Source organism: Chelonia mydas, chromosome 7, assembly GCF_015237465.2.
Source record: "Chelonia mydas isolate rCheMyd1 chromosome 7, rCheMyd1.pri.v2, whole genome shotgun sequence".
NCBI classification, from domain to species: Eukaryota; Metazoa; Chordata; order Testudines; family Cheloniidae; genus Chelonia; species Chelonia mydas.
The window spans coordinates 15,060,051-15,636,766 of NC_057853.1; the positions used below are offsets into that span (position 1 = coordinate 15,060,051).

Consider the following 576,716-nt stretch of genomic DNA (forward strand, 5'->3'; position numbering starts at 1 on the left):
GAAACCTCCATGCTAGAAAGCCCCAAACCAAGTTCTAGTAGAAGCATCCCTCTGAAACAAGGGTCCGGAACATGTATTTTCAGGGTGAATTGCCTAAATTGGATTCCTTATTTTCTTTCCTTGGCAGGGAGAGGGTCTTTGGACCACACGCTCGAGGGGGCAGCTCAACCAATGGCAGCTCAGGAGAGCGCTCTTGACTCCACCATGCATTTACAAGAGATTCCTTTGATCTGACACAGAGTAACGTTTTCCCCTTGCAAAGTCTCCGGGAGCCGCGCAGCGTGGGCGCATGCTGGGAGTTGTAGTGCGGCTTTTCCGCCTCTGCCCCCGGCGCTGGGTGGTGTCCTGAGCCCGCCGGGGACTACATTACCCAGGTCGCCGCTCGGGCGTATTTAAGCAGCTACGGAGCGACTCTAAAGTGCAGTAACCATGTGGATGTGCTGCTGAGCTAGCTGTGGGCTGAGATTAACCCTCGTCAGCCTCCATCCCTAACGGAACGCAGCGGGGCTGCCTCGGGAACATGGGATTACAAAGCGGCTGCTAACCCTCTCCTTGCTGCAGCGTCCAGGCAGGCGGAGCCCCTTGTGCAACCAGGTAAACCAGGGGCAGGCTGCAGGGGAGCGACCTAGACCGGGGGCAGCTGAACTTTCTCGTGGCAGACCCAGGGCTGCAGCTCTGTAGTGTCGTCCCCCCCCCCGGCACACTTTCATGGCAGGCTTCAGTCCTGCGCTGTGTTACATGTCCTCTGATCAGCCTGGGGGCTGGGATGGAAGTAGTAACCGATCAGATAGCAACCCCTGCCCCTCCCTCGCCAAGTTTGGGACCGTGCAGCAGCAGGAAATAGTTTTGGGGGTGGGGAAAGCAATCAGTCAGTCTGCCTTGGAGACGATCGGTTTAAATGAACAAGAGGCCAACTTCGTGTCTTCTGATGCATGTAAAGTGGCGGGGATGGGAGGGAAGAGTGTATGTGTGTGTGTGTGTGTGTATATATATATATATAAAGAGAGAGACATGGAGAGCTAGCATTAAAAGGGAGCTTTAGAAAAGTGGAGGAAAGGGGGGGTGGCAATGGGAGTAGCAATAAAGAAGAAGTAATGGGAAATAGGTGTAAACCAGTGTAGTCAGGTGTCTGAACTATAGAGTGGCGTTTTGCAAACGGCTGCTTAATGGAATAGCTAGTAGATCGGAATACCTTCAGATTACGTTTTTCGGGTGGCTACAGGTCCTTACGCAAGTTGGCATTGGATAGCAAACTTCTTAACTAATCTTGTGGAAAATGTGTGTTTAAGAGGTTAAGTGATTAGTCTAATTGCTTTTGGTATTTTGAAAATCAGATGGAGCAGCTGCAGGCTGAAAATTGCCTTCTGTTCATGTGTAGCAACATAAGGAAATGTGTTTATCTTCCTGAAACTAATGTCTTTAATTTTTAGCAAGTTGACCCATCTGTCACAGAGGTTAAGAGTTCTGGTCATATCATCTGTTCTTTGCTTCCTACCTTCGGAGTGCTGCAGGGCCGATCATTCAACCTGACCTGACAGGTGGGCAAGGGAACTTGGCAACATGGTCCCAAAAAGTACACCCAGTCCCATCACTGAAGAGAAGGGAGTGCATTGCTCCCAAGAGGTAACCCTTTCCCTTGGTTTAGAGCTTGGGGTAGCACATATGGAGAACAGAGACTTGCTGTGTCCAGTCCTTTTAGGCTGGAGAAAAGATTGCAGGAATTGAGGGCCAGGGTGCCTGAGAATCTTAGAGCATCACCCCATAAAAACCAAACCAAAATAAAATACTTAAATACATGCTTTATAATAGCAACTTATCTGGAATGCCTTACAGCTGGCATAATGCAATAGCTTGTGGTTTAACAGGAGGAGGAAGTAAGGGGCCTTTCCTATAAAATATTATGCTGCTATATTGAATGTAGTGTTGAAAGGAAGCATCTGTTTACTATTTACCATTTATATAAAACACACTGGTTTACCTCTCAGATGTGTTGTATTATTTACTAGCTGCATTTCATAAATGCTGAAACTGAGGCACAGAAGTGAAGTGGCTTGCACAGGGCTGAAGAGGGAGTCAGTGGCAGAGACAGGGTTGGAACTTCAGAGTTCCTGCTTCCCAGCCTCCCGATTAGCCCATAAAATTGCAGTGTCTGAATACTGGAAAACCATTTTATGTGATTGAACAATTGCTACTTTCAAGTTGTATTTAAATATTTGTTCTGAATAACAGAGTTTAGTTTAAAAATGTGCAAGCTACATCTGGTTGTTGGGGAATTTTTCCTTCTAAAACCAACCTGAGAAATCTGGAAGTTATTAGACAGCATTAACTTGTTCTATAAGTCACTCAAATATGAGGGACACTTGGGCCTCTACAATGATGGTTTAAGGAGTGGGTGTGTGTCAGTTAAACTTTTCCTAGCCATTTTTTAAAAAATACTTGAGACATAATTACAGGGATGTTTGTATTATGTAAATACATGTGAATGCTGTTGCAGACTTGGCTATAGATCTTATTCTTAAATGGTCAAAATCTGGGCAATTGTGGGTGGATATTTCTGAGGGTTTGGTAACTAGTCTAACAGTCTAAATATTTAGCTGTTTCCTGGACTACAATAACTGGACTGTATTTTAAAAAAAAAAAAAAAAGGTTAAGTGCTTCACAGCTCTGTGCTATTTGCATCCTGTTGATAAAAGCCTAATTATTGCTAGTTGCTGTGTACATTTTTGAATATGGTTGCTTGTTGTTTTTTAAGTCTGTCTTATAGTTCATTCATTTGAATGTGTAAATATGTTACAGCTGGCATAATGCAATAGCTTGTGGTTTAACAGGAGGAGGAAGTAAGGGGCCTTTCCTATAAAATATAATGTATGTAACAGTCATCTTAGTGCAGCAATTATGGTTCAGCGGGCAGGCTCTTCCCTCTGCTACATGCGCAAACCTATATGTGCACTTATTGATCTTTGTGGGATTTGTCTTTATATATTTGGGGATAGAATCTGGCTCTAAGTGGGAATAATGTTGAAAACAAAACTGTTCCAGTTGTTGCATCTAACGTATCTTTTGTCACACAGTCCAACAGCCTGGATTTGTGCAGTCAACTTAGAGTGGAATGTACCACAATATGTGTAGTAACAAATCCGAAAAGGAGGAACTTCTAATACAAGCCCAACCACAACAAAGCTGCTGCTCCCTAAATTCAGGCATTGCTTGGCTTCAGTAGTTTGGCACAGCGAGCGTGTTTGTTTAAATATTGGTATTCCACCATGATCTCTTAGACCTCTGCTCAGAACATATTGAACAAACTTCTCTCCTCCCCCACCCCCCGCCCCCAGATTGTTTTTGCTTAGGTAGCTGAATGAATGTGCACTTCACAGACAAGTAAATGGCATAACTCCTGTCCCAAAGAGCCTACGGTCTAAATGCCCAATCTTGCATACTTGTGTGAATAAAGGATACAAGATTGGGCTCTTAAGGTTTAACCTCTTAGAACTGTGGTTATGGGTCTCTTGGATACGTTGAAGAGGCCTTGTCCATTGTTTAAGGCCCCACTTTGCTCTAAACTAATTTCAAGACACAGAACATCTTCCAGGTTCTAAATAAATTGTCTAAAATGTCACCATTATTACACGTATAAATTCTTTGCTTCTGTTAGTGTGACAGATAATGTGTTAAGCTGTTGTGCTCATAATGAAGAGCTGGTGACCTAACACTAGCCTGACTGCTACTCACAATTGGTGCTCCCATTGAAAGGTTTGGCATGACAAGGCATTCTGTAAATTGCACTTGTTGTCCAAGAAAATATCAACATTAAAGAAGTTCAGCTCAATGAAAAACTGGGCTTGGAAGGGGGTTTGTGTATGTGGAAATCCATGCATGTGAAATTGAAAAGGGGGGAAGATTATGATTGAGAAAAAACTACTCAAATGCTGTTCAGAACAAGATATTAAAGGATGACTATCAAGTTGATTACATTCAAAATCTGACATATTTCTAATAGGTTCTCTCTTGGGTGAATAATCCAGTTTGAAAAATAACATTGTTTTTCTGTTAAATCCACCGTTCTTTCATTGAGATTAAAAACTGTTTGTTTTTTGCTGGCTGTGCAACAGGAGTCAATAACTATTGAAACACGGAGCTATCTTGACCCCTTTGCTGATGAAGTAAATAGTAAGATTGGCTTCTGTTTGCCTTGGAAACGGGAGAGGAGACAAAGTGTGGGAAATGGCATCTTTTTAAAAATACCAGCAATGGAGGGTGAAAGAGAGCTCTAAAGTAATGAACCCCTTGTCAGTGGGTGTCCTGCTTCTGGTTGGCAAGGTCATGCTGTCCTTGGGCAAGCTCAATTCAATGGCAAGGGTGCATTGAGACTAGTAAGTAGAGAGTCGTGATTTGCAATTATGGCCTGTGGGCATAAACATGGAGGAATCTGCCAGTCTTATAATAGCACTTTTGGGTTCAAGATCCTTTCAGATCCCATGAGCAAAGCAGGGTATTGCAAAGAATCTATAGAGTCGAAAAGAGCATAGGAAGTGATGTTGGCAGTGAATTCATCACTTCACTTTGTGACTCCTCAGAAATACCATAGTATTCCAGGGCAGTGGTTCTCAACCAGGGCTCTGGGGTTCCCTGAGGGGCTGTGAGCAGGCTTTAGCGGGGTCCGCCAAGCAGGGCCAACGTTAAACTCACCGGGGCCCAGAGCAGAAAGCCGAAGCTCCGCTGCACGGGTCTGAAGCCCAGAGCCCCGTCATCCGGGGTTGAAGTCGAAGCCTGAGCAATGTAGCTTTGTGTGAGCCCCAGGCAATTGCCCTGTTTGCTACCCCTAATGCTGGCCCTGGCTTTTATATGCAGGAAAAAAACAGTTGTTGTGGCACATGTGGGCCATGGAGTTTTTATAGCATGTTGAGAGGGGCCTCAGAAAGAAAAAAGTTGAGAACCTATGTTCTAGGGTGATCACCCCAGACACTGAAGTAGCTCTGTTGTGTGATAGGATGTTTGATATTGTAGGGTGGGGTTTTTGTTTTTAAAAATAAGGGTGGTCCTGAATCATCTCACAGAATGGGAATGTGGGAGGAATAGCCATGGAAGTGCCTTTCTTCAGATAAAATGGAAAACCAAGGTTCCAGTCATGTATGGTCACTTCTTGTAAGCGGAGGGGTGCTAGCCCAATTCCAACTTGGGTGATCTACCTGCTGCTTATTTATTTATTTATTTGTATTACAATAGAATCTAGAGGCCCCAACTGAGATTTGGGCACAATTTTTCTAGGCACCATACAAACACATAATATGAAACAATTCCTATCTTGAAGAGCTGACAAACCAGAGTGGGAAGGGAAATGGAGGCACGGATAAGTAAAGTGACGTGTCAGATGTCATAAAATCCAGGAGTCAGGGCAATCGACTGGGATTCAATCTGCTAGATCATGTTGCTTGTCATATATCTAAAGTGTCTCCCACAGCAGCTTCAGTTGGACACAGCATTCTTCCTTTCCTGCCTAAAATTAGCATCCAGTGTTGTATACTGGCTTCAATCTCACCCCAGAGGAGGCTGCACCTCAGAGAGTGACATGAGCTTCGTAGGTATAATTGATGTACTGATTTGCAAAGCACCCTGGGATTTTGTGGGATGAAAGGTGTCCTATAAATGTAAATATTGCTTGGGCTACGTTTTAAGGGCAGGAGGTATCTTGAAATCCCATAGGAAATAGAGCAATGCTTGTGTTTGTACTGTATCAGCTACTCCAGCTGCTGTTTGTTTCTAAAGGCTATGTGGGAGAGAGAGGGAGGAAAGGCGGTTTCACCAGATGAGCTTATGGAAAGCAGAGGGGCCTACAACTACGTAACATGCCAACGGCACCATCATTTTCTAAAGTTCAACATTCCCATCGTTTTCATATGGGCACAATGTTAATGCTCAACACTTTAATCTGGTTTCATAAGATTTTCCTTGCAAGAGTCCCTATTGTACATGGGGTATTAAAGACCATTCTTTAGAGAAGGTTGGCTGGCTTTTGTTGCTGCTGAAATGAGCTGTCAAACTCATTAGCTTTGATTGTTCTTTTGGACTGAAGCTTTTTCTGTACTCTTGTGTTGGGTCACTTATAATGCGTGGCTGAGGAGATGGAGGCTGAGTCCATGACCAATGCTTAGAGCTGTCTTAGATGGTAGCGTACAGTGTAGTATATGCTAGCTGCATACTAGCTGAATTGGGAATTGGTAGATGGAGGACTGGGAAGATCAGTGGACCTTACCTCTAGGTTGCTAGGTCAAATCCAGTCTAGGAAAGCAGTAACTCACAGTGGATATTTGGTGACTTTAGTCTAGTTCCCAGTGGACAGGTGGGGACGCTACAAACCACGTGTACAACTGTCACTTAGTTTGCAGTCTCAGCACAGAGTATGAGGATTGACTGGGCATAGAGACAGAACTCCTTTCTCAACTTTATGGGTGGCTGCCTCTCTTTCAGGGTTGAGGCATCTTGTCAGGGCATCATGGGGAGGTGTGCTGCACCTGTTCGGCAGCTTCATCCTCCTTGGCTGCCAAGCTAGTGTCTTTCAAGAGACAAATTCATATGGGAAAAATGAAGCCAATACAAGCAAATTCAGGAGCTGCAATTAGAGCTGGGATGAAGCTGCAAAATTCATCTCTGGATTCTGAACACTTCGGTATTTCAGAATTTTCAGATCTGTGGTTTCGGTTTGAGCCCATCAAAAGTTACAATCAAACTAATTTACCTTCAATGGACAAATGCTTTGCAAATAAGATGTCACTGCAAGTCTAGGCAATGTTTCTCTTGTGCGAGAGGCAAATGCATTAGAAACTGTGCTTTGAAAGAATGTTGTTCCAGTTATCTTGTTTACAGCTCACAGTAGTTGTGGTTATAGACCAGGATGCAGCTACATTAGTATGTAGAATGTTGCAGAAAATGAAATGCTTATACCTCATGGACCATCTTATGGAACAGAACATCAAAGAATAGTAAACTGCTCTGAGAAGAGAGAGAGGGCCAAAATGAAGACACTGTCTGAGTTAAGGAATTGGTTTATTTCAAAAGCAGGAGAATCATGTAAGTACTAGAGTGAGAACTTAAACAGTTCCTTTTCTCTTCTTCATCCAGCCTGGCGCAAGATGTCTGGAGCCAGAACAAAGTAATTTTTGTGTGCGAGCATCTAGAGGAATACAGATGACTACAGCATGCCAAGAAATAGCCACTGCCTCTTTTTTTTTTTTTTTTTTTGTGTTTGGAATTTCTTTTACTGCAGTTTAATAGAAGTACAAGTAAAATGCTGTTGCTGTAGATTTTTGATCCCGCACCATTGCGTCTACAACTTGATAAAACTCTGAATTTCAGCAGAGATGCGATGACTAAAGCACTGAAGCTGCCATTGGGTTTGTATAAGCATGTCCTTCACAGCTCTGTTGAAGTCCAAGGTGCATAGCTCTGGTTGCAGGCGTGGGGCTAGTGATAGGCTAGTGATTCTTGGCTTAAAGAGATGCCTGAACTTATTTTATTTAAATAACTTGACAGCGCTTGGTCACTGTTCAGACAGCAAAGGTTAAGCAGATTCTGCTGCTAATGCTCTTTACGAGCTAAGTTGGTGCGGTATCTGGAAGAACCTTTGCTTAGAAGAAGAACTCGGACTTGCATTCTATAAAACAACAACTTGGAGTACAGTGGGAATCCAGCATGTACGAGTCAGAACAGGAACCGGAGCCTTCCTCTGTAAATGAGTCCAACTGGTATTGCTATTTTTATATCAGCAGTTCTTTAAGTAGGTTCAGTGGCTACCAGTGGTGCTCTGCAGAGCATGTGGTAGTCATGTGGTGCTAGCGGCTCCTCCTCCACAGGCTTTCTAACAGGTATTGAGGCTCTTCACTGCAGAACCTGGATGCTTGCGGAAGCATCTATAAAAGAGCAGCAGTAAACTTCACCACCTCCTAGTGGCTGCTGCAGCTAGAGAAGACCGAGAAGACTACAAAACCTGCAGCAGGAAGAGAGCTGCTAGTGGAAGGAAAGAGTCAAGTGCATTGCCAGTGGAGACCCAAAGCTGCAAGGAGCTATCCAGCTGGACCAGATCCCAGAACTAGACCCAAGAGCAGCCAGAAGGACCGGAGCTTTCACAATGAGGTGCATTTGAAGGGAAAGGAGGCAGTGGGGAGCAGGGCAGGGAGGAGTAGGAGATGAGAATGATGGAAGTTTTGGGAAAGTAGGGTGAGATGAATTGAAGCAGGGGGGATAAGGGATTGTCAGTTTTTTTTATGGGAAAAGGAAAATGTTCTAGATGTTAGAGGTTGTGTAAATTCAGGAGGTATCATATTTGCCACAGAACTTAGATCATGTGAGGTAGCAAATGAGCTCAGGATTTTGGGGATGGGGGAGAGTCAAGAGGAAAGACTCCTGGTGAAGGTTTAGATGTGTAGCTGTGTAGAGAAGGTGAGATCAGAAACTACTTTTTGTTCCCCGGCCAGCTTTCTTCTTTGGCCAAGCTCCAATAGACAATATACAGCGGGTTTGCTGTCACCTGCCACAGTGGCTGCCTCTGGTTCCCTTGGCATAGTCCAACTCTCTCCTTTTACTATATTAAAATACTCTGGATAACACTGTGTGCTTTGAGGCATCTAAGCTGCTTTCTCCCTTCTGTGTTAGAGCCAGCAGGTATCAACTTTACTAAGCACTTCTTACTCTTAATAGAATTAAAGAGATACTGTCAGGACATACTTGGTCTGAAACCTTTAAAAATTATTTTTAGCCTGATAGGTGTCCCTCTAATGGGGATTCTTTTCTTTGAGTTTTCCACAGACGTCTGTCAATAAAATCTGCTAGTTGCGTTTCTTACAGTAGCCATCCAAATTGATATTCAAACTAACCTATCAAAGCATAAGTTCTACTTAGCACATCATTACAATGGCTTGACTTTCAGCCTTATTTTTCTGCAAGAGGAACAGATAATCCACATTGCTATTTGACATGTTGTACATCCCTTCTGACTAGGCTGGGCTTGGCAAACCAGGAAAGGGGTGCAGATACAGAAAAGGAAAGGGGGTAGCAGAGGTTTTCTTGTCCGTGTTAATGACTTGTTTGGGTTTACATCAGTAAGACGATTAAATGTCTTATCTCTTTTTATAAAGCGCTTGAGCATCTGTATGATACCATCAGTAAAGTATAATATTTGATTATATTTTAAGTGACAAACTACATGAATTCAGCATACTGGAACTTCCTCGCTTTTGTGCATGAAAAATACCTGCCAATGCCATATCCCCATATCTACTTAGATTCTTGCTTTTAATTTCTTTGCTTCAAGAAAAGGGTGAGACAGAGCTGCTGACTGACAGGTTTCAGTCTGAGGGTATGTCTACACTGCGAAGTTGTCGACAAAACTTTTTTCTTTCATGGGTACTTAAAAAAACCACCCCCGGAAAAGACAAAATTTTGCTGACGCAAGTGGCAGTGTGAACGTGGCTATGTCGGCAAGAGTGTTCTCCTGCCGACAAAGCTAACGCTGCTTGCGGGGCTAGAAGTATTTTGTCGGCAAAAGTGTTGACAAAGTACCGACAGAGCATTTGCACACGCTGACTTTTAGCAACAAGGCTGTCTCGACACAGCCTTGTTGCTAAAAGCTGCGTGGCGTAGACAAGCCCTCAAGGACGCTCTCTTTTATCTTAATGAAAAAAGTCAAGGCAGTGTGATCTAGAGCTCAGGGCACTGGGCTGGGAGTCAGGAGACCTGGGTTTTTAATCCTGGCTCTGACACTGACCTGCTGTGTCACCTTGAGCAAGTCATATCCCTTCTCTGTGCCTTTGTTTCCCTTCACATCCTCTGTCTTCTTGGGTTAGATTGCAAGGTTTTTCAGGACAGTCCCCTACTTCAGTGCAAATAATAAGGAAAAAAAAGTAATTCTTGAAGGTACGCTGTATTGTCTCTTTCTCACAAGCTGCCTTGCCAAATGGCAATTGTTCTGCAGTCAGCAGACTCCTGGACAGAGGTGACTGAGGAGTAGGAGGAAGATGAAATCCTACACTAGATAGTTAGTTATCCGGGGTTGATACCCTTTAATGTGTAATCACTCAAATATCTATGTCTGATTCTGCAATACCAAAGCTTTATCAGAAAAGCTGACAGTATCCCTTAGCCCCTTCTAATGCCCTTTGAAAGTGTGTAGTAGACAGTGGCAGGACCTAACCCTGCAGGAATGTTGTATCCTTATGCTGCCAGCTCTGCATATATTACCAAGAGAGCTTGTATTTGAGCTGGTGCAAAAATTGACTCTAATGTGGACTTTGAGTACGATTCAAGTCAAGGGTCTATGGATGGCAGCTCAGTGCATGGAAATGATTTTGACAGTCAAGAGGTATCAGCTTACACTGTGAGCTCTGCACATTTAGTCTTTCCATGTAGAACGCATGTGTTTATGAAGCATCTTTGAACTTTAAGAACAAAATGTTTTCACATGTGCCAAACCTTTTTGTTTATAAATAAAACAATTTTTGAGTTCTGCCACCCCCCAAAAGAGTAGTTAATTTAAATTAAAAAAAAAAACCTGGTAAATAAGCACTCCCTCCTCTTCCTCACCCCTCCTTTCCTTAGCCGTTTTCAATGCAGAACGGAATTCTTACTAATCTCTTTCTCACAGCCCCTGGCCAGAGAGGGAGCGAAGGAACCAACTCTTTCAGAACCAATATGAGAAATGTCAGCTCTCCGTGTCCATTTCAGAAAAGCTAGAAGTGCCATAGGGACTGATTCAGAATGTTGGGCACTCATCCAAAGATGATATCACAGAGGTCTATAGGCTACTTTTGACTTTGGGCTTTGAATCAGGCCCTGGGTGCTTCTTTGGTCAGAGTTACAGCCTCATCATTGCCAAGTTATAGGATTCTGGGCACAGACAATGATCCGTCCTTTAGATGTTGGGTGATTTTAATGCTATAGCTATTTTTCACTTTGCCTTTCTTTTTCCCCAATGGAAATTCAAACTTTCTTCCATCAGAAACAAAGATAAAACATGAACTTCCACTCCAGATTACTTGGCCTGTCTAATGGAATAAAGTCTCAGCAGTTAAGTATAGTTTAGGACTCTGATCTTATCTAGTTAAACTATGTAAGTAGTGAAAAAGACAGCAAAAACGCTCCGTGAAGTGCTTCCCCTATTTCAGCAATGATGCAATGAAAATTGCCAATTTCTAGTTACTTTCGATGTGCTCTATTGCTCAATTATCATAATAGCAAAATGAAAGGATCACTGGCATGCAAGGCACAGCAAGTAGCTTTTTAGCTCAAAACAAACATTGCTGGAACTGTCTCTTTCAAAAATTAGGGCTCCTGTGTTTTTTCTCCCCCCTCCCCCCCCCCCATCCAACCCAATTGCTGGAAATAAAACTGCCACCAAAGAGGCTTTATTTATTTTATGAAGAGGATTTTTTGATGTAGGTTCAAGTATTTAAATACCACGCAAGGTAAACATGAGAGATCAGGCATCTGTAAAATACTGTGAAAAGCCCTTTGGTGTTAAATTGTTAGAGGAGGAGGATGGCAAACCACCAGCAATGTGGGGTTTTGGAGCAGCCCAGACTCCTCCTCCTCCTCTTCTTCAAGCAAATTTTCACCACTAGTTTGATGGCTCCATCGCTTTTACAACTGAGTCTTCTAAACAGGAGTGAAAATCAGAATAAGTAAATGGTACAAATGCTTCTCCTTTTCTTAATTTTTTTTTTTTTTTTAAAGCAGACATCTTGTTAAGTAGCAGATACTTGTCACTTGGGCCCCACACACTATATTGTTTGTTCTGGTTCAATTGATGTTAGGAATTGCACTTGCATAGGAAGATGGGTGAAAGCCTCTTAACATGCAGAGCTTCAATTACAAAGTATCAGATTTATACTCCATTTGCTACAGTCTTTTGAGGTCAAGAGGCTATGATCTGCTTTGAATCCTATGTTTAGGTCCAGTCCTCCTTCATATGAGACAGCTCATTGAAGCCAGTGGGATCATGTCAGAGCTTCATCCTTTAGTTGCACAAGGTTATAGGGGTGATATTGGCAATGCAAGAGTTAAATGTTTAACCCTGTTTGCTGAACCTTGTGTTCAGGGATGATCATTCCTGCATATGAATTTTACAGTTCTTCTAAGCTTTGTATAGAAAGGCCAGGCTATAGTGACAATATGCACAAAGTAATAAGTAACATTTGCATAAGCAGTTGAAAGTGCTCCATGTCTCTCTTTGATGGTGAAAGTTTGGACAAATAATGGCAAGGAAGTTTTCCGCCACTATTAAGAGGCTGTTTTTTGACAAACGAAGGGTCAGTCCCATAACTATCCCACTACTCAGTAAGAATGTAGCACACTCTGCTCCGCTCTCCTACACCTTGCATTACAGCAGCGGTTCTCAAACTGGGGGTCGGGACCCCTCAGGGGGTCACGAGGTTATTACATGGGGCCGGTCGCAAGCTGTCAGCCTCCACCGCAAAGCCCACTTTGCCTCCCACATTTATAATGGTGTTAAATATATAAAAAAGAGGTTTGTTTTTTTTTTTAAATAATTTTGTAAGGTGGGGGGGGTCACACTCAGAGGCTTGCTGCGTGAAAGGGGTCACCAGTACAAAAGTTTGAGAACCACTGCATTACAGGCTGGTGTTCAGATATGTACCCTATAGGAGACAGGTAGAAGGGCAAGTACTGAAACTTCCAGGAGAACATAGAGTTCCTGTACAGATTAATTCGCTGTCTGGATTCAGCTAACTGGTATTTTCAAATCCATTACCTTAGAACAATAATGCTATAGAACTGCAAAATGACCTGCAAACCAGTGCTTTGGAATTCTCATGAGGCTGAAACAGGTTTCAGCATTTAATTATTTCAAGGCAACTTCTCAAAGAGAGTGAAACTTAATTCTTGCCTAATGAACAATACACATTTCGAATAAAACCTATTTAAAGAGACATTTAAAGCTTTTAGGTCCAAAACTTTTAATTGAATTGATAACTTTAATAATATTTAAGGTCATGACTACACTTATGGGTTTACAGCAGCCCAGCTGTGCCACCGTAAACACAGCTTCGGGAACGCTCTCTGCTGACAGGAGAGAGCTCTCCTGTCAACATAATAAAAACAGCTCACTGAGCGACAGTAGCTAGGTTGGCCAGAGGGTAGTTTTTTTGTTTGTTTGCTTGTTTTTGTTTGTTGTGTTCCCCCCCCCCCCAAACTCCTGAGTGACAAAAGTTTTGCCGACATAAGTTCTAGTGTAGACATGGCCTAAGTGAAATGTTGCTAAGGAATTTTTTTTTGAAAAAAAGTTTGTTTAACCTTTTAATATTTTTATGGATGTGTGTGTTTGAAAAAAATATTCTGCCTAACAGTCCATGTCCATGTTTCATGCCTAACTTTTAAAAACTAGAAAGTTCAGCTTTAAAACTTCCTTTCTCCCAGCCCAAATATAATATTTATCTCTAAATTAGATGCTTACAATTAGGAGGAAAAGAACATCTTTATCTTTTAAGTTCCAGATTGATGCTGCGGTTGTTGCTTCTATCTTGAGTTAAGCCTGTCAATGCAGGTTCAGAGGAAATGGAATTTTTGTTTGTTTGTACCTTACTATCATGTTTGCTCCTTCGTGGCCTTTGATGCTTTCAACATGGCTCAGGGCTCTGAATGTTATAACTGCCAAACTGCTGGTATCTCCTTATGATTGAATTTCATTACTGAAATCTAGTAGCTGTACCCAGAAAGAATCTTTATTTTAATCTTCCATTTAAACACTGAGAGGAATACATTGTTTCATGACCTGGCACCTGCCATGTTCTTTTTCTGATATCTGAAGTCTTCAGGTAACTTTTTTTCTCTTCTCTTCTCTTATCCAGAATTTTGTGGTGTGGTGGTGGTGTGGGGGGGGATCACTGTTAAAAGACTCTGATTCCACTTGTTCTCAGGAGAAGTTTGTTTTTGTTTTACTCGTTTTTGTGTACAGCATCAGTTGACTACTCGGTTTAAGTTGGCACTTGCATATCTAAAATAAACAAATTGCCTAGCAATTGTTCTGTTTACAGTAGCCTAATTGCTTTTTGAGTTGAAAAGCATGTATACTTTTAACCATAAAAACTAGTTACTGTTCATGTTTGTAGCAGTTCTCCCGTCCCCCTTATAGAACTGTAGAAACATCATATTTTATGATGTCTAGTATTCAGCTTGAACTATTCCATTTATATGTGATGAGGAAGGGGTTTCTTGTGGACCTGGACACAGGACACCTGAGACATTGGACATGTTGGCCACAAGAGGGAAACCTTCCTGTTAGTCAGTGTAGCCTAAGTGTGATCTGAATCTGTGCCAAGACTTTCAAAAGCAATTATTGATTAAGTGCCACAACTTCTGGGTGCCTGATTTGAGACAGTTTTTAAAGAGGCCTTCCTCTGAGGGTGAGTGTTCATCACTTTCTGAAAATCAAGGCCCCTTTAAGATGTCTCAAGTTGGTCACCCAAAGTTCCTGTCCGGGCTTTGGAAATCTTGGCTTTACGTTTTGACCCCAAATACCCCAACATAAGTAAAATACAACTGAATACCAAAGATATGATTCAAAGCAACAGACCAAGAGCTTCAGGGTTTTTTTTTTTAATTGACAACCCCTATGTCCAGTGAATCCAAATATAAGTGTGCCTCTTGATGCAAGGGGGTGGGGGAGCTCATTTTCTGGTAGCTAAACATTTTCAGCTTTGTTGAAACACAAATGCCTAATCAGTCAGGAGATGCTTGTTTTTTGTAGGTGTTTTATAAGCCTCTGTCAGATCGGGTAACTAACTAGCTGGAAGCAAACTAAACTCACTCACTAATTTTTTCTCATTGCCTGTAAATCTTAGATATGGGAAGGCCTGTTGGATAATTTGGTCTGTCATTCTACCTGCCAGTTCAGCATCTTCCCAAGTACTGTCCAATCTAAGAAATTCTGAGCACATGTTTAAGTTCAATATCATACACGTTGTTTGGTAGTCCTTAGGTATACAAGAGTGTAATATAGGTAGACAGTGCTCAATTACATCAGCTTCTACCTTCTCCCCCTTACTGATAGGGAGGCTCTGATCCTGCACTGTTAAATTTGGGCTGTTGTGAAGACCTTATTATTTAGTGTGCAAAGTTCATGAAAGTTTCAATGAAGGGACAGATTTTCCTAATTTGTCAAGGGTAAATCTGGTTAAATTTGAGTTTCCTTAAACATGTAAACTGTCTTTGATATAGAAAACTGAATAATTGCAGAGGCATGTTTGAAAGTTACTGTCCTGTTCTTAAGCCTGACTTTGGACAGAGTGTCTGGGATTTCAGTTTTTCATATTCTGGATGTCCGAGAAAGATATTCTTGTCGTCTCTGTTGGAAGTCAATAGTTTTGACCTCTGCATTCTCCAGCGTACAGCTGTGGTGAACATCGATGCCTTTTCTAAAGTTAAATGATCTTAAAGGCCTCTTCCCTAGGGAGATAACTGGTGTACTGCTGTGGGAAGAGTAGTTCGCATCCTGTGTTACCCAGTTCCTGCTACCCAAGTCCTTCCTCTTCTCTGGACATTGTTTTTTTTATAACTGAAAATTTTAGTGTGTGTGTGGAAACTCAAAAACTACAAGACCGTAAGGCTGTATCTTTTCAACCCTGACTACATGAAGTCAGGCTAATAAATCCATATTTAAGGACTGAAATATGTGGCCGTTTTCCCCCCACACCCCCAGTAGTGCTGAGTATCTGCAGCTCCTGCTGACTTCAGTGTTTTGCTCGGTAAATTTAAAGTGGTCCTCATTGTACATGCGCGAGCATATGTGTGTATGCCCACATAGGGACTGGGGAGCCTGACTTCAGGAACCCAGTTCTGGAAATCTTGTCATAATGCTGAAGTGTGCAGTTGAAATCCAACTGAGGAAAAGGGAAAGATAATATTTCTACTGAGGCTAACTCAATCACTTTGCATATCATGTATGTTTTCGGGCATCTATTTTAAAACATCATAATATTAAGCTCCGCATCTACTAAGAGAAACAAGCATCATGTATACACTGTGGCTGTATGAGTTAGTGCTGATGAAGGAGCCTTAAGCCAGCACACTGCTGCCATAAGCAGGCATAGCTTTATTGACTTCCGAGGAGTTGAACAATTTACATCAGTTATGAACTTGGCCCCTTGATTTTTGCTGTGCTTGACTTGGATTTTTAATTTCTGCAAATCACAGTATATCTTCATGGCACAAGAACCTTGGTTCGGAGCATGGTAAAGGGATAGTTGGTTACATTGTTTTAGGAGACAAAACGCAGTCTAGATTCACGGCTTCATATTATGCACAGCAGTTGCTAACTCTCCACCCCCAACAAATGTTCCTAACTCTGTGCTTGCTGAGCCCAGACCTTACTTAATACGTTTGAACCCTATCTCTGGCAGTAAACAAGTTAATGCTCAATGAAATGGGAATGCTTATCCCACTCACAATGTCAAGGCTGTGCTCTGTAATAAGTATAATTTCCTGCTATTTAATTCTCCCTCCTGATGGAGGATCACTTTTAGTGTGACTCTTACATGTCAGTTCTCAAGAACAATAGTGCTGGTTAGCGAGGGTTGGGAGTATTTTTATTTGTCCTTTAAAACTGAGGTCCAACCCTGAGCACCTTACTTGGGCACAGCTCCATTATGCATTCCGGAGGGCAGGATCAGGCTCCAAGGGCATATAAATCAGCAGAGCTGTTACTACCTTCTTTCTGAAATCTGTTGTTCAGGGTACTAATTCAAGAATGACCCAACTGTTGAAAAACCATGAGTCAGGCACCACCCAACAACTGTGAGGCTGGCTAAAATTCATGAGATTTGAACAAATATTAAATTCAGAGTTCTTTTTATTTGCCTTCTGCTTTTTGAACTTTGAAACTCTTTTCTGTGACCGTGAGGTGGGGGTGCCGGAACAATTTGTATAGTGAGGGTGCTGAAGGCTGTTGAACGCAACTGTAAACCCTGTATATGATGGAAACCACTTCAAGATAGGGAGTGCAGCAGTATCCCCAGCACTCCTAGTTCCAGCTCCTATGCCACGAGGGTTAGAAATGTGCCTTCATTTTTTAAAGTAACAGCTCAGACTCTCACATAATGGCATGAATCCAAAAGCCTGGGCTTTAAGAAGAAAACACCAGTTAGCTGAGGCTTGGGATTAAAATGGTGAGAGTCAGCAACAATGAGTGACTGTCTCTTAAACATGATTATGATTGTTTGGGCACTTCTGCACAGAATTGAATTTCATTTCACAGGGGGTTGACTTCCATTTTAAGTGTATATTTTAAAGTCTGTTTAATCCAGGGGTGGACAAACTTTTTCACCCGAGGGTCACATTGGGATTGTAAAACCTGTATGGAGGTCCGGGTAGGGAAGGCTCTGCCTCCCCAAACAGCCTGGCCTCTGCCCCCTCCCTCTTAAGAACTCCAATCCATCCAACCCCCCACCACTCCTCATCCCCTGACCGCCCCCTCTCGGGACCTTCTGCCCCTGACTGCCTCCCCGGGACTCCCACCCCCTATCCAACTGCCTTCTGCTCCTCATCGCCTGATTGCCCCCTTCCGGGACCCTCTGCCTGTAACTGCCCCCTGGGATCCCCCCGCCCCCCCCGGGACTCACTCCCAATCTCCCTCTTCCCCATCCCCTGACCGCCCCGCAGAACCTCTGCACCATCCAACTGCTCCCTAACTGTGCCCCGGGACTCTTGCCCCTTTACCCAACCCCCCTGCTCCCCACCCCCCTACCATGCTGCTCAGAGCAGCAGGAGCTTGCAGCTGCGCCGCTTGGCTGGAGCCAGACACGCTCCCCACACCGCCTGGTAGGAGCGGCGGGCCAGAGCACTACTTGCGCGGCGGCGTGGCTGCGGGGGAGGGGAGACAGCAGGGGAGCGGCTAGGGACTAGACTCCCCGGCCGGGAGCTCAGGGGCTGGGCAGGATGGTCCCGTGGGCTGGATGTGGCACGCGGGCTGTAGTTTGCCCACCTCTGCTTTAATCACTTATATTCCAGTTGTGGTTTTCCAGGAGTCTTTTGGTTGTTTCGTGGAGAATCTGCTGCCAAATATCTACAATAACGTTTCACACAATGTCTTCATTAATACTGTATTTCTGTTAAGATGGTAGCTACTGACATATATTGATGGAGCAGCTGACAAAAATACTTACAAACCATGCTAATATCTTTCATTAAAATTCCTTTGACCATCATTTCATTATATCCCAGGGCGCCGCGGGAGCGGGAGTGGGAACGGGGCGAGGCGGGCACCAGGGGAGCGGGAGCGGGGTGAGAAAAGGCCAATACTTTCAAATTGCTCCTGAATGCACTAAGTCTGATCTGGAACTAGCACAACTGGCTTACGCTGAGAGATCTTTCCTGGTTTAGAACAATACTGTAAGTAAAATGCCTTAAATTAAGGGGATCTGCTCCTTTCTTCCTTTTCTTTAAGCCCATTCTCCCCCTGGTGAGAATGTGCCTGGAATGGAATCTTTTAAGTGAACATCTGTATGATAAACTGGGTAAACAAAAATCATTGAATGTGGACACTGTGGAGCTCAAATTGTCTTTGCCCTGAGATACCTATCTAAGTTTTCACTCCACCATGGGCTGGGAAATACTCTTGCAACTGTAGAAGCTACAGTCAAAACTTCCTGTCTCTAATACATCAATCTCAGGATCAAGGAGTTGTTCAGTTAGCCAGATGGTGACTAGACTTGTGGATTTTTTTTTTTAAAAGCTTTTATCATTTTAAAGTCAGCACTTTCTTGGAATTGCATCAAGTGTTCACTCTGAATTTTTTTGTGTTTTGGCTTGTTGTCTATGGGACTCTTACTCAGGGAATTCTTTTACCTAGTAAATACACTAACACTCCTTTTCCCTATCTTCTCTTTTTTCCTAGGACCAACAAGCAGGAAATGTCTGACAAGATGTCAAGCTTCCTTCATATTGGAGACATTTGCTCTCTATATGCAGAGGGCTCAACGAATGGATTTATCAGCACCTTGGGGTAAGGGCAGCTGTTGTCTTGCATTGAAAGATGTCCTTAGCTGTGTAAAAGACCGACAAGGCTGAGCTAGTAATCCTGAGTCTAATGGATCTGGGTGTTTCCTGCACCCATAAATAATGGAATAAGTTGGGGGAGTCTTCTGTAAAGACTTGTCATGTTTTGAAAATAGCCCAAAGCAATGTAGCAGATAGAAAGCTATTACTTGAGAGGACGGAGGGGTTAGGAATGGAAATAGTATGGTTTTACCATGGGATGGGCAAATAGCTTGCCACGGTTAAGTTATAGGGGGAGGGAAGTGAGTAAGGAAGTGTGCTTCGTGCTTGGGAAGGAGCAGGCCCCTTGGCATAATCTGCTGATGGAGGATGGAAGGCAGCTTAGGTAGATATTTTAAAGGAAAAGAGTAGGTCATATTGCATATTGCAGTACTTATCACTAATGACTGGTCCTACCTTTTCCGATGTGCCTAAGATTTCTCATGTAAACAACATCACACTTCTCCAACTCTAGGGTATTTACTTTTTTTGCTGCTGGGCTGCATCGCCAAGAACTGGAGCGGTAGCCCTGCCTTGCTTGCTTCTGTTGCTTGGTGCACTTTCTTTGGTGGCCTGACCACCCTGACAAACACCATACTATGTGCTCCCTGGTAGAGTAGCCATTCAGCGACTCTTCTCAGAAACCAGTCCAGGCCGCTTCCTTAATCAATAAGCGTTAGGTAGCCCCTCTTCTAGGGCAAGGAAGCTTTCCCATGGTGAGTGTCATCAACTCCAGGAGAATCTAAGCTTTGAATAAAAAATAACACAAACCTGTTTAATTTCACTCTCCTGCTGCCTGGGGACAGCTGTTCACATCAGAGACTGGCACCGGAGCTATTCCCTGGACAAAGCAGTGACGGCTGGGAGAGGGGTAACAGCAGATACCTTCTCCTCACAGCAGTCAAAATGCTGAGGAAGGGCAGAGTAACTGGTAGACAGTTTACCATGGCAACCAGGAAGCTGAATGAGCAGTAAAGTAGCAGTTAGGAAGGTTGGTGGGATGAGGGCTAGAGAGAACCACTGCTGCTCCCTTCCAGCAGTCAGAGGGACCTGGGGGTGGGTGAGGCAGTAATAGTGGCTGCAAATTCAGTTCCTACTGTCCAGATGCATGTGAGAGATTAAGCTTTTGAGCAGGGGAAAGAGGCAGCGTCCCCTCTTCCCCATTTCCCAGCAGATAGTGATGGTTGGCATCTTTCCTGGACGTTGCCCCAGACTAGTAGATTTAGTCCTTGAACTGTTAGGGTTCTGGAATAGCTGCTAAACTTTCTGAGTAGGTATGAGGATGAGTGGGTGCATGGAATCATCTGTTGGAGGGAGATGACTGAAAAGATAGAAAAGATAAGTATTTTATGGGGAGGAAGATACGGCAGTGGGAAGGACACAGAAGAAAGGAGTTAGGAAAACCTCGGTGGATGTAGAGAATGCAACTGAGGGGGAAAGAGGGAAATTAGTGGGAGAAAAAGAAGCAGGCAGTGAAGAAGCACTGTGATTTATTATAGGAAAAAGAAGAATATATGGGATACTGTCAGAAGAGGAAAAAAGTATGATAAAAGCAAAGCATGTAGTAAGTAGGGTTGGTCGAATAGTATTTTGCGAACGTATTTGACAGATTTCCCAGGTACTCATCAAATATGATTCATATTCTTCATAGCATTCGACCAGCTGTATAACTGGCCAAATACTACTTGCTGAACATTGGTGAAGTAAATTGAAAAACAAATATTTGACTATTTTTTTTCCTACTGTTAAAGTAACCCTAAGAGTAAATAACATTTAAAAAAACAAAGTAGGAAGTTGATTTGACAGTACGTTTTAATTAAATGCACTGCACAATAAACTGGCTATGGCTTTGATGGCATTACTGAGCAGCTATTTTTCACCATGGCTTGTAGATTTAGTCCTTGTGTTAATATGTAGACATTGGATGTATTTTTCAAGACCTGACCAACACGTTTCCCTTGGCAGCTCGATACATCTATTAGTATTTTCTTCAAATTCATTTGCAATATTTTAAGGTAATTGTACTGTAAAATGGTCATGTGTGCTCTGAGCCAGATTTGAAATAGAAATCCCAATTGCTATGTGAAATGCATTAGCATCTTAATATCCCTTCATAGTCAAATTATCTTTGTTCCATAGTTCACTTACTGTTTGATCTGAAGAAAATTAAAGCCGCTCAGAAAAAAATCAGTGTAATCATACTCAGTTGTTATGATATAAGGCTATCAGAACACACACATGTTATGCTGTGTGTGACGGCGTATGCATACAGTTAATGAAGGGTGGAAAACACATACTGTTATAAATCCTAATGCTGTTCCATCCAAGTAAATCTATCTTGAAGGGTGTTCTTGTTTAATATTCCTGTGACGTGCTTTCACTGCTTAATCAGAACTTCACTTTTGCTATTTTCCAAATTCAGTGTTCTGATTATTCTAATTATTGTTTTATTATGTATATAAATCTCGTATGTTGCACGCACAAAAGAAAATTATTTTCTTTATTGTGATAATCTACCATAGTATAGATAGGAAGTTCACCTTCTCTTAAGTCCATGTAAACCGCTCAGAATCAATTAATCTTCTGTGCACTTCACGATTTTCCATAATTGTTGTCTCAAAGACACTCCCTGCACGTAACCAGTCTTTGCAAAGAACAGTTCTCATATTCTAGATCTCAAGCTGTCTTTCCCAGCTATTGCTATATGAGAATGGAGTTTCCCAAACCTTCAGGACATTGTGGGGAACTGTGCTTTATACACATGTAGAAGGCCTCTTTGACAGGTCAGTGGAAAGGTCTTAATTTGAGCCAAGAAGGTCAAACGAGATACTTTTAAAATATTTGTTTACTGAGACGTTTTCACTGTATATGAAAAATAGAGGTGTTTCAGATGGTCTAAATAATGTCCAAGGCATAAGACTTGTGATAGGTTACAGCAATATACTTACCTTGTTTCCTTCGTTCCCTGGGAGTAGACACGCCCCCATGTCTTTGCCAGTACACGCTCAGAGAAGAAGCTCTCTGTTGGAACTCTCTGATGGAACGCCTTACAGGTGCAGTTATCCAGTTCTACCCCCTTCCTGGTAAAGCAGGAGGAGGTTAGATTGATCTTCTGTTGGTACCAACCTTCACTGGACTATTTAAAAAAACAAACAAAAAACCTCCTCCTCCTCCATAATTAAGCCAGTTTTGACCTGACGCTGGTGGTTCTTTTCAGTGATGTATATTTGGCTATCTGGCTCCAAGGTGAAACCTTTACCTTTTTTATGACTGGTAAGCAAGGATGCATCAATTATGCCTTCCTCTCTCTTTCGGGAGTGTGTTGTCCCTATGCTAACGTAGTTTATGTTCCTGGCTTTTTGGACACTGAGGCTTCACTGGGGGTAATATGTGATCTGATGCATTCATCATTTTTCCCCCCAGTTTGCTGCCCTTTAATGGGGGCGTGTTTATAACATATTCTCAAATAGTGGTATCTGTCCAAGAGGTGACACTTGCTGTATGGCCTTTGCTCGTTTCATTAGAATATGGGCCAATCTATGTGTCCCCCCAGGAGGGGACATGAGGAAGATGCAGTGAGCAGGAGTGATAAACTTACTAATTGTCCCGCCTGTCCAGCAGTGTGGTTCTGGACAACACAAACAAATTGGCTGCATGCTTCTTAGAAAGATTTGGCATGAGTTGGTTTCTGGGAATTGTCTGTCCTCCATTGAAGCAGCCAACAGGATTGACTATTGAAAGCAACCCGCTTTGTGTCTGGTACCTAGGAAGTAGCACTTGCAAACAAAAAGTCTTACCTGAGTTGCTCATTTCTTTGCAGCCTTGTGGACGATAGATGTGTTGTGCAGCCGGAAGCAGGTGATCTTAATAACCCACCCAAAAAATTCAGAGGTAAGATTATAAGTTTACTTACAATCGTCTGCGTCAAATCTCTCCTTAAAATTCACCTTCGCTGAGATGTCTGCAAATGAACTTGATAAGTGTTAGGTTGCTGGTGGGCTGAAACCCCCTGCCTATCATGCTGACTAATATTGTCTCATAGTTTCCTTGTACTCCTCCCTCTGTCTGTATCCACCTGCTGCCTCTTGTCTTATACTTAGTAAGCTCTCTGGGGCAGGGACTGTCTTTTTTGTTTTGTGTTTGTGCAGTGCCTAGCACAATGGGGTCCTGGTGTACTTATTACCCTAATAGTTTAAAGATGCCCTATCTCTGGTTCAGAACGATGGCTGCGTATGTCATGTTTTAGAGTCTTTGAGCTACTGGCCTTCTGTAGGGTGATTTAGCATCTTCCTGTGAACCTGTCTTTTCCACTTGTGATGACTTAAACTCAGTCCCAATGTCTTTCACGGTGTGGAGACACATTGCTGTTTTATGTATTGAGCAACTATTTCACAAATAGTTGGCTTGCATAAGTTTAAGAACATATTTTGGGTGTGTTTAGTTTAGGCTGGTTTTCTTATCGATGCAAACAGGATGCAAACAGGTTTGTTTCATTTCCTTTTCTCCATGTGTAATTTGGCTCCTTTAAGACATACAGATAGCATAAATAGGTTTAGTATTGGATAGACAGAAATTGAAAATGGCAGAAAGTAACCCTAGGAAAGAAAATGAAAGGGAGTGAACCTGATTCGACACAACAGCTCCTGTTTTGACCTCACCACGTTCTAATAAGTTTAAGTTTGCCCTCCTGCCCTGCACCAGGAAATTAACCCTATGAAAGATATGTTTGGTCACATGGGGTAAAAACCTTCCTCCTTCAGATCTTAGATAGGCAGTGTCAAAAGAAGACCAGAGTGACTTCTCCTTGTTAAACCAATTTTTGAATGGGAAGGGAAGAAATGAATGTGGGTCCATTCTCAGTTAATTTCTTAAATTCCTTCTCTGTGCCCCACTCATTTTTAGTGCCTGAAGTTCAAAGAAATGGAATAAAAGATTCATTTATCTTGTATTGCTTCCTAACAAACAGAAAATGAGCACTAGCTGGTTAAAGAGTGGATGTGTAAAATCTCTTCACTGGGTGTGTTCTGCAGCACACTACCTTCAGTTTGTGTTTGCTACCCTGTTTCTTTAGGTCTGGAATGAAATTTTTTGAGATGTGTGGAGTACCAACAATCCCATTGAAAATCTGAGAGCTGCAGATGATCAGCTAGTTAGAAAAGTCATGCACCCTCTCCATTGCGGCCTTGCTTTTATGAAAGGCTGCAGTTTTTCTTCCCTCACAATTCAGAACACTGATGAGATCACATTGATTAAAAACAGCCTGTAAAAACGGAATTGGGATAAATGGGTTATTGCTGTTAGATCACTGTGAAGTGCTCTTTTTTTCCTGGGCACTTCAATACTAAATGGCTGATTGGTGTACTTATACACAGCGCATTGACGATGCTGAAGAAGTGGTCTAGAGTAGTTTTAGTTTCAATGTTAAATTAGCCAAGGAAAGTGGAGTGCTGCTGTTCTGGATGTTGTCTCATGAACTGGAATATGAGATGCTAAACAAATTTTGATCTTAGTGTAAAAGACTAAGAAGGAAAAAGAACAGACTTGACTAGGAAGAGCCAGGAAAGGTGAGAGGAAGAATAGAAAAAGACATAATTCTCGCTCACGTAGCTTAGTGACTACAGGTAGGTACAAGTACCTACCACACATTTGTCCAACATATAAAACATTCTGTTTGGAGGTTGCTTGTAAATTATTAAAGGAGAAATGAATAATCGGACAACCATTTCAACCTGTGTAGAAGCAACTTCATCCAAGACTTCACAGGGAAGCCTATATGTTCTTTCCTTTAACAGTTAATGGCAATGGAAGGTATAAAACCTTAGCACAATGGTCTTTTATAGGTTAATTCCCCAAAAAGATCTTAAAAGTGCCTAACACCCCTTTGCCTATGTATTTTTATATGGCCTCCATCAAAACTACGTTGGAGCATTTCAGGTTGACTTTGCCACCTTCTGTGGGGTAGGGAAGTATTTCCTCATCTATAGATTGGAAATAGAGGCATAGAGAGTAAGTGACGTGTCTGCGGTCATGCAAGAATTCTATGGCAGCGCCAGGAGTTCAATCCAGGTCTCCTGAGTCTCAGTCCGGTGTCTTAATGACATGAGCGAGCATCCGAGCACAAGGGACACTGATACTTCACAACCTACGCTGTACACAGACACCAGAGAAAGTCAACCTCCTCTTGAGTGGAAGGCAACAGCAAACCAAGGGCTGCAGTTGCACAACAGGGGAAACTTTGGCTGAAGATGCACAGACGCCACTAAAGTTTACAGGTTCTTTAAATAGCAGGTGATTTGATATATTTTAACATCGCTAAAGAAGGGCTCTCCTGAACTCTGCACAAATGGCATCATGTGGTCCCAGAGTTTAGGCTGGTCAAACTTGAGGATTAGGGTCCTGTGACACTTTCTCAGATCATCCTGAACTGTAAGCTGCCTTGTTACCCCTCTGCCTCAGTCAGAGAGATTTGCTGCTGCTCAAGTGTACTTCAGCTCCCTGATGGTCCAGTCCATTAGCCAGCCCAACTAACTCCTCAGGACTCTGTCAGTCCTAACTTTGCCTTGCAGGTTAACTCTTGGTGCACTTCAGTTCCCAAAGTGTTCCCCTGCAGCATCCAGACTTGTCACTGGGCGCTCACAGAAATACCAAGTCCATTGTCTCCAAAGAGACAGAATACACACCAGCCTGCTGGCTCAGCCAAGGGTGCACACTTCACTTAATATAATAGCACAGAGATGGATTTATAATAAAGGAAAAATAAGTTCTAAGTGATACTATGCAGCAGTGATAGAAATTGGTTACAAATAAAACAGAAGTAGAACATGCTTCTAAGAGACTACATCTAATCTTAACAGGCTTCAAGCTTTGTCTAAAAGTTTTCTCGCCTCCAGTTACTTCTCAGCGTCTCCACCCCAAATAGTTGGGGCTCCACCGGTCATAGGCGCAAAGAGTGTTGGCCTCTTTGTTCCCTTAGTGATGGATCACAAGATGCCCTTTTTCTTTGCCTTTATACCCCCTGAGGCTCAACATGTGGTGTTCTCCAGGGTGCTGATGCCATGCAGTGTCTTCATCCTCCTGATAACTGGTGTTTACCTCCGATGCAAATGAACTGCCCATCGTCTCTGACATCCCCATGCTCCGTTTACGTTATAGACACATGCAAATCAACATTGCTTTGTCTAGGACAAATGTGTTTATAAAGTCTGCTCCAAAACACACTTTAGGAACACATTTCCAGGACACACACCTAATTCTGTACGCGCTGTCTGTACATACATCACACAATGATATTTTTGACCGGTGTGTCACCAGATTTCATTTGATACTACACATGTCACTCTTTACAGATTACACCTAAATACTATGACAGTTATGTGTTATAAGTGTGTCCGGCCTGATGGAAATTCACAGAACAGTGGGCCCACTGCCAATTGGCATTGAGAGGGTCTTAGAGTGACAGTTATGTCTACATTGCAGCCGTTGGTACGAGTGGCAGCTCATTTAGACATATCCGTGCTGGCTGTACTCTAGCTAGCTCACTAAAAATAGCTGTGAGGACTCTGCGGTGTGGGCTGCACAAGCCTGCTTGCCACTCTCCATCCCGCTGATATGTACTTGCTTGTGCGGATGGCACTGGATTACACCGTGGCATCCTTACTGCTATTTTTAACAAGCTAGCTAGACTACAGTTACAGTTTGGGTAAACGTAACTTTTGTCCTCAAGCATTTTCCTCTCGCTAAAATATTGCAAAATCACTTGCACTGGGACTAAAACAGGTAGATAGCACAGATACCATCAACCTATGGGCTGGGTCCAGTCCCCAGCAAGGTCTCTGGTTTCTCACATGTTCTAAAACTAGGGCTGTGAAATGACTTAAGAAGGCTTAATTTTTTAAATTGCAGTTTTAATTGCACTGTTAAACAATAATAAATATTTTGGATGCGTTTCCTACTAATCAAATATATTAATTTAAATTGCAGAAAGCAAAGTGTGGAGTCCTTACTTTATATTATTTTTGTTACAAATGTTTGCAGTGTAAAAAAATAAACAAAACTTGTTTGTCTTAGCAGCTGGCTGAACAAGAAGTAGGACTGAGTGAACTTGTAGGCTCTAAAGTTTTACATGGTTTTGTTTTTGAGTACGGTTATGTAAAAAAATAATTCTACATTTGTAAATTGCACTTTCATGATTGCACGACAGTATTTGTAGGAGGTGAATTGAAAAATAATACTTTTTTTACAGTGCAAATATTTGTAATAAAAAATAATATAAAATGAGCAATGTACACTCTGTATTCTATGTTGTAATTGAATGTGTGACAGTGATTTCACATGGTACTTGCTGAAGCATAGCATTAGGTGGGATCTGGGCGGCTGTAATGAGGCCTGCTCTCCATGAGACCTAAAAGAAGAGAATATGAATATGCTGAAGTGTAATCTTAGCTTGACTTGTGGGGGCATTCAGAAAGCATTCCTATAAGTAAGTGAATGTGGTTAATTACATTCTGGGTTTCCCATTAGAGTAGGCGCCCAGGTAGTCAAAGGCCAGTGATTTAGCAGGTAGCATGTCTTCATGAACAGAAAATGTTTACATGTTGTAATCTGCTTTACATCTTTATGAGAATCTGCTTTAAAATAAGCTGTGCTTTCAGCTGTGCAGATGTCAGTTAATACTTAAAATTCACCTTCTCAATGGGAGATGTCAGAAACATGACTGTGGATTTCACTTTGATGGCTGATGCTCTTTATAAGAAGTGCAGTAACCTGCTTGAGCGTCTGTGGTAAGAGGTAAACTTACAAAGATACCTTTACTGCTGTATTAAAAGTAGTGGTAAAGAGATGCCTAAGGCCAAATTCTGTGCTTGGATAAGCATGCATGACCTTTATAGAATTAAAGGGAAAATGCATACGTATATTTCCAATGGCAGAATTTGGCCCTTCTGCTTTCACTTAACTGTCAGTATTTCAAGATTAAAAAGTCTTGTTGCATAGAGGACAATTAGTCGCATGTAGTGTGCTCTGAAAGCTCCACTGTCAACTTGGCGACTTTACCTTTGATATTCTGATACACAGCTTTTACTTCACAACTTTTAGAATATCTTCCGCTTTCCATATGCGGAATGGTTCAGTTACATGTATAATCTGTTTGTTGTAACTACATCACACAAAAATCTTTTTATAATAAATACCTCGTAAGTATCATTAAGCACTAACAACACACTCACTACTTGAAAATGGCCCTTAGAACTAATTGCCTTTTTTGAAGGATTCTCTGTGCAGCTGAGAAGAGGAATAGTTCTTGTATTGTTTTGCCCACTAATGATGCATTCCTTGTGTTCAGTGTTAAAGAGATGAGTTGTGAGGGAAGAATTGGATGAGCATGGTGCCTTGGTGACCCATGATACAGAAGGAGTTCCATCCCAAGGGGGAGATAGGAGTGGAAGAAGGAAATTTATTTAAGCTTTTGAATTACTGTGGTCAGAAGTAAACTTGTAAAGGTACCGTTTTGAGGGCCTTAGGGCTGGTTTTGTTGGGAGAGCAGTGGAGAGTAGATGGTGCAGTGGAAAGAGGGGATGACATAAGAGCTGAAGTTTCTGAGATGTGGGCTGAGACAGAATATTGCTGGGCTTTGAAAAAAAGGATAAGAAGCTTTAGTTTGCTGCCACAATAAATTAAAACATCAGATGGAAATTTGTGTCTGATGCAAGAAACTTGCATGCTTCCCAGAGCTTTGAGGAAGGTTGTTAGTTCAGTTGTTTTGGTCCTCAGCCACTGTCAGTGACTTGGGGTGCCAAGAGTATTCATGTTTTGAATGCTGGCACGCCTTTACATCCTTCACCTACAAAAATGAAGTGGGAAGACTGATATTTTTAAAAATATCTTCAGGAAACAGCATTTTATTTACCGAGCTTGAATATATTCTCAGTACAAATGACATCTGTAGCAATAAAATCCTAGTTTCACAATTCTTAAAACATAAGACAAATCCATAATCTGTGCTATTTTTGGATAGTAAAAACTATCCTCTTAGGCCAGAGGTTTCCAAACTGTGGGGCGTACCCTCCCCCTCTGCCCCCTCAAGGGAGGGTGGCGAGCAGCGATGCCAGGCAGCTCGGGCTTCAACCCATTGTGGTGGGGCTCAGGGTTCAGTGCGGTGGGGCTTGGGCAGGGAGTACCACCTCCACCCCCTGACTCACCTCTTTTTGTCTGGGTTTTGGTGGGGAGGCGCAACCAAAAATTGTAACTCAAAGAGGGAACTCAGCTCAGAAAGACTGAAAACTGCTGACAGATGTTTTTTAAAAAGCTGGGATCACATTTTATTCATGCTATCAAGGCTGTTTGAATAGGATTGTGACTCTCATTGTAGACTCTTCCATGACACCTTTTTTATATACACAGGTTTGTGCAGAACTTACGAATGAATTGCAATCAAATCTCTTACTGGTGACAGAGGGATGAAAGTAATAATGGTTGGAACTTGCATGATTCTCGGAGGTGAATTTCTGTTTTACGGATGAGGAGGAAAGGGAGGCACTGAGAGGCTAAGTGACTTGGCCACGGTCACACAGGCGGTGGGTAGCAGAGCTGGTGGTAGAACCTGGGTTTAGGATCTTGAGAGTCTTGTGGCTTAACCCCTGGCTCATACTGTACAGACTTTATAGGTGTGTTTGTTTCCCGTCAGAATTTAGCAGTGCAGTAAACCTGTATGCTAACATGATGGAAGACGTCAGGGCTTGCCAAGTAGCCTCCCTCTATTGCTCAAATGTATTTATTCAGGACATGGATCCTGTTGCAACCTCAGGATGGACTGGACTGGATAGTTTGTAATAACTCCACTGCAGTATAGTGAAGGAAAATATGTGCTTGTTCGGTGAATTTATCCAGCTGCCACCTCCTTCACAGAACATTGTTTTAGCTGTTGCTGGGCAACGCTTCTTTTTGGCAAAACATTCAAGGAATGAGCCCGTATCTCTGACTTAAAATGCCCTCATAGCGAAGCAAAAGATGAGAAGTTGAATTTCTGTTTCTTCTTTGGATCCTAATCCATGTTGTTTCTGAGTAATGGTATCATGAAGCATTTTATTGTGCTTATCTAGTAGTGTTAAGGCTAATGTTGAACATATCAGTCTTTTTGTAACTAGAGTGTGTATTTGAAATGAAGCTGGATAGTAGAGCGAATTTCTAGTATATATGCTGGCTGTTTTGATGGGATTATTTTACATTATGATCCGCGTTCAGTTAGATCAATATGTATCTTTTTAATACAGAGTTGAGTATTCTTAAGGATGCACATTTCACACGTGCCATCAGGTCTCGAAAGTTTGCACCCAAATGCTTTGTTTAATGTGAACCAGATCACACCATGTACACAGGTTGTCTAACTCCATAAACTATAGCACTGCTGCATGTTTCTTGATTTGTATATTCCCACATACTGGAATGCTGAATATTTTGTTGCTGACTTGTTCATAGCTCAGAATTAAGAGCTACAATGAACTCCTCTTTTAGTTCAAGTGTAGTATACCTGTTCTCAGAAATGTGGGCCATTTTATATCAGTTTAGCTTCACCTAAAAAGAGTTGTGGAAAATGTCAGTGCTTGCACATATCTATGCATAGATTCTCTCCCTCCTACCACTACTCGGATGAGAGTAATCAGAGCAATTTGGGCTGCTGCAAATGACCTTTTGCTCCAAAATAGCTTGCACTTGGTGATTATCTGGCTATGCTGCAAAGAGCATCTGTTTTGATAGGAGTTTGGCAGAGGATTGTTCTTGGAATGATGGGGAGTAGAGAGCATGATTGTTTTAATGTTCATATTAATTATCAGGGTATCTAGAACTCTCACGGGATTTTTTTTCTTTCCATTTAAATTTATCTGGTAGTGGCTCAAATATATTTTGGTGACAGTGAATTAACAAATTAAACTAGTAGCACAAACTTTATGCATGCGGTATACAGAAATGATTTCAGTTGTGAGTTTACTATACTGTAACTTTTGGAAAGTACTCTTCTGGGGGCTCATGGTCAGTGTGGTGGTTTTGGAGAAGAAAAGTAGATGCTTTTCTCATCATATTGGCAATGTGGCTCCATTTCAGTTTTGAAATTCATGGGTTAGATTGAGATGTGCTCATTGAGTATCTGAAGTTTAAACAGGGTGAAGTTGTAAACCTCTGCTTATTACACTGGATTTTTCTTAACTGTCTGACCTATAACACTTTAATGCTGTCTCTTAGTCCTTTACAACATCTGTGCTGATGTCATGGTCTCTGTTAAACCAAGAAACTTTTTAAGAATAGAGTTCTGGTCACATGACTGGGGGAAAAACATTATACTAAACAATGACAAATTTAGGTGCTTAAGACTTTTGCACTTTTTTGCAACTTGAAAATTAGACGATGTGCCAAAAAGGCCTTAGGCTGTGAGAGGAAGGGGCCCATGGAACACAGTCTGAGTGCACATTGCATCTTCAAAAATGCTGATCACTTTAGACCATACTGGAACGACAATGGTTTGTTCTACCATTCCAGCTGGTAGCATACATAATTTAAATACATACCATCTTCCTGAAATTTTGAACTCTCAACATGCAACCCATCTGTCTATCCATGGTAGAATTTTATATAGCACTTATCACTCTGGCGTCTAAGTGCCGAACAAAATTAAAGGTTCCAAAAGTATATTCTCATGAGCTAAAGCGGAAATGCATTTTTTTAATACCCACCCAAATGTGAAAATGCTGCACTGGACATATGGTAAAAGCCAAAAAGGACTCATTAAACACGAGTGAAATGCAATAGACTGAGCTTTTTTGGAGAGAAATGGTAGGTAAAACAGTACAGTGCTTGCAGCTTTACAACAACATTTGACTGTGGTTGCCCCAGAGAAGTATCTCAAGCTCTGCAGTTACATTTGTTACATGAATAGTGGTGTCCCTCAGATACTTCTGTGCCATAACTCATGATACATTCTGTTCTATGAATGATGTCCAGTGTCTTTAGCTTGTTTTAACATACAACGAAGAGGAGAGGACTTTGCCCCTTCTTTACAAACATGGTTGGAATGTAGAGGTTGTATACTAACTTCCATAGATATTAGGAGCTAAATTCTGCCTAAGATATGCAGGGATAATTAACTTGCATGAGACTTGAATGCAGCCATCGGAGGGCAGAATTTACCATAACCAAGGAATTCTCTTACTGAATGAGCCCCAAAGTCCACCTAGCCCAGTAAACTGTCTTTAATGGTGCCTCGCACCAGATACTTTAGAGGAAGGTTGACGGAAACCCCCCAATAAACAGTTGTGGGATAATCTGCCTCCCATGAAGCTCTTACCCCAATTTGTAATAGTTAGTCTGACTTGACCCCTGAAGGATGAGGTTTTATATCCTCCTCAACATGTCTTTTTATTAGCATTAACTATTATCACATTAGGTAATCATATAAGCTCCCAGTATCTACTTGAATCTTTGAATTTTGTATTCGGGGGGGAAAAAACAACTTTTATTAGTTTGATTTTTTCCATTCTCTTCTGTGGGAAGAAGTGGATGCTTATTCACTATTGGCCTGTTTCTTAAGGCAGGCTGGCATTCTGTAGCTGGCTTGGTGACTTTCTGTGTGCCTGCAAATGGGAGTGACATTCAGTACCTTGCTTCCCAGCTTATTGACGCTTGGGTACTTCGCTGAGATGGCTGCCTAGCTTGTAGGATATCTTAACTGTGACTCTCTGGAGTGGTGTTGCTGTATTTCCTGGAGAAAGAGCACCAAGACGCTGGTGTTGAGGAAAGTACACAGGAGACAAATTGATGTGGACAGGCTCTACTCTCTAATGTGTCTCCCTGCACAGGAAAGTTTACAGGTAGGGGGAGGGAAAAAGAGAGAGACCTCCCTGGTATACAATGTGAATGCTGCGTGGATTGACCAGGTTGAGTTCCCCCATTGATCTGCTCTACGATGGAATATTGTGGTTAACGTGCATCATTGAGCCAACTGTTTTTTTTGTTTTTCATTTTAGACATGCTCATGTTTTGCACCTAGATAAATGAAAACAGATGTAATTTCATAAATGATGGAGCAAACGTCCTCAGAATATACAGTGGGCATGTATATACACTGGAACTTTACACAGGAGGAAGGCTGGGCTTGTGGTTAAAGGACTAGATGAACTCAGAGCCTGCTTTTTCTGAGTTTCTGTCTTGGTGACACTCACTCTGTGGCTTAGAGAAATCAAGTGACTTCCTCCATCTCAACTGTCTACCTGAAAAATGTGGCTAATCCCCTACTTAACAGGCAAGCTGAGAGAATAAATTAATTGATATTAGTGACGTGGTTGGGGGAAATGCCTTCACAAGTACTTTGGTGGTACTAAAAATGAAGTAACTGAAATGCTTACTAATGTAAATGTTTTTTGTATCATCTGGGTACTGTAAATATATTTAAACATTTTTTCCTTGCTGAAAGTCCAGGAGAGTTCAGGTAGAACTGAGGGAAGGCTTGCCAAAATCCAGAGTTGAGCTGTTAAGTGGAACGGTACGGTTAAAACCTAGTCCCAACCTTGTAGACAAAAGAATACTGTGGCTTTGTTGCCATAGTTTCAATGCAAAATCTGACCTTCGCTACAATAACATTCGGTTAGAAAGAACTAGCTAATCAGTTTTCTAAAATTAGTGTGTTCCCTAGTACATAAGCTGGTATGAACAGGATATTTAATGAAATATTATACTTAGTTACAAGAGCCCAAGGGAATGAAATGCCTTGATGAGTTGTTAGGGGTAGGGGGGAACCAGATCAGTGCCTATCCTCCTTTTTAATACAATCAAAAGTTCTTGTAGTTTGTGGCCTGCTTATTATTTTAAGGTAATTCTATTGTTCTGTTCTCCTCTGCAGCTGGCCCTCCTCGCTAACACACTTAACTTTCTTCCTTAATAAGCTTTCAGACTCTGCCCAAGTGAATAGGGGCACCTGAGCCTTCTGAAAAGTTACTAAGGATGCTGATGAATCAAAACTGTTGGTTCATATCCATACTGGGAGTATTAATATAAAACTTTTCAGAGGACTTCAAACAGTTCTACAGTAACCGAAAACAAAAACTTAGTGGTCTTCATCAATGGGTCTCAAGCTCTTCATGAAGGGGTAGATATAGCCACTATTTTATATGCAAAGGTTGAGGGGACATACTGAGACAGAGAGAAATTAAGTGCCCAAGGTCATACAGAAGTTGTTGGCAGAGACGGGAGTAGAACTTCCAGGTGTTAGACTCTATACGTCTGTTTTAACCAGTGGGATATGCTGCCTCCAGTTACAAACCTGATTCTCTAAAGTGCTGAGAAATATGAAAACAAAATGGAGCTGGAGAGAGGTGCCTAGTATGCTAAAATATTGCATTTGGTATTTTTTAAAATAACTTATCCAAATGTTTCAGACTTCTGAGATGCATAAAACTCCGTTTGACATGGAATAACTTAAGCTAATGCATCTATTGTGTTCTGTGGAGATAGCCCTATTTAACTGACCAACCCTGGGATGGGATATATTTCTAACTCAGATCTTCATCTGGTCATGAAAACAGTAGCTGAAAGACCAGTCTTTTAGCAGTCATGAAAGTTATGTATTTTGAACCTGTCTTGAACACACAGATCAATCTTACTGGAGCCCGAGGTGAACTTTGAAACCCTCATCCCTATTTTGTGTGGGTGTTTGGGCTTGGTAGAGGAGGAAGAGACAGACAGAGACCAAAATAAATGAGAACAGAGCTATTTTCTCCTGAATTTAAAGACTTGGTGTTTCATTTGAACAGGAAATGAGATGCAAAGATTGAAAGAATGAAAAAAAAAATTAGACTTCTCCTTGAAGGAGAGCTTCTTGAAAGAGCTGATTTTGGCCTGTTCCTCATTGTTCATTCCTGTTCTAGCTCCTGTGCTCTGTTCCCCAACTGAAATCTCTGCTTCGGCATTACTGAATCCCTATGCATTTCTGGTTTTTTGGGGTTTTTTTTCCCATTTAGGACTAGAGCAGTGCTGATTGGCAGCCCTACTGAAGCTCCCTGTATGCACAGAAAATGCACAGCATGGGTAATGTGCCTCAAATTTGACCTTGAGAAGAACCATCTTGGGGGCAAAATTATTCAATCACTTTGGGAAGGAGGGTCTTAGTGTCAGTACAGGGAGTCGAACCTAGGTTTCTAGACTTGGTGCTCAGGACAATCTGCTGTACCACATTCCCCCTCCCACCAGGTAATACTTTCTGACTGCTTGCTTTTTGATACGAGATCACAGATAGCAAACTTTTTTTGGGGTGGTTAGGGGATTACTCCATATGATTGATTAATACCCCACATGACCAATTCTTTGCTATGTACACCCTCCATTTGGTGATTCCATTTGGAAATGGTCTGGGCTACTTCTGAATCAGTCACAGATCACTGTGGAACTCTTCCCCTCTTCAACTGATCCACTCTTCAGTTAGGGCAAGTTCATCGTTCTTGACTATTTTAAATGGCTAAATATGGATGTGAAGTAAGTCCACTGTTTTAACCAATCCCCTGAAATTTAACTTTATCATGTGTTAAAACTGTCATTCAGTGGTGCCTGGAAGTACAGGGGACAACAAATTGTAGGCTGTGCTAAGGAAAGCAGCTGTTATCTCCAGAAACATTCTCCTGTAATATCCTCCATGTTCTCTGACACTTAAATGAGTCAGCTGTCAAGAAACGGCTCCTATTGGCTCCTTTTTAGCTTTGCTTTTGCTAGATGCAGCTTGCAGTTCCTTAAGTAGCACATAGTTGCAAAAAGATGTGAACTATCCACTATTCAATTCCAGTACAAATACTGTTAATTCAACGTGACTGTAAAACAAACGGTGAAATTGGTGTGCATATCCTGCAGTTTTATACCAGGCTTCTGATTTATGAGCTCTGAATAGAAAATGACAATTCACCTCCACCTGTCAGGAATGAGAGCCCATGTAAATTTGCATCATGTATATCTCGGGGTCTACTTTCAACCTGGTGAAGCTTACAGGATAGACAGTGGGGATGAGGGTGGAATTGGATGAGGGTGGAAACTCCACTTTGGTGGAAGATGAGGAGAGAATTGCCTCTAGGGTGGCATGTTTTTCTGTTTTTTTGTTTTTCCTTTCCTCCATCCTCAAATACAAGATATGATTTTCTTTCTTTCTTCCACCTTGCCTTAATTTTTTATAAGATTCCCATCTAGGCCTTTATGGGAAAAATCCTGTTTAATAAGGATGAAAGCAATACGTTCTATAGAAAAGCAGTAGGATTTAAATACTCTAAAATCCCATAGAAAACATTTCATTCTCTAGTCAGTTCTGTAGTGCTTTTTAACCTTTCTATAGAGACATAACTTCCAATAAAAGGTTATTTTGGACCACCTGTAACCTTGTATTTGTAAATTCTATAGGACATAAAGCTCAAATAAAAATCTTTTTTAAAATACAGCAGAACCTCCTCAGAGTTATGAACAGCAGAGTTACGAACTGACCAGTCAACCACACAGCTCATTTGGAACCAGAAGTACGTGATCAGGCAGCAGAGAGAGAGGGGGAGGGGGGGAAAAAACAAGCAAATACTGTACAGTACTGTGTTAAACATAAACTACTAAAAAAAAAAAAGGAAAGTTAAAAATTTGTTGACAAGGTAAAGAAACAGTTTCTGTGCTTGTTTCATTTAAATTCAGATGGTTAAAAGCAGCATTTTTCTTCTGCATAGTAAAGTTTTAAAGCTGTATTAAGTCAATGTTCGGTTGTAAACTTTTGAAAGAACGACCCTAACATTTTGTTCAGAGTTACAAATATTTCAGAGTTATGAGCAACTTCCATTCCCGAGGTGTTCATAACCCTGAGGTTCTACCGTCTACATAAGCAAACTCAACCTAGGAGTAAGCTGTAAAACACCTTGTCTTCACCCCTTAAGCTAAATCCTCAAAGAGAGGGTTCCCCCTTGTACATATGTGTGAAGTGGTTGTAGCAGAGTAGGTACTCAGCATGGGTCACGCACAGGACACATTTTGCTCAGCGTACTCTGCCTGGAGCAAGGATGTGTAGTCTGCTCCTCTGCCTGTGCTGAGACAAACCAAATCACAAGAGTACTTCCCCTCATATCTGACTGAGAAGACAGTCCTGAGAAGATCAGGACTCCTGGCCAGAGGCAGAAGGAGCAAAGCATGATTCTGCACATAGATCCAGCAGTGTAACTAGTGTTGTCATCCCAGCAAAACATTGTCACTTCTTTTTCATGAGCTGTCTATGGGGCTTGTGAGCTCCAGCATTTGACATATTGCTGTGAATGACTGACTCCTTTGTCCTTTCAATTTGAGAATGTGGCAGTTCCATTTCACTAGGTTTTTCAAGGTAAACTAAGATATTTAATCTGCTAACATCTGAGTCTAGGACTGATTTTCTCCTTTGATTGTTGGTGCACCACTTGCACCTGAAGAAGAGCAGGGTGCTTCACTGGCTTCTGAGCAAAGGTCAAGGTGCCAGCATTAATCTGTAAAGCATGATGGTTTGCGTCCTGGATATATGCAAGTCCTTCTGTTCTTCTCAGCAGCTGATCGCTGGAAGTATTTTTAAATTGTTAGGTGGGGACAAAGAAAGAAGCGGGGAAGGGGCTGTTGAGGATTCATGACTGGTAATCCCTTCACTGTCTGGCAATCCAAAAAGGAACCTTTGGGGCCTCTATTTGCTCGTTCTTTTACCTATGAAGGTCACTTGAAAACGGACATAAGATAGTCTCAGTTCACTCCTATGAATATCAGTGTGTTCTTCAAGACCGCATTATAGAAAACTGAAATTATTCTGAGCATCAAGCCCTGAGCTTCTCAAATGCTCTTTTGCAAAACATATTATTTGTGAGGCCCTTCCTTTTTGGTTTTTACTGATTTTATTTTTATTCTTGCTGAGAAATTCCTGTTTTGTTTTGTTTTTGTTTTTTTTACAAGCGCTATCATTCGCCTGGAGATTTACCTTTCTTTTACATTTTCTCTCCCCCTCCCTTCCCCGAATCTGAATTTTGGATCCAGCTCAGTAACCTGGGCAGACCCCTTGATCCCAGCTCCCGACTCTGGCAGGGAAAAGGTGGTGGCTCGGTGACCTGGGTGGACCTTGGGGGACCCCAGACCTGGCTCCCCACTCTGGAAGGAGAGATGGTAACTTGGTAACTTGAGCAGCCCAGGTAACCAAACTGCCGTCTCCTCGTCTGGAGAGGGACCGGAAGCAGAAGGGGTAGAGGAGGCAGCATGAGGATATGGTGCCCTTGCCTCTTCCACTTCTTCTGCTTCTGGAACTGCTCTGGCAGAAGAGACGGTGACTTGGTTATCTGCGCAGATCCCAATATTTACCCAGAAAACTGGGGAAGTTAATTTTTTGCACCTATTTTAATACCAATTTAATTTGTGGGAAATTTAAAAACATAATAAAAACCAAAAATGAATGGTCTTGATTATTGGTTCACTAAAATTTTACACAGATTGTCTTTACGTGGTTTTATTTGGATCTTTAGCAGGTTATTCCTAAAGCATTGCACTTACCATTTTAACTTCAATCCAGACTTATTGATCATGAATAAAGATTCAGTCCAGACTTACTGGTCAGAGCGAAGGATCAAACACAAATGAACAATTCTAAAGTTCTGAGAAGTTTCTGATTAAATTAAACTGGAGGGTTTCTCTGGGCTCTTGCTGAGGCCATGTGTATCTGCATTTCCATCTGGCTGTACTCAGCTTAGCTTAATTATGTCCAGATCTCCTTCCAAGCTAGTTTGCCCAGCCCTTGTTTATATTCAGTGTTGTTAATTTTTGGTGAAAGTTAAAGCCTGGCTCAGAGAGGTAATAAACTAGTGTGTTGTATGAACATTTTAAATAGTGACTATTAAAGAGTGTTGCGTCACCTCGGTGATAATAAGCACTGTGTTTCTGCAAGTCTTCATATATAATGCATATAACTGGCACTGTCAAATAAGAGATCTGCAAATTAATATGCACCAGAAGTGAGTAAAACATCAGTCATATGTGAAGGTAATTAGTGCAGAGTTCTCAACATGGGCAATTATCTTCTGCTTAGACTTTACAATGTAAATAACTTGATTAGAAATATGACTTCTTGTATTTTACTTTGAGTTACAATGTTTGTTGTAGCTTTCAGTCAGTTTCATAGAGCAAGCACTTGTCTTCCCCTAGCTCTGCTGACAGCAGTAGGAAAGAGTTTGGCATCAAAAGAAATACAAAAACACTAAGTGTTTCTAGAATGCCATTAGGATTCTCTCCTGGTTTAATTGGAACAAATTATCTCTCAGATTTCAAAGTGCTGTTATGCCAAGGGACTTTGGTAGCACTTACAGAGCTTTTATTTAGTAAATAACGAAACCTTGATTGGCTGAGGTTAAAAATTATACAAGAGGGAAAAATAAACACAGAGCCATAGGCATGAGGCAGTCAGAAAACTGGATGACAGGGAGCAGCACTCCTGAAGAGGAAATAATTTTGGCCAGATCTACGGAAATCTTTAGAGCAGTGCATAATCTCTAGCCAACACCCGCAAACTTGAAACAAGTGAGGAGGCAGAGTTGGGGTGGCGAATTAGGGGAGTTAGTCCCTAGTTGATCTGCTAGTCTCCAGGGTGAGGAAAGGGGGTCAGAGAGAGAGACTATACCTGTTCTTGTTAGTGATTCCAGTCATCTCAGCTCAGTGTGCATTAAATTAAAGCTGTTGTGTGTTTTTGAAGAAGCTGAAGATAAAGACAAGATGTTATCTGCTTTTTCATAGTACCATGTAGAAAGAATGCATATACATTCACTCCTCCCCCTAGAAGTCTCCTGATTGGAATTCTTAGAACCTGAGTATTTGGGAAAAATTCCAGCTTGGACTCTAGAAGCCAGGATTCCATTGAGCTGGGTTGTGAATTCATTGCTTTTCCTTGTAGCTTATATCTTTTTTTTTTTTTTTTTTTCCCCTAGGACAAGACCATAGAAATGTATGGCAGTTCCTACCATATTGGATCAGACCCATGATCTGTCCAGTCCAGTCTCTGATATTGGTCAGCACCAGATGCTTCACAGGAAGGTGCAAGAAGTCCTGCAGTAGGCAGCTGTAGGATAATCTTTCCTGTGCGGAATCTCCTCCTAACCCATAACAGAGAATGGTTTAAGTCCCAAGCACGAGATTTTTTTCTTCTGAAACTTTTTTAGTTTATAATTCTAGATATTCTTGTTAAATGTATCAGAATCCCATCATTTTTGAATCTTGCTATACTCTTGGTTCCAACAGCAAGCAAAGCTTTCATTTGAAAAAAAAAAACTATACACACACGCACATATAAACCATAACTCTTAGGGTTACATAGAGAAATGTAAACTGATGCAGAAATGTCTGCATACTGTCTGAAACAGAAATCTCTGAGAGGTTCCTGTTCATTTTAATGGGTTTTTAATTCTGAAGCCTAGTAATGGAATCTAAATGTATAGGCTGTTAACTGTTTCACAGCTGATCACAACATTCCTCTTGCCCCCCCCCCCCCCCCCCCCAGCTGTATAATGACGTTCTGCGCTGTTTTCTGAGAGTTCATCTTTGGCCTCATAAGGGGGTGGAGCTTGGGTTGCGGGTGGAGTTTGAGTAACACCAATCTGACCCCCCCCCCCCCCCCACTTTTGGCACTGTTTTTTTTTTTTTCTCCCCTTGATAAATTATATACATTTTAATCAGGTGCTAAAATAGGTTGTGGAAGGGTGGATCCAAGTAATTCAAAGGTGTTAGTGACCTCATTAACTACCAAAGTAAGTGGGCTTACTTTGCTTGCAAGAACACGTGGTGTATCCCACCTTTTGTTGCTGAGGAGGTTTTTGGCTTCACTAATTGGATGAGGACTGTCTGTTTGCTTTGAGTGTGCTCAATACTGTGTGATGCATAAGAGAAGATGCTATCCCTGGTGCAAGGAAAGTAGAATCTCTAAATCAGCACAATGACAACACCCTACAGAGGAATTATTCTTTTAGATGCTTTAGGGGATGGAAGGTCAGCCCTGGCAGCAGGGTAGATTTTTAAGATGATAATGCTTGGTTATCATTCAGATAAGATGAAGACCAAGAGTAAGAAGGGCATAAATGCTTAAAGAGTAGCTTGTCAGGCGGGTGTTCTTGGTACTAAAGAACGGCAGTGGGGGGGGGGAAGAGATCTCAAATATAAACTGAAAGGTTTAGTTTTATATTGATTTTTTTTTTCCATACAGCCTCAGTTGGTAATTTTTGTTTTGTGTTTTGTTTGGCAACAGTTTTTATTTTCCAGTGATTTAAGATAAATATTTTTGGGAAGGTTAGCTTGAGTGGATGATTTCCTTACCTGGAGGACAACGAGTCAACTCCAGGTATGATTCAAAGACCGGTAAACCAGTTAGACTGCTAAATTCCAAGGAGGTTTCTACAGACACACATTCTAATCCAAATGCAGAATTATTTGTTGTATAACATGTAGGGTTGCCAACTTTCTCTTTGCAGAAAACTGAACTTCCTTGCCCCGCTGTGACACTCTGTACCTCGGGGGAACACTTTACACCCCCATGTTCATCTTCATAAAATGATTGTGTGGTATCCAATGAAAAGTTTGTCATGTCGGGTGTCTTCGGAAGGCTCATGATGTACTGAGCATTGTTGTTATAGTGCTGTTGTAGGTTATCACTTCATGTATATAATTATGAGGCTGAAAATGTATCTTCGTGGCTTAAAGCAAGTCCAGACAGAAACTCTTCAGAAGCAGAGGGGAAATTCACACCTCATCAGGGCATGGATGGGACAAACCCACCCCAGCCTCACAGGAACAAAGGGCGCTGGCCTAGGCAGCAACAAAAGAATCTGTTAGACTCTTGAGGGAGTCACTCTGCTTCCTTTGGTCAGTTTAGAACTGCGATGAGGGAATGCTCACCTGACTCTGAAGGGCGGGGGGCAAAGCCAAGAGGGAAGAAAGGACATGATAAAAGGGAGAGGTTTGCCATGCTCACGCTCTCGCTCTCCCACCTACACCTACAGACACCACCAAGTGGCTGAAGTGGTGATCAAAGGGGAGAGCCTGGCTGAAGAGCAACCAGCCAGCCTTTGAAACGAAGCATCTAAGTTTGTAAGGTGTGACAGGGTTGGGCTAGATGGCTACAGGAGATGGATCGAAGGCAGATATATTAGCCCCAGATTAAGTAGGTCCCTTTTTCCTGGGTAAGGTAACAGGCGATTCCAGAACAATCAGGAGCTTGCTGGAACCAATTAAGGCAAACAGACTAATTAGGACACCTGGAGCCAATTAAGAAGCTGCTAGAATCAATTAAGGTGGGCTAATCAGGGCACCTGGTTTAAAAAGGACCTCACTTCAGTCAGTGAAGTGCGCACAAGGAGTTGAGAGGGCATGCAGCTGGAGGACTCAGGAGTACAAACGCTATCTGGCATCAGGAGGAAGGTCCTGTGTTGAGGATAAAGAAGATGTTGGGAGGAGGCCATGGGGAAGTAGCCCAAGGAGTTACAAGAAACACTGTAGACAGCTGATTCACAGGGCCCTGGGCTGGAACCCAGAGTAGCGGGCGGCCCCATCCCTCACCCCACTATTGGATATAAGAGGAGTTGACCTGGTCTGGGTCCCACCAGAGGGGAAGGTCCCTGGCCTGTCCCCCGACCCACTAGATGGATCAGCAGAGACTCTGAGAATTGTTCTCCTTCCTTTTCCCCATACTGGCCAGTGATGAGGGTAGCTGAATGAACGGCAGGTTTGAGCCACTAGCAAAAGTGGCCAAACTGAGGGCTGCCGTGAATGTCTGACACAAGCAGATCTACCAATTAGCACAGGACCCACCAAGGCAGAGGAGGAACTTTGTCACAAAGGGTATTGAAAGCATTAAGATCAGCGTAGAATGCGTTTTGCTTTTCTTTTATTTGACCAAATCTGACTTTTATGTTTTGACTTATAATCACTTAAATCTATCTTTATAGTTAATAAATCTGTTTGTTTGTTTGTTCTACCTGAAGCAGTGCATTTGGTTTGAAGTGTGTCAGAGGCTCCCCTTGGGATAACAAGCCTGGTACGTATCAATTTCTTTGTTAAATTGATGAACTCCTATAAGCTTCCAGCAGGCATAACTGGACAGCGCAAGACGGAGGTTCCTACGGTTGTGTCTGGGACCGGAGATATTGGCTAGTGTCATTCAGTTCCACAATTCAAGGAGCAGCTTACATGCCAGAGACTGTGTGAACAGCCCAGGAGTGGGGGCTCTCACAGCAGAGGAGGATAAGGCTGGCTCCCAGAGTCAAGGATTGGAGTGAGCTAACAGATCACTGGTCCAGATAACACCAGAGGGGAACATCACAGTGGCGCAGTGAGCAGGGTGTATGTACGGCTTGTTACTCCAAGCGAAATTCACACTTTAAGCACTGATATTTGTGATTTTAAGTGAGTCTTAAGTGCAGTGGCTAAGAACAGTCAGGAGTAGGTCACAGTTTTATTTATTTTCTGTTTTTCGGGAAAGGGAAGTAAGAACAGGAAAATGAGTGAAAGCAGTGAAGCGATTGCAAAGTTGGAGCTTTTTAGGCTGCAGCTTGCAGATAAGGAAAGGGAGCACCAGAGATTATGCAACTGAAAGAACTGGAGATAAACGAAAGAGAGAGAAGAAAAAGGAAGAGTCAGCCAGAGAGGTGACTGCACACAGAAGGGCCATGGAAGAAGGAGAGAGAGTGAGCAAAAACGCCAATTGGACCTGATAGAGAAGCAGAACCAACCCCCCCCCCCCCCCCGACCCCAACAATTCCCATCACTCCAAAAATCCACAAATGGGAACACTTATGTCCGGCATACAGTGAAGGAGATGATATTGCTGAATATCTGACTACTTTCGAAAGGCTGTGTATAACTGATGAAATCCCTGATAAGAGTTCCTAACCTGATTGCGAAATTAACTGGTAAAGCTCGAAATGTATTAAATGGAATGCCTATTGAAGATGCTTTAGACGATTGTAAATTTAACGATACAGTTTTGCGAAGTTTTCCGATTACCCCTGAAAAATATAGAGTTAAATTTAGGAATCTTAAAAGGGCTTTCGGTATGAGTGATGGGGAATGTGTAAACAAAATGAAAGATTTGTTGGGAAAATGAGTGAGGGGTAGAGAAGTGACAAGTTTTGAGGGAATGTTGGATCTAGATGCTCAAGAGCATTTCCTAAGCGTATGTCAGGCTGATGTAAAGCAGCGTCTGTGGGACAAAGATGTAAAGTCTGTGGATGAGATGTGTTTTTTTTTTAGCTGATGCCTTCGAACAGAATCAGGTGTCTATTGAGGGCAGGCCACAGAAGGAGGGGTTTAAAACTGGTGGGAAGGGAGGATCCCATTTTGCCCCTGGGAAGAGAGAAGGGAAGGGGGTTGGGAGCCTAAACATTCTCTTACCCAAAAACATTCCTCTACTGGTTACTCCTATCCCAAATCTCCTGTAAAAGCAGAAGCGCCCAAAGGGTGCTATCCGTGTAATTCCACTGATCACCTGAGGAATAAATGCCCTGTGCTGAGAGGAAGCAGGCAACCAATAGCTCATGTTAGTTCTGCTGTCCTCAACACAGAACCCCCCCTCCCCCCCCAAGCAATTGAAACCTATCATATTGGTTCTGTGAGGTTAGCCTCTGCAAAACCAGGTATGGAGCATGTTAAGGCTGTCCAAACTGATGACAGGGAATACTTGGGGAAGAGGAATACAGGGGCCTAGATCTCTCTGGTTAAGCAGAGTGTGGTCCCGAAGGCCAATATGTTGCCTGGCCAAATGGCAGAGATTGTGGGGGTGGGCGAAAGCAGATTCCTCATACCACTAGTTAAAATCCATGTGGTTTGGGAAGGTTTGGAAAGTGTTTTGACTGTGGCGGTAATGAAACACCTCCTATTCAACCTCCTCCTTGGAAATGATTTTTTCCCTGTAGCCCAGGTTAAAGTATTTGTCTGCAGCGGGAGGGAGTGTGATGCTAGGACCTCTGAGGGAAAGGGTGAGGTCTCGGAAAGTGCTGAGAGAATGGGGAAAGTCCCCTTGAGTCTTCTGCAAGGAGGGGATGGAGTAATGCAAGGGGAGAAGCAGAGGTGGCTGCTGAAAGGAAAGATTTGGGGTTTGTGGGGCTGGATTGAAGCCTCTGTGCGTTTTGTAGTAATTTAGATAAGAATCAGAACTTCTGACAGCTTGTCTGAACCCAGTAACCCCATTTTCTTCAGCCCTACTGCTTTAAGAAAAAATTTGAAAAAACAAACCAATAGCGTGCCCCCGCCCCCAACTTTTTCACAAAATCGCCAGGATTTTTGGTCTTGTGGAAAAATTAGTGCCTTTTTCTAATATTATTTTTTTAATTTATCAAAGTAGTATTGACATTTTTCACTGACTGTAAGCCAGGTAAATAATTTAATTAAAATAATTGGGAGGGGGGGAATCAGGAAAATATTTGGAAAATGGAGGAAAAACCACACAATGGTTTTCAGACACTTTGCAATAAAAAAAACCTTTTGATTTTAGACTTATTTATTTATTTTTGTCCTGCTCTGCTTTAGAGCTTCCATGCTTCATGGAAATAAAGACAACCCAGGGAATTACAGACCAGTCAGCTTAACTTCTGTACCAGGAAAGATAATGGAGCAAATAATTAAGCAGTCAGTTTGCAAACGTCTAGAAAATAATAAGGTGATAAGTGACAGTCAGCATGGATTTGTCAAAAACAAATTGTGCAAACCAACCTGATAGCTTTCTTTGTCAGGATAACAGGCCTTGTGGATGGGGGGAAGTGGTAGGTGTGGTATATCTTGATGTTAGTAAAGCTTTTGATACTGTCTCGCATGACCTTCTCATAAACAAACTAGGGAAATGCAACCTAGATGGAGCTACTATAAGGTGAGTGCAAAACTGGTTGGAAAACCATTCCCAGAGAATAGTTATCAGTGGTTCACAGTCATGCTGGAAGGACATAACGAGTGGGGTCCCACAGGCTTCAGTTCTGAGTCCAGTTCTGTTCAATATTTTCATCAATGGTTTAGATAATGGCATAGAAAGTACACTTACAAAGTTTGCAGACGATACCAAGCTGGGAGGGGTAGCAAGTGCTCTGGAGGACAGGATTAAAATTCAAAACTATCTGGACAAACTGGAGAAGTGGTTTGAAGTAAATAGGATTAAATTTAACAAGGACAAATGCAAAGTACTCCATTTAGGAAGGAACAATCAATTGCACACCTACAAAATGGGAAATGACTGCCTAGGAAGGAGTACTGCAGAAAGGGATCTGGAGGTCATAGTGAACCACAAGCTAAATATGAGTCAAAGGTGTAACACTGTTGCAAAAAAATGGAACATCATTCTGGGATGTATTAGCAGGAATGTTGTAAGCAAGACACGAGAAGTAATTCTTCTGCGCTGATTAGGCCTCAACTGGATTATTGTGTCCAGTTCTGGGTGCCACATTTCAGGAAGGATGTGGACAAATTGGAGAGAATCCAGAGAAGAGAGACAAAAATGATTAAAGGTCTTGAAAACATGACCTATGGGGGAAGATTGAAAAAATTGGGTTTCTTTAGTCTGGAAAAGAGAAGACTGAGTGGGGACATAACAGTTGTCAAGTACATAAAAGGTTGTTACAAGGAGGAGGGAGAAAAATTGTTTTTCTTAACCTCTGATGATAGGACAAGAAGCAATGGGCTTAAATTGCAGCAAGGGAGGTTTAGGTTGGACATTAGGGAAAAACTTCCTAACTGTCAGGGTGGTTAAGCACTGGAATAATTTGCCAAGGGAGGATGTGGAATCTCCATCATTGGAGATTAAGAGCAGGTTAGGGGTCAGGGATGGTCTAGATAATACTTAGTCCTGCCATGAGTGCAGGGGACTGGGCTCGATGACCTCTCAAGGTCCCTTCCAGTCCTATGATTCATAGATGGGATTTGCTGTGTTAAGATAGAATCTGTGAATGCTTTTAAATCTACAATGCTGGAAGTGAACCCCAGATAACAAGTGCATTTTATTAGGGAACAGGGGCTTGTTGACTACATTCTCCTTGGCTTTATGTAGGTGTGGGATGGCTTACTGCATGTTGCTATACAGTTGGTGGTACTGTAATATTGAACCTGGGAGTTTGTGCATGTTATTCCTTGTATAGTCCTAGAAACAGGGCTATAACTATTTAAAGGAGGAAGAGCAAAGGATTATTTCAATTTGATAATATCACATGGGAATGGGGAAACTCATTGTGGGCAAACTCAGTGTGTCTACACTACTAAATTAGGTCGATTTTTATAGAAGTCGATTTTTAGAAATCTATTTTATACAGTTGATTGTCTTTGTCCCCACTAAATTTATTTAGTCGGTGGAGTGTGTCCTCAATACCATGGCTAGCATCAACTTACGGAGCGACGCACTGTGGGTAGCTATCCCATAGTTCCCGCAGTCTGTGCTGCCTATTGGAATTCTGTGTTAAGCTCCCAAAACCTGATGGGGCAAAAACATTGTTGAAGGTGGTTTGGGGTACATGTCGTCAGTTGCCCTTCCCTCCTTCCCTCCATGAAAGCAATGGCAGACAATCATTTTGCGCCTTTTTTCCTGGGTTATTCGTGCATACACCATACCATGGCAAGCATGGAGCCTGCTCAGCTCACCGCTGCTGTTGTGAGCATTGTAAACACTTTGCGCATTATCTTGGAGTATGTGCAGAACTGGGTGAAGAAAGGCCAGCACAAAGACGATTGTGACGAGGACATGGACACAGACGTTCCTGAAAGCACGAGCTGTGGCAGTTGGGACATCATGGCGACAGTGGGGATGGTTGATACAGTGGAACGCCGATTCTGGGCCCGGCAAACAAGCACGGACTGGTGGGACTGCATAGTGTTGCCGGTATGGGATGATTCACAGTGGCTGCGAAACATTCTCATGCATAAGGCCACTTTCCTTGAACTTTGTGAGTTGCTTTCCCCCATCCTGAAGTGCAGGAATACCAACATGAGAGCTGCCCTGATAGTTGAGAAGTGAGTGGCGATAGCCCTGTGGAAGCTTGCAACGCCTGACAGCTACCAGTCAGTCGGAAATCAATTTGGAGTGGGCAAGTCTACTGTGGGGACTGCTGTGATCCAAGTAGCCAACCCAATCACTGACGTTCTGCTATCAAGGGTAGTGACTCTGGGAAATGTGCAGGTCATACTGGATGGCTTTGTTGCAATGGGGTTCCCTAACTGTGGTGGGGCGATAGACGGAACACATATCTCTATCTTGGCACCACACCACCTTGCCAACCAGTATGTAAGCCGCAACGGGTACTTCTCAATGGTGCTGCAAGCACTGGTGGATCACAAGGGACGTTTCACCGACATCAACGTGGAATGGCCGGGAAAGGTGCATGACTTGCGCATCTTTAGGAACTCCTGGCTGTTGGAGCAGTTGCAAGAAGGGACTTACTTCCCAGACCACAAAATTACCATTGGGGATGTTGAAATGCCAATAGTTTATCCTTGGGGACCCAGCCTACCCCTTGCTCCCATGGCTCATGAAGCCATACACAGGCAGCCTGACAAGTAGTAAGGAGCAGTTCAACTCTAGGCTGACCAAGTGCAGAACGGTGGTAGAATGTGCCTTTGGATGTTTAAAAGCTTGCTGGCTCCGTTTGCTGACTAGGTTCAACCTCAGCGCAACCAGCATTCCCATTGTTATTGCTGCTTGTTGTGTGCTCCATAATATCTGAGAGAGTAAGGGGGAGATGTTTATGGCGGGGTGGGAGGTTAAGGCAAATCGCCTGGAGACCGATTTTGAGCAGCCAGACACCAGGGCGATTAGAAGAGCATAGCTAGGCGCGCTGCACATCGGAGAGGCTTTGAAAACCAGTTTCATGACTGGCCAGGCTACGGTGTGACAGTTGTGTGTGTTTCTCCTTGCTGCAAACCCGCCCCCTTCGTTGATTTTAATTCCTTGTAAGCCAACCACCCTCCCCCCTTCGATCACAGCTGGCAAAGGAAATAAAGTAACTATTGTTTTGAAACCAGGCATTCTTTCTTTATTAATTTAAAAAAAAAAAAAAAAAGTGAGAACTGACAAGGTAGCCCGGGTGGGGTGGGGTGCGGGAGGAGGGAAGGACAAGGCCACATTTCCAAACTGTTTGAATGACAGCCTTCTGTTGCTTGGGCCATCCTCTGGAGTGGAGTGGCTGAGTGCCCAGAGCCTCCCCCGCCCCCGGCATTCTTGGGCATCTGGGTGAGGAGGATATGGAACTTGGGGAGGAGGGCAGGCTGTTACACAGTGGATGAAGGGGGGGTCTGTGCTCTTGTTAACTTTCCTGCAGCTCCATCGGATGCTTCTTCATGTCCATTTGCTCCCCCATTAGCCTCAGCATCGCCTCCTGCTTCTGCTCTTCGCGCTCACTTAATGCTTTCCTGGCCTCTGCCACTGAATGCCTCCATGCATTAAGCTGTGGCCTGTCAATGCAGGAGGACTGCATGAGGTTGGAAAATGTCATCGCGAGTGTTTTTTTTTTTTTTTTTTTTTTTTCACCTTCTAATCTGCGATAACCTCGGGGACGGAGATGGTAGGGGGAGCATAGAAACATTTGCACCTGTGGGGAGATAAAAAGGAAGAGTAAAATTTAAGATGATACATTTCTGAGAACAAAAGGGAGACTCTTTCACAGTGAATCAAGCAATTCACAGCAGACAGCACATGTGCTTTAGCTACAAGATCGCATTTTGCCTTTTATATTAAGCGCCTGCCGGTATGATGACATATCACAAACGGCTGGGCAACAGAATTCGGTTTCCACGCAGCCATGGTAAGCCTTTTGGTACGTGGGGTTGGCTTCTTATGCCTTCATAACATTTAAAAGGAGGGGCTACGGTTTTTGGGTGGATGTGCAGCACACACCTCCCTGCACCCCACTGCGTGGCTATTCTCTGGGATGATCCCTTTTAGCCAAGCACAAACAACTCAGCATGAATGGGGTCCTTTTACTGTTACCTTACAAAAATTCCCCTATTTCAACCAGGTGACCATGAATGATTATCCCTCTCCTGAGGCTAACAGAAAGATAAAGACCAAATGTTGCTTGAATGCGACCAAAACCCAGGACCATTCGCTGCCATGCTTTGTGCTGCAATGATTCCAGACTACTTGCTACTGGCTTGGCGTGGTAATGTGTCCTACCATGGAGGACGAAATAAGGCAGCCCTCCCCTGAAACCTTCTGCAAAGGCTTTCAGAGTACCTCCAGGAGAGTTTCATGAAGAAGTCACTGGAGAATTCCCGCTCCATCCCCAGACTCGTTAACAGACTTCTCCAGTAGCTGTACTGGCTGCGAATGCATCCCAATTCTTCAGGGCAAATCAGACATTAAACACTATTGCTTTTAAGCCCTGTACTGTAGTTACAAATGTGCACTCACCAGAGCTGACTTCTCTGGCTTCAGGATTGGGGATCCTGCCTTGGGAGGGTATTGGCTCCAGGGTGATGAAAAGGTCCTGGCTGCCGGGAAGAACGGATTCTCCACTTGTTTGCTGCAATTCTCCTCCTCCTCCTCTTCCTCATCCACAAAATCCTCCTCCCTCTTGTGTGAGACTCCCTCCTTGCAGGTGTCCACGGACAGTGTGGGGTAGTGGTAGGGTCCCCCCCTAGAATGCCATGCAGCTGATCATAGAAGCGGCACGTATGGGGCTCCGACCCGGAGCGACCGTTTGCCTCCTTTGTCTTTTGGTAGGCTTGCCTGAGCTCCTTAACTTTCACGCAACACTGCAATGTGTCCCTGTTTTAGCATCTCTCCATCATGCCCTGTGCAATTTTGGCATATATGTATTAGCATTTGTTCTTTTTGATCGGAGTTCTGCCTGCACAGATTCTTCTCCCCATACAGCAGTCAGATCCAGTGTCTCCCTTTTGGTCCATGCTGGAGCTTGTTTGCAATTCTGGGGGGACTGTATGGTCACCTGTGCTGCTGAGCTCGCCACGCTGACCAAACAAGAAATTAAATTCAAAATTTCACAGGGCTTTTCCTGTGTACCTGGCTAGTGCATCGGAGTTCAAAGTGCTTCCAGAGCGGTCCTATTGGAGCACTCTGGGATAGCTCCCGGAGGCCAATACCATTGAATTGCATCTGCACTACCCCAAATTTGACCCAGCAAGGTCGATTTTAGCGCTACTCCCCTTGCCAGGGAGGAGTACAGAAGTCGATTTTAAGAGCCCTTTAGGCCGACAGAACAGGGTTGGTTGTGTAGACACATTCATTTTAAAATCAACCTAGCGCGGCTAAATTGGACCTAACCCTGTAGTGTAGACCAGGGCTTAGAAATTACTGCTTCGTGTTTACATGGGCAGCATGGGGATCAATGCCTGGTTTTTAAAAAAAAAAAAAAAAAAGGTAAAAAGCTACCGTCTTTTCCTTTTTCAAATCCCTCCTGGAGACTTATCTCTGCCATGATGCTTAAAACACTGCCAGGCATGTGGTGAATTGGAACATACCGCTTATTATGCAAAATGAACCTACCTCATTCTCTTCAACTCTTTTTTTGTTTTTCCCTACCTGTTTGTTGTGTTTTGTCCTGATCCTCAATTATGAGCTCTCTGGGGCAGAGACTCTTACTTGTCAGTACGTCGCCTAGCACAATGGGGCCTCTGATCCTTGATTAGGATCCCTAGCACTACTGTAATACTACTACCGCTAATTAATAATAACAATAAACTCTTAATTTAACCACAATTAAAGTGGATGGCAAAATATGCTGACCTGGGGGTTTGCCAAAAACAAAGATCAACCACATAAGTCCATCTCTAGTGATTTGGGTTTCAAAAGAAATTTTTGAGTACTAAACCACAGTAACACCTCTTTGAGCTTGTATTCTGTGAGTTATTGAACTGATAATTGATTTCTACTTGGAGCAAGAATCAGTGCAGGATTTAAATTTCATCCTGTAGAGAATTCAAATTAAGTAGCCTTTGACTGCATTGGTAGCTAGACAACCAAGTACTTGAGACATGGCAGTCTCAAACAAGTTTGCAGTCATGTACTTAAAAACCAAGTAACTTTTATCCGTCAGAGACTTAAAATCTGTCTGACACAGAGCTCTTTTCCTGAAAACATGGTTAAAGGTTTATTTTAGAAACCCACAATGACCCGGCTACTTTGAATATCTCTTCCTTTAGTGAGCAGTTAGTGTTTGCGGGGGACACTTTGGCTTTTTTTTTTTTTTTTAAACTCTTCTGAAGGCTGTTGGTATTGAGGCTTCGCTCCTTTTGCGAATTGAATATGGGACTCTTAAGGAAGCCCAGTGACAAATGTCACTGAGTATTGGCAAATGTAAAGATGAAAGGGGACTTAACACATTTATATCAATGGTGATAGTACAGTTAAGTTCGTCTGGGGGGTGAGGAGGTGTGCTTGGTAGCTTCAGGTGCCCTATCCCAGTCTACTAGCCCTCATTCAAATTCTTCCACTTCTTTAGAGAGGTTCAGATGAAAACAGATTAAGGAATCTGAAGAAAAAACTAAGGCAATTGCTTCTCATTCTCCCACAGTCTTTTATACTGTGAACTCTTTGGGGCAGACTACCTTGTTGTTTGTTCTCTATAGCCCTCAGGACATTGTCTGCGTATAACAAATACTGCCAATGGCTGCTGAGATGAGTTGACCATGGATAGAGTCTTACTGAATAAATCAGGCTGATTAGGAAGCTCTGTTTATTTACTGACTCCTTTATAGGAAACACCAATGCCATGGGACTGATTTAGGAGGGGAACAAACTTGTGTGGTGCTGGGACCCCAAAGGTTGCAGTCCCATGGGGGACCCATAGGGACTGGGTGGGATCACCTCCCAGCCGTCAAGATGATGGGAGTCTGGGTAGGCCAAATTTCAGTGCGTAGCACTGTAACCCCATAAGCCAGGACACAACTCCACTCTCACAATTTTGGTCCAGTCGGGGTGGGGCCAAACCTGAGCAACTCTGAGGTGGAGAGCCAGGATCAGCCAGCCCTACAGCATAGGAGTTGCAGAAGCTGCCACTGTGGGGTGAGTGCTGAGCAAGACCCAACACCCCACCCCTCCTCTGGGGAGCGGGACCTGACCACCCCAGGCCTCCACCCTCAGACTATTTACTGCGTCATGACAGGCCATAAACACTTACAAATGGGTCCTGAGTCTAAAAAGGCTGAGAACCACTGCCCTAAGGGACCACTGAAGGACTCTACCTTGAATGGTCTCTTAGAATATTTGCTAACTGCTCGTGCTAAACCATCTGTTCCATCTTATGTTCAGCTGTCTCGCTCTAAGTACCTTTCCCAGACCTGAAGAAGAGACCTGTGTAAGCTCAAAAGCTTCTTTGTCTTACCAGTGGAAGTTGGTCCAATAAAATATATTACCTCCTCCACCTTGTCTCTCTTGGTAAGGGGTTAAAGGCCCATAGGTTAGGACAGGCTTTTTAAAGCTACAGGGCCAGGCCTCACCTAGAGAGGCCTGAAACTCTCTTGTCTTTTCTTAACCTTATTTTCGGAGTCTGAACATACAATTGGCTGTCTGGATTTTCCTTTGATATTCCCTTTCTGCTTGTTCCAGCTCCACCTGGAAGTCTGTCACATACCTTCCTAAGTTGACCAGCCTAAGCACTGTTTCCCCTGTGGTGACTCTTGGCCACCAGAGGCCACTGTGGTGTAGCATTGAGGCAGGGAGACAACTCTGATGCTCCATTCCCTGTGCTTCCCTGCTGATACCCAGACGGGATGCTTCAAGGAAGAGTGTGTGTCCGGGAGGGATGGGGAGACTAGACAGGAGCCAATTGCTTTAGGGGAAGTCTAGGAGCTGGCCGAGGGTGCAGGGGGGCACATGATGATGGCGGGTTAGTGACTGAAAGGGGTCGTGGTAGAGGAGGATAATGGAAAGCAGGGACAAAATGCTTGAGGCTGCTTTAGGGTCCTCTACAAACAAGCTTGGGAGCTTCCTTATTGACAGGTTCTGTGTGCAGGCGCCCGGAATAGCTCTGAAGGTACCAGGGGAAGGGTGAGTCTTTGAAGAGGAAAGCAGAGATGACTGTCCCTCTCTCCTCTGCCCATTGCAACCCCTGAGCCTTTGTTTGTAGTCAAGAGAGCCTTGGCAATCTTGTGAACCTTTATGCGCAGTTTAAACAAACACTGCTTTTAATAACATAGCTCCTGTAGCAGGTGTGCTGTAGCTGCTTTGGGTTTTTTAAGATTGCTTTGTAAACATTTGGGCAGAGTTAGTACAATAAACTTATTGATACTGAGAGGAGGAATAGGTTAGTTAGATAATCCTTTGATTGGAGTGTTCTTACCACTTGGCCAGCTGTATAAACCTCACTTCCTTCATTTAATTACTTATTTGCTCATGTCTAGTCTTTTGAACCTTCAATTATCTGTGCCTGTCACTCTGATTTGCGTACGTAGCTATCTGTGCTGTACATGGATAAGATTCTATGTAGCTTTGGAAACAAAAACGTTTATCGGCTGATCAAATCCAAACTACAGCACAGCAAGCTATGACCATGAAGTGTTTGGATGCCATAGTGATGGGTGTCATAAGAGCCTAGGTACTGTTTGCAGTATTGCAAGTCACAGATTTTGCATTTGTTAATTCATATTTTTAAAATTTCTGTGTAACTGATCTCAGGATAACTGAGCATAGGTTCAAGCAAAGGATTCTGTCCCAAATGCGCTCCTCTTATACCCATTGGTAAGAGCAGAAAATCCCCCAACTGGGGTAATAGGAAGGAACAGTAGAGGTGTCCTTTCCACATTGCATGGCCCATTGAAAATAATAAATGGAAATTTGCAAGTCTTGAGATGTAGACCTCTTCTTTTTTGGTCATTCCTCCCACTGGTTTCCAAGAGCCTCCAATCTCCTTATGAAAGCTCACAACACTAAATATGTATAAATGTCCCTATTAGAGTTGCAGGAACCATGTTACTCTCATCCCTGTATATGCCACGTTTGGTAGATCAATATGTCTTTGTTCAAAAATCATACAGCAATCATTGAGGCATATTGGTACAACCTCAGCCAACACCTTGGTTAACACGAGAGATCTTTTACACAGTTGTACAGCAGTTTGGATATTTTCATTAGTGTAACTACAATATGATAAGGAAAGCAAATCTTATCCAGTGGAACAAGATATCTTTTGAGGTAGGTGACCGTCCCACTAACTAGAGTATTTTCAAGTGTAGAATGAAGGTTTGTATAACTTCAGGGTGCTATGTTGTACCCCAGCCCAAAGCAATCTAAGAAATTCCTACCTGACCAGATGGATAGTGGCATTGAAATCTTAAGTGGAAGGAACTATTTCAAATACAGGAAGCTTTTTTTTATAATGTTGATTTTCGACAATATGTGGATTTTGGTCAATGTTTGTTTGCACAACCGTGCTAACAGAAAGAAATGAAACTAGCAATGGGTGGGATCATCAAGTGGGGTGAGTGCAGGGCTGGTTTCTGGGAGCTCAAGTCTTCTGTTCCTGACTTTATTGGTGATGTACTTTTGGCCAAGTCACTCAACCTTACTAAGTTTGTTATCCTCTGTTGTAAAAGAGAGTGATTATCTGCATCTCGTGGGGTAGCTTGTACAGTAACTTACAGCTGTAAAGCACTGACTATTGCATAGGAACTCTGTAGGAGTTTCTGTAACTAGCTTATCTGTTTCTCTAAATGTTAAGCTCTTGTAATGTTTTGAACCATACCTTAAATGGTGCTTCACCCTGTAGAAGCTATGTTTGTCTGTTGATGAGTTTGAAGCACAAACCTCAGCCAGAATTGGTGTGAATAGAGAAAAATGAAGGATTCTCTTTGACTGGCTGGCTCCATTTTCCATGGTCAGGCCTGATATACTGTAGGGTTGTTGGGTTTTTTTTTTAAGTCTGTACATCAGAAATAGTTCTTACAATGCTGAATCATGCAAACTTAGGATCCCAATGAAAAGATTTTTTTGAATTTGCTTTAATCTTGTACAAAGACGTATTTAGTTGAAAAACTTCCTTGTTCTTTAGCATCTTACTATAAACTGTTGTAAATATGTACAATACATCTGTCTTGCTATGACACTTCAGTGTGAAACAGATTTTGAGTGTGCATAATATATGATCAGAAGGCAAAGTATGACCCAAGTGGGTTTCCTTTTCTAACTCTTTACTGAAGCAATCGCTCCATTTTATAAAATAATTTGTTGATGTTTCTAGTATTGTTTCATATTGTATCCTCTTTTTTGTTTTTTTTCTTTTGCCCTGTCTTTTTTTTTTTTTTTTCTTTAGTGGAATTAAAAGCCCAGAATAGTTCATTAGAACATTATGGTTGAGGTTTTAAGTGTAAAACGGATATACCAATGACCGGAAAAACCTACAGTGAAACAGTAAATAAGCAATAAAGAAAAAAGTGACTTGGAGTGTGCTGTACCAAGCCAGTATCTTTTGTGTGTGACTAGATGTCCCCTCTTGTTTTAGGAAAGCTGCTCAGAGTTCAGCTTAATGTGATGTTTCTAGTCCTCCTAAGCGTCTACAGCAAAAAACCATGGAACTGCCGCCTCAGTATTTCTAATGTGCAGGAAACTTATTTGGAAAAGAAAAATGGCAGTAGTTGCCCCTTTTAGGATGCATGCAAAGACCATGCTCTTGGTATGGCTTATAGATTTTTGAATTAATAAGAGAAAAATGAGTTAAAAGTATAGGCCGTTGCTTGCAGTGACTGCCCTTTCTTCCATCATGCTCTCACTGTGCAGCTGTTTACACTTTCACAGTTAGTGAGCACATCGTATCCAGGCCACTTATTGCTCCTGCAACCCCCACCCTGCCCAGGTTCTTCAGGCAGTATAAATATTCATACTGTTCAGATTGAGTTCAATATTCGGACCCTTTCTGAAAATTTGTAACTGTCCCAAAGTAGTGCCTAACCTTTAAAGTGGCTTACTTTCTGCAATAATATTGAGGATGCTTCAACTTATTTTTTGCTTTTTGCATCTTCCATAATCACATGCCTAGTCCAGTAATGGTGTAGGTGTTGTTCATTAATGCAATGGGTTATTGGCAAAAGCTTTCCTTCCATTTCTTTCATTTTCTCTTTTCTTTAAAAGCACAGGGTGATGCTGAAGGGGTAAAAGGCCAAAATTCCAGCATGTGGACTCTACAAGTAGGTATTTTAAAAAAAAGTGGGGGGGGGGAGAGTCAGATGCTGATCTGTAATTTTGACATTTTTCTTTTAAGTGGAGACATGAATATTCAAAGCATTGTTTCAAACCTTTGTGGGAGGGCTAACAACAGATGGTGGCATTTAACATTCTACTAGCTGTCAAAGCCAAGAGCTATTCTTTTTTTTTTTTTTTTATGGCAGAGAACAGAAATTGGCACAGTCATGGGTGAAATGATCTATCAGATGTCACTGTTGATCTAGTCCTGGTGGACTTTGAGTAGGCTTACAAGCAAACAGGAGGGCCTCCATCACTTTTAAACTGCTACTTTAACTCTGAGAAACCAGAGGTGACAAATCCTAGTACATGAGCATCGTTTATCCTGTTTTTTTGTTTCCAACTCTTACTTTCTCTTTCAGGGTTATTCTCTCTTTCAGGCTGTCATGACGCTGCAGTATAAGAGGAATCATTTTGTCTGAATGAATTGCCACTCTGTTTTATTCTGCAAGGTGATCTTTGTAAATCAGTTGCACTATAGGTAGTGGATGCCGTCCTCTCATATTTAGACTCTCCAGCTGTTTTCGAAGGCCAGGATCTTGTGTATAGGTATGAAATTCTATGAAGGTGGAATAAACCTGATGTGGATTTGGGGGTAGAGGATGGGGTGATGGAGGAGAAGCATCCCAGGCTTGAGTTTTCAAGCAGTTACATTCTACGTGCATCAGACGAAGTGGGTATTCACCCATGAAAGCTTATGCTCCAATACGTCAGTTAGCCTACAAGGTGCCAGAGGACTCTTTGCCGCTATTCCAAAAACAAATACAGTGATTTGGAGCAAATGAAACAAGAGCAGGGTATTTGTATGAAGGGGTGGGGAGAATAGAGCTCGCTGTATTTTGGATGCTGAAAAAGACGTTCATTTGCTGCTCTGAATGATTAGATGACTGGTGCATCTGCCCTCCCTGGGAGAGTGGCTTTCACCGTGCAAAGGGGTTGTCACTGTTAATGCTTCTCCAGTGTGCTGGTGGGGAAGTTTTCAGAAAGCGGTATAGCTGGCACAGTTCTTCTGTCTCTTAGCAGCCTATCCATAGTTTCTGAATCCATTTCTCTTGCATACCATTTGGCACATTTCCGTTATGTCAGTGGAGCAGCTGAAAGATCATTTTAAATAATGGAAACTGCTAATTCTTGTTCTCTGTGTAAAATTGGGGCTATGATTAAAACATGGTTGGAACCAGCTTTGTCAAATGAAAAATGAATTTAGGTGGATGTGACTTGAGTAAACGCTACCTTCTATAGGTTTATAAAAAATGGACATAAGTTACCAATGTGCATAAATGCAAGTGTATTGGAGGCTAAATATAAACCTGTGTATCACAGTGGTAATATGTTGAAGGTCAAAGGGTAAGGTACATTGAGTTATGTCGCTTTCTGTAGAGGATGCAGCTGCTTCTTAGCATATGCACAATGTGCCTCAGGTGGCACCTGACCAGGATTCATCACCAAATTTGGTCCGCTGGTTGAATCATTCACTTCCCCAGCCTGGGCCAGGTACTGACAGGGAGCGCAACATAAACGCTCATCCACGCCCCGCGAGGATGCAATTGTCCTGTGCTATCTTGTTGTAATCTTTGTTTCGTTAGAGTAACACTTTGCAGCACAAAGCGCAACCAAGAAAGCTTGAAAGAGCAGATTTTTTTGGTTACAACCATATGTTTTTCACTTAGTCCTGCCCACCACTATGCTTTTCAAGATGAAGGAAAAAGGGAGGCATAAAGCTTTGGTTATTTTTGTATCTGATAGTAACAGTACATGGCTGTTTGTCTGTGTAACATTGCCATTGAGTGGCATCCCACTTACGGATTTCAAACACCACACTAATGTGACTGTATTTCTGCAGCCTGCAGAAAAGGGTTTGAAGGGCAGGATGGTGTGTAAAGATATGAAATTCTGCTGGAAGGGGGAATAAACTTGATGTGGATTACTCTCTTCATGTAAGAAGGCAGCGAAAAATAAGGCTTTTAATTCAAAGGATAGCAAACATTATGTTCTTCTAGAAGGCAGATTCATTAACCAGCTTTCAGAATTGGACACTTATGTATTGAAGTTGCTTTGCTTGTGCCCACAGATTTTTCCCCTGAATTACTGTATCTTGGTTTAAAAGGCGGTGTATTCCTGATGGTGCACTAAAGGAGATTTGCTCTGTGCACATGCTGTTCTTCTGATAGATCGAAGATCTTAGTCTATTGCTTGCTCCTTCATATGCTACCATCCACTAGTACTCGCTCTTGGCTTTCTGTTTCAACTCTAGAAGATTCAGGGAAATAAGGCAGGCATTGTCACATTAATTTGTTGCACTCAGAGGAACCATTTGGCACTTTATCCACTTAATAGTTGGACAAAGAAGCTAAAAGAAAATTGACTGAAACTTACAAGCTACCTCTAGACTTTTGCTACACGTCTGAATTCTGCATATGATACTATCCATGCTGCATGTTGCCATGGCCCATGATGCCATGTGTTTTTCATTAACACATACTCGGCCATCACAAGCCCAGGGACCCAAGAAGCTGCACTGTGCGATGTACATTGGAAAGAAGATCTTACAGTTAGCAGGAGGAAAAAAATGTTAAGGAGCAGAATTGTCTCCTGTGTTAGGAGCAGAATTTACATCTAATGCTCTGTGCTGTTAGTTGCGAAAGGCAGGAGTACATAAAAAACAGTGCAGCTCTTGAAATTTGTGTAATGGGGTTGGCCAGAAGTTGGGGGGGAAATGATCAGTTTTGGAATGTACTTTGAGCACTTGCAAATTGCTCTTTCAAGGCAGGTGGAAACAAAGCCAGCAAAGAAAAGAAAATTCTGTCCAGGGCCATTGATGATTAAAATATTGGTGCCGACCTTCTTGTTTATTCTCTGAGATAGGGAAGGTATCAAAACTACATTTTTAGCTTTCTTCTCTGTCCCTTTTTCCTTTGTAGATGAGAAAAGAGAAACTAAGGCTATATCTACACAACCACTTATACCGGCAAAACTATGTTGCTCGGGGATGTAGGGGAACCCCCCCCAGCAACATAAATTTCGCCGGCATAAGTGGTAGTGTGCACAGCACTATGTTGGCGGGAGAGCTGCTTCTGCTGACCTAGCTACCACTGCTCATTTGAGGTAGTTTAATTATGTCAGTGGGAGAGCTCTCTCCTGTCGGCATAGAGCCGCATACGAGAGATGTTACAGCAGCACAGCTGCATAGGTACAGCTGTGCCCCTCTAAAGTCTCTGGTGTAGAACCTAGTCTAAAATAAGTTATCGAAGTCTGCTGTAATGTTTAAACAAACAAAAACCCAATAAATCCCTTGTTTTTAAATGGGAAGAATTTATTTCCATCGGTAAGTAACTCTGTCTTAATATTGCACCTCCCTTGTCCAGTAGAATTTATACCATCTTGTGAACCAGTGTCAATGTATGGCAGTCCAGGATGCACACTGCAACTTAGACTTTTAGGGCTCACTCCTGTGAAGTGCGGAGTGCCTCGTCTGGGATGCCGAGCACCCCCTAGCAGTTTCTTACAGGAGCGAGACCCTGATAACCTCACAGCCCACATAAGAAGATGATGGTGCATTGTTTAGATTGATAAGACTCGAAGGGACCACTGTACTCCTCTAGTCCGACTTCTTGTATAACACAGGCCATGGGCCTTCCCTGAATTAATTCTTGTTTGCTCTAGAGATATATTTCGTTTATTTATTTATTTATTTTTTCAAAATTGTACTTTATTAAAAACATGGTTTAGGCTCCGGCAGCCTGGGAGGAATGCCTTCTGGCCCCTGCTTGGCAGCCCTTGCTTCCGTTCATGGTTTCTGAACATTTGTTCTTCCCATTTGCAATCCACTTTAGTAAAACTGGCGCACTCACATTTTTGTTATCCAGCTGTCTGACTTTTTTGAAAGATACAACATGGGTCTGTTTTTTTTTTTTTTTTTTTTTTTTTCTGGCTTTTAGCTTTCACTTGCCTTATTTGGTAAAGCATTGCTTTTAGCTGTTCCTGGAAGGGGCTGTTTAACTAGTTTAGGGACTATTTTCCACTTTCGTTTTTGATCTCTAAAGCTATAGAACTTATTTCAGCTGCAGCGAGGCCAGAATTTAACTCCTCATCGCTGTGAACCCTGGGTTTTGTAGATTGTAGGAGTGCTTGGTATGAAGACCTTTTAAGTATATACCATGTTACTTAGGCTGACACCACACAGCAGGGCTGATGGTTACAGTCAATACTTTTTAATGTAAACTTCTTTGTGCACTTTGGAACACAAGATTTTTTTTTTAGCTCTAAAACTACATAATGTGGGGGCTGGCCCAGTTTTAGTTAGTTGCATGCTCGAGTGAACTCTTGGGTGCTGCGTTCTTGAGAAGGGGAGTGGCTTGCACCCTTAAGTGATATTGGACAGATCCGAGCAGCAGCATCTGATATGTTTCAGCAGGAGTATTTTCTCGTGCTCAGCCAAAAGAATGCTGGTTGCTGGAGAGATTTTTTGAGAGAAATAGTTGGGCTTCCATAAAGGCTGTGGAAACCTCAAACAGAGAATGGGCTAGGGGTTGGGGTGGGGTGAACGGAAAAACTTTACTCCTTTTTTGTTTTTTCTACCTGTTGCTTTCCCAAGTCTAACACAGCTCATTTTAGACTGTAGGTGCTAGTTTTGCTCCTTGTATGGAAGCACAACATGGCAGAGTTCAGCAGCATTATTGTATTCCACTCACCTCCGGGCTGTCATCTTCTAAAATTAAGTCAAGACTGTCCACATCTGGCACATTCCCACCTCTGCGCTGCTGGCATCTGTCAAATGATGCTGCTTGACTCTGTCCAAAATTATAGGATATATGTTTTTATCATTAACTTGTTGACATCTGTGCTGCACACATATCTTGCCGGATGTTGTATTCTCCACCCTGTGAAGCATCGGGTGCCATCTGTGGTGTTGGTAGTGTCACTTCTTATGACTGAAAGTCCTTTGTGGGCTGTGTGGAGGAGAGGAGAAGTGGTGGTACAGGAGAAGTGATCTGGTTACCTTTAAAGAAGAAGTAGGAAGGGCATAAGCCACAGGTGCGGGGGACAGCAGAGCCATGGAGAGGTGAATGTTTTGTTTTCTGGGACACAATGAGGGGCACTTTAAACAAGTTCTCATATGGATGTTATTGTGCACCACAGTCACATTAGACTTACCAGTTATTAATGCATCTGATTCAGTTTCTTCATCTCTTAGGATATTCCCCTTTTTAACTCTGATTTCCATAATGATATGAGGTGTTTTGAGTTCCCTCTATCTGTTTGTTTGTTTTTATTTTGTTGTAGTGGCCAAATTCTTATTTTAAAAACATAGAAATATTAAGCTACTGGTTGGAAATATTGGCCTTTGGTTTTCCACTATTCTTTTAGATGTGGTGGCCCATCATAGTTTCTTATGACTCACAACAAAGGACTCTTAAATAGACACATTTTTTATTACTGTGCTCAGTCACTTCAGCTCTGACTGTCCATAACATAATCAGACTCTCTTTAAACTGCTTAAAACGGACATGCCATTAGGCTTCAATTGAGATTTGAACTACTTTTTCTTGCTGTGCTTATAACCTCTGTGTAACAGCCCCCCTTTCCTCATCCAGGATAAACCCTCCCGCTTTAATGCTATGCTTTCTTAATTAAAGAATTCAGTGCCAGCACTTGTGAGCAAAAGCTCTGTGCCAGAAGAGCAGGCAAAGTGGAGGAAGTGAAGTAAAGTAAAGAATGAAAGGTGACACTGAAATCTAAGGGGCCAGATAGGGAAAATTTAAAATGAAATAGATAAGTAAACTAATTGGCTAATCCCCTCCCTGTCAATAATCCCCCCGCGTCTCCAACTCTGTAGTATGGATTGAACAAAAAACCTCCAAGGTGGTGAGAAAAGAATGTGCTCACCATAGCCTCCATACAGGAGGGTCCTTGTTTGATTGATTGGCCAGAAGAAAAGGGGTGTTGTCCTATAAGTCTCTCCCTCTACCCCCCCCCACCCCCCCCACACACAGTGGGACAAGAGATATTTGGCGGAAGTTCGTAGGGATGGGCAGGAAGCAGCTGGCACCAGGTCGGGGAGGCTCATTGCCCTTCCTGCTGACCAGAAGAATGGGGGCGTCGTATTTATATCCTATACAGCCCCCAAGAAGCCCTCTTTTACAGGGACTGGGCTGACAGCACCCACCCACCCACAAAATTTACACAAGGACCAGGTTTTCTCATGACTACTGTGGACATTACATGAGTCCCCTTTTACCTTGGAGGCTGGGAAGGAATTTTTCACTCACTGCCAGATTATTTGAGTGAGGTGGGTTGGTATTTTTTTTTTTTCCTGCCACAGCAGATCTGGAACCCAGTAGGGTGGAGTGGGGGTTGGGGGTGGGCGGTTAGGTTATAATCATCACAATTTAACATGTAACACTCATGATAATGTCCAATGCATATTCTCCTTATGTGGAGGATGCGATTGCTAGATAAAATGAAATGGAAACAGATTTGAAGGAAAGCATCCTGTAAGGGAGTTGAGGAAGGGGAAGTTGGAACTCCTACTTCTGGAACAGCAGGGAGCTGACCACGCGCCCCCTTTTATAGCCCCCTTTCTCTTGATGCAAGGGGAGGGTGCTGAGGTCCCAAAAACAGGATGGCTGGAACCAGATTGGGGATTATGTGTAAAATGGTTATGGAAATGATGGTGACCTGCATCATAACATTTGTTGCCGGTTACTCCCAGATATTTTAAACCAATAAAGCTGTGGCATAATTAAATCACATCCATTGCATTCTGTCTTTCTTTCATTGTGGCCGGCCAGTGTTCCAAGGTTCACATTTAAGACTGGAGTCTTGTGCCTTGGAACAGCCTAGTTTATGGAAACGGTTAAGGAGCTGCATTCTTGACTGCCTAGATAATGAAGGGCAAGCTGAATTGTGAAATGGCAAAGTTAAGCTGATGACAGATGATGAAAACCAAGGAAAGTCTGTTAAAACTACGTGAAGTTGTGAAATCTGTCCATGAAACACCTACTATGCGATTCCTTGTGTTCTGCCAAAACATGCATTGTTGGTATGTTTCGATTCGGTATTTCAGTGAATAATTTAGCTTAGTGAACAAACACAAAAATTGTAAGTTGTTTTTTGAGCAATTCATGGACGGGCGGAGATGCCAAATTAGTCTTTTGGTTTTTGTTTTTAATATCCATCTTTGTTCCTCACTTGCATTTGGGCATCAGAAGGATTTATGGAAGTGTTTTGGTTGACTTCACAGATCCCTGAAGCTGGGGGGTTAACTTGAATCACTTTGACTGTTCTAATTTGATTTTGTGTAAAATACCTCCCACTGTTCATAGTCTATGTTCTTAAGGGTATCTGGCATACTCATCATAACATCCTTTGTACTGGTTCTCAACAAGCAACATGCTGTGTTTTTGTTTCTTTATATAGCTTACGTTCCTCACTGTGAAGTCACCAGTCTCTGATAACTTTGCTCTGTTTCTCGGTGGCCTTTTCGGTGTTACCTCTCGAAAACTGGTTGCCCTTGAGACTGATTCTCTGTCAAGTTTTTCTTGTTCTCCCTTCTGCTGACCTTGCATCTGCTTATGTGTCTGGAGCTGCACGAATCACGTTCATTTGCCATCCCTCTCTTGTGATGGGACTCCAGCTGTTTTCCCTTTTCTATCCATGTTTTCTTTTGGGCCTGGTTTGAGTTCTCTCTCACCTTACGCTGTATCTCAGGTTACTAAATGATCCTCTGTCTTGTCAAAGCAGAAACCAGCTTGCTGCTTGTATGCCTCCTGGCCTTTGTTCATAAATAAAAATATTTACTTATGATCTGCACTCAACTGCCTTGGGTTCTTCAGTAGATGTTTATTTTCGTAGTTATTTCCCGATGTCTCTTTTGTTGGAATCGGATTACGGCCAAGGCCTTTTGCTAGCACTGTCTTGCTGAGCTAACTTAACGAGCATCCCAGGCTATGTAGTGCTAGTATCTAGTAATCACTAACAGTTTACCACTTACCAGCCATCTTCGAGGTGTGTCAAATTTCCTTATGGTTTAAACTGACTCTGCTGCTGCCTTTCTCATATGAACTCCTATACACCATCCAACAAAGTTGCTAATGCTAACAGTGCTGGCTTCTATACTGGTAAGACTTCGAAAATTTAGGTAGCAGCTTCCGTGAGCATAAACTGTAGCAGAGGAGAAATGGCACGAGGCTGGTTGCCCAGTGTCTCCTTGCTATCCACTGGGGTGGTTATCTCTGGCTTAGTTGTACAAAACAATTAAACTGTGTCCAAGAATCCTTTATACAGCCTTTCAGTTGAATTGTGGTGAAGAGGGGTATATGTTGGTGAGATGTATTACTGAGTGGCTTCATTTATTTTAAAAGATCAAGTTGAAAGCTCTGAAGCCATGCAAGATACTTCGCTTAAATAACATGGTTTTCAGAGCAGCATAACCCCCTCATATATATTGTCATGTAATTAATCTAGCACTATTGAATTCTGAGTGTTGGGTGATCTGGCAGTGATACAGGGAATTAAACTGCAGGTCCTCATCATTTAGAATATAAATACGCTGGCCTATACATTTTTTCCAGTCATTGCCTTGCCATTAGTGGGCTGGGATGCTGAGCATTTATTTTATTTATTTATTATTTTAATGCCTCCTAGGAAGAAAACGTTTTTGAAACGTATTGATGCCACCTTACTTGATAGAAAAGCTTGTTTTGGGGCACTCAACCCCAAACCAGCAAGGGAAAAGGCAAGTTTTCCCTTGACAAAGACCGTAATTCTTTCAATGGAAGCAGATGTTTTTTCTGCATGGAAATCCGTAAAAGATTAATACTCTGCATTTTTCTACAGCCCATTTTATGCTAAATTCTCTGAAGCTCCTTGACTGATATAGAATCATTTCAAGTCTAGCAAGGCAGAGGTATAGAAGTAGACAATGTGGTAATCAGACCTGGGGTTTTTGAGAAGATGGAACTGATCTGCGGGTGAATAAGTTTTGATCTTTGTTCTTAATGCTCCGCTGCTTGAAAATGCTCCGCTGCTTTCACTCGGAGATCTTCATTCAGTTTTCAACATAAATGGATTTTTTATCTGTTGATATGCTGTGTATATATTTAAGTTATGATAATTTCACAGGCATGTCGTTTTGAGACCTTACAGTTGCTTTCTGATGTCAACTTAAATTTTTCTACTTCTTCCTTTTTAAAGCTTCTTTTTTGCCTTAAAAAGACAAATTTAAAGTTCTTTCAATAACAGCTCATTTGAATAAACTCTGGCCTCAGGAACTGAAGAGAGTGAAGGGGAACTGTTAAAATTCACTCGGGAACTGTTAATTTTCTTTGAATTTTAGTAACTCTCCATAATAGGAGTTCAACTGATTTTTATCAAGAAATGAGGAAACAGCTATGTTGGTATGAAATGCTCAGCAATTCTGTAGCTGACTTAAGTATTTCATATTTCGTAGATTTCCTGTTTGAAAGGCTTTTTTTTTTTTTTTTGAGGGGGAGGGATAGTATTTTAGTTGCAGTAGTTTTTGGAGGGTATCCATTGGTATATAAAGGATCTTTACGAAGCACTTCCCTTATGCCTTGGTCAAAATGTTCCGGGTGCTCTACTTCAAAATAATCAAGTGGACAATTAACACAAATATGTAGAGGTGGCCCCTTAAAAACCTAAAGTAGTTGTGGCCATTTGCAAAAATGGTGAGCGAGGTAGTAAATATAGAGCCTGGGCCAAACTAAAAAATTTCCATAATCTTCATGGAAGGGACATGGACTGAAACCCAGGGGAGCAGAATCCATGTCATTTGGGCCCACTAGCACTGAAACCTGACTGGTCCTTCACTGCCTGCCCTGGATCCATGCCGCTCCCAAGGTGGACGGCACTTCCCTGCGACCCTTGGGGAGGACAGGGTCTCTGCACGCTGTCCCTGCCTGCAGCGCCGACTCCGTAGCGCCCATTAGCCGGGAACTGCGGCCAATGGGAACTGCGAGGGCAGCACTTGTGGGCACGGGCAGCGTGTGGAGACCCCCTGCTTCCCGCAGGGATGTGCTGGCCACTTCTGGGAGCAGCATGGGGCCAGGGCAGGCAGGGGGCCTGCCTTAGCCCCGCAGTACCGCCGCCTGAGGTATGCGCCTCCCGGCCGGAGCCTACATCCTCTCCTGCACCCCTACTCCAGCCCAGATCCCCCTCCTACACCCAAACTTCCTCCCAGAGCCTGCATCCCTCACCCCCTCCCGCACTCCCTCCCCAGCCCAGTGAAAGTGAGTGAAGGTGGGGAGAGCAAGTGATGGAGGGAGGGGGATGGAGTGAGTGGGGTGGGGCCTTGGGGCAGTGGGTGGGGGCAAGGGTGTTTGGGTTTGTGTGATTAGACAATTGGCAACCCTAGCTCAAGTGGGTGAGGTCTACATCGTGGATCCAAGGTTCCAACCCTGCTGATGAGCCATGTAGGTGGCAGTATGATGTTATATGATTGAATTTATGTTTTCATTTGTTTTTTTCAAAACCCTAGGTGCAAAAAATTCCTCTGTTTTAAAGAACATTATTAAGCCTCAAAGTCAAGCACTCAGAGGTTAGGAAATGCCAGAATTAAGGTTGCCTGTGCAACCTTACTTTGGTCTCTTTGTGCCTATACATTAAGACAGTCTCTAATTACATGATCACGTACTATTTTTTCCCATTGGACCCCTGCCTTACTCAGTATGCAGGATGGACCTGCTCTTGGGATACGTCAGCGTTAAGTATCGAAGGAGACTGTTGTGGTCTGTAGGACCATTCCCTCATTTGTTGCTGAATCTGAGGGGGATGTACCTATTGTGGTTCCAGGAGATTATGAGCCTAAGTCTGCTCATAGCTAAAGGCCTTTCCTCTTAACCGAAGGAGATGGGCAGTGAATCCAGGCCACAAGTAATTGCAGGGGACAACAAATGAAAAAACAGGGATGGGAGTAAAGGTGAAAATGAGGTAACCAGAAGGGGACATGGAAGAGAGAACCACTGACTGTGTCCACTGTTCATCGAAGGCATCTAAGGGGGTCAGTGGACACCACCTAGAGGAACTCCGCTTGGAGATGTGACTGAGCAAGGGAATAGAAATAGGCCCCACAGTCGCAGAGTACCCCTTCAACCTCCCATCCAACTTCTTCCTCTTGATATGATGGATGACCATCTGGCCATTGCCAGAAGGAGGTTGACAAGGAGGGCCTGCAACTTTGTGGGGCCAGGGATGGAGTGTGCCAGGATCAGGAGGTGTGGGAAAAGTTCAGCCAGGACCTCAGTAACAGGTGCAGGAGGAGGGACTGCAATCTGATGCACTCTATTTAGATGTGCACCAGGGTCTCCTTGGAACATGTCTAGTGAACGAAGGAGGGGATTGCAGGAAGAGAAGGGATGATCTCCTGGTTAAGAGAGTTGAATGCTGTCCTGGGAAACTGTATTCTATCCTTGCTGCTGACAAACAGTTGTTGTATGATGCTAGTCAGGTTGCTTAAACCAGTTGTTTCAGAGGTAGTCGCAAATTGTACGGTCCTCATTTTCTGAGTGTCTGACTTGAGACTCTAGAGCCTGATTTGCAGAACTGCTGAATGCTCACAACTGCAACTGAATTCAATGGGAGCTGTTCTCCGAACATATAAAGTGCTATATAATGCTGAATACTCACTCTGAAAAATCAGTTCAGATTGGACATCTAAATTTAGTGAATATTTTTTTACCTTAATCTCTCTGTCTCTCCTCTCCAAAAAGCTACCGAAAAGCCCATTAGGAAATTATTAATTCTGTTTTCAGAGCGGACATGAATTAATATGCCTAAAATTTTAGCAACAAATTAAACAAGGAGAAAATAAAATACTGAATAGCTGCTCATTAAATAAGTGCTATCCTTTCTGAGCACTGAATGAGGCAGGGCTCCCGGGGAAAAAACAGAATGTGGTCACATAATTCAAACTATTGTGATACATATGAACAAAGGGGAGAGGTGAATTAAGGTTGCACAGTTGATCTTAATTCTGGCATTTCCTAACTTTTGAGTGTTTGATTTTGCAACCTATTGCTCTTTTAATGTAATTTTGGTGTGTATTTATATTTATCACCAAGGCCAGCACAGTAGTCAAGGGAGAGGAAATCAATATTGGAAACATCAGGGAATGGTCATGGTATCTTCTGGGGACATTGCTAAACGCGGGGGAAAGCATCACTAGAGAGTGCAACAATGCATAACTCTCTCGCCCATTGCCCTTGCAGTGTTGATATCTACTGTGAAGAAATTTTTGAATATGGAGAATTTCCACCCTCAGTCCTTGGAAAACCGTAATCTTGCTGCTTCGACCTCTTTAATTAGGTCTCCCCTTCCACTGAGTCAATTACAATCTTTGTTTTAGTCACCAGCACAGGAAACTGTATTCTATCAGGTTAGGTTACTTAGTAGAAGAATTTTTTTTTCTTCAGAATGACTCAAAGTATGATAAAGATTTATCCAAGGGGAAAGAGGGTTTCCTGTGGTGGGAAGCTGGGAACTTCTGCTAAAGATTCTGTTTTGACTTCTGCCATTAACTCAGGCTACGTCCACATCTGGAGCTGGGGCGTGATTCCTAGCTTGCATAGACATACTCACGTTAGCTTTGATGTGAGCCTGCATGCTAAAAATAGTGATGTAGCCGTGGCAGCATAGGTAGCAGCAGCAATGGCAGGTGCTCTCAGCCCTGAGTGTGTACCATAGGCTTCAGGTGGGTTTTTACTCAGGGTGGCTTGCATCGTCCCACCACTGCCCATGCTACTATGGCTACCGTACTATTTTTAGCATGCTCGCTCAGATGAGCAGTAGCGTGGATATATCTACATGAGCTGGGAATCCTATCCCTAGCTCATAGTGTAGACGGAGCCTCTTGTGCCTCCATTTGTGGACCTTTAAAATGGATGTAACCATCTACCTTTCAGGAGTGTTGAAGTTTTTAATTCATGGTTGACAGGTGTTATCTTTGTTCCACAAACACCTGTACTGTAATGGATTGCATTGTGTTGAATGCTGCCACAATCAAACCTGCTCTTCTGTACTGTTAGCCGTGACTGTTGTACAGCTAGGACAGAGATAAAGATAAAATTAGCAGGTTCATAGGCTCATGCAGTTTAGAGATCCCAGGGCCATAAAATCCATTAAGGTCAGGGTGTAATCCCTGAATAAGATACATCCATATTAGAATGATTTTGTATTTGGCTGCTGGTTGGCAAATAAGGCTATGTTTACCTCAAGCACGTAAGAATTAGATTTCACAAAACAAATATTCAAATAGGAGGGTCAAATGCTTTTAATATTCACTTTAGATTTCTAGCTTTTTAAATAGAGACAGAATGTGGGCAAACTATTTTGCATTATTTTCCCCTCCATTACATCATGTGTTTCTACTTCAGTGGTCAAGGTCAAATGTTTCTCTTAAGAATAAGAAAACACTACCAAGGGATTTATTTTGCTGACATCCATTTTAAAGTTCAGCCTGACTTCAAAATACAACACTTCTGGCTTCGGAAATGCACTTGCTCTGTGACTAAAGACAGTGTGTGATTAATTCTGCTGTGCAATGCTGTGTGTTAATTGCTGGCACTGTGTGAACTGATGGCTCAAGCAGAAATAGAAATTCTTATTACAGGTGTGTTGCTTACAATGCATAGCTTTAGTTGAAAGTACCAACTTACAATGGCTTTTAAATCCTGTTCTCTGCTGTCAATCTCCATGAATCATTTTTATGTAAATTAAAAATGCAACTCTCTGGGAAAGAACATAACTTGAAAGCTTAGTGCACGCTGCATTTCTCACATCTGTTATGCATCTGAAGGCTCTGAATCAATAGTTAAGTGGCCCTATGAACTGATGTACTTGAGTCCTTTCTATTGCCCATATCAGTGCATATCCCCAAATTAGCTCAATATGACTCTACTTCATTTCTTATTATAATGAACCACCATTTGGCCACCTAGTGTGTGCCTTGTTCTAGCCTAGTTCTGAAAATTGGGTTCATTGTGTTGCCTTCCACTTGTGCTGCTAGTTCTCTGTGTTTCTTGAAGTTTCCTATTAATTTCATCCAGGTGCATCTGCAGTGGCTATAAAAGATCTCCAATGAAGTTAAATGACTAGACTTGCAGCTGGTTTATCTTCTTTCCCCAGGGGATTAGCTCACCTATTCCATTAGGTGTCCCTGTGGAAAAAGACTCTACAGTCCACAGAACAGACTCTAAAATGGGTATTCCCTTAACTATCTAGCTTTCCAATTCCATTACTCTTCTGTATGAATACAATGGTTGCCTTTAAATTCATTGTATAACTAACAGCCTCAAATTTTATTTCCACATAATTGCCAAAGAGGTGCCTGGAACAGCTGCCTTTGCTTTTGGCTGTTAAACTTCTGTTACTTTACTTCAGGCACTAAATTTGAATAGCTTAATTTAATTTTTGCATTGTCAGTTGCTAAGCAACTGACGAGGAAAAAGTGCAGCTAATTTAGTTTTTACTGATCAGTGAGCATCTCATTAATATAGAAACTTATTTGTAACATGGCTAATCAGCTGTCATACCCAGTTTTTGCAAAGCAGAATGTTTCCTAAACAGTGTCTAGGAAATCAGTAAAAGATGATACTTCTCCTGTATGATCTGCAAGTTTCTTGCTTTGGTGCCCAGGTGCCGGTGCTTCACTAGGAATGTTACACTAGGAATGTCCATACTGACACACTTTTTTCCATGCCATGGTCAAGAAGACAAGGCAGGGGACCGAGTCTGCTTGGCTCTACTCTGACTGCTGTGTGACCTTGGAAATGTCACTTTACTTGTCTTTTTGCCTCAGTTGCCCGAGCTGTGCAGTATGGAAAACGAAACTTATCCACTGTTGGAAAGCATTTTTTGATCCAAGGATCAAAGCCCTGTGTTAGAGAGGAATTACTGTAATTGTGAAAGTTTAAATATGTTGATTCTGAAGACTTGGGTAAATCTTGTTTGCCTATTGGCATGGGAAAAGCTTGAGAAATTTTACCTAGCTGAACCACTGACTGAAATTCCCCTTTTCACATGGTAGCATTTTTGAGAGGAATTGGTTAAGTTTCAGCTTTCTCTGGTCTTGCTTTACAAGTCTGGCAGCATCAGGGTTGTGTGTGTGTGTGTGTGTGTGTGTGTGTGTGTGTTTTGTTTTTAAACCATTCATGGAGCAACATTGCTGTCACCCAAAAAAGCATCACAGTCTGAGATTTAGAGTTTTCTTGGAATCTGTTTTGTAAACCTTTCCCTGTAGCTCAAATGTTTGGACAATATTAAAAGTAAAAGGGGAAAAAGTGGATAATTCGGAATTGCTAAAGCAGTCTCTCAGTTTATTTCCTGTATTTTTGTAGACTGCCTGTTTAAGCTATGCCCTATGAACCGGTACTCTGCACAGAAGCAGTTCTGGAAAGCAGCAAAACCAGGAGCTAACAGCACCACAGATGCAGTGCTACTCAATAAACTACATGTAAGTATTAACGTTGGTAGGCTGCAGAGAAGTCAATGGAGCTATGGTAATTTACACCACCTGAGGATCTGGCCCATTAAGCTGAGTGGGACTGCTCATGTGGGTATTGCTTAGTGAGATCCAGTCCTGTGTTGTTAGGCCCCAGATTTCATCTCCCATATGTGTTTGCAAACTTTTATCTAATTTTAATTATCTGTGATGGCTGCCCTTACTGAGCCAAGCTTGCATGTGAATTCAGCATTAAAACCTGGTCAGAGAACAGTTTTCAGTTTTACATTTCTAAAAAATTGCTTTGAGTAATTTAACTACTGCATGTTGACAGCATCCGCTTTAGTGCTAAATAAACTATATTTACCTTAAAATTATATGGCTGGAGCACTTCACATTAAAATTACAAATCCAAATATTTTTAGTCTATCAAAAGACTTAGCCCATGTTAAGCCTACAGTACTCTCAACTAGAAAGCACCCCAGTAGGAAAATATCACTTGAAGAAAGCCATGTGGTGGCCCTACTCCTTTGTTGCACAAAGACCTAGTGTTTGCCTCAATTTTATCTTAAAGCTATGATTTTAACTTTTTGCTTGTAAAGTTGTCTGTAGAGTTAATGCTTTACAAGTATCCCACCCCACTCCCAAACTAAATACTGTAATCTCAGGAGTAGAAGTCAGCTGTAAGTATAAAGTAACAAATACTGCTGATTATTTTTCTGAAGCCCACAAAGTAAACAAATAGATGGTATGTCCTAAACTGTCAGTAGTGTAGAGGGAGAGAAGAACCCTGGCAATGGTGCTAGGCAACAGTGGGCTGTCACTTTTTTGCCATAATTGATTTTCTTTCTTTCATACATTCAGTTCAGATAATTAAGGCCTGATTCTATTCCTTTGAAACAGGCCGAAGTCCCATTGTGGTCAGTCTCAATTCCCCTGTCAAGTGAACTGGAGTAGTCTCTCAATGATTAGTCACAGTGAAGAAGCATTTACACAGTAAATAGCCACATTTTACTATTCCAATATAAATGAAGAAAGATTTAATAGCTCAGTTTGCATCACCGTTACATGCTGTGTAAAGTACAGGTTATGTGCAAAACTGTCATCTTTTAAACCCACTCAATTTCACTGAAGGGTAGAATTTGGTTCCGTGTGCATATGTGATTCGTAGTCCACAACTTAGTTAGCTCCCGACTGTATGAAACTCATGGGCACTTGTGTCAATTTACACATATACTGATAACACAGAAGATACTGGAACAATCCTATTGTCTTAATATTGTTTCAGGGCAAAAAATATCTATGTTCAACTGCTGCCTTCCATTTCCTACTCTGTTTTTTGATCAGTCCATGGTCATCTTTAATGAAACATTAGTGACCCACAATTTATACTTAATCACTTGCCATTTTTGGCTTGTAGTTGTCCACTGTTGGAATTTATTATCAACTACTGTGGAGCACCCAATGCTGAGGTCAGGTTATTTTAAGTTAATACCATTTAAGGGATTTAGAAATCTGGGACACTTGACTTTGACTGGTATCAAACATCAGAGCTGTTTGAAAAGCTGACATCTAGTGGTCAGTAAATAAAATTTGTTCTTTCCAGTGCGTTGACTTGTGCAGTGTTGTCTGTTCTCTTTAAGCTTTTGGAATATACTTGAACTGAACTTGTTTCTTCATTTGTACCTATATGCAATGGATCCTTTAGCTCTATTAAAGCAAATGTAGGGACCAATTCTGCATGATACATGTCTTCAACTTCCACTGCTGTCCTGGGGAGTAGAGGGCTCTCAAAATTGCGGAATTGGGCCCAAAATTAATATTAAATTTCGAGAAACCTTTTCACTGTAGAATAATCTGAAATCTAGCAGTCCCAATGTTAGATCTTTAAGCATTTTAAATTGTCTTGCATTATATTGGTTGTACTGAAATGTACAGTTACACTTGAGATGCTCATGGAGAAATTGTCCTACTCAGTTGTCCTACTCAGCATATCTTCTAACAGAAGTCACTTAAGATACATGGAGTTATAAAAAAGCAAAATTATTTTCTACCAACACATGGCTCACTATTTGCTCTTTGATATGCTGAAGCCTATTGTCTCACATTGCATCACCCACAGGTAACTGAGTACAAATGAGTTCTAGGGTGGTTGCAGAAGTTTTGAGAACTAAAATAGTTTATGCATAGACTTTCTAAATGCATGATATCTAGTTTAAAAGCATGCTCTGACATCAGATTTAAATGAATTCTTCCCTATAATCTGTATTTTTCTCTGGCCTTGATGTAAGGTGAACCAGTACACCTTTACAAAACAAAGCGTCTTGAAAACAACATGGGGTAAGTTGCTTAAGTCTGAAAATAAAATGAAAATGAAGAGGAAAGAAATACGGAAGAGTAACAAACTAGGGCTTTCACAAGGAGGTAGCATTAGAATTCAGATCCTTATCTGAGTAGGTTATAAATCAGGTTTGGTTTCCTCATATGTTCTTGTGGATGCTTCCATGTGATTGAAATGTCTGTCTGGTAAAGAGAGACCCTGGATTAGATCATCATGTATACAGCAGGTTGAAATTGAAAGGCATTGCAGCAGAGCGTGTCTGGGGAAGTTTTGTGCTGTGCCTGACTCGGGGAAGTACTATCCTATCCCTTTTATGAACTCTGAACTTTCCCTTATTGGGAAGTTTAGAACTAAACAGTCCCTTCTTCCAGTGCTGTATGTTTAGAGAAGCCTATCGAATGAATAGGATGACGATGGTCACGATGAAAAGGTTTAATGGATGAGGAGTGAAGGGGGCGATTTGTCTTGGCAGAGTAAAATCTAAGTTTTTGGAAACTGCCTGATTAGAGACGTGGGGACCGAACCTGCAGTTCTTTAGTCCTCATCCTTTATTTTATATTAAAGTTGAGCAGGTGGAATATTGGGCTGCCAGCTTGAATCCCCCGTTTGTCCATCTTTCCTTTTTACCTATCTTCTCATGGCTGTTTCCTTTTGAAACTTTTCATCTCATGTTTTATTCAGAAAGCTTCAGTCAGTTTGAAGTCAAAACATCGACTCCTCAGAGTTGCTGCTTCACTTCAGTATAGTTCAAATAGTACAGATTCAATCATTTTCCTTCCTGAAAATTGTAAAGGATGAAATCTGATTGTCCGCTTCAAATGGTTACATTTGTTCCAACGGTATGAAGTATGTTGATGTTTTATTACAGTAAGTAATTGCCAGCACTGTTTATAACAACACTTTCTATCTCTACAATTTTCCTTCTTAAATTCCAGCATGCAGCAGATTTGGAGAAGAAACAGAATGAGACTGAAAACAGGAAACTGCTGGGAACGGTTATCCAGTATGGCAATGTTATCCAGGTACGCTTGTGGCCCTGTTCACATTGTCTACTCTGTCAGACATAGCTCTGTAGGGTCCTGCTTCAACCACCAAGGTACAATTATACTTCAAAATAGAGGAATTCCGAGATCGGAGTGTGTTGTCTTGCAAGCCGTGACTGGGTTATCCAGAAGCATGGTACTCTGAAGAAAGAACTACGTTTATGGTTCTGTGTGCTGTGTGAGATTCTAAAATGGAGGCATTTTTATCTTGCTATAAATGTTGCCTTTTTCAGAGCACCATCTGAATGCTTTAAACTACAATATCCTTCATACCCTTGACCTGGCCGTCTGGTAGATGGCAAATACACAGCAGTGTACAATTCTGTAGAACTTTTCATTTTATTCTCATTTTATCCCCAAAATGCTGTACAGCACCATATAGTAAACCCACTGCAAAACAGAAGAACCAAAATAATCAACCCACCAATGCAATCGTAGTCCACACTGAAACAAGGGATTTGGTGCAGTAGACCTCAGGCAAGCCACCCCCACTTGATGAAGATGGATTCCCAGCGAATGCAAAGAATAGCAATGAGTCACAAACACTAAGAACAAGATGCTGGGGAAGTGTTGTAATAATAATCAAGGACAAGCCTTGTCATGCCTTAAATGCAGCCTTAAATGGGGGACTCCACTGGTTGAGCATTCAACAACTCAGGGTTCTCTGATCCCCTCTGGGGACTGAAAGCAGACCCACTTCATCTGATCACAACTGCCAGGTGGAGGTGTAGAGGAAGAGAACTGTAAGCATTTGGATCTAAATTATGTACGATTTTCTATACAAATACTTTAATTTGTATCCTCTGACCATACCATCAGCCAGAGTAGGATTGCAGGGAGCAAAGGTAACAGGGTTCCTCTCTCCCCTCTTGTAAGGAGAAGGCAAGCAGTTCTGTTCTGCAGCTGTTACAGCATTGGGAACAACTTCAAGAAAAGCCTTTTAAAAAATGCACTACAATAATCTAGCCCAAGTATAACATTGGAATGTCAATAGTTTGTGGCATGGTCCTCATCTGAGAGAGCGATCTGTCAGTTTGTCTGTCAGGTGAACAAGAGACTTCAATAAGCATTTCTAATCAGTCAATGCTCTGTACCAAGCGCAGTTGTGAGTAGGCGAGGAAGGATTAGATTTGTATCGGTAAATGTTGGTAAACATTGGCTTCACCATACACACCCAAACCAACCAAAATGTATTTCCATTCGATAATAATTGAAATTTACAGATAAGCAAAGTAAGAAAAAAGCTGCTAGAGAATTTACTCCATTTTGATTTAAGGCGATTCACTTTGTATGCTTTGAGCTGTGATGTTGACAGCTTTAATGGTTGTAAAGCTTTCATTCTTTGAAACTGTGTCTGCTGCCATTAAACAGTTATTGTCTGTCCTGCCCTGTAGTTTCCCCCACTGTAAAAATTTAAATAGATAAAAACAGAAGAAAATGCTTAAAAATAAACATTGCTATTATCCACTGAAATGTATTAAAAAAAAAAAAAAATCAAATTCTGCCCAGCCCAGTTATGAGGGATACCCCAGTTCTGTAGGAGCCTTCTCAGTGGCAGATGTCTTCTGTGAAAAATGGGCCTGCTTAAACAGCCAACAGACAGCAAAACAGCCAAAGCCAAAAGCATTGTCTTGCTTTCGTTAAGATTCAACCCTGCTATGTTTAATCCAAATGAACGTGTGAGCTAGACAATGGGGCTACTATGAGATGGTCCATTATATCTTATAGATATGTATCACCAGTACAGTGAGGTTTATATATGATGTCACATGGTGTATTGAAACAAAAGGATAAAACGGCACCTCATGGGGAGAGAAGAAATGTTTATAGCTAACCTCATTAGTCTCCCATTTCAGAATGAGCACAGCCACTTGAGAGAAGCCTCACCCATCTCCATGAAGGAAAACAGTTTTGTCACCAATATCTCCTGGTTCTTGGTATCTGACTGCTGAAACATAGAGCATAATTGGCAAAGGCAGTTTTCTGTTGTCTATCATTAGTGTGATATGGACATTTACACTAACGGAAGCTGTTCAGTGCCATGAACCAGTCTAAAGCCTACAAAAAATGTATTCAAAACAAGAAGTCCAATTGTCTCTGGATTTATTATGGCCAGTGTAATATTCAGTCTTAGCAATTGAAGTTAATTTCCATGTATTATGATCAGACACTCAGACTATTATATAATCTTTAGTCAGTGTTTATCAAAGGAAACATATGTCTGCCTTTACAGAAACAAATTGTAATTTTTGTTCTAGCTGCTGCACTTAAAAAGTAACAAATACTTGACAGTAAATAAGAGGCTTCCAGCTCTGCTAGAGAAGAATGCTATGAGGGTGACCCTGGATGAAGCTGGAAATGAGGGTTCCTGGTTCTATATACAGCCTTTCTACAAATTGCGTTCCATAGGAGACAGTGTAAGTGCAGATGAGCATCAGAAGAAGATGCAAGAAGATTTGGTGTAAAATACAAAGAGCTTGTATCAGTTGCTTCCTTACTTTTGACTCATTAAATGTACAGGCTTTTATAACATGTAATATTAATGGCCACAGCCCTTTTCCTGTGCTGAACAGTGTGGGAGGAGAATCACTATGGTAACTACTGATTTGGAAACAAGGAACGATTAAGATTGGAAGGAATAAGGAATCTAAATACAGTAGCCTTCTAAATCCCCACCAAGTTCAAAATGGCACAAAATGTTAAGTCATTTGAGTAACTTTAGAACAAATATAATTAGTATGTTGGTTCATGGGGCTGTAGTTATGAGTCTTTCAGGTTCTGTTATGAATTTCTGTATCAAGAATTTTATCAGAATTAGACTAAATGGTTGCCTTGCTTGTGGGAGGTGTTGATTCTGAGTTAATACCCTAGTTTTTAATCTCTGGAGATGTCCATTGTGTTCCCACGTTGGATAAGTGAGAATGAATGTGGTTGTCATAATCCCAAGTAAATGGTTTTCTACCTCACAAAGCCATGATGGACTTTGGCATGGCTCATCACCCTATACTCAAGAGAAGCCAAGGACTTCAGTATGCTGTGCAGTGCAGCCCTACCTGAAAGAGGGCACCCAAACAGAGTAGATTCCATGAAATAGAGCATATCCATATCCATGTAGACTAGACAGTTCATTTCAATGTAGTTATCCCACCACTATGCGTAATACAGCCTTAACTGAATGTCCTTGTCTTTATTTCATTATTATAGGAATAGCACCTTGAAGATTAATGTAGTTTGTGTTCAGTTAATTTAAAAAGAAGAAACTTCATATAAACTCCATTAATGTTCTGCTTTCTCTGTATTGAGGGAATTTTGAATGTATTGAATTTCTCTGTATTTCTCTGTATCAAGTCCCTCATCTAAGATTTTTGTTACGGATTTTTTTTTTATTTTTATTATTTTTTTTTTGTCTTAAAGTAAGATTGGGAGGCTTTGGACAAGAAACTGGCCTGGAAGGAACGTATAGGGTACATGGGACCTTCACCCTTCATGATAAAGTACATTCAGCTTACCACACGTGATTGGACCTCATTAATTGAGAGTAAACAGCGTAGGTTAGGACACACAAACTCCTAATGGAGGAGGAGAATCTTTCTGATGACTTTTGGTTTTAGGAATTAATTGTTAGATGTTAGACACTGAAATAACCATATGGAAGACAAAGACTTAATCAGTGGAAATTTTAGTTTTCCTTTATATGCCACTTAGCCCAGTTGTGTAGGTGTCTTTAAGCCTTAAATAACTCTGAAAGTTTTAAAGATCCATTTTCTTCTGAAGTTGTCAGGGTTTTTGTTTTTGTTTTTTTTTAAGATAGCAGTGTCTTTCCTATTTACTTTGCATGAAATATCTCTAAACTGTAAGCCAATGGCCTAACCTCATTGCTTTACACCCAGAAAAAGGTAACTCTGGGGACCATTTCTGAATCTGATTGCAAAGTACTTCTCTTCAGGTTGTCATTGGAGACAAGGTGGTCCTGAATCCTGTTAATGCTGGTCAGCCCCTTCATGCCAGTAGTCACCAACTGGTTGATAATCCTGGGTGCAATGAGGTAAGTGTAAAATAAATCAAAAGCTTGGCCTGTTAGTGCAGTGGGTGGCACAGAAATTTGGTGTAAATAGAGTTGGAAGGGTCTTTGGAGTTCTCAGCTAAATTAAGGAGCACGCATGTTATGGAATTTCCAATTACCGTGCTGGAGAGCATATGCTACACTGCTGTCCCATCCTGTTCGTGAAATAACAATACTACTAGCTCTGGAGACAGAGTGTTTCTCACCTTCTTCCTGGTGGGTAAACAGCTGGGTGGGGATTGGTAAGAGCAGGTCTGTTAGGTAAATAACAGGCTATATGGAACAAAGAAGTGAGCGTGGCCCATTCTGCCCAACTGCTTGGCTGTAAGAACAGAGATAACTGAAATGTACTTTTCTGCAGAATCTACCATCCTCATGACTGGAGCTGAGTGAATAACTAACAAGTGTTTGTTTTGTTTGATGTCAGTTTGGTGGGAGTTCTGAAAAATTAAAAAAAAAAAATAGTTTTCAGGTGAACGAAGTCTGAAAATTCTGAAATGTTTTTGGTGAAATGACCCTGTTTATTCAATCTGAAACAACATTGAGAGCGGAGACCTGGGTTCAAATCCCTGTTCAGAGCAGAGATTCAAGCCTGGGTCTTCCGCATCCAAGGAGGCCCTAATCACCAAGCCAGGGTATTCTGGGTCAGGTCAGGTCTCTCTCAATCTCTCCTGTTGAAGCTGGTTTACTAATCACTGGGTCAGAGAGAGAGTGAGAATGGTTAGGTCACTTGCCTGGATGTGGGAGACCCGAATTCAAGTTGTTGGTCTAATAAATAATTACTTACATAGAGTAGAACAGTTCAAGGGGACAGATTGAGAAACCTACCTGAGAACAGCCTATAGCAGTGGTCCCCAAACTATGGAGCACCCCCCATAAGGGTGCAGAGGGGCCTGGGCCAGCACCCACGAGGGGACAGGGAGAGAGTGCGCCACCCAGCCCCACCCTGCCCTGGCCGCAGCCCTGCTCCTGGCTTGGGCCCCTGCCCTCGGCCTGTGACCCCCCGCTCTTGGCTCCCGGCCTGGGAGGGGCACAGACACATTCTACTACTGGTAAAGGGGAGGGGAGTGCGAGAGGATAAGTTTGGGGATCACTGGTCTATAGTCTGGTGGTCAAAGCACTCAACTGGGAAAGGAGAGATTAAGGTTCAAATCTCTGCTCCAGAGTGAGGATTTGAACCTGGCTCTCCTACATCTCAGGGAAGTGTCCTAGACCAGTGCTTCTCAAGCTATCTGATGTGGGGTACCAGCAATTTTTTTTTCCCAATGTGCGCGCAGACCGGCAGCCGATGGCCGGTCCACGGACCACCACTTTGAGTAGCACTGTCCTAGACAGTGGGCTAAAAGTTTACTCAGTGGGGAACCACATCCATTCCTCTGTTTCTGTGAATCTAGCCTGATTTTTCTTTTTCCTGGTCAAAATTATTTGGTTAATTGGTGTCGGATTTATGAATAGTTTTGGGTCAATCAAGACTGCCTTTTTGGTGAAAAGTGTCATCCAGCTCTATTCTTGACATAGCCAGATGAGGTATCCACGTAATGAGTTAGGTACTAACGTTAAATATAGTTACTGTGATTTTCTGCAGGATTAGTGGAGGCCACAGTCTTTCTGGATTGGTGTTTCATTTCATTCAGTAGTAAACAGGGATTGCAGTATACTGTTCAAATTCTCTTTCCACTGTAAAGAAAAGGGCAGTGCTTTGCAGTGTTTTACATACTGCTAGTGTGACTAGTGATACTAGTTTTTGTTCTAGGTCAACTCTGTGAACTGCAACACGAGCTGGAAAATAGTCCTTTTCATGAAATGGAGTGATAACAAAGATGATATTTTAAAAGGGGTAAGTTTGGAAATTCATCTTGCTGCTGGCTTTTTAATAGTGTGATGTCTGTATTGTCTAGTTTGTGATGATCATTCTGTCTTGGCTTTGACAGGGAGATGTGGTAAGGTTGTTTCATGCGGAGCAGGAGAAATTTCTGACTTGCGATGAGCACAGAAAGAAGCAGCATGTCTTCCTGAGAACTACGGGGAGACAGTCGGCCACTTCGGCAACTAGTTCAAAAGCACTGTGGGAAGTCGAGGTAAGGACGGCATCTCTGAGGCTGCACAAGTGGTTTTATTGTAACGATTGGTGCTTTTATTTAAAACCTTGCTCCACATGATTGATTTAGTTATTTATTTTTTTAAAGTAAGATTTCTTTCCAGGTTTCAAAGGTTCAAGACAAAACAATGCCATCGTTTGCTAGCATGTCTGTTTTTTTTTTTTTTTTTTTTTTTTTTTTTACAATATAAAAACATGGTTTTGACTTTTTAACACTGCAGAAAGGTGCTTTCCAGCTACCAGTTCTTGTCAGTGTAGAAAAAAGGAATGAGTGAGGCATCAATTAACACCTTACTTACTCACCAACCATTCCTATTCTAACAGAGTACTAATTATTTCTACGGCCTTCTGTACGTGCTGAACACATCCATGTCCAGTGTGGAATACTACAGGTACACATAACCACCTCTGATGGGAGATTAAACCCGTTTGTTAGTCTGTCTCTATGGAATCAAACCATCTCATTAGCTTCTTAATTTTAAAAAAAGAGAGAGAAAGAAAGCTGACTTCAATGTCTTGGCCAACGTTTCACCTGTTAAACAAACAAACAAAAAACTTTGAGATGCTTAGGTTCTGGAAACAGGTACATATGATTAGGATACATTTGAAAAGAAAAGAATTAACTTTAAATGACATGCAGCCTGCCTGTGTGAACATTACAAATCCCTCTGAGTGGAGGACGGTTATTTTTTCCAGCAGTACAGCCACTTAATTCAAAGCTTCTTTCGGTTGTGCTCCAGCTGGGAACCTGTCTAGAGTCCTAATTCCATGCTTTTTCTTGGGAGGAGCATGAGCGTTAATACAGAGCTCTAGAAAACTCCCTTCTTTGGGACAGCACTGTTAAGTTTGAAACAGTTCTGCTCTGTTCTTTTTTTTTTTTTCTCTCTCTTGAGACTAAAGTGAATATCAAGGAAAACAAGAGAATCTTGCCTGACTTTCAGTAAGTTTGTTCAGTCCTTCTGGTTCAGCCCAATACAAGCTTCCAGAAAACCTCCTCGAACGACCTTTCTGCCAATATATCCCATTAGCCCTTTGTCGTCATTCTCAGGAGGCTCAAAGTAGAGCACAAAACCATAGTCGATTTGTTAGCCAACTAATCCAGCCGCTTGGAGATAGCCAGGAAAGTAGAACTTTAAAAATCCAGGTGTGCACCAGTGGCAGTTTTAGACACATCCATTTGGGATGCATTCTTGGTGGTGGCCACCATACCTGACTGGTAAATGGTATCTCTCTCTCCTGAGCTTCGTCACATTCTGCCAACATGTGATGGTGTCCCTAGCCGCTGTTAGCCAGAAGCTGGGAATAGGCAACAGGGGATGGGATCACTTGATGATTACCTGTTCTGTTAATTCCCTCTGGGGCACCCGGCGTTGGCCGCTGTCAGAAGACAAAGGTCCATCTAGATACTGGGCTAGATGGACCTTTGGTCTGACCCAGTATGGCCGTTCTTATGTTCTTACATGCCTGAAAGTGAAATACAACAGTACTAACCTGAGGGGCAAGCCACTGAAATTCAGAATATGGCCCCTCTTTCTCTTTTTCCAGGTGGTGCAACATGACCCTTGTCGAGGTGGTGCAGGATACTGGAATAGCCTTTTTCGGTTCAAACATCTTGCTACTGGACACTACTTAGCAGCAGAGGTAAATACCATGGGGAGGACCCATAAACTCTGCCTCTTCTCCTGTGCTGTCTTCCTTTATCCCTTCCTGAAAAACTGTGGTTGCCTAACTAATTGAGGATTGGAAACAGATTAGTGAACGATCACTATGTAGGATTAGTATTACGAAGGATGAAATTATGCATGAATAGGGAGTATCAAAGTGCCAGACCCATGAAACAAGATATTTTCTTGAAAGATGCTTGGAAAAAACACTGCACTATAAGAATGACCATGGGTCCCTACCCTTTTTGTTAGGGATGGGTGGTGACTTCTTTTTGTTAAAAAGTTTAGACAATAAGTGACACAATTTTATGTAAACAATCAACATCAAGATGAGCTCATTAGTGGGAGGATGAATTGTACTGTGAATGGCTGGAGAACCTGTCGCTACGTGTTTGGGGAAATAAATTAAACCCATTGTTGGATCCTCTGGATTTTTCTTATTTCCAAACAGAACATAAAATTGTTCATAAAAGAGAAGTTAAGAGTTATAGAAGCCTTCTAGGAATTGTCATGAACATTTACCTATCCAAGCATTGTCAAAGGTGAACTGTTAATACCTGTGAATACTCACTGAAACTAGCCTGACTCTGTGTATCTTGAAACACACTTGTGTAAATGAAGACAAGCGTATTTGTAAAAGTAAGATGCTGGGGATATGCAAGGGAGGTTGGAGTGAAGAAAGGCAATATAGCCCATCATGGTGAACGCAAGAGTTCAGTTGAAATAATCCTGCTTTATGCTTTTCTAGTAAGCAGATTCCAAAACACTTAGTAGCATTTTGCCAAGTACAAAATGGATCAACAGGACTGGCGGATTATAGAGGTTGCTTAGCAAATCATGGGCTGGTTAATCAGCTGTGAAAACATGGAAACACACTGATGCAAAGATGTAATGGGAGAAATTGATGAATTTGTGCATATTATGGCAAAAATAGTTTTTATCAAGGGAACATTTCAAATGATGACATGATCAAGATGTTTCCCAACTTGTAGCGACTTCTAAAGCTGGTTGAAATGTTTTGAAATTTAATTGTGATTTCAAAATTTAAAAGCTTGACAAAATTTTCACAAAATTTCCTTCTTTCCCAGCTTTAGTGATGTCCTGAGCTGGTTAGTTGAGGCTCTTTTGCAAGTTTGCTGATTGCTTAATTCTGGCTACACAACTACCTGGTTTGTTTTTGTCTGTTTTTGTTTTTGCTTTTTAAAAGTTGATTGCATTGTATATGTGTTTATAGATTCCGAGGCCTGAAGGGACCAGTATGGTAAACTAGTCTGATATATAACACAGGCTGATGAAAAACACAGGCTACAGAACTTCCCAAAAATAATTCCTAGAGCATATTTTCTAGAAAAACATCCAATCTTGGTTAAAAAATTGCCAGTGATGGACAGCCCAGCACAACCCTTAATAAATTGTTCCAGTGGTTAATTGCCCTCACTGTTAAAAATGTCTGCCTTATCTGCCCTCTGAATTTGTCTACTTTCAACTTCCAGCCATTGGATCTTGTTATGCTTTTGTCTGCTAGACTGAAGAACCCAACATTGTGTACTTCTGTAGAAAAAGATGCATCTGCTACGGAATAAGCTAGATCTCCCTGAGGAATTTTATACCCGGGGGTGGAAAACTAAACTGTTGACTTGCCTGTGATTCTGTTTCATCAGGTATACCCTGACTATGAGGAAGATGGCCAGGAGTGTCAATCCTCAGTAAGTACAGGCAAAAGTACAGTTTTGCCCCTGATTAGGAAGGCTTGACTCAAGCCTTGGTATCTGATTGGCAAGTGAACAGATGATACAAGGCATTTCTGCTACGAAAGAAAGTCGAAATTAAGCATGGCTGGAAGGTACTGCATGCAGTGCTCTATCCTGAGGCTGACTACTGAAGATTGGTGTAGTAGGCTTTAGAGGATGTTGAAGAGCTGTGCACTTCTAGGTGTCGTGATTCTTGAATAGCTCCTCTCAGGATAGCATCTGAACCATTTCTCAGAAGGCTGAACTCGTCACCTCTTCGATGCATTTTCTTTCTCCAAGTCTGAAGGGCAAGTTTCTGAAGATGAGATCTGTCACCAAATATCCCGAATGCTGCCTTTATCCCGGGGGCCAAATGAAGTGGTTGATTTCACAAATGAAAGCTATCTCTGAGGAACAATTTCTCATCTGTTAAATTATCATAGGAAAACCATGATAAATAATTAGGCTATAAAACAAGAACTGTGCCCAACCTGTGGGCAATTTTGATGCCATTGTTTTGAATGACCAGTAAAAGCGAGTGTGATGTCCTTTCCAATAAATGTTGGATGCTGTTTGATTTACATGATAGAGTATGAATTACCAGAAGCCTCCTATTGATGTGACTAGGGAAGCAGACATACTGTATGGCCACTGTGTTTGCAAATCAAAACTATTGGTGACAGCAGGTATAACTGGAACAGCACTTTCCATTGTGGATTGTATTTTTCATTTGGATGAGACTGTAGGCTTATGATGCCATAACCTCTATTTCTTAATCAATGTCCTGCATAAGGGAAGATGGCTTTGTTTAGAATCCAGGAAGAAAAGCTTGTCTCCGTGGAGAAGAGAAGAATGTATCTTGATGCATGGAAGGGAGAAAAGCTCAAATTTTCTTTGTAGGAGTATTAGTTGGCCTGTCACCTTGTCTACATATGAAAGTCATCTAAAGTGGTAGCCATTAAAAAACCAACATTTGCCACCAGATACCCAAAAGTTACTCCAGTTATTTCCCGTTATAACTCATTTTCCTGTACTGCTTTGTAGAAAATGCTGCCCTCCTGGCGACACTATTTAGTACATATTCTGGATAGTGAAAACCAACTTCGATCTTAACTTTCTAGGAAAACACTAATGGTTTCTAGTACCTCTTTGGAAATCAGAAAAGACTTTCATTTTTGCCACTGTCATTACACACAAGTCCCTCATTCCAAAATGAGCTCAGGTTTTGATGGAATCTTGGAGTAAACTTTGATAAGTGGTTTCTGGTTTTCTGCTTATACTTCTTCACCACCAGGTGGCGAAAATAGACCATAAACAAATGACAAGAGCATGTAATCTCTCTAACATACAAATATAGTTTAAACTCCTTTAACTTAGAAATGGTGCTAGCCACCTAACCTTATTTGGGTACAGTAACTTTATTCAAGCCTAAATCATTCTCAAGACTGCAAGTCTCTCTGCACAGTATGTGCCCTGGCTTTCTTTCCTTATCCCTCAATTAATGATCAGTGCAGAGGTTTGATTTGAATGAGCATGAATAATATGTCCCAAGCTGCACCCTTCAACATTACAAGGGATCCATTGTGTGAATTTTGCAATGATGCTTTTGTAGGTGAAACTTTAGTTCTGCATGGATGTAATAATCTTATCTAAGATCTCTCACTTTCTATTGCGTGTTGTTTGCTGCTCCCTGGTTTGTAGCTTTGCCATAATTTCTAGAATTGGCTAGGATATTGCCTCAGCTGCCAGACATAGTGAATTGTATGAATTTTCAGCAGCTGCCATGTCTGGAGATCAGCAAGAGGTTTGGTGAAGACAAATGAAGGTTTTGAGAATTCAGTACAAGTGTAGAGTAGATAGTTTCCAAACAGACTGAGTATATAGCTGCATTTTTTTAAAATGCAAATCACCAATTTGCATGTCTAGTCCATATATTTACCATCCTATTACTGAAGGACAAATCAAAACTGTAAATATCTCCACTTCGCAGCCAAGTTCACTTGCTACAAATGTCATAATCACATTGGTTATGTGTTGTTGTTGGTTCTCAGCTCATTTTAAAAATCATGTTTAAATATGGGCCTTGGGCCCCTGTGTTTTGAAAGTCTTGGCATCACTTGCTAACATCTTTACCTTACTGTTTGGAGATTCCTGCTGATGTTCCCAAGAAAGGTCTTAAAGGAAGAGTGAACCACAGCTTTTCCTCATATTTTCCCACCTTGAGCTTCAGTTTTTCTGACTTTGCTACTTTATACTTTTCAGAGTGGTAGCCGTGTTAGTTTGTATCAGCAAAAACAACGAGGAGTCCTTATGGCACCTTGGAGACTAACACATTTATTTGGGCATAAGCTTTCGTGGGCTAAAACCCACTTCATCAGATGCATCTGATGAAGTGGGTTTTAGCCCACGAAAGCTTATGCCCAAATAAATTTTAGTCTCCAAGCTGCCACAAGGACTCCTCATTGTTTCTACTTGATAATGTAGTCATCCAAGTTCTTGTTCATTTAAGAAATGTTGGTGATTTCACGTCTCAATGCATTAATAAAGCTAAATTCATTAATGAAAGTATTAACCTGGTCAACACTTAATATTGTGCTAGCAGATGTTGTTGCCTTGTTTTTCTGTTGTGCATTGGACACATTTGAATGTGCAAGGATAAATGCCATGAACTGAGGTGAAAACTACCAGCTGGCTAACTTCTCGGTTACCTTTCATTTTTTCGTCAGTGACTGACCACTATAATTCCGTTTCTGCTGTTGGAATCCGTTAGATACTGTTGATATTGACGTGACTGGGAAACAGAATTGCCAGCTGTCATTTTTGCTGCTTACAAAATATTTATTTAAAATTATAGTTATCAAGTAGACTTCTGGAGCCCTTCAGCAGCAGTCTCTAGGGTAAGGCTTTTGTCGGACATGGATCATCTGCAGCAGAGTCTGAAGCTAATCTGGGTTTTCAGTGCGTTGTGAGGTGAATGTTTTGGCAATTTGAGTGTATTTTCTGGCACTTAATGTAAAAAGACATAGACATAGCATTACTTAGGAATTGTTACATTATAACCCAGAGATGTTCAAAAGTTACCAACAGCAGACAAAGTGAAGAAATGTATTTGGCAAAAGCAGCTAATTGTCTGTCAGTTTTATTTCTGTTCTAAAGCACAGCTGGAGCTTCTGCTAGTACCAGCGCTTGGAGAGGTCGATATTTGTGTGCACAAATTATAAAACACATTGATATAATGCTTGGCTTTTCACACTGGTCTGACAGTTCTTGGGATAGCATTTCTGACTTCATTTGATTGGATTCTTTCCATAGACAGATCCTGACCAAGATGCATCCAGAAGAGGGTTGCATAATGCTCAGGAGAAGATGGCTTACTCTCTGGTGTCCGTACCTGAAGGAAATGATATCTCCTCTATCTTTGAGCTGGACCCCACCACTTTACGAGGGGGAGATAGCCTTGTCCCAAGGTATGATGTTAAATTTTCAGAGTGGAGAGAGGTAAATAGTGGTGTCCTCCAGGGGGTCTGTTCTGGGGCCAGTCCTATTCAACATATTCATAAATGATCTGGAAAAAGGGGTCAACAGTGAGATGGCAAAATGTACAGATACAAAATTACTTAAGATAGTTAAGACCCAGGCAGACTGAGAAGAGCTACAAAAGGATCTCACAAAATTGAGTGACTAGGCAACAAAATGGCAGATGAAATTTAATGTTGATAAATGCAAAGTAATGCACATTGGAAAGCATAATCCCAACTACACATATAAAACGACGGGGTCTAAATTAGCTGTTACCACTCAAGAAAGAGATCTTGGAGTCACTGTGCAACGGCAGTCAAAAAAGCGAACAGAATGCTGGGAATAATTCAAGAATAGATAATAGGACAGAAAATATCATGTTGCCTCTATATAAATCCATGATATGCCCACATCTTGAATACTGTGTGAAGACGTGGTCGCCCCATCTCAAAAAAGATATATTGGAATTGGAAAAGGTTCAGAAAAGGACAACAAAAATGATTAGGGGTATGGAATGGCTTCCATATGAGGAGAGATTAATAAGACTGGGACTTTTCAGCTTGGAAAAGAGACAGCTAAGGGGAGATATGATTGAGGTCTATTAAATCATGACTGGTATAGAGAAAGTAGATAAGGAAGTGTTCTTTACTACTTCTCATAATACAAGTAATAGGGGTCACCAAATGAAATTAATAGGCAGCAGGTTTAAAACAAATAAAAGGAAGCATTTCTTCACACAACGCACAGTCAAACTGTGGAACTCCTTGCCAGAGGATGTTGTCAAGGCCAAGACCATAACAGGGTTCAAAAAAGAACTAGATAAATTCATGGGGGATAGGCCCATCAATGGCTATTAGCCAGGATGGGCAGGAATGGTGTCCCTATCCTCTGTTTGCCAGAAGCTGGGAATGAGCGACAGGGAATGGATCACTTGATGATTACCTATTCTGTTCATTCCCTCTGGGGCACCTGGCACCGGCCACAGTCGGAAGACAGGATACTGGGCTAGATGGACCAAAGGTCTGACCTAGTAGGGCCATTCTTATGTTCTAGGTGTGTGAATTCTGCATATTGCTCCTCGTGCTCAACAGTGTTGTTTTCTACTAATGAAACATTTTAATGGCACTATTTATTCACTACATGCATTACAAACTTAGTTAAGACACATTGCATGCTCCAAAGATGAAGTAATCTGCTTTTTATATAAATAATTTTGCATTTTGTCTAAACTGATTGATTGATCTCCAGGTCAGAATCAATGAACTCCATGTGTCCTATTTAGTAAACTAAATTGAGTTCCTTTCAGTGAGTGTCTTGTATGGCTTTCAGCAGTTGTACAGGTGCAGATATGTGGTGGCTAATACTTCCTTTCTAGCCATTCTCTTGCATTGTACTTTGTGTGGTAAGTGCAAAGCATAGATCTAGAGGAGACCAATAGGAGCAAAGCCTTTCTGAAGCCAACACTAGGAATAAAATTATTCCACGATGGTCATCAGTTGTCACAGGTAAGTAGTTCTTAAAAAGTTGAAGAGTGTCAGCTTTTTTGTATAGTTAGGCTTAAGGGTCTCTGTGACTAGGAAGTTTCTTGAGACCATGTAAAAACTATTGATGTGACTCTACCTTTTAGGCATAAAACTTTTAGAGTATGTCTACACTGTAGCTGGGAGGTGTGGATCCCAGCACAGGCAGGCACATTTGCTCTAGCTCCTCTTGAGTTAGCGCGCTAAAATAGCATTGTGACATGGGCAGCAGCTTGGGCTAGCCACCTGAGTCCAAGCCTGATCCCCAGGGTCTGAGCTTGGATGGCTAGCCCAAGCTGCTGCCCATGTCACAATGTCCACACCGCTGGTATTAGCATGCTAGCTCAAGAGGAGCTCATGCAAGTCTGCCTACCCGTGCTGGGAAACACACCGCTGAGAAGGTGTAGGCATACCCTTCACGTTTGTGTGGGGAAACTTGAACTTGTTTGTTTTACTGCAAATTGTTTCAGAATATTTGTGTTAGTCACTAAAGGTGAGCCACCTTAACAGAGGTTGAGTTTTAAGTAACATTTCGTGGCTAAGTTGAAATTCCAGCTCCAAAACAAGGGAACAAAAAAACTGTTCATGTGAAATTGTGATTACATGAGTGCTGTGCATGCTTCCTACACACGCACATCAATGCTCGGCTAGCTTAATCCTTCCTGGTTTGCCCTGGTTTGCCCTGCTCTTCTAGTTCTTAGTCTGTCAGTAGATTGACATGATGCCCCTGGTTGTGGTTTTTGATCTGAGCTGTGGCTGAGGTTGAGACCACCAAATTTGTGGAAAATTTTGACCTAACAGAAATTTAAACCAGTGTCTTCTGAGGTGAAAGGACTGCTAGCAGTCCCCTAGTCTTTGCTGCTTTATACTATTAAATAAATATATCAGGCGCAAAGAGTGCATGTGCGTGTGTGAGGTGAGTGTCCCCTGTGGCAACTTTTTTGTTTTTTATGGGAACAATTTTTTATTGTAAGTTAGGAGAGTCTTTGTTACTTTCTGTGACACTTGAACAGGTTATAGATTGTGCATGGTAAGTGGTCAAATGGTTTTCAAAGAATAAGCACTGCTTTCGGGTAGCTTTTCCTTTCCCATTTATGCACAGGAATTGTTGGAAGTTCAGCTGCAGTAAGTTAAGATATAGATGCACTTTGGAGTTGAGTTCACAATACAGAAAAAACTGAAGAGTTTTAACCTGTGTTGCTAATTTGAAAAGCTTTATTCTAGTTATGGGATGCCCTGTTTCCAGCAGAAAATAATCTGTCTCCGATTAGTCGTTCCTGCCAATGACTTGGAAGTTGTACACACCTAGGATTACTGATCAATTACGTGTCTTGGAAACTGTCTAATTGTTACAACTATTGGCTGTGTTGTAGGAACTCCTATGTCAGGCTTAGACACCTGTGTACTAACACCTGGGTTCATAGCACCAACATCCCGATTGATAAAGAAGAAGAGAAACCTGTGATGCTTAAAGTAAGTCCTGTAACTTTAACAAATCCTTCTTCTGACTTCTGTGTTTTCATAAAAATACTTCCAGTATTAAAAATCCTGAGCCTTTGAGGCTTATTGTTCTGCTGAGTTAGTCAAATAACAAACAGTGCAATATTAAGTATTGTAACGAAAAAATTAAGCACTAACATTAGTTGAGTGATTGGGCTTTTTAGTTTTCTCTATAATGTAATCATCAGGAACAGCATGTCTTTTGGGTGTTTGTGGTAACGTTTTTGCAGTCTGGTTTGAGACTGCAAAAGTCTTGAGAATTGGAGAACTGTAGATTTGCATTGAAGTATTTTGTTGTTAAACTTCTTATTCTATCAAAAATCTTGTACTGCTGTTTCTAATCTCAACTGTTGTTAGGACTGTGGTTTCCTTCATGTCTTAATATTACTGAGTTACTTTACTGCTGCTTTGCCCCTTTTTGTCTTGGTGTGATACTGAAATTACCTTGGGTTTTAGATTGGTACCTCTCCAGTAAAAGAGGACAAAGAAGCTTTTGCTATAGTACCAGTTTCTCCTGCAGAAGTTCGGGACTTGGACTTTGCAAACGATGCAAGCAAAGTGTTGGGTTCCATTGCTGGCAAGTTGGAAAAGGGAACGATCACCCAGAACGAAAGAAGGTAGGAGGCTCAAGAAGCAAGCTTCTTGTAGTAATAGGGCTGCTGCCTTTACTCAAGTAAATCTGTGATAATCCCTATTCTGAAGTTAGTTTTATTCCCCACCCTTGTGTTTGAAAGAACAAAGAGAACCTTGGGAATTACAGACCGGTCAGCCTAACTTCGATAACTGGAAAGACAGTGGAACAAATTATTAAAAATCATGTTGTAAGCACATGGATGATGATGGGGTTATAAGTAATCGCTAGCATGGATTTGTCAGGAACAAATCTTTCACAGGGTTACTGGCCTAGTGGATGGAGGGAAGCAGTAGATATGATATATCTTGATTTTAATAAGTCTTTTGACAGCATCCCACATGACATTCTCATAAGCAAATTATGGAGATGTGGTCTAGATGAAATTACTATAAAATGGCTTTACAGCTGGTTGAAAGACCATACTCAAAGAGTAGTTATCAACTACTAATTACTTACTGGAGAAGTTTGCTTCCCCCACATGCCTTCACAGAGGGGATGAATATAGGCTTGTGGGGAGCATCACCAATGAATCCCGGCACAATATAGATCACATGGACCAAAACCCATGCATATAGAAAGCAGTGGACCCCATCCATGACTGTTCATTATACCCTGAAAACTGTCAAACTGGGAGGGTGTATCTAGTAGGGTCCCACAGGGGTCAGTCCTGGATCCGATGCTTTTCAGTATTTTCATTATGACATTTGCAGGTGACACCAAACTGGGAGGGGTTGCAAGATCTTTGGAAAACAGGATTAGAATTCAAAGCAACCTTGACAGATTGGAGAATTGGTCTGAATTCAACAAGATGAAATTCAATAGCCTAGGCCCTAGTGCAAAGTACTTCACTTAAGGAGGAAAAATCAAATGCATACCTACAAAATGGGGAATAACTGACTAGATGGTAGTACTTCTGAAAAGGATCTGGGGGTTATAGTGATTTATAAATTGAATGAGTCAACAATGTGATACAGTTGTGAAAAAGGCTAGTATCATTCTGGGGTTTATTAACAGGAGTGTCGTATGTAAGAAATAGGAGGTTATTGTCCTGCTCTACTCAGCACTAGTGAGGCATCAGCTGGATTACTGTGTCCAATTCTGGGTGCCACGTTTTAGGAAAGATGGGGACAAACTGGAGATAGTCCAGAAGAAAAAGAAAAAAAAGAGAAGAGGTTTAGAAAATGTGACTTTGAAGGAAAGGTTAAAAAGCTGGGCATGTTTAGTCTTGAGAAGAGAAGATGGAGGGGGGAACTTGATAACACTCTTCAAATAAGTTAAAGGATGTTATAAAGAGAACAGTGATCAGTTGTTCTCCATGTCCACTGAAGGCAGGATAAGAAGTAATGGACTTAATCTGCAGCAAGGGAGATTTAGGTTAGATATTAGAAAAACTTTCTAACTGTAGGGGTAGTTACACTCTGGAATAGGCTTCCCTGGGAGGTTGTGGAAACCTCATCGTTGGAGGTTTTTAAAAAGAGGTTGGACAAACATCTGTCAGGGAGATCTAGGTTTACATGGTATTGGTACAGCTCAAGGGGTTGGATTTGATTATTGATGGCCACCTTACATTTCTATGATTCTGTGATATCAGAGGATCTCAGTCTCTGTTCCCTGAAGCATTCTTGATGATTTTTTGCAGAATTGATATCATAGGAACTAGACTGAGGGTCTCAAACACGTGGGCCGCATGCAGCCCCCAGAGTTATTTCCTGTGGCCTGCCATAGTTCCCCTCACCCCCCACCTCCGCCCCCCCAGCACGCTAAGTCCCCGCTCCTCGGCCTGCCGCTAAACAGCTGTTTGGTGATGCTTAGGACTTTCCAGGAGGGAGGGGGGAGGGACACAGCATGTTCAGGGCAGCAGGCGGGGGTTGTGGGTGGCGGGAGCGCTGCGAACGCGGGCTGGAGGACTCAGGAGGAGGACAGGGCAGCCGCACAACTGGCCGCAGAGAAGCGGCGCTTTGCAGGGGAAACTGCTGCTTCTCTCCGGCTGCCCCTGCTCCTCCTGAGTCCTCTGCCCATGTTCGCAGGGCCACATTCCAAAAGGGGCTTTAGAGCTGCAGCCCAGGGCCTTGCAGTCCCTGCAATCCGGGTGGCTCTGCCTGGCGGCGGGCGGCTCCCAGAATCGCGGCCATGGGGGCGGTGCTGCACTGCGCGGAGTCACCTGCACCCCCCCTGCACAAAAACAGGAGCTGCCCCAGGTAAGTGCTCTGCCCCCCTTGCCTGCCCCAGCCCTGTGCCCCGTCCCACACCCTAAGTCCCTAACTCCTGCCCAGACCCCGCACCCCCACCCTGAGCCTCCTCCCATACCCTAACTCCTGCCCAGACCCTGCACCCCCACCCTGAGCCCCCTCACACACCCTAACTCCCCCCCAGCCCTGAGCCCCAGGAGGAGAATGGAGAAAAAAAGAATAAAAAATGGGGGGGGGGAGATAAGAGAGTGCTCCCCCCACAGGGGGCCCAAAAATGACGCTGAGCACAGGGCCCCACTAACTCTAAATCCGCCACTGCGAAAAGGTGTCAGTGATGCGGCCCTCGGGCCAATGTACTAATCCTCATGTGGCCCTCGTGGTGATTTGAGTTTGAGATCCCTGAACTAGACACTAGACCTCAACTGTATGCACTTAGAACAAATTTTGAAAGAGAGCACAGTTAAGAACATAGAGGTAAACAGTAATTGTCATAAAGTATAATGTGATTTTACAAAAGGTAGATCGAGTAAGGTAGACCTGGTCTATTTCTTTGAGAAGATAACCAGTTATCTAGATAAATGAAATGCAGTTGATCTAATCTACCTGGATTTCAGTAAAGCATTTGATACAGTTCCACATGGGAAATTATTAGTTAAATGGGAGAAGATGGGGATTGATATAAGAATTAAAAGGTCAGTAAGGATCTGGTTAAAAGGGAGACTACAGTGGGTTATGTTGAAAGGTGAACTATCAGACTGAAGTGAGGTTACTAGTGGAGTTCCTCGAGGATCAGTTCTGGGACCAATCTTCTTTAACATTTTCAGTAATGACCTTAGCACGCTCTCACTTCCTGTGCCAATAAAATTTGCAGATGATGCAAATTTGGTATGAATTGCAAAGACCGAGGAAAACCAGAATCTCAAATGAGAAGATTTGGATGACCTTGAAAACCAGAGTAATAGAAATGGGATGAAATTTAATAGTTATGCATTTAGAAACTAACAAGACTTTTCACTATAAACTGAGTGCTTCCCATTTTGAAGTGACAGAGAAGGAGAAAGATCTGGGTGTATTTGTCGATCACAGGATGACTAAGAGTTACCAATGTGATGCGACCGTGAAAAAAAGCTAATATAATCCTAGGATGCATCAGGTGAGGTATTTCCAGTAGAGCTAAGAAAGTATTATTACCATTATACAAGGCACTAGTGAGACCTCATCTGTAATACTGTGTGCAATTCAGATTTTCCATGTATGTTTAAGAAAGATGAATTCAAAACAGAACAGGGAGCGAGAAGGGCTACTAGGATGATTAGAGGAATGGAGAACCAACTTAAGGAACTTGGCTTGTTTAGCCTAACACAGCAAAGGTTGAGGGGAGATATGATTGCTCTCCACAAATACATCAGAAATATAAGCACCAGGGAGGAAGAGAAGTTACTTAAGTTAAGGGCCAATGTTGGCACAAGAACAAATGATATAAACTGGTCATCAGTACATTTAGATCTGAAATTAGACAAAGGTTTCTAATCTTTGAGGAGTTAAGTTCTGGAACAGCCTTTCAAGAGGGGTATTGGGGGTGGAAAAACCTAACTTCTTTCAAGACTGAGCTTGGTAAGTTTAATAAAGGGGATGTATGATGAGACTGCCTACAATGGCATATGGCCCACGTGCAACTACTAATTTGAAATATCCCCAGCAGCTGGACATGGGACACTAGACGGGGAGGATTCTTTCCCAGGTGTCTGGCATGTTCAGGGTCTAACTGATTTGCTATATTTGGGGTCAGGAAGGAATTTTCTCGCAGGCCAGATTGGCAGAAAGACTGTTTTTTTTCCACCTTCCTCTGCACGATGGGGCATGGGTCACCTGCTGGTTTAAACTAGAGTAAATGGTGGATTCTTTGTAACTTAATCTTTAAATCAAGGTTTAACTCAGTAACTCAGCCAGAGGTTATGGGCCTACTAAAGGAATGGGTAGGTGAGGTTCTATAGCCTGCAAAGTGCAGGAGGTCAGACTAGAGCTGATCATTATGGTCCCTTCTGGCCTATGAATCTGTATTCATTGTAGGGCTGGGAGGAATTGTCCATTGAAACCGTCTGGAAAATGAATGTGGAACATCTAATTTAACTTGCTTCAAGGGCTGAACACATGACTTCTTGCAACCCCCCTCACTCCTTGCAGTGTCTGTAGAATTTGTGACAACATGTAATGAATGTGTGCAGCCTGGTACATAGAAATAAGGACCTTAAGCTTCCAAAATGTAGGCCTCTATTTGAGTTAAGAGGCCCTCTATCTGATTATCTGGCCGTACAGTAACACAATAGCCAGTGTATTGAGTACTAAAGATACGGCATTTCCACTTCCTCTGTAATGTGGCTATTTAACAATAAATCTACATCAACAAGGAAAACTAGTTTCCAGTTAGTTGTTGTTCCACTCGCATGTGCTCTTACCTCTGGATTATCTCCTGGTTAAATCGTTTTAACATAACATTTGAAACATTTCAGTCTTTGTTAATTCTTTTCACAACTGACTGTTCCAATTCTATGTTAACACTTTTGTTTTTTATATAGGTCTGTTACCAAGCTGCTGGAAGATTTGGTTTACTTTGTTACCGGTGGAACTAATTCTGGGCAAGATGTGCTTGAAGTGGTATTTTCTAAACCAAATCGTGAGCGGCAAAAGCTGATGAGAGAGCAAAATATCCTAAAGCAGGTAAGATCGTTTTCATCATGTGACAGAGATTCTGAGGAGAGAGTAGGTGCTCAGAATACAGGAACAGTACAAGTTAGTTGGGATAAGGCAACTTCTGCCTCACTAGCTTTGAGCAATCTTCTGGCGGTGTCGGTCAGAGTGTAACTCTGGGTGTCCCGTTGCTGGAAGATACCACAAGGGGCAGAACCAAAGGATAAAAGGAAAAGCATCTAGGGTTGGACATAAGTGATCAGCCACGTCCTTTTCAGAGACCGCTCCTTTGTCCAGACTGTGCAGCTATAAGAAGCTTTATGGAAGTTCATGTGAGAGAAACTGACAGCCTCCAGAATTGACATGTGGCTGTGGTGGTGTAGGCAAGATTTAAACTATGCTCTGGTTCTGACAAGACAGAGGCCATAAAGTAGCAACAAGGGGGCGTGGGCATGTGTAGGTACACCCACTGACCTTCATTAAGTTTAGGTAGCACTTATCAATCTTTATTTTCGAAAATAATCCCATAGATTTTCAAGCTGTTACAAGCACCATTTACAGACTGTGGAGATGGGCCAATGTTGAGGCTGGAGGAGCTTGGGGACCAGCGTCATGCTCCTTTCAGACACATTTGCCGGCTCTGCTACAGGGTGCTGAGGCACTCACAGCAAGATTACAGAAAGAATCAGGTTAGTTATGTGTTAGAACCTGTCTAAAAGGCTGGTGGTGTGGGTCGGTGGGTTCGTTCACCCAAGATTGGGTACAGTTTAAGTAGTGTCATTATTTACAGGAATTTTTGATTAATTGTTATTAACTTTGTCTAATCTAGGAGCAAGACTGAGAGTTTGTTGTTTAATTTAAATTTTGAAGACACACTGAGACTTGAATACATTCTACAACTTTTACCATCACTATCAAGTGGTTGAAAACCAAGTCTTATCAATGTTCTGAGAGTTTGAACAGAGAAAAGGAGAGAGGGCTGGGCATGTCCTACCCAGTAGCTGTGTAAACACAAAAACTGTCCATTGCTGTTCTGTGTTATGTTTTTTCCCTGCTTTTCAGTGTGGTCCTAAATCATAGAAACAATAGAACCTAACCAAGCTGTTCCTTTAGGATACTGATATAAACAGCTAACTATTTTTCCTTTAAATTTCAAGTGAGATTAGTAAAAAGAAAAGGAGTACTTGTGGCACCTTAGAGACTAACCAGTTTATTTGAGCATGAGCTTTCGTGAGCTACAGCTCACTTCATCGGATGCATAGCATATCGTGGATGCTATGCATCCGATGAAGTGAGCTGTAGCTCACGAAAGCTCATGCTCAAATAAACTGGTTAGTCTCTAAGGTGCCACAAGTACTCCTTTTCTTTTTACGAATACAGACTAACACGGCTGTTACTCTGAAAAGTGAGATTAGAATACCTTTTCCTCCTTCTTTCTCAGGAATACATAGCCAAGCAGTTCGGCTTCATGCAGAAACAAATTGGTTATGACGTTTTGGCGGAAGATACTATTACAGCGTTGCTTCATAACAATCGCAAACTGCTGGAGAAGCACATTACGGCTGCTGAGATTGATACTTTTGTTAGTCTTGTGAGAAAAAACAGGGAGCCCAGGTAAGACGGATTGATATTGCGACCAAGTTACCTTTTCCTCTTATTCTGAGATCTGTCGCAGGCAACTTGTTTCTGTATTTAGGAAGCATGTTTAATCCACTCTTGCCTCTGAGCCAGACCATGACTTTCCACCAAGGTAATGGCCTCACTTGCTTTGCAACGTAACTTGGTTTTCCAAATGTTTTCTCTTTATAAAATGTAGAATGAGTCAACTGAAGAACCTCGACAGAGATTTAATGTGTTCTGTCTTTTTATTTCCCAATAGGTTTTTGGATTATCTCTCAGATCTGTGTGTTTCCATGAACAAGTCTATTCCGGTGACACAGGAACTGATTTGTAAAGCTGTGTTGAATCCAGCCAATGCAGACATACTCATAGAGACAAAGTAAGCTGAGACTTATTTATGAATAGCTTTCTAATTGGCGTATAAGGAAGGTGGGTCAGAGCGTTGAGAACACGAGCCTCAAGACTACAGAGAGTACCAAACTTAGACTGTGTGAGGGCCTTTCTAAGTACACGATAGATGAGTGTTGGAGGCACCAAAATGACTGCCACATAGATTCCTAGCCCTGTGTACTCTAAATAACTTTCAGATATTTAACATTTTCATCAGGAAGCTTGATAACACTAAGAGAAGCTGCAGTTTTATGTAACATGTTTTAAGTCTTGAACCATTTTAATTTAAAAGTGCTAAAATGCTCTCTCATCTGAGCTGGATAAGCAGTTATTCTGGGATTTGCTATGTAGCAGCAGGCTTGTATAAGATGGTGTTCCACATCCCATGAGTCTGGTTGTTCTCCTGGCCCTTAGGTTTGCCATGGCAGATTGACTGCAGTCAGCAGCACCTTTAGGAACTTAGAGCTCTCTGAAAAATGAAAAATTCTTCCCATGAAAACTTTCACATTTTTGAATAAAAAAATTGTGCTGAACTAAGACAAAACATCAAAAGCATCAAAACATCATCATCATCTTCCTCAGGAAAGGTTTTTAAGAAAAATTCCAGTTCGGGGGAATTGAAATTGAATTTTTTTGGCTTCCCTGCTGTCCACCCAGAAAGCTCTTGTTAATTTCACAAATGAAATTAAAAGAGCTTTCTACCCTGACTGTTAATTCTCTACCTGCAGCTCTAGGAGCCAGTCAGGAAGAGAGTCTGCCTCCTTTTGCAGATCCAGGAGCTGGAGAGGCAGAGAGCCCAGACACTCAGCTTCCCATTTCCCAGGGGAGGAAGAGCATCCTGGTGCTCAGCCTTAGAAGTTCTCCAGGAAAGGTTTTATCTATTTCACATAGGGAATGTGAAATTGACAAGAGCCTGTCAGGTGGGGAGCCATCATTTTGGTTTTCCTCAGGAAAAATCGGATATTTTTTGTGTATGCGTGCCAAAAATGAATTTTTTCACAGGAAATTTCAGTTTCGTGAAAAGGACATTTTTAATCGGAAGAATCATTCTGATGAGAAATTTTCAACCAGCTCTCTGACTGCTGTGCACATGCTCACAGCAGTGCAAAAGCTGGTATTTTTATTGTCGCCCATTCCACCTCAGGTCAAAATTTCAGTTTTCATCTCTTGGGAACAACCAAACGATGCATGTGCTTCCATACCAGGCACCACATTCCAACTAGCTTCAATAAAGCTGGGTTTACTTGGCATGTGGAATTGAGAGAAGGTTAATATTGGGGGAAAAAAAGAGGTCAAGAAGAGTAAAATCTGTCTTTGCTAGGTAATAAATGAAACCTAGGTAAACAGGAGAGACTTGAAGGTGCTATTTCCAGGCTGGACAAGATTAAAAATCTTGTGTCTTAATGTTTGTCTCTCTACCAGAACTCTGCCAGGTTTCAGTGTCTCTTGCTGATCTGTTTAATTTGTGCCTCTTGCTTATGTAGTTAGTGACCCTTCTTTTGGCCAGGTGCTAAGAACCCTGATTACCATTTTAGGTCTGAGGTCATTCTTCTAACTTAATTATGTTTCTGACACCCAAAGCGAATGAAGTTCTGTTCCATTTTTCATTTGTGGGATATTGAATAGATCAAAGTTTGCTTGCTCAATCAAAGCGTTTGGGTGAATACGTAAAATGATTGGTAATATCCTCCTAGATGTTTTTTGAATCAATGCTTCCTACATAGAAGTCTTTTTGGACATTAATTTGTCTTGCCCTAGGTGATACCCTTGTTTCTTCAGCCACATAGATGACCACAAAATTAAATTCCCTTTTAGAACCAATCAAAAATATACCATATGTCTATGTGGATTACTGTTCACATTGCATATTCAGCACTTTGCTCTAACTAGGTTTTAATACCATGCTCAAACAATAGTATCTGAACACCTAAGGTCATCATGTAGCATAAGGCAATGTCTCTTCGATTTTACCTACATTATTTGGGATTTTTTGTGTGGCCACGTTGAGAAACAAAAGCTATGTATAGTACCATGAATGCAAGTCTCCGGAGCGACTATGCAGATCACTGTTACTGTGCCCCTGTGCAACTCAGCAGTTGTCCTAAAACAACATATTTTAAGATATCATGGACTGCATTATTTTGTTGTTTAATCCCTTTCTGCAAGGTTGGTTCTCTCTCGGTTTGAGTTTGAAGAGGTATCAAGTGGAGAAAACACTCTGGAGGTTGGAGAAGATGAGGAAGAAGTTTGGCTATTCTGGCGAGACAGCAACAAGGAAATCCGCAGTAAGAGTGTCAGAGAGTTGGCTCAGGATGCTAAGGAAGGGCAGAAGGAAGATCGGGATATACTCAGCTATTACAGGTTAACACTGTGTGCAGTAGTTGGTTTTGATAGGGTAATAAGCACTGGATGGGTGAAGGCCTTTTCAATATAATCAGTTAATTAGTTCCAAATAAAGACTTAGAATCCAATAGACTCAGTATCCAATAGAAAATGGTGTAAAGCTTTCTGTGCACGGTAAATTCACTAGAAGCACAGAGTTGTGATTGATGTCCAAAAGAAGTCAGGTAATCAATGAGAAAATGTAAGCGTAAATACAGAAAAAGTGGGGTTCAAAGTGTGTAAGAGTTTGGTAGCATTTACGTGCAAGGTAGCATATATCTGTGGTGAGTCTCCTCCTGGAGATGCTCATGAGTCCGGCTTTCTCCACAATAGTTTGATTTTCTTCATGAGGATCTTAACTTTTTAACTTGAAAAATCCGAGCTGTAATAGAGGTTGTTGAAAGGAAGGTGAGCCAGCACTCAGAGTAAAGGAAAGGGTTGTAACCTGCAAACAGCTCTTTTTTCTAAGATGTCATTACCGTTCTGTATCACTTTTTTTATTTGTGAGCTCCAGACTTAGAAATGTCCTGAAGTTCTCACCGGGACACTGTATGAACTTGCAAAAACCCCACAAGAAGTTTGGTTTGATTTTTTTTTTTTTTGCCTTTTTGCACTATTAAGCTATGCTTCTAATATGAGGCAGTGCTTCCAGATGACTTGGCTAGACACCAGTTTCTTGGCGCATTGTAATTCCAAGTTCCATCTCAGACCAAATTCCTGTGTCTGGGCTATAAACTTTTGAGAATAGTTTGACAGACCATTGGCTATTGTTGTGCAAAAAGTACCACCAGAATTCCTTTTTAACTACTTATCACTTTGGCCTTGCATATTGTGTTGAAAAACTTTAAACAGTTCATCTGGCAAACTTGTTAAAAGGGATTAGAATGGATGTTTTGGATTTGGACTACTTAAGAGTTTCAGGCCCAAAGTGGACCTGTTCTAACTTTTTTTTTCTCCCCTTTATCTGTTTGCAAAGTCGATGCACTTCTTATGAATTCTTCCCAAAAAGAGTTGTTTAAATGCTCTTAACAGTAATTTCTTCTAACCTTTCAATAACAAACCAATGAGTGTATATATATGTATAGTGAAGAGAGTAGGAGGCAATTCTGTAATTAAAAATTCCATGAACTAGGATACAAAGGAATAAAATTCAATTAAATTCCTTGTAATCTTTTTATTGAAAAACGACCTTCTTTAGAGTTAAGGTCAGTAAGGACTATATAAGCACTCATACTCTGCACGTGCTTTATGATAAGCCAGAAACAAAAGTTTAATTATTAGTCTGTTGTATTTGCATTAATTTCAGTGCTAGGTGCCTGTTCTGTTCTTGTTGACTAGATCTTTTGGGAGCAAAAAAACGAAGGTACATGAACTCAATTGTTATATCTACCTGTGACTAATTAGTATGGAGACTGAAGCCTCAGTTCAGCAGGATACTTAGGCATATGTCCAACTTTAATCAGTTTAATAGTCTCATTGACTCCATTGCCTAAGCAATCAAGAGTAGCTTGAGAGCTGCCAGTGAGAAGTATGCCAACTTTTAAAACAATGGGGCTGCTGCAGTCTTTCTGTATTTAATAAGAAATAGCATTAGCAAAGAAAAACCGAGTGCTGCTTAATTCTTCAGAATATACAACACAGTGACAAACTAGGTGACTTTTGGAAAGCTGTTGTCCTGACCCTCAGATGCCAATTGTTACCTTTATTTGTGTTGGGAAATGATTTGTTCTATGTTTAGAACATCCTGTACCTATTGATTAATAGCAGTAACATTTCTTTTTAACTAAAACATTAATTGCTAAACACTGTTGACATTTTTAGGTACTTTCCTTATATTGACTTCTGGAAACTAAGGTGTAAGTTTCTTCTCTTCAGGTACCAGCTCAATCTTTTTGCTAGAATGTGCCTTGATCGACAGTATTTGGCCATAAACGAAATATCTGGCCAGTTGGATGTGGATCTCATTCTTCGTTGTATGTCTGATGAAAACTTACCATATGATCTAAGAGCATCGTTCTGCCGGTTGATGCTGCATATGCATGTTGACCGTGATCCCCAAGAACAAGTAACGCCAGTGAAGTATGCTCGCCTATGGTCTGAGATACCTTCTGAAATTGCTATTGATGAGTAAGTACTTGATGGAGAGGTATGAAAGAGAAGGAAATAAAATCATTTTTTAATTTAAAAACAAACAAACCCTAAACTAATATGTCATCTTTTTCACTTCTGTACTGATGCTTTCTTGCCAGCCTATTATTGGTATTGAAGCCTGGTAGTATTAAAAACATGTCTGTGGAGAAACTTGCAGAGAAGAACTTCATTGAATAGAAAAGCTCAATTGTTTTGAATGGTTGCTGCATTTTATTTTCCCCAAGAGGCAACAGAGTCCTGTGCATAGTTCACTGGGCTGGGATTTGAGACACCTGTGTTCTATTCCTGGCTTTACCAGTAACTTGCTGTGTGACCTAGGCAAGTCACTTAAAATCTTTGTGCCTTTGTTTCCCCTCACATCTTGTGTCTCCTTGTCTAATCAATGTGTAAGCTCTCCAGGGCAGGGGACTACTTTTTGATACAGGATCTAGCAAAGAGAGATTCTGGTCTATCGGTTGTGGCCTCTAGTTACTATTGTAATAGAAATCGTTTTTAAAATACTTTAATGTGTTCAGGTGTTCCTAGCAAGATAATGTTTTAAAAGATAAAAATTAACTTGATTTTTATTAGTTTTTTCCAGTCCCAGGGAACAAGCACTTCGCGTTCTGTTCAGTTGGGGTCTCTAAATCTCTACTGCTTCATTGCAATACTTCACTGCTAAACTTTCCTCCCCCAGGTTAATTTTCTGAAGGAAATCCAATAGATCATCTTCAGATTTAAAAGCTAAAGGGAAAAATAAGTGCTCAAGCCAGGCAAACTATTTCCCATAATACATAATTTTAAAAAAAGATTTCCACTCCTACCCATATTCCTAATTGTGGATTTTTCTTTAAAAACTGATCTAGAATGTGTATTTAAAAAAATAAAATAGTTTAAATGTTTTTACTTTCAGAAAAAAATCCCTTTTGTACTCAGAGTTAGCACTTCATGGTCACATCTGCTCTCTTGCTGCTGTATGTCACTTGTCACCATTTCCATTAGAAAAATGTCTTTCTTTCTTTCTTTCTGTCTTTCTTTCTATTGGTACAAACCTTGCATTTTCACATACTTTAAAATAGGGCAAAGTGAGCATATGGGACAAAGCAGCAAATGCCAGGAAATTATGGTCTCAGCTTCCTGTTTCCTTGATTTGGGATAAATTGTTTAACAGGCTTAACTTTATTTGGATCTTGACAAACTTGGATTAAATTTTTTTTTTTCTATTTATGTGCATTTTAAATTCAAGTTTAATTTTTTCCCCTCCAGCTATGACAGCAGTGGGACTTCCAAAGATGAAATTAAGGAGAGATTTGCACAAACCATGGAATTTGTGGAGGAGTATTTAAGAGATGTGGTGTGTCAGAGGTTCCCTTTCTCTGATAAAGAGAAAAATAAACTCACTTTTGAGGTAATTATTCCATTTTTATTTTTAATCTCTTTTTGCCTTTAATACAAGGTGAATTGGAGGATGTGCCATGTGAGTACTAACCTTCAGCAACTCCCTTCTCCTTGTGAGTAATCGTTATACATGTAAACAACCCGTTGAAATCAGTAACTGTTTGCAAGAACAGGTGCTAATGTGGAATAAATAAATACTCACTTGTATTGTAAAAATAATTTGCAGCTGTTATGTTCACTTTTGTGCCCACTTTGATTTGTAAGATCCAGTTTTACTGGCACAAATGTTTGTGGAACCCAAACTTTGTTTGCGTGCACAAGTGTTTGTTCCCGAAGTGGTTGTACACTCATCCAGTAAAAGAACAGTAGAATATCAATCATATAATTTACCTTACCAGTTACAACAAACACCTTGAATAACATGTCATGAATATGCAGGGCAATGTTTTGTAAATAATCCATAGCCAAAGAAAAATCATTCAATATTTTTGAATAACAAATACATTCAAGAGATTCACTTCCTACTTGCAGAAAAAGAGGCTACATTAGGCATAGAAATGATTTGGTAAAAATTATTTGCACAGTTCAAGAAATAGTATATTTTTGGGTCTTGTGGGGAAATTCCAGTTCTTGGTAGTATTAAGGATTTGACTAGATATGTGTTCCTCTGAAAACTCCCTCTGGTGAGAGTTTGTTTAGTGGTTACCAATTGATGTAATAACGGTTATGTAAAATGTGCATTTATAGGTCAAGCCCAAAGAAGTTCTATCTTACTTTATTTACTGCCACACGTCAACAAATATCATCATGCTTTTTGGTATAGAATAGCTACAGTAGGTATCAGAAGTCTTGCAATCCTGGACATGAAAATATACCTGTCGATATATAGTAGCAAACTTATTTTGATTACTAGAATAAAAAACTATAAAACATAATGGAATTTGCTTATAAAGAGTGGGTCAGACAAATGGTCAATTAAGGACATAAGTGCAATTAAAAGTCAAGAAACAAACTGAGTTTTTGTGGCAAAAAAAGGGTTTTGATCAATACTTTCATTTTTAATAGGTTGTGAACTTAGCCAGAAACCTGATATATTTTGGTTTCTACAACTTCTGTGACCTCCTAAGACTAACCAAAATCCTCCTGGCTATATTAGACTGTGTGCATATTGCTACTATCTTCCCCGTTACCAAAATGGCAAAAGGAGAAGAAAGTAAAGGTAAGACTGAAAAAATGATATGGGGAACTCCTGAGTGGGAGTGGAGGATTTCTTGGCCACATTAATTTTATCTGACTACATGAAATGGGCATCAACATTTTCCCTTTTATCCACTGAATTCTTGGTGGTTGCCTATAAAAGCTAAGCGGTAATTGGGAGACTAATCTAAGGGGAAGATTTCTAAAGGAGATTAGGTGCCTCACTGCCCTTTGTGTCTTTTTGAAAATATTCCCCTCGTTTCATATGAAGCCGGTTTGTTTTTTCATGAGATGTGAAAGGTCACTTATCCTCTTGGTGCATTCAAATTGCAGTTATCTTACTCTTACTGTGTTTTTACCTGCCTCTCTGAAGGGAGCAATGTGATGAGATCAATTCATGGGGTTGGTGAGCTGATGACCCAGGTTGTACTCAGAGGTGGTGGATTCTTGCCCCTTACTCCACTTGCTACTGCTCCTGAGGGTAACGTCAAACAGAGTGAACCAGAAAAAGAAGACATCCTGGTAATGGACACCAAGCTGAAAATCATCGAAATACTTCAGGTACTAGAGATGCAGTGGAATATAGAGTTAGATGGGGTCTCAAATCCTATGTTGTAGTGCTTGCATCTGGCACTATATTTTAACTAGGTGTTAGGGAGTGCATAGGAGGAGATGGTCCCTTCCAGTCCATTGCTGCCCAGATAGTCTTCTCATGCTTAGAAGGTGTTGCCGAGGCAAACACTTAACCCTGTGAAACACTTTTTGCACGCCCCTATGGCAGAGATTATCTTCTGGATGGGAGTTACCCATGTGCACAACTGGTAACTCATAACTGAACTAAAGGTCAAAGTTCCATCTTTCTGGCACAGCAGGTTTTCACTTTTCGTGCTATTTAACAGTTAATACTTTTTACGGGGATGGCTGCCTTAAGAGGATAGTTAATATTCCCCTGGCCTGCCCTGTCAAACAAACTCTAGAAAATTAGAAGAAGATCTTATTGGGGGTGGCTAGATAAACTGCCTTTGTTTGATAACTCTACAGGAGGGGAAGTGTCCTGAGTATAGAATAAAACACATTTGACTGGTCACTACATTTTCCTAATAGTCTTGATTATAAGCCACTGATACCAGGAAGCCATAAGGGTGATTTTAGCCCCCCTCCGCCAGATATCATGTTGTGGTAATGATAATGCTCCAAAAGTGAGCAGAGGCCCCTTATAGACAGAAAGGAGAACAGTCCCCTTTATGGTGATTTTACAGTCTAATTCACACAGGCCTAAATGCTGCTGGTACCCCCTGCTGGGTAAAAGAATGCCAAACAGCAGTAAAGTTACACATAAGGAGTTTTCATTGAGCTTGCTTGAGCCACCAGTGGTCCTCTGTGTAGCGAGGTGAAGGGCTGGCTTTGTGTTTATATGGAAGAAACGAACTGTGTGTACGGAAGGCTTGTAGTGGGATAAAATGAAATATCACAATTCATAAAGCTGATTAAAGATAAATATCACTTTTCTGGGCTGGAATGAGGCGATTGATGGTAGATTCTCTTGTTACTTTAGACATTATTGAAAAGCATGGGTAACAAAATTTGACCCCATTTTTGTAGGAATTGTTAAAGCAGAGCACTATGTTGGATGTGATCAGAAAGATGCAGTCTGTCAGAATAGGGAAATTAGAAAATAAGTTAAATTAATAAAAATTGTATAGGATTCTTGAATAAAATATATGCTTATACAGGAAAGTAGATTACTTCTAATTCACATCTTGAGGTAGAAAGTTTAGATGTCCAGGCTCAAAGTTGTTCTATTAATTTGGGAGATATAATTTTTCAAGGTTGGTTTTTTTTTGTTTTTGTTTTTTTGTTCTTTTTTTTTTAAGAACAAATTATTCTATCAACTGATTGAGGGGTTTAAAATATTTAAAAAGGCATAAGGAGAGGCTTTGTCCTTTGTTTATCACTTACTTTTCTCTAAAGTATTGACTGTTAAAAGGGGCAGGAGGGGAAATCAAGGAAAATGTATCCATGCTTGTAAAGATTTATTGATGACTAAACGGTTGAGAAGACATTAAATTTAAGGTTTTAAAACTAGAATGTATTAAATATGGGGCAAAGGTAGCAATATTTATCCCTGCCAAAATACATGATTAATGATGAAAGTAAATATATCTTCTTAGTTGGGATGATGCGACACACTCTTTGGATGGTACATCTCTCCCCAAGGGCGCAGCAAGATGTTAATTTTGTAAAACAGGATATCAAAGTTCATGTTTGCATGTTTCCATTAGTACTGACTGAACCCTTAACCAGTGATTGGTTTATACTACATGTTTTATTTAAACCCTTGGACACATCTACAAAGGAAGTATGGTATGTTGATTAGGGCACTATCCTGAGTGTCAGAAGAACTGGGTTTGATTCCCCGCTCTGTCTTAAACTTCCTGCGTGACCTTTTGCAACTTGATTAGGCCCAGATTTTTAAAGCTATTTCAGTGTCATTGTGCTCCATGTCAGAATGCCTAACTGATTTAGGAGCCTACATCTAATTTTCAGAAGGGATTTTGGCACTTTTGAGTCTGAATTCCGTTGACTGTTGATGGGATTGAAATCAGTCCCTATGCATCACAGGGGTGTTGTGAAGATAAATACATTAGATTGTCAAGCACTCAGGTACTCTAGTAATGGGCGGGGGGTTGGGGGGACATAGAAGTACCCATTAAATCTTTTAGATATTTTTGCATTCATGGTTCTTTAAATTGGCCTCATACATGTGGTTATGCTTGTAGTAGAATCTTTTAAAATAAAAAAACCTCAAGTACTGAATTTTGGATTACTTAAAAAAGAGATTTTGCATTCCCCTCCCTTCATCTGCAGTTTTCGGAGTATGTGGATCTCAGCTGTTAGTTTACACAGAGTGCAGTGTTACAGTCTTGAGAGATATAGAGACATGATGTAAAAATAACATGTCTATTTCCATTTTCTTAAAACTTTGAATCATCAGTTTATTTTGAATGTGAGGTTGGATTACAGAATCTCGTGCCTACTGTGTATATTTAAATGCGAGTTTGATGAAAGCAATGCACAGACCTCTGAATCACCTACTGGAAGCAGTAACCAAGAGGCCCCAACTAATGTACCAGGTGAGTTATTTCATAAAGCGTTTTTTAAAGAAATGGTGGGGAGTTCCTTAATGGCTGAAGTACTGATTCAGCAATGTACTCAAGCTCACGCTTGACTTTAGGCACATGATGGGCCCCAATGAAGTCCAGAACATTGCTAAATCAGGGTCTAAGTGTGACAGTTACATTGACTATCTTTTCCACATAGAGCAAAAACTAGAATTGTTGTCACTCCCTCTTATTGCCATGAATTAAGTAATTGACCCGTCTCAGTCTCTAGGAGCATTACAAAATTCATTTAAAATGCATTTTGAAAATTGATTTATCATGGCCCCAAACAAGGACTTGCCTTGTTATTTTCAAACAAAGTTAAAGTGACCCACAAAGTAGCCTCCAACCCAATCTACTTCCTCCCAAAACAAATCCTGGGAAAACAGGTGAGTCTTGCAGATTTTCCTGGAGGTCTCTAAATCTGAATTTTGGTGGACCAAAGAGGGAAAGAAGTTATACAGCAAAGCCCGCCCCTCCCCCCCGCCGGGTCTCTTCTGATTAAAACCACGATGCTGAAAACTTGTGCCCGTAGGATGTTGCTAACTGCTGAGATATCACCTAGGGAGAGAGGTGATGTCCTGTAACCAGGATCTGAAACATTTAGGGCTTGAAGTCCTAAACTAAAGTATTTATATTTGATCTGTGTTACTTGTGCTGAAAATAGGATTTTTTTTAATCAACTTGAGGATCTGTTCTCTAGATGCCAGAGGGGTTTTAGATGTGTAACTTCTCCGCACCTCAAGAGAACAAATATTTTAGTTTCCATTCCAATGTGGGTCTGTAATGTCTCTTGCTCTTGGACTGGAGGGTGGAATGACAGGCTTTTGATCTGGGCCTTTGGAGTTAGGGTGCTTAGAACTCCCCTAGAGTGGAACCAGTGCAGATCTATGTACTTGTCGTACTCAATGTGAATTTAAAGTGAAAGAGCGTAAATAGTTCTCAGACAGATGTATCTTCCCCTTGCTGTCCCCACTGCTCACAAGAGAGATTGATTCAGGTCCCTGTTGTAATGCAGAACATAAATCTGGGGGCCAGAATTAAAGTAACAAGTAAAGGACCCTCTTTTGCAAGATGCAGAGTTCCTTCAGCTCCCACTGACTTCAATGAGAGTTGTTAATACTTAGCACCTCATAAATCCAGCCCTGTGCAAGCAAAATGGTTACCTGAGATGAGGCTTCACCAGCCTCTGCAGACAGTGGGGTGAGCTAGATGATCTAATTGACATATCCTCTAATTACTAAGATTCTAGCTAAAACATTTTAGTTCTTTCCCTGTCAAAAAGCAGGGACTGCCATTTACTCTGTCTGTATCATGACTAGCACAATGGGACCTAGACCTGACTAAGCTTTCTCGGTATTCCCAGTCAGAAAAAGTGAGATTGGGGAATAGCAGAGGGTTATTTCCCAAGAAGCAGTGTTCAATTGGGAAACTTTCTAAGAATATGGCAGACATCATTTGCCTCGTATCTTTTTATTCTAGAATAGTCATTACTGTTAACCTGCTGGCACATACCTCCTGCTGTGAAGGGCAAAGGCCTTGGTGGTGATAGAAAGTGATTCCTATCATCAAGGGGTTAGTTGCTTAAAGCTGTCAATTAATAACAGAAATGCAGGGCATTTCCTGGGGTTGATGATGGCCCTTCAAGTCAGACACTAATTCCCGTCAATGCTTTGCTCTGAAGCAGTTTTTGAAAGTATAAGCTAAAAATCGGTGATGGAGGAAGAAACATGGATATCTGTGACGTGGTTCTGTAGTTTAATTGGCGAATAGAGAACTTTAAGAAACGCCCTACATTAGTTTCTCAGAGAGCATCCATCAATTCTCAACATACTTTTCAGCTCATATTGCTGCTACATATTTCAGCTCCATTCTGCTACATTTGTGTTACTACTTACAACTTAAGATCTTTTTAGGCTGCCAAAACAGCTACAGTTTGTATCTCTGATGCAGTAATCTTACCTGCATATTTCTACTTTCCAGGAGCTCTAGACTTTGAACATATTGAAGAACAAGCTGAAGGGATCTTTGGTGGAAGGAAAGTATCTCTTCTTTAGTACGTCTATGGACATAGTTGCTCAAAAACTTTTGTTTTGACAGAATCTCTTTGATGGAATTTAAGACTCTTCTCCAAAGAGGAATTTTTAAATGTAATTGTTCACCAATAGAAGTAAACATTTTAAATTTCTGTTTTATACATTTTTTTTATTGCATCTAGGCTGAGTGTGTTCTGGAAATCTACCAGAATCTCAAAGTAATCATACTTGTTTCCTATATGTGACCCACCCAACTCACTTTCCTGTGACCTGTTTTCTTACACGTGAGGCTCTTCTGTTTGTTATATAGCCTGGAGTTTAAGTGCCAGCATACACAACAGAATAAAGTTTAAGGTTTTGTAGCTTCGTGTCCCCAGTAACAGAATGAGTGTTCCAGTCACCTTTTTAAACCTGGGGGGTACAAAAATCCATTGGATATAAAGGTGCTCTCTCAATTAAACAGTAATGTCCCTTAGGATTAAAAGCCAAGAAAAGAGTTAAAGCCTTTCTTCAAGCTAGGAAAGCAAAGAAATCAAAAAGCAGGGATTTCCCCAACTAGAAGATTCTCATGTGAGTGTAATCACTTCATGATCCTGCTCTGTGCATGCATGCGAGAGAGAGTGCTGAGTATTGATGTGTAAATCTAAGGAGAATTTTACTTACAGCCTAGATGAATCTCACAAGTCTTGAGTGTGAGACTTCTGGTTCTACTGATATTTTGGCTGTGCTCACCTAACTGCATACACAAAGCATTCAGCACAGAATATGCAGGAGTCTAGGAGCTTGTGTTCCATTTAGCAGGGACTAGTAGTGTTGCTTATATCCTCTCTTCAAGCCTCCTGACACTGGAGGGCAGATCAGTGACAAACTGGAACATTTGAACAGATCCAATCAAGGATAGTGCTACACAAAGCACTGTTGTCCCTAACTTGTTCAAAGCCAACAGCGAATGAGAGCCCCAGATTTCTCTAATTTTTTATGTGGTTTCCATAGCAAAATTATAAATGCAGCTGCAGTCATTTTCTGTATACAAAAAGTTGGTTGTTTTATTAAGGCGGGGAGAAGTTAGTTTACTCTGCCTTCTGTTCTTTTCAGTGACGAGAACACCCCATTAGATTTGGATGATCACGGTGGCAGGACTTTCCTGAGAGTTTTGCTCCATTTAACCATGCATGATTACCCTCCACTGGTATCTGGGGCACTTCAGCTACTATTCAGGCATTTTAGTCAGAGACAAGAAGTCCTTCAAGCTTTTAAACAGGTATGTGTGGCTATTATGTGTATGTCCGCTTTCTGCATGCAAGTGTTGCAAGTTTTTAAAATCTCTGTGCAACTAATGGATTGCATTCATATAAGGTTCAACTGCTTGTTACCAGCCAAGATGTTGACAACTACAAGCAGATAAAACAAGATTTGGACCAACTGAGGTCTATTGTGGAAAAATCAGAACTTTGGGTTTACAAAGGCCAGGGTCCTGATGAGACTATGGATGGAGCGCCAGGTGAAAATGAACACAAGAAAAAGGAGGTAAGCACGTGCATCTTCGTAGCCAATGTATGTGAACTATTAGAATATCTATTTGGGTAAATAATGCCTGTACCATATTTAAGAAGTAGTGGGGGTGCTGAGAACCAGGGTTCTCAGCTCCGCACAGCTCCCTGATGTGAGTCCAGCTGCACCCTGGCTCTTGTCTCTCCGCTCCCAGCTGGGAGTGTGGGGTGGGGGCGGGCACTCAGGGCTTCTTGCCTCTGGTGAGAAGATTCCCACCTGGAGTCCAGTCAGCTGCCTGGCTGCGGAGCTGGGAACCCCGTTTTTCAGTGGAGCTGTGAAATTGACAAGACAGCCAACAGCTGATGTAAGTAAGGCAGCATCTACACGGACGCTGCATCACCCTACCTACACGATGCATCTCTCGTGGAAGTGGAGTTATGTCCGTGTAGAAGGGCATTTACGTCAGTGGGAGCAAGGCTATAGTGTAGACACTGTCATAGTTAGGTCGATTTTATAAGCTGTTTTATGTCGACCTAACTCCGTTGTGTACAGCAAGCCAGAGATTCAATTGAATGTAAGGCTGAGGTAGATGGTGATGGGAGTTAACAGTATGTGGATGTGAATAGGTATTGTTCTTGGTCGATAAGAATAAGTTACTTATTGCCTTTCATACTGATAGAACCCAAATTATGCTTTACAGAATTAATATAATTACCGTTGAATAACGGTGGAGAGAGGTATTATTGCGGGGAATGCATGATTGCAGACAGAATGTGACAACAGATAAAGAGGGATAGGATGTTACTTTTTGTAAAAACACTCTACCCTTGTATTCTGGAAGAGGGATTAGTGTGATTTAACACAAAAACACTTTTTAATACCCAGGGTGGATTTGATTTAAATCACTAGTCAGGAAGACTCACTTTAATCATGGATTTCTACATAAAAGTGTATTCTTGTTGGTTGTTACAACCTTAATACGTATTCTTCACAACTCAGAGATAGATGTAGGTTTCATTTTTAGAAGGTACACACTATGCATTTTTAAATGATTTATTTTGAAAACTTTTCAAATTAGTTTTACAGCTATATCAGAAAATGAACAGTTGTTTGGTTATTTCATTTACCAAAGGTAATTGAAGCAGATAGTTCACCTCCCAATGACTTCATAAATATCTACAAATTAACATGTTAATCATTAATATTTGGAGGATTTTCTTACCATGCTGTATTAGGAGGAGAACATCAGCAGACATTTAAATTGTCTTATTTAACTAAAACAACAACGTTATGTATTCTGGATTTTTTTTCTTCATCAGCAAACATATAATATAATATTTTCACAAAACAAGCATATGAATTTTTGAGTTTAGTTAAACATTCAAGTTTTTTAAAATCAGGTTTAACTAAAATAGTTAAATGAAATATTAAAAAAAAATTAAATTGACTCTGTCAGCCAGGTCAACGTGAGAAACTAAAAATATTGGCTTCTGCAGCTAACTCAGTTGTCTTCACCTTCATTTTCCTGTTTGTTCATAATCTGGAAAAGAAAAACAAGCTTTCCTGCTTTTTCAGGTCCCAAACAATTTCTCAATTTGGAATGAATTAGTCCAAAGGAAGAAAATATTCTTTCTACACCGGCAGAAGAAGCTACTGCTGTTAAAAGTGAGATTGTCACTTCAACAGTCTCTGAATCCAAGTGCTTAAGTGACTTCTACCAGTTCACTGGTGTGACTTTCTTTAAAATGTCATCAGCAAACATATATTTCTTGAACGGTTCACCCTTAGCTCTGAAGTTTATTATAATTGTCATTCTGGAGGGATGATTGCTGGATGTCCATGTCATAGCCAACTCCTCTTCTTCATCAGTTAAGGTTTGACCCTAGTACCAAGTATTGAGAATATTTGCAAGAAAATGAGCTGTGAGGTAGTGCTTGTCCCATTCCTTTTTTTAATGCTTGTAATTTAACTCTGTCGTTGCATATTTCTCTTTTTAAGATCTCACTCAGTTCCTTCCAAATTTCAATAGCGTCAGCAATAAATCAGCTATTTCCCTGCATTTTGTTCAAGGCTACAGAAATAGGCTTTAGGGTACTCAGCATGCATTCAACATTTCTCTGAAGCCCAATGTTGAGAAAAATGCTATCTATTTTTTCACTATTTTGTTCACAAACTGACATCAGATTAGGCCAGTTCTTTATACCGTGTTCAAAACAGTCCACTACTGAGTTCCATCGCACGTCATGTGGGAGCATTAGCTTGGTTCCTCCCACTTTTTTCAGAGCAGCTGCTGCAAAGTGGTTGTTATGGAAGTATTTTGAAATTTCAACATTAGCCTTTATTTCGGGAACACTGAAGTCTTTGGCTAGGAGGTGCATCAAATGAGTACTGGAACCGTATGTTATTAGCTTGGGACTCTCTTCACTCTATTCTAAATAATTTCTTCTCATCTTGGATTTGCAGACATTGTCTGTGATCAAGCTGTGTACTAGACATTTGAATTTTTTTTCAGTTTGTTATAGCTTTTACTGCTACTTCTTGTAAGTATTCTGCTGTGTGCATTTCCTGATATATCAATTGTTTCTGTAAGGAAGACATTCCCTTCTTCTGTTGTCACACAAGCACATACAACAGGATCATTGTGGCCATTGCTCCACCCATCAAGACTCAGGTTAACAATTTTACCCTCTAGGCCTTTTGCACACTGCTCAATTTCTCTTTCATACATTTTATCCAGCAATTTCCTTGCGATATCGGCTCTGTTGGGTGGACTGTATCCTGGTCTTAATGACTGAACCATGTTAATGAAGTGTGGGCTGTCAGTGATACAGAGAGGAGAGTTTGTTGCATAAACAAACTGGGCAATTTTTTCATCAATTACCTCTTTTTGTAATCTGCTGGTTCTTATCACAAATTTATCTATGGTTGTTTTTGGATGATGGAGTTGTTTTTTTTTCTTTTTGCTACAGGTGATATACTGTGGCTATGTTTCAGAGTAGCAGCCGTGTTAGTCTGTATTTGCAAAAAGAAAAGGAGTAGTTGTGGCACCTTAGGGACTAACCAATTTATTTGAGCATAAGCTTTCTTGAGCTACAGCATCCGATGAAGTGAGCTGTAGCTCCTTTTCTTTTTACTGTTCCTCAGACGGTCTTGTCAACTGCTGGAAATGGCCCACCTTGATTATCACTACAAAAGGTCCCCCCCCCCCCCCCCGTATTAGCTCATCTTAAGTGATCACTCTCCTTACAGTGTGTGTGATAACACCCATTGTTTCATGTTCTCTCTGTGTATAAATCTCCCCACTGTATTTTCCACTGAATGCATCCGATGAAGTGAGCTGTAGCTCATGAAAGCTTATGCTCAAATAAATTTGTTAGTCTCTAAGATGCCACAAGTACTCCTTTTCTTTTTGTGGTCATGTGACATACATGATGTGACTGACACTATCATTGGCAGATAACTCTGAAACTATAGAAAATGATGGTGATCTTGAAGTTGGATAGTCTTCAGAATCCTGTATGTTGAAGATGGATTCTCCTAAACAAAATAAATCGATGCAGTTATTTAATTATTATTACCATATTGGTCATTTGGTATTACTCATTGCATTCACTGACACTCAGTACTACTTTAAAGGTAAATTGTAAAAGGAAGATCTGCCTATTTCAGCTATTTATTTTTTATCACAACTGCATCTAAAATGATAGTACCATAGAGTAACAATTATATTTTTTGCTCAAACATGAGAATTCAAGAATAGTCCAGGAGGACAGTCAGTCCTTACGAAAGAAGTATGAAATAAAAAAAGTTTACCAACCTGAAGATCCTGCATGTTCAGACGTGTTCCTTTCATTATCTTCAACCCAGCTTCCTCCTGAGAAGGAACACTTCTCGTGATGTTGTTTCATTCGCGGCACTAGGTCGTGCATTTCTTTGTTGCACTGTTTGCATTTTGCACTCATGCCTGTTTTACCCACAGGTAGAGGAACTTCATTAAGATATTCCCAAACTGGGTCTCTTTTATGGCCTGCTGCCATTATAGGTTTTCCCTTCTAGTGAGAGAATGGTATGGTAGATCTCAAATCAATGAAGGCTACACTCAGAAAGACCTCAAGACCTCTGGAATATGCTTCTCAAAACAGTTTCACTTTTGTTTCTGCTGCCTGTCCCTCCCATCTCACATTTATCTCCAGACTTCTTCTCCTTGTCCAGATCTATTCCGCACCCAGCAATCTTCTATTCATTGAACTTTTTGAAACTTTGCACTCTTAGAGAGAGGTAAGGGATTGACTCTGTGTACACAAATTTGCAGAGGGACAATAGGGTTGAGGTCTGTTATTTCTCACCTCTGTTATTTCTTTGTTTAAAAACATTTTTGCTGTTAATAAGCATGTTGTCTCTGGAGACACAAATCCACAGTTTAAGAACTGCAAAACTAAGCATCTCTTACGGTATCTTCTAGACTGAGCACTGAGTCCCATTGCGTAGATAGAAAGATTAACCTAAATAATTTATACAGAAGCCCCTGGCACCCCATAAAATTGGGTCCGTAATCTATGAACTATTGGAACTCATTTACAAAACTTTTCTTAAATATTACATGAATATATTGTCTCATACTATAGAATTAGAATTTATAATCCCTATTTCATGATGAGATATCTTTGAGTTATAATGTATCTTTAGATAGTGGTTTTTTCCCTCAAAAAGCATTTTATCAAAAAAATCTGATTTTAAATAAAAAGAAATCCTGATTTTTTTTTTTGATTTTTTTTTTTTAATTCATTTATTTTTATTCACTCTGTTAGTACCCTCAATCTTGTCATAAAACTGTAAGGTGACAACTGACAATTTTGGTCTTTGTAGATTCAGTTTAATACCCATATTTCTCAGCCATAGGAGCTATCAAAGAAAATACTCTAATCGATTAATAGATTATTGGTTTTGCCCCTAGGAAAGCCACAGCAAGTCACAAAAACATGAAAGTACTAGCAGCTATAATTACCGGGTCGTGAAGGAGGTAAGACTTGGTTTCTTTAAATTGAAGTATAAACTAATGGTGCAACTCCGATTTTAGTCTGAATTTAAAAAACGGGAAACTGAGTCACATTTACACTGTGAAAATTACTTGCTGAATTCTAATTTGCTGAGTAGTAGAATATCCCAACTCCAATGAGACATCTAGAATATAGCCAACATGCGGAGTACGTATTTTCCACAAAAACAGATTATTCCAAAATGTAGCATTAATGCCGCTTATTTCAATAGAAACCCAAATTTTTATGATTATAAAGGATATAAAAGAAGCAGGAAAGTCTGGAAGCTCATTTAAATCTGCCCTCTTTCTTTAGGGACTTGTGCTCCATTGTACCGTCTAATACTTTTAAAAGTAACGTACAACGAGAAACCTGTGTGGTGGCTTGTAAGTGTTAGAAGATTCTAGGTTCGACTCCGGGCTGGCAAATGCCTGAATTAGTTTTAAATGTATTTTCTCATGTCTTTTTCCCATTCGCCTAGTGTCTGTCTGCTTGTCTGTCATTAGACTGTGAGTTGCTTAGGTCAGGGAAGTTTCCATCTTAACATAATTTAAACCAAAACAAAAAATTGCAAGTTCTAAAGCAATTTTCTTCTCCCAGATTTTGCTTCGGCTTAGCAAGCTCTGTGTTCAGGAAAGTGCTTCGGTCAGGAAAAGCCGGAAACAGCAGCAGAGGTTGCTGCGGAACATGGGAGCTCACACTGTGGTTCTGGAGCTGCTGCAGATTCCATATGAGAAGGTGGGTTTTGCACACAGCTATTTCCTTACTTTACAGTTTTGCTGACCAATATAAATAGCTCCCTGAGATCTCCTTAAACTTTAGTTCTTTCAGTTACCTTTGGCATCAAAGAAGCTATTGTAAATATTCATGCCTCTTCAGGAATAATTTATGGTTTATAGAAGTATTTGGTTAAATGTGAAACTTCTGATGACAACAGACAAGATTCTAAGCTAGTTGCTGAAGCGCCAACTTCGTCCATTGCAGTTAATCAGATCAAGAGCTTGTCTGTACTGGGGCATTTAAGAAAGTTCATTCAGATTAACTAAAGGTGTGAATTAAAAGTGGATTAGTTAAAATGCATTAAACCCTTGTGTGGACACACAAAGAATAGGAGTACTTGTGGCACCTTAAAGACTAACAAATTTATTGGAGCATAAGCTTTCGTGTAGCACGGCTGCTACTCTGAAACCTGTCATTGTGTCGACACACTCATTCAGAATTACAGTGGTCTTAATTTAGTTTATCTTTAATTGTGAATGACGGGTTAATGCAGTTTAACTAATCCACTTTCAATTCACACCTTCAGTTAATTTGGATTAATTTTCCTTACTGTTCCCGGATAGCCAAGCCTTGAAGCTTTGACCTCATTGCCAAAACCAGGTATGTGTTTACTTCAGGGTAACTAAGATCCATTAGATTCCCACTGTCCCATACAGTTTGCCAGTAGCTGGGAACGGGCAACAGGGGATGGATCACTTGATGATCATCTGTTATGTTCATACCCTCTGAAGCACCTGGCATTGGTCACTGTCAAAAGACAGGATATTGGGCTAGATGGACCTTCGGTCTGACCCAGTAGGGCCTTTCTTATGTATAGTCTCATCTAGCTACCTTGCAGTAAAAACAACAGCAACTTCTCGCCAGCAAGATTTACAGCAGGATAGCTAACAAAAGGTAGTTATCACATGGTAAAAAACCAAACACCTCTTTAGAAGTAAAGGCGTAACCTCAGAATTGTAAACTGTTCCCTAAAACAGTACAAATACTTTAAGCACACATGATAAATATCTGCTTTCTAGCGAAACAGTGACTGAGTATAGAGACAGCTTAGCCCTCAGGGAGTGCTCTGCACTATTGAGCAGGTGACTGGAGTTTTATTCACAGTGTTTTTAGCCTCATTAATACTGTGACTTTCTGTCACATGCAGCCACTCCACTCAACTGCTGGCTAGAATCTTTTTCCTGGCTCGCCCTGGTCACTGGAGGTATGACAGGAATTAATGCCACGGTTTGAGGCATTCTAGGTATTGGAGGATAGTAGGTTGCCAGAGAGTGAGGTGAATGGCTTCTGAGAGACAGGAGATATAGAACGGGAGTGATCTTGAAAATCTTGCCCAGTTTGAAAACAGAACAGATTATCTAGTGTGAAGCCCCAAATTGGTTTGATGTGGGGTGGGGGTTGTTTTTTTTACATTTTGCCTTGGAAAAATAAATTGAGCATTAACTCTGTTACTTGTGAAACATGCTGGAGAATGAAAAGTATAGGGGATGAAATCCCCTGTACTCAGAAGCAGCATGAGCACTTGCATGAAAGTTTCCCTACTGTCATAGAACCATAGAAATGTACTAGTGCTCAACCTGGCTGTGGAAGTAAGTTGGTCTCCTTGGCCTCTCTGCTGAGCCTGCCGTTTATGCTGATTGGATTTTGTGAGATGAACTGCAGAATTACCTCGAACCACAAACATTTCAAGCAGGGCACTGACCAACTGTTGGGTGCCAAATGCTTTTATCAAAGAAAGATGGCTCATTTTATTGCATTGACTATCTGTTACTCCCAGCTGAGATGCAATTATGTGTCAGTTAAGTCAGAGACATGGTTGTACCTTCTCAGCTATTCTGCTGCTCTGACTTAAGTCACAGACAGAGAGAGTACTTACTCCTGTGAATAGAAGCTGAATTTTTGTTGTTGCATCAATATCTTCCTGTCTCCTCTTCACCATCAAGTTTAAGCCCCTCAATATGGAATTCCATTGTAATGGACCTCATGGCAGTCTTCCTATGAAGTCCAAAGGTATGGGAAAGAATCTGATGTGTGGTTTGCCCTATATAGATTCATAGATACTAAGGTCAGAAGGGACCATTATGATCATCTTGTCTGACCTCCTGCACAACGCAGGCCACAGAATTTCACCCACCCACTCCTGCGAAAAACCTCTCACCTATGTCTGAGCTATTAAAGTCCTCAAATCGTGGTTTAAAGACTTCAAGGAGCAGAGAATCCTCCGGCAAGTGACCTGTGCCCCATGCTACAGAGGAAGGCGAAAAACCTCCAGGGCCTCTTCCAATCTGCCCTGGAGGAAAATTCCTTCCCAACCCCAAATATGGCGATCAGCTAAACCCTGAGCATATGGGCAAGATTCACCAGCCAGATACTACAGAAAATTTTTTCCTGGGTAACTCAGATCCCACCCCATCTAACATCCCATCACAGGCCATTAGGCCTATTTACCATGAATATTTAAAGATCAATTAATTACCAAAATCATGTTATCCCATCATACCATCTCCTCCATAAACTTATCGAGTTTAATCTTAAAGCCAGATAGATCTTTTGCCCCCATTGCTTCCCTTGGAAGGCTATTCCAAAACTTCACTCCTCTGATGGTTAGAAACCTTTGTCTAATTTCAAGTCTAAACTTCCTGGTGGCCAGTTTATATCCATTTGTTCTTGTGTCCACATTGGTACTGAGCTTAAATAATTCCTCTCCCTCTCCAGTATTTATCCCTCTGATATATATAGGTATGTTCGGTAGCACTTGAGGGGTTAAAATTATTGGCAAGCTTGAATGTTGCATATTCAGATCTGAAAGACATTACTTTATTTATATTTGTGTTTTTGTTCTCCACAACTTTTAAAAATCATAAAGGGGGCCAAGTTCTTATCTGGAATCAGTGGATTAATTTGGTTGGAGGTCTGTAGTGGACAGAGATTTGTTTTTCTATTGAGAGAGATGTGACTCTGAAAATTCTGTTGAACAGGTGGTGTTGTGGTCCACCCAAAGCTCACCTGAAAGTGAACTTTTGGGTTGTTTTTAATTCCATCTTATTTGTGTCATGCAATCACAGGCGGAAGATACGAGGATGCAGGAGATAATGAAACTTGCACATGCATTTTTACAGAATTTCTGTGCTGGGAACCAACAGAACCAAGCATTGCTGCACAAGCACATAAACCTGTTCCTTAACCCAGGGGTAAGAAGTGATTTAACTTAATACCATGTTTTTTTGTAGTAAGAAAGTGGAATAACCTGACCTCTGTAATGGCCTCTGGACCAGTTCTTATGCAAGACTAGTTAAATGGATAGCACTTTGTTCTCATTAATGTTGGCAGGAGCAGCATCTGGTTAGTGCACTCAGTTATAATGCAAGGGGTGGAGGTGGATGGAGAAGAGTATCCCTGATGGATACAAGTCTCTGTACTGAAATGCTGATTCCTCTGAGAAGTTCCTTCTTTGTACTGTCATGTTCCCTGCAAATTCATTGATGTTGTCCTGACTTGTGTATGTGATTTTTTTTTTCTTTTTTTTTTCTCCCCCCTCATTAGATCCTGGAGGCAGTAACAATGCAACATATTTTCATGAACAATTTCCAGCTATGCAGTGAGATTAATGAGCGAGTCGTTCAGCACTTTGTCCACTGTATTGAAACTCACGGCAGAAATGTCCAGTACATAAAGTTCCTGCAGACAATTGTGAAGGCGGAAGGAAAGTTCATTAAGAAGTGCCAAGATATGGTTATGGCGGAGGTGAGAGATGCATATTTCTGTAAGCTCCTGGGCAAAAAACACAACTGGCATTCAGCAGAAAGTGAAAGGATGCTGAGAAAGTAACGTTCTCAACTGGGACAATATAGAAGTGATGTGCAGCTATCACACCGCACAAAGTTTTATTATGGGCACAAGCTGCTTCATCACGCTCTCCCCCCTTGGGTGGGAAGGATGACATTTAGTGTATCTCAAAAGTTATCCTCCCTGGTGCCACAAAAAAAGTGTACTTGTGTCACAGCCCTAGTCAAGCTCCCCCTGCTGCACACTCACCAGGCTGTTGTGTTTGCACCCTCAAGCTGGGCCCATGTACTTTTACACATCCCTTGGCCTGGATAGGCTCCAGCACTGTCTCTGGCCATGGTCTCGCTGCAAAATTTTTGGGCACAGAATTTGTCTGATACCCTTCTGAAAGAGGGACCCTGTAGTTCAGTTGCCCTAAATCCCCCGGACCAACGCTGATCCCCAAAACATTTCAGTGGTGCTATTTCCCAGAATTCCCTCCTTCTGGGCACTCTGATTTATAGTTTACCCCTTTAAGGACATGTGATACTTGAAGCAAATAGAAACAGACTTTACAGAAGGATTTCTAAGGAAAGTCACTCTTTATTTTAAAATGCACGACATATACAGACATCTGCAAGAAATTCTTAGATGCTGTTCCCTGACCTCAGTTATGTCACCACTCCTGAGTGTTCTTTGGGATTTGGGTCCATGTCCTTTCAGGGTTCTGAGTCCCTCTGCTGGGCTGCACTTCTCCAGCTTATGGCTGCTTCTCTGAATCATTGATTCTCTCTGACCTGTGCAATCAGCTTCGTTCAGCTTTGTCTGGTCCCACAATCCATAGGTCCCATCTCCTTCCTAAAGCCTGTCCCTTTTTGTTCCCCTCTCTCTGAGTCCCTCTGTGTTTTGAAAGGGCTGTACCAACACCTCTGTCTCTTTGTTCTCCTTTTAGGGGAATTCCGTTGCTCCTCTCCTCATTCCCGACAGCCAAGCTGGGTTGAACTGGGTCTCCTAGGGCTCAGCCATCCCACTGTTAGAAGGTGCTCCTGTTCGAATGAGAGCCATTCAGGTTAATAACTCTCCATTGTCCCTGGTTTGGGAGAGACATGTTACCAGCCCTGATGGGCGATTCCACATACACTGAGGCATTCAATGATGCAGCAAATTCATAAAGCCAAACGGAATTCATAGGTTGTACATAGGTTCCCCAACCTGTCACAAATCGGATTGAGTCAAAGGAAGGACTGTCTTTCTCCAGTAAAATCACTTAAAGAAAACAGGTATCGGGGGGGAATCCTTCCCTTTTGTTAAACTTTTCCTGTTCAGCCTGATGTGGGACTTGCTCAGATGAGGAGTCTCTTCTGGCCTTAACCAACTGAAAGTGTTGGAGCCTTGATGGGTGTTTTAAAGTAGGAGAAGATTGTGTGTCCACAGCAATTTGTTAGGGCCATAGTGAACTCAGGGAGGAGGGAGGGAAGGGTGGGGAGGTGTGAAAAATGATGGAACAAATTCCCTTTAATTTTGGTTGCAAAGGATCCATCTGTTAAAAAGTGCATTTGTCTATTTGATAATGAGATGTTAATTAGCCTCCTCAGGAGGAGGAGCCTTGGGATCCAAAGTATGGTGGGGTTTTTTGGGTTTTTTTTTTTTTTTTTGAGGGGGGGTTAAGCTTCTGGCCTTAATGCATCAATTTCACTGGGAAGTTTGACTCTGGATCTTGTTCCACATGCTGTAGTTAAACTTAAACAGAGCGTCAGCTGTTCCGTGTGGACTTAGTCCTGCAAAGTGCCGAGCAACCCTCTTTCCTGTTGAAGTCAGTGAGTTGAGGGAGCTCTGCCCGTTGCAGAGTCCAGCCCTGTGAAGTATGGCTTTGCATGTGAGTTTTGCTCTGTGCATTGTGTTTGTGATAGACGTCTAAATGTGTCTGAAATCTGTAGGGCATATTTTAACAGTGCTCAGCAGCTCCCTTTCTTCTCAGTTGCTGTCCATCCTTCTGTTCTCGATAGAGGCGGGTAGAGTGCTGAGCTGTTCTGAAAATGTGCCTCCCCCCCCAAAAAATGTAATGTTGACAGAAGTCTGCCTTATGGGACTTAATCATGCCTCTAACTGCTTGTTGAAAATCATTGTGTAAGGAATGGGGAATTACCCAGCCTTGAGGTCCTACCACCTAAGGACTTAGCTCTGAGCAGAATCATGTGCCCCAAGCTAACACTACAGACGGATCAGCTGAGGCAATCTTCATGACATAACCACAAAAAAGTCAGAAGCTTCTTGAAAGAACGTTTATCGAACTAATGAGGAGCCAGTTGAACTGGCTTTGATGTTAAAGATTTTAAAAGTGGTAGATTTCTAGGGCATAACATACTCAGAACAGAGGTCTAGGGGAAGACGTCATACTTCAGAGAGATCATTTATAACTGTGGAAAGAGAGTGCAAGGTACAGAGCCTCAGATGGATCTGGCAGGCTACAGTTTTATTGAACTCACAAGTAATTGCAAAACTGACAAAGAGCGTAACATTCCAGTACACAGATAATATATAGCTTTAGATAAAGAGGGGACTCTTCAGCCTGTTAGTGAAATGTTTAGAGGATGAGGTCTGAGGTCCTCTGAAGAAAAGTGCTGGGTAAGTGGAAGGTACACATGCATGTGTACCTTCCAGAAATGGTCTGATTCCTGTAGAATCTCTAAGGGGAGACATAACAGAATGGAACCCAAAAGAAAGCTGTTCTTTTTTTGTAGCTAGTCAATGCGGGAGAAGATGTCCTTGTGTTCTACAACGACCGAGCCTCTTTCCAGACCTTGGTCCAAATGATGAGATCGGAGCGGGACAGGATGGATGAAAACAGCCCTCTGATGTACCATATCCATTTAGTAGAACTGCTTGCTGTATGCACAGAGGGCAAAAATGTCTACACAGAAATCAAGTGCAACTCGCTCCTCCCATTAGATGACATCGTTAGAGTGGTAACTCATGAGGATTGCATACCTGAGGTGAGGTCTGATATTAAACATTGCCTACCTATGTAAGGTATTAAAGTTAGTGGAGTGAGGTTTGTTTTTAATCACTCTGTTTGGCCTGGAAAGAATGGCCTGTTTTGGCCTGGAAAGAATGGCCTGTGGGTAAGCAACAAGACTATGAGCTGGGAGAAGTAAAAGTGTGTGTGTGTAAATCCCCCCCCTCCCTCCGCCCATTTTTAAAGTGGGGATGGTTACTCTGAATGTGCCTACTTCCCAGGAGTGTTTGAGGCTGAGCACATTGATATATGTAAGGTACGTTGCCAATCTTGAATAGAAGTGCAAATTATTAACATTATGCTGAATTGTGGCTGCAGTATTTCTGGCTTTTTCATAGATTCATAGATATTTAGGTCAGAAGGGACCATTATGATCATCTAGTCTGACCTTCTGCACAATGCAGGCCACAGAATTTCACCCACCACTCCTGCAAAAAACCTCACACCTATATCTGTGCTATTGAAGTCCTCAAATCGTAGTTTAAAGACTTCAAGGAGCAGAGAATCCTCCGGCAAGTGACCCGTGCCCCATGCTACAGAGGAAGGCGAAAAACCTCCAGGGCCTCTTCCAATCTGCCCTGGAGGAAAATTCCTCCCCAAATATGGCGATCAGCTAAACACTGAGCATATGGGCATCGTTGCAGATGTCTTGCTATTTATGGGATTGGATTTCACCAACATTTAAATAAAAACAATAGATTCTGTAAATTCAGCTACAAATTTTTAAAGCAGTTTTAATGTGATGACCTTGCATTGACTAAAAATGCCCATTTAATTCTTTTTTTAATTAACCATTTTGATTTATCCATTTGTAGGTTAAAATTGCCTATATAAACTTCCTAAATCATTGCTATGTGGACACAGAAGTGGAAATGAAAGAGATTTACACCAGTAATCACATGTGGAAACTGTTTGAGAACTTCCTGGTTGACATCTGTCGGGTAAGAATTTCTATACCTAGAAATGTAAATCTAAAAGAGCAAACGGACATAGTTGTGGTGACAATTAGCAGAGGTTTGGAACAGTGCATTTTAAAGCACAAGTCAGGAAGCTCTTTACTGGTTCCTCTCATTTCAAATTTATATTTGTCTGCTTCTCCATTTAGGCAATTGTGGACTTTTAGTTATATTCCATGGAACATGGTGATCTTTTTTTTTTTTTTTCTTTCTTAAAACAAAACAAACAAAGCGAGCCCCTTTTTTCTGCTTCACATGTCTCTTTTTATTCTGCCACTGGCTTGTTCACTGTTTCCAGGTTGTGTGGCTCCTTCGCCAACCATATTTGATGTATTTTAGCAAGTTTAGAGTAATTTTCCTGTGCTTGGCATTTATTTTTCCAAATGGCTTTATGGCTGGTATACCAAGTATTTCCCCATAGGAAAACATTACATCTCATTCCTACCTATAATACTGCATTCTTTGCTCTGAGGTATCCAATTTTTTCCCTATTTTCCCCCACCCCGCCACACACACACTCTCTATGATGCTCATTAAAAAGGACAGTATAAGGCTTTTGGCATTGTGTGTCCTAGCTATATGAGTGATTTTGGTCTACACCGCATACTGTGGCAGATAGTCCATTCAGAACTAATGCTCCAAATCACAGGAGTTAAATGTTTGTATTTATCAGTTTAACTGATGTGTTCTAAAAGAATGAATTATTTTGTAGACCTGTAACAACACCAGTGACCGAAAGCACGCTGACTCCATCCTGGAGAAGTATGTCACAGAAATTGTGATGAGTATAGTCACCACCTTCTTCAGCTCTCCATTCTCTGATCAGAGCACTACTCTGCAGGTAGGAAACGGTACAACAGGTTAAAGAAATAAGCTGCTTTATTCATGAAACCACAGTAATCGGACAGGATAAAAAGAAACAAGTCGAGGCTGGGGGGGTTGGCGGGGGAGGGTGAGAGAGAGAGAGAATAGATACTCAAAATAGCACAGAAGTATAAATATTTCCTCCTAGTACATTACAGTTGAACACTCCCTTTCCTGTAGAGGGGACACTGTGCTCTACATGTACAGAATTATTTTCAACAGGTTCTATAGACGCTCAGCTGTAAAATGACACTAACTCCATGATATAGGTGCTCAGTGCTGTTCCTGTCGCTCCACGTTAGGCTTTCTTAAGGGAAATGGTAAACAGCATTGCTGGTGTTCTGGCAGAGTGGAGCTATGCTGGAAGTAGAGAGATGGGGCAGGGGTTGGTTCACGATGATGATGATTTTTAATTTGTATTGCAGTAGTGCTTATTAGCCCCAGACATCTGCCAAGACCCCACTGTGCTAGGTAATGTATGACCAGAACAAGAAGACACCTACTGCATATACTACTAGGTATAAGATGGGACCACAGATGGAGAAAGACCTAGTACAAGGGAACAGTCAGACAGCATTGGTCAGATGATAGCCTGTGGTCTCAACACAACCGCACCCTAACCATTGTCTAGTATTTTGTAGGCATCACAGTAAGAGTTCTGAGAAGGGCGTGAAAGGTACAGTGAGGAGGCTTTGTAGGTTTTTTTTTATGGGAGAAAGCACAAAGGTGCATGTCTGAAATTTAATAGGTGGATAATAAAAGCCGGCACCATGGGCCAACTGGGTTCACACCTTGCTTCAGACAAACTGCATTTTAATGACACTTTTTCGTTTTAGAGAAATGAAAGCAATCTCACATTTTAAAAATGCTTCCACCTGTTTTCTTTTGTCATCCCGATTAAATCTCTGGACCTGTGTGGACTTGGGGAAAGTGGGAGCATGAGACTCAATACCTTTGTAAAGTGAAAAGGAGGCAGCTGTTCTCCTCTTCAATTCCCGGGTTCTCCCAGTCTCTTCTTTACAGGACACGAGGCAAGAGTTGCAGGACAACGGCACTAACCGCAGCACCAAGACGCCTGCCAGGATAATACCTCGGTCACTGCTGCAGTGACACCGTGATAGTAGAGGCAGCCTCTTAAATAATTATCGTTCTTTATGAAAGTTTTCAATAGCCTTTTGGGGACGTGTGGGAGGGGTGGTCAGGGGTCCGAATATGTCGTGAGGAGCTTGGATATAGTTTTTCATTGAAACTCAGTGCAAACTCAGGTAAGCAGAAAAAACAATTGTGTGTAATTGAACACAACTGGCAGCAGGTTAGGAAGCAGCTGGTTTCCAACTGTGGCAATTAAGGGCTTCTGGGAATTTGCCTTTTCAGCCCCTCTTTGGGGAACTTATACTAACCATTGTTGTGTGCTAACTGGTTTGCTATAGCATGTCCAACTCCAAGGAAAGTATTATGTACAACAGCCCGCTGCCTGACCTTGCAGTTGGTAAAGGCTTAAAATTCTGAGTAGTCCAATTAGTTCCCCCTTCTCACTGAACATAAGCAGTAGCCCTGACACACTGCTGGGTTAGATCCGCTCTATCCACATTTCTCTCATTAGGAGGGAGCCTGCCCTCCTTGAGTCTGGAAGAATGACCAGTTGTGGACCTAAGCCTATATTAAACAATGGACTTGCTTCTGTAATGCTTACTGAGGCAAGCAATCCTTATTCAGGCAAGAAAGTAGTCATACTAGGGATATTCTCATGAGTTAAAGGGCTTGCAGGATCAGTTCAGATAGGGTGAACTTGCCATCTGTGTGTATTGCCTATGAGGTAACTGTGGCAGCTATCTGCACTGTAATTGGCCTGATTAGGGGCCTGAACCTTAACCCACACAAGCGCAGTATTGAGTAATCAGCTGTAAATGCTAATGTTCACTGCCTAATACTGTTTGATCTGCTTCTCATGTGACTTTGAAGTGAAAGTTGTTGTTTTAATATCGGTTTGCATGCAAATTTGTCAAAACCTTATTGTGCAAAAAAAAATAAGTCGTGACTAATAATTAACCCTGTCCCGCATGGCTCTGTCCTTTGCCCTGTCTTCAGTTCCCTCTGTACCTTATCACTGTGTGACCTCAGTGCTTGTCATGCCTGTAATTGCCCACTTTGTGTTAGCAACTTTTGAATCTACTTCTTTACCTCAAGACTTTCCCTGTCTGCTAATTCATGCATCTGCAGTTCTCCTTCCAGCATCTCAAAGCCTGTCTAAACATAGCGAGACAAAGCACCTCATTTCATCCTCCCTTCTCCATCATGGGGGTGATGGTTCCACAATCCTCTGGGTTGTCCTAGACTCCTCTCTCCTCAGCCCCTCACATCCACTCTCTTGCCAGATCTTCTTTCTTCTTCTTTCTCATCTCCACTATCTATCTGTTATGTCTGTTGAAACCCTTGTCCATATCCTTGGACTCTTAAGTAATTTGTAGCCTCCCTTTGGCTGACCGAATTCCTGCTTTGCGCCCCTCCAGCCTATGTGAATTGCTGCTGTGAAAATGATTCAAGTCTCTGATGGCATGTGCACCCCTCCTTCCCCTACACAAACACACACTTCTATCTCTTCAGTGCCTTTGCATCTCTTGCATCAAACTCAGGTTTTGTCTTCCCTTTCGGTGCTCTACAGAGCTCTGCAGCTTCCCACATCTAATCTCTCACCGCTGCCCCTCTCAGGTCCATATGCCTTGCCTTGCTTCCCGACTCCAGTCTGTATTCTCCCCCTAATGTCTCCATGCTTACTCCTACGCTTGCACTGTGTACATTTCAGCCCACCCCTTCCCCACCTTCCCTGATGTCCTCTCCTCCTGTACCATGACTTAAATTGTACTTCCCTTGGGGCAGATCCCTGCCTTGTATGTCCATGTACATAATACAAAATTAGATTCACAGATTCCAAGGCCAAAAGGGACCGTTGTGATCATCTAGGCTAACCTGCTGTGTAACACGAGCCATAGAACTTCCCTCCCCCTAAAACCCCTAGACTTTATCTTTAGGGAAAACATCCAATCGTGATTAAAAAATCCACCATGCCCCTTGGTAAATTGTTCCAATGGTTAATAAGCCTCACAGTTAAAAAAAACTTGTCTTTTTTTCCAGTCTGAATGTCTCTAGCATCAACTTGTAGCCATCTTGCATCTTTCTCTGCTAGACTGAAGAATCCATTACCAAATATTTGTTCCCCATCTAGGTCCTGACAGACTCATCAAGTCACCCCTTAATCTTAGGGTAATGTACTGATTCCTTTCCAAGCAAAAACTCTCCAAATAACTGCCTCTTTACTGTATTTATCTTGACTTTCTTGCCTCCTATGGGCACTACTGACCCAAACCTTATTTTACAAAGTTTAGAGTGGTTTTGATTTATGGACCTAGTTTAAGCAAATGGAACATCACTGAAGTTTTAAGTCTTTAAACATGGTCTGTAAGGAATGTGTGAGTGGCTAGAGTCCAGAAACATAGATAGTTGCAATGTATTTAGACCAGTGTCTACAATATTTTGACACTTGGCTGTGTTGCTGGAAAGGCTGATGGGCGTTGGCTATTGTGCTACTCTAAATAAACTCTGTTCCCCGTTGCCAGCACATGGAGTTATTTCACAATTTGATTAAAATTAAGGAAAAAATATTTCCTTTTCTCTAATTCCAGCTTCTTCTTCTTCCCCTGCCCCCCTTATAACAGACATCAGTCTTGACCAGACTAACAGAGGTATTTTCCAGTATTTCCTAAATCCACTGTGAGCTTTGCACTGAGGTGTGGTTTGCTTAAACTAAGCATTATGTACCAAATAAAAACAGACACATGGGTGTTGCCTCTCACTATAGGTGGGCTTTTTAGTGTTGAAACAAGTTTGTCAGGACCGTTTTAAAAAAAATAAATTCTTACACTAAAAACTGCTTACATAAAGCAAAACAGTGATTTAGTTTTGAAACTGTTTAGATGTATTTGCAGAGACAGCAGAGTACTCATGTGTGAGTCTTTTGCCTCTTTGAGGTGGGGATATTGGCTTATTTATAGTGGAAAATCTTGCAAAAGGCAATATAGTTGACCTTTTTTGACTGATCCATGGCAGGTGCAGTGTTTATAAACTAACTGCAACCCATGTTCAAAATGACAGCTGTTCAAAACACGTATCTGTAAATTAGAAGCCAACAAACTTCAGAAACGGACCAGTTGATAATTATGGAGCTGAGTTGTAGTTTAGCAAGAGCAAAGCCCAATTTTCCTATTGAGTGCCGAGCCACCCTCTGGTCAATCCCAAATGAGCAATCTCTGTATTTTGGGCTGCTGAATACAAACTAAAGATTACTGCCTATTTCCTTTGCTTCGTGATAGGGACTTCATGCTCTAGGAGCCATCTAGTTGACATTTCCCTATCTGTCCTGATACTCCCTCTTCTGTTAAACTGCTGCTTGTGTAGTAGACGTGCTGCCCAGAATATAAATGTGGCCTTACAAGTGGATGTGGACTGCTAACATGCAGTCAGTCGGCAAAGAATTATGGCTGATGTAGTATCGAGGTAGCGGACAATCTAATCTCAAACATGAGATGATGGTTTTGATCTGGTTGTTTTCATATGTTCTAGACTCGCCAGCCTGTGTTTGTACAACTGTTGCAAGGAGTGTTCAGGGTATACCACTGCAACTGGCTAATGCCAAGCCAAAAAGCATCGGTGGAGAGCTGCATTAGGGTGCTGTCTGATGTAGGTAAGAAGTTAAATTTAACATGCACAAAATACTTCTGTCCAGTGTTTCACCCTTCTGTCCCAAAGCAAGATGTATTCTACCTCCAGTAGATGGTAGGATGTAGCTAACTCAGAGCTAAGGCATGGAGCAAATCGAGCGTTTCCTTCATAGCTAAAGTCCTGTTCTATGGTTGCACAACAAATGTTTTCAATGTAAATGTGAGGTGAAACTGTAAACTGTTTGACTAATTAGGGGCAGAAGTTCTGAAAATACATGTTGGCATCTGAAACAATGGGTTTTTGCTGACCTAAATTCGCTTTGTGGTTTCTGTTGAATGTGGCAGTTGTACTCCAATCTTCAACAATGAACTGCTGATTTGTGCTGCTAGATGGCTGCCGCATTCCTTCCCAGAAGTTGCTGCATATTAGTGGTGAGGACAGTGAGCCTCGTGGATGTAGGACATAGGGCCAGATTGTTCCATAAGATGGATGTGCACATCCTCTTAACTTGAATGGGAGTTATGAAGGTGTATGTGAGGGCATGGACTTGCTCGTACATTCTGAAGTTAGGAAAAAGCTGTGTTAAACTTAAGGTATTATGACTGCCACAAGGGTGTCAGATGCATTACACTGTGGATTGAAAACAGCATCACAGAAAGTGTATTTAAAATATTCAGAAAAGAATATGAAAGAAGCACAGCTTGGGATTCCCCCTTCTTCCCTTATTGATTGCATGTAGGGGCTAAAGGAGTCCATTCTTATTACCTTTTGCCTGTTGCAGCGAAAAGTCGAGCGATTGCAATACCTGTGGATTTGGACAGCCAAGTCAACAACCTCTTCCTAAAATCACACAACATAGTACAGAAAACTGCAATGAACTGGAGAATGACTGCAAGGAATGCTGCCCGTAGAGACTCCGTGCTAGCTGCTTCCAGGGACTATCGAAACATCATTGAAAGATTGCAGGTGAATACAGAGTGCTGCATTAACAACTTACTTCTGCCATCTTGGTAGCCATATATTTACATGTCGGCACAAAAAGACAAACTTACTACTTCAATTTGGGAGTTATGAGTCAAAGTAAAAATGCCACATGTGATAACCACAGCCAAAGCTAATTTAATGCTGTATGTAAAATCAAATGTAAACCATTTATTGAAATAGGTAATGGAACATGCACAGCTAAAGCTTGTGGAAGTTTTATGGCCCTTGGAGAAGAAGATACTTCAAAGCACATTTGTCCAGTTCTGTGGTTCTCCCAACATTTTCATTCTGCCAGTACCAGTGGTTTCATTTCAACTGCTCCTTTAGAGGATCCCCCTCTCTCTCTCATTTGTTGCGTACTTTCAAGTCCCTCCAGTACTTCACTACTTGGTTATCGAAACATTTAATGTGATAAAAGGCTCCATAGACCACAGTCTGGGAATTGTTGCAAAGTTTACTGTTTGTCTGATAGATTGACTCTTAATGACCCCAAAGTTGTTGCTTCCTCAAATGAACAAAATAATCTGTCTGAAGCAATGCTACATGTACAATTTCATACTGATTTCTACTCAAAAGAAATTTTAAACAATATATTCTGACTACTTGTGATGCTGGCAGAGCAAGTCAGATCAGGGCTTAGACTGGAAATGTGTTAATTACATCTTTACTTGGTACTAATATCAAGACCTGAAGATGATTAAGTATTCAGTAATAAGGCCCTTTACTTTTGATACTGAATAAAACTCAGTGCTTTAGATTATACCTTTATCCATAAAGACTGGTTCTGTGGAGGAAAATGTTTTCCTGGTGTGCAATCTTGATTTAAATTGCTTGTGCCTAAATTGGATCTAAGTCAAAATAATGTATCCGATGAAGTGAGGTGTAGCTCACGAAAGCTTATGCTCAAATAAATTTGTTAGTCTCTAAGGTGTCACAAGTACTCTTTTTCTTTTTGTCCAGTAAAGATAGTCCCATTCCTATAGTCCCCTGTCCACTTAGGCATGTCAATTTGACTAAGCATTCTCTCAGTAACTTTTTCTGCAGTTCTGTAACTTCTGCTCAATGAGATTGGGGTGAATCTCTCTAGAATATATTTTCTGCAGAATATTCATTTGTAAGAATGGTTGAAAAGGGGGGGAAATTATGGATTTTTTTTTTTTTTTGCCTGATGTCAATCAGTTGTGTTCATTTTTTGGTCCAGATAATTATGAAGCGTAGTGTTTGCAGTATAACAGAGAATCTGCATTTTCACTGGTTTTTTACTCCTTATCGGCGAGAGTCACCTACAGAAATGGGAAAATACTAAGTAATCTGAGGAGTCGCTGAAAATGATGGCACTAGTTGTAACATTCAGTGGCTAATAAAATGAGAATCTGTTAGACAAATTCTAGTGTTTTGTAATCTGGTAGGGTTTTTAAACAGGGAAGTCTTCACTAGTCTGTCAAAACATTTCAGATTTGAGTATAACTTCTGAATGCTGTTTTCTAGGATACAGTTGTGACAGTTTCATGGAAATTCCACCTGTATCTTCCCCCCCCGTCCCCGCCCACCCTGATGGTCCACTTCAGGAGTGCACGGTCAGATTTCATGGTCTCCAGCCATCGCCTGCCTCTGAGTAGGGATCCTTGACCCACTTCCTTAGGGCCAGGGGTTTGAAGGTGCCTTAGACAGACTAGCTTGTTGGGGGTATCACACTGTAACAGCTAGCACTTGTGTGATGTTTTCTGTCAGAGGGCTATGCACAGCATATTGCTGTCAGGTTACAAGTTACTATACTACCCTCTCTAAGCTTTATTCTTACGGAGAAAAGTATTCCAGAGAAAACAGAGTAAAAACAATACACAGATTTAAACATACCAGGAGTCACCCATCAGTCTTACTGAGACCCTAATAGGCCGAAATCTTTCCAACCCTTCTTCAAGGATTGGGGTCCCTCTTGGAAAGAAGGTTCTGTCCATTTGATGGATCTGAAGGAAGGCCATGAGTCCTTTTAAGCCCAGCCCTTTTCATATCCAAAGCCATTTCTGTATGTGTTGGTCTCTGAGAACCTCATTTGAGCCAGTATATGCAAGCCTCCCTGGGGCTGGTGTGTCTCTGGAGATGTTTACAATCTAAGTGACTCACTTTAATCACCCCCCCCCACACACACACACACATACTGTTTTTGGTTCTTGGAGGAGCTGTGATACTCCTTTCCTCTGGAGTTGTATACAGCCCCTGGCACGCAGTGATACATAAACTATTCATAAACGTTCTACAATATGGTCCCCAAAAATATTACTTGGGATTGACAAAACCTGATTGTTGTTGTTTCCTAGGACATAGTATCGGCATTGGAAGATCGCTTACGCCCCCTAGTGCAGGCTGAATTGTCAGTGCTGGTAGATGTTCTTCATAGGCCAGAGCTGCTCTTCCCAGAGAACACAGATGCAAGGAGAAAATGTGAAAGCGGAGGCTTCATTTGCAAGTAAGTTGTTTCCTTATGCTCTATGCAGGAGTTAGTTCCTTGCAGAGCAGTACCCTATGTTGTGTTGTATTAAACACAACTTGTCCTCAGGAAAATAGTCATTTGTCTTCAGAAAGAAGGTGACAACAGCTGTGAATATTGGTCAATCTGTCCTTGCAGGTGATGCTTACAAATTCTGGAGCAGTGTAAGGCCATGGTGTACTGTAATACAAATGACTACACACATTTTTAGAGTTAATCCTTATTAGTGAGATTGGGGCCAGTTGACTCTAGTCCCTAGAGTTTGTCAACAAAACACTTCCCTTTATACCTCTTACCATTGGGGTAATGAGTCAGAGTCGAAGTCTGTGTCATTGTATGGTTTCCAGTTCCTTATCCAAGGTCTACATTCTTTTTTCTTTAATGAGGAAATATATGCAGTATTTAGTGTCTCGTTAATGTTACTGGTTTTTCATAGTGGACCTTCAATTTTTAATTTCCCTCACTTCTATATAATTCCTTGATCCCTATATATAGATTTATTTTTGCCTGGCTATTATTGAGGTGGGAGTGCTGGAGTTCCCTTCATAGCTTCACTGGTATTCATGATAACTCAGCAAGTGTTACTATTAAGAGGGTACGCGCCAGCTCACTATATACTGGTCCTAACAAAACCACATTTTAATTAACTTCATGGTTGTCGCTTTGACCATTGAGATAAGATAGCCACAAATGCCTGTCCTAATTTTTACAAAATTTAGTACTAAAACAAACTATGATCAATTGGTTGTTTTCAGGTTAATAAAACACACTAAACAGCTGCTGGAGGAGAATGAGGAGAAACTATGTATTAAAGTATTACAGACACTCAGGGAAATGATGACCAAAGATAGAGGCTATGGAGAGAAGGTACTTAATTTACAATTTATCATTTCGCTTTTGTTCAACACTGTCTTTCGTATTCAGAGAGAGAAAATACGCTACTAGGCCTTTAAATTTGTATTTATACCTTGGGTTAAGGATAAAACCTTTCTAGTCAACTAATTGCTTTCAAGATCATGAAATTAAATTGAAAGTTAGGTAATTACTCTGACTTCTTATTTTAGAATATCAGGTTTGTCTAATTTCTGCAATAGTTTGCATCCTGATCAGCAATGTAGAATCTGTTCCCTTTGGTTGTCATTATAGAAGAGAGAACCATGTGTTATAGCTACTTAGAGGAGACTTGACCATGCAGTCATGGGATCTGTCAATAAGAGGATTCTTTTGATAACTTAATTTTGACTTGTATGTGTCTGAGTTAGCTTCTCTTTATTGTGGTGCTGAGGAATTTGAATTATAGATTGGTTGGTATACAACTATAATAGTTTTTCCGTTAACATACTGTTCCTTTTTCCCATCAAGAGGGAGTCTTTCTGAGCTATAGATCTCTCCTTTGTTCAAACAGTGTGTGTGTATCTCACACTTACACACCCAGTCCCATACTTTTACTCTTAGATATATTGATGCATATTTCAATTTGATTTAACTGTATTGACACACTGGGATAGGTATCCCACCTTTGGAGCATGGCTTCCATAGTCTCTTTATGAAGACATGGAAAATAAAAGAACCCAAAGCAGGGTGACAAGCGATGAAAAGATTAGAGCATGACCTTTGATGGATGAAAGGAGTTTAACAGGTACCGAACATCTTAGGGAGAGCCACAAAGAGAAGAACTATAATGTTTTCCATAAACAGTCTCAAATGTGCTTTGAATCTGGATGGCTTTCATTTTAAATTCAGGAAAACAGCAAGCAAAGAAAGAGCAAAGAGAAAATCTCTGTGAGAGAAAGTAGAGTGTCTCTAACTTGAGAGTCTCCAGCGTGAAATGCCTCATGGTCTTGCCCGCTCATAGACAGATGGGACTCTTACACTTAAAGCTGCGGTACCCAAGAAACAGAATCATAGCTCTGTAGCGCACAGAAACAACTGCCCATGAGCACGTGAGAGGCAACAATTATAAAGCAGGGAAGGAAGCAATTGAGTAGTTGAACAGAGTTGTTAGAAAAGGTAATCTGTAACTGTGAGCAGTTTGTTTAGATTTTTATGCAGATGGACAATTGAATAGTTCTACTAAGTGATACAAATGAGGCTCTCTAATTAGAAGCAAATTGCAAGCTGGGTTTGAAGTCATGACAAAGTGCTAAGTTGGTCAGTCTTAGATGATGGTAGCCCATTAGTTTTAGGCAAAAATTGAGAGATTGGACAGCTTCTTTACAGACCCTTGTCTAAGGCTGTCCCTTCCGGGGAGGATGAGGAGTGCTGTTTGATGTAGGCAGTGGAAAGTGGAGAAACCACAAAGCTGAGCTAGTTCAAGTTTGCCAGGCTGAGGGTGATGCAGGCAGCCTCAGCCCACTCCAAGGTTAGCTGGATATGAGGCATGTCGCTCCCCACTTGGCAAACAGCAGGCTTGCGAAACCCACGAGTGCAACAATCTCGAAGATAAACCAAGCAAAGCAATGAGAATCCTTCTCCAATATGCCATTAGCATGTTGCTTATTGCCAGCCACATGCCCTAGCTGTGCGCCCACGCAATACCGTAAATGAGCAGGAGACTCCCAGGAAAATACCCTGGAGGTGGGGATGGGCAATGCTGCACTCCCTGTCTTGATCTGGGAATGCTGCTTCCCGCTTCTGTGTGTCACAACTTCCTCCCCTGTCAGTGATCCAGCCCAACTCAGCACCTTTTGCCTAGCTCTGTGAGGTTGCTTGCTATTAAGCCTTGCTTGCAAGCAGCAGTAATAGTTCTTTTAAATAAAGTAACAATAACTGCGTGGAATGCCCTAACCCCCTGGAAGTAGCATTGGGGTGTTGGCACCATCCTGCATGTATATGTTTTAAACCTGCCTTCCAGTCTTGACAAGCTGACAGTAATTTGTGCTGAATATCGCTCTAACCTGCTGCTGTTTGGGAGCCTTCAACTTCTCTCTGTCTCTAGGTTATTTACTTTTTACATGCTTTCTAGCCTAATATGGAAGTCAACTAGGCAAAACCTGTAAAAAAGATAACACTGCTCTTGCAAAGGGCTTTGATGGTCCCTCGTAGCCATGCCTCATTTCTGAAGATGTGTCCGCACTGCAGTTAGAGATGTGATTGCAGCTCAGATAGGCATACCTGCACTATTTTGGGAATGGGCCACATCCACACTGATTGAATTGGCCCTGTTAGCACCACAAGAAGTAGTTTTCCCTCTGTTGATATTCACCCCTTCTTGTCAACTGTTGGGAATGGGCCACATCCACCCTGACTGAATTGGCCTCATTAGCACTGACCCCGCCACTTGGTAAGGCAACTCCCATCTTTCCATATGCTATATATTTATACCTACTTACTGTATTTTTCACTCCATGCACCTGATGAAGTGGGTTCTAGCCCACGAAAGCTTATGCCCAAATCAACTTGTTAGTCTCTAAGGTGCCACAAGAACTCCTCATTGTTTTTGCTGATTCAGATAAGCATGGCTACCCCTCTGAAACCTAGCTTTAATCTAGTTAGCACAGCTGAAAATAGCAGGGAAGATGTGGGAGCATGGGCTGTGCAAGCCCACCTGGACCCTGAATTGGGTACCTACTTGTATTGCTAGACCATGCTGGGATTTGTGCCGCTGTGTAGTCACTATTTTTAACCATGCTAGCTAGATTAAAGCTAGCAAGGTATGTTCACCCAAGCCACAATCAACCTCCGATTTAACATAAATGTTGACTTCACGACTGAGAGGTGGTATCTGCCACTACTCAAGAGCCAGCTTCTAGTGTACGTGGCATTACAAATAAACTACTGATACCTCAGGGTTGATACCAGGGGTCTCAAACACGCGGCCTGCGGGGTTATTTTCTGCGGCCCACCAGCTCCCCACAGTCCCCCTGCCCCCACAGCATTTACCTAGAGCGGCTCCGGCCCAGCATGCACCGGGGGCAGGGCAGGCTCCAGAACCCCTCCTGCAGCTGAACCCCCTGTCCTGAGCCCCCTCCTGCACCCAACCCCTTGCCCTGAGCTCCCTGCCCCACTCCGCACCCCACACCCCTCCTGCACCCCAGCCCCTGCCACACCCTGCACCCCGACCTCCTGCCCTGAACCCCCTGCTGCACCCCTCCTGCACCCTGAACCCCTGCCCTGAGCCGCCTGCCGCACCCTGCACCGGAACCCCCTGCCCTGAGCCCCCTGGCACACCCTGCACCCCTCCTGCACCTCCTGGGGGCGGAGTTGGGGTGGGGATTTCAGGGAAGGGGTTGGAATGGGGGCAGGGAAGGGGTGGGAAGAGGAGGGGCAGGGGCGGGGCCGCACGGAAGGGGTGGGGTGGGGGTGGGGCCGGGGCAATGAGGGGCGGGGGGTCAGTGGTGCGGCCCTTGGGCCAATGTACTCATCCTCATGTGGCCCTCATGGTCATTTGAGTTTGAGACCCCTGGTTTGTACAGTTGGCTACTAAACTCTTTGGAGCATGTTCATCCCGAGTTTTTCCATTAAAACCAGCGTAAGGACATCCCTGATCATGTCTAGCCTAAGGAATGTAAAATGAAATTGGCTGTAGCATATCTTGAAATCAACTGAACCAAACTGGTCTTTTAAAATAAATAAATAAATAAATCTGTTCCCTCCATGGTGTATAGTGACACTGATACCACTGGAAATTTTGCTTCAAGCAAACTTCATTTATCAGAGCTTTGCCAGGGTTTTGGTAAAATTGGGGTTGCAGATACTGCCAGAGAACATACTGAAAATAATTTTAAAACACTGAAACCAAACTAAATTATGTTGTCTCCACAATTGACCTGTAAAGCTCTACAAAATTCTAAAGATCTTCCAAGTTAAAGAAAAGCAGAGATGAAACCCATCAACTTCTGCCATAGTTGATCAGTTACATAATGCATGCAGTACAAGAATAGAATAGCCCATGAAGCAGATTTCAGTAAGGGGAAAAGCTGTTTGCCAACTATCAGCTGCTAGTTGTAGATAAGCTTTGACTGTCTGGCCTCAAGAAGTAGAATGATTCGTTTTCTACCTGGTGACTACTCCTAACTGCATTTATTCACCACTTAAAGGCAACATGCATTTCTTTAAAAGCTATTCTGGAGTAAAAATAATCTTGTGCTACCCTTGTTGAATTTAGGGTTCTTGAAGATACTCAAGATAGAAAGGGTTGCATTTGTTCAGGAGAACTCCTAATTTATTGTAAACCAATCTGAGAAGTGTGAGCAGTACTACTGCAGATAAGGGCATTAAAATAATTTATACTAGAATATATTGTGAATGCTAATAGCTACTTATTTTCTTCTTTATACTTCTACATATTGTAAGAAAATTTAGCAACAAAGAGAGGCTACTTAGACCACTCTGTTTACCACTTCTGCTTCCGTTTCTTATATATGGTTAAAGACTTCGTACCCCATTTTCATAAACTATCTCTGAACTTGCTAAACCAGTAGCTCCACGTCAGGTTATGATTGAAATAAATTTAAAATGGTTATGACAAAGTTTAGGGCCCTGACTTCTGCATGCATGTACAGTTATGAGTGCCTGTTCATTTCCCCGCACTCTGTTGTAAAACTTTACCCCAGCTTTTGCTTTGTTCAAGTATGAGAAAAGTTTATTTGGCAGAGCCAAAGTTCTTTTTAGTTCCATTATGGGTAGGACTTCACTTATGCTATTCAGCAAAAGTCTAGTCCTCTCGCCTCTGCCCTGTCCCCAATGCTCATCCCCACTTTAACCATGTGATTTGTCATCTCCTATGGCATTTGGAGGTCTCCATTCTAAATGACTTTGAATCACTATTATCTTAATCCCTAGTAGGCATTCGTTTACCTCTCTGCCACTATAGTCTACTGGAGCTGGTAGTTGTCTACTGTGGAACTGAGAGCTGCAGGTCAGACCTGAAGTACAATTTAGCAAAAGAAGTGTAAGGAAAGTTTCCGTGTAGTGTCTGATCTTGTTATATTATATACTGCATAGTATACTGTATACTAGTTGAGACCCAGCGAGTCTAGTAATAGACAACCAGTCTGTTTTCTAGAGGCATTCCCTCCCTATAAACATGCCTGACCTCCTCTCTAAAAACCAGACACACCAGCATTGTATTACCTGTGGACTTGTATTTTCACTCAGTCTCCCTCCCAACAAAGGGACATGTAGAGAAAATAGAAGATTGTCTGGCTCCAGCAGCCAAGCCCTTTGTCAAAAGCTGTACATGACTTCTGGTTCCATCCCTGAGAGCCCACAGTACTGCTGTGATTCCGGTGCAACATGCAAAGGACTTGATCAGAGCCCAGATGCTACTGCTAAGATGCAGTGGGAGAAATGTTGGCTGCTGGCCTGTGGACTGAAGAGCCAAGCTCAATACTCAACGCTTTTTCCCAGATGCTAGCCTGTTGTGCTTCCATTTGACTGAGGGAGTGGCCACAGTACAATGCCGAATGTCTGTGATTCTTCCTCCTCCCATGCAACAAAGCATTTATGTTACAAGAGTTATGGTTTTCACTTCAAAGGCTGACCTTTTCAATGTGCTATGAATTAGCATGGAGAGCTGTGCACACACTCCTCCCACTCCTCTTTTCCCATCATTTCATAGTTCTCCCATGTGACTTCCTGGATTTTCCCTTGATCTGAATTTAAAAAAAAAAAAAAAAATTCAGTTGTACGTTTGTGGAATGCTTGAAACTTTACATATGACTGAAGAGATTTCTTAGAGCGATAAGGTGGGTGAAGTATTATCTTTTATTGGACCAACTTCTGTGGGTGAGAGAGACGAGCTCTCATGCTCTCTCACCCACAGAAGCTGATCCAATAAAAGATATTACCTCACCCACCTTGTCTGTCTAATATCCTGGGACTGACACAGCTACAACTAAATTCCTTAAATCTTGGCATTTGCTCAGTTTTCTCAATGATCAGTAGTACGCTGTGGTATTCCTAATGAGCTGAAAGCCATACTACGTTAGTAGCATAGAATCGGCCCAGACTGTGACTTTCACTGAAACACCTTGCTCGTACAAATGTTTTCTGCACGAGTGGCAGGTCTGTTAGGGCCAATTGTACAAACTCTGGTAACCCAGATTTTGAGACTTAACTTGGAATCCAGCTTCTCTCTCTTCTTGCTGCCATTCTCCCCAACTCTCTGTAGAGATTCTGAGATAGGTATCTTGTGTTGCTGACCGCTCACACACTGGAGCCTACTATTATTCCCAAGGTTGAAGTTCTTGGTGCTTGTGTAATCAATCTGTATGGATTGACAGTTGGTATATGAACAAAGCATGAGTGCATCCTGTCTGTTCAGTTCCGTGGCAGAATATTTCCAGTAGAGCAGATGTCAGCTAAGATGATGACAGTATCATAGAGCCCTGCTCTAGCCTTTAATGCCTCTCATAATATTTTTAGAATACCAAACCAGAGCACTGAAATGGTAAATAATATCAAAGTTCCTAATGCAGGATTTATTTGTAATTTCGCTTACTGTTTACTTTCAACCTCTTTTCTTCTCTCCTTTTTCTTTTCCAGTTGATCACCATTGATGAATTGGATAATGCTGAGGTCTTAATTTTATTTTTCTTCCATGGCAGTGTTTCTGTGATGTTTGTTTTATGAGTAGCACTGTGATCTGTCATGCTGTCTTTCCAGTGTTGAGCGTTCTGACTCCTGCACCTGTTAGTGAAGTAGTTGAGTTTAGTCTGCTATGTGTCTACGTTGGTAGTTACCATAACTAATTCTGTCTGTCATTATCCCCAAGTATTATCCCAAATGTAGTTGTAGGTTTGGCAAGCTGCAATCATCTGGTGGTATAATAGTATGCATACTGCTTAGGATCAGAGCTGAGTGCTGTTAGAATACTAGCTGCAGTGAGTACCATTAAAATGTTAGCATTTATCATTCCACAGTAATTATTGTACCACTGTATTGCTTAACTTGCAATTTGGAAGGTAGGGTGGTTAACCTAAATATCTGGAAAGGTTAATACTAAGTTTAAATGGCACCCATTTATACTTGATGGGAAAGAATGAGAGATGCCAACTGGAGGAGACCCTAAATGAACTGTCTTTGCTTACTAGCTGGTGAGAGTGATTGCTCATAACAATGTATTTGTGTAGCACACCTGAGAGAATAGAAGGGGATGGGCCCTTGCATAGGAACTGTGTGGCGTTCTTTCCTACAAAGAAAGTAACTTGATGACTGTTGAGTTCAGCAGAATATATAGGTGTGGTCACTGTTTCTTCCTATTCGGCTTTGGCCTGTGAATATGTGGGAAAATGTAGGTGTATATTGTGAAAGCTACTTGGTGGTAAATCTGTGCCTAATCTTTGCCGGGCAAAGCAGCAGCCTAAGATAGGGTGTTTACACTGAATGCAGCACACCTATGTTAAAGGCAGAAGGCCATGTTTGAATGAGATCTTCCAGTTAAGGTAGCTAAATGTCCAAATGCTGTCACTGTCCTATGCACCAACCATCCTATATGCCCCAAAAATGTGGGCCCAGATTCAGAGACTGATTGATTGTTTTTCTGTGTATTTGTACAGTATATCTGTTGCCCAGCAAGTATTTTACTTATTTAAGAGCTTCTTTAAAAAAGTTCTTCTGCCCTTGCTTTGTTTCCTCTGTGTTGTTCCAGTCTTCTGTCTGGGGCAAAACTAATCCCTTTAAAATGTAAAACACAGAACTATACTAGCTATTTTTTTCCAAATTAAAAAATATTCTAAACTGGCTTCCTCTGAAACTTTTTTCCTTTAACCCTAGTCTAGCAATGATCTCAATTATTATTTTGTTGGAACATCCATTGTTTTGAGGAATAAATATAACGTTTTGGGAACCTGCTTGCCAAAGTGGATTTGGAATCCTACCTATCCATCTCATAATGCTCTTATCTTGAACTGAGCGGTCTTTGTTTGTGGTTATATTCACTTCGTGCATATATTAATGGAAACGGTGTATGATATATTTAGAGAATGAGGATGATTTTCCTGTTACTCATTTCACACTATTAAAGTCCCTTTACTCCAGGAGAGTTACTCCTCACCTTACACTAATATGAGGAGACTCAGGCACTATATCTTTCCAGGCTTCACAGGGGAGCTTAAAATAGTTGGCAGCAGAGTTTAGTGTCAAACCTTGGATGTGATTTGTTTTTTTCTTACTAATTAAGATTTCTCTCTAACCTAGACTGCTCCACTGGAAATGAGCTCTGTTTTTGAGAAGTTAATTTATAACACATTAACATTTCAATCAGGTGCTAGACCCTTTTGCTTCTGTGAGGGTGCAGCTTCCCCAAATGGTATGTATAATTTATCTTGGAGAAACTTCAGACAGAACTTGAGATTGTTTAATTGCAAATTAAAAGTCATAAAGTGAAACTCCCTCTCTCTTTCCTCTTCGTCTCTTGCCATAATGTTCCATCTCGTTCCTCAATAAATGAGTTAGAGACTGCAAACCCAATTTAGAACTTAGTCTTCTGGCTGCAAATAAGAGCTTTACTGCTTCCTTATGGAACAATTCCATGGATGGAGCAGGTGTGTTTATAAACACACAGGAAATGAACAGTGTCTGTTTATAAAGAGAGATGCTGGCAGTGGTTAGGATTTTTTGAGAATTCTCAAAGGAAGCTGTGATGTTTCCCATCATAGCTTCTGCTGGCATCTGTAAAAGTTAGGGTCGAAGAAAACAGAATTCAGTTTTAGTTTCTCCAGCTGCTAAGCTCTGAACAGTCTAGTTTTTCTGAATGGCTGAAATGGTTTTCCACTCACTCCTGCCCCTCAGAGTAGACCTGCTGTTGGCGAGGTAATATTGTTATTGTATTATGACCTAATTTAGAGCTAATTTCGCAGTCTTTCTGGCATTCTAAGTAGCTACTGTAAGATACTTTTGGCAAAGGATAGGTTCAAAATCTTGTCTTTCATTTGTTTAAAAAAAAAAAGGGAGGGGGGGACCGTAAATGCCACAGACACACCATTATTTATTACTTACACTTTCAATAATGAGGAAACTCTAAACCAAAGTCAGTGGAGTCTCTCTTAAAATCCTTTCTGTCCTGTGGAAAGGGAGTGCCTTTGTTACTCAGTGAACAATGCTGGAATTCACCCTGTTGAGTAGGAAATCCCCTGCATAACAGGAAGAATTATAAAGGGCCATAATTGTGTGGTCATAACCGTTCTGGCTGTGCCCAACTGTTATGGCACAGACCCGTTGTGTGTTGATCAGCCTGCCAGATTATTGTTCTGAGACTTCTGCAATCTCAAGGATCTGTGGTGTAAATTAAGAACAGAGTAGTGACTTCTACCCAATTTCTTTACATTGATCTGGTTCATTTGGTTTTTGCGTTCATGGATTTACTTTGACAACTGTGGTGGGGTCATCATCTGCAAGGAGTGGAGGGTAGGAGAGTGGTGGTGTTGGGTTGTTTGCGGTTTTTTAAACACTCCGTTAATATCGTCCTTGGTCCATGATCCATTTTGAACTAGACGTGCGAATGGAATGTTAAGGGTTTTTACATAAACTGCTGTGCAACCACCAATATCGTATCTGGGTTCAGTAAAAAATGCTTTACTTCCAAGGGAGAGAATTCATAATGCTGCAGTGTTGTGTGTTGCACAGGATCCAGTACATTTGTGGTAGAACTTTTTTTTTTTTATGTGCAAGAAATCCCATCAAAATAAGTGTACAGTACTAGAATTAGATGCATTAGAACTTTAGACCAGTAACTCTTACATGACACACACATCCTTGAAAACTAGAGAACGAATGACACCAAAGTGTCATTAAGGGGCTGGTTTTGATCTACAAAGGGCTTGGGACCTGTCTGCTTGGGACCACTTCTCTTCCCTTGCCTTACTGCCATTGTGGTGAACAGCAGAAATCTTTAAGCTCATCCGTCTTCATTTAAAGGGAACCTTCTGCCCTCTTATAAGGATCCCTTTCCTCAAGATTGCTTTCTCCGTAAGGTCTAATGTAATTCGAACGTGTTGACTTTCCGGATGTGCTGCGAAGCTCACCTCTTTGAGTGAGCAAAAGACTGAGGCCCAAGGTCTAAGGCCAAAAGTATAATAATGGAGGGTTTCAAGCAGTACTGGTCAGATGATGTGTGGTTGGGTGGAAGGAAGAGGTGGTGCTGTTATGGTCAAGTTTTACTTTGTCTCCCCCTGTGCTCTTCTGTATGTTGAGGGTGCCCAGAGCTTTGAATGGGTGCCCCTTTGGAGGGAGTTCTTATAGAACCAAAATGTAAATGAAGACCAGCAGACATGTCTTGAAAGACTGACGGAAAGCCTGATTTCTAAAGAGAGCTATAGTCCGTGTCATTTCTTGTTTTGTTCCGGTTTTTGTTAAAAGGGAATGTGTACTACTACGACGATGACGACTATGACTAGCAGTAGTAATATGAGTTAGTTCACAGATCTGTTCAGCATTTCTGTTCTTGCTCTTTGGTGCCTTCCTGAAGTAGTTGTTGATCTTTGCAAACCTTTGCATAGCACTAGATTAATGTCATGAGTTGAAGGTTATGACTTTCTAGGTGGAGAATAAACTGACAAATATGGACTTTAAACACGGGCCCTATGCAAATGTTTCTAGTAATAAAAAAAAAAAAAAAAAAATGGAAAACCCCAACATGAGACACTGACAAGAGTTCTCCCTAGAAGCTGCTGTGGGCCTGATTCTTACCATTGACAGTACTTGCACTGTCTTGCATTGGTGTAACTCCATTGATTTAAGTGGAGTTGCTCCCAGTTTGCACCAGCATGAGAAGAGAATTGGGCCTTCTGTCTACAGTTATTTGAGGCATCAAGGAAATCTTACCTCTTGTGACCGTACGAAACAGACTGCAGTAGTTCAGTGAAAAAGTATGAAATAGCTTGGGGGTTTTTAAGCTAAATTCCACCCCTCCCATTGTAGCCCAGGTACCATACATGATCAGAGCTGCTACGTGAAAAATGTAGGTCTGGGTGAATACTTGAATCTCGGGTACTCTGTGATTAAGGGGGTTAATGTATTGGCAAAGTGCTTTCAGAAGCTGTTTAATTTCAAGCCCCCATTGCAGTCTGTCACTGGATTTTAACAGGTGCTAGAGACAAAGCAACCTGCGTTGCTATGTGAAGATAAGAGCTTCAATGGAAGTAGTGAGATGCTGGGTAAGGGATTTATAAATCCCAGAACAAATTAATATGTATGGAAGGAGAAGAGCATGAAAGAGGAGAGAACTGTTAAACTTCACCTTAAGGGGGCAATCTGATGATGCTGAATGTAACTGAGAGATGTCCTACTTTTTTTTTTCTTTTTTTTTCCCCTCCTCCCATATTGTGGTGAACTGCTCCATTGGGCACCTGCCAACATTCAAGCAGCAGTTACATAAGAGCAGCTTTTTTTCCTGGAATTCATGCTCATTGCTGATGTGTGACCTTCAGCAGTAATTGCCAATACATGTGGTGGAACTGTTTACTGTTAGTTCAGTCTGCACTCTGTCTGCCAGTGTCCGAGGCTACAGAAGCAGTTGCATCAGCTATACAGTTGCTATTTCTTTTTACAGTAACGTTGCTCCAAAATGATTAGCTCCAGTATCTTATTATTCAGGTAGGCTGTGTATTTGAAAGAGGTTCAGCAAAGTTCTGTGAATTTCTCTATCATTGGTCAGTAAAGCTGATGTTTGTATGTCCAAGAGTATTTGCGCATAAATTATGAACCCCCTATTCAACACACATCCCCAGCCACTCTTTCCTTGCATATAGTTAGCAAAGCAGAAAGGGACCAGATCCAACAAACAGCTAAGCGCCCTCAACTTGCCTTGACGTTAGTGGGTATTGAAGGCATTAAGCAGGTGAATTAAAGTAACTTCTAGTAAAATGTTGACTTCAGTTCAATAAAAAGAAGGATTTGTTCTCTTTATGTGGTTGATAAGCAAGCTCCAGAGAAATATACCAGCAAACCCATTCAGTGTGGGTGGGGTTTTTGCTTTTTTTTGGTTTTTGAGGTTTCAAGTAGGTGAAAAGGGAACTGAAATCCTTGATTAAAAGGGATTGGCTGCAATAACCTCTGCAGCGATGTGTATCAATGATAAGCTGTAAAACTACTTTGCAACAACTGGATGAAGTTCAGAATGTGTTCTTTTCCAGATCTAAGATAGGAGATGGATAACAAGATAAATGCTAGTTAGATGCACTTTTAAAGATGAAATTATTTCCCTCCTAGAGAGATCTCATGACACAATCAGTGTTTGAATTATGTCTCAAGTAGAAGAAATTAAGTCTCTGGTTTCTGGTCTGTTTTTTAAGCAGGTTCATTGGAGAGGCCTCAGACATGCACATGGAACTGACCTTAGGGAGATGGAAGCAGGATTGTGGAAATCTTTGGGTATTGTGTCAGGCGTGAAAAAGGTTGTAATCCTCTGGCTAAATAGTGTTGTGAAGAAGATGGAATAAGCCAGTATAGGCATGGGGAAGCTGAACACCAAGAAGTGTACCAGCTAGGTTACGCCATCTTCTGAATGTACTGTCTGATCAAAAACAACGAGGAGTCCTTGTGGCACCTTAGAGACTAACAAATTTATTTGGGCATTAGCTTTTGTGGGCTAAAACCCACTTCAAAGCTTATGCCCAAATGCATTTGTTAGTCTCTAAGGTGCCACAAGGACGCCTCGTTGTTTTTGCTGATACAGACTAACACAGCTACCACTCTGAAACCTGTATAATCAAAGGTGACCTGAGGAGGACAAAATGGATTTGGCTTTATTTTTTGCTTCTCTATAACCAAGACTGAACATCTTTTGAAACTTGTAATTTTGACTTTTTTATCAAAATGTCAAAATTCAGTGAGGTGGGGAGAGGGGAAAGGATCACATTTTTATTACAAATATGTCCCATTTCTTTTCATTGCAAAAGCCTGAAATGTTCTCTTCTCTCTCTCTCATTTAAAAAAAAAATGTTTTTCACCTGTTGTTTTTCTACCTTAGAAATGTCAAGAATATCAGGTCTTCTCTCCCCTATTTTGCTGAGGGCATCCATTTCAGGACCCAGTGAAATTAACTGGAAGCTCTCTCGGCTCTTTGTTTGAAAGAGTCACAAATCTTTAATAGAGATCTTTTGTTCTAGCTGTTTGCTAGGTATTTGAGCTAAATAACATGGTTAGCAAAAAAGTAAAGAACTCCAGAGTTTTCAAGTCTGGGGGAAAAAGATCTTTTCCTCTCTTGTGCAATTCTATCTTCATTTTTATCTATAATATCAATATCACTTGCTAGTTTCCCCCAGTGTCTGTAGTCTTCAGGAAAAACAGAATAGACAAATTCTCAGCTTCTCATGTAAAAAAATCAATCCGATAAAAATCTTAAACTTTTGGGCCTTCTGCATAAAACATAAAGGCAAAAGAAGACAAAAATTCAAACATTTCCCTTTTAGGTCAGCTTTAAAGTGATGTAATAAGTGCACGCTTACACAGTTAATTGGTTGTACCAACTGCTGAAATGGGTTCATCTACTTTTGAGTCAGATGAGTTGCTTTGGGGGAGATAGCTATTACATAACAAATGAGAACTGTTAGAACCATTCAGGTCAACAATAGGTCAAAATAATAATAATTCTGGTAAGGCTAATAACAAAGGTTTATTTGTCAGACTTTTAGGCAGGAGCGGCTTCAAAGTAGGCTGTTCTTGTACAGTAAGTTGAATGGCACTTTCCTTATTGTTAGTAGAAAGGAAATTTTCTATGCTCTTCTCCGACCTTGCCATCCATTCCATTTTAGTTTAACATTTTGAAGCTGAATGCTTTATCTCTGGTGCTTATATGGCACCCAGTACTGCAATATCTTAGTATTTTATCATCTGGAATGCACTTATCCTCATTTCCTCCGTTTTATAGATGAGAGAACCTGAGGCAAAGCGAGATTGTCATAATCCAAGGTCATACAGGAAATCTATGGCAGAGCAGGGAATTGCAGCTGGCTCCCAGGTTAACACTTTAACCATTGGACCATCATTCTCTGAAGCCTATTGCTAATAATTTGTTTACCCTGCTAAGGATAGCATGACACTCTTAACTCAACATTTCTTTGCTACTTTTAACCGGTTCTGATTAAAACAATCCAGTCAAACTCATTATTCAGTTTTTAGTCTTACTGACTGATTGCTAAAGCCCTGTTACAGTTGCAGTGTTACAGGCAAACTGACCCTTAGGACTGCATCAAGCTCCCATCATTTGAAGTTACTGAAACCTTTCCAGAAGCAAGGATTTCCCCAAGCAGTTCACTTTATAAGATTGAGCCCTAAAGCCCTATATCCCGTTTCCTGTTTAATTTGGAAAACACTGGGACTTTTCTATGTCACATACTTCCTCTTCCTAATCCCTGTAAATCACTTTGTTCTATGAGATCAAATTAACTTCTTTTGGATTCTTTGTAGCTCTGGCAATTTTCAGTCCTAAAACATGAACATATCTGCTTGGTCAGGGTGTGGTAAGAGCACAAGACCATTCTAGTTCAGACTCTGACACCCTCCGTAGCCTGGGTCAGGACACTTAACCTTTCTGGTTCAGTTTCTCAATCTTTGAAAAGAAGACAAACATTAATTCCCTTAACAGAGATGTGTGCAGTTGAGCTTATGTTATCGGTAAGGAGACTGATTCTTACTGTAGTAGTAAGAGGGCTTTTTCACTTTGCTCTGAGGCAGGTTGTGTACTGGGTGCTGGTGTGGTTTGGATAAGGGGCTCAGGCTGACTAATGGTCTGGAAATGGCAATTCCAATATTATTTGTTGAGCAATGGGAGTGTGCTTGGTCATGAGTACTAGGTAGATGAAGACAAATTTCCTGCATAAATGAGGTTCTTCCTCTTTAACTTTTGTTCTCCAAGCTTAAATACTCTAAACTCCCATTTGACCAAGACTTCAGTGGCTTATACGCTTGTTAAATTTCCAGAATACGTAGGAATGACAATGCAAGGAAATAATGTACCCAAGAGACATGTGAATCAGCCAGGAGGAAAGTTGATTAGAAGAAATAAGGACAACGGCTTTTCCTGATCGTGGAATCCCTCCCCACTGAATGCCAAGTTGGAAAAAGTCAGTCCCTCTGCCTCTTCCCTTAGCAGTGGAACCTCTCCACCTCACACTTCCTCAGCTTGGTTGCCTTCCTCTCTTTCCCTGCCTGTTTTTTCCTACTCTATTGCTGATATTCTGAAAACTGATTCACCACAGTCACTCTACTACTAGGTTGCTCTGTGTGTGTGTGTGTGTGTGTGTGTGTGTGGTCGGTCTTGCAGTTAAGGCTCTGGACTGGCCCTTGGGAGATCTGGGTTCAAATCCTGGTTCTGATACAGGTATCTGGTGTGACCTTAGGCAAGTCACTTAATCTGCTCGTGCCTGTTTGTCGTCTTTAAAATTAGTGTGATGCCTCCTTTCTCCTACTCATGGTCTCATTTGTCTGTGTAGGTTGTAAGCTCTTTGGGGCAGAGAATGAGTGTTACGAGTGTATACAGCACCTAGCACAGCAGGTTGCTGACCTTGTTTGGCATCTCTAAATGCTCCTATTTCATAAATATTAATAATTAGTTCTTAGTGTGTCTGTTTCAGAGAAATTAAATGAATTACCCGTGTTAAAAAGGCTTTATAGGTCTCATATGTCTGTGTTGAATGTCTGTAAATTTTACTAAGTGATACGGGTAGACTCATCTTAATTTGTGTTAACATGCTGCATCACATTTTAAATGGAAAATCTATTCATCACCCCCTTTTAGATCCCCCTTGGTTGCTTATGTCCAATACTGTAATCACATTGTTCTTTTATTTCAGAAAAAGAATGTTTGTCTTATGAACAACAGTCCACTGAAAATTTCCTTTCAGAATCCCTAAAACAGATGTCTGCTGCAAGTGGTATTCAGACAGTGATTTACCCCTACTGGGGATTAAGCCACTACAATAAAATGTGTTAAATTCACCATATCTGTCAGTGTATATGTTTGGGGACAGATTTTGGAAAGGGCGTGTTTGTGCATCCCCAAGTTGCATGGGTGCTAGTGCAGGCACAAAACCACATGCACCTGTAAATCAGGGTGTGTTCTTCTGCATTGGTAGTTCATGTGAGCAAGTTGGGACATGCAACTTTAGCAGGTATGCTTTGGAGAACGTGGTCCCTTATCAGCAATATACATGTAAGCATTCTTTCAGTATGTGTAGAAACCACAATTATGCCATAATTCAGCGAGCTGATGCAGCTAAGGTCAAATGAGCGGCAGAAAATCCATGGAAAGCTTTTTGTGTTTTTGTTTTGGTTGGTTTTGAAATTCCCCTCTCCCTAAGTGTTGACCATTAGATTTCTGTTTTAGATGAAACATTTCTGAACTATGACTAATTATCTGCATTTTACTTTCAACCAGCTGCCGCAACCTCCAGAAACGGAAAGCTCTATAGAGGTGTGTCACCCACCTATATTTGTAAAACACACAAATATTGGTGTTTTAAAGTAGTCATGGTTAAATGTCTTTCTTGTTGGTCAAATCTGTGGTGGTGTTTTATCCAGTGATGTAGGCAGAGGGACGTACGTAGCTCTGCTGAAATGGTTCAATCCAATATATAAAAATATTCTTGCCAATGGGGAAAAAAATAGGTCTCTTACCAATTCAAAACTTGTTCTCATATAGTACCATTAAGAGCAAAGACTGAAACTTTCAAAGCAGTGTGGGTAATTCAGCCACCCATCTTTAATGGAGGCACTACACTGAAAGTCTCAGCTCAGATCCCTTGTGTTAAAGAACTAGGCTTCGTTCCTCTCACTTCTCGGGGAGATCAAAGATCCGGAATCCTTTTATCCTGTATGTTAAAAACAAGAGGTTGGGATGCGAGGGGTGAGAAAATAGTGGAACTTTTACCCAAGTTCCACAAATCCAGAATAGTTGAATATTCCTGTTTTTAAAAAGATTCAGTGAAATACTAATGTTGGGCTTTCAATTGCCATCATTACATTACAGGATTAACACCCATTAGGATGAATCAGTTCATATTCAACAATTTATCCACCAAAAACATTTAGGACTAGAACTTTTATTTATTTATGCATTTATGAAAGCTTGAATTATTTTGAAACTAATGAAGCAACCAATGATGCGGTTGGCACAGAATGTACCATTGCCTACCAGATCAGTTTTACTCTTGATTAAAGCTATATGGAAGCTTAAGTCTAGCTTGTTTTCAATTGCCTAGGCTACGTAAAGAATTTTATGTGGCTAAGCAGTATTATGGGTTTGTTGTAAGTGATGAAGAGAAAAATGTAGTTTTCAGTACTTTGGAACTTTATCATAAATAGCATTTGTGGAGTAGTGTTTAAATGTCTAAGTGCTCATTGGTTACAGAATGACTTCAATGAGACATGTGGGAAATAGCCTCTTAGAGTTAAATCGGTCCCTGAAAAATGATTGTCATGAATGATCCAGATGCTTTCGAAGCCATCAACAGTATGAGACATTATTCTGTTCTGAAAATCTGCCTTGTTCAAAGAGAAGAGCCATTTGGCTTTCAGCATTATAAACCCGCCATAGTATTTACTCTGCACAGCCGAACAAAAATACGTTGAAAGCCTCAAACAGAACTGAGGCATTGACATTGGCATTATGTGCCAAATGTCTTCCACATTCGCAAGAGACCGGACTTCCTAATTGGCCAGAGTGAGGTGTGTAAAAATAATGACATTTCCTCCAGAAATGGTGTGTGTTTGTTTGTGTGTGTGTAAAAATGTGTATGCATGGATGTAATGCATGCGTGAGTTGCCAAGAACCTGGCCTTTTTTTTTTTTCTGTTTTGTATTATGAATTACTCTGAAACTAGATGGAAACTTTGTGTTACTTTTACTTTTAAATATATACAAACATCTAGCAAACGTGCATGCCCTGTGTAGTTTGATGGAGAGCATCAAAGGTGACCAGTTAAGTGTAGATAAGCCCTGAAACTCTTTAAGTTTTTTGGTCGACCTACCTTCCCTCCCCCATTGCTCTCAGTTGTATGACTTTCTTGAATTTTTCTACTGTTTAGTTATTGATGCTGAAGATATTAGTGTCTCTTTAGTATTATACTTTACAACAGAATTTCTGCATGCTCAGCAGGAGCTTGATCAAAGTCTACTACAGAGGCAGCTGGAAGATCATAAAAGGGTATGTATAGTAGTCTGATATATTTACTGCTAATTACCATTACACTTCCTTCCACCTCTCCTTTTTTCTTAAACAGTATATGCAGGCAGAAAAGTTCGTGTGAGAAACGTATTTGGCTGTTTTTAAAAGGGAACTTATTGTCAATTGTCTTTGAGATTTTCAAACTTGTATTTCTACCAGTTTCAACTGTAAAGTAGTTGAAGGCATGTAAGACACGTCTTCAATTAAAATTAAATGGAAAGTGTGTGTGTTTCCTTGGTTGCTTTGGAAATCTCCACCGCAAGGGCTGGTGTGTTTTTTTTTTTTTTCTTTCATGCTACTGTAGTTGGGGAGGAACTCCCTTGAAACTGATGATGTCACACCATTGTAAAGCCAATGCGAAAGGATAATCAGGCCCACGGAGTTGACTTGCCTGGCCAAAAAGTGCCTCTTAGCTTTGACAACTAAGCAGTCTTCAAAATCAGCACTGCATGTAGTTCATTGTGGTGCTTCCCACTTTTGCCTGCTCCTCTAGTTAAGCTGGTGGTGTTGTGGTACTTGTTTCTTAACTGTATTACTGTCTTAATCTTGCATTTTAATTGAAGGGTGTATGGAAATGCACAATGTCTTACTGCCTAAAGGTTTTCATCCAACAGAAAACACTTTCTAATATAGACACAATACCCAGTTCATCTATACTATGCCGTTGACCACAATAATATTTGCATACCACTTATCTACTGCTTATCAATAGCTTGACTGGGTGCTAAATACAGAGACTGAATGTCATTGAACTTTTCTAGGTAGCATGTTTCATATTTCTTAATACAGCCAAACATCTCATATTTGTTTGCATATTGTAAGCATTGAAGTGCTGTATAATACTAACATTATAGTTAAAGAAGTGTTCTCAAGCCCATTGTTACAGCTGAATTAATGACAGCATTTGGGAAATTATTTTCTCTCCTCTTTTATTCAGATTACATTCTCATCTGCTTGTCAGTGCTTTTTAATAATTACATCAAGAAAATGATGAGGTTTTCCTTTCCATTGTTTTGAACTGCAGCTCCAAGTGGTATTAAAAATGAAAACACATCTCCAAGCTTGTGCAACTCTGGATGAGCAGTTTACCAGAAATTGGAATCCCTTGACATATGATCTCATCTGCTTTCTCTTGCTATCATGCTCTTTTATGAGTGTCGCTATTTTAGATGTAGTCCAACAATAGCAAGAAGATGGTGGTACCAGAGCGGGCATACTCAGAAATTCCACTTGAGCTTTTCTCTTGCCTGAAATATTTTGACCACTAAACTTTAGTCATCAGATTTTTTTTTTTCCTATCGAGTAGAAATAAAGGCAAACGACCTATAATCCAAAGAACAATCGTTAACCTTTAGAAGATGGGAGGGTGGGGAGAAGTGTATTGAACAATGATATTCATAGTAAATGTGTTTAAAAATCTTTCGTCGGTAGTAAAAAGTACCATTTTAAATGCCAGTTGCTGTGGCAACTGCTAGTTAATTTAACAGAAGAGAAAGTGGTAATGTGAAAACCCCATTGTAACTTAATTTTGGTATAAAGGGTGTATAAATGTCAAGTTTTCCTTCTAATGAGTGCACATGCAGAAGACAGCATAGTTTGTTTTTTTGCCTGATCTGACCTTGTTCTGTCATGCACCCTTCACCGCCTGCAAAACAGAGAGCAGCAGGAGTGGTATAAATCACTGCAGCATGTACTAGAACAGTATCTTGTCATTGTCCATCAAAATAGCTCACACACAGTCTGGGGTTGTGTGTGTGCCGGGGGGGGGGGGGGGGGTGTTTAGCACTAGTCCCCACCTCTCTTATATTTTCACAGACCATCCCTATCAATGTTCGGAAATACAGGCACCTTAGAAGTAATGATCTTTTCCTAGTATGAGTGTGAGCGGCCACCGGGGCGCGGGGCCCTGAGCCTGCTCCAGGAGGGGCGGCGGTGGCTCACATTCCCGGGAGCCACAGAGCCCGAGCGCGGTGAGGGGGGAGCCAGGGGTGCACTGGGGCCGCTGCTGCCTGCATGCATCCGCTGCAGGAGCCCCTGGTGGGGGGGCGCGCTGGGCTGCAGTCCGGGCAGGTGCGCCCCCGGCTCCCCCCTCACTGTGCTCGGGTTCTGCAGCTCCCGGGTGTGTAAGCTGCCGCGCCCTCTCCCAGAGCAGACTCGGGGCCCCGCGCCCCGGCCGCGGCGGTGGCTCCTCACATGCAGGGATGAGTGCTGCCTAATGATCTCCGAATTGCTGGTGCAGGTGCCGAGGAGCAGCCAAGCAGGGGAGAGAAACCAGCTGAGGAAGCAGCCAGGAGTGTCCAGGGGGAAGGTGCTGAGAATACACCATTCGGGGCCTGGTTCTGCTTTAACCTCTGGCATATCAACTGGGCTCAGTCCTGGGTACACAAACAGTGCTGCATGAAGGACCTCAGAAACAGGCCTGACTTGGGAATTCACATAAGTGCTGAATTTATGCCCCTGCTTTAAGGCTGTGTGGAGTGTGAGAGATAGAGAGAGGTCCCTGTGTGCGTGATGTCTCTGTGCATCTGTTTTGTGTCAATGGGCATCTCTGTGTCTGATGTGTGTCCATCTGTTTGACATGTGTGTTTGTGTGCGTCTCTGAGTGACATGTCTGTCCATGGGACGTGTCTGTCTGTGTCCCTCTATGTGCGATGTGTGTGATCTGTATCCTTGTGTGTGTGATGTATCACATGTGGCCTGGGGGGAGTGTGTCTCTGCCTGTGTGAATGCTCAGAGGATTAGCAGCAGAGCTGATATATCTGATAGCACTGCGTGCACCTTAGGACACTCTGGCGAGCACCAAAAATCAGGATGTTTATTTGGAGCTCAATCCTGGGTCTGCTGAAAAACATGGATTCAGGAACTCAAATGTCTCATGTGGCAAAAGAAAGGGCCATCTCTTCCGTACCATTGAGATAAGGGAGCAGCAGGATCTGGAGGCATCCCAGCTGGGGGCTCCTACCATGTGCCGGGCTCCAGCTGCTAGTCCTAACCGGGCTGGGGAGGGACAAGACTACCTCTTCCCCTGCACAGGCTGCTCCTGGGGCTGGGTCAGACCCACCTCCGGGAATTTCCCCCAGCTGCAGGAAGCTCCATGGCTGTTGGCTGGGAGCCCACCACCAGCAGCAGCGCGGAAGTGAGGGTGGCATGGTATGGTATTGCCACCCTTATTTCTGCACTGCTGAGGGCAGCAGCCACTCTGGCCACCCAGCTCTGAAGGCAGTGCTATCGCCAGCAGCAGTGCAGAAGAAAGGGTGGCAATACCATGACCAGCCATGAGCCCCCACAATCCGCCTTTTGGGTTGGGACCCCCACGGTTACACCACCATTACATTTAAGATATAAATTTCTGAATGCATGAAATGTAAGATGTTTAAAATCCTATGACTGTAAAATTTACCAAAATGGACCATGACTTTGGTAGGGCCCTACTAATCGTATGTGGGGATAATTTTGAAGTCCGAGGCTAGATGCACAAAGACTAAGGCAAAGGGTGTTGCCATTATGCATTCAACATAGGAATTCTCTTAGGAAAGGAGGCATTGTTCTCCAGCACACCGGGGATAGCCTATAACTTTCCAAAAGATGTTACAGGATTTTTAACTTTCAGGTAAGCTGCCCCCATCACTTGTTGAAGAGAGCCCAATGTAAAGTGTTACTCATCCAAAGTACAAATCACTCCTCTTTTTACGCTGTGTATTTTAATGGGTCTATTTCGTTATTTTTTATCTGTGTTTTAAAAATCACTTCTGAAGTTTTTAAACAAAGGCTTAACTTGTACAGCAGATGATGTCAGGCTACGTTGTTAGGGACATTTTGGATGGATCTGGCAAACTACATTACTTGGCATATGAACTATAATACAATGTGCAGGATGAATTTTGCCAGTGTAGTTCAAGGTCAATAAGATACTTAGTTTTGTTCCAGCTTGGATTTTTTACTCTCTCTTCCTAAAGTCATTTTTTTCTTAAGTCTCTTCAAAACCCCATGTATTTAATTGAAATATAGTCCCTGACCAATATTTTTACAGTTACTTGTCTCTGTCTTTACCTACAAAGGTCTTAAAAGACTCTCAAAATACCTGCTATACCTGGTCATTGCTTGGCATGCTGCCAACTCTTGTGTTACCAAAATAACCATGCAGCTTGCAGACATAGTGCTCAATTGTGATCCCAGCTGTGTTCTTACTGACAACAGTGGGAGCAGCATTGGACCTATTAATGGTGGTTCAGATTCGGAGTGGTATGACAGGCTCTCATCTTCCACTGATGAGCTGCATGTGTTCAGGGTTTCTTACCCAGAGTAGAACGTTGCTTGTGGGCTTCTGGCTTTGAATATAGTTGAGAGGCTACCGGTTATTGGAGGACTGGTGTCCTGCAACATGCAAGATCTCACGTGCTAGGATGCTGGCTGATCATGATGACCCATCTGTATTTGCTGCAGAGTTGGAAAGTTTACTGCTTTCCAACTCTTTGTGTTTACTAAAGAGTTGGAAAGCAGTTGGAAAGCAGTAAACTATTAACGGAGCTGAGATTATGCACAGATGGGTACTGTCAACTAACATTAATTATTTGGGGATGGGAGGGTATTTCAGCTCTTTAATGTTCATGAAATGGAGTATGAAGAGGTGGGATTATTCTCATAATATGTTATCTAAAACCATGACTTCATCCTCTTTCTCTCTTCGTGCCCTTTGCCAGAGTTTTAACCATCCCCTTATCCAATCCCCACTTTGTGTGGTTGGGTTTTTTTGTGTGTGTGTCACTCAAATTCCATGTCTGTTTTAAAGTTGAGCCCTGGGTCCTTTTCAATGGACACCAGTAAAAATGCACCTTTGGAATAAAATCTCAATATTACACAAGCTAGAATTTTTAGTGTGGCATGTGAACTCTAACTATTGCTGGTATTTGGTACCCATGGCCTCAGTCGAGGCTTATGGGATGGATATATAGTGACTAGGTTGGTCTGAAAATATCGTAGGATGTTCAATGAAGTTTTGTTTTGAAACATTCATGGTTTCAGTCTTTCCTTCCCCCACCACCTCTGGTGAAATTAGGCCAATTATAAGACACTCCTGCTTCTCTTGAGTGTTGTTCGTTCATTTATACATTAAACTCAAATACTGATTTCATTACCCTGTTTGAATTAAGGGTGAAGCACTCAGGCAAGTTTTGGTCAACCGTTACTATGGCAACATCAGACCTGCAGGAAGAAGAGAGAGCCTTACAAGCTTTGGCAATGGCCCGTTGTCTCCTGGAGGCACTTGCAAAGCTGGGGGAGGAGGTAGGATGTGCTGCCTGCTAATTAGTGATTTGTATGACTCTAGCCTGCCATATTGTCTATGCTTGTTTCTGCATAACCAACTGAAAATTTTACAGGTGAAGCAGCTTCTTTTTTCCTTTGAGACTTCCCCCACCCCCATGACTTTCTGTCAGTTGCACAGAAAAGGACAACTTATTTCTATCCCTCAACAATAGGATTGGGAAGGAGTTCTACGGATTTGCCTTTTTAATGTTGGTTTCAGAAATCCTCCTAATTTTTTTTTTTTGAGCTCCTCTGGATTGTTTTCACTTCACACTGTAAAGAAGAGCGTCGTTTGCCTGTTTGATCATTTAAGATGTTTTTATTCATATGGACTCTTGCAGAAGTCAGCAAACTTCTAATCTACAAAAACAAATGCTGTTGTTGAAAGAGAATAGGTTAAAATTAAATGTATAAATGAACTTAACTTTTTTCTGAGTTGAGAGTCACCTAAGTTATGGGCCCTGGGCGGTGGGGCGCGGGCTTCGGCCCCAGGCCCCAGCAAGTCTAATGCCAGCCCTGGCGACCCTATTAAAACAGGGTTGCTTTTGTTGTATCTCAGAACTTTGCTTTGATTAAATTTCCTTAGTACATTTTGCATAGTAATTTTTGCTGTAATTCATTCTCACATTTTCATGAATAATGGAAAAATGCTCATGAGGACAGTCTGATTAACCATCTCTAAAACAAGTCAAATCTCATTACTGCCTAAAGGGGTGCTGTCAAAGTTGATGGGAACCACGGTAAAGGCAAATACATTTAGTTCTGGCTTTTTGTTAAATTCTGCCTGATATTAGTGGACTTTTGTCAAAACATGATTCAGTAGTTTTATTCTTTAAGATAAATAAAATGCCAGTGTCCTCATTAAAAATGTATTCATGCTTTCTGTATTTCTTGCCTCATAATATGCAGCCTACTCTTCTCTGGTCTTTCTGAAACCAATATACTTTACATCTATCCATGTATAATCCCAGTATTTATCTTTTTCATTGACTAGACCCAGTTCCTTTCTCTCTCCCTTCCACGGGCACCCATTTGCCGAGTGTATCAAGTCTAAACTACTTTCCCTTGGTGTTTAAGTTTCTGCACCATGTTTCCCTGGTCTCTCTTGATCTTATGATCTCTTGGATCTTATGTCTTGCCTTTTCCCCTTCGCTCCACTAGTGATGCAAATCCTGCACATCCTTGTGTCCTGCTTTCCACTGTCATCTTCCTGCCATCTTCTGTGCTGTATCTTGTACATGGAATTACCTTCCTGTACATAGCCCCCTTCCATCCTGTCCACTTTCAAGTCACTGCTAAAAGCTTCTTTCTTCCACACAGCTGCAAATACTAGTTCATGTCAAACAGTTTTCCTTCATGACACCATTTCCTCAAACTCTCACATTGAAAGTAGGACATGATTTCCTTTGGGTCTGCCAATGCATGTTATCTTTATGTTCTAGACCAGCGGTTCTCAAATTTCATTGTATCACAACCCCTTTCTGACAACAAAAGTTACTACACTACCCCAGGAGTGGGGACCGAAGCCTGAGCTTGCTGCCCTGGGTTGGGGGGGCCCAAAGCCGAAGCCCCACTGCCCCAGACAGGGTGGGGGCAAAGCCCAAGCCCAAGGGCTTCAGTCATGGGCAGGGAGCATATAACCTGAGCCCTGCTGCCCAGGGCCGAAGCCCTTGGGCTTCGGCTTGGGCCCCGGGCGGTGGGGCGCAGGCCCTGGGCTTCAGCCCCTGGCCCCAACAAGTCTTAACACCAGCCCTGACAACCCAGTTAAATCCCACTTTGGGATCCCAGCCCACAATTTGAGAACCCCTTTTCTAGATTGTATAACTCTTCATGAGAGAACTTGTCATTATCTCTTGTACAGAGTTAAACACCTGATTGGCACTTAAATTTATTCATGGTGTTAATTTATTAGGATATAACATTTTACTCTTCTTTATTATGGAATGAGTTCTATCATCTGGATAGAATGAAGGGGTGAGTGAGTCTCAGGCTATTCATTGTGATTTACCGTTCTAGGAGGAAGCTCCGGATCCAGTTCAATGAGTCGAGGTGAAATGAGTTTGGCCGATGTCCAGTGTCATCTGGATAAGGAAGGCGCATCCAACCTCGTCATAGACCTCATCATGAATGCCACCAGTGATAGAGTTTTTCATGAAAGTATTCTGCTAGCCATTGCCCTTCTGGAAGGTGGCAACACTACTATACAGGTAAGGAAACGGATAACAATGAGCTGATTACTAAAAACATCATCAATTGGAATTCTCTTTCTAAAATTCCTAAAAATTGACTGTTGCTTTGAGCTGTGACGAGATAATCTTAGGCCTGAAGTACTGGGAAGTGTCAGTGCTCACTGCGTATTGTGTATTTTTGAGTCTTGCAATATTTCAAGGCTGGTCTTTACCCAGGCACTTTAACTTAAAAGTAGCTAGGTATCACTGACTTCTAAACATTGGCTTTGTGTGGAAGCTTGGATTTGAGGTTGTTAAGGCAGTCTAGCAGGATGCAGTAGTTAGTGGGACTACTCACATGAGTAAAATTAAGCCAGCGTGTAAGAGTTTGCAGGACTAAGCTTTTGTTTTTATCTGGCTTAAAATCAGAAGACACTTTACTTTGCGATAAGCCCCAGGTTGTAGTTAGTTCCCTGGCAGTGTTGCTCTCATTGACTTACATGTCTTTATATTTAGTTTGGTTTCACTGACTGAATTAGAAGTTTGTGCCAGCTGACTAGACCTACCAGTCTAGGATTTGTGTGTGGTTTGATGGGCATAAAATAAAAAAGCCATGTGTCAAAAGCACAATTTGTTTTGTTTTGTTCTTCCACACATGAACCAAAGCATTGCTGTGGCTAAACGAGCCTGCAAAGACTATCCTAGAATATGTGATGCCTTATCCTTGACTATATATACTTTAAGCAGAATTAGTCTGTGTAGGATTTAATGCACCTGTATTTGGGCTTCTGAAAATTGCTTGGAAAGTGCAGAGTTTTTTGAGGGAGATTGGTACGTGTGTATATTGTATAAATAGAGTGGTTTTTTCCCAATATGTACTATGACAGGGTCGGGCCAGATGGCTATAGGAGAGTGATAGAAGGCAGATATATTAGCCCCAGGTTAAGTAGGTCCCTTTTCCCTGGGTAGGGTAATAGGGAACGTTCCAGAACAATCAGGAACTTTCTGGAAACAATCAAGGCAGACAGGCCGATTAGACCTGCAGCCAATCAAGAAGCTGCTAGAATTAATTAATGCAGGCTAATCAGGGCACCTGGGTTTAAAAAGGAACTCACTTCAGTTTGTGGTGCGCGGAGCTGGGAGCAAGAGGCGCAAGAAGCTGAAAGTGAGAAGGCATACTACTGGAAGACTGAGAAGTACAAGCATTAGCAGACATCAGGAGGAAAGTCCTATGGTGAGAATAAAGAAGGTGTTGGGAGGAGGCCATGGAGAAGTAGCCCAGGGAGTTGTAGCTGTTACAGGAGCCACTGTAGACAGTTGCATTCCACAGGGCCATGGGCTGGAGTCCGGAGTAGAGGGCGGGCCTGGGTTCCCTCCATCCCCCACTCCCTACTTGATACCGGAGGAGTTGAACTGGGCTGTGGGTTCCACCGGAGGGGAAGGTCTCTGGCCTGTTCCCCAATCCACTAGGTGGATCAGCAGAGAGTGTGGGGATTGTTCTTCCTTTTCCCCATGCTGGCCAGTGATGAGACTGAGTGAATGGCAGATTTGAGCCACTTAAGTGGCCAAACTGAGGGCTCCCCTGAACCTCTGAAGTGAGCAAATCTGCCAATAAGCGCAGGACCCACCAAGGCAGAGGAGGAACTTTGTCACAGTACAATAATTTAATTTTTTTCTATTCTGTGTCCAAATAAAACTATCAGTAACTTGGTAGTGCAGTTATTTTTAAACAGTTGTTTACTTTTTTCTTTTAGAGAATTAAATATCAATTAACTATTTCTCAACTCTTTAGGTAATTGACATGTTTAGGTTTCTAGCTTAATGTCACAGCTGTAGTGCATTGATTTTTAGAAATATTATGTCCAGTACTTTACATCCACTCCCCCAACCTTTTGTCTGTCTGTCTTATAGATTGTGAAATTTCCAGGACAGGGAATATTTTTTCTGTGTGTTTGCACAGCGCCCAGCACAATGGGGCCCTGATTCTGATTGGGCCCTTTCAACACTTCTTTAACTAATGTATCATGATGATGATAGACAAGCTGACTTGTTATAATTCACGCATAAGTTTTCATGTAATTCATTTGAAATCAGTGGAATTATATCAAGATTAATTTAGCTCAGATTTTTGCAAGGGGGTGGGGGAATATCAGGCTTTGCTAAAAGCCACAAGCTCTCAAGCTGTGCAGTAGACATCAGACAAAAAAGTGTTTATTTCCATTTTTATTAATAAAAAGAATATGCACTTGTTACACCATATGCTCTGGCAGGAAAAGAACTAGAATAAAGGGCTCTGAAGGGCACTGGTGTCTGGGTGTTAGCAGTTGTATTAAATCCTGAAGAACTAATAGTTATATCCATCATTGTATTGAGTCAGAGACCCCCAACTCAGTGTGACGAACTGATGTTGCTTTGTGAGGTTACCTCACTGTGTGATACTCAGCCAGCATCGTTATACACAACGTCACTGTGCAGTGTCAAGAAACCACACTGATTCAGTAGCTCTCAGCAACATCACCTTCTAATATAGTATATTCTAGTAGTATGGGGAGAACCTGCATGGCTCCTTCCAAATTTCAGACTCCACACTCAGCACTCTTTTTTTGTTGCTATATGTATGAGCAAGAGGACATGGAGTGCGCTCTTGTGATCAACGTTTAGCTCACTCTGCCTGAGACAAAGGATAAAGAGCCCCACATCAACTTAAATTTTTAATAAACCATTACTATTGCAGAGTGAAATGTATCTTCTCAAGTGTTAAACCTGAGCCTTCATCTTCCTAGCAATGCACAGGTATCTTCCTATGTCATATTGATGGGTAAATCAAATTCTGTTCCAGTCCGGCAAGGATAAATCTATATTCCTTAGCTTATTCTGGAATTTGGAGCTAATGGACTGGAGCTACATCTCAGTTTATTTTGACTATATGACCCAAGGGATCCCTTTCTAACTCTGCTTTACATATAGTAGGGAAATCTTCCATCCATCTCCACGGAGACATTTTTAACCAAAAACGAAGACTCTCTAGTTTCCATTTCATGTGTATCACTGCACATGTGGGGGGGATTGTAAATTAAGTATTTGCTGAGGAAGAAGTTGTTGGCGTGGAACAGTTTTAGTAAACCTCATAGCACTTTCACATCCGTACCTTACAGCTCTGCCAATTTCTGTCGTGATCTTGCCTTTTAAGATGCTACTTCCAGCAAACTAGAATAACTTTTTCCATCCTCTCCAGCTTCACGGGTAAGTGCTCAGGGAGTGTCCCTACCTTTAGGAAAATGATTTTTATAGCCAACAGTGGTTCAGGGAGAGAGCAAGAGAGAGAGAGTGAGCATGTGTGTGTCTACGTGCACTAATGCAACCATAGAAAATATCTCCACTTAGTGGGGGTGCGGTTTGGCTTTTGGGGTTTTTTTTAGTTCAGATGAATTGATTCTAAGTACAGAATTACACTGAGGTTTTATGCACCAAATCCTTCACTGCAGCCTACAGTTCCTGCTGTACAGAATGCAAGGTCACAGGCACACCCAAGAACTATTACTCATGCACCCAAACTATGAATGGGACTATGCTGAACGTACCCTGTGAAGTAGTTGTGCCACAGATGAACTACTCCTCAAGGATTCCCACAGCCCAAAAGGCAGAGTGCCAAAGTGAAAAATGTGGCAATGTATGCAAAGGTCCCCACCTTGGCAGTTCCCTCCCACCCCCACTTGTTAGTTTATCTATCTGTTTCATCTTGTTATAATCCTAGATTGTGAGCTCTGTGGGGCAGGGAGTGTTCTTGCCCTGCTCAGGGTCTAGCCCAATGGGGCTCTCTGATCAGGGCCTCAAAGTGCCGCTTCAGTATAAATAAAGAACAGCTGTACTTCAGCTCTTTCTAATCTTTCAGCACCACTTGAGTCATTAAAAATAAAGCATACAAATTTAATGTAGAAAAATGCTGATGACAGAGCTTAATTTCTGGGAGAACAGCTGGCTCAGAATTTACAAATCAAAATGAACTTGAAGGTTGATGTAGTAAAATCATGATTTCACTTCTCCCTCCCACAAAGTAATTACTAAATTATGGCTCAGTTAAATTGGTCCCCTTTCTGGGTGAGGGTAGTATAACCATGCTTCCCCGTTGCACTTAGGGACAACTTTGTATCTAGTTGCCTAGAAAACTAGAAGGTTAAGGTGGTGAGCAGGTGAACCGAAGCTACTGGAGACTGTTACAGAAGGACTGCATTCGGTAGTCTATTCATCCACACTGCTTTCAATTCACATTTTTAAAAAGAATCTCTCCCTTCTGCATAGGAAAGATTTAATAGCAGAATATGGCAGTGTGAAGTTTCCTATTGCTAAATCTTCATTACTTCTACAAAACATGCTGCGGAACATCACTAGTCTATTATGAGGTATTACGAAAACCCAGATACACTTGTCAAAATGAACAAAGTACATTTTGGGTGCACTATCTTTTCCTCCCTCTGCATTTTTATTCACTTCTTCAATTTTGCAAATTAGTGAGAACTTCACAATAGGTCTCCCAGTCTTTAGTGTGGATTTACTGAGATCCTACTGTAATTTTAACAAACTGCCATTAGAATAGTTACTCTGAGTTTTGTTAATCTTGTATCACAGATTATTGGTGCACATGTATTTCTAATTTTAACTTTCAGAAACTCCACCTACCAAAACTCTTTGCTTTGGAATTCTACACAAATTGACTATCTTCATTCATGGCACATGTGTATTTATTCTTCTTCTTCGAGTTCTGTCCCTGTGGGTGCTCTACTCTAGGTGTTGGTGCGTCCCAGTGCCGTTGAGCGGAGATTTTCGGTAGCAGTGCCTGGTCGGGACGCACACGCTCAGTTGGTATCTCCCGTCTCGCTGGAATCTTCCTGAGCGCGTTCATCCCACACCTTCCTCAGTTCCTTCTCAACCGTCCTCGGCTGAAGACGGGACTTGGGGCAGTGCTACTTTTCTTCCCTGGTCTCTGTAGGAAACAGTAACAAAGAACATAGAAATAGTTATTAGTTACATCCCAGTTGTTTCCCTTCCTTTAGTATAGTTACACAGTTAGTTACTTAGTTTAAAAAAAAAACAAAAAAACTTTTTCGCTTCAGACTTGTCTGCCGCTGAGACGCTCTCCTCTGCCATTTCTAATTCATAATGCCAGGGGCTTCAGGATTCAAAAAGTGTGTTTTCTGTGAGGACTCCATGCCATGGTCAGATGGGCACTCATGTTGTGTGAAGTGCCTCGGGGAAACTCATGTCCCCGCAAAGTGCCTCCATTGTACGAGCCTCAAGTCAAGAGCTCGGCGCGACAGGGACCTGTGGCTTAAAATGCTTCTAATGGAAAAATCCCTACAGCCGCTTTCGGAGACAGGGAAAGTTAAACCCGCTCCCACACGCTCCCCGGCCAGATGCGAACCAGTTGGGAGCATTGCTTCACCCTCTCTGGAACAGAGGCAAGAAGCACCACAGTCTCAAAGGAGAGACTTTAACAAGGGTAAAGGGTCTCCCGCGAGATCCTTACCCTCTGTGCTGACAGTGCCAAAGGCAGGTACCTCAGCCTTTTCTAACACCTCAGCCGCGGCTCGCACAGAAGCAGGGACCCAACCTCCCGCGCGAGGAAGGTTTCCGCGGCACTGGTCCCCTCCGCACCGAAAATAGATGCGGTGCCAACAGCACGCTCTACCTCGGTGCAGAGAAGAACGTCAGCACCGGCAGCGGACCCCCTGCAGGGCACCTCCAAGCACTCCGCAGCACCGCTGACTTTCACTTGATAACGCACTAAAGCACAGAGCAGGCTTGGCGCAGCCCAGGGAGCAGGAGCAATAGTTTTTCACTCAATGTGACCTCTCAGTGCCCCCTGAGCCTAACTCCCTGCTCCTGGATACGCAGGGCTCGCTTTTTGAACAGCTGCTCTCCCCACCTGAACGGGCTACCTTTACTGACAGCGAACTCAATATGCAGCAGCAGGCCGAGTTCTTCCCACATGCCTCTCCTCCTCTACTGAAACCTCTTCCACATCAGGTCATGGCTCACAGCCACCAGCCTCAGTTTCCCTACTTCACCCCCCCATGGGCGGCACCTGGGTTCTCATCCCTCCGTGGTGCCCTTGGCCACATCCTCCTACTCATTCTCAGACCTCTTCCACCAAACCACTATCTCCTTCTGTGCCTCGATCTCCAGCTCCGTCCAATTCTAGAGTACCTGAACCCCCTCCTGAGAATGTGAGCTACGCACCATATCCTGACTCACCGACTCCTAACTCTCCATCAGCTCCAGATGGAGCCCTCTTCCCTCCGCCTCCACAGAACATGGATGACTGTAAACAATTTCAAGAACTTTTCAGGAGGGTGGCATTCAGTCAAGACATCCCCTTAGAAGAGGTTCAGGAGACACAACACAGACTCCTCAGAATCCTTCAACCGTCTGCACCCTCAAAGATCGCGCTCCCCATAAACTAAGCACTCCTAGAACCAGCTGACACACTCTGGCAAACTCCAGCTTCTTTATTACCAACTTGCAAAAAGACCAAACGTAAATACTATGTTCCTGCTAAGGATGCTGACTTCCTATTTTCTCATCCACCAACGAACTCTCTTGTCGTGGATGCAGTCCCACAAAGGATGAAACAGCCACAATATCAGCCCACGCCGCAAGACAAGGACCTTAAACACCTTGATGTCTTGGGTCACAAGGTTATTCGTCCTCCATGCTACAATTCAGAATTGCAAACTATTCTGTCCTCCTTGCCAGCTACGACTTTGATAATTACAATAAACTTTTTGAATTTGCCTCCTACATTCCAGAGGATAGGAGAGCAGACTTCAAATCGATCCTGATTGAGGGCCAACTGATTTCCAGAGCGGCCCTACAAGCATCTCTGGACATGGCGGACGCAGCAGCCCGTACTACTGCAACTGCTGTGTTTATGTGCAGATCTTCATGGCTCTCTGCTTCCGGCATCCCTAAAGATCTGCCACCAAAGTGGAGGACCTCCCCTTTGATAAAGATAAACTTTTTTCCACAAAAACCGATGAACTCCTTGACACCATGAAAGATTCTAGAGCGACACTAGGCACCCTGGGCATTCACCCATCACTTCCCAGGAGACAACGATACCAACCCTACCAAAGACCCCACACACAACAGTATTATCAGCCTCAACCCAAACCATATGACATAACTAGGAATCGCGCTAGACCCCCTAAGTGCAGACAAAATCAAGCTCAAGCAACCACCTCCCATCCATGGGGGAATAAACAACAATTTTGAAAGGTTGGTTGAGGGTCTGCACGGCCACCCCTTGATTCCACCACCTACTTGCCCATTTGGCCACCGTCTCCGGAGTTTCCAACATGCCTGGCAGCGGATTACACAGGACCGCTGGGTCCTCAAAATAGTTCAGTCTGGTTACTCTATCCCATTTATATCCTATCCTCCTACCCTTCCCAATCCCTCTTCAGGGACCACTCTCATGAACACTTACTTCGTGCAGAAGTGGCGCACAACTAGACGCAGTGGAACCTTTGCCGACACAACATCGAGGGAAAGGGTTCTACTCCCGTTACTTTCTGACCCAGAAAAAGACCGGGGGATGGAGGTCTATACTAGACTACGCCGACTGAACAAATTCGTGAGGATACAAAAATTCAAGATGGTCACACTGGGCACAATAATTCCTGCACTGGATCAAGGAGACTGGTTCACAGCCCTCGACCTACAGGACGCTTATTTTCATATATCAATTCGTCCAGCTCACAGATGGTTCCTACGATTCACAATCGGTCACGACCATTTTCAATACAGAGTTCTTCCTTTCAGACTCTCCACAGTGCCGAGAGTCTTTTCCAAGACTCTAGCCGTGGTTGTGGCTCACCTCCACGGACATGGGATTTCGCTTTTCCCCTACCTGGACGATTGCCTCATCAAGGGCAACGTCTATGGCGAGACACTTCAAACTACCCATTTCGCCATCTCCCTCTTTCACAGTCTAGGCCTCCAAATAAACATCCAAAAATCCACCCTGACTCCTACACAACAGATTGAGTTCATTGGAGCTCATCTGGACTCAATCCAAAGCAGAGACTCGCTCCCAAATCAGATTCCTTGCTATCACACAGCTTATATGCATGCTCTCTATTCGTCCCAGGACACAGGCAAGAATCTGTCTATAGCTCCTTGGTCACATGGCAGCCACCACCTTCATGGTCCAGTACGCCAGGCTACACAGGAGATGTCTTCAGTGCTGCTAACTCCTCCTCCCAATGTTCTAGCTTCCCTACATTGGTGGACAAGACCAGAAAACCTCTGCACAGGTGTTTCCTTCCAGCAATGATCCCCAACGCTCATGCTCACCACGGACGCTTCCCTAATCGGTTGGGGAGCGCATCTAGGCGGACACAGGGCACAAGGCTGATGGTCTGCATCAGAGACGTGCCTACACATAAATCTCTTAGAGCTCAGAGCAGTGAGGCGAGCATGCCTTCACTTTCTTCCCCTCATAAAGAACAAATCTATTCGGGTCTTAACAGACAACATAGCATGTATGTTCTACATCAACAGACAAGGGGGAGCCCGATCACATTCCCTACGCATGGAAGCCACCCGAGTATGAAATTGGTGCAAACAACATCAAATACAAATCATTGCTTCCTACCTACCCGGCTGCCACAACACTACTGCCGACGCACTCAGCAGGCTCTTCTCAACAGAACATGAATGGGAACTGCACCCCGCAATACTTCAACAGCTCTTCTCCCTCTGGGGCACCCTGTCAATAGACCTCTTTGCCACAATCCAGAATCGAAAATGTCGCCTATTTTGCTCCAGAGAGGGACTCGGGACTGCATCCCTAGAAGACGCGTACCTCATCCCATGGAATACCTCTCTCCTGTACACCTTCCCACCAATCTGTCTGCTACACAGGGTTCTTTGGAAGATCATCGACGACAAGGCCCAGGTCATACTTATTGCCCCGGATTGGCCGAGACCTGCTCCGCCTGTCCTCCCGTCATCCACAAGCTGTCCCCAGCAGGCCAGATTTCTTTTCCCAGGACAACAGACGGCTCCTTCACCCTCAGTTCCAAAAGCTCCACCTGACAGCGTGGTTCCTTCATGGTTCCAAACCCATGAACTAGCCTGTTCCAAGCAGGTCCGATACGTCCTCCTGCATAGTAGAAAAGACTCCACTCGTAAAACTGACCTGCAGAAGTGGAAGCGTTTCGCCCTCTGGTGCTCATGTAATCACTTAACACCCAATACGGTGACCCTCCCTAAATCCTGGGCTACCTTCTGCAATTAAAACAGGATGGACTCTTGCTCAACTCCATCAAAGTACACCTGGCAGCACTTACTACCTTCCATGACTTGTTAGAAGGTTACTCACTCTTTACCCACCCCACCATAAAACGATTTGTCACGGGTCTGCAAAATCTCTACCCTGAAATTTACCCAACGGCAGCTACATGGAATCTTAACCTCATTCTTCACGGTCTCATGAAACCTCCATTCGAGCCCTTGGCTACCTTATCTCTTCTTCATATGTACATGAAGGTAGTTTTCTTAGTTGCAATGACATCAGCAAGGAGAGTAGGAGAAATAGGCACCCTGATGGCCTATCCTCCCTACACAATCTTCTCCAAAGACAAAGTCACTCTGAGACCACATCCTAAATTTCTCCCTAAGGTGGTATCCACCTTGCACCTTAACCAACCAATATACTTGCCTACTTTCTATCCCAAACCTCACAAGACTCCGCATGAGGCAACCCTGCATACTCTCAACGTCAGGCGAGCAATCGCCTTTTATTTAGTCAGGACTAAGCCATTTCGTAAGGCCCAATGACTCTTTGTCTCCATGACTGAAAGATAGAAAGGTACGGCTATCTCTAAACAACATCTGTCCAAGTGGATCTTTAACTGCGTCAGATCCTGTTACCTCACTCAAAATATTCAACCTCCCGAAGGCATTAGAACTCATTCCACTCGAGCTATGTCGACATAACGTACCCATTCTTGACATCTGTAAAGCAGCTACATGGTCATCTGAACACGTTTGCCAAACACTATGCTATCACGCAAGATACCACGGCAGACACCATAGTAGGCCATACAGTACTCACTGCCGCATCTCCAAAGTCCCACCAACCACAGTGGGTACTGCTACACATTCACCTAGAGTGGAGCACCCACAAGGACAGCACTCGAAAAAGAAGAGAAAGTTATTCACCTTGCAGTAGCTGAAGTTCTTCAAGATGTGTGTCTCTGTGGGTGCTCCACTCCCCGCCCTCCTCCCCTCTACTTTGGAGCACTAGTATGAGTTCTCCACAGTAGAGAAGAAACTGAGGAGGGTGCGGGACGCACACGCTCAGGAAGATTCTAACAAAATGGGAGATACCAACTGAGCACATGCATCCCGACCAGGCACTGCTACCAAAAATCTCCACTGGGAGGCACTGGGACACACCGACACCTAGAGTGGAGCACCCACAGGGACACGCATCTCAAAGAACTTCAGTTACTGCAAGGTGAGTAACTTTCCCTTAGCAGCTCTTATTTAATTATAGTATTCTCAACAAGCTCACACCACACTCTGTGTATGGTTTTACTGCATTCAAATTGTTTCCGTATACGGCCTTTTGAGAATGAGGAAACTATTGGGATACCGGCGGGTTACGCAAAATGACTTTCTTGGCAATGAGATCTGAAATGCTTCGTTCTCGCATGGTATTTTCTTACCATCGGTTTTCACATGGGAAATGAGCACAGTGTGCTGAAGCAAAAAGTTTCCACTGACACACACAGACTTGCGTGATGATGCTCCTGTTAAAGTTAATAATGGGAGTTCCCGGGTAACTCCCATGTGCCTTAATGGGAGAAGAGATCACTGTGTCACTGGACAAGGATAACTTGAATAGTTGCTGCTGCTAAATCTGTGATAGTAGATATTCGAGCACACTCGCTTCGGCGTTGCTGCATGTTTTATACTGGTGATGAATGTGACTGAGTGTTAATTATTTCATTATTATTCTAATAGAAAGATAGGTTGTTTTAACTGTGGAAATGACTTTCTGTTTCATTGAAGCATTAAACGATCAGCATGGAATTTCCTAATCCAGATTCGGTTAGTTCTATTTTCTAGAATACATGTGAGCATTTTAAATATTTCTACTGCCAAGCAAGCTAATAGAAATTTCTAAGGAACTGTTTATTTCTGAGATAAGCTTATTGTTCCTATTGGTGTGAGAGGTCAAATTTGCTATGGAAGCTCACCCCTGATTTAGCACCCTGGCCATTTATAATAGCACAGACGAGTTTGAATCGAAGGGTCAGAAAAGAAAATACATTAACTTGACAAACGTTACTGTTCACGGAACTGAAAATTATATAAGCTCCCTTATATTTTATGTAATTCCTAGTGTCTCTACCCACAGAAAGCTGGAACCAGTCATTCTCCCCTTGTGCTTTCCGAGAGATAGCAAAAACGCCTGAGCAATGCGTGGATAGATGCGGTTTCAGAAATCACCTTCAGAGCTGTGTTATGTAAAAGAACAGTCATACGCACTCTTTCTGTAGTGCTGCTGGCCTGTGCGTGGCACCTGTTGCTACATACATTTTTTCCTTTGGCTTGCTTTGCATGATTTTGCTTGTAGGTAAACTTAATTTAGAGCATACTTCTCTCCTTTAAAGCAGATCAGAGGGTAGTCTGTTGCATATATAAACTTCAACACTGAATTTGCTTCAGTTAACATAAACTCGGCAAGTGAATGACAATGAAAGGAATTGCTAAAGACTTCTCGTATAGCACGTCTCTCATCTGCCAAATAAAATTATGTGCACCATATATGCTGTTTCACCTCCTGGAGTTTCAGGTTTCCTGGATCTGTGAAAGTTAATGATGAGTAAACTCCCTTACATAACATCCTCTTCTCCATGGTGAGTTTGGTCTGCTCACTTAATTAGGGATCTTCTCAAAAGTTAGATTACATGAAAAATAGGTTTCCCACGACCCCTCCCAAGTAGTGTTGTCAAGATCAAATAAAGTGATGAGACTGACTTCATTTTGGTGAAGTATGTACTAAAATCCCACAAGAGCTTAATATGGTACCAGTCCTCAGGACTACTATATCTCTGTCTTATTGCATATACTCTTACAGGTGAAACAACCCCAAACCATAATTCTTCTTTCCTCAGCTATAACGCTCCTGGTAAGGGTGCAAATAGAAATTACATGGCAAAGGGGATTGATAATCAAACTAAAGTTAATTATATGCAGATGAAAAGTTGATTCCCCACTTGCATTAAAGCTCGCACTCTGAATATTACTTTTAATTTCCATTAGTGCCTGCTCCCTACTACTCATTTCTCAGTGGCTGCTTGCTTTTGGAATAGGAGGGGGTGGAACTGAGGCTGCTTAAGAGAGGGGAAAGAGGGTCCTTCTCCATCCCTGTCATGTATGGAACTGCTTTCAGGGGATCAAGAAGTCATCTTGCAGCGGAACTCTTTGGTGGAGATGTGAAAGCCAGATCTGGGAAGAGAAGAGCAGGGAATATCCTCTAGCAACAGCACCCTGAAGAGCATGTGCTGTAAGCACCATAATACTAGCCCTGGGAGCCAGTGCCACAGTTATGATTACAGCATGCAGGCAAAAGTTAATGAAGCAGCAAGAATAAAAAAACTGCTCTGGGCCAAGGTCTGGAGCTTACAGCATAAGTGTGATTCTTCTCTGAAATGTGACTGTAAAAATGGCATTGTGGTGTTCCATATTTGTGTCTTAATTTCCATATCGCATCAGCTCATTATACACATAAAAGGTGCTAATTATATGTGCCAGCCCTGCAGAATTATCTGGGACCTGAGAGACTTGTTCGCTTCTTTCCTTCTTACACATCCACACTAGTAAGAAAGATCCTTCAGGGCAGATTATGGTTTTTGACCCTGGTGTATCCCATTGCCTTCAAAGGCAATGGATGGAAGCTCAGTAAAAAATTGTGTAATTGATGCACAAGAAGTAGTTGAGATCATTCTTTCTCAGCTGTGTTGGCTGTGCACAGGTGTAAAAAAAAAAAAAACCATTTAAAGAGAAAATGTTCATGACATTAAAGTAGCAAGGACTTTGACTGCACAAGGGGAGCAGATCTGCTAAGTAAAAAGGTGCCATTTTGACATACTGTAGTTGGTATTAAGAGAAGAAAAACATTTCATGTCCTGGATCAGTGCTAAAAAGAACCAGTGGTAACCTTGAAAAATCACAAGTGCCAAATTCAAAAGTCATCTGATGTTGTAATTACCCAGGAGTTCCAAACATCATTATCTAGATAAGCTAGGAGGCATACCATTTAAAAATACACCATTCTGATCTACTACATTGCCTTTCCAGTCTATTGCTCCTTCAGTTCTAATCTGACTTCTCAGGACAGCAGCCAGCCAGGACTGCTAAATCTATACCCAAAAGGATATGGGCATCCTAGCTATCAATAGCATTTGTTGGGTGGAGAGTCGTAGCTCCTTTCAGATCGCTACCTCTAGTTGTCAGTGAGATATTGGCAGTGCCCCTTGCAGACGTAAACAGATGTGGTCCCTGAGTCTGCAGACAACCTGAAACAGTAACTCCGAGAGATGTGAACTGCACCATTCATCCCACTGGGATGAATAACTTTGAAATGAAATGTCAGAAATCTACTTACTCTGTGCTACTAAACCACTCCCCTCCCCTCCCTTTCCTTAATGCCAGAACCTCCAACTGTGTCCTACCCAACTCTCAAAACCCTCAGCTTCACAGCTATCATAATTACTATTTCTTTTCAATATAAAATTCTGCAACACATGGAAATGTACAAAATCAAGTGGTAGTGCAAAGTTGAGTTTAGTAACATATTTATAAGGTTAATCTTTCATATATACGTCAATGAAAAATTCCCTCATCTAAATGTACTTGAAGTAGTGGTAGAATCTCTAGACAGCCGCACTGGAACGCTGCAGGAGCCAGAGGCCTTGGTTGCAGAATTTAGGTCAACCTTGCTTCAGAGTGCACACCAGGTGATTTGAAATTAACCCTGAAAATTGGTCAGAGTTCAGGCAGTGAAGGGATAGGCAAAATCAGGACCTTTCTAGGGATTCTAGTGCCGTAGGCTAGCAAACTGCCATCCCTTCCCAGTCCACAGTGGCTAGTTTGCTGCCCCTAATATTTTGCTACCCCCAGCAGCCACCTGTTCTGTACCTCCTGACTCAGGAGTACTAATCAGAGTGATGTGAATTTTTTAAAAATGGGCATTGTCCATTTTATTAAAATATGGAAGATGTATTTCATGTGTTTAAAAGCAACTATTGCAGTTGAATGTTGAGTAGTTTTGTATCTGCACACACAAAATATCTGGGTGATACCAACTGCTTTGTGGTCCAGTGTCTTGAAAGTTGTCAGATTTTTCTTTCTGACCAACCGTTCAGGATCCCTAATGCTTGAACTGTAGAAAAACTGTTTTTCTTTCTTCATATGTGCGCTGTAAATTTGTCTTTGCGTTTGTGTGCGTGTAAATAAAATGTGCATGCGGGGGTATTTATAGAAATCAATAACCAATATTTTTTTGGTATAGGGTTAAATCTGAAAAATAATATTCTCAAGACAGATGTAACCATCTGTTTAGAAAACTAATACAATCATCCTGTGTTATTGTCCAACAGCCTACGGGCTGGTCATCTGCATCTTTCATCATGAAATTATTAGAAACTTTTCCCAGCTACAGTACTCCAAAGAATGTCAAAGTTAGCGTTGGTGACGCTCCAAACAAAACTGCTGCTTCAAAACTTTCCCTACAAAGAGAGGTAGCATAATTCTCCGCAAACATCCTTGTCATCAATTGTAATCGCTCTCGGGCAGCCGTCTTGTCCTCTTCTTTGTCTGTAATACGTCTCTTATGCCACTGGGTACTATATTAATGATCTATGTACTGTGTAAATGTTGCAGGATGTATCCCAGTTGATCTGGTCACACTGTAAATCGTCATTAAGTCAACACATGTTGCAACATATCCCTGATTATCATGTGGGCAAGGAGATTTTTCACTGCAAGCTCTCTGGGGCTGGGACTATCATATATGTATAAGTATGTATGTGTGTGCATACACATACCATCTATCACACTGGGCCTTAAGACACCACTATAGTATAAATGATAACTGATAACATTACTGTGCTGGGAACTGGAGATCGAATAGCTGGTCTTGTTTGATTAAAATAATTTCTTTTTCGCTGGACGAGATAAAGCTACCAGAGAGGAGTGCTCAGGTTGTGAACGGGGTGGGTAAGAAGGCAGTATAGTAATGGAAGAGAGTATTGAACCTGTGAACTCTTTCCACTCTGTTATTGATATATTGTGTTTTGCAAGTAATCAAGCATCGGTAATCAAGACAGCAGCTTGCTGGAGCCTCGCATCACTGGCCCTTTGTAATATAGCATTTATATGGGTGAAAAATGAGGACGGAGAATTATATCAGAGTCTGAATGTTAAATCTCTTCACCATGGTATGATCTCTGTAGATCTGTATACTTTATTATTTAGAACTGCATGTTCTCATATATCTTACTTGGAGAAGCCTGGGTCAGTTAAACAGTCAGTAGATGTCATTCTAAAATTATAAGGAATATAGAAAATAACTCGCTAATGCTTAATATATTGTGTGTATTTCTCTGTCTGTGAAATCTATATCCTGTTTAAACTTTTAGGATGATCCCTAACAGGATTAAAGTCCTCAGCAAGCAGACAGAGGCAAGCTATTCAGAAAAACAAGGTCATGCTGCAGGGTTGTTGGGTGGGTTTTTTTTTTTTTTTGGTAAGCACAGGAATCAACAAAGAGATGTTATATAACTTCTATTTATATCCTACTTGCTCACTAGCTGCAGGCATACAAGAGTAGCTGTGAAGGGAATTTAATGAGCTCTCAGGGCTTGCTCACCTTCCAGCGCTGGTAGGAGCCAGCTTGTTTTTGAAGTGCGTCAGCAAATGAAACTGGTGGTGGGTGGGTGGTTGGGTAGGTGGACTGACTTGTTGCTATGGTTTTCTTTAATTTCCCTGTCTCTCAAGAAGATCTTACACCTTCTTTGGAGTCTGTAGACTTCCATGTTTCTCACACCTCCTCATGGCTCTCTAAGGAAGTGGGGTACATGCTTTTCCATACGAAAGCTTTACATGGATCACATATGTGACCTGTTGTGTGCATGGGTGCACGCTCTTATGCATGTGGAGAGGAACTCAAATAAAAGCCCTGTGTCAAAAGCAAGTCAGAGCCCCAAGTCTCCCACGCTTTTAGAGCCATCTGCTCCATGTTTTCAGGAATTTTACCCCCCAAACTGAACAGGCACATGCCTACCGATGAGTCACCATTGTTGCCTTGTTGGCTTCCCGTCATCTCGGTTCACCTCATTGCCCCTGTGCTTCTCTTTACCTTAGTGTCTCTTGTGAATTATTTGCCAGTTTAAATTGGAGATCATCAGGCTTTTAAATCCCGCATTTGGGAATGCGTGCCTAATACAAGGGCTCTTCCAGAAACAAGTGGCTTAGCTCTCCCACCTGTTTTCATTGTATTGTTTGTGGGGGAAGAATACTGTTACGGGGCTCTGTTACTAAGCAGTTAGGTCCCTCCCCAAGAGTCTCCTTAATCAGATTTGTTAGGGCACAGTGTTTCCAGTTCAGAGTATAGCCCTGCAGGGGAGCATCAGTAATATAAGTGTGCTCTCCGTGTGCGTGAGTGTTTGCAGAATACGTAGCTAAGATGATGTTCCCTCTGCACTTGCAGTGGTTAAAGGTGAAGTATAAAGCGACACTGAAAAATGGCTAGTTGGGGCATTCAGCAGATATTCCTTATGGGCTTAATTCAGGCTACAGAACATGTTCAACTCAGAAATATTTTAACTAATAAATTTTAGGTTCCATGGGACTAACGGTATTACTAAGGACACAGAATGATGGAATTTTAGCAGACAAGGAAATACCAAAGGATTTCTTGGAAGTATCAGAATTTTTTTTTTTAAGTTAACTTTCTTCTGTGCTGAAACCCCTTGCAGCCTGGCTAGGGGGAACATAAAGGGTTTGTTTCTGTACTAGACTCAGTGCTTATGTTAGCTTTACAGTTTATTTTTAAAAGCGTGAAATATGGCTGCCTTGAAGTACAGTCTGGCTAGATGAGGTAGGGGTGAGCTTTTTTGCAAGTACACCTTCATAAAACTAGTGCAGGAGTTTCATAATAGTTCATAGTGTAGGGTGACAAGATGTCCCAATTTTATAGGGACAGTCCCGATTTTTGAGTCTCTTTCTTATATAGGCTCCTATTACCCCCCACCCCTTGTCCTGATTTTTCACACTTGCTGTCTGGTCACCCTATCATAGTGGTAGCCCACCAGGGATAACCAAGAGAAGCTAACTTTCCCATAGTCATTTCTCTCTGACATTGGAGTAAAAGATCTGCTGGTTCCAGGCCAGAGAGGTCATCTTTTTCTCAGTAGCTGAAGGGACTTCCCTTTTGGAAACATCCTGCTTAGTCAAGTTCATTGTTGAACAATTTCTTATGAAACTCATCTTCATTGATTGACATTTAGCTCTATATGGAGGGGAGAGTTAGTTTTTACCAGCTCAACATAAGCCTTTGAGTTTTTGCCAGGTTTACTTTAACTGTTTGGTGGTGGTTAAACCATGACTCATGTTTTCCTGAGAGATTCTCACCCTACTAATTAATGGGATTTCCTGGAGTTTATAAGTTTACCTGAGGAGGACTGTCAAAACTGTACTTTAAGGGTGTGGTCCAGAAAACATTCTGTCCTTTTAATGCCAAAGACACTGCCTCATTTGGATCTTAACCCATGGCTTTCTTAAATCCGATCACCCTTCCTTCAGAAAGGAGAGTGAGTTTGAACCGACACACTTTGCGTACAGTGTTTGTTATAAAGGTTTTGATTATACCTCTTACCACATGAGCGTGCAAACAGAGCATATAATAGAACCTATAATTATCAAGTCTAGGAACAGAAGCCAAGCTATTTGATGTGAGAAGCACGAATGTTCATCTTTCCAGTTTCTTGGTTAACAATACGAACAGCTGTGACTTTAGGGCAAGTCTGGTTAACAGTTAACTGAATAGATTAATGTGTTCCCAGAAAGAGTGACAAACACACACATAAAGACGTGAGCAAAACCTGATAAGCCTTTGAAAAGTGAGAACCAGACACAAACTGTCTTCAGCTGGTTCCTGGCATTCTAGGTTTTTCCGCTTGGCAATCCTTTGTGCTGATTCAGTGTGCACAGGCCCACATGTAGTTAAGCAGGTTATTATGTTTAAGTTGACTGAGTCTTTACTTCCCTTTCTGATGCTGTAGTTCTTCTGTTTGCTCTAAAATAAGACATCAGTCAGTAAAGTTTACAACCTGCCATGTGATTCTGTGGTAGTCTGCAAAGGGCAGATAACTGGTTTAAATTGTTAACTAACGTGCTTGCTACCCATTGCTGAGGCATGAAACCTATTAAGAACCACTTGTAAACACTGTTGCAGTTACCCTAACTCTGTAATTCCATCTGTCTAAGCTTCTTCCATTTTGGCCAGCTGCATTTTGTACTGTTAAATTCCAGAAAATCCATCAGGCCCTAAGATGCATCTAAGTTTCTCCTCTCTTCAAGGTCCCTGATATTGAATCAACCTATGAAGTTGTGAGAGTTTTGGGGAGGAGAGTGGGGTTGGGTTGTTTGGTTTTAGTTTTTGTTGTTGTTGTTGGCTTGTTACACACTAGGTGAATCATTCTGATTGTTTTTTTATTATTATTCAATTCTGATGTCCACATTTTAAAAAGAATGGTAAAAAAATTGGAGAGGGTGCAAAAAAGAGCCACAAAAACTATTTGAGGGTGGAAGAAAACGCTTTATAATGAAAGACTAAAGAGCTCAGTTGGTTTAGTTTATCAAAAAGAAAATTGAGAGGAGACTTAGTATATAAATACTTCCTTGGGGAGAAGATACCAAGTATCAAGGGGTCTTTAATGGAGCAGAGAAAAGGTACAACAAAAATCCAGTTGCTGGAAGCTGAAGCCAGACAAATTCAAATTAGAAATTAGGCACAATTTTTTTTAACAGTGAGTGTGATTAACCACTGAAACAAACTACCAAGGCAAGTGGTGGATTCTCCATCTCTTGATGTTTGTTGTCAGGTCAATATTGGATTCCTTTCTGGGAGTTATACTTCAGCCAAATACGAATTATTGGGCTCAATACATTTCACACAGTTACCCATGTAATGGCCTGTGCTATACAGGTGGTTAAACTAGATGATATAATGGACGCTTCTGGTCTTAAAAAATCCTATGAATTATTTGTACTCCAGTAGCACCTAGGAGGGGAAGTCATGAGCCAGGCAGGATCCTATTGTGCTAGTATATTAAGTCATTTGGATGTGGCTTTAGTCCCTTTCGCCTGCAAAATGTTTGATAGAACATTCTATAGATAGTTTGGGGGGGTGGGGAACCACTGTTCTTTTAACCCATTCAGTGTTAAACTATTCAGTAATCCAAGCCTATGTAACTAACTATGTAATCCAAGCCTATTTTCACCAAATATAATTTCCACTAATAGGGTAAAAGTGAAGGTAGGTTCCTATTTGGTCAGTGGGTTCCTTGTTTCTTCTTGAAGAGGGGTTAGTGGCTCGCAAAAGCAAGGAGAAACTATGCTTTTAGCAAAGATTTCACAGATTTTAGCAAAGATTTATGGAACACTTTTTCCCCTGTGACAGTTTTATATAGACTATTTACATTAGCTTCAGATGAATCTATCAGGCTGATTCTCTTTGAATAAGGACGGTGACCTGTGCTGAATTCCTCTCCTTTCCAATCCCCTTGAAACTAACTCAGCCCCTTGCTATGTGTCAAAGTGCAGTATACCATGGAGACAGCTGAAAGTTTCTGTGTTCTGTGTGGCTTTCTCAGCTCTGATACCTGCATGGAAACCATCTACTGCAGAAATGCAGATTTTCCTCAGTTCACTGCAGGAGTTTGGACTTGTGAAAACCTTTACCTTCAAACCCTACAGGGGGAAAAATGGGATTTTCCTTCTCCTTGTGTGTGTCTAACTTTTCACTTGGCTCAATAAACTTTGAAAATTAATTATGAATGGTTTGTGGCAAATGCTTAAAGGAAAGTCTCTCCATTGTCTTGTGTGGTGCAGCTGAACAGCTCATGTTGTGGATGTTAAATGTACGCAGTATATAAATGTGTTGGGTTTCTTATTCACTCTGTGGCTATAGCAGTTAATCACAATCAGGTTGCCTTTGGTGTCAGAAAGGAGTCGTGATTCAATTAATTGTTTGGCCATGAGTGGCTGCATTTTGGGGATGTTGCATTTCACTGATGTACATGTGCTTCTAAGCCTGTTTACTGAATCCAACATTCATGAATCAAACCACATGACCCACCACCCCACCCCCTTGTGTCAGATGATATTTCTTGTTTGATGGCAAATGACTGTTATGAAACAGAATACTGTCTGATCATCACTGAATTCTGCAAAAACGGACAGCTGATCCGGTGTCAATATGCAGGTTTGGTAACAGACCCAGTCCTTGTGATGGAGCATATTCTTGCAACATGCTTGGCTTGAATATTTTATTTTTTAAGGAGCTGCTCCTACTGAAGGGCTTGGGATGCTTGTGCAACGTGGTTAAAAACAGCAAACGTGCTTTTTAAAAAGCCTAGTTGAAATTTGAAATAAAACCAACCAATTGATGGGGACCTCTGCTAGAAATGGACAGAAGGAAGAAGTGGCAAGGGAAGGAAATAAATATGGGGCAAACAGAGCCTATCTTAAAATGGGACAGGATGAGGAGCTTTCATCAAGATGAGGGAGAGGTGGGTTGATATAGGTATGAAAGGGGCACTCTAAGGTCAAACTCAAATGCACAGCTGCTTGTAGCTCATGAAAGCTTATGCTCAAATAAATTTGTTAGTCTCGAAGGTACCACAAGTCCTCCTTTTCTTTTTGCGGATACAGACTAACACGGCTGCTACTCTGAAACCTGCTTGTCTCAGCCATTCAGATGTGCTCATCACCTTAAGATCTAGGTGCCAAATGCTACAAGACAGTCACCTGCCAATATAAGATACAGTAATGGAATTCCTAAACAGCAGGCGGGGTGCGAATGTAGATATGAGTCAAGAAAAATCTCACAAAGGAAGTCTAATGTAGTTGTACTGTTACGGGTTTTGAAATCCAGCAGATGCCAGCTGCTCTGCCCTTTGATAGTCTGGCATGTGAACAGCACAGGCCGGGGGTGATATGGACCCAGTGAGCTCACGTTTGTGCAGGTGTGTGGACTGCCTAAATAATCTACCATGTGTTACACTTGTGCAGACATGGGTCATCCTGACATAAGCGTCCAGGGTACCAATTGTGACTGAGCTTCTCATTCCCACTTTGTCCCTGGAGTTCCAGAATTTCCTACTGGAATACCCTCCCTTTTAATGGGGAAGGCCATAATACAGTACAGTCCACTGAGCTCTATACTGTGGATCACAGCTACCCACCCTATTCTTCAATCAATATGCAAGAGTCTGCAGGTCCCAACTTTAAAATCCTGTCTCATGCTGAATAGTCTGGCTGACTGCTCAAGGTGGACTGTTACATGCTGGGAACTGTAGTTTGTGTGCTGCCCAGTCCTATCAAAGATGAGGTTGGGTGCAGTCCGTTCCCATTTATGCAAATTAAATGCAGCCCTTGGGCTCACAGCAAGTTGCCTATGTGGCCCTAATTTGGGCAACCAGGGCTAAACTTTCCCTCACCTTGGCTGGAGAAAACACAGATGGATCCCATCACAGCCAAAGCTAGTGGTGCTTTTATGACCCTCAGGGTGACAATTCATTGTTTCTTATCTCAGAGCATTGTGCCTGAATGCATTCGTCTAGCCAACAGTCAGTCAGTCCTGTTTGCAAGTCAGAATCCTGGTGCTCTGTATCACCTGAAGGAAAACTTCATTTCTTTCAGAGGTGTTTCCATAACAATGTTAACTTTCTAACATATATGGTCCCAAACTTCTGTGAACAAGTTTTAGATTCTCTCTGTTAAAATTATCACCTACAACAACCTGCTCCAGCACAACTTGCAAAATCACACCTCTTAAAATACAGAATCTTGGTAGCTCAGCTGGCTTGGGGTTGACTCATGTGTGAAGGTGATAGGTATTCTGACGTAGATAGAACCAATCATTTTGTGACAGCCATTAAACGCACCCATGACATGCAAAAAATGCTTTATTGGAAATGTTCACTTGGCTAGTTTTTCTCTGACATGCAGTGGAAAGTCTGTTAAAGCACCCGAAGAAAAAAAGCAACACTTCTGAATCTGTCAGCAAATAACCATTACCAACATGCAAAATACTTACCATGCAGTTTACAGAGAAGAAACTTTTCCTTCATCACTCCTTTGTGTTGAAGAGGCTTTTTCTGAAGTAGAAGGTGCTTTCTACATGCAATCAACTAACACGAAACACCAGCGTGAGAGGCAGAAACTCTTATTTCTCAAACAAATTTTGTAGGCAACAGTCACCCTTTCTAAAACTGATACTTTTATTGCTTTTAAAATTTCATTAGTATTTTCTAGGTCTGATTCTTGCTTATTTGTATTAAAGTAGCAAGTAGAGCCCCCAACAAAGATCAAAGTTCTTCTGTGCTAGGCACCTACAGACACCTAGTAAGAGACACTGCCTGCTTCAAGAGTTTACAGTCCAAATAATCAAGACAAAGGTATAGTATTCTTTGTATCTTGGACAAGTCCAAAAATCATTGTGAGGCAGGTCTTCATTATCATTTTAACTGGACAGATCCCATCAAGCAGACCAATCTGATTGGTTAGTCTAAAATACCCCATCTAAAATTAATGTTACCTACATAAATACCTCTTCTTTTAAACACACAGTCTAGGTACATGTCCAGTGGAGGGCAGGGAAGGGGTAGCTTTAAAGTCTTTAACTTAACATTTAATAAATGGCTTTTGGTCAGTGAATCATTCTGGAAATATCATTTGGGTTCATATGTCAATTAATGCTGTTCCTATCAAAAACAGCAAATTCAGAAATAATATCAAAATATGTATAAATCTTGCCATTCCAAAGGATCCCAAAACAATTCACATGCTAACCCTGGGCTCATCACAGTGCCTCTGGAACAATGTGTACCTCTCAATGTCACCAGATACTAGAAGTGTGGTGGTCACTTGTATCAAATCCTCTGCTCACCATCACTTATAGACTTTCTCATCATTACTGCTTTCCATGTTTCTCCCTGCCATTGAGTACCTAGGATCTTTCTTTGAATATTTTTTCCCCAGAGATATTAGCATGCTTTTTTCCAGGCTGAATCTCCATTTCCCCCCTATTTCTAATCTCTTTAGAGGCCTGTTGATTAATCTTGACTTACTTGTACTTAACACCTTCTATAATAATGTAATTTGCAAATATCATGAACATGTTGAGCTGTTTGCTAATGATCTGGAAAGGGAATACATCTTAAATAGGATGGAACCTAAGATCAGTCCCTGTGGTTACCTGATTTTTCCATGTGCAGCCCCAAGTTTTAAAGTTAGCTGTTCATCTTTCCCTTTGTTTATGTCTGGTTACTCAGCCTAAGACACTGTGGTGATGGTTCTGCAACTTTCCACTTCCTGTCCCCATCCCTAGTTCTCCCTTCATATTTTAGATAGGTTAAACCCTATCCCCAGCAAAGTTACTGATACTAATTAGGTGTTCAATATTCTATTCAGCCTCTTGGCACTTAACACCAAATCTGAATGGGCATATGTAAAGAAGGGAAACAATACTTTCAAAGCAAAGCCTGTCTAACAGAGGTGTTTAACACCAGTATATACTGTAATATACTATGCGTATGCTCAAGGACAGCATTTTAAAAAAGAAAACCACAGCTCAGTCCTTGACTAGCTTCTCCATAAATGGCTTTTAAAAAAAAAATTATCTGTAGGTTAAAAACATTCCTATGTGTTACTGAGGTTAATTGTCTGTGGCAACTGGTTTAACTGGTTTTCAGAATGTAGTTCACAATTTCTCCCAGAGGTTTGCTTCTGTGTGGGATGGTCTGTATTGTCCTGTATTCCTGGTAGATTAATTCACGTAATGAAGTCAATATTATCTTAGTTTCTTATTTGTCCCCTTCTAGCAATTATTTGACAGACCTATTGGTTATAGTTGAGTATAAAATCTGCCTGGTAAACTAAGATTTTGTGGAGGTGGTTTTGTTGTTTTATCCATTTTTAAAATTACTTCGTTCTGTTTTTTCTCGGCCAATAAATTCCCTCCAACTAGAGGAAATTAAGGCCTTCCTGGTTTGGTAGAGACTGCTCCAAATTTCATGCGGTCTCATGTAGGTATCAGCCACCGGGTTTCAATAGTAGCACTCCCACTCTCCCACGGTAATCAAAGAGGTAACATTATTCGTCTTTCAAAGTAAGTCCCTCTGCTACTGTTCTAACCAGAACTGCCAGGGAGGGAGTGATCAAAGACAGACGTTCCAAGGATTGCCTTGTGTAGTCTGTTTCTCAGAGCAGCATGCAAGATATATTGCCATTCCCATTTTTAATTTGTCTTTTCAATAAATCGGACTTCGTCCCTATTCATCAAGGGAAGCTTTTGGATCATGAGCCGCTACAGAATGTTAACTAATTTCATAATACTCTGCATAAGGTGACCCACTTACAAGTTCATCCTCCAGTCGTGTGTAAGCTCTGATCCTGATTTATGTAACCTTTCATCAGAAATTGTCTGATCACTCACTGTGTTGGCACCTTGTGAGCTGTATATGATTTGTATTCTCAGTCTCAGGGAAAAAATTGTCCTTCTACATGTATGGACAGAAAAACAAATGAACAACAAATATTAAAAACTGGTTAATACTTTGAACTTTTTTGTTGCTTCTAAAGTTATATATTATATAATCTATTTTAAATCGGTCTGCAGCAGACAGATCAAAGCACAGAAACTCCAAATTGGGGAGAAAAAAAAAATCTTTGTCCTGTTTGTACATTTTAGGGATCTGAGATTAGTGTTGAATGTTAAACCTATGAGTCATGATCATTTTGACTCAACAGGGAGAGCAGGAAGCATAGTGTTATCTGTATATTTCATTGAGAATGTTTGGCTTCTATGAGCTGAGACCCAAATATGTATAAAGATATCCCATTGTGCTTACCTGGAAGGTACAGGGAGAAGTGTGCCATATAAATGTACAGGGGATAACATGATCAATTGCACTATCTTCTTTAAAAGTATATTTGGAAATATTAATAACAAAGCTAATGTAACTGAGATACATTCTTGGACTCCTTAACTAGAAGATCTAGTCTTCGTTCCTCTAGGGTTCTGTCTGTGCTGAAAGCTAATTACATTTTTAGTCCTTCAATCCATAGTGCACAGGATATAAGGGCAGGTGAAATAATTTCTTGACTCAAGTCTCTGTATAAAATATATACTTGTTCCATTTCTTTGGTAGCATTCGTTCTTCTGCCGACTAACAGAAGATAAGAAATCTGAAAAGTTCTTTAAGGTTTTCTATGACCGCATGAAGGTGGCACAACAAGAAATCAAGGCTACAGTCACAGTAAACACCAGTGACTTGGGAAATAAAAAGAAAGATGAGGACTCAGACAGAGATGCACCAGTTAGGAAAAGAGGTAAATCTCCAATTCTTTGCTTTGAAAAGTGACATGGGAGCAAGGCACTGTCTTTATTGAACTCCTTGTGACTGATGCAGTAATGCTCTGATCCACAGAGCAAAGTTAAGAGATCAATGACATCCTGCCATGGGATTTCAAGAGCAGCATTCTCTCTCCGTCCATTTGTGAGACTGTACTACTGAAATGATGAAATGTATTTGAGATGGGACTCTTCCAACTTGTCTAGCCTGAGATGCTGCCTAAATCTGATTGATAGTAATGACCCTGTAGGTTATGGTCAGTGCCTTTCTAACAATAACCCAGGACTAGAGAAATAGCTTCTTACACAACAGGTCTTCTTCTAAAACTCCTAATGGTGTTATATGCTTGTGACCTGTTCCCTAACAGGCTAATATAAGGATTAAAAACTTCACTGTGATTTGTTGAAAAGTGTGAAAAGGGTAACAGGCTATCATGCTAACCCCAGCGTCTTGCATTGTACTAAATATACTTGTTGAAAAGGATCTGAAGATGGTTAGCTGGTCTGTGTGCAAAACTTTAATAGGAAATGTGTGAATGGATTTTTTTTCCCTAATCCTTTTGTTCAGATTACCAGGTGGAAGGTCTTTCATATGTTCCATTCTCATGTATTCTAGTGAAAGAGCCCACAACCCAAATTACAGAGGAGGTCCGGGATCAGTTGCTAGAGGCCTCTGCTGCTACAAGAAAGGCTTATAATACGTACAGGCGGGACGCTGATCCTGATGACCATTATTCAGCTGCGGATGGAGCCCAGCCTGCACCAGACAAGAACAAAGATGACTTGGAAATGAGCGCTGTGATTACAATAATGCAGCCCATTCTCCGTTTCTTACAGCTACTCTGTGAAAACCACAACCGGGATCTGCAGGTACCGTAGGCAGATGTGCATGTTGAGTTAAGTCATTGCTATCACATCAACCTCTCTAATCTGTGCCACTTTCCCAGGACAGCCTCAGTTGACCTAAGAGAACCATGCATGCCCTAGTCTCTTTCAAATCCCAACGAACAGGCTGTTTTGTGGACTGCTTGACACAAACTGTGCTGCAATGAAGTCTGTCCATGGCCGCCACCTATGGCGAGAAAGCACTTTCTCCTCTCTCCCTGGCTCTGTCCTGGCCCCAACTCCTAGTGTCCAACATTCACTGGTTTAAGGAAACAGCAGCCTTGAAATTCATTCAAAAAATAACCATCTCGTGTAAAATTTAGAATATGTATTTAAACAGAGCAAGCTCTGATTCTAGGTCAGGGTTTATTGCTCTTTTTATGAGAGGCGGGAGAAATGTAATGGGGAGATGTGCATCCAGGAGAGCAATTAGACTATTGAAACCCCGATCCAGCATATTACTCAAGCATGTGCTTAATTTTCAGTATTTGAGTAATCTCATTGACTCCAGTGGCATTATTCATGCGCTTAAAGTTGAGCATGTGACTGAGTAATTAGCTGGAGTGGGTCTGAAATGTGTACCTTAGTAATCTTATCCAGTGCATCTAGTCCTACAGAGAGACGGTTCTTGTTTACAGATTGACTGACTGTAATTAACATGATTCTTGTTCAGCATTACTACAGCTAGTGGCTTAGAATTGAATGTAAATCAGGGTATAGTATATTCTAATTGTCTTCATAAAGGAGGAATAATTGCCTTAATTGCATTATTATTATTCTCTATTCTAGAACTGTAAGACCTTGCACGAGTGCTTTTTAGACCTGCCGAATCAATTCCGTTGAACTTGAATGCCCGGTTGCTGGCAATATTTTAAATCAAATCTGTTTGTTAATATTCTGTGATGTGAGCCTGCTATCCTTGAACATTTTGTAATTATAGTGGCTACTTATATACCAGGCTGTTTCTTATTTTTTCCCCAGACTACTCCAGCTTTGTCTTGTAAAACAATTTTCTTACCTTTAGCATCCTTGGGGATAAGTAGGGTGGCAGTTTTATGGGGTAATAATTCAGCCCACACACAGGATCTCTTTTGTGCTACAGTCTTCCACTAGGCACTTAAAGCTATCGAAGAGAAATTGACTGTGAGCCAATACAGAAACTTTTTGGATGGTGCTGCCTGCATTGCTCACCATCCTGAACAATTGAATTCCATGAGCAGCAGGTTGTTGCATTCTGCTACAGGAGAGGGAATTAAATTAGAGGTGAGAAAAGCACTATTTCAAATATAATCCTATTACTTGTTAGCTGCCCCAATAGTCCCCTTTCTATCATGGTCCCAAGGGGGTAGTTTATGCTGGTCTAGCTTTAAGAACTGTCACAAATATAGAATATTGACAGAAGGCCATAACATGACTCCCTACTAATATTGCCAGCTGGATGGCTCTTTACAGGAAGAGTAACAAGGATTTCATGTGTCTTCCAGTTTGCCATAAATCAATTTGCATGGAGCCTTTGAGTTTTAATACTTACAGCTTTACATCCAGCAGGTATCTACCAAACATTTTTACAAGCCCTTAACAACTGAGTGCTCATTTGACGATGAGCAAATATAGGAACTTGCGAGTCATTGCTGCTGTTGTTGTTGTCCTTTGTGACTTAAGATGATGCACTGCTGTAAGGCTCTATAGAAGAGTATGCTCTTCAAATTAGGAGGAAACCCTTGCAAAATGATCTATGGGATCCCAACGCTGCTCAGTCCCTTATGAGTCTACTCCTAGTTTCTGAAATAAAATTGCAGATTGCACCAAATTGTCTGTATTTAGTCTCTTGCACTTGTACACTCTTGAAGGTACATCTATTGAATCCATCTGTATTGTTCTATTCACAACAATGAGGGAGGTACTATTAATTGAATATATATTTAGCATGGCCTTCTTATCCATTTAAGACCCTGCAGGACTTGGTTGCCTGTGGCATGCTATGGATTACTTCTCATTTCTGTCCATTTTTCTTTCTGCACTCCAAAGTTATTGACACACTTCTAAGATTTACTCTAGATTTCCAATTAGACCAGTTCTTTTTGGTATATCACTGAGCCAGTTATAAGAGCTCTGCCTTTTAAACAAAGTTGGAATAGCTTTGAATTGCTGAGCTGACTGTAGGCAGTCTGTAATCTGTCTTTGGCTCAAGATCAAGACTGTATCATTCAATTTTATTGTAAGGGTAGCTCAGCAGTGAGGAGTCCCTGCTATATCCTGTGCATCTGTTAATTTATATATTTTGCTGAAGTTGAAAATGTAAAGATGTTTTAACTACTTCCCATATCCCTATATTGTAAGTGTCCTCTATTAAGCCATCCCATCACCCTCCTCCCCCTGTTTTTTGGTGGGTTTTTTGGGCAAAGATTCTTTATTGAAAGATTACATAACATGCTGGATACAATTATCATGGCCCACATTATGGAGGGGAGGTGGAAGTGAGTGGAATTTCCTTCATAGGTCTTTCCTATATTTTCTCATCCTGCATAAAGTTGCTACTTATAATTACTTTCATAAGATGAACACAATGACAATATAAACAAAAAAATCATTCAGGAAACTTCTGACTATAAACAAAAGAAATGGGCATACTCTCAAAAGTGAAGATCACCAGGGTTGGTGGCCCATTAAGGAAAGGGAAGAATCCTTTGCTTCTGTGCAGACAGGCTGATCTATCATCATATACAATCTTTAGATTTCAGCAGATAGGTATAGAAACATCATATTGAAGGAACTATATTATTACCCCTATCCATTTTCCTGTTATCAAGTCAGGTGTTTCTCTCCTGTGAGATTTAAATATTGCATTAATTGTTTTCTCTGGAGAGCCACACTCAGAGAGCGTCTGAGTCCGTAGATTGAATGTTGCTTTTTCACAAAAAGCAGGAATAATCATAAGTTTTCCCCCCAATATCTTTATTTTCTTACTCATTCCGAATCCTAGGAGGCATACCATAGGAACTGATTATTCATTATAAGTCACACATGCTGCAGGATAGTAATGCAATAAATTTGAACAATAAGACGCTACGAGAGCATATAGATTCATAGGTTCCAAAAGCAATAAGGCACCATTGTGATCATCTAGTCTGATCTCTTATATACGACAGGTCATCGAACTTCCCCTGAATAATTCCTAGAGCATATCTCGGAGGCTGTCAAGGCTGATTCCCCACTCTGGTACTTTCAGTGCAGAAGATGGGGGCCCGCAACAATTCTAAACATTAATACTGGCTGGTATTAAACTCCCAAGGTTACAGTTTTTTTCGGACCTTGGGTGGATAGATGCTGCCACCACCCAAGTGCAAATAAAACCCCTTTAAACCCAGGAAGGCGCACTTGGGAATTCTTCCCTGTAGGTTACCTTCAAGCCCTTTCACCCCCCTCTTCGGGGAAGAAAACAAAGGAAATCAGCTGTTGCCACCAGCTAATTAAACATATGCACAAACCTCTTAGGACACAAAAACCCAATCCTGTTCTCAAAAAGGTAAATTGTATTAAAAACAGAAAGAAATAAAATACGTCTGGAACTTAGACTGTTGCTAGACAGACAAAAGGGGAGTCTTGTTTCAATTTTAAAAAGTTCTAGCCTTCCCATTGGCTCATTTGGCCAGGTGCCCACTCACTTCCTTTTACCTATGCATGCAGTTAGACTTTTTAACCCTTTACAGGTAAAGCAAGTAAAGAACCGCTACCATGAGGGATTTTATAGGTGTATATTAGGATTAACTTTTATTTGATAGATTGAAAGCAGTTGTCTGTATCACATGAAGAACTGCGACTTTCAGATCTGATTGCTAGCAGAGAAGACTCTGACCATTTCAAAGGGTGTCTTTCCTAGGAATAGTCTTTTTCCTTCTGTATTTTCCCATTATGAAGTTTGTCCTTCAGAGATCAGATGCTATGTGTGTACACACACATCCTGGAGATTGCCCTAAATTTGGAAGCTTCAAAAGCTATGGTGCCTTCAGTGTGCAACGGGCTTTATTCATCCTAACTCAGAGGGAATAATTCTCACCCCAATACTCTGAAAATAGCTGAGCTTGGCTTTTTTACTGTTAATACTTTCTCCAGGTCAGGTCCCATCTTGATTAAGAGATCTGTATTTACAAACAAGATCTCTGACATCCTGGTATACATTTATGAGATGTTTGGAGGCAATTCCATACAGACACAGCTTAGCCAATCCACATTGCAGCTACCCATCTCTATCTAGATATCTGTTCCAAAACTGGTGTAAATGATGCTGCATAAAATGTGTAATAAAATCAATTAAGACCAAACATCCAGTTGTAGAACTAGGTAAGCCTTCAATGGTTAGTTCTGGGAGAGGAGTGATGAGGGGTGAGATGGAAAAACAAGATCTATTGCTGTTGAATTCCCAGAGGAACATAGAAATACCCTCTTCTAATATTTAAAGGTGCCCATCTTCTGCATGGCTTGCAGCATTCCCTGCTGGCCTTGGTAGTTGTGGGATCTAATTATTTTTGCTTTTGGCTTCCTGCCATGGACCAAGTTATCTAGTGTGCTTATTCTGTGTTAAATGTTCATGAGTAAATTTTTAAGGTGGTTTGGATCCATGTCTCTGAAGAAGACCAGATCTTTGCTGTCCATATCTTCAGGTAGCCTGACAGGAAGAATATTCTTTTTTTCTTTTTTGTTGTTGTGGTCGTTGTCCTTTGGTTTTCTAAGTGTTCTGCAAATGATTCTGGGACTCTTTCATAGCCTTTTCTAGCTGCGTAGTCCTGTGGACTTGAGCCCAGTCTCATCCTTACTGTCTGACAGTTTCTGTTAACATCTTCGCTAACCCAAGAGTTGTGTCCCCCACTTCTTGTATTCTGCCACCTATTTTAGCTCCTAGGTTAAAGACCTTGGCCTGTAGCTTGACTGAGACTTCAGTGGAGATTTCTTGATCAGGCAATATGCCACTATGGCCATAAGAGTTTAGTCTTCCATAAGTTTGCATTCAACCTGTATAATCATATATTGTTTTCTCTTTTGTTCCTATTACTCTTGCTGTCTCTGGGCTAAAAATCCTGTAGAGACATTCTAATGCTATTCGCAGCTTCTAGAAAATGGAAGGATTAAATGCCCTTCCCCTGAGAGATTTTCCTGCCAGTGGAAGTATTTGTTTGAGCTGCTTTTTTTTTTTTTTTTTTTTTTTTTTGGAAGCTCTGATCTCTGTAGCCTCCAACCTTTTTTCACTGCCTGGAAAACTAATCAAAAGTCAAGATATTAAATGAGCAATCAGGTGAAGTACACTGAATCATTGTCACTTTTAATCCTCATTCATCTTCAGTGCTTTCCTTTTTAGCTTAGCCTTCTATTGAATCTGGCAACATTTCAGTCTCTTTGCCTTAAAAAGAAGTCGTCATTGGACAATTACTAGAAGAAGTCAGTTGGCAGCAGTGCTCTGCAAGCTTGTAGACAAGAGACCTTACGTGTTCCAAAGTCCAATACATTCTGTTCCTCTAATACCTTTTTTGTGGGGGTGTGGGGGAGGTTGGCCTTTGAAGTCAGGTGTTGTATAACTCATTAGAAGCAGGCTAGATGGGAAGTGTCATGCTGAAACTTCTAGGAAAAAACAGTGGGGTTGTCAGTTCCTCTTTACAGAATACCACTGGGAATGTACTGACAAATAGTATTGCGTCACTGGGAAATTATTTTTCAGTAATTGATCCTCTTCAATCAAGTATTTCCAAGGGGGAAGCTTGGAATACATAAAAGATCAAGCATATTTAACCTATGCTGTTAAATGTGACATGTCATTGCAAGAACTGTTCCTACAGTTTCAAGCTATAATTACATTGGAAGAAGTGGAACTGAGAAAATTATATTTGAAGTTGCCTTTCTCCAGGAGTTGCAGTCAGGTGACTCTTTGACACTTGCATATGGTGATATGAAACCCAGAACTAGAGAATTGCTTTCTCTCCACTCATAGAATCATAGAATATCAGGGTTGGAAGGGACCTCAGGAGGTCATCTAGTCCAACCCCCTGCTCAAAGCAGGACCAATCCCCAATTTTTGCCCCAAATCGCTAAATGGCTCCCTCAAGGATTGAACTCACAACCCTGGGTTTAGCAGGCCAATGCTGAAACCACTGAGCTATGGTCTTTTGTGTGGAGAGAGATTGTTCTCTGATTGTTTGTGGGGGAAATATGACGATGAATGACAGTTTTCTTAGATCTGTGTGGTCCATAGAATCAAGTGTATCCAACATTCTGCATTCTCTTCTAGCACATCACACATTACTCTATTGCCAGCAGGCCATGAGAGAGAAAGTGAGCGAGAGCAGTGCATTCAAAGAAAGTGAAAGAAGTTGTACAATTGTACAAGAAACAAAGCTTTCTTTAAATCCTAAAACATTTCTTTTTCTGAGAGGCATTTCTGTTATGCAACTATACTAAAAATTAGCATTGACAGCACAAGGTGTAAACTTAAATCCAATGAATCTAGTAAAATATTACACTCTAAAGTTTATTTTCTATGTTGTTGTTTTTCTTCTTTGACACTTAACTACAGAACTTCCTACGCTGTCAAAACAACAAAACTAACTATAACTTGGTGTGTGAGACACTGCAGTTTCTGGACTGTATCTGTGGAAGCACGACTGGAGGACTTGGGCTTCTTGGTCTGTATATAAATGAGAAAAACGTAGCACTGATCAACCAGACACTGGAAAGTTTGACCGAGTACTGTCAGGGACCATGCCATGAAAACCAGGTAATGTGACCACAGCCACAGAAAGAATGACCCATCCTCCACACGCATGTGATGTTTGTGCTGCGGCACGTATGCCCCCCAAATCCATTACATCGGCTATACATTCCATTGTGATGCCATCCATATTGCTCACCTGACCATGGTGATATTTAACTATTACCTTATCAAGATTTATTTCTCTATGTACAGGGCTCACTGTCTTCTCCTCCTCCCTACGAATAAAATAAAAATAAAACTCAGTTAGCATCCTTGCAGTAGATTAGGATTTGTGTTGCCTTATATAGGATATTCAGGCAAACTTGGCAACCTGAATCCTCCTTCTAGCCAAGCTGTTGGTGTAACAAACACCTATCACAGATTGTGGGGAAAGAAAGCAGGCGCCCTCCCGCACAAGTTGGGGAGAGGCTTGTGCTTTGGTGCTGAAAGTCCCGGGTTTATCCCCACTGATGAGCAGTAGATTTGTTATGGAAATAGTAACCATGTGAGGATTTGAACTCCTGTGGACTTCAGAAGTTTTCTGTGACAGGAGATGTGTGTGACAAGCTGCCTAAGTGTGCTATGTCCCCCTCTGTTGGCTGAAGATAAGTGCTTGCTACTATTGCTGCTGTCTAATGGGTTATATGTGTCCTAGGTTCTGCCTCACTGACACATGGGCTCGTTATAGTCACATTACATATACACAGGTAATAGATGAGGTAAAGTTCTAGACAAGCATCTGGTAGGGTGATAAGTGGAGCCCTCTCTAAACTCTGTGAAACTGTGCTGAAAGAATGTTTAAACATGGTACTGACTAATAACCAGTATCCTATGGACAGGGAACAAATGTTAATCGGGAATATGTGATAATTGTGGTATGGTGTAGAGGTTTTAAATGGTCTCGCATATGAGTGCTGAAGCCATAAGTGAGTTATTCCAGTCATTCCATCGCAGTAAAGTGTGTGTGTGTGTGTTCATGACCCAGGACAAAACCTTGCTCGTCTGATGCCTCTGAGTTAAGATAATTTTGGGTGGAGGAGGAGGAAAGATTTCTCTGTTAGCTTGATTTTGTTTGGTTAAATTGCGGGTGTTTGAAGCTATTCAGGGATAGAGATAATAAAATGTGTTCCAGGGGCACACGTTAGTGGCAGAGGATAGGTGACGTAGTCAAAAGTGAGTGATAAATATATCTCCTAGCTCTGCTGCGCCAGTTTACCACCTGGATATCCACCTCCTTATATATGGCACAACTATTTATTAAAACCAAGCTACAGAGCAGCCCCGTCCCTCACCCTGATCTAAACATGGTTCTTGTGAACAGTTTCAGTGAACAGGATAAGGGGTAAAAGTCTGGGTTTATCCATGCTAAATGGATAGCTGCTGTCGGTGGATGCTGACTGAGTTAGCCAGGGAAGGCAAAATATTTCAAACCCCTCCAGCTCTGTAGTATGCACTAACAAATAGTGCTTGTTAAATATACGTTACCAACAAAACGTATGTTGCTGGGTGTCATATTATAACAGACCAGTTGTCCAGCTGTGGATTCAACTGGCTTAGAAAACAAGATCTTTATATACAAATGTGGATGTCTGCTTCCTTTTCCAACTTAAATCTTATTGAAGCCTCTTGTATACACAGTGCAGAATGATCCATCAGGATGTATATACCATCTCAAATTGTATAGGAAAGAAATATGGCCTTTTAAATACTCCCCTGTAAGGGTGCACTGTATGCTATTAAAATAATACACCATATGATGACGGATAATTGCAGTTATGCTGAGAGCATAGCAGGGGGTAGTTTAATGAAGATGCTTTTGTTCAGTACAACCGGATACTTCTTATTCTCTTTTCATGTACATATGTAAAAGGCCATTAAAAATAGAAGCTGAATTGACCATGATTAAGTGGAAGGCTGTCACTTTAATAATATACTATATCATTTTTTGCACTTAAATCAAATTCACAGTAAAGCTAAACAAAACATACTGAGGGATAATTCAACAATAAAACAAAATCTCAGCTATGGGAAAGCATTCATGGAGCTATAGATGTAAGTTAATCATAATAGGAAACTGTCTCTGCAGAACAGACTGCATATCAAGTGGAATAATTATCTTTGTACATCTTTGCAACTGGAAATAGACACCAAAACAGATTAAGAATTGTGGATCCAGCAAGCAGGTTGCCAAGTTTAAAAATCTGTATGAGTAAGACGCACAAAATTTCAAGAGCAAGCCTAGAAATTATGGAAACATATATTAGCTGTTTGAAAAGAACTTGGAATATAGGGGTTTTAAAAAACACAAACCCTCCCATACCTTTATTAAAACAGTGTATTCTCCCTTAGCAGTAAGCTCTGCATTCATGCCAAAGAATGCTTGCTGGCTGTTAGTTCCTCAGGTGTTTTACTGTGGGGCTTTTCTCAGCCCAGTCATTTTTGGTAGGTCATCACACAGATGTTTGTAGGCACATTTGAAGCCAGATATTTTTAGCCTTTTATATTGAATCCATTTACTGAATTGAAAAATTCCATTCAGCCATCTGACCTGTCTGAGGGGAGATGAGAAAAAGGTGACTCTCTTTTCTCTTTGGTTAGGGATAGCTGCGTAAACTGTGTTTAAAATGGTTGTTTAGCTAGTTTACTTTTCACTGTGGTTTACCATGAGGATTTTCTCTGCACAGAACTGCATTGCTACTCATGAATCCAACGGTATTGATATCATCACAGCATTAATTCTCAATGACATCAACCCTCTGGGGAAAAAGAGGATGGACCTTGTATTAGAACTAAAGGCAAGTGGATATTCTACAGTGAGCTGTACGTTGCTAATGAGATGAAGCATGAGCCTATAGCTGAAGCCAGATGGGTTTTTTTAAGATCTCACTGTGGTCATAACTGTTACAAAATTGAGTTGTGGGATTCTGCCTGACAACTGAACAAAAAAAATATAGAAGATGAGTTTAAGAGACAGATGTTTATTTAACCCTTGCAGTAATACCAGTGCAATGTCCAATATAAACCCCCTAAATCTGCAAAATGTTTTCCCAGTTGAGACAGCTTAAGCTAATTCCGATATTAGAAATACGATACTGTTGATAAATACCATACTAACTTTCTGTCAGATTGCCACAGGTATAATGAAAATGCCATCCCCCTGCTACATGTTTAGGTTCTGAATGCTTTGTTCCTATTGATACAAGTTATATTGGTACTTAGTCTGAATCATTCTTGATCATGAATGTCATTCATAGGCAGTTCAGACTTAATGCTGAAATAATTAACCACTCATTGGATCAAAGTGTGCTATGAAGCTTACCTTAAAGCTGCTATAGATACACAGTAGCTCTACATCAACACGTTTCTGCAATATTTCCTGTTTTACTTGTGGGCCCTCTTTTATAATACTAGTTCTAGTTCTTTTCTTTGTGGACTCATGGCATTATTACGGGTACCATGGGTTTTCTTCTAAATAAAAAAGACTTGAAATTTAGAATCAATTTTACATTATTCTTTAAAATTAAATACCTTTATTGCAATGTTGTTTTTTAATCTCAACTGTGATGGATTTTAGTCTTAATTGTTCATATTCAAGTAGTCTGATGCCTTGTGGTATTTTCTTATTTCCTCCCTGTATCACTTGGCATGACCAGGTTTCAAAATGATATTCAGTTAAAAAGCAGTAATGTAGATCTAATCTTCAATCTGGTTGTCTTTTGTCTTAACCTACAGCATCCTGCCTAAATGTGAGCCCAGTGCTCATGAGTAGTACAATCTACTAATACTACCGTCACTTTAAAAGAAAACAACTCTGCAGTTCTAAAAATTTTAGGAAACTCAAGCCAAAAGCTTTACTGAGTTCCTTTGACTTCTCTTCACAGCGAGTACTGTAAATATTCTGTGTTGGGCAGGGTTTTAGCTGTATTGGTGCTGTTGACCTTACTGGTCTCAAAGGACTCTATTTTAGAGTTCAGATGGCATTTGCTGAGTTTTTGTCACCAGACAGTGACTGGCGTTTTTCTTCTTTCCTTCCACCAGAACAATGCATCCAAATTACTGTTGGCAATCATGGAGAGCAGGCATGATAGCGAGAACGCGGAGAGAATACTTTACAATATGAGACCAAAAGAACTGGTAAGTTCCTTATGCCACTCCTAAGCATCAGATGTCCATAAACTAGTTTGGAAGCATAGCAGGAACCCATTGTAGTGCCAGGTTGTTGATCAAGATTACAGGGCAAACTTTAGATCTTGTACTGTAGGTCAGTAACAAGTGGTCTGTGCCATAGGCCGCTAACAATTTGGAAGAGCTTTCCAGGATTTGATGGAAAGGCTAGCTATTGGTTCACAGGCCCATTTAGTTTGCCAGTAGCAGAAGTGGTTAAGGAGGCCACATTGACTACTGCAGAGAGAGCAGTAACTTCATCAGTGTAAAATGAAAGGGAAGGACCATATGCATCTTTTATTCCAGGAAATTTACTGCTGTAAACCATCTGACTAAGAGAATGTCAAAGAATTAGAATTTTATGATGGTATAAAAGCTGCTCAGTAAACTCTCTAGCAGTCTCCCAGGGCTGTTTATATATTAACAGACAAAAACAAGCCAGAAAATTCAAAGTACAGCTGAAACTGTTAACTCGCCACGTTTTGCATAGTTAATGGCAGGAGCCAGAGATCAGAGCATGACACAACATAGTGCGATCGCTGTATTATCCGGGAACAATGGGGTGAGTTGAGGATAAAGTTTCAGTCTTTACTTTGATTTTCCTTCCACTGAGTCAAATGGATCCGATGTAGGCAAAAATTGACAGCAGATGTCAGCTGTAAAAATCTTGTATAGCTTGTACCAACCAGAATATATTACCTGCAAATGGGGGGAGATCTAAAATTCCTTTAAAGCAGTTAATTTACCCTTCAGAGATTGAGAGGGTCTAAGGATACGAAGAAGAGTTCATCAGTCTCCTGCTTTGAGTCTTGGCTTCCTGCTTTATGCTTGATGGCCATACTCTGAGCTCTTGAATGTGTATTTGAAGCGTCCATTGACTTCAGTGGGAGTTCTGAATGCAGAGCTATTGGCAGAATTTAACCTGAAAATCGGAGTTATTATTAAATCTCAGAGACCTGTGTCTTTCTCACTTTTTCTTCCAAGGTGGAAGTAATAAAGAAGGCATATATGCAAGGTGAGGTAGAGTTTGAGGATGGAGAGAACGGTGAAGATCTTGCAGCATCTCCTAGGAATGTGGGGCACAACATTTACATACTAGCTCATCAGGTATAACTGCATTTATAGCTATGGCAGTGTCTAATGAATACAAGAGTGAAGATTAGTAAGTAATCTAGTTTTTATCAAGATTTGCTTTAATTGCCCAACTGATGCCTTTGTAGTTAGGAGAGAATTCTTCTTCAAGAGGTGCATGGTGGAACTCAACACAGTATCCTTATCTCTTCTTTCTGTATCCCCATAATTCCCAATGGGAGTCAAACCTAATCTTTACCCTAACACATTCAAAAATGGAAATTCTGCGCATGTATAATAATGAGAGGAGGAGCTAAGGACTTTGTTCTTTTATAATGGTGAATTGCCAGCTTCTTTGTCCTTACTGATGACGTTTCCAATACCACATGTTTCAAGATCTTGAAGGCACTGGGATATTACGTCTTACTTATTTATCATTTACATCCAGTGCTTTAGTTTTATGTCCCAGATGAAATTCTGATCACTGATACAGTTTTTAAATTAGGCAACGGAATTCCATCCCTGCTTCTGATGTCCACAGCCACTGCTATCTGAACTGTTGGCACAATTGAGCACTTCCTTGAATTTGTGTTATTTTCTTTAAAAATATTACACAGGCTAGTCTCTGCTGCGGTACCATCCAGTACTGCTCTGTCCCCATCCACTCTACTGGAGCCTGGTCCAAACATATTTGTTAATCCTGTTGTACTTTCCAAACATCAATACAAGACCATGGAAGGAATAAGCAAGAGCTTGTAGTATATTGGATATGTCCAGTAGGAATTCCTTGTTGGTGTTGCCCATGAGTAGATCAAACCACCATTCTGCCACTTTTAAAATGGTTGGAGTTTGAAGCTTTGTAGTACCATCTCACTATTAGTGCCCCTACTATTAGTAGAAGCAAAATCTTCCACCATCCTTCCTTTAGGTACTTGAATTATTAGAGTCCTACCTAAGAGCTGTACACAACTTGAGAGCTGACGTGTGTGGAAGGGTGGATTGTACCAGAATCCCCAGAGAACCTTTCTCAAGTCAGACAGGATAGTGGAGAACTTGTGAAGGGAGGAATACAGCATGGATATCAAACAAAAAAGCCAACTCCTCTGGTCACATTCTCTCTCCCAGAATAGATCTAAATGGTGCCTGGTTGAAATATGACCAACCTTCTGCCAACTTCTGTGCACTGTTCCTTTTTTTCCATCAAAAATTAGAAATTAATGTTAAAGAGAGACATCTTGTGTCTTCCACTCCTTGTCTTGCTTTATTTTAGTTGGCTCGTCATAACAAAGAGCTGCAGAATATGCTGAAGCCTGGAGGTCAGATAGAAGGAGATGAAGCTCTGGAGTTCTATGCCAAGCACACAGCACAGATTGAGGTAAAGAAGGAAATAGTGAATGCCAGTTCATGCTGGATTGGGTGTCCTAAGGATGCAAAAAATCACTTTCCTGGGAGGAAGACTCCCGTTAAAAACAGTTGCTCTGTTAAGTGCATTTTGATTCTGGTGCTTGTCTTAAAGTAGCTACCTAGATGTGGATTATTCTGTCTTCCATGTGAGTGTATGGCTTTTTTCCTGCCTCTTCCGGAGGAACTATTTTTGAACTGTCTGAGTGGATACCCTGACTCTGGCTCAGTTTTATAGGCAGAACTTCAGAGAAGCCTACTTGCAAATAGAAGTGCGACTTGAATCAAGAGAATATGGTTTGGCCAATACGATCACTGAATCCATAGGGCAAGTTAGAGCATATTTATAACACTTTTTTCCTACTAAATGAGATTTGACCAGACATTAAGCCAAATTCGAGTGTTTTTGAAAACTCAACTGGATGTCATGGGGTGATTTTTAGAAGCTTGTGTAACATGTAAGATAACAGCAATCATAAGTAGCTCCTGTATATAAAACAGTTGTTGATTTTGCTCGTACACTGTGAGTGTGTTGGTATTTTCTATGGTGACTAAGTTAGACACCCAAATGCCATTGAAATTCAAAAGAGTTGAGTACTTAGCTCCTTTAGATCTTCTAAAAATCCTAGCTTAGAAGAGTAATGCCACGTTAAGAGTACAAAAGATATTGTAATGCAAGGTCAATGTAAAGTAAGTAGTAAATTACTGTCATAATGTTCTAATAAACCACTGATCCAATGGTTTTGTGATTTAAATTGTAGAATTTCAGTACATTTCAAAAGTATCTGACATTACCACGTTCCCGTTATTTTGAAACAATGCACAAAAAACAACCCTGCCAGAAACAATGCACAAAAAACAACCCTGCCAACTCAAAAATCTGTATTGTCTAGATTGTTAGATTGGACCGTACGATGGAGCAAATAGTCTTCCCAGTGCCAAGTATATGCGAATTCCTCACCAAGGAATCTAAACTACGGATATACTACACCACAGAAAGAGATGAACAAGGCAGTAAGATCAATGATTTCTTCTTGAGATCAGAAGACCTCTTCAATGAAATGAACTGGCAAAAGAAATTGAGAGGTAGGTTGGAAATACTAGTGTCTCAGGCTGAAGAAAAGTTGTGTTTTATAATAAAAGGTCTTCAGAATACTAAACCTTGATTTCATAGCGAATCTTTTCCCAGGGTGGTAGTGACACTGAATTGTATTTGACAACCCAGCTCATCTGCACTGTAACATTATGTTGCGACTCAATAATGTTTAAAAATATTAAAAAGCAAGTATTCTCAAGTAGAGATATTTCACAGTTGCACTGAGGTGAGTTTTACTGTGTGATTTTCATACAAGACTAGAACATAATCAGTGTTTTCTGCCTCAATATTTTAAAATTCTAAACTAATATTTCTATTTGGATTATCTAAAACAAACCTGCATTTCTGTCTGAGGCTCTAGAACAGTTGTCACCATTAAAAAGTCAGCATTTGCCAACAATGACACTTTGTCAGTGTTAGAGAATGCGGTTATTTCCTATCTATGTGCTGGGAATAACTGTGGTATCTGTTGGCAAATGTTGCCCTCCTGGACTCTAGTTATTAATGCACTTGCTTAGAATGCCCCAGAGTGCCCCCTAAATGAAATATGAAACAATTCCACTGCCTATGCAATTCTACATTTCCTATAGTAAGCATAGACAGTGAAATTGTTTGTAGTATAAGTTGTACAACTCCAGAGAGACCCAAGCCAGTTAAACTAATGTGATAACAATTGCTTTGCAAGACTTTCCCTTGACGTTAACAGCCAGAACTTGCCCTCAGACTTATGTGCAGAGCTCCCAATGGAGTCAAGGGAAGTTGAGCATCTTAAGCCCTAAAGGACTAATGAAAACTGAATATATGGCTCCAGCTGCTGGGATAAACTTAGAAAAGTGATTTTTCTAATAGATAAAAATAAACTATAATCCTATTACTTTAAAGCATGAAAGTTATGTGTGGATCAGATACAATCTAAAACTTATGCAACTCCCCTGAAGTATATTTGACCTGTCTGGTGAATACTAAATGGAGTGGCTAGCTATTTCAACATTAACAATAGCCTCATATTTTTGATAGAATCAGAATCTTAGGTAATAATATATAGTTAGCAATGCATGCTATGAAACACTTCGGGGAAGTGGTCAACTATATTTATTGACATAATCATTCAAATAAAGTTGGTTGTGTTTTGTTTCTTGTCTGGTTGAAACTTAACTCTAGGTTTCCAACTAAAGAGTTTCATTAAAATTGTAATTCCAGGCTTCTGAGGCCTTGTCTACACTACCGGGGTAAGTCGACCTAAGTTACACTACTCCAGCTATGTGAATAATGTAGCTTAGGTCAACTTACTGCAGTATCTACACCGTGCTGCGTCGACGGGAGATGCTCTCCCATCGTCTTACCTTACTCCTCTCGTTCTGGTGGAGTACTGGAGTCGACCAGAGAGCACTGTGTGGTCAATTTTCAACCCCCGCTACATCGATCACAGCAGCGTCGATCCCAGTAAGTGTAGACATGGCCTGAGAGACTTGGATCTGCCTTCTGACCTTTTAGAATTGCGTATACATCTTAGTTGTAGGTATGCTGGTGTGGTCCAGGGAGGGTAGGCACTGCTCAGTGTTCTACTCTTTCTGGAATAGTAAGATGTGTCCCAATATGAGCTGGTACTACAGGACATTAGCTTGTAGTACATTCAGTTTTGCAATAGATTTCAAAACCATTGATGGCAAAGCATCTATTTTCTCCCTATGGTCAGGTAGCAAGTTACTAGCATATTTTGCAAGTCTCCCATTCTAGATTCAGTAAACACTCAGGCAAGCCTACCGAAACCAGGGTGAGATTCTCCACGGGGCAGAGAGCCTGTGCCACATTCTGGATGCAGGTGCAAGGTAGTGTTTGTGGCTCTGTGTGGACCCCCTGTACTGAATTTAATTCCGCACAAACAGGTTTCCAGCTGGTCACAAATGCCTTCAGTTTCAAGCCATATTAAAAACAAAAAAGAATATGGAGAACAATGCATCATATGCCCAAAGCGTTGATACATATAATTTCAGTGAGGTCTTGCATGTGTCTAGGTTTAGATGCAACGAAGTTTGGTATTTTTATGATGACTGCATACCTTAGTATTTGCCATTCCTTAGCATTTGGCTCATCAACACGTTTGCCTTTTATGTGCATTTCAGTTCAGTGTATAATGAGGCATTATATAATTTTTTTACTCATATTTAGCCTCTTAATAACGTTGAGAATACCTGTTAAGAAGGAGAATGATTTGTTAGGGCTCAGGGAGAGAGAGATGTTGTGAGACTCTGGGGCTTTGCATTCATTAATTTATCCTCATATGTAACTCATGAGTTATGCTTTTTTAAAGTCTCTTCCCTCAACTTTGCTGTGAGCTCCTTTCCTTTCACTGCACCATGACATCTCTATGTATGTACTTTTCCTTTTTGGCAGGAGGATGCTTGATATGCTTCCCTTTAATGAGAGTATCTTTCTTAGATTGCAAGAACTACCGACTTCTGCAGAGCACCCACCACCATGCAGTATGCCTGCAGTAGTTAAATTCCAGGGGATTTTAATTTGATGCAGATGGGTTTACTCAGTGATGAGCTGCCAAAATCTTAACAACTGGTTCCCTCCTCACCCCACGAGGGGGTCGTTGCCCACCCCCGCCCCCCGGGACTCTTGCCCCATCCAACCCCCCGTGTTCCTTGATGCCCCGCCCCAGGACCCCTGCCGCATCCATCCCTGTCCCCTGACTGCCCCCAGAACTGGGCAGGAGGGTCTCGTGGGCCACCGTGAGTGCCCACCCCACCCCTAAGAGCCAGAGGGACCTGCCAGGGGGCGAGGTGGGGAGTCCCAGAGGTGCATACCTGGAGCAGCTCCCAGGAAGCATCCGGCAGGTCCCTCTGGCTCCTTGGGGCGGGAGAGCTTAGCTGGGGGAGAGCAGCCACTCCCCCCACTGATCACATCAAAAGTGGCGCCTTAGACGCCGACTTTGTGGGTGCTCCAGGGGAAAATTTCGTGGGTGCAGAGCGCCCACTGGCAGCTCTCCTCCCCTCCGCATCTGCCCCTGAACGCACCACTCCGCCCTGCTTCTCCGCCTCCCCCCCGGCTTCCCGTGAATCAGCTGTTCAGTGGGAAGCCTGGGAGGGCTGTGAAGCAGGCAGCGGCCTCACACTCAGGCCGAGGGTGGCGGAGGTGAGCTGGGGCGAGGAGCGGTTCCCCTGTGCACCCCCCCCCCGGGTTACCTGCTGCGGCGCGCCCCCCCCCTTGCGCCCCCCCACCCCAGCTCACCTCCGCCTCCCAGGGCCTGAGCGGGAAGCTGCGGCCTGCTTTTCAGCCTGCCCCGGCTTCCCGCGCGAACAGCTGATTCGCAGGAAGTCGGGGGCGGAGGCAAAGAAGCAGGGCGGGGCAGTGCATTCAGGGGAGGAGGCGAAGCAGAGGTGAGCTGAAGCCGGGGGGGGGGGGGGCGGGGGCGGGGCGGGGAGCTGCCGGTGGGTGCTCCAGATTTTCCAAATTTTCCCCTTGGGTGCTCCAGCCCTGGAGCATCCGTGGAGTCGGCACCCACTTTCGGCCGGTTAAATTTAGAAGCCCTTTTAGAACTGGTTCTCCCTCGCGGAACAACCAGTTCTAAAAGAGCTTCTAAATTTAACAACCGGTGGGAACCGGCTCCAGCTCACCACTGGGTTTACTGTAAGATAGCTTCTCGGAGTGCTCTCCTTTTCATCTTAACTGGTCCATGACCATTTCAGAAAATGAATCCTTTAGCTCTGATCTGTGCTTCTTAATTCTGGCTGTAGAGATTATTATAATTAGGACTAGGGGTTGTTGGGGGGTTTTTTTGGGGGGAGGGGTTGTTTTTAGTGTTTTGTACACATTCTTAAATAAGAGTTTTAAAAGGTGCAGCTGTTGAGTTACCAGCATTGTACTATGTAGCTACATTTCTGGGAGAAAGTGTTTCATCCTTGGCTTACAGTAGTGTACTAAATTAGAAGCCCAATTGGCTGCTGTCTCATGTTTATGGGGTACCATGGTGTTATTAGTGGCATGCTATGAAGTTTTAAGTATTTAACATCTTGGCTAAATTTTTTGTCTTACTGTAATGTGGACACCCTATATTTTGCACATTAATTCAGAGCTAGATGACACAGTGACTAAAACGCCAACAGCCAGTCTATACAGGCAATCCTACCGTTGCTACCCAGCTTGCTGCAATAGAGGGGAATATTTAAGAATGGTAGAAAGTCTAGTGTAGACAAGCCTGTCAATGATAGCAGGTAGAACTGCACAGCAAAGATTGATGCAGCCAGAATCTTCTCACCCTTGCTAACGCATACCAACTTTCACTCTCCTAATCACCTCGAGGGTTTTGGATCTACTGAGTGCAAATTATAATGGGGGGAAAACTTAACTATTTTCTGTGTGCACAGGGATTTCTTGGGAGACAACCTGTTCTTTGAAGTCATTCTCATGCCACTGCTAAAGTAATTTGTATTCCAAAAGCTAGTGTCTGTTTTAACATTTGGTCCTTTGTCTGAAAGGCCAACCAAATAAACTTCAGAACAAGTGGTGGTTTTTACTGCAGTTGCTCTTGCAAAGTGTAAATAAACAGGGCGTTGATGGAGGTATAGTGTCTTTCCACAAGCCTTGGATGTCTTTGAAAGACTCACTTTTTTCTCTTCCTTTGCAGCTCAACCTGTATTGTACTGGTGCTCTCGCAACATGTCCTTCTGGAGCAGTATTTCATTTAACCTTGCGGTCCTTATGAACCTACTTGTAGCATTTTTCTATCCATTCAAAGGAGTCCGAGGAGGTACTAATATTTGAGACATTTAAAAAAAAAAAAAAAGTGAACAGATTAGATGCAATGCATCAAATTCTTCCCTTACTTACACCTGTGTAACCCTGTTAACTTCAGTGAGAATACTTGGGTGTAAATGAGGGTAGAAATTGGCTTTTAGGGGGTGGGGGGACTTGTTAAAATTCTGATAGTGTTTTTTTCTCTTGTACAATTTTATTGCTCCATTAATATTGCTTTAAATAATACTTGCAAGGGGAAAATGGTGGGGGTTGGAACAGGATTGAATTGCAGTGTTTTCTATTTAATACAAACTACTTCGGAAATGTTTGCTAGCAAAATATTGGGTCTAATTTCTGTCTAAGTGGAAAAATTACCCAAGAAAGAAATCCGCAATAATTATGTGACTGTGCTGTTTTCAAGTTTTATTTCATAACTGTGTATCTTGCTAAACAATATGAAGAGCATTTATTTTTTACTTTCCTTTAGCTCACATCTTAATAAAGTTCTTTCAAAATAGCCCTGCAGTAGCTCTCAGTACAAAGGTGGGCGAGCAACATTTTACAGGTGGGGAAAGTAAGGCACAGAGGAGTGAATTACCCAATACCATATAATATGACAATGGAAGACCCAGAACTAGAGCTTAGGACTTCTGTATGCCATTCTTTTGCCCCATCCTCTTCAACATACTGTAGTCGAGAAGTTGCCCAGAGGTTTGAGGAAGAGCTTGCCAACCATGCTACTTTAGTCTGCAACCACCTGTCATTCAGCCCACTTCACAGAACTTTTAAAAGTTGTCCTTAAGATCACTGCTATAGAAGAAACTAGTGATGAGGTATGCAGATCTTGATGGGATTGTGCAGTCCCTGCTGAATCAAACAGTGACCTACGGTTGGGGTGATCATTTCTAGCTAGGGTTCAGAGCCAGTTCAGGGAGATACTTCTAGCTGGGGCTTAATTGGATTCAGCTGACCATACTTGGGCTCAACACCTTAGAGGAGTGGGTTACTCCCCAGGGGGAAAACACACATGGGATCATGTTAGCCAGAACACACAACTGGCAGCTATGGGGAAACTGAAGGTGCCATGCTGGGTGTTCATATTTTATATGTAGAGTTTGCTGCTTGTAAAACTGTATGGAAGAAATGTGCAACTAGAGGCTTTTGCCACACTTCTCGTTCACCTCACCCTACAGAACCCCAGAAATAAAACCTCATCCAGGAGAGGGTGATTGATGAGCAAACTTCTGCTTCCCTTTCTTTCATCATTCTGACACTGGCCCTGCTGCAATATCCAAGGCATAATGTACATATGAAATGGATCTAGGTAACAGGCAGACATATACTCTCTCCTTTCTAATCCAGCTTGCCACTCCTCAGATCTCCTACTGGTTGTATGGTGGGTTGCATGTTTCAAAGCTTCAACATCTCAACCATAGCCCAACTAAAGCCCAAAATCCAGTGAGCCCTACGTGTGAAATGAAAGCCACCAGAAAGAATGCCACAAAAATAGTAAAGGAACAAGGTGAATTTAAGAGGGCCTTAATTTATCAATTTACTATTTGATGCTGAGCTATAAGAGCAGTGGCGTAGAGGCAGATCAGCGCAGATAAGTTAAATGGGGATCTAAAACGATGTCCGTCTTTTCCAATGAGGGCGTTGAGACGGTATGTCTCATGTTAGACCAAGATCTCTGACATTCTGGTGAGAGGGTTGTTTGGGAGGGTGGAACTGGGTTAAATTCTGGAATGTGTAGGATTCTTGTTTCTGCAGGAATTTTCTCTTCTGCCACAAGATACAGTAAAATGTGCAATTATCTGGGTACTGGTCTCACTGGTGGTTGGAAAGATTTAGTAAGTGCAAGCAAACAGTCCCCAAATTTCTATATCTAGTTTCAAAGATCAGAAGTAAAATTTTAAGTCAGATTTTTATGGCTGATAGCTTAATGTCTAATAAACAGTTTATGTGGGATTATGAGTTAGACCTTTTGAGTCTAATGGAAAGGACCTCAGTGTTCTGACTAAGATGGGAAAAGAAATAATCATTCTTCTTCAAGTGCTTGCTCATGTTGGTTCCATTCTAGGTGTGTGTGCGCCCACATGCACAGTCATCGGATATTTTTGCCTTAGCAGTATCTGGAGGGTTGGCTGTAGCGCTCTCTTCAGTGCCTCGCTCATGCGTTGGTATGTTAGGTGATGCCGACCTTACACCCTCTCAGTTCCTTCTTACCGCCCGTGATGGTTGGTCAGAGCGCCTTGTCTTGCATTGCAAGAGCATTAGTAGTTCTTACAGTCCATTGTTCTGTCTCCTTTGTTGTTAGTTGATAGGTACTTAGTTAGACCTTTAAGTTAAGTGTTAGGGCTTGGCTACACTTGCGAGTTACAGCGCAATAAAGGAACCCCAGGTGCACTAGCTCACTACCCGCCCACACTGGCAAGGCACGTAGAGCGCTCTGACTCTGCGGCTACAGCGCTGCTGATACTCCACCTCGGCGAGTGGAATAATGTTTGCTGCGACCCTGCTGGAGTGCCGCGGCGCCAGTCTGGACGAGGTGTTGCATTATTGTACTCTGATCAGCCTCCGGAGATGTCCCATAATCCCCTTAAGTCAAGTGGCCACTCTTGTCATTGTTTTTGAATCACTGTAGGAATGCGGATATGCCCTTTGAAAGCTCCGTTTCTGACTGCGGGCTGCTTATCTGCTCTGAGACAAAGCAACCATTAGTGTGGAATGCTGTGAGAGAGAGAGAGAGAGAGAGAGAGAGAGAGAGAGGTGGGGGGCAAGGGGGGCCTGCTGCTGTCTGAACTTACAAGACAGCATGCTGACATTCTCTCAGCCCCCTAAAAACCTACTGTCTCTCCCCCCACATACACACAACACACTCCCTGTCACACTCCACCACCAGCCCCATTTGAAAAGCACGTTGCAGTCACTTGCATGCTGGGATAGCTGCCCATAATGCACCGCTCCCAATGCCGCTGCAAGTGCCGCAAATGTGGCCACGACCGTGCGCTTGAAGCTGTCCGTGTGGACAGACGGCCGCGCTTTTCCTACTGCGCTCTACGAAGGCTGGTTTAACTCAAAGTGCTCTACATCTGCAAGTGCAGCCATGCCCTCAGAGTAGTTGTTTAGGAGTTAGTCACAGCTGGGACTTTGCCTCGGAGCGAAGCATGCCCCTTTCCCCAGGCTTTGTCATGTTCATCGTGCAGCCGGCTGATGCCCATTAGTGAGCACGGGAGCTATTTCAAGTGTTTGGGGGAGTCCCACAGAAAGGATAAGTGCAGGATCTGCAAAAACTTTCGCCCTCGAACTCAGAAGGAGCAGGATATCTGCTTGAGAGTCCTCCTCATGGAGGCTGCTCTTCATCCTATCTCAGAGCCCTCTTGATCGGACTCCACACCTGGTACCTTGGCATTGGTGCGCAGCGCACTCCCAGCACCAGAACTCTCCCAGCACCGTTCCCCCTCCCTGGTGCTTAAGAAGAGGTCGAAGTTGACAGACCCACCAGCACCGCAGAAAACAGGGACTTCAGGCAAAGGACCTGTCTCAGGCTACGTGCCCACCCCAGAGTTGCTGAGGGGTACCGCTGTGGTTGGAACTCCTATTCCAGCCAGGGACCCACCTCCGACTCCTGGGAATGGCAAGGGATCCCGGCCCCTACTAGGGTCATCTGTGCCTCAAGCAGGCCCAGTGGCCAAAGAGCAAGCAGGCCAACTGGCACCGCAGACGTCAAGCCAGGCAATGGACCCAGCCAAGGCCCCAGCATTTCTGGGCAAACCGGTTATGGGACCGCCCCCTAATGCAGCAGAGCATCTCCGGATCACAGGCGTTGGTCCCCGTCACCGTGGCCTCGGATCCCGGCACCGCAGCCTTGGTCCCCAGTTAGAAGACTCATGTACCTGACGCCAAGGTCTCGGCCTGCAATGCATGGGACACCTGAGTCATGATGCCGATCCCCGTACCCATGGTACCACTGCCAGAGTTCATCACGGCACAGATCACCATCACCGAGGCGTTCTCCCAGGCATCGATTCCCTCCTTCTGCGGGATCGTTCCCAGTCACGGCACTGGTCTCTGGCTCCCAAGTATCGCTCTTCAGGCAGGTGCTGGTCCTAGCCCTCTCCTTACCAGTCGCTGACGAGGGTCAGCCAACAGATTCAGGCATCCACAGCTCCGCCCTGGTCACCAGAAGGGCAATGGTCCGAGCCTGAAGGGGAGTTCAGCCCTCATCTAGAAAATCCAAATCACCACAGGCCTGCGAGACCAGCGCGGCTCCTGCGGCAGTGGCGTGGAGGCAGGGGCAATGGCCCACTCAGTGGCAGTACTGGAACCCATGGGGTGTACCTGTTATGCTGGTCCTCTACTCCCCCAGTTCCTCCCAGGCCGTATCGGACAAGCTGCCCCCAGCGCAGCCAGCACCTGAGTCGGAGCATGGTGCCGAATCCAATGCGGGGGTGACACAGCAGGCCCCAGTGCCCAAGGAACTGTTCCCGGATGAGCAAAGGGAAGCCGCCCCTCCCCTTGCTGTGCAGTCATCTTTGTCATCTCCGGATGAAGAAGTGGTGTCTCAGGCTACGTGCCCACCCCGGAGTTGCTGAGGAGCCCCCCCTCCAATGACTTCAAGGAGTACCAGGCTCTGCTCAAGAGGTTGGCTGCCAAACCGAACTTGGAGGTCAAGGAGCTAGTGGAGGAGTCCGATGACCTCTTTAATGTTATGCCCTCCTCCAGCAGGTCCTGTTGGGACCAGCAGAAAGCCCTCCACCAGAGTGACCTACCTGGCCAAATGGAAGCGTTTTGCTTGTTGGACCTCAAATAAAGGTATTCAGGCTGAGCAGGCCTCGCTGCAATTGATCCTGGACTACCTTCTGCATCTCAAGCTCCAACGCGTGTCATTTTCATCTGTCCACCATTTAAACCTTCTGTCTGTCGCCTGAGGGTAGGTCGGTTTTTGCCCAGGACATGACTGCCTGGTTCCTCAAGGGCGTCGAGTGCCTCTACCTGCACCATGGGATCTGCAACTTGTGCTGTCACGGCTCACGGGACTCCCCTTTGAGCCTCTGACTTCCTGCTCTCTCCTTCTGCTGTCCTGGAAGGTCATCGTGCTCCTAGCTGTGATAACATCCACCTGCTGGGCCTCCAAGATTAGGGCGCTTACCTCAGAACTGCCCTATAAAGTCTTCTACAAAGACGAGATCCGGCTGCAGCCACACCAGGCTTTCCTCCCCACTGTGGTCTCGCAGTTTCATATGGGCCACAACATTTACTTACCTGTCTTTTTTCCAAAGCCGCAAAAGTTGGAGGAGGAGCATAGGTTGCATTCCCTAGATGTCAGGAAGGTGCTAGCTTTCTACATTAAAAGGATCAAACCATTCTGCAAGCTGACGCAATTGTTTGTCGTGGTGGCCAACAGGATGAAAGGTCGTCCAGTGTCCACTGAAATAATTTCTTCTTGAATCACTGCCTGCATTCACTGCTATTACAATCAGGCAAAGGTGCCACCTCAGGCAATCGTAACCACCCGTTCAACCAGAGTGCAAGTCTCCTCAGCAGCTTTCCTAGCACAAGTGCCTACCCAGAATATCTGTAGGGCGGCCACCTGGTTGTCCGTCCAAATGTTCACGTCCCATTACACACTTACCCAACAGGCCTGGGATGATCCTGCCTTCAGTAGAGCAGTGTTACAAGCCGCTAGACTGTGAACTCTGAGCCCACCTTCAAGGATACTGCTTGTGAGTCATCTAGAATGGAATCGACATGAGCACGCACTCAAAGAAGGGAAAATGGTTACCTACCTTTTTGTAGCTGTTCTGTGAGATGTGTAGCTCATGTCCATTGCATTACCCACCCTCCTACCCCTCTGTTGGAGTTGCCGGCAAGAAGGAACTGAGAGGGCATAGGGGGTCGGCAGCCCCTAATATAGCAACGCATGAGTGCAATACCCAAGAGGGCGCTATAGCTGAACCTATGAATACTGCTAAAGCAAAAATCTCCAATAACTGTGCGCGTGGGCACGCACACACCTAGAATGGAATGGACATGAGCAACACACCTTGAAGAACAAGTGTTACGAAAAGATAGGTAACCATTTTTTTTGGCCTTATAACTTTTAGGGACTTCATTTTGCAGATTCTCAACACCTCATGAACCATCTAACGCTTTGTTATTTATATAAAATCATTTTAAACCCTTGATTAGTTAAACATCAATAAGCCTTTCAAAATCGATCATTTAGGGAAAACTCTCATTTTTCCCAAATTAGCTGTTACTACTTAAGAAGGAGCATGGAGTCATCCTGAAAACATCTGCTCAATGAGCAGCAGCAGTGAAAAAGCTAACAGAATGCAAGAAACCATTAGGAAAGGGATAGATCAGACAGAAAATATCATAATGCTGCTATATAAATCCATGGTACGCCAACAACTTGAGTCCTGCATGCAGTTCTTACCACCTCATCTCCAAAAAGATATATTAGAATTGGAAAAGGTCCGGACAAGGGCAACAAAATTGATTAGGGGTACAGAACAGCTTCCATATGAAGACAGATTAAAAATGACTAGGACTGTTCAGTTAAGAAAAGAGATGACTAAGAGGGAATATGATAGAGGGCTACAAAATCATGAATGGTGTGGAGAAAGTGATTAGGGAAGTGTTATTTACCCCTTCACGTAACACAAAACCCAAGGATCACCAGATGAAATTAATAGGCAGCAGGTTTAAAACAAACATAAGGAAGTACTTCTTCACACGCTGCACAGTCAATCTGTGGTACTTGTTGCCATGGGAAGTTGTGAAGGCCAAAAGTACAACTGGATTCAAAAAAGAATTAGATGAGTTCATGGAGGACAGATCAATCAATGGCTATTGGCCAAGATGATAAAGGACGCAACCTCAAGCTCTGAATGTCCTGTGACAGGGTCGGGCCAGATGGCTCCAGGAGAGTAATAGAAGGCAGATATATTAGCCCCAGGTTAAGTAAGTCCCTTTTCCCTTTGTAAGGTAACAGGGAAGGTTTCAGAACAATCAGGAACCTTCTGGAGACAATTAAGACAGACAGGCTGATTAGAACACCTGCAGCCAATCAAGAAGCTGTTAGAATCAATTAATGCAGGCTAATCAGAGCACCTGGGTTTAAAAGAGGAAGGTCCTATGGTGAGAATAAAGAAAGTGTTGGGAGGAGGCCAGGGAGTTGTAGCTGTTGCCCAGCTGTTCCATGAGGCACTCTAGACAGCTGCATGCCACAGGGCCCTGGGCTGGAACCCGGAGTAGAGGGCGGGCCCGGGTTCCCCCAAACTTCCCAACTCCTGGTCAGACACAGGAGTCATCGACCTGGACTGTGGGTTCAGAAAAACGGCCAAGCTGAGGTTTGCCGTGAAGCTCCAAGGCGAGCAAATCCACCAATAAGCGCAAGACCCACCAAGGTAGAGGAGGAACTTTGTCACAGTCCCTAAACCTCCAACTGCCAGAAGCTAGAACTGAATGACAGGGGATGGTTCATTCGAAGTTGCCCTATTCTGTTTGTTCCCTCTGAAGCATCTGGCACAGAGACAGGATACTGGGCTAGATGGACCATTGTTTCAACCTTGTATGGCCATTCTTATGGTGTCTCTACATGGTTCAGGCCAGCTGGACTCTGAGCTGCTAAGTGCATAATACTGTGAGATTTACCACAGTGTGGAACGCCAAAATTTGCAAACTTGAATGCCTACAATTAGGTACCTAAATCCATATTTAGGCTCCTAAATAGGTGTCTAGGGTTTCCAAGATGCCGAGAATCTTCCATTGATCTCTGCAGGTGCATAGCACTTCTGAAAACAGACATGTCTTTCTGCCAGCAGATGTGCAACAGACTTCTGACACACCTCTTCTGACTAGGAGTGTACATGTCTTCACTGAGATTCAGCTTTGGCCACAGATTGGTCATTCCCAACTGGAACTCTGTTTTCCAGGGGCTAAAACATTACTTCCACTATGCTCCCAGCCCCCTACTGTCCCCGGCAGCGAGGAATGAGTTTGTGACCTGAACTCTAATCTCTTTTCTATTCCCACACCTCCCACTTTGAGAAGGCAGCAGAATATGCTGCTGGGGCAGTCTTAAAAGTTCCCTTTAATAACAGCATTCCATTCCACTTATTCTAATGCTGATAAGCAGCCTGTGGTGTGGCCTTTCAAAAGCAGGTACTGCAGGCAACCTTGAAGGTGTCTTTAATTCTAGCTAGATTTGCAGGCCTGCTGTGAATGGCTGAAACTGAAGAGAGAGAATATATTAATGTTTTAGATTTTATTATAACTGTCAGAATATTAACACTTAAACAAGTGGCTAGATCCTTCAAAAGTGCATTCTCCCCTCTCCCTGGAATTCCAATGCCGAGTATATTCACTTCCTAAATGGTCTTTTGTACCTTCTCTCTGCTTTTCCCTCCCTGTGGCATATGTCACTTTCAAATCTGATGCCTCTGTTTTGAGCATTGCACCTTTGTTCCTTAGGGCTCTGCCGTGGCAGCCCTTTTGTCCAAAGTTTCTGAACACACTGTGCCGTCTCTGGGGGACATGGCTTTTGTTCATTCTTCTGTTGTTTTTCATAAATCTAAAATAAGTAGTGCAGACTGAAAGTATACGGTTGTTCTTCGTACGTGGAAGAGCATAACTCTCCTTCTCTCCCCTCCCAGTCTTGTTTGAAAAAGCCTTCATTGTGCATGTGTTGACATGCTTACTGAGATGGAACAGTCCCCTCAGTTCTGGCACAGGAGCTGCAGACTGCTACAAAATTTAGGGAATCTCTCCCTCTGATCTGGTTCCTGCTGAGATACAAATGGTTTGGAAAGATGCAACTCTTTTTATATGTGGCCTTCGTCATGAAAGGGATGCTTGTTCACGTTTGAAGTAGCCCCCCACACTGTGGTAGTGTTGTAGGCTGGGTTTTTTTTATGGCTCTTTAACTGAAGTGTATTTAGCCAGGCTGGCTGATGTGTTATAACCAGCCAGGCGCATGGGACTCTCCAAAGAGAACTAAAAATACCAGGAAATGGCAAAAACTGGTAAAGCTTTTAGTTTATTTTTTTTAAAAAGTGTAATAGACGGGTATGATAGGAGTGATAGGAAGGTTAGGCCCAGGGTACTTATGTGGTCACTCTTCACCCTCCCATTCAGGGAAGCTACTGAGTGCATTAGAAAATCGGTCTTCTATGTTTTCAAATGATAATGTGTCTAAGTAACGCACAACAAAATGAAGATTCCCTTTAATGATGATGCTTGACACACAATGCTTTATGTGTTCAAGTAATATACTTAATTAAAATGTACCCAGGATGTTGTTACTCAGCTTCACCACTTATCAATCTGTAATGGCTGAACAGGTGGGTTAGTGATATTGCACAGTAATAACATTAAAATGGCATTTATCTGGCTAATCTTGGCTTTGTTATATTTGGTAGTTAGGAATATTGAATCTTCTTTTATTTTTTCCATCCTAGGTACACTGGAGCCCCACTTGTCGGGCTTACTCTGGACAGCTATGCTGATATCTTTGGCCATAGTTATAGCTCTTCCTAAGCCGCATGGTATCCGAGCTTTAATAGCTTCTACGATATTGCGACTAATATTTTCAGTAGGTTTGCAGCCTACTTTATTTCTTCTGGGTGCATTCAATGTAAGTATCATGTAGGTTTTCATTTAAATTCTCTTGCATTTTACATAAGAATTTCTTATCCACTCATGAAAATATCAGACTCTAAATACTCAATCGAGAACATTGTGGAGTAATTGGTGTAAAAAGTAATTCCCTAATTGGATTGGGGCTTTTCTTTAAAAATAGAATTGCTGTGCTGTGCTTCAGTTGGAAGTTTAAGAGCTCCAATGTGTCTCCCTGCTTTGTCACAGTCTAGTGACAGCTCCCAGCTCAGCTAGAAACGTTAAGAAATCTCGGTGACCCTACAGTACTTTGAGGAGTTTGCTCAAACGCTTCTCTTCTTCAGTCACTGAGCTACAGAAGGTGGGAGTTTGTAAGATGTATCAAACAATAAGTGTCCCAAATGCTTGTAGCTTATCTGCCAGTCAAAAGTAGGACATTGAGCAGTTTGCTGCAGAGCAAACGTGCAAGTTCAGCCAGCAGAAAGAACTTCAGTAAGACTCAAATTCAAACATTTGTGGTCTGCAGGCAGAAGGGGTCTACCAAGTGAGCCAAATGGAAGCTTCTCTTTGACTAAGCCAATAGGAGCTGTGCAAAGGTCGTATCTCCTGGATGTCTTTTTGTGTATATATTATATAATTACCTTAAAGTAGACAATTGAATTACACGTCTTGTTATCTAAATATGTTCTCAGTGCCACATATATGCCAATATGTTAGTCAGTCGTATCATTATTATTTGCTGTGGTAATGATTAACAGCTCCACTTGTGGTTGAGGAACCATTGATATTGGCAATTTTGTGTCCTGCTACACATGATTACTATATACCCAATCTAAAAATAGCTGGGTGATGGGAACCTGTATTTATTTTCTTATTAACACGTTACTGGGGATATCTCAGAAATTTAAGTGCTTCTGTTCCAAGGAGCTATTTGTTTGAGGCCGATGCATTTTGAGTGAAAAGTTAGTTTTACACTATTTTTTTTTTTAAAGTCTTACCTCTTCCAACTGAGTGAGTGGTTTTTGCAATCTCAAATATGTAGACGTATTCAGTCACAATTGAAAAGATTTTGTACGTCCCTTTTATAAGGGCCGGTTTTTGCTCTTGGGTCAGTTTAGATTGGGCTGCATAGATAGACGTAACCGAGGGCAGAGTCTGACCCAAATGTATAAATTGCTCAAACATTCTACAAGTCCTTATTGCAGTTGTTGATCGAAAGATGTTGCTGAATTGCTACTGACTTAGAGTCTGCAATTGTCAGGCATGTGTTGCACACTATAGCTAACCTTGACTGTAATTATCTCTTTAGGTTTGTAATAAAATAATTTTCCTGATGAGTTTTGTGGGTAACTGTGGCACATTCACTAGAGGATACAAGGCAATGATCCTGGACGTGGAATTCCTTTATCATCTGCTATACCTTCTTATCTGTGCTATGGGGCTCTTCGTACATGAATTTTTCTATAGTTTGTTGGTAGGTATTCATCTTCTCTTTTGAAACGCTGTCTGTTTTTTTTTTAAAGCCACCATCACAGTAGTATCCAAAAGACATAAATGTGTCACTGTACAATCTACCCAAAAATAGAACCTAGGTTCTCCACTTCCAGTGTGGCTGCTCTCCTTGGTGGGGTCGTTTTTTAGTGGTACACCTCTACCCCAATATAACGCTGTCCCCAGGAGCCAAAAAATCTTACCACGTTATAGGTGAAATCGCGTTATATCGAACTTGCTTTGATCCACCGGAGTGTGCAGTCCACCCCTCCACCCCCGCCCCCGGAGCACTGCTTTACCACGTTATATCGGGGTAGAGGTGTAGTCCTTGTCAGGAGCCCAAACTCATGCTGTTTTAGCTTGAGAGTTTACTGGGGGGACTTGCTCTGCCCCTGTGCTACTCCTGGTCTTCTTACCTCATAGATAAATGGAAGACTTGTAATTTCTTCTACTCCAGTACCATACACAAGCAGTACACATTGCTTTGTTGTAATTAAAATGTGGGATTTATGAATGTGTACAATTGCAAAGAGGACTAATTTACAAGAATTTCCCCATTTCAGGCCCCATTCCCAGACAGCTGAGGTATTGGGGGAAGGATAAAAGCAGATTCCTTTGTGCCATTTCTTAGCTTGCCTAGACTATATAATTTGTCTCTCTGGTTTTAAGATTCGATAATAAATTGGCTTAAAATATCCTCAAAGTAACATTGATACCAGGTGAAGTATCCAAGTCTCAGCTAAGTCACCAGTGGACACTACCCAGATCAGAAAACTCGCTACAAAATCTGGCACAGATAGCACGTAAATGGTAGTTACTTCAGGAGAAATCCTGGCAGGAATGAGAGGCAGATTGTTCTGAAAGGCAAGTGATGCTTCCCCAATGTCAGAAGCTGTACCAGTGACTTACAGTGAGTTTGGGTGCTTAGTATATTTGGGAGCCTTTTTTTTTAATCTCTGACCATGATTCCAGGCCTTGGGAGAGTGACCAAGATCCCTTTCCTAAGCCTTCCCATTAGGTGCGGAACCTACAATGCATGACGCAATACTATTCAAAGTGTGTCATGAACAAGTATGTCTATAGCAGGTGGGTGTCAATTTCTAAGCAACCCTCTACTTAGTTGCTGCTTGCTACATCATTGTGTATCTGTTTTCAATTGTTTCCTTTATTCCATTATGGAAAAATTGGGAAATGCAGTTTTACTGCCACAAATGTGTCATCAATGTATGACCGTTTACTCTTCTACCATACAAATCTGCAATCTGATGACAAGGAAATATAGGAAAGGGGCAATAGCTTCGTGCAGACCTCATATGACCTCTATTCAGAGTTCTTTAAAGGGATATGCATAGGGTAAGCGGTTGAGAGTGGGAGCTGGAGTTAGGTATTTTTGCCATCTCATATTTTAACATTTATTTTGTCCCATCATTTGGTAACTGAGTGGTCCATATCAAGTTGGCGATAGGATAGATTGAGAAGAATGGGAAGTGAAGGAAGTATTTGTCTATAAGGGAACAAAGACAAAACCCAGAAAAGATTAACCCACCACCACAAATCCACCTTTTCCAAAAAAAACCCTTATTTTAAGCATGTCATCTTTCTTTATTTTTTTTAATTGAAGTTTAAAGAGACCTGCCAACTTTAACTTCTGAAGTAGGTTATACTTTTCAGTTTGGTGCTGAAAAGAGAGAATGTGAAGCAGAGATAATGTTTGAGAAAAGAGAGCACACGTTATCTAGTGTGCTAAATACTCAGTACAGTACAAGAATGCTTGGTAAGTTGATAGCACTTAACCGGTCAAAGATCCCTAAGCATTTTACTAACATTAATCAGCATAGCTGCTTAGCACACCTATGTGGTCACTGAAATAGAAGTATCCCCGTTTTACAGTTGAGGAAAGAGGTACAAAGAGGCCAGGTACCTTTGTACAAGTCACTAGCACAGTCAGGATTACCACCAAAGTCTTCTGACCTCCAACTCCTCTAATCCTTAACACATCATCAATTAGATGGTTACTTCAAGGGAGTTGCGGGGGGGGGGGGGGGGGGAAGGTATATCGGGAAGGGGTAATGTAAAATCAGTTGGGTGGTCGTGCTATTCCATTTAGTTATTAGGTGATGCTCCAGAATTCTAAATTAACTATCTGCTTAACAAAGGGCAAACCTTAAAACACTGGAATTAGATTATTTACGTCCTACTCTGCATTGCCCCAAAATGTAACATGCCACCAGTTTCATTAGCAGTAAACTTGTGAAACGGCTTGACCTGCCCCTTTTTTCCAGCTTTTTGACTTGGTGTACAGAGAAGAGACCTTGCTGAATGTCATTAAAAGTGTCACTCGCAATGGACGTTCCATCATCTTGACTGCTGTTCTTGCTCTTATCTTGGTTTACCTGTTCTCGATAGTGGGGTACCTGTTCTTCAAAGATGACTTTATCCTGGAAGTAGATAAGCTGCCTAATGAAACGTTATTGCCAGGTTGGTATGGGACATTTTAACTGTGCAAGGTTCAAAAGCATAAAGGGCTTGATCCTGTGAGGTGCCTCGCGCCCTGCACAGCTTGCAGGGGGTACTTGACACCTGATAAGGGTTGAGTACAAATGTAATTCCGGTAAAAGATGCTTTCCAAACAAGAAATTGACTGATGCAAATGGCGCTTCTAATGTTGTGTAAACTAATGCCAAGACCCCTGTCCCCACTCAAAAATGGAGACAGTGTTTAAACTTTCCTTTTTGCATACATTAGAGATTTCTTACAGTGCATGATATGACAGTCGAGATAATCCAATTCAGCTAAAGGTAGCTTCAGCCCTGACTTATTTGCAAGCATACTAGAGGCAGGGCAGAAGCTACGTTTAGCTGAATTGGATTATCTCGACTGTCATATCCCTCCATCTGTGAAGTTTACATCCTGCCTTGGTTAGGCAGAGCCTAAATGTATTTTGGCAAAAGCCCACTCGTTCTCTCAGGCTTTAACTGGTGAGGTTGCTGGTTGCAAATGCTGGGAGAGCCTGCAGGTTAACTTGTGGGATTTGGGCAGTTATTTTTGCTTTTAATGGTGGGTTTAATTCTACAACAATCAAAGTAGAAACATCAATAATAAAATAAATACAAATAAAAGGGAGTGTGGAGGTGCTCCTGTGAGCTCAAGCTTTATACTTTTCCTCAGTTTGCATTCAGAATATTAACAGCCACCAAATAGTTGCTTTTTTAGGTTCAATAGCAAGTTGTTGGGTTTTTTTGGTCATTGCAAGTAAAATGCTGCTTTCCATTAAACAGTCAGCTTAGTGATTGAGGAGTACAGAAAGAACAGCAGATAACCTTATTAACCAGGCATTTCATTTTTTTTCTCCAAATCTTAAACTGTTCAGAAAAGCTTTGCTTGGTCGTCTTGCTACCAGAGATTAATTTCTACCATTTATCAAACTAGAGGTCAAGAACCAAATGACACTTCGCTTCAACGTTTCCACACAGTTGATCTCAGTGCCAGGGACATCTGATTATCTGTAACACCTGATAAACTTGCACTGCATGATGAATGCAAGTTTTTGAGGCACGTTGAAACCATGTCATCTGAACGTAGTGTATACAACGTAGTGTATCAATTTCAACTGCTTCATGAACTTTGGGGCTGAGTGCTGTGTACAATAATTGTATGGTGTTGGGTCCTAGTGCACAGAAATGGAAAGCATTTTATTTTGTCCTTCATTTAAACATTGTTAAATAACTAGATGCAAGAGTTTAATTGGCCTCTAACCTTCAAATATCAGTGGAAAAATCTTTCCCAGGAATATACGCATGTTACTTAGTGCAGACTCCGTTCATGTTACAGTGTGTGTTAACACCTGTGAATCAGTTATGTAAAAACTGAAGCAATGTTAAATGACCTTTTTTGATGCCATAACTTGCATTTTTGTAGACCGTACAGAAGCTGGTGATACCATGACTGGGGAGTTCCTGTATTCAGATGTATGTAGAGCAGGTAGTGGGGAAAACTGTTCTTCAGACATTCCTTCACAAGGTAGGTGTCTTTCACGACTGAACTCTTACACCACAGCTTCAATTTTCACTTTGTTCTAGCCAAGTATCTTAAATTAAAAAAAAAAGTGTGTAATTAAACCAGGCAGAATAAAGATATCAGGGGCACATCTGATTTGAGGGCAGATTAACTTATCCCACCTCCTCAATAGCGTAAATATGTTTTGGTACGTGAAATACTGTATGTAGACTAGAAATACGTATTTTATTCAATGGGATTGCTTAGTACTGAACTGAATTGAAAATGTTGTGTTTTGAAATGCCTTTCCTTATGAATTTGAGAGGGATAAAGTGATGCAGCTCGTCCTCTTTGTAAAATCCTGAACCTTGCAACAGCAGATCAACAATTCTGACCTCATAAGTTGGTCTCTGAAGGTACAAGCATCTTCAAATGTTATTGTGGAAAGATGCAGTCAAATATAAATGCATTGGTGATGACAGTATTCTAACTAATTAGCGAAGGAATAAGTTTTTAATATTGTTCTGGAGTATTAAGAAATAATAAACAGAATAAATACATGAAATGGGTTTTTAAAAAAAAACAAGAAAAAATAAATATGTTGGGCATGAAATATAGCAGTATGTTTGTCCAATCATGTGTAGTACAATGATCAGCCTTAAGTTGAATAGTGAAATATTTTGTCTTATTTCCTACATGTTACATTTACTTCCTTGCGGAGATTAATGGTCTTGACTGGGAGATACAACGTTGGTATTTTTCATTCAAATAAAGTATTTATGTTTCAAAGGTCAATGATGGCCAAGAGCCCATCTTCTAAAGAGGAAATGTCCATTTGCACCAGTGTGCCCTATGATAAATTGAGCAATGGCACAGATACAAAAACGGTTCCTTCCATTCTTTCCTGGCTGTAGGAGGCAGGGGATGATTTTGGTGGTCTTCACGTACTTTATTTGCAAAAAGACACGGGAAACTTGATAATGTCAGAGGTCAGGTTGATATCTATTTATGTCAACGCTTGTCTACAACCAGAGGTGGATGTGATGCACAAATCTCTGATCACCTCCCTAATGTTTGGAGATATCTGGACACAACATTTTGATTCAGACCCATCTTTAACGTTTAATATTGCAATAAATGCACATGCATTTTTATTATCAGAGGAAAGACATGGAGGGTTTTTTTAATAGTCTATTTTTGCAGAATACTCATAATTAGTTCTGGAGCTTCCAGATTCAAAATGCATGAATTAGGAATGCAAAGAGCAAACTCTGAAGTTATAGCTAAACTGGTAAAAGTTGGTGGGAAAAGACGTCTGTTCCTTTCAAATAAAATACGATTTCCATAGTTGGCAATGGCACCGTAGCCATTTGAAGTGCAAGAGACAAAGCTGTCCTTTGAGAGCATAGCTCAAGACCTGTCCAATCATTCCTCTGTCAGATACCAGGAGATCCATATGAACAAACACTTTGCCCTCAAAACAGTCAAAAAGCCCTGATTCTATATAAACAGGTATCTGGTAAGCTAAAGTTGTGCATGGTAACAGAACGGGAAAGAGAATTTAGCCAACTCAGCACGAAACTAGAAACAGAATTTTTGGTGGTGGGAAGAGAAGAGACACAACTGAGCCAACAATGGAGACTAGCCAAACAGCTGTTCTGTACTTAGCTAACAAGTGCTGCTGTGGTGATCTACATGGTTTATTAGATACACATCGTTAGAGTCATATGATTGTTTTTAAAGGGAGAGAAGAAAATTCCCAACAAGAGACAATTCAAAGAATGAAGAGAATTATTTAAACCACATCTTCTTGCCTTTTAAACCTGTCTTTGCTTCCTATGTTAATAGAGCTGATATCTAAAGAAGAAATTGAGGAAGAGGATAAAGAGCATACGTGTGAGACATTGCTGATGTGCATTGTTACTGTACTGAGTCATGGGCTCAGGAGTGGGGGTGGAGTAGGAGATGTGCTCAGGAAACCATCCAAAGAGGTAAATTAACATTGCATGGGGGAGGAAAAGGGAGATCTAGTTTTAGTTAAGAGAATGTTTTAAACATATTATGCATATGTTACTAAATAGAAGGGACCCCAGTTCCTTTCCATTTAATATGGTTAAATCTCTGCAATAACCAATATGTCAAGCAATGGCACATCTGAAATGAGCTTCCACCTATTTGATTTGCATTATGATGATGATTATTATTAATCATACTTTAGGGTAGTGCCTAAAGACCAACCAAAAATGGAGCCCCATTGTGCTAGGGGCAGTACAAACATAGAGTAGCAGAAAGTTCCTTCCCTGAAGAGCTTACAGTCTAAATAGACAAGACAGATTCAGGAGGAAAATGTGGAACCCACAACCAGAGTGAACAGTGTGATGGCAGCAAAAGTTATGTTAGTTCCATGGTTGTTTGGGGTGGGGGGGGGGGCTGTTAGCTAAATTGAAAGAAAAGGGTGGAGAATCATCTTCTATGATTGTATGGGATGATTTAGTTGGGGGTTGGTCCTGCTTTGAGCAGAGGATTGGACTAGGTGACCGCCTGAGGTCTCTTCCAACCCTAATCTTCTATGATTCTATGGGACAGAGCAGAAAGAAAAGAAGGTAAAAGAGGCAGGGGAGCTCCAAGGCTAATGCTTTCCCTCTCCTGCCCTTATAAAAACAGCCAATCAACACAGGGCACAGAAAGTCCAATCAGAACTGAAGATGATACAAAACTATTCAAGATAGTTAAGTCCAAAGCAGTGTGTGAAGAGTTACAAAGGGATCTCACAAAACTGTGAGACAGGTCAAGAAAATGGCAGATGAAATTCATTGTTGATAAATGCAAAGTAATGCACATTGGGAAACATAATCTTAACTATATATATAGTTTTACGGATAATTCTCTGAAAACATCATTTCAATGTGCAGCGGCAGTCAAAAAATCTAACATAATGTTGAGAATCATTAAGAAAGGGACAGATAATAAAACAGAAAATATCATATTCCCTCTCTCTAAATCCATGATATGCCCACATCTCAAGTACTGCATGCAGATCTGGTCGCCCCATCTCTAAAAATATATATTGGAACTGGAAAAGGTACAGAAAAGGGCAACAAAAATATTAGGGGTATGGAACAACTTCCATATGAGGAGAGATTAATAAGCCTGGAACTTTTCAGCTTGGAAAAGAGACGACTGAGGGGGGATATGACAGAGGTCTATAAAATCATGACCGGTGTGGAAAAAATAAAAAAGGAAGTGTTATTTAACACAAGAACTAGGGATCTCCAAATGAAATTAATGGACAGCAGGTTTAAAACAAACAAAAGGAAGTATTTCTTCAGATAACACAGTCAACCTGTGGAACTCTCTGCCAGAGGATGTTGTGAAGTCCAAGACTATAGCAGGGTTCAAAAAAGAACTAGATAAGTTCATGGAGAATAGGTCCATCAATGGCTATTAGCCAGGATGTGCAGGGATGGTGTCCCTAGCCTCCGTTTGCCAGAAGCTGGGAATGGGCGACAGGGGATGGATCACTTGATGATTACCTGTTCTGTTCATTCCCTCTGAAGCACCTGGCATTGGTCACTGTCCGAAGACAGGATATTGGGCTAGGTGAACCTTTGGTCTAACCCATTATGGCCGTTCTTATGTTCTTAAAATGTGAGATAGGTGTCTGTTTGAAGGCTAGAAGTGGTGATGGTTGTTGAAGTTGTGGTGGAAATCTGTGAAGGAGTTTATCATCTGTCTAGAGAATGAAAATATCATTAATGTATCTCAGGTATGTTATTGATTTTTGTGGTGCATTTGTCCAGAAATTCTTCCTCAAGGTGGCCCATGAAGAGGCTGGCATACTGAGGAACCAGCCTAGTATCCATGGATGTTCCCATGATTTGGATAAAGTGCTTGTTGTTGAATGTAAAACTGTTACGGGTGAGGATGAAATAGATGAGTTTGGCAATGTGTTACGGGTGGATAGCTGAGTGTTATCCATGTCTTGTAGATATCTGAGGCAGGCAGTGATATTGTCATTGTGAGGATATTGGTACAGAGGAAAGTGACATCTATGGTGGCAAGGACGGTGTTCTGAGGGAGGTTGTTAATGTTACAGAATTGGTGGAGGAAGTTGGTTGTGTCCTGGAGGAAGCTGATGGTCCTTGGTGTGCTGAGTGGTATGAGGATGATTTCCATGAATATTCCTTCAGTAAGAGTGTGGGAGCCAGATACAACGGGCTGCTTGGGTTCCCCTGTTTGTGTATCTTGGGAAGCATGTAGAAGGGATGAGGTTGCAGAGTTTTTCTTGGAGTTGCTTGGGGAAGGATTTGATGATACCCTTAAATTCCTGGGTAACCTGTGGTGCGGGGTCGTCTTTGAGTTCTTTATTAGGTGGTGTCAGAGTTCAGGTTAGCTTAATTAAATTCCAAGTGAATTAAACTTAGCTGAATTAAGGCCACTTCAATTCTGAATCAGAGCAACCACACCAGGTTTTAATGCGGTTTAACTAACCCACTTTAAATCTGTGCCTTTGGGTTAACTTCCCTGAGTGTCTCTTTGTAGACAAACCCATAGAGTACATCTGCCCTACAACAAAAGACCTGTGTCATGGCCATGTCTGTCCCAGGTCAGCTACCTCAGGCCGAGGCAGTCATTCAGGCTTGGGCTAGTACCTGGGCTCCAGGACCCCGCTGCCAGGGGAGACCCACCTCTGAGACTCGGTGCCTTCGTTTTTTTTTATCGCAGTATAGACTTACCCTTAGATGCTTTTGAACATTTTATTCTTCATCAGTAGTAAAACAGGCACTGGGGAGCCTAACAAAACTTTGTTTCTTGCTTTAGCTAATTAAGAGAATATATGTGGTTACTAGTCGGTATAATGAAAACAACCTCTCAAAGGAATGTCGAGGTGATCAGGAATAGAAGAAATAAATGGCAAGACTTCAATGAGTACAGGGTAGATAACAAAGAGGGAAAAGAGACTTGCAGATAACAGGTAGGGGAGAACTGATCCCGGGGAGATTGTATCCTATCACTGACTAGTTCGATGTTTTTCTTGTTAGTAATTTAGGATTTTTGTTTTATGATAATAGAGAATTTAAAATATTAAATTTAATCATTGGAAGACTTCACAGAGTGGTGCTCTGAAAGAGAGAACAGTCATGGTAAGTGTCAGGGTTAACTTTTTAAAATATTTGTCTTGCAGGAACCACTCTTTGCTGCTAGAGTGATATACGATCTCCTGTTCTTCTTCATGGTGATCATTATTGTCCTTAATCTGATTTTTGGTGTTATCATTGACACTTTTGCTGATCTAAGGAGTGAAAAGCAGAAGAAAGAAGAAATTTTAAAAACAACTTGCTTCATCTGTGGTAAGCATTTGAAGTGTTTGCTTTAGAGCTAGCAGCTGATCCATCCTAACCCAAAGGTAGCTGCAGGCTAGCTTCCCCAGGAAGTTATAAGGCTTTGGGAAACAGGAATCCTACAGTGTTGGTAGACCCTACACAGCATTCTTCAACTACTTGTCATTCTCAGCTACTACACCTACTTCCTCTTTTCAGGATCTGCTAAGAGCTCATCATTATCTCTTCTTAAAGTAGAGAATCCTGTTTGAGAGCATCTTCTGTGTTGTCTTTGCTATTGGGAGGAAATTTATATTGCTTGGAGAGTTTGAGGAACTTGGCATAAGGAAAAGGGATTGGGAATAGGAGTATGCTGTTTATATACCACTCTTCTTAAGTATACTTCATCTGGCTTGTTCCATGTTTCACCTGTGTTTTAGACAACAGTTTTATGTTGGAGCATTAGATAAACTAAAATGGATCATGTTTCCAAAGATGCTGGATGGTTTCTGTAAAGCACCTGGTTTTGAATGCACTGAAGTGGAAAGTTAAACTGTTGAGGCTGTGAGGCCACAGTGGTTAAATTACATGGCAATACATAAGTTACATAAATGTATATAGTAACATACAAGTATCACTTAGAAGTTTGTTGCAAATTAGTTGCTGTGCTTTGCATAACTTTATTTCAAAAAGAGGCTATTTTAATGAGATGTAGCAAAAACTGTTCATTGCATATCATAGCTAGCCAACTTCACCATGACTTTTCTAGTCTGTGTAATAAATAGAAGTGGTACAATTCCTACTGAGCATTGTTTTCCCATATACTGCCCTTTCTAGGGAGTTAATCCCTGTGACACTGTTTATTCAAGAATATATTTAATTGTTAATGCATAAATGCCCCAAACTGTATGTTTCTTTCTACTCAGAACTCACGTTATGCAAGAGTTGCTAGACACTAATAGGGATGTGCGATCTCTCTTTTAGGTTTGGAAAGAGACAAGTTTGATAATAAGACAGTCACATTTGAAGAGCATATTAAAGAAGAGCACAATATGTGGCATTACTTGTGCTTTATCGTGTTAGTAAAAGTAAAAGATTCGACAGAGTATACTGGACCAGAAAGTTACGTGGCAGAAATGATCAAGGTGAGATTGAAGCACTTTCCCCAAATCAGGTTAATTTATATAGTCTATATTTGTTTAGTAAATATATATAGTCTGCATAGTCGTGTAAGAATTTGAGGAACAGAAGACTTATCCTACCAAAACAGACTACCGTAATGCAGTATTGTAACTTCTAGAAATGTCCCCTTAACCAGAGAATATACCTGAAGCATAAGATAGAGATTTTTGTAAGAGGATTAAGTCCAGATAAAGGTTTTGCTGAATGGACTACTGACTGCATCTCATTGCAGGTTTCAATCCATGTGTGGTAAATTGATGGTTAGTACTAAAATTGTGCAGGCAGCAAGGCTTCTGGATTTCTGGATGTGTGTGAACTGCAGTGCAGTAGTTGCAGAATAGTTTGCATCTTTATACCTGTGGTTTCTAAGCCTCTAAAATATTCACATGAGGGCCAAGTGGATAGATGTAAATAGTAAAGTCTACCTCGTCTCTGTGGTTTAGACCAGTTGCCTAGGTTGAAGGGAAGACCATTCTGTTTTGAAAATTAATGTACCATAGTTTAAAAGAACATTTTCACCTCAGGTTGGGAGAACTGTCTGTAATGTAACATGCATGTAAAACCTGTCTCATAGCAAAGTATCCTGAACTGACCTCTAAGACTAGTTGTCTTCTGAATTTAGTTATTAAGGTAATAAACCAATATTAATGTCCGCTCATTTGCAAAGCCTTTAGATGAGCAAATTAAATGCCTTGTCTTTGCCAAACTGCAGGTTCAGAGCCCCTGGAACTGTGCCCTCTGCCTCTAAATTCTAATTACTGATTTGTCTCCCTGCTATTAACTGGTTAGCAAGAGCTCTTGCAGATTTCTAAGAATACAGTTAGTTATATTTCTTTACTTGTCTTCACCTTCATGAATTATTTTTGTGTATAGACAGTGCCGTGTGACCTGTGGTCTCATTTATTTTTACAGTCCTTTTTCTGAAAATGTACAATATGCCTTTAAATAGAAATCCCACCAAGGTCTCTCTGAGGTGGTATGTGTTGCTTCAGGGTCACTGAAGTCTACGTCCTACTTCTGGATTTCTGTCTCGGTAATGAGGGCTTAAAGAAATCTTGTGAGCAATCACCTGATAGAGGATTAGCACAGTGAGACAGCAGAGCACATCACTGCAGCTGTCAGAAGGCTGCCTTGAATATATTGTTCCCTTCATTTAGCTTACTACAATGTCTAGTACTTTGACAGTGTTGCTTTTAATTTTTCTGGTCATAAAGGAGTGTGTTAATATTATTTAGGGGTTGTTAACATTATTAAAAAGTCCTTACATCTGATCGCACCAGTTGCTGAGAAGCTGCACTGGTCATTTGGCAAAATTCTAGCGTTTAAGCTCCGGTTGTCAAAATGGTGGCAGCGATTTGTTTTCGACGTACTGCACTGACATGTGCGTGGAATCTGCACACCTCAGGAAGCAGTCGTAGGTACAGTTTGGGAGTAGCTGGACTGTTTTAGAAGCCTAGGATTTGCTGTTTAATCACTGCTTTTTTAATCAAAACTTACTAAACTCAACCAGTAGTGGCAATAAGGCAGTTGTGGTGAAGTTCAGTTTGATAACCCAGAAGCAAGAACAGAGCTTCCCTTGTCCTCTTTCCCTGCTGCGTCCCTCTCCCCCCTGAAAAAAAGAAAAGTGGAACTCTCTGAATGTATTGCTGCCTCAGTCTTATTTAAATATTTCAGTAAGAGATAGTTGAGGTGTGTGTAGGAATGACTGGGGAGGTGCGGTGCATGTTTTGTTTAACACCAAATGTCTTTGTTTTCATCATCACAGAAACAAATTTAGGAGTGGCAATGGGGGAAGCCTTTGCAACATGCCACTGATTCCAAGGTTTCAATTGATCCTGTTGGAGAGGCTGATTTATTTTCGTCGTTTGTATTGGGAGCGGGTGACAATCTGAGATTGCTCAATGTCTGCAGCAGGCACAAGCTCTTCCGAAGTCTCTGCTAATTTCACTGACAGATTTACAGGGTCCCCTCCCCCCCCCAATGTAAACAGACTGAAGGTGGAACTCTAACATCTTTGCTAGTGACACAAACTGGGTACTTTTATTTTCATAGGTTTCAATGTAGTATCAATGTGCAATAGAAATATGTACTCAGCTATATTAGCTTGAACAGGAAGCAGGGATATGCTCAAAAATATATTGAGACTACAGATGCTAATCTACCTCAAAGATGTTTCACTCTCCTGCCCTGAGTCCCAACAGAGTGGCTTGGACAGTTCTTGAGTTTTTGTCTTTCAGCAAGAGTTAAATTTTGCACCTGCAATTTAGTATGTTTATTTCTTCAGCACTAGAGGTGTGCACAGGACATTACAAATACTGTTGTGAATCTACTACCTTGGAATTATATATGCTACCAACTTTTCAGTCAAGTCTAATGCTGGTTGGCTTTAACATATAGTGAGTGCATTTAAGCATCATGAATAATTCACTTTATGCCAGTTACTGTATATTCAGACAACTTAGTTCTTTTAAGGATGATCTCATCTCTTGATGTGTTCTTAACTGAAAATAATCTCGGTGTGAATGGCAATTTTGATGCTACACACTGTACGTGATACCAAGGAGTTAAATCTTGGTTATATAACCTCTCTTGTAGCCTGCAGGAATTTGAGCCAGTGTTTAACCAAAAAAAAAAAAAAAACCCCATCCTAATTGAGAACAAATCTATAAAGCACACTGAATAGATGTGGTACTACATGGTTTCATGTGTAAAGACTAATTCGTTTACTACGCAATGTGGAGAAAAAAGTCAGCAGTTATACTTAGAAAACCAAAGATTTAAAAGGATTTAGAATATAAGCAGCCCTGCACAAATATATATCAGATGTACCATATTAATTTTTAATCAAACCCAGTGAGTTGATGGATTATGAAGTTCGGTTCATTGCAATATTTTTTTAACTTTAGTCTGTAATTGCTTTCATAAGGTTGTTCAAACCTCCAAGATAGGTCTTTTTCCATTATTTGTTAATGCCCAGGTTTAGAAAAAGTGGTGCTGGAGTTCTGAGCTGTTCATCCATATGCTATGATTCTGTGTGGTAGTTTGATTGGTCTGGTAGCTAAAAATCAGGATTATGTGTTAGAAGTCCTGGGTTCCAGGCCCATCGTTGGTGTAAACTTCTTGTGTGAGCTCACTGTCTGTTTGCTCATCTGTAAAATGGGGAAAATGATCCTCTATCTCAGCAATGGGGTTGTGAGATCCAGCGTAATGGTTATAAAGATCCTCGGATAGAAGCTGCCGGAGAAGTACAAACTGGAAAAATGGAATTGCTTGTTCTCTTTGATGTATAAATAAATCATCTGGTTCCCTGAAGTCGTTATGTGAGTGCTGAAGGTGACAAGTTTTACCTAAGTAAAGGCTTGTTATAAACTTCAGGAGTCAGCACACAATGAAGGAAACGTGGTATGGAACAGACCGCCTTGTGAGTGCATTCTTGAATTGTTTTAAGGATAAATATTTAATAGTGCAGAAATTACCATAAAACAATGAGAAAAAGGTTAGCAGTGCTCCAAATGGACGTGAATTGTAAGCTGTTATAAGCCCTACTCCACCCCCGCTGCTCCCAAGGATCTAACTTCTGTGCATCTGGCTAAATCACTGCAGATGTTTGTTAAAGATAGACTTTTAAGTTAGATCATTGTCTCTTCAAAAGCATTTTTATCTGGAAACTATGCTAATTGTGCAACAAGGCAAATAGTCCAGTGCTCCTTGTGTTTCCCTGGAACTAAGGCTTAGTTCACTCACTGTATTGCTTTATAGTCATCAAGGAAGATCAGGTGATGTCTGAATAATAGGGATGGGGTAAGGGAGTGTCCACTTCTCCCATTGGCCAGACACTGGCATCCATTCCACACCCAAATGACTAATACAGACTTGGTGCAACTCCTTACAGATTGTCTTATCTACCCATTCTCTTAGCCTTGAGAGTTTGGTTGTTGCTTTTGCCTCTAGTTACTCTAGCAGTCTCATTAATACTAGTCCCATTAGTATAGCTATCTTTTTTGTGTGTCAGTCAACATCTGTCACAAACTGCTGTTTGCAGGCATTTATAACTAGTCTGTACAAATTTGCCTTGCTCTGGAGTTTGAGGTATGTAGAACCAAATTTTCACTTTTCATTTTTACTGTCTTCATTTGTGTGCGCACAAACCACTTTGTGCAACTTTAGTGCACTGTCACTTATATGTGCAAATATTTGGTGTACTCCTTTGCTCTCTTTTTCCATGCACAAATGAACTTATGCATATAACCCTTCAAATACATATTTGATTCTGTGAACAAGTGTGTGTGAGAGAGAGAGAGAAAGAGAGTGCTATGTACACACAGATGCCCTTTTTTTTTTAAAAGGGCCTCCTTTTGAGTATTTTGCCTACAAAGCTTCCCTAAATAATGCTTATCACTTGAATAGCATTTTTCATCCATAGATGTCAAAGCACTGTACCAAGAAAAGTATGTTTCATTATCACCTCCTTGACAGAAGGATGCATAATTCAACTGAACTGCCCATGATCACAGAGCAGGTCAGTGGAACAACCAGGGATAGAACCAGGACTCTTGACTCCTTGTACAGTGCTCTGTCCATCCAGAAGTAAGCCATTCACAAATAGAAGTGATCGAGCCAGCATGCTAAAAATAGTGTACTGACAGCAGCAGGAGGGGCTAACCACCCCAAGTATGTACCCGTCTGAGATGCTAAACCTGCACTTCGGCAGCTAGCCCCTCCTGTTGGTCATGCTGCTAAGGTTCCACTTTCTTTTTCGCACACTAGCTTGATCAGAACTAGCACGGATATTTGTTCCCAGCTGGGAATTCCACCCCCACCTTGAAGTGTAGACATATCCAAAGTGGGCTGAGGAACAGGGTATACGCTTCGGGGGAGACAGCGGTAGAGGTGGGTAGTCAGAATCAAACCAATCTTGTGACTACACAATAATGGGCTTGTGTCACCACTGCGTTACCCCAGTGTTTCACTGGGACAACAAAGTAACACGAGCAAAAAAGAAAAATTAGATAATATAGTGGTGAATCATGACCAGCATATTTAGAATTTGACTCCCTAAATCCTGCATTTTTGAATGACTGAAATTACCTTTCTGAAACCCAACAACTAATATTACTTTTAAAACTGTGCTCATACATAATTTCTACCTGGAGATAATGCAGTTGCACAGTCAACATAACTGTATATAGAAACGGCCAGTCTAACATCTAACTAGCTATTTGTGCACAGAGTTGGGAAAGCTGCCCATGCAGATTATGCAGATGCAATTGTTCACCTATAACTTGAGAGTTCTGAGCCTCAGTTTGACTAAGTGTTACAGTAGCAATTTAATGTCCAGTCACAAAAGGAAGGCTGGCATTTGAATTAGTTTTATTTGGTGGAGTGTTCCATGCAAAACGTATCCCAAGATGCTTTAGAGAGTTAGCTAATGCAATTACATTGTTAGATAATAACTAATAGCCGTGGAAGTTAGGAGATAAAAGATATGTTTGGCAGAAGGCCACTGGCTGCTGTAAACAGTATGTTGCAGGCACACTGGTCTTGAGCTTTGGATTTAGCTAGTTAAGCTGTTTGTTCCATCATTAATTTAAGAGCTTGGGTGCACATCAGCAACTGCTATGGAGGGAAGCAATTGCTCGGCCTAATCATCCCCACAGAAGACTAATACATCCTGCCCTCTAGGAGATAAAAACAGTATGTGCCCTTCAGAGTGCTTCTGATGCAGAGTCCTTCAGAGTGCTTCTGATGGAACTACAGGTTGGCTTGTTTTGCCAGCACTTGGCTTATCCCAACGGATTTTTTTTCTGCTTTGTGCGGTCGATCATTTAGGCCTGGGTTTCAACAGGGATAAGTTTTGCAGTGATTCTGCTTCTTTGTTGGAGGGAACACAAAAGAGGAATAGGGGTGGTAATTAGAAGAAGGGAGCCTTCCTTACAGCTCTGTGTTATATTATAGAACATCCCCAAAGCAATCCTAGTCAAGGGGAAACACAACTATGATCCTCTTCCCTTTACCGATCATTTTGTTTAGCAGAACAAAGATGTCAGTCTGAGTTTTATTTTCTCCCAATATTCTCCCTCCACCCCACTCACTCTCCAGGTGTGGGTCCTTTTTATTCCTCTCTGCTTCCTCTTTCACTCTCTCATCCTATTTTTTTATTATTTTTTTTTTTATAGAAGGGCTCAGCAATCATTGCCCCTGCAAGAATCAGCCTGTTGGAGGCATTTGAGATTGCCACGCTTTAACATCTCAAACAATAAACCCTGGGCTTCACCTCTGCCAAATACGTGCCCATTCTTTGACAGGAAAAGAGATGTGAGGGGAATGCGGGGGGGAGCCTAAATTCAAGTCAAGGTAAAGGGTTAAGTTTTTTTATAGTACCCTAAATACTGATGGACCCCAAAGCACTTTTCAGACCGGGTGTGTGTTCTATACAGGAGCAACATCTTCTAGTGCTGAAATGCAGCCACCTCAGGGAAAGTTGACAGCAGTTCTTTAACAGTGAGTGTTTTAACAATAGCTCAGGAGAAAGTGGGGAAGAATAACGTTGTATTGAATTTGAAACCGGTGGGAGAATTTAGGTAAGAAAAATAAGCTACTTGATTTGGAATTTGTCGAACTCCGGGACTAACATCCCTCTTGTTGGGAATAGTGCCATGGATTTTAATGACCATATCTGGTTTATATCCCATTTACAAATTTGGCAGCACAGTACCTAATGCTCTGCTGAGGCAGTGGTTCCAAGTCTATTGGGCTAGGTCCTCTGCTGGGGATGCACACCAGCTGAGGATGTGGCCTACTATTTGCAGTGCTCTTCCTACCAGCCTAAATCTGAGGTTAGAGAGCAACCTGCTGAGTCACCAATACCACTTCCTCCAGTCCACAAAATGACCATATACCACTTGACCCAGCATCACTTCAGAGACCGGCTGATCTCTCTCACTGGGTACATTTCACAAGAACTAGGTGGGTTTCATTACTGTTAGCACATTGATGATTATTGTTTTAACGTGATCATCCAAGGGCAACTGTTTGCACAGTCTTTGACCAATTAAATCTTCCATCCAGCCCAGCTGTTCATGATATAATATGTCCTGGTTTACTTAAATAATTTACAATGAAACAACTAGAACTAGGTGGATGGAAAGGGTGGTGCTGTAATTTCTGAAGGAACAAGGGAACCTTCTTTGGGTAATCCTACAGCAACCCTTCATCATGATTATTAACACCTGCGTAGTGTTTGTCTGTAATGCAATTCTCTCACCTGTGACAACAATTGTCAGCCTTTGGACTGTTTAGAAGATACAGGAGTGGTCATTATTTTATATTCAAATGCTGTCTTACTCTGCCTCTGGAAATGGTGTCCATATATTGAGTTATCTCTAGTTGCTTTCTTCATGTGAATGGAAAAGGTAACTAATTACAAACCTACAGGAACAATGAAAAGTTAGGTTTTTAATACCACTAGTCTGTTTTCACAGACAGGCTAAGTGTGAGGAAGTGGGGGCACGTTGTCTGTCTTTTCAAAAAGGGGAGGAATGTGAACTCCAAGTGGAGGGAGTTGCATCTAGCCCATTACTGAAGGAAAAGTTAGCTTGATGTGAGGTGGAGAAAGAAACCAGTGGGATTCTCTTTCATTCATCTCACCTCAAAAAAAAAAACCCAGGCATCATGCTTTTCATTTTCATGCTTTTCATTTTCAATATTCAGATGAGTAAACAGAGGCCCAGCATAGTAGTAATGACTTCCCCCAAGGCCACATGGCACTTCAGTGGCAGAGCTGAGGCTAGAACCCAGATTTGTGCCTCTATATTGTGCTTGCTTTTGAAAATGTGATTGAGGAACATGGTTAGTCCGTCTTTAATTTATCAAAGGGTACCTTCTTTCTGCCCATTTTAACCACTGGACATGTTTTTAACTGAGGTTGCATTAGAAACCTTTCTTAGAACAGACTTTCAGTGGAAGCAGGGAAAAGCAACCCCTTCTCAGAATGCATCACATCTGCATCATGCACGACAGTTTCCTCTTTTTTTCTTTTTTTTTACATTTCCAAGCATGGACATTTTAAGAGGCTGGTCAACATCGCCCCCATGTCTGAGATTGTAATGATATTTGCTTTACAGGGACTTTTCCAACTTTACCTAGAAAAGAGCTAATCCGAAACCCAGCACTGTGGTTAGCCAACTTCCGTCAGTGGCTTTAGTCAGTTCGTCTGTTTAAACAGAGGAAGCTGCTACTGTGACGGGAAGAGGGAGCTGACTGCACAGCCAGGATCGTGCTGCTTCGGCTTGTAGGAGGACCACAGCAGACAGTACATAACAACATTGGTATGCAGGATGCCAGTAGTAACTGGTGGGGGGGGTGTGGAGGCAGGGAAACAGATTAGGAGTGGAGCTTCAAGTTTATGGCTCCCTTAGTGTATTCAAAAAAAATACCCAAGCTTGTGACCAAAAGATGTACGGCTATGTCTTTAAAGAGACCTTGGTGCTTTGCTTAAAGTTCAACAGAAACTAGATCATCACGATAAACCTTTTCTTCAACCTTGAATAGAATTTTTCTGTGCGAACGGGATCCTCCTGGGAGACACGCAGGCTTTGGGATCCATGACACAGGGGTAGACTGCAGTACTTACAGACCCAGCAGGCTTGCCAGCAGATGACCTTTAAACATTCCCTTTTTCGTTTTTGATTCATTTTTCATCATCTTAGTTTTAAGGTTTTAGTGTGTTTGTTTCACAGAAAAAAAAATTGGGACAAAATTCTAGATGAAACTGTCCTTTTTCCCTTGCTTCTTTTTTGTGGTGCTGGTTGTGTTTTTAAAAACAAAATTAAACTCATTGTTTGTTTTCTCTTCAGGTGGAATGGAGGAGGTTAGAACTGTGTATGTGTGTACACATATTGACTATTATGCCTTTAGCTCTTTATTTTAGTAAAGGGGTCTAGACAATTATATTAGGTTAAAAAAAGGTGTTTGGGGGGCGGGGGTTGTAAGTAAAGGGGGCCCATCCAACTTGCAGTCACTGTGCTTTACTGCATTATTTTGTCCCTTTAATCCTTCCCTGCTTGATACCTGCCCACCCCTTCAGCCAGACTTGTTATTTGACTGGGCATTTCGGTTCAGTTACAGCTGGATGTTACCAGATAAACTTTGAGTGTTGGCCAGACATACAAGCCGTGTATAATGAAGCAGCAGTGAAGTGATTAAGCTATCTAAAATTGATTGGCAACATGTGGTACATACCGTCTTGTGGTAAAAATACCTCCATAAACAAAATTCCTACACAGCCTGTTAACCCTTAGCAGAGATTTTTAAACTTTTTCATAATAATTACTAATAGTACCTAGCTCGTATAGAGTGCTCTTCCTCCACAGATCTCAAAGCACTGTACAAATGGAATCAATAGCATTATCCCCTTTTACCGTTGAGGGGAAACTGAGGCACAGAGGTGATGTGACTTGCCCAAGGTCACCCAGCAGGCCAGTGGCAGCTCTGAACCACCATAATACCAGTACCCTCAACCCCAAGTTGTTAAAATGCCATATCCCCCAAACTCAAGATATCTTCCAAAAATGATATATTTTGGATTCTTTTTATTTGCTGCCTGTTTTCTGAGTGATCGATTAGGATGCCTGGAGGTCACGTTTTCAGTCCTTCTCCACAACTATGAGGGCTAGAGATTTTTTTTTATTATTATTTTTTTGGTAAATGAAACCTGAAATTCTTGTGTTGTTTACTTGTCTCCAGGAGTTGGGGCTTTAAGAAAACCACCAAATATCACAAGACTTTTGATAAAATCGTGAGAGTTGGCAACTCTCTCATCCTGTGTGTGTCTCTTGGATCAGTTTTTCTACCTATTTGTGATCCCGCAAACCACTTCCCTGTTCCCTAATTATCAAATTACACCCCCATTGCAACGAGAGTAATTGCTTATACTGCAAAAAATTTCAGCCAACATTTTTTGATTTTCAGCTGGGGCAGTATTTGGGTGTTTTCACTAGAAAAAAATTTCTCCAGAAAGCAAGCACTTTGTGATAAGTAATTTTTTTCCTGTCAAATAAACGGTTTTGACAAAATTTTCCACAGCCCTAATTCTCAAACATGACTGTTCAAGGCCACATCTAGCCTGTTCATCTTGACTATGTGCTTTGAAAAGGTGTATCTCATAATGGGAGATTGTAGCAATAAGGAAGCCAACGGGATTGCTACGAATGTCTTTGCAAAGCACTATTTAAATTCTTTATTTTTTCCCTTGTGAAGCAGGTTTGGATTAAGCAGCCAATTTAGATCTCAGTTATAGCAGTTCAAGGAAGAACCCCTGTATATCTGTGGATAGGAGGCTGGATGGCAGTAGGCTCCAGAATTCTGACTGCTGGTTTCTAACACTGGTTAATGCATCTTCAAGTATTAACTATGGCCAGTTCGTAGTAGAGGACTCGTATGTTATGGTGGAATATACCTGTTCTTAAGGCTGAAGGAGTACATTGGCAGGAAAGGAGAAACGTAGGCTACAAAACCTTTATCCCTCTTACTCTGCAGTGCTGTCCTGTCTCTCCAGTGATGAAATTCTGTGGTGAGGCAGTTCTAGAAATCTCCCAACAGGGTGCAAATAAAACTGAAAGTTTGAACTATTGAGAGCTTGTGACTGAATAATATCGTCGTGTGCTGAAGATTTGCGCGCACACAGCCACACGCACAGTTTTGTCCTTGTCTAGCAATAATCATGTCCTTGTGTCTGAATTCCAGGAAAGAAACCTTGATTGGTTCCCTAGGATGCGCGCCATGTCCCTTGTAAGCAGCGATTCTGAAGGAGAACAGAATGAACTCAGGAACTTGCAGGAAAAGCTAGAATCTACCATGAAGCTGGTAACCAACCTCTCTGGCCAGCTGTCAGAGCTTAAAGATCAGGTAAGGAAGTTCTAGCAAAACACAGTTGCAGTGAGGGGGATTAGCTACTGATAAACTTCAATTGGATGGAGAGTACTGGAACCTCCCCGAACATTTGGAAAATTAGGGGAATTTGCAATCACTTGCTGTAAAGCTGGGGATAGAAAGGCGTTTTGGATTAAAGAGTTTTGTAAAATCTGGATTGATCTGTATTGGGAATTGGATGTTTACAATTTAACTGACTATACAAACAATGTGCAGAACTCCTTGTTCACTGCTGCCACAACGAACTCGCAAGTTTAGAAGAATCACCAATCCAAATTCCAGTCATACAGCCAACTGAACTGTCCAGTTCTAACAGAACTGAACATTTTCCAATTTACCCATCTTTTAAAAAGTAAAACTTGTTCTAAAAAACAAATCAAATTCATATTGTGAGCTGTGTATATAATGATTTCTTACCCTGAGAGTATAGAGTAATCCCCCTAAATCATGAAAATATCTTGTATGACACTGCTTATTGCCTTGTATAGTAAAGATTACCAACTGCAACTTCAGTTATGGGTCAGTGTTACTCAGCAGACTTGGTTGTAATACACTGACTTCTAATTGACAATAACACTAGAGTGAGAACTCAAGGATTTGAATGTTAACTTTTGTTCTAGATCCTTCCTTTACATAGTTATTGCAATGGTTCTTAACATTTAAGGATAGATTTCTTTTAGAAACATTACTCTTTCCTGTGACTGTGTGGCCTGGCAAACTATGAATATTTTATTACGGATGACATCCCAAGGTGAAATGCAAGTTGTATAGAAAGTTACCCTTCATGAAATTTTTACTCTAGTGAATTTTATTGTATTCTGGTCTTTGTATGTGTGTGTTTTATTGGAAGTCTGCACACTGCTAAATCCCAAAATATGCAGAAATATCCGCAAACTCTTATGCAACCTAGTGACCACTCTCTTATTGTTACATACTCGAGGTACTTGTGGCTACATCATCCATACATGTGTGACAGCAAAGAAGGCAGCTCCAGCACTTAATCACAAGCATCCAAAAAGGGAGTCTGGTAATTTACCCTGTACCGGCGAATATTGCCCTGAAATTGCTTTTATTCAGTTTTCAACAGCAACATCCCTGTGAAGAAAAACTGAAGGAGTGTCCCAAGCAACACAGTTCTTGGTTCTCTGTTCCCATTTTCCTCTGTTTAAATGGACACAGACCCTCAAAGAACACTTTTTAAATAGTTATTTAGACCATATCTCTTCCCTTTTTACACAATACTTCCTGTCGGCCTACAAATGGGAAATCTTGGCCCACATGGCAAAAATCCATGTTTTGTGGGGATACCACCTGGAGCCACTGCTGTCAGGAGATCAATATGGTTCAATCGTAGGTGCTTCTTTACTATTTGCTATTAACAGCGGAAGCAGCTTGGGGCAGGTTCTTTTGGACCATATTCATCTCAGAGATGGGCCTCCCCAAGAAAGCTCAAGTGCCAAAACCCTTTTCCATTTTGTGCTTGAAGTGTCCAACTGAAGATAAAGGGAGAAATGCTGTGGCTTGTCTGAAATTTTATATAGCACAAAATTACTAGTTATACAGCTTTGAACAATAACCTGAACCAGAAGAACACACCGACACCTTAATTAATTGAGTTTATAGATGTAGGCATTGGGTAAAATTCTTTGCTAACTTGCACATCATGGAATCCCAGAGCAGTTGATGGAGTTGCACAGGCCACAAGTAGTCACTGAATTTGGCTCATTATCTCTTCAACGTTTGATTTTTCCTACTGTAAAATGGTTGACAACTTTCTCTAAACTGATTGGTTGTTGCCACTGAGACTCTTCCTAGGGGTGTTTCTATTATTGTAATTCCCATTTTAAACTGGGATTAGTTCCACTTTGAATTAAATGAGATGCACCATGCTGCAGGTAGCCACTATTACAATCCAAATTTAATCTATATTAGAAACAGACTGTTATCCGTCAGGAGATAATAGTTCACTAAAGACAAATACTACCTGCCTGGCACAAATCTATAATTTGCACCATGCTTCCTAACTGGCAAAATTCCTGTTGTTCAGGTCTCCATGTACTGCTGTTAGAGTTACAGCTGAAGGTTTTATGGTGCATGGGACATAATCTTGCCAGCAGGCTGGCTAGGAAAAATATGTGTAACTGAGCACAGAGTATGAAGTGAATTAAAATGTTGCTGGTTTTTAACTGAACTATTTTATTATACACTTGCTTTGTAGTTTCAGAACAGTACACTGTGCAAGCAGGATAGGAAAACCCAGCCAAGGAATCTACTCTCAGGAGTGCATTTTCTGGATAGGAAATTTACATTGATAAAGTAGGTTTTAGAGTAACAGCCGTGTTAGTCTGTATTCGCAAAAAGAAAAGGAGTACTTGTGGCACCTTAGAGACTAACCAATTTATCTGAGCATAAGCTTTCGTGAGCTACAGCTCACTTCCCTTTTCTTTTTATTGATAAAGTAGTTAGTCTTTGCAAGAGAGTATTGGCTGAGATGCTCACTGTCCTTTTTTTTCCACTACGTGCTCTGCTCTTCTGGTGGTGAGAATCAGTCAGGTTAATGCAGGGGTAGTCAATAGGTGGACCCTGGGCCAAATCCAGACTGCCAGATGCTTTTGAATGTATTTGTCACGGAGTCCCCGGGCAATGCTCTGGAACTGCTCCCTATGAAGCCAATCAGACTCGGGGGAAGTCTCCTTTCTGTGAGCAGACTGTCTTAAGGAGACAGCTCACATAACTTCCACCTTCCTGGGTCTGACCTCGGAGCATTCAGCATCCTCTGCCCTACCGTGCGCTTCCCACAGCGAGTCTGCCCAGGCAGGCTCCTGGGGAAGCCAGAGGGTCCTGCACCCCAACTTCACAGTCAGACATGACTTTCAGCCAGCCAGTAAAACAGAAGGTTTATTAGATGACAGGAACATGGTCTAAAACAGAGCTTGTAGGTGCAGAGAACAGGACCCCTCAGCCAGGTCCATTTTGGGGGGCAGTGAGCTAGACAACCACATCTGCACTTCACACCATGTCCCCAGTCAGCCCCAAACTGAAACTCTCTCCAGCCCCTCCTCCTCCGGGCTTTGTCCCTTTCCCGGGCCAGGAGGTCACCTGATCTTTGTCTTCAACCCTTTAGCTCTCACCTTGCAGCGGGGAAGGGCCAGGCCATCAGTTGCCAGGAAACAGGGTGTTGGCCATTCTCTGTGTCCAGACCCCTGCACACACCTGCCCTTTAGGGCTCTGCAACGATCATACACCCTTATCCCACCACCTAGATACTTAAGAACTGTATAGGGGAAACTGAGGCACCTCCACAATATTCAGAGGAAACATTAAGAACAGCCCCGCTTTGTCACAGTATTACCATACAGTAATACTTGTAGTACAGTAATCTAATCAATTTTCACTTTGTGCCAAATATATATTTTCATCAGTCAATAATTTTGTGGCTAAGTCACATCTCCTTTTAACCTCGTGCTTGATGGAACCGTTGGCACTGATCAGACTTCCTAGATACACATAAGATTCTACTTGTTCTATCGAAACTTCATCTATTATCCCTTTTCCAAGATGCAACCGCTTTTTCATACGAGTATTTATTGTAAGTCCAAGTCGACTGCAACAGTTTTTCAAGGTAGCAAAGAATATTATCTGTTCAAATGTGTCTGCCAGTTGCACAACATCATCTGCATAGGTTTACAAATTTAACTCTAGATCATCCGATCTCCAGCCCTCCCACTCATCTGACATTTAGTGTCCAGTTTCAGAACATGATGAAAAGTGATGGTGATTCCGTGCCCCCTGGTCTTACACCACACTTTGACTTGACTGAGTTGCTTAGTTTTTCACCAGTTCTTATGGCACTGCAGAAGCCTTCATAAATAACTTCTGTAAATAACATCCGATGAAGTGAGCTGTAGCTCACAAAAGCTTATGCTCAAATAAATTGGTTAGTCTCTAAGGTGCCACTAGTACTCCTTTTCTTTCTATAATTGCAGTTATCTTGTCTGGAGCTCCAGAATTTTGCTACTTTCCATAATGTTTCTCTCCAAACCAAATCCTCTCTTATCTATGCCTTAATATACTCATTGGGTCGCTGTCATGCCACTTTGCCTGGAAACAGTTATCTTAAACATGTGACGTAGGTCTTCCTGTTAGAGGGTCTGACTCATATCCACTGCAGTCAATGGGATTCTTTCCATCAATTTCAATCAGGCCTTGGATCATGCCCCAGATGTATTTATTTCTAAAGCTTGCAACTTTCTACTGCCCAAGCAAAAAGAACCTTCCCTTGTTCTTTGTGAAAATGAGCTTTTAGATAGCTACTTCACTGCAAAGGCAGAAGAGGAAACCAGCTTCATTAATGTGATAGCTCTTAGGAATTCCCCTAAGTACTGTCACTGAGATAACCCTGCTTAAGTTGCAGGATGCTCCAATTATGAGACAAAACTAGTACATCTCTCCATCATATTAGGAAGAACTGTCTCCAGGAAGAAGAGCTAGCTCAGGGATTGTTCTGAATCAAATAAAGGGCAAATCTTTCATTTGTTTGCTTTACGATCTGACTGATCCTACAAGTTTCTGGGGATTGTAACTGTCATTAAAACTGAAATTCTGTGTGTCCACTTTGAAAATGCCTTTGAAATAAAATAAAAATGCACCAGGAACTATTGAAAATCTGACCATTTTTAATTCATTACTGTAAATGAGTATGAAGCACTTGCAAAAGGCATTAAAGCAACAAGTTACAAAAGTAACTCCCTCTCCAGTTAAGTAACTCACTCTCCAGATCAAGACAAAAATTGCTCCATGGGATCTTTGACGCTTCCAAACGCCATACTAGAACAATGTGATTCTGCATCTAGGTTTCATTTTGTTTTCAACTTGCATTTAGTCAGCTTATGCTTTCCTTAAAAAAATTAATTCCTCCTGTTAACTAAACTTGTATCAAAATTTAGCATTCTGTTTAACTACTGTCCTTCCCTCATTCTTTTACCATTTTGCGTGCCTCCTTCATATCTAATTGTTTAAATCCAATTGCTACTCAAAACCTTGCCCCCTCTGAAAGCATATGTTTTATTAATTTGTCCAGTGGAAATAATAGAATAATGGAAATAAAACCTACAAATAGGTTTTCTCTGTTAATTATATTTTAAAAAATAACACACACTTCAAACCCCATATAGCATTAGGAAATCTAGGGGTTAGAGTAGGGGAACTGAGCTAGGACCTGAGTGCTGCTCCACTCCTTTGGTGTGACTTTGAGAAAGACACAACCTGATTCAGCTCCATTTGAAACGGTCTCCTTCTATGAAAGTTAGATTGTGACCTTTACCCATTGGTTAAAGGAGCATATTTACAGATATGTACATCATAGAGGTGATTAGATTAATTAATGGTGTTTTAAAATGCTTTTCAGTCCTCTAATGAAAGGTAGTAGCAAAAGGATAATTCTGAAGATTGTTCACGGCAGTCCAGTCTGGTTGACTCATCTTGCCATGGCAAACTCCATACATTAATTATTCAATGCCTGACATTAGAAAGGGAGAATTTATTCGGTCTCTCAACGTATAGATTTTATGTAAATCTGCTCAAGTGTGTTTACTGGTAGAGAGCTGAAAATGCAAACAGGCTATCTCTTATCTTGGCATTGATTTACTGTCCCTATCAATTATATTAGTCAGTATTTGGAGTGAAATGTCCCAAAAACAAACAATTACACAGATTAGTAACCTGCATGAATATAGACATGATAGAAAAAGCACTATTTGGTTCAAATGAATTCCAAGCCAAAACAAGGGCCAATAACAAGGGCCAATAACAATTCATATGATATGAAAAATGGTGGAAATTCACATTGTAGCTCAACTTTTTAATGAAAAGTTATTGTATAAGCTGTATCTGGTTTGGATGCTAAATTTTGGTAGAGTGGGAACAATATCTAGAGACTGGTTTCTTACAACTTGCTATTCAATGTAAATGTTTATTATATTAAAGTAACTCCTAAAACAGAACGGAAGGAGTATTGATTAAAAAACTCTAAGTATCTTGACAGATGCATGGTAGCCTGGCTCCATTTATTTTTATTAAGTTTCAGTATGCTCAGTCCAGGGGAAGAAGCAATAAAAATGGAACAAGATTGTGGTCCTTTTGTGGGTTGACCAAGTAATGCTATGGGGGATGAGCAGTAAGAAGGTTGGGTCTCAGCACTTTTATGTAAGTCTTGGAATTTGCAGCCATTGTGATGGTAATGTGATGGAGGCTGAACAGTACCCATGTTATCCAAGGAAGAATCATCTGGTGTTAGGCTGAAGTTAGGGAGCCTGAGTTCTACTCCCTGCCAAAGATTTCCTGTGGGACTTCGGGTCAGTCACTTCAGGCCTGCTCTTCAGAAGTGCTGAGCACCTACAGCTCAGCACCTTTGAAAATCAGGCCCTATGAGTATGTCTACACTGCAATTAAAAATCGACGGCTGGCCCGTGTCAGCTGACTCAGGCTCGCAGGGCTCAGGCCAAGGGATCTGTTTAATTGCAGTGTAGATGTTCGGCCTGAACCCGAATCCTGCAAGCCCAAGTCAGCTGACACAGCGAGCTGTGGGTTTTTAATTGCAGTGTAAACACACCCTATATCTCCTTCTGCGTCAGTTTCTGTAGAATGGAGATACTTACCTTCTTCAGGGGTGATGTGAGGATAAATTCATTAATGTTCATGAAATGCTCATATTCTAGGATGATGGGGACCACAGAAATGCCAGTGTTACTGATTAAACTGGTGTGTTGGTTCTCTCAGGCTTTCAGACCTTAGCAGATTTCTAACAAGGTGTTGGGAGGGGTTGAACACAAAGAAACATGGATGATGGCTGCTTTGCTGTGCTCTGGATCACAATAATGAAGCGATATGCTTCTCTGTTAGGAGTGTCACTCTCTTTAGCTCGTATACCTTCTTCCCTCTCAAATTTGGTGGTGGTATTACATTTGATGTAAATTATTATTGGCAAACATCCAGAATTTTGGGTCTGAGGTTACAGAAAATGTTTTGTGGAAAAATATGTAGTTTTGCTCCTGTGTCCCTTATTTTGCATTATTGCCTCCTATCTCAGCTTTGGCAAATCAGGAGGGATGCTTGCATTCTTGTGACCCAAGAGTGAATTTCTACAAACAGTTGATATTTTCAGACTGAGATGAAGTCTCCCAACACACAGTACCCCTACTTTCCCCAAATAAGTTGTGGAAATAGTGGGAAGTCTACAGAGAATTATCAACACAGGAAGTTTTTGAAAGCTGTCATCTAGGTTAATTTCATGTCAGTAATGTGGCCCTTCACAGAACATTTTTTTGCAAAACAGCATCCGTCATCTCTGAATACTTAGTCACATGAGCAGGTTCACAGATATCCCCTGGTGGGTTCACAAAACAGGGGATATGATTGACCTTTTTAATCTATTCATGTTTAGCAGCCGGAAGTGCATTATTTGTAGAAAGTGGGTTTCAGAATAAACCCTAACCACAAATACAGCGATGGTTCATTCTGTGAGCTGACGTACAGGAAGTGTCTCGGTCTAATGAGCAAACTTTTTAATTTTCCAGATGACAGAACAGAGGAAGCAGAAACAGCGTATTGGTCTCCTAGGACATCCTCCTCCCGTGAATGTGAACCCACAGCAACCAGCATAAATCAAAAGGGTCGCATATCCCTCTCAAAACAACATGAATAACGCTAAACAAGAGTTCAGATTCAACCACTAAGGCTGCTTCTATGTATGATTAGTTCATTTGTAAATACCCTGTTTTTATATGTATGTATATGACTGCTACTATAAAAATCTGGGCATATGTATTGTAATTAGATCTTGTTGGCATGTGATTGGGGGTTATACTTGTGCCAAAAGTATGAAAATTGCCTTTTATTGGAAGGACCATAGAGACCCCTTGAATTGCACTTGAAAAGGATTGACTAAAAAGTATGTGACTTGTATTTTGTATTTAAAAACTAGAATAGCTAGTATTTATGTTTTTATACAATTGTGCAATATTAAATATGCAATCACAATATACTGGTAACTCCTACACATCCTAAAGGGAGTACACATCTTTGAATCTGGTGTGTTAGTACAATGTAATAAATAGTTTAAAATTACAAGTGTAAATGAGGGTGCTGCCAAACTGTGTTCCTGGTGTTTCATACCCCTGGGCATTTTTGTACCATGCGTGTAAATATCCTGAAATGCCATATCTGGCTGCCTCTTCCTCCGAGGGTTAACATTGGGAATCTGAGCTGTTAAATTGGTATACATTTAAAAAAAAAGAAAATTTGGTTCTTAAATATTCTTTGGAAGCCTCCAGATTGAGGTGTGTTTCAAATGATTATTTCTTAAATATAGGAGACCACAGAAGGTCAAATGTTAGTTTTTGAAGAATTCAACAGATTTCTTAAAGGGAACTTTTTATGCAAAATTAAGTTTGGGATGAAAATATACTGCTAGTAAATCAGTGTAATTTCTTAGAGTTTTGTGCCATACCATTTAGATGGTTTCTGAACTTAACATTCCCCATGTAGCCTTTTCTTCTTTTGTTTGTTCATTAGAGATGCACATTCCCAGCCAGGAGTTTTAACAAACATGCATTGCACCATTAAAGTATGAACTATCCTATTTTAGGACTTGTAGTTGAGCACTGACATAGGTAGTACTTATGAAAGAGACATTTCTTTGGGGTTGAGTTTGTGTTTTCCCTCCATTTGGTCACTTTTGTTCCTGGTATGAAAAATATGAAAGGAACCTCTTTTTTTATATCTGTCACCTAGTTTTGTACATGGACCTCATTTTACAGTAGCTAAAATTACTCTGCAATAGTGTCTAAAAAAAACCCAGCAGAGTTATGGATGGAGAGCTACGAAAGTTTGTAAATGCATAAACAGAAGTATTTAAATAAATGATGCAGAATAATACTGTACAGTTGACAGACTGCTGTTAGTTTGTTCCCTTCCCATGAAATTGTATTAGTTTTACCTGCTGTCCTAATCCATGTTCCTTTTATTAGGCTAACCTTCCTCTACATGAAAACCACATGACTGGGTAGCTAGAATACTTTAAAAGGCAAGGATTTTCTTAGAATGCTGAAATGAGCCATTGAGGGGGTGATCTTTTATTAACAGAGCAAATAATTGGCCTTTGACAGTGGAAACTACAGTGTTCTATAAATCTCTCTAGGGATGGTTCTCAAGCTTTTATGATCGATATCTTAGCTCAGAGGCTCTTCATCAGAGCAAGGATAGGGAGCCAGTGTCCCACCAATTGTTCTGCCCACCCCGTGCAAGCTGAAACCTGCAACAGAGCTTAAAACACACTCCAGACCCAAGCACTGTGCTCTCAAGAGCAATCACTACAGATCAGAGTGCACACACTTGACTGGGAGGCAGCAGGAACTAGCTGTGGTACAATTAATAGGTTCTTAATGTGGTAAAAAGGTACAATTGTCTGCAAAGGGTAGGAACCACTGCTCAAAATCAGAATGAAATGTCAGATAATTTGCAATGAACGGGGTGGGGAGGAATCCTGATTAATACCACTGTAACCAGAAATATTTTTATAACTTGAATTTTTTTAATTTCTCAAGTATACCAACAGCTTAGTTTTATTATGACAGTGTTAATTGGGGGGGGGGGGGGCGGAGAAGGGAGAACTACGGGCAGAAAGTAAAACAATTTTCTTGTAATATTTAGTTTTGGAAATGAGCACTTGGTATGCACCAAGTCTTTTGGTACTTTGGTATTTATTGCTCTAGTGGATAGTCCATCCAGTAATATTTGTCAATCAATGAAAGAATCAAGTTAGTCTTCCTCTCCTGAATTTCTTTGTGGCTTGTGTTCCTTATTCTCACGCTTCTCCCAGGTGAGGGAATAAAAGAGAAGGGAAAAGGTCCCTCCTTGAAGTCAGTGGCAAAATTTCCATTGACTTCAGTGGTGCTGGATCCTGGCCATAACAATGACTGGGGCTTCTACGCATTACCACAGTACAAATAAATAATAGAAATCGGACCAAAAAAACCTCCCATCTCCGATCACAGCCAAGTTTAAGGGGATTCCGACTCCTGATTCAAACTTTGCAGATCATGCCTACCTGTACTTCATAAAGAGACAAATTGAGAACCTTTATTTAAGTGCAACATTTATGTGCTGTTAATCTTTTGTATCCAACAAAAGCTGATTGTGCAACTTACTAGAGAAGAGCTAACGCCCTATTTGCATATCATGGACTATAAATGATCAGGAAAAATTCCTCCAGCTCTAAAAACAGGTGCCATCAATGCTTTTAACCCAAGATGTTTGATCATATATTTAGTCCAGGATTCAGTGTTGGGATCCAAGAGGGGGAGTGACAACTTCAAGACTCTTACACGTCTATACTTTAGAAGACATACGAGACTCTTATTGTCTAACTCGTAAATTTTTTTCTAACAGTATGATAAACCTTCCTAAAGACAGCTCTGAAATGAATCAATATCCAATATATGAAATCCTGGAAAATGTGTGGAGTTGGTATGTAATTTTTTAACTCAGTGGAATAACTTAACAGCAAAAGGTAACTTCCAGGAACAAAACTACTACTGTCAAACCACAGCCCTAACATGAGTACAGAAGTAAAGGACAGAGACTCGGCCTTCCTTCTTGATGTGTATAAGTCCAAGCCTAACGTTTATCCTCAGTGAGTAAAATAATATGAGCCCCACAACTTAGTTTGCATCTCATTGACTGGTAGGTAATTGGGGGAGGGAGAAGGGATATGCTGTTTAAAACTTTAAATATTTTTATAGCAGTTTATATATATTTTATTTTGGACGTTAGATGACACCAGACTTCCTAAGTACCTCCCAAGTATTTTTCAAACATATAAAAAAAAATAAACTTCTCCCCCCTACTCAATCTATAGGAGAAATAGCTGGACTAGTTTTATAGGAGTTCCATTTTGTTTGGGTGTGAACAACTTAATGAGGGAAAACCAAGAAGAAGGTGCAACCTACTCCCCTCAACCTCTGTGAGAAGCAAGTATTAATCTCTCTACCTCACTTTCCATAGCTGAAAAGTAAGTAACTTGATGCAGCTTACCGAGGGGAGTTAGTTAAAGAATTAAAAACTCTCAAATTCTAATCTGCCTCCCAGCCCTACATGCACACCACATTTCTCAGATTCACAGGACTTTTAAAATGAGATTCCCATATTTTAAAGTTTGGGGGTATAATTATTTGTCTTAAAATAACTTTGTCTGTGGCTAACCTGAATGTGTCCTTCTGAAGAGGAACAAAGAATCGGCTAGTTTCACTAATAATGGAAAGTTATAGAGGGGAAGTATCTCCAATTATTTTTCACTTTGCATCAACGGCTGAATTGCTGACTGAGAATTTTCTTCACTAATGAAGCAGGTGACATGGTAATCAAGACAATGCAAAAATGTTTAGAAAATATAGTTGTAATGCAGTGGTCCTATGATTGCTACAAAGACAGTCTAGACTTGTCATCATTTTACAGCAAATTGGCACAGAACAGGACAAAAAAAACTTGGATTACGGTCTGTGTGCTAACTGCAGGGACTCTCAATAGAACTTGTGTGATGGATACCTTGTTATATAATGGAGTCTTGATTGATACTTTGTCAGTCAAGTCATAATATAGCTCCACATAACAATTCAGCTTGTCTCCAAGACTGGGAAATGCTCCTACACACATACTTAATAGGTTTTTTTAAAATTGCCTATTGTATTTTTGAACAAGAGAAACGTATTTGGAGTACTTTTCCTTTTACGTTTAAAAGATAAGCATCTGAAGACACTGCCTTGTGTTTTCTCTGTTCCATGGTCCTACTAACAATTCTTTAATTTTTGCAGACACTTATAACATGCCTAAAATGGTACATAAAAAGACTAATGCAAAAAATGTATCACCTGCAAAAATGTCCAAAGTGATCATTAAAAGTAGCTGCAGCAGTATGACACATGGAAACTTGGAAGATTCTAACACTGAATTTATTTTTTTAAATGAGACTATTGATCATCATGGGACTGGTTTCCTAAACCCTGCAGTGTATACACCTTAACTTGTGTATTTCCCGACGTTTAAGTGCTTAACTGTGCAGCCTTAATACTTAACATCAAGTATTTGCATTTACAAATGAAATAACCATGTTGTTAATCTTTTAAAGATATGACTGATACTAAATCATGATAGGATGATTCTTAGAGTAGAAATAGTACAAATGTGAAGCTGACATTTGTGTTGGTGAAATAAGTGCTAAATATTGCAGGGTGGTGAGAGATCTTTGAGTCTGATATTTTTTAACTACCTTATCCAGTTTTCTTCAGACTCAATATTGTAATTCAATAAATGTCAAACGTGTAAAAGTAAACTGAACTGTGTTCTTGTCCCATGCCATACTACAAAGCTGATTTGTTTTTAGCAACTAGCAAAGATGCTGGAAAACCCCTACAAAGATTTCATTTTAAACAAAAAGTACCAAAAACTCCACCAGTTTTGCATCACAAAGTAGTGGTTAAAGTAAAGACTTGAGTAAAGCAGCATGTTTGTGGTTTTTGTGGGTGGATGGATCTCAGAATGACTATCAGTCTTTCAAAGGGGAGATCTGCATGTCATCTCTGCATATGACAAGCAAAATCTATAGTGACAAATATCTTTCCAACAGTAGTCTACAACATTAGCCACATAACCCTCTTGCTATACACAGTACTCATCATGTCAGCACTTGGAGTATAAACCCCTTTTTTTCAGACACTTATGACCAACAGTGAGATAAACTTAGAAAGGAAAGTCAAGTATGGAAGTGATACTAAAGCTGCAATCAAATGGCACTTCAAACATGCTTAGTTATGTAAGATTAAAACTGTGATATGTGTATAAGGGGCACCATACCAAATAGCTGCATTAATTTATTATCCTACTTTTATGATGTTCTCATGGGTACCTGTGGCACTTTTCTCTGTAGTATCTGAGCACTGGAGTATGACTACACACTGATGCTTGGAAGTGAAATTACATCACACTGTAAGGAAAAAGAAAACTAAAACAACTTGAATAATTTATGCCAAATCAAAGGAAGTCTCAAGCAATTTAAATGCAGTCACAATCCCAGGATGCAGCTATTGTATGTGTGGAAACAAGCTGACAACTGGTAACATCTCTATAGAAGTATGTTCCCCTCCCCACCCCCCACCCCCAAAAACACCACAGAAGCAAGAACACCAGAACTTTGTTCAAATGTAAAAGCTGGTTTGAACTGCCATCATCTGTCAGATCCCTCCTGAAAATTCACTCCTACCCCTTTAGTGTTCCATCACCCATTCTCTCTCTGATGCTATCTGCTCCCACTCTGGCACCTGGTCCATTTTTTTTTCCTGTTTAGGAAAAAAATGTTTAGTGCCTCGATCTCAGTGAGGGATTGACTCTGCACCATTCCCCCATGTTGAGTAGTACTTACTCACTCATTGGCAATGGGACCACTTGCACAGGTAAGTGCTACTCTCTGCTAAGGAAATGGTGCAGAATCCAGGCCCTTTGATTGTTAACTCCTTGCTGCAGAGATTTTTGTCTTCTTGTCTGTTTCCTCCTGTGGTGCTATATAAATAAATATACAGGGCAACAAACGTTAACTAACCATCCCAATCTTCTATGTATTAATTTTTTTAAACAAAGTACAGTGTCTATAGCTTACATAGCAGTGTGAATCTAATGTAGTGGAAATAATATAGTTGTGAATTCCATTAACCTTTGTGTTTTCCCATTTGTTTTTACATCACTGTCTTTAGATGAGACTTGCTGAAATATAATCCATTATCTCTATAGGAAACTATTTATGTATAGTATGAATGACAGAAGTAACAATGTACTCACAAATCATACTGCAGAAAATGATCTCTCTCTCAGGGTTCTATTGTGGCTGACAAGTTCATAAATGTAGTTTTATTTAGACATCATACAGATTTAATCAACATGCAATTCATAAATTTTAAGGGACCATTATGATCATCTAGAGTAACTTTCTGCATAATACAAGCCATAGAATGTCACCTAATGATTCCTGCATCAAGCCTGATTACCAGTAATTGAACCATCCCATACCTTTCAGAAAGATATCCAATTTTGGTTTAACAATTCCACGTGGTAGAGAATTTACTACAATCCTTTGTACTCTGTTTCAATGGTCAATTGATCTCACTGTTAAAAATGTACGTCTTATTTCCCATCTGAATTTTTCTAACCAACTTCCAGCCACTGAATCTCATTATGCATTTGTCTGCTAGACTATATAATGTCTAGTATCAAAGATATTCTCCCTGAGGAAGTACAGTATTTTATATAAAACAATTTAGGCTGTGGCCCCTTGGGCAAACAATTTGGTTATATAAAATAAAATATTCATCTAAACAATACTCTACAGAAAGGACATGCTCTCTCCTGAATTAAACACCCGAAGTATGTGTAGCCTGAGTTGTGATAAAAGATGAGCTGATTTTAAAATAACTAGAAAACTGTAGGATTATCACACACCATCTCTAACAAGAGCTGTGGAGGGGCAGATTTTAGAGGAGCTAATGACAATATGTTAACACCGATTAAATCCTTGTGTGGGTCTCTGAATAGGTGTTATAAAGTGGAAAAATAAATAGGCAACAACTTAAATTGTCCAGCCCTAAATGAGGAGTTGCAGTACATGGAACAGTGGCATAGAGACACAGGTAGACAACATTAATCAGCACAACTGGTACTAACTTGGAGGAAAGTCCCATTCTGTATACACCATGGTTGCGAAGAATTACATTAAAGTGTGTCCAGTACTATCATACCCCCACCTGTCTGAAAATACATAAATCAGTAACTAACCACTACTAGAAAGCATATGGCCAAAGTCCTCATCTGCTGGACCTTCCCTTGGGCTCAATCTTAATTGAAATGAATATTAAATAGGCTAAACTATAACCTGGTGTTAGCTACTTCTAATCTAGGCCCTTCAGTTATATTGGATAGATTTCCACAGGACAGACCTATGTCTCACATGCATCAGGTATGAGTAGGAGCTATTACCATGTCCTGAAAACAAAAACACCCACTATCATTTAAAAACTAGTTCTCCGAGGTTGGCCAACAAAATGAGGGAGGTCAACCGTTACTTGATACTCAGAAAAAGACAGCTCCTCAGCCCTCAAGACATTACATTTACTATCTCTATTTATATGTTAAATTCAGCAGCCTCTTCCTGCAGAATAGGCTATGCTGTACACAGCTGGTGACCTGACTGATAGTTAACTTAATCTGTGTACATCATTACTGTACTATAACTGCTGGACAACTGATATATATGACTCTTGCTATGCTTAATTATATTAGGGTCATATGTTACATCATCTCTGGAATGTACTTTGTGAAATGCCACTAAAAATCAAGGTGGAAACAACTGCAAGTCATTAGCCTTGTCCTGCTTCAAGAAACATGTGACGATCTTTTAACGCACATGCTGGTACTGTATGAGCATTCCTCTATCCAATAAAGGAAAAGGCCTTTTGTGCTCTGTTCAAGGCTGTGAAGCTGTAACATGCTGCTACGGTGTTCATGAGGTTGCCCCCCTGTAAGAACACAGCCCATCAACGTAAAGTCTGCCACCAGACCATTGTACCCAGGGGCACTGTCTGGCTGGTCTTTGGAGACTAATGGTTACTGACCCCATGACAATGAAGTAATGTGTGTCACTTCTGGATCAGATAAATGCCAGTCATTTTAGAACCACTACTACACATGCTACTGAGAAACAGACAGGAAACAACAAAAAGTCCCACAACCAGTGCAACATAAACTCCAATCCTTACCTGGAATGCTCAATGTTTTTTTTCTGGTGCTCATTATTACTTACGGAGTCACAAATCCTTGTTAGCCTTCTGTTAGGTATACCTGACTTTTCAAACATTTTGTTCTATACTGAGTCAAAACTCAACCTAGTTTAGCACTCCTAATTTGGGGGGAGGGGAGGAAATCAAACTGTCAGAAAATCTATCCTTGTGGAGAGGGGGAGAGGAGTTTAGGGTATAGAAATACCGGCATAGTTGAAGACGATTTGAAAATATACTCTGAAACTTTTATCTTTGTTATTTTGGTGCTTTCAGCAATACACAGTTCTGAAGTTACTGGATTTTAAGCTTAAAACCTGGTTCTTCAGAGATGCTGACCACTCCAACTCTCATTAAAACTAATGGGAGGTGCAGACACACCTCTGAAAAACAGGGGTGACATGTTGGTCCCTTTGAAGACAATGGCAGAACTCCCATTGACTTCAATGGCACAAGGCCTTCCCTCCAGGTTCTTATACTTCTCCAAATCTCTCTCCCATTTGAGCCCCATGACATCCACAGCCTGTGAAGATCACTGTATAATGGCCCAGCAAGGACAACTTCACACCTCTTTTGGAAGCTGACTGCAACAACAGATTGAGAGCAGCACGATCTAGTGACGTGAGCACAGGACTGGATTGCTGATCCTAACCTGTACTCTAGGCATGATCTCGAGCTCTGTCTCCATCTCCCCTTTTGGAAAACAAAGTCAGTAATATTTACTTGCCTTTCTGTGGTGGTGAGAGGATGAATTAATTAATATTTGTAAATGACTTTAAAAATGAAAAGTGTTATTATTCAGGAGTTGATCAAAGGAGTAAGGGAAACCCTATCTCCTATATGTATGTAATGTATATGTTACTTTTCAGTTTTAAAGAATGAACTCTGTAGAACAGAAAATAACAATTTTTAGAAAAACAGAACAATTTAACTCAGCACTGTCTTATTTTAAATTGGGATGGAGTTCTACATAAGAAACCAAATTTTGCTACTCTGCTTTCCTAATGTTTAGAGTTTTGTACTCTACGTTTTGTTGCAACTTTAATTCTTAAAAAGTTGTACATTTGGTCTTTGTTTTTTTTAACTTTCACAAGATCTTGAAAGTTGCCATGTGATTATGAATATTACATTTATTTTCTTGACTTGATATTTGTCACAGTAATTTCTGAAAACATATATAAAAATTTTAAATGAGAAAAGTATACAAGTGTTTCTTCTAAATTAAAATCTCACCTGTACAGGCCATCCTCAATCTGCATTGTGTGTGACATTCCACATGCAATTCAAAAGCTGTTGGGTGTTTTTGTTGTTTTTTCTCATGTCTATTTGCAGGTGACATTTAAAGTTAACTTTTTTCCACTCTAGCTATAACTCAGCAGTGTTAATTTGCATTAGTCTGCCATTTGCATATAAGTTGCTTAAAAACTGTTTAAACTGGAATGGTCACTCATTGTGGAGTTACTTTCATTATGCACTCCTCCCTATCCAGATTCCTTTCTGCATGTATTTTAGTGGGACAGAATGATCCTGGTCTAGGATATTTGGTCATATTAACATCTGTCATATTTCCACATTATAATCACCATCTCAACCCTTTCATTATTTGGAACTGCCCAATGTGCTAGAAACAAATTTCCCTACAAACCATACAGATATCTTGCTAATCCTCTTTCTGGCTATATATGGTTTAACCAACTAATGTTTATAAAAGTGAACAGCCCCTAGAGAGAAAGCTTCATACTCATGTGCATTTTTACATACACTGAATTTTTGTATTCTAACTTTTCTTAGTGTTGTTCTTATTCGTATTTTAACTCATCTGGAAGATGATGGGGGGGCGGGGGTTACTCACACAAAGGTGTGCACACACAAAGCTCATGTTGAATTTCAATGAGTCGTTCCAGCAAAACTATGTAGTTAGCTTCTCTTCCTCTTGGGTGAGCCACTATCACATAAGCTGCCAATTGTAGTTTGAGAAAACATAGTTAATGTGTGAAGGTTGCTGGCAGGAGGAATTAAATTAATACCAAGAAACTTAAATTCATGTAAAAAGATCCACTGATGTTATGTGACTACTGTACTGAAACATTTTAAAAGAAAACAATTCTAAAGTTAGAACTCTCATGCCCCACAAAGCTTCCATTTTTTAGTATTGTGTCAAGAGCCTTGAAGTTTTTAGACACTGACGAAGCATTCAAAACAAAACATTCCGCCCTAAACTAGCTTAATTATATACAAATTTTTAAAACGCCTCTAATATCACGGGTAAAAACCAAACTGATCGCAACTTTACCAGCTGTATTTACTTTATTCATTCTTGTATTTTTAAATGGGACAAACAGGTTTTTATATAGGCTAATGCAATGCTAAGTAGCAACTTAAAGAATTGGCTCTCCCACAACTACTCCTGAGGAAATTCTGCATGGCAGTGAGGAGCACAGGCCACTGGCTGCATTGAGGTGGGAGATCACCCTGAAACCGCCACCTCCCCCAGTGCAGAAACTTGGCAATGAGGCTGCACCTGACCCTGACACAGTGCAAGGGCTGGGCCTGCCCCAGAAACACCCCGGGGCCCTGCTCCTTTGTGCCAGGTGCACCAGGTGTGGGTGGGCAGGCTCAGCCCAGCAGGATCCAATCATGGAGGGGCTTAGTGTGGGGGATCCAGAGGTGGGGTGAGAGGTTTTTGTGTGGGGCAATCTGAGTGCGGGCAGCTCAGTGGGAGATCTGGCTGCACAGGGGCTTGTTGGGGGGTTCCGGGTGCAGGGGCAATGGGACTTTGCAGGGGATCCAGATAAAGGTGGTTAGGGCTCAGCAGGGGGGGGTCTGGGTGTAGGAAGATGGGGCTTAGTGGGGAGGTCTGGGTGGGGTGGGTCCAGGTGCTGGGGGCGTGGGGCTTGCAGGGGTGGGGTCTAGGTGCAGCTGCTTGGGGATCAGTAGGGTGGGGGTCTGGGTGTGGGGGCCTCATCAGAGGGGTCCAGCTGTATGGGGTAGGGCTTGTCAGGGTGAGGGTTCGATGGCTGCTTAACAGGGGAGCCCCAGCTGCTGCTGCTGCTGCCGCTGCCGGGAAGCCGCATGCCCAGCTCTCGCTTCCCCCTGCGATTCCCCTATCCCCTTTTCTTCTTCATCCCCGTCCCCTCACTCCCACATTCCCCTTCCCCTGTCCTATTCTACCCCATCTCCTTCCCCACTGCCTCTTCCCCCCACAACCCCACCCTCCCTTTACCAAGCCCCACCACCAGCACTAGGGTGACCAAACAGCAAGTGTGAAAAACAGGGACAGGGAATGGGGGGGGGTAATAGGAGCCTATATAAAAAAAAGACCCCAAAATCGGTCTATCCCTATAAAATCGGGACATCTGCTCACCCTACCCGGCACTCACTGTTGCACAGAAAACTCGAAGGTTCCCAGCACACAGAAGGGGAGCCCAATGGGCACAAGGACACAGGAGGCAGCGTCAGCTAGCAAGCCAAGACAAGGCAGCCTTCTTCAGTTGGGCAGCTCTCTGCTTGCAGAAATTGGAGGGCAGGGGGGTGCGGCAGTGGCCCGTAAAACAGTGTACCCCCCCACGCCTAACCTCTGTTTGGATGGGGGCAATCCCCCCAAAAAACTGCACCCATAGTCATCCCCATTTGCTTCCCTGCCATTTTCTGCAGGGAAGCACAGAAATTCTGCGGGGCAGGGGAGCATTTTCTGCGGGCGCGCAGTCAGCAGAATCCCCCCCAGGAGTACACAACAGGGCCAGCTATTCCCACAGATGAAACGATGTTCGAAAGAACCCCAAAGGTCAGTCCCCTCAAAGTTCCTTCCTTTATTGAGTTGACAAGGTAAACCCACCCATGCAAAAACCAGCTTTAATAACTCTTAATAATTATTTGGAATGGGGAAAATGACCCCACTCTCAAACTCCCTTGATGTAATCATGTGAAAAAGTCTAATCGAGGGGGTGTGGGTGGGAATCTCTCCCCTTTTGACCTGGCAAAGTATATGCTTGAGTTACGGTATGGCCAATGACATTGCTAGTTATTTCATTTGATTTGTACTGCCTACCACCTTTCCCTCACTATTGAAACACCAAACAAGAGCATGTTTAAAATACAAGGCATAACATTAGTTTCTAGGACTGATGTTTGTTTTATCCTGCACTGTCAGTGCTGCAGGAAAATTAATCACGTGATCTGCACCTATTTGTATTTACATAAAAGATTAAACAGACTTTGTCACAGGATAATGCTGAGATGGCCAAGATACTTACAGAATTGTGGCAGTGAAGCAAAGGCATTTGTTCTTTTCTTTCAAAAAGAAAAAAAAAGACTTTGATAATGCACTGGTATTAAATTATGACTGGTTTCAGAGTAGCAGCCGTGTTAGTCTGTATTCGCAAAAAGAAAAGGAGTACGTGTGGCACCTTAGAGACTAACCACTTTATTTGAGCATAAGCTTTTGTGAGCTACAGCTCACTTCATTGGATGCATGACTATTTCTATTAAACTAAGTTATTCCAGCAACTGGGGCAAATATTTATGACTAGTGTGGATTGTATCTAATGGAAGCTGGTCCCCTTGTTGTTATATTGTAGTAGTGCATAAAAATCCCCAAGTGGGCTACGTGCTGTACAAAGCCATTGTAAGTCAATGACATGCCACGTAGGTGCAGCAGCATAAAAGGAAGTGCTGGAGAGAGGCCTAAATAACAGCCCTTCTTACTTTTCCCATAAATTTAAGGAGGGTTTTTTTTTTGTTTTTAAAGTATTGCAAACTTTACAGTGTGAATGGCCAACTTTTGAGTTTTAACTTTTTTTTATGTGAACAATATGACAGTCTGCGTCAGAGTGGTCATAACATTTGTATATTATGCAAATACATGATGCTTGAGGCATTCGGAAAGAACAAGGGCCTGTCTACTTGAAATGTCGGATGTGCTTCTTGAAATTTATGCTTAATTTGTTTAGCAACAGATGGCCTAAACAGTTCTAAAACATTTTTTTTAGGAATACCATATATTATAAAATAACCCATCTCCCTCAGTTGTGCTCAGAATATTATGAATTAAAACTGGACTTTTGTTTACTACTCTGTATATAACATGCACTCACAGAGCTTGTTGCTGGATGTGCTGGTTTAACAAAGTCACAATCAGACACTTCTACCTCTTTACACTTTTGGTAAGGCCATTCTATAGTTTAACTCACTGTACAATTCTGAGTTCAGCTTTATTTTTTTTTTAACTAATGCTAAAAGATCAACCAATAGAAAAACCTATTAAAGCGGCCCGAGAAGTCAGTTCTAATGTAAAGTTACCTGCTTAGTTTCTCACAAAAAACAGTCTGTTTGCAAAAGGTCATCTGAAATTTGTTTGTGATTCTTTGCTACAAAGGCTAACCACATCCTGGCACAACAAATGTTTGATAAACAGACAGTACACACAAAATTGCTGTCAGTCCAGCTGTTTTTTCTGACTCTACACTTGAACTGGCCCTATGACTTTTTCCAGATAACAGAAGTTTGATTTTCACAACAAGTGCCTGGGTGTGGTCCGCTTTCTCTACTATTACACTGAATTTGCAGTAAGTTCCTGCATTAAGCTTTGAAAACAGTGACTGGTAAAGTGAGGTTTGGGTCAACGAATGCACACAGACTTTTCCTCTAGGCATAAGGAAGCAAAAAGAGTGCATTAAACAGATTTTTAAAAAATATTTCACAGGAATAACCTCCAAAGAGGCTGTTTGCGGCCCAATCTTGCGTTGTGTGTTCACTTTAACGCCGACAGGCCCATGTCGTCGGCAGGCAGCATCAAACCTGGGGCTTCTGGAGCTTAGTGCATGAGCCTCTACAACATGAGCTAAAAGCCAACAGGCTCTTAGTTAAGGCTGTAGAGCAGATTCACTTAACTCCCTCTAAGTGGTCTCAGTGCCACTAGATGGGACAGAACACCACCCAGAAGGTGCATGGGTTACACACTCAGAACTCCCACTGCAGTTTAACAGGCAATGTCAGTAGTCAAGGAATGAAGACCTGAGGTTGCAGCAGGTGAAAACAGCACAAATACACCATGCGTTCAACATAGTTATTACATAGCACTCATTTCTTTCCCAGTCAATAATTGAACTAAATGAACAGTTCCATTATTCAAAATAAAATTCAAATTCAAAATAAAATAAAAATCCATGGACTTTGTACAGCAGGATGGAAGGCATGACTGGAACCCACCATATTGTATCTGTCAATGTGTTCTGCCAGAAAAAGTAGCATGCAAAGTCGCATGGATTTTAATATACAGTACTACATAAATTACATAAATTCAAGAGCAAGCTATCAGAAATGCTTGTGCCGTCTTATTTTAAAGTGACATTGGGAAAAAAAAGACCCCAATGAAGGGAGATAATTATTGTGCCTGGAGAACCTACAGTGTTTCATAGATGCACTGTTCCTAATTATAAAACAATTTTAAGTCTCCCATGGTGTATTTTTGCAGGCTCAATCCTGGATTTGCAGGATCGAGCCAGATCTGGGAACATCACTCTACGATGCTTAGTTCAGTGCTGTCAACCATGGTCTCTCTGGTTAGCGCAATGGTCTTGAGAAGATGATCCACTTTTAGTTTTAGGATTATGATGATACATCCCATACTTTCCATATTTTTCCCACTCTTTCATGGGGAGAGGTCATACGATTATGGGGGGGAGCGGACTAACCCCTAGTTTACTTAGGCTGCTAGAACCAAAAATGACTCAATGCAGCCAGAAAGGCAAGCCCAATTCTGCACTGGAGCTACTCTCAGTGCCTTCAAGTAGGACACAGGGGAGTCAGTGTATGCGGAAACATATTTTCCCTGTCAGAGCATGCTGGTGGTGGTGCTCAGGGAACCTGGAAAATCCCCAGACAGCATCTGGGAGGGTGAGTTCCAAGTACTCATTGGGGTTGGGGAGAAATGGGAACCCTGAGGAAGGAGAGCATGGGAAAAAGACAGAGACACAGGAGTAGGGGGGACACCGGAAAGGGGAAGTCACATATGCACTGAGGAAGAGAAGAAAATGAATAGATCCCCAAACAGGAAAGGGCACAGGGGGCCAAAAGATTGGCCCCCACACACAGGAAGTGGGACATGGGGCCCCCACTCAGGAAGAGGCACATGCAGGCGACACACTGGAGATGGTGGGGCCCGCACACAGGAAGGGGTACATGGAGGGGACACACAGAAGACAGGGGGGCCCCCACAGGAGGGGGCACATGGAAGGGACACACTGGAAATGGGGGGCCCGACCCAGGAAGGCGTGTATGGAGGAGACACACTCAGGGGACACAGACTGGGGGGGCCCACATCGGAAGGGGTGCATGGAGGGGACACACTGGAGACGGAGGCCCCACACAAAGGGGTGCATGGAGGGGACACACTCAGGGAGAAATGGACTAGGGGAGTCCCACATAGGAAGGGGTGCATGGAGGGAAATGTGGAGGGGACACACTGGAGACGGGGGGGCCCCACACAGAAAGGGGTGCTTGGAGGACACACTCAGGGGGACACAGACTGGGGTGCCCCACACAGGAAGGGGCATGTGGAGGGGACATATTGGAAATAGGGGCGCCCCCACAGGAAGGGGTACGTACAGGACACACTCGGGGGACACAGACTGGGGGGCCCCACACAGGAAGGGGCACATGGAGGGGACACACTGGAGATAGGAGGGCCCATAGGAAGAGGTGCGTGGAAGGGACACACTCAGGGGGACAGGGACTGGGGGGCCCCCACACAGGAAGGGGTGCTTGGAGGACACACTCAGGGGGACAGGGACTGGGGGGCCCCACACAGGAAGGGGTGCTTGGAGGACACACTCAGGGGGACACAGATTGGGGGGCCTCCACAGGAAGGGGCGCGTGGAGGGGACACACTCAGGGGGACAGGGACTGGAGGGCCCCACACAGGAAGGGGTGCTTGGAGGACACACTCAGGGGGACACAGATTGGGGGGCCCCACAGGAAGGGGTGCTTGGAGGACACACTCAGGGGGACACAGATTGGGGGGGCCCCCACAGGAAGGGGCGCGTGGAGGGGACATACTCAGGGGGACACAGATTGGGGGGCCCCCACAGGAAGGGGTGCATGGAGGGGACACACTCAGGGAGAAATGGACTAGGGGAGTCCCACATAGGAAGGGGTGCATGGAGGGAAATGTGGAGGGGACACACTGGAGACGGGGGGGGCCCACACAGAAAGGGGTGCTTGGAGGACACACTCAGGGGGACACAGACTGGGGTGCCCCACACAGGAAGGGGCATGTGGAGGGGACATATTGGAAATAGGAGGGGCCTCACAGGAAGGGGTACGTGCAGGACACACTCGGGGGACAGAGACTGGGGGGCCCCACACAGGAAGGGGCACATGGAGGGGACACACTGGAGATGGGGGGGCCCATAGGAAGGGGTGCGTGGAGGGGACACACTGGAGACGGGAGCCCCACAGGAAGGGGCGCGTGGAAGGGACACACTCAGGGGGACAGGGACTGGGGGGCCCCACACAGGAAGGGGCGCGTGGAGGGGACACACTCAGGGGGACAGGGACTGGGGAGCCCCACACGGGAAGGGGCGGGGCGGAGGCCTAGGGAGGCGGGCTTGGCTCCGGGCCGCCCGCCCAGCCGCCCGCAGGTGTGGCGGAGGCGGCGGCGGCCGGGCTCGGGAATTGCCCGGCGGGCCCCGTGCTCGCCACCCCCGCCTGGACCTGGGAGCTGCCCCGCGCAGCCCGGGCGGCTGGGAGAGGCCGGAGCCTGCGGCGCCCCCGCACGGGAGCCCAGTGCTTGGCGGGGCCCGAGCGGCGCCCGGCCCGGCTCACGATCCTCTCCGCCTGGGCTCGGGCGCCGCCAGCCAGGCCCGGCCGCACGCTGCTCCCTGCGCGGCTCGCCCCGGCTCCTTCCCGCCCTGCCCAGCGCCCTGCCCAGCGCCCAACCCCCGCGGGCCGGCCGGCGCGGCAGGGGGCGAACGAGCCAGCGACGCTCGCCAGGCCCCGTGGGGCGCACCCAGGGCCGGCCCGCCCGGGCCCACCGTCACCCACTCGCTCAGGCACCAATGGGAAGCCGGGCAGGGCGGCACGTCGGGCCCTGCTGACGCGTAATTGTCTGGCTTTGACTTCCCACGGGCGAGCCGCCAGCTCCCGGCGCTGCCTGCCTGACCCCAGCCAGCCCTGGCTCCTGCCCCAGCCAGCTGCCTGATCCACCCTGCAGCCAGCCCTGGCTCCTGACCCAGCCACCCAGCGCCTGTGCTGGCTGCCTGACTTCGTGCAGCCTGCTGGGGGTTTCGCTGACTTTCGTTTTATTGACAGCCACGCTTTAGAGACCGGCAATAAATTACAAAGGCAACAAAAACAGCCGGGTGGGTCCTGGCTCCAGCCGTTGCTCTTCTCTGCCGATGTTCCTGTTAAGCCCCCTGAGCACCAATGCCTCCAGCTGGATCAGTGTCACAGTTTGAATGTGAAGTTAGTGATGGCCCACTTGACAGAAAAATTAATAACCATGAAATGGCTTGGGTTGGCTGGCTTCTAGCCAGGTGTTATTTATAGTCACCTCACACTGTTTTTCTCTGCAGTAATCTTGGTCCCTCCTGACAAACCACTTGGCCTTCAGGCTACAAGTTCATCCCCTTGGGAACCAGGTTACTGCTGAGAAAAAAATGGTCAGGCTACTTATTATTTCCTGGTTTCAGAGTAGCAGCTATGTTAGTCTGTACCTGCAAAAAGAACAGGAGTACTTGTGGCACCTTAGAGACTAACCAATTTATTTGAGCCTAAGCTTTCATGGGCCAAAACCCACTTCATCGGATGCATAGAATGGAACAACATTCCATGTTCCATTCTATGCATCCGATGAAGTGAGCTGTAGCTCACGAAAGCTTATGCTCTAATAAATTGGTTAGTCTCTAAGGCGCCACAAGTACTCCTGTTCTTATTATTTGCTGTTACAACTGCAAGGTGTTTGAAAAGTGAGTTTTACAGAGGTTACACTTTAAATAAACAGAGACAACAGTCTGAGCAGGACTGGCGGTGTCTGTGCTTAGTCGTCTTCTGGCAGCCACATCTTCTAAAGTAGATTTTTTTTGTATGCTTTGAAGTAAATTAATATCTTGTGTTTATATCGTGCTCTTCACCACAAAGGGCCCACAAAACATTTAAAACCTGTACAAAGAACAAAAAGCAGATGGTTCTTTCCCCAAAGAGCTTACAATCTATGTAAGAGATGAGATGGGTAGTGCCAGACAGACGGGTACAAGGAAACAATAAGACAAGATTGGTCTGCATGGCAGGCAGTGGTCTCAGCACACAGTGGTGTAACAGTTGCCAAGAGAGTTTTAAGGTGGGGTTTGAAGGGGAAAATGAGGTAGCTTTGTAGCCGTATATAGGAGCTCCCCCGAGTGTTGAGGGGCAGCATGGGAGAAAGCAAAGAAAACATGTTGGAAAATTTGGCTAGTGGGCGATGGAGGCTGGCAGCATGGAGGCAGGAGTAGACATTTTGATAGTGAATGAGAGATGCTAGGTAGGGTGAGGCTAGGCAGTGATGGGTCTTAAAAGTGAACACAAGGACCTTATGTTTGCTGTAATAGAGGAGGGATGCAAAGAATGGGGTGACTTGGTCAAAGGAATGGGCTAAGCAAACAATGTTTGTAGCAACAGTCTGAATGGGTGTGGGCAGGGCAAGATCACATTTCTCAAAACCAGAGAAAATGACATTGCAATAATTGAGGCACTGATATGAATACCTAGATAAGGGTTTAAGCTGTGTGGATAGATAGGAAAGGCTGTAGTTTAGGAATGCTATTCAGAAAGAATCTGCAGGTAGCCTGGATGTAAGGATCTAGAGATAGATCTGAGTTAAATAAAACACCCAGGTTACAGGTCTGAGTGACAGGATGGTGATGTTGACCACAGTGATAGAGAAAGGAGGCAGCAGAGAATGCTTGGGGGAAGGAAGATTAAGAGGTCCGTGTGGTGGATTCAAAGGCTCCAACTCTGCTGATGACCCATGTGAGTATTAACATGATGGCATATGATCGAATGTTTTTTTCAGTTTGCTTTTTTAAAAGTGCAAGAAGTTACACACACAAAATGTTAAAAGAACACATAAGATTGCAAAGTTAACTACTCAAAAGTTAGGAAATGCTACAATTAAGGTTGGCCCTGCAACCGTAATTTGGACTGCTTGTGGTCTTATGATATAGTCTTCAATTATATGATCATATACTATTTTTATACAGGACCTCTGACATGGACCATCACCAGAGGGGGATGAGATGCCTTGCCATTGGGTTTCACAAATAGTTGCTAACAGAAGAAAAATTATGAGACTCCGCACTCCTTAGTTACATTACAGGTTCTTGATGGAGAGTGTGCTGTAGTAGTTACACGCTCTTCTGCCCATTTCCCCCAAGTGTGACCCCTTCTGCTCTGTCCCTATCCCAGTCCTGTCTCTTCCCCACCCCAAGCTCATCGTCTCAGTCCCCATTCTCCTTACCTACCCAGTCCCAGTCTCCGCTCTTTAGGCTTCTCATCCCAATCCCAGTTTCATGGTTCACAAGTCCTAGTCTCAGCCCATTGGACTTCCAGCCCCAGTCTCCTTGCCTAGCCAGTCCCAGTTCCCTACCCCCAGCTCCTCATCGAATCTTTCTCTCCCATCTTGGCCTTCAGTTGCCCCCTTCCTCACCCATGTTCCCCTTCCCCACTGCCTCCCAATCTCAATCTCCCGCCCCAGGTTTACCTCAGGTCACTTGAGCAGCTCCATAAATGTGTTGGAGGATGAAGGAGGCATGTTCTGGAGTATGCTGGATACTCTCCATCTTATGTTTATACAGCAATATCTTTTGAGATCGCATAGACAGCTCTCTGTTTCTGTGTACAGCTATGATAAATTTTCTCTTTAGGAAAAGTTGTACCCTTCAAAAGTCCACATTTTAATGATAATCATAGGTGTGAATTAAAAAAAATGCACATTCTCTTTAGTGTGTTTAAAATAACAAAAGAAATCTGTCAGCCAATCAGCTTGATAATAAAAACAAGTAACATGATTTTAAAAAACCAGCTTATGAGAAGCATTTCTCTGTAAAAATATTCAGTGATGTATTTGTAGGGGGAAAACCAGAGAAAGCCCTACTTCTTCTAAACCTATTCCCTGGCTCAAAATGTTCACTAGGTTTTCAAGAGTGAAAGAATGCATTTATGTCAGCCCCCTCCCAGTATAGTTTCTGTGTTTCACATTATCTTCTGCTAAATATGTTGTGAAATATTTGCTTCAAAGAACTATGCATGTTTTCTCCCTTCTACAGATCTTGCAAGTGAAACCCTGGGTCCGATAGAATACACAGCAAGGTTATTTCTTTGACCACTCAAAATGTAACTATTTAATAGTAGTGCAGTGAAAAATGGGTACTCTGCTCTGTCAGCCTCATCAGACAAAAATGATACATCCTACTTTACTGGATGAACTGTGGAAATCCTCGGGCCTCCATATCTGCAGTTGTCCTTAGGCAAGGGGTAAAGCAGTGATAACAGATGAACCCTTGCTGAAAAGGGCATCATGAAATTTCTGCAAAGGTATCATGGTTCCACGGGAACAAAGTCTACTTTCTCTGCAGTGTCTCATGCTCCACTGAGTTTCTAGGCCTCACTCCCTGCTCCTCTTGCAATCTCCTGAACTTCCCTCATTGGAGAGCTGTACAATAAGTTCTGTAAGGAGTTCAATTAATAGTTTCTTCTGCAGGGTTTTCCACAGAAAGAAAATGTTGGCAGGCATGTTGCAGAAGTACCATATTATTTGGGTATGGAAAGTCAGAAGAACCCCATGGGTTGTGTTGGGTCACCTCCTTACAATGACTGGGAAATCGGACTAATTGGATCTCAAGTTTGGTGGCAGAATCCATAGACTACTTCCAGCATCCTATTAGGTAATAGTAAACTTCTGCGGTGGACTCTTGGGAGCAAAGACAGAGAGTGCAAATACAGCAGAGCAGTTGTTCTTGCCATAATAGATGGGGACATCTGGCCGTGTGCAGACCTGTTTGAAGGTACTATATTTTTATAAAGAAAGGAAAACACGTCTGGCTCATTTTGTAAATGAGAATGTGTAAAAGAGGACTGAGATAAGCTTCTTCTTTCTCCCAAGTGAGAGAAGGCAGAGAAATCAGTAGTACTAGGCAGCCGTTGTGGAGAATAAAATAAGATCAGGTTGCTTTTTAAGGAGAAAAACAAATAACATAGCAGGAACCAGACAGGGTCGTAGAAACTGAGGATACTAAAATTGGAAGGGCCTGGAACTCTGATTTTTATTGTACAAATAAAGAGGTGCCAACTGTCACATGTGCAGCTGGGAAGGCGAGATTAAGAGGAGAACCTCAGTATAGTCCTGAACCAAAGCTCATTTAAGTTTGCACAAGCCTTTCCTCTGACTTCCAATGGCTTTGGATCAGGCCCTTTGTGAGCATGTTGTAAAGGTTCAGTTATTTGGTGATTAGACTGGTATCCATAATGCGGCTGGAACCAGCAGTCAAAATATTCTTAGGATGAGTACATTAGTTATTGGATCATATAGAAATTATTTAACATAACATCCTGGTTCGCTAAGAGGACAACCATGTCAACACTACGTCCCTGCGGCCCCTGGGGTTGGGGGGACAGAGGGCCCCATGCGCTGCCCTCACTGTGGGTACTTCCCCCTGCAGCTCCTATTGGCCGGGAACGGGGAACCACAGCCAATGGGAGGTTCAGGGAAGGTACCCACAGGCGAGGGCAGCGTATGGAGCCCTCTGCCCCCCTCTACCAGGGGCCGCAGGGACGTGGTGCCAGCCGCTTCCGGGAGTGGTGCGGGACCAGGGCAGGCAGGCAGGGAGCCTGCCTTGGCTCCGGTGCAAGCTGCTGCCACCCCAGAGCCGCTCCAGGTAAGTGGCGCCGGGCCAGAGCCCACACCCCGAACCCTTCCTGCACCCTGCACCTCAACCCCCTGCCCTGAGCCCCCTCATGGACCCATCCTGCACCCCAATCCCCTGCCCTGAGCCCCCTTCCGCACCCTGCCTGCACCCCAACCCCCTGCTGCACCCTGCACCCCGCCTGCACCCCAACCTCCTGCCCTGAGCCCCCTGCCGCATCCCAGACCCCTCCTGCACCCCAACTCCCTGTCGTGATCCCCCTCCCGCACTCCCTGCATCCTTGCCCTGAGCCCCCCCACACTCCGCACCCCCTCCTGCACCCCAACCCCCTTTCCTGAGCCCCCTCGTACACCCCACATCCCTCCTCTGCCCCAACCCTACATTCATGGCCCTGCATGCAATTTCCCCACCCAGATGTGGCCCTCTGGCCAGAAAGTTTGCCCACCCCTGTGCTAGAAGCTTTGAGATGCCTGTAAGAGAAATATGTGTGTAGGCGTGAACTCCCTTCAAAGGACAATATGGTACTGAGCGTAGGCATGGCAGATGCCAGAAAGCCCAGGAACACTTGCAAAGGAGAGACAGGGAGCGAGGAGTTCATCTGCAAAGGGCGACACAGAGAGCTGTGTCAGCCCACCCCTATAAATAAGTTCTGTCAGTTGTATTTTTGAACTCTATCCCCTCTGTATAGTCTTTTGTTTGCATGATAGACCTGCTCACTTGTCTTCACCTCAGTATATATCTAGCAGCAGGCGGTGATTATCTCAGGGCAGTTTTCTATTCCTTTGACATCCCTTAATTAAACTATGACATTTGCTAAGTATAGAACAGAAAAATATTGGGGGAAAACACCTCTGCACTCTCATTAGATTGCTGTATTTCTGAGACTTTGGGTGCTGCGATGGGGAATGATACAAAGGGTGATTTTTAATGAGATTTAATAGAGGTGTCCTTGATTTTAGTTTGTTCCTAATTGTTTTAGCCTTGATTTTGTGAGAATTATTCGCATATACATTGCTACAGAAGTGACAAATCCTACGTGTTTTTCTTTCGCATGGATTACAAGTTCTGGGCAAATTCTTACTCAGGGAAAACTTGCACTGGTTCCAATGGAAGTTTTACCTGAGTAAAGATGGAGTACGGTCTTCAGGATTTGGCCCAGTATCTACAATTAAGTTATGAATAATGAAGCAGCCGTATTCACATGATGCATGCCTTCTGTATCAGGACAGATGAGGCAAAATGGTAAGTATATCAAAGTGTATACAGTGCTTAGGTACAGTACTATGGGGAGGAGTGCTCTGGAAATACATAAGATGTATGCGGAGGGACTGGGGAATGTTCTGACTCCATGTACCAATACAAACTCTCCACATGACATGAGTTTCATTAGCCAATTCCCACTCTCTATGAAAGAGGAAACCTGTTTAAGGCATCTCTCTACTTTTAAACCATAATTCAAAGTTACTACATGTAGTACACAGCTTAAAAGCCAGTTCAAGTCTATTTTCCTGTTATGACTTATATAATGCTTTTCATATTAGTACAGTTATCAAATAAGAACTAAGACAGGAATGTTGAGGTAAGCATATTTAAAATATGTTTGCGTTAGTTTTGGTGTTTATGGAAGATGCTGGCTTGACAGTTATAGAAACTGAAGCCACACATGGGTGGTAGTAGTGTAAATGTCTTTGCTTTTATTCTGGACAGATCATCTCTAACTGTCGAGAGAGTGCATTAGTCTTCATGCTCACTCAGTTCTTGGTTTCTCCCCGTGGTTGCCAACAAGGAAGCTCATTAGGAACTAGACTGAGACCGACAAGGGTTTGTCTTGACTGCAGTTAACTCAGACTTTTATTCAGTTGCACCTAACCTGGCTCTCATCCACGCACACACGAACGTCTGAGCCAGTTTTGGTGGTGATTTGCATCCAAGCCAGCTGGCTCATCTGGGGGTATTGGCCAAAACCCAAATGGTGCTTTCATTTGGGCTGGTAGCTCTCCCATTCTGCAGTGGGAACACAGGCTAAACCACTCAAGTGTTAATAGTCTTCTGATAACTTCCCAGTGAGGCCAGAAGGACAGACAAGTTCTTCTTTGAGTGCTTACGATAGGATGGGAGAGCACCTATGCACTCTTGACCTGGAGCCCTGTAGGAGCACCCAGCAGTACACTAGCCAGATTTCACAGAGGAGACCACATTTCATGAGGGAGATCAGATTTCACCGTCAGTGATGTGTTTTTCACAGCCATAAATTGGGGGGTGCCATACTCATAGATGTGTGTTTGCTCCTTTTTCTTTAGCTTCCTGCTCATTACTCTGAATAAATTACACAGGGAATAAATCACTGCCCCATCAAAAGTACATAATCAAATAGATAAGTCTTGCATTTCACCCTTGTCTCTTTCACTCCCACACATGACTTTGCATGTGAATGTTTAAGATCTGTATGCCCTATATTTTTTTACCTCTAATACTGCAATTAATGATGTTATATAACCAGCCTACTGCTGTTTCTAATTAAATAAAAAACCCTACATTTAAATAATGTAAAGGGTTTGTCTTGAAATGACAATGCCCGGAAATTCAGAGGGAAGGCTCAGACTCTATCCTCCCTTCAGCTCCCTGTTTCTAAGACCTGCAGCACATACAGTGTGTTATGTAACGTTGCACAATCATTTCTGATTCACACACACTTCCCTTGCAATGGAACAAGCTAAAATTACAGGTTCATTCTTAAATGTGCAAATCCTGGCTCTTCTTCAGTTCCGGGCAGACCCTTAATGAGATTTAAATATAGCAGTTTTTATAGCAGTTGTTGTACTTTTGTTCTTTGTTTTCTACTGAAATAAAAACAAAACCCTCATACAATTATTTATTTACTTATAATTTTATAGCATCTAAGATTGTGCTAGGAGCTTCCAAAGACAGATAAAAAACATGATCCCTTTCCTGTGGAGCTGACAAACTAATTTCAAACCTGATGCCATGGGAGGAAAAACTAGATAGGAGTGAGAGAGACAAAAGAATATAATAAATTATCCCAATTCTACCACATTGGTTAGGCACACAAGAACCAACCCTAGTCTGGGGGGAGAGGAGGCTATCCAGCCCAGAAAAGTGGCACAAGGGGAACTGCTTCCTCTGCATGCTACAGATCTTTACTCTGCACCACTATACAGGTGTGGTTCTGCAGACAGCTGGAGCAGGTGTGGTGTAGTGGCCAGTGCACCTGCAACTACTTGGGGATCCACTGGCCAAAAGACTTAGTGAAACAAGGTGCAGGAGCCATGCATGCTAGTGTTGCTCTGAGGATAGAATCCCTCTGAGTCTCAATAGCAGCTGGATCAAACAGCCACAATTCTCCCTGTAGCCCGCACTTGGGTTCTAGCTACTAGCCCAGCCTGACCTCATCCCTGGATCTTTATGTTGTAAGACTCTGGGTCTTCCCCCAGCTTCCCTCCTTGAATCCAGTATTCAGACCTTCTGTGTGCTCTTCCTTCCACCTCATCTTTCCCTGCCGTTCTTGGCAAGCATCCAAGTCTGCCACAACATTGGTGGGGTTTACAAGGCTCCTGAATAGTCCCTTGGATAGGGGCATGGTCCCCAGTAGCCAGCTAGTGGGACTGTGTCTAGAAGAGCACAGTGAGGAATCTGATAAGAAGTGATATTCTAAACTTCTCTGAGTCACAATATGTCAGTTTGCAAGATAAAAAGCCAACACCACCCACAACTGTAGAGAAGTTGAAATTTACATGAGTATTTCTCATCTAATATTTATTAATTTCAGATGGTATTTTAATGCATATGTATCTTGCTACACAATGCTTGTTATACCAGTTTGCCATTTCTTAGGTGAGTCTTGCAATATTTGGTGTGTTGTTGTTCTTTTAAAGTCCTTGTTCCTAGAGTTATGTAATTACTTGAGAATCACAGCCTTCATTTGAAAATAAAGTAAGTTTCTAGCCCTCCTGGTTGCTGAGAAGAGATAAAAAACATGACCCAAGTGCACCCTAAAGTCTCAAAAGCCTATAGAGAAATACAAGGAATCCACAATGCATTATTTTTAAGGCATCTCACAATTGGAGGTGAGGGGGACTGACTCTGACTGAATATCCAGGTTTGGTAACAGTGAAATACAGGTGTTTTCTTTTACTCTTTTCAATCCGTAAGCTGTAGGATGAAGAATCTTCATTCATTCATAAGGTTCACACTTCTCTTTTTGCTGATGCTATCATAGCCAAGTTATTTAGGAGGGGAAGAATCTGACATTTGCAATGGTTGTGTTTTCAGTTGCATTTTTTACGTAATCTAATGCCATATTTTACTGTAAATCTCAGATTAGTTTGATCTTTAAAAAAATCATTGGACAAAATGAACTATTTTTCAACCAAAGTGTTTGCTGCTCCTATTGAGTCAATTAGAATGTGCTCTTTATCCTAATGCTGTAGTTTCTTAATCACAAACCGTTCTGCTTAAGGAGATTCGTGACCATCCATTGATCACTGAGCTAATCTCATAGAATGTTTGTGAGGAATTTTAATCACGTTGATGCTAATATAGCCCATTTTTCTAAGATATGTAAAGACTAGGCTTCTTTAACTTTCCATTTCAAACCAGGTGCACAGACACAAGCAGAGGAAGCTAATCTTGGATGGCTTTTTTATTTCATTATCCATCCCTTGCAACAGCCACAAACTCAATCCTCATCTTGCAGCTGGGAGTACAGAAAACTTCCTTGGAGAATAAATAATCCCAATTCTACCACATTGGTTAGGAACACTCCTGAGTAAATTATTTGCAATGGAGCCATAATTAGAGTCTTTACTATCATGTGCAAAAACAGGGGTCTGAGCAGAACTGTCATGTTACCTTCCATGGCAAAGTCTCCTACATCCTACTTGCTTGCTCTGATTTTCCATAGCTAACTTTCAGAGGCAATCCCATAGGTGCTGGAACTAGGGGTGCTGTGGGTTCTGTTGCATCCCTGGGCTTGAAGTAGTAATAACCCAATACATGGTTTCTGCCTTCAGTGGCCCCGCTATAAAAATTGTTCTCGCACTCCTGAATCCCTATGAGTTTAATGAGGTAGAAGTTTTATGGGTGGCACTGACAGCAGAAGTTGGTTCTGTGTCTATCTCCGGTGTGCCTCCTGCAACTGTTGTCAGATTGGTATCACCTGCTAGAAATTAAGCAGAAAGAAGCGTATGCTTCAGGGGCCAGAGTGCAACTGGGCATTGCAGGGAATAAGACTCAGTGGATGGAGAATTCAGGCTAAACTCTGGGGTAGGAGATTGGTCAAAATTCAGTGAGGAAAAAGGATGAAAGAAAGGGGATGGGCATTTAGAAAAAAGGGAGAGGGTTGGTTTTTTTTAAAGAGATAAGGAAAAAAATATGAGAATAAATTAAAGGGAGAGAGCAAAAGGTAAAAAGAAATGGGAACAGAGGAAGAGAACAAAAGAAGAGAAAACAAAGTGAAGGCATGAGTAAAAGCAAGTAAAGAGACCTGACCTCCAGGTTAATTAATTGTATTTCTATGGTATGAGCTCCCCATCTCTGTAAAACTGTGCAAAGGGTTGTGGTAGGATGTTGCTGTTTTGGGAGTTTGAGGCTTATTACTTCATCCTGTGAGTTTGGGGAAAGTGTCTCAAATTTATATGCTGCCCTGATAGGTAATTCCTCCCCCAACAAATGTCAAGTCCTGGTTTTGGGGTTTCCAAATAATTACAAAGGAATGAAGTGGCCTCAGATGGAAATGGGGGTGGTTGTTGCTGGTGTATTCTCTCACTTCCTTAGATCTGGAGTCAGCTGTGGGGAGATAGGGAAGGAGGACATCTTCTGGCTACACACCTGCTCAGTCGGCTAACCAAGCAAGGGTGGCAATTTGAACTTTGCAGTTTCCCTATCCTTAAGGCCCAATTCTGTTACCTTCATTCACAATGGGTCAGATTCTCCAGTCCTCAGAGTTCACTGTGCTGCATTACAATGTAATAAAGTGAAATTAGATCAGCTGGGGATTTCCACAGGATAATTTCTTCTGGAAGGTGGAATCTCTTCCAGCATAAAACTGGCAGAGGTGGTGTAGTTACCTCCTGCATCAGCTGCCCCACCTTGCTGTAAGGTATTTAAAGTGGAGGGAGGGGCATGTTGGGGTAGGAGGGTCTGTGAGCTGGACTATACGTGATCCTCAGCTTGTTATGGAGCTTACATTCGTGGTGGAAATTAGAACAGAGCCCCTAGTGCTGTCACTTCACTGGGACAGGGCAGATGAGGATTAGAGAGCTACTACTAGTTCCCTGTGGCAGTTGCTCTCACTATGGCTGAGCACAGTTTGGCCTTAGTGGAGAATCAGGGTCATTAAGTCATACGTTCTTGTACAAGGAGGCCCATTGATTCAGACTGAATGTGTCAATATTCTGCCACCCTCACCTCACTCGCTTCTTTTACGACCTACTCCATGAGTAGCCCCACTGAAATCAATGGAGCTTCTTGTAGTGAAGGGTACTACTCTGAGGGAGTAAGAGTGGCAGAATCCAGCCCAGTGGGGCTGCTTGTTGAGGAAGCATTATTCAAAATAAGGAAGGGTGGCAGAACCTGATCCTTAGTGAGGGGATTCCTCCCAAATACAGATGCCCCATCTGCTAGGATATTGCACCACTGTCTATGAGGTCACTCCTTTGGCCTGTGGCAGAATGCTACTGTACTAACAGAGCAGGAGACATTCACTGCTCTGCAGGCAGTGGTGGCTAGCAGGCTTCTTCACCGAGCAGCTGCATGCCTCATTTGTTACAAAATGGTTGTATTTGTTACTCGCCTGAAACACTGAATGAGTAAATGCAAAACTAAATTTGGAGTAAGCAATTCTTAGAGTGGTGAGAGTGTCAAGAAATCAGTGCACCAAGGAAGATCACTCTTCTTTTATCTACTTTGTGAGCCCAAGCCAGGAGAGATTTTAAAGTTAACGGAGAGAAAAAATAGCATCAGAAACATGAGAGCAGGAAGACAAAAGCAGGGAAAGCCTTTTATTTTGTAATTGTCCAGTGGACTCTTTTTCTGATGAAGTTTGTCAAAATGCCCCATGGTGTGTTCTGAAGAGGGTGCAGATGTCGAATGGTACACAGGTGTTTGATTTCCTCCTTGGGAGCTAGCCTGCAGCCAGCACATTCTAAGGGATCGCTCCCAATTGCCCATTGCAGAAAGAGAGCAGCCCACCCACAGTGACTTACCTTGAACTCGTTGTCATCCACTGACTCTGAGGCATGTTCTGCACTTGTCCTGCACGTGGAACTCCCATTAACGTCAACGCATGAGTCTGCAATATCAACTTGCATGGCTGCTTAGGAGATTATGACTAGAATCAGATGGGTACCCAGGGTGCTGTAATGCTCAGTCTTTATGATGCGTAAAGCCTGCTGCCATTTTTGTAGTTCTTACTAGAGCTTGGGAGAACAACAGCTTTTGCCTGCGTAGCAGTTAATCCAGGATTGTGTCGTTTACACACAGCCCATGCTGGGGCAGTATGAGGTGCCGCTGCCCTGTAGTGGGAGTTCTGCCACAGGAAGGTAGATTTCCATCCCTAATTTCTTGATGAGCAAAGGGAGTGGACCTACTCCTGTACCATTTCATGGGGGACCCAGTACCACACCTCACTGGGAAAAATCATTTAGCATAACCCACTAACACATCCCCGGATCTTTATGATGTATAGGAGCTTTATTTCTCCAAGACTTCCTCATGTAGTGTGGGGTAGGTTGGAGCAATGAATCCAGGAGGATGCTCAGCAGTTTGCAAGAATTGCTTAGCTCCTTGCTGGATCAGGTCCTTTGTGTGCATATGGTATATGTACTGAAAACACTAACATTATATATATTTCATTATATATAATGAAAACACTAACACTGGCCTAGGCCCAGGGGATAATATTGGTTGCTCCCTGCAGGAAGCCAAGGTTTGCATGTGATTGTGGGACTTTTACTCCTATGGCTGACTGGGACTACTCTTCTTTTATTCTCTGGGACTCCATCATTGTTCAAGCAGCAGCTCCTCACACGAGCGAGTTATACAGTAATATATGCATGGCTATAAAGAATTATTGTGGGGGGCAGGGGTTAGCTATAGAGCAGACTATACAAGTCTGCACTGGCAAACTCTGTAATATAGGCAATGCGGTTATAAGAGGTTAACTTGTTGAAGGGGTTGGCTCTGTCCCACCCTATTTTGTGCTCTGTGGACTGGAAGGTTCTGGGATCATCAGCTGATGTTTTTACTGTGTGCAGTTTAGTTAACGATCAGACTTCAGTTTCCGGCTGGATAAATAAATCCGTAGACATTACTGTGAATAGAGGTCTTGTTATACTAAGAAGAAAAGGAAAGGCTACACAGTAGAAAAATGGCAGCAAAAGCCTCAGGACCCCATTTAGACTGAACCCAAATCCTAACTATGAGGAAATGAGGATTCCTTAGGAATGCAACCTTGGGGCAAAATTCTCTTCTCGGATCAGTACTATGGCTGTTGCCCACAATGCCTTTTGCAGAGTGCTTGCATATTTTACCCACATACATGCACGCACACAGAGTCCTCCCCTTGATGTCAATAGAACAAAGCAGGATATGCTCTTGAGAGCAGCATTGTGGAGCAAAGGGGAGGAGTTTGTCCCAGTAGTGTCACGGGGAAGATGGAAAGACCATGACCAGGTCCCTCCTCACACCTGTCTCTGCCCCCCCACACATGAAAGAAATGAAAAGGAAATGAACTATGCACAGAGACTATCACTTCTAGTATGTTAGGGAAGGTTTCAGTACACCCACATTCACTCTCACCCTTCAAATAGTGCCCAAAGTGATAGGAGTAGAACCCCTGCTGACTTCTGCAATCTTGCTTCCGGACTTTCCCCTAAGATGTCTGTGTCAGCAGAGTTACTACAATGCCATGTATAATAATCATAATAATGTATAATCAGACTGTCAGGAACGTGCATGAGTGAACCCATAAAAGAAGCGCACTTCCAAGTGACAGGGAGTGGATTCATGGAATTTGATTTATCTTAACTATGGACAAATTAACTTTACAAAACAAATATCAAGATTTAAAAAGTACCTGGACTGCTCACCATATTATGCGGAAGAAGCTTACCATAATGCAGATCATCCAGGTTTCCTTTTTTACTGAAGGTCTCAGTTATGTAACATCTCATCTGAACATATAGGGCCCAAATAAAATCAGCTGGGTCTGGAGGCGAATTAAGTCAGTGGAGTATTGAAGTCGGTGCAGTGACTCTGGATTTATAGTGGTATAACTGGGATCAGAATTTGATCCTAATAGAGTTGGCTGCAATCAGGAGACTTACCCAGAGAAAATTTATGATCGGAATGATGAGATATCAGAATACTGATTAGTTGAAAAATAAGATTAAAATTTCCAGAAAAACTTTATCCCATTTTTTTCATCACAATTTGTACTTCTCAGTGTTGGGGTGGGGGGGGGGGAGAAGCATCATAATTGGAAAATTTTCAACAGACCTTACTGATTATATTTACCCAATAACCCAGTATTGAAGATCCTGTATATTTATGAAAGTCTGGGGGGAATTTTTTTAATTCTCTCATTTTGAACAACTGTTTATGTGACAAAAGAAGGTATCTTCAGGTTTAACCTTTCCTCTTTATCTAATCCAATTTTAATCTAATCTACGATATTTTTAGAACACCTATCACCTTGGCACTTAAATGCCAAAATGACTAATATTAAGAATATGAAGTATATATGAAGCTGAAAAATATGAATACAGTATAATCAGAAACCCAAAGTGCAAAGAAGAGTTTTCCTATCTTCTTTCCCAATGCTGTAGGGAGGGCATATGGCTATTTTTAAAAGGGAGCCATTGCTGAGGAAAGTCTTTTATCAAAGAGGAGTGCTTTAACATTTCAGCCTTTCACGTGGCATCTCCTAATTGTCCCTCTGCTGAGAAATCTCTGTCCCTCTGTGCTTGAATGTTTTATCCCTGGTCTCTTTCTAGCTGCGTTGCTCCTTAGGAACATGATTTTTGTGAGCGAGCGGATGCCTGAGGGTGACGAGGCAGCCTCTGAACCTATTAAAAACCTTGTTGATTAAGAAGACCAAGAGTTTTCCCCCTGAAACAAACACTGAGCCAATGGAGATCATGATGTGATGTGACATGTTCACATCAGCCTGTGTTACTTATGAGGTGGGCTGCTGAGTGCTGCATGAGTGGAAGCCTTTATGTGGTGGTTACACTCAAGCTTAGTTAGAGCGAGTTGCAACAATCTAAACTGGGGCTGATGGCAGCATGACTCACAATAGCTAGGTTGTTGTCTGACAGGAGAGGGTGTAGTTTCCTGGCCAGATAAAGCAATATAAGCATAAAGTATGTTCCCTGTCCAACTCCGAAGGGTTCTTTTTGACCGTGAAAGGTCAAAGACCGTGGAAGAGTCTTGATATCACCAAATTCTCAGAGATTGGAAACTGGGCAGCTATTGGTAAGGTCATTGGCCCAAAGGGCTTCTTCAAAATTGCCAAGTTACATTCTCTACAGTAGGTTATAGATTGCTTTCTTTGAAGGAGGCACTGAGGATTTCAGTTATTGTGGGGATTCTTGGCTAGACTTTACCAGCCGTGAGAGGCAGAGGTAACTTTTGCAGCTGATGAGATGGACATTCGTCATAGCTCTGATGGTTTCTGTGTGGATCACTAGCCCACACTCCAACAAGGCTGATTGGATGGGTATTGCTTCCAGTTCTGGCGGCACTTTCTGTGTCTCGGAGACACAGAAAGCACCCCTCTATTGTTTTGGGTTTGTTCTTGTTTTTTTGGTCCAAGAAGCAAAAAGAGGGTTTTTTGCATGAGGTGAAGCTTGGGTTTAGATGATCTAGGTCAATTAGCTAGTTTTACTGCTTGGAGCAGTTAATGGATGTGTCCAAATGTAACCGTGCCTTTTGTGGGTCACAACTGAGAATACCAAATTCAGGACAAACAGCTGAGAAATTGGGCAGATACACCCCAAAACTGGCATCTTAAGATATACCAAACCAGCAACAAAAGTAAACTTAATCATATTCAGTGAATCATAACCTTTCCATAGACCTCCTATATGCCACATTTTGTACAATATTTGTTACAATTATATAACAGTGGTAGCAACATTGATCTACATGGTCATATTTAATCAGATAACCTCACGCCAAGAGAGGTTTGTTTGTTTGTTTTTTTGTTTGTTTGCTAAAGCATATGTCAGCAGATGGGCCTCGACCTGTTCATAAACTAAGTTATAAGAGGGGTTTGTACCACAGGCATTCCAGCCTTCAACCTTCATTCTTCATTTCAGATAGTTCATTAGAGAACCTGGTAATTTCTGGGTGCAAAGCAGGGGAGGGCTATTTTTGGGCTGGTTTCTTGGGGGTGTCAATCAGCAGTTGTTTGTAATGTAACACCAGGCTTTAATGCCTTTATTGAGCTGACGTATATTGAACAATAAAAATGCATATGATGATAAAACAATATTAGCATAAGAACATTTCTCTTTTCCAACAGACAAGTTGTATATTTTATTTCTTGAAGGGGAAACTACACACTCCCTATGTCATTGGCCTCATAAAGATGATCCCATATCTAACTGTCCTCTCCATTCAAGCCATGCGCTGGAAAGGGAATTGGCATATGTCACCTGGGTTCAGTCCATGTTTTGGAAGGAAGCTGGTGTGCTGTTGTCCTTGATGTCATCTGGCAAGGGTGAAAGAAAAACATGAATCCGACTGGATTTCTCCAATGAATTACTAGCCAGCGTCTTCGAATAAATATGTACTTTTGCATCATACCAGCTGTTGCCCTTTCTGCCAGTTCCTAACTCACTGTTATCGGTTTGGCTTTAAGCCATACTGCCACCCATTATAAACAAATCCCACCCATGTTGTTATGCTTCTGAGATGAAAGTGAAGGTCCATGAACCAAACATCAAACAGGAGCTGGAGGATGTGGGATGCATGTTGGATAGTGTTGCTTAGCAATATGTTTAGGGCATAGTGATTGCATCCACGGTGAGATCCACACCCACGTGAAAATTGCACTATTCATAATCAAACACACACACGCACACACACACCCTCTCCTTAATAAGTGTGTTTCAAAAGAATGACCTGAGCATTGTTGTTAACTTTGAGCAGCTGATGGTTGAAGTCAGGGTGCAAAATATTTTCTTGGCATAACAGCAGAAGAAAATATGTATGATTTCATTCTTGTTTTCATGGGGAAGGAAAACTTTGTCCCCCAAAGGGAAAATTATTTGTGTGTGTGCGCGCACACACACACACAAATATATAATAAATGTATGTCCCTGTTCACATGCCCAGGGTAATTATCTTGACTGAAAAGAGGACCCTGATTGTCATGTGTCTTGTTTAGTTGACGTCCTAGATGCTTGACAGAAATCTTTGTCCCTTGTTGAGAGAGGTAAATAATTAGTGCTGTGAGTAATAGCTGCTCCAAGGAAAGTGTCTGGAGTGAAAAGTATACGACATTGAAAGGTGAGAGTGAACAGCGAATCAGGACATGTCAGGATGGTTATAGAACAAATGACTGAACATTTCTCCTGCTGTCATGAAGAAACTGGGTCAAGGAACTGTGGTGAGAGGAACTGTGTAGTGATTAATAATGGCCTCTCTCCTCTCGGATCAGCAGTGATGGAAGAGTTCTCTTCTCCAACTGTGTTTCTGTTCATATTTTAGTGATCGTAAATGAATATCTGTACATGCTTTTGCCTCTTTTCTTCCCAACCTACTTCAGTTTTTTCACCTTAAGAACCTTTCAATGGATTAAGTAAAACAAGAGAGGAAATACACCCATTGGAATGCATCCTTTCGTATTCTGTTGGTGCCAACAACCATCTAAATTATCCATCTTTGATTTCAGTGTGTCTGTCTTCAGTGCTCCTGAAACTGACATCACTGGACACTGAAGTCACTTATATTTTTTTAAGGGTCTGATTCACAAGCCTCTCCTCTTACCATGAGGGACTTCTCTAGGTTTGGGAGAATTGTTTGATCTTTGTGGCACATTCAATCCTTGGCTCATCCGCTGATCTTTCCAGCAAAGATGCCAATAATTGACACTCCTGATTGTACTGTATTTGTGTATTTGCCTGTTCCTTGGCACCAGGCCTGAGAGCATTTCCATTTTAGCTCCCTTTTTAAAAAGCTTTTGTGTCTGAAACAGAACAATCCTGAACATCAGATCATATTGGCCAATTTGCCACAATGATTAGTTGCCATGGAGAAACTCATGATGTCATCAACCACTGATTCTGACCTCAGATGAGCAATAAAATAAACATGACAATTTCCAGGAAGTGTCCCTAGTAAATAAAAATAAGGGAAAAGAAAATATCAAGCAAACATACATACAATTTATTTAAGGGTGCCTGCATTTTAGTTCTGATTTTCAGCCCTCTGTGGACTCTTTAGTGAGATTCACACCAGATACATCTTAACATTCTTTTGACTTGAAGAAATGCTGTGTTAAAAGTGTGGCTCGTACGGAAGCACAACATTGCTACCATGGATTGGACACTTCATGACTGCCTGGCCAAGGTAGGTACTGCCCATGCGATATAAACCTTCAGAGAGGCTGTACAAACTAGGTTCATCTGAGCTTTCCACTCATTTGAAGACTTGTTCTCTTAAAAGTGTGGCTGATACAGACGTGCAGACTGGCTGCAATTAATGGCATAAAGTATAATGACTGCAAAATAGCTGTTTAGTTCGTGTGTGTGTGTGTGAGAAAGAGTTACACAGATGCGTGCACACAGAACAAGCCCATTCAAAGAAGAGTAATAAGCTTTTTAAAATTATTTAGACCTTAAACTGTAGTTATCCCTCTCCTGTTTCAACAAAAGTTAGCAATAGCCAACAAGTTGGCACTGTCAAATGCCGAGATGATTCAGCTTGTAGCAATATTCCCTTTGGATCAAAAGGTTATGGATTCAAACGCAGGGCATGAGACTGTCTTTTCCCAAGGATAGCACCTATAACAATCAACTGACCACATTTCTGACCATCCTTTGTGCTTGTCCAGATGGCAGCTATAGAACCCATGACACTTTGTGAAGAAAGTAGGAGAAACCTTGGTGTCCTGGACGACTTTCCCTCTCTGAGTAAAAACTAGTTTTAATATCCAAACTTGTGTGAAAGCTATGGCAAGCATGTCATGGCCATCATGTTTGCCTACACTGTCACTGCATTCTCTGTATTTAATTGGTCTCCTTATCCAAAAGTTCTTTGAGATACCATGGATATGACAGCTATTTGTGGGACATCAAATTTGTTTCTTTGGGGAGGGTGGTGTTTGGTAATAACTTCATTCTCTCAATGTACAAAATAAGTGTTTTTTAAATGGATACAGAGTAACTTTCTTCAGTATTTATTATGGCTTAGCTTGCTCTGAGAGAGAAAACGTGGACACTTTGATAAGTGGATGAAATTCTACACCGGGGTGGCCAAGCTGTGGCTTGCAAGGCACATGCAGCTCTTTTACTATTTGAGTGTGGCTCACAGAGCCCCCCAGCCTCCTCCCTGTCCATTCTCCACCTACCAGACTGGGGGCAGGGAGCTCAGGACCTCTGCCTTGCAGCAGGGTGCTGGAGTAGGGGTGTCTGCCCAGCAGGTCACACCTGCTGGGCTCATGGCTTTGGCAGGAGCATGGCTGAAGCCCTGAGCCCTGGCAGGCATCTCCCACAGGGCTGGAGTCCTGAGTCCTAGAAATTGTGCCCTGGCTCTCGAACTTCTGAAAATTGTTGTATGTGGCTCGGACTCGTTTGGCCACCCCTGTTCTACACAATCACTCTTTGTTGGACCAGCTCTTCTGTAGCTTCATATTGCCACACATATGCTTTAGCCAAAAAAAAAAAAAAATCCGTGTTCTCTTTAGCAAGAGCAAAAAGTCCAGTTTCTTTACTGCTACCTTCACTTTAAAAGTTGTATCAAGAAATCCCCCTCAGGCCAATAACCTAGGGCTTCATCTAACTCTGATGCCAACTGGAGTCTTTCTATTGACATCAGTAGCAAATTCCCCTACTGAAGACAACAAAAACACTATCAGTGAGGGTTTAGTCCTAATCCTGCACCCATTATACTGGCAAATGTATAATCCAGAGTAACTCACATATCTAGGGCAACCTGTCCCTCTCCTCTTCCTCCCAGCCTGATCTTGCAAGGTTCTGAGTGCCTCCCAGAAGGGCAGTGTGCCATCAGCCCCTGTTGATTTCAATGCAATTAGTATTAATAGCAGCATATTTTAGATAAACTAATTATAATAAATTAAGACATAATTGTTTAGAGTTTATGCAGAATATTCTTTGCTTCACCTAAACACAATATTTTATCTTTCAGAATCATACTTGAATATCTATTTAATGAAGAGATTGGCTTTGTCCTGGAGAGGAAGGATGGTCTAGGGTGCTTGCTTGGAACGTGAGATCCAGATTCAGCTCCCTGCTCTGCCACAAACTTCAGCGTGGCAATGGAAAAGTCACTTGGTCCCTCTGTGCTTCAGTTCCCCATCAGTAAAATGGGGCTCTAGCACTTCCCTACCTCCCAGGGGTGTTGGGAGGAAAAATGCATTAAAAAACTTGTGAAGCACTCAGATACTGTGGTGATGGGAGCCATTTAATTACCTTAGGTATAAGGTCCTACTTGAATTGAGGGATGATTGTCAAAAAATAGCACCTGAGTTGCAGACAAGCCATGGAAAATTGTGGAAAAGTAATAATGGACCTTATTATTTGTGGTAGTAAAGTCCATTATTACTTTTCCATAATTTTTCTCCGTCGTCCGCCTGGGGTAGCTGGTGCTCCCACTGTCAAAATTGTGGAGGAAGCTTAATATTGCCAAATCTGCAATATTGCAAGTTAAGTAGGGTGTTACTTAGATAATACCTAGCTCTGATGTATTTCTTTATCAGTAGATCTCAGCTAGGTTAGAGTGAATTCTGGAGCTAAACCTGGATGCTCAATGACGCCCAGAGGTATGTGCTGACTGGGTCCACTAACCAGACTGGGGAAGGGGGGGACGGGCATTCAGAAAAGGCATAATTTTTAAAAAAATGTTTCCATTCAGTTCCACACGGCTTCACTAAAGACATCACTGAAGGTCTGATTCTGGAACACTAACAGTGGCCCTAGACTCAGGAAAAATTGGATCCAAATTTGGTCTCCATCTTACAGTTTGAGCATCTGTGCTACATTGTTGGGCATTTCTTGAGGAGAGGGTGGAGAAACACAGCAATAGATGCACTGATCCCACCCCCACCATTGTATGTCCCTCCCTTGCTGCTGACCCTTGTCATGCAGGGAGCTGCACTCTGTGGCACACAGATGTGCACAATGCAAGATCCCCAGAACAGACTCCCCTCCCCCTGGGGCAGTAGCATAAGGGGTGGGGCGGAGGGAATTGTTTTCCAATTTTTGTTAATGTTTTCAACTCTCCATATCCCCCAAAGAGGGTGCAAGAATTATCCTATTATGCAACCTATAGGACTAATGGTACCAATATTGACGCACGGTGGTGCATTCTTGGATATCTGTAGTGAGCCATTGGGAATTCACAGAGAGGAGGAAGCAGAATTCCAAAAAAGGTCAATTTAATCTAACTACTGTGCTGAGTGCCTTCTGATCAGCCTGAATTCGGCACCCATTTCTGGGCTTACTTTTCATTTTAGTTTGGCAGTTCCCCTATTGCAGAGTCAGAATCACAGAAAGACCATTAATAAATGATTGTTTGCATGCAAATGCATATCCTCCCATGTACTGCTTAGGCTATGTAGAATTTCTTTAATATCCTAAAGTGTTAAGTTTTTCTCCTATTTTTTTTTTTTAGATGTATGATCTTTTTTGTACCTGATGAGTCTCATCTCCGCGCCCCCCCCCCCCATTTGTTTAATTTTGTGCTGTCAATAACTTTTCTTGGCTATCCTTCCCAAACAGTTAATCTTTGAACAATGTCTGCCACTGGTGGGGACAATGATCCTTTCAAAGAATCATTGACCTAAATTGCACTTTAATGCACATACCATGCTGTCCACACCACCTACGTGTCTCCAGGAATACTGGTAAATAACAAGCTCTAAATGTTTAGTCATTTCCTGCATCACGTTTGCAGGAGTCAGTCACTTTATGCTATTAGCATACGTAAGTGCATTGCAGTTCAAACAGTTGGTTTTCATAGCAGCTGTATGGTTTTATCTCCTTTTGGGAAAGTGCCACAGGGAGCATTTCAGTGACCCTCAGATTAATATTTCAGCTTGCTTTCCTCGGTGAAGGGGTGCACTGACAGTATCACTGAAAAGTCACATCTTGAAAATGATTCTCTTTACCGTTTCTTTGGGGGGGTTTTAATGCCTGTTGGGGGGAAATCTGACTTTTCAGATATAAAGTCCCTTATATTTTAATGTTATAAGAAATATTGTCTACAACAGAACTTCTAATTAGTTTTATTTATATAACATGCTGTCAGTTTATGGATTGGATAGTAGTCGCTCTAGGCAGGCATCATGAAAGTTTCTTCTACTCTATCAACACACCTTAATCCTGAGATTCAGTAACCCCTGCTATTGCAGTCCTGAGCATCTACAGAAACTCATGCCAATCACACAGAGCTGTACGGTAGTTTTCTCATTTGCACATGGGGCAGGCCAACTGCCTCATTCTCACTCCTTACCTAGGTTAGGACTTAACCTGGTCTCCAGAAGTGAACAGGTAGTGCAGAGAACCAGCCTTTGCTCATTTCCCTGTGTATCTGTATCACGGGATATGTGAACAGGAATGCATGGAATTCTGCAACCACTGGGCCAAATTCTGCTCCCACTTACGTGAGGTTTAAAAAAAGGGTTTGCAGCATAAGTATAACCCAATAAGGACAGAATGTGGCCAGGTTTCTGTCAAGTTACTGCCACCAAAATGGTGGCTGCATCTTGTTTAATGTCTTGGTAACAGAAGGCCAGATTTAAGAGAAAATATATAAATTCCATAGGACATTCTTAACAATATAATTGTTTTGTTCGTTACTCCTCCCCAAGGACTACTACAGATATAAGCAAAAAGAAAAGGAGTACTTGTGGCACCTTACAGACTAACAAATTTATTTGAACATAAGCTTCCGTACACAGCTCACTTCATTGGATGAAGCTTATGCTCAAATAAATTGGTTAGTCTCTAAGGTGCCACTAGAACTCCTTTTCTTTTTGCGAATACAGACTAACACGGCTGCTACTCTGAAACCTACAGATATAAGAGCTCTTGAACATAAAGGGTTAGATTCTCCAGTCTAAGTCCTCTTTGTACCATTAATGCGGCACAAAGTGGACATTAAGTGGCCAGAGGAGAATTCCCCCTGTGCAAGTCGGCCTGGGGGTTGGGGGGATGAAGGGAGAAGGGCCGAGCCAGAGCTAGGACAATCCTCCACTGGTGTAATCTTCTCTGCAGCTCTAGCTTGCTCCTGGCCCAGATGGCTCGGGATCAGGGAACACAACCAGCTCCCTACGTTTCTCCCTTTCTGGGCAGGGTAGTAAATCTGCCCTAAAGTATGTTTTAGCTGGGGTATATAGGAGAATCTTGAATTAATTTATATTTTCAGGACATAGCAAAGGCTTGATCACTAGTGTGCACCTCCTATACTGCTCCCCATCCTCTTCAGCCTCAATTAACAGAGGGAACAAACTGAAGTCTCAGAATTCTAGTAAGAGCATATGTTCTGGGAGACCTTGCTACATTGCACAAGCATTCCCATTACTGGGATCTGGCTTTGTGAGCACAGCACATGAGTCAACAGCACAGCTAGACATATAACGTGGGAGTCACACCTACTCTTGGCTGCAGAATTATCCAGAGAAACAGAAGGTTAACAGGAACACAATAAAGACTAAGAAACCCTTAAAGGTTAGTTACAGGATTTGATTCAGTTGGCAAAGGAAAAAAATATATCCAAGAACAGGTCAAGCCAAGCAAGAGAGAGAATGGTAATGAAAAGCTACCCTATCTGCTTCCCTATGAAAGACCAGTCTGTTCAGATCAGTCAAAATCATGCTCAGTAAATACCTTTTCTTCCTCATTAGCTGGTTCATGTATTGGGCCAGTATTGATAGTAAATGACAAAGTCAGTTGACTAACGAAAGCATTGCGCCCTGTCTATGCCACAGCGGCACATCTCTGGGGCTGCAGATGTGGCACTGGAGTGAAGATACTTCCTACACCGCCAGAAGAGGGTTTCCCATCGATGTAGTTAATCTGCCTCTCCCAGAGGCGGTAGCTAGGTCCATGGAAGAATTCCGTTGAACTAGCTGTGTCTATAACAGGAGCTACCATGACCTAACTTCAGCGCTCAGGGTGCTAAATTTTTCAGAGCCCTGAGCAACATAGCTAGGTCAAGCTAATTTTTAAGACCAGACCTTAGTGGTGCAAGCTTTAGGGTACATAAGAAACATTAGCTCCATAGGAGTACTGTTCCCAAAGGGAGATGGTCACCCCAAAAGGATACAAATACAGGCATCCCAGGCAGTTGCCCCAGAGAGGAAAATATTAGGGGCAGCAAAATTCTTAATGATTGCTTCTTTGTTTTTGTCTTATCTTTAACTTTATTTTAAATTGAAAAATCTCAGATGTAAGCCTCAGCAATGAGCACCTCTATCTAAGGTACTTGTATGGCACTCATTACACTCAGCTCCTTGCAAGTTTTTATTTATTTAGTCTCTCAACACCCATGTGTGCTAGGGAAATGATAGTATCTCATTTTATTGATAAGAACTGATTCACTAAGAAACTTAAGTGACTTGACCAAGGTCACATAAGGATGTCTGGCCAGTCTGTGCATGTGGACCCTGAGTCAAAGCTCACTGTAGTCAATGAAAAGTATCCTAATGAGCTTTCGATCAGCCTCGGAAAGCAGAAACAGCATGAGCGGAAGAGAGGTCATCCTCAGGCTTGTCACTTCATAAAGATACACACAGTTACACATTGATTCTAACACAAGGAAAGCTAAATCCAAGTCCCATTTACATCAATAGGAGGGCTCCCAATAGCTATAAGTGGGGTTGGATCAGGTCTCTTAAGAATGTTTTTGCCTTTAAAAAAGAATGAATGCAGGAAGTTGTTTAGTTGCCAGGGAGTTACCTTTTTTCCCTGAGAAATTAACAAAAACTGCATATGGTGAAATAGCTCCCAGTCTCTCAGTATGTAAGTTTCCTGTTTATTGCATGCCTGCTTTCATGCTTTGGGAGGTTGGAATTATGAACACCATGGTGGTAAAAACTTTAGTGGATCATGTTCTGATCAGAGTTGTTAAGCAGGTACCTCACTGACTTTGATCTGGCTCTTACATCAGTTATATAATTTCTTTGGCTTCACTGGAGTTTGGCTTCACTGGTGTAAGTGGAGCCTGCCTGTTCTGCTAGGTGTCTGAAGACATAAGTTTCAGGATGGTCTTGTGATGAAGGCACAGGACTAGGAGTCAGAAGATCTGGATTGTTGTAAGGTTTAATTCCCCAAAGTCAGTGATGTATTCTGAGATCCTAAGGCAGAAGGCCTTAGAGAAGAGCAAAGACTGTCTTCCATCACACTCTTAGCATTTGCAGTGTTGCTGTAGCCACGTTGGTCCCAGGATATGAGAGAGGCAATTGTGGGTAAGTAATCTCTTTTATTGGAACAACGCTATGGGGCTCAAAAGCTTGTCTCTGTCGCCAACAGAAGCTTGTCCAATAAAAGATACTAGCTCACCCACCTTGTCTCTCTTACACCCTTAGCATGTTTTTTATACAATTCTTGTTGAATTAATGGGTTTAGTTAAATCTACAGGTGAAAAACTCAAATGCAGTTGATACTTAGTTGGCGTCTAAAATATGGGCATTCAATTAGGGGTGATAATGCTGCCTTTCTCACTGTGTTTGTGCAGTGTGCGGATGCTAGGTATTGTGATGACAGGATGGAATAAGACTGGCTTTGTTTTAAGCTTTTTTTTTTTCTTTAAAGGTGTGTTTTTATCTCTGGTTAACTAACTGCCCAGTGGCTTGGTGAGCTTGATGTTTTGCTGGTGTTTCACAGAAAATAATTTTTTTTTAAATTGTATTTTGAGAGGTAAATTTTAATGAAAAAGATTTAAATTTTTCAGTAAAAAACTGTTGTTTTTAAATGAGGCACCAAAATTTGTCAGTTTTTGTTTTTTCAAATTTTGTTCCCTCTGTATTTTCTCTGCCTCTCCCTTCCCCTCTTTCAGTGGCAAAAAGGAAAAAATAGTGGGGGGGGGGAGCAAAGATACTCAGACTGAAAAAGCATTTTGCATTTCCATGGGTTTAGTTGAAAAATTGGAACATTTTGAAAAAAATTTTGCAGTAAATTTTTTTTTAAAAAAGAAAAGGCCATTTTTAATCAAATTAAAGACTCAAGTGAAAAATGTCAGCCATCTTGATGTGTAAGATTTGTGTAGCTGATCGCAACTGTCATATTTTCCTTCGGCGTTGGGCATAATTTTACACAGGCCTTCCAATACAGACGGATATAGAGTCTGCCAATTATTCTCATGGCACTACAGAAATCCTCTTCGTTGCTCTGCTGACTTGTAAGTGCAGTCGGTGCTTTGAACAGTAGTTTTGCTTTAGGGGCATTTGTCATTTTGCCCATCTGAAATGCACATGGCTGATAAGCCCTTAGTCTCGTGATGGTTTTTTTTGTTTTTGTTTTTGTTTTTTTTTTAATTTCAGCCCCTTGATTTTTCACTTTCACAGTTTCTAATTATTTTCCTGAGGCAGTTTGGGAGGTTGGTGAGCCACACTGACTTTGTATTGCTGTGTTGCTTAGGGCATGACCAGCCATAATCAAACATTTAACTGATGAACCATTGCCGGCTGGTGAAAATAAATCCGCTTTTATGAGGCATGATGGGAAGTGTAGTCTCCCTAAACAATAGGTCTTTTCAATAAAACTAATAGCTACTTTTTTTTTTCTTTCTCTCTTTCCAAATACTGAACATCAATCAATCAACAGCTGTTCAACAGCAATAAAAATTACAGCATTGTATTCACTTGAGGGCAGTTGTTAAGACATTTTGGTGGAGTGCAAGAATGTACTCGAACAATGACAGGAAAAAAATTAAACCCTGGGCCATGCTGAGCTTTCAGAACTGAAGGGATTATGTTAGCTCTGTGTTTATTATCCTCTCAGTGACATTAAAATTATCTTAAACTTACACTGTGTCTTTCCTCATTAAAAAAAAATCTGAGCACTTTGCCAACTGAAGCCAATGTAAAAAACTAAATACAGGATGAAACAAGACAGTACCAGGCAATAGGAAGTGAAGAAGAATCCCATATCCAGTTGAAACACTGGGAGTCATTTAGATGGGCATAATATAATTACCCAAATTGGAATTTGGCCAAGATGTCAGTGCTAATACCCCTCCTCCTGCCAAGAGGGGTATGGGAACAAGAACTAGTCTTTATATTTCATCTCAGAATAAGCACATAAATTACTCCGCCCCACTTCTCTGACCTTGTAATCACATTGTCCTCTGCCAGTTGACTCCACTTCCCTAATTTTCACTTCCTCTCTTTGCTACTCCGCACAGTTGGGGTGAAGAGTTTGCTCTTTCACTCATCCTGCCCTCATGGCCGGGAACTCTCCTCCACCCAAGCCGGTGAGTCACTTCCTCTCATTAAACGGTCACCTGCTAACCTTCCTCTGTGAGACTCTCACATTCACAGTGACTGGCGTTCAGGAGAAAGATAGGGGTCCTGGTAGCAAGACACTAAAAGGTGAAGGTCAATATCCCTATTGCATATGCATATCCCTCACCATAACCACTACCTACAACCTCACGGCAGCTTCTGAGGCAGTAAAGAAAGGTTATCTCCCCTTAGAGGCACCTACAATTAATACCAAACAACTGTATGTTGTGAGAGTTTCTACTGTCCTTCCCTGTGCTCACAATACTAGCTTTTCTCCTCGTTTTTCTTTCCTCCCTTCTTCACGCTCCAAGGGCCTGAAGCCGCTGGGAGTCATGAGTGCTCAGCACCTGTCAGGATTGAGGAAAAAAGCTGCTCAGGAATAGGACACCGATAGCTTTTAGCACTAACCAGCCATGGCTGTTTGCTTCTCTCTAAATATGTGGTTGACTGTAAGAATCAAAATATTTTAAAAGTAAGGTAATTAGCAAATGTTGAAATAATTCTGCATCACCATGGATTTTGGAGAATGTTGGTAACATGATTCAAGGCTTTTTTCCCCCTGAGTGTAGAACTAAAACAAACATGTGGTGTGTGAATAGCCAGTGGTGAACGCCTTAATCCAGAATGACAACTCAGAGAGGAGATTGTGAATATGTTGATGTGGATATGTGTGTTAGCTACCTTCTCTTTTGGTACCAGATGTTGCAGTGGTAGGAAGTGATCAGAAAACCCCACGCAGTGGTTGAAACCTGCCGACTAGCTCTCAATGTTATCGTGAGGCAAATTGCATTTAGTGGACTGCAAATGCAGCTGCCAGAATCGGGTTCTGGAAACCAGTTCTGACAGGCTGAAATATCTGTGGCCAGAGGGGGAGCCCTGGATGGGGGCGAGGGAAGCTGGGGGCGGGCATGTCTCATACATGCTCCCTGTGTACAGGAGGGCACTAGGTGCAAGATGAGCTGTTCGGAGGAAATCTGCGTGCATCAGTACAAAGCTGCTGAGATACCTCTCAAGTCTCCTGGGCTGCGTCACGATTTTTCCCAGGCCTCAGCTGAGAGATCAGATGATAGAACCGCTGCTAAACTCACCCCAAGGGAATGAACTTTGTTCTGCTTCAGAGCTGGTGCTTAGATGGGGCCCATCCTGCCTGTTTTCATTCACTTGCTTCTTGCTTTGGGGGTGCAGTTGGAGCCTCAGACTGACCAGGCTTTCCCCTTTCTAGGTTTGGGGAGAGTTGCACATGCACACTCTGACCCTGGTGGATGAGGCCAGGTTGGGCAACCAAGGTGATGTCCCACCAGATGTGAGTTTGGCCCCAGGTTGGCAACAGAGAATCTAGGATGGAGGGTCCTCTTGCTGTCTGTCAGGCTGGTAGGCTGGAAGGGTATGTCAGCTCTGCAATCAAAGATAGGACAGGAGATGGGAAAGCATTAGCTTGGCTAGAGAGTTGTTACCCGCTGCTTCCCTTTTAGACTTCTTGGCTGGTATGTGTATCTTTCTCCCGTGCCAAAAACAAGACCCTTGTGTTGCTGGAGGGTAGGAGCTTCTCCCGTCATCCACAAACCAGGAAATGGAAGAGACTCAGTAAAAAGAGCTTTTGTAGTGCCCATTACCCTATGTTAATGGGACAAAAGGCAGCATCAGCATTATCATTCAGGCAATCAGTATAACATTATTCATTTTAATTGGACTAGTCGGCAATAAACAGCTAGAAAAGGTCATCACCATCATCTTGGCTTTAACGTTTGTTGAGGTTAGGTACAAAGAAGGGGGGCAGGTTTAATGTCTTACCTGTATAATTTAGGGACTGGTCCAGCACTTCCATGTATAATAAAGCAGGATGTGCAGCTGCTTTCATGAAACTTCCTCTGACGCTTTTCTGATTAAAACACAAAACAGAAACACAAGCTCCTGCCAGGGAATTTCCCTCCCAAATTGTGAATTTTTGAATAGCATGAGTGAAATGTCGGAAGTTTTCATATAAACCCCTTTTTCTGCATAGACAATTGTGTGTGATTTTTTGGTAATGGGTGCGGTAATCTCTGGTGCTGTGGAATGTCATACTTTTAGATGTTGCTACATGATGAACAAATGACAATTCAAGATGCTTCTGAGACAGATGTACAAAATATTCTGACAGAAATGCAAATATTACTTCAAAATCATGGTGTGGTTGTTTCTTCACTTTTCGTGACAAACCAAATGTTTTTTTAAAAACATCCTGTAAAGTACAATAATATTCTGAGTGAAATATGGATCAATTCTGGTTATAAATATGGTTTTGCATTGAAAACATGCAACAATGTATGTGTTTTGAAGGAGCAAATAGCCATGGAGATTGGCTAGATAATAGAGATTTCATATAGAGTAAAATCTTGGATGTGTGACATTGTGCCAAACAGAACAGCATGCATTTTTTACACCCAAAAAAAAGGGGGAAAAAATCTCTAAAGCACAAATTTTGAATTTTTCACAATTCTATGGAGGCTCTTTCAACATCCCCCTAATTCAGAATAAAACATCATAATGTAAGAGCCGATCATGTGACAACTGCAACTAAATAGCAGTGAAGGGGTCATCAGGATCAACTGAACTGGCCCCATTAGTCATCAGTCTAACATATGCCGTGACAGCGGTTGTGCTAGAAATCTGGAGGAGGTTTCATGATGGAAGATCAGGCTAAATAAAGGTCTCCCACCTCCATAGTTCCGGCAGCTGAATTTCAACAGTGTATCTAGTCACAATGTGACATCCTTATATTTAAAAAAAAAAAAAAAAAAAAAGCTATCCTCGAACCACTCTAATTTTGGTGTTGATATGGACTACTGGGTGGCAGCCAAAATGATTAAAGGAGTAATCTCTGCTGAGGTGACATGTTCCTAGGATAGTCTGTGGTATATTTCCTTAACAAATATCCATGAAGATAATCTGTAGAACAACCCCTTCTTTAGGTGGTAGCACTGCTGAAGTTCATCCATGGACTGGACTCCAGGAGTTGCTTTTATTTGTATTCATCCCGGGGGGGAGGGTATGAATCTTATAGCAAGGCCATAGCACCACAGAATATCCAGCTTGGCAGTGGTTAGTGTCAGCAAAACTGGGTTAGTAAAACTCTGAACATCCTGACCAACCCAAACTCCAGGCAGCTATAGCAAAAGTTGCCCCTCTTGGATAGCTAATAAAGTCACTGAACTTTTGTCTTCCCTCTGAAGATTGTAAGGGGCATGCCTTAAAAAATGAAAGACATGAACTTAAAATATTTATGTAGCTAACAGAAATTTAATAATAATAATTATTATTATTATTTAATTATGTGAATTACCATAAGGCCTAGAAACCCTAGTTATGGACCAAGACCCTATTGTGCTAGGTGCAGTACAAACACAGAACAACAAGACAGTGCCTGCCCCAAAGAGCTTACAATCTAAGTCTAGGACAAGAGAAAAAAGGGATGGATACAGACAAACAGATGGAGGAATACAAGAAAACAATGAGACCATATTGGTTAGCATCAGGGCAAAGGAGAGTTTTAAGGAGGATAATGAGGTAGCTGTTCACCGGGAGCTCCTCCCAAACGTGAAGGTTCAGCTGGGAAAAAGCACAAAAGCTCTTGTCTGAAAATTGACTAGTGGTCAATGGAGGCTGGGGCCTATCGGAGGCATGGGCCTATCGGAGGCAGGGGTTGACACTTTGATACTAAATCAGGTAGGGTGGGGATGGGCCATGAAGGCCCTTAAAAGTGAAGACAAGTAGCTTGTATTTGAAGTGATAGAGAAGGGGGAACCAGTGGGGAGATGTAAAGAGTGGGGGTGACTTGGTCAAAGTGACAGGCTAGGAAAATATCTTTGCAGCATCACTCTGAATGGGTATGAGCAGGACAAGATTGCATTTGTCAAGGTCAGAGAAAAGGCTGTTGCAGTAAGCAAGATGTGAGATGATGCGAATCAGGATGAGAGTTTTAGTGGTGTGGATGAATAGGAAAGGCCGTATCTTAGAGCTGCTTTGCAAAAAGAATCGGCAAGATGCAGACATAACCGGTATGTGAGGACTGAGAGAGAGATCTGATTAGAAGAATGATACCAACAATATGGGCCTGAGTGGCTGCATTGCAGCAGTGGATGAAACAAAGTGGTGTGAATTACCCTTTGAGATTCTTCTGGATGATGGCTTAAATTTTCAAATTGCTAGTTCAAAAGTTTAGGGACTCAAACTGAGGTACTTTATAAGGCCTGATTTCCAGAAAGTACTGAGCACCCATCTTCTCAAAGTCTGGCTCTTCTCAATTGTCTCAAGCTGAGTACACCCAAAATGAGGACTCCCTAAAAGCATTAGTCATTTTTGAAAATTTGGGGCTATGTAAAGTAAACTATTATTGCTCTTTTTTTTTTTAAAAAAAAAGGCTGCCATAATATTTTTACTATAAACGGAAAATAATGGTTCAGACTTCAGTCCTGCAATTGGATTTGCATGGGCACAAGGGTCTGCCATTGTGGATCTGAGATCAGATGCCTTTTGATATCAGTGTGTGGCCTTTCGTTCCATGTTTGCATAGTTACTGAATAAACATACATGGCACAAACAGCTTGCAGATCTTTTGGAACCAGCTTAGACATTTTTATATAATTAATCAAAGTCGATCTAACTAAGTGCCATATCCTGTACCCATTTTAGTTAGTAAGTTACAGCAGATAAATGTTTCACTGCAGTATAAAAGACAGTTACCTTTTCCGTAACTGGTGTTCTTCGAGATGTGTTGCTCATGTCAATTCCACAATAGGTGTGCATGCTCGCCACGTGCACCAGTGCCGGAAATTTTTCCCCTAGCAGTACCCGTAGGGGGGAGTGCCCTCCCGTGACCCCTGGAGCAGTGCCTGCCTGGCGCAGTATAAGGGGGGGCTGCGCTTCCCTCACCCTCAGATCCTTCTTTCCAGACAACTCCAACAGAAGGGAAGGAGGGTGGGATGTGGAATAGACATGAGCAACACATCTCGAAGAATACCAATTACGGAAAAGGTAACCGTCTTTTCTTCTTCGAGTGATTGCTCATGTGTATTCCACAGCTATATCTGTTGGAGGTGGATAGGACTTCACAAGTTCTCAGGACAGAGTACCACCCTGCCGAACCCGGAATCATCCCTGGCCTGGGAGACAATCACATAGTGCGAGGTGAACATGTGAACTGGAGACCATGTGGCAGCCCTACAAATGTTCTGGATGGGGACGTGGGCCACAAAGTCAGCCGACAAGTTGAGTGCGCCCTCACAATGGGCGGCGGGGGAACCCCCACCAGCTCATAGCAGGTACAGATGCATGAAGTGATCCAATTGGAAAACCTCTGAGTGGAAATCGGCTGACCCTTCACACGCTCAGCCAAGGTGACGAACAGTTGCGAAGACTTTCTGAATGGCTTGGTCTGCTTGAGGTAGAAAGCCAGAGCTTGCCTCACGTTGAGCGTGTGGAGACGGCTTTCCTCACTAGTTGCGTGAGGCTTGGGGCAGAGGACTGGCAGAAAAATGTCCTGACCTATGTGGTAGGCAGAGATCTCCTTCGGGAGGAACGCGGGGTGTAGGCGGAGCTGGACCTTGTCCTTATGAAAAACCATATACGGTGGTTTGGAGGTTAGGGCCTTGAGCTCCAAGACCCGCCTGGCCAATGTGATAGCTACCAGGAAGGCCACCTTCCACAAAAGGTGAGACCAGGAACACATGGCCAGTGGTTCAAATGGGGCCCCCGTGAGCAGAGCCAGCAGCAGGTTTAGGTCCCACCGTGGAACCAGGGGCTTGGAATATGGGTAGAGACTGTCCAGACCCTTAAGGAACTGGCTGGTCATAGCATGGGAAAACACCATGTGCCCTTGCACCGGAGGATGAAAGGCCGATATGGCCGCCAAATGTACCCTGAGTGACGAAGACGCCAGTCCCTGGGCCCTCAGGTGGAGGAGGTAATCAAGGATAAGCTGGATCGGGGCGGTCGTCGGGGAAACACCCTGGCCTGCCGCCCACCTCGAAAACCCACATAGGAGCGGCGAGTGGAGGGCCGTCTACTTTCGAGGAGGACACGCTGAACCTATTCCGAGCATGTCCTTTCCTAGCCACTGAGCAGCCACGCCATGAGGTGAAGCGTTGCTAGGTTGAGATGGAGGAGGCAGCCCTGGTCCTGAGAGACCAGGTCCAAGCAGAGCAGCAACTGCCATGGCAGAACTACCACCAGCCCCGAGAGGGTCCCATACCAGTGCTGCCGGGGCAATGAGGAGGACCCTGGCTTTGTCCATCTTTATTTTCTCCAGGGCCCTGCTGATCAGAGGGAACGGGGGAAAGGCGTAGAGGAGCTAGCCTGACCAGGACAGGGTAAAGGAACTGGAGATAGTGCGCCTCCCTAGGCACCCCCTGGAGCAGAGCTGGGGGCATCATTGGTTCTGATGGGTCGCAAATAGGTCCACCTGGGGAATACCCCATCTTCGGAAGAACTGGTGAGCCACTCCCGGGTGTAGAGACAACTCATGCTGAGAGGAAAAATCCCTGCTCAAGCGATCCACCCTCACGTTCCGGGCGCACAGCACGTGGAAGGCTTTTAGGTAGATGTCGTGGGCTATACAGAAGTCCCACAGACTGAGGGCTTCATGGCAGAGGATCGGGCCCCACCCTGCCTATTGATATAGAACATCAAGGCCGTGTTGTCTGTGAGGACCCTGACTACCTTGCCCTCCAGGTGCAAGTGGAAGGCCACACACCCACCCACCCACCCACCCCAGTTGCACCGCTCTGGGTTCCTTTACGTTTATATGAAGGGGTAGGTGTTGTAGAGACTACAGGCCTTGGATCTGAAAGTTCCCCACATGGGCCCCCCCTCCCCCAACCCAGGTCCCACGTGTCAGACACCTGCTCCAACGACGCGGTCCTGTTCCTCAACGGGACCCCTGGGAGCATGTTGTTTGGGGTGGACCACCACCGCAGGGAGGTGATCACCGAGTTCGGCACGGTGAGGACTTTGTCCATTCTGTCCGTGGCCTGGGAGAACTGCGAGGCCAGCCAGAGCTGGCAGGACCTCATTCTGAGTCTGGCGTGATGGACCACATATGTGCACGCAGATATGTGACCCAGCAGTTGCAGGCAAGCCCTGGCTGCCATCACTGGGAACCTTGTGACCAAGTCGATGAGCCCTTTCAGGGTCTCGAACCTGTCTGGTGGGAGAGAGGTCCTGGCTGACATTGCATCCAGTAGCACCCCGATAAACTCTGTGTTGGACTGGGATTAATGTGGACTTGGCGTTGTTTATCTACAGGCCCAGGGCAGTATATGTGGACAGGAGGAGCGCCACATGATCCCTCACCTGAGAACGGGAGGTGCCTTTGACTAGCCAGTCATCCAGATATGGGAATATCTGGACCCCCTGGCGTCTGAGGTGGGCCGCTACCACTGCCATACACTTTGTAAAGACCCTGGGGGCAGTGGACAGACCAAACGGTAGGACCGTGAATTGGTAGTGACTCTGTCCCACCACAAAACGGAGGAAGCGTCTGCCCCTCGAATATGTGGATGTGGAAGTAAGCGTCCCATCGATCGAGAGCAGCATACTACCCCCCAGGAATCCAGGGAGGGGATGATGGAGGCCAGGGAAACCATGCGGAACTTGAGTTTCACCATGCAGTGGTTCAGGCCTCGCAGTTCCACGATGGGCCTGAGCCCCCTTTGGCCTTTGGGATAAGGAAATACCAGGAGTAATACCCCTTGCCCAGGAACTCCTTGGGCACTGCCTCTATAGCTCCTAGGTCCAGGAGCTGCCCCACATCCTGCTCGAGCAGGAGGGACGGGGGCAGAGGGCAGTTGGCCGGGGAGGAGTTAAACTGAAGGGTATAACCTCGGGCAATGGTACTGAGGACCCATCGGTCCGAGGTGAGCCACGACCATCCCGGGAGGAAAGCACACAACCGACTGGAGGAAGGGAGCTTTACTTTAGAGTATGTCCCTGCTGAGAACTGGTGGGGTACCCCCGAGCGTCCTGTCAAAAATGCCTTTTGTCCGCCTGCTTGACCTTAGAAGACCCAGGCTGGGGGACAGGCCAAGATTGCTGTTGCAGGCGCTTTCGATAGTCCCGCTGCTTTTTGTGGGCAGCCTCGTACTTCGGGAGGGCAGCCTGGGCGGGAGCCTGCTGTGGCTTGAACTTGGGTTTTGCCGGCGGAGGGACATAGAAGCCCAAGGCCTGGAGGGTCCTGCGGGAGTCTTTCATGCCATGCAGCCTTATGTCTGTTTCCTCAGCAAACAGAGCCTTCCCATTGAAAGGGAGATCCTGCATTGATGACTGCGCTTCGCTGGAGAGCCCAGAGAGCAGAAGCCATGACGCCTGTCTCATGGACGCCGCTGAGGCCATGGACCGTGCGGCCATGTCCGCTGCATCCGAAGCAGCCTGCAGGGATGCCCTTGCAGCCGCCGCCCCTTCCTCCACGAGCACCTTTAAACTCCTTCTTATTGCCCTCCCAGAGGGAGTCCTCAAACTTGGGGAAGGATTCCCAGAGGTTAAACTCATAGCGACCCAGGAGAGCCTGATGGTTTGCTACTCGTAGGTGAAAGCTGGACGACGAATAAACTTTTCCCCCTAAAGTATCCAGCCTCCAAGAGTCTTTGTTCTTGGGGGTCGGGGCTGGTTGCCCCTGCCACTCCTTGTGGTTGACCAACTCGATCACCAAGGAGTTGGGTGCCGGGTGGGTATACAGCTACTCATGTCCCTTTTGTGGGTACTTGCGTTCCGCCTTTTTAGAGATGGGAGCCAACGAGGCTGGTGTTTGCCACAGGGCATTTGAAATTCTTGCCACCCCTTCATGGAGTGTCAAGGCCACCCTGCCAGGTGCTGAAGGGGTCAGCACATTGAACAGGGAGTCTGAGGGCTCTGCCATCTCTTCAGCCTGGAGGTGGAGATTCAATGTCACCCTTTTTAGGAGGTTTTGGTGGGCCTGGCAGTCCTCCTGCGGGATGGTGGGGGACGGGGCCACAGTCTGCTCCTCCAGACGAGGCGAGGCTGGTGCAGTGCTTTGGGTGTCGTCTGGCACCGGAGGATCCACCACCTGGTCGGACTCTGGGCACAGTACTGAGGACACAGGTCCCATGGACCTTTTTTCTGGTGGTCTAAAGATGGACACCAACGGTGCTTCTGAGGCCCCAGCCACCAAGCAAGCCCCCACTGGGGGCTACGCCGGAGGTCATGGTGCCCACTGGTATCACTGGGATGGCCACAATGCCTGGTGCCATTGCGCTTGCTGAGGCGGGGCTGGCAGTTCAGGCTGGCTAGCTTGGCTGGTAGATGGGCAGCTGTGTGGGGAGGCCGGGCTGGCGTATGATCCGCTGCTGCCTCTGGATTGGGCGTATCAGTGGTGCCGAGATCTACATCTGCCACGGGACCGCGACCTCGATGCAGAGGAGCAGCACTGATGGTAGTAGCTGCTCCACGAACGGCCTCGACAGGTGGACCCGCTTTGGCGAGATGCCAGCGATCGACTCCCGGGGCTACGGTGCTTTGGCGGAGACTTGGAACAGGAGTCTGAGCGGGAACGGTGTCGACGGTCGTGTCACGACCAACTGCGGTATCTCCTGCAAGACGAGGACTGTTGGCGATGTCCGCCACGGTCCCGTCGATATTCGCTTCACGAAGTTGAGCGGTGCCGGGAGTCCCGGTCGGACGGCACCCATCCGGACAGTCTGGCTGGCGTCAAGGGGAATCCACATGGACTGAGCCCTGAATGGTCACTGGGCGGTGAGCGGTGTCAGGAACGTTCCCTTGACTGAGACCGGTACCGGGCCGGTGGCGACTGTGGTGATCCCGGTGGCAGCTTACCTCTGGAGCGTGGGGCCAACATCGGCGGAGCTCCGGGCACCGGAATGGACATGACGTCCTTGGCTGCCTGGAGAGCTTTGAGCGTAGATGGCATCTGGACATCTGGAGAGGCCTGCTCCGAAGGGGCCGGGCTACTCCACTCAACGTGAGTCGGAGGCCTAGGGCCCGATGGGGATCGAGGACTACCCGACATGGGCCTAGCCTCTGTCCTAGACTTCCCTCGGTGCCGTTGCGAAGAGGGAGTCTTTCCAGTCCTCTTGGCATGCCCCATGGATGGGCAGCAGCGCCAAGTGGACGATGGTACCGGAGGGTCTCTGCATACGATGCCGCAGGGCCGGGTACTGGTTTGGAGCTGCATGCTGGGGTTGGGGCCAGCACCAACTCCATCAGGATAGGCCGGAGCCTAATGTCCCTTTCTTTTTTAGTCCGGGGCTTGAAAGACTTGCAGATCTTGCACCTTTCGCTGATATGGGTTTCTCCCAAGAAGCGCAGACCATCCTCGTGTGGGTCGCTCCTTGGCATAGAGTGCTTACAAGAGCCGCATGACTTAAAGCCTGGGGCGCGGGGCATGCCCCGGCCCGGGCTCAATGACTAACTAAACTAACTGAATTAGCTAACTGACTACAGGTACTACTGAACAAACTAAGAGTTCTGGGGACAAGCTGCAGCAAAGCTGGAGCTGAGCAGTTCCGACGCACCTTCACTGGCGGCAAGAAGGAACTGAGGGTGGGGGGGAGCACAGCCCCCCTTATACCATGCCAGGCTGGTGCCGTGGCAAGGCGCTCCCCCCTACAGGTACTGCTGGAGGAAAAACTTCCAGCACCGGTGCACGGGGCGAGCACGCACACCTATTGTGGAATACACATGAGCAATCACTCGAAGAACATATTTTAATTCCTGCTAACATAATTTAGGTCTGGCTGTGAAGGCATAATTCCTTTCTAAACATGAACTGTATGTAGCTGGAGATATTACTCCTGGAGTATTCTGCATAAAAATTTAAAAATTCTGTGCCCAGTGTTTTAAAATTCTGCATGTTTGTCAAAATAATGCAATATACCGGTAATCACTATGGCTTCAATTATTTCAGTAATTTATTTAAACTACAATACAATGTATGGAAAATGGGAGTGGGGAGTCCCCTTGTCTAATAGCAATGTAGCTAGGTTTGACCCTTTTTATTTCTAGCTATTTAGTCAACAAATATATGCAGCCATATGCTCAGAGTTACACCATGGGCAACTGAAGATCAAGTGAGGGCTTGGGTATCAAACTCATAATTTATAGTGGCTATTGACCATCTCCATAAAGGTCAGTAGCAAACAGTTCATGGAGCACATTTTGATAGGAAAATTTTCAGTCCAAAAATTTAGACCAGTTTTAATCCTTAAAGCACCATAAGCATGTATAAGGCCATACTGTCCTTTTCACCATTCTGGCAATGTAAAGGAGCCTTACAACTTTTACATCTGTTTTATATTCCTGGGGGAATTCACAAAGATAATGGGAACAATTCATTAAGCAGGCAGGCTGCTACATTCTGCTCTGCCAGAAGGGCCAGACCTTGCCCTATGCCTACTTCCTCAGAAACATCCCAAGCCCTGCCCTTCGACACCAAGCATGCCGCAATAGTGAGCGAGAGGGACAGAATCAATCTCTCTCTCTCTCTCTCCTACGCACGACTGCCCAACCACCCCCCCAAGCCCACCTCCTGAGTGGTTATTTATGTTTCAACCAGCTGCTCCAGGTGCCTGAACCAACCTTCCTACACTGCCAGGGAGGGGCGTGTGACCGCTCTTGTGGCTTTCCTTTGCTTCCTTGTCAGAAGTCATTTTTCTGTGGGGAAATAAAGAAATCTGTGGGGGACATAAATTCTGTGCACATGCAATGACACAGAATTCCCCCAAGAGTAATATTTGCATCACACCCAGGCCTGAATCTAATTTGGGTGGGGGGTTAGATGCAAGTGTGCATGCTTATATACACACACACACACACACACACACACACACACACACTCTTACTTGCTAAAGGGAAATTTAGAAATAATTTAGTTTCATATTATAGTAGGGAGTACTGGTGAAAAGAAATTAGCTCTAGTTCAAGCAGGAGTTATGGCCTGTGTTGTGCAGGAGGTCATATTAGATTATCATAATGGTCTCTTCTGGACTTAACCATCTATGAAATGTAAGTAAATAGGATGCTGTTTCCACGACTGAAATCTGAGGGGGCCCATTTCCATGACAATGTATCATACGGACGTGATTCAGCAGCTTTCTAGAAATGCCACAACCTGAAAGAGGCAAAGAAGGAAGTTTTCCTTCTGTGTCTTTTTATGTTAAGAAATTAAATGACTTTGGTTCTCCTTTCAGGGAAAACAGAAACTTGGTTTAAAAGAGGAAAACCCCACAGTCCTGCCGCACTACACCTCTGCACACCCTAGCCATGCATTTCATACGTTACACTTGACCTGTTTTGATACAATAAGGTATTTTCCCCAAAATGCTAGTCACAACTTTGGCTACAGCCAGCCAACTCCTAATCTGTCTCAAAGTAACTTGAAATGGGTAATGTTTTATTTATATTTATACACAGCCATACATATTCTTTTACATTCCTTAAAAAAATAAGTGAATTAATGCAGGAGAGGGAAGTGCTCTGTCTATTTGTGGAATGGGTGTGGCATGGACATCAGCAACAACAGCTTCTCCCATGCTACTCCAAAACTCTGTCCTGGAGCAAACGTCCATAGGGGTAGGAGGATAACTGGGTCTCCATGTTCGTTCAATGGGTAAGGGTACTAAAGCAGTACAACCTGTAACAGCACATTTTGGTTTGTTTTTGCAGTTCTTGCCATTAGGAGTTTAGGTAGCACAGTGATCAGTGTGGTATAAAAAAAATACTGTAGATACCGGATCCATTCCATTCTTATAGTTCACCAACTTTTATGCATGCTGAATGCTGTTACAGCTGAACAAGTGACTTACAGCTCTGTAAAAAGAAAAGGAGGACTTGTGGCACCTTAGAGACTAACAAATTTATTTGAGCATAAGCTTTCCTTAAGTGATCACTCTGGTTACAGTGTGTATGGTAACACCCATTGTTTCATGTTCTCTATGTATATAAATCTCCCCACTGTATTTTCCACTGAATGCATCCGATGAAGTGAGCTATAGCTCATGAAAGCTTATGCTCAAATAAATTTGTTAGTCTCTAAGTTGCCACCAGTACTCCTTTTCTTTTTGCGAATACAGACTAACACGGCTGCTACTCTGAAACCTTACAGCTCTGTAGTCTACCACCCATTCTTCAAGCCAGCGATAACAGGCAGTTCCAGCATGAAGGATAAATGGGTCCAGTGGCCTTCTTGTTCAGGCGTCCATTCCAGAGCCGCCTTGAGGAAAATGGGGAAATAATGGTGCTTAGGATAACTTTAACTATAAAATATTCTAGGTCTGTAACAAATGCACGGATGAGCAAGTTTACAGTCACTGTGGGATCCAGGATGAAATGAGACCTGTCATCCATAATGTCTTCTCAACTAATTAGTACATACTCTGCACCCTAATGAGAACCTGTTCCATTTTCTAATCACTTCACTCTGCTGGTCCTTCCCTGCTGCCTTCCTCTTCAGTGCTGTTCTTTAGAAAGTTTATCTGACAAAGGGGCTGCAGTCTACTGGGGGCGGGGGGGGGAGGGAGAAGTCATGAAGATCGGGGTGGGGGGGGGGGAAGTCATGAAGAATGGCTTTGGAAACCTGATATTTAGCTGAGTGTTGTTATGTTTATAATCTTCTAATTCAGTAATGAGCCTCCAATCTCGTCTAAGCAGAATGACAAGCTTGAAATGTGCCCTCCCCCACTCCCTTCCCCCAAGGGTTTCCAGACACAGCAGTTAGATCCTGATGGTCTCTTCATTTGTAAAGATGTTCCATAGGAAACTGCAACTGGAACATGTACTTTCCAAAAACAGCAGCAGCAAGCAGTATAATGAGAGTCTCCCTGCTAACATAAATATGAAAGCAATGCAAGGCAGCAGAGCTCACAGGGAGCAGGAGCTTCACTTTTTGCATTTTCTTTCCAGCAGAAGCCAAGTCCCTGCACTTCTCCTGAATGGAAAGCAAAGAAAATCTTTAACTGGCTCTTGAACAAGGGAAGAAATAATGCAAAGACTTGGAGCCAAAGCTCAACCTTAGCCTGTGCTTAGGTGTGCAATGAAAAAGTGCTGTCTGGGAGGGGAGCCCTGAAAGGCAACCTTTGTGCCACCTACCCCCACAACACCAGGATGAGAGATTTACACCCAGCAAAATCTCCATGGCTCTGGTCAGGGTCTAGTGCAGGGGAGCACGGTCTACAGGTTTCACTTAATACACCCTCTAAGCCAGCTACCCCACATCTTCCCCAGCCTATTGCAGAGGGCTAATGAATGAGACTATGTCCGAGGGCCAGCAGGCCCAGATTAACGAATGTGCACAGAGTCCCCATTTCAGAGGGAACCCAGACCACTGGAATTGGGAGGGTGGCGTTGCAACAGGCCAAACCTGAGTGGCGCTGCGACCCCATGTGCTAGGTAGCAATGCTACACATTCAACTACCTCCCCCCCAAATTTGAGTAAGTAGCATTGTGACCTGGTGTGGGGGATTGCAGTGCCACTCAGGTTTGGCCCAGGGCAGTATGTGTGTGTGGAGGGGGCGGGACTGACTGGGCCAAATTTGAGTGAGTGACATTGTGAGGTGGCAATGCCACTCACTGAACTTTGGCCTTTGCTGTGTGAACGTGGGCTTGGTAATGGGAGTGAACAGAGCTGCTGGGCAACCAGGGTCAGGAGGAGCCGCCCTAGCCTGGGATGGGAGCGGAACTCTGAGCCAGGGGGGGCATTGGTCAGTGGCTACGATGGACCTGAGAGCAGTGGATGAGGGACTGGGGCAAGCTGGTGAACTATGGGGTGAGTAGGAAGTCTTGGAAGACTGTGGGATGGAAGGCAAGTGGGGCCATTGGGAGAAAGTGGGGATGGGAGCAGGAATGTTGGGGGCTGTTGATGGTGGGGCTGAGGGGTTGGGTCTGTGGTAGGCACGATGTGTGTAGGGGGAGTGTCAGGATAAGTGGGGGCCAGTGGAGGGTCTTTGAGGTATACGCAGAATGGAATAGGCATTAGTATGTCTGTGTGTTGGCTGAAGTATGTATGAGGTCGGGGTACTTTGCTGTGTGGCCCGTTCATGCCACACAAAGCTGGCAGCAGTTGAAGCAGAGCTAGAATACCGTGTGCTGCTCAGGTTTGGCCTGAGCACCACATAGCACACTCCTCCATCATGATTCTTTAGTCCAGCACTGGAGCCAGGGTTCTTTAATCCAGCACTGGAGCCAGATCTTCAACTGATGTACATAAGCATATTTCCACTGCCTTTAGTGGAGTTATGCCAATTTACACCAGCTGAGGGCCTGGCCCTGGGATCAGGTATGTGTGCTACATTTCTGATTTCTACCTTATCCCTTAAATGTTGTGCAGCGTAGGGCTCTAACAAAGATTTTCCCCTTCTAGCCCATAGCAAATCCAATGTACTAGGGATGCATGTGCTTGAAGAGTATGTGAACATGTGTTTGTAAAAAATAAAGAGAGAATGAGGAATTTATTTAAATAGAAAAACTTTCTCAATCATAAAAACCTTAAGGAGATGACTAACTGATATGAAGTCGCGTGTCACTAGAAATGTTTATACTTCTGTTCTGAAAGCTGTACTGAAAATATTGGGCCAGAATCTGAACTGCTGTAAACTGGCATAGCTCTGCTGACTTCAGTATAGCTACACTGATTTACCCCAGCTGAAGATCTGCCCTATTGACAATGGGGAAGATTAAGTTGTAGAAGTTGAAAAGACATATGGGGCAACATTTTTATTAGGGGACGTAAGGTGTAGCCTGTCCCAGTACTGGTCTTTAGCATATCTGCCATTTAGTACAAGCGTGCTCATTCTTAGGGCAAAATAGTTTCTCTTTAGGACTATTTTGATAGTTTGTCTTTGGTGAAGGTGACTTAGACGGATGCAGAGGAGAAGAGTGCTCTGTCAGAGAGGCCCTTCCAGCATGTAACTGCAACATACCATGCTCTGCTCTTCTTTGTTCAGACCTATCCTGCAGTATGAATTCTTCCATTTTTCCCTACTCACTTTGAATTCTGCAAAGAAGTAAATAAGTGTAAAGACACAGCTTGGTAAACACAGCGTGGGGTACTGAGCCGCACCTTTAAATATTTTAAAAAAAGGGGGGGGGGCTCAAAAAAACCAAGATTAGATTTGAATGATCATAGTAGCTAATTGTCTGTCTGAATTCTGCATTAACTAGCTTCCTTAGGCAGGAAAACAGCTGTTTGTCAGCTCTAAAGTTTGGTAGCACAGTCAGACAAATGTTAATGTCCACCCTCAAGTATCCTATTACAAGGACGGCATCTTTTAAACCATGCTACTGTTACATAATTGTAAGTCGGTGGCTTCAGATGCAATACTATCAGTGAAACTTAGCACTGTGAGTAAGAGGAGCCAGTATTCAGCACGGCAGAAATTAGGTTGGAATGCATTTTGCCTAGGTTAGAAATTTAGTCTCAAATATTTAAGGCAAACTGTTCAAAGGGCTCCTAAATACATATTTTGGCTCCAGAGGGAGATTTTCAAAGATAGGAAGCGCAGTTAGCTGCCCAGCTCCCAGTAAAAGTCAGTGGAAGCTGGGTGCTTCACTTCCATGTGTGCCTTTGAAAATCTTCTTTCTAATGCAGTGGCCTGATTTGCAGATGTACTGGGCACTCAGAGTTCCCATTGACTTAAGACGGACGGATGGATGCTTAGCAGCTCAAACTTATATTTGGTCCAAATGTGATCCCTTAAAGGCACAGCCCTTCCCCTCTGACACACACCCTGCACTGGGGACCAGGGAGGAGCTTGGTGTATGTCCTTCTGACAGCTCTAGCTGGCCAGGGAATCTTCTCACACCGGAGGCAGTCCCTGGAAGTGATTGCTGCCCTCTGGTTTAAGGATCCTTTATGTTACCAGAACAACATGAAGGGGCTTAAGCACAACAGAGAATTAGGTCATCTATGCATAGTGCAAAATTATTATATAAATGTAAACATGCTTATTATCTTCTTAATAATGGTAAAAAAAAAAAAAGGAACATCAGACCTAGATGCCATGTGATCCTGAATTTATGATGTCTTTTATTGTGTTCTCGCTGGCTCACAATTATACGGGTAAGCTCCAAGCATGAAAAGCCAGAGAACAGAATCTAAAAGCAGAGTTTAAAAAGAGATAGAGAAAAAGACAAAATCATCACTAGACAAAGACTGTTTAACTACGGGACACATACTCAACACCTGGAGATCCATGGGACTAGTACAGCATTTGTTCCAAAACCTGACAGGGTGGGAACAGAGAATTACTGATGCAGAGGCTAATTGAATTAATATGTAAAAACCCTGGACACCATATGGCCTCAGTTAGGTATTGGTCCTTAGCTGTTTCTTACCAGCTGGTTGCTCATTATTACATTCTTAAATCAAACAATCATTTTCATATCTGACCCGAGGCATCTGATGCCATCTTTGCTCAATGCTTGTAAAATGAAACATCTGTTCTCCATTTTGGCATTAGGTGAGAATTCATGTTGGGACTTTTGCTCTGTAGATGGTACATCAGTACCAGTTGCAGATGCATTAAGATCCTTGGGTCAGGGATTGTTCCACTCAAAAAGAGGTTAAAATAATTTAGCTGCTAATATAGTTATGGCCAAACTATTTTAAAACTCCATTACATAAAGTGTGAGGGGCATCATGGGTGACATTTGTCACCCATGAGTCCTTTTCTTAAGGAAACTGTGTATTAGGTTTATTTTGTTCTCCCCCACCCCCAATTTCAATTGGTTGTAATTTCTACTTAATTATGGATCTCTTCTCCTACAGTTGGTAGTTAGATTATTCTCTTATTAGGAAACATGACTGCAGGACTTCAGCTACATCTGCATCTCAATATTACAAATGATATTGTTTCAAATCTAAGGAATATGGTGAGCAAAACTGCATATAATTTTGATTACACACAAACCTACCATGAAAACTGCATACTCCATTTAGGTTCCTTTAATGTTTATTCCAGAGGAATTTACAGAGACACTTACGCCGTCTCCACATCATGAGACACATCTCATTCAGGATACAGATGGGCCATGCTGAAAATTCAAGGGGGTTCTGATCCAGGGGTTTGATTTGTTATAGAGAAAATGACCTGTGATACCATCTTAGATACAGATCCAAGCTACTTCAGTGATGCTGGTGTGTTCAGATCCAGATTTATTTTGTTGTTGGAGTGAACAGAAAACATAATTATGTGTGTAGTTTGTCTGACCTATATGTTCGCAGGAAGGAGGCCATGCATTACTAAGCACAGACAGATAACACAACTGCCACACTTTTATCCGCTGCTTTTTTCTTCCTGCAACAGTTATGCTAAATACCAGAAAATCTTTCTTTCCTCTTCCAGTGCACAGACAGCACATATAAATCAGCCATCCATGTGCATGCTTAGAAATAGTTCCCAGCACATCCAAACAGTTGCAGCCTTCATTTATAAAATCGTTTATAAGGGACATATAGTCCAGAAATCCTCTTACAGAGAGAACAGCATGGAATGTTAAACAAGTTCATATCAATACTATTCTAGAATTCTATTCCCTGTCCTCCAGTAACATCTCCAAAATGTCTCTATTCTTGCAGCACCCCATAGTTCGATCCAATCAGCTTCATTCACAAATCTGCTTCTCTGTTTACCTTGGTGACAAACTATTACAAATAGTCCTTAATGTGTCCTTGATGTTAATGATATTCACAGTACAGGCAAGTTCCACTGAACTGCTGAGCAGTCATCCCTCACTTTGCTCAGGAGGCGGTGTCTGAGGTCAGGAGGGCAAGGTACGAGTGACCTGTGCCCTGGCATTCTTCTTCTTCTTCGAGTATGTGCAACGTGGCACATGAGTAGGGTTTATCACCGAATTGGGTCCCCTGGTTGGTCATTAGCTTCCCCGGCTCAGACCGGGTATCAACGGGGAGCGTGACATGAACGCTGATCCATGCCCCCCTACCCTGGCATTAACTGGAAGGCAAACACATTGTACAGCTCTACTTGTTCCTTATTGGGTATACACACACATACACACAAGTAGCATGTTTGAAAGGCTTGCTTCAATGCTATAACCTAACCAAACTGTTACACAAACTGGGACTGCAGTTGTGCTTACCTATGTCAAGTGGAAATAATAAAAAACACTCTGAGACAGTATCTGCGCCTTATGGGGCCTCAAACCTGATTAGGGCATTTGGATGCTACTAAAATAGAAAGACTAAAAATAGTAAGAAATGAGGTCCTATGTTTATCCATAGATCTCAAAGCACTTTACAAAGTATCATCATTTCTGTTTTACAGATAGAGAAACTGAGACAAGGAGATGTTTAAGTGACTTTGCCTAACATCAAAGAGGGAGGTAGTGGCAGAACCAGGAATGTGATCCAGATCTCCTGACTCCCAGTATATGGCCTATTCACTAGACCACTCTGTCTCTCAGTGGGGAAAATAACTCATTCTCCAGAGCAAGACAACATTCACAGCCACACCTGCCTAAGATTACTGCTCCTCCCACCTAGAGCCTTCCCTGCTTGAATACTGAAGAATGACCCAGGTAAGTCGTAGCATTCCATTGCTTTCTTTGAAATATGAATGGGCCATCCCAGCAAGGGTAGTACAGGGAGTAATACTTTGATGCTTGAGACTATGGTTCTCCAATTCTGGTAATTCTAGCACAGGTATGGCCAAATTTACTGACCCTCCGAGCTGCATACAATAATCATCAGAAGTTCGAGAGCCCGTGCTTGAGGTTTCTGCCCTGCAGGGTCAGGGGAGGGGATGGGGTCTCAGGGCTTCTGCCCCTTGGGGTGCACTGGCTGGGGCACGAGGCTTTAGCCCTGTTCCTGCTGAAGTCCCAAGCCCCAGCAGGTGCCTTCTGCAGGGCTGAAGCCCCGAGACCCCCTCCTTGCCGGGCAGAAGCTCCTAGCCCCACCATCCCACTGCAGCCCAGAAGCCCCAAGCTCTCCCAAGCAGTCTGGTAGGCAAAGAATAGGGGTGCTCTGAGAGCTGCACTTTAACTGTAAAAGAGCCACATGTGGCTAACGAGCCATGGTTTGGCTACCCTTGTTCTACTATAATAAGACAGTGGTGCATGAGAAGTTACAGCGTGAAGCCAGTTGTTGGAACACTGCCAATAAAATGTGTATGTGTATGAGTGTGTGTGTGTATGAATGAACTGGATTTACTTCTCACAAGACAGTACAGTCAGTCAGCAAAGAAATGGTTAAATAGAACAAGCTCTGTGGATCTCCATTGTTTCTTTGCTGTATTGATTGGCCTTTTTGGCACCAGGCTGGCCATACTGTTTTGTTAAACAGTCTCAAAGTGGGCAAAAGTCTCTTATTATGAATTGTAGCATCCACAAATTTTGCCAATTCCAAATAGTTTCCTCCCATGTCACCTCCCACTAGCACATTCAGTGCTGGCAAACATCTTCAGACAAAGATAAGAACAACTTTCACTTGATTCCACTTCATGTGTTTTACTAAATGATTTCAGCTTGGAATCCTCCAGCCCATACATCACCAGCAGCAATCCATGGGTCCTTCTGTGGGAAGGATCTTGACCTAGGACATCAGAGTAGCCACGGATCTAAACCTCATTGGATTATTTTTTCAGTATTTTATCAAAGAACACAAATATCTCAGTGGTAACTGCTAGAACAATCTCATTGTATCCAAACCACAAATTAGTTACGACAGCGATCAGTGCCAAGGCAATCCTTATACATAAATAAAATGACTCAAACTTTTTGGATGAATCTTTTGATTCTATATTCTGTCACACTCAGCTGTGCTATTGAGGTGGTGATCCACGTATAAATGAATCAAAAGGTGACATACTTGGCTGGGTTAAATCCAAACCTTGGTAAGTACCCAAAGATGTACCAAGCAGAACTTGATGAAGAACTGTATCCAATGTTCTATGTAGTTAACCCATGTACTGCAACCTTTTACATCCATCTTGTAGACTGATGAATGTGGATTCTCATAGACTCATCCATGACATATTGAGAAATAAATTCCTAGGTCTCGTTTTGAGAGATCAACTGAGTCACTGATCCTGAACACTCCTAAAAATGACATAATAAATGCTACGGAGTTACCAAGCTACCAAATAGTTACCAAGGAGTGCAATTATTGCACACTTTGTCTGGTTTCCAGTAAAACTGTCAGTACTTGATGAATGATGTTGTGCTGTCTAGCTGACAACTCCCTGTTGCCTCCTTTACCCCTTTAACATTCTTCTCACTGAAAATACTGGAGCTGAGATCTGGGCCCTGCCTGCCTTGGGAAAAGAACTGCCCCACCTACTGACAAAAGACCAGCCAGGGAATAAGCCTAGCTTCCGCCATTCCTGTGTAACACAGATAGGACTACCTGTTAGGTTAGAATTAACCAGATCCCATATAAACCTTTACTCCTGCAGAAAGTAATGTATGTTAATTATACACGTCCTTAGACTAGATCTATCATGTGCTGAGAGCTAGCCACTTCCATTCCCCTCCTCCTAGTCTGGATACCGTTAGCTACCAAAGGGCTTTTGGTATTTGACGTGGCTGTTCTTTAACCTCCGGTGCCAGTAACCTGAAACAAGACTGCTGGAAACGAGAGAGGGAGAGTCGGTTATTTGATTACAGCCCATGGGCACATGCCTGGCCTTCATGGGTATATTAAGTAAGAGACATTTTAAAACAAAACCTCGCTCAGTAACCTTATCGCAGGCCTGAATCCACTGCCCATCTGTTAACTCCCTGGACTCCCTATATATTCTTAAGTGAGATATCAGTGCCAATGATTTGAAGAACTTTTCACCCAAAATTACCATTGCCATAATTATGGGGGAAAATGTTCCAGGGATATAGCTTCATTAACTCAATGCTGTTAGCCAGACGTCTGCACACCTGGGAAAACAAAAGCCAAAACCTTTCCTGCTAACGTATCTGTAAATAACTACAAATCCCTGTTGGACACAAGTTGTTGTTATCCTATGACATCAAATGCTCTACAACTATGATTGGAAATGCCAGATTCTCCCTTAATAGCTCTAGAAAATAATGCCATTACTTTTAACATTTCATTATAGGTTCAATCGGGCATTGTAAAAAAATCTGTCATGGAGAAATGGCTCTGCAAACAAAATCAAGGTGACAAATTAATGATTGCATCAGCCTGTGAAAGCTGTGCCAGGCACCTCAGGAAAGTGTAATTTAATTCTCCCTCAATCTAACTTGATGCCCAAGAATGTAATAACTTCATTGGGACTCTCTTTTTAGGGGGGAATCCAAAATCCTTGGCAACCACCCTTAAGGTCATCAGTGAAATCTGACACGGAGCATTGTTTGGCAAACATACCAATAGTAAAAGGGCTAAATAATGGGGGATTACCTCTGATCCTGATTTCTAGCTCACCATCCATTGCAGGAATGTACTGTCTCAAAGAACATGCAAGAGTCAAACAACCAGTGGGCATGAACTTGTCCACATATATTTGTACTTTAAACTTAAAACTTAGAGGAGGTGAAAAGTATTTGGCCCTGAACCAGAAGGTTAGAATTTTCCATTAGCAATCCCCTACCATAACCCTAATTATTTCTATTGTTTGATAAAGAGAAGCATGGAGAGGGGAATAAATGAAAGTACACTAGCAGCTAAAAATTATATAGCTATATCTATATATGATTTTTAAATTCCCTTAACTGTGGTACAAATAACAGCTTAGAGCTTTAAAATGAAGGATTTTAAATGCCTAATTTATTTTTCCACTTTTTATGCTATATTTGCTTTACAAATCTCTGCTTTTAAATTAACAACAAAGTTAATTTCACTTTTGTAATAATTGTTATTGAATTTATTTAAGTACCCACTGTAGCTAGCATTAATAAAAACAATTCCTGCTCTGAAGAGCTTTTGATTTAAGGCCCTGATCCTGCAAATGCTTTTGCCACATGCTTTACTTTTTAGGCACATGAGTAGTCCCTTTGAAGTCAATGGGACTACTCATATACTTAAGTTTGCATGATCATGGCTGAAGGGCCCAACCCTGCAGACACTTGAAATCAGTGGCTTGATCATGATAGTGAATGCAATGCTTGGTAGAAACTGCAGGGTTGGGCTGTAAAACACAGATCAGACTATACTCAGTGAGAGAATAGTTAGCTTCAATTTGCGGTTCTCGGTCAGGAGCTATATTGTACTGTTTGGGGTGCAGACACCGCAGGGGAATTTTTCTTTCTTACAAATAAGATTTTTACGAAACCTCCTTTTGGGCCTACATTGTCCTGACAAGTTTCATTAACTGAGTCACCTTCTACTGTAACAAGTCTACAACTCTAAACCCTTTTAGCACTTCTGCCACCACACATGCATTCAAATGACGGTCTATCCGGAAATGAACATGCCACCTTCTCTAGCACAGATGCCATCTCCAGTCTCCAGTAAAGTAATTGCTGACCTCAGGCTCCTAGCCACAGTGACTGACACCGGACTCTCAGAGGAGATAGGGAAATCTTTGACAAACCCTAGGTGCTAAAGTTCTGTTATTACCTTATCTAGGTAAATATACCTTCTATTTGGTGCTCTGGCCTCTCCTTGTTCAGTAATGTAGCAGGGGAAATGACCACATACCCCCACCCCCCACCCAAACAAAAGGTTTGCTTTAGCAGTTACACTTCAATATAATCATCCTTAGCCTTTGTAGAACAGCTGGAAGCCAAGAGTCTCAAGTGCTTAATAAAGATCAAAGAATTAAACTTCCCCAGACACCTACGAGATAGGTAAGAATGTGAAATCAGCTACACAAGTAAGTGCCTTACAATGGGTCCACACTAGGGCTTTTATTGGCATAAATATGTCAGTACAAAAATCATACATAGTTATGCTGGTAAAACTTTTTAAATGTAGATCAGGCCTAAATTACAGCAGCCTCAGCCCTGTAATTTACACTCTGCTTCCCTCTCACATTACCAGTTGTCTTAAATCAGCCACTGACCTCGACAACTGCCCCAATGGGCACACCACTAAATCTGGTTGTTGGCTACTCTGCCTTTGCCCTTGGTTCAGCTGTAGTCCCCTCAGCCCATATCATGCCTGAGTGCTATTCTGCTCATGGCTACAGTTCACATAAAGCCCTGCACTCCTAATACCAGTTACTCTCGGTGGCATTCCCAAGCCTTGACATTTGGGCTGGGTATTCCCCACAGACTGTAGAAACGCACATGGAAGATAGTGCGGTTTGTGTCAGATTCTAGGCTGTATTTTATCAAGCCATTAGCCACTGGATTACTACAAAATACAGACTTTTTAAAAAAAACCAGCTAAATTACCTGATGACACATGGCATGTTCTGTGTCTATTCCTACTGGAAAGCTGCCATTATTATGTAATGGCTCAGCTGCGGTAGCCAGCCTCTTTCAGGAGGTGGCAAAGCATTTGCCTGGGATGGCACCGGGGCCCCATGCCAGTCACCCCCCTGCTGCTTGCAGGGATTTTCAGTCAAAAGCACTCAGAAGCAGCATTTTTGGCATTTCATCCTATGAATACCTCCCCCGTTTTACCCCACTGAGCATGGAGAATCAGCTAGACACGCTGCAGTCAGGTGCAGCCGGCATGCTCTGCCTCTGCTGGTTTCCATGAGCCTGGAGCGCTGCCCACACGGCGAGGAGGAACACTGCTTCAGAGGGCGCTATCACGTACCAACTAATTAAACCAAACACCCCTGTGACGTAGGTAATTTAGGGTTACCTTATTACCACCCCTTTTTACAGAGGGGGAAGCCGAAGCTCGGGGACGTGCCCGAGGCCAAAAAAGTTGCCTTCTGAATAGGGCAAGACGTTGGGAGGGACAGGAAAGCCTGGTTCCCATCACGCCCCGAGCCCAGCCACACCACCCTCCTCTGTGAGCTCTCTGCAGTTCTGCACCGTGGGGGCACCAGCCCCTGGCACCCCGCTTGTGTCCCTCAGACCCGCTGGGAGCGACCCCACCCCACCGCGCCCAGTCCCAGCGACCTGTGAAATCCCCAGGGGTGGGTCACGCAACCCGCCTGACTCCTCTTCCCTTCTGCCTGTGCAAATCCCGAGCGAGCCCAGCCCGGCCAGCGGAGCCTGGCTGGGGGAACAGGGGAGCGAGGCAGAGGAGAGGCCGAGTCCCTGCGGAGGGGGGTGGAGGGTGACCGGACTGACCGCCCCCCCCCAGCAGAAGCGGGCCGGAGAGCGCGGTGGCGGCGGCCCACGAGCTCCTCCGGCGCGTCCCGGGCCAGGTCCGCGCGCCGCTGGGGACGGGGCAGCGCCCGGGGGCGCGTGAGGGGAGATTCCCCCCCCCGGGGCCCACGCGCCAGCCGCTGCGGGAGAGCCCGGCCGGGCGGAGGTGTTGCCCCAGCACGTTCCGGCTGCAGCCGCCGCCGCCAGCCCGGCCCGCCCGTGTGGCCGGAGGGGGAAGGGGCGGGGGAGGCCAGAGCGTTGTCCGACACGTGAGGCTCATGTGATGGGGGAAGGCAGGGCTCTCCCGCCCCGGCACCGCCAGACGTGCCGGGAGTCACAGGGTGGAACACGTAGCGCCCGCCACCCACTCGCTCCCATTTAACCCAGCCGGCCGCCTCCCAGCGACGCCTCAGCTCGCGCCCTGCCCCGGTGTGCTGCGCGGAGATGAGCAGCGCGGCCTGAGCGGTCCGCAGCCGGTCCCGACGCCAGCGGCTTTCGCAGGGTCCCCACCACCCGCGGGGTTCTCCCCAGGAGCCGGCCGCTGGCTGATTTCGCTGCTTTCGGCGAGAATTAAGTTTCAGCAGAGCCCCCCCGCCCCAGTCCACCCCCCCTTTGCACAAAGCCTCCCGAGCTGCAATGGAAATGATCCCCAGCGCCCAGCCCCCTCCTGCCTGCCTGGGCAAGCTGCCTGCGCTGGAGAGCACCGAGATGCCCGGGTAAGATGCCTCCTCAGCGGTGCGCTTCTTGGGGCCAGGGCGCCCTCCCCACCAAATCCACGGGCGCAACCTGGCCGCTGGGTTTGGCTGGAGCTTCGGCTCCTTCGGCTCCTTTACTGTGCCTGTGGGGATCGTCGGCATACGCGTGTGTCGCGCGTGTCTCTCTCGGTGTGGAGGAAATAACAATAACCCATCGCATTTTTATGTCATTTGTGCAGGCTGGCCTTTTCTCACATGTATCAAGTGTACAAGCCCAGGAGAGGGTTAAAAAGAAGTGAAGACAATAAGGTAAATGGAGGACTTGCGGAACCTTTGCATTCTTAGTTAACACCTGGCCATTAAAAAAAAGTTGTATGCGTTTGTGTCTGTTCTGATTTGTTTTAAATCTGCTTTTCCATAAAGCTCAACTAAGATTTAACCTTTATAAAGACAGGTTTCAGAGTAGCAGCCGTGTTAGTCTGTATTCACAAAAAGAAAAGGAGGACTTGTGGCAGCCTTAGAGACTAACCAATTTATTTGAGCATAAGCTTTCTTGAGCTTCCGATGAAGTGAGCTGTAGCTCACGAAAGCTTATGCTCAAATAAAATTGGTTAACCTTTATAAAATTTGCTGTGGGATTTAGGAGGGGTTGTTTTAACAGCAGACAGTCTGAATCAAAGTTGTTGGGGTTTTGTTTTTTGTTTTTTTTTTTTGCTCTGAGACTCTTGTACTTGTACCTCTTGTCCATGAATCTGAGGCTCCGAAGGTGGGAGGGGAATATATTTTTGCATTAATTTAATAATTCTTATAACAGAAAATCATTCAGTTAGTAGCTGCTACACATAATACATTTTGGGTACCCAACAGCTTGAGATCTAGTTTTATTTCTAGATCTCCTTTTACCTGTGTGTCTATCCATGGTGCTAGGATGTCATGTTTCTTGTCTGATTTGCTCCTTTCCTTTGGCTTCCAGGAGACCTATAAATTGCCCCACAGACTGATAGAGAAGAAGAGACGTGATAGGATTAATGAGTGCATTGCCCAACTGAAAGATCTCTTACCAGAACATCTCAAACTTACAGTAAGTGAAAATCTGGCTAATATCCAAACTCCTCTTCGTTTTGGGGATGGGTGTTGGTTAATGGATTTCAGTGCAGGTAGATGTGCCATCTAGAGGTTTCTTCTGAGCACTGCAGATCACAGTGGAAAAGACTGTGATTTGGGCAGGTTTGCCACTTGGATCAGTCTATTACTATTGGATTTCTTTCCAGATACTGTGAATTTCTAAACAGTGCATATCGGTGGTGGTGGTGGGGTGATATGAATTGAACTGCTGCAATGTGAAAATAAACCCTCATGTAAAAGTGATTATTGTGGGCTTGATTTGAATGTGAGGGATTTGGGTTTTTCCATTTGAGCCACTGAAAAAGTTCCATGTTGCTCTTTGTGAAGTTTTACTGGGTTCCATTTATAAGTTGATCCCTAATTATCTGAGAGTCAAGTCCTTTTAGAGTTGTTTCCATGCTACCTGTTTTTGGTATTTGAAAGGATTCTCTGCGTTCTTGTTTTGCTACAGATGTTAAGGACTGCAACTTCTGCTTGTCTAGTGTGTGTGAGGTGCTTTGTTTTAAAAAGAATAAAGGCTTAGGTGCTTGATTAAAATTAAAAGAAAAAATACCTGCAGAAGTTTATGGGGAAAGCCACTTTGGCTGACATCCTGCAGGACTCCCCTCTCCTGTCACCATTCAAAAGAAACCCTTTGACTGGATTCCCCTGTGTTAAGGTCACGATGCCAGCAGGGGCAGCAGAACAGATAAAATAAAATACTTGTCTGAGAGCTATGCAGTTGGTCCTAAAATACCCATAGGATGTAACTGTATCCTTCCCTGCAACCTTCCCTTTTAAAAAAAAAATTTAGTTTATATAATATGTGGATCAGATTCCAAACGTTACGATTTTTGCTCAAAATCAATCAGAGAAATGTCCATTGAATAAAGACACCATTTTTTACCCTGTCTCCCAAATTGCAACTGTTTTTTCTTTTTTCATTTCACAAGGAATTAGAAAACTTTTTAAGATTCCTTGAAGCGTGGCCGACTCTAGGATAAGTACTAACCTGCCCATTTGTTTCCAGACTTTAGGTCACTTGGAGAAGGCTGTAGTTCTTGAACTTACCTTGAAGCATGTGAAAGCACTAACTAATCTCATTGAGCAGCAGCAACAGAAAATAATTGCTTTACAGAATGGTTTACAAGCTGGTGAGTATTCAAGTCATGCTTGTATCATGTGAGAACCCTAGAATGTCTCATGATCTTACTTTCAATATCTTTGAAATACTGGCTTCTTATGACACTTAGTTTGGGAGGTGGGAGGAGTAAGTTTGTCTTTTTTCATTTTTATTTAGCACGCATACCCCGCTTTATGTGCATGTGAATTTATGAAAAAGATGCCTTTCATCCCTCTATTTAGTTAATTTATAACTAGCTGTTATTTTAATATAGTTTTAAATTCAACCTGATTCTAGCTATTTTATTTTATAGTACAATTTTGCTGTGAGGGCCTGATCCAAAGCCAATGGGGTTGGCTTCAATGGGGTTTAGATCAGGCCCTGATTTTTTTTCACCCTTAAATATGAAAACATCTCTCTTACATGCTCTTTTTGGTTTCTCCATAAGCCAGTTAGTGCATGCTTTGCAGCATGGGTAGGAACTATCTAAGGGCCCACAGTGTTTTACATCTGTTTCCTCCTTCCCCTCTCTTTGTGACACTTACTTGAGTCTGGCAGGCTAAAACCAGCTTTTCTAAAAAGGCTGCTACTGCTTTAACAGCCACTCGATATGCAGTAGAATTACACAACCAAACCCAATGTCACTTCCCAAAGTTTAGACCAAATCCCCCTTGGTGTATGCAGTTAATGAGGGATAAACTGGACCCCTCGTGCCCAATTTTCATTAGCTGCAGTGGTGCCAGATTTGCAAGATGACTTTGGAACTGATGTCTTTCTGAGGAGATGCCAGGGTTGATTCGCTGTGCTGCCGTTTTCTGTTTTCTCCCTAAACTCTAGTGTCTGTTGTGGTTGCCACGTATAATGAGTATAGGATCAAAAATGTGTTTAAAGACTCACTGTTAGAGGGAGGTTATAAAAATGGGTGTTTAAAGTGACTGTATTGTACAGTAGAATTCATTTGTCTAGCTGTTTTGTAACAGATACTTAATGTGGAGATAAAATTTCTTCCTCTCCCCAGTGCACCTTAATGATATTAATGAAACTATTTAGCTCTCTGTTAATTTTTAATTTCTTTCTGTTAATGTTCCCTCAGGTGACTTGTCATCAAGAAACCTTGATACCAGCCAGGAAATGTTTCGATCTGGTTTCCAGATGTGTGCCAAGGAAGTGCTGCAATACCTGGGAAAGCATGAAAACACCAGGGATCTGAAATCTTCCCAGCTGGTCAGTCATCTGCACCGAATGGCCTCTGAGGTCCTCCAGGGCGGAGCCAGCCGAAAATGTGGAGATGCGCCCCCGAAAACAGTGGACTTGAAGGAGAAGTCTGGCTCTTTGCCCAAAACTGCTGAGGGTTACGGCAAGAACTGTGTTCCTGTTATACAGAGGACTTTTGCACATTCCAGTGGAGAGCAGAGCGGGAGCGACACAGACACAGACAGTGGGTATGGAGGAGAGCTGGAGAAAAGTGACTCAAACGCCGATCAACAGTATTTTCAAAAGGATACGGGACTCAACTATGCCATGCAAGAGAGAATAAGCTCTATTAAGCAAGAGACTGAGGACCCACCAGCCAAAAGGACCAGGATGGAAACTTCAGAAGACGAAGGCCATTTTAGCAGTGATCTGATTGGCTCTTCAAGTAGTTTTTTGGGCCCTCACCCACCTCCTTTGTGCCTGCCTTTTTATTTGATCCCACCATCCGCAACTGCCTATCTGCCTATGCTGGAGAAGTGTTGGTACCCGGCTTCCATGCCCGTCTTGTACCCAAGTCTCCCAGCCTCTACTGCAGCACTTTCAGGGTTAATGAGCCCAGATAAAATCTCTCCATCTCTCCTGATGCCTCAGAGACTTCCTTCTCCACTACCAGTCCATTCCCCTATCGACTCCTCAGCTCTGCTTCAAGCTTTGAAGCAGATTCCTCCTTTGAACCTGGAAACCAAAGACTAAGCACAGTGTGACCATTTTCTTTTTCTTTTCTTTTTTTTACGTTTGAGACTCTTTCAGTTTCATATACCGGCTGGACTGAGGTGTGGGGATAAGGTTCACTGAGACTAGGAAGCGAAATCCACTTTTCTCTTACTTGTCAGATAGCGTGGGAAAGGATGAAGGAAGCACCCAGGTTAGCCATTCGGGGGAGTTTTAAAAGGAAAAAAAAAACCAAAACGTTTTCTTTGTGCTTTACCCTTTACCCTCCCCATCTACAGAGCAACAGCTGACTTAGTCAGTGAGGATTATATTTCAAAGCTGTGAAAAATATTCCATTAGGCAGATCTAGGTTTTAGGGTCTGTGAATATAAAAATATGGTACTTCTTATGAGGGCTTTTCAAAGCAAAGACCCACGGCCAAATTTGTTGCCCCACCCATTTGCCAGCATTTGAAATGATACACACATGCACCGCAGTTGAAGCATTGGTGTTAGTCCCACTAAAAAGATTCAGAGTAGCAATCACTGGTTGGTGATGCACAGTCAGTGGTTCAGGGAGATTGAAGACAAGTTTCTCTCCACACCTCTGCTGAACGTTTAAAAAACAAAATGAATAAAATGTAGATGCTGCTTAGAAGCTTTACATGGTGTACTTCTAATTAATAAATTAACATGCATCCCTTTCTGTAACGCAAGCTGCTAGTTGGGGCAGGGGAAGAGGAAAATATCCCCATGGATCCCTTTGCTTGTTGCACCTAACTGTAGACCACTCTTTTACTGCTACTGTACAGGTGTCTCTGGGTCTAGTATATCTGAAAGCAAAATGGTTAAAAAGCCACATCAGTGGGGGAATAGCCAGCAGCTGACTGTTTCACTCCTGGGCCAAATCCAGAGCTCTTGTAACAGGGTGAGATTCAATTGGAGTCAACAGAGTTACACCCACTGAATTGGCCCCCTTGAGTGCCTTTGAGAATTGAAAACTGTTTTGTTTTGTTTTTCAAAGGAACCTAATCCCAGTGGGATTTGGGTGCCCAAATCTCTTAGGATCCTCTGAAACCCTGGTCCAAATTGCTATTTTAAATAGAGTTAGAATTTGTGAAAATTTCCCTGTTAACAAATCTTAGAACTATTCAGGCCTGTGCAGTTGCTTCAGTGATGAACACTGTGTCCAGTTAGGCTTTAAAAGAAACTAACTGCAATAAGCAGTGTGGTTTTTTTTCTGTATTAATTTTGAGAAATTGTTTCCAGAGTAAATGTCATATAGATTCTCATTTCATTCTACCATTGCACCAGTTGTTAAGATGCACTGTGCTTGATTGCAGATTGTTCTCATGTTTATTTTATTGTTGTGTTGTTTTTTTTTTTGGTATACAGTTGTTGCCTTTATTTGTAAAATCTTGTTATAAATATATCTGTATATATAAAATATATATATTATATAAATATATTAAAGAGTTTCAGAGGTCTATTATTTGTATAACTACTTGAGCATAAAGAAGTGAGAAATATGAATGTATTCCTGATTTGGGGTTTTTGTTTTTTGAAGAGGTTTTGTTTTGTTCTCTAGGGAGGGATACAGTGTTTATATTTTGGAGCCTTCTCAAAGGTGGGGTATTGTAAATATTTTTATCTTGAATAAATGTTAAGTAGTTGTTTTTAAAATACTGAATAAAATTATTTTCCTGTGGAAGATAAGGCTTTGCCTCTTGTTCTTTGAAATACTTGATCAATGTCGTTCCATGTGACCTGATCCAGCAATCAAAATGGCATGCCATGTGGGCTTAGCACTCTGCCTGTGGGGAAGAAGTTGCGGAATCAGGGTCTTAGTTATCCCTGGTACAACCTTGCTGGAATCAATGCCCAAAGTCAGCCAAGGGAAAAATGTGGTCCATTATTATTGTAGTGTGGGATTTTTCATTTAATTTATTTCATTTTATTTTTACCTCTTGATCTTTTCAACTTTAAAGAGTGGCCTGTAAGGGAGACCATGTTGGGTTTGTACCTTTACTTCATTTAGGTTTGTTTCTTTGTGATGTATCTAGAAAGTCTGAAAAGCTTTGGGTTTTACACACACGAAGAGAGAGGATTCCTGTGCTCTTTGTTCCATTAGGAATTCAGGTCTTGTCTGCTCTACAATAGCTCTCTAGCTGCCATAGAATGTTGCTAATCACAAGAGCCAGAGAGTGAAACCTGAGCAATTGAGAAGGGATATTTAGTCAGACTGCTTAAAACTCTTTGTTCATATTTTTGCAACACCTGTTTAACTCCAGTGCTAAGGGCCACATCTTCACTGAAGATCCAGGCAAAGACGGGAATCTTCTGTGTGTGAATCTCCCCCTTCCATCTGAAACACGCCCTCAGCCACCTCCAGATCCCCTTGCCCCTCTCCTGGATGCAGTGTAGGAATCTCCCCAGTCTGTGTTGAAGGAAAGACTGTGTCGGCCTTTGATGAGGACTGTCTGGGTCAGGAGTGTGGGCAGAGGTGGGTACAGGTTTCCCTACTGCAGCCCAATGGAAATAATTCAGTCTGGGGCTTTATTTTCTATCCTCCATCCTCTGGGATCCCAGGAGTAGCTGTAGCCAGTGGGGCACCCAATGGAGCTGTATGGCCAAAGAATTGCTGGGGTGAGGACCTACTGGGGGGATGGTCTAAAGCTACTGTGGAGGCACTAGGCCTACATGCAGATGGCTCTAGGCCTCTACAGGTCCCTGGGGAATTAATCAGGTTTGCAGGCAGGCACTGTGGTCTTTGCCATCGGAGGCAAACCCCACCTTCTCAATGGGATGATGCAGGGCAGAATCTCTCCAAGGGGATCCTCAAGGAGATTTCTCACCTCAAGTCCCCTCAAATGGGTTTTTCTGCGGGAAAGGGGTGCTCTAGGCCTTAACAACTACATGAGAGAAGGATGGTTCTGTTAAAGATTCAACACCCCCTTCAATTAGTGTGTGGAATATCACAACAAACCTCTCTGAGACATACCAGAAGCCCTCCCCAAAACCAGGCAGGCCAGACTTGACACGTGTGATATTTCTAAGCTAAACAAGAAAAAAATCCCCACGGCTCCTTGGACCTTTATCTATTGTCAAGAAGCCAAAAAAGGGCATAGCCCAAATTTTAAACAACTCCTTTGTAGGGGACCTTAAGCCTCTCATTAGAATATAGCAAGCTGCTAAGTTTACCTTTCTAATGAGAACTAGCCTTAGCTCTGTGTTTGGAGCTTCATAAAGAAAAGAAACATATCACAGCCTGCTCCATGAGAGGAAGAAGAGACACACTCTGGTGTTTGTACTTCACCAGGAGTTTTGTTGCAGGGATTTCCCATGCTGGCCAAGCTAATGCTCCAAGGGACCCCTATGTTAAAAATGAAAGCACTCCGTAGTATTGGTGTGAGCCACTATAGCTTTCAGTGTCTGGGCTATTCACGTAGCACATATGGCAGGCAGCTGCTCTTTTCGGTAAGTGCTAGTTGCTCACTTGGGGACTGATCCTGCTGCTGTTGGATGTCAATGGCAAAACTCCCTTTGACTTAAGTGGGTGTTGGGTTGGTCCCTTGGTCATGCTAAGGGTCGTATACACGTGTGCTGGCTTGGGAGCTAGCCCTGCCCATTTTCCATGCCCCTCCCTCAGGTTGTGGTGCATGCCCCAGCGTATTAGTTGGGTGTATCTGCTGATGTGCTATGGAGGGATTCTGGCTGGCTGCGCAAATCTCACCCAAGGCTGCCTATGCTTGGTTTGTGGCTGCTACACCCATAACCCTGTCCCTCCTTTGCCTGGGGCCCAGGCTGGACCTGAACCCCAAAAGGAGGAGGCACCCGCTTAATTCTACCAAGAGTTTCATTGTTGTTTGAACTACCTTTGTAGCTAACGCTGAAAAATCTGATGAGTATTTTCTAATATCACCAAATAAGTCTTGGCAGTCAAATTTATTTATTTAAAACCTGCACCTTTTGTTTACATCTCATAGCAGATCAGCCACAGGTAACAATATACAAGCTTTGGGTTTTTTTGCAAAATGAAGATGACACCAAGCCTTTTCCAAAGGCAAACTATTGAAGAAAGCAGATGGGTTTTTGCACTAAAGGTTTGTTCAGGGGGGAGGGGAAGGGGTGGCTGAAAGGCGGAAAGTAGATGTACTAATGTAGAGTATGGGACCCTGGGATAGATCATTTACTGTCTGTCCTTAATTACTTTGTGAACATTGGAAACAGTGGGCTAGCCCATCAGCTGGCATAATCAACGGTGCTATGTCAATTTACACTGGCGGATGAGCTGGCCCAATTTCTCTAATGGGTTTGTGGCATGCCATGCCATTCATTGTTGCAGGAAACCTTTAATAATTTACTCTGAAATGAATGTGTGTGTGTGTAAATGGTGAACTGGCACATTGACATTCATGACTAAATGACAACTGTGTTGTATTTTTAAGATCCTTACCATGCAGGAGGCCCAGGAAGGCTGGTTAGAAGGTGGATTTGTGAAGGCCCCAAACTGGGGTAGTGCGTAACAACAGTATCTCACAGCATCACCAACCCAAACAGTACAGGCCCTAAAGGTGAACAGTCAGGTATATTATGGCGGTTCCTCTTTATTTATCTGGGGAACTCACACTGTCCACCATGTTTATTTATTTTAATTAGAGACAAATCCTGCTCCTATTGTAGTCACTGGCAAAAGTCCTACTGATTTAAATGGGATCAAGGTTTGACCCCCAACATACTAAATTCTCAACACTTCAAGTTGTTGGTAGATTTACAAGGCTATCACTTTGAGCTTAGCTTTTTCCACCGTCTTTACCCTTTGCTGGTAGCAGGACACACAGAGACTTTCTCTGCAGCAAACTGGCACACATATGAGTATAAACATAGGTGCAGGATATGCCCTTTGATAGCAAGGACATGGCTGTTGTGGGGAAGTTTCCCTCGTGGTGCAGGTCAAAGCCAAAAAAGCAAAACTGAAGGGGTGACTTTCCATTGGTGGTGGAAGGTGCAAGAGTGTGGCCTAGTGGAAAGTCCTTAGACTGTAAGCACTTCAGGGCAGGGATTATGTCTGCCTCTCTGGCAGTAAATCATCTAGTACAATGGGGCCATGGTCCTGATCTGTGCCTCTGGGCACTACTCTTATAATAATAACAAAGGTGACTTAGAGTTAACTCTCCTGGCTTCAGTTCCTGTCCCTGCCACTGATTTTCTATATGATATTGGGCAAATCACTTCGGCTGTGCCGGTTCCTCTGTCTGTAAAATGGAGGTGATAATACTGACCTCCCTCAGAAAAGAGGTGTTGCGCGTGGCTGATGTTTATCAAGTGCTTGGAGACCCTGTGAATGTGAAAAGCGTTATGTAACTTACAACTCAAATGTATAAGCTAGATTGCCTTAGAGCTCCTGTATGTGTATTGCCTTAGAGCATCCTTCACTTTGCTGCATCATTCATCCAAGATGCCCTGACGATAGAAGCAGACATTTCATTATGTTTCATTTCCATTAAAAAAAACCCCAAACCCTACAACGTTCAATTTTAATGGAAGAAAATCCTAGAGCAAGCAAGGGAATACTGAAGCTGAGGCTACCAGACTGTGATGGGGTGCTTTGCTCAAGTCTCTGCACTCACACTGTTCAGACAGGGTGTGTTGAGTTCCCCTGACTTGTTTTCATGGTCTCACCCAGCTCTGACCTGCCTCAAATGTTGACACAATGTCACGTTTCCGACTGCAGTCTTTCATGTGCAGCCTGAGGCTAAATACGGCTGCTGGTTCCTGGAAACAGACGTGCCTGGCACCCTTTCAGTAGAAACCCGATCCTCATGCAGGCTTGGCACAGCAGCTGAATAACACAGCAATAACTCTTTCAGCAGCATTTCAACCCATAAATAAGGCTTCCCAAGCAAACTCCTTGAAGCGCAGCAAGACGTGAACAAGGATTTAAAAAATAAATCAAATAAAATCAGAGTGCATAAAAAGTGAATAAGCCAGGATTAAAGTGTTAGAAGGAACCTGAAGAGATACAGAACCTGATTTGATAAATATAACTGTAGGATTATCTCTTTGGTGTTAAAAAAGGAAGCAAATCACATAGAATTTTATAAATGTCCTGGTAACATTTTACCCTAACACCTTTGTAAAGGTAAACCAGTAATCTTCCTGAAAAGGAGATGTATTCCAATCCAGAGCAAGCTGGGGTAATTGAGAGACACTCATAATTTTAGCTTTTCACCACCTGTTTGGAAAGCTACTATAACTGAATGCTATGGGCCTGGATGGTTTTTAGAGGCATGTACTCTGGGAACTGCTTATACTTCGCATTGTGCATGGGCCTCAGCCTAAAATAATCTGCAACGATGCACATTTTTTTGCTGCGATTTCTTAGAATTCAGGTTTTTTAAAATCTGCTGTGACTTTTCAGGAATATGCACGTTGAATAGTAAACAAGCCCCTTGTCCCCAAAATCAGCATCTCTGTCTCTCTCTTACACTGGGGTGGGGGGATTTCTCTTCCCCCACAGGCTGTGGCATGGACGCTGCGGTACCCTTCTGCTTTGTCCTCTCTTTCGTCTGTGAAGCGTGTCGTTGCATGTGTTTACAAATGCAAGGCATTGCAAGATCCCTTGAACTGTGTCCTAGTACAAGCGGCTTTGAAACAAGAAGCACGTTGTCATGGCATGTTCCAGGCCAGCAGCACTAGACTGAACCAGATAATTGCTGTTTCTGCTTTAGCTGTTTCATTGTGTAAAGAATGGTGGGTCGTGCAGCAATCCTTTTTCCCCTTAAGACTCTTATGGGGCTATTCTAACTTTAACCATCCGGGGGGGAGAGGCATGCCCTGGAAATATGTATGAGTGTGTGTAAGACCTTTTATCCTTTTATTATATACTGCCAGTTCAAATCTAGCCCTGAACAGTTGTGACAGAAAACTGTCACCATCTCTGGGCTGTTGAGTGACTTATATGAAATTAGTTTGTTGGTCCCAGGCCATGTAACAGTAGCTGTTGGATTCAGTGGACCCCCAGCCACGTGACACAGGATATTAACTTTTTGTAATGCTGACTCATGTCATGTGACTGGAGCCAAGAAATCTCTCTATTACCAGCCCACCTGTGTTTTATACCTTAATCACAGGCCAGCTTTAACTAGCTAATCTCACTCTGTAGTTGTTTTAATCACACTTTTTACCATAGTGCCTGAGTAATTCTCAATGACGGGCAACTGCCTGAGTAAAACCACCAAACGGGTGTAGAGACTGATCAACTCCCTCATGGTTAAAGCTCAGGGTTGAAGCACGTTGATTAGAGCAGAGAGAGGAAGCATGTACTGCAGCTGTCTACCCAATATACCTGTTCTGTGGGTTAATGCAGCCTTTCAGTCTTTATGGCTGTCAAGCCAGCACTTTTTAGGGGTGTTACATTCCTGTTTACCTTCTAAGAAAACAAGGAGTACTATTCCTTTTCGCTTTTGTTTCTTTTCTTGGGTGCATTCTGCTTCCTGTCACTCCACAGAGCCAGCTAGTACACGTAGACACAATACGTTTGGAAAGTCTGACACATAACAGTACTTGTAGATATCAGCTTTATTAAAAAAGGAATTGCAAAAAAAGGAGGCAAGCTAGGAAGGATTTAGCAGCACAGGCTGGCTGATGGAAAAAGCAAGGCCTTTAGGGCTAGTTTGCCACAAGCAACTACAAGTGTTTTCCTAAAAAAGAGACTGCAGCTTTTTGAATTTATAACCAAAGCAGCATAACCCTTAATCAGCTTGATGAACTAACATTCTGTCCAGGATCTAGGCTGCCGAGAGTCTTACGCTATGCTCCTTGTTAAAGTTAGAGCTGGTCTGTCTAACTTTTCCTTCAGAATCTATTGAACTTCTAGATCATTTGGATCAGTCTGAGGATTGTTTGTTTGCCCTGGACTTTTTGAAATCACACACACCTCTGCAAAATGGGTGTAGCAGGCTACCGCATCAGAATCCACTCCCTTTGCACTGATAAAAATGCCTCTGGTGAAAAACACTGGAGACTCAGGCCCTAAATCTTGCAGAATTTGGGTTGCTGGGAAAGGTTTAATACCATGAATTTTATCAACCTTCCCTGACCATCACTTCCCATTTCATTATTCAGTAAATGATGCATAACCTGACATTTTATCATTTTCCAAACAACAGCTCCAGGCAAAAATGGTGACAAAAAGAATGCCTAGTATTTGTGGCCTTTGACCTCTTATTAACTACAGTGAATAAATATTATTCCCTGTGTGATCCAATTTTGCCTTTCCTCTAGGAATGGGTCTCAGTATATGACATTGTTGAAGATCTTGCAACCATCTCCTTTACTAAGTTCAAGAATTTAAACTTAGTTATCATTGGCTCTGGTAGAGTGCCAAATATAGACAAAGAATGATTTGTTCTAGTTTGAAAGTGACTGACGATGATGAGAGCTGAAATATTATGTATCCATGTTATGGAGAATCCAGATGTGCTTAGGTTACATTGTCATATCAGTGACTGCTATTTGCACTTTGGTCTGAGAATGTATGTGATGCTAACATGTATCTGAGAATCTTTTAAAAGATTTAGCGCTTCTATTCTAGACATCTAATCCTTAATTAGGTTGTGTTTATATTAAAGGTGTTTTCAAATTGCTACATCTAGAGTTTAGAAACGGGACAGTCTACTTTTCACTTAAGATATTGATTTAGAGTATTATAAATGTTCCACAATGACACTCATCATAAGTGATTATTGTACAAAATATATAAGTACTTGTGAAATTAGTGTCATTTGGTATTAGATGTGACCCACAGGCATATGTAACAGCACTTTGACAGATCCTAGATGGATAAATAAGCGGGCAGAGTTCCAAAAATGCTGAGCATCCGTCCAGCAAGACCCACTGACTTCAGCACATTTGAAATCCAAGTCACTTATTCAAGACCCTAAATATAAATGTAAGAGCCTAATTTGAAGCTCCTAAGAGCTGAAAATCTTGACCAGAATTCACACTCTAGGAGAATCTGCTGGGGGGAGCAGCATGGGGAAGATTTGTGATGTTCCTAAAGCTGCAGTTGAATTTCACCCATAATCAAACAAGCATTTAAACCACAATCCAAGTAGAATGATTTCAGTGCAGACCGCCTTGCAGTCTCAACATGCGGAGTATTTAGTACACAGGAGGCTGGTGGAAAAGTCACATCTAGCCTGAACTGGCTGGATTCTTCCTTTCATGTTAGCGAGATCTCTTGATGTACCTCAGCAGCTAGGCCAGCTCTCATTGTTTGTCTCCAGGGCATCTGACTGTAACCCTTCATCTGGCTGAAGCCAGGATGACTCAAGGACTTCTTTCAGGAAGTATGGTGAGGAGAAAAGGCGGTGACCCCTCTGGGTTCTGCTCAGGAACTGAAACAATCTATCATGGAAAAACTGGTCTTTGTGGTCATTCAAATGGAAACTTACCAAGATGACTGTTTCCAAGATTTCCCCTTGAATCCCTGTGACTCCAAAGAGCAGCTTTCTAAGATAATGCCCGTGGGAGAGCTTTCATTGGCCTCAGCCATGCCGCTGTGTCCTCCTTTCTGGGATACAGTAGGCCTGATTCTCCTATCACAGCAATGTGATAACCGCAAATGTTCATTTACTTCAGGGGAGTTACTCCTGATTTTCGCTGTTATGTGAGAGGAGCAGAATCAGGGCCAGGGAAGCTGTGATCCCTGAAGGCCCAATTCTCTGTTACCTTGCACCCTGTGCCAGAGTCTTGGGCCTAACAAGTATAATAGCTGGAGATATCCCCAAAAGGGGCAGGGCAAACCTCTACTGGCATAAAGCTGGCAGAGGTGGTGCCTTTGCTTCCTAGACCTCCTCCCATACCAGAATTGCACTGCCTGATGTCAAAGGCTGAAACACAGGCGCAGAGCAGAACAAGGCTCCACTGCAGCCACTTGCCCACTGATCCAAAGTTCCTGAGGGCCCTTATATTAGGGCCAGGCAGCTGAGAATCAAAGAGCAATGTCTGTCTGTCTCTCTCTCTCTCTCACACACACACATATATATACACATACATATATATATATACACACACACACACTGCACCTGAGCTCAGCACAGTGGAGGATCTAGCCTCTTGTGTAAATATTTGCACCTGTGCAAAGGATATATCAGAATGGCAGCGTTTTGCCCCCCACTTTTCACTGATTACCTACAGGCCATAGGGAATCAGGCTCCTGCCCTACGTCTTGCACCAGAACAAAGTGGGTGTAAAATGCTACTAAATGCCTGAGTCAAACCACTGCAGGAAAAGTTTGAAGATCTCCCCGCACGGTGCCTAAGACAACTGCTGGCAGCACTTTGGGGAATCTGGACCCATTAGGAGAGAACTGCTACTCTAAAAGTAAAAACTACTTAACCCCTAAAATCATGTCTGAATCTAATTACAACAATGGGTACCTTATTAGCTGCAGAATGTTGTTTCATTAGGACAACAAGAGAAGAAGTGACTATTGGGCATTGGTACAACAGCACTGAAAAGAGCTTAACTGCGTCAGGGGAGGTTTGGTGGTAATTTGAGCAAGGAGCCCTGTCAGGCAGTCTAGTATTACACTGTTCCTGTCTCTAGGGAGCCGAAAGCGCTCTTGAAATGCATCTCTGAGAAAGTGTGCAGCATGCTCTGCTCAGAGAGGTAAGGGAATTCCACCTCATGTATTAGTTACTGAGACTGTGATTCCCCCTGCAAACCCTTTCAAACAAATGCAGCTGCTGGGTTCTCAGCTTCCATGTGATGAGATGTTTCATAACCAATGTAACTGCTAGGGCTTCTGAGGGCCTGCGTGGGGCTTTGCTGCCTTGCACTTCATGTTCGCACCGGTGCAAAGTGCTACCGGCTCAGAATGGTAGCATTTCACATCCGCTTTGCGCAGAGATTGAAGGCGGTAGAGAATCAGACCAGGTCTACCCTACAGACCTATATCGATATAACTATGTCACTCAGGGGTGTGAAAAATCCACACCCCTGAATGACGCAATTATGCCAACCTTAACCCCCCCTGTAGACAGCGCTATGTCAATGGGAGAGCTTCTCCCACTGACATAGCTACCGCCTCTTGGGGAGTTGAATGAAATACACTGATGGGAGAAGCTCTCTCATCTGTGTAGGAGCGTCCTCACTAAAGCACTACAGCGCCACTGTAACGCTGCTTGTGAAGACAAGCCCTCAGGCTTCCACTCACTACCCCGGGTTATGTGTGAGATCAAAACTATCCATGCAATTCCACACAAAGTCAGTCAGAGCTTTAGGAGCTCAGCACATCTGAGAATCATGCATCACACTGGGCATCCAGAAAATAGAGCCGCCTAATATGAGCCATTCAGTTACTAGAGCGATGAGCACCATGCGAATCCCTAGAAGGAAGTGAAATAAACAACTGCATCTGTTTATCAAAACGGAGTGCCTAACAAACGCACCTGAACCTCACAATTATTATCAATCCTTTGCAGATAGAGAGGCCGAGGCCAACGTTTTCAAAACGGGGTGCTCTGTTTTTTGGATGCCTAATTTGAGGTATGATTTTCAGATGTGCTGAGCACCTGACACGCTCATGGACTCAGAGGGGAATTGCAGGTACTCAGCAGCTCTGAAAACCATGCCGGGGGGGACTTATTTTAGGTATCACAAAAATAAACACACCCAGAATTAATGATGACCTTTTAACATGTACCTAAGTGGCCCTACGGGAAGTCTGGCAGAACCAAAACCCATTTCTACTGACTCCCGACCCTGGGCTTTAATTACAAAGCCAGCCCTATATCTCTGAGGGCTAGAGCAGCTGGCTTTGACCTGCATTTACACACTCAGTGCTTGCTGAGAGACGCAGCTGATGGCATTTATATCTTTGGAGAGGTCTGGAAGTGTTCTACGTGTTACAGGAAGAAGAATAGTCACTCTGGGGGAAATTCCCCCCCTTGAAAACCCACAGAAAGTGGGGTGGGTACATCACAAATTGCAGTAGCCTGCTGGCATGGGGTCTGTATTGCCTCCTGTCTCCCCACACCTGATGGAAGGGATTGGCAGTGGTCTAGCTAGAGCAGAGGGTTAGGTCAGGTCCAACTGCATGTAGCCCCAAAGCTATGCATCAGAGTACTTCTGTGGGGAGACCCTGCCCAGTCTTGTGACAGCACAGATGGCTCACTGCAGTGCTGCTATTGGCTTCCCAATCAGGTCAGTGCTTTGCTTCCTTCTCTGAGGGTGGGAAAAGCCACCGAGAGAGTTAATGCTACAGTGAGCAGTGTTAACCTAAGCAGAAGTTTGCCTCAGGGTTATGAATAGCTGCGGTGCCGAGTGACTGCTCCCTACCACCACCCTGCTTCTGCACGGCCGCCTCCCCACCCAGTGCACACATTAGAACGTGGGTGTGGCTGGCATGGAGGCACAGATGGCAGCTGGACTGCAGAACCGTGTCTTTCTCCTTCCTGCGCACCGTGCTCTGCCCTGCCATCTGTGAGGCAAGCTGGAGTCCTAGGGCCTGCTTCTTCTTTCACACTGGTATAAATCACAAAAAAGGACCTCCAGGGAAGTCAGCGGAGCTACACTAAGGTACACAGGGTGAGGACTTCCCACTGGTGTAAGTGAGAGGAGAATCAGACCTCTCGTTTCTTGTTCCTGGCCCAGAGAGTGCTGTGGAGTCAGCACACCCAGTCCCTGAGGAGGAGGAAGGAGTGCCTAATCTTGCTCAACAATAAGGCCCCCAAAGGGAGGCCCGCCTATTCCTCCCTGGCTAGGAGGATGTGGTCTTCAACATGGGCCTCCCTGAGTGGGCAGAGTTAATCACAGGGTGGGAAAGAGCTGACTGCCTTGGGAAAGGGGGAGGGGGAAACAAAACCTCAGGCTTGGAATTGCAAAAGGTCTTTTAGAGGTCAGCAGTGCGTTTGTTCAGTCTGAACCCAAAGACTACTTTGCATGTGACAATTACAAGCCTGGGTTGTTATTTGCTGGTGAGGCATTAATCACAGAGGGGTTTTCCAGCTAGAGCAGGGGTTGGCAACCTTTCAGAAGTGGTGCGCCGAGTCTTCATTTATTCACTTTAATTTAAGGTTTTGCGTGCCAGTAATGCATTTTAACGTTTTTAGAAGGTCTCTTTCTATAGGTCTGTATATTATATAACTAAACTATTGTCGTAAAGTAAACAAGATTTTTTAAAATGTTTAAGAAGCTTCATTTAAAATTAAATTAAAATGCTGATCTTACGCCGCCGGCCCGCTCAGCCCGCTGCCAGCCTGGGGTTCCGTTCACCTCGGCCGGCAGCAGGCTGAGTGGGGTCTGCGGCCGGGACCCCGGCTGGCAAGGGGCTGGTAGCCAGAACCCCAGACCGGCAGCCGGTGGAGCGGGGCCAGTGGCCGGGACCCCAGACCAGCAGTGGGCTGAGTAGTTCATCCTGCTGCCACTCAGCCCACTGCCGGTTTGGGGTTCCGTCCGCTGGCTCCTGCCAGCCAGCCCTGCTGCCGGTCTGGGATCCCGGCCCTGCCCACATAGAGTGGGTGCCTACCTTCTCCCTGGTTCTAGCCCATTCTTGTCCTCTCTCTCTGCACTGAGCTGAGGGTGGGAGTGAACTGGGCCCGGGGCTGGGGGTGAAGGAGCAGGCTAGGGGTTGGAGTGCAGGGTATGGCCAGGAGCTAGAATGAGGGAGGGGGCTCAGGGTTGGGACAGGAGGTTTGGGTGTGGAACGCTTACCTGGGCAGCTCCCATTTGGTGTGAGGGGTGCAGGTGGCAATGTGCCGGGAGGGTGGGTGCAGGAGCTCCCGTTTGGTGCTCAGGGTGGGGGTGAGAATGTGGGGGGGTGCAAGAGTTAGGGCATGGGGTGTGGGGGGGCTGGGGGTGTGTGAGGATGGTGCAGGAGTCAGGGCAGAGGGCTGGGGGCATGTGTGAGGGGTGCTGGAGTCAGGGCTGGGATTGTGTGTGGGGTGCGTGGGTCAGGGCAGGAGGCTGGGGTATGTGGGAGATGCAGGGGTCAGGGTGGAGGGCTGGGTGTGTGTGAGGGGGTGCAGGGTTCAGGGCAGAGGGCTGGGTGTGTGTGAGGGTGTGCAGGGGTCAGGACAGAAGGCTGGGGTGTGTGGGGGGGTGCAGGGGTCAGGGCAGAGGGCTGTGTGTGTGGGGTGCTGGAGTCAGGGCTGGGGTGTGGGGGTGTGCTGGAGTCAAGGCAGGAGGCTGGGGTATGTGGGGGGTGTAGGAGTCAGGGCAGAGGGGTGTGTGTGTGAGGGGGTGCAGGGGTCAGGGCAGAGGGGTGGGGTGTTGTGGGGTGCAGGGGGCTGGGGTGTGAGGTGTGTAAGGGGGGTGCAGGGGTCAGGGCTGGGGGTGTGGGCTAGGGTCATGGGGATGCTCCCAGCCCCCTGCCCAGAGCAGCTCAGGGCAGGGGGCTGGAGGGGGTATGCCCTGATTCCACTCCCCCCTTCCCCAAGGCCCCGTCCCCACCTCTTCTCCGCCTCCTCCCCAGAGCAGCGAGTGCGCTGTGGCTCCGCTTCTCCCTCCCCACAAGGGCCATCAGCCGATTGGCGGCAAGGAGGGAGAGGAGGAGGGGCAGGAACCCAGCACGCTGGGGGAAGAGGCTGGGGAGCGGAAACTTGCCTGCCCTGCAGCAGCAGCCGGCAGGACCAAGCTTCTTCACCCTGCCCTCGTGGGGGGCCGGAGAAGAGCAGGCCGGGGCGGGCAGGATTTCTAATGGCACGCTGCTGCCTCCCTGGTTCCTGGCCTGGGTTCGGCAGCGGGCTGAGCGGGGCTGGCGGCTGGGACCTGGCAGGCAGCAGCGTGCCATTAAAAATCGGCTCGCGTGCTGTCTTTGGCACGCGTACCATAGGTTGCCGACCCCTGAGCTAGAGCAACAACTCTAGAGAACAGCCAACCATACCTGCAGCATACAAAGAAGCTGAACGTAGGTCTGCCTAAGTCAAAGGTATTTTAAAAGACCTGAAGGTGAGTTGGCTCTTTTTGCAGATTCAGAAGTAGGTTAAAAGGAAGATGAGTATAAATTCCTAAGATTACTACAGCCAGTAGCCAACAGCCAATACCAACCAGCCCATAATCAGCAAAATCATTTGGCTGCCTGATACCACTTGCAGTCTAATGCCTCACATGGGGAAATTTCAAATTGAAAAATATTTTACTGAAAGAGTTATATAGAGAGAGAGAGAGATTTTTTTTCTTCCATGCAAACCAACCTGAAAGTTTTCCATCTTGGAAACCTTTTGCATAGGTTTATGCCACTGAACGTCAACCTAAACCCAGGCCTAATCCTGCTATGAACCTTCTATTTCTGATCTAACAGGACATTTTCATTGTGTTTGCCGAAGTCCCTCTTGTGACATTGCACCACCTCTGATGCTTAAATGATGCTGAGGGAGTATTTTGTGTCGTGTGCTTCTTAACCAGTCTTCTCCAGCGGTCAGAATTGAGTGAAAATTGTGTACGAAGCCAGCAAAGGCCAGTAAGACACAGGCCCTCACAGGAGGCTGTTTGGAGCTGCACAGGAGAAGTGTACACATTACACTGCCCTTGGAAGGGCGTAGCCTGTGTTCTACTCTGTCATTAGCCTGCTCCAGAGTGGGGCGCACAGCAATGATCAAGGCTACCTGTGCCCTCTTCCTCTTCTCCACCAGCACGCTGTGCAAGACAGGGCAGGATTTCCCCCTGTGTGGTTCCCCCTTAGGCACAGGCAGAATGACTGTAGAGTCGGGATCAGACCAAAGGATTTTTTTTTCACTCGCTCTCCTCTGCTCTGACCACTAAACCACATCCTTGTCTCCTAACAGTCTGAGACCAGAGCAATGAGACCAAAACTAGGTCACGGCTTCTCAGGCTTTATCCATGTGTGGCAGGGCAGGGGTAAAACCCGCTTTAAAGCCCTGCTAAAATGCTGGCTGCAGACAGCTCTCTGGTCAAAAGGCCAAGTAGAGAGACATGGGTATGCAGCAGGGAGCCCAGCTGTAAGCCCTAATGAGGGCTAGCTCAGAGCAACAAGCTGGGCCGAGTGGGAACAGCTGGGCTAAAGACTGGGAGGGCTATAAAAGCCCTGGGGAAACCTCAGTGAGGGGGTAGCTGGGGAGGAGATAGGAGGACTATTTCTCTGTCTCCTTAGCTCGCACCCTTATGGACCTACTGGAAGGAATCTCAAGGGCCAGAAGACACTGGGAGGGGTGTGTGGTTGGGGGAATTGGGACTGCACAAGAACACAGGTAAAACCATTGAAGAAGGTGGTGGGACTCTTTATTATATCAGCCTAAACACAGGGTGCAGGCACAAAAGTGGGAGTGTTGGCATAGACCCTGTGACACCATGCACGCCTGAATTCTTTGCGCCTAGTGGTGGCAATGCATAGGAGGTGCAGGAGAACCCTCAGCACTTCAAAGGAGTATCTACAGGAACAGGCACAGCGGTTTATGGGATACTCTTAGCATCTAAGTAAGGTCAGTTGTAAGTGGCTGAGCAAAAGCATCTCAGCAGAAGATTAGAAAGAGGAAAGGAAGGTATGATCATGGCATCTTCCCCATCTATAACCAATTAACTGCTTTTGGGGGCCACCAGTCAGGAGCTACTGAATTAGGTGGTCTTACTCAGATGTTATTGAGTGTGGTTGGAAGAACAGAGGTGTTCAGCCGGCTTATCCCCAGACCTTCTTACCACAGACCTCCCCAGGCTTCCGGCAAAGGATGACTGGCCGCTGGTGAATAATTGGCAATGCCACTGGAAATTCTGGTAACTAAATTACATGTGCCAAGCACAACATCAGTGCTTAGCAAATACAAGTAATAATAAATAGTGACTGCATGGCAACTCATGCTGTCAACATGGAGTAAGAAACAAAGTGGGAAGTGTGGTTGCTTTAGTTCTCACTCTACCAAAATAAGTCACCAAGTGCTTAACAGTGTGACCATGTGAGCTGAAAATCAGAAAGGAAATACTCAGCAATCACTTAGATGGCTTGGAGTTGACCCCCCAGTCCACTCGTAGCATCCGGAGACAGCTTGCAGCAGTTGTGCTCGCCCTACAGGAAGCTTCTCACGTGTAAGGAACAGACAACAGCTTTATTGTTTTATTTAGCAAATCAAAGCCATCCCCACGCAAAGCTAGTTAGTCATGCCTTGTGTGTGTGCATGTGAGACAGGGTGAAAGGGAGGGAGTCTTTAGGACTTTGCAAAGATTAAAGACTTATGACAACCCCTGAATCTGATCCAAGGCTACCAATCTGCCCCTGCACCTATCTTACACCCAGGGTGGATCCATTTCACTTTCCTTTACGGCACTCCTGACTCATTCTCCACCCCCATTCCAGACAAGCCCGGTGGGAATGGGAGGACTAACAAGTTTTTTGTTTGGGTGTGCATTTGTGCTCTGGACCTGCATTGGGTGCAGCCCATAAGGGAAGCCAGCATGGATAAGATATGGGTGAGCTGAATGCTTGGAAACCACTCCCAGCACAAGTTGAAGCAGTTTTAAATCAAGGTGGAGTGACATACACAGGGCTGAGTGCTTGGCAGCTACACTCAGAATGAAGGAAGGGATTTAAATTCAAGGTGGTGCTGTAGGCAGAGCATCACGCATACTACTTTGGAAGCATATAGGTCAGTGGGTTGCCAATTCTTTTATCCTGTGGATCACTTCTTAAGAGAGAACCAAGTAGGGATTATTCAATCTCCAGATCCCCCATCGTCTGCACAACATTTTCTCTCTGTCCTAGGGCTCACAAGATAGACCATGGGTGGTCCTGGGACCATCTGTTGAGAAGCACTGACGGGGTCATGCCCACATTAATAGTTCTGCTCTGCCTTCTAGTTCTGAAGACATCCTATCCTCCACTCCACTCGCACACCATTTGTAACCACCCTGAAATATTCTTGATAGCAGGTGGGCTTTTGTTTTTTTTTAAAGATGAAAAATAAAGAGCGTAGGAAAACCCTAAAATGACAGCTCTGGATCCAGAATTCATCTTCTCTATCCCCAGAATTAATTCCTCTCTATACAGCAGGAGCAGAGTGCTTCCTCAACCATTCTTCAGCAACGTGTCTCAAACTTTTTCTGGAGGGACCTCTGAGAATGAGAGAGTAGTTCAAGTCCTCATGCCAATTCAGTCATTGATCTGTCTAGAATGGACTGCACAAGCAACTTCGGTGATATAGACACCAGTTCATCAGGAACTGACCCGAGGCCACCTGTTGAGTGCATAGAGGCCATCAAACAGGCAAACATAGAATCATAGAACTGGAAGGGACCTCGAGAAGTCATCTAGTCCAGTGCCCTGCACTCATGGCAGGACTAAGTATTATCTAGACCATACCTGACAGGTGTTTGTCCAACCTGCTCTTAAAAATCTCCAGTGATGGAGATTCCACCACCTCCCTTGGCAATTTATTCCAGTGCTTAACCACCCTGACAGTTAGGAAGTTTTTCCAGATGTCCAACCTAAACCGTCCATGCTGCAATTTAAGCCCATTGCTTCTTGTCCTAGCCTCAGAGGTTAAGAATAATTTTTCTCCCTCCTCCTTGTAATGACCTTTTATGTACTTGAAAACTGTTATCACGTCCCCTTTCAGTCTTCTCTTTGCCAGACTAAACAAACCCAATTTTTTCAATCTTCCCTCAAGGGTCATGTTTTCTAGACCTTTAATCATTTTTGTTGCTCTTCTCTGAACTTTCTCCAATTTGTCCGCATCTTTCCTGAAATGTGGTGCCCAGAACTGGACACAATACTCTGGTTGAGGCCTAATCAGCGTGGAGTAGAGCAGAAGAATGACTTCTCGTGTCTTGCTTACAACACTCCTGCTAATACATCCCAGCATGATGTTTGCTTTTCTTGCAACAGCGTTACACTGTTGACTCATATTTAGTTTGTGATCCACTATGACCCTCAGATCCCTTTCTGCAGCACTCCTTCCTAGGCAGTCATTTCCCATTTCGTATGGGTGCAACTGATTGTTCCTTCCTAAGTGGAGTACTTTGCATTGGTCCTTACTGAATTTCATCCTATTTACTTCAGACCATTTCTCCAGTTTGTCGAGATCATTTTGAATTTTAATCCTATCCTCCAAAGCACTTGCAACCCCTCCCAGCTTGGTATCATCCGCAAACTTTATAAGTATACTCTTGATGCCATTATCTAAATCCATAAATGTAAATAACTGTAGCTTCATTGATGAACAAATTGAACAGAACCGGACTCAGAACCGATCCCTGAGGGACCCCACTCTTTCCAACATATTCAGTCACTATGGACCTGAGCCACATCTGAACTAGTGATCAAGGGCTGAAAGGCTCAGTGGATCCTATTTCAAATCCCCTGGCAAGTCCAGTTCCTCTGATAAAAAACTAATATGCAGAGTTGTTGTAGCTCTGTTGGTTCCAGGATATTAGAGATACATAGGGGGGTGTCTTTTATTGAAGCAGCTACTGTTGTTGACAGAAACGAGCTTACAGAGAGCTTTTCTTCCTCCCAGACCTGAAGAAGAGCTCTGTGTAAGAATCTCACCCACCTTGTCTCTCTAACACATTGAGGTGTAAATATAGCAATTGCAGAGCCATATGCTTTTCTGCAGTGCCCCACTGCATATAAAAAGGGGGCTAAAAATGATGAAATTTTGTTAGAAACACCCCTCTGCAACAGTTAAAGAGGCATCTTGTCTTATTTTCAGTCTAATATTGCAGTTCCTGTTAGTAAGGCCAGAAGGGTTACAGGAAAAGTGTGGGTCATTTATAGCTGTTTTTGTCTTCATGTGTCCCTCCTTCCTTCCTCCCTCCAGAGAAATAGGACGTAGAACATGGTTACTCCAGTCGGCAATATTTGTGAACAGTAGAGCTGGGCTTGTTTTGATCTCATCAAACAGCCGCATTGTGCCTTGGGTAACAAAAGACACCAGTCTCCTTACTTACGGCAATTACTCTTGGTTTCTAGTTACTACATGCTCTGAAAGGAAGGTGCTTATCTCATACAAATTAAATGCTGTCTTAACACTGCCTCTTACTTCCTTTCTCTTTCATCAGACTTCTGGACTTCACCCCCTGCTATACTGGGGTGAAGGGTGGGTCAGGCTAGAGACTTCAGCTGAAGAAACTATGAGAATGGTTTAGATCTGCCTAATCCCCACTTTCCCTTGTAGCTAATCAAATGTCGCAGGGATAGGGTGGACTGAGCAAACATGCATTTGATTGGAGCAGGTCAGCCAAATGAACCTTCCTAACTAGTAAAGCTAAGAACTAATTAGCCTGCTGTTTAATTTGTTGACACAGGTTCCAGGCCCTACATATTCCTCCTGTAAGATGGGATCACTACATGTTGTGGAAGGAGAGTTATAGAGACAAATTCTGACAGGTGTCTAGAAACTCACCCCTCACCATTCCCCAAAAGGAAGAGAGAATTACAAGCTGTCAGGGGGAAAATCAGGAACTGCTGATGGGAGTTGCTAACTGAGGCACTGGGAAGTGGCTCTGGTAGAGGGATTAGTCTGCTGTTGTTTATATGAACTATACTCAAAGGGAAGCATTCAGTTTTACTAGTACCTTTATGTTAAAGACGAATCAGGTAGGGTGCATCTGATGAGAAAATGTGGTGTTGGGGTTTTAAGCTGTGTGGGTCATATGCCTGGTGATCAGCTGATGTGTGGCGGAGTGGGAGGAAGGAATGCTGCTGCTAAGGATGATTTTTACTTTGTACCTCTTATGTGCTTGTCGTTTAAAATGTATGTTGAGCTCTGGATGGGCCCCCTTAGGGATGGAATTTGTTTAAGACAACAATCTAAATAAATAAATTATCTACACAAAATAATGCGGCCCAGGTGTTTTCAAAACTATCATTCTACTTTGCAGGCCACATCTTAGTAGCTGCACATGCAGGCAACCAACTCAGTGAATAACTAGCCAGTGGAATGTGCCAATACTGTGATTGCATATGGCACAGAGTAATTAGATAGTAACTGTGGACCCATGTGAGGCAGACACAGGTGCACGTGCAGTTCTGAATCAGTGGGTCTACCTTGCAGCCTGTGATAACAAGGAATAATGGATCAAACTGTGCTCTTGTTTACAACCCCATTATTTGCAACCCAAGTGATTCCAATGCACAGGTTCAGTTCCCACTTCGGTTACAGGCTTCCTGTGTGACCTTGGCCGAGTACTTTATCTATCCTGTTCCTTATCTGTAAAATGAAGATAGCAAAATGCTATCTCATGGGAGCCTGGGGAAGAATAAAACTAGTAATGAGTGAGAGGGGCTCAGATACTATGGCGATTAGGGCCATATAAGTACCTTGGTGGATAAAATTTGTGAGGAGAGTTGATGCAGCATGGTATAAAGCAGGTACATGCTATGCTGTCTCAGAGACTTTACTTTTGTTCTTTCTTCTTTTATTGTTTTTATTAATCAAGAATAAAAATTAATCAGACTGAAAGTATATGGCTGCTCTTTGTGTTTGTAAGTACACAGCAAGATCCAATGTCGTTGTGCTGACACAGCATACGCAGCAAGAAGAACCAGAATGTCAGTGAGATGGCCTCTATTCTCAGTTGATTCAGCCAAGGAGAAGAGAGTTGTATAAATGGAGGAATAATCATTTGCCATGAAAGCAGATTTTAGCGTTAAGGTGCAATTCTCCACCAAAAAAATGGATCGTTCAAAATGGTGTGGTGCAGCTCCTTGCTTCCTGGGAAGACTGCCCGCTGTGAAAGAAGAACTAGGAACACAAAGGTACTGAGGACCTGCTGGTAGGCTACATGCCACAAAGAATCAGAGATTAGAAACTTCCTCCTAAAGATGGTTCTCCAGAGGGAATGGTTTCATGGGCAGCCTCAGATATTAGGCATGTTCCTACAAGAATGCTGTTTATACAGTGTGGGGTTCAGGTTGGGTCTGAGACAGTGGTCCAGATCTTTGATTGGTGCAAATTAGTGTAGCTCCATTGCCTATACTACCATGGAGCAAGGCAGATTTACACAGCTGAGGCTTTTGGCCCAGAACGTTCATATCTGTAATGTAGGCTGTGGTACAAGGTGGAGGGGGGCAGCATCAAGGAGCTGGTCACTGGCTCTACGCTCACTTGGAACAGCCTAAGGAATCTTAGCTCAGGGAAGGATTGACGGAGCGCAAATCAACTCTACCACCCCCTCTTATGTAGGCAGCGGTGGCTGGTGCAATAACTGCCTCTGCTTTGTTTATGCCAATGGAGAGTTCCTCTCCACAAGGCAAATTATCTGCTGGACATTTATGGCTAGAATCCAGATCCTTTGTGCATGGTCACAGTAGAGAATCTGGCCATGGGATGGATCCATTAGTCCATTGTTTACTTTTAATAGCCCCATGTGCTTTTCCCTTGAGAAGCTAGTCCATAAAGTAATACATCTCATGGTCAGGAAGTTTTCCCTGATGTTCAACTTACATTTCCCCCTTATTAGTTTCATTCCCAAACTATGTACAGGTGGGATCACCTGAGCCATGGGCCTCACACCTGAAGCAAAGCTCATACCTGTAATAAACAGTATATTTATATTGGGGTTATAGGCCAACAATCCACCTTTGGCTTTGCATGAGACGATGTTATAAATACTTCGATACACAGACAGACCTTTCCTCTGTGACAGCTGAGCAACGAGTGACATTTCCTTGCATTCAGCGTTGTGTAACACCTTTTCTTGTGGCCTAGCAGCTAGAGCAATGGGCTACAAATCAGAAGAGCAGCTCTGCTACTAGCCTGCCGAGTGACCTCAGGCAAGTCACCGAGCCTTATTTTCCTCCTCTGTACAACAAAGATAATGAAACCTCCTTTGTAAAGCATTGTGAGACCTACTGATAAAAAGTGCTGTAGAAGAGCTTAATATAAACTATAAATCTAGTGGCGTGTGGAATAATGTCCCTGTTTCTTCTCCTTGTGTCAAAGCAACAATCATTTCCTCCAGTTACCTCCCCACCTTTTCAAAGAAAAAAAAAAAGGTCACGCTGAGGAGGTTAAAATTGACACGTAGACAAAACATCACCGTTGTATTCATTCCTCCTTTGTTACCAACTCCCTGTAGATCAAATAATTTGCTTTGCATTTATTATATGCATTAAAAGATAAGATTTGCTCAAGCACGTGCTGGCACAGCATCACACAGCAGTACATTGCACTGGTAGCCCGGGAGACCCAAAGTCACGAGTGAACCACGTTTCCGGATGAGGATGAGGCGGTTTGTTTATAAGCCGGGGTGGAGGGAAGGTGTGATGGGACTGCAGCCCCCTCTGCTGTACAACCCATGCAGAAACAGAAAACCACTCGAGTAAGTAACAGAGTAATTAGCCAAAGAAAAGGAAGTGGGGAAGGAGTAAAGATGTAAAGAGAACAAATCAAAACCGGTTCCCTATAGTCTATAGGAAAATATTAATACTGGAGAAAGCCCCGAAAACATCAACCTAATGAAAATAATCTTTATTCAATGTGAAGTTTATATATCATATAGTCTCATTCCCCAGTTGTGGTTAGTGAACTCAACCTTAAACACTGTCACAGGGTGAGCTGGCCCTTTAAGGGAGCTGGGACTCAGTCTCACCTGTGCCATGCTTAGTTCTCCTGCCCAGGTGGAGAGGGAATGAATACAATGGTCAGGTGACAGGAGCCAGGTGACTAAGAACCAGGCCTGCTGAGAGATAGAGGGGAGGTTTTAGGTTGAGGAGTTGTGAGTTCCTAGGCATGATATATAAGAAGATGTCCTGGGAAGATTTAGATTGGAAGCCATGTAGAACAAGGGCTTTTTTTTTTTTTTTATTTTAATAATCTCCGTGTTTGTAAGTGCCTAGCACAATGGGGTCCTGGTCTGTGACTGGGGCTTCTAGATGCTATGGTAAGATAAATAACTAATAAGTTAGGGCAATTTGGTATGGGACAGATAGCCTGACTGTTTATGGTTCTGGGGCAGGGAAATTCCAGTAAAAAGTAAGTGTGAGGTTTTCCCTCTCTGCTGTTGCCTAGGAGGTTGTCCAAACATCCCTATCCCTGTGGGGGAAGAAGGAACTGATCCAGTGGTTCTCAATCCAATCTTGTGGCCCAATCAGCACAGAGCTGCGGCCCATGTGACATCTTCAGAGCAAAACAGGTAGCATATATATTGTGTGGCTGCGGCCCACATAACACATAGAGAGCTGCATACGTGGTCCACAATGGTAAATAGATTGAGAACCACTGAACTGGTCAGAGCACAAGTAAGTTGGAAGCTGAACCAAAGCAAAGGGTTAAACTCTGTTGAGGAAGAGAATCAACCCTGAGAGAAGGGTCTGGGCCTGGTGAGAGTCTGGGGTAGGAGAATAGGTTTGTTTCCTTTTGGACTCTGATTAAACTCTGGAATGGGTGGGACTTTGAGACTTAGCTGTAGGACTCAGCTACCCCTGACTTAACTGTTTTGGGGCTGGAAGATGAGCAAGGTGGTTTCCCATCTGACAGGGGAAACTGAGGCATTACATGGGCTAGAAGTTGGACTGGGTGTGTCCCTGGTACAAGTACCGGTGAAGGAAATGAACTGACAAAGGCCCTGATCCTGTAATAAATCTGCAAGCCAGGACGTTTCCCTCTGTTGAGCCCTACCCAAGTACAGAGGTCTGTGCTAGGGAATCCAGCTCAGGTTTGGGATGAAGGTGTTTTTATTTATGCTCACAATAGCACCTTTTCTTTACATCAATTTTTTTTGTCTGCTCTGCTGATTCATGTGCCTACTACCTTGCCTTAGGAGGAAAGCAGCAGTGTTGCTGGTGGCCTGTGGGACACTTGGCTGCATCGAGTCACATTGAAAAGTGCCTGCTGAAGGTCTCCTGAACAAAATACTCAAGTGTTTTACTGATTTGTATTCTCACTGTCAAGTGGTAGCTAACCTTATAGCTTGCCAAATATAAAAACCCCTTAGCTGACTAGGAGGTGAAGGCATTGCCCTATATTCTAGGAGAAGTAATTTCACCTAGAGAAGTCTAGTGTGGCACCTACTTCAATATCATAACTTGGTGATTCCCAAGTGGGCTCCTCTGAGACAGAGCTATAGTCTCTTTCCAGGACTGGAAAACACACAGTGCAATATGCACCTGCCTGCTTCACCAGCCCCTCATCTAGATATGTACACAAACAGTGGCATAATCTCCCAAATCCAGGAGTCCTTGGGTGAATCCCATCTTCATTTTAGAAGAGTACCTAGCTGTGTGCAATCTCTCTGAGAGGAGAATTACAGAGTTCTGGTTTTCAAAGCCTGTGTTTCAAGGTCAAAGGAATACATCTTGACAGTAGAGAAACCTCAGCTGAACACAAGAATTTAAGAAAGAACACAGTGAAATCCATCTGTCCTTACTGGTAGTGTGTGTTTATATTGTGGTAGTGACTAGATGTCACTACTGATGATAGTATCCCTGTTGCACGAGGCTCTGTACAAACTCATAGGAAGACATGGTCCCTGCCCTGAGCTGTGCCTAGGAAAAGCAGGGTGTTACTTGTGATGTGTTAGTTTCAAGTGTCATCCTACCACTGCTTCCTCCCTATCCACCACTCCTAAACTCTTAGATATCATTTTTGGTGATGGGAGGCGGTGTGGGAAGAAAAACAAACGCTTGGCTCTTCCCAGCTAAAGGCAGGAGAACAATACCTACCTCTAGTAAATGCGTGCAGAGTGAGGAAGGGAAAGTATATGGTTGGCTTTGTTTTGCCTTGGGCCCCCAGTGGCGATCTGAGCATCATGAAATCACAGGAGGAAAAAGATTTGGAAACCTAAATTTGGGGCCAGGTAGTAGCTTAAGTCAGCGTGGCTTGCCAGGAGTTGTAGGTGGAGGAGTGATTTGCCTGATCAGGAATCACCCATCTGTTGAGCTCAGATTGGTGCTGCATCTTGTTTTGAGCTGTGACCTAGGGGGTAGGCAATCATGAACATCAGATCTTCCTGTCACCATTTCAGCATCCCTGTGGAAGTTAGAACACTTCATTAGAAAATGTAGTAAAGGAGTTATCTAGTGCAACCCACTGTTATCAAAAGGAAAAAGATAGCTCTTTGAGGTCTGGATTGCAATTGCAAATTTGGATATGGATGCCATCTGCTGGCCATGAGAAGTAACTTCCCTCATCAAGGTACAAATCACTCATTCAAATACAATTTCAGAGTAGCAGCCGTGTTAGTCTGTATCCGCAAAAAGAACAGGAGTATTTGTGGCATCTTAGAGACTAACAAATTTATTTGAAGTACTTGTCCCAATCCTGCGGGTGCTGGTTCATAAATGTTTTCAGCATCATTTTTAGGGTTCCATCGAACCTCTCCACCAGCCCCATTGGATTGGGGGTGATACGCTGAGGCCCAGCTGTGCCAGACCGCACATTTCTCCCACAAGCACCGGAGCAGGGCCGACATGAAGTTGGATCCTTGGTCTGTTAAGACTTCCTTGGGGAAGCCCACTCATCTGAAAATGGTCAGCAGCGCATCTGCCACAGTGTCTGCTTCAATAGAAGATAAGGGCACTGCCTCGGGGTAGCGGGTGGCAAAATCTACCACCATCAGAATTCAGAGTAACAGCCGTGTTAGTCTGTATTCGCAAAAAGAAAAGGAGTACTTGTGGCACCTTAGAGACTAACCAAGTTATTTGAGCATAAGCTTTCGTGAGCTACAGCTCACTACAATATGCATCCAATGAAATGAGCTGTAGCTCACGAAAGCTTATGCTCAAATAAATTGGTTAGTCTCTAAGGTGCCACAAGTACTCCTTTTCTTTTCACCATCAGAATGTATTTCTTCCCCGACCGGGTCATCTTGCTGAGAGGTCCCACTATGTCCATAGCCACCTTCTGGAAAGCTCCTCTATGATGGGCAAAGGTCTCAAAGCCGCTTTCCCCCCTGTCCTGAGCCTTCCCCACCCTCTGACAGGGGTCACAGGATCGGCAATACTGTTGTACTGTAGTAAAGACCCCAGACCAGTAAAAGTTCTGTAGCAGCCTCTGCCTGGTGCACCGGATTCCTTGGTGTCCTGAGAGAGGAATGTCATGGGCCAGGTACAGTAACTTGCGGCGATACCTCTGGGGGATCACCAGCTGCTTCCTGATCCCCCATGATTCCATTTCCCCTGGGGGAGCCCATTCTCGGTACAGGAATCCCTTCTCCCACAGGGACCTCTCCTGGCAACCTCTCACCATGGTCTGCACTGCACTGAGGTCGGCCAGGTCCCTGAGCTTCTGCAAGGAGGGATCTTTCTGTAACTCGGTCTGGAACTCAGCTGTCGGGGAAGGGATGGGGACCTGCTCCCTTTCGCCAGTTGGGTCTGAGGCCGCAGCCTCTCTGAGCCGTGTCCCTCGAGGCTCCCTCCCCTCCGGGGTAGGGTCCCACGCCTCTGGCAAGGTACCCTCTCCAAGGTCAGGGTGCAGTACCCCTCGCCGGCTCTAGCTACAGGTCATGACCAGGGCACCCTGGGGATTGCTGGGCCAGTCCTCTACGTCCCCCTCCATCAACACCTCAGTGGGCAAATGGTGGTGCACCCCCACATCCTTGGGGCCCTCCTTGGCCCCCATTTCAGATGTACCCTCACCACAGGCACCTTGAATGGAGGAGAATCTGGCCAGAGCCCAGAGGAAGCAGAAAGTCTGGTATGACTGCACGGCGCGGGCTCGTGCCTATGCCACTGGGGACCAGGTGATGGTTCTCATCCCCATGAGAAAAAACAAACTACAGGCCACTTGGGAAGGCCCTTTTAAGGTGGTCAAGCAATTAAAATGAGGTAAACTATGTGGTGGAGCTGTCTAACTGGGCACACCACCGCCGGGTGTACCATGTGAATATGATGAAGCCATATTATGACAGGAGGAATGTGGTGCTGGCCGTGTGTGGACATTGGGAGGAGCAGGGAGGTGACCCTCTAGTAGATCTATTCCCTGAGACAGGAGCTGGCTCCGCCCAGGAAACAATTCCTCTCTCTGATCGGCTAACCTCTGCCCAGCAAGCTGAGTTCAGAGGGGTGCTGCATCTGTACCGACAGCTGTTTTCCAACCAGCCTGGACGCACTAATCTGACTGTCTACCAGGTGCAGACAGGATCACACCCGCCTATAAGATGCTCCCCCTTCCGAGTCACAGGGGAAGGACCTGGGAAGAGAGGTCAATGACATGCTGGCTTTGGGAGTGATCCAGCCATCTTCCAGCCCTTGGGCCTTGCCGGTGGTGCTGGTCCCCAAAAAGCACGGGTCGATCTGGTTCTGTGTGGACTATCGGAAGCTCAGTGCCATCACTGTATCTGATGCCTACCTCATGCCCAGGCCTGATGAGCTCCTAGACAAGCTGGGAGGAGCTTGTTACCTTACCACTATGAATCTTACAAAGGGTTACTGGCAAGTACCACTGAATGAAGATGCCAGGCTGAAATCTGCCTTTATTACCCCTCTGGGGCTCTATGAGTTTCTGACCCTGCCTTTCGGCCTCAAGGGAGCGCTGGCCACCTTCCATTGCCTGGTGGATCAGCTACTGAGGGGGATGGAGAGTCCATTTCCTGGACACTACTGTGCTAATAAGCGATGGTCACACCACCCTATACCAGAAACCTACTGACCGCTATACTTACCTACATGCCTCCAGCATCCAGGACACACCACACAATCCACTGTCTACAGCCAAGCTCTAAGATACAACCGCATTTGCTCCAATCCCTCAGACAGAGACAAACACCTACAAGATCTCTATCAAGCATTCTTAAAACTACAATACCCACCTGCTGAAGTGAAAAAAACAGATTGACAGAGCCAGAAGAGTACCCAGAAGTCACCTATTACAGGACAGGCCCAACAAAGAAAATAACAGAACGCCACTAGCTATCACCTTCAGCCCCCAACTAAAACCTTTCCAGCGCATCATCAAGGATCTACAACCTATCCTGAAAAATGATCCCTCACTCTCACAGATCTTGGAAGACAGACCAGTTCTCGCTTACAGACAGCCCTCCAACCTGAAGCAAATACTCTCCAGCAACCACAGACCACACACCAGAAACACTACCCCAGGAACCTATCCTTGCAACAAAGCCCAATGCCAACTCTGTCCACATATTTATTCAAGTGACACCATCATAGAACATAATCACATTAGCCATGCCATCAGGGGCTCGTTCACCTGCACATCTACCAATACGATATATGCTATCATGTGCCAGCAATGCCCCTCTGCCATGTACATCAGCCAAACCGGACAGTCTCTATGCAAAAGAATAAATGGAAACAAATCTGACATCAGGAATCATAACATTCAAAAACCGGTAGGAGAACACTTCAACCTCTCTGGCCACTCAGTAACAGATTTAAAGGTGGCAATTTTGCTGTAGAAAAGCTTCAAAAACAGACTCCAACGAGAAACTGCTGAGCTTGAACTAATATGCAAACTAGATATCATTAACTTGGGTTTGAATAGAGACTGGGAGTGGCTGGGTCATTACATATATTGAATCTATTTCCCCACGTTAAGTATCCTCACACCTTCTTGTCAACTGTCTAAATGAGCCATCTTGATTATCTCTACAAAAGTTTTTTTCTCCTGCTGATAATAGCTCATCTTAATTAATTAGCCTCTTACTCCACCTTTTCATGTTCTCTGCATGTATATATATATCTTCTTACTATACGTTCCATTCTATGCCTCCGATGAAGTGGGCAGTAGCCCACGAAAGCTTATGCTCAAATAAATTTGTTAGTCTCTAAGGTGCCACAAGTCCTCCTGTTCTTTTTTCAAATACAATTGTTCATTTAGCTTCACAGCAGTCATCCACGTCTCTGTTGATGGAAAAGGATGGTGGCCACAAAGACTGTTCAGCTAGTACCTCCCCTGCTCTGCTTGGCCTGCCTGCCAGCCAGAATGCCCCAGTTTTTATACAGCACTATAACTTACCTGACACTTTACAAATTTAGGAGTCTATCGAAACTACCCATCAAAGCAGGATTGGAATCACAAATGAAAACATTCCCTGCCTATCCACTCCCCCCCTCCGAAGAGTGCAGTTCCAATAAGAAGAACAGGAGTAACCCACACCCTGATTTTGTGTGTCCTCTCTCAGGAGGCAAAGCTCAAGCTCCACTGCTTAGTAGGGAGAGCAAGATGCGTTTGCACCTCCCAGATTCTGGGCCCACGGTCCAAATTATGGTGGCTTTGAACAACTCCCTATGGTCCATCCTGCCAGCCCGGAAGAGCTAGAATGCAGAGAGTGTTGGCCATATTCCCTCCTTCCTCTGGGACGATGCAGAGGGTGGATGGCAGCACTGGCTGACCGTTGCTACCCAGTCTTATGATGCCTGGAGAACCCCAGCCCCCCAAAAATGCTAGGGTATTCTGGCGGTCTGATTGAGCAGGCTTTGTGGTCCCTTTATGTTGGCTGAGCTACAACAAACCAATGCAGAACTGGGGCTGGTAATTTTTTTAAATGAAAGCCTGGACTAGCGGTTCTCAAACTGTGGGCTGGGACCCCAAAAGTGGGTCGTGACCTCATTTTAATGGGGCCACCAGGGCTGGCGTTAGACTTGCCAGGGCCGAAGCCTAAGCTTGAACCCCACCGCCCAGTGCTGAAGCCCAAGGGCTTTGGCTCTGAGTGGCAGGTCTCAGGTTATAGGCCCCCCCTCAGGGCTGAAGACCTTGGGCTTCGGCTTCCCCCCACCCAGGGCAGCGGAGCTTGGGCTTTGGCGGCCCCTGCCCTCCACCTGGGGCAGAGGGGCTTGGGCAGGCTCAGGCTTCAGTCCCTGCTCCCAGGGTCATGCAGTAATTTTTGTTGTTGGACAGGGATGCAGTGCAATGAATTTTGAGAACCCCTGGCCTAGACTAACACTACCGAAGTGTTAGTATGGGGTACGAGTCACGGTGGGTTGGTTAGAGGCCTGGTGAAAAACCACTGCAGATCTTGCTCTAAATGATTAGTGCAACCATCTGTTTACCTGGTGGCCTAAATGCCCCCCACTCCCACACTTTTTATATGTACTGGTCATTTGCGGATTATAATAATCTAGGGCCCAATAATACTAATTTTAGCCGCCTTTGTTACCTGAGCTAGTAATGTCAATGGGTATTCCCTGGAGTAAGCACAGCATAAAGACCTCAGGCACTGGCCCTTAATAAGGAATTTCTACTCTCTTCAAATGCTGTATGGACTTGTATGTTCAAGCTAAGAATATTACAGTAATACCCTGTGCCATATGATTACTGGGATTTAGCAATACAATGGGCTTAATACACTTAAACCAAAGCTAAGTGTTCTAGACCAGCGGTTCCCACCACAACTGCACAGCACCCTGCACACCACACTGCTCGCCCAGCACCCCCTGCCCATCGACCTCCCCACTGCCCACCAACTTCTTCACAGTCCCACCATCACAGATGCACAGCACCCCGTATTCCTGAGGGGATTCTGCACCAAAAAATTAAAAATTCTGTGCACAATATTTTAAAATTCTGCAAATTTTATTTGTCAATAAATAAATGTGGAGGCTCTAACATGGCAGTGGGGAGCACAGGCCACTGGTTGCATGGAGGTGGGAGATCACCCTGCAGCTTTCCCACATCCCACCCCGGGACAGGGACTTGGCAGTGAGGCTGCATCCAACCCTGACACAGTGCAAGGGCCAGGCCTGCCCCAAAAACACCCTGGGACCCTGCCCCCCATGCCAGGTGCACCAGGTGTGGGTGAGCAGGCTCATCCCAGCAGCAGGATCCAAGTGCAGAGGGTCTTAGTGTGGGGAGATCCAGGTGGGAGTACGAGAATTCTCTGTGGGGCAATCTGGGAGCACGTGGCTCAGTGGGAGATCTGGATGCACAGATGCTCATTGGGGGGTTCCAGGTGCAGGGACAATGGGACTCTGCAGGGGATCCAGGTGCAGGTGTTTGGGGCTCAGCAGGGGCAGGTCTAGATGCAGGGGAGGTGGGATTCATTTGGGTGGGGGGTGCAAGTGGTTGGGGCTCACTGGAGAGGGTGTTTGGGGGGGCTCATCGGGGTGGTACAGATGCAGGGGAGCTGGGGCTTGTCAGGGTGAGGGTTCGATGGGCCTGCTTAACAGGGGAGCCCCAGCTTCTGCCAATGGGATGCCGCATGCTGGCTCCAGATTCCCCCTTCTGCCCCGCTCCCTTCTCTTCCCCATCCCATGCCCCTTCCCCACCACTCCATCTCCTCCCCACCCCCTTCCTTCCACCCTGCCCTCGCTTCCCCTATCCCCTTCTCTTCCCCATCCTATGTCCCTTCCCCACTGCTCCATCTTCTCCCCATCCCACCCCTTTTGTTCCCCATCCCATGTCCCTTCCCCACTGCTCCATCTTCTCCCCATCCCACCCCTTTTGTTCCCCATCCCATGTCCCTTCCCCACTGCTCCATCTCCTCCCCATCCCACCCCTTTTCTTCCCCCATCCCATGCCCCTTCCCCACTGCTCCATCTCCTCCCCATCCCACCCCCTTCTCTTCCCTATCCCATGCCCCTTTCCCACTGTCCCACCTCCTCCCCATCCCACCCCCTTCTCTTCCCTATCCCATGCCCCTTTCCCACTGTCCCACCTCCTCCCCATCCCACCCCCTTCTCTTCCCCATCCCATGCCCCTTTCCCACTGTCCCACCTCCTCCCCATCCCACCCCCTTCTCTTCCCCATCCCATGCCCCTTCCCCATTGTCCCATCTCCTCCCCACCCCCTTCGTCCCCACTGCCTTTTCCCCCGCCCCTGCTTCCCCTGCCCCCTTCTCTTCCCCATCCCATGCCCCTTTCCCACTGTCCCACCCCCTCCCCATCCCATGCCCCTTCCACACTGTCCCACCTCCTCCCCATCCCATGCCCCTTCCACACTGTCCCACCTCCTCCCCATCCCACCCCTTCTCTTCCCCATCCCATGCCCCTTCCCCATTGTCCCATCTCCTCCCCACCCCCTTCGTCCCCACTGCCTTTCCCCCCGCTTCCCCTGCTTCCTCCCCTGTCCTCCCCTGCTTCCCCTGTCCCATTCTCTTCCCCATCCCATGCCCCTTCCCCACTGTCCCACCTCCTCCCCATCCCACCCCTTTCTCTTCCCCATCCCATGCCCCTTCCCCACTGTCCCACCTCCTCCCCATCCCACTCCTTTCTCTTCCCCATCCCATGCCCCTTCCCCACTGTCCCATCTCCTCCCCACCCCCTTCGTCCCCACTGCCTTTCCCCCTGACCCTGCTTCTCCTGCCCCCTTCTCTTCCCCATCCCATGCCCCTTTCCCACTGTCCCACCCCCTCCCCATCCTACCCCCTTCTCTTCCCCATCCCATGCCCCTTCCCCACTGTCCCACCTCCTCCCCACTCCACCCTCTTCGTCCCCACTGCCTCTTTCCCCCAGGCCCCGCTTCTCCATCCCATGCCCCTTCCCCCACCGCTCCATCTCCTCCCCAGGCTGGAGGGGCAGGGGAGAAACCGCCCCCCAGCACGAGCCGGTGGAGCGGAGCGGGTTGGGGCTGGGTCACTCCATTTCCTGCCGCCTGGTGATTGCAGGGCGGGCCCGACCCCACACTCACGGGGGCGGCGGGAAGTGGAGTGACCCGGCCCCAGCCCGCTCTGCTCTGCTCCCCTGGCTCCCGGACTTGGGGGGCGGGGAACCGCCCCGCAGCACTCACCGGCGGCGCGGCTGGCAGCCGGCGGAGCAGAACGGGCTGGGGCGAGGTCGCTCCACTCCCGCCGCCTGGTGCGTGGGCCCCACCCCTGCTGCAGTCCCCCGGGACGCAGAGCTCAGGGGAAGGGTGAAGCGGGGGCGGGGCTGGGGCGGAGGCAGCTTTCCTGGCCGGGGGATCGCGCTGGCCGGGGCCCCTTCTGACTCTGGGCCCAGTGCCATGGCGCCACTGGTGCCATGGTAAACCCTGTACTGCTAAGAACCACGGTTAGTCTATTGGAAAGTCAATTAAATTGTTTATCTAGGTTATTGTCCAGGTCTGCCTTTCCTACTGCAGTTACAGGCCTTTTGGATACGCTATAAGCTGAGAGCATGTACTATTAAGCTGTACTATTAAGCTGATATAATGAGCTTTAATAGTCGAGTTAAATCAGTGTGGTCAATCCTGCTATGTTGGCCATCAGATAAAGCTTTACAACAGGATTTTATTAATAGAAATATTCACAATTTTCAAACACGGACACTGGAGAAGCTGTTAAAGTCTGTGGTACTCTTTTGTGGTACTAAGCTTAAGAGAGAAGTCGTATCATCGCCACCCCATATAGTGGAAGCAGCTTGTACTCCATCCCCAAGCCTATTGCCTGGAAATCATGGATCAGGGCATTTCTTATCCATGTGGAAAGCCTTTGTGAAGCTTTTACAATTCCAAGAAAATGAGGGGAATTTTGTGTTCTTCCAAGTATGAATGTGGTTGTTTTCCAGTACATAATGCCCTGTACCTTTGACTCTTTTTTCGCTTGCGTGGTTAAGTTAGCAAATTTTACTTGCTCCCAGAAACAAAATGTCCATTAGTGATTTTGGGAGGGAAATCTGTGCAATGGTGTGTATTCTTGTCTGTTTTCATCTTGTACAAAAAGACATATATCTTAGTAAATTGTTTATCAATCCAGTAATGATCTATAGTGACAGAGGGAAATGATCCTGAGATCAGCTCCCCCATGCCATAAAATGTGAGTTTCTGCGTGCACAGGCTGTACTTTGCTTTTGGCTCTTGTGAAATCTTGTTCAGTGTTCATACACAGATCACAAAGCAGAAGGGTATTGCTGTATATATTCTTCTGAGATCCAGGACAGAATGCCAACCAATAAATAATTAATTTGCTATGTTATTTGCTTCAAGAGCCTTGGATGAAGAGTACAGTATCAGAACATTAAGCCTCATTTGCCTGATCCTGGGAAGTACAGAGTATTCCCAATTCACAGTGACTGCAGTGGGAGCTGCAGGTGGTTAGTGCATCTTAAGATCAGGCCTATTAATTATGATTATTAATATTAACTTATTAGGAATATACTAAACATTATAGAAATAAATAAAATCATGTATCTCTATTAGATCTGTAAAGTGTCTTGTGATACACAGGTATGAAAATGCTCTATCAAGGACTGCTATGGTATTTAATTAGCAATGCAGGAGAGACAGGAGCCCAAACAAAAAGGTGAGAGGCTGCAAACCTTGGAGGAAGACTTACAGAAATTGGAGCCCAGAGAATCAATGCGTCTATAAAGGAAGTGTGTGGGGCTGAAATATGTGATACAGTATTCTCATTGTATGTTCATGATCAACATGTGTCATTTAGTCACTGGTAGGAGCAGTGGGGAGTGTGGGGAGCTGGACTGCCAAATGGGAAACTCAGGATGTGGGTCCTGAACAATGGCTTGCACCTACAGCAATCACAGAACCTCTCTTTGCCTTTGTGATTTCACCTGTGCAATGGGTATACAGCCTAGCTGACAGCAGTGTTAATGAATTAAGGGCCTGCATGTGCCTGGCTTAGGATACAACAGACAAAAAGGGTAAAGAAACCTTACTCTCTCTACAGTGGAAGCCCCTGCAGAGGGATCTGCCCAATCTAGTCAGGTGTACAGGCAAGACCACTAAGTGTTGATCCTGCTCCTACTGACGTCCCCATTGATTTTGATGGGAGCAGGGTCAGGCACTAGGCTAGCAAAGCTGGTAGCTTCCCCATAAAGGGTGGGAAGGCATGGAGTGAGGACAGGGCTATCAGCCTATTCCATTCCACACAGAGCTGACCCAGTGCAATGGGGAATGCATGCTTCACTCTTTCAAAGGATGCCAGAGCTCCTCCTTGTATGGGCTGCCCTGAGGAATTCTGGCTGAGTCAGGGGGCTTCCAGTGCTGTAATGCTTATTCATAGCCTTTCATCCCTATTGTGACTGGTTCCCTCAGGAAATCTGACCCTCTTTTTTTCAGTTCCACTCCTCATACTACAGTGGCTCAGGCTCCAAATATTTATAAAATATAAAGTGTTGTGAGACCCCTGCAAACAAGGATAAGTACAAAATATTAATTATTTTCAAACCACCACATTGCATATAACTAACAAAATTATATGGGCATCTGTTAGTCTACACACATTTTTTTTTTTTAAGCTACATCCTCAGTTGTTCAGCTAATGGCCCTCCTCTCTGGGTCTGGCACAGCAAATGTCACAGTTTAAGCACACGGAGGGCTAGCACTAGATGATTTTAGGAATGAAAAATACATTTGGCACCTCAAAGATGTCTCCCTGAAGAAAAGATAAATTGTTAAAGAAAGTGTGTAACTTATTTTGTAATTGGCACTGTGACTGGGGCTTGGGAATCTCTGGCAATCACTCATGTCATTTCTGGCTTTTAATAAAATATTATGGTCTGCTTCTTTTTCTGCTGTTCTTTTAAGTTAGGGTCAGTGTAAGCCCCTATCTGCTTCGTCAATGTCTTTGCTTGTGGGAACTTTAAAACTCTATGGGCCACACACATCCCTGGCATAACTCCACTAAGGTCAATGGAGTGACATCAAGGATGAAATTGGGCCCATTTCCCTTGAGCATGGAGAAAGAGCAGATTGTAATATGCAACTATCTCTTATTCATCACATTGTGCTAACAGCTAAATCAATAAAATACTGTACATCTTTTAAGAATAGGAGCTCTGACTCATGTTAATTAGGACTAATTCCTGTGAAGGCAATGGAGACAGAGTGGTGCCAACGAGAGGAGACCCAGGCTCAATCTGTTACAAGACTGGCACAACAACAGGAAGGTCTAGTGTAAACTCCCTTCTAGGTGCAATACACTTGGATTATCAGAACATTATAGAGACTGATAACTGTACTCAAGAACCCTTTTTTTTTAAATGGCTTTAGGACAGACTTTATCAGTGTGAAATTTCCACAATTAATAGTATATTAGTGGTGTGTTTTACGTAATATTTTATTGCAGTATAGAATATAGTATATACCAAATGATACGATGATGATTATTATTACTTAAACCCCAGTCCTGCAATTACATTTATGGAGGCAGACCCCTGGGATGCACTTGTGTGGAAGTAGTTGCAGGATGGGGCTTAACTTGTGAAAAATCATATATTTTAAAAGGAAACAATGTTACAATTACCCTGTGAAATACAGTGAATCCCAATGCCAGGAGGGACTCCCTTCATTTGATATTTTGTCCCAATCTTGAATCAAAAAGTAGATTCATGAAACCTTTTGATGGTACCTGGGTGGGGTCAGTTCATGGTTTTATATTGAAATCATGCAAAATATATGGCTATTCATGAAGGTACACAAAAGGTACCTACCTAGCGCTCTTGATAACTGACATAAATTACAAAAATCAAATCAGCTGGAACTAGCAGCTAACAGCCCCCAACAAAACTTGACCTATCAGAGAACTACCAACCTCAGCCCATTGCAGGTCCCTGCCTCCCCCAAGGACCAAGTAAATAAATAGCTATGCCTTTGTACTGCGAAGTTCAACAGATGAGCTATTTTGGATCAGTGGGAAGTGGGGGGAGCAGGTTCTGAAGCCGAAGGTCCCTCCTTGAAAACAGTTTGCCTCCAGCCCCTGTTCTTTTCACATTTATTAAAATTCTATGAGTCAAACTGTTGATCTCTGCCCAGACATATATACTGAAGCCAACCTAACTTTAAACAGACAGTCCCCCAACCTGAAGCAAATATTCACCAGCAACTATACACCAGCAACTATACACCACACCACAGAAACACTAACCCTGGAACCTATCCCTGTAGCAAATCTCGTTGCCTACTCTGTTCCCATATCTACTCTGGCGACACCATTAGAGGACCCAACCACATCAGCCACACCATCAGAGGCTCATTCACCTGCACGTCTACTAATGTGATATATGCCATCATGTGCCAGCAATGCCCCTCTGCCATGTACATTGGCCAAATGGAACAGTCCCTGTGTAAAAGAATAAATGGATACAAATTGGACATCAGGAATGGTAACATACAAAAGCCAGTAGGAGAACACTTCAATCTTCCTGGACATTCTATAACAGATTTAAAAGTAGCTATACTTGAACAAAAAAAACTTCAGAAACAGACTTCAAAGAGCAACAGCAGAACTAAAATTCATTTGCAAATTTAACACCATCAATTTGGGCTAGAATAGGGACTGGGAGTCGCTGGCTCATTACAAAAGCAGCTCCTGGAATTGACATCTCCTCATCTATTATTGGGACTACATCCACCCTGATCGAATTGGCCCTGTCAGCACTGGTTCTCCACTTGTGAGGTAACTCCCTTCTCTTTATGTGTCATTATATAATGCCTGCATCTGTAATTTTCACTCCATGCATCTGAAGAAGTGGTTTTTTACCCATGAAAGCTTATGCCCAAATAAATCTGTTAGTCTTTAAGGTGCCACCGGACTCTTGCTAACTTTAAACAGTTAATCTACTTTTCCCCATTGAGACCATTTGTTTCCTTTATGTACTTCACTCATTTTGGAGAGGGAAACCAAGCTGATCAATTTCTCTTTTTCATTCTCAAACACTAGCACAGGGCTCCAAGGGTAACTAAATTTCAGTGTAATAAGCCACCTGTTTCCAAAGGGTGGATGGCTCGGGTGTTGCAGCAGTCAGGGGGCTGGTAGAAGGGGGAAGTCAGGGCAGGGAATATATAAGAGCAGCAGATATAAGAGGTAGCATCAAAGGGTTCACTGTGTGAGTGGGGTGTAATACAGGGCAGTGGGATGGGAGAAAGGAAAGTGGAGATATAGGGAGCAACGTGGGAGAGCAGAGGGCAGTGGGGTTGGGAGCAGTAGAGCTATTGGGACAGTGTGGGGCAGTGGGGGTTTCAGGGGCAGCACAGGGCTAATGGTGCGACAGGTTTAAGAGGGGTAATTACAGGCTGGTGGGCTAGCAGTGAAGGCATCAAGGTAGCAGTGGACAGTAGACAGGATATCAGAAGGTGATGGGGTATCAGAAGCAGCGGAAGTACCGGGGTATCCAGGACAGTATGGGGGGAAGCAGTATTGGGTATTGGGTGGGTAGCTGTGTGGCATAGCAAGCGGTGGCCCATGTTGCCAATTCTCATGATTTATCATAAATCTTGCAATATTTTATGATTAAAGCCCTGACTCCTGGAGGCAAGTGACCGTGTGAAAATCTTAGCTTTCATTTTGAAAAAAAAAAAGTTTCTAACCCTAATGACTCTGGAAAAAACTGGAAAATGTGACCCAAGTGCACCCTAAAGGCACAGAAAGCAGAAGACAAATAAAACTAACCTACTATTAATATTTAATTTTTCAAAATCTCATGATTTTTAAGCCAGTTGCATGATTTTTTGGGGGGAGGTGGGGATGACTCAAAATTTCTGAACATTTGGAATAGGTGAGGTGGAATGCAATGTTTATATTCTTAGAATTTCAGCTGCTAATATGGATGTTCATTTTTCAGCATGACATTTTTTTTAATTGATTTAAATTTGCACAATTGTGGGAAATTATGGGGCAGTTGTCAGATAATGGGGAGTGTCAGTCAATAATTATTTAATGACAAGAACCAGTGAGATTCAAAAAGTTAAAGCTTTATAGCCATTAAAGCACTAATAGTCAAAAACCCAAAGTAAATGTCCCTAAACCAAACTCTCATAAGTTCTCAAGCATCATTTTTCTTACCTTGCCTATCTATAAATTTCCATTATTATCCATGGAAATATTTGTTGTACATACAGTGAAATTGACTGACCAATCTAATCCTTCCAACCCTAAATATGAGGTATTAGGGAGTGGGATGGGGGCAGTAGAGCTATTGGAGAAGGAGGCCTGGGGGTGCTTTGGGGGGATAGCAGGGTGAGAGTAGAAGGGGAAGAGGGTGGCAGTGGGGTGCAGAAACGGCACAGCTCACCTTGCACGTGTCCCAACCCCTATTTGTGCACCAGGCCCAGTCCCTATCCCTTTATCCCTGCCCCAGCCCCTATGCTTGCCCCCTATCTCTGGTCCAGTCCCTATCCCTGCCCCTGAGTTTGACCTTGTTTGTCCCAGTCCCAGCACTTGCCCCAGTCCCTATCCCTGCCCCAACCCCAGCCCTTCAGGTGGCCGCTGGGTGGCGCTGGCAGGGCAGGTACGCGAGAATGAGTCCTCCCCGGGCGCCGGGCGGACACCTGGCCGGCAGGGGGCGCCGCAGGCTGGGTTTGCGGCTGCTGCCGGCCGGGCCGCTCTTGCTCCCCAGGCCGGCGTGGGGAGCCGTCATATGACCGCGGCGCGGCGAGCAGGGCAGCGTTGGCCTTGGCCGGAGCCGCAGCCCGCGAATCGCCGCCGCCAGTCCCCGAGGGTCTCGGCCCGCTTCGCCGCCGCGATGCTGGCGCTGCTGTCCCGGCTGCTGGACTGGTTCCGCTCGCTCTTCTGGAAGGAGGAGATGGAGCTCACCCTGGTGGGGCTGCAGTACTCGGGCAAGACCACCTTCGTCAACGTCATCGCGGTGAGCTCGCGCCTGCTCCCGCCGGGGGGGGAGGGTGTAACTGCCCCGGGGGGCGGGGGGGTAGGAGTGGTCCAGGTCCATTGGTCCATCTCCCATTAGGCCGGGGGGGGGGGCGCTCTCTCTGTGTCTTGGGGGGTGGGTACTGCGGGGCGGGGGTAGGCGTGATCCAGGTCTCTTGGCGTCTCTCCCCTTGGGCCCTGGGGGTGCTCTCTGGGCCCTGGGGGTAATGGGGGGGAGAGAGTGTAGGAGGGAGTCCGAGTGCCTTGGCCTGGCCCCCACTGGGCTGGAGGGGGTGTAAGCAGGCCTGTCTCGGTGGGGGGTTGGGACAGGCTGCTCTCTCCTCTCCCAGCCTTTAGGCAGTGTGGAGTATGGCTGGAGGAGGTTTCTGATAGTAGTGGGGGGGGGCGATTCTTGGCTCTGTATAGGGGAATGGTGGATTTTGGGGATCTCTTCGAGCAACCTTAGGGCAGGTCTGAAGACCCAACCTTCAAAACAGGAGGTTGCAGCAGGCTAGCAGTCCTGACACTGCCCTGATGCCAATGGAAATCTACCCAGTCTGGTAGGGAGACAACTGCTTCCTACCAGCTGCTCCAGGCCTCACTGTAACTCCATTATTTAGTAATGAGGGGTTGGTATGCCTTTTGAGTGGGATTAGGTACCCAGTTGTCTGAGCTTTAATTTGGTTTGTAATTAGCCATAATCTACTGATCTCTCAAATCTCTAATATGAAGATCTTGTTGCATTTTACAGTTCCTGGCACAGTATCCTACATAGCATCTGTGCAACTGGAACATAGAAGTACAGTTGACTAGAATAAAACTGACATTCTGTGTATTGGGTTTTGTGGGATAAAATACTGGCTGTAATAACTTTCTCTCAATAGCTGATGATCCATCATGCACTTTCCTTAAAGCAATGAGGACTCCTTGTGGCACCTGAGAGACTAACAGAGGTATTTGGGCATAAGCTTTCTTGGGCTAAAACCCACTTCGTCAGGGTTTTGGCCCAAGAAAGCTTATGCCCAAATACCTCTGTTAGTCTCTCAGGTGCCGCAAGGACTCCTCATTGTTTTACAGGCTAACATGGCTACCACTCTGAAACCTGTTTCCTTAAAACTAAGACTGATGAGTTGAGGTGACCTCACTAGAACTATAGCTACAGAATGGTGCTTTCTGTACTAACAAATGTAGCATAGTTTGCTTGACGTGTATGCAGACTCTCCACTGACAGCCATAATACTGCTTACAGCACAGCTTGATGACATGGTTTTTAGGATAACTTCCCATGTCATGTTGTCTAAGCAAACTATACTAACAATCACATAACGTGAAGAGTGCCTTCAACCATTTCTTCCATTTTATTTCTGATAGTCTGACAATAAACTGCTTAAAGCTGCTTTCTTTTCCTGTTATGAAGGTCTGCTCCTGACTCTGCACTCCTCTCCTATTTCTACACTCTGCTGCTAATTCCTAGCTGCTAAAAATATTCTGATTCCAACAATCTGTACCTTCTCCTGTTAATAGAATGTTTTAGGGCATACGCTTTCTGAATAGTCAAAGGAAATAACTTCTTGGTTCATTGTTGTGCCCTGATGGATTCACTGAACCTATTATAAGTCTGAGGCCTCCTATGTGAAGTTTCTTATGACCCTCACTGAACAGGAGACAAATCGAATGACTTGTCTGGACCACTAAACTGCATATGTTTCCTCTGGCTCTGCTGTTGGTACCCAATACTGCAGTGGGGAAGGATGCGTATGACTTGGTGTTTTTGTTCACATGCAGTAAAGGGCTTAACTGATAGTCCAAGGCACTTACAGGGAAACTGAGGCATTAAACTAGTTTTAGTCACTTGATGCACTGAATTCTTGGGTGTAAGTTGGATAAGAAGCTTGCCTTAGTAGAGAGACCAACTTTTTGGCTGCATAAGACTGGGAACAGTATGATTCGTGTACAGCCACACAGATTTTACTTTTGTGTGTTCTGTTAAGCATGGCTAGTCCTCGCTACTTAAGAAACTACTTATGTCATCCTTCTGCCAAAAAGCATTTTAATGGATTCAATACTGTCCTGTAGCTGTGTGGTGTGTGTGTGGTTTTTTTTTTTAAATTAGGACTTTCAGATAGCATGGTCCCATAGATCAGACTGTCCCTGAATGTGTGCAAGGCTTAATACAACTGTTGAGCACTTGGACAGTCCTGATGCATTTCAAAGCTTGTTTGCAGTTTACTGGTTGTGAAGGGTAAGCCCTGCTCAGATCAGTGTTCATATTTTGCTCTGTGTACATGCCACCCCGATCAAAGTTTTATTTGACTAACATGTTGGAAAGGAAACTTTATTTACTAAGTTTTCAACTTGCAGATGTTGAATTTAGGTCTTGCTCAGTAAATGTAACTGACTTTCTCGTGTTCTGACAGTTGTATTGCCTAATCAAGAAAGTCACTCTATTTTGGTGTCATCCTTATATAGTGTAACAAGGACACTCTAGTCATTGGGTAACACTTCCTCTCTAAAGTAAGCCTCTACTGTCTTGTTGCCTAAGCATATCTGCAGGACTAAGCTATAATGTTTGGGAGACAGGCTCTTTTAGGGGAAGGTAGTGTGGTGGTCCTCAAAATGAAGCTCTCTAGTTCAGCCTTCTGAAAGCAGAGGTTTTAAAATTATTGAACAGACTTAAGGCAGGCCCTGCAATGCTGTGCTTCAGGATCCTCTCTCCAGATGGCCAGAACAAACAAACTTTTGAGCAACAGGATTAACCTCACAACCCTGATAGCTTGTTGACTTCAGGAGTTGTCTGGCCTATTAGGTAGAGCCCTCAGCTCTATCCGTTCTTAGCCAGCACTAGTAATCTGGGGCTGCCTCTAGTCTTTTACAGCCAAGACTGACTTTAGTGGTGAAGAAGGGGGGAAATGATGGGATGCCAGCAACAACTGGAATCAAAATGTCCTATATGTCTCAACTGGACAGGAGAGGGAATAGACTCTCTCTACTTAGTGGTGGTTTTATTTGAGCCTATTCTGGCTACCAAGCTGGTCAGTGACACTTGTAATGTTCTTTCTCTCCCACATTGTTTGGAAAAGAACAATCCCATGAAAAACCTAGTACTCTAAATGTACTGTACTAGGAGTTCACTATGGATGAAAGAACATGTAGTGTGTAACTGGCCGAAGTAGTAGAAGTACCACTTACTGGGAGAAGAGATGCTAACTAAACACTTCTTCCATCCTCCGGGGCAGAAGGGTGAACTCTGTGTCTACTATTTGAAGATCAGAAGATTGTAAATCTTATTAACAATTGCTTAGTCTTTGGCATTAAAGCACTGAAACTTATATGGGTAAACACTATTATTAAAGACATATGTACTTGCAAAACTGTTTGAGTACTGTGTGAGTCAGTAACAGTTGGCCCATGCCAGAACTGCAGCATGTTTCCATCTTTATCTGATTGGGTAGTGCAGCTGTGCCACACATGTAACAGGTTTGAGATAGGTCAGCAGTAGACAGGTTTGAAGCATTTGGACAGCTTTCTTGACTACTTTGGGATGCTAAGGTAAAGCCACGGTCTAAAATACAAGCAGAATCTTGCAATCTGTGGTTTCAGTTTTGTAGGGTAGATACAAGGTTTTAGTACTGATTACATGTGCAATGATTTTGTATGGTGTGTGTGGAACACGTCTTCCATGTTCTCTACAAAAATGATCATGTCATAACCGTGTCCCTCGCAACTCTTTATAGTGTAGACACAGCATGAAGGTTTCTCGTACCAAGCAGTTTCCTGTAATGACTTGTATCTGATTTCATCAGGTGAAATGTTTAATGCCAATTACTCATCAGCTTATGCCAACTGCTGATGACTCTTAACCTGGAAAGTGCACCAAATAAAATAGGTCCTGTTCCAAATAATGGAAATGTCCCTCCTTTTCCTATAGTTAACAGCTTCCTTCTGTACTACTTTAGTCTTTAACTTCCATGGCTTATTAGATCTTCCTTTTTTTTTTTTTTTTTTTTTATGGAACACTTCACGAATTTGCATGTCATCCTTGCGCAGGGGCCATGCTAATCTTGCCATGCTAATCTTCTCTGTATTGTTCCAATTTTAGTATATGTGCTGCCAAAGATCTTCCTTGTTAAGTATGTAAATTGGGATTTAACCTGTTTATAGTAGAGTCTAGTTATAAACTCTTGTAGATAAGTGGTGTGTCCGTGTCTCCTTCTCCTCCTCTCCCCCCCCCCCCCCCCCATTCAACTTAGCTACCATGTAAGGCAGAAAATGTAGCTAAGTAGACACCACCTTTGAAGGTTCCACTTTAGTCACTGTCCCTTTAATTAAATACTACCATAATGAATATAGTTTTCCTCGTGTATGAGTAAACCTGCTCACAAGGGAGGATATCATTCCATCATGGGCCATACTTTCCAGAATGTGAAGAGGCCTATGGCTTTTAGATTTAACATTTTTCGCTGCAGGGTAAACAGATGTAATCTAAGTGAATTTGTCTTGGATTTTAATTGAGGACTTCTAGTGTTCTCTGTTCATAGACTCTGAAGCCTCTTTTGCACTAAGTAACTTCTGCTGACTACATCTCTGCAGCAAGTGTTTGTCTGTCAACAGCCTTTCATCAGGCATACTGTCTGAAAGCTGCAAGTCATATTCTTTCTATAACCGAGTGGGCAACCAATCTCCTTAATCATGTAACACAATTGAAACACAAATATTTCAAGTGAGCTGATAGATTCTTGTTGCACAAAGCCTAAAAGTCTTGAACTAGTTTTGGTAAATTGGTTCTACATTTGAACTTCAGCTTCTGAAAGCCACTTCATACATTATATTTGACTGATTTTTATTGTAAAACTCTATCTGATGCCTGGCTGCCTGATATATGATCCAGCTTGTTAATACCAAACAGACTTGCCAAATGTTCTGGTCCCCTCGCTTAATAGTAACCAACTGTTAATGAAAGCATATACTCCTCTAAAATCTAACACTTTAAACTGCACTAATAATATACCTTTAAAATGCACTGTTAACCAGACATTAAAAAAACCTTTCACTCATACTGTTTCAACTGTGTCAAAGTGGAATGAAGATTATTAAACACTGACCCATTCTTCTTCTTTTGTGTTGCATCCAAAATACAGCAGCATTATGGAGAAGTTTTAAACTGAACTTTAAAAAAGTCTAAACCTATAATAAGACATTAAAACCCTCTTACAAACATAAACGTTGGTCTTAAATTATAAGACAGTGTTCCTTTAATGAGAGAATTTTGAGGCTTCAGTTTCTGGACCTATATGTTTAATATCACTTTTCACAACAGACTTACTAGCTATCAATAAATAAATTACAATGATTTGGATATGTATATGTGCATATTTATTTGGTTTTCCTAAAGCATTTTAGGAAAAAGTGTGAGAGCAGCCACCAGCAAGAGTTGGTGGCTGCATTCTGAGGCCACCAAAAAATTTGTCCTGCGAACCCCTGCACTAGTGCCTCAGGCCACCATCATGGTAGGGAAATGATTAAGTGAAAGACACCAAGATAATCCTGGTAAGTGACCCACATCCACATGCTGCGCAGGAGGTGAAAATCCCCTACGGTCACTGCAATCTGACATGAGGAACATTTTCTTCCTTATCCCACATAGTGATAAATTAGACCCTGAGCATGTGAGCAAGAACCAGCTAGCCAAGTACCTGAGAGAGAATGTTTAGTCCCACCTGAGATGGCCTGCCCCATCTGGTGTCCCATCTCAAGCCATGGCCCTCCCTGATGTGTCAGTGAGGAGATGAAACAAAACAACCAGAATACATTTGCATGGGAAGAATCGCTTCCTGAACCCTGCAGGTGGCCAGCTGAAACCCTGAAGCGTAAGCTTTTAGAAACATAAGATATAAACCAGAAGTGAGCCTCCGGACTGCTGAGCCTTGCCCACTACCATCATAAGCAACCGCATTATACAATCACACTCATAAATTTCTCCTCCCATTTATATCAAGGGTACCTCTGCAAATGTTCTATAAATGACTGATTTATTTTTCAATATATACGTTCTCTTACAGTGTCTGCAACGTGAAAGTGCATTTTACAGTACATTAAATTCCATTTCTAAAATGGATGAACTAACAGACTGTAAACTCCTTAGGGCAGGGATTATCTTTCTCTTCTGGGTTTGTGCGGCACCTAGCACAGTGTCCCCTGATCCTTATTTGGAACCTCTAGATGCTACTGTAATACAAATACTGGTAGAATTTTTCCCCAAATGAAGGATGTTCAAGCCCAGTTGTGCTGAGAGGGACAGATAAGCCATCTCAGGATGATCCATGTTGGATATGCATGTGCATGGCATCGTAAAGGTAATTGAGCTACAAAGTTATATCCTCATAGGGTTCTGTACTGGGGAGTGAGTCTCCTAGCCTGGGTTCACAGATTTGTGGTAGCAGGGTTTGGACTAGGGCACTAAAAATATCAGGGTAGACTCTGTTTTGACACTGTTTGGGCTGGAACAGGGGCCCTGAAGCCCACCATCCCACCAGGCTTCAGAGTCTGTGGACCGAGGGTAGGAGGCTTGCTTCCAGGTCAGCATAGACATACCTTTATATTTGTCTAGAAGACAAGTCATGAGCAAGTTGGGCTGACTAGTAGATAAGAATCTGTCTTGTGCAATGGCAAAGCTTTGGTGATGTGTCACTTTCCGAATCCCTTAGGAAACTAAAGGTGGAGGTTTTTGCCTGTGCTTCATTTTAAGGAGCTGCTCTGCAGCAATGCTCAAATACTAAGCCACAGATCTAATCTCTGCACTGTACTCCCTTCTCTCAATGGTAAAAGTCAGTCCATCCTCAATGCCAAGTGCGATTTCTAGGGCTTGGGGTAAAGCTCACCTGTCAAGTGGTTGCTGGGGAGGGGGTTGTACTCTTCTGTTTTGAATAGAGGCAGAAACTTGTAGGCTGAGACCTAAATATCAGAAAATGACCAAAGCAGGGAAAAAACGGTCTTAGCACTGGCCTAATGTTAACCTTCCTTCAGGGTCTGAACAATGTAGTAGTTTCACTTCAGAACCAACTGTTCCCCAGACTTGAAGCAAACTTCCACACTTAAGCATGTGGCAGCTACAGTAACATATCCAAATATCTGAAATGTAGGTCTTGTGCATACTGTCACTAAGTCTATTAGCTGATACTTGTCAGGCATTCAGGGTTTCTTTAAATTTATTCCAATTAGTAGTACATAAACTTATATTTGGGTTACTTTAAAAAGGCTATGATAAAAACTGTGTAATGGCATTGCCATTAGAGATCTGTTGATTTTAAGTTTCAGTAGTTCATAATGTACAGTAAAAATGTCTGAAGATTGGCAAAGAAACATTGCTTCAAACTTGAACACAAGTATTGTAGATCAACTTTATTTTGTATATTGCCTCTAATACTACAGATCCCATGCTGAAAATTGAAATGAATTGTTGATGCAGATGCAAGGAGTAGCAGCTCTAGAGTTCTATACTAACCATATTAAGATCATATGTTGGAGTTTCACTTTACATCCCAAACTGATCTTCAGACAAAACGCCAGCACAGCTAACAGGAAGCCAGTGTTCTGACTGCAGTCTGCTGCCTGTCACTCTGTAGCTACACCACTCTGCATATTGTGGAGGCTTGCAACACTTCAAGTGGAGATGGAAGTGTTCAGTAAGCAGCTTGCTTTACACATGCAGTGTCTCAAATACAACTGAACATGAAGCACTTCTTTTGGACTAAGATCTGTATAGTAAATGTTGGGCAAAAACCTAGTGTGGCCAGCAAGGCTTGTATTAGGCAAATGTCTAAATAGTTTATGTTCAGATATCTCATGTATAACATTCTTGATAAAGAATATCCTGTGGTCCAAGGACATTGTAAGAAAGAGTTGAAGAGAACGGTTCCCAAACTGCATGCATACAAGCTTTATATAACTGTGACTTCGTGTTAAAATGAGACATGTTAGTTGTTGGCTTAAATTCATGCATTACAACAGTGACTGGTAACTATCCCACTTTAAACAAACTAGGTAAGATTAAACTTTACTACCTGTGGAACTCTCAAGTCTAAAAGTACTATAGTGATATTACAATAACTAGGGCCCTACCAAATTCATGCTCCATTTAGGTCAATTTCATGGTCATAAGATTTTTAAAATAGTAAATTTCATTATTTCAGCTATTTAACTCTGAAATGTCACCGTGTTGTAATTATAGGAGTTGGGGGCGGGGGGGTTATAGTGGGTGGTGGTGGTACTGCTACCCTTACTTCTGTGCTGCTGCGGATGGTGGCACTGCTTTCAGAGTTGGGTAGCTGGAGAGCAGTGACTGCTGGCCAGGATCCCAGCTCTGATTAGGCAGAACTGCTGCCAGCAGCAGTACAGAAGTAAAGATAAGAGGGCCTGGTATGGTATTGCCACCCTTACTTGGGCACTGCTGCCTGCAGAGCTGGGCCCTCAGTCAGCAGCAGCCGCTACTCTCCAGCTGCCCAGCTCTGAAAGCAGCAGGGCCAAAGTACGGGTGGCATAGTATGGTATTCCTAATCTTATTTCTGTGCCGCTGCTGGCTTAACTACTGATCTTGTGTACTTTTACCCTGTACCCTCAATTTCATGAGGGAGACCAGAGTTTCTCAAATTGGGGGTCCTAACCCAAAAGGGAGTTGCAGGGGATCACAGGGTTATTTTAGTGGGGGATCGTGGTATTGCAACGCTTGCTTCTGTACTGCCTACAGAGCTGGGTGGTTAGAGTTATACAAGTTAATAGAACTCTTAACTTGTATCTGGTACAATTCAGATCTAAGGCCCAGCGCCCTTTAGTTGTAATAAGTTTGGGGAAAGAATAAGGTTAGATGGTTGTCAGTAGTGCATTGTTACAGTGGTACCCCAGATGTTGCATCTGCATTTTGTTCCACCCACAAGCATGTCTTCATAACACAACCCATTTAGCTAATCAGAAAATCAGGCAAAAAGAAGAGTCTAAAATTTGCTCAAGTCTTTTTACCCCAACATTATGAAAGTTTCAGTACTCTGTCCTGCCCACAACTCTTCCTGGAAAATAATGTATATGAATAGCCTAATCTGGTTTGGTGCACTGAATGTGTCTGGGAGGTAATTTAAATTGTCTTTTATTTTGAAGGTGTACTTTGCCTATTAACGTGAGGGCCAATTAGAACACCTGTTTCCTGGTATTATTTATCCCATCTCTTACTCTGTCCCTGTTGTAAATATAAAGGGAAGGGTAACCACCTTTCTGTATACAGTGCTATAAAATCCCTCCTGGCCAGAGGCAAAACCCTTTCACCTGTAAAGGGTTAAGAAGCTAAGGTAACCTAGCTGGCACCTGACCCAAAATGACCAATGAGAGGACAAGATACTTTCAAATCTGGAAGGGGGGGATGTACACAAAGGGTTGGTCTGTCTGTGTGATGCTTTTGCTGGGAACAGATCAGGAATGCAGCCTTACAACTCCTGTCAAGTTAGTAAGTAAGCTAGCTAGAAATGCGTTAGATTTCCTTTTGTGTAATGGCTGGTAAATAAACTGTGCTGGATGGAATGTATATTCCTGTTTTTGTGTCTTTTTGTAACTTAAGGTTTTGCCTAGCGGGATTCTCTATGTTCTGAATCTGATTACCCTGTAAGGTACTTACCATCCTGATTTTACAGAGGTGATTTTTACCTTTAATTAAAATTCTTCTTTTAAGAACCTAATTGATTTTTTCATTGTTGTTAAGATCCAAGGGTTTGGGTCTGTGTTCACCTATACAAATTGGTGAGGATTCTTATCAAGCCTTCCCCAGGAAAGGGGTTGTAGGGCTGGGGAAGGGGATATTTCCCTGTTCTTCGTTTAAAACGCTTGGTGGTGGCAGCATATGGTTCAAAGACAAGGCAAAGTTTGTACCTTGGGGAAGCTTTTAACATAAGCTGGTAAGAATAAGATTAGGGCGTCTTTCATGCAGGTCCCCACATCTATACCCTAGAGTTCAGAGTGGGGAAGGAACCTTGACAGTCCCCTTTATGTTCTGTGATCTGCCTTTTTATTAACTGGCACTTTAAAATGACTTTAAGCTGAAATTTCTTTAAGGGTCCCCTTATGTATTATGGATTGTAATCCACTTGGCTCAGGTGCCATATTCAGCTTTTACAATGAAAATTGATTAGTTTCAGGCTCTAATTCTTTTAGGCTAATCAAATGATGCAGTTGTAAATGCTTCCAAGGAATATTTACCTATAAATTTTTCACTTTCTTTTTGAATGGATGAAAGGGTGTTTTGGGGTGTCTTTTTGCCATCGGTTTTGAAACCCTTTTCTAAAAAAAAAAAGTACATTTTGGGTCTTAATATTAGAGTATTCCTTTAAGAAAATTGGGTCTCTGAAAGGTAAAATATAGAGCCAGAGAAGTAAACTCCCGATAGAACTATGCATTTAATTATTTCCTGGTGGACTTTTAATGTTTGTGTGGTATCCTGTTAATTTAGAGCTGCCCAGCTCTGAAGGCAGCAGTGTAGAAGTAAGGGTGGCATGGTATAGTATTGCTAATCTTACTTCTGTGTTGCTGTTGGCCTCCAGCCGTCCAGCTCTGAAGGCTGTGAAGAAATGAGTTGCAATACCCCAATCCCTCCTAAAATAACCCTGTGACCCTGTCTCCCCCATGAAATCGGGGGGCTATACGGTAAAAGCACACAAGATCAGATTTCATGTGTTGTTTTTATGGCTGTGAATTTGGAAGAGCCCTACAAATAACACGCATCTCTAATAGCAGTTAATGTTGCTGATAAAATAAGAGTATAAACCAAACTTCAGTGTCTGAGTCGTTAAGCAAATATTCTTCAGACTTTCCTCACTGAAGTGAGGAGCACCTCAAAGTTCCAATTTTCAGGAAAATAAAATTTAAAAAAATGTATCTGCAAGTTTTTTTTCATGAAGTTGATGGACTTCCACTTCATACAGCTAAATTCAGTGCCGTATGAAAGTTTATGCCCAAATAAATGTTAGCCTTCAAGGTGCCACTGGACTCCTCATTGTTTTTGTGAATACAGACTAACACGGCTACCCCCCAATACATCTAAAAATTTGAATTTCCTTTTGATGTCTTTGTTGCTTGCCAGTTCCCGATCAGAAAACTGTTTTTTCTGAATCTCATTGAGAGCTGCACAGACAGCGAGATCGGGCCAGAAATTGAAACTGCAGGGTACTTCTCGTGCTCTCTGTAGATGTTTCTCTTTCAGTTCTGGTTTAGTAAAACCTGTTCTGGAATATTGTAGTTTTTTATTTTGGAGAAGCTTGTTTAACTGGATGTTTACTATAGGTGAGTAAGAGTGATCTTTAAGGAGGCCTTACTGAAGTACAAGATGTCTAATGAGTGTGGTATTAATGAGCACTGAAAACAAACACTACCATTCGACTCGAGTCAGCATACTGTGCTTGCTGTCCTCAAAGTGATACAGCATTCATCAGGCTATATAATTGACACATTATGCAGCAGCCAAACTCCTGCCTCAAGATTGAAACCCTAGGTCAGACATTGCAGAACATGGCGCCTGCAATGTATTATGGGTTAAGGAAGTGAACTTGCCAATTAAAACTACTTCTCTACTCTAAACTAAACAAAATTCACTCTACTTCAATATGAAGTAAAGGCATTTGAGTTACAGATGGCATATTTTGTTGATGAGATTCTGTCCCATGCAGGAGTGGGAATGACACTAAGCAGGCTGAATAACTTTTAGTGCTTCTAAAGTACTTAAAGTCTTGGAAAGAAGCAGCATACCTGGCTGGTTTTATCCCAGTGCTGCAGATTGGGGGGGGGTAAAAGATAGAGGTTGAGGGCTCTGCAGCTCGCTTCCACTCTGAGTCATATAAACCTGCAAGCTTTGTGGCATAACCCAGCCTCTAACTAAGGAGGTGTAGCTAAGAAATTCCTGGCAGGCTATTCATAATGCTTTCTTGCAGGGCTTTCTACTCCTTTTTCTGTAGCAGCTGGTACTGGCCTTCCCTTCCGCTTCTTCATGACAGCTTAAAAGTTGCCTCAACCAAGTGCAACATATTTTGTGCTAACTTACTCCACATCTGCCTGCAAGATAGTTGTTTCTCAGACTACATAGATTCATGGAAGTATGTTTAAAGCCAGACAACTAGAATTCTGTTGGACTGGGTCCTAAAAAATGGTTGAGGTCATTGATGGGCAGTCTGCAAGAGTTGTACTGCTGAATGCCTGGCCTATGAACTAAACTATTTACCGTTCTTCCAGTAGAACGGATACTCTGGAGAAAGATTTGTCAGCAGTTTTTTGAGCTTTTTGTTCATCAAGGAAGCTGTAATTCTTGCAGATGGCTTCTTCAGAAGCTAGAAATTAATGGAATGGTGTTTCAGACTTTCTCCTGTCTAAGCTGTAACTGAAATGGAATCTGTACAAGAGCTGTTAAAATTGCCTTTTGAGGGGTCTGGGGAAGGGGGAAAAGACACTAGAAACAAATGGAATCTTCTGTCTAGCGATGAATTTAACTTCTTCCGTGCTCCAAGGTTGCAGAGTTTTACCTAAGATGACTGTGCTGATTTTATTATACAATTCTATATTATAAGCCTATAGTATTAAATATGTGTACCATCTGTTCAGTAGGCAGATATTATTCTAATGGGTGGCTGTAGTAGCTTGTTAATGGGATGCATTATATTGTATCTAGAAGAGTGGACAACATGACTTGCCCTCAAAGTAGTTCTAATGCTAAATAAAGTTGCTGACCATTGCTTGAAATGAAATCTTGGTTTATGGAAATACTAAAGCTAGTTTATTTTTACCTTGCTGTAAAGTAGCAATACTGTCTGGCCAGTTTCTCCAGGATTTGCCACTGGATGCATAGACTGTGCAACCAGCAATGTGACAGGCACCGGCAATAAACCTTTTTCCGCTTGGGAAGCCCCAAGGGTGCCCAAGGTGGTAGTGGAACTCCCTGGGTGAAGAAAATGTCCCCAGAAAAGCAATGAGCCAGAGTCCTGTTGGCCAATAGTATCGACGCTCCTGAGACCACACCCATTTAGAAAAGGCACAGTTGCTGACACAATAAGGCAGGTGCTTCCTTCAACTTGGAGTGGTGCTTTGTCTAGAAGTTGCAGCAAATCTATACCAATCGTTTTGATGGTCAGTTGTCCAGGTGGGAAGGACCCAGGCATTGGCAGCAGCTCAGATGTCCAAGCAGCCCTATTTAGGGGTGGCCTGCTTACCCCAGTTTGGGGAAGGCCCTAGAAAAGATGGGCTAAAAAGAGCTCCCATCCAATTTCTTCTTTCCTGGCTCTAAATTAATCATTGCTTGTTGGGATGTTCACACTGCATTAACCATACTTGAACTGAAAGACCATGAACTTCAGAAAACCGCCATAATTGATAGAGAATTGCATCAACTAAGTGTTGATATTGCAATCCTCAGTGAGATGAGACTTTTGGAAACTGGATCACTAGATGGAAGTAAACTACCACTTCTGTGGAAAATGAACCAGTGATCTATGGTGTGGGATTTGTTGATGCAAAGCCTCTACCGCTTTTGGCAAAGTTATCTCGTGTCTGGAAACAACAAGCTGCTAACCTGAACACACAGGTGTCCACTTACCAGGCTTGTGTCCTCAGTACCCTCCTTAATGGCTGTGAAAGCTGGGTCATGTACCCTCAAGCAGGAGCAGAGATTGACCAGCTTCCACCTTCCCTGACTCTACTAATTTTTCTGAGACGCTTAGAACCAACGGATCACTAACAACAAGATCCTTGAGAGAACCAGCCTACAGTCTAAGCAGACTATGCTGGACGCTTGCAGGCTTCGCTGGGGGGACATGTGAAGTGCATGCCTTAAGATCATCTGCCGAAGGCTGTGCTGTATGGCCAACTTAAGAATAACCCACGCCACGCAGGTAGGCCACAGCTCCACTACAGCGACAAGGTCAAGCAAGGTCTCTAGAAATTCAGCATTCTCCCATTTGTCAGTGGGAATGCTGCCCACAACCGCTCAGTCTGGAGAAGCTTGGTCAAGGCTGGTGCAGTCATCGTGGAGACCCATTAGAGAGCCCAGGCTGAAGCCCACAAGCAAGCCAAGAAGCACAGAGTATGCTCCAACCTCCATCTGGTGAGTGGACCTGTACCCACTGTGGGAAGTTCTGCCACTCGCATATGGGTTCTTTTCCCACACCATTGACTGACTTTGTGGTATTTCCTTTCATCTGTCAAGATGTTGGATGGCCATAGTAAAGTAGCAATGAGATTAAATCTTCAGATAGTCCTTACTTTCAGTATAGTTGCTTAAGTACTGTCTTGACAAAATGGTACTTCATTCAACATCTGCCTTACATGGTGGATTTTGCAACTGTCATCTTTAGCAATAAACTCAAAACAGCCATTTCTCCTGGTTAGAAGTACTTAGTCTCTGCAGCTCCTTGGAGGGCGCAACTATAGCGTGAAATACTTCAACGGTTTGCTTTGTAGGAAGACACTGTTGCCCGGGATGTTGTGTCACAAGGGTTTAAAAGAATGACTTTCTCTTTGGTTTAAACCAAAAATATTTTCAGCAGAATAACTAATCTTACTCTGTCCTGCATAGTAGAATTGATTTTAAGCAGACTGAAGAAGGATCCTTAAATCTAACAGTTAACCAGATGTGATGGTAACTGTGGATGATGGTGAAACTTGTGGGAAGGGTGGTAGTGGAAAAGCTAGGAAATAAGGTTGTTCAGAATTAAAGTGAAACAATCTTCCGTAGCCCATAAGGCAAATTATAAAATGCTGAAATTCAAGTTAGAAATGAATCACCTGCACTGATACTTGTGACTTGCCTAAACAAGTCCTATCCTGTAAAACAAATTTGTACCCTAGTTTTGGTTTAGACACTCAGACTAGTGACATGTAGTGTAGAATAGTTCCTTTGGAAACTTCAAGAGTGCTGCTTGTGTATGCTTATCTGTACAGTGCTGTACAAATGAGTCACAACCTGGAAGAGCCTACAACCTAAAGGCACAAGTAAAAGATAGTGTAGTCTAATGGCTGAAATGCTTGATGGAATAGGAGTGTATTGAGAAGCATCTTGGATGAGGAGAGAGAGACTAACTAGAACTTTCCAAGCATGAAAGGGATCGTGAAATAGCACAGAGTGCAAGAGCCTAAGGGAGCAGTCATGAGAGGGCTGGGTGGAGGATAAGGCTTCTAGGAATTGAGGAATTGGAATGGGGTGGAGTTGTGCAGAGCCTTGAATGCAAGGATGAAAAGCTTTCAGCTGAATAGGGAATAGTTGAAGCTCTTGATTATTGGAGGGGATCTATCTCCTTTCTCTTAGTTTAAGGGCAGAATTGATAGCAATTTGATTTTTAGGAATTTGTCATTTTTTTGGAGTTTGTCATTTGTCACCTCAGCAAATCTTCATAGGTATTGGTTACCCATCCTAATATCTGTCACTATAGCCATCAGAGTATCCCCTGAACTTGCTTGTGCTAAAATGGTTGGCAGTGAAACTGTAAACATCACTCAGTGGTTAGATGTAACTCATCACCTTTATGAGCTGTTGGCTTAGCTACCTGTAGACTTGGCAAATATCTTCAACTTTGGATTGGTTTCACATTTTGAAGTAGTCTTCTTTTGAAATGGAATGTCTTTTGCCTTCTTTAAAATGAAACCTTAGTTTGTGCTACCAGAAGGGCATTTATGCACCAATTTACCTGAATACATTGTCCCCTAAAATACAGGGCCCTGCACACATTGCACTGTATGACTTCAAAATTGATCATTTGATTAACTTGGCTAGGTTCTACAGAAGTGAGCCATATTAAGGAGAAATGGTCACCTGTGCTTTTGAGGGAGGGAGTTTCAGATGTAAGGAGCAGCATGGAAGAAGGCACAGATGACATAAAGAGCAGGAAAAAGAGTTGAGTTGAGCAAAGTTGAAAGCCAAGTGATCAGGATAAAAGCAGGAACCTTGTGCATTATAGCAAGCAATGTGGTCTTGTGACCTTCAGAGAAGACAGACATTGCTGTTTCAGGCAGCTTTTGCCTGACAAACAGAATATTACTGCTTATAAATTTTCTGCATCAGATGTGCTGTCAAAAACTTTTTACAAATATATTGAGGCTGTTTTTGCTTACCTTGCTTAAAGCGTCCAATCACATTCTGAATATACTTAATAAATGAGGTCTTAGTTGTATTTAATAGATTTTTTTTTAGGTGATTGGTTTCTTGTTGTGTGAGCCGGTAGAGTACACCTTTAATCTAAAGATTAGGCCTGATTCTGTCCTGTGTGGGTAGTGCTGTTAGAGAGACTCTTTAGATCAGAGGTCCCAAAACTGTGGGGCACACCCCCAGAGCAAAGTTGTTGTTGTTGTTGTTTCGGTTTTTTTGGGGGGGGGGTGGCAGGGACCAGGTCAGCCCCCATGGGGGTGTGGCCGGAGCACCATCCAGCTCTGCTCCAGCCCCCGCTCCCGGCTGTGACTCCATGCCTGGCTGTAGCTTCTGCTTCCGCCCCCTGCCTTATCCCTGTCCATGCCCCTCTTGCGTTCCCCCCTGCCCTAGAGCTGTGGCTCTGCTCCTGCGGTGGCAGAGGGGGACGTGGCTTAGGAGGGGCATGACCCTGAAAAGTTTTGGGACCACTGCTTTACATAGTAGCAAGTAGGGTAAAGGGATCTCTGGGGAGAAGTGAAACAGACTGCACAGTGCAGGGGGGGAAAGGGTCATAAGGGGTGGGAGGAAGAGGAAAAACTTAACCAGAAGACCACTACACACACACAAGCCATCCACAATCCTGTATAGGAAAGAGTGGGGAGTAGGCCTGAAACCTAAAAGGGAAAGGTACAGTCTAACAAAGCAAGTACTTGTAGAGATGTTATCAAGTTGATGTTAAAGTAGAGAGCTGCTTCGTTCTTGAAGGAACTGTGGGGTGTGGTTTGGCCACAATGTAGCTTTGGGGGACAGAGGTGTTCACCTGAATGGCTTGAATAAATTTCTGAAGCCCCGGCCATCACCTTCAAAAAATAGGTAGTATTTTCTGAGTGCTCAACTGAGAGGCCTTCGGAGTCTAACATTTGCAAAATGCTGAGGAAGCTCTGAAAACTAGATATCAAAATATGCAGAATGGCTAGTAAGTTTTTTTTTTTTTTTTTTTTTTTTTTTTTTTTTTTTGATGTGTTACAAAATAAGTACCAAATAACCTGTCAGGTGAGAAGCATCTAGAATAATGAAATGGAACTTCACTGACCTACTTACACAGTACCTCAAAACTATAAGAAGTCTCACTTTTTCTAAGCCACCGACACAACAAAAGCCGTGTCAGTGAGAATGAAAACATGAACTATCAATGGCTTGAAAAATCAGCAACTTAAACCTCCACTGCCAGGGCATCTTAGAGACAAAATTTTCTGAGGTTCACTTTTAATTGCTAGTTGCAACTATCTACAAACTAAAGTAAAAATAGCTTCAGAATTACACTGTAAAAAGGCCATTGGCTTCTCTGGCCATATCTTAACTCCTAAAAGACCTCCTGCAGTATAAATAGAATCTGTAAATTTACCCAAGTTGCCCGCTCATTCATCTGTCACTTAAACTGTATCTTACTTTAGAGGTTGATCTCTTCCTCTGCATTTCAGAGTTCAGTAGTAAAGTCAACATACAACACACTTTTATAACTGCAGAGGTCTTTATATATAATCAGTCAGATGAGCAAAGGTGAATTTGCAATAATATCTGTTTAAATATCAATTTACATAACAGTCTGTATTTATCAGTTTCTGGACCTGTATGCAAATCTGTATTTGAGGCATCCAGTTGCCTTTATTCATTGGTTCAGTAATGGGTAAATGCAGTGGAGAGTTAAAGGGCAACTGAACTGTAGAAGGAGCATAACTCTGTAACCAGGAAATAGAAAGGCGCAAGGCCTGTTGTTACAAGTTGATCATGATCTCTGGATATTACCTTATGAACCATGTTTAAAGCAGTTAGAAAAGGAGTACATGCATCCAGTGAAGTGAGCTGTAGCTCACGAAAGCGTATGCTCAGATAAATTTGTTAATCTCTAAGGTGCCACAAATACTCCTTTTCTTTTTGTGGATACAGACTAACACAGCTGCTACACTGAAACCTGTCTTTAAAGCAGTTGTAACTCTGCTTTGTGCAGAAGTCCTAAGTAATTTACAGGACAGTTTAGCTACTTAATGAATCAGGTTATGGAAAGATGTGTGCAAGGTCTTGTCTTGTGGCAATATGCTATTGGAGAGATGGGATAGCTTAGAGTAATGAGAGCTTTCACATCTGAGATGTCCCAAGAGTCACCTGACTTGGTCTGATTATAGTGGACACTGACCCATTTCACAAACCGACTACAGCCAATACTACTTCAGCAGAGACCTGAGTCTGGAAGAAAGCATTTACTTCTGCAGAGGCAAACTTAAAGTTGAGGCAGAATAGCCTGGGAGAAATCTGTACTATTGTTACCTGTACCTGTTTGTTTAGCTGCTGTAACCAAAAAATAAAAAGCCTCTGGTTTCCAGTACCATGTAAAAGACCTCCTTTGGCCAATGTAAGCTAACACTATAGATAAAAGTAGGAACTATATCCTTACTATGAAAGGAAGTACCAGTTTATACATCTTGTAAGACCATGATCCATAACTAATCTTTAATACTAAATAGTAATGCACAACAGCATGAACATTCTCTCAAACCTTCAGTCACACTGAAATCCTCACTTGCTGTCTACAGGTCTGGACACACCCCACTCCCACTTTTCTGAGTACTGTTGAAATTTGTGCAAATTGAGATGCCAATTTTGTTTCTCAGGAGGCTCAGAGGCTGTGCAAGTTCTTCCAGTTGCCATCTTATTGCCCTAGGGAGTTGAAGCATAGCTTTTTTTTGTGTGTGTTGAAAGCCAGTCCCATGGGAATTGACACCCTCTGTACATGTTGCCCAATTGAGTCTCTTACATAGTTTAGGAAAAATACCTATTCCAGAGTGATAGTGAGGTTCCCATAGCACACAGCTGGAATACTAAGCTCCATCACAAGAAGTACTTGCATCCTTGTTCTTTTAGAGCTCTGTATAACCAAGAGATTGAGTTACTTCACATGGCTTAACGTAAGCAAATCATTTTTCCTCTGGTTTAGCTTCACGCACAGTACTTGCTCACTAGATATTCATTCTTTTTTGATTTTGAATGAAACATTTCTGGATAGGCCTGAGGGAAATCGTGGTTGGAAATGAGAATTAATAGGCCTCCATGCAAAAATTAGTTGCATCACCTATGTTTCCTGGCACTTCAACTATAAAATCCTCTCCTTATCTGAGGACGCGGTTTTTTTTTGTTTTTGTTTTTTTTAAATAGCCATGTACTGTAAACCCTGTCAATCATGCATATCCATGATTCTGTGCTGAAACATTCTCTGCTTATTGTGATAAGATCTAATACAAACTCTCTCTTCTGTTCAGTCAGGTCAATTCAGTGAAGATATGATTCCTACAGTGGGCTTCAACATGAGGAAAGTTACTAAGGGCAATGTGACGATAAAGGTATGTCAAGAACATTTTGCTCTTTGTTGGGGCAAAAGTGTTCAATAGCTTTTAAAGGGATGCTCTCAGATTAGGTCACTGTCTGAAATGAACTCCATAGATTGACTTGAGAAAGCTAAATTGACCTTTCATCAGTCCAGCTTTTTGTCTTGCCATCAGTCAGGTGTCTTCCCTCTCTTCTCTCTCCTCCCTCCCCCTCCCACCCCCCCCAAAAAAACAAACAACCAAGACAAGCCTGTTTTGCTTGCCGGTTCTTTAGTCACTAGTATAATGCTGCTTGTCTGAGTTGCAAACATGGCAGGGGAAGTTCTAATTCAATTTTTCTTCCTGAAGCATTTAAAAATGCATGGAATAATCAAACCAGAAGCTTCGGTTAAACTTCTTCATGCGTAAGAGCCCTTCTGTGTTCAAATGGAATGTTCGACTGGCATGTTCTATTATGACTATATTCAACTATTTCCAGTGGATCAGTAGGAATAACTCTTAATGTTCTTACACAGATAAAAATTTAAATTCTGGCTTCTCTCCAGGCAGCATTCAACTCTGTATTAAATGAGAAATATACCAGAAATGTACAGGCTAAACAACAGAACCTCTTCATTCTCTGGAAAACCAAGTTTAAAATGGGAGCTTAAATAATCTCTTGTGTCTAATAGGAATCAAATTTTAGTTTATTCCCTTCTGAGACAGGAATTTGGGATTATGAACAAAAAATGGCACTAGCTCCTCAAATGGGCAAAGGAAGGGAGAAGTCCCTCAAATCTTCACACTTGGGAACAGTAGCATGACGGGTTCTCAAGCTAGCAGAAAATGGGCGACTTATCCAATTTCAAGGAAAATCATACCACGGAAAAGTTACTCAGAATGCTCCATATGACAGACTGGTCTAGATCTCCCTTCTCCCTATCCGAAGTTGCATGATGAGTGCCCCACTATGCTGCTGCTATGTTTCTGTTGTCTTGCATCTAGAATACTATGGCATATGTGGCTCTTGCCTTTTTTTAAGTTTTTTATCCACACTCCTGAGGGTCGCTACTGTTTTTGCTGGATACCATCTAGAATTGACAGAATTCTGATCTGCCCTAGTCCTCCCATTTACAGATAAAAGCATCAAGATACTTATTATGAAAGGCTATGGTTACATCAAAAGCTGTGACTCCAGATAACATATGGGCCATACAATTCATTTATGTATTAAGGCTCTCTGCTCATGACTTGTGTCCAGTGAGACTTCCCAAACTTAATAAATATTTATCTACAACCTTTCCCACTTCCCTTACCCATGCCACTGCTATGGTACCTAGAGTAAAGCTGTAACTTTAAAAATTAAAATGACTTCTAGTTTTGGGCAAGGATGTTGCTTTTACATAATTAACAAATTGTAAAGTCTCCTGTTCATCTACAGCACTGTACAGGAAACACACTGTCAACTAATTTGAAGCTCTGAAATTACCTTATAGTAAGTTGTCAATTCTGCCAGTGGAGCAGAAATCCAAGAATACTAGACTCACTTGGATTAACATGGCTCCCAGCTTTCAGAGGGCCAGGGCTTCTGCCCGCCTTAATATAATGTCCTGATCCTATTTCCTCAACCCCCAGAAACACCAAGTATGTAGCATAGGGCTGAAATAAATATATATATTTTTCCCCCCCATAACAGTGTGTGGCTTATGACCCTTCCCATGTACACTTAGCTTATTGCAGAAACATACAGTACCCACAAAGGTATTCTAGCTCGTGTCTTTTGGATTAAAAAAAAAAAACCCCACTGACAACTGACTAATTGCACTTAATACATTCTGATTTACAATACTGACTTAGCCTTCCACTCTCCTTCTTGGTGCTCTGACTCTTCCATGTGCCCCGATTTCTTGAGAAACTGGCTTCAAAGCAGGTTTTTTTTTTCAGTTGCAGCTAATTGTTCAAATGATCCACAACCTCATACCACAAGTTATGCTGGCTGCTTATACTGCAAGAACTTAACTGTGAACTTAACAGGTCTGTTTTCTGGCATTGATACACTACCATGACACCTTAAAACTAATTCAGGAAATGCAAGAGTTAACCTTAAATCAGAACACTCTATTGCAAAGCCCAGTTTTGCCCTCAGATTTATGCGATCATCATTGTACAGATTCATAGATGAAGTGGCCCCTGTTTGAAGGTATACATGAGTGGTAGGCAACCTGCAGCCCCCGGGCTGCACACTGCCCATCAGGGTAATCCCCTGGCAGACCGCCAGGCAGTTTCTTTACATTTGCACAGCCGCCCACAGCTCCCAGTGGCCGCTGTTTGCCATTCCTGGCCAATGGGAGCTGGAGGAAGCGGCGGCAAGCACGTCCCTGTGGCCCACACTGATTCTCCCAGCTCCTGTTGGCCAGGAATGGCAAACTGCGGCCACTGGGAGCTGCGGGCAGCTGTGCAAATGTAAAGAAACTGCCTGGCGGTCTGCCAGGGGATTACCCTGTTGGGCCTCAGGTTGCCCACCACTGGTATACGTGGTATAGAACACAACACTCATTTGAAATATGGATGACTTGAGGCTCTTCAACTTCTTGTATTAGTATTAAACTTTTAATATTGTTACATTTACAGGCACTTGCCCTAATAGGCTAGCACATAAATATTGCTGCATTCTGCTTAATCAGAAACTCTCAACTATGGAAACCCACAGTGAAATAACACAACAAAACTATTGTTACCTCAGTTTTCAGTCTGCATTGTTCAGGGGTCTAATAAATAGGTAACTTTTCACAGCATGATCCAGTTAAATTCTTGTAAACTGCTCTGTAGATTTGTAAAGTTCAATGACTTGAGTTTAAGTGTAGGACTTTTTCCTACGTATTCTGCTGTAAAGAGACTTTCTCTGGAGGCGCAAGTTAGATGTAACCTTTCCCCTTGATATGCCAGAGTTCCTTTTGTCAATCCTCCAGTGAGACGCTCCATGCAAATAGCTGACTTCAGCGTGTATGCTGAGTGCAAAGTTGCATACTCGTACGCTGTCTTTGTTTTAGAACGACATGCATCTTGTTTTGCTGTGTGCTGGGTAATACAGAAGTTCTGTAACTTCTGTGAATTTTTTAGGTGTCAAGCTTTCAGATACAAGCATCTATTTTTTTACTTAATGTCTTAAAGTAGGGGAGAGTGTGGATAGATGACCCTGCTGACTAGAACTGGGACTTTCCATGCCATTATAGTGGAAATAGCCTTTGTATGAAAACTACTGAGAAGACATAAGGATCAAATACTTTCAAGCACTTCACTTCACCTGTTAATAGTTCTTTTATACTGTGCTTTGCAATGTTTAAATTTAGACTTAACCTAGTGCCTGGCTAAACTTGCTTTTCCTTTAAGATCTGGGATATAGGAGGGCAGCCACGATTCCGAAGCATGTGGGAGCGATATTGCAGAGGCGTTAATGCTATTGTGTAAGTAAAGACTGTGTCAGGCTGCTCTCATCAGCTGTAGATTTTTCTTCTTCTTTGCAGCTGAGAAATAAGCCTTTGGTTTGCACTTCAATTTGCAAACTAGTGGTCTGTTTTACTTTAAAATTCGGTTGTAGCCCCTCTAAACTAGCTTTTGAATGGTGTTGGGAAGAACTAAGGCTTGATTTCTTTTTAGCTATTGTTTATGTAACTTCTGATCTAAAATCATCTGCACGACCTTTGTGAGACAGTCTGTAGCTTGACTGCCCCAACTCCAAGTACATTTTAAATGGGAGAGGTTGTCAAGCTCTACTTGGCTGACTAGTATTTGGGACAATTGCCCCCTCTGCAAGACTTGTAAATTTGTTCAAACAGATAGTCCTGAAACTCAGTACATGTGCTAGTACATCTAGTTTCTGAAGCTTATAAACCTGCTTAAGTTATTGAATAACTAAATTTACAATATCTTTTTAAAGATATATGGTAGATGCTGCTGATCGTGAAAAGATAGAAGCCTCTCGAAATGAGCTACATAACCTTCTAGACAAACCACAGTTACAAGGAATCCCTGTAAGTAGTATATTCTGGCTCTAACATTGCATGCTTGGTATCAGCGAAAAGGTAGGTGAGGTAATATCTTTTATTGGATCAGCTCCTGTTGGTGGAAGCTACAAGCTTTCGAGCTACCCAGCTGCTCTTCAGGTCTGGGGAAGAAAGCGGAGAATCTGAAGTAAATATAAGTTGGGACAGATTGTTAAGCAGAAGGGTTAACATAGTTGTTGGGGCATTTAATGCACTGGATGAGGTACACCATTTGTGAGTAATGTGTAGACCCAGGAATTTTGAAAGGTGGGTATTCATGATGGTAGCAGGGTAGATATGTCTGCAGGTTTTGCATCTATTCTGCCAGGGTCTGGTGCTGCTTTGAGTTGGTGTGTCCTGGTCTGTGGGGAGCTTGCTTCTGATGATGAACGTGGCAAGGTTGGGGGATTGTTTGAATACCAGAAGAGGGGGTTTAGGAAAGATTTCTTTCAGGATGTAGTTCCCATCAAATATTGGCTGTAATTGTTAATGTGATGCTGGCAGACCAGGTGCCAGCTAATGCTAAGGGCCTTAGGCCTCTGTCAAGATTCCTTCCCCACTCTGAACTCTAGGGTACAGATGTGGGGACCTGCATGAAAAACCCCCTAAGCTTATTTTTACCAGCTTAGGTTAAAACTTCCCCAAGGTACAAACTATTTATTTATTTTTTAGCTTTTTGCCCTTGGACTTTATTGCTGCCACCACCAAGCGTCTAAAAAATTTATATAACAGGGAAAGAGCCTGCTTGGAAACGTCTCCCCCCCCCCCCCCCCCAAAATCCTCCCCAAACCCTACACCCCCTTTCCTGGGGAAGGCTTGATAAAAATCCTCACCCATTTGCATAGGTGAACACAGACCCAAACCCTTAGATCTTAAGAACAATGAAAAAGCAATCAGGTTCTTAAAAGAATTTTTTAATTGAAGAAAAAGTAAAAATCACTTCTGTAAAATCAGGATGGTAACTACCTTACAGGGTAATCGGATTCAAAACCTAGAGAATCCCTCTAGGCAAAACCTTAAGTTACAAAAAGACACAAACAGGAATATACATTCCATTCAGCACAGCTTATTTTATCAGCCATTTAAACAAAACAGAATCTCTCACATATCTAATAGATTATTTACTAAGTTCTAAGACTCCATTCCTTTTCTGTTCCTGGCAAAACGACACAGACAGAGCAAACCTTTGTTCCACCCCCGCCCCCCCCCTTGAAAGTATCTTGTCTCCGCATTGGTCATTGTGGTCAGGTGCCAGCGAGGTTATCCTAGCTTCTTAACCCTTTACAGGTGAAAGGGTTTTTCCTCTGGCCAGGAGGGATTTTAAAGGTGTTTACCCTTCCCTTTATATTTATGACAGCCTCACTGAACACTGACTGACAAATGCATAGCTGGAGACCAATCTGGTCCCACCTGCGTGTTAGCATTATTAAAACAGAAGTTGACAAGAATGTGTTAGTGTTTACACATGATGAAATGCTTGTAAGCTGCTGCATGTTTTGATCTGTTATAACATCTCTGGCCCATGGTGAAAGTTATAATGTGTGCATTTTAAATATCTGTAATTGTGTAACTCGGGAAAGAAGCATTAATTAATGTGAAGTGCTGGTCCTTCACACAAGAAGGCCTATGGAAATCAAACCACTATGAAACAGCAAAGGACAAGGACTTTGTTGGTTGAGGAGGGTAGGTGCTGCCACTTGTACCATCACAGAAGGAATTGCATCACTATGCTGCTTGGAATTTGGAGAGGGCAATATTTGTAAGTTTTTAAGCAAGTGATCCCCAAGCTGCTTAGCTTGTGTTAGCCCTAAAGAACACAGAGTGCATCTTACAGCAGCTTCTATTACCTTTTGAAACCTAAAACCGTAACTCATTTGTATGTTTACCTGCTGTAACCTTCTAAATAACTCTTAATTTCTTTAGTTACTTTATAGAATTGGCCACAAGTGTTGCCTTTGAGAGATCTAAGGTACAGTTGACTGGGGTAAGTGACTGGTCCTTTAGGACTGAGAGTAACCTGAATATTGTGACCTTTTGGTGTAAGGGACCATCTATCACAAGGCAAGCTTGCCTAGGTGGCAAGATAAACCAGAGTACCCAAGGGGGGCTGTCTGTGACCACATGTTGAGGCAGTTGTTGTGCTTGCGGAGTTCACACTTGATACTTTGTTGGTGAAATCTAGGTAATGACAACACAACCAGTTTGGGATTTTTGCCCCCCCCTTTTTTTTTTTAAAGTCTGCCTTGAGATTGGCGCTCATGGTCATGAGCCATTCTAGACAGCTTGAACAATATTCAGTATGGTTTTCAGTGTGGGATGTTAGCTGACAGCTAAGAGTTTGTTGTCTGAAGGGTTTTGTCTGAAGGGTTTTTTCTGTAGTGAAGCAGGTTTCCCCTGGGGTATTTGGGTGATCCTTACCATGATGTGATCCACTTCTCTGAAGCACCTTTGTTTTGGTGAAGGTGGTTTTAAGTGTTTTAAGGTGTATATCCCAGACTTTCTCCTTTGAGCATATTTTGTGGTGTCTGAGTGCCTGGCTGTAGATAAGACTTCTCACGGTGTTTGGAGTGGTTGCTGGATCTAGGAAGGTAAGTGTGGTAATCAGTGGGTTAGTAGGGCTCCATTGTTTGAGCAAATTATGGTGTCCAGGAAGTGATCTTGATGTGGGAGTATTCTGGAGAGAGTTTGATAGATGCATGGTGGTGGTTGAAGTTGTGGTGGGAAATCTGAGGAAGTGTAGGTGTTCGGTCTAGAGGATGAAAATAGAATTGAAACTTCAGGTATATCATTGACTTCATGGTGTATTTTTCCAGAAATTCTTCCTCAAGGTGGTCCTCGAAGAAGCTTGCATATTGGGGGGGCCATCGTAGTACCTGTGACTGTTTTTTTCCATGGTTTGGACTAAGTGTGTGTGTGTTAAATGTGAATTTGTGGGTGAAAATGAAATGGATGAGCTTAGTGATGTGTTTAGGGTGGATTTCTGAGTATTGTACATTAATTCATAGGCATTATTTTGTACGCATGAGGCAGACAATGATACCATCGTAGTGAGGGAAGTGAACACCATCCTTGCCACCATAGAGGTCTGGGCAAGATTGTTCATGGTGAGGAGTTTCTGGAGGAAGCAGACCCTTTCGTGTGGTGAGTGACCTAAGGATGGTTTCTGAGTCCTGATACTCTCTCAATAAGAGTGCTGTGGCCAGATACGATGGGTCTGCCTGGGTTCCCCTGTTTGTGTCTCTTGAAGCACATAGAACAATTCTGTGGTGGGTTTGTGAGGGATGAGGTTGTACAGTTTTTCTTGAAGTTTTTTGGGGCAAGGATTTGAAGGTATATTTTAAGTTCCTGTGTGAATTGTGGTGTGTTCTTTATAGGTGGTGTCTGTTGGTCTCGTTGATGTAGTTGTTATGATGAAGTGCTATGATAGCATCTGCTCTGTCTGCAAGTTTGATCTCTATCTGCTGGTTAGGATTCAGGGACTTTGCAAAACTTTCAGACGTATCTCCACTGCTACAATGATTAGTACCTTTTCAAGATTCATGAATCTGACATGTGCCTATCATAACATGCTGTGCCTCATCCTGTGCATTAAATGCTCCAATCACAACTATGTAGGTGAAACCAGACAATCGCTATGCTCTCAGATGATCTCACTCAGAAAAATGATAAAAGACCAAAACACTGTATCAGCCATGATCTCCTCCTCCCTCCCCCCCCCCCCCCAAAGTGATCACCTCAGATCTGATCTTTCAGTAATTGTTCTCAAAGAAAACCTGCACAACATACTCAAAAGGTGAGCTTGGGAACTTAACTGTAAGTCTGCTAGACAACAAAAAACATGGACTTAACAGACACTGGTTTTATGCCTCATTTCAACAATTTGTAACACACCACACTGCCTACTGTCCTTAATTGCCCTCTTCATTTCACGTGATGGCCTACAATTTGTGTTAAACCTTCTGCTTAACAGTCTGTCCCAGCTTGTATTTACCTCAGACGCTCTGCTTCCTTCCCCAGACCTGGAGAAGAGCTCTTTGTAGGTTGAAAGCTTGTACTTTCCACTAACAGAAATTGGTCCAATAAAAAAAATATTACATCACGTACCTTGTCTCTCTCATCCTGGGACCAACAGTTACTACACTGCAAACATACTCAGTCTCACGCAGATTTATATGCAACTTCAAACGAAATGTAAGTTTTATGCAAATTTGTAGATTAACTCTTAGAAATCATTAAGCACATAAGGCTGGTTCTTCATGGTAAAGTTAGCTTGTGCAAACACTTATCACCTATCATGCCTGTTCTGTTTTACTTTGCATTTTTATAATGCAGCTATCCCATGCTTTAGGCACATCTTGCTCGATGCTGTTTGAGTTGTTTTGTTCAGCACCTACCGCAAGTAAATCATTTAGGGCAGGGACAGGTTTACTGTGTACAATGCCTAACACAATGGGGCCTTGATCTGGCTCAAGCCTCTAAATGTTACCATAACACAACAATAGTCAATAAATTACAATCATAGTGCAAAGCATAATCCACACTTTAAATTTTAGAAACACAAGCAGAGATCTGGGAAACTTGGTACAAAAGTAAACCCAGTAACCATAGAGGCAAGCCATGAGAAGAATCCGTTGTTCAGTCCAAAAATGGAGGGCAACAGGTGGAGGAATAGCAGACCTCCAAGAAAGAGGAGCCCTAAAGCACAGGAAACTGAAATAAGACCTGCTGATTGTTCTAAAGACCACCGTCAAGAACTTGAGCAGACCTCTGGAAGGGGCTTTCATAATCTGGTCTTGAGGATTCTGTTTTGACCTTAGTAGTCTAACAGCTGAGACGTAATTGATAAAATACACTGAGGGGAGGTACAAACACTCAAATCCAACTTATTAAATCATCTTTCTGCAAGGCCTTGAAAGTGACACACACCAATGGTTTTTGTCTCCCTGTGCTCAAAGTAAAATATACATCCCTACTTGATGACTGCCTGTGTTTGTGAGCAATGTTCTGTTTCTCACTGTTGCTAATATCAACTGTTTTAGGTTCTAGTACTTGGAAACAAGAGAGACCTTCCTAATGCTCTGGATGAGAAGCAGCTAATTGAAAAGATGTAAGTCTCAAAGAAAATGTGATTAAGGGAGAGTCTACTATAATTTTAATTTGCTAAATTCTTGTAGATATGTCTAAGCCATACAAAATAATTAGCAAATTTCAGCTTACTGCTCTCATGTCGTCTTATTTATAGCTGATGGCTTGAAAGACTGTAGAGAAACAAGCTTGCATACAGTAGATTAAGTGATAGTGTCTAGGAGACGGTTAAGTGACTAATGTCGAAATGAGATCCCACTTTGTTACCACCAAATGTTACTACATGTCTCCTCTCTTTCAGGAATCTGGCTGCTATTCAGGACAGAGAAATTTGCTGCTATTCAATTTCTTGCAAAGAAAAGGATAATATAGGTAATACTTAACCCAGAAATGCCAATTTGAGAAAGATACCTTTCTTGAACTGGACGTACGCACACTCTAACCTCTTATCTGTATTCGACATAGGCAATGAGTCTGAGCCATTTTCAAAGTACTGTACAGTATACATTCATTATAGTAACTTCCTCAGTGTCATTTTAGTAAAAATAACTTTATGCCACTTTGGAGGAGTTAAGAAGCACTGAACTTGAAGCCTTTACAATACTTGTATCCAGTCAGTGAAATGAAGTTTATTGCATTACTTCAGCTAGTCTCTAGTTATGAGCTGCAAGCTAGAAATAGCAAATTTAGCTTAAAATACAGTAGTTCACATCTTCAACTCTTTTAAATTTGAAGCTTATGAAAAGAACTGTAGCTAGGTTCTAGTGTTCAGGAAACTGGTTTCATGGACACTTATCCATGATTTTAATCAGAGGAAATGAAGTATATGAATGGATAAAGGCTCCAATTCCTTATTGCATAACAAATCTCATTTGTTTGGTGCAGTAGTGGGTATTCTGTTTCTTTTACTTCTGGGCTAGATGCATCAGAGGGAGCTTGGACAAAAATCTGGAGGGAGAAGTGTGCAATCTACTTTGCTAGGTAACAAAATGTTAGGTGCTCCACCTACTCTACAGGTATAAGAAGGCCAGCTGGTTGAGGCTGTTACATGACCTTAAATGACTAATGCTGCAACTCAGACAAGGCTGTTGCATTGCCAAGATCTGGGGGAAGCTAGATTGTGATATGGTGACTTGACCATATCTATCTCATTAACCATTCTGGGTAACAGATGGCCAGTATATAAAAAGATGTTCTTTATCATTGCCTTTTTATAATATGAAATTAAGTTATCACTTCGAGTGGATATAGCTAACATTTATCTTCAAACCACATTTTCTGGAATCAGTGCTTCCAAACCAAGATTCAGACATAAGGATGTTATTGTAGATTATCTGCAGGATGTCAAACCAATAAACTTGGTGTCCTGGCTTTGTATTTCTGGCTGTTCATGTATCTTCCTGCGCTTCAACAGTCTTGTGATTGCTCAGGAAATTGACATGGGTAAGAATCTGTGTGTTTTCATTACACTCCCTGCTTAAACATTGGACCGGTGACAGCACATGTACCTAAAACATCACCTGTCTAAATAATCAAAGCTAGAAGGGTAAACATCAGAGTACAGATGGGTAAACTGAGAATACTAGCTCAGTCACAGTTAATTAGCATCTGAACGAAGAGTAGGATGGTCATCTGATTCCCAGGCTAGTGTGCTTGAGGCTTATGTATCTGACTAAAGTTAGCTTCCCCAGAACATGGTATTGTATAGCTAATAAGATCCAATACGTGTGTGGAATAAGACAAGTCTCTGGCTTCAGTTCTTTCTCTTTAATTTTACGTAGCTTGTTTTTGGGATTTGTCTAATGCTGGAGCCCTCAGATGTGCCCAGGTATTCCTTCCACTGGCTTCTTTACAGTTTCATATTAGGTGCTGTTGAAATTTTGCTGATTTATGTGGCACTTCTGAGGGTGTAGGAGGGGGCAGTAGGACCAGGTACCAGTGAGACATGTTTTAACTTCCCATACAGACTCCTTTGGGGGTGTAGAGGGGAGGTGAAATTTCTCCAGCCTGTGACAATATTGAAGGTTCCTCTCAGCTGTGTACTGAGAACAGCATCCTGGAAGAACTTATATAAATAAAAGTTTTCCGGTATATGTTATAGATAATGATTTAAGTTACCCCCTCCCCCCAAAATTTTTTTAGCTATATGTAAAAACCTTACACAGTGCATCTTTTGTTTTCCCTTTAGATATCACGCTTCAGTGGCTTATTCAGCATTCAAAATCTAGAAGAAGCTGAAGTCTTCCTGGAATCTCCCAGCTGGCCATAATCTCAGAATTGTCCACTCCCTCCATGATGAATTACAACCCATTAGTCCTCTTGTATCCAAGAAATGGCCTTTTTCAGTTCATTTCTCATGTGCACTGCTGAAGACCTATATTCCTGTTTCTATCACAAAGAATCAACTAGAGTTGTCATGATAAAGTCAGCACAAAAAGGGTTTATTTTACAGCTGTCTAGAGAGTGTGTGTGTGGGTGGGTGGCTGGGGGCTTTTTAAAATTCTGTACCATATTAAATCAGAGTACATTTCTGTTCTGGTCTTTCTGGGCCAGATTTTTATATTTGATTTTCAGAAAATGTTAATATTTTATTTCTAGTGTTTAGTGGCTTGAAGATGCTGTCACTGCACAGCATTAAGATTCTAGAGCCATATAGGGCATTTAGAAAGCATCCCACATCACACTTAAAGGTTAACTTCATTTTAATCTCACAAATGCATGTGAGGTGCATATTGTAAGATTTAGAAATGGAAATTGTCTGCATAGGGAAGCACTAGGTCAGCATCACTAATTCTACAGATGGGACTTCATGTAGTCCCTTCTAGACACCACTTTTCTGATGAATTAGAAAAGCCAAATCTTGTATTTGTCTAGATCATTACTTGTATCTTCCTTTTTTGTTGTTTTATGGGGATGGAAATGGAATATTTTACTAACAGCTTTCAACAGTTGGAGTATTCTAGGAGACTAAACAAATTTGCTAAGAGCATCGCTTTGCTCACAAATGCAGTTTTCTGTCTCCAGATGCTTTAAATGGTCTTTATCTGAAACACCAGAACAAATCTGAGTTGCTGCATGATACTCAAATTACTTTTACTTTAGTTTGGTAATCAGTGATACTGTTGACTTTCAGCACTGCACCTGTGTTACTGTATAGTCAGTGTCTTATTCATGGAATAGCTGGGCACAGTTTCACTTGGTGCTATGGAATATCTAGCTATTGTGACAACTCTAGACCTGCCTGCTTGCTCAATGTAATCATGTGCAAAGTCTACAGGTTGTAAGTTGAAATATTTTATTGTGTCTCAAAGCACAAGAGAGCCAATGAATTGATCCTGTTTCTTGATTAGCTTCTACAGTATGGAGAAATATGTATAAACTAAAGATTGTAACATGTCTTTGTAGCTATACTTTCTCAGTGACTTCAGTATATTTAAAGGGACAGATTCAAGACTGGTTTGTTCATATAGTAATGTTAATGTAGCCCACTGTAGTGTATACAACTATGATACACCTGCTCGTGTTGCCTCACACTGTGTGTGATTCTTTTAAGCAGCACCTAAACATAGATTCAGATGGTGCACTTTCAGAGCCTTCAGTTGTGAACACTTTCGTCCATCACGTAATTAAGACAAACCAGTTTTAATTTAGATTGCTATGGCCTTACTGTTCTGTATCAACTACTGCACTGTGCGCACACTACATGTTGTCTCCATTCATAAACCCAGCTTGTATTTTAGTTTGTCCTTTCATTCTCTGAAGCATGGTTTCAATTAATCCCATAGTAGTGTTGGTACTGTGGAGAGGGGTATATTAACTTGCTACTGTAGTCACTAGTTCACCCTGGACTGCTACAGTTACTTTGTTTAGCAACTTTGCTTGTGCCTAAAATAAGGAAACTGAACTAGAATGTGTGAATCTTTCTGTGTGGGGACCAGGTCACTGTTTAGTTAACTGGCCTATAGCTGAACTTGGTGTGTTTGGTGTGTATCTACTTGACTGCTTTTAGAATTTATGGCATCCAAACACTACTACCAACTATTAACCTGTGCATTAATCTCTGCATGTGAACAATTTAAATAATTACTGAACTTTGTAAATAAGTGAATTTTTTTTATTTGGATGCATATTGTTGGTTTACTGCTCTTCAGCTTTATTCAATAAACTTACATTTTGAGGGTTATATTGACACTTACTTTACTGACTCCTCAGTTATAGTCTGGCTTAATGTCTTTCTGTGGGCCATGGGTGAATATTAAAATTAAACAGGAAGTCAAAATAGAATAGCGATTGGACAACATACAGTGTTTCACGGAAGGAATGGCTGGTCCATCTGAAACTTGCCCTACTCACCTCTTCCTTGCACATAGAACTCATAACTGCATGCTTGGATCCTGGAAGAAAACAGAGTGGACTGTTGAGATCATCTGGTCTGACCCATCTAACACAGAGCAGGCCATAGAACTTCCTCAAAATTATTCCTAGAGCATATCTTAGAATAATGTCCAGTGTTTTAAAAATTGTCCATTGGAGAATCTACCATGACCTTGGGTAAACTGTTCCAGTGGTTAATTGCCCTCACGGTTAGATTCAGACTGGGAAAAAAGGTGTAAATTTTTGTCTAGCTTCAACTTCCAACCATTGGATCATAACTTTCTCTGCTAGATTGAAGAGCCCATTATTAAAGATTTGTTCCTCATGTAGGTACTTAGACTGTCATCCAGTTGCCCTTACATTTTCTTTGTTAAGCTAAATAGATTGAGCTCCTTGACTATCACTATAAGGACTTTTTTTCTTTTTTTTTTTTTTTTTTTTTTTAGTCCTCTAATCGTTCTCCTGGCTCTTCTCTGAACCCTCTTCAATTTATCAACATCCTTGAATTGTGGACACTAGAACGGGACAGTTTTCCAGCAGCAGTTGCACCAGTGCCAAATATAAAGATGAAAATAACCTTTTTATTTCTATTCAAGATTTTCTTGTTTAGACATTCAAGGATTACATTAGCCCTTTTGGCCACAGTATTGGTGACCTGTCCTCTTCATTATTTACTATTCCCCCAATTTTTCTCATCTGCAAAAACTTTGATTTTTGTTTTTCCTCCAGATCATTAATAAATATTTTAAATAGTGTAGGGCTAAGAACTGAGCCCTGTGCGACCCCACGAAAAACACACCCTTTGAATGATTCCCTATTAGGTCTCAATATGTAATTGCAGTCAGCCAGCTTTTAATCCATTTGTGTACCATGTTAATTTTGTCTTTCTAGTCTTTCATCAAAATGTCATGCAGTAGCAAGTCAAATGCCTTATAGAACTCTAAGTATATTATATCAACGCTATTCCTTGTGTCAGCTAAACTTGTAATCTCATCAAAAAGTATCAGATTAGTTTGATATGATCTATTTTCCATAAACTGATGCTGACTGGCATTGTTTACCCTCCTTAATTATTAATCAAGTTCTGTATCAGGCACTACATTATCTTGTTCAGAAGTGATGTCAGACTGATGGGTCTATAACTACCCAGGCCATCCAGTTCACCCTTTCTAAATATTGACACAACATTGGCTTTCTTCTGGAACTTCCCTGGTGTTCCAAGACTTATTGATGATCAACATTAAAGGTCCAGTGGGCTCCTCAACTTGCATCCAAGAGTTTTAAAAGGGCCATCTGGAGCTACTGATTTTAAAAAGTCTAGCTTCAATAGCTGCTTTTGCACATCATCCTGAGGTACTAGTGGAATGGAACAAGTGTTATGTGACTACCTCTCCTCCAGTTACAGAACAAATATTTATTAAACACTTCTGCCTTTTCTGCATTATATTACTAATTCTACCATTTCCATCTAGTGACAGACTAATACCACCGTTAGGATTATTTGTTCCTTATATACTTTAAAAGCTCTTCTATTGTCCTTTAACTCTGCTGGCCATCAATAGAGCCCTGTGCGGATACAAAATTTGTATCTGCATCCAATCCTCAAGCTTCAGAAAATGGTCTGCAGATATCGACATAAAGCAGATATCCGTGGATTTGCAGGGCTCTAGCCATAGGTTTCTCCTTGTATCCCTTTTGCTTTCCTTATAAATTTTCTTCAATTCCTAGCTTTGAACTTCACTCTTTGTTTTTGTTCTCTCTCTCTCTGGTCAGGTTTTGTGTCCATTATGGCCGCCTTGATTGTGGCTTTTTGGGCATCTAGTGAAGTATTCTTTAAACAATCCCCAATTATCATTCACATGTTTCTGATTTAAATTCTTCCTCATAATTGTCAAATTTGTGAAATTAGCCCTTAGAAAGCACCAAGCATATGATCACCAGTCTGGACTTTATTCTGTTTGCACATTATAAATGTGATCACTTCTATCTACCATTATTAATTTTTAGTTCTGTGATCCAATTCCTCTTTATATGTCAAGACAAGGTCTAATTCAGAATTCCCTGACGTTGGATGCAACACTTTTTTTTTTTTTTTTTTTTTTGAGTTAGGACGTTGTCAGCTGTAGTCCTTAGAAAATTCCAAGGATGTTTTAATACTGGCAGCATATGATCTCCCGTGTACATCACTCAAATTGAAGTCCCCCATAGTTGCACAGACTCCTCCCTCTTCCCCCCCCCTCCACTTGCTATAAAGAGGTGCAGAAGGAGCTGGTCATCCTGTTCCCTAGTGTGGCTTGATAGTGTATGGCAGATGCCAACTAATACCCCTTTTTGCTTTATCTGCTAGGACGTTGATCCAGAAGCATTCAAGATCATTTTATGCTGAGTTATCGGTGACTCAAACAGGTAATAACATTTTTGATGTAGAGTGCTACTGCTGTTCCCCCCCTTCCCTTTTGCACAGTCAATTATTCCTACACAGGTTATGGTCATTGGTTTTTAACATTACAATCATGGGCGTCATCCCACAATTTTTCCATAATACCAACTAGATCAAATTTATGCTCATAAATGAACAACTCCAAATCTTCCTGTTTTGTTTCCCAGGCTTCCAGCACCGGTGTATATGCAATTAAATTATTTCTTCTTAGTGTCCTTTTGGTTTCCTAAGATGTTGGAAAATTTTTCTTCTATGTGAAGTGTGCATGTCTTCCCTCTTCACCCTCCCCTTTTGTGATTAGTTTAACACCCTCTGACTACTCTAGCCAGCTTGGCCCAACAAGCTTACTTCCTCTTCTGCTGAGATGGAGGCCATCCAAACTATACAGCTCCTATTTCCCCACAGAAGGTGGACTAATGTTCCACAAAACCAAAATCCTACATCACTTACCTAGCCAGCAGTTAGCTTCCAGAATCTTCTGCCTTCTCTCTTCCTTGGGTTGTGGGACAGGAATGACAGCTGTCCAAGTGGTGATCTTGATGAGCATGCTTTGGAGGTCTCTGAAATTTATTATCTGTGAAATATACTGTGACAGTGTCATTAGTGCCGATATGAACTGTTACCACTGGATCCTTACCTGTAGACTTCAAAAGCCTATGTACAGCTGAGTGAACTCCTGTCTATAGTACTCATTGCCCCATATTTCTACTTATATTCTGTCTCCATGTATCTCCAAGAGCTGTGGAAGGAACCGTTGATCTAGACAACGGTCACTTTGAGCAGGCATATCTCTCAACCAGCCTAAAAATGTAAGGTGATAGAATTTTGGTTCACATTTCAATTGCTTCTGACTTGAGGCACTATATCAATTTAGTTCTGACCCTGTATGTGTCTTGCCCTTCTTATTTATAGGCTTCTTTAGTGGGACAAGCTACTGTTCCTGTTCCATGACCTCTGTCAATTAAAGTGATGGGCCACACATCACCAAATACCCTTATGTACCTGCATTACTATGGGCATCCTTACCAAGTGGTTTAGGGCCAAGTTAACTTCACTGGGCGTCAACCCCCCGAGTAAGACTGCATTATGTCACCTTCATACGTGCTTGCTCTAAACCAGTTAAAGCAAATGAGTGCTGAGAGTACTGAGTTTGCTGCTACCATGCAATACTGGTCCTACTTGTCAAGACTTGTCTTCAGTGCTGTCAGTTTAGCCCTCCTTAGGCATGCTAAAACCACTAGTTTTAGGGGACGGAAAGCATTCGTATTAAGAGGCAGAGATGGGCTGTATGAGTAGTTTTGCTGGGCAGATGGTAGGTACTGTAAGGTAAGCTTGTTAATGCCTTAATCACGGCTTCTTGTTTTGAAGAGTAAACAGATCCACTGTTCTGTTCTTGGCTATCTCTTTTGTAATTAAAAAATTAGTTTCTGAAATTATAGCATATTGAAAGGAAAAATTGCACTAATCAAAATGTGTATAGTAAGCTAGATGCTCGAACTCAAATTTTCACAAGGCTAAGGCAAATTGCTGTAGGCAGGGACGCATGCAAATTGAGTCAGTCAAGACTTCCTCCTATTAAATATGAATGAGCTTTATAAGGGCCAATTTCACAAATCTGAAAACAATTGAGAAATAACATGGGAGGAAGAATTTCATCAGAAACATGTGATTGATGATGAACACTTTACTAGATGCTCCAAAAGCCACAATCAAGAAGGCCATACTGGATTAAAAAAAGGAAGGGTGGTTCACAATGACGTGTTAGTTCCAGAGGAGTCTAAAAAAAACAAATCTGCATAATGAGCAAACACCATTAAATCTTTTTTAAAACTACTGTTTTTTTGCCTTGAAACCTTTACCTCTGATCCAGTTAGCTTTCTGAAATGCACATGTAAATTGGGCCTATCAAAAGTTGACTAGTCTGGTCTCTGCAGAAGAAGAGATGCCTTTTGAGCACAGTCCTAGGCTGATTACAGCCTTCAAACTGGGAAGAGTCCTGGATTATTGGCATCAGAAGACTCCATATGTGATATTCAAAGTGAAAGTTACACAAGCAGTATGTGATTACTTCCCCACTGCTCTAGAATTCAGTGTTGGATTTAATAGAACTCTTAACTTGTATCTGGTACAGTTCAGATCTAAGGCCCCATGCCCTTCAGTTGTAATAAGTTTGGGGAAGAAAGAATAAGGTGAGATGGGTGTCAGTAGTGCATTGTTACAGTGGTACCTCAGATGTTGCATCTGCATTGTGTTCCACCCACAAGCATGTCTTCATAACACAACCCATTTAGCTAATCAGAAAATCAGGCAAAAAGAGTCTAAAATTTTCTCAAGTCTTTTTACCCCAACATTTTGAAAGTTTCAGTACTCTGTCCTGCCCACAACTCTTCCTGGAAAATAATGTATATGAGTGGCCTAATCTGACATTGGTTTGATACACTGTGTCTGGGAGGTAACCTACATTGCCCTTTATTTTTTTTAAGGTGTACTTTGCCTATTAACGTGAGGGCCAGTTAGAACACTTGTTTCGCAGTATTATTTATCCCATCTCCTACTCTGTCCCTTTTATGCTCTGATGGGCCTTTTTATTAACTGGCAATTAAATAAAATGACTTTTAACCTGAAATTTCAAGGGTCCCATTATGGATAATAATCCGCTTGCCTCAGGTGTTTATATTCAGCTTTTACAATGAAAGTAGATTAGTTTCAGCCTCTAATTTTCTTAGGCTAATGAAATGATGCAGTTGTGAACACTTCTGAGGAATATTTACCTCTAAATTTTTCCCTTTCTTCTTGAATGCATGAAAAGTGTGTGGCGTTTTTGTTTTTGTCCCTCCCCTCCCTCCCCTTTTCTTTTTTGCCATAGGTTCTGAAACCCTTTTCTAAACAAAATGTACCCGTTGGATCTTACTATTTGAGTATTCATTTAAGAAAATTGGGTCTCCTAGAGGTAAAATACAGAGCCAGAGAAGTAAACTCCTGATATAACTATGCATTTAATTAATGGGGCATCAATCATGCTTTCATTATTTCCTGATGGCCTTTTAGTGTTTGTATGGTATCCTGATAATTTAGAGCTGATGGGTATTTGAGTCCTTTAAAGTATAATTTGTCTGAAATCTCCTAGTCTGGCACTAGGATTCATCTCTGGATGTTACTGATCATAGAGCAGGGTGTCTGTAGACTGGTTTTAGGAGAAATGTTTGCATGTGCACACCCAGAGAACTTTGGCCATGTGAAACTTAAAGTTGAGAGGTGTGAATCTCCCACATCAGTTGATTTGAGAAACTCTTGTCTGGGTTGGTAGATCATCATCTGAATGAAATTTAAAAGTGCTGTATAGTTCCCACTGTCAGCCTTAATGAATATATCCTAGTAGACACACAGAGCAACTCTCCCTACAAATTCTGCGTGTGTGTGTGTACATGTTTTAATACTCTCTGATGTCTGGCTGAAGTAGAGTGTGTGTGTGTGTATCATACTACGAGCTACAAGATCACTAACTTCTAATATATTGGCCATTTGCTGTGGCTGTCTCATGTTACGCTGCACTATTTGATTTCTAGCCATTTTTTTTAAATTCCTGTGCCTAATTAGCATAAGAATACCATTTCTTCACAGGTGGTATGCCTCAACTCTGCTCCCTACTGGCTCTATTTTACTTTGCACTCAGCCCAAACGTGTAAAAAGATAATAGTAGAAATATAAATGTAGGTGGTAAGGGAAATGAGATCGAGTTCTTAAGCAAGCAATTTTAACTAACTGGCTTGCTTTAAAGTGTGTATTACTCAAGAGACTAAATAGGAAAAAATCCATCTATTAGAAATTTTTTTTGTCCCCGAAATGCTAGCTTTTTGAAGACTGACTGGCCTCACCAAACCACAGTAAATTTTTACTATATGCTGCTATAAGCTTAGGGATGCCAAGTGGTAATAAGTATATGCCCTAGTAATACACTATTTATTTTTGAGTCACTTAGAAAGTGACTAACACATACATTCACTCTGCAAGGGTGTATATGCATACTTTTTTTTTTTTTTAAAGGGTCAAAATACTCTTGCTTAATCATCTATGTGGTAGTGTGGCTGCTCTTAGAATAGATGTTTTCATGCACTATTTGAAATGTCAATCTGCTCCCTATCCCCAGTCCATGCACTGGATGACATCTATGTGCAAGAAAAAGGCAGCTCTCTAGCCCAAAGGCTTTGTCCCTGTTGAATTTCTAAGTGCAAGTTTTAGTGCTTTGCAAAAAAGTCACATGAATCTTCTATAGTGCTTGGTAGGCTAAATATCAGGGTTACTGCCAGTTCCCCCTATACTTTTATGGATGCCTCTTGCAATAACAAGCAACAGGTGATCTGCCTAGTGTATAAAGCACTGAACTAGAAGTCGAGATATGGCTTCTGTTTCCAGCTCTAAAACTGACTTGCTGTGTGACCTTATGTAAGTCACTTCACCTTCTTATTCATTCTTGTGGCTCAGTCTCCCTATGTGAAAAATGGAGAAAACCAGGTAACTTTCAACAGTGAAAAACACTCTAAGTACTATCGCTTCCGCACATTATCTACATATACATTTTCATATATAAAGTCTTGTGTATGTGCATAGAAAAACTAGCTCCTTCTAGATACTGATGTAATTATTAAGCCATGATTTTTAAATGTTAAAAATTATAGTTATAAGTATTAAATTGACAAATGAGGCCATGACTAATTTTCAAGTTGTCTCTATCTTTTTGTTTCTGTTGGCTCATAGTTGGGTAGGTGGCAGTCCCATTGTTGAAAATTGAAGAAACCATAGGCTAGACCTCTGTATGTACTTTCATAACACATTTAAATACCTTGTACAATATGGTGAACAATGGGGCCAGTCCATTGAGAAGTACCTTGTTGCTTACTACACTGAACAAGCTCTTCTTATTTCATCACTTTGAAGTTTGGTTGCATCCTGGCCCAGCACCAAAGTAGTGGTTATTACAAACTCCGTTTCATAGGTGTGATTCCCACTGAAATCAACAGTAGTAACATCGCTGTAACTTGAGAGCTGAATTTTGAAAGCTATCAGTGACTGTAAACGCCAGGTCAAAACAAAGCAATTTCTTGGTTTAGTGTTTGATCAGGGATGTGTGCAGGAATTTAAATTTCACCACTTTTGGAGCGGCATGTTCTGTGCCTTCATGCTGACCTCCAGGCCAGAGGAGCTGCTTCCCCCCCCCCCCCCGCCCCCCCATACTTATGCACGCCCTGTGTTTGATGAAACTTTCCCCTTCCTGATACCTATTTACTTCAGTTAGTTTAAGCCCTGAAACATAAGCTTTCTTGCTCATTTTTTATCTCCTAGAGATTTGAAATGCATAATTACCGGGGAGGATTTCATAGATCACATTACTTAGCAAGTAAAGTAAATAAATGACCAGGAAAACAGCAAGCTATTGTAATTAGTATGCATTCAAAGCAAAACTTGAGTGTTTAAGGCAATAAAAGGGAAAGGACTGAAGCAAATTCACTTAGTACAAAAAATACATCGCTTAGGGAAGGGATGCTTTCAGTTTTTCATAATTGGATATTATCTACAGAGGTACTGAGGCATAATGTTTGCTTTTCTTTTTTCTGACTGAGATTAAAATTGCAATAAAATGTTTTATACAGCAAGGGTTATACTATGGTGATAGATGTGTGTACAAAGTCCTGAACCTATACATGTCTCTCTTTTCATGACCAGTGTTTTACAGAAGAGCAAGGCTCAAGCAATGGGTTCTGAATATTCCCAAACATCATAGCTGGGATCTAGGTACATCATGCTCCGTATACCAGCTATGTGGTCACAGTGAAATCTATCTAGGTTTTCATACAGGATCATTTCACTGCAGTTCCTCATGGGCTAGCGTTCACCTCACGTGAACTATCACCACAATTACGCAGATGGGGGCAGTTGTGTTGAAGGGGCGAACTAGCTTCTCACCTTGAATCAGGGCTGAAACATGTTGGCACGGCACAGTAGACACTTCTGCTGATTGTACTATTTCTACAGATATATGTAAGTCTTACATTGCCTAGACTGTCACTCAAACAAAGGAAGAAAAGGCTTTAGATTTCCTGAAGTAGTCGGGGATGGTTTTCTCAAGGGAGAGTTATACAGTGATATCTTAGGATAAGTGTGACGTGTTTAAATCAAAATAAACATTCATATATATATATATATAACTTCTCAGAAGTGATGGACTGTACAAGGAAGCATTACTCTAGAAATCCTACAAATGTAGGGCTGAAAGGGACCTCAAGGGCCTATTTTACAGATCGGGGGGGGAGTTGGGTGGGGGTTAAGGGTAAGAGTTTCAAAAAATACCCATATGATGTAGGAGCCCTGGTCCCATTTTTCAAAAGTAACTAGGCAAGTGCAAGCCTTGTTGACTTTTTTTTTTTTTTTTTAATGAGAGTTAGGCTTGGAAGCCCCCTTTTGAAAATGGGATTTAGGCTCTTAATTCAATTAGACCTAGATCCTCAAAGGTATTTAGGTGTCTGACTCCCACAGATTTTCATTTATTACCTTTCCTCAATACTTTTGGGAATCTGAGTCTTAGCTGGTTTTGAAATTTTTTTACCCTAAGGACTTCTCTCCAACACTGCACAGTGAATTGAGTAGCAAAAATAGAATTAGAACTCTGAGTTCCTGACTCTCTGTCCCACTAGACTACATTATCTTTCTGAATCAATTCACTTAATTTTTAATTAGAGAATTCCAAGTTTCAGGCTGGAGATATTACTCAGAGCGTGGCTGGAGTTGTGCTGGAAGTTGTCAGGAAATGGGGTCAGAAGTTTATGCATTACAGTCTCTGACAGCTCACAGTATAAAAGCACATATTTCGCAAAGATCTGTGCTTCTGAGGTTAAAAATGAGATTGGAAAAGTAGCAGAAATTCTTTGAGGCATTATTAATTGTGTTCTAAATGAAAAAATAACTATAATGAGAATGTTCTACTACCACTCACATTCTGAACATAATAAGCTTTTAACACCTTTGATAACATTCCGATGGGATGGACTCAACCAGGATATTTCCCTATTGGTAACACATTGCAGTGATTGTCTTTAAAAATCAATGAATATCCCTTGAACAAAAGTAGAGGTTTTAAGTGAAATTGTGGGGAGTCAATTGGAGTTTTGCAGTAGCTGGGTTGGGCCCAATATTTGTTAGTATGTATGCTAAAATAAATTTCATGCTGCAGAAACTAAATGGATGTCTTACAAAGGTCAGAAAAATATTTCTCTGAAGTACAGCATTGTTCAATTACGCACCATCACGTAGTGGTCACTACCAGAGGCAGGGACTTCTGGCAAATCCTACCATGACTCCCAGCGCTCCCTATCTTCCTCCCCTCAGCGCACAATGTTCTTCATATGATTCTCAGCCTACAAAAGCCTAAATATAGAATCCTGATCTTTAAAATGTAGCAAAGCTACTGTTTCCCAAAGTTGGAAATTCCAAATAATCTGCACAGTTTCTTAAGCAAAAGTTAAGCTATTTGTATTTTTCTAATACAAAATATTAGAACCACATTCCACAGAGAGGGCCAAATCCCACACCAGCTCTACATCCAGGAGTCCTTCAGGGGCAGACACACTACACGGCCTGGAATCAGTTCTGGATCACAACTATAATTCATACTAATCAACATGGGGATGTCACCAGTCTTACAGAGAAGAGAAAGCTTTGATTCAAACTATGAGTGTTTTCCATAGAGATAATGTAGATGCAGTGTAGGGTCTTTGTAGCTCTGTATGAGACTAAGTGGTTTCTGAACCCAAAAGTTCAGCTGAATCTGTTCTTTATTTTCTATGTGGATTAGTGCCCCTCCCTCTAAAGTTTGGGGTTTGAATAGCTGAACTGAAACTCCGTTAGCAGCATTAGTTCTCATGTGGTTTCAAGCAGGAGCCATTTAACACTGGGCACATTACACATTATTGTCACACAATAATAAAGTAGCCCAAGTTTGAGGACTTCGTGAATTCTTTCTTTGCTTGAATTGGGAGTTTGCAGTAGAACCTCAGACCATGTGTGTTTAATATGATTTTGGGTTTTCTAATGAATGGTTTTGTAGAGGTCAGATCACATCCTTTTATTTATATATGTAGCAGTTAAAACAACAACCCATTAGGAAGTCCAGACTATAAGGAAACTGAACATTTATACATAAGTGCTGATGAAAGATGAGCTTATTTAAAACTGTACTGCAGTTTAAATTCCCTCCCCCACAAATAACCAACCAACCAACGCAACTTAATATAAAATACAATATATTATATTACCCTTTTATTATTGACATAACTTGAACAGGTTTCAGAGTAACAGCCGTGTTAGTCTGTATTCGCAAAAAGAAAAGGAGTACTTGTGGCACCTTAGAGACTAACCAATTTATTTGAGCATGAGCTTTCGTGAGCTACAGCTCACTTCATCGGATCCATACTGTGGAAGCTGCAGAAGACATTATATACACACAGAGACCATGAAACAATACCTCCTCCCACCCCACTCTCCTGCTGGTAATAGCTTATCTAAAGTGATCATCAAGTTGGGCCATTTCCAGCACAAATCCAGGTTTTCTCACCCTCCGCCCCCCACCACACAAACTCACTCTCCTGCTGGTAATAGCCCATCCAAAGTGACCACTCTCTTCACAATGTGTATGATAATCAAGTTGGGCCATTTCCTGCACAAATCCAGGTTCTCTCACCCCCTCACCCCCCTCCAAAAACCACACACGCAAACTCACTCTCCTGCTGGTAATAGCCTATCCAAAGTGACCACTCTCCCTACAACATGCATGAAAATCAAGGTGGGACATTTCCAGCACAAATCCAGGTTTTCTCACCCCCCCACCCCCATACACACACAACATAACTTGAACAGGATTTTATTGTCATTAGATGTGCCTATCACAAGGCTCTAGAGATCTTTACAACATAAAAATTAAAAATGAGACAATACAACAGCTCCTCTATATTAACTAAAGCAAACAAATCCAAAAAGCCCAGCACCTCCTCAGTGATATCTGTGTAAATAGTTTGCTCTGGAAGTAAGTATGCTTCTCTGTCATATCAAAAGACAGAATGAAATCCAGAATGGAACACCCTACTTCTACTCTCAAAATATATAAATTTGCAATAGGATCCATGTGTGTAGATTGGACTAGATCGTCAGGAGACCGTGGACTGTCAGCTGAAGCATTCCAACCAACCTCAGCAGCTGAGGCAAGGCAGGGGGAAGGGAGGCTGGAGCTGGAGGAAGTGAAACAGTCCTTAATTTATCCAGGACTGAAAAACCAATACAGTTCTGTTGATCAAAATCCCCATCCCCTTTGATTTCACCCAGAAATGAACTGGAACCTTGTGTCATTTTTAATGCAAATTTGATGTGCACCAAGAAAGACACTCGGTAAATGGACCACCACATTCAGCACTAGCTAACTAGAGTGATGTTCAAATGACAGTGATGCTATCTTTAATTAAAAAAAAAGTGCATTCCTGTTCTATTCTGCCACTATTAATAAGCCACATAGTAATCTATGCTTTAATTAAAGGAACTGAGTTTGTGGCTCCAACTTAAATATAAACCCTGAAATTAGACACCCAAACGGCAGAAAATTCAGAACTTTACCCTTTTCTTTTGTGCCTATGTAGTATATTTCAACATAAGTTGTATGCCTATGCACCCATTGTTTTGAAGCCTAGGCATATCCAATTTGGTGACGGATGGAATTTTAGGCTTAAATCTGAAATTCCTGACCTTATTAGTTTCAGACAGAACCATACTTAATGGTATTTTGAAGATAATCAAGTTATTTTTTCATAGTTTATATATATATTTCAATATTTTTGGAGTCTTCTAAGCAATGTTTTCCTTGCTGGTGTCCCCCCCCCCCCCTTTTTTTTTTTTTGATCAACACTGACTTCTCCCCACATTTGCCATGTTTTATATGACTAATTTTTGTCTAATTTCAAGATATACCATCCCAAAAACCTGACAATGTTAAACACACTTCAGGGAGCAACATTTGTTAGTTAACTCTTGATGAGGTCATGTTTTTATTGTTCCTACAAAAAGTGGTTATTTTAAAAATTAGTAAATGGTTAGCAGATTTAAATACAAGTTACATAATTAGAATCAGGAGTATTTTCCATACCCAGATTTAAAAACAGGCTGTGTGTATTATATTTTATGGTTTTGTTTTGCTTCTCTGGTGAGCCTTTTGTCCAAGGACAAGTGCAGTATAGTCTAAATATTTGACAGTGCTGTCTCTGTGGAAGAATGCATCCTGCATTTGTAGAGAAATGTTAGACTCTATAAACTAACAGATCTTCCGCATCTCTAACTTATATGATCTATATTTTTGGACTTCCGGCCTGACTTTTGATGTGGCCTACAGACCTCCCAAAAGCCCTTGGTTTTACGTGACTGTCCCACTTTGACCTACAAAATCCCCTGTCCACATTGAAGAATGTCCTGTCTTAGGGGGCTGGCTGAGCTCAGCTCCTTAATTGAAGGCACAGGTTTGCAGCACTGATCATTCAAATTTGGGTGATCAGGCCAAATTCGAGTGAATGGGACTGCAACCCCAGGCAGTGGGGTCAGGCGGCAATGCCCAGAGCAGGGATTTGAGGCTGCCAGCCCTGCAGGAGCTGTGGCTGTAGGGTGAGTGGGGGGCAGGCTCGCTCTGCAACGCCTACCCCGCAAGGCTTTCCCAGCCCCCAGGGTCAGCATCCCCCCCCTACAGTGGGAGCATCATCCATCCTGCTTTAGCCACTTGATACAGGGGGAGGTTAGCGGCTTCCTTAAAAAAAACCCGGCGAAGCGCTCCTTTCTGGGAGTCAAGGAGCCGAGCAGGAGCCGGTCGCAGGAAGGCAACGTGCAGCCCCCTGGCTGAACCGCACCTGCGAACTCGACGCGCTTTTCACCCGGCTACAGCCCCCAGCCTTGCGAGCAGAGGCTGCAAGGGGCCCAGCCGCGCAGGTTCGAGCCCGCCGCCAGCCAGCCGGGGAGCGGAGCCGGCCCCAGCGCGCGGGGCCACTTGCCACGGCGGACGCTCCGGTGTGGGCCCTTCACAACCGGACCGGACGCTGCGGAGGCCAAGACTCCAGCTCCCCAGGCCTACCCCCGCCCCCAGCCGCGGGCGGCAGCCCGGAGCGGGGCGAGCCAGGGAGGGAGCTGGACCGGCCCCGCTGGCGCGCCGCCATTGGCGGGCAGCTCCCCGCCGTCATAGCTTGCCACGACAGCTCGCCGGCCTCGGCTCGGCCCCGCCCCGCGGCGCTGTGCGTGCGTGCGGCCGCATCCTCAGAGTGGGGGGGAAGGCCCCTCCATTTGATTGACATCCCGCAGCAGCCTATGAGCGGAGAGGGCTGCCACAGGCAGGGGACGTGGAGGGCGACGCTGACCAACCAGGAGCCGGCACGGGGCGGCCGGATTGACTCCCGGGTCACAATATGTCCGTTCCCTTAAAGGGCCCGCCGGCTGGTTGTTGTGCTGCAGGGGAGAGTCGGGGTTCGCCTTTGGCTGGCGGGCTGGCGGCGGGGTCCCTTTAAACGATGAGCGTGGGCAGCGCGCGACCATGCAATGGCGGTCGCTGGTGCTGGGCCTGCTGCTGCTGAGGCTGGGGCTCCACGGGCTGCTGTGGCTGGTGTCCGCGCTGGGGCCCGGCCTGGGCTTCCACCACCGCTTCCCCTTCGCCCTCCCGCCGCGCGGGGCCCCGGACCCGCCCTGCCTCGCGCGGGCCGCCGGCGGGGAGGCGCGGGCCGCGGGGCGCTGCGGGCGCGCCCACTGGGGCTGCCTGCTCCGGGGAGGCGGCTGCGGCGGCGGCGGCCCGGCCGGGGGCGATGAGTACGAGAAGCGCTACAGCGGCGCCTTCCCCGCGCAGCTGCGGGCCCAGCTCCGCGACGCGGCCCGCGGCATGTTCGCCTTCGGCTACGACAACTACATGCGGCACGCGTTCCCGCAGGACGAGCTGAACCCCGTGCACTGCCGCGGCCGGGGCCCCGACCGCGCCGACCCGTGAGTGGCGGGGCGGGGGAGACGGACGGGGGGGCGGGGTTGGTGAGGTGGGGGGGCTTTAAGATGGGGGCTGAGAGAGAGGAAAGATGTGCTTGGGGGAGCAGGGGGGTGGTTTGGCTGGGGGCGTTGGTGTGGGTTGCTGGCATGATGGGGGCTTGGTGTGGAGGTGGGGGGTTAGGGGAGGGAAGAGAGGGCAGGGTGGGAGGGGGTTGGCAGGGTGGGGTGTTGGTGAGGAGGCGTGGGGGCTTTCAGATGGGGTGAGGGAGGGAAGAGGGGGACTGGCAGGATGGGGATTTGGTGATGAGGTGGGGGCTTTAAGATGGGGGAGCAGGGGGGCTGGCAGGGAGGTGGTTTGGATGGGAGGGGGTTTGCTGTGGGTTATTGGCAGGATAGGGGCTTGGTGAGGAGCAGGGGGCTGTCAAGATGGTGGCGGGGGGGGGGGTGTTTGGCATGGCAGGTGGGGCTTTGGGGAGCAGCAAAGCCTGTCTAGAGGTGAGGGAGAGAGAGCTGCTTGGAGAGACCTGGCCATGGATACCTGGTTCATTTCCCTGGCCCTTGGTGGGTGTGGCTGCCTAGGGCCCAGCTGGGTCATGCACACCCTCTGCCCGAAACATGCGGAGCCCAAGGATACTGTCATCTTTACATGGTGCCTTTTGTGTTGAAGAATTGCAGTCCCTTTACAAACTGTACCCAAGCATTGCTTCATTGCTCATGGACATGCAGCCATTTCTGGGGTGCAGCATGGCAGTAGCTCCAGAGTGCAGAGCAGTGCAACAAGCTAATTTCTCTACTATGGCTCCTTGCTCTAGTTGCACCTATCAGTAACTAATGAAGAGCATCCTCTATTTCTCTGTGAATTTCTTCATATTCTTATTGTTGCTCTAATATGTATGTTCCTGTTGTGGTATCTCTGTCTCTCCTAGTGTATATCTGTAGATGAAGACGTGTACAGTAGCAGCCTGCCAGCCTATGTAGTTTAACTAGACGCCCCAATAACTCCAGGAAGTGTTTAGTGTTAAACCAGTCGAAGTCCAAGGCCACCCTCCCCTTTACACCTATCTGCAGGTTGTTCAGGAGGTGAGCATTAATTCTATCCCATCTGTTTTAAAGCATAGTTGTAATCAGATAATTGATTGTAGAAATTAAAGTTGGCAGTGCAGAGATGTGAAGTACCCAGCTCCTAAACTTTTATAGGGAACTGTGTGTGACTTGCATTGACTATCATGGGCATAGGACAGCTAAATCCCCTAATAATGCTTTTAAATTGTAGGATTACGCCTCTTGAGTTACATATGTTCAGCTTTCTCTAAGAAAACACAGCAAGCATTGCTATAACTGCCAAAGAGCAAACTATAACTTTTAAAAATCTTGTGTCCAGTCAAGTTATGATAAATGGCATCTTTTCAGCTTTGTATTTCCCTTCTCCACCCAGTACCATGTTAGAATGTTAAAGAGCAATAATTCAATAATATAGAAAAATACTTCTAGGTAATTTCTGACCCAAGTCCTTTACCTCGGTTTACATTACTTTTGTGTGTATGGAAGGGAGCGGATCACTTGATTACATGGTCTGTTCAGGTTTCAGAGTGGTAGCCTTGTTAATCTGTATCAGCAAAAACAACAAGGAGTCCTTGTGGCACCTTAGAGACTAACAAATTAATTTGGGCATAAGCTTTCGTGGGCTAAAGCCCACTTCATCAGATGCATGGAGTGAAAAATACAGTAAGCACTAATATATATATCACAGCCCATGAAAAGATGGGAGTCGCCTTACCAAGTTGGGGGGGAGGGGGTCAGTGCTCATGAGGCCAATTCAATTAAGGTGGAAGTGGCCTATTCTCAATAGTTGACAAGAAGGGTGAATATCAAGAGAGGGGAAATTACTTTTTGTAGTGACCCATCCATTCACTGCAAAAAGTAATTTCCCCTCTCTTGATATTCACCCTTCTTGTCAACTATTGAGAATAGGCAACTTCCACCTTAATTGAATTGGCCTCATGAGCACTGACCCCCCACTTGGTAAGGCAACTCCAGTCTTTTCATGGGCTGTGATATCTATATAGTGCTTACTGTATTTTTCACTCCATGCATCTGATGAAGTGGGTTTTAGCCCACGAAAGCTTATGCCCAGATTAATTTGTTAGTCTCTAAGGTGCCACAAGGACTCCTCGTTGTTTATGTTCTGTTCATTTCATCTGGGGCACCTAGCATTGGCCATTGTTGGAAGACTGGGCAAGATGGACCTTTGGTCCGACCCAGTATGGTCCTTCTTATGTAATAGTGAGGTTTGGTTCGCCTGTTTTTAAGGCTAGTGACTTGGACAATAATTTCCTTCTTTTAATGTAGTTGAATGAACTTGTATATGTGGTCTGGATAAAAAAAAAAACCTCAATTGTTGTGAATCCAAATAGAATTATATCATGGTCCGGGTATCTTGTGATATATGTAGAGAAATGGCTTGGCTTTCAGCATTGTTTCCACTCTCAGATGTGTGCTTGTAAGGACATTATTAGTTTTTGCAAGCAGAATGGTACACTTTAGTAGCACTAGCTGGTAATACTGCAAATGCTTATGTTGTTGAGTCAACATTAGATGTTACTGTTTCAGTTCCCTTAAAAGCAGCCTTAAAAAAGTGAGACTTCTTTTTCAATTAAATTTTTCTAACTTTCATGCTGTAAATGGCAAAGTCTGTTTTTGTTTGGATTTTTCTATGTTGGGGGGAGAGGGGGATTTGAATTGAGAATGAGTGCAGAATTTGACCTATTAGACCTGAAGTGAGGTAAGTGTACTACCAGAAAGGATTTTTTTTTTTTTAAATGCTCTTCTCCTCTACAGACGGTAGTCTCCTTTTTGATACTGCATTTTAGTAGCATTGAGTGTTGAAACAAACATGAAGGTAAAGCCAGAGGAAGCACTTGGGTACATGAAGGTTCATCTCTGTACATTTTTGAAGCTGAAAGTAGGGGTTTTTTTGGTGCAGGATATTTTTATTAGCAAGTATAGATTTACAACTATATGTATAACTTATTGGCATCCACTGCCCAGAGACATTTGTCCAACTTAAAAAACAAAAAGAAGTCAAAAAAAGGTCAGCCTGTCAAGTAAATTGCAGAGCAAAATATGCAACATCCTCGCTCTACATACAATAACCAAATCAACCTTATATAAAACTATATAAAAGCTCTTAGCTTTTGTCTTGAAGAATGGCAGTCACGGGTCATCAATGGATAATCCCAAAGAGCCACTTCAGCAAATACCTTAAAAACATAAACCTAGGCCATTGCTTAGAATTGCCACTGAGTTCTAGCTTTGAGAAATGAGAACAAATTAACATTCTCTTATTCTAGAGAGAGCGGTGTTCAATCGGACATATTTTTCTTTAGAAATAGCTATTCACTGATGGCAGAAAAGAGCTAAAGCAGCTGTGCTGTGAAATCTACATAGAATATTTAGGACTGCTCGGGGCAAGAATCACATTCAGATTTCAGAAAATTTGTGCTGATAGTAGCAAGATAGCCATGGATATTTTACTGTTGCTATTACTATGTCAGAGATCCTCTCTGGATGAAGGAAAGCCTCTATTCACCAGCTTTGTGCAGGTTTCTTTCCGGTACTTTTGTAGTTTCTCAGCTTGTAGATGTTTGCATGCCTGTATGCTTTCTTGTATGCACAGCAAATAGCAAATGTGTGCAATGTGCTCTGTAAAGTCTCAGTTCCTACTGTTGATTTAAAACCCTTGAATGATGCCACACTTTAGATTAGCTGCCTGATTGAAAGCCCATTGAAGTCTGGACTCTTAAGAATTGTAGTCTTTTAAAAAGAAAGCTGATAAATTTTTAAAGAAATAACTTTAGAGACTTGTCATTCTTTATAATGAATAAAGACACATTTGTAGTTGCAACAGATATACAGTTGAAATGAAGTTGTTTGGGTAAGTGTATGTGTGTTACCTGTTTACGTGGTAGAGGTTTTACTAGTATAACAGGCCTGCATTTAATTCTTCATTACATAAGCTGAACATTTGGTCTCGAATGCAATACTTCCCCACCCCAGCCCCCACTTTTTTTATTTAAAATAACAATTCCAGATTTGATAAAGATATAACAAATGTGTCCATCTGACCTGTATATAATTTATGGTTCTGCTCACATCTGACATACTTTCTGCATAGACAGTATCTTTTTTTAAATTATATATATATATAATTTCTTATATATAACTTAAGAAAACAGTTGATGAAGTTTGTTTTATTAAAATAAATATGAACTATTCTCAACTGCCCCTCTACCTGGCTGTCACAAGCAAGCTACTTTTTATAGGCGTAAGGAGCTCAGATCAAGTGTAAGTAGTCTTTTGGCCTATCCAAGGCCACGATCAAGTGTCTTGATGTTTTTGGTCTTTTGGCCTCGAGATGAAAACCTTGTCTGTTTTCTCTTGAAGTGAAAAAATTATCTAAGTTAAGTGAAATGGATGGCGGCAACAAACTAATCCTGTCGCCCATGTTTATTTTAATAGAACAAATAGTTCACTGTGAAAAGGCTGCACAATGAATACACTATTTTTTAAAAAAAAGACATTTACACTTGAAGTCAATAGAGAAGATGGAAGTGACATGCTAGACTTGAAAAAACAGTTTGAACTCCATCATGCCTTTCTCTAGGCCCTTGGCACAAAAAAAGAAAAAAGTTGAGTAAATTCACTGTATTGTAGCCTGGAGAGAGCCTAGGCTACAATAATGCATCAGAAGCACCTTCAAATGTATCGGCTTGAGTCCTGAAGCGGAGTAAGAGGCCTTTGTAACCTGTTGAAAAGTACTTTTTTGCCAGTCAAGACAGGGTCATAGGGTTCAGTTTTACCCCCATGGGAATCCAAAGCAAACTCCTTAGCAGCATCAGACCCTTACACTTCCCCAAAGGTAATGTTTTATATGCGTGGAAATAATTAAATACCCAAATACATATGATAGTACTTAGATTGGCAGCTTATTCTCAGACTTTATTAACAGAGGGTGGTGCCTGGTTAAATGTTTTTAAGATTTATCTTCTAGTATGGTGATTGTAACTAGATAATTCTATCAAGTAACATTTAACTGTATTTGTTTCAGTTCAAATCTGAATATCAATGATGTCTTGGGAAACTACTCTCTAACTCTGATTGATGCACTGGATACCCTAGCGGTGAGTTGTCAAAATACAAAAGTAAATATCTTCAAATTATTAGCAGAAGGTAAGAATCCACAAATTGTAGTGGCTTAAGTATTTTCCAAGAGGACATGGATGGTGACTGGAGTTGCTTTTTGGAGGGAGGGAGGAAGGCAAGTGGCAGGGTGGAGAGGCTAGCACACTCATTATGGAAAAGTCTAAAGGAGATTAACGGAATCTTTAGGCTCTTGTCCAGGCCGCAGTTGTTGATTGTGTTAGAGGTAATCTTTGATTGCAATAGTGCTGTAAAGCATTCTCAAGCTGTGCAGACACTGTACATATGTTAAATGGACAAAGCTCTAGAACTTTTAAAATTGCAGTTTTTTGAGTCAACCTAAGTAGATAGAAATCACCAGGAGAGAAAAGGGCAACATAGGAAATTGAAAAGAACAAACTGAATTTTGCAAATTGAGTTAAATTTGTTTTAATGCATCTGGGTAGTGTTGTCAGTGATGAGTCTCTTTGCTAATTAAAACCTGATGGCAGTGTCTTAACTGGGGTCAGAGGGACTGCCTGAAAAAGAGTAAAATCAGTTGGGGAGGAGGCTTGAGGGGAGAGAGACTCAAGACACTCTTGGAATATATGGTTCTCTTCCTGGCTTGGTTCCTTCACTATCCCAAGCTCCTGGGCCTTGATCCAATAAGTTTGGATCACTTTTTGTATGTCTCCTCTTCCATTGACTCCTATATCAGGCCTACTCTATCCTTAAAAGTTAGGTCAACATAGCTATGCTGTGCAGGGGTGTGAAAAATCCAGAATTCTTCCATTGACCTAGTTGACCTCTCGGAAAGAGAAAAACCCCTTCCATTGCTGTAGAAAGCCTCTATGCTATGGTGCTACGGTGCTGTTGCTCTGCCACAGTATGACCCACAATGTAGACATGGCCTCATTCTATATCTGCTTGAATGTAAGAAACATTGTTACATGTTGACCACTTGCACATACCTTTTCCCCCCTCTTCCCACCCTTCCTTTGATTACATATAATACGTGATTGTGTTCTGTGTACCTTCTTGGACAACAGGCTACACTTTTACATGGTAGGCTTTTTCTCTTAACCAAAATTTTATATTTACTTCTGTGAAGAGTTTTCAAACTTTATGAAGTCCTGAGTACAGAAGGAAGAGTACTTTGCTGATTTGATACAATTTTAAATAGCCTTTCCATAGTCTCATTTTTTGCATTGCAAGATCAGGTTGGTTTTTTTAAACTGGATGCCTTGGAATGCAGTCAGATAATTACCATTTGTCTACAGCTATTGGGTGGACAATGTCTTCTGCAAATGAATTCTGCAGTTGCATGCTTTTCTTCTATATACTGTCTTTCCTGAAAGATCACAATGTATTTTTGAAAACTAAAGCACTTCCTCATCACTAAAATGCATACGTATCTCTGTGGTGAAAAGCTGCAGCTCTCTGATGGAACACAGCAATGGTTTAGAGAACTTAAAGCAGGAAATGAGGTGAAAAATGTTTTTTAACTGAAATGGTGGAGGGGACCTTAAAATGCACTTACCAAAGCTTGAATCTGGCTTTCAAAAAAATGAATGTTGATATTTCTGATTTTGGTTTTAAACATAAAGTGTTACGGCATATTTAATGGCCACAGGTCCACTTGTGTTTTTAGTTTCCTCTCATTTCCAGCAGTGTATTGCTGTTCAGGGCCACACTAGAGCATTGGCTCAATACTGGTAGAAGAGTGCCACCTACTGAATATCCATGGGCTTTTTCCGTAGCACCTGTAGGCTGTTTTCCCGTTGAGGTCTTCAACCAACTACTAAACCTGCTTAACTTGAAATATCATGTTACACCCTTATTCACAAGACTCGTCTTTCTTCTGAGATTCAAACCTTTTCCTTTAGGCGGTTCTTGAAGACAGAGACTTCCTCAATGCACAGCTACAAGCCAGCCTCCTCATGCAGTAGCAGCACTCATTCTGAATACTGGCTAGTCCAGAGGCGGGCAATCTACAGCCCGCGGGCCACATCCGGCCCGCGGGACCATCCTGCCCGGCCTCGGAGCTCCTGTCCGGAGAGGCTAGTCCCCAGCCCCTCCCCTGCAGTGATGCCGCCACGCAGGTGCAGCTGGCTACGTCTGGGCAGCGGGGCTTTGAGCTCCTGTCGCTCTGAGTGGCATGGTAAGGGGGTGGCGGGGTAGGGGGTCCTGGGGGTCCCGGGGAACAGTCAGGGGACAGGGAGCGGTTGGATGGGGCAGAGGTTCTGGGGGCAGTCGGGGAACCGGGGGGTGGGGTGGGGGGTGTTGGATGGGGGGGGTCCCAGGGGGTCTGTCAGAGGGGGGTCCCAGGGGGCCTGTCAGAGGGTGGGGGTGTGGATAAGGGGTGGGGCAGTCAGGGAGCAGGGGGGTTAGATGAGTTGGGGGCTCTGAGGGGGGTGGTAAGTGGGTGGGGGCGGATAGGGGGCAGGCCCCGGCTGTTTGGGGGGGGCACAGCCTTCCCTACCTGGCTCTCCATACGCTTTCGCACCGCAATGTGGCCCTCGGGCCAAAAAGTTTGCCCACCCCTGGGCTAGCCCCACTGTAACTCACTTGTGCCCATGTGCTATTCTTAAAGGGGCAGCTCCCATTTCTCTTATTACATATATTTTTGTTAATGGTGAAATAAATTATCATAACAAATATAAATCAATACGATTACTAAACACAAACCATATTCTGTTTCTAAAATATCTATTCCAAGGGCCCCACAGGGTGGCACAGCTGCTAAAATAGATCCCATGTCGCTGTCACAACACTAATGCAGCTGTGTTAAGGAAGTGGAGTATGTGGATGTCTCTTTCCTCATCCTGCTAGTGGTTCGCAGTAGCCTCTAATGGTAGCATTAATATATTAAAAATGCAGTTGCTGCAGTCTGCGATATGTGTAAGACAGATTTTCTGAGTCCTTAGTCAAACACGCCTTTGGTTGTCACCACCTTTTGACTTGGTCAAGAACACCCCAAATAACGCATTGGGTACTTCCCTAACAGAACCTATGACACACCTTTCTTCTTTTTTTAAAGGAGCAGGTTCTAGAGCTACATGTGTGAAGCTGGAAGTTAAGTGGGGGAGGGAGGAAAACAAGCTCTGTTTATCTTCATAGAAAACAAGTTCTGAGCTGGACTTGAGGCTTCATGGAAGAGCTGAATTCACCTCTCACCCTGGAATACAGCTGGAGTAACTCTCCATTAATGGAGTTACACCAGTGTGAGAATTTGGTTTTAAAACTCTTGGTGTCAGTGTACATGGTTGTGGCTGAAAGAACTTTATTTTATACGTTTTGTCGACTCTTGAGCTTCTGCAGGAAATGTGGCTGTTTTTATGTTTCCCTCTACATAGAAAAAATTCCTCTAACTTCCTGTCACTAATGTTGTTGAAACCAGCAATATATCTACATCTACTTGCAGGTGTAGTTAGCACGGATCTTGCTAGCATTGGGTAAAGTTAGCCAAGCATTGCTTGTATTGTATTATGCAAACTGTAAGAAATGCATAACGGATCCTTAAAAACTAAACGAAGGCATATGAGTATCAACACACATGAGTGTAAATGAACAAAACGGTGCGGTAAATCTCAGTGCAGGCGACAGAATTCCAGATCCAGGGCGAGCCCGTCATCCCCCGGCGGAGGGGCAGGCCTACCGACACCTCGGCACACTGACAGGTTTCCGTGTCCGAGAGACACCCGAGGATACCATCCAAGAGATACTACAGGATGCCGCCAAGATCAATACCTCACTGCTACCACCGTGGCAAAAGATAAACGCCCTGAACACCTTCCTGATCCCCCGCATCTCGTTCGTCCTAAGGGGATCTGCCTTGGCAAAGGTACCCCTCAACAAGGCAGACAAGATCATCCGGCAGCTGGTGAAGAAGTGGTTATTCCTTCCCCAGAGAGCCAGCAACGAGCTGGTCTATATCACCCACAGGCATGGCGGTGCCAATGTCCCCCGCATGGGTGACCTGTGTGACATAGCGGTGATCACCCACGCCTTCCGCCTGCTGACGTGTCCCGACGCCATGGTAAGGAGCATCGCAGCAAAAGCCCTCCATGATGCAACACAAAAGCGGGTCGGTAGAGCCCTCTCCAGCCAAGACACCGCCAGCTTCCTGAGCGGTTCCCTGGATGGCAAATTTGGCCGAGACGGGGGCGACATCACTTCACTGTGGTCCCGCGCCCGCAATGCCACGCGCCGCCTGGGGAAGCGCATTGGCTGCCGCTGGGAGTGGTGCGAGGAGCGCCAGGAGCTGGGAGTCCTGGTGCCGCAGATCAGGTCTGAGGACAACACCATCGTCACCCCGAGCGCCAGGGGCCTGCTGGAGAGGACCCTGAAAGCAGCCATCCACTCGCTGTACATAGAAGCCCTGAAGCGTAAGCCGGACCAGGGAAAAGCCTTCGAACTGACCAGCAAGTGGGACGCCAGCAACCACTTCCTTGCCGGGGGCGGCTTCACCCGCTTCACCGACTGGCGGTTCATCCACCGCGCCCGGCTCAACTGCGTCCCGCTCAACGGAGCCGTCTGCCATGGGAACCGAGACAAGCGTTGCAGGAAGTGCGGCTACTCCAACGAGACCCTGCCCCACATCCTGTGCAGCTGCAAGCCCCACTCCAGAGCCTGGCAGCTGCGCCACAACGCCATCCAGAACTGCCTAGTGAAAGCCATCGCACCGCGCCTGGGGGAGGTTGCTGTGAACTGCGCCATCCCCGGTACCAACAGCCCGCTGCGACCCGACGTGGTTGTCACCGACGAGGCCCAGAAAAAGATCATCCTCGTCGACATCACGGTCCCCTTCGAGAACAGGACCCCGGCCTTCCGAGAAGCCCGAGCTCAGAAACTGGAAAAATACGCCCCTCTGGCCGACACCCTGAGAGCGAAGGGCTACGAAGTGCAGCTGGACGCCCTGATCGTCGGAGCCCTGAGTGCTTGGGACCCCTGCAACGAGCGTGTGCTGCGGACCAGCGGGATCGGTAGACGCTACACACAGCTCATGCGGCGCCTCATGGTCTCAGACACCATCCGATGGTCCAGGGACATCTACATCGAGCACATCACCAGCCATCGACAGTACCAGGAGGAGTGAGCCGGTACGATATTGTGCACCCACTGTGGGGAAAAAGACTGAGAGGCTTTCCCCATTGGACCGTATGAACTGGAACCATAAACCCACTGAGCATTAAATCCCACCAAATGAGGGTAGACGCATCCCCACCATCGTATCCACTCACTATACTCCGCACCTGAACATAGCCGTTATGTGGATAACTTACCCCCATATCTCAATGTCTGTACTCTGACCGGTTAAACTTTTACCTCCAGTCGGGGAGATGGCAGATTATTATGTAATCCTTACTCCATCAGCTCCTAAATCGAATTTCGCACCCCTTGATAATCTGTACTTTATCCCCTGACAACCAGAAACTTCTATGCTTGAACTCTGTACCGTTTCTTATTTCAGCATTATCTTAATAAAATTTTTAAAAAGGGCCAAAATGTGTTCTAGATACCCTTTCGTACTTCCAGCACTACAACTACTTAGTGACGTATTCTTGGCTTGTGTAATGAGATAAGTTTCAAAAAGGTGTTGTACAGGGGAAAGGGGACAAGTTAATGTTTATAAATAGAAACACTGACTATGAATATCAAAGCCACTATTCTCTACCCAGATGACTGACCTTTGTGGTTTAAAATAAAAACTGCATGAATTTTTTTCCTCTGTGCAATAAGCTGATAGACCCCTCTATGTTCTTTAATATTTTTCTTCGATGTTAAAGGTAATGGGAAATTCTTCAGAGTTCCAGAAAGCGGTGAAGTTAGTGATTGACACAGTCTCATTTGACACAGACTCTACAGTTCAAGTCTTTGAGGCAACAATCAGGTAGGTGGTCATAAATATCTGATTAAGTAACCGAGGTTTTACATGTGTGTGGGAATGATTCAGAGAGGTTTCTTTGCTCAAGAAGAAACTTACTGGTCCCAAAAACTTCATTGCTTCCTAATTGTTCACTAGGCATCCTTAGTCTGAGAGTGACTAGAAGGTGTACTCAGTGAACTATCTTTCAAGTGACACTATTGTTTCTTTATGTGTCAGGGGTAAAACAAAAGGCAGGTGTGCTGTGGAGATCACTTTTTAAGGTAGTCTTTTGTTTAACTGTTCTTCTTATTGAATAACTTTTAATGCTGTTTGCTTAGTCATTTCAAACTGCAAGACAGTATTTGGACAGCTGAACACTTTTTTGGAGAGTTTATTCAGTGTATTGATATAAAATATGTTGTTGCACTCCCTAAAAAGGGGCTCCTGTCAATATACTGTAGACAGGCTTGGCATAACTGAAATCCCCACATCAAAGTAACACTCCAGTATAACTGAAGTTCAGCAGTGCCATTTGCTGTAATCTATAATCTGCAAACCGTGCAAATGAAAAGAGAAATAATTTCCTGTCATAAATATAAAGGGAAGGGAAGGGTAAACACCTTTAAAATCTCTCCTGGCAAAAGGAAAAATCCTTTCACCTGTAAAGGGTTAAGAAGCTAGGATAACCTCGCTGGCACCTGACCACAATGACCAATGAGGAGACAAAATACTTTCAAAGCTGGAGCGGGAGAGAAACAAAGGGGCTGGGTCTGTCTGTGTGATGCTTTTGCGGGGGACAGAACAGGAATGGAGTCTTAGAACTTAGTAAGTAATCTAGCTAGATATGCGTTAGATTCTGTTTGTTTAAATGGCTGATAAAATAAGCTGTGCTGAATGGAATGGATATTCCTGTCTTTTTGTGTTTTTTTTGTAACTTAAGGTTTTGCCTAGAGGGATTCTCTATGTTTTGAATCTAATTACCCTGTAAGGTATTTACCATCCTGATTTTACAGAAGTGATTCTTTTTACCTTTTCTTCTATTAAAATTCTTCTTTTTAAGAAACTGAATGCTTTTTCATTGTTAAGATCCAAGGGTTTGGGTCTGTGGTCACCTATGCAAATTGGTGAGGATTTTTATCAAACCTTCCCCAGGAAGGAGGGTGCAAGGTTTTGGTGAGGATTTTGGGGGGAAAGACGTTTCCAAATGGGCTCTTTCCTATAAAATAAAACCGGTTAGACGTTTGGTGGTGGTGGCAGTGAAAGTTCAAGGGCAAAAGGTAAAATAGTTTGTACCTTGGGGAAGTTTTAACCTAAGCTGGTAAAAGTAAGCTTAGGAGGTTTTCGTGCAGGTCCCCACATCTGTACCCTAGAGTTCAGAGTGGGGAAGGAACCTTGACGTTTCCCAGCACTAGAATTCCTCTCTTCTCTCGTTTTGTTTCTTCTCCCAGACATTTGAAAAATATGTGCTGTGCAGGATGTCCTAAATATTACCTAGTTGGGACCAATGGATTGATATTGACTACTATCTTACACAAAATCAGAATAAAAATTAATTTCGGTATAACTGGTATTTCAGGCAAGGTCTCACATGGGTTAAGTTTGGATATTTTTGTCCTCATTTATAATTCCATTACAATCTCATTTTATTGTGTCTTCTCTTGAGTGAATTAACATTGTGGGAAGACACATTCTGCTCTCTAACCTGCTTTTAAAAAAATCTTTTAAAAAAAAACTTTTGATGTGGTTCATAGCCCTGTTTTACTTGATCTTGCAGATGTTGACACTGTGTCAAGGTGGATCTGTACTAACAGAAGAGCAAAAGTCCCTACCTAATCAAATTCTGAGGGAGGGAGTTCTAGGGCTCTTTCCAAGAGTGCAAGCTCTCCATTCCTTGTGCTTGGTCTGTGAATCCCAAATGAGGCTCTGCAGCCCAGGACTGAAGTTATTCCTTTTTCCTTCTGCACTGTATACTTTGACTTTAATGGTGCAGGAATGTGGGGGGGCCGGGGTGGGTTGTGTGTATGTGTGTGAGAGAGAAAGGATGCCACCTTCTTCCCCCAACTCATTACAGCTTTGCATTGGGTTACGTCCTCTCTGAATCACTCCTCTTTTTCAACATATGTAATAGTCCTTCACCTCTCTGACTGATGGCTCCTTTTTGAAGCTTATTAAAAGGCACTGTGTGCCAAAATTCTTATAAATGTTCTCCCAGTTTAACTAAATCTGTTGGTATAGTAAAACTAAAGAGAAAATTCACCTATTGTGAATGGAGATGTTGAGATAACTGCATCCAGTCTTGTCTCATTGAATTTCAGTTAGCTAGCTATGATAGGACCTTCAGACCGATGGAGTTTTACCAGTGTTTTTTGGAGCATTAGGTATTGGCCACACTGCAAGAGGCAGGATATTAGAGGTCATATTGCGAATTCTGTAGATTTTTTTTTTTTTAAGGTTCTGCAATCTCTTTTCCAATAGGGTTTTGGGAAGTCTGCTTTCTGCCCACATAATAATTACAGATACCAAGCAACCCTTTGGTGACATGACCATTAAAGATTATGATGATGAACTCTTACATATGGCTCGTGACCTGGCAGTGAGGCTGCTACCTGCCTTTGAGAACACCAAAACCGGAATTCCCTATCCTCGGGTAGGTGTGATACAATCTATATTGATATACGGGAGTAACTTCCTTCTGCTTGTCTTTGTAAGGAACTGCAACTTCTACTTTTTACAGTAGTGAAATTTTTCTTTTGTCTAAAAGGTACAGCTCTTGGCATCAAATGTGACTTACTATATTTTCCGGTACTATGCAGATTTGTTTTGAGCCCACTTTTCCATTCTGTAGATGCCAGGCTAAAGATTAAAAACTTAACTTCTCTGATATGCCTAAACTTTTTTTGTTCAGAGAATGTAGAGTAGGTAGTTACCTTCTCCTTTACTCTAGCCAAATTGTACAGACTTATTTCTAACTCTTCCTCATTACTCAAGGTGCTACGTGTTGACTTTAAAGTACTGTATACATTAAATATCTTAAGTTACTGATACAGACAGAAGGTCCCAACTAAAATTAACTGTTATCATGCAGGGAGGCATGTCTGTAGAGTTACTTCAGTAGCATCAGTGAATTAATGCCAAAATAATGCACATCCAGAATAGAAGCATGGACATTAAATTAGTTTACATTATAATGTATTATATCAGCATTCTAAAATGAGAGGTGATGCATGGCAGTTGGCTTACCACTGACAGACAGACATCCTTTTTTATATATATATGACTTAAATGAACTTAGCTGAGTTAGAAAAATCTATTCACCTGTGGCAAGTTGAAAGGCTTATGGGGCAAGTGCCATCAACATCTGCAGAATCCAGGCTTTTGCTTAAAATGTTTCTAGTCTTCAGTGTTGCAAAGGAAACATTCCAATGCTGAATAGTAAATCAATGCAGTCTCTTTTTTTCCCCTGAGTCTGCAAATTGACATCTTTGCCAGGTTCATCTGTTTGAAACTGGGATGGAGGCTAAGGAAAGAACACAAAAAAATTAGATTTTTTTTGTGGAAACTTACTCCCATGTTTTGGCCAACTATACAGCTGTTCAGAACTTTCTGAATATTGACATTCTTAAAATCCTGGAGCAAGGGAAGAATTCTTATTACACTTTTTGCAACCAGATCTGTTGTCAGTTTTCACTTTCACCTTGTTACAGCCTGTCTGACAAGTGTCTTCTTAGTTTTTGCTGTTCATAACCTTGTGGGCAGCAATGAAATTGACAAGGATTTGGGACTGTTTCATTCTAATGGGTTGCTCTTGGGAAAGTCCAGTACATCCATATAATGCTGATCAGGAGCTTCCCCAGAGGAAGCACTCCTGAGTGAAGGCTGGGAGAGGAGAAGAGTAGAGGAGATACCCCTTGAGTCTCCACCACCATCATGGCAGCCAGGAAATGACGGAGTGGGGGTAGGAACTGAAGACAGCACAGGTAAATTTATCTTGTGATAGACATGAAGAGGTGGACTGAAGCCAAGAAAGGTTAATGAGTAGGGCATGAACAAGAGGTTTGTGGGTTTTTTAAAAAATAACTTATTGCCAGTTAACGTCCTGTTCAATAAGATAAATTTAATGATGCATGAACCACACACACACACAGTATAAACTATGGCCGGTCAGTTGTCTTTCACTCTGGCTATTAAGCTTAGTCCTTGGGCTTGCAGGTATCAAGTACATTTTCAAGGCCTGGAATTTAGTACTTGTGAATAGTGCTGCACTGACTGTTTTGCAGAATGAATGCAGTATGATGGGTAGCAGGAGCCCAGGATTACCCCATAGTGCCCTCTAGCTAATGGGTTTCTTTTTCTGGAGAGAATTCTTATAGGGCGGAGATGGCAATCCTATCTTGATGGCCATTTGTTTCTTGGCTCTCTTGTGCAGATAAAACTGCATGCCATTTGTGCGGGCCTCTTGCAGCTGCTGCAGGTTTAAGTTATCGCTGCCATTGAGATTCCTTATTCGAGTGTGAAAGCAGAATATTTCTTGTGCAGAATTATGAGATTCCCACTAAACTGTGCTTTGAGAATGAGAACATTATCTCTGCCATAAAGTAGTCATGGACTCAAATGTGGGTACTGCAGTAAGATGATTTTCCTGTGAAAGATGATGCATTCATGGCAGAAGATTAGCTCATCATTTAGGCAATTGTTTCTAGCTACAACGTTGCAACTTCAGAATGGCGCACCTGTTCTGCAGCTGAAATGTGGTGTCCTGGCTGAGCCCTCTTTATTGAGTTGTATTTCTCTTCTTCACAACAACCAAATTAATTTTAAAGGATTATTGTAATTATTTTTTGAGCTGTTATGTTTGCATCTACTGCATGTAGTATGGACGTGTACATAACAATGTATGTAGTATAAAGAGATTGCCAGTGTCCTTTCATTCCCAGGAACGAGGGAACAAGTTCAGGTGCACCGAAGATTAAAGCTGTAATTCACAGTTTACAAACCTAAATGCACAAAATTAAGCACCTGAATTGCATAGGTGCTGAGCACTTCTGAAAATTACGGGCTCTTTACTTAGGCATATGAATCCCACTTAGGCATCCAATTTTAGGGACCAAAGTTTGAACTTGGATTGCAATACATTCAGCTCTTGCTCCAAGTGGTGGGAGGTTGATCTCTTCTTGCTTTATGTAACTAATGCACACTCCATTAAAAAGCCTGGCATCTATAATACAGCTAAGAGTGGAACTTAGAACATTATAGCACTCGTTGCTCAACGTGTCATGCAACTGAAGCTCCTTGTATCTGTTTCACAGGTGAATCTAAAGAAGGGAGTCCCTCCTGACAGCAATAATGAGACCTGTACTGCAGGAGCTGGCTCTTTGTTGGTGGAGTTTGGCATTCTTAGCCGGCTGCTTGGAGATTCCACATTTGAATGGGTGGCACGGCGAGCTGTTAAAGCACTGTGGAGTCTTAGGAGCAATGACACTGGACTATTAGGTAGTCAATGCTCCCATGTGATTTCCAGATGTCTTAGTCACTTCAGTCAGAAATGACAGGATGTATTAACTGTCTTGTCTCCCATCCTTCTATTTTTAGATACCCGACTTCCTGCACAGTAGTGCTTCACACATTCTCCAGTATATAAAGGGCACCACTTATCTTCTATCTGACTTTGATATTGTGGGCTCTCTACATATGTACACTTTTTATCTGTCTGTGATATTCTGTGGATGTACAGGGAAAGCATCAGAGATCGAAGACACACATCCCTGATGGTTGGATTTTTCCAAAAAAACCCCACAGTTGTGAAATCAGTTTGAGTATGGCACAAACTTGAAGTTCCTACATCTGTAGGCCCTATTAACATAAATTAAAATAGCATGTGAGTAAAGGCTGCAGGATAGGACCTTTAGTCTTCGAATAACTGCATGAGAGTACTAAGCTTGATGATAATTAGTTCCTTGAGCAAACAAACATTAACTTTTTGACAATACTTTTTCCTTAAAGTTATTTTGTAATGTGAATATGTGCAGATCAAGGATTGGAATTTTAAAAATGAGTTGTCGCTTGTGCTTCCAACTAAAATATGCACCAGGAAATGTTTTAGACATAAATCTTTGTCTTTCTGTCTGTCTATCCCTGAAGGAAATGTCGTGAATATTCAAACTGGCCACTGGGTTGGAAAACAAAGTGGCTTAGGAGCGGGTTTGGACTCATTCTATGAGTATCTATTGAAGTCTTACATCCTTTTTGGAGAAAAGGAAGACCTAGAGATGTTCAATGATGCGTATCGAAGTATTCAGAACTACTTAAGAAGAGGGTATGTTTCCCATAGCTATCATTTTCTTAAATTTACAAATGCTCCAGTGCTGGGTGATAAGAAGTTGTATAGTGTCAGCTGCTGTCTTTGGAGAAGCTGTGCTCTCAAAGAAAAATTTTCCTTGGTGGAATTATCTGGCAACTGTTGTTTTTAAATTGGTTTGAAATTTGCACCAATAGTACTCTTATATAGATCAATTGATGGGGGAGAGGAGAAGAGAAGTGGTAAATCACTGTACATTTAAACCAGTATTTACTACTTGGGACAGTAGTGAAAAAAGACAAACCATCCCAGAGGGAGGGAAGGGTGTATGGGTGAGTGTGTGAGAGAGAAACAGTACTATACATGCTCGTTTCGGGCCCAGTCTTACCCCTGTTGTCAGTGGTTAGGCTCCCATTGATGTTGGTGAGAGTAGGATTAGGCCCTGAATTTATATAAATAATTAATATTATCTGGGATTAACCCTGTTTTCCTAATAAGGTATAATAACATAGGCTCAAAAAATATTGCATCCCCACATCTGTAGAACTCACTCTTTCTGTGATAGTTGTAAATTATGGCAATGTTGTAAGAATTTAGCATTAATGTGCCTTGTGCTCTCCTGAAAATGAAACATTCATGTGGTGGTGGTGTTGCTTTGCAGACGGGAAGCCTGTAATGAAGGTGAAGGAGACCCTCCTCTCTATGTTAACGTAAATATGTTCAGTGGGCAGTTGATGAACACCTGGATTGATTCCCTGCAAGCCTTTTTTCCTGGACTACAGGTAATCTCAATTTTCAGTCTTTTGGAGACTAGGTAGTACAGTGGGTTGGTTTATTAGAGATGTTCATTCTAATGCTAGTTCTGGCGCCAAGTGAGAGTCTGAACCACAAGTACCAGCTTCTTCCTTTCCCTGGGGGTGCTCAACCCCTGCTCAGCCCCTGCCCCACTCCCCCTCCTCCTGCATGCTGCAGAATAGCTGATACGTGGCGAGCGGGAGGTGCTGGGGGGGCGGAAGGGAAGGTTGATGGTTGGGGCCACCAGTGGGCAGGAGGGGAAGGGAGGAACTGACTGCCAATGGGTGCTAAACACCCACTAATTTTTTTCAGTGGGTGCTCCAGGGCTGGAGCACCCACAGAGATGATGCCTTTGGTCTGAATGTATCCTAGAGTCCCCTGCAAACCCAGCAACCAGTTTGTCATGGCTGTCTGCAAAAGAGAGGGCCAAGACTAGATAGTAGGGTAACTCTCTGCCTAAGACTGAAATGCATCCACAAAGTGGTGCTGAGAAACTTGGCCTGCACTTCACTAGACTTAAACTATTCCCCAATTTTCAAGAATTAATTCTGATGCTAATTTTACCATTTAGGGATCTGTGATGTGTTGATGTGAGCTCCCTCATGCCAATGTTTGTGGTGTGAATGAAGTAACCGTATGATTCTGCTTTTATTCAGGCCTCTTCCCTCTTGAGGCGTATGTTACATCTGGGCATCCAATGCAATATGTGGGATGAAAAGTGAATTACTGTCTTTGCATCCAGTGAAGTGAGCTGTAGCTCATGAAAGCTTATGCTCAAATAAATTTTAGTTTCTAAGGTGCCACAAGTACTCCTTTTCTTTTTGCAAATACAGACTAACACGGCTGCTAATCTGTCTTTGCATAATGTGAGCACAGTATTTATTACATGCACATGTTTATAGCTGTTAATTATTTCTAGGTTTTAATAGGAGATGTGGAAGATGCTATTTGTCTCCATGCCTTCTATTATGCCATATGGAAACGATATGGAGCTCTTCCAGAGAGATACAATTGGCAGTTACAGGCACCAGATGTCCTCTTCTATCCACTGAGGCCAGAGTTGGTGGAATCTACCTATCTTCTTTACCAGGTACTTCTCATTCTCTGAGGATATGGCATATATAAATGTTGTGGTTTCGGAATGCACCTCTGCTTTTTCTGTTATGTATTTGGTAATGGTCAGGCAGCCAACTTCATGCCAGTCCATCAAAAATATTCTTTTATATAGAAGTGTCCCTGGCTAGCTGTGTTTTAGACACAAAACAGTATGTGCTGCTTGCTTTGAAAAGACACTGTACTATAACTCGTCTCTAACACACTCAAAATGCCTTCTTTCAGATGTCTTATGTAGCAGATCCTTGAACAAATACTTATATGGCAGAATTAATATTTAAACTTGGTGTGGCAGCTATTACAGCGAAGCAGGATCTGTGCCAGGGCAGGTAACCGCCCCTCCTCTCGGGCTCACTGGCACAGTTTCTGATTTAGTCCAAAGGCAGCAATAATACTTTTTTTTAAACCATCAGCTTCTCTCTGCCAGAAAAGTTTCCTGCATCTGTTGTTGCAGAGGACAGGCCCGGCAGGACCTTTCCACTGGGGCAAGTTATGAAAAGCCCCAGGAAACAGTGGGGGCACTGAATAGCCTGCCTAGCAATGTCTGTCTTGAGAATGTGCTCCAATAAACCCCCACCATAATAAATACCAGCTTGACAATATTTTGAATTCCTGACTTTTTTTTCTTTCTTTTCTTTCTCTACACAGGCCACAAAGAATCCTTATTACCTTCATGTAGGCATGGATATTCTTCAGAGTCTGGAAAAATATGCAAAAGACAAGTCAGTTTTCAAAGTCCTTACCCTTCTGTCTCCTGTCAGTGTGTGTGTGTTTGTTAAAGACTCTAAATTATCTGAAAATGTAAAGAGGTGATCAATATTTTTTCAGAAAGATGACAAAGTACTTAAGTTACATTTAATAATAAATTCTGAAGGTTTCTTCTTTGAGTCAGCATATACATGTGATGTAACTGGCTTGTTTTCAGGTAGAAATCTGCATCTTCAACTGGGAAGAAATATGCAGGGTGTTTTTTGAATGCTTTCTAAATTTTATTTATTTTTTTTAAACAAAAGATCCTTTCAGTAATGTCTTTTTGTCTTGATACTATTTTTTTTCTGAGAATTGGGTCAGTTTTTGGCAAATGGGGGGAAACCGATTTGCTTAAGTTCTCGTAAGAGGAATATTCCTACCCTCAAACCAGTCTCCAGTTTAAGTTTGGACTTAATCAAAATTTAAGTGTTCTCTGATCTAGCATTTTGGTTTGAGACTACCTCCTTGTCAAAACAAAAGTTACTTTTAAATGTTGCCATTGATTTTAGAGTATGGGCTTGGTACCTATTTTACTAATGTTATTGCAGGACTCATACAGGAAACTTCAGGTAATAAGGTTTTAGACCTATCTGCTAAAATAAATACAGTGATGCCAAATAAAACGCTGTGAAATGTAGCTTCTCTGTGTTGCACAATGACCCTAGATTATCTTTCACTTGCACATTTTTAGGCACAGAATTTGTTCTTTATTACTTTTGAAAAGTCATCCAACCACCAAATATTTGTTCAAAACTTGTAAAATATAACTGTAGCTAGAGTAATAGGCTGGATGACAACTGCCTTTATGTATTTCTAATGATACCTCAAGTTGTGGCTATAAGGAAGACCAGAGAAGTTGTTAAACTGTGAAGTCATAGATCAGGACTCTGGTCAGAGAATGGCCATACAATCTGGATTCTTGCTGCAAGTACCCTATATTATATTGCACTGGTTATTCCAATACATGTGTTTTAGGGTAGTACTGTATAACGAAATTTGTGGTTTAGTTCATAAATAACAGTACTGGCAAACATCTATCTTTTTAAAGTGTGAGACGTCTCATCTTATTTTAATTTTTACTTCAACCCATGTTTGGCATTTGGTCTGAATGAAGTTATGAATGCGTTTTGTTCCTTAATGTCAAATGTGATGGAAATAAATCCAAACTAAATTTAATTTTAGATGTGGCTATGCTACATTGCATCATGTCATAGAGAAGTCAAAAGAGGACCGGATGGAGAGCTTCTTTCTCAGTGAAACATGTAAATATTTGTATCTGGTATGTATTTACTTTTATCACCACCACCAAAAAACTTGGGAACTTTATATTATAAGGAAGAAGCTTCTTTGTAGGGACTGCAGGCAAGCAACAATAATAATAATAGAAATGCAGGACTGGAAGGGCCCTTAAGAGGCCATGAAACCTATCCCCTTTCTTCCCTCCCTTGCTGAGGCAGGATTAAGTATTCTTGGACCAGTGGTCACCAACCAGATGATTGCGATTGCCGGTGGTGTAGCATGGCTGCTGCTAAGGCAGACTCCCTACCCTGGGCCCACGCCATGACCGGAAGTGGCCAGCACGGCCCTGAGGGTGGGCGTCTCCCTCTGTGCTCTGCTCCTGCCTGCAGGCACCTCCCCCAGAGCTCCCATTGGCCGGGAGAGCTGCGGGAGTGGTGCTTGCAGAGAGGGGCTGCAGGGGCGCGTTGGCCTCTTCTGGGAGCAGTGTGGGGCCGGGGTAGGGAGGGAGCCTGCCTTAGCCTCGCTGTTGTATGGAGCCACCAGAGGTAAGTGCTGCCCGGCAGGAGGCCGCACCCCAGCCCTGAGCCCCCTCCCAGAGCCAGCACCCCATACCCCCTCCTGCACCCCAAGCCCCACCCGGAGCCTCCTCCTGGAGCCAGCACCCCAAACCTCCTCCTGCATCCCAATACTCTGCCCCAGCCCTGACCACCTCCCAGAGCCAGCACCCCATACCCCCTCCAGCTCCCCAGTACTCTGCCTCAGCCTGGAACCTCCTCCCACACTGCGAACCCCTCGGCCCCAGCCCAGAACCCGCACCCTCTCCCAAACCCCAATCTACCCCAGCCTAGTGAAAGTGAGTGAGGGTGGGGGAGAGCGAGTGACTGGGGGCGGGGGGGGGGGGAAATGGAGTGAGCGGGGAGGGGCTTTGGGGAAGTGGGACAGCCACGGAGTGAATCCTGGGTTGCCCTTACATTCCAAAAGTGATCTTGGGTGTTAAAAGGTTGGAGACGACTGTCCTAGACCATACCTGACAGCTGCTTTTCTAACCTGTTCGTAAGAATGTCCAGTGATATAGCTTGCACAGTGCTGGAGGGGAAGGGAAAGGCTGGCTGCCATAATGATTCATGTTATAAACTTATGAATTCCTCAGAAAAATATCTTTCGTCTGCACACTTCATGTAAGCACTTACTTTAGTGCAAAATGAATGCTTAAAGTATTCAGCTCTCGTACTGAGTAGTCCTCTTCTAACTACCACCAATTTTTCTGCTTTTAGAATTAAAAACAAAAACAAAAAAAACCCCTAAAATTATAGTTTCCTTTTACTCTAATGGAAATCTGTGCCTCCAATCTCAAAAAATGTAACAAGATTATTTGGTGTACTGACTTGTTTAGTGTCATGTTGAATTATTGCACATGCATTTGATGAATGTCCTGATAACAAACATGAGTTTCATTAGATGGATAGCGTCATGCTTTCTCTCTTTCCCCTGCCTCTTGTTTAGTTGTTTGATGAAGAGAATCCAGTGCACAAATCTGGAAATAAATATATGTTTACTACTGAGGGGCACATTGTGTCTGTGGATAAACGTTTTCGTGACTCGCTCTGGCAAGATACCTTCCCTGAAGAAGAGGAAAGGAATGCAGAAAAACTAAAGCCTAACGAATTAAAAGCCATGAATTCCAGTTCTAACGTAAGCAGTGTATAAAGTGTCTCCGGCTGTGTGGTTGGAGAAAGGGGTGATGGAATATTACACCTTGACAGATTGGGGAGAGGAAAGCAACTTTGAAGTGGTAACTAATGAACTTTGTTCAGCAAACCTATATTCAGATGTTTAAAAAATCCTGAACCATCTCAAGAATTTGAAAATTAGAGTGACTGCCTCTTGGAATGGGTCTGGATGGCTTGGAATACAGGAAATTGCACAAGCTGTCAAATCGTAGGTCCCTTGCTCCAACTGTCCTCTCTTTCATAGTAACTGAAAGTAATTGTCATCTGATTGTTAGGGGATGTGCCCAGAGTAAATTGGTGCCCTCCATTCATTTCCTAGAGTCAGCTTTGCGCATTGCCAAACCGCCAGCTCAGACTCAGACTTTAAAGCCAGAAGGGACCATCCTGATCATCTAGTCCGACCTCTTGCACATTGTAGGTCACAGAACCTCACCCATCCACTCCTGTCATAGACCCCCTAACTTCTGACTGAGTTACTGAAGTCCTCAAGTCACGATTTAAAGACTTTAAATGGTGGATTCTCGGTAACTTGCTCTAGTTCAAACTTGCAAGTGACCTTTGCTCCTCCATGCTGCAGCATGTGAGAAGCTCCAAATACAAACCAAGAGAACACTACTTGTTGTGAAGTTTGCCTAAGACAGAATGTGCAGGGTACTAATCAAGGTTCAGAAGGGCGGGAGAGTGAGGCCCCGAATGCTACCAGGCACAGCAGTACTTACTGCCACAAGCAGTCCTGCTGGTCAGTGAGACCACTGCATCTGGTGCTAAGCTCTACACTTGGTAGTGTTTGCAGGGTCAGTGCCTGAGATTGTAACACTGCAGTACGGAGAATGTACATGATTGATTATACAGGTTTTTGAATATGATTTGTTGCTTTGTTTGCAGTGCAATAGGGTTCCTGATGAGAGAAGATATTTGTTGCCGCTGAAGAGTATTTACATGAGACAGATTGATCAGATGGTGGGTTTGATCTGAATTTGTTCTTCAGAGTAATGCTTCATAATATGCAAGGAGGAACGTGGACTGATTCTGATACAAATATCTACAACTGTACACCTGCGATGCGTCCTTACATACACTGAGTCACTTAAATAGCCACTATGTTTCTTAAGGATTTAACTATAAACTATAATAGTCTTCTAAAGTGAAATGTTATAAAGCAATGGGAACTCTGAATACAATTGGATCAGAGTTCTGTCCTGATAAAATTTCATACAGCAAAGCTTGTATTGCAAATGAAGGCTGGATAATCTTGGAGTACAATTTTTTTTTTTTTTTTTAATTTAAAAAAGCAACTGGCATGTGCCATGAAAATCATTTTGCTACCTTTTTGTAGCTGTATTGTAAATGATGTTACTCTGGAAAAAGTTTAGTATCTAAGTTGAAAATGTTTGGAGTTTTGATGGAAAGGAAAGGGAATGTGCAATTTTATCACCAAATTTAATCATTTGGATTGTTCAGACTAGCAATAACAATGCCATTTGTTCCTCAGGTAGAAATATTTGTAGTGGGTTTTGGTTGAAATAAAGTTTTGAATAACAGCTTTGACAGGCAACTCCTAGTCATAAAAGAAAAGTTCTCAGTACAGTCATGAGATGTTTAAAACAGTGTTCTTAACATGAATTGCACGTTCACAAAAGCAAACTAGCTATAGAAACCAATAATTTAAGAACAAGGTGCCTTTGTTTGTAGGGAAATGCACAAGCCACTCTGAACTCTCTGAGCTGCTCACCTTGTATTGCTTAGTTGAACAGATGTTCAAAATATTCTTTAGGTTATTTCTGTCGTGTACCTAATCTAATGCCTTTTGTAAAGAGATCCTGAAGAAGTATACAATTATCTGACAATATGAAAACAAAGTAATTATACTGTTGGTAGTGCTTTTGGGGTTAGTGCCTTAATAAGCTTACCTTCCCTCATGAAAAAACCTGAGCTTTTCTTTGAGTCGGAATATATTTTTGTTAAATTGAATCAGTTACTTTTGGAGTGCCTTGGTCATGCAATGTTGAGTCCCAAAGAAACTGAAGTTGGTATTTTAAATACTGGAAGGATGTTGCCTATTATGCATATCCCAAAGAATGTTGAATTCTTTACCTTTTTTTCTGTGAATTCAGTCAAATATTGTACTGTATGTGCTGATGGGTGTTGCCATGGTTGAGGAATTCATACAAAGCCTACAGCATGTTGAGATTCCTCTATCGAAAACAGTAGCAGTGGAGTGCATTCATCAACTTTCAGGAGGTACACAGCACTTCACAGGTCAGGCCCATAGTGGCTAGTAACACTGAGCTCAATCTTGCCTGTGAAAGTCCCTTTTGAGCCTCCATGATGAGTGGCGGTGGGGTGAGGGAAGAGTGGAAAACTAGCTGGTTGCCACCTGCCCCTTAGCTGCAACAGGTGCAGCTCAGGCATGCTTGAGGATTACACAGTGTGAATACTGGGAAGAAAGCAAGTGAATTTGGGACAGTTTGTCATGGAGGGGAAAAAAATTCCTTCAACTGAGACTGAAACACAACTTATTTTAAGGGTTACTATTTTTAGTGCTTCTCATCAGTTAAATCTGTATTTTAAAATCTCTTTTAGACTGCAGTTAAAATGTATTCAGCTACCACATTGTTTCCTACTTTTAAGTAGAACTAAAACTTAAATAGGAATTTCAAAGTAACAGAGCCAAACTTAGTGTGTGTGTGTGTGTGTGTATATACAGATCATCTTAGTCTTCTGACAGAAATCCAGTTCTTCATAAGCCATATGTTGCTTTCATAAAACATTTCTAACAAAGGTAATGAAGTCCATGTATTTGAGGCGCATGCTTAACTTAGTATACAGATGCATCTCAGGGACCTCCAACTAGACTTCTCTGTTCTTGCTAACAGATTTATCATGTATTCAGGAATCAAAATCTTGTCTTCCTATTTTTACCTGGTAACTTTTGAGGATGGGGGAGGAGGGGGTGACTTATGACAGGTAGCAGATATAAAGTTCCCAAAACATACGTGTATAAGGGTCTGGTGCCTTTTTGAAGTTAGATACACCTTGAGCTAAAAAGTATTTTTTCTTAATTATGTTTCAAAACTATTACTGGAATATTTTATAGTCACTTCAGTGCCTATTTAAAGCAAAACATGCTTCCAAGGTGTTATGATCCAAAGATGTATTAGGGGAATGCAGGTGACACAGTCTTAACTGGGGATGGCAGTCAGCCTCAGTTGCTAATTTAAGTGCAAAGGGTATTATGGAAGAAGCCTATTCTGTCTACTGGGGAAGGCATAAAGCAAAAATATCTGGGCATTCAGAGATGCTGCTACCTGGGCGAAGTCTCTTACCAGCCGGTGATTTGAAGTGAGAAACTTTAATAAAGTTAGTAATGTGAAAAGAAACCTACATAGAGCCTCCAAAACGTGCAGCTTACAATTTTATTGTAAGCAATTAGTTCATGCCAACAGGTATCCTGGTGACGTCTTCTGCTGACAGCAAAACCTCCCCAATCCTCAGCTGAACCCTTTGAACACCCATTATATGCCCTGCTACTTACAGTCGTGTTTGTGCCTTCTGAAAAACTGAGCTGAAATGCAAGTTCCGGTTGGGGGTTAAGTAAAAGTATATGTTAAATTTGGGTAATTCTCAAAAGACCAGTTGGTTTAACCAGGCTGTACAATTTTTATTTTTCTCAAGTTTTTAATTTTACGATTACACTTTTTTTAATTTTTATGTGAATTGCCAAAATTAGACTGACCTTCTTTAGTTGTGGAATTGGGCCAGTGTGGGCAGCGGCAGTGCAGGCTTCTCTGCTCTGTCCAGCTGGTGTGCCTCAGCCTTGAATTAGATGAATAAATTTATATCTAGTACTGAGAGGAGTTGGCTCTCCAGGACTTTTCAGTGCTTGTTGTCTCAGAGCACTATCCACAATGCCAAATGGGATGTAGTCACCTGTCTGCTAGAAACAGGGCTGAAGTCACCAGTTTGCTTTTCATAATCACCTAATAGCCATCATCCCATAGTAATAAATTCGGGTTGCTGTGGTACTGGATTTAATCTGGTGACCTGAAGGTGAAAGACAGTCTCCTCAAATGATCCAATTTCTCCCTCTCCTTGCACCTCCCCTTCTTAAAAGTATTTTTGAAATAAAACACAGGCCATGTCTTATGTTTGGTGCACTAGTGTGAATATCTATTTTTAATTAAGTATTAGAGCCAAGTTGAAAACACTGCTGAGATGACTTGCTTATACTTATAATATTGTACGTCTCAGTGTAATGTGCAATATAATTTTTCTAATTAAAATTGCATTGTATGTATGTTTAATTGTTGTAAAATGTATTTAACTGGGGGAGGGGAAAGACTTGTAAAAGGATCAAATGTTCTTTTATAAATGTCCTAAGAAATTTTGTCAAAATTGCTTAAAGTAAGGTTTTACAAATTTGTATTAAAAGGCTATCTTTGACGTTTCTGTTTGGTTTTTTTTTTTTTTTTCCCCCTCTTCCTCTGAAGAGGGATGTAAGAGGTTTTAACAGTGTAACTTTGGGAGTACCATGGTGCAGTTTTCAGATTAGACATCTTCATTTCTTTCATGGACTATGTAGTCGGTACATTTCACGCCCCCCCCCCCCCCCCCCAATCCTGTACATCTTCCAAAAGTCTTGCTTAGTTGTTGGCTGAGAAGGCTGGACTAGGTTATGAAGTGGGAGTTTTCTGTAATATTTTTATTAAGCCGATGTATGCCTCAGTTTCTCCTATAGTTTGCAAGGCTACCCAGTGGGCAGGGAGGGCATTAGGTAAAGGACAGTTTGCTCTCAGGACAGGGTAAGAGAAATAGATGTGACTGTTTACTAGCTGTTTGAGTTTGAATGGATCATTGATACAAGGAAGGTCTCAGCCAGTCTTTTTTCAGTGGAGAATTTGAGAAGACCATGGCAAATCCAGTCTCCAGGGCACTGGGCATTGGTTGTTAGGTGTCAGAGGACAAACAACTGGGAAGATGTGAGGTCGGAGGGGGATAAGAGTTGGTTGCAGGAGGGACTTGGGCTATACTTTAACCTTCATTTCTCTGTGCTAACCCAAGGACTTCCTAGGCTGTGTTTCAATTGACTAATAAACCTGACACTTTTGACAATGCTATTTGAATATCACTGCAAATGCTTGGTGAGGTACATTACTCCCTGAAGAGTGTACGAGTCTCTACCAGGAGTCTGTCTTAGCGGGCCTTGCTGAACAGAGCTCACAGTGTGAAGCAGAGGAGTGCTGAAGCCCCAGAGATCGTCTAAGGAGGTGATGAGGCTACATGCTTTACCCAGTGAAGGAAGAGCGTAACACCCCTTGGGCTGGGGTCTGGCACATTGAAGGGGTTCTTCCTAGAGACTTTGAAAGCTGGGGCTATAGCCCTGATCCGGTGGATCTGTGATACAGGTAAAATCAATAGAACTAAAAGCCCCCATACAGGGAGAGCTGTAGGTCTTGTTACAGTCTCCTATGACAGCATTCGCACCCTCTTAGACAATATGAACACAGGGAAGCACAGAACGGCTATTTCTGCTGCCAACAGTGTTGGGGAAAATGAAAAGCTTGTCAAAGTTCTCACAGTACGGAGGAAAAATTTAGGAAAAAATATCTTTTTTCTATATTACACAGTTTCCCTTAGCTTGCCAGGTGTCTGAACTAGTGTTACCAGCTGTAGCCTCTCAGGTATAAAAATGCCAATAATGAGCATATTCCTCCTGTCCCATATGGGATTCATGTTGGGGGTGGGAGAGAAGTATGTTTAAGGAATTGTTTCATACTGTAAATTTAACTACAGATCCAGTCCCTCTAGTCTGCCATGAAACTGCAACCATCTAATCCCTGGCCAGTGTTCTGCCCTCCTACAGCCAAAGAGCCAGCTGTCATCCTTGCTTTCTCAACAAGCTGAGTGCATTGAGACCTGAGTTTTTCTGGGGAAAGGGAGTGGCTTAAACCAAATCTTGTAACTTCCATTTGCCCATGGGAAAAGGCAGCCTTTTCTGCATGTCCCTGCTTGCCTTTCTTTCCGGGGCTATACCTTGCTTCCACTGCTTTGGTGTGCTTGTCCCTCCTGCATTCTCCACCTCCCTAGTTTAGTAGGCAGCAGGTTTAAAACAAATGAAGTATTTCACACGCTGTACAGTCAACCTGAGGAACTCCTTGCCAGAGGATGTTGTGAAGGACAAGACTATAACCGGGTTAAAAAAAAAACTAGTTGAGTTCATGGAGATAGGTCCATGAATGGCTAGTAGCCAGGATAGGCAGGGATGGTGTCCCTAGCCTCTGTTTGCCAGAAGCGGGGAAGGGGTGACAGGATGGATCACTTGATGGTTACCTGTTCTGTTCATCCCCTCTGGGACACCTGGCATTGGCCACTGTCGGAAGGCAGGATACTGGGCTCGATGGACCTTTGCTCTTCCAGTGTGGCTATTCTTATGTTGTTAGTTGTAGGCCCTTTAATGAGTGCACCTTTCTTGCCCTGCTCAGCAAGCTATTTCCTCACTCCTCTGCTGCCTGCAGCAGGCTATTACTGAAGATATGGGACAGCTCCCAACCATGATAGCCGGGAAGAGAGAGAATGAATGCAAGTGGGTGGGGTTTCTGTAGTGATGCTGTTTTTTCCTCCCTCCTACCTGTCCTGAAGACTGCATCCTATCCCCCTAGACACAGAGCTGGTCAGGGTGACCCCTGTATTTGTGACCTTCAGGCTCTTTTCATCACAGCTTATCTAGGCCTAAAACCGTGCAACCTGAAAAAACTTAGCAAGTCAGGCTGCTGTTTGCACTTCTCCCCACCCACATTCTGCTCTCTGTGCTTTCTCCCTACTGAATAGAGTCCAGTTCCAGGTCTGTCTGATATTCAAAGCCTCTATGGGATTCATCAAGCTTATAGGAAAGAATGCCATAACATTTCACAACCCTGACCTTCCACTGGAGCCATGAAACACTTTTGACAACAGGAATCCTGTGAGTGCAGGTGACAGGATTTTCCCAGGTGCTGGATCTACACTGTGGAACTTGCTTCTGCAAGAGCTAAGAATAACCATGTTCTTTTGTAGCATTCAGACGTAAAGATAAAACCTATTTCTTTGATGTAGCTTTCCTTATTTGCTATACCCACCCCACAGCAAGGTACTTGCTCGTACAAACATAACTAAAGAGCACTATTAAACCAATCAAGCTGTTTCCTCTTAAGAAGGAACCTAAATATTTGTAAATTTTTTTATGATAGGGAGGGAGGGGGAAATGTCATGGGGTCATATAAGTAGCTTGACAGACTACAGCTGCTTTGAGGCTGAATTCTGGAAAAATCAGGGCTCAAACTGGGCTGATACACACCATATGCCCACTGGTACCGCTCCAGTGCACCAGCTACCTTGCCCTGTCACCTTCCTTCTGTGATAGCTAGTGATGTTCTACTCAAAAGTGCAGTTGCTGACCTGGGGTATTAAAGCTTCATCTCAGGCAGCTGTTGTAGCTCCTGGAGTGGTAGAATCACCTGGCACCATTAACTATGGGAGGAGAGAATGAGCAGCAGCTGCCCCTGCTTCCACAGACTCCTGACTGACCAGCAGTTGCTGTTGCTCCTGACCAGGGTAGGGGTCTGGACCTTCCCTTGTTGCAGCCTGTGCTGCTGTTTTCTAGCTGGTCGTGAAGAACTCCAGGCTGCTGCTCTATCCTGAGAGGCAGCAGTGGGTTGGGCTGGAGAGTGGCTTGACAGGGGTGGCGGTGTACTATTGGAGGCCCAACACAGTGTTGAGAACATAACCAGGGTGAGTACTCTTGCTTGTTTGTTTCTAGTGAAACCTGAAATCACTTACCCAAAGTTATACTAAGCAGAGCCTAGTGCATGCTGGGAATTTAGCTTTCGAAACTGGACTTTGTTGCTGTGTTCCCAGACTGTTTGAGTCCTTTAGTCTGGGCTATGGTGATTGGAAAGGGCTGTTGTGAACAGCATGGGGCATTGCCCATGGTCTCAGAAATATAAGATTCAGAATAGTCTTGAAGCAAGGCTTGGTCTTTACTTTTTTTTTTTTGTTCACTCTGTAGCCTTCTCTACTTTTTATTAACTGTGCTGTGGACCTGACCCAAATCCCACTGAAATCAATGGGGAACTTTCCATTAGCTTCAGTGGGCTTCGGATGAGGCCCCAGATTACAGATCTATTGAACATAAAGTCTATCAAACCTCAGACCATTGCACTGGGATTTTGCAATGTACCCTAGATGGTCCAGGGTTTTGTCTTTGCCTGCTCATCTAATACCATTGCTTCTTACTTTAGACAACTAGATCTCACTTCAGATCCACTTCCAAACTGAATTTAGCAGGGCCAAAATTTTGTCAGCTTGAAGAAAAGAACGCTAACCCTGGTCTGACATCCTTCAGATAGGTTGCTCACCTATCAGTTGCCCAGGAAAGAAGCACTTGTTCACCCCCCCTCCCAACAGCCCACTTCTTTTCCTTATCCTTTTTAAAAAAAATCTGTGTTTTGGAAGTAATTTATTTGTCAAACTGTATAGCTTTGTAAGAAGGCTGAGTTTATTGAATATAGCTCCTGTTAATATTTCCACTATTTAGGAAAAAACATAAGAAAGAAAAGCTGGTTTTCTAGCTTGCAATTTCTTGGAGACTGGAGAAAATAAAGGCCACATGTGGTAAAGGAGTTTGGCCCAGACTTTTCTAAGTATTTAGGCATTGCTGTGCTCAGCATTGCAACACCTAATTGCTTTAGGAGCCTAAATGTCATTTTCAAAATGGATTTAGGCACTTATGAGCCAAAATCCCATTGACAGTTGATGAAATTCTGGCTCCAAAGTGCTTAAATACATTTTGAAAATAATTTAGGCAATGATGAGCCCAGCAATGCCTAAATGATTTTAAAATCTGGATCTTAAAGCCTTACAACATGAGAGAAAACCTCTAAAGCTTTGGGAGTGTTGAGTGAATATTTTCTCAAACTATCCCCATTATGAGCCAATAGAATCAGAGCGAATACAGAAAAGGGGTAAGATTTTTCAGGTGGCCTATGTTCTAGTCTATTACATTTAGCATTAATGTTGTAGATGTGATGTGCTTCCACAAGAGACCACTCTTGCTTCACTGTTTGAAACCTTGCTGTGCTTCAGACATGGTGGGGGGGAACCAATTGTAATAATATCTTTTAAGCTGAGTGTTTGGAAGCGTAATTTCACGGTTTTCATGAGCTTTTCTTTTCCTCCAAGTGGGTCTGTGCAAGGAGCTGCAAAATCTTAATGGAAAGATGACTGACAAAAGCTAAAACGTAAATATTCAGCTGTTGGCAGACTGCGAGCCGTGTGGTCTCACTGGAGGATTTGGCCCTATAGCTATATGAAAGATTGCTCCCCTTAATTGGTAACAGTGTTTTATCTAAAGAGAGGTCAGAAACTATTCTCCAAAAGCTGTTTCCTATTGCTGCTCTTTGGCTTGTTCATCACTTAAACTGATCAGAGGGGCATTTGGTTGTAAAGATCAGATCGGAATAACATCTGTTTTCAAAGGTAAGGGAATTTTGCTGCCTTGAATGTCACTTGGCTACAGGTAAAGAATATTGCGACTTGTGGGCATGCGCACTGGAATCCATTATAACCTTATTGACATGCCTTGGCAATGAGATGTTTAACATAACTCAATTTCTCTTTGCAAGATGGGAGACATGAGGGTTTCACACCCGTTTTAAGGGAGCATAAGTCCACTGACTTCAGTAGAGTTACTCCTGCTTTACCTTGGTGTCAGTGGAAAAATTAAGCTAATTGAATCTGTTGATGGGTCTGATTTGAGGAGTTTGCTGTTCTATGGACTAGGAAGTAGCAACTATAACTATCAAAATGGAGATTGCTGAAACTGACCCCTACAGCAAGATGAGGCTATATCTGGATGATTGTAGGTCGTCATTCTTATGTGCTCCCACGCACTGCTGTGGTCTAAGAAGCAATTTGTGGGGAGGGGGAGGAGCTATAATTGATTAAATGGATTGAAGCCACTGTAGAAATGATTCAAATGGGTTTTGTGTATGTCAAAATACTAGGCAAGCTGAAGGACGTGGCTGTTAGTGCTGATGAATGTTTCAAATAAAATGTCATCCCTAGCGTTAGTAATTCTGCTAACGTGGATTATAATTGCAGTCTGTTAGAGCTGCTCTTGGGAGCCTGGCTTGCAAATCTCAGCTGGAGTAAAGTGGGGGTGAGGGAATTGCCTGTGCCTGTCAAAACCATCATTCTATGGAAAAATGCTAATAGCAGAGCATTTACGCCAAGCCCTCAAAAAGTCGGTGGGGTTCTGGCAGATTTTTTGCCTCAGGCACATTCATTTACTGTCAGTCAAAGTGTTGGGTGCATACTGTACCTTTCTATACCAACTGTAATTGGCTGAGATACCTTGGCTTAATGGGAGGTGGATGCAACTCAAATGCATTAACCTTGTACAAGATGACTGGCCCTTAGCCACAAAGGTACTTAGGCACCTGTGTCTGTGATTTAGGTGCCTAAATCAGTTTTAGGCTCCACTGTGATCTTCTGTTGAACATTGTAGATGCCTAAATTCACTTGGTGCCTACATTTTCAGGGAAAAAGTTCCCTTAATGCCTAAGTTTCTGCCTTTGGGCACATTCACAGGTGTTCCGACAGCTAGAGTGAGACCTCAGTCTCATGCCTAAACCCCAGAGCGATCCACAGTAGGGGAAGAGAGGCATTCAATCACTTGCATCGCTTGTGGGGCCCAGCCGGGTAAGTCGCCTACTGAATCTGGTCCCATTCAAAACCTGCCACCAGGTGGTGGTAACGGTGCTGGTGCCGCCAACCTTAGACATTTTAGCACACTGGTTAGAGCACTTCACCCTAACCATTGGATTGCAGAGTCATTCTCGCTCTTGCTGTCTCTTTCTCTGGCCCAATGAGTAGTGTCTTCCTCTCCTGCTTATTCAGTTCCCCTATTACTCATACGATCATGAAGACCTCTCAGCTGAGGTGAGCCAAATCCTCTTTAGCTAAACGGGGACTATTGCTAGCAGTTTTTTTTTTTTTTTTTTACTAGTGAAGGCACAGTCTTGAAGGATAAAGAGCCCAGGAAGAGTTAAAACTCCTTTTATTACCTGCTATTCAGGGCTTCCTCGCCTCTTTGAAGGTGGTAGGTTTGTGTTGGTGCTGCAGGAAGGAGGATTATATGCATAAGGGTTAAGTATAATTATTATCGAGTGAAAGTAAGCAAGCATTTAATTGTTGTAAATACAACACCCAGAGAGATCAGCTGATTTTGTACAAAAGCGACCGTGGAGTTCTCATCAGAACTAAAGAGAGGCCACTTGAAATGCTACCTTGCATATGCTGAGGCCTATGTGAGAATCGCAATGCTCTGTAGAGGGGAAGCTTGAAGCCGAGGAGTCCATAAAACCATGTGGCATCTCCAGTGCACTTTTATCCAGCTATCAGGAAGCCTCACTTGTGACTTAAGAAAGAGCCGACAGGCCATGGCTTAATCCAAGGATGGATTTATTTACAATGAGCAGTGAAGGGTACTTCATTATGTTTCGCGACTATACCGGGATTGCTAATAGATAATAGAGCTCTGAGGCGTTTGAAGCAATAGAGTACACTGCTGTATGGCAACATTTTACCTGTCCTGGAATTTCCAGAGCTGCAAGTGCCAACAACAGACCACCTTTCTTCACTGGTGAATTTACAATATTATCCGAGCCCCCTCCCATATTGTTGAGATCAGTTACTTCTCTGGGAGTCAGGTTTTTTCCTTTTTCCTAGTCCATCTTAACTGGACCCAGGAGCCCTTGAGGATGTCAGCAAGGCATCATCCGTTGTGGTGTCAATAGGACCTGATTCTCTCTGATCTGAACCCAGGTGATTATTTAATAGCTGGGGGAGAGTTTCATCCATCCCAAACACCACCTTTACATTTGACATAAAAGATAGACCTGAGTTTGTGACGTTAATGGGATTTGACCGTAGACGAGAATAGAGAGACTTGGATTGCTGCTGTTGTGTTTTAGTGTAACTGCATAAATGAAAGAGTTGAGGTCTGACAGCCATTAGAGGAAAGAGAAATTAGAAATGTCAGTCTTACTCATTCAAGAGAGAACACATGTAATATTTCTGTCACTCTGACTCATTGTTACAATTTCTGAAACTGAAATGCATCCCTTCCAGAAATAGAAGTGATCACTGTCCAGACAGCTTTATGACTGCCCCAGACAGATGTCATCGTCTGCTGTTTAATAGATGCCTTGGTGAACCCAATTCAAGCCACCTGATGGCAGCTTTTAATATGGCAGGGGAGAATCTGTTTCTCTGTGTGACCTTAATTCTCTTTAGTGGCTTCAGAAGTGTGTTATAGCTAGAATGAAGAGACCCCGCTAGCAACAAGTGGTACTATCTGCCTCAATCCAGGGGCTTCTCATGGATACCTGTGTATGTTTTTTATGAGACTGCAGGGGTCTGGAGCTGGAATTAAATGGTGTGTGTATGACTGGGGAGGGGATTAGAAATTAAGGAGCACTGATGTATGGGGAATTGAGCTTTCCTCGGCCAATCTCCATGACTATATCCACGATACGTATGTCATGTGACTTACATCAAATTATATATAAAATGTCAGAAGAACAAATTATCTGTAACCAGTGATGAGCTGCCAAAAGCTGAAGAACCAGCTCCTTCAGTCGCTCCGGGTCTTCGGCGGCACTGAAGGACCCGCCACCGAAGTGCTGCTGAAGACCCAGAGTGCCGCCGGGTGAGTAAAAATTAAAAAGGGATTCTCAGGGGAGCCTCCCCAGCCGAGAGCTCAGGCGAGTCAGATGGGATGGTCCCGTGGGCCGGAGTTTGCCCACCCCTTTAACAACCGGTTCTAAACCGGCTTCAAAATTTAACAACTGGTTCGCGCGAACCGGCTCCAGCTCACCACTGTCTGTAAATTAAATAAGGATTTCAGCAGCATACAGCTCAGCCTTCCATTTCAGTAGCTTTTTGCTAGTAATCCCCCTTGCATCGGCAGCAATACAACTGAATACAATAAAACAAACTCCTTTATCACCAAGTTCCCTCATGAGCTCCTGGCATATAAAGTGCCATGATGGAAACAAGATCCAGGTGAAATTGCAGTGTCTTCTCTGATCCAGCAGTACCTTCTTCCCCAGGAGTCTGTCTCTCCAGGAAATCAGGAAAGTAATCACTGGCTATTTCAATCTGAATTTTGCAAGTGATGGTGTGTGCCATCCACCTCTGGATTTGTATGGCTTGCACAGGTGGCTGCATGAGTTATCACGGCAAGGTGAATACAGGGCCTGATCCAAAGGCTGCGGAAGTCAATTGAAGGACTCCCATTTGTTTCAGTGGGCCTACTTCCACTGAAACACAGTTGGACTCACTAGAGAGGTTTATTGTTTCTGACGAAGGCCTGTAGTATAGACATGGACTGAGTCTGCAGCGGTGTCACTAAATATGGTTAATACTCGGGTGGGTTTCAAACAGTATGTCTGCCTCTAGGAGGAAATACCAGCTTCATTCATACAAAAGGGCTTGTGTGAGGTACTCCTCTCAAAGCCACCTGAGCTGACCTAGAAAACTACTCCAAGCTTAATAAAAGCATTAATGAACTGCCCAGGGTGTGTGTGGTGGCTCACTTGAACATGGTTGGCTCCAGTGTAGGAATCTTTCCCAACTCACCCATTTCAATCTGATCCCTTTGGATTTTTGGTCTTGTATTTGTACTTTTTAATTGTCCTGTGCCTGAAGTGGTCTCTCAGCACCGTGAGTGCTTTGAGGTACTATTGCTGGTTGTCTTGAGTCTCAGACTTTCTTTGTGGCAGGGCAGTGGCTTGCCATCCAACCTGTTCAAAATGAGTTCATACACTGTAAAATCTTTCTATCAGGTCCTTATCTAGCCCCCATTGCCATAATATCTGAGCACTTCATTGTCATCTTTGTGTATTTTTGCTCAACATCACCCTGTGAGGTAGGGAAATGCTATTATCCCCATTTACAGATGTGGGGAACTGAGACCCAGACCTTCATAGGTACTTAGGTACTTAACTACCGATGACTATCTGGGCCTGAGAGATTGCGTGACCTGCCCAAGGTCAGGAAGAAAATCTATGGTGGAGCAGGAAATTAAACCGCGTTCTAACCATTGGACCATACTTCCTTCCATTGACTTAAATGGGAGAAGAGTTAGGCCAACACTGAGAGCATTGGAAAACTCCATAGTTTTCCCATTTTTTTAATAAAATAATGGGTCAGCATCATTCCTTTCAACAGCTTGGTGTAGTCTCCTATTATGAACAGCACTGAGATATATTCCATCTCTACATTGCAACCTTAGCTATAACTATAAACCGAAAGGATATTTAAAACAAAGTCATTTAAGCCAACATTTTAAATAAAAAAAAAAATAGAGGCATACTAAATCTATTGCTATTAGGTGCTACATTTCAGTCGGCAAAAAGAGCAATTAAAGTCTGCATGGAAAACTCTAATAATGTGTGTGAGAGAAAATATTGACATACCTGTTTGCAAACTTATCTTTTGAGAACATTGTTACACGTTTCTGGAGCCATATGACAACAGATTAAAAACAAGCTGTTTACCTACCGTAGCAGACCAGCATACAACCTTAAAAAGCAGTTAGAACATAATCAAGATCTTCCTTATTATTTTTTAAATAATTAAAATTATCTCCATCTTAAGGCCCAAAGGGTTTTACAATACTTGCAAGCTGGATGCCATTAATTTTTCATAATGTTCATTTATTGTAATTTGGTTTTCTTAACACTAATAGTTCTTGAAAAGTACCATGTTCTAGAATCAATTACCTTCATCATGTAACAGCAGCTGTGGCAATGTGGCATTCCATGTTTGTGTCAAAGAACTGCATTTGTTTAACCTCAAGTGGAATAAAAAACCAGAGGGTTTGAAAAATCTTTCCAGTTTTTTGCTCCTTTTATGGCAGAGATTGATTTTTAAATCAGGCTTGGGACGCGGGGGAGGACTTTATTTTTACTCCAAAAGGAAATTTAAAATAAGCATTTTTAATAGAACAAACAGTCCCCATACTTTGAGGTGCATCTAAATGAAAAACAAATTATACAATAGCTATTGATTTTTTTCTTCACAATAATTATTCTCTGTCAGACATTCTTATTATTTTACATCCATCTGCACAGCTCAGTGTAGTATAACTATGTGACAGCCAGGCTTGTATTTGTCCTTAATTCTTTCCATCCCTCTCACAGAGGAACAGACCTTTTGTCTTTATTAAATAATATGACCCTTTGTAGAGCAAAGGGCAATAACAATAATTAACCCATAAATTAGCAGAGACAAAACCAGATCAATACAATTTCTCTAAACAGATTTTTTTTTTTAATGGTGACTTTTTTGCTTTATAAACCAGTCTTTCCCACCTGATTATACAATGGGTGAAGACTGACACATCTGAGTTCTTTGCTGCCTCTAGGGGCTGAGCATGTTGCGTGGCATTAAGAGGTGTTATAGCAAGTGACATTTTGAGGGGGGGTTATGTTCACCAGGTCACCAAATATGGTAGCTGCTGCCCGAGATTGCTAGAACTGAGATTCTGTTGAAGAGGTTAGGGCGAGGTAGAGATGAGAAGTTTTTAAACTAATCATCTGCGTGCAGCTGTTTGGGACAAATTCTATACTCGCCCCCTAAGATTAGACCAAATTTTATTGAAAGAGGTTCCACAAAGCCTGGGCTAGATTAAGAGTCCTATCCTGGTTATTTTGTATTGCTCTGACAGTGTAAATCATCTGTAAAACCAGCAGATCCAAGCCCACAAGAATTTCATCCTGCTCAGGGGAATCCTCAGGTGGCTTCTAGGAGCCACTGTGGCTGCTAACTCATTGTTCCTTCTGAGTAAGTGGGTAACCCCTGGCTGCTGTAATGGCTTGTGCATGTATGTTAATACCACCTTTCTCACTCCCCACCCTTGTCTTGGACCTCTATAAGCAGCAAGTTACCAGGATGAAGTCCGTCTTGTAACTTTTCTCAGGATATGTAAGAATTTACCTCAAGGAAACCCAATGCCTGGCAAAGAAGTGGCCAGTAATTATGTATGAAAAGAGTGAGGAGCGTGAATGAGCATACATGGAGATTGTAAGGGCCAACACACAGCTCTAGCAAAGTTTGTGAGGGGGGAGTAATTAAATCTTAACTCTGAATTTCCTGGGTGTTACCACTTTAGAGCCACGTTCTGTTTTTAAAACATTTTGATTTTTTTGTTGTTGCTTCTATTAAAGAAAATAAGGGAGCAAAAAATAAGGAAATAAAATATTTTTCCCTGATGCAAAATGACATGTCCCTGAACGATTACATAAATAAATCGCCTCTAACTTGAAATAGATTCCTATTACTTAAGTAGAATCAAAGGCAATGAAGGTAAACCAAGATTAGCAGCAAGCCCTGGCTAGCTAATGGTCTAGAGAAGTTCTGTCCTACCCCTCAAGTGATATCAGGTGCTAGGTATGTATGCGTGAGTATGAGATTATAACAGGGAACTCCTCAGATCTCTGTAAGGAATATTGAGGTTGCTCAGTGGTAACTCAATAACTTGAGGATTTTTTTGATGATTTGGTGAAAATTGGGGGGGGGGGGCGGGGCGGGAAGAGAATTTGTAGGCCAAGTTTCAGCCTGAAGCCAATCTATTATGACTCTCATATAAGAAATCCTATTTTTTTAAAAAGGATTTATTATGGAAACACTAAGAGAACCTTATCTATATTGCTGAAGTAAACCAGCTCCTCTTCATTAATGCCTCAGGGATATAACACAAGCTGTTCATTAGGTAGTGAATTCAACCCACATATATGAGACAATCTGAAATGTGAATACACTCCTAATGTGCTGGGTTATGGTTTAGGAATTCATGTGCAGGACACTGTACAATGATTAAGTCAAGCCCAACAAGGACAACTAACTGGAGCCTCGCACTTCATTTACCACTCTGAGATGTTTCACTCCAGCCCTCCATAAAGCAGGCATATGTCAACTTTAAATAATATATTTCTGTTTTTCTCTCTGTGTTTCTCATGTGCCTCTCCGCATAGAATATATGGTCCACCCAGAGGAGAAGAGAGTCGTCTGGCAGCGTGTTAGCCTCCCTCAGTTATGATGTGCGCCTGTGGACCTTTTCAAAAACAGGTTTTGGTAGAAAGAAAGTCTCCGCAGCCTTGTTGAAATCTCCACGTTGTGGAAAGACCTGTACAAAGAGGGAGACATTGCAATATGCTCTAGGGGTCTGATCCAATGCCCACTGAAGTTAATGGAAAGATTGCTGTTTACTTCAGTGGGAGTTGGATTGGCCCTAGAAGAAGTGAGACAAGAGCAGCTTCAGCACTGAAGAATTTGACATTTTGGAACCCCTTGGACACCTGAGATGTCAGACCAAAAGCCTATTGCAGTTTGGGGGTTGGAAGGTACCCAATGAGGGTCTCTTAGGCTGATGGGGGTGGTGACAACATAAAAATGATACTTTTAGCCTCCAAGGGCCTGAGCTTTTCCCCACTTTGAAGTCAATGGCAGTTTTCCTACTGGGGCCCCAAGTATGTCTGCTTATAGCATAGTCTGCGCTGTGTTCGCAGTCCACTTTAGGTCGGTTTATGAAAGTGTGTGATAGACTCTTCCAATGCCATCTGCTCTGGTGAGCTGCCACCTGCTCAATAAGAAAGGGCAAGAAGAGCACCTCAGATCGACACTGCCCTTCCATGGTTCTCTCAAAGTCACTGCTAGAGGGAGAGCTTTCTTAACATGCACAGTCTGTAGCCTGCCGTGAAAACTGCAAGCAGGCTGGGGACCAGAAAAAAAAAAAAAAGAAAAGAAATCTTGGGTAAACATATGTACGTTTTCCTATTTCCAAGATATTGCAAACATTGGAAAATGGAAAAACTCCTGAGTTCTAATACCAACACAGACACAGCATGCCCCATGAATACCAGTCTAACTCAGCTGCACCTGTGCTTATGAATTAAGACTACTTTTGCAAATACAGCTCGGTCCTCTGCTTTGGTTGCTTGGCTGTTTGATAAAGCTGTTGGCACTTTGGCTAGGCTAGCTGGTATGTGCAGCACACATTCAGGGGCACTGGAGCAGGTGCTTCCATGTTCACCCTTAATTAAACTGCACAGCCAATCGGTAAAGATAGCAGGTGAGAATGGAGCATAGAATTGGGTTGACAGTAAATAATTTAGGTTTGATTTTATTTTCTGATTTTTCTGCACTGGCTTCACTTTCCCTGAATGGCAGAATCCCCACAGTCTCTGAGTGACTTTAGGTGACTTAACCTTTCCGCCTCTGTTTCCCTTTCTGAATTGGGATACTAGTTTTGTCCTTATTAAAAACAATTTGTTACTTTAGCACTTTTCATCAAAGGTCTTTTTTTGGTTTACACAAACATTAACTAATTAACCCTCACAATGTACCTGTGAAAGTAGCTACAGTAAGAACTAAGTCCATATTTTACTTCACTAAATCCATATTTTATATATAAAATAGTTCAATCATTGAGACTTTCACCTCAGTTTAAAGAGCACGTACTACAGCAAAAGAAATAATAAATTTGATCTGCTGTCTGAGGAATGTTTATTACCTAGGTTCCCCTCATACAGCCTCTTGGAAGGTGATGAGCGATGACCATGTTTGCTATCATTCTTTTAAGTTATACTATAGCTGGGCGAATTCCTTGCTAATAGTCATATTGGATTAGTCAGAAGGATGCCCGTACCACTCCAGATATCTCATTAAGAAAACTCGGTGTAAATCATGTTTTTGTGGAAGCATGAATGCATTGACTATCCACATTTCCAATGAAAAATGACCCTCACTCCCCAGCTTTCCCAGTTGCAGGTTATACTGCTCCTCAGTTGTTTATTTCTTTGAGCAGAAGTTGAATATACTCACTAGCACTTGACTTTAATGATGACGTTTCTGTGGAGGCATTGGTCACTTGCAACTCTATAGTTAAACCTGAGTTCTATTTTGTACTGAAAGCACAGATTCAGCCTCTTCATTATGTATTCAAAAAAATAGCATATTCTCCCCAATCTTACAGCAGTCACTCTTTGAGCATATTTTTCTGAGAATTTGAAAGCAGACCTGTTAGTTGAGTTCAAATGAATGAAACTGGGTTCTTTAAGGAATTTAGTATCTGTCAGTTTTTTGTCCCAAATTATTTTAATAATGTAATAATTTAGACACTTCAAACCCACTTCAGAATTGGAATGTTGTGCCTAGATTATATTTAAATTAGTTTTTAATTAAGTTGTTAAGGGAAATTTTTATCTCATTGCTGTGATTATTAAGGCTACAAACAGGGTCAGGTCTACAGCTCAGGTTAACTTAAGTAGGGCCATTGAGTGATGTGTCTGTCACAATCACCATCATTCTGCGACTGCTAATTTGCATACCACAGTTCGATTGGTTGTAGTGAGACAAGGGTCAGGGGAAGACTGAACACATGTATTAAGAGTTTTCACTGGTTCATTACTTGGCCCAATGGTCACTGAACTGTAAAGTTTCTGTGGTTGCAAGCTAGCTGGAGAATCCATGCTTGCAGGGCTGTTTCTGTTAGAATGAGAAGCTGGCGATATGATTCAGGTATATGCTTGGCGTAAGCTTGTTTATTTACAAAAAATGTGCACCAAGTCCCGTTTCCCTGAATGGAGTACAAATGAACAAGAGCAGGCAATTCCTTGCTCGGAAATCTGAAACCCTCCAGCAAGTTCTATGCCTAAGAAGCTCCATTTTTTTTCTGCTTCCTCTAAGGGTCAAACTCACAACTGCTTCTCCTAACTTTCTGCCTTCAGCGCTCCTAGCCTGAGACGCCTAACCAGGAAATGCCCCCTGTTCACGTGGCTTTGTTCTGACCTGCCATGCGGTCTAATGGCTCAGGTGGTAGCTCCCAGCCATTGTCTATTTTTACTACATTAAAGGGGCTTGATTGCTTCTTCTGTTGAGCCCGAAAGGCACAGCCATTGACTTTAACAAGGGCTGGGATTGTTTTTTCATCGATGGGTATCTTCACTACGAGCGCTAAAGCGGCCCAGCTTCTGTCAGCCTTAGCAGTGTCTATCCCAGTGCTTAGGTCAGCTTATCTGCCTCTTGAAGAGGGGTGGATTTCTCATATTCCTGAGTGAAATAGCTAGGTTGAAGTAAGTTTGTGTGGTGGTTTTTTTTTTTTTTTTTTTTTTTTAAGTGTAGATCAGGCCTAAGACTCATTTAATGGTAGTTACTTGCACTTTTCTGTCTTTAAAACTAATTTTCATCTGGTATGAAACTTAAAATGCTTTAATCATCGTTTTGTTATTACAAGCATCACTACAGAACAGAGTTAATGTTATTGTCTGAGTGCTTTGACAGTACATTTCCATATGCTAATATGTTCTGGATTTCTTTTAATAGTAATTTTAACTCTGGATTTGTAATGCTTAGTTATGGAATAATTGTTGCAGCCTTATAATGCCTTTTGCCCTTAAGTTTCTGAGATGTACCCTCACCCTCAACTCCATTGTAACTTAGGGTTGTTTGTTTTTTGTCCTGGAATTTACATAAGTGCTTAAAAACCTTTTGAGGATCTGGGTCACAGTGCCTTTCGTCTGCAGGCCTTCCCAAACACTTGGCCAAGTTAAGAAAGTAATACAAAAACAAAATACGGGGATCATGTCATCGGTCAGTGAAATGCAGCCACCTCTGGAGTGAAAAGTGGCAGCTGCTGAATCGCGCTCGGCTTTACAGAACAATTAGGATAAGAAGTGAATAATGCATTGTGTTGTTTTGTTTCCAATTAAAATAGCAGAATGTAACTCTCTGAACTGGAATTTGGTCAAGACACAGTGCTTTTCCCATGAGAGAGTATGGATGTTGAGTGCCACAAGATCTTTAATGACTGCAAGAGCTCCCAACATCAGTTTTACATTTCCTCCAAAAGATGTTAATTCCAGTGGTACAGTGCCTCCTGCAATAGTGGTTCAGTTCTGACTCCACGGGAAGAGTCCAAGCTATCAAATGATACCAAGTGGGCTTTACCTTAGAAAATTTGCATCTAAGTATTGACCCAGGCCCTACTTAGCTTGAAGATCTGATGGAATCAAAGCATAGGTAGAATGAATGCAACCTTCAAAGTTTTCTTGAACCTCCAAAGGTGATTAATATGAGATGCAATTAGAGTGCAGTGATACTATCAAGCATCTCATGGTAGAGGAAGTTTTGATAAAGGGTAGTGTGGCTCTTCAGGTTTTGCCCAAACAACTAAAAAAGCCAACATCTGGAACTGATTGATTAATAGTACGATTTCAATCAGTAGGGGGAAAGGGAAGAACAGTATTCTGTGCTGTGAACTTGAGATTCATTGAGGCTAAAGAGGTCAATGCATGATGGTAAGTAATCATGCTAAGCATGCAGAGTCTTCTGAATTTCAGAACCATGTTGATTTCTGCATACTTCACAGACTTCTTTTGTACCAAAACATAAACCAAACAAGCAAATAAAGCCCAAGAAAGAATAATATCATTGAAGAGGGCTTTGAAATGGTAGGTTTTGGACTTGAGTAATGAAAATGATATTAAAAATATATTATTTATAATGTGAAAAATGCAGTCTTCCTCTTCTGTTGACACACAATTATTAGATTTTTGGAGGATGACTGTACCTGAATTTGTTTTGCTACTGGCACAACATAAATGGCATCAGAACTTTTTGAACCAAGGAAGCAATTTAGGAATTCAATACTGTGGTAAAGAAAAACAAATAGGTCTTGTCTGTTAGCATACAATGGCCCTAAAAAAATACAACTGCAATTTTATGGCTGACCTGTGCTGTAATTTGATACTGGTGGTTCATTAACTGAATGCACATTTATACTCCGGATGCCGAGCAGTTAGAAAAACAAGTATCTGTGCAGATCTCTTTGTAGGACCTATCAGTCAGAGAATGGAAGCCAAGGCAATACTTAAAGACACTCCTCAATATGCCCATGCATTGCTTCTTTTTTTTTTTTTATTAACAAAATCCCTGGAGACTTGAAAGCAGTTGAAACGTTTTGCTTCAGGTTTTGGAGGCTGATTTATTTTCAGGTCAACTAACACTTGGCGTAAATGTGGTTGCTCGAGTGCTGGGGCAATATTAAAGCACCAGGGCAACTCCATAATATGGGCTCAGCAAAGCAAGCATGAATGGCAGGAAGGACCAAGAACCACTGAGAGGATTCAAAGCTTGTCTATACGGGAAATTGACTGGTGTATCTATTTAATTATTATCACTTATTTATTATTATGCCATTATAGCTATGCCAGTAATACTCCCCTGTGTGGACACTTTATTCTGGAATAATTACTCCATTTCCAAATGTTATTGCGCTCTAGCTATGCTGGTCAGTTTCCCCACATAGACAAACACTCAGTGAAGGTTAGTCATTGGACTCCCATTGATGTTAGGAGGCGGCTTGCTGTCGTATTCTAGCAAACGTCTCTGAAAGAAGGCAGACTAGAACTTTTGACTCTCAAATGCTATATAGACTTTCAGAGAGTGTCTCTCTCTCTCTCTCTCCCCCTCATTTTCAAGCCATTTAGGCTGGGAATACACCTTATGTTGCTCTGTAGTGATCCCCAGCTCACTACGTCATTAAAATCTTAAGAGTGAGCCACGCACAGACATCCTTGACCGGAGGAAGTGAAGCAGCAAATACAGTAGTGGGCTAGATCCAACTCCCAATGAAGTCAGTTGGAGTCTCTCCATTGACTTAATAGGAGTCTCTCCATTGAGCTAGGAGATGGACTGGGCTCTAGGAGCAGGGAAAACTTAAAGTGTGGGATTTAAATTCTGGGCTACACTAATAATGTAGCCGGGTCTCAAATCTGTTTTAAAACTTGGTTCAAATGCTTACTGAACTATTTTCTAGTATATGACCCTACCCTGTGAAGTGTTGAGGACTAGCACACAGTAACCCTAGAGAGACAATGCAAAGCTAGCCACATCCATTTCCTGGTCCATTTACCATGCACCTTAATTTTTGGTTTCCTTACAGATCCCACCTTTTTTCTTATCCACTTTCCCACATCTATAAAGGCCCTATGTTCGAGTAACCTTCCTGCCAACCGAGGCTGAAGGCAGCTCCCGAGGTAACTAAAACACTGCTCAAAAGTAACTCAATGCTAGAGCCAGTCAAAAGCAATTCATTTTTCCCCCTCAATTTTGTTTCTTAGATATTTATTTCACAGCCTTTTGCCCACACAACTAAATGCACCTCCCTTCCCCAGGGCGGATCTTGCTGCCTGTAAGTGATCCCAGCTACAGGGAATGAAGGTAAGAATTATGTTGTTGGTTTTCAGATGTGATCGTCGTCATAGCAGTGCATGCTATCCATAGAGATGAGGGCTCACTTGCTTCCTTACCTTATTAAAAGGGATTTACAAACAACGACAAGCATCTCTAAAACATAGCAGACTGCTACTTCCTCCCTGAGTGTTAACACTCTCCAATCATTGTAGTATACAATTCCTCTCTGTTAATGGGCCTGATAAACTCTGTAAACTGGCATATTCTGTGTCCAATTTTTTTTTTAATACTGAAACAAAACTGCCTAGATCAAATTGATTTTACTGCTATTATATTTATTATGCCGGAAGAGTCGGACCTAGTTTGATAATATTAGAGTTCTTGGTTTGCACAATGCAATGAAGAAACAAAGCTCTTTATTGATGGGGAAACCATACAAAGAACCTGAACAGAGTTTAATGATTTTAAAAAAAACTAAAGGGAAAAACATTTTAACACTTTATAAGTAGATCCATAGATTTCATTAACTTGCATTCAGGTTTTTCTGGGGTGGGTTTTATTACCTTACTCATTAAAACCTGACCAACAACATACATTCATTTAATACAACTCAGTTGTTAGCTGTTTAAAACAGCTATACTAATTAACCCCTTAACGCATACATTCCTCACCCGCTGAGCAAAAATTACCCTGGCATTAAGCAAGAAGATTTTCTTAAAAAATAAGGGAAAATAAAAGGAGGACAAAAAGGATGTGCTGAGTGAATTCTCCAGTTCTAAAGATTTCGTTCCGATGAGAGAGAGACATTCTCTATCTATATAAACATATCCTGTATGTGTGATGTATATTTTGCATACAATATGCCAGCACCAGAAGATTATGCACTATAAGGTTAACCTAGAAATCAAGTGGTATTCATGCAGTCTCCATACCCTTCAGATTTTGGGTGGCCCTTGTGGGAGTTGACCAGAAACGCTATAACGACTCCAGAAGGTTGGTCAGATTCATATAGCCACTGCAACAACCAGATGGTTCCCATCTCAATACATACTGGTCTGCATACTCTGGAATTCAGTTTGGGGTTGGGTTTGGATGCTATCCTTTAATTAATCCTCTGACTGTCACCTCCTGTAAGCAGAGGTAAGGGCCCCTTTTTACACTGTTTGGGGCAATGAAGCTAATTTTCTCCCTGAAGAAATTGATGGACCAAGATGGGTTCCACACTTCTCTAAGGGAAAAGCACTGTAGAAAACGAACCACATTATCACTGGCCAAATACAGTATTATGATTAATTTTTATCCTCTTCTGATTTGCCATCAACTTGAGCTCACAGCACAGCTTACAGGCAGTGATGTTGAGCAATTGGAGTCTGATCCTGTTCTCATTGAAGTCAATGGCCAAGCTCTCATTGACTTCAAAGGGCAGAATTGAGCTGCCGTTCCTCTGCCGCGAGGGTGCTTTCATGCAATGTTCTGCAGTTTTGTATTCCGCTAACCCTGCTACTGAACATGGAAAAAGCAAGAGAGACTGGCTTCAGTGCCATCGTCAGACCCAAGAAAATACAGTTTCTTTGCTTTCCCAGTGCCTGGAGGTAGATAGGGTCTCCAATGAGACCAGTCTGGACTGAGCTTCAGCCAACCACGCCAGAAGCAATACCAGTACTGGGAAATAGGAGGAAACAGTGGTTTGCAGTATTGTGTTGCAGCCACACCACTAGATGGGCTTTAGATTGCCTTTGCTATAGCACCCTATGTACTGTTTCAAGTAGCTCGAGGCAAGGCGTTAGATAACAGAAACCATATTCTGATGTAAATTATACTTGTGCAAAATTGAAGCCGATGGGATTGAGTGGATGTAAATTAAAGGCCCTGGGAGTGTAATAACTAAGCCAATGGATCAGTAGCTAACACACACAGCAAATAATTCAAACTTTTCTAAGCATCTTGCACAGACTGCAAGCTTTAACTTATTTTTTTTCTTTTAGTCTAATTCATAAATCCTAAAGTCCCTTTGGTCCTAGAAAAGAGATTCGCTTTGTAGATCTACAAGTAACTGTTACTGAAATTCATTCTATCAGACATTAATTTGCATGTGTTAGCTTGGGGATATGATAAAACAGTGGTTTGTTTTTGTTTTCTGATTAATGGATTTAATTATTTTGTTTTTGCTTTCAAAGACTATGGATTTCACTGGGATTCTTCATGGTAAAAGTTCAGCAAAATCACTCCAGGCCAAGTTTCCAGGGCTTATAACTAAAAGAACCCAGAGGATTTACAGAACAGATGCATATGTGGGTTTTTTTTTTTTTTTTTTTTTGAGGAATATTTTTCCTTCCTCTGGTTTCCAAACCTTTATAAAAATGATTGGAAAATGTGGGGAGTTTTTAGGTGTTTGCTGGTTAGGCCCGAATCCATCAAAACCCTCATGCATGTGTTTAAAGTTAAACACATGACTGGTTTAGTTGTGGCCAAAGTTAGACAGGGCCCCTTGAGGGCCAGAGGTGCAAAGGGATTTAGGCACCTAAAGATGCAGCTAGGCATCTAGTGGGATTTACAAAACATGAAAGAAGGTTAGATGCCTCTCCCACTGAATTTCAATCAAACACATTCAGGTACTCTTGTAAATTCCACTAGGCACCTAACTTCCTCTTTAGATTCCCGTCACCGTGCCTCAGTGGGTTGTAGCTGAAAAGATGCCAGATTCAGGACAAACGGATGAGAAATAGGGCAGGCTCACCCCAAACTGGTGGTTATTCTGTTATTATTGTTCTATTCTATTATTCTAATACCAAGCCAGACACAAAAGTATACTTCGGTCTTACCACACTGGTTAACAAGAAGTCCAAAACACAGTCTCCTTAGGCATCCCAGCCCTTGTTTCACCACCCAGACACTAGACTTGATGATCAGTGGTTATTGAAAACCGATCTTCTCAAACAAAGGGTTCTTCTGATATCAAAAGATCAGACACATAGCCAGGTCAATATATAACTCCGATCTTACCTAATAATCACGCTGTTGCCAATCCTTTAGTATCTAATATTGAACTGTTTATTTATAAGAGAAAAGAAGAAGGAGAAAGTTAAAATGGTCAAAGAAATCATACTCATACAATCATTGCAAAGTTCCTGGATCAGGTTTGTAGCAGTGATGGTACAGACTACTGGCTTGTAAAGTCTCTGGTAACTTCCAAAAGATTGGAAGGTCCTCAGTCCATAGTCACTGCACTCCTTTTAGTGTAAGTCCAGAGATCAGAGCAGGAAAGAGGCAACATGGAGATGATCTAAAGGTCTTTTATATCCTCTCTTTGAAAAAGAGACCCTCCGGGCACATGGCAAAACTCATAGCACAGTTTGTGGAAAATTACAGGCATAAGATGGAGTCCAGGGTCACATGAGTAAGTCACATGCCCTTACATGGCTTGATGACTCATAGGAGCAGCCATTACCCATATTCTGGCTAAAGTGTCCACAGGAAGGCTCACTGGGCAGGGACAATGTTCTTCTATGGCAAATTTGAGAGTTAAGTGTTCTTTAATGGGCCATCAACTAGAATAGTTCATTCACAAATGTGCTGGCCAGACTGGATGTAAGTGACCTTGTGGGTGTTATCCCAGGAGCAAACACATTTTGAAATATAGATCTATATAGCCAATATTCATAACTTCCGATAGAGTGATGATATATGGATATAAACATACTTAGCAAATCATAACTTTTCCATTGACACCTTTCATTATGTACTTTTGTACAGGATTTGTTGCAATTGTCTAACAGTGGCAATATTAATGATATAAATGGTCAATCTCAATCATATAGCTCCTAAATCCCTTTGTGAATCTGTCTCCAAGTGCTTTGCTGAATTGGGTCCAACAGTCCTTTGATTTCAATGGGATAACTCTGAGTGAGTTACTACTTTTGAGTGAAAGTTGCAGAGTCCATCCATTCTAAATTGATTATTTTAAAATGAGGTAAAATGCAAATCATGTATAATAATTAGATGAAGCAAATCTTCATTGCTTTTGTCTCAGTCTACAGCTGTCCTGAATGACCATTTTAGAGTAGTACACCGACATTAATAGATACAAGTAAGTCTGTAATCTGATTTTCCTGGAAGCAGTAGAGAGAAAATTGATTCTAAAGATTTTCTCCTCAAGCTAGGAATGAACCAATGCTTGACTTACAGAGCCCATATACTTGCACATCATCTTCACCTTATGGGAAATCATTAGCGTCCACAGATACGAGCTATTATACACTAACCTTTGGGGAACAATGCACCCCCAAGGGATCATACTTCCTTCTTCTCTTCTATCTTATAAAAATGTGATCAGAACAAACACTCACAATGTCTTTGGATGTGGTGTAACCCAGTCACCATATCTATATTGATCACAACAATAACATTAATTGTCCATTTGTGTTGCTTCTCCAACTGTGCAAGCACTGAGTCCTCTCTTTCTTTTTTTCTTTGACAGTAGCATGGAGTTTTAAATCTACACTGCAAAAAAAAAAAAAAAAGTTTTGTTCTTAATTCAGGGTAGCTAACCCTTGTTTGTAGGCGCCGACTCCATGGGTGCTCCAGGACATGCTCCCCCCCGCAGTGCCTCCCATCTGCCGCTGGCCCTGCCAATCAACTCCTCCCCCTCCCTCCCAGTGCCTCCCACCTGCTGTGATCAGCTGTTCCACGGCATGCAGGAGGGGCGAGGAGTGGGTGGAACTGGGCGGGGGTAGAGGCTTGAGGGGGTAAGGGTGGAGCCTGGGTCAGAGTGGGGGTGAGAAGAGGTGGGGTGGGAGGGGCTTGGGGAAAGGGGTTGGGTGGGGGCAGGGCTGGTGGCAGAGTGGGGGGTTGAGCACCCCCAGGGCCCAGAGGAAGCTGGCGTCTGTGCCCGGGTTAACTAATTCTAGTTAAAATAGCAGTGAAGACACAGCAACTCGGCTTTTAATTCGGGTCAGCAGCTCAAGTTCAATCCCATGCTCCGCTAGAAGCTTTTACTTGATCTGCTAACCATAGATGCCCTGTTTTCACTGCTATTTTAACCAGAGTTAGCTAACAGGGTTATGGCCACACCTTTTTTTGCAGCACAGACATACCTTCTGATAACTGAACACTGGGTAGTGTTATGCTTGTAAGAAGCACACGGGATCTTTTTCAGGGGAAAAGGCAATGCACCATGTTTATTGAGGATACAACAATTAGCATATGCATTTGAGATCTCACACACTCACTCACTTACTCAGTCCCGCCAGTTGATGTTATAGTTACCAGTCCAGAGTCTGGATCAATTTAGTAGCTAGCTAGGTTGACCATGGGTAGGTAGGAGCCAGGTTCTGTCAGTCACAACACGATGCTCCGGGGAAGTCTTTGCAGGACGAACCCAAAGGTTCATGGCCAGGCCCCCTGTTTATATAGTGATTTTCCTTCATTGGGACCAATGAGTTTTGCACCGTCATGCTATAATTAATTGTTGTTTGACAAGTGCTTGTTTTCTTTAATTGTTCTTGCTGTTATTTATCTTGTCTCTCTCAGGGAGTTACCCCATGCTGGTTTTGATCACAACTATATTGTTCCCATTCATAGGTGCCTGTCTCATCTTTAGAGTCGTCAATCTGCCCTTCTCTGACATTTCAATAGTTGCAACCCTCTGGCGCCCTTGCGTCGGTCTTCAGTTCCTCCCTAGAACATCTGGTTCGGTGATGGCCTTCACACTTCTCTTCTAACACATACGTTCCTCATGCACACACAAAACAGAACTGATTTACACAGAACACTTGAAAAGAAACATTAAATTGCAATGCAAGAGAAAAGCAATTATTGCGTTTTTACTTATTTTTAAAATGCTAAACCAACAACAAAGTGGTGACTCTAAAAGGTCTGTTACAGCCTTGAAATCAGCTCAGACACAGATTCCGGCTTATGCATCTTTACCAAATGGCCCATTAGGCCATTCCTTTCTGCTACTCAAAAAGGGTGGCTGGCAGGATATAATCAAATCATACACCAGTACATTTAATACCTGCTACATTATTATTCCTTATCCTTCATTCGAATACAAACATAAAATCCTACTACTACAGTAGCACCCAATTCTTTGAGCAGTTCCACTGAAGACAGTGGGACAACTCCTGAAGTAGATGCTACTTATCAAGATGAAGGGCATTGGAATCTGACCCATCATCAAGATAATATACAGTTGTGCTTATTAAAGTCCTATGTGTTGATCCTTTTCAATCATAAAATCTTTTAGTTAAAACTAAAAGCTTTAGTTCTTACGGTGCACTGAGTTAAAAATACTGTGAATTTCACAGTATCAAGCTGGCTACATCTTCTGTCTCGTTACTTTCTGTGATTACTGTCCTCAGAAAATGCAAAAAATGTCTGTTGGCAAAGGGGTGGGAAAGTGTTTGAAACCTCAGAGCTCAGTTTAGAGATGCTTTGAAATTGCATGCTATTGCATAATTTAATGCTACCACTTGCAAGAGTGAGATCGTTTTTCTGATCTGTAAGGAAAAAAAGGTTTAGTTTAGTGATGCAATGTGCTGTATGATTGCTGCAGGAAAATAATATTGATTTAAATTATGCATGAAGTTTTAGGGCCTGAAAAAGCCCTCTCAAGTCAGTGGGAGTTTTTCCATTGACTTCACTGGACTTTGGATCAGGCCTTTAGGGGTGAGTGGGTGTGGAGAAAAAGAATTATGGGAGTAATAACAAAGTTATTAAGCAGCTTGACATTCCCCCAGTCAATCAGTCTTTGCAGATAGCCTTAGGGGGGTTTTTTTGTGTTTTTTTTTTTTTTTTTTTTTTTTTAAGTAAATGGCTGTAATTTAAAGATTAAACAACTCAAAAGTATTCATAATTACAGTCATTTGATCACCATCACAATAAAAATATGATATTAAAAAAGTTAATTTTGGGAAATGCTGTTTTATACCTCACAAAATGCCAGAGCAAACAGTAAAATTTGAAAGCACTGGGATACTACACCAGAATATGTTAAAAGCTGTTTCAAGTTTGGGATGTGAATGGGATGATATCTTGTTGCTCAAAATCGGATGTCTCATGTGAGTCCTTTGATTCACAGGCCTTAAATTTGCCAAAATAACTGTGGGTCAGTGCAAGAGGTGGCTCAGGCCTGGGATACCACATTTGTAGATGGTATAACTCTTGTTTGAGAGCCCTGGAATAGATGTATGTCATAAATGCCAGGGCACATACTGTTTACTTTAGCAGCATTGCGCTTAGAAAATTATCTCCATTTGTTAATGTCATGTTCACCACAGGATATTGCTGGTAAACTGGGGTGCGAATGTGTGTCTATAAATATCATACTTTAGCTACACCCGTGCTTGAATAATAATTATTATTCATTAATAACCACAATACTTATATTTGATGTAACACGTTTCATCCATAGATCTCAAAGCACCTTACAAAGAACACAACATAGAATTTTAAATAATGTCAGAAATCTAGGGTCAGACTCTGATAATCTTACCCAGGCTGTCGTTTTATAGATGGGAAAACTGAGGCAAAGAGGTGAAGGGACAATAGAGAAGGTGTAATTATCCCAAAACCAAGGCTTACTAAATCCAGGGCATACAAAGTGAAGGTTACACTTAAAAGAAAACCAATGTGTTAAGTTAGGGAAATGCACAATTAAGGCACCAAACAACCTTAGCTTTGTCCTGTAGAGACACTATGAGAAGACAAAATATGGGGGGGAGGGAGAGGGAGAGGGAAGAGAGAGGTTTTAAAAACCAGCATAATCTAATCTGGTACCACAAACAAATGCCATAATCACAACTGGATGGTTATTGCATGATACCCTGACATGGTAGATTTCAGAGTAACAGCCGTGTTAGTCTGTATTCGCAAAAAGAAAAGGAGTACTTGTGGCACCTTAGAGACTAACCAATTTATTTGAGCATGAGCTGTAGCTCACGAAAGCTCATGCTCAAATAAATTGGTTAGTCTCTAAGGTGCCACAAGTACTCCTTTTCTTTTTGACATGGTAGAGTTAATCTTGTTTATGTGCTTTAGCTGTTTGGTAGGATATCTTCTTTTAGATAGATCCTTAACTCTGAATATCCTGAGTTTATAATGTTTGCTTTTGATATAATCACAACATCACTGTAATTTTTTTTTTTACCCTTAGGTTACTGATACATACTTCCATCTTTATCCACATCTTCATGTATTATTTTTGTCTGTGAATCTTTGTGTGCACACACACAAAACAAATTAGAGGTATAACCCTCTGCCCCCCCCCCCCCATTAGGTCATCTAGTCCATTTATAAGATGTATTTAGAATGAAAATCAGATCAGTTCTGGGCATTTAGGTAGCCCATGGTCTGAGTTTTAAATGAGCAATTGGGAATACTTCAAGTGCTCTCAGCTGCACCAGGAACCCCTCAGCATCCCAGGATCAGGGACATGAGTTCTTCCCCTTGCACCTTGCGTTGGCCTCAGTTCCTGTGCAGCAATGAATTCCCTCCTGGATGTCACTACAGCAACTACTATGCAGTTTTACATTTGAGCCAAACTAGCAATCAAATTACAGCCTGATCCGGCTCCCAGTGAAGTTGATAGAAAGTCCCTCCCCCCTTGTCTTCAGTGGGAATTGGGTCAGGCCCTTAGGGAATGTCAAGCTAGCTCAAGTAACAACAGCAGTGAAGCTGTGGCTGCATGGGCTAGCCCCGCTGACCTAGGACCCCGGGTGCATATTTCAGAAGCTGCTCCCTGCGTTGCTGTGGCTTCCCTGCTATTATTGCTCAGGTTAGCTTTGATCTTGCTCAGGGGTAACCAATTATTTTTTTGTCAAGGTCCAAATTTCTTGGTCTAGGGATTGTCAAGGTCCAGACTCCAGAAAAAACAATATAAAACCAGTAACAATACTGATAAGTAAGTAAATAGACATCACAGTGCATTCAAAAGCATCTGGCTGTCCGGATTTGGCCTACAGTCCACCTATTGACTACCCTTGAGTAGCTAGATCAAAGTGAGCTTAGCTTTGTCTACACACTTCTGATTACAGTGTAGACCTACCGATGCAAGAATTCAGTGTGATTTGAACTGCGGCAACAGTCAATGGGACTGAGCTGCTGAAATGTCAGGAACGTAGCATATAGTAGTGTACATCTCTTATTCAAGCATTACTTTGGTGGGAACTTTTGGTTCCATCAAACATTGAATGAACAATTTCTATCCTAGGTAACTTTCAATACGGAATGGGGTTGCCATGGCTTTTAGCACAGCAAGCATGCTCCCATTCATTACCATGGTAGCTCCCTTCTAACACCCTACTGTGAGTTCTGTCTGTTGGCAAAGCATTCCCCTCCACCTTTTATTTTATTATCTGCTTTTTTCAGTTTCCCCGTGAAGGAGGAACAGTATAAAAACAAGGCTGCACTATAGATTCAAAAAACTATCAGTTTTAAGTTGAAATTAGGGAATAAATTGAACTGAAGCGGAGTAGAAAAATGTCATGCCTGCAGAGAGATTGCATTCGCTTTTCTAATATAACAGTAACAGGCACAATAAATTATAGCGGTATCTTGAAATTAAAATTTCTTATTCAGAAATGTCTATGCTTGTGCTGTTGAAAAAACAGATCATGAAGTAATTATCTGGTGATAAAGCTTGTGGGTTTTTAATCAATAGTGGAGGTTTGCTTTTTTAATTTTGAGGTTATGATTTTTAAAAGCTATTCTACAACTTCTTATTAGATTAAGGACTTCTCCAAGGTCTGTGACCAGGGAACCTTTTTACTGATCTTCTTCTTTGGGTGGTTTGAACATTGGCCTGCTAAACCCAGGGTTGTAAGCTCAATCCTTGAGGGGGCCATTTAGGGATCTGGGGCAAAAATTGGGGATTGGTCCTGCTCTGAGCAGGGGGTTGGACTAGATGACCTCCTGAGATCCCTTCCAACCCTGATATTCTTTTGTTGGGGAGGGATAGCTCAGCGGTTTGAGCACTGGCCTGCTAAACCCAGGGTTGAGAGCTCAATCCTTGAGGGGGCCATTTAGGGATCTGGGGCAAAAATTGGGGATTGGTCCTGCTTTGAGCAGGGGGATGGACTAGTTGACCTCCTGAGGTCCCTTCCAACCCTGATATTCTATCTATTCTATGATAAGATATCGGAAAGCATTATTATACACTTTCTTCTATTGCCCATTCACCAGAGACTGGGGAACCAGTGTACGCCCTCAGAGACACTGGCTTTCACGCTTCTGCTTCTTACTCTTGTTCCCAACGATGAAGTTTATAGCATAGCAGCTAGCTCTGCATTAATCTTACATCCTTGAATTATATCACTTATATTTGAGTTTGGGGACTTTTTTATTTATTTATTTTATTTTTTTGCATCGTAAATGCAAAATATAATCTAAAGGCAAGAGCTTTTGTTTTCTGGGATGTCACCTGCAAAGGCTTTAGGGCTAAATTTATGGGGTTTCATGTGCTAAACCACTTGCATTCATTTTCTGCTAATGGTGATCCTGGGACATTTGCTAGGTCCTGACCAACCCTGTCCTTTCTGGCGGTAGCCATGCTTCACAACCAAATGAATTTTAAAAATGTATGGCATGTTGTGCCAGGAAACCGCATTCAGAGTTTACAAAGCTCATTGTAAAGTGGATGGATCTGCAGTTATGTTGAGTTACGTCACCAGGAAATGTTGGTACAAATTAGGAAAGTTACTTCTGGAGCAAATACTTCTCTGCAAATTGTCTGTTTAGCCTTCTAAAGCTCTTTGCTGGGCAGATGGAAAAACTATAACCCTAGCTGTGAACATTCAACCTAGCAAGCACCCAGACCCCTTCCCCATTTTTACTTTTTAATTAGACAATCTTTTTTTAATGTGTGATCCACAGGATCACATTTGACATCTATTTGGACATTAGCACATTGTTATTGCTCAGCCACTGAGAAGTTAGGGCTTGATCCTGTTCTTACTGAGTTTAATGAGGGTAGCAGTGGGCCTTTACCATATTAAACTTTTCTGTTGTAATTTCAAAGCTATTGTATTATTGAACCAGATACTGTAATTACAATTTAGGACTTTGCTTTGGCACTTGGATATTGCAATATAATTCCCTGGGGGGATAATCTGAACAGTAATAAATGTGCAACTGTGAAAGTTACATGACATATTTAATATCCATACATATGAAAGTGAAAATAAACAGAAGCATATTAACACACATTATTCTGAAAGAGGGTAATATTAATGCCTTCTAGTATGCAAATCCTTTACTTGGACGGGCTGCAATCTGGGATTAGTTTCTGTGCATTATGGAACTGTAGGCACTCTGATTTGCTGCAGCACAGAACTTTAGACACCACATGCCTTCAAAAACATGGCTGCTTCAGCTTCATATTTCATTAGCTGACAGAAGAAGTTAAAAAGGGCTAGCGGAAGGACTGTTGGAGAGACAGAAAAGCGTGTGGAGAGAAGGAGGTGGCAGATCCAGGCCCTTCCTCCCCAAAAGAAGATCTGAATGGCTGGGAGGAACACTTTAAATATTGTTTTACTAAAGCTACTGCTCCCAGCAGTGACAGACCTCCACACTTTTTTCAGACCACTTTGCAGAGGGAAAAGGAGAATATATTGGGAAGACAGGGCTCCTGACTCTAGCTTCCTGGGTGAGGGAAGTTGGCATTTGTTGCTTTTTTTTGGTAGTGAGAAGACTTACTCTTCCTGAGCAGTCCTCACTGCCTGCTACTGGTCTGTCTCCACACCGTCATTCCCAGCATTCCTGACAACCTGGCTGCTTCATGCCGTGGTTTAGAACTTTTAAAGCTAAGCGTAAAACCAACTGAAACTCACCTAGCTTTTGGGTTCCTCCCAAATCTGCAAGTCAAAGCAGTCTGGCTGAAAGATTTGTAGACACTGATGCAATCCTGGGACCTGTTTTACATAAACCCAGGGATTGATTTATGGTGTCAGATGGAAACCATTAAAAACTGTTTTGTTTTATTTGTGTGGGAGGGAGGAGGGGGGACTTTCACAGGAAATAAGGCAGAACTTCGTGTTTGGGGTGACAGGTTTCAGAGTGGTAGCCGTGTTAGACTGTATCAGCAAAAAGAACGAGGAGTACTTATGGCACCTTATGCTCAAATAAATTTGTTAGTCTCTAAGGTGCCACAAGTACTCCTTGTTTTTTTTTCGTTTGGGGCGAGTGTTCTTTTCGGTTGGTTCAAACCCAAAGCTAATAACAAAACTCGGAGTGAGAAGTCTCTCATTCTGTTCAACTCCCTCTAACAGAAACTTAAGGAAATGGTCATCCAAGCCTCACTGAACTGGCACTAGAGGGACTGCCAGGGTCTTTCAACTCGGCAGTAATCTTATATAATCAGATTCCAGGATTGTCACCGCTCTGTGTGTCACTCAGAAGCTTAGAATGTCAGAGTCCGTGTGAAACGATGGAAACCGTTACAAGCATTGGTTGAGAACTCTTTTTGCTCACAAGAGTACCAGGCTGAATCATTACTGGGTTTCACGGTCTGCTACCATCAATTTTTAAATTCTGAGCCGTTTTGACTTTATGAATTACAGCTGTGCTACAGCAAGGCATGTATTTATGCCATGCCAAGAGTCCTAAACCACTGTGTGGGGTAACTCCAGCCAGTCACCGCCCTTACTCGACAGCTAATGTACATGCGACACCATTTCTCTGGTTGCATGAGGGTGACTGTACAGATATGGATTTTTTTTATTTTTATTTTTTTTGGCCCAACTGTCTCAATATTGGGTTTTTAGCTACTAGTAGTAAGATAACAGCTAAACTTGACCAAATTTAGCATGGCTTTACATACCATACAATAACCTCATTGGCTTGAATTTTTGCATTTCCCGTGAGAGCCTGATGTAGCCTTCAGTCCTCCAGCCCTATTTCAGCTGAACCCCTGTGTAAGGTCCAAACAGGAGTTTAACCGTTTGTTTCCTGGAAATCAGTTAAGGCCTCTGCAACCTGTAAATTGACCACTGGAAAAATCTGGATTACGATTTTGAACCAGGTTTGGGGCCTGATCCTCAACTGGTACAAACCAGTTGATTATTGATACCTGCATCGTGGTAGCGCCTAGAGTCCCCAGCCAAGATTTGGTCCCCATCATCCTGGGCACTGAACGTACATTAGTAAGAGACAATCCCCGCCCTAAAGTGGTTACAGTCTAATTAGACAAGACAGAGCAAAGATGGGAGGGAAAACAGACGTGAAGAGACTTGCCCTAGTTCACACAGTAGATAAGTAGATGAGCTGGGAATACAACCCAGCTCTCGAGACTCCCAGGACAGCACCCTATTCCCTAGGCAATGCTGCCTCTCAGAGTGGAGTTCATACCGCTTTTGGTAAGCAGAGGATCTGGCCTTCGGATTTCTAACAACTTCAAAGATGATGAGCTAGTTCGTGGATGAGAAATTTGAATTGGGATAAAATTTGGCACTTTAAAATTCTGATGAATATTAATGAATTTTGGTTAGTTCCCCCTGCTCATCCAGCTGAATAGTGTGGATTAATGTGTCCACTAAAAGCATCTAACTACATTTGGAATTTTAATCCTAAGTGAAGGCTTTCTCCCTTGCTCCTCTCCACCACTGACTCACTTGCTGATCCTTATGACTGGCTAGCTAGACCGCTGATCTTTGCCTCAACCTGTGAATGCTTTGGTCAGTTATTTCCTAATAGGTGGAAACTGATGAACAGATTGTTTAGGTGACCATCTGTGCAGGTTTGTAATTACACATGATTTTTGCAATGATCAATTTAACCCAAATGCTGATGAGCTTTGTTTTGAGGGTTTAAAAATCTCAAAGTGAAGCTCGGTGGGTGCAAACCCAATTCTCTTCTCTCTCCCACACCAAAAGTGGTTCACAGAAATTTCTGAGACTCCAGCAAACATCTCCAATTTGCAATACCAGGTTTATTGTAGCTGTTTGCCTCGCTACAAAGCTCATGATTTACTCTATTGAAGGATGGCCCTATGATTAAGGGGCTGGACTGGGATTCAGAACATTTGGATTCTGAATTCAGGTCCCGGCTGTATCACAGATTTTTCTGTTTGACCTTTGTTTGTTCTTCATTAGTAAAATAGGTGGTAGAAAGGAAAGTTTATTAGCCCCTTTGCCTGCCTTGTCTATTTAGGCTGTAAGCACATTGGGGCAGGAGCTGTTTCTTACTATTATATTGTTCAGTGCCTCGCATACTGGGGCCTCAGTTTTGCATGGGACCTCTAATTGCTACCATAATAATAGTAATAAACTTGGGACTGATAAGTTGTTGGAATGGGTGAAAACTAGGGCATTGTTAAGATGGATGGAATTAGGTTTATCTTCAGTGTTCCTTTGTAGATGGGGTTCAATTTTATTAGGAAACTGTGATGGAAATACAAACACTGGTTTAATTGAGTTTAGTGCTGGTGAAAGGGGACAGGTTAACAGATCTGTGGGGTGACATGCTCTGTTAAAGTGCCGATCAGTTACAGCATGGACATCAGCAGTACAAGTTTACTATGCCATGGTGCAAAAAACCTAGATATACACACATTGTCCTTCCAGGATGCAGATGCTTAAAAATAGATCTGCTTGAGGAGCTTCCAGTGAAAAGGGAAACTCCTGTTTCTATCTGTAAGCAATTTTTTAAAAATGGATTATTTAAAATGCTCTGATAATAAAGGTATAAAACTAATTAACAGCTCTGATTATAATTGGAATTGTTAACTTTTTCAAACTACCCAGGATAATGCTGAAGCAAAATGTAAAGTTTCACCTTCTGCATGATGATTTTCTAAATCAGAACAGAAACAGCTGATGAAGACAGCTCTAAAAAACGAAAGTGTTTGCAAGATAATTAGGAAAGGAATTTAAAGTACTTTTCGCCGAGTAAGAATATTGATGACCGTGTTCATGTACTTCCCTGTTTGTTTGAGTGGGGCAGCTAGGTCGAGTGAAATCACAATAAGCTTTGCATTCACAGGAAGGACCAAGATTTTGATGGACTTTGTGGTAGGTTTAATAGCAGTCAACTGTGCATAGAGTCTGAGGCCAGAAACTGCCTCTAGAGGGCAGTGTAATAACGTAAAAAGTTGCCATTCCTCAGAGCAGTTCGTATTCTAAGGCCGCTAATGATGGTATGAACTGTGATTAGGCCTTGCAGAATTCGATTTTTTATTTTTTATCATTTCCAGTGGATAATATTTGATGATTATTTTTAAGCATTTTTTGATTTGTATCGATTTTTATATGTTCACAGCTGTGGAAAATTAGAGGGGGCTCAGACAATCATTTAATGACCGTGGACGTTGAGATTCGAAAAGCTAAAGCTTTATAACTGTTAAAACACAGATTGTCAACATCCAAGTATACAAAGTAAATAGCCATAAATCAAACTGCCATTCTCAAGCAGCATTTTACTTCCTGTGCCTATCTGTAAATTTCAGTTATCATCCATGGAAACATTTTTTCGTCCATTTTTGTGTGTGCAGTGAAACTGATGTTTACTGACATTTACCAATAAAAATCCAATCCTTCAAAGGCTAATTTAGGACACTGAATTTACTTAAAGGAACAAGATGAATTTATTAAAAAATATTTTTAATGGTATTTTTGCTATTCTTCACAAGGATTTCTGCTATAAGCTGGGACGTATCAGTTGGAAGCGATGGAGGAGGAAGATCTTCTGGGTGTATTGGTTGATTGCAGGATGACCAGTGTGATGCAGCCATGAAAAAGGGGAAATACAGTCCTAGGGTGCATCAAGTGAGCTGTAGCTCACGAAAGCTTATGCTCAAATAAATTTGTTAGTCTCTATGGTGCCACTAGTCCTCCTTTTCTTTTTGCGAATACAGACTAACACGGCTGCTACTCTGAAACCAGTAGAGATAGGGAAGTGTTATTAGAATTATACAAGGCACTGGTGAGACCTTACTTGGAATACTGTGTGAAAATCTGGTCACCCATGTTTAAGAAAGATAAATTCAAAGTGGAACAGGTGCAGAGAAGGGCTACTAGGATGATCAGAGAATGGAGAACCTACCTTATGAGAGGAAATTCAAGGAGTTCGGCTTGTTCAGCTTAACAAAACAAAGCCTGAAGGGAGATATGAATGCACTCTACAAATACATTAGAGGGATAAATGTCAGGGATGGAGAGGAGTTATTTAAGTTAAGGGCCAATGTTGACACTAGAACAAATGGGTATAAACTGGCCATCAGCAAGTTTAGGCTTGAAATTAGATGAAGGTTTCTAATCACCAAAGGAGTGAACAGCCTTCCAAGGGGAGCAGTGGGGCACAAAACCTAAGTGGTTTCAAGACTGAGCTTGATAAGTTTATGGAAAGGATGGTATGATGAGATTTCCTACAATGGCATGTGGCCCATCTTCGACTGCCAATAGCAAGTATTCCCAATGGCCTGAGTTGGGAGACTAGATGGGGAGAGGGCTCTGAGTTATTACAGTGAATTCTTCCCCACGTGTCTGGCTGGTGGGATTTACCAACATGCCCGGGGTCTAACTGATCACCGTATTTGGGGCAGGAAGGAATTTTTCCCTCCAGTCAGATTGGTAGAGACCTCGGGGGGGTTTTCTCCTTCCTCTGCAGCATGGTGCACGGGCCACTTGCAGGGTTGGATGTAGGGCACCTAGGCACTACTGCAATACAAACACTTGTTCAATATTTAAGATCAGCATCAGAAGACAGGAACCTCCTAGCTGTATTGATACTAAAAGGAGTGATACAGTGCAGAGTTTCGGCTGCAAAAAAAATTCTAAGGAGCATTTTTTTGACTGATTGCAGCTGCAGTGTTAGGAGTGAGAGAGACTCCTATTCCCATCAGCTGGTGTGAGTACCACTTGTGTTAATGTTAATGGCAGTTTCACAGTTTGCTGTGAGAATAATAGAGTTATTGCTGGGAGAGATGACAGGTTGCTTGATTTTAAAAAATTAAGCAAACTAAGATATAAAATATTTCAAGGGATAGTTAACTTTGTATTAGGCTCAACGTTCTGGTTATTTAAGAAAAATATAGGTTTTACAAAACCTACTATGAATAAACTCCTACTCTTGTTGTTCTATTATTTATTTTACTCTGGTAGCGCCTAAAGCCACCAAATTGGGATTTGGCCCCCATTGAGAAAGGTATTGTGTACACACAGATTAAAGACAGTCCATGGTTACAATGTCTAATCTGAAAGATGATATATTGGACACTCTCACACCCCTTCCCTCCCCTCTAGCACCATTCTGGGCACTGGTTCAGTACCTGACCTTCAGAGAAAAGCACTTGAACTGCCAGGTACACTTTCTGTAGTATTTAGCTCAAAATGTGTACACTGGAAACAGTGTTTAATGCCATTCACTTCACGGTTACAGCTTTACTTCCTGACAGAGATCAGTGCAATTAACTTATGCCACCTCTGTAGTTTGATATATCAAAGACAAAATCTATAGTACTGTAAAATCAGTCAGGAAATTTCACACTCTGCTTCATAAACACACTGTGTACAATGTATAAATGTCAATTTCTCATTCAACTACTGTTGAAATACAGTGTTGGCCTGATAATGCTGTATATAAATGGAGACATAGTCATTAAAGTTTAACTGGCACTACAGTGCATTATCAAATTAATTGAGCTGAGGTGTTTCTCAGGAAACAAAGATATAATTAACTTTTCCCACATCAGTTTTAATGGTTTAAAATAAAAGTAAAATCCTTACATGTGTTAAGTAATTGTTCCTTGTTCTGCTTTCTTATCTAAAAATGGGAAGTTATTCTCCACACACAGCTTTGTCATGTCTTTCATTTTGCTGTTTTATGAGGCTGGTCCAAAGGCCCACTGAAGTTAATGGGAAAACTCCCACTGGCTCCAGTAAGATTTGCGTCAAGCCCTGTATTTGCAGTAGCCTCCCACTCTCCATGCACTTTCCCTCTCCTCTGTACAACCCTTTTAGGGCCAAATTCAGCCCTGGTGCAATTCCACTAACTTCACTGAGTTAGTGTGATGAATTTGGCCTTTCACAAAGCCATAGTCTGGTGCTCCTCCTCATGGTCTCTGTTCCCCATCTGCTGCTTTGTGGTTTAAACTACTGTCCCATGACTTATTTTTGTCAGTTGTAATGTCCTTTGTAAAGGACGCTGTATGCTTTTGGGGCTCTGTATATCATGATAATGTCCAACACTGTACCGCAGTGATCAGTCCTTAGGTGGGGAAAAAAACTCTGAAGCAGACAACAGCCAAAACCTAGGGAACATCTGATAGCATCTGATCACGAAGTTGGTTTCTGAAGCACGAAGCAGAGCATTCTACATGCAGCAGGAGAACTGAAATTATGCTCGGGACCTGAGCATCCTCTCTTCTTGACATCTCCATAGTTTTTATCACTCCACTGGGGATGATGATGCTCAGCACCTCATAGATCACAGACTGAATTATACTTTAACAATCTCTGTTGCCAACGTTTACAATATTTGGTGTGGATTTTTTCCTCCTTTAAGCCCCAACACCTGAAGTGAAGTGATTACAGGAGAATATCTGCTTTTTCTGTTTTTTTTTCTAGCCCTCCTTGTTGTGTAGAAAATCTTGAAAATGTGACCTGAATGTAACCTGAAAGAACCACCACCAAATGTATAATTTTTTAAAAATTCTAATGATTTCTAAGTCATGATTTTTTGTGGGGGCGGCCTGGCTCATGATTTTACTACTCTAGTTGTTGAGAGACCCAGGTTCAATTCCCTGCTCTTCCACAGACTTCCTGTGTGACTTGGGCCAAGTCACTTAGTCCCTCTGTGCTTCTGTTTCCCATCTGTAAAATGGAGATAATAACGCTTCACCTCACCAGCGTGTTATGAAGATAAATTCACTAGTGCCACAAGCACTTTGAGATCTACTGATGAGAAGCACTAGGTGGTATTATGACTATTATTATTTTTGAAAACTTGGGGTTGGCAATTGGTTTTTCAGGTCAACAGAGGCCATCACCAACCAGTAGTGTTCTGTTGCTGAAAATTAACTTCATCTGCTCATCTACTCCATCAGAACTTGTTGTACTTAACACGCACAGATGCTTTGGCACTGCCAGGCAAGTGAGGTGGTTTTTTGTTTTGTTTTTAAAAAAGGCAAGCTTTAATCTGATCTAGTTTCCAGTGGGTACTATAGTGCCTCACATTTAATTTGAATTTAATGCTTCAGGTAATAATTTTCCTATTGGATACAGTAAGCTGGACAGTGTTGAGTGTCTAAGTCCTAAAGCAACTGTTCAAGTACTCCTGACAGGATGTTCATGTACCTGGAGGGTACTGATGAATGGAATATTCCTCTTTAAGTGATGTTTTCATATTACAAAATTCTTAGGATCTGAGTCAGATCAGACCTTAAATAATATCTCCTTCTGGCCTCCTCTCATGGCCACTTTTAAAAATTTCTGCAGTGAAAGAAAACTGAATGGTTGCATGATGTGTAATGTGATCTGAAGTCTAGAAAATAGAAATAAAGAGGTGTGATTAAAGCATATAAAGCCCACATGTTGGGCTCAATCCAAGGCCCATTTCAATCAGGAGAGACACAACCTTTGACTTCTTTGGGTTTTGGATCAGGTTCATCGGCCCCAGTCCTCCCCAGGGCTCCACTTGAGCAGCAATTGTGCCTGCGTGGATTCCTGTGAACTTACAACAGGCCTTCAGGTGGTCACAGGGCCCTGCCTGCATGGAGCTCACTGCAAGATGAGGACCTTGGTATATCCTTAGTATTAATTAGAGCTCACATGTAGTGAGAAATGAAGGGTGCTGAGGACCTCTGAAGGTTTTGACAAACTATGCTGAACTTGGATGGTGGCTTTTCACCAAGTAAACATAATGTAAACATCTGTTGAAAACTTCTCAGTGGGGCTTCTGCTTGGCAACTGCTTCTTCTGCAGCTGAGATTAAATAAATGACAAAGTGATGCTAGTGTGGACAACTAAAGGGGGAAGTTGTACCAGGGCACAGTATAAGCAGAGAAAGCAGCTGGGATGAGGCAGGCCTTCTGGTAGTGCCTAAACACCTGTAAGTCTCTCAAAGGCTCATCTCCCTGTTTGGCTGCCCCATATCTGATTTCCCTGTTTTCCATGTACTGTCTCTAAACAAAAAGAAAAGGAGTACTTGTGGCACCTTAGAAACTAACACATTTAGTTGAGCATAAGCTTTCGTGAGCTACAGCTCACTTCATCGGATGCATTCAGTGGAAAATACAGTGGGGAGATTTATATACATAGAGACATGAAACAATGGGTGTTACCATACACACTGTAACGAGAGTGATCACTTAAGGTGAGCCATTACCAGCTGGAGAGCGGGGCTGGGGGGGGGACAGAACCTTTTGTAGTGATAATCAAGGTGGGCCATTTCCAGCAGTTGACAAGAACGTCTGAGGAACAGTGGGTGGTGGGGGTGCGGGAATAAACAAGGGGAAATAGTTTTACTTTGTGTAATGACCCATCCACTCCCAGTCTCTATTCAAGCCTAAGTTAATTGTATCCAGTTTGCAAATACAAATTTGCACTGACTGGCTGTGTGACCCTAGGCATGTCACTTAATCTCTCTGCTTTTCTTTCACTTACTGCCCATTGTCAGACCAGTCTATTCAGACTAAGTTCTTCAGGGCAGGGACAGTCTCTCAGTATGTGTTTCAGTCCCATTGCACTAGGCACTGTACAGTCTCAATTGGGGTCTTTAGGCATTAGTGTAACAATAATTAATAACAAGGTGCAGAAAACCATAAATCAGGCCCTGTGTTGTTAAAACTTTTAATAAAGATTGAATATTAAGACGAGGGAATATAAAAATTATTCTTAAAATAAGAATCAGTTATGCCAGGGAATGAAAACAGGCTTCTTGAATTTGCCCGCCTCGTGGTTACATTAATATGGAGCATTAATCATTTGGGAGGAAAAAATTAGTTCACCTGAGCTGATCTCGAAGTTGAGCTGGAAAGTTGGGCAACTAATCATTCTGCAAACTTTCTTTCAGAGTGATCATTTTCCTGAACAATTGGCTGCCGGGCACTGGTTAGTCATGAGAACTACAGAAGCTGGCTTATGCTTCTATACACGTAACATTGATGAGAGTGTGTGGGTTTTTTGGGGTGTGTGTATGTGATTTTTTTTTTTCATGTGTGTTTTACCTTAGGCATGGTCTACACTAGAAAAATTAGGTCAGTTTAACTACATCAGTCAGTGGTGTGAAAAATTCACCCCCCCCCCCCAAACAATGTAGTTAAGCCGATCTAAATCCCCACGTAGACTGGGCTAGATTAATGGAAGAATTCTTCAATTGAACTAGCTATCACCTCTCGGGAAAGTAGATTACCTGAGCTGATGGGAGAACCCCTCCCGTCAGCATAGGTCAGTGGTTTTCAACTTTTTTTTCATTTGTGGACCCCTAAAAAATTTTGAATGGAGATGCGGATCCTTTTGGAAATTTTAGACCTAGTCTGCAGACGCCTGGGGGTCTGCGGACCACAGGCTGAAAACCACTGGCATAGGTAGGTTCTACACTGAAGCGCTACAACGGCACAGCTGTAGTGGCTCGGTTGTGCCATTGTAGTTTTAAGTGGGGACAGCCTTTAAAAATATCACATGTGCCCTGGTTTTGCTGGCGGATTCGGTGAGGTCTCTGAGATGCATACTGGAAGCTCTCTGACTCCTTAACTGAAGGATGTGGCTGTCAAATCTGAAACAAAGATGAACTTTCTTTCCAAATTTTTTACTCCAAAGTCTAATAAATCCCCAAACTTTTTACCTCGCGCTTCTAAACATTTCCAATAACTGCAGCTCCATTGTACAATCTGTATCAGATTTTGTTAATAGCAATTTAAAAGTATATCTAAAGAACTGTTTTCAAATAGTTCTGTTGCCAAGATTAACATGAAAACACTTAAAGTGGTCCATTCTCTTGTAGGAAAGCTGTAATATATTAAGGCAAGCACTGGGGTCTGAGGGAAACATTCCCTGTCTATATTCCAGGTGGCATCGTTTCCAGTAAGGATTTTTTTTAAAAATTTTATTTATTTATTTAAATGAAAGCAAGCTTTGGTGGCTACTGCCACGAATCAGAATAATAGTGTTAGCAGTAAACAGTTTTAATTTATACAGGTGACATTTAAAATGCAATTAAGATAATTGCTGGAAGTAAGGAAGTCTCTGTTGGTTTAGGGAACCTTTCCAGTTTCTATGGAAATTGTTTAAAATCAAATGAGGAGCTCAGTGAAGGAGCTTATGTTTTGGCAAACTTAGCTAGAGTTAGACCTTCCATGGAGCCAGAGAACTTGCTTAATCTAAATGATTGGTGACAGTGCACTAAGCTATTTGACATGTCTAGAAAATACTATGGTAAAGCTTATATTTTAGCAAGGGACCATTCAAATCAGGTGAAAAAATTTCTTGTGATTTTATAAATACTGGGCCAAACTTAGACTCTGATTCTGCGGACTTGTATGTGCCTAAACATGCTTTACTCTTTCGAATTGGGCCACTGCAGTAAACTTAAGCATATGTATAGCTTGCAAGATTGGGGTTTTGCTTTAAATCCCTGTGTGTGGATTGGTCCCACTATATTTCTAGTATGGCATATATGGTGGAATTTTATTTTAATTGTAACCCCTTTGGGGTTTAAAAAGCACGGCCCCTTTAAATCTTTTTCCTAACAGGGGAGCAGTGAGAAAAAGGAGGGAAACTTCAGGGTGTGGCCCTGGAGCCCAGGAAAAAGAAGGGCTGCAGCCCACAGGCCCTCACAAAGTAAAGCAGCAGAAAACCTGCCTGAAGCCTGGGAAAGAGAGGGCAGTCAGTCAGGGACACCCCAGGACAGAAGCCAGAAGGAGCACTTGTGTCAGGGAGCCATCGCCCAAAAAGAACAGGCCAAAGCTGGACCCAGGATAACTGCTGCCCAAAGCTGCACGGGGCTGTGAGTACTGGGGCTTGTAACTCTGCATTAAAAATAAGAAGAAAGGCTGCTAGCTAGTTAAGTGGGGAGGTGGTTGCTCTGTGTGGCTTTGCAGAGAGCGGCAAAAACGGGCACTGGGGGGTTTGTTGGGAAAAGTTCACTGATGCCAAAGACGACCAGAAGCACCCAACAAGACTGAATTGAAACTTTGCTTAGGACTCCTGAACTCTGTGTGCAGACACATTGCTCGATATCTGCCCTTTCAGACTGTGCTACCACTGGGCCTGTGGGGCCTTGGCTTAAATGCAACCCTGTCCTACTGCTCCCCCTGTATTTCCCCTTGTTGTTTTTCTCGTCTCGTCCCTCTGTAAATAAATATTTCCCTTTCTTATATCCATTGTACTTTTTCTGGGTGTGTGTGTCTGTGTGTGTGTTCACTCTGCGGGGGTTGGAACAGATGCCTCTGGGGTGGAAGGGATTATTCCTGCGTGCATTTTCCCTTGGCCAAAGCTGCCTGCAGAGCAGACTCCGCCTTGGCCCCGGGGGCGCAAAAGTTCCATAGAGATCATCACTTGTCATGACCACATAACTGATTTCTTCAGGGCAGGAACTGACTCTTACTTTGTTTGAAAAGAAAGTCGGAAATTCCTCCAGTTTGATCCTCTCTGCGTGCCATTCAGTTGCAGGTAGACAGTGTTCTAACATGTGGCAGTGCAAGTTACTCTTCATTCATTTGATCTTTAGCTGGCTGTAAGAGAATGACTGACTTCCTGTGGTACGTTAACAATTGGCATAGAGGAACTGCTTCAGGAAAAATGGGCCTAGGTGATGAACAAGCTAAAAAACCAAAAGGAGCTACGTTTTATAATAGCACATATAGTTAGTTACCATAAACAAACCGCACGCTGTGTTTGTGAGGCTTTTTTGCGTATGGAAGACCAGTTGCATGCAGTGTTGTAGCTGTGTCAGTTCCAGGATATTAGAGAGACAACATGGATGAGGCAATGTCTTTTATTGGACCAAATTCAACCACCTTGTGTATATGGAAGAAAAGAACATTTACTGTCAATTATGGTGCTTTTCTTGAATAAAAAAATTAGTAACTAAAATACTTATTAGAACTTGCTCAGTTCTTGCAAGAAAGAGATTTTGTGTACGTAAGATTGGAGGAGTTCCTTCTTTGTGGATTACATCTGAATTGGTCACTCAGATATAATGAACAAATGGGAAATAGCAAAATCCTGTTATAAAAATAGGTTTGGCTATCTTCAAATTAGGATTACTCTGAAACCTGTCAAAATGAACAGTGAAACAGCCGTGTTAGTCTGTATTCGCAAAAAGAAAAGGAGTACTTGTGTCACCTTAGAGACTAACCAATTTATTTGAGCATAAGCTTTTGTGAGCTGCAGCTCACTTCATCGGATGCATACTGTGGAAAATACGAAAGATGTTTTTATACACACAAACCATGAAAAAATGGGTGTTTATCACTACAAAAGGTTTTCTCTCCCCCCACCCTACTCTCCTGCTGGTAATAGCTTATCTAAAGTGATCACTCTCCTTACAATGTGTATGATAATCAAGGTGGGCCATTTCCAGCACAAATCGAGGTTTTCTCCCTCCCTCCCCCAACAAACCTACTCTCCTGTTGGTAATAGCTTATCTAAAGTGATCACTCTCCTTACATTTTAAATCCATAGGATGTTTGGGGAGCGCTGGTACCTTAGTAGGAAGAACTGTAGTTCCAATTGGACAACGTTTTAAAAATATCTTTGTATTTCCCAACTAACAGCAAGCGAGAATAAAATCAATGTTCTTTACAAATCTAGTGCTGTACATATCCACGTCCATATTAAACATTTAGGGCAACATTATCAGACCTTAGTGCTTAAAGTAAGGCATCTAAATCGATACCATTTTAGGCATTGAAATAAGTGGCCTGATTCTCAAAGGTAGTCAGGATTATCTAGTGGTTAGACCACTGGACTGACACTCTGGATTTCATGCTCACCCATAGACTTCCTATGTGAACTTGGCCAAGTTACTTAATGTACCCTGTGTCTCTATACCTTTATCTGTACAATGGAGACAATTCGAGCCATGTGCTGATTCAAAATTTGTATCAGCATCCGATCCACAATCTGCAAACATGGTCTGTGGATATCCACAGATTTACAGGGCTCTAGGGATAGTGCTTCCTTCCTTTGCAGAGGTGTTGTGAGGGTATAATCCATGGATGATTGTGAGATGCTCAGATACTACAGCAGTGGGGACTACATAAGTTCCACAGAGAGGGGTATAAGCACCAGTAGCTCTCATTTATGGATGTGGGTGCTTAGCTCCTTGAAAATCGGGCCACTTTGTTTGGGTGAAATAGGGAATTAGGTGGCCAACTTTGAAAATGTTGGCCTTGATATGTATAAAACCAGCCAATTTACAAAAAGAAAAGGGGAGCAGTAAAGGGATTTAACTGTATGTATTTGAACCAAAGTAGAAAAAAGTGGCAACCTTAACTGCTGTTTTCAAAACAACCCTAAATATGCTTATGTTGCTTCTACACTCCCACATGGCGAACGATCAACCTTAGGTGGTGGACTAGATAGCCAGTTAGGGTCTGCTGAAGGCAGAAACTTTGAAACTGAGTGGTAAATGAGGTCCTGCTCCTGCTTCACTATGCCAGAGTGAGCCTGAAGTGAATAGCCCCCTCTGAGCCTATTGAGTCTCTTTTAGATGGTAGAGAACCAGTGCAGTGAAGAGGCAGCTTCTTCCCCATAGTGCTGCAGGGTATCTCAGCTCCACCGGCTCACAGTTGCTCCCACGTGTGAGCTACTGTTCTGCAATAGGCAACCCTACTGCTGAGCCAGCCAGTTTCCTTAGTTTATTTCCTGTTTATATTTAAAACAGCTGTCTTTCCCATTTTAAAAACTGATCATGTTAATCAAGGGCTAATGAAGTTATCTCTTGTCCAGAGGCAGTATCTCCAACTCTATCAATGTTACTTCAGATTTTATCGTAGTTTACATTATTTAATATGCTTTTGATTGCTCTACATTGAACTGTTCCAAAGCAATTATTTCCTCAATGTATGTGAACACTACTGGATAAAGTACTAGAGGGGAAATCTAACGTTTTCATTTGATTTATAATGTGTTGCTCCAGTATTTACACCTTAGAATCTTGTTTGCTCCTTCAACTTTATCTTCCTTTACTCAAGCTCTCATTTAGCTGAAGGCTTTGGGGATTTTTGGACGATAATTATCTGAACCTATTTAATTTAGCTGATATTCATTCCTCTTTGTTCTTTGCCTCCAGGTTTATTATTTCTCTATACTGAGCCATTTGCCCAGTTAGAAATGATATGATCTTTTTGTTTTCTGTCTGAATGGTTCATTAGCCTGTGTGGGTGTGCATGTGTAATATGCCTTTGTGTCTATAAATCTGTCAGGCTGCTCATAAAACTATGATTTGGCTGGAAAAAATTGACAAAAATGCATGTGACCATAAACATTGAATATACTGTAGATAAATGTATATAGATCACAATCTATTTGATCCATGTATGCAGTTCTCTACCAACCATATGTCACACACACACAAATCACCTGCCTGTATGTACTGGGCCAGATTCTCAGCTGATGTGAATCAGTGAAGCCAGAGTGATTAACACCGGCTGAGAATCTGGACTGTTCTTGAATAAAATCCTGTTTACAAATAATTGCTAATACATTATCAGATGCATTTATAAATATAGCTGCTCCATTGGCTGGCAGTACCATGGAAACAAAGAAGACGTGAGGCAATATCTGGTTTCCAAAGAGATACACTGCAGTATCTATTGAACTGCCATGAACAGCTGAAATACTGTAGCTTCTTTTTTGGCTACTATTCATTGGGCCAATATTGCTATATATTGCTTAGCACTCTCGGTACATGCTCTCTGATGCTGACCTTATATTAGAGGATAATATATTGATGTTGATTAGAATTCATTTTTAATTATCCCCCTTTTTATGTTTTTAAAGTGGTTTTGGTCAACTATTTTGTGGTTACACTTTAGGTTAAGGTTCCATTTATAATGGGCTAATAAATTAATTGCTATAGTTTTGTTAAAGATTTCAACAGGTTAGTAGGTTACTTATAAAGTCTGTAATACCTTCCACTGGTGTGCTTATAGCCATCTATAATACATATTATTCATGTCTGTAACATGTTTAACATCTATTTTTTATTAACTCTTTATAAATAGCACCTTAATATAAAGTCTGACCAATTTCTCTATCTAGCTTATGGAGGGACCTGTGCTGAGCCCCATGGACAAGGTGTAATCTTCTATGAACTGATACAAATGTAATATCAGTGTAGAGTGTGCAAATAGCATTCTTGTCCTATCTTTCAGTCAGAGACATTCAGTGCAGGCTCCATAAAAAAATATGGAACAATGCAGTGGAGAGAGATACTCCTTAGATGAGCCGCAACAATATTCTCGGCATTTACAGAATGTTAACACTTTGCTTTAAAATCGCAGAATATATGAAAAATTGATGCTATTGGATGTTCTCCTATAAAGTCACAGAATAGAAAAAGACTGGCATGGGATTCTTCAAAAACTTTCCCTTCTTTCTTGTTTTCTTCCCCTCTCCCACACATTCTTAAACCATAGCAGCATCTCAATGAATTAGATAAACCAGAGTATTACATCTGCCATGTAGGGAAATTAAGCACCATTTGTTCTACAGAATAAGTGTGCCTCTCCGAAAGCATTCCCCGAAAGAGTGGGTTACAAACTTTTCTAAGGGAACAAAGACCACTCTTTTGGGTAGACTATTTCAGGGTGCTTGGAGAAGTGCTCTGTAGTAATAGCACTCTGTCCTAGAATAAAAAACACTTCAATTTTCCTTTAGTGACAATAGGAATTGCATCAGAACTGCCACCACTTTCTTTATCTCTGGGCTGTGAAGAAGATGCTCAGCTGGTTACCTACTAATGTGTATATTCGGGACTCTTTATACAAGCAAAACTCCTAGTGAACTCTGCTGGGAGTTCAAAATAGGAGGCAGTAGGGGTTTGAACAGTTCAGGAATGCCTGATCAAACTCTGTGGTATCTTTCTAATCAATCCAGACACAATAGTCCTGTCATCTCCCGCTGTAACACCCAGAGTGGAGACCTTATCTTTTGTGGCTCTGAGTTGGGAGCTCAAGTGTTGGAACATCTGGTCAATAAAAGTCAGTTCCTTTCAAGGAGTCGAATAACTGTCATCAATTCATGGCTTTTCACAATCATAGCAGAACTCTTTTGAAGCTTACATCTTCAGGCACAGAATTAAAGGAAGTCGCTTCCAGTGCAGTTGCAACTCAGGTTGTCACTGGGAATTGTTCTAGGACAGACTGCCTATTACTATGTGTATTTGCCAGTGTGGAGGTGATCAAGAGAAATGCCAGGTTAAAGATAAGCTGCTTGTAGTGTCTGTCTGACCTCACGCTAAAAAGAAGAAGAAAAAAAAAGTTGGCGACAAAAACCCAAAATTTATGGATAAAATGTTTGTCAAAATGTGTACAAAAGTCAGGGAGTAGGGCTATGACACTTTGGGGTTCAATCCAGACCAGGAAGAGATTGTGTTACCATCTGCCCTGCAACCCTGGGTGCCTTAAATGCTATGCTGTTGTGATTCACAGCCGGACACCAACAGATAGAATACAAGCATGCAGGTCGCACCCTGACTTTCACTGCGCAGTTACCTTTTGCAGAGTGATCCCAGAATCCTCCCAGTTCCTCATTTCTCCAAAGTTATTTGCCCTGTACTGTCAAGCCCTCTTGCTGAACACTTATAGAAGTTAAGTTTTCTGCTCCTTTAAAGAGATAGTAAACAGTAGCTCATTAATTTAACTATGGTTTGACAGACAAAATATTTCAATCACAGCACTGTGTTGGTTTATAGTAAAACAAGTTTATTAAACAAAAAGTCATTGGTTTCAGTGATACCACATGTAAGGAGTAAAGATAGAATTGGTTACAAACAAACCAAGTAAAATCCTGCTTCTAAAGTCTAAAATTTAACTTCAGCAAGTTACAATATTTTAGGGTTCCCAACTTTCTACTTGCACAAAACCAAACACCCTTGCCCCGCCCCTCCTCTGAGGCTCCATCTCCTCTCCCTCTGTCGCTCGCTCTCCCCACCCTCCCTCACTCACTCATTTTTACAGGGCTGGCTCAGGGGGTTGGAGTATGGTAGGAGGTGAGGGCTCAGGGTGTGGGCTCTGGGATGGGGCCAGAAATGAGTTTAGGGTGCAGGAGGGGGCTCCAGGATGAGGCAGTGGGTTGGGATGCAGGAGCGGGTAAGAGCTCTGTCTGGGGGTGCAGGCTCTGAGGTGAGGCCAGGGATGAAGGGTTTGGGGTGCAGGAGAGGACTGGGGGTGGAGCCGAGGGATTCGGAGTATGGGAAGGGGGCTCTGGGCTGGGGGTGTGGCCAGAAATGAGGGGTTCAGGGTGAAGGAAGGGGTTCTGGCCTGGGGCTGGGTGCTGGGGTGTGTGTGGGGTGTGTCTGAGGGCTCTGGCTGAGGGTGCAAGCTCTGGTGTGTGGCTGGAGATGAGAGATTTGCGGTGCAGGAGGGTGCTCTGGGCTGGGACCGAAGGGTTTGGAGGGGAATCAGGGCTCAGGCAGGGGTATGGGCACGGGGTGGTGGTAGGGCTCTGGCTGGGGATGCGTGCTCTGGGATGGGGTTGGGGATGAGAGGTTTGGGGTATAGGAGGATACTCCGGGCTGGGACCGAGGGGTTTGGAGTGCAGGAGGGGGATCAGGGTTGGGGCAGGGGGTTGGGGTGCAGGAGGGGATCAGGGGTGCAGGCTCCGGGCGGTGCTTACCTCAAGCAGCTCCCAGAAGCAGCGGCATGTTCCCCCTCCGGCTCCTACACGGAGGCGTGGCCAGGTGGCTCTGCATGCTGCCCTGCCTGCAGATGCCACACCTGCAGCTCCCATTGGCTGTGGGTCCTGGCCAATGGGAGCTGCAGAGCTGTGCTTGGGGTGGGTGCATTGTGTGGAGCCCCGGCTGCTCCCATGTGTAGGAGCTGGGTTGGGGGGACGTGCCACTGCTTCCAGGAGCCATGCAGAGCCATGGCAAACAGGGAGCTTTAGCCCTGCTGCACCACTGACAGGACTTTTAACAGCCCGGTCAGCAGCGCTGACTGGTGCCACCAGTGTCCCTTTTCAACTGGGCGTTCTGGTCGAAAATTGGATACCTGGCATCCGTACAATCTTTGCTTAAGCAGGCTTGTCACCTATATTCAGGTCCCAGAGACTTCAAACCCCTTGGCTGAAGGATCCACTTTCCTCAGATGTACAAGAACTCTGGACTCTTGTATCTGGCCAGTGATGGAAAACTATGGGGTTCTTTTCCCTTTCTTTTCATAATCCAGTAAACCTTTGAAATGTAATCTTTGAAAAAGAGGCCCCAAACTTCTCTTTCCTGCTGGACTGTAGACACCATGCTGTCGTCCCAAAGTTCATTGACCCAAATTCAAGAGGCAGGAAGTCTTCCTGGGGGTGCAGTCTCCATCTCCCTTTCCCCACTTTCTCTCCAGATGGCTTTGTTTATCTTGCATGTAAATGTGCTCTTCTTTGACAGGACCAGGATGTGGGTGGTCTGAACCAGTGCTTGGAGCAGGAGTCCAGCTGGGACAGATACCAGGAGATCAGAATCAGGAAGCACTCCTAAATAGTGGAAACCCAGTTGTGTAGTGTGATATCCTGTACCCTATGTGACACCCTGTACTGCATATTCACCACTTTTATATGCTTGTGATATATTTTGTACAAAGGATCCCTTGTGAGGTATCCTTTAAAATGCATAATCTACTGAACATCATTGTCCTGTTAAAATGTGTGTATCAACATTGTATATGGAGCTGAGATTTTACTATACGTTTTGTTACTGAAATATGTTGTAATTCTGGGGAACACTCACAGACTAGCTCCACAGAGACAACCATGGACTGACCATAGGTATTATAAAACTATTAACACTGAAGCAAACATTTGCCAGCAGGGGAGACTGAAAATAAAGAATTTATTTGTCATCTCTGAGATGGCTCAAAGACAGTTAAACATCTTTCAGGTGAAATGTAAAATCTCTCATACACAGGGGACTGTTTTGTCTGTACCCAATTACAGGTAATCCTCAAAGAGAGAAAAAGGTATAAAAATGGAGAACTCACAACACACAAATTACCTCTTTCCCCCCCATCTCGGCTCACGGTAGCAACAATGCTTGAAAGAATAAAGGAAGCTTTTGGAATCAGGGCAAAGGATCCTAGCTGCAAGGCGTTCCATTGAGCACAGACTGTTGTAAGCTGTTGGGTGAGGAAAAAAACCTTTTTGTTTTTGTTTTTCTTGTTTTTCAAGATCACTTAGCTTGGGAAAGTTTAAGAATTAGCTTGCATGTTTATCTTTTAATTAGTTTTGTAACCAATTCTGACTTTTAGGCCAGACCACTTATAATCACTTAAAATGTATCTCTCTAGTTAATGATCTTGCTTTATTGGTTTATCTAAACCAGTGTGTTTGATTGAAGTGTTTGGGAAATGTCTACTCAGGTCAACAGGGCTGGTGCGTATTCAAAGTCCTATCACTTTCCAACCTGGTGCGTATTCATTATCCATTGTTGGATTGATGGACTTATTATGAGCATGTATGGTCCAGTGGGCTACTGAACAGTACAAGATGCATATTTCTGGGGGGTAAGGCTGGGACTGAGGGATGTGCAAGTGTCACCCTGTATCTATTCATGGATGGCTCAGTGAGCATTCATGTATTCAGCTGGGAGTGACTCTACATGCTAGTGGCTGTGAGTGACTAGAGCTTGGAGGGGTTGCTGTTCTGACAGTAAAGCAGTATAAAAGGCATCCCAGTTCAGGTTGCACCCTGGGGAATGTCACACATAGACAACTTCTTGCTCCTGAGCTCATTTTAAATAGAAGCAGGGAACCAATCAGGACCCCCGGAGTTCTGCCAGTCAGATCCCAGGACTGGAGTCCGCTATCCGAGCTCAGCTTCAAGTTCTGACATCTATCAGTGGGTCACTGGTAGAAGCTTAGAACTTACTTGTGCCTAAGAGCCTGCTGGATCAGGGTTCAAGACTTGTGGTCTCTGACAGCCTTTTACTTTGCTCACACCTGGACTAACTTACATTAGAGACACATTAAAGCAGGCGGAACCTTATTCTTTTGACTAGAACAGACATGGCTTAAGCACTGCTTGCCAAATACATTTTAAGAGCCTATTTGCAGCACATATCTAGACAATCCTTTTGGGTTTCCCATACGTATATCACAGATCAATAGTATTCTCGTGTGATGTATTGCATGCCACCTTTTGGGTATATATCATGACAACAATGTATTTGGGTACGCGGAGTATGTCAGGCCTGAATAAGAGCTGCTGACCCAGAGTAGTGAACCACCAATGGGCCTCTGTGTCACAGGGGCATTTATGAGTGCTTATTCTAGAAGCTATCCGTCTGTGAAAGGTGTGAGTTGCCGGATTAAGAATCGTAACCTCATTTGTCAATATTAAGTTTCTGAATTCAATGTGACTGGCACCAGCTAATGCATGTGGGGTCAGAGGTGTGTCTGTCCTATATGAAACCAACTCATCTTTTTTTTTTTTTTATGCTACTGGCTCCATAAGTACTAGGCAGTCATCTAGTTTATTGTTCTGTTTGTTTCAGCTGGCATGGAATGGCCATTGCAAGATTATGTAAGGATTAATAACCAAATTATTATTGCAGAAGCATTTAAAAAACGGAACCAAGATCACGGACCCCATTGGTGCTAGGTGCTGTACAAATGCCCAGGAGGACTCAGTTCTTGCTTACAGGCTAATTTTTGATGCATGTAAGAACCAAAGGAAAACCAGAGGAGCCCAGAAAGGATGGAAAGTGATAGGACTTTGAGACACCTGTGTCACAGATTTAGCTTGTTATAATAACTGATATATTTGAAAGATGTATGCAGTGTTGTTCTAGCTGAATTGGTCCCAGAATGTTAGAGAGAAGGTGGGTGAGGTTATTTTTTATTGGACCAACTTCTGTTGGTGAGACAGATGAGCATATCTGTTTCCCCAACAGAAGTTGGTCCAATAAAAAAATATTCTCACCTATCTCCTCTCCCTAATATTTGACAGATGATATTCAACTAATGCTAGCAACTTTAATTGGGGTGATTACTTTCCTCTCCACAAACACCATTATACAAATACTTTTTGTTTTTTCCTGCTTCAGGCTAAATGAACATTTTAAAAAAAAATTTTTTTTTAAGCTTGGAAATAATGACTTCATGTTCTGGCTGTGCAATATAGATTATATGTCGAATTTCATCAGCCTGCCTAGAGATGCCTGAGATAATTACAGTGGGAAATTCAATTTCTTAGCCTAGATTGAGAGAGGATTATACTGCCAAGTTCACAATGGGACTCTGGCTGTCATTACAGAAATAAAAGAACACTTGATCTACCTGCTGGGGCTGTTTTATGTGGGCCTGAAGCTAGCGGTTTTGTTTTTCGTTTTTACTTTTGTGAAACAGCCAAGGCAAATGCTATAATGCTTTGGCTTTTTAAAATAATACACTTTGAGGGAAAATCTAAATCTTTCTTTAACCAAAGCAACTGAGCAGCATCAAACAAGTGTAAATGAAAGACTCAAAGTGGCAAGCTGTGGAGTGTGTGTGTGTGTTTTGATAGCTATGTATATTTGCATGTTAGCACTTATCAGATTTTTTTCCCCCTCCTGGATTCCTGTCTCTTCCTTTTCCGGCCAGATTCTGGTATCTTTATTCATGTTGGGAAGCACTTTAGACCACGAGAGATTCCATTGATTTCACTAGGGTAAGGAACTTCTCAGCATGACTAAGGCTGGCAAGATTTTAACTCCTTTTGCTCTCAGTACTACCTCACTTGGCAAGTAATCCCATTGGTTTCAAAGGGGAAACTTACTGTGAGAGAGGTTGGCAGAATCTGGTCCCATGGGAGGCAGAGTCCAGCCCTTTGTAAACGGTCAAAAATGAAAATCAACAAGATCTCCATTTGTGAGAATTCTACACAACAGCTAAGTCTCCAAATCTGTATTGACTTGTGTTTTTTAAAGTGCCTCATCCTTAGTTCTTACTCTAGCCTCTCTCCTACTTTCCATATGGAGTTTCCTTAGTTTATCCAAAGACCTGGCTCCTACCCTGGGCTAATGGTGAGTATGAACTTGTAATTTCTCAGAGCATTAAACACAAGAGTAAACTGTTCAAACTGGTGGGTATGTAGGATTAACCCCAGATGTTCAGCCAATATCAATTCCTATGTGTTGCATCAAATATCTATTATTCATTCCACATTTTATGGTTAATGTTGCACCCCATGGAACGCCTCTGTCCTTTTATGTTCTGCCATTGAGCTAAATTTTCAAAAGTTACTATGATTTTTGAGGTCCTAAATTTTTTGGGTGCCCAATTTGAGACACCGTAAAGGGGAGTGGCTTTCAGAAAGAGCCTAGAACTTACCCTGTGAGAGTTCAGGGCTGGCTGGATGACAATTCTCTGCATACATGTTTGCAAATCCATGTTTCATTCCTGGTCCCTCCTCTTCCTTCTTCTGTAATTAAGAGTGCAAAAGTAAAGATGCAGAAGAGTCCGTAGATTCTATTAACAAGTGAAGTATCGTTAACAAACCCTAATGTAAGGCAGAATCATAATATGCTATGAAATATAGGTATTTAAATTAATATGACGCTTCTGTAATAAATAAGGGAACATGCCAACTTTCCTTTTTTACATGTTAAAATGCTTCCCTGACATTACCTTTCTTGGTCACATTTTATATTAAGTTTCCACTTTATAAAAAGCTTATAATGGGTTAATGAATGATTAATAAATGGTTAATTATAGAAGCTGTAAGCATGTTATGGACTTGAATGCTGTGTTATAGATATAAACACATCAGAAGTAATTATGGAGGTCTCTAAGCCATGATTATGAGCAATTGGTTGGATGCTACAACCATCTATAAGCAAAGGTGAACTTTGGAACACTGAGCTTTGGAGCTACTTTCTAAGACCTACCCCTTTAGGGGAGTTATCTTTAAATACTACCTGGAATTATACACCTCATTGCTCATTTTGACACCCTCGCCCCCCCCCCCCAAAAAAAAAAAAAAAAAAAACCCATAAAGGAAAAACTTTATAGAGAATTAATTGTTAGGAATGTGATGGTCAATACAGCCATTTCTGGGGTAAGATGCAACAACTGTTTAACAACACATACCAACAATACACAGATGTTGAGAACAGAAAGTGAAGAAGAATATAATATCCAATTGCAACTGCAGGGGATTTAGATAGGCAGATTATAATTCCACAGCTGGAATGTGTCCAGAACAGAGAGGTTAACTCCCTTACTCCTCCAATAACTGCCAGGGGAGCTCTAATGGCCACAAATTGTCAAGACCTCAATTTTACACATCATCTATATAAATAGAGTGTAAAACTAATTTAATTAAGGAAAGGATTATATCTCATGTCTTGAGCTCATCTCCAGGTCATCTTGCTGTTATCCCTTTTGATCACATTACGAATTTAAAATATGAAATAAATTAACTCTAAATTCTATAGAAAGGGTCAAGCTTGCTTTTGCAAAAGAATGTAATAGAATGATCTTAAGGACAAGTAAAACTGTTGCAAGAGACTGGTAAGTGGATGGTTACCAACCTATCTCTTCAGAAATTTTTTGCTGGCCCTTTAGCACTACCACACTTACATAAGGTTTGCATGATCTGGACACTGTCCCTTTTGAGGAACTCCTTTACAATTGTTGTAACATCTTAAAGACATAGTTCTTTTAAGTCTTTTTGATCCAGTTGTCTTACAGTGGCCAACTTCCTCTAGGCCAGATCATCAGCGGCTGCAGGTCTGCATAGCTCCATGAAGTTGGGAGAGTTATGCTGATTTACATCAGCTAAGGAGCTGAGTCTCTGTTCAGCTGGGTAGGGGATAGATGCTTGATCCAGTTTTGCTAAATTATACCTATTCCTATACTTATTCCTAAGTGCTCCTTCTTTGCAGAAATCCAAGCATTCTTGGAAATTTACTGCTAATGTGAGAAAGGGAGACTTGAATTTTGAACTTGTCATACGCTGATGGGTAATCAGAAGGTCAGGTGTCAGTTGTGGTTATTCTATATGCCAAATCATATTTGTAAATGTTAACATCCAGACTGATGCACAGCATTTAGCCTGATTCACCACTGGGTCATTCCACCATTTTGGGCTGACAAATGTGTTAGGCATTTCATATTTTCTAATTTTCCTGCCATGTGTTTATTTTGTAACGATATGATAATCATTAGGCCCAAGTTCTGCAGTCCTTAGTTGAAGCTGCTTTTGAACTTGATAATCTGAGTATGAACTGCAGAACTTGGCTCCCAGTAACTGGCTGGCACAGTTTACCATAAATAAAACACATGGGGTGAAATCCTGGCTCCATTGAAATCAATGGGAGTTTTGCCAATGACTTCAATGGAGCCAGAATTTCATCTGATATGTTTGTCTTTTAACTTCATTTTTGAGCCTGATTCTTAATGCCTTGCACTCTGGATTCTCATTTACATCTGGGCAAAGTGAGTGTGAAAATAACATTTTCATCTGCAAAAAGAAAAGGAGGACTTGTGGCACTTTAGAGACTAACAAATTTATTTGAGCATAAGCTCACTTCATTGGATGTATTCAGTGGAAAATACAGTGGGGAGATTAATATACACAGAGAACATGAAACAATGGGTGTTACCATACACACTGTAATGACAGTGATCAGGTAAGGTGAGCTATTACAAGCAGGAGAGCGGGGGTGGGGGGGAAGAAAACCTTTTGTAGTGATAATCAAGGTGGGCCATTTCCAGCAGTTGACAAGAATGTCTGAGGAACAGCGGGGGGGTGGGGGGAAAAAACATGGGGAAATAGTTTTACTTTGTGTAATGACCCATCCACTCCCAGTCTTTATTCAAGCCTGAGGAAACTACAATACATCGGTGATCTCCCTGAAAACACCATCCTGGCCACTATGGATGTAGAAGCCCTCTACACCAACATTCCACACAAAGATGGACTACAAGCCATCAGGAACAGTATCCCCGATGATGTCATGGCAAACCTGGTGGCTGGACTTTGTCCTCACCCACAACTATTTCACATTTGTGGACAATGTATACCTTCAAATCGGTGGCACTGCTATGGGTACCCGCATGGCCCCACAGTATGCCAACATTTTTATGGCTGACTTAGAACAACGCTTCCTCAGTTCTCATCTCCTAATGCCCCTACTCTACTTGCGCAACATTGATGACATCTTCTTCATCTGGACCCATGGAAAAGAAGCCCTTGAGGAATTCCACCATGATTTCAACAATTTCCATCCCACCATCAACCTCAGCCTGGATTAGTCCACGCAAGAGATCCACTTCCTGGACACTACGGTGCTAATAAGCGATGGTCACATAAACACCACCCTATACCGGAAACCTACTGACCGCTATGCCTACCTATATGCCTCCAGCTTTCATCCAGACCATACCACACGATCCATTGTCTACAGCCAAGCTCTGTGACACAACCGCATTTGCTCCAACCCCTCAGACAGAGACAAACACCTACAAGATCTCTATCAAGCATTCTTACAACTACAATACCCACCTGCTGAAGTGAAGAAACAGATTGACAGAGCCAGAAGAGTACCCAGAAGTCACCTATTACAGGACAGGCCCAACAAAGAAAATAACAGAACGCCACTAGCCATCACCTTCAGCCCCCAACTAAAACCTCTCCAACGCATCATCAAGGATCTACAACCTATCCTGAAGAACGACCCATTGCTCTCACAGAACTTGGGAGACAGGCCAGTCCTTGCTTACAGACAGCCGCCCAACCTGAAGCAAATACTCACCAGCAACCGCACACCACCACTAACCCAGGAACCTATCCTTGCAACAAAGCCTGTTGCCAACTGTGTCCACATATCTATTCAGGGGACACCATCCTAGGGCCTAATCACATCAGTCACACTATCAGAGGCTCGTTCACCTGCACATCTACCAATGTGATATATGCCATCATGTGCCAGCAATGCCCCTCTGCCATGTACATTGGCCAAACTGGACAATCTCTATGTAAAAGAATAAATGGACACAAATCAGACATCAAGAATTATGACATTCAAAAACCAGTCGGAGAACACTTCAATCTCTCTGGTCACTCGATTACAGACCTAAAAGTGGCAATTCTTCAACAAAAAAAACTTCAGAAACTTCAGAGTCAGACACAGACTCCAACGAGAGACTTCTGAATTGGAATTAATTTGCAAACTGGATACAATTAACTTGGGCTTGAATAAAGATTAGGCGTGGATGTGTCATCACACAAAGGAAAACTATTTCCCCATGTTTATTCCCTCCCCACTCAGATATTGTGGTGATGGACAGCTGTAAAAAAATGCTTAGATAGCGAGGTTTATCCTTGTTGTTTTATACTAGGAGAAATAGTTATAACAGGGAGTCAGGAGGTCTGCCATGAAGTTGCTCTGTATACTTCAGTTTATCCATCTGAAAAGTGGGCATACAATTACTTACCTGATTTACAGGGCCATTTAACTGTAAAGCACTTTGAGAAAAAGTATTAGAGCAAAAATATTATTATGTGCACTTCTGTTGTCTTTTGACCATTCTCAGAAGGTAAACAAATTCCAGAGCAGGCATATTTTAATAGTATATTGTATGCACTACAGGACAAAGGAAAATTTGTTACTTTGTAATCCAATAGAGAGAAGAAACTGTTTAGATCAAGACGTGGCACTGACATGGCACTGATTTCTGAGAGTCTTAACTCGATCTGCTGGGCCCAATTTCCATGCAGTACTGAGCACCCATACCTCCAGTTGAAGTTCAAGGGAGCTGCAGGTGCTCAGAACTTCTGAAAACTAGGCCCACGATGGCTCAAGGTGAACATCTTAGGCATTGGTTTTAGTGGCAGAACTTTCTCTGCCATGATAGAGTTGGAGAGCCAAGTTTATTAATAATCTTACTTAACTCCAGATTACAAACCCGTTAATCACAGTGGTGAACAGTTACTCCCATGATCAGTCAGACTACTGGTGTAAATAACTGTTTACCAATGACAGGTTTCAGAGTAGCAGCCGTGTTAGTCTGTATCCGCAAAAAGAAAAGGAGGACTTGTGGCACCTTAGAGACTAACCAATTTATTTGAGCATAAGGATGCATCCGATGAAGTGAGCTGTAGCTCACAAAAGCTTAGGCTCAGATAAATTGGTTAGCCTCTAAGGTGCCACAAGTCCTCCTTTTCTGTTTACCAATGTGAGTGAGGGATTCAAAATCTGGCCCTTAAATATGTACGATATCATTATGAAAAATAATTGGTCAGAGACTGTTTTCCCAGTAGCTCATGGAAGATACTTATCATTGTTAAGGGAATATTAGTACATGAATCTGTGGGTCAGTTTAAAAAAATTCTACCCCATCATATCAATAAAGGCTGTAACTAAGGAAACCTTTGACAAAACAGAGGTGGGGAGTGAATTAATTAGCCAGGCATTCTGATGCTTCAATAGCAAGGAAACACTATAAATAGCAATAGTAATAAAACACTGTGGTTTTAATGATGGTACTTAGCAATCTGCTATATAGTCAATGGCTTTAATTACAGCACAGTTGTAGTTAGAAGTATTGTCATAAGGAGGGTAGTTACAATGCATGATGCTACAAGAATATACAGTTTTGGCTGGTGTATTCTTAGTCACACAACGCATGCTAATGGGAAACAGAGACAGGGTGGGCGAGGTAATATCTATTCTAGGACCAACTTCTGTTGGTGAGAGAGACCAGCTGTGGCGCTTACACAGAGCTCTTCAGCTTCTTTCTCTCAAGTCTTAACTTGTTAGAAGTCTTCATGAGACTTATGACTTCTTTTGGTTTGTACAACAACCCCATATGACTTCAATGGGGTGGCAAGTCAGAAAGTGTTTGTTTGGTCTAGACAGTGATGGGAAGGTATAGAGAAATCCACCATCGACTTCAAATTGAGGCATCACCCATGAATAATTTATGAGCAAAAAGCTCAATTTGCATTGCTGCATTAGAGCTAAAGTGTAACAATCACTGAGAAGGCTGAGAATAAAGAACTTCCAGCCGCAAGCAGCTTAACCTGAACTGACCTGTTGAGTTCCATTGATTCCTAAACTGGTTTAATATGGAACTCGGGTATTTGGCTAACGTTCTCGTAACTGTTTAAGGAAGGTTAAAACAGTTATATCTAAGAAAAAACCCAAGCTTATCGTGGGGATATGTTCCATAAAAGATTGTCCCTTTTGTCCATGACATGGACCTATTGTTCCAGGACATCATCCCCAGTAATAGACCACATGTAAAAAGGGTTAATTTGTGAACTCCATGGTTAAACAAGCCTCCTTGGAAACAAATTACTTTTAAGTTGCTTTTTACAAAGCTTTACACAAAGGGCTCTTCCCCCCCCCCCCCCACCTTTTTACTCAGAGGTATTTGCTGAAAGATTCAGGCTGAGCGATCAGCACCTACTCCTTTGATAGGTAAAAGCAGGTTGGACTACTAACGTACTTGTCTACCTGTCATATCTGAAAGGCAAGTGACTTTATGATTAAAGACTTTTGTTGTTTAAACTGTTACATCTTTTTATTTAATAAAGTTTGTATTATTTCTATTAGCATAAAAGCGGCTAATATTCCTTTTAGATTAATCAAAAATGTCCTTACTTCTACAGTTCCTTCTGTAACCAATGTTGTTATATATGGTCAACCTATAGGAGAGACCACCTTTATTAGGCAATTGTTGGAACCCTGATAGCTGACACCCCAAATTATGCACAAAGCAGAACACTTCTGCGCCGCCTTTATAAACAAAAGGATCATCTGAGTATTGTCACTCTGTTTACTGGTCTTCTGCATAATATCTGTGGTATTCACGTGGCCACGATTTACCAAGTATTCCACTGGTAATGATCTGCCCCCTTTGTAGCCAGGCAGATTCTGGTAGTGAAGATCAGGCTTATTTAATTAAAGAGCAGCAGGTTATGGGACGAACCCTAGGGGGTTATAAATTTCCCAATCCTACATCCTGGACCTGAGCAATGCAACTTTTTCTGGGTCAGCTTCCAACCTGAATTGTGATGTTTCTCTGGGAGCTGCGGGCAGCCGTGCCTGTGACAGTCAATGTAAACCAACTGTCTTGTGGCCTGCCAGCTGTCTTGCAGCCTGCCAGGAGTACCCTGACAGGCCACGGGCTGTCCATGGGCCACATGTTGACCACCACTGCTCTAGAGATTCAGGCCACACCTTTACATCACCAAGAGGGGACAAGAAAAGCACTCTAATTAATGTCCACCCACATGTTAATATAAATGATGTAAAGTTATTTCAGTAAAACCTGTACAATAGTATGTTTACATTACACCTACTCTGCCTTCTCTACCTTTAAAATGGCTAGAGGGTTGTAGACAATCTATGGTGCTCCCTGTCTCTGGGTATTGAGTGGATTTGTGTCCTGAGCACGCGGCCACTAGGAGCTGCAGGCGGCTGTGCCTGCGGCCGGTCAATGTAAACAAACTGTCTTGTGGCCCGCCAGCAGATTACCCTGATGGGCTGCAGGTTGCCCACCACTGCTCTAGAGGGAAGGAGCTCTCTGCTGCCATCTTAGTGAACCAGGGGAAGAGACCAAATAAGACCTTATTTGCATATTTTGTTATGCACAATCCTAGTGTGAAAATTTTGGTAGTTTTTGTTTCAGATTTTGGTGTATGGGTAATGAAATGTTGTTATCCTAATCTGTGTGAAAAAATGGGCAATAGAACTGAACTTAATATATGCCCTGAATGAAAAGTCCCCATAATGGAAGCCTCAGTCTTGCATGGCTGGCTAAGGAGACACCATATCAACAAGAGAAAACATAGAGGTGGCAGCAAGAAGTCTCTTGACAGAAGCCAGGCAGCATGTGTGGAGTGGAGATGTACCTGCCCACAGGTATTCCTGGATTCTGGGACTTAACTAACCACTGACATCAAACTGTGAGTGGGGTGCAATGGAAGGAAAATGGTGAAAGTTGTGTGTTGAAGTGATATGTGTCTGTCAGATGTTCATACTAGGAGGTGGGGAAACTGAGGCAAAGAACTACTTCTGAACATAGTCTGGGGTGGGTGTTTTACTTATTATTCATATAAACATATGGATGGTTTATTGTTGATATATTTTTCCGGATTAATGCTCTGTTCCCTTTCCCCTTAACTAACTTTCTTTGCTTCTTTTGACTCCGTGCTTGTGAGAGGGAAGCAATGCCTGCTAAGTAGGCCCAGGGGAGGTATTTTATTTTTACCGGATTTCTGGGTAGGGACTTGAGCCTGTGGTGTTTGTGAATTTTAAGAAGAACGCCTCCACCTTTGAACCTGAAACTTTTAGCTGCTAACACCATGTAGCTTGCTTTCTAATGCATGATTTGTCCCTACGAAATAGTTTGATCCCAACAAGGCCTCTGGGTTGTAATTCTGGGAAGTTTTTAGCTTGTCTGTCATAGTAGGCTTTGACCTTCACATGTGTTTCTTCCTTTTTGTGTGTTATTCCTTCCACCATTGCCAGTGGTAGTAATACTGGGTCTATAGGCACAGTGAAAATCGGAGAGTTTTGTGAATTGGTGTGTGTGATCAAGCAATGAGATAATGCATCACAAAATGCACTCTGGAGTGGTATCATAAATAATTTTAAACTACTTTTATCAAATTAACCTCCTAAACTGGTAAGTGTGCTGAAATATACTTTGTACAGTAATGAAATCTTATTACTTCACTCACTAATTCCCTCTGCTATTAAATACTTGCTGAGAAGTGGGGAGAGACTGTTAGGATTTATCTGTGAATTATAGGGTGTGCAGATTATCGGAGTGCTCATTAGCAAGTGTACCACTGTGTAATATTTCTTTTCTACTTAAGTAAACAGGGACAAAAATGGTGTCACCATAACAGAGTACATTTTCTGATGCATTGTCTTTGTCTCTGGTGGCTTGATCACTCACTCTGTCATTTACAAAACTCTGTAATTTTTAGTGTGTCTCCCAGTAGTTAGTGTAACTCAGCAAGGCTTAGCTGTGTACTTATTTGGGTCTTGTACATGAACTTAACTTGTTTTTATGTCAGCGAAATCTTATAGTGAATCCTGATTAGACAAAGAAATGTGTCATTACCAATTTTTCCACAACAATGGAGTGTACATCTTATGCTCCTCTAAGTGCAATGGTTGCTGTGCAAAGTAGTAGTAGATGACTTTTTAATCTAGCCGAAAAAACAGGGCCGGCTCTAGGATTTTTGCTGCCCCAAGCAAAATATTTTTTGGCCGCTCCGCCCCTTCCCAACCCCTTCCCCAAATCCCCGGCCCTGCCTCTTCCTCCGGGCGTGCCACATTTCCCACCCAGCTCATCTCTGCTCCACCTGCTCCCCTGAACATGCCGCTGCTCCGCTTCTCCCCCATCTTTCTCAGGCGAGGGAGAGGCAGCGCGTTCAGGGGAGCAGGCGGAGTGGAGGTGGGGGGGGAAGTGCAGTAAGTAATGGGGGGGGGGTAGAGGAACCGCTCCCCACTCCACCACCACCACCTCCCCCGAGCGTGCCGCCGCTCGACTTCTCCTCCCTCCTTCCCAGGCTTGCCCCACAAAACAGCTGTTTCCCGTGCGGCAAGCCTGGGAGGGAGGGGGGAGAAGCGGAGCGGTAGCGGTGCGCTCAGGGGAGCCGGCGGCGGCGGAGCAGAGGCGGAGCTGGGGCTGTGGGGACACTTTCCTCGGGGCTGCATGGCTGGCGCCGGACTGCCGCCCCTAGAAATGTGCCACCCCAAGCACCTGCTTGTTTTGCTGGTGCCTAGAGCCGGCCCTGCAAAAAGGGCACAGCGAGATCCGGTGGCTGGAAGCTGAACCTACACAAATTCAGACTAGAAATAAGGCACTTTTTAAAACAGTGCGGCTAATTAATCATTGGAATAGTTTACCGAGGGACGTGGTAAATTCTCCCTTATTTGAAGTCTTCAAATCAAGAATGGATGTTTTCTAAAGACATGTTGTAGGCCAAATAGAAATTATGGGCTTGAGGCAGAAATAACTGGGTGAGGTTCTTTGGCCTGCTTTATGTAGGAGGTCAACCTAGAGGACCATAGTGGTCCCTTCTGGCCATAAAATCTATGAAAAAGGCAACATATACCAGCAGTTATCACACAGTGAAATCTGAGATGCAGTTTGGGGCCCCATCCTGCATCAACTCCCATTTAAAGTGGATTGTGCCCTTCTTGTATATTAAAAGGATAGAGGAAAACTGTGTGGTACCTGCTGGCAAATGCTGACATCTTAAGGGGTGACTATTTTAACTTTTCACAGAACCCGAGTGCTGGATTATGACTTGGATTTCATATTTGAACAAGGAGGTAAGAGGGGGTAAAGGGCCCGTCCTTGCATCCCTGTGTGGATTATATGGACTTTGGGTCTGGATGCAAAGGGTGAAATAGACCTTGCACTCAGAATGGGTGGGGATAGGTAGAGAAAAGGCAGAAACTGGGCTCAGCTCTCCTAACCACTGGCCAGCACAGGTGAGGCAGTACCAGGAGGGAGGTGAGTTGATAAAGGCAAGCAGCCAATACTACCTTCTCTGAGCAAATAGGTCAGTGGAAGAGGGATTGTGTCGCAGGGTAGTCTGAGTCCTGGTGCCTCCCAGGACTACTGCTGGGGTGATGCAAAATGTATTTCACATTGTGCTCAGGGCTGTGCCCTCAGCAACAATCCAGCAGGGTTATACGCTCCTAGCTGAGGGGAGCGAAAGCTGATGGAAAACAGACAGTGGAAAAGAACGGCAGCCATCTCACACCACTCCTCCATCCCATGGAAGCATCTTTGTCCCTACTGTGTTGGGTGAGGGTTCCATCGTTGTAGGGAACAGTGCTAAGGAAAAGAATAGGACAAGATGGATGTTGGGTCCAAGAGTGTGTGTTTTTTCCATGGTATTGTTCTCACGCTAGAACCCTACGGGGATTTCTTTGTGGACAATAATACTGACCTTATCAACATTATCTTCTGTGGGCTTTTAACTCTGTGGTGTTGATGTATTTCAGGGCTAGAGTTGAGTAGAATAGAGTCTTCCTGTCCCATGAAAGTTTTCAATATTTCAAAGTTTTCCCATTCCACACTGGGACATACCTGAGACCTTTCAAAATTTTTCAAGAGCAAGAGACCCCAGAGTAGCCAAGTGGCTGAAGCACTTAGCTGGGACATGGGGGAGATGCTTCAAGACTGTGCTCCAAATGACACAGAGCAGGGACTTAAACTTATGGCAAGGGCTCTCATCTGGGAGACTCGAGGCTATGGAGTCTGTATCTCTAAAACTCCTGTTGGAGCTGTTCCACTCTGTATAAATAATTAAACATTCATTATTTGAACCTGGTGCTGAAATATCCCAGTGCCATAACCACTGGGCTATAGTGTGTCTGTCACCCCTCTCTCCAGAAATTCCATCCTGGACTGGAGAAACTGTCCCATTAAAGTTTTATTGAAACCAATACATTCCCATTAAAAGCTTTGAACTGCCATGAATTGCCAAGGATCATTAAACATACGATATTAAATAATTAATAAACGAAATACCTACAGGTTTGCAGAAGTTGGGCAATATCTTACCCTGGGATATTTATTGTCAGAAAAGTAGACCTATACTGATGCATGCTTTACACATGGAAACAATGGGCCAGATCTTCAGCTGCTGCAATTCTGCATAATCTGTTGCCTTCATTGGCGCTATGCCAATTTACACTGCCTGAGGATATGGTCCTATTTAATTTCAGGGAACTGGGATTGCTCTTGTTTGTTCAGGTTTTGAGCAAAAGCTCATATTTGTTCTTACTGCATCATCTGAACTATTTTCCTACCCTTGCTTAAAACCATTTAGGAGCCTAGCCCAAATTCCAGGAATTTGGAAGTTTTTTGTAGTTCTCAAGTGAATTTAGTGTGATGCAGTTTACATTTGCAATATAAAAACTCACAAACAAAAAAGAAGAGCTGTGAATCGTGACCATAAAAATCCCTGTTGTTGTTTATGGCCATAGCTATGTGCAGAAATGGAACATGAAAAATGAGAATAATAGTGGGTAACAAATATTAGATCACTTTTGACAAGGAAATTAATTGTTGGGAACTTTCTCATAAAAGAGGGTTATTACCATCTATCCATGCTAGAGGCTGAAGTTACTTTTGGAGAAATTATATTTAACAAATCAGCATTACCTTTTCATTGCATTCTACCATGATTTAATGCTCTTCTTTCTTTTGCTGTTCTTTTACAAAAAGAATGTTAGCTTTTCTAACGTCATGCCTCTTACGTTGATTATAACTCTGCAGTACTTGGATACATCATGAACAACTACATTTGAATAGGTGTATGGTTGTGCTTTGTTATTCACCCATTAGATGTGATTTAAGCTCCATCTTCATCCCACAGAAAAGAATAATGTGGCTGGTGAGTTGTCATTATTTAAATCAGTTTCTTGTGTTTCTCTCATGCCTGGATTTTTGCAGTCCCTAGTTTCTGTTTGGGCTCAGCACGCAAAAAAAGAAAGTTTAGTGTTCCAAGAAGAGAAGACAAGGACACATAAACTGAGAAATTAAGCTATGAAGTAGTGGTTCATAGATACTTTTTTGTATTGTTTGTTTTTTCTTGTAATGCTGGTAAATGCTTGTGTTTTTGTGCTAGGCTGATGATAAAGCCAGAAGCATTAGGAGCTGGCTCTGTGATAAAGCAAGGCCTTGCTGGTATCATTTTGAACATTTCAAACTATCATTTACTGGATTTTTAAAGTCGTCCCACAGATATAACATACGTCAGTAATCTACAGATTCTACTCTTTTACATGAGCACTTCAGGCTGGAATTGGTGAAAATGCTTGTCCCCTCCATTTATAAAGTTTCAGGGTGCAGACTCTATGCATGTGACTTAAGTGACCAATCGCACACCATGAATAATGAATAGCAAATAGTCACTGCACATAGTGGAAACAGGTAGTTGTTCACAACTTCTAGGCTAAAAATCATTCTCATGAAGTGTTTGGATAAAAATCAAAACTAGATAATTTTGTGAAAGGACTATATTTGTTTGTTTGCTAGGAATAGTTTGCCCAGATTTGGTTGGAATTCTGCTTATTCACTTGGGATATTTTTTCACAGTCTCATAAATCTTGGGCTGTTCCTGTCTTTTAATGTAATCTAATTACTCTAGTTGCATCTTCTTGCCAGCCCTGTCATTCTGTCTCCTCCTTCTCTTTCATGTGTGTGTCCTTCATATATTTCTGGAAGGTTACTCAGCCCCTTTAAAATTGGTGCTTTGCTAAGCTGTACCCATTTAGTTCTTTCAATCTTCCCTTTTTATATCAATCCCTCCAGCTACTTAATCATTTTTAGCGGCTCTTCTCTGACCTCCCCACAGCTTGTCTGCATCTTTCTGGTAATGAGGTGCCTATAGCTGAACACTGTACTTGAGGTGTGGTCTCACCAATGCCTGCAACCGTGAGACTGGACCTCCCTGCTTTGCAACGTAATGCCCTTGCATCTACAGCCTCAAATCATATTGAAAACTCAAATCTGATATTGTGTCTGCTCTCACCTCAGCAGGGGCGCTGGAACAATCTCTATAGTGGGGGTGCTGAGAGCCATTGAACCGAACTGTAAACCCTGTGTCTGATGCAAACCCTGCTGCATGCTAGTTCCAGCACCTATGCCCTCAGGTGATCATTGGCAGTTTTTTGTTTTCTTTTTAGGATAACATTACAATAGCAGTTACTGATTCCTAAGAGTGTGTCTACTTTTCAGATTACTCAAAATCTTTGTGGCCCTTCCTCACAAGATTCCTTCCTTTAAGCCTGTCTGTGACCGCAGGATGTCCTCCTACGGACTGATTTCCTCCCAGGAAATACTGCGGTGAGGATCAAACAAGCTCTCCTGGGAACACTGTCCCTGAATCCTGCATATAAGGGTTAATGCTGAATCCTTAAAAGTTTAACATTGCAACATTCATAATATTGGAATTTCTGTCTGCACTTAGCCTGGTATTGTACAGTAGGTGATTTATGTCCCTGAGAAATGGGGCAAGTTCCTCCCTGTAAAAGCTTGTGGTGTAGAGATCAGTTTTTCCTCCTCTGCAACCTGGGGAACAACCCATCCCATTTGACTTAGGATACTGTCCCTATAAATTAGAAAAAAAGTACTCTTCTAAGCAACTTGGCTGAGATTGATGATTGGCTGATTCACTGCTGCTTTACTATTGAGCCTCTGTAATGGAATCACTCAACATACGTGTCTTGAGCCACCATCAAGAGTCAATGTGTGGCAGAAGAATGTATTCTAATTTATGGCATGCTAAGGAATTCAGTGAAAAACCCCTGAGGGAGAGATCAGTAGTACATGCACTTATCTGTTGATTGGAGCATCCATATCTTATCAAGGGATTGTGAGCAAATTGATGACCTGGTGTCTTAGCTAGATTTCCTTTGTATTCCCAAAGCATCAGGTTAGATTCCTTTCTCTTAGGACTCCTGTCTCTTCTATGCAGTTCTGTGTATTTTAATATAAAATAAGTTGCATCACATGGGTCTGGGCTAGAAATGATTAAATATGGATGCAATACACATTTTTGTATCTATTGAAGGAGATTGTCAAATAACAGTAGATGCAATTTACTGTGGAGTAAGTCCCAAATGAACTGATGTGCTTCTTAAAGACAGTGGGCCTCACTCTTTAATGCCCTGCATCTTGTGTGACTGTGCAAAGTGGGTGCAAAATGCTGCCCAATCAGAATGATATTCTTTCACAATCCCTTTGCATAGGACATGAATGACTACACAAGCCAGTGGAGAATCAAGTGCTGGAAGAGAATTGCCTTTGGGGTACACTCTCTTGAGACCCTGACAGAACTTGCAGAGCGTTCTAGGGACTAGCATGGGTCAAAAGTTGGGTCTACGCTACGTTAGTCTGAACAGCCGTAGGGAAGAGTGGGTGTTTCTACACGATAACACTGACGCTAGGTGGAGGGTTTTATACTAGGAATAAAGAATTCACTGGCTGAGTGGGGACAAGGACCTAGTCAATGAAATTCAAGTAATCCGTCTCAAAAAAGCTGGTGATTACCATGCAGAGTTTGGTCTCTGAGTCCCGTTTGTTCAAACTTTTGACGTGCATACCAAACAAAAAAAAAATAAAAAAGGGGGGAGAGAAGAAACTTTTTACAATTTGAATTTACAACAGGCACACTTTCTCTAGGCTTCTCTTAGGCTCTTTACCAAGATTTTCCCTGGTGGCTACTGTAGAAGGGCAAAGCAGCTATATGATAACAGACATTTGGGTCATTTATGTCTTGAGCATTTGATGGCTGGTATGGGAGCTGTAGAAAGAAAACCCTTCTACTGAAAGATTCTGGAGAAAAGATGGAATTTTCCCTCTTCTAAACCTTGGTTTGCTACATCACAACCCACTTGTAGAGCTGAATATATTATACAACTACTTATGTATTGACTATTTAAAGCAAATGTCAAGAAATTATAGGGGCCAAAAATAAATGTCCTTATCTGAGCATTGTCCTTACCGCTGATCCTTGCGTCATCCATAGTCCTGACCCTGCTGTAGGTAGGAGTTTGCCATAGGAAGGACTGCGTAGATGTCAAGTGAACCTCAGGACTTGGTCTGGAGAGAACAATCTGGAATGAATCGGAGAGGTGGTTCTGTGGAGTCTCCTGATTCTGATGTACTGATGGGATTCATTTGAAAATAAAAGCAAATGTAGGGCCAGTGACCACTATTGCTGCTAGATAGCAATTGCTTTCCCTTCAACTGGTCTGGGCCCTCATACAGACTGGTTAAGCAAGAAAGAACAAAAGAAAAATGTTCACGTCTTCAACATCTGTACATTGATTAATGCTGTAACTGAGGTTTCCATTCATTGTACTATCTAATCCCAAACCGATGTGACCTGCAAGTTGTGTCTAGGCATCAAACATTGAAATCTGTAACATTGTGTGATGGAATTGCTCACCTGTTTTATTAGCAATGGTTAATGATTATTGACTCTGGTACAGGCAAAGAAGGTCATGGCTTAAACCATCATTCTATCGGAATTATAATTTTATGATAGGGCAATTTAGTGCTCCTCTATCTCTTAGAACTTTCTCAAGCCACTCTTGGGTACTTGCCTACAGTACTCTGCATTTTGTATTGAACCTTCTTTTACTGTAATATAGTCATTATAGTACAGTGATCAGTGAATAATAATAACCATGTACTTAATATTAAATGCCGGTGCCAGCTGTTGGAAGTCATAAATGGTGGGTGCTGCCATTGTTTGTTTGTTTTTTTTTTAAAAGCCCCCACAAAATGTTGGCAATGTTCCTAGCACAATGGGGTCTAAGGTACTACGGCAATATGAATCATCTTCATAACATAATTGTCCCAGTACGGGATGTGCCATTTACCAGTCCCACAATATCCTACCCACCCATATTGCTTTCATCAGGTTGCTGATTTCTATTTCAGTGTCTAAAGTGAGTGTGTCCAGGTATGTCACAAAACCAAGTCAAAGATATTCATTATTCATTTACTTAACAGACTGATTCCTGTATATCTTGCTGTGGAAGAAAGTGCACTGACCACTTTCCCGAAAGGCAGTGAGGAGAACAGAGAGGACTGTGACTCAGTTTACACTTGTCTCAGCCAACAGCCAAAAGCGTTGCTTGTCAAGCACTGTTGGTATGAGTTGAATCCCCAGGCCATACAGAGAACTGAAGATATTTGCTGCCCATTCCTGCTTCTGCTGTGACTTAGGGCTGCTTGTTTTTGCATGCTTGGCATGCCTTCACGGCCACCAGTCAAAAGCAAATATTAAATTACTGGAAAAACTCTATTCCAAATGATCTTAAACAGTGGTACTGAGTGCTAATAAATTTGGTAACTTAAGCTGAGTGATAGTTTCATAAAGCAATTTCCACTGCCGAGCAATAGTGCATGAGAGGGAGTGAGGTTATCATGAAATCATTGCCCCATGGGGGATTGCACTGAACATTTCTAATCCCCCAGGAGAGTGATTCCCACCCCTCCTGTCATATTTTTTAAAGTTTTTTATTGTTATTATTTATTAATATTGTGGGAGGAAAATGTGCATTTTTTTTTAGTTGAAAAGAAGATGAAGCTGGCAATTTAAAATGTTCAACAGGAATTTCATATGAGCTGACATAGATTGATCTCACCCTTTAATATTTTCACCATTCAGAAAGCTCCCAAGCACTCTGTGAAATGAGATCACAGCTGCTTGAGCCGGTAGGTGGAGCTACTGCCTTAAAGAAAAAAAACAAGGATAGGGCTAAAATGAGGTAGCGTCAGACTAAAATATGGGTGGCAAAATGAAATTGAAATCTTATTTGATGTTTTTTCTTACTTACTGGTGACAGTGTCTGCAAGAGAAGCTAACTACAGGCACAGAGAGCATTCTGCTCATTTCCTATAAAGGACAATTTAATCAAGCTGATTCCATGCAATTTACAGAGATTTTTGTATTAGGTATTTGGAAGTCCAAAGATTTCTATGGTAAATGAACTGGTAAAAAATGGCATCCGTGTCCCCTTAGTGCATTGTCTTGTAATTTGGGGTGGCACTCTTCTAAGCTGTAGGAAGGGATCATTTAGGCAGACTGGTGTCTAGCAAGGTTACTGAACAATGATCATTTAATGTGTTTAGAGAGTGGTGCCCTGCTTCTTGTATTCTCAGGAGATGGACAGTGAAGGAAGTGGACAGATAAGCTGGCATGTGTAGAATCACGTTTGGGTGGGTGGGTTTGGTAGTCTCTAACTCACTTTTATTATTCTGAAATAATTATTCACAGCATACAGCCAAACTTGTATAAACATTCTGTGAGTCATTCTAACACGCAGGAATAAATTAGAGGATTGATGGAAAGGACACATGCCATCACATGTCATGAGAAGCAAAACAATCATTCTGCTCAGATAATGCAACTGCCTTGGTTTTGTATTACTACCAAGTCCTGCAATCTGCATTCAGGCTAACTTCTAGTGAAGTCAAGGGGAGTTTTGTCTGAGTGAGGACTGTAGGCTTTGACCCCCATTAATGTTCTTTTCAAGGGAAAGTCTCAGATATTAAAGAAAGTGATCCTGACTAATAAGACAAATGCACATAAAGTAGCTGTTCGGGTCTGGCAAGTATCTGAGCACCTCACGATATTTAATATATTTATCTTCCCAATACTCCTGTAAGGTAGGAAAGCACTATTATCCCATTTCACACGGGCGAAATGAGGCTCAGAGAGGCCAAGGGTATGTCTACATAGCACACTAAGCCCGGGCTCTGACTCAGGTTCTGTGCACACAGAAGTTCGTCTTATTTGGGCCACATACCACTCTGGACATGGGCCCATAGACCCTGCTAGGGCAGTGGCTCAGAGCCCAAGTGCTGCTGTGATGCAGGTCAAAGCCCAGGCCTTTAGCACTGAGGATGCTGCTCAAGTCTGGGTGGCCAGACTTAGGTCTGGAGAGCCTGCCAACACTATCCCACAATCCTATGGGCTGTGCTTCCTAGCCCTGAAATCCCCAAACTTCCCACTTGCTTCTCAGGAACTGGAAACAACCTCCTGGTTCAAATGTAGCTGCTCAGCATTTAACCCTTCATTTCCACATCGATTGCTCAACTGGAAACACAATTAATGCTCATGAGTATTAGCATGGCCAGTACTAAGAAGAAGTCCTGCATCAAGCGCATTGTTAGCCTGCTAGAGGAACACCTCTGGTAAACCTCTGGTGTGAGAGAATCATGATGTTTAACTTCAGCAGGAGCACAGGAAATGATTCTGTCTGCAAAACTATATCCCAGCTGCTGGTGGTTTGGGGGATCGACTGGACAGCAGAACAATGCAGAGAGCGAATCCAGTGGCTGAAGACCGAATACTGCAAAGTCAAGGATGCTAACTCCCCATCTTCTTGCGTCTCTTATGAAGAATTCGACCAGATACTGGAAACTGTAGTGAGCACTGACCCTACAGTGGTACATGACAATCTTCTGAGTTGGGATGGAACCCTGATAGCACACCCCACCCGGTCACAGGCACTGCCAGAAAAGAGGCAGCCCCTGGATGAAGGGCAAGAACTGACCTTGGTGCTGAGGCTGGTAATCGAAGAGGCTATGCTGCTGGCACGGCACATCCTGGGTCTCTACTTAGAGCAGGATGCTGCAGAACCAGCGTCAGAGCCTGGTACGTTTCTGCTGCCATTTTTTCTTATTGTTAATATATGTATGGGAGGGATTTCCAGCTTACGGGCCTTTTAAGTGATTAATACAAGCTGGGGTTTTATTGTGCTTCTGTTGAGGGCAGAACCCATGCCATTTCCCTAGTGCCCCCCTCCCTCTTGACACCATGTGGGATTCAAAATGGTTACTGTGAAAAGAGAAAGTTAAAGTAGCAGCTATAAAATTTTTACTGGTTACTTGCTGATTGTTATAAGAATGGTTTGGGGCTTTGCAATTAATACCCTCATGTAACCCTCCTGTCTCATATAGCACACCTTATAAATAGGCCATGCCTGCACTGTCCCAGACTGCTTGTAAACTGAGTCCCAAAAACCCTGCCGGTTATGAGTCCAAGCAAAACCGGAGTACGTATTTGGTTCATTGCTGGCATTAATATGGGTCCAAATTACAGCAGATGTTGTCAGTCTGTCTGTGTTAACAGTCCCCATGGCAGTCAGTCAGGTCTGTGCATGGACGCAGGGTGCTTGTAAGGAGGGTGCACGGTGTCTCCATGCTAAATCAGCCTCTCGTTGATTTTATCGCAGACTTTCACCCATTGGAGGCTAGTGATGATGAAAGCAAACTTCTCACGGAATAGGAACTCCAGACCCTCTGCTACATTCTGGGGCAAGGCAGACTTAGCATACACAGGTAGCTGTCCTCCACTGGCCTGGAACAGAAGTCTGCACTTTTACTCAGAGTTTTCCAGAGCTTGCCCTATCTGACAGGATTGAAAAAATCATCGTTAGGGACTAGATCACTCATAAATCTCCCCCTCACCAGAAAAAATGAAGGGGATATAGAAATAATTTCATTTGAATTTTGTATATGTATCTTACCATGATGTCTGCTTGGTTTTCAGAGCTGCTCCAAAGGATGTGTGCGGTTTTTGTGTGAATAAAATACAGCCCATTGATTCAAAAGTATCTTTTTTTTTACCTTGAATTAAAGCAGCCCCTTTCATAGAGTGGAAAATGTGATTTTTTTTTTTTTTTTTTATCATGGTCAGATCATAATTTGCTCGCTCTTTCTCCTTTCAAGGCCCTTCCGCCTCTCCACGGCAAACACACAGCACTCGGTGCCTGAGAGCGCAGACCAGCCTACAGTGAGCGAGGAGAAAGAGTCTAAGATGAACTAATGGAGAGCTGGTAGATAAAACTAATTGGCAGACAGAGTTCCAGAAAGATCACATGGAGTATCAAAAGGACAAGGAAAGAAGGGTAGAAAGAGACAGGCTGCGCAATACGAGGAGAAATTGTCAGAGAGATTCATGGAAGATGACCAAAAGTTGTTTGAGTGAGAACTTGAGCCTTTAGTGTCACCTTCAGCTCTTGCTCTTGCCCCATGCGCCTAGTCTCCTCCGCGCTATCATGGCCTGCGAATGGTCTGTGAATCTTTTTGACAATTCAGGGGATGGCTGGACCACGTTGCAGGCAATGAACACTAGCACGTGGAATGGACAAATGTACCCTGTGCATCCATCCGCCCCTGTGCAAAACACACTGGAAAGCCCAAAGAGAACAGAAGGACAGGGGACATCCAGGAATAACTACCAGAAAGGGTTTTTCTTTTTATTGGCCTTTTATCCCTAAAATGAAAGTTCAGGCAAAAAATGTTGACATTTTGGCAAAATTTTCTGCAGCTCTTAAAATAAATTTTAATTTTTAAAACTCAGAATTAGTACTGGAAATGTTCTCAAAATGGTCATTAAAATTTTCACTTACTGAAAACCAGGTTTTTTGGTTTTTTAAAAACCTTTTTTGATGATTAAAAAATAGGTTTATTTTTTTTAAACAATCTTTCTGATTTGAATCCTTTGAAATGAAAGCAAAATTTAAATTTTGGGTAAAACTACTTTTGTGGTTTTGGTCCAGTTCTATAAACTGTAGCTTGGTGGGTGGTCAGGGGTAAGTAGTAAGATTAGTTATAGTATTATCTCTGATACTCCTGGGAAAAGTTTTTTTTCCTGATCAATAGTGTTTGCAGGAGATAATGATTAGCCCTTAAAAACATGAGGACTGACGCCTGTCCCATAGCCATAGATTGTCTCAGAGGATAATTATAATGCTGCACACCACGCCACCCGATAGTGTCAGTACAGTCAGCACCCAGCATTCAAAAATCATGAGTCACCCCCCCAACGCATATAATTATTTTTAAGCCAATTCCTTTTAAAAAATGCACGTTTTGTGTTCTCTTTGTCTTCTGGTGTTGGCTTTTTTAATGTTTATATTTTCAAGCATTTCCCTGCAACCATGAGGCTTAGTGGCAGAGAGAATGGCATCTGCCCTGAAGTTGGCACTCAATGTGACCACCCTCCTTGCCTTCCTCTAAGGCTGGCCTGGAATAAGGCAACCTTAGTCTGGAATAAGGCAATCTTAGTCTGGAATAAGAGCATCCACACCTGGAGTTAATCAGGAAGAGCTATTCCAGAATAATGCCCCGTGTACACAAGCTCTTAGTTTCATTTTCAAAAGTGACGTAGGCATTTTTGAGCTAGGCTCCTAAATCAGCTAGGCATGGCAAGGCTGAGTGGAGCAACATCTAAATGCCTTTAAAAATCTGAACCTAAGACTTAGTTTACACATCTTTAAAATGGCCAATAATATCTAGTTCCTTGCAGGGATGTTGTGAGGCTTAATTAATGTTCAAAAATTGCCTTGAAATTCTGGCATAAAGGTGCTATGTAAGTAGTAAGTGGTGTGATTTTTAGATTACTATTCAGGAGACCACACGGAGGAGACAGTAGAGATGAGGAAAGAAGCTAAATTGATTAGACATTCTATGACCCTGTCAGGAGTGTTTTTTGCCTTTTAAACACATTAGAGAAGCAAATGAGCTGCCTGAACCTGCTTTTTCATCTCCAGACCCATTACAGGGTTTCACTGTGTAACACAGCAATTAAGCCAAAAGCTCAAGCAGGATGTCTTTGGCAAAGACTGCCCAGGTTGATAAGATGTTTCAAAATAGATTTCCTAAACCAGTTGATTCTTCTCCTTTAGCAGGGTCACAGAACTTGGGTTGTAACTATAACGAACACCTTCTGATCTGCTGTGGATTCTCAGCGTGCCCTAAGGAGGTGGGTGGAGGAGGGCAGGGAACACTGCTGGAGAGAGTGGTTGCCATTGTAACGAAATTGAGAAGTAACAAAGTTTTTAGCTGAATGTGTATCTTGGTAGTTGGCACTGGGATAAAAAAATAGGGCATTACTACACACTTCGATGGTGTCTTATGTTCCCTTTTTAGAAGGAGAAAAAGGGACACAGTGGGTTCACTGTGTCCCATTTATACTCCATTGATGGAAAAATTGGGCTCTCTGTAACATTTCTTGTGTTGGGAGGCCTCCTTGGCCAGCATAGAGCTGGCATAAAGTTTCTACACTAGCCCTGTTTCAACCACCAGCATAGTGTGGGCGTGGCCAGAATTCACTAGGCTATGGCTATTCTCTGCTGCCTCAGGTCCATAATGTACTTTGGGAAACAAAGCACAACCCTAACCCTACCCTGATTTACACCAGAGGCTGGGCTTTAACCCACCTTTTCCTTTCCCCCTGTGTTTCAGTCCCAAGTACAGGAACGGGAGACATTAGATTGTGCCTTATCTATAATCCTGAATGCTGAGTTGGTCTGTGACCCCAAAATCTCCATGACTTCTGATCTTTCAGGCATTAGGGATGTCACAGTTTCAGGGTAATTGCACCTGTATTCCCCGTCTGTGTCCCTTAAGGGTACTCACTAAAAGGTTTCCATCTCGCAGCCATCACCTCTGTTGAGCAGAGACCTGTGTCCCAGTACCTCCTGACTGGAGATTTCGAAGACTAAGATTTCTAAGACTTTACAGTTCCATGCCTACACTGTGACATCCCCCAAGCCAGACTGCTTTCTCTCCAGAGGCTATGGCTAATGTATTGTTTACGGTTATATGCATGGTAGAGAGTTTAGCAGAGGTCACTCCCAATTCCAATCTTGGGCTCTGGTGGGTGTGAGTCCTTCAAAGCCTACAGCTGGGATTTCCCCAGGATTACAAATTCATAAATCTCATATTCCGCACCAGAACCTGCCCGGGAAGTTCAGCCATTTCTTTGTACAGCTCAGGCCTTTTATCTCCAGTCTCCAGGAACAGGTTATCAGCAGACAATGACCCACTCCTCAGGGTGTAGCATCAAAAGTTTTTTGCCTAAGTGGAGGTGGGGAATTTGCATTAACCTCTCCCTAAGTATTCCCCAGGAAATCCATTTCACACTTATTGTTTCAAAATCCATTCTTGTATGGCATACTTTCAGTATAGTCCTTCGAACTCCTGGACCCCACATCGCATCCCCACCCCCCCAGAGAGTTTACAATCCCAGCTAATAGTACATACATTTAATACAAGGAGGGTTTTCAAGGATATTCCAGGAAATTGCCATATCTGTCACAAGGGAATCACATGGATTTCTTGAATAAAATGTCTCCGATAACACTTTGAAGCTTAATGTGGAATTTACAGGCAGTGATCCAACAAAGCACTTAACCCTGTGTAACTCTAAGTGTAACTTCAGTGGGGACTAATCACAGGTCTAAAGTTAAAAGAAAAGAAGTACTTGTGGCACCTTAGAGACTTATCTGAGCATAAGCTTTCGTGAGCTACAGCTCACTTCATCGGATGCATTCAGTGGAAAATACAGTGGGGAGATTTATATACACAGAGAACATGAAACAATGGGTGTTACCATACACACTGTAACAAGAGTGATCAGGTAAGGTGAGCTATTACCAGCAGGAGAGTGGGGGGGAAAAAAACCTTTTGTAGTGATAATCAAGGTGGGCCATTTCCAGCAGTTGACCAGAACGTCTGAGGAACAGTGTGGGGGGGAAAGGGGGAATAAACATGGGGAAATAGTTTTACTTTGTGTAATGACCCATCCACTCCCAGTCTTTATTCAAGCCTTAGTTAATTGTATCCAGTTTGCAAATTAATTCCAATTCAGAAGTCTCTCGTTGGAGTCTGTTTTTGAAGTTTTTTTTTGTTGAAGAATTGCCACTTTTAGGTCTGTAATCGAGTGACCAAAGAGATTGAAGTGTTCTCCAACTGATTTTTGAATGTTTTAATTCTTGATGTCTGATTTGTGTCCATTTATTCTTTTACATAGAGACTGTCCAGTTTGGCCAATGTACCTGGCAGAGGGGCATTGCTGGCATATGATGACATATATCACATTGGTAGATGTGCAGGTGAACGAGCCTCTGATAGTGTGACTGATGTGATTAGGCCCTAGGATGGTGTCCCCTGAATAGATATGTGGACACAGTTGGCAACAGGCTTTGTTGCAAGGATAGGTTCCTGGGTTAGTGGTTCTGTTGTGTGGCGTGTGGTTTCTGGTGAGTATTTGCTTCAGGTTGGGCGGCTGTCTGTAACCAAAGACTGGCCTGTCTCCCAAGATCGGTGAGAGTGATGGGTCGTTCTTCAGGATAGGTTGTAGATCCTTGATGATGCGTTGGAGAGGTTTTAGTTGGGGGCTGAAGGTGACGGCTAGTGGCGTTATGTTATTTTCTTTGTTGGGCCTGTCCTGTAGTAGGTGACTTCTGGGTACTTTTCTGGCTCTGTCAATCTGTTTCTTCACTTCAGCAGGTGGGTACTGTAGTTGTAAGAACACTTGATAGAGATCTTGTAGGTGTTTGTCTCTGTCTGATGGCTTGTAGTCCATCTTTGTGTGGAAGGTTGGTGTAGAGGACTTCTACATCCATAGTGGCTAGGATGGTGTTTTCAGGAAGATCACTGATGGATTGTAGTTTCCTCAGGAAGTCAGTGGTGTCTCGAAGATAGCTGGGAGTGCTGGTAGCGTAGGGCCTGAGGAGGGAGTCGACACAACCAGACAATCCTGCTGTCGGGTGCCAATGCCTGAGATGATGGGGCGTCCAGGATTTCCAGGTTTATGGATCTTGGGTAGCAGATAGAATACCCCAGGTCGGGGTTCCAGGGGTGTGTCTGTGTGGATTTGTTCTTGTGCTTTTTCAGAGAGTATCTTGAGCAAATGGTGTAATTTCTTTTGGTAACCCTCAGTGGAATCCGAGGGTAATGGCTTGTAGAAAGTGGTGTTGGAGAGCTGCCTAGCAGCCTCTTGTTCATATTCCGACCTATTCATGATGACGACAGCACCTCCTTTGTCAGCCTTTTTGATTATGATGTCAGAGTTGTTTCTGAGGCTGTGGATGGCATTGTGTTCTGCACGGCTGAGGTTATGGGGCAAGTGATGCTGCTTTTCCACAATTTCAGCCCGTGCACGTCGGCGGAAGCACTCTATGTAGAAGTCCAGTCTGTTGTTTCGACCTTCAGGAGGAGTCCACCCAGAATCCTTCTTTTTGTAATCTTGGTAGGAAGGTCTCTGTGGGTTAGTATGTTGTTCAGAGGTGTGTTGGAAATCTTTCTTGAGTCGGAGATGTCGAAATAGGATTCTAGGTCACCACAGAACTGTATCATGTTTGTGGGGGGTGGAGGGGCAGAAGGAGAGGCCCCGAGATAGGACAGATTCTTCTGCTGGGCTAAGAGTATAGTTGGATAGATTAACAATATTGCTGGGTGGGTTAAGGGAACCACTGTTGTGGCCCCTTGTGGCATGTAGTAGTTTAGAGAGTTTAGTGTCCTTTTTCTTTTGTAGAGAAGCAAAGTGTGTGTTGTAAATGGCCTGTCTAGTTTTTGTAAAATCCAGCCATGAGGAAGTTTGTGTGGAAGGTTGTTTTTTTATGAGAGTATCTAGTTTTGAGAGCTCATTCTTAATCTTTCCCTGTTTGCTGTGGAGGATGTTGATCAGGTGGTTCCGCAGTTTCTTTGAGAGCATGTGGCACAAGCTGTCAGCATAGTCTGTGTGGTATGTAGATTGTAATGGATTTTTTACCTTCAGTCCTTTTGGTATGATGTCCATCTGTTTGCATTTGGAAAGGAAGATGATGTCTGTCTGTATCTGTACGAGTTTTTTCATGAAGTTGATAGATTTCCACTCCATACGGCTAAATTCAGTGCCTTGCATAATGACAGGTTTCAGAGTAGTAGCCGTGTTAGTCTGTATCCGCAAAAAGAAAAGGAGGACTTGTGGCACCTTAGAGACTAACCAATTTATTTGAGCATAAGCTTTCATGAGCTACAGCTCACTTCATCGGATGCATGCAGTGGAAAATACAGTGGGGGGATTTATATACACAGAGAACATGAAACAATGGGTGTTACCATACACACTGTAACAAAACTTAATGAGGCTAACCTCACCCATGGAAAGGGCTGAACGTACTCCAAACCAAATAACTGAACTCCCCAGAATGTTGTTTCTTTCTTTAAATGAGCTGTATTAGTCATCTGATCAATGCCTTTATACATGGCCCCCCTCACTCAGCATCTGACATGTGACTTTTTTTGACTGTGTACAAAAAGAATCTTTTATAAAACCCTGTTGTATAATGAAATTGGTCTTGAGATTGCTCACAGAATGAAGCTCGTCATGTGATGCACCAGTAAGCACAAGATTCCTATTAGCAGAATCCTCCCGCCCAACATCAATATGAAAAATCCCACTGAAACCAATGGCGTATGCATCCCATTTGTTACATTGTGACTTATGTAGTACAAATACATTGTAAAAAAATGTATAGTGCACTTCTATAGAATTGTACTGTCCATGCTGCTCACTCAGCAATTCTTATTATAGCAGCAGATATATTACTCTTATTACTTACTTATCTGCATTATTAGGCAATACAATTACATATTATTCTTAAACCCCACAGCAAGACTGGGGTCTTATTCAGCTGGGACAGTGCCATACAGCGTTAGGGGGAAGTGTTGAACTGCTCCTGGAGCTGGCTTCTATGTGAGAGTCATACCACGGTTCCTTCTGCTTGTCTCTGGAAGTTGTCCAAGTGCAAGTGAAAAATCCCACAGCATTTTGCACAAAGAGTTAAAAAAACAAAACAAAAAATACCCCTCCAGACTTTGTCTTTCAGTAAAACATGTTCCAGTCTCCACGGAGAGGTTGTGTGAGCAAATGCTGGTTATCTAATCCTGCGTTACTGGTGCACATAAAACTTTTGAATCCGTCTGGTGTTTTGGGTGCACAAGAAATGCAGGACTGGTTGCCTACACAGTCGCTGCAATATGGGCCTAGTTCAACTCCTGTTATATTCTTTGAGAGGGCTCCTATTGACCTTAATGGGCATTGCATTGAGCCATATTTATTAATCTAATTCTTTAAGAGAATGAAAACAGTATGTACAACTAAATTATATTCTGTTAACCTGCAACCAAGAATAGAATGAATAACTCACGCTAAATTTAAGTTATTTGCCATGTCTACACAGCCCGGGTCAACAGGCTTGGGCTAGCAGGGCTTGCACTAGTGCTCTAAGAATAGCTGTGTAGACAGCCCTTTGAAGTTGTGGCTCAGGCTGGAGCTCGGGCTCTCACGCCTAGGGAGGGTCTATGTAAACATCTGCTACGTGCCTATTTTCTGCTCATATAATCTCTTGCAAGACAATTGTTGTGATTGTCTAGGTTTTATTCTTTATTCAAAATTACTCATTGACTTTTTTTGGCAAATGTTTGGTTGAATTATCTTTCTGGCCATGATCTAGAACAGGTTGCTATGAGTCTGATACTCATCCAGGTTGGTTAGTTGCAATTGGACACATGATTTTGTTTCAGTGCCCTAATTGGAGAAGTGTAACTTACTTTCATGAGGACTTCCTTAAAGATAAGAACATAACATAAGAACACAAGAGTGGCCCTACTGGGTCAGACCAAAGGTCCATCTAGCCCAGTATCTTGTCTTCCGACTGGCCAGTGCCAGGTCCCCAGAGGGAATGAACAGAACAGATAATCATCAAGTGATCCATCCTCTGTCGCTCATTCCCAGCTTCTGGCAAACAGAGGCTAGGGCCACCATTCCCACCCATCCTGGCTAATACCCATTGATGGACCTATCCTCCATGAATTTATCTAGTTCTTTTTTGAACCCTGTTATGGTCTTGGCTTTCACAACATCCTCTGGCAAGGAGTTCCACAGGTTGACTGTGTGCTATGTGAAGAAATACTTCCTTTTATTTGTTTTAAACCTGCTATTATTAATTTCATTTGGTGACACCTAGCTCTTGTGTTATGAGAAGTAGTAAACAACACTTCCTTATCGACTTTCTCTACACCAGTCATGATTTTATAGACCTCAATCATATCTCCCCTTAGCTGTCTCTTTTTTCCAAGCTGAAAAGTCCATGTTTTATTAATCTCTCCTCATATGGAAGCCGTTTCATACCCCTAATCATTTTTGTTGCCCTTTTCTGAACCTTTTCCAATTCCAATATAACTAAGGAAAGTGAATTTCAGTCTGGGATGTCTCTAGGTGTCTTAGTATAAAGAGCCCTTGTTGGTTCCACTGCAATTCATAATACTTGTTATTGCTCAAAGAACCAGTGAAAGCTCTTTACAATCCCAGTAAGATACATACAATTAAAACTGGACATAATTCAACATGCCAAGACCAGAAGATAAAAAGTGAATTTTAAGGATTCTAGGCATGTTGAATTATATCTGCAAATTCCTGACTAACTACACAGCTCGTACAACTCATCCAAGAGATCCCCTCCACAAGGTCACCAAATGGACATGGATGGTAAAGCATGAAAAGAGAGTTCAACAATTTAAAGCATATTGTGACATCAGCTCCTGAGCTCCAATTTGTTTTATGCATAGAAAAACAATCTCTCTGCAAATACTTTGAAAGAAGGACTGGGAGCAGTGCTATTACACTGTCATGGAATGGACTGGTTCCCATATGCATCTAGGGCTCTGACAGCCACACAGAAGATGTATGCTCAAATTGAAAACTAGAGACTCTAGGTCTGACATATGGATATACAAGATTTCATGGCTTTCTCTATGGTCGTAGCTTCAAAGCAGAAACTGATCACAAATCACTGATTGCAATACCCAAAAGAGATTTGGAAAAGCATTGTCATGGACACAGTGACTACTTCTGAAAATTCAGTAGTGTGATGTGACCCTGGAATTCCAGGCTGGATACCATGTAGCAAAGGCAGACACACTCTCAAGTGCATATCATCACATCCTGATGATCTGGAACAAGCAGTAAACATGCACGTGAATAAGATAAGTGTCATGTGCCCTATCTCCAGGTGTCTGAGATGAATTGGAGACAGAAACAGCTAAAGATAAAATGCTTCAAGCAGTGATACAAGCGATAAGTAAAGGAGGAGAATATCAACACTTCCCACATGCACATTCCCCCTATAAAAATAAGCTGTCAATGATCTCAGGAGAGCTCTTGACGGGAACACAAATCGTGGTTCCCACACTGATGAGCAGGAAAGTAATGAAATGAATACACAAAGGGCACCTAGGAATGATCAAATCAAAAAGGAGAGCTAGAGAAGTTGCATTCTGGCACAGGTGAATAGTGACACTGAAAAAATGGTGAGCAGGTCTGGCACATGTCAGAAGTACAGAGACTCCCAGCACAAAGAGTCCATGATACCACGTAAGCAACATGCAGTTCGATGGAACCAAGTGGGAATTGATGTGTTCAACCTGGGAAGACGTGGTCGTCTGGTTATAATGGGACTACTTTACCAGTTTCCCAGATGTTGTCACGCTTGAGGATACCGCAGCAGCAGCAGTTGTCAGGCACATTAAATCTGTATTTGCACATCCTGGAATTCCAAGAACAATAAAAACTGACACAGGGACTACGGTTCAAGCACAGGGAATTCCTAGACATCGCTGAAATGTACGACTTTCATCATGAGACATCTCGTCCCAGATATCTTCAAGCGAACGGATTAGCTGAATGTGGAATACCTATAGGGAAGAACTTGCTCAAAAAACAATGGATGCAGGAGAAGGTCCCTAGTTAGCACTACTCAACTATTGAGCTACGCTACTGCAAAGTCACCTGTTCAGCTACTCTACAACAAATATATAAATAATTACCAGACATGGGACAAAAACTAGTGATGACTAAGGAGTCTGTGATAGTGAAGAAAAGACTGAGAAAGTACAGACAAAATATAATAAAGGAGCAAGACATCTTCTACAGTTAAATTCTCACCAAGTCTTTGTTTTTTGGCAAGATGGGTACTGGCCAGTCACAGCTATAGTGATCTGAGAAGAGTCACTTTGCTCATACTCAGTGATCACTCACAGACTATGACAAAATCTTACAAAGGAATCATGAGCATTTGCTCAAGGTACCTGACAACTTGGCTAACACAAATGAAGTGAAAGCAGACATGCAAGTTGAAAACAATTCACAAAGTGGCCCTGTTACTGATCTGGAGACCAAACAATCTGTTATAGACAAGGATTTGACTAAAGAGGGTTGCAATACAGCAGACTGGAAAGTTTGCTGAAGTGCCCTCAGATGCTGATCAAGATGTCATTGTGTTAAAGTAACCTGGAGGGTTGTTAAACCAACAACTTTAACAAATACAATAACTGACTTAATAGTGTTTTAATGCATTCCAGAAATTAAGAAAAAGATCTACAAAAGAGATGTGCCATAGAGTTAGGCCTGGTCTACAAAGGGGTTGGGGGGAATTGATCTAAATTTATGCAACTTCAGCTACGTGAATAACGTCAGCTATTGTGGTGTCTTCACTGCAGTAAGTTGATGGCTGTCGCTGTCCCGTCGACTCCACCTATGCCTCTCGCCGTGGTGGAGTACCGGAGTTGACGGGAGCGCACTTGGCAGTCGATTTATCGCATCTAGACTAGACATGATAAATTGACTCCTGCTGGATTGATCGCCGCCCATCGTTGCAGCGGGTAATGTAGACAAGCCCTAAGTCTTCCAAGAAGTGTAGAGATGCTATGCTTCATATCTCTTCACTGTTTATGAAGTCTTTAGTTTTCTAAGACAAACTTCCCGCTAGGGCAGAAGCAAAAAAGCCCAGGACAGGGCAGTGGCAGGCTGCCGCTACAAAGAATAACAGAATGTTTGTTGCCTAATTTCTGGACCTAGTTCTTTTTCATCATAAATAGAAAAGGAGTACTAGTGGCACCTTAGAGACTAACCAATTTATTTGAGCATAAGCTTTCATGAGCTACAGCTCACTTCATCGGATGCTGTAGCTCACGAAAGCTTATGCTCAAATAAATTGGTTAGTCTCTAAGGTGCCACTAGAACTCCTTTTCTTTTTGCGAATACAGACTAACACGGCTGCTACTCTGAAACCTTTCATCATAAATAGTTTATCTTGATACCACTTTGCTCCTCTGTAAGACAGTGCACTACCCACAAAGCTCAGCAGAAAATATTTTGCTGTGTGACCTTGCAGTCTCCTCCTTGGGGGGTTAGCAGTGTCCCTGAAATGATAACACAGGCATGAGTTCAGTAATATCAGAACATGTTTATTACTGGAAGAGGGGAGAGAGGCAGCTCTCCTCCTCCTGCTGCTGAGTCACTCCCTAAAACCATTTTGCTTTCGCCAGGCAGGAAGCACCCTCTCCTTGATCTTCTTGTAAAGGTTACTCTGGATCCGGGGCCCTGTCCCCACACACAGACCCAGCCAGCACAGGAACTCTGTTCCAGTTTTGTGTGTCTTGTTTGGAGACTGAATAATAAAGCTGGGTGAATTGTTTACTGCAAACCTCAGACTTATGTCTTAGCTTAACAAAAAACAAACAACCCTCCCAGCCTACTGCTCATGGTATTAAGCCCAACACCTCGTAGTGTTTGCAGGGCATGGACCTAGGTTCTTGAAAAAGTTGGCATTGATCAGGCTAATATTACTGTTAACCTTTTTTTTCTGCCTTTTTATTTTGTGTGATGATATGGCTGCACTAGCAGATGTTTTGTGTTTAATTGTGAAATATCCTAATTTTTTTAATAATGTTTTAATGTTTTCACATGGCTATATATAGTGCATAATATTTACCTGTATCCTTTCCCTACTCTTTCCATACCCGTTTCTATTTTTAATTTAGAAAAATATTTAAAACAGGTGCAGTGGAATCAGGGGATACTCCTCAAAAATTCTGTAAAATACATGTTTTGTGCCACATCTTATTATGATTCTTGTACATCTTCAGGCAGTGACCTAATGGTTTTTTATTTTGCATTAACGTATTATTAATGTTCATCCAGTGCTGCTCTGATTTTATTTCACAGCAAAATTATGTTAAGTTTAACAGCACTAAGTGGGTGCTTGGTAAGACGGAACATGCTATAAAAGCTGAAATTTACAAATCTCTCAATATTTTCCTAGGCTTGCCATTAAGAGGAAGCTATGCACATTTCTGAGCGTCCAAACAACGCTCACTGCTGGGATCTTGATTGTATTTTTGTCAAATGCTTGAAACATTTTAAATGGGATTTCAGGAAACGTTGCTAAAAAAGCATGTTGACCCTTAAAGTCTATAGGCTGATATGTGCCTTATGAACAGAGTTCTCTAGATGTGTTGTTGCTAAAATGTGTCCAGCAGAGCAGTTACACAGAATGAGCTAATTTTTGGTACATAAAATACTTACAGGAGGATGTTGTGCAGTGAAGTTGAAACATTAGCCTTTTGCCTTTGGATACAGTTATTGGAATCTGGCTTAGATCACAGGTGGCATGAGTTTGGTGGTTTCATGTTTGCAAAATTAGTATAAAATCTGCTGAGAGAAGGGCTCTGGTCTCCAATTCTGAGAGTAATCTTGCTGTAAAACAAGATTGAGATGAACTGAAGAATTATTGGCAAGAGGGGCAGTGTGCATATTGCCTATGTCATCCAAGCTAGGTCTGAGCCTAACAACTCCTAAGAACCTTTGTTTTCTTTGTTATAGAAAGACAAGAAATGGAAGCAATGAAAATAAAATTGGTCCCAGTCCAATTCCTTTTAAAACCAATGGAAAGACTCTCACTGACTTTGATAGGAATGGAATAACTCGGTCCATTCATAACCAATGGGGATGCATGGGTTTAACCGAGAGCAGAACTTGATCCATTTTGCTCATTTAACCCCTTTTTATACTGACATGCCCTGTCTGGGGCTTTAAACTGACTTCACAACATGCCAAGTAGTCATTTGCAATTTTTCTGTTGACTCTGTATTGTTCAGAATATTTTCAAGGAGTTCTGGGGCTGGGTACTCAACATGAATGTCTCTCTCAGAACCATTGCTTTCATAGAGTTCTTGGAGTTCTTTTCCTCATCGTTTTAAGTAAAGCAGACTGACTGTCTGGAGAGAAAACAAGGAAGCTTAGCATTGCCTAGCATAAAAATATGGCACGCTTCTTAAACTGGCGGTTTAGAAGTTTTAATTATAATGAGTAAACTTTGGATGCTTATATTAATATAATTGTTGCTACTAGATGAAGTTTGTAGTTATTGAAGCAGTAATAAAAAGTAACTTATAATAACCATTAGATGATTTGCCCACATTTTTATAGGCATTCAGCTCTCTGAATAATTAAGGCATGCATATTAAGTTCTCAGAGATGAATAAAGCTAGTACAAATTAACATTTTAAAGTCAGGCTCAGTGCTGCATAAAAAGTGATTTTTATTTTTCTCCATGTGTTGCAGATAGTTTATTAGAAAAGTATTTAGCTCCAAAAGAATTATCAACTTTCAATAGATTCAAACATATTTACTTGTTTCATTTTACATGTAGCCCAAGAGCCTTTCAAAAGCAATGGTCCAGATTCTGCTGGGGTAAATTAGGAATAAATCCATACTATCAAGAACGTCCAGAGCCGTCATAATTAACGACAACTGATTTTGGAAAAGGGATATTAAACCATGTGCTTCAGCTTTTAAGCCAAACTATTATTTTATTATTAGGAGGAGACCTATTTGGGGGGCAGATTATCCCACATCTGTCTGTTGGGTTCTTGCACCCTCTTGTACGGCATCTGGTGCTGACCACTGTTGAAGACAGGGTTATAGGTGCCAGAACTGGGAGCGCTGCTGCACCCCCTGGCTTGAAGTGGTTTCCATCCTATACAGGATTTACAGTTTGGTTCAATAGCGCTCAGTACCCCTGCTATACAAATTGTTCCAGCACCCCTAGACAGCATGGATGGACCTGGGGTCTGATTTCAGCATGGCAATTCCTATGTTTCTGTGTGCCTAAGATGCACCAGTATAAACTGGTTTCGGCTCATGTCAGGAGGTATGTAGGCTCATGCTATTCCAGCCACTATGGGGTTAGCAGGGAGACTATCTGTCTCCTCAGTTGTGGCTAATTGCTGTGCTTGTAACAGCTGGAGGGATAAAAAGACTGCAGATCAGAGGACAGGTGTGGCTGATAGAGAGACTATTGGGAAGGAATTTCTTCAGCAACAGACTAGCAAGAAGCCACCCACAAAGTTGGACTTCCAGTGTGGGAGAATCAGAACATGAATCTGGGAAAAGCCCAAAGAGGAGGTGAGGTAGGAAACAGGCCAGGAAAGCAGAATGGGACAGAAATAACCGTTTTCAGCTGCTTCATGGGCTGGAATCTAGAGGGCAGCGTGGGCCTGGGTTCCCTACTGTGCCCAGCAAAAGGGGATAGTAAGGACTTTGGAGCAAAGGAGTCAGGATCCCACAGGGGCCTGCAACTCTCAATCCTTCTTTAGGGTCACCGGACTTTTTATTATCCCGGAAGGGGAGAGACTGTTAACAGCCCAGGTGGCGTCATAACAGGAAACCACCAGACACAGAACAAAATGATTGGCAGGATGCGGGGAAACTGAATCAGGCTTGGTGCAACACCCTGCACAGCTGCAAGATGGTGTCAGCTGGTGAAGACAGCCATGGACAGCCCACAAAATGGCTTGGGACATACCTGCTTGAGAGACTGCATCTATCCCCATGCCATACTGCTGCAGTGGTGATCAGCAGACGTGCTTGTGGTGGATTCCCTTTGATTTAAAAGAGCTGAGGGTAGAGCACGTGCTGTGAGCTTTCACCCTGGCTCTGACATAGCCTGGGTTTGTTGACTTTCAGGGCACGCTACTAGACCTAGCTTTTAAAGTAGTCTTTCAAGGAGGGATGGACCTAGTGGGGGGGGGGAGGGAGTCACGTTTGTGGGGAAGGGAGTGCCTCATGCTGAGCATTTGGGGTAGTGGTTAATTTTGCTGGGGGTAGCCGTTGTTTTTAGCTGCGTTATTATTTTAAAATGATGCCGAAGTTGCTTAGAGTAAAGAGAGGAACCTTTTATTTTTTAACAAGACCCAAATAGAAATAAAGGCATGCCTTTTTCAAGGGAAGCTCTAATACCATGAGGGCTTAATCATGTAGTCCTTGGGAGTTTTCCCTGCGCAAACACTATTGCTTTCTGGATGGAGGTGTATCTTTGGTGTAAAATAGAATGTGTGATATCTTAATTCCCACCCCCCAGTTCAAACACTGGCAAATGAATTTCACCCCTTAATTTGAAATCTATGCCAGGAGTTTGTAGTTTGTGTGTCAGCCATGGGCCCAAACAGAATTTTTATCCTCTGACTGCATATAAGGGTCTGTGCTGCTCACATTTAAGTCAGTGGGAGTCTTGATATTTTCCTAAATATAATCAGCTTTGAGTCTTAAATCTTTAAAAAGAGGGACTAATAATGAAGCCTGACATAGGGCCATATTTTAAAAGAGCCCAGGGCCAGATTTCCATATGCTCAGTGATTGTAATGAAGGCAAGATTTTGAGGAATGCTCATCACCTAGCAGCAACCTCCCATTGTGACACTTGCTGCCAGATGTTTTAAAGCACACACTGCAGTGAGCTCTTCTGAAAAATCTAACCACGCTTTTTGGTACTTAAATGGAAGCTGGGCTTTTCTGAAAATACGGTACGGATTGTGGGTGCTAAAGCACTTTTGTAAAACTGGCCCATTACATCTAGCTGAGCAATGCTTTTGAGTTACCTGTGAAGGTCTAGCTAGGTAGATATCTTATGCCCAACCCTGTCTTTAATAATGTACATAAGCCCCAGTAGGTTTTGTTTTAAGACTTTGTCAGTCAAGCTTTGGTTTTAATTGTGATAATGAGTGCCCAGGTCAAAGCTGGAACTTTTTGTCTGTCTCTGACCAGAATATCGGACATGCTGCAGCTATCAGTGTCTGTTCTCTTTGGGATGCATTCAGTTTGTGAGAGTTTTGTAACTATATGGGACAAATCAGTGGCAAAATATAGCCTTTTCTCAGTAGACCAAATTCAGCCCTGGCATAAGTAATGTTCAAATCGAAAAATTAGTCCTGGAGAAGAGGACAGACTTAACTGTTTCAGTGTTACCCATTTAATTCACAAGGGAGGGATGATCCTGAAGAATCCAAATAAACGGAAAGGAATCTTTGACAAGGATTAGTCATTGAAATTATATATATGGCTCTGAATAATACTACAAAACACTTTATTGATACTTGTGGAAATTTGTGTAAAATACTAACTTTCTGCCCTCTTAGTTGGGTTTTATCATCTTTTTATAGTTAAAGAAACTGAGGCAGGGCTGAATTAGCTAGTCCAAGGACATACTAAGTGGCTAAGCCATGATTAGAACCCAGACACTCCTGACTTCAAAGCCTCTGTCTGTTCCCCTGGGACCATTCTGCACCTTAGTTCAGTATTCAGGTTGTATTTACACTGGGATACCCTACTTTCTACTACAAATTGTCTTCCTTGATAGTGTGTGAATGTTATTAACTCAAAGACAACAAGGAGTCCGGTGGCACCTCAAAGACTAACAAATTTATTTGGGCATAAGCTTTCGTGGGTAAAAAAACATTTCTTCAGATAACTCGTTTTTTACCCACGAAAGCTTATGCCCAAATAAATCTGTTAGTCTTTAAGGTGCCACCGGACTCCTTGTCGTTTTTGTGGATACAGATTAACATGGCTACCCTCTGATAATTAACTCAAAGGTTTTCTTGGAAAAGGAACAGAGCTCCAAACTTCCAAGCTTCTAAACCTTTTCCTTGGGTGTTCCTGCTGTTTGTCTCAGAGACTTATTTGACATTATGCATTGAGGCTGGTGAAGAATGATCTTAAAAGCAGTTATAATTGTGCCACTCAGTTGGTACGAATTGGAAATGGCTCCAAGGGCAGAGGGCTGCCGAGAACAGAGATGAGGCACATGTTCATTGTGCCATGAACCTCCCCTGATTTTAGGTATGTGGAGGAGTCTGCATCCTCTCTAGGATGCTGTAAAGGGGCATTCATATTGTGAGTACCTCCAAGCAGCTGGGTGTGGTGTCACAGTCCCCTTCTCACGCCCGGTACCCTCTGCAGGCTGTTGGCTGAGGCTGGTAGGTCTTCAGTGACTTGGTCCTACCATGAAGTGACAAAGTGCAAATGACCCCTTCCAGGGGTCCAATAACCAGTCTACTTGCCCTTGCTAAAGTCTTGAGTCCCAGATCTGGGCCCTTTAAATGCAGCCTTTTGTTCAGGCTCCCAAATGAGCCCTGTCCCCTTCTTGGGGTTTATGCCACTTGACCTGTGGCCAGTCAGCCTGCACACTACTCTGGGTTCCAGCCCAGGGACCCTATACGCAGCAGCCACATACTGCCCACTCCAATCCTTCACTGTTCTTTCCATGGACCTTTTATCTCCAGCTCCATTGCAGGGCTAGTGTCTTCAGGTGGCTGTGTAAGTTCAGCCAGCCACAAGCTCTGGGCACTTGTGGGCTGCTTATGCCAGAGAGGAGCCCCCTTGTTCCCTCCTCTGGCCTCAGTGAGGGACTGACCTACTAAGCCCAGGCATCCCATTTTATCTGAGCCTTCTGGGCACTGACTGGCTGATGCTACCCTTCTAGCCCTTGGAGAAGCAGGCCCCTGGAGTTTCCAAAATGGCGACTCCAATGAGGCCTCTCTAGGACTGTAGGATTCTCGTTTGTTGCAGTTTTCCTCCCACCTTGCCTTTTCCTGGGGCGGGCTGGAGTGTAGCAGAGCTGTAGTGCCTGAAGCAGGGGGCTATGAAGGCTAGGTACACCGCTTCACAGATGCTCTTCAAGATTTCCAACAGTCTCTTCCTGGCCAAGTTGAGGGAGGGAGGAGTTTCCCTCATCCCCCTTTTTTTCCCCCCTGCAGCCCCCAATAGCAATGACCTCCCTCGCCCTTGACACCCTATCCTCTCTTGGCTTTTGGGGCTCTGTCCTCTTTCTGGTTTGCCCCCCCACCTCTCCACTGTGGAATGAAGGATTTAATCTGTAGCAATGTTAGTGAAATAACTAAATTCCAGTAGGATAGCATCTAAAAACCATATTTCTCACACAGCTAGGTTTCTAAAATTGGGTAAAAGTTCTGAAGAGGAATGATGTATTTGTGGTGTTCTGAGTGGCGGTTTCTGAAATCTCTAAACTCACGAACCATTTTTATGATCCGTCAAACATCCCTCCATCTTTGTATTTCATATCATGTGCTGATGAGTACTGTAGTATAAATGCTGCAGTTTTAGAAGGAGTTTGACAGGCATCAAGAAGAAAGAATATTGTGTAGCATAACTGGCCTTTGCAGCCTTCTGTCAAAAAACGTTCCTAGCTTTCTTATGACAAAGTGACAGCCTGAAATTTCAGACATATTGTTCCTAAAAATGTTGTTAAAGGGATACCTTTAAAAAAAATAAACCAACCCTAAAATCTTTTTAAATGATTTCAGTTTGTAAAAACTCCTCACACTCAAATAGGATTGTATGTTTTCACTCATAATCATGAAGCACTCAATCTGGAAGCAATTAAATTTCTGACAAAGGCTTTTCCAGTTACTTAGAGAATTTAACATGCTTCAGTAAAAATTTTTTAATTTACATTACAGCTATACTTTACATTTGTTACTTTTTTTTTCAGTTTAGAGGTTTTACTTCTGAGTAACTTTTAGAGGTAACAAAGTTTTTATACCCTGCTGATTGGTTTAAGGCACCCATGAAGCAGTTAATTGAAAGAAGCTGCTTAAAACAGTGTCTATTCCCTCAGCTTTTGAGGGAATGAGAGTTATTTCTGATGAGAACTTCTTAACTTGGCAGTTTTTGTTGGCTGAATGTGAAGTTATCAACTGGTACCCTATTGGAAAGTTTTGTTGTAGTTCTGTGGGAGCTCAGAGATTCTCTTTACCATGTAAAGTTTGGTTAAATGTGAAGGTAAATTCCACTCCTTTTCTTGCATCTCTTTAGTGGATATTTTCTTCTCCTTGACAGCATATGCGTTTACACCACTTGTTTCCTTAATCAAGTCAGTTATGCTGGGTGAGCGTGTGTGCTAACTAAAAGAAAAGGAGTACTAGTGGCACCTTAGAGACTAACCAATTTATATGAGCATAAGCTTTTGTGAGCTACAGCTCACTTCATCGGATGCTAACTAAGGATCTTTTAGCAGTGGCAGAAGAAGAAATGCGGTTCATAGACGTTTTTGGTTGGCAGTAATGTAGGTTGTGCATTGCCATAGGTTCTTTGGAGCATTGTAAAGACTTCTCAGAACATCATTGGGTATGGGTGTCTTTGTGGATCACAATGATGCACCTTTGTGGATCACAATGATGCACATTTCCCTGGATTACTATCCAACATATCCTCTCATGAAACAAAGCCACTATTCACTCCATTGCCTCAGCTCATTCATCTCTCTCAACTGGCATGACCAAATGCAGAACATAAGATCCATACTAAGATGTACACGTCATAAATTGGACTTTGGTCTTCAGAGTACAGTATTCAATATGAGACTCCTCTGTGCCTATGTTTTATTGCTTAAAGCATGAACTCTGCCAGCACAGAACTTCAGCTTGCATATGCATCATATGTAAGCCACTCTTTTACTTAAGGCTGTTTCCTATATATTCCCTTCAATTTTATGTTTTATTTCTATCCACAATCTGAGACAAGAAGGCTAGATACCTGTTTTAGGTACTGAGTACTAAATAATTTATAATAATAATAAACAGTTATTTAAGTTTTAATTTTTGAAGTTATCAAAAGTTTTATACAAATGCAACTACAAAATCTAGGTACAAGATGGTCACTAAGGGCTTGATTCAACTTCCATAAAAGTCAGTAGAAGGCCTTACATTGATTTCAATATGTATTTCAAGTATTTTGCAGGTTCTCTTGACTTCTTTTTAGGGTATGTCTGCTTTGGGCTCAACTGAAAGACTCAAACACCTCCAACTGCAAATGGCAGAATTTTCATGATGAAAACTCATTTGAACAATAGGTTTTGTACACAAAAGGTGGAGACATTAGCTGGTGTTGCCACTAAACCATACAGGAGGCTGCAGCTGAAAATATGGTCCAGAGTGCGTATATTCACTAATGACTAAATTGTTTCCACCAATATTAGCATAAGGTAGAAGGTAGATGTGACCCAAATTTGATTCAAAGAATAGTGCATTATCCCATGACATCATGGCAAAAAGGGAATGCTGGACTGTGTGTTCTGCTCTATTAAATATAATCGGTGATATTGTTTAAATCAGTGTAAAGTTTCTAACTAGTTGTTAGAACAGAGAGAAACTCGAAACAATTCCAGTGAAAACAGCTGCTTCCTAAAGTCTTAGTAAAATGTCTTTTGCAGTAGCAGTAGTTAGAGTAATTCAGAGAAGAATAATTTTGCTGCACTTTCATATTTTCTTTGGTGTGACCTTAAAAAATTAAACTTGCTGCTAAAGTCTTGTTGGGAGGAGCTAAAGTAAAGACCCTGATGTACTGCTCGCTAAGCAGAGGCCTTCTGTTCTCTCCATGTGAACTGAATTTCTCTTAAAAAGTGAGGGACTGAGTAGACTGATCTAAGTTGTTCGCAGTATGGGCATGTCTTTGTTAGCCTCCATTCTCCATGCTTGTCCTCCATATCAACCACATGCAATATGTAAAATGGGGGGCAGGGATAGCTCAGTGGTTTGAGCATTGGCCTCTAAACCCAGGGTTGTGAGTTCAATCCTTGAGGGGGCCATTTTAGGGATCTGGGGCAAAAATTGGGGATTGGTCCTGCTTTGAGCAGGGGGTTGGACTAGATGACCTCCTGAGGTCCCTTCCAACCTTGATATTCTATGATTCTAATGATTAGCTCCTTCTAATATCTCTGTGCTGATTCTTGCCTTAATTGTAGGTTAACACCAAAGTTATTTATGCACTCCTTGTTCCTCAAGTTGTACCCAAAGAAATTTTACCTTGGAGGATTATGTTCCCACAAAAGATTTTGATAAAGATCCAAGTGCCCTTCATTGCCTTGCAAGTCATTTTGTTCACCTAATAAAAATGATTTTATACCTGTTTTTATGTATCAATCAGAAAGGTTAGTACCATAAATAGTTTTTATCTTTCCTGCCAAGAACGTTTACACCTCTAGAGACCTTGGGGATGATTATAGGCAGAGTGTAGAGAAAAACAAAAAAAGGAACTCAGCGTGGCTAGATGATTGTTGACATATAGTCATGAATTGGAATTTGAGATGCTAATACAAGCACTTGGAACCCACAAAGCAGTAAGAGACATTTGAGTCGCAAACTCTGGGCATCACAGATCAACTTCATCACTGGTGTAAATATGAATGGATTTACTCCAGGTACCTGCTTCTGATAAAGTTTGATTTTTCTATTTTCATTCTTCTAGTTACTTGCCATTTATTATTGGCATACCGTTACATTTCATCCAGAGCATGAAACTGAATAAATCTCTTCACTTTTTGTTAAGTTTAGCAGTTTAACTGGTTGCCAGATTTAGGGTCAGGGTGGAGTTTCCTCTTGATCATATTACTAGGGGCTTTTTGTTTCTCAGCCTTCAGAGACAGGGTGTTGGTTTGGGTCCATTTATAATCTGAACACCTCAGAACTTTAGATGTTGCCCATTTGTCAGGCTGCCAAGCCAGCCCTATTGAATACTTCCAAAATTCTGCGAGTTTTAACATGTGCAGTTTTCAAACCACTTTTTCCTCTTCAAACAATTTTGTGCGATAGGGAAAAATACAGACAACAGCAAATGCTTTTGGTGAAAAGAGATGTCCAGCATTTCCTCTGATTGTTCTTCCCTGCACCTATAGCAACATGTGAAAGCCATTGCAGGATTGTCTCTAATGGAGATTTGGTTAGACTGGTATTGTAAATTCTTCCTTATGTAAACTTTCTTGTTTCATACTGAAAAATCTTTTTTTTTTTTTTTGGTTTGTTTTTGTTCACAGTAATTCAGTGAATAGTTGTACTGAGGATAATGACGCTAATGGTGTAATTCTCATTTCCACAACTTCTCCCATGCCAGGAAATCTCAGAGTACCAGATTCCTTACCTTTCTCCTATCCAATGCCTCTTTAAACATCATGTATTTCCTGATGCCCACAAACACTAAGGCACATCAATAAAAATTACAGCATCTGTTTATTATGTGCTGGAAAGTTAAGGTCCTATATTAACAAGTACAAACAAGCTCCAAGATATATAATTTCTCTAGGAACCCAGTAGCCATTTCCATTTTCCATCTCTTTACATATATTTTAATGTCTTCAGTTGTCCAGTGCTGAGCATGTTGATGACATTCAACAAATAAATTAATAAGATGCTTCAGAATATAGAAACTAGGATATATGCAGTGAGTCTATAGAGATACAGACTTTTGTTATTGCATTATGGATATTTCAAAATAACTTTCTGCAGTAAGAGTTCCAGATATCAGCCTGGAATGTCTTCTTAGTAGCACAGATGGATATTTGCTGATATGACGAATTACAGGAGAAAATAGATTTGATTTACAAAGTACCTTGCTTGTCTGATTTTTTTAAAACTTGTATTAAACAGATTAAAAAAAAGGCAACTATATATAAAATGTTGGAATAGCAGGACACTCAGTGAGTATTTACCAAACTATGATAATAATTGACTGTGTTCTTACTCTGTTTTAAATGGACAGCTGTGTATACATTTTTTTTTTTTAGGGCTTTTTTGAGGGGGAAACAGTCTCCAGATGTTCTGTTTTCACAACATTATCAAGGGAATTACTACTTTATAAGAAGTACTAATTAAATCTATGTATTTCTGAACATGTAATTTGACATACAACAGCCTTTAAAAAAATAAATAACTTCCAATTTAGTATTTATTAAATAATTTGTTTTTCATTCCACGTATTCATGGTACTACCTTATAGACATTATTAAATGATGTTAGCTTTCACTCTTTTCTGAATGAACTGGGTAATTTAACCACCTTGTGTGCAACTGCAAACAGCAGTTTGGGTTGTTGAAGGCATCCTGGTCTCCCTGGTAAATGTCGTGCATTTGTGTCTGGTTGGACACAATTTGCTCTTTTTGCTATGGGCAGGCAGTCAAAAGTACAGGGTACTTACCTGTCATGTGATGTGAAGAGGCCAGTAGCATTCTGCACCAGTGGCCAAATCCAATTCCCATTAAAGTCAATGGAAAGACCATAGCCTTCAGTTGGATCAGGTCCTAGGAGAGTGGCAGGGATTAATGTCTAGGCATGTTGCTTCCCAGAGGTACCCAGGGTTGCGAGGCACCTTGCTACTACCTCCCTTTAGCATGAGGAAGCCTTCTCTATACGTGCTGGGGGTCAGCTCCCCAACTCCACTCCAAGCAGCACAAGTACTCCCCTCTCAGCCTATGCAGGCCCCCACCATCTCTCTATGGGTTAGGATTAGGCACACTGTAGCACTTGAGCCCTGCGAGCATCTCCTTGGAGTGTTTGGTTCATCATCCACTGGGCACTTGTAGTATTCAGATGCGCTGCTTCCAAAGAAACAGTACATCCCAGCTCACCGGTTACACCTCAGATCACTGCTCTGATCAACACACAGCACTTACGTATGTTTATAGTGACATCAAATATGTTTATTTAATGAAGCATAAAGATTCAAGTAGTAGCAAGCAGAAGTATTGGAAACAAATGGTTACATGTGAAATAACATCATCCCACATTCTAGAGCCTAGATTTAATTAATTAGGTACTCCCATGTCTTGTAGAGTCATGGTCAACCAAAATCTCTGCATTGCTTTAATCAGGTTGGTTGTGACCCTCCTTTCATGAGCTTGCCTCCTAGGTGAAGGATCCAGAGTGTTCCTTTGCATTTCAAGATATACCAGAAAAATCCTTCGTCTTAATTGACAAACCAGGCACCCTCCTGCTATCTTTCATTCTGTAGACTTCTTCTCTTGTAGATATCTATTTAGCCCCTAGCTAAGTATGCAAGTAGGCGTACATTGTGAGGCATACAATCCACGAATGGCTAGACAACGATATAGATGTTTACTATCTCCTCTCTGAAAGGAACATTGCTGAGGAATGTGACATACCTTCTTGTGACCTACTTTAAGACCAAGACCCTAAGGACATAACGTTTAAGGGGTTATATCTATACTAAAACCTATCTGTATGTACATTTCACAATGATTATGATGACCAGTAGGCTATTGGCTCTTGGTAGAGACCTTATATGCCACCCTTTGAACTATTTTATGTATATCCGACCCAAGGGATTCCTGTAAAACCCTGTGCACAACCTGTGTCCTCTGCCAGTTGGCACCATGGGTCCCTGAGTCACAATGAGGGTTTCTATTGTGAAGGAGACATGCCCACTGTAGACTGTTTGTAGCCTAGCCCGTGATCCAGCCAGTCCAAATCTGACCCCTACTTGCAATCTAAATTTTGCTGACAAAGTTATTTGATATAGTTAATATACTACCTTAACTGTCATAAATACAGAGTTCTGAACAATTATTTGAAAGGGCCAGATCCTGCTTTTTATGCACATGGGGAAAACTCCCATTGACAGTGAAGTGAAAGCCCCAGTACGATTTCCCTGGGCGAGGCCCCAGAGAGATTTGGGACGGAGAGGAGCAACTGCAAAGCAGGGGGTGAAGGCAGGATAGCCAGCTGCTCTCTCCTTTGCCTTCAGCATCGGATAAGGGAACCACTGCAGCACAATATCTCCATAGTATTCCTTCCCCTTAGTGTTGTGGGGCCAAGAGCCTTAGTACCATCTTCCAGGGCAGGACCTAGATTCTCAGAAGGACAAAGACTTAGGAGACAGCAGAACAGAACTAATTGGGTCCCCATTCTCAAGTGTGTGTGTCCCCGTCCCCATGTAGGTTGCTCACTTCATAGGAGAGTCTAGAGGTGTTTGCCCAAAAGGAGAGTATGTGCTTTCAAGTTAAAGAAATTCCAGGTATAGGAGGAGGAGTCAGTGTCTCTTGTCCTTAAGCGTCTTTCCCAGAATGCAAGTGTTTCAAGTCTTGCTTTGGAGAGAAAGGCATGAAATTCTGACACTTGCTCTGTCACTCAAAAATGAAAACAAGTCTGATCAACTGAAATTCTTTTCGCACTTGCTTAATTTCACAGAAAAATTATATATTTTTGAGTAAACAGCCTTTCCTTCAGCCTCAGGTAGTTAGGCTTGATGTAGGAATCACTGGGTGAGATTCTCCAGCCTGTGTTATGCAGGAGGTCAGACTATATAATCACAATGATCCCTTCTAGCCTCAAAAATCTATGAATCTAGGGCTTTCTTCCAACCTGTATGTATAAAGGCAAAACCCTGGCAGACCTCTATGTGCTATTAGGCTTACCAAACTCCAGGTTACCTATTTTAGCATATCCAAATGTTTGCATTTGTGGATCTGGCACTTAAAAGAGTTATCGGATCCACAGTGCTCAGCGGGACCTGAAATTCAACACAAGCTTCACTCAACTTCACTGCTGTAGCTGAGTTTCTAAAAGCACTTCCATAATGACATAGAAAAGTTAAGCAAGAAATATTAAGCTAACTACTAGAAGAAAAATAATCACAACCTACCTTTGTTCTAAGAATCTTTCTTTTTATTGTTTGTGGCATTCTGTTATTTGTTTTCCTATACGGGAGATCATGAAAGCATCAGTTTAGCAAGGTACTGTAGCGTAGGTACATCAAGCACATGCCTGTCTTTAAGCATGTTAGTAGCTTATTGGCACATACTTAAGCAGTACTGAGAGCAGTGTGGCCTAGTAGACTGAGCACTGGAGTAGAATTCAGGAGAGCTGGGGATGTAAACTGAGGATAGTGGTACTGATCTCCTTTGTAAAGCATGTTAAGATCTTCTGATGAAAAAGTGCTGTATAAGAGTATTATTGTTTGTTAAATAGCTAGGTGAATTGATGCTTAAGACTTAACTGCCATGCTTAATAAGTCATTTGCTTGCCACTAAAAGAAGAAATGGTTAAATTCAGTTTCATCCACTTGATATTCTCCTTCTCGGTCAGTGACTTTGTCTCTGGATAGCTTCTGTATCTGTCTTTTTATAAACAGAAAATACTTAAGTGATGTGATACTATTTACTTCCATACTTGAGGCAATGACCAAAATCATCTGAAAATCTACAGAGGGATATGAAAGCCATGCCACCACATGTGGGAAGGGAGCAAAGAAATATTAAAGTAGATCAGCAGCTAATTGTGGGTCTGGAAAATTGGATAAAAGATTAAGCTCAATCCTTTGTTGCTCATGGCTGTTTTTGCTTTGTCTACACAATGACTTTTCCCTTCCCTTTAAATTCCAGCCCTGTGCTGTTTTCTGAATCCACAAAGAGATCAGTTTGGCTGCTGAATCAAATATATCAAATTCTTCTTGATTGCTGTCTGAAAGGCTTGATGGAAAATCATAGCCCCACCTGCATGAGTCTTGTTTTTATGGACAAGAGCCTCTAATCTGCAAAGTTTTTGTTAATAGGCTTTATCTTGTTGACCAGATGGTGAAATTTGTCTGGTGCTGACATTTGGGAATATCTGATGAATTTTGTATAAGGACAATTGTTCTAAGTGTTCAGTGACTTGCGTGTTAATCTTATTTGTCCATACTGACTGTCTTTTTTTTCTTACTCCTGGCAATAATACAATTGTACTATGCAAGTTTTTATGACTCTCTTTTCACTCACACTCTTCTATTTCCCCCCCGTGGTAATTATCTTAGTTAGTTGGTAGCAGTTTCTGTGGAGAGGAAATAGGATGCCATGAAAAATAATTTAGCTAACTGTAAACTTGGGACAGTTAAAAGAAACTCGATCTTTCTGAACATTAACCCTTTCTCCAGAACAAATACAAACTTTTTTCAAGGTAAGCACAATAGGGATGGGATTTAGGGTTCAAGAATTAGCTGGCCAGTCCTGTCCAGGGACTCACCAAGGCAGGCTGGAGTGTATCAGCAGTTGATTGCCAGGCAGGGATGCTGCCTCCAAAAATAATGGGAATTATTGAAGCCAGGTGCAAGTGTAAGAACCAAAACGAAACACCTGAACAAAACCCTTAGAAAGAAATAATAGTGAGGGCAGAGGTGAAAGTAACCTGGACCGGACCGGCTTCCCCAGGCTGGCGCTTTAAAGGGCCCTGGACTCCCCACAGCGGCCAGAGCCCCGGGCCCTTTAAAGCGCCACCCAAGCCCCGCTGCCGGAGCCCCTGGGGTGGAGCCCCTGCTCAGGATTCCAGAGTACTGGTAAGTCCTTTAAGTTACTTTCACCCCTGAGTGTGGGAAATATTTTGAGTTTTAACAGGGTTCTGTTAGTGGGCTGCATGAGTTAGCTGGGTAATTTTTGAATATGGGAAAGGATAGCGAGGAATAAACTGCCTCCTCATGGAAGGAGTGTTGGATCAGCCCCCTACAGCAAAGCGCAGTGATCCAGTTGGGGTGTCCCAACATGTACTGGAGCAGACCACAGCCTTTCCCGTCTCCTACTTGTATTTTCTATTCTGTGAATTATGTTAAAAATGGCATTACTGTTTAATCTAAAACCTGCTAGTGACATAAGTATGGGCATAGCAATATTAACTTTATTATTTACTCTTTGTATTATGGTAATTCCTAGAGCCCTTCCCTCAAGGGCAGGGCCCCATGTGATAGATGCTATACAAACAGAGAGTAGAAGACAATAAGCTCCTTAGTAGAATGTGATCCTATAGCACAAAATACCGCTTAGGATAAGGAGAATGATGAGCAAAGAGAGCCAATCTCTTACCACAATCCCAAGTATTGCACTTGTAACATACTCAGATTATTCAAAACAATGTCAGACCGGGAAAACCGAGAAGTCTGCTGCTTGCCAGGAGCTAGGATTCACGATGTGACGGAGAGACTGCCGAGACTCATCAAGCCCTTGGATCGCTACCCCTTCCTGCCTCTCCACGTGAGCACCAAAGATACTGCCAAGAATGACCTTGAGCAGATCACTGCAGACTACGTGGCTCTGGGAAGAAGGATAAAGGAGTTTGAGGTGCAAGTGGTGTTCCCATCCATCCTCCCCGAGGAAGGAAAAGGCCTGGGTAGAGACCGTCGAATCGTGGAAGTCAACGAATGGCTACACAGGTGGTGTCAGAGAGAAGGCTTTGGATTCTTTGACCATGGGATGGTGTTCCAAGAAGGAGGAGTGCTAGGCAGAGACGGGCTCCAGCTAACGAAGAGAGGGAAGAGCATCTTCACAAGCAGGCTGGCTAACCTATTGAGGAGGGCTTTAAACTAGGTTCACCGGGGGGAAGGAGACCAAAGCCCTGAGGTAAGTGGGGAAGTGGGATACCGGGAGGAAGCATGAGCAGGAGCACGTGAGAGGGGAGGGTTCCTGCCTCGTACTGAGAAAGAGGGACGATCAGCGAGTTATTTCAAGTGCCTATACACAAATGCAAGAAGCCTGGGAAATAAGCAGGGAGAACTGGAAGTCCTGGCACAGTCAAGGAATTATGATGTGATTGGAATAACAGAGACTTGGTGGGATAACTCACATGAGTGGAGTACTGTCATGGATGGATATAAACTGTTCAGGAAGGACAGGCAGGGCAGAAAAGGCGGGGGGAGTTGCATTATATATAAGGGAACAGTATGACTGCTCAGAGCTCAAGTATGAAACTGCAGAAAAACCTGAGAGTCTCTGGATTAAGTTTAGAAGTGTGAGCAACAAGGGTGATGTCGTGGTGGGAGTCTACTGTAGACCACCAGACCAGGGTGATGGGGTGGACGAGGCTTTCTTCCAGCAACTCACAGAAGTTACTAGATCGCAGGCCCTGGTTCTCATGGGAGACGTCAATCACCCTGATATCTGCTGGGAGAGCAATACAGCGGTGCACAGACAATCCAGGAAGTTTTTGGAAAGTGTAGGGGACAATTTCCTGGTGCAAGTGCTGGAGGAACCACCTAGGGGCAGAGCTCTTCTTGACCTGCTGCTCACAAACCGGGAAGAATTAGTGGGGGAAGCTAAAGTGGATGGGAACCTGGGAGGCAGTGACCATGAGATGGTCGAGTTCAGGATCCTGACACAGGGAAGAAAGGAGAGCAGCAGAATACAGACCCCGGACTTCAGAAAAGCAGACTTTGACTCCCTCAGAGAACTGATGGGCAGGATCCCCTGGGAGAATAACATGAGGGGGAAAGGAGTCCAGGAGAGCTGGCTGTATTTTAAAGAATCCTTATTGAGGTTACAGGGACAAACCATCCCGATGTGTAGAAAGAATAGTAAATATGGCAGGCGACCAGCTTGGCTTCACAGTGAAATCCTTGCTGATCTTAAACACAAAAAAGAAGCTTACAAGAAGTGGAAGATTGGACAAATGACCAGGGAAGAGTATAAAAATATTGCTCGGGCATGCAGGAGTGATATCAGGAAGGCCAAATCACACCTGGAGTTGCAGCTAACAAGAGATGTTAAGAGTAACAAGAAGGGTTTCTTCAGGTATGTTAGCAACAAGAAGAAAGTCAATGAAAGTGTGGGCCCCTTACTGAATGAGGGAGGCAACCTAGTGACAGTGGATGTGGAAAAAGCTAATGTACTCAATGCTTTTTTTGCCTCTTTCTTCACAAACAGGGTCAGCTCCCAGACTACTGCACTGGGCAGCACAGCATGGGGAGGAGGTGACCAGGGAAAGAAGTGGTTCGGGACTATTTAGAAAAGCTGGACGAGCACAAGTCCATGAGGCCGGATGCGCTGCATCCAAGAGTGCTAAAGGAGTTGGCGGATGTGATTGCAGAGCCATTGGCCATTATCTTTGAAAACTCATGGTGATTGGGGGAAGTCCCGGACGACTGGAAAAAGGCTAATGTAGTGCCCATCTTTAAAAAAGGGACGAAGGAGGATCCTGGGAACTACAGGCCAGTCAGCCTCACCTCCAGTCCCTGGGAAAAATCATGGAGCAGGTCCTCAAGGAATCAGTTCTGAAGCACTTAGAGGAGAGGAAAGTGATCAGGAACAGTCAGCATGGATTCACCAAGGGCAAGTCATGCCTGACTAATCTAATTGCCTTCTATGACGAGATAACTGGCTCTGTGGATGAGGGGAAAGCGGTGGACGTGTTGTTCCTTGACTTTAGCAAAGCTTTTGGCATGGTCTCCCACAGTATTCTTGCCAGCAAGTTAAAGTAGTATGGGCTGGATGAATGGACTATAAGGTGGATAGAAAGTTGGCTAGATTGTCGGGCTCAACGGGTGGTGATCATTGGCTCCATGTCTAGTTGGCAGCCGGTATCAAGTGGAGTGCCCCAAGGGTCGGTCCTGGGGCTGGTTTTGTTCAATATCTTCATAAATGATCTGGAGGATCGTGTGGATTGCACCCTCAGCAAGTTTGCAGATGACACTAAACTGGGAGGAGAGGAAGATACGCCGGAGGATAGGGATAGGATACAGAGGGACCTAGACAAATTGGAGGATTGGGCCAAAAGATATTTGATGAGGTTCAACAAGGACAGGTGCAGAGTCCTGCACTTAGGACGGAAGAATCCAGTGCACCGCTACAGACTAGGGACTGAATGGCTACGCAGCAGTTCTGCAGAAAAGGACCTAGGGGTTATAGTGAAAGAGAAGCTGGATGAGAATCAACAGTGTGCCGTTGTTGCCAAGAAGGCCAATGGCATTTTGGGATGTATAAGTAGGGGCATTGCCAGCAGATCGAGGGACGTGATCGTTCCCCTCTATTCGACATTGGTGAGGCCTCATCTGGAGTACTGTGTCCAGTTTTGGGCCCCACACTACAAGAAGGATGTGGAAAAATTGGAAAATGTCCAGCAGAGGGCCACAAAAATGATTAGGGGACTGGAACACATGACTTATGAGGAGAGGCTGAGGGAACTGGGATTGTTTAGTCTGTGGAAGAGAAGAATGAGGGGGGGTTTGATAGCTGCTTTCAGCTACCTGAAAGGGGGTTCCAAAGAGGATGGCTCTAGACTGTTCTCAGTGGTAGCAGATGACAGAACAAGGAGTAATGGTCTCAAGTTGCAGTGGGGGAGATTTAGGTTAGATATTAGGAAAACCTTTTTCACTAGGAGAGTGGTGAAACACTGGAATGCGTTACCTAGGGAGGAGGTGGAATCTCCTTCCTTAGAAGTTTTTAAGGTCAGGCTTGACAAAGCCGTGGCTGGGATGATTTAGTTGGGGATTGGCCCTGCTTTGAGCAGGGGGTTGGACTAGATGACCTCCTGAGGTCCCTTCCAACCCTGATATTCTATGATTCTATGATTCAGAGTCCACCGTCACTCATTTTTGTGTCCAATCCCTAGAGTTCTCTTAACACAAAGCATACCCCTAAATCAAACTATTTTAGGAAGATACTGAAGTTTTAGTGTATTCATGTGTCATTGTACAGTCCATCAGATTTTACCACTTCCTTCCTTTACCAAAGGTGTGGGACTTTAGAAAAGCACAGAAAAAGACTATATGACTCAAATGCAAAAAGCTCTTAATTTGTGCCATGTTGATATGTTCAGTTACCCTTAAGGACAGCAAGAACATGCACATTTAGGGCCAGATCCAAAGTCCACTAAAGTCAATGAGAGTTAGTCAGTTAACTTCATAGGACTTTGTATCAGGTGCAAATAGAACACATTTGATCAACATAAACAAGGCTTTGATAATTACTTAAAGGATATTATACAAGTAATTTTCACACCCAGATAATAGATATAACCTGAGGGTGCCTGCTGCTTACAGGATAATAACCATATCCCAGGCAAAATGAACTCCCAAGGCCTCCTTTAAGCTCCAAGAAGTTTATGCAGCTCACACGTTTCCCAGGTTTAAATAGCCTCTAAACATCATTAACATAGATTGAATTTTGTTAACATATCAGATAATGAGCCTAGGCTAACACCCAGAAAGTGAACATCTTTCAAGCACACCCCGGATTAGCACAGCAATGCGCAAATTACCATTAAAGCGGACAGGAGCTAGGTTGACCTTCGCATCATGGCCGCTCGCTTATGGTCTTCAAAAACTAGTCTGCCAATTCCGCCCCCCCCCCCCGGCCTTTTCAAGTTACAACTTCCTGGCAGTAAATGCACCCATAATTACCTGCTTCTCCAAGAGAATGACACTTGTTCTGTCTGAAACAGCAGCGACCTCACACTGAGTCCCAAAAAGGAAAACTACATGTGCCCATGATTGCTGCATCAGCCCTTGGCAGCACAAATGCAGAGCCCTCTCGCCAGCATCTATTAGTAATGCCATGCCATTCACCCACCACATCCTGTATTATAAAAGTACATGCAAGGCTTTTGTTCTCTTTTTTAAAATCAGTTTGATGCCCTTTGTGTGGAATGTTGGAGAAGGTACCGTATGTAAAGCATCACTACTGGGAAATAACTATTGCTATTCTCACTAATAATGCTAAAGCACCATTCCTTTCTTTTAGCAACAGATGCACTGTAATCGTACTGATGGGGTTTGATATTGACATTGCAAGTTCACAGTGCTGTCTACACAGTTATTTTTCGAGTCCTAGCATGAGTCCAACTAGCCTATGAGTCTGGCAATCTGAGCTGAGAGGCTCGCTGGCAGGGACTGCACAGACCTACCCAGCCAGGGCTCACAGCTTCCCAGTGGCCAAGAGTGCAAAAATAAAATTTAAATTAAAAAATTCAGGTTAGGAGCCAACTAATGTGCCCGTGAAAACACCTGGGAAGGCACACATGCGTGGTGGCGCATCCTTGAGATCATCAGAAGTTGTTTGATAACCAGACAGTGTACATAATAAGGTTAGTGGAATCATAAGCTTTGGGATGGAATGGTGATTTCCTTCAGTGAAACAAACTACTAGCTATTCTATGTGACAACTCTTCTGTTTGGCGAAATAGTTTGTTTTCTGGGGTGGGAGGCAAGGTTGGTTGTTAGTTAATACTTTCTGGCTCCTCCACAGACTGGGATTTTTTCTGAAGGCTCATATTAATACCACCTGTTAACAGGGGAAAATAATTTCCATTTGGCAGCATTATAATGAATAAAACATACCTAATAACCACTGGGAAAATAATCTGCTTAGGGCTATAGGTGCACTGCTTCAGAAATTAGAACAGCAGACCTTGAATGGCATTCAAGAATAAAAAACGGTAGCGACTTCAGATGTTCTTCAGCTTTTTGGGACAGGGAGAATTTTCCATTGCTGAATATTTTATTGGCATGTTGCAGGTATTTTAGAGCTAACCATTTGTTTTGGATTTTTTTACACACTGCCTGCCAAAAATAAATTACCCTAAATGTACGAGTCGATATTCCACAACATGTGCTAGAGGTTAATGCCAGTTAGGAATATAGGCTAGAAAGAGCAACACTGACTCAGACCAAGGTCTATCTAGTCCAATATCCTGTCTGACTGTGATCACCACCAGATGCTTGAGAGGAAGGTATAAGAACTGCCCCCCCAGCAGGTAGATGTTGGGTAATCTGCCCCCTACGTTAAGTCTCATCCTGATCTCTAATAGTGAAAGACTGGATTAAAACCTGAAGCATGAAGTTTAATAATATCTTCCACAACATTTGTTGTTAATTATGATTACTCTAGGTATTCTTGATAACCATGTAAATGCCCAATACCCTTCTGAATCTTGTTAAATTCTTGGCGTCAATGACTTCCTGTGGCAGGAAGTTCCACAGTTTAATTATACATTGGCTCATATCCTTGGTGCTCTGGTATTCCCCAGGTGATTAAGTTTCTGAATCAGTATTGAAAAAGGAAGTATTAATTTTTTCAGTCTAAATACTGCTTCAGTAGTAACTCTGTTACTGTCAACCAGAACACACACACACACACACACGATTGCTTTTGCAATCTGGGATAACGTACACAGAAGTTCACACACTGTTTCTGGTTTTTTGCCTTATCTCTCTATAGCTAATAGCACTCTAACTAGAAACAACCAAGTTAAGGATCTGATAATGTACACCCATTTAACCAAATGTAACAATGTCCCAGCTACTTAAAAGTGACAGATTTATCACTCAGTGAGACAAATGATCTCATAGGGAACAATATTCCAATTCCTCTAGTTTTACTGTTTCACTATAAAATTTGCCAGCAGAACTAGCTTCTTTAAGACCCTTAAAAGTGTCTGAAAAACTGCGGTTTCCCCAGAAAACCCTAGTGTTCTAATTCCCACATTATATAGAATGCTTAGTTTTATTTGCTAATTTATTTTAATATGTTTATTTAAACATATTAAAAATGCATTTTGAATTGGTAGTTTAAACTGAAGACTAACTTATCTGCACAAGGCAGGCATGCAGTATGGAACTAAATACTCAGATGTTCCTGGTCTTCTGTGTATAAGGAAATACAAATGAAAAATTGGACATCAGACAGACAGTGTTGTAAATGTGACAATCTGTCTCCCATGCACACTGGAAGCTTGGGAAGAATGAGGTTCCTTTCTTCACTTATGGTGCTCTTACTTATATGTCTAATAGTTGGAAAATGATCAGCAATAAAATACAGGAAATCATTAGTCTGACCCTTCTGATCTCTCCAGAGGTTACATTATTTACATATTGACATTAGAGTTCATGAAACTGATTGTCAGTCTTATCATAGCTGTTACTGGTACTTAAACATATCCCATCATGCATAGCATGCAGATTACCAACAGCACATCCGCACATGCAAAAGAGAAATGTTCATCATTATAAAGCCGCATGAAAACATTTGTTTATGTAGACACACAAATATACAAAAGGTTTTATTACTGATGCTTATTCTGAGCTAGTTATTTGTCGGAAATTGGTTCAAAAGCTACAATGAATACACTTCGAGGCACAGCATTAAGGTGACTGGAAAGAGTGGTTTTCTGATACAGATGCATTCCTGTGAATAACTGTTTTTAAATATTAATTTAAAAATGCATTGGCAAGGCCATCGTGAGAGGCGCATGCAATTGCTGTGCAATGCTCTAGCGTATTGCTAATAAGTTTTACAAGAGAGCTTTCTCAGAAGCGCAATAATAGCTATTGTACCTCATCTCCTGCGTGAAATCAATGGCCAGCTTGTTGCCCTGGAGGCATTTCTGACAGACTTGTAAGTCTGAATTTGCTTAGAACAGAGTCATAAAATTACCCTGGTGATGCTCCTTCAAGTCACTGGGAGTTGGATCACAACCTACGGGAAGGCACTAAAACAAACTACCCCCTTCCCCAGCCTCCCTCAGTGAGGTGTCAACTGATTTTTGTTTTTAAGTGTAACAGCTTTTTCTCCATCAGAGTTTTGCTTTAGAGTTCAGATTCTTTCTTTATACAGCCACTTACATAGTAGTTTCGTCTGTTCCATTAATAATTCACTTGAATCCCTGTATTACCTTTCAGAGGTTTTTTTTTATTATTAATTTTACACAGATGACGTATACCTTTAGTACTGCAAAAATCTTTTGATTCTGGTTCATGTCCATTGACCTTGTTGTTTCCTTGAGCTCAGAGGTATTTTTAAATCTCTCAGTTGTGTGTGGCTGAGAGAGAGAGTGATTTACTACTGGAATGAGGCCGATACAACTAATATTTGGCTTCTGGGAATTTGACTGATTGACTGAACATGTATATTCAAAATGTATTCAGCCAAACTGTGACTAAACCGTCAATTGATAACATTACTAATTTTTAGTCTCATGTTATAACTGGTCAACATCTATCTGATGTTGCTTGCCTACCTGTTGGTGTACTTGTGCTCTGTTACATTGCCGTGCATAGCCCAATGAAAAATCTAAGTGGGTTCCCTTGTTAATCACGTTGTTGAACTTAAAGGCTAAAGATGTGGGATGCAACTGTATTGCAGTTATTTGCCATATGGTGCTTGCTTGCTGTTTATGGTACAGTCATTTACATTTGGTGTGAGTTGGAGCAGTTGGAAACATTTTAGAACTTATTTGGGAGTTATTTTGCAGCACATGGGTGCTAATTGTGTTCCACTGTCCTATATTTATGTCCAGCATATGAACTGCTGTGTGTGTGTGTGTTTGTGTGGTGGTGATGGTGGGGGCGGGGGTGGCGGGACTACCTTACTAATAACTTGATGCATGGGAAGACTCAGTCTATACAGTTCTCTAGTACCCCTTGCAGGCTAGCTCTGAGAAGAACATTGAACAGCTGGATGGATGTTTTTTCTAATTCTAGTTTCAGGGTGAGCATAGCTTGGGCATTTACTTCCATAACAATATACAGGGAAAAATACTGAGCTAGAGCAAAGATGCAGGTGAAAGCATAACCATGACTCCACTTGGACCAAGAGAAAGATTAGGCACTTTTGAACATTTATTCCATTATCTCCTCTATTTCCCCTCAAGCATGCTTTGGATGATAGTAGAGAAAGCACGATCAATGTGAACACCAAGGGGCAAAGGAAGGTCAATTTTGCTAACTTGTCTGCAGAACTGAGTGTATTACTCACAATGTATAATTTAGTTAGTGACCAGAACACATTTGTGATGATTAATGTTAGACGGAACTCTGCTTTGGATAAAAGAACATTGCTCATACCCCTGATGACGAAAGAAAGTCTCTCTTTTTATTGCATGAACTCTCCCATTACAGGTAAATACATTTCTGTCTGAAAATTGGGGTGGTATATTTTTTCATTTTTTTAAAAATGTGAAGTACTAGTTCTTTTACATCAGAGACCAAAGAATGTCCACAAACTACTATACCAGAAGTGTCATGGTGAGGAATGGGTCAATTCCCCAGTTCAGATGGATTTGTCCAGGAATCTACTTGAACTCTAAGGCTAAGATTTTCAGAAACAGGAGTCTAAAGTTAGGCTCATGAGTAAGTGGCCTGATTTTTCAAAAGTACTGAGCACCCAGAACCTCCCATTGCCTTCAAACATTTGACTAATATTTTTAAAATATAAATACAAAATGTTATGTATTCTACTTTATAGACGTGCTGCTGGGGTTCCCCATTGAGGCTAGATCATGGCTCTAGTCCTGAAACTATAGTTGTAAAATAACTGTTTAATAATCTCTAAATGGAAAATCTGTCTGCATAATACAATAGGATACAATTGGATACCTCAGGGCACTGTTTTGTTTTGTTTTTTTAAACCATTAGGTCCCTGGTTTGAATCCAGCCCCGTTCCTATTTGAACAGGGTTGATATCTATTGTTCGAGCATTGTGGGGATGCTTGCATAGCTGCTTTATGTGTTATGGTTAAATTGAGAGTTTTGGTCTCCCAAGCTGTCAAATCAACATGTTTCATACAAACAAATTTAGAAAGAAAACCGAATAATTAAAATGCTATATTTACATATTAAAATGTTTTCAGGACACATAGAAACCAGAAACTTCATGGCAAAATATTATTACTTATTATTATTACTACTCTTAAATGCCTTCTCTCTCATGTCATCTGTACTTATTGGTGCGAGGGGGGGAGGGGAAAATCAGTTCTGAAATCTTTGTAATTGAAAAGCTATCTGATGCAATTAGATTCTGCAAACTCTTACTTGAGTGGTCCTTACTCAAATGAATAGCCCATTTGATATAAAGAGGACATTTTTGTGGCAGTAAAGGCTAATTATATGAGTAAGCATTGCAGGATTGGGCCAGTTATTTGTATGAAGACAGTGAGAGAACTATTGTCAGAAGACACCTTGAACTTTCTGTTCTACAGAGGGAGAATAATCAAGAGCATTTTGAAGAGTAGGCAAATGGCAGTATTTAGAAGCTAGTCATTACTGGCAGATTGTACTACCTTTTTTTAATCCACAGAAATGAGTTTTTCTTTCTGCAATGTGACATATTTGAAACAAACAGTTCAAAAACTCTATTACACTTCTCCATAATCACAACTTCAGCTCATAAGGAACATAGCCCGCTGTTGGTATAAATCTTTGTGATTTCATTAGTGGCTTAAATTCATAGTACGTTAATGAGGAAGAGTAGAAGATTTGATTTTTTGTTTTTTGGTTAGCCTTTTTTCAAAGTCATGTCTGTTTCAAAGATTAAGGGAGTGAGTTTAAGAATTCATAATAGAACAATTGTAGCTGGTTCTTAATTTTTTTGACATGGTTATTTCTGCATGGATTATAAAAAGGGATTTCAAGTTTCCTTCTTTGTCATTCATTATTTTTGCTATGTTGAAAAACAGCAGAAAAATGACTCCCAATATATAGAGATTTGGGAACTCGAACGTATTGAGGTCAATAGAGCTATTTCCCATAATTTCTGTAGGCTGAAGATCAGGCCTTTTAATGCCCTATGTTAGAAATATCTGTCCTAATTTTGTCAAAAGTATGGGGGGCGGGGGAAACTTTAATCAAAATGTGCCTTTTCTGTGTATAAAATGAGAGCTATTAACAGTCACCTAATTTATCAGTTGACTGCAAAAGGTTGGAATAAATTGCTTGAGAAAGACAAATGGATAAAACCATATCCTTTCACACCGGAAGCGCTGTGAGTTTACAAATACTATTATTAATACAAAGGGCATGGGATTATTTAGAATTGTCAGAGATCTGACCTTTTGAAGTCAGCCCGAAGTGATTGTCTGACTGCAATTTCTGCTTGTTCATGACGAGGGGTAATTTGTGTGGCCTTTCATGCCGTTTTATGTATCCCGTTAAAACAGAAAATGGGCAGCACGTTCATCACAATGCGTGTTAACCACTTTTGCGCTTGGAAAGTTTCGGCCCCTTTAAAACAGCTCTTTGAGTACTAAGGTCCTGATCCAATGTCCACTGAGCTCACTGACTACGCTCAAGAGACTTCATTGAGTGTAGGATCAGGTCCTAAGGCCCTTAATGCCATATTGTGTAGTAAGGATTAGGAATAAGGCCAGATTGTGACTTAATGACCCATCCAGAGTAGGAAGCAGTGTGTTGCTGTTGCTGCTCCTGGTGCAACCCATTCCATGCTTAGTGCAGTGTATGTTCCCTGATATGCCGGCAGCTCTGCTACTAGATGTCTTGGGAGATAGAATCAAAGCTTTGCCCATCCCCAATCCTTGCAGCCCATCTGCACAAGGGGAGGGCTGCTTTCCCCTCCTGCACTGCTGCCCGCTGTAATCCGGATAGCCAATACAAACAAAGTAGGGGCAGCCTTATGCCCGCTTGCTCCTTAGTCTCACAATGCAAGCTGGCCCATAGGTTGGCCCATACGATTGTGTGAGGGTTGCAGTTATTTGCATTACTGTGAGGTGTGGAGGTGCGGAACGATTATTTACAATGGTGTTGAAACATACTTAGCAAGTGAGTTAGCCTCACCATCCGTAATGGCTTATTAGTACTCATGTACTTGCAGTGCAGAGACTCTGGACCATGCGGCCCATAGGCTGCTGTAAGTTACACAGGCCTCTTGGGCTGTGCAGATTACGCTGGAGGCTGCTCTGCCCTCCAGATCAACTCAGAATCAGGGGGGCACAAGAGTGGCTAAAATCCATGTTAGCCTCATGTCCCCCTGGGCTGCAAGTTCTGTGCTGCACCTCTTAGAATTTCCCCCATCCTCTCCAAAGGGTGCCTAATACTGAATTTTTTTTCAGTGAAAAAGATATTTCTGAGCAATATTTAAAATTAAACCCGCTTCTCCTCCCCCTGCCTCCAGGATAGACAGAATGAGCAAAGAGCGGTTGTGTTGTTGCTTAATGAGCAAATTCACTTGGCGGACTCTCTGCCAAGGGAGAGCTGTTTCCTGGATTCTATATTTCTTCCCCACAAGCATCCTATCTCTTTAATTCAGCGTGATGCTTATAAATCTCCTGCCTATTAAAATGATTAATTAGTCAGCAGCTTCCCACAAAGAGAATTTAATATAATTTCTATAACCTTTATTGATGCCTAAGAAATAAACTTTCAAAATTCTAAAAATACATACCTAGGCAAATCACACTCTTTCAGTCTGTAGAGGTGTAAATAAATAACCTGTATTTCTTAAATTAGGCCCTACACAACTGTTGTATTTTAAATCACTGTTTCAGTCATCATCACTGTCATCATTGGATGACACAAGATTTCATCACTGATAATTTGGAGGCTGTGATACATTTATTTGAAATGACTGCTTCTTTGGCTTAGAATAATTGCTTAAATTCTCCTCTTGGGCCTTTGTTTCTATAAAAAGACTAGTATCAGGGGGTAGCCATGTTAGTCTGTATCCGCAAAAACAACAAGGAGTCCGGTGGCACCTTAAAGACATAACAGATTTATTTGGGCATAAGCTTTCGTGGGTAAAAAACCCACTTCTTCAGATGCAAGAAGAATGCATATCTGAAGAAGTGGGTTTTTTACCCATGAAAGCTTATGCCCAAATAAATCTGTTAAGTCTTTAAGGTGCCTCCAGACTCTTTGTTGTTTTTATAAAAAGACTGTTGACCATGAAGCTTTTATTTGATTTTTTTTTAAATTCCTTTTTATTCCTATGCAAATACAAAAAAACCTAAAGAAAAAGACATTAAGCCACTCGCAAAGTTGTCTTCTGAGTTCCGGAGAGGAGGAACTGGAAAGTTTTTTTTTTTCCCCTCCCCCGTCCCTTCCCCCCTTTGTTAGGCTGGAGTTCTCTTTCTATCTGTTGTTTTCTATCTCCATCTCCCAACCTAGACCCCAGCCATAAGCGCCGACTCCGTGGGTGCTCTGGGGCTGGAGCACCCATGGGGAAAAATGCACCCACTGGCAGCCAAGCTCCCCTTGCCCCCCGCCGCAACTCCTCCATGGCCTACTCCCCTGAGCGTGCCACGTCCCCGCTCCTCCGCCTACCTCCCAGCGTTTCCTGCCCGGCCGGGAGGGGATTTGGGGAAGGAGTTGGAATGGGGTAGGGAGAGGGCATAGTTGGGGCAGGGACTTAGTGGAAGGGGTTGGAATGGGGGCAGAGCAGGGGTGGGAAGAGGCGGGGCGGGGCCCTATGGAAGGGGTGGTGTGGGGGCGGGGCCAGGGGCAGAAGCGAGGTCGAGCACCCAGGGAAAAGCGGGGAAGTCGGCACCTATGACCCCACCCTTCAAACTGATTTTTCTTTGAGAATATTAATAGTGTGACTCTCTTAGATAAAACTTTCTCGTTTTACAAATAGATGATCTTGGTGTCTGATTCAATTGTTAATGTTCTGTCAGCTGCGTCCATTGGTAATTGCTGAAGATTAGCACAGTATAATTTTATGGTCTCCTTGGCACATTGGATTATTTTACATGAGATAATCTGTTTGCTGATTTTACAGATTTAAAGCTCCACTACTACACTCAAGTAACGTTATAAAACATTGTACTTAAACCCTCTTATGCTATGTAGTCTTTCTGCATTTCCTTTCCCAACTCTTTTGATGATCAAGGTATGTGCGTGTGCGTCTTTATAATCAGCCTCCTCCCGCTCCTCCTGATCAATGCCCCGATTCAAGAAAGCACAAGGGCATGTGTGTAACTTTCAGCATGTGCTTAAAGGCAAAATTGTCAAGAGAGCCTAAGTCCCACTTTCCAAATAGATTTAGGCACTTAAGAGCCTAAGTCTTATTGAAAGCTGAGAGCACTTAGGCACCGAAGTGACTAAGTCACTTTTCATATTGGGACTTAGGTGCTTTGAGGCAGTGTTGTCTAATGGCTACAGCACTGGACTGGGACTTGGGAGACCTGGGTTTTATTTCTAGCTCGGCCACTTGTCTCCTGGATGACCTTGGGCAATTCATTTTAACCTCTGTGTGCCTCAGTTTCTCCATCTGTAAAATGGAGATGATGCTACTGACCTCCTTTTTCAAGTGCTTTGAGAGCTACTCATGAAAAGTGCTGCATAAGGTAGGTGATATTGTTGTTTTATTTTGAAAATGTTAGTCTGTTTCCATCCTTGTCCATGCTTAAGTGCTTTGCTGGCTAGAGAGAGACTTAATCACATGTGTAAGTGTTTGGCTAGATCAGAGCCTCATTTAGGCCCTAATGCCATGAGGTGCTGAGCATCTTCAACTCCTACTGCAGTCAATGGCAGCTAAAGGTGCTCAGCATCTCCTAAGAGCTGCTCAGCACTTTGCAGGACTATACGGTCAGGGAGATGAAAACAAACACTCTGTGGAAAGTTTGCACAGGAATCTGAGCCCCGCTGGGGCTAAGGTGTGGCCGTTCGCCTCCCCTCCCCCCTGCCTTTTTCAAATTCTGTAGAACCCGACCTGCCGACTGAACTGCTGCCTCGCTGACAGCCTCCGAGACTGGATCTGGTAGAGTGCGCTAGTTAGGGTGGCCTATTGGAAGAGTTTGCTTAACGTTAGTCAAAAGTCTGTCTTTGTAAGATCGTGTCTTGCTACAAGAAGAACGATTATACCAGACGCGCTCACTCGCCTGTGGCATCACTGAATGAATCGGGAAAGCCTGATGACAAGGGAGACGCTGCTGTTTATGCTACAAATATACATATTGGTAATAAACAATGGAAAGGACATTAAAAAACACGGACGTGAGAATTTAAGGGGGATCTGATGCACTTTATTATTTATTTAATTGCTCCTGTGCAGTAGTGGCGTTTTACTAAGCCCTTGCATATATGCTCTTTACTATTGCTTTCATGGGGATATTCAAACAATTAAACCCTGCATCATTTCAAGTTGTATTATGATTTTTTTTTTCTGGATATTCTCATGGTCCAATGATGAGGCCAAGAGCCGAACAAGAGTCAAACAAAGTTTGGATTTAAATAGGCAAAAATATCTAGAGTTATTGTAGTAGATGCAAGTTTGGGAAAGGATATCAACTCTCATGCTACAGAGCATAAGCCAACTTCTAATACGGGTGGAAGGAAATTTTTTCCATGTGGGCAGGTTAGTCCGTAAGTACCTGTTGCAAGTATTTCTTGCTCCCTCCTATGAAGCAGCTGCTACGATCACTGTCAGAAACAGACTAGATCAGGGTGGGCAAACTTTTTGGCTCAAGGGCCACATCGGGGTGCAAAACTGTATGGAGGGCTGGGTAGGGAAGGCTGTGCCCCCCAAACAGCCTGGCCCCCGCCCCCTCCCGCTTCCTGCCCTCTGACTGCCCATCTCAGAACTCCCGACCCATCCAACCCCTGCCCCGCTCCTTGTCCCCTGACCGCCTTCTCCCAGGACCCCTTGCCCCAAACCTCTCACCCTCGGGATCCCACCCCCTGTCCCCTGCCTGCCCCCCCAGCCCCTATCCGCCCCCCCCCCCCCCTGACTGCCCCCCAGGACCACCTATCCAACCCCCGCACCACCGTGTGCCGCTGTCACCCGCTTACCATGCTGCTCAGAGCGGCAGGAACTCACTGCCCGTGTGGCGGTGTAGCTGCAGGGGAGGGGGGACAGCAGGGGAGGTGCTGGGGACCAGCCTCCCCGGCCAGGAGCTCAAGGGCTGGGCAGGATGGTCCCGTGGGCCAGATGTGGCCCGCGGGCTGTAGTTTGCTCACTTCTGGACTAGATAGACGGACCACTGCTCTCATCTAGTATGGCAATTCCCGTGTAACCATGTTAATGTGGAGTTGCAGGCACTGGTAAATCTTAAGTAATAGAAAAAATATAAACTGGATGCTTTTGCAAAACACTTAGTGACTTCAGTGGTGCCAAGATTTCATCCTATGTCCAAGTAAGATTGAAAATGGAAAAACAAATGTTCCGTTGTGGGCAGTGCACCTCTTCAGCTGTGCCAAATGTGTATGCATTTTCAGCAGGAGATTAACAACCGACTTTAATAATCAGTTTCTGTTTAGGATAATTTGACTGCACAGAATAACAGAACATGATCTATTGAGTATTTTTGGTAAAAGAAACTGAATCCTTATTGGTTGGGAGTCCCTATGAATAGTTTTTCCTGTCTATATATAGATATTTGTTTGCTGGGATTGGCTGATTTCAGCCAACAAATATATACAAACATTCAGGTCTAAAACGATGCTGTAATGTGGAAATCCAAGCTTTAGCCTCAGAACCCCTCTACAATCCCCAGTGCTAGGCTATAAAGATGAATAATTTAGGAGGATTATATTTTCTTTGAAACCAAGCATCTAATATTAAACAGATGCCCAACTAAAAGGGTCAAATTTATGGCTCTAGCTTCACTGATGCACTAAGAGCTAGCAGTTAATACTATTATACGAGAGAGGGAGCATCCTACCACCCTCCCCCAAGATGCATCTGTAATGCCAACCCCCCCGGGTCGGTTCTCGGCAGCAGGGATGGAAACTGGGACCTCTGGATCTTAAAGCATGAACCTCTACTTCCTGAGGTAAAAGAACCAGCTTTGTTAGCCAAAGCTGGAGAAGGCTCAGAAGTGGCCCAGCCCTACTAAACAGGGACAGAGCATCAGACTGATTGGATGTGGCTTTTACGAACATGCAAGAAGCAGACATACTGTGATTACTTGCATTTGGGAATGTAAAGGTTAGGGGTTGGTGTTATAGGCACTGCTAAATGCCTCCGAAGGGGTATGTCTGGGTGAGGGTGTGACAGAGACAGCAGGGCGGCACAGAGTCTAGGGTGTGTGTGTGTGTGTGTGTGTGTTTTTTAAAAGGCATAATAGGTTCTGCTTCTCATCACGCTTCCTCCAGTGCCATGTGTTCAAAATATAAGCTGTGTGGGGCTTCTTATTCTACGTACTCATAGTACCAACACAAAGGGGGTCTGATGCCTGAACTCTTGGTGCAGTATGTACTGGTAATAAGTGCCTGTGGAGGTATAATGCATCCATGCATCAGTCATGGATAGAGTGCAAGAGGTACTTCCCTCATCTCATTGCCCCATTGGCCTCCCAACACCATCATTGAGAATTTAAGGCTCGCTATAGTACAGCGTTTCTCAAATTGGGGTATTCCACAGGGTCTGCAGGCCCCGCTGATCAGCTCCTCCCCCTTCCATTGCCTCCTGCACGCTGGGGAACAGCTGTTCAGCGGTGTGCAGGAGGCGCTGGGAGGGAGGGGGAGGAGTAGGGACGGGGCGCGCTTGGGGGGGAAAGGGCAGAAAGAGGCAGGGAAGAGGAGCGGCAGGGGTGGGGTGGGGGTGGGGCCTGAGGCTGAGCAGCGGGCTTGGGGGTTGGCAAAAAAATTTAAGTCAAAATGGGGGTCCTCGGGTTGCTAAAGTTTGAGAACCGCCGCTATAGCATTTTCTGTCTCATTTGATTTGTACAATCTCATTATGAAAATGTTCATACAAATATTTACATAGTATTTTAAAGAAAATTCTACAAACTATCAATCTTTCATCACTTCATACACTAATTTAGATTTGCAGTCATTACTAATAAATATTTGATTCATTTTTTCTCACAGAGGGGCTTGGATAACAGAAATAGGAAAGGAATCAGTCACATTTTGCAAATACTTGCACCTTGTAACTTCCAGCTGACCTCAGCTGAGTGACATAGGATGTGAATTCATGCAAGAATTTGGCTCTTAGAGCATCACTTAGAAATAGTCCCCCCTCCCCCCAAAAAACCAGGACAGATCTGCTCCAATTAGCCGCAAATTATATTTTGTGAATTGCAAACTTTAAAAGACTGCTTCCAAAGAGCTGTTGTTATGGTATGTCAGCAGTGGTCATTGACTGTTACGACATCTTTGCTTAGTTCTTATTTTCGTTCTGATGAAAAGGTTGCCGACAAAGGAAATGTCACTGGTCAGCAATGGCACGAATGAGTTTAATTTAATGGTCTAAAAGTTGAAGTTTTCCTATCTTAGATGAAGGTTAAATGAGGCACTGATGTTGCGGGTTTACGCAGGTTTGCATTTATGGCCAATATAGTGCTCAGATCAGAGCTGAAATGAACAGTGAAAAATGTTTTATATTGGTTTACATGGAATTGTTTTAATTTGAGTCTTAAATTAGGACTCCTAAAGAAACTGGACATTGGATCAGCCATTTAGTCTTTCTGCAGCACATTTCCCCCCCATTATTTTCCTTAAAGTCTGTACCTTGTGCAAACTCTTTTATTGGTCTTAATGACAAATGCACCTACCTTATAATTGACCTGTTCCCCGTTTATTCAGTAGCTGCTACTAAAGAATGAAACATTTCCACCCACGCTATAGGAGACTCACTTTCTCATCATGCTGCAAAACTTTCTCATTTACTGTCTTGAGAATGACTCATTGCCTATGATTTAGGATAATCAAAAAGCACTGTCTTTATTCTGTTCTTGTTTAATCAAATTGTGATGTAATGTTAATTAAATCCATATAGATCTCCATATAATATGAAGTTATATTTCACAGTGGAGCTTTGCTACTTCATAATGTGCCCAGTGAAATCTGGTAGGAATAATCTTGGATTTAGTAAAACTCCATTAATATAGTCCTATAGAATGAAAGTCCTGGGATGTTGCAGTGCGCAGCAATTGGTAAATTTCACTTCTGATTATTGTGAACTTCTGCTTTACGCAACAAAATTCTCCCCAGCTCAGATGGGCCACATGAGGGTCTCTGTGCCACTTAATGTTAGAAGCTTATGTGAGGCTTAAATAGCGCAAAGGATTTTACAGTAGGAGGATTCCACTAGGCTACAGTTTATAGTGGACTATTTGGACTTTCTCTAATAGGGAGGCAAGTTCCAGGTCCACACATAGGAACACAGGTTTCCTGTGTTGAGCCTTAGGTCAGGTTTTAGAACTCAGCATGGAGTTGGAGTGCACTTCCATTCCAATAAATTGATCCCATTAGCTCCCACCAGAATAGATAGGTCTGATCCTGCAAGGTGCTGATTCCAGTCCATCAAAGCAGTTAAGCAAGTGCCTAACTTTAATGGGACTACCAAGTGTTTGAAATTAACAGTGAGCTTGTGTGTTTTGCTGGATCACGGCCAGAGCATTCTGCACCGTGCAGCCCTGAGAGGGGTTGAATGGTCGCTCTGAGGCGGGGGAACTAAGTGTTGGCACAAAGGAGATTACAGGGTGAGCCTAGGAACAGCCAGGCTTGGTGGAGAGAGTTTAGGCTGAAGTTTTATGTTTAATTATTGGAGTTATTAGTAAATGCATCCCCCAGTAAAGGGTAAGGTTGGACTGTATATAGTGGATGAGACTGAGCTGTGCCTCTGGGAGGTGCAGTATATACAGACATATCCTGAGCTTTAAGTCACCTTGCACCTTTGTGCTGTTCTGTGGGCTAGTATGGTTCCTTAGCATAGGTTAGGCAATGCAGGGGAGTGGCCTAAATTATAGCAGTCTGCATCCAGCTGCCAATGGGTGGCTCCACCACCCAGACTCTCTCCAGTGGTAGTATGCTTTGTGACTCTGACCTTCTTTTCCTGCCTCAGACCTCCTCTCGTGTGCTCCATACGCCGGGGCTTGCAAAGAGTCCTACATAAACACGTTTATGGCATCCTTGCACAGTACTTGTGCCAGGAGAATTCTCCCCGCAATACGCTAATAGGTTGTTCTGGTCCCTTTATACTACTGCAGAAGCATATAGAGGATGAGGAAAGGAATCCCCCCCAGTATGTAAATACTTATGCTTATGCTTTCATTCCAGTCACTCAGCTGATTTTTGTTGCTGGAAGGTTCCAAAGTGTCATTACGTTCTCTCCAAACCCTTAAATGTTTGCTTCAGTGTCCTCTCCCAGACTTCTGGTAGGCCTGTCTGTATTACCAAATATGACAAGTCTATTATTTTATTCTTTTAGACAAGAATGAAGTATGTTTTACTATTAAGTTTGTTTCTTCTCTTATGATGATATAACTACTTTGTTAGAGTAATATGCAAGTAACTGTAGCAGTGTGAGGATGGGTACTATGAAGGGCACCTTTTACCATTAAAGAGCAATAACATGGAAAAATATGTTAACGTTACAAAACTGTGAACTTGAGGCTACATTAATCTGCTCTGGTTAAGAGCACTTATTGTCATTCATCTCTAAACAGCATTCTGCCCTCCCATTCAGAGAATAGATACCATTCATGACCATGAGGCGAATAATTAGCAGTTTTGACAAAGGGTTGGTGCCATTGATTGATAGACTGATCGTTACCAAGGCACTGACTGACTTATTCCACTCAACATCCTACTGCACTTCATCTTGTCTGCCGTGTAGTATCGGTTTCTCTAATCAGACGGTGTTGAAACATTTAGTGGCGAAACTTAGATTCTGCTTCATGGTGCTGACTTTGCTGGTGTCATTGCTTTGCAACTAGGTGAGTAGCACTGTAGGCACCAGGGTACTCATTTAATACCATTTGTGAGGGGAAGAGGGTATACTGACTATTTAAGGGTGGCTACTAATTCATCTCCAGAATTCTAGGAGGGGACCTGGGAATTAAAGGCTGGACAAGAATGTATTTGAAGCAATATTTTTAGCACATGTATAACCATTATGTAACTAATTCTCCCAACCTGCCTGTCTCCCATGATTTAAGTAAGTATTATTACAGAGTCAAAACTGGAGCACTGGGGTTAATTGATTTGCCCCAAACTAGTTTTAGGGCCAAGACTATAGATCTAGTCTGAAGTCTAGTCTAAAGTAAGAAAATTAGACTGAGAATGGAGGCTACTTAAGGAACCATAACAAGGTCACTGGAAGCATGGAAACAAGGAAGCAAGAAATGCCCTTATGAAGAAAGGGAAACAGGAAGACAAGGAACAATGGTGCAGTTAGATGGCAAGGTTCTACTGGAAACTAATTGCTCCTGGTCCCTTTTCAACCTACACAAGAGACATTCTAGGGTCATTCCATGGTATGCCTGGAACACTCAATTCCAGACCACCAAAATGGCCCCTAGGGAGACATTAATGTCCACATAAGTTAGAGTGACTGTTAGTCACACTTGGGGGGAACTGGCACCTGGCAGCTCCCAGGAGTGGAGGGAATGGAAAGGTGGCAGAAAACTGCCTGTGGCCACCTCTTTCAGAAGTGTGAAGTATAACACATGCACCAGAGGATCTGCATCTCTGACTAGAATTATGGGGCTAAAATTGTCCTTTTTGCCATGGCTCACTTGGTTGCCACTTAACAATCTCTGAAATTGGAGTAATGGTGAGTTTTCAGTAGAACTGTTATAGGGAAAACATCCACCACCCCCATCAACAATATAGGAAAAACTGGAGCACCAAAGCCTCTGTTATTTGACTCACTCTTTAAAAGAACATTGGTTTGGAAAGATGCAGGCGCATGAGTCATGTGAAAATGAAGGGGGCAAGTAGAGGAAACAAGGAGAGTTTGCTGGTGCAAGAAAATAAATAGCCTGGTTACATCTCAATTGGTAGGAAGCACTAGGAACCTGGGCAGCTGTATTCTGTCCCATATCTGGCCTGCCTCTACGAATAAATTGCCTGTGTATATAATATACATGTTTGTTTCAGGGCATGTTCAGTTCCAGTATTGTTACCCCTTTTAGATCCCAGTGGTTATTCAAAATTCAGCATCATGTGGGTTATTTGTTAGGAGGAGAGATTAATGATCGAGTTAGATATTGTTGATAAAGCCTTGTTTATTTACAAAGAATGTCCAAAGTCCCGTGTCTCTGAACACAGGAGGAATCAAATGGGAGACTGTTTCGTTGCTTACCACTCCAAGCAGAAGCAATGCACGGTGCGGGGGATGAGGATCACATGCCCCCTTCCCCAGATTGCTTGATCACATGGTCCCCTACCTGTGGGGCAGCTGAGCTGGTGATCTGTGCTGTGCAAGGAGAGGTAGGAGGAACAGCTGGGAGCTGCAGGGAGGGGTTGCTGCTTTCTGTGGGGAGAGGAGTGCCGCTTTCTGGGGGCGTATCTCGGGGAGGGATATGATTTGAGCTGTTCCGGAGAGTTGTACCCCCACACTTTCAGTAGGCATGGGTCTTCTCTGGCACCAAGCCTCTGTCAGCCTGCACTAAGCCCAAAAGCTTTTCTCAGGGCTTCGCTACCTGTGTCTGGTTGTTCTTGTTGCTGTCTCACTCTGCTTTCTCTGCTCTTTCTGTCACAAACCAAGTTTCACCAATTAATGCCCTGGGCCCTAGGGAAACCCTGGGGTCACAAGGTTCAGCTTCTACTCAAGCTTTGCCATGGGCCTGTGTTTTGGATGTTACTGCTATTGTTTCAGCTTCCTGGTTACATAAAAGAGCTTAATGGCTTCTTTAGGTTTATCCTGAATGAAAGGTGACTGTTTACCCAGCAACCCAGAACAAGTTCTAACCTCTCCCATAACAGTCTGTATTTAATTGGAAACAAGATTTTGCAGCTTTAGATAACCAGTATGTTCTGCTCTGAATGTGTCATGTTTCCTTTTTCATTTGGATGTTTTTATCATTTGATAAATTGTTCTTCTCTAATTTCATTCAATAGGAATTCTCCTGGGGAGGTAACTTTATTTTCCCCCGAGTGATATAGGTTGACTCACTGCAATACACTTCACAGCTTTTTTCTGTAAGTTATTTGTATTGTTTCTGGTTTTGTCTGAATGAACTGCAGGATAATATTCAGTCTCTTGAGCTGTGCTTTTAATTCGTTCTTTGAGGTCAGGCCATAAAGGGTTTCTACTGTCAACAAACGGCCTATGGGTTACACCCTTTCTGCTTAACATCCTTGGACACTCCATAGACTGATTAATGCATTGCTTTTGCTTTGGGGGGAAAACTCTGGGGTGGATTCTCAGCTGGCGTAAATCATCACAGAGCCATTGACTTCAGTGGAAGCTTTGGACCGGGTCCATTCAGGAAGCAAACCCCACACCTTTTATGATTACATTTCTGTCCAGCGACTCTCTGCTTTCTCATCTGACGCCATGGCTTTTTATAGACCAAGCCATTGCCAAGGTGTTAAATTTGTTGACATTAACACCCGAAGTCTTCCTCTGAAAACAGAGGTTTTAAAAGCTTAGGTGATATAGCAATGGCCAAATGTAATTGCTGTCTCTAAAATATGGCTTTCTAAAAGGATATCTGACTTGGATGTACGTAGTGAATGATTTAATTTATGTGCAAGCAATGGATCTGAAAGAGGAGAAGAGTTTATGACACGCAGGCTGTATCAACTTAAATGATAAATAAGAGATGATTCATGTGAAGGGGTTTTTTTTTTGGATGGTTTAAATTGAATCTCATCAAATACATGATGATTGCATATATTTATAAACCTCCAAAGCCTCCCAAGGGACTATGAGCAATATTACCAGTGCTACAGGTTAACAGGAAGACAAGTCCGAATTCATTATTCTGAGCCGTTGTGCCGCAGCTGCAGTGACAATTCATTCTAGCTGGCCCTGGAAGTGCAAGTTCTGACAAACTGTCCCCATTCTGATTCTAAAGGGGTTTATAACTCAGCTGCTCAAAGTACATTTTGGCTTGTAAATTGTCACACAGGTTTTTAGCCTGGAAGTATTTTTGGCTCAGTAATAATAATACCTAGCTCTTACAAAGCTCTTTTTCACTGGTAGATCTCAAAGCACGTTACAAAGGAGGTAAACAGCATTATTCCCACAACGGTAAAGGGCTCTCTTAATCATGCTGCCTCAAAACAAACAAAAAAGCTTAATTTTAAGAAGTTTATTTGGAATTATATTGAGGTTCTGAGCTAACCTGATGAATGCAGACAGCATCAGAAGAGAAGACTGCTCATCTGTTCTGCACTTGCCTATTCATTTCCAACTATTGCAACACCAATATGTGGTATGTAATAGCATATTGTGTTTTTTAGGGCCAAAGTTGCAAAATGTGGCCCCTAATTCTGTGTGCACTGCACAATCATTTGGATGCACTTACTTGCCCACATAAATGGTAGAAGCTGCATATGGAAACTTTTTTTTTTTTAAGCAAACAAGTAATAGTTCCTATGGACATGCATGTGTAAATGATAAATGATGCATGCAAAATTACAGCTGCACTTAGGCCCTCCGCTTGAAGGTGTAATACAGCAAGCCTAGTAAGAGACTGAACTCTATTTCCTGGAACCAGTCACCTGACATTCAGAAAAGGTTCATACCCTTTTCACGTGAGAGGGGCCAGCACTGCTACATGTTGCTTTGATAGGTCCATAATGATGTGTGTAGTCAATTTGGGCCTTGATCATTGATTCAGCAAAGTATTTAAGGTTTCAGAGTACCAGCCGTGTTAGTCTGTATCCGCAAAAAGAAAAGGAGTACTTGTGACACCTTAGAGACTAACCAATTTATTTGAGCATAAGCTTTTGTGAGCTACAGCTCACTTCATCAGATTAATTTTAATCATAGTCCATATGCTTATAGTTAAACATGTGGTTAACTACTTTGATGGATTGGGGTACCAGAAAGGAGTGGTTCTGTTTCTTCTAACTTTCCCAATTGTTGTCTGTGTAAATCCACATTAATGTGTGCATGAAGCTGCTATTATGTAAGGGTGTGGTGGCAGAGCCTTGATGTCATCCTCCATTTTGGAAGTGCGTGGATGAGGGGGTTCTGGACTCCAGGGGCTGCAGGCTTAGAGTCAACACCAAGTTCCATTTGCTGTTGTGTTACAGCTAAGTAATGTTTAAACACAAGCTCTCCCTGCCTTAACAAAAGAACAACACAACTGCTTTTAATTTAAACTCCTATATTTGAGGTCTAGTGCAAGTTATAACAAGGGTCTTATAGCCATCACATTTGACTAAAAAATTCCAGACTGAGTACTCGCTTTAGTATTTGCTCCCAGGGCCAAATTAAGGCAATTCGTAGCTGCAGGTTTACCATGACACCCATCTTCTACCAAGCCGCCATCTTCTTCCAGAGAAGCAGTGCATGGCATAGATTCCTATCTCTCAACAAAGCATCGTAGTTGGGGGATCTCTTTGATTCTGGAAAGATGGGTGTCCCTTGGTAATTTAGCCCAGCAGCCAGGGTGTATGCAATTTGGGTGTGGATTGGGTACGCTTCACTCTTCTCCTGCCACACATGGAGTCCTCCTATGCTGAGGTGGTAGTGGCAGGGCCCCAGATAGAATGTCCACTTACACATTTCCAGATTACCAGAGGTTCTGGCACTTTTGGGAATAGTGTGGGTCAACCCTTGCTAGTGTGACCTTGCCCTTGCTGGTGTGACTTCGCATGTATGGTGCATATGAGGTCATGCCACATGGAAGATGTCAATTTAAGGAGCACGCTGCTCGGCCAGTGATACACGTCTGATTTTGTCGTGGTACTAGATGAGGTTCAAACAACCCAAAAATAGTACTGTCTGGTTTTAAAACCAGACAAATGACCTGATTAGCCCCAGAGCAATAAAGTATTGGAGTTAACATTCCATGGGGCTATCCTCGTCTCCAGGCTACAGCTTCAGGTGGTCTCAAAACCAGGCAGATATCGCTGCTTTGGTTACATTAAGGTCATATTCTCAAGACTTTCTTCACACCTGTGCGTGCTAGAAACTTCTATTTTTTTTTTAGTGAAGGCTAAAATTCTGATATAATCACATGACTCCAGAATCTGGGGCTTTAGTCACAGACCTATAGGTCGTATGCCTTAATCTGGACCTGTGTAAATCCTGGTTATCCCACCATCCTGGATTTAGACTCTGAAAGATTGTTTTCTGCAGTATTACATTTTCTACTAATGAAAATTTAAGATGCTTAAATCTTTTTCTACAAATTATCAGGTCATTTAAAAAGAAATTGGGCTCATTCTAATCTAATTCCTAATGTGCAACTATCTGGGGAATTATTTTCAGCTCCGTTAGTTGCAGTTTGTGATTATCATGCTCCTTTTAAAGAAAAGAGAAGTAACAGGACTAAATTTATGTGAATTACTGGTGATCTTTCAGAACAATGTTCAGGATAACTAACGGAAGAAATGAAAGACCAGAGGGATAATGATGGGGATTTGGAAAAGCACAGTGAAAATAGAAACACATGTAAAAACAACACTAAGAAGCTAACATTTGAGATCACTTAGATCACTGACGCATGAATATTTCAAATTAAGAAACTTTGGCCTGTAATTATGATTCACGTGGAATCAGCAGAGGTGGTGTTAGCCCATGGGGGGCCCTAAGCAGGAATATTTTTGCATCCCCCTCCACCACATACTAAAAAGCTCAGAGGCCCTCTATTTGCTGCTTGAGGCCCTAAATAATTGCTTAGACTGTTTATGCCAAGCACTGGCTCTGGAAATCAGCAGTTGCTAAGTAGGCACAAAGTTTGTTTTTAACTTGATTTCTGATCCTAAAAAGGCAACAGTTCTTTTCAGTTGCTTAATGAGCTTCTATATTCTCTCATTCAAGTTGCCCTGGTTATTTACATTATTATGGGATTTACAGCAAAGTATGTGCACCTAAAATCCAGAACAGTCTTCTCAAAGGAGTTAACACTGGGGAAACTGGCAGTTAGGATGTCTCTTTGCTATACAGATAACAGGTAGATATCTTTTTAAAGTGTATGTTCTTTATCCAGAAACTTCTAACAATAGCCATTTTGTTCATGCTGATGAAAATCCCAACTATCAAGTGCTTATTGATCTAATGTGCGTGATTTTTATATTGTACCAAGTTAGGCATCTTGGAAAATCTTATGCATGTGCTTAACTTTATTTTCAGGAGTTGTGGTACCATTTGTCATGTGATTACTCCTAAGGGTAAAGTTAAGCTTGTGCATAAGTGTTAGCAGGATCAGGGCCTAACTTAACTGAATGTCATGTGAGAACCTGAATAACTTGCAGTGCAGAGGGACTGCTCCCTTAGTCCCCAAGGTTGCATTGTGCTCCGAAGGAGGCAGGGAGAATACTGAGCTCTTTCCCCACTACATACCAGCTGGCAGAGCACAGGGTGGAGGAAGAGTTATTTACCACCCCGGCCCCATGGAAGAGTGTATGAGTATGCACTCTCTCTCTTGCAGGCTGGGAAGACTCTGAGTGTCTCCAGGTGTTGCCTCTACAGTGCCTAAAGGGAATGACCAAGCCCTTGATTTAACTGCTACACAAGCTGCCATATAATTCTGGATAGAAACTATGGTTTCTATTGAATAATTACATTCCGCGGTGTCTTGCATGGCAAAGACACAGTTAACAGGCAACAGCAGCTTCCCTAAAAACTGCATGAGAAAGGGGTGTGTGGCTACTAACTGAGAACAACTTGTACGCAGTGATATAAGGTGCACTATATACAGTGATCTCTAAACCCAGCTGAAGGTGAATAATAATAGCCTACAACAGTACAACATTCATTTTGCTGATACACTCCTAGAGGGTCTGGTCCAAAGCTGTTCATGTTGTAACATGTTGTTGTAACGCTACCTTAAAAACAGACCTGCATTGCTTTGCTTTCCCCTCCCTGTCACAAGGAGGAGGAAGGGTCATATTGGAGTGGAAGGGGTAGAACAACTGAATTATATTGCAATGCTTAGAATGAAGCACACACAGGCAGAGAGAGCTTGAGAGATTAGATGGCACCACTAAGCGTATGGTGAAAGAGGAGAGTAACCACACTTCTCTGCTCCTTTGATGAGATTTCTAATTCACTGGAGGGGATTTTTTTTTACAAAATGTGTTTTCCGTGTCAGGGAGCCAGAGATTTTTGATACCACAGAGCTGCTTTCTGCAACTGAATACAGATTGCCAACATCTTCCCCAGCGTTAGCAAAGGGAGAAAGCTAATGCAGCAGGAGCACATGATGGGTAACATGAGTATCCAGGGGAACTGTGCAATGCAGCAACAGACAGCCAAAGAAGTGCTGAAAGGTTTTAGAATGTTGCCACGGGGGTTTCGGGATTTGCTGAACCCAAATCATCCTTGCTGTAATTCCATTGTCTGCAGTGAATTAGTTTAAAGGGGCATGATTCTGATCTCACTCCTGCTGGTGTAAATGAGAACTAACTACTGGATACAAGTGTCATGAGTGTGCAGTTCTCAGGAGGGTTCAGTCAGGTGTGCTGAGAATGCTGGGTTTAGGTAACCAGTTTAATTAGCAATAATGGCCCCCCAAAAGTAACAAAACTTTGGCTTCAGCCAGAAATGTGGATTCAGGGAGGCTAAGTATTTAAAATTTATAATACCTATAAATATCATTTCAGCAGCTCCCAGGGGCAAATCATGTCTACCCCATTTGTGTTGGCACCGAGGTCCCAGATATAATGGAACTTGTGTGTTCTGTTGTGCAGTAGCGCCAGAGGCAGGCTGCGGGGAGTGTGTGCTGCGTGCACATGATATTTGTGCAGTTGGTGGTAGGAACGGGGGCATAGACTAGGCGGAGCAGAAATCTGGTTAGTGGATATGCTGCTGCATGGATCCCCAAAGGAAGGACGCTATGGCTTTGGGAGCTACTCTAGCTGCATGGCTGGGGTTGTGACTCATCCGCCATGCCCGGTGGAATTCTCCAGGGCATGGCATAGCTACGTGGGCTGTGCACGGAAAGCGAAACTTGTCCCCAGTTCAAGAACTACAACAAAAGTCAAATCCTGACCAATTTAGTGATTATTTATTTGAGTTTATTTTACCAATGTATTAAACTCCTCCCTGGGACAGCATCATCATACTGTGAAGGCTCTTGGGGCCAGATTTGTAAAGATATTTAGGTGCCTCATTGCCTTTGAAATCCATGGGAATTAGGTGCCTAAATACCTTTAAAAATCTGGTCCTTAGTACATAACAAGCAGGAAATACTAGTGTGTTGAATTAGAGCCTTGGAAAATCTCAGGCTCGTTAGGCTTTGGATGTATCCTATTGGTTTGATCCTGAATGATACTTGCACCTAATTTCACATCTCTTTACACTGTTAGAGCACTGTAAAGGGACCGTAGAGTAAATGCAAATTAGGCCTTGTGCATTCTTACTTGGATTCTAGGGTATTATTTTTATTCATTAATATAATTAAATGCCCTAACATGTGCTAGACACTTTGAAGGCATATTTAAAAAATCTCTGGATGAGTAACTGAAGTGGTGGTGGTGGTTATTCATTGTTGTATCCTGTACCAAACTTAATTCTGCAATTTTGAGTAGAAGAAATAATTGAATGTTCGTTCTCAGCAAAATATATAAACTTGTTAGACAATTCTGTGATCAAAAGGATGAGAAGAGATATGGTTTTAATACCCAGTTCCAATGCCAAAAGAGATCCTTTGTCAAATTTCTGTCCATTGATCTACAGTTTGTCTAATTGTTATTACTAAGTATATAATTCCCATCTACCAAAATGCATTATTTAGGAGGTCAGGTATGATTTGTAATGGCATATCTTTTGAGTTGATGCTGTGGAAGCTAATAATAGGCTCTAATAACTTTTTTCATGATTAGTCTTGAGTCCATTATAAAACATTTCAAGTAGTCCCTGTTTAATAACTCTTTTCCCCACTAATGTGCAGACCATTTAGTGTATTTTACAGCAGTTCTTTTTCTATATCTTCTTTATCAATAAATAACTTTGTCATTACATATAAATTCAGTTCTGGAGTTGACCAGTTGCCTTCAAACTTAAATGACACAACTTTTTATGTGCTGCATAAGCTAAACTCAAATTCATTAATGAATTTTGTTACACTTCCAACCCATTACAAAAAAATAAAGACCTTTGTTTTTTAGTACCACTGGAGGGCAGTAGGTTGATACGCATGCCTCATTATGACAGAATATTTAAGGGCAAAGTGTGAGTGCATTTGTGTTTTGTCTCATGTAAGTTTCAGTACATTATTTACTAGCGTACTGTTAACCATTTTAATCAAAGGATCAGACACTAAAAATCATGTTGTTTTGTATCTATGCATCATTCTATGTTTTTGCATTTATGAACTAACAATGAAAAGTATTTGAGAATTTACTGTAGTACAGTGGGAGAATTCAGCATCCCTGACATTTATACAGTTCAGTTCAACTCAATTTTTCTTTAAATAGACTCTATGACAACCATTAAAAAACCCTTCACTATTTCAGACCATACCTCCCTCACCAAATCATCTCAGAAGATTTTGCTGTTCGGAAAGGTGGCATTATGCTGGTGTGCTGACTGTCAATTTCCAGGATATTGGAGTTTGGACAGGCATGGGTGGGGGAACTCAATCTCGGTGGATGCGTGAGTGGAGGATGAGAGTGCTAACGAGGACAAAAGAATGATTTTTCCAACTAACCCACCATTTGCAGGCTCTGAGGAAGTCATCTCAGAATGAGACTGTGCTGTAGTTAGTTGTACAGCTGTGTATATGGGGGTTAGTTGTGCAGTTGTGTATATGTGAAAAATTACTTGTAATGCTTTTGTTTGTAAACGTGTCATTGCCCTGGATTGGATGGAATTGGCCCTGGTCAAATGCTTATGCTATGATGTTTAGTGGATATAAACCTTATTACTATTGACAACTAAATGGGTTAGACTATTTTATTGAAACTTATTTCCAATGTAAAACACAATTATTTTTCTGTTAATATATGTGAGGGACCTTTTTTCTGTACCAGCTCAATATTAAGATGGTTACATTTGATGCTCAACATTGAGAGCAAATAACTTTCACTGTTAGATAGATTCGAGTAATAAAGAACTTGCTACTATAAAATAATGCAGAAAGATTGATTTACATGAATTGCTACAGTTCTGTTCCCTGTTGAGTTTTGCATAATTATAAATTATAAGTGCCTGCATAGGAATTTTAAATAAATATAGTCAAACAAGTATATAGTAGCCATTTATATTGCATTATTCTGGAAAGATGGGAATGACTCAGAAGGAGCTATTAGAGTTTACAGGTTAAATATGAAGGGATTTAAAAATGGGGTAAACAACTCTTTGTATGACAAATTGTAATGGCTAAAATGGTGCTATCAAGTGACCACTGTAGAGATTGAAATAACCCAAGGTTATTTCTGAAAGAAAATCATTTATTTATTTATTTTTACGGGGGGAGGGATAGCTCAGTGGTTTGAGGATTGGCCTGCTAAACCCAGGGTTGTAAGTTCAGTCCTTGAGGGGGCCATTTAGGTATTTGGGGCAAAAATTGAGGATTGGCCCTGCTTTGAGCAGGGGGTTGGACTAGATGACCTCTTGAGGTCCCTTCCAACCCTGATATTCTATGATTCTATTATAGTAATGTTGAGAGGCACCAACCAAGATCAGGGCCCCTACTGATTAGCACTACCCCTCACTATATGACTGTATAGCACTTGTCCCTAAGAACGTGCTATCTAAATAAAGAAGGGTGGAAAGGGAGTGGTATTGTCCCCACTGTACAAATGAGGAACTGAGGCACAGAAGGAGTTGGTGACTTTCCCAAGTCACCGTGGAAGTCTTTGGCAAAGGTGGGCAATGAACCTAGATCTCCTGAGTCCCTGTTCAGTGCTTACACACAAGATCACCTTTCTTCTCTATTAGCCTCCCTGTCTCAGGGAGAATTTTCAGAGTATGTGGGGGATGCTGAAGAACTCCAGATAGCACTGTAAATACGTGAAGTACAGTTCTAAAGTCACATTTATGGTCTGTTTCACATTCCTAAATGCTTTCTTAGGTACTGTGCTTTTCTCAACTTTAAAAAATAATACCCTGGAGAAAATTAAAGCATAACATTTGTGTTTTGATAACATTCACAGTTGGAGTCAAATCCACAAAAACAAGGACATTCAGAGGAAAAGATGAAATTACACCTCGGTTCTCTTTGTACTTCTCTTAGGGTGGGGATCCTCAAACACTGTCTGATCTACTGCATGCAGTGCTACTTAGGGCTGAAGCTCCATCGTGAGGCTTTGCCTTGTGTGGACCAAACTTTTTTGTGGGGGAGGGAGGACGTCCTAATCTGGGCATAAAATGGTAGATGAAATTACCAGATGGTGGTATTTTGATGTCTGACTTGGTTTGTGGGTACAAAATTAGGGGCCATTAAAAATGTGGCCCCTAAATTCAAACTTATTGTCCTACTATTTAACATCTTTAGTCACAGTCCAGGGCAATGGGTGGTGCATAAGATGCTCCAGTTCAGGAATATCTATGGGCGGCACTGAACTCCAGACACCCCTCTGAGTTGCAGTTACACTTTTGCTCTGGTGATAGAAGGGGGCGGAAAAGGGTGTTACTGTAGCACTTGATATATCTCCCCCAAACACACCCTGCCATTTTGCACCTGGTCAGTTACTCTGGTCAGTGAGTATAGTCATCCTCTCCCCACCACGTTCTGCCTCCTCCTCACCCACTTCGAGGGAAGCGGATGTGTGGAAATTCAGGGTTCCATTCTACCAGATCTGAACCCAAGTTCCATGTAAACTGAGCAAAGGGAATAGGGGCCTCACTATTGCCAACTCTTGCCATCTTTGTTGTGATTCATGTAATATTTGGTCATTTTCTCAAAGCCTGAGCTCCTGGAGACATGTTGCTAATATGAGCATTGTTATAAAGTAAGTTTTTTGTAGCCCTTGTGGCTGCAGAGAAGCTGGAAAACATGAGTCCTAAAAGCTCAGAAACCAGAAGACAAATAAAAAGAACTTAAAATATAATTTCATGATTTTAAAGCCAATCTCATGATACTTGGCTCCCCTGCTTGGCTAAATAAAACTAGAACATAACTTAGCCCTATCATTTTCACTTGAATCTCTTTATGTTGAGGAAATAAAATATAACCATGATAACTTGTACAGTACTTTGAAATCTTAAGGCTCCCAAAGTGCTTTACAGAGTGTAGAGCAAATTCTGCCCTCTTGCAGTCCTTTGGACATTGTGTGCTCAGAACGAAAAGTGGGGTTGGAATATGATATATGATTTTCAGAGAGCCTTTGACCAGATCCCTCACCAAAGACTCTTAAGCAAAGTAAGCAATCATGGGATAAGAGGGAAGGTCCTCTCATGAATTGATAACTGGTTAAAGTATAGGAAACAAAGGGTATGAATAAATGGTCAGTTTTCAAAATGGAGAGGGGTAAATAGTGGTGTCCCCCAGGGTTCTGTAGTAGGTCCAGTCCTGTTCAATATATTCATAAATGATCTGGGAAAAGGGGTAAACAGTGAGGTGGCAAAATTTGCAGATGATACAAAATTGCTCAAGATAGTTAAGTTCCAGACAGACTGCAAAGAGCTACAATAGGATCTCTCAAAACTGGGTGACTGAGCAACAAAATGGCAGATGAAATTCAATGCTGATAACTGCAAAGTAATGCACATTGGAAAACATAATCCCAATTTATGTATAAAATGATGGGGTCTAAATTGGCTGTTGCCACTCAAAGAGATCTTGGAGTCGTGGATAGTTCTCTGAAAACATCCACTCAATGTGCAGCAGCTGTTGGGAATCCTTAAGAAAGAGATAGATAAGACAGAAAATATCGTAATGCCTCTATATAAATCCATGGTACGCCCACATCCGGTCACCCCATCTCAAAAAAGATATATTGGAATTGGAAAAGGTTCAGAAAAGAGCAACAAAAATGATTACAGGTACGGAACCACTGCCATATGAGGAGAGATTAATAAGAGAAGGACTTTTCAGCTTGGAAAAGAGATGATTAAGGAGGGGATATAATAGAGGTCTATAAAATCATGACTGGTGTTAAAAGTGAATAAGGATGTATTATTTACTCCTTCTCATAACACAAAAGCTAGGGGTCACCAAATGAAATTAATAGGCAGCAGGTTTAAAATAAACTAAAGGAAGTATTTTTTCTCACAGTGCACAGTCAACCTGTGGAACTTCTTGCCAGAGGATGTTGTGAAGGCCAAGGCTATAACAGAGTTCAAAAAAGAACTAGATAAATTCATAGAGGATAGGCCCATTTTAGCCAAGATAGACAGGGATGGTGTCCCTAGACTCTGTTTGCCAGAAGCTGGGAATGGGAGACGGGATGGATCACTTGATGATTACCTGATCTGTTCATTCCCTCTGAAGCACCTGGCATTGGCCACTGTCGGAAGACAGGATACTAGGCTAGATGGACCTGTGGTTTGACCCAGTGTGGCCGTTCTTATGATATAGGGGACCTGGATCCATCAAAATAATGGCCATCCCTTTAGCATGCTTTTTTTCCCAGCCTGCCTCCACCTCCCGCAACCCTCACATAAATATTTCATTAACCCCTTACCTCACAACTCCTGAGTCTTTGATCACAAGTGAGGCACCCTACCCCATGCTAGTGGTAAACTGGCTGACAGTAGCCAATGATTCTAGCCTGCACAGTTGGGCTGTCACATAGAAGGAAGTGAGTTATGTCAGGTATAGGACTGGTATGGCTTAGTGCGCCTCTCTTGGTCTCTTTCTCTCTGAGTCACAGTTACATTCCTCATTGGCTCCTGGGTCAGCACAACTGTGCACCACTCCTTTCTCAGGATTCATTGTAATAGCATGATCTAGCCCTAAACAAACTATAGTAGGAAACCTCTCTGCAGTGCCCAATAAGTTTTTTATTTAGATTTCCTTTTTTCTCAGATATTGGGGTCGTGTAGCTGAGTTGTGTTCTGTACTTTTAAAATAAAGGTTCTCTTTGCAACTTGGTTAGTATTGTGCTTATTCCAATGGGCCAGTTATGTCATTTACTAAATAAAGTCCCAATCCTGTATGGTGCTGAGCACTTCCTGAGACATGTCTCTGGGAACTGCAGAGGGTTAGAACCTGCAACAAAGACCCTGTAGGAGTGAGCTTTTCAAAGCTCTTCTCAACTCAAAAGATATTCTATAAATCTAGATCTAATATTAAATTAGTTGTACTGTTTTTTCCCTATGAATATCTTTTTTTCTTCCTGATCTATATGAGAGCATGCAACAAACCTCAAAGGAAAAAACTTGAATCTTGGCTATGCACTGGATGGAAGTAAATAAGCCATTCAAGGTGATGTGTTGGGTTATGGTCTGTCTGTATATGCTTTTAAAAAAAATGCTGAAAGAAATCTTCTGCAGTTTATTTGCTGCACTCACATCCCATGTCTCCCCTTCTCATTTGCTGGGGAATCTTTGGACTCTAAAGGGTTTCTGTTGAATGAAATATGGTCTAATGAATACTGTGAAAACTCTGGAAGCTTGATTCTAATGTTGCATTTCTAAACATCTCTAGATAGCTTTCCACAGCACTTTAGCTTTTAGAAACCTTTTTAAATGAATGGTCTATGGTTTGGTTTTGTGCTGTGTTTTATAAAGTTTGAGATCTTCTGTCTGCTATTAAGTTTGTATACATTCGTTTGAATGGAACCAGAGAACACTTTTTTGTTCGCCTAATTCTGACTGTGATGGAACAGAGCATAAACTAAGAAAGAGGACCTGAAAGTATTTTGTTCCACACCAGTCAGAATCACCAGCTGAGAATTCCTCTGTTTCCATTCAAGCACCCTGAGACTGGAGCAGAGGGTTTGCTGTATTCAGGAAGTGGAAGGTTCTAGATTCTTATGGAACTGGGAATTGAAACAACATGAGCTGTGTTGTGTCCTGATTTGGAATTAAAGGTTGACCCTTTTGGAGACTCAGCCTGGAACGTTGCTAACCAGAAACCACAGCGGAACACATTGCAACTTGCACTGATTATATTGCTTTCTGCCCATTAGGAAATTGCAATTTAAGGGGTAGAATTCTTTCTAACATTTGTTTCAGTGCCTCTGGTGTGTGCTTCCCTAAAACCATATACCCAGGAGAGAGAGGTTACAACAGCATTTACAAGCATCATTTAGGCTGTTAGTCAGTTTTGCCTCCTTTAAGCAATCTCCAGTGCCCACCCCTACTCCATGTACCTTTCTTCCTAGAAAGCCCCGGGGAGCTTCCTTTCAGCTGAGTAATTGGATCCACCCAGTTAGAAAACAAATTTAATTTCTCCACAGCCTGGCATCACAAATTCTCTATTCTCCCTGTCCTCTTTAGACATCGCTTACTCTTTGCTGTGCACTCTGTCAGTGGGCCAGGATTTCACACTGTGCATGCACATATAGGCCTGTGCCAAAGCTTGAGTTTTCCAGGAAGATGGCTCCTGAAACTGGAGGAGCTTATTCCCCTGAGTTTTCTAGTTTTGATCAAAGATGTATATGGTAGGATGAAAACCACCACAGACTGATTACTATCCTCCTTGGGATCTACTTGCATAAAAGAGCAAAAAATGAAGGGGCATTTTAAGAAGCTAGAATATTCTGTAGATGTTTATATTATTTAGAATTGGACCGTTGAGATGGGCTTGGGATCCTGGTGAGGTTTAGTCTAGATTTGAGTTTGTGGCTGAAGCAGGGAGGGCTGGAGATCTGGTTGAGAGTGAAAGGCACTAAAACCTCATGAGTTTTTTATCCCATGAGACTTCAGCTGCATCTGAACAAAAAAAGAAGCCCCATCCTGGCGTTGGGACTGACCTGACCTGAAACTGCAAGTGTGAGGGCCAGGACCCCACTCCAGGGAGTTCAATTTCAATCTCTCCAAAATTTGAGGGGGTTTGAATTTGAGTTTCTCGTTTGGGGTATTTCTAGCTTTACCTGAATTGCTCTTACCAAATAATGGTCCTTGCTTCAATAGCAGGGGCATTTTAAAAAACAGCTGTGTCGCCTGCTATGGTCAGGAATGAAATGGGGCAGAGAATAGGCCATGTCTGGATTCAGAATAAAATGCCTTTAAAGTAAATATCATTAAGACAAAATTGATAACTGAACTGCAAAGGATAAGTGATTCCCCCTATATATCTAAGCAGCTGTTTACTTTACATGTAATGACCATTATAAATAATTCAAAACCGTTTATAACCCTAGCAAAACCCTGGAAAAAAGTCATTGCTCCCGTCCAACTAATAAAATGTATTTATTGAAGCAACAACTGGTAACGTATCACCGTGTCATTAACTGCAGCTGATCTGACTGCAGCTTATGTAGCGCATAACATCGCACACCTTGTTAGAATAACTACAGGCCTATATTTGCATACAGTACAAGGCTTAAGGAGGTG

General features: G+C 42.5%; 4 protein-coding genes, 1 long non-coding RNA gene and 1 pseudogene across 11 annotated transcripts; 5 read left to right on the forward strand and 1 right to left on the reverse strand.

The window, feature by feature from the left end:
- Positions 1-404: 404 nt before the first annotated feature.
- On the forward strand, positions 405-249,962 carry ITPR1 (inositol 1,4,5-trisphosphate receptor type 1). Of its 4 annotated transcripts, XM_043552286.1 has the most exons (61): positions 879-934; positions 18,896-19,003; positions 22,011-22,088; positions 22,856-22,926; positions 72,577-72,692; positions 75,957-76,043; positions 78,323-78,481; positions 80,011-80,109; positions 81,881-81,964; positions 82,059-82,205; positions 83,771-83,866; positions 88,932-89,086; positions 92,032-92,131; positions 92,615-92,775; positions 97,558-97,699; positions 98,200-98,358; positions 99,111-99,283; positions 99,549-99,668; positions 101,846-102,040; positions 103,937-104,188; positions 105,458-105,599; positions 106,655-106,808; positions 107,160-107,347; positions 109,782-109,920; positions 111,931-111,985; positions 113,079-113,244; positions 113,340-113,510; positions 118,429-118,494; positions 119,111-119,248; positions 122,356-122,481; positions 122,834-123,034; positions 125,797-126,048; positions 126,887-127,012; positions 127,740-127,868; positions 132,509-132,629; positions 133,389-133,573; positions 135,910-136,058; positions 136,835-136,946; positions 143,568-143,600; positions 153,400-153,435; positions 155,116-155,166; positions 160,338-160,470; positions 162,508-162,698; positions 188,177-188,357; positions 188,996-189,249; positions 195,827-196,027; positions 198,688-198,798; positions 200,042-200,137; positions 201,152-201,274; positions 202,509-202,613; positions 203,533-203,725; positions 208,369-208,491; positions 217,946-218,121; positions 219,412-219,576; positions 221,876-222,071; positions 223,512-223,613; positions 225,438-225,580; positions 228,775-228,940; positions 229,895-230,055; positions 240,836-240,997; positions 248,596-249,962. In XM_043552286.1, coding segments are annotated over exons 1-61 (8,313 nt in total). In that variant the 5' UTR covers positions 879-932; the 3' UTR covers positions 248,683-249,962. The 4 variants fall into 4 exon arrangements, with proteins under 4 accessions (XP_037761803.1, XP_043408221.1, XP_043408222.1 ...); XM_037905875.2 differs by lacking the exons at positions 879-934; positions 22,011-22,088 and adding an exon at positions 405-594; XM_043552287.1 differs by lacking the exons at positions 143,568-143,600; positions 153,400-153,435; positions 155,116-155,166 and having other exon boundaries at positions 880-934.
- A 69,010-nt stretch (positions 249,963-318,972) lies between these two features.
- Positions 318,973-325,218, forward strand: BHLHE40 (basic helix-loop-helix family member e40). The gene is made up of 5 exons (XM_007061281.4): positions 318,973-319,397; positions 319,616-319,685; positions 320,350-320,457; positions 321,511-321,634; positions 322,697-325,218. Exons 1-5 carry the CDS (start codon positions 319,318-319,320, stop codon positions 323,548-323,550), a joined length of 1,236 nt encoding a protein of 411 aa, XP_007061343.1. The 5' UTR covers positions 318,973-319,317; the 3' UTR covers positions 323,551-325,218.
- Positions 325,219-363,574: 38,356 nt separating this feature from the next.
- Positions 363,575-396,683, forward strand: ARL8B (ADP ribosylation factor like GTPase 8B). The gene is made up of 7 exons (XM_037903862.2): positions 363,575-363,879; positions 383,328-383,408; positions 386,763-386,836; positions 387,310-387,403; positions 392,455-392,522; positions 392,802-392,872; positions 394,689-396,683. Exons 1-7 carry the CDS (start codon positions 363,652-363,654, stop codon positions 394,736-394,738), a joined length of 666 nt encoding a protein of 221 aa, XP_037759790.1. The 5' UTR covers positions 363,575-363,651; the 3' UTR covers positions 394,739-396,683.
- On the reverse strand, positions 367,881-367,997 carry LOC114019818 (annotated as a pseudogene).
- Positions 396,684-410,776: 14,093 nt separating the features above from the next.
- EDEM1 (ER degradation enhancing alpha-mannosidase like protein 1) lies at positions 410,777-438,765 on the forward strand. Of its 2 annotated transcripts, none has more exons than XM_043552452.1 (12): positions 410,777-411,356; positions 416,461-416,533; positions 422,321-422,424; positions 424,852-425,047; positions 427,707-427,890; positions 428,539-428,713; positions 429,357-429,477; positions 430,410-430,580; positions 431,252-431,325; positions 432,536-432,632; positions 434,096-434,284; positions 435,208-438,765. In XM_043552452.1, exons 1-12 carry the CDS (start codon positions 410,917-410,919, stop codon positions 435,295-435,297), a joined length of 1,914 nt encoding a protein of 637 aa, XP_043408387.1. In that variant the 5' UTR covers positions 410,777-410,916; the 3' UTR covers positions 435,298-438,765. The 2 variants fall into 2 exon arrangements, with proteins under 2 accessions (XP_043408387.1, XP_037759775.1); XM_037903847.1 differs by having other exon boundaries at positions 410,778-411,356; positions 424,876-425,047.
- A 3,093-nt stretch (positions 438,766-441,858) lies between these two features.
- Positions 441,859-570,474, forward strand: LOC122466667. Of its 3 annotated transcripts, none has more exons than XR_006292373.1 (4): positions 441,859-442,089; positions 457,370-457,463; positions 457,548-457,647; positions 569,786-570,474. It is a non-coding gene; the product is annotated as an uncharacterized LOC122466667 (long non-coding RNA). The 3 variants fall into 3 exon arrangements; XR_006292372.1 differs by lacking the exon at positions 569,786-570,474 and adding an exon at positions 488,700-489,482; XR_006292371.1 differs by lacking the exon at positions 569,786-570,474 and adding an exon at positions 488,155-488,679.
- Positions 570,475-576,716: the final 6,242 nt, after the last annotated feature.

Coding starts and splice junctions, on each gene's coding strand:
- EDEM1 (XM_043552452.1), top strand. CDS start 410,917: ATGCAATGGCGGTCGCTGGTGCTGGGCCTGCTGCTGCTGAGGCTGGGG. Junction 427,891..428,538: donor CAATGACACTGGACTATTAG/GTAGTCAATGCT, acceptor CTATCCCTGAAG/GAAATGTCGTGAATATTCAA. Junction 431,326..432,535: donor GAAAAATATGCAAAAGACAA/GTCAGTTTTCAA, acceptor ATTTAATTTTAG/ATGTGGCTATGCTACATTGC.
- BHLHE40 (XM_007061281.4), top strand. CDS start 319,318: ATGGAAATGATCCCCAGCGCCCAGCCCCCTCCTGCCTGCCTGGGCAAG. Junction 319,686..320,349: donor AAAGAAGTGAAGACAATAAG/GTAAATGGAGGA, acceptor TTTGGCTTCCAG/GAGACCTATAAATTGCCCCA. Junction 320,458..321,510: donor CAGAACATCTCAAACTTACA/GTAAGTGAAAAT, acceptor ATTTGTTTCCAG/ACTTTAGGTCACTTGGAGAA.
- ARL8B (XM_037903862.2), top strand. CDS start 363,652: ATGACCGCGGCGCGGCGAGCAGGGCAGCGTTGGCCTTGGCCGGAGCCG. Junction 386,837..387,309: donor AGAGGCGTTAATGCTATTGT/GTAAGTAAAGAC, acceptor ATCTTTTTAAAG/ATATATGGTAGATGCTGCTG. Junction 392,523..392,801: donor AAGCAGCTAATTGAAAAGAT/GTAAGTCTCAAA, acceptor CCTCTCTTTCAG/GAATCTGGCTGCTATTCAGG.
- ITPR1 (XM_043552286.1), top strand. Junction 22,927..72,576: donor CCCACCCAAAAAATTCAGAG/GTAAGATTATAA, acceptor GTATTTTTGTAG/ACTGCCTGTTTAAGCTATGC. Junction 136,947..143,567: donor ATAGAGGCTATGGAGAGAAG/GTACTTAATTTA, acceptor TTTCTTTTCCAG/TTGATCACCATTGATGAATT.